The sequence below is a fragment of the Aedes aegypti genome, chromosome 3, assembly GCF_002204515.2.
Source record: "Aedes aegypti strain LVP_AGWG chromosome 3, AaegL5.0 Primary Assembly, whole genome shotgun sequence".
Classification (NCBI taxonomy): domain Eukaryota; kingdom Metazoa; phylum Arthropoda; class Insecta; order Diptera; family Culicidae; genus Aedes; species Aedes aegypti.
The window spans coordinates 29,394,894-29,971,609 of record NC_035109.1 but is presented as its reverse complement, the minus strand read 5'-3'; the positions used below and the strand labels follow the sequence as shown (position 1 = coordinate 29,971,609).

General features: G+C 37.9%; 5 protein-coding genes and 1 long non-coding RNA gene across 14 annotated transcripts; 4 read left to right on the top strand and 2 right to left on the bottom strand.

Annotated features, from left to right (window-relative positions):
* The first annotated feature begins 22,950 nt into the window (after positions 1 to 22,950).
* Positions 22,951 to 86,896, top strand: LOC5570772 (actin-binding Rho-activating protein). Of its 4 annotated transcripts, none has more exons than XM_021849431.1 (4): positions 22,951 to 23,803; positions 65,218 to 65,360; positions 85,054 to 85,213; positions 85,294 to 86,896. In XM_021849431.1, the coding sequence occupies exons 1-4, from the start codon at positions 23,759 to 23,761 to the stop codon at positions 85,513 to 85,515; spliced, it is 570 nt and encodes a 189-aa protein (XP_021705123.1). In that variant the 5' UTR covers positions 22,951 to 23,758; the 3' UTR covers positions 85,516 to 86,896. The 4 variants fall into 4 exon arrangements, 3 of the variants coding, with proteins under 3 accessions (XP_021705123.1, XP_021705124.1, XP_021705125.1); XM_021849432.1 differs by lacking the exon at positions 22,951 to 23,803 and adding an exon at positions 50,071 to 50,198 and having other exon boundaries at positions 65,215 to 65,360; XM_021849433.1 differs by lacking the exon at positions 22,951 to 23,803 and adding an exon at positions 50,072 to 50,198.
* A 29,882-nt stretch (positions 86,897 to 116,778) lies between these two features.
* On the bottom strand, positions 116,779 to 554,963 carry LOC5570773 (tyrosine-protein phosphatase corkscrew). 5 transcript variants are annotated; one of them, XM_021849370.1, is made up of 12 exons: positions 554,436 to 554,963; positions 536,965 to 537,557; positions 470,725 to 470,912; positions 470,532 to 470,661; positions 187,488 to 187,650; positions 164,259 to 164,586; positions 143,527 to 143,804; positions 142,959 to 143,468; positions 142,801 to 142,891; positions 137,465 to 137,654; positions 134,362 to 134,426; positions 116,779 to 118,362 (listed from the first exon to the last, which is right to left on the bottom strand). In XM_021849370.1, the coding sequence occupies exons 2-12, from the start codon at positions 536,976 to 536,978 to the stop codon at positions 118,304 to 118,306; spliced, it is 2,016 nt and encodes a 671-aa protein (XP_021705062.1). In that variant the 5' UTR covers positions 536,979 to 537,557; positions 554,436 to 554,963; the 3' UTR covers positions 116,779 to 118,303. The 5 variants fall into 5 exon arrangements, with proteins under 5 accessions (XP_021705062.1, XP_021705064.1, XP_021705063.1 ...); XM_021849372.1 differs by lacking the exon at positions 554,436 to 554,963 and adding an exon at positions 554,023 to 554,042; XM_021849371.1 differs by lacking the exon at positions 554,436 to 554,963 and adding an exon at positions 537,629 to 537,651.
* Positions 462,457 to 464,803, top strand: LOC5570776 (acetylcholinesterase). The gene is made up of 4 exons (XM_001659316.3): positions 462,457 to 462,885; positions 462,946 to 463,212; positions 463,263 to 464,275; positions 464,334 to 464,803. The coding sequence occupies exons 1-4, from the start codon at positions 462,694 to 462,696 to the stop codon at positions 464,587 to 464,589; spliced, it is 1,728 nt and encodes a 575-aa protein (XP_001659366.1). The 5' UTR covers positions 462,457 to 462,693; the 3' UTR covers positions 464,590 to 464,803.
* Positions 554,964 to 556,403: 1,440 nt separating the features above from the next.
* On the top strand, positions 556,404 to 557,316 carry LOC110678821. Its single transcript, XR_002501966.1, has 2 exons — positions 556,404 to 556,622; positions 556,698 to 557,316. It is a non-coding gene; the product is annotated as an uncharacterized LOC110678821 (long non-coding RNA).
* Positions 557,317 to 558,432: 1,116 nt separating this feature from the next.
* LOC110679148 lies at positions 558,433 to 567,363 on the bottom strand. 2 transcript variants are annotated; one of them, XM_021853212.1, is made up of 5 exons: positions 567,130 to 567,363; positions 564,314 to 564,394; positions 563,368 to 564,260; positions 562,410 to 562,680; positions 558,433 to 559,049 (listed from the first exon to the last, which is right to left on the bottom strand). In XM_021853212.1, coding segments are annotated over exons 3-5 (1,023 nt in total). In that variant the 5' UTR covers positions 564,119 to 564,260; positions 564,314 to 564,394; positions 567,130 to 567,363; the 3' UTR covers positions 558,433 to 559,048. The 2 variants fall into 2 exon arrangements, with proteins under 2 accessions (XP_021708904.1, XP_021708905.1); XM_021853213.1 differs by lacking the exons at positions 564,314 to 564,394; positions 567,130 to 567,363 and having other exon boundaries at positions 563,368 to 564,303.
* Positions 567,364 to 568,508: 1,145 nt separating this feature from the next.
* On the top strand, positions 568,509 to 568,994 carry LOC5570779. Its single transcript, XM_001659320.2, has one exon. It carries the CDS (start codon positions 568,642 to 568,644, stop codon positions 568,867 to 568,869), a length of 228 nt encoding a protein of 75 aa, XP_001659370.1. The 5' UTR covers positions 568,509 to 568,641; the 3' UTR covers positions 568,870 to 568,994.
* Positions 568,995 to 576,716: the final 7,722 nt, after the last annotated feature.

The window sequence follows — 576,716 nt, the reverse complement described above, 5'->3', positions numbered from 1 at the left end:
TTGGCTAAAATAGTCAAATTCTGCATTTTCAACAGTCAATATCGCAAAAATTAGACGTGCTACGATATTTTTGAAAACGGCAATAGATTCGGCAGCCCTTAAATGAGTAAATAGCGTTATTTTGATGCTTGAGACAAACACGTGTTCCGCAGTGTTATTTTATTCGACATTTGTTCCAGTGTTTTGTACTATGGGGCTCTGCACTGTTTTGAATTTGCATGAGATTTTGACGTTTACTGGCCATGTTGTTTACTAATTTCATGAAGGAGAGAAAAAGAGAGGCAGATTTTTGTGCACAAAAATCATCTTATCTTTTTCACTCTGCTAAAAAATTAGTAAACAACAAGGTCAGTAAACGTCAAAATTCTATACAAAATCAAAACAGTGCAGAGCCCCATACCAGGGAGAGAGGTTCAGGATCATTTTATTTTTTTTTTTGAGAGCTTTCTTTCTGGTATTGTAACAACTAGTCCGTACAGCAGGTACAGCAGGGCCTGAACATTTGTTTGAAGATCAAAACATGTTCTTAAGACAACGTTTTGAGCCCTAGATACTTAACTTTATCTTACCAATTTATTGTAACCCTTCTCATCGTGACAACACAAGTAGACATTACTTGAAGGTTTCTAATAAAGAGATTTTGTTTATGTGGGAATATTATTAGTTGTGTCTTGGAAGCATTAGAAGAAATCTTCAAGTTTTGCAAGTATGAAGAAAATATATCTGAACTAACAGATGACCTTCATGCCAAACACTTTCAAATGCTTTTTTTATGTCCAGAAGAGCAAGACCAGTTGAATTCATCTTAAACGTTGATAATTCCTTCTCTAGCAACACCTAAGAAGAGTTTCAATTGCACATTTGTCGCTGAAACCCAAATGTCTTTGGTGAAATATATGGACGAAATAAAATGGTAATATTATCCTTTTCCTGTGATACTTGTGAAAATGCAGAGGATTCCTCGGTCGTCAGTAGCAATTAGTGTGCAATTTACTTTTTCTCATCCCTAATGGCACCGCTAGTGCACTCGGTCCCCATCGTGTACACCTCTGCTCACGTGTCATTTACTACATGTGCAATGACTGAACACGCCGTCGTCGACGGAATCCGCGTCTCGGGGCAAATGTAGTCGGCCAACAGCTGGGTTCTGTCACGGGAAAGGAATTTCGCCAAATCACTCGCCACCACCGTGTTCTTATTCGCTTCGTGGCGCGGCGATTTCTGCAAGAACGCAAAACGAGAAACGGCTGATGAGACGACGGACGACCCGGCCAGGAAGCTGGCGACATAAAAATGTTCACTTTAAATGATTATATAAATAGCAAAATCGTTGAAAGGTCTGCCCCCTTCTGTAATGCCTGTAAGCCTGTTGGCTGGTGGACTTGACCGACGACGCCTTTTGTCGGATTGTTGAGATTGTTTTAATTTTTGTTTCTTCAATTAACACGCGCTCAACCTGCGCCAGAGTGACAATTAAGTTCTCAAGTCGCAAATGTCATGTCCGGCTGTTCAAAAATGGCTTACAATGCGAGTTCTGCATATTTCATTGGTGAAAAAAGGGGACCGTTTTGCTCTGAGAATATTTGCGAAATATTACTGTTGCGGTGCTCCGCAGACCGTTATTATTAGAGAAAAATCGTCATCAAATTTTTGCTCACTGATTGTTTTATATGGCTATGCTGCATTTATGGGTGAATTAAAAATCGTAGGGCCATCAATGTGATTTTTGAAAGTTTATTTTTTACCTAGTATGAGCCCTAGAAACTTAACTTCATCTGACCAATGTATTGGAACCCCTCTCATCGTGACAACATGTCTACTTGAAGGTTTCAAATAAAGAGCTTTTGGTTTGTGCGAGAATATTCTAAGTTGAGTTTTGGAAGCATTAGGAGAAATCTTTGATTTGTGCAAGTATGAAGAAAAAATATCCAACCTTTTTTTTTCAATCTTCTACAGATGACACGCAGGCTTCGTCCTTTGGCGGAGAGACCTGCGTCATCCGCAAACAAAGATTTTTGACATCCCTGAGGTAACTCAGGTAAGTCAGATGTGATAATATTGTATAATATTGGTCCCAAAATGCTGCCTTGAGGAACACCAGTTCTAACAGGAATTCGTTCACAGTTGGAGTTCTGATAGTTAACCTGAAGTGTGCGATTTAACAGATAACTTTGGATTTTTTTTTTTGAATTTTGCAATCAAGTCTTCATACCAAACACTGTTGAATGATTTTTCTATGTCACCAGAATTGAATTGAATAATTGAATAGAAAACAAAGATAAGTATAGATTTGATGAAGATTTTTTTTTCATGATAATAACGGTCAAGGGAGCATCCTGACCGCCTTTGTGCAGAATTTGGCAGTTTGATACTCACCACAATACATTGTAGATTCAACAGTTCAGAATCTACCACATGGCCTACTGCGGTGTGGTTTCGTCCAACCACTCGCCAGAAAAGAAAATGTTTTAATTCATAAATTGTTTTGAACCTATTTTTGATCTTTTTAATCGCTTCAAGCGTTGCTATGAAACGAATTAAAAAACATTTTTTCCACTCACTCGCGGAGAAAAGATAAATAATGCGATATGCCGCGGTTGGTGGTCACTCGTCGCCGGAAAGGAATTTCTGTTCTGTTCGACGAAAACACGCACCCGTCGTCATGGTGGCGTCGCGTCGTCGCCATTTTTTTTTGTCCGTTGGATCACCCCTCGTTCTTCCTCCACAAGAAGCTGATCTGATGAGCTACTTACCGCTACATCGACTGTCATCAGGCTGGCGCCAATTTATCGCGGATTTTCCAGCGTAGACAACCACGACGACGCAAAGCAGACCTTTGTGATGAAAAATGGCGATTTTATTTTGGTTTTCGAGGTTTTTTTTTCTTACTGATGGATAAAATTGAATTTGATTCGGTAGCATGGCGATCGCGGTAATTTATAAGGGGGTATTTTGACCTATGTGGAATGTCCTAGATTTCTGTAAACCGTATAGAATACTGGGCTTTAGGTACAGATTCTACTACCCAAATCATGTTTGGTCATTTATAATATAAGAGATCACTGAAGGGACTTCCCAAACTTGTGACATTGTGATCGATTCTCGGAAGGTCCAGATTAATTTCGTAATTAAAATTTCTTTGAGTATCTTGAGGATTAAGTATCGTCAAAAAATAAATAAATATATAGTACCTAGATGAGCTCGGAACTAGTATCACTTCTAGTACTAGACTCAATCCCTAGGTACTGCACTCGGTATCCAAGTTTGACGGATCTTTGTACACTTTTTACAGCATTCTAAATTCGCTCATCTGCCTCATTTTGCGTAAAATGTTGGGCTACTGCAAGGTACATGAACCTTTTTATTTTGTCTTTGGTGTTTGGTATCTGAGAACGAACGTTTTTAAACCCCAAACCCGACCCGGGTCGGGTTTGAAAGCTACAAAATAAGCGGGTACGGGTCGGGTTCGGACTTAAAAAAAGTCGGGTTGAGTCAGGTTTTGATCGGGTTTGATGAGAATTGTGAACACATTAACAACCTGAAAGTTTTCGTATGCATCAGAAACGATAAATTTATCACCTTTTTGAACTCGGATTTTATTCGGGGTTTTCTTAAAAACCTTTTTCGGGTTTCGGATAGAGTTCGGATTTAAACAGCAAAAACTTTTCGTGTTCAGGTCGGGTCCGGGTTTGCTTTACAATTATTGTCGCGGGTTCGGGTCGGGTCCGGGTTGAAGAAATAAAAGAAGTCGGGTACGGGTCGGGTTCGAATAATGTTCAAACCCAACCATCATTAGTCTTAGTGTCTTATACTCATCCGACCGTAACTCACAAGTATTAATAAAATCTTACCCCGTAACGCACCACTAACCGCGTTTTAGGGTAAGATTTTGTTAATATTTATGAGTTTGGGTAGGATGAGTATAAGAGAATATAAGACACTAAGCTCCATTATTTGTTCTAGATGATGAGGAGGTCGAAATGGAAAAATGACTCAATAAACAGCATTTTTGCTGAATAAGCTGTTAAGCAGCTACCAATAATACTTGGGAGTTACGCTTTTTTGAACAATTAAAAACAGATATTCTTGACAGGAAATTCCATTCAAATAGATCCTTATAACTCTCTCGGGATTGCCTTCATTGATTTCATAAAAATCTTCAAAACCATTTCCTAGAAAACTTTGATGACATGCTACCTGCGATCAATCAAAAAGATTGTTCTAAGTTACGGGTGTTTAATAAAATGAGATGAGATTTTTTTCAGTCAAATGGTATTTTTTTAACGAATTCAGTATTTTTTATTGAAAACATAATGATTAATCAATTCGTGCTCGGGATACAGCAACCCATCATCACGCGCGGATAGCTCATATTAAATTAGCTCTTTTCTGCATAATTACCACCTTTAAATATCCGCCGCTTGTGGCCAAACGATAGACGTTACGTGAATCTACGCCGGTATAGTGAAGTTTTTGTGAATTCTAATGCAACCGAAGTGATTTTTACAATAAACTGTTGGTGTACATATCACGCGGTTGCGTCGCAGTGTATTGATTTATCCACACATACGCCGTCGCTGTATAGTGAAAACAAAGCACAATATACCGAGTGATAGGTGATAACGAAGAAGGATCAAATCCAGTTTCGTTGAAAAAGTTTTGCCGATAATAAAAGTGGAATAGATAGTACTCAACAATCCGGACTAATGTCCGGCGCATCTCCTGGCCCCCCTGGGGGCACAGAGAGAACGATATGCCGCAGTAATGTGCCAGAATGGATGCTTGGGCCAGATGACTTGGGACAAACGATGGTGCTTGTTTTGCGTCGCAAGTTAAAGGAAAATGACTCTCTTGATCAAACGCAAGAAAAAGCAACTTTGCCAGATTCAATCATTGTGGGAGCTTCCATAGAGCTGAAAATAGGAGTTAAAGAAGCCAGATCAACGAATGCAACTCGTGAAGGTCGCGGAACACGCTACATCCTTCGAACTAACTCTCGAAGCATACTTGAAAAGCTCACAAAAATCACCCATCTAACTGACGGCACTGAGATTGAAATCGTTCCCCATCCTACACTCAACACTGTTCAAGGTGTAGTCTATGACTTGGACACCGTCAACAAAGATGAAAATCTGATTCTGGACTACCTTAAGCCACAGGGCGTTCAATCAGTAAGACGCATCAAAAAACGAGTGAATGGCACCCTCAAAAATACACCGCTGTTGGTCCTTTCGTTCAACGGCACAGTAGTACCCGATTACGTCTACTTTGGCTTACTTCGGATCCCAGTCCGTCCCTACTACCCCTCCCCTATGATTTGCTTTAACTGCGGATCGTATGGACATTCCAGGAAATTCTGCCAGCAGCCCAGCATCTGCCTTCGATGTTCAGTACAACACGATACGCCTGAAGGGGAACAATGCACCAATCCTCCAAGCTGTCTTCATTGCAAAGCTGAACACCAAGCAACTTCGCGCGTTTGTCCAAAATACCAACAAGAGGAAAAAATTGTCCATCTCAAAGTGGACAGAAACGCTTCTATCACTGAAGCAAGACGCATCTTCGCAGAAGAAAATAAACAGGAAACATTCTCAGGGGTTGTCCAGGAACAAATCCAACAACAACTGGCGGCCAAAGACGTCCTGATAGTCACACTGCAGAAACAGGTGGCAGCACTGACGAAAGAAGTTGCCGTATTGAGAAACGTTTTAAAATCCAGCACTCAGAGTCAATCAACATCGCAACGTGATCAACAAATAGCAACCACCCGTCAAAGATCGTCGTCTAAAAACCCATCGAACACTACGATGCCACAAAACCAACCAGCACAACGCGACCGTTTATCTAGAAAAGATCATTGTTTTATCACCCCGCAAACTGACCAACTAGAAAACCTCAGAAACAACAGGGAGCAATATAATGTACAAACGCGCAGCAGAAGTAGCAAGCGGCATATGGAAATATCGCCTACCGAAACCGTAAACAACCGGGGAAAGCGAATATCAGCACAGTCGAATACAAGCAGCGCATCCACCAACACCGAGACAAATAATGGACCAGGATCATCCTAAGGCAATTCACCAGACCACCAACAAGAACGACCCCGCCACTAAACATGACAAGATTCTAAATAAACGACTTCCACCCCCGACCTTCGACAATTTCGACAATTGCAAAAACTCGGACAACGACTCAGATCAACAAAAAAGGACCTCCGCAGTCTCAACAATCACAAAGATTGGAAAAGTTACCACCACAACTGATGTACCGAAACATTCTGCCCTAACAGCGGCCGAATACGATAGAATTCATCACCTCATTAGCATCCCATCAACCAGCAAGACAATAAGTGTCTTACAACATGATTCGCCACGCGCGAGGCCCCCCACGTCGACCCTGACCAGAGATGTTCCGGATTATTCCGACGAGCCTCTGGCGGCTGTTGGCGTGGGCAGCCCACTCAACCGGGCAAGTATTTTTTCAAGTTATTCATCTCAAGAACAGACAACTGCCAGCCTTTTCCCCTCTAATTCAGGACGTTCCTGCATAAAATCATCGGTTGAAGTCTTCCAATACTCTGATTCGCCAAGCGCGAGGCTCCCCACGTCAACCCTGACCAGGAATGTTCCGGATTATTCCGACGAGCTCCTGGCGGCAGTTGACGTGGGCCGCCCGTATTCCCGGGCAAGTATCCTTACACCACTATTCTATCGAGAACAGTCAAATCCCGCCTTTTTCCATACCAACGCAGAAAAACACACGACCAACATAAACTTTCCTCAGAACACACCCTTGTCGTCTTCAGCACCAACTGACAGACCTAGCAGCATCACATCTCTACTACGAGTGACAGCAACCTCACCACACCCTGATTCGCCAAGCGCGAGGCTTCCCACGTCGACCCTGACCAGGGATGTTCCGGAGTTCTCCGATGAGCCCCTGGCGGCAGTTGGCGTGGGCTGGCCCTATACCCGGGCAAGTATCACAACACTATTTCAATACAAAAATCCGTCCACTTCCGCATTTTTCCTCGCTAATGCAGGATCCAGTACAGAAGTCATCCCCAGTGCTGATGCAATCAACCAACTTGCTAGCACACATCATCAAAGGAACGACAAAGCAGTAACTTCAACATCGCACTCAACAACCGTCTGGAAAGATACTGGCGAGGTCATCAGCGAAAGCAATACATCCGACCGACGCTCCGTGCAACCCCCAACGACGAATACCAATCACAACACTACTAGCAGACCCATCTCACCCTCACCATCTCAAGCATCGACTGACTCCGAACCGTTTCCCTCTGGTGGGAACGCTGCTCCATCCTTTGCCGTTCAGTGGAACATTAGTGGCCTTCGCTCGCACTTAGCCGAACTCCAGCTCTTGATTGGCAAGCATCAGCCTATCATTATTGGTCTGCAAGAAACAAACGCTGATAGCAATCGATTAGACCAAAATTGTCTTGGGAAGAATTACAAACTCTTCTTAAGCCACTGCTCCCCGCACGGTAGGCAAGGTGCTGGAATGGCCATCAAGATTGGAACCCCCTTCCAGTTAATCAATCTGAAAACCAAAATTCAAGCGGTTGCTGTGAAACTTTACACACCGATACCAATTACGGTTGCCTCAATATACCTTCCACCGAAAGATAAAAATGCTGTCGAAGCGCTGGACGAGCTTTTGAAAGAGCTGCCTAAACCAACTCTCATACTTGGTGACGTAAATGCTCATCATACGGCATGGGGAAGTAGGACGTCCAATTCAGCATCTGAATGCAAGAAAAGGGGTGAAACCATACTGGAGATGATAGTGCAGCACGATATGGTTATTCTAAACAACGGTTCTCACACACGTATTGACCCATCCACTGGAGCATCGCAAGCCCTCGATGTATCATTTTGCTCTGCAACACATGCAGCTAAATTCAAATGGAACACTCTTCTAGAGTACTCTGGTAGCGACCACCTCCCAATTCTAATTGATACCCATAGCAAAAGAGGTGAAACACAACACAGACCCAAATGGATATTTGGTAAAGCCAACTGGGAGCTCTATGAACAAATCATCACAAATAGTATTTGTTCGGGGGCTATTCTGACGGTGGACGAATTCACCAATAAAATTATATCTGCCGCGGAATCCAGCATCCCAAAAACTACAGGGAACATCGGACGGAAATATGTACCATGGTGGAACAGTGAAGTGGAGGCAACAATCAAAGCTAGACGAAAATGCCTACGAGCCCTCCGTCGTCTCGAAGACAATGACCCACGGAAAATCACCGCTTTGAAGCAATTTCAAGAGGCCCGTTCCATTTGTCGCAAAACTATCAACGATGCGAAACTCAAAAGCTGGGAAAACTTTGTAGAAAGCATTAACCCTGACACACCAACTTCCCAGGTGTGGAATAACATCAACAGACTTCAAAGCAAAAGAAAAAACAGTACTATAGCGTTGAACTTGCCAACTGGGCACACCAACGATGGAGAGAAAGTAGCAAACGCACTGGCTGACGAATATCAGAAAAAATCTTCGGATGAACACTACTCTGAACAGTTTAGAAGAAAACACAAAGCAGATAACTGTGAAACCTTCAAAAATCAGCGGTCCAACCTCCACAAGCTCTACAACACAGACTTCACAATAGATGAACTGATTTGGGCACTTAACCGACGAGGTGGCAGCTCGACCGGCGCAGACAACGTGAGCTACACCTTCCTGCAACGCCTTCCCTTTTCTGCAAAAGTTGCCCTTCTCAACTTGTACAACCGAATATGGGACAGCGGAATCTTCCCATCGCAGTGGAAAGTTGGTACAGTAATACCAATCCCAAAACATGATGCAGATCGTAGTAAACCTGAAGGGTATCGGCCTATAACCCTTTTAAGTTGCCTTGGTAAGCTGTTCGAGAGAATGGTGAACCGTAGGCTTATCACCGAGCTGGAAACCAGTGGCAAACTCGATGCACGTCAACATGCCTTCAGATCTGGGAAAGGTGTCGACTCTCATCTGGCCACACTAGAATCATACATTGACCTCAAATCGGATGAGCACGTTGAAATCGTCTCTCTTGATGTCTCAAAAGCCTATGACACCACATATAGACCAGCGATTCTACGTACACTATCCAGATGGCGTATTTCAGGAAGAATGATGAACATTGTTTCCAGTTTTCTCTGCGACAGGTACTTTCGAGTTGCTGCAAATGGCTCGTTGTCTTCACTGAGGAAAGCACACAACGGTGTGCCTCAAGGCTCGATTCTTTCCGTGACACTTTTTTTTGTGGCTATGCAACCTATTTTTGACGTTATCCCATCCGGTACAGAAATCCTTCTCTACGCAGACGATGTGCTCCTTATTGTGAAGGGGAAAAATCACGGAGATATTCGTAGGATTATGAAAAAATCTGTCAAAGCGGCTGTCGGTTGGGCCATTGATGTGGGATTTGCTATAGCTCCTACAAAGTCCAAGTTAATGCATGTCTGCTCCTCACGCCACCGCAAATGTGGTCGAGCAATCAAAATAGACAATATTCCTATCCCAAGAGTACGAAGCTTGAAAGTTCTGGGCGTAGTAATCGACTCCAAATTAAATTTTATAAAACACTTTTCGTCTATAAAGCAAAGTTGCCAAAGACGAACTCAAATCCTTCGAATACTTGGATATCGCCTCAAAAGAAGCAGCAGAGCAACACTCTTGAAAATAGGAAGCGCACTTGTACACTCAAAGCTGTACTTCGGCATAGGGCTAACAAGTTGTAACATTGCAGACATGGAAAGAATTTTAGGTCCAACATACAACGATGTTATTCGGCAAGCAACAGGGGTATTCGCAACAAGCCCGATCATCTCAATTATGGCCGAAGCTGGCTGTCTCCCTTTCCACTTTGCGATAATCCAACGCTTAACTCAACTAGCAGTCCGACTACTTGAAAAAACTGAAGATGTAACCGGGCTTCCCTTAATTCAAAGGGTCAGAACACTGCTGATGGACCTAACTGGATGGTGCCTTCCCGATATCTGTAAAACGTTGAGAACCACAGACAGAGCATGGCACTCGCCATCCCCAACTATTGATCATAGTCTTAAACGTAATATCAAGGCCGGTGAAAACAAGATCACTGTACTGCCTAAGTTCAATGATTTTATCACGACTCGCTACAGTAGACATGACAAATTGTATACGGATGGCTCCAAAGATAACGGACATATCGGCGCCGGTGTAGTCACGGGTAGTAGCAATCTGAGCTTCCGCCTCCCAGATTCATGCGGAATATTTTCTGCCGAAGCCTTTGCTTTAAAAATAGCTGTCTCTAATGTACAAAGGGCAAAAACGATTATTTTGACTGATTCGGCGAGCTGCATTGACGCGCTAGGTGGAGGTCGATCCAAACACCCATGGATCCAATCCATCGAGGAGATGGTTGTGGGAAAAGACATCACTTTTAGCTGGATTCCTGGACACGCCGGCATTGCTGGCAATGAGAAAGCGGATGAGCTAGCGAAGCAAGGAAGGACTCTAACGCCTGTGGACATTCCCATACCAGCCCAAGACGCAATTCGTACTATGAAAAGTAAAATATGGGAAGTTTGGGAGTTGGAATGGCATCGAAGTCAAGTGCATCTACGTGAAATCAAACCAACACCCACTAGGTATTCAGACCGGAAGTCTCCATGCGAACAACGAGTTCTATCACGAATGCGGATAGGACACACACGCATCTCCCACGCTCATCTGATGAGTTCCAACCCCCCACCAACATGCAATTTCTGCGGAGTGCATATAACAGTACGTCATCTTCTGGTTGACTGCAAAGGATTGGAGCCAAATAGAAAACGCTGTGGTATTACCGGATCGCCCAATGAAATATTAGCCTACAACAAAGACAGAGAGGAAACAGTAATACGATTCTTGATAGACTGTAATTTGTTTAAAGAAATCTAATAACTCATCTATAGTAACAATGTAACTAACTACTACAAATAATTAATCTGACACGAATGCCACGCTGGTGGTAAAGTGTCACAAATAAACTAATAATAATAATAATAATAATAATAATGATTAATCTTCAAAAAACGAATATTGCAGAAGAAGCCCTGGTCAGCCGTACGACGCAGCTTAGTCGCGATGCTCTCACCAGAGCGCTGGACGGCACTGACATCCATCTTCCTGATACAATTCCGGGTCCTCGTGGTCAAATGTTTCATATCCTTGGCCCGCCAATTATTTTTGTACACTAGGGCTCTGAGGGAGCCGAAAAAAATCTCTAGATGGGATGGCACTGGGGCAAGTTGGTCGGATTTCTTTTGTTCGACACGTACGGTATCTTTTTCTGCTCAAGATACTCCAGCATCTTTTTGGCGTAATGGATAGACCAGACTAGGCCAGAAGACGTACTTCTCATCCGTATGATGCTCCTTTACCGTTCAACGCTCTGTCATCGTAATCATCATCATTATCGAAATTTCAAAAGCAGTTCCTGGTACACTTGTTGATCGATCTGGCGTTTGGCTTGAACCACGGCTTTGAAATACCTCTGTACGATTGGCGATGTACAGCATAACTTTTTTTTTTTTTCGAATTTATGCTTAAACTTATATTTTACTTCGGGGGTGCGGCCGACACGCTAGAATAGTAGCTGTCATTTCCTGGAATGTGGGTCTTCGAGAGCGGAAAGTAACTTTCGTCGTCCAGCACGAACGACTTCCCACGATAGTTCTTCCCGATCCACCGGCACCGCTATTTCACAGTCGCTATCTGCCGATTTCTTCCGACAGATAATACCCTCCATATTGAGGGTTCGGTGAATCAAGGTATGGGAATGGGAGCAGTGATATTTTCGGCCGACGTCACGCAAAACCGTTCCGTCCTTGTTGTCGAACAGCTTTTTCAACACTTCCTTCTTCTTCTTCTTCGTCATTATCTTCATCAGACGACTGCTACCGACCTTCCGCTCCACGTTCAGGGATGTCAGGATCCGGTAAACTGTACGTTTACCGTAAACTTGTTTCTACGATGACCATGCGTTTCGTAAAACCGTACAACACACTCGCGGAGTGCTTGCTGTTTCGACGCCATCTTCGATTGAACTGACAGCACCCGAGCGAAAAGAAACATGCCATACATTTTTAGACCAGGAATTCCAATGAGAACATCTTCAAGCATTGTCTAAAGCTGGGATTCAACTTCTATAGAAATGCTGATTTCTTAAAAAGTACATCAAATTTTCATTTTTTCAAGTGTTTCAAAAATATTAATGCAGGTAATACAGTCAACTCTCCATAACTCGATATTCTATAAGTCGATATATTCTATAACTCGATGGATTTTTAAGTCCCTTCAAATTTCCATGCAACGTGTTCTCCATAAGTTGATATTTCTATAAATCGATATCTCCACTAGTCGATATCACGATGGAGGTAAATTTATCTCCATAACTTGATATCTATTTAAAAATCCTTCTTATTCAGGTAAACGTAGACTAATTCTTGTTTGGAGGGGAATAAATACTTGCAAGTTATAATGAAAGTTGAAAAACATGAAAATAAAAATATTGATAGTTGTAAAAAGTTGTATGATTTTGCGATGATTTTGAAAAAAGTTTTCAAATGATAGTTTTTCAATACTACCAACACGATAATATTGCTTGCCTACAGAAGCAATCATAAAAGTATCGGAAATACAGAAATTTGTTTTATAGATTTAAGGATATTTTGTGTCGGTATATTCTATAACTCGATAATTATATAAGTCGATGGTCCCTTGTACATCGAGTTATGGAGAGTCGAATGTATAATAAAGTTCATATAAAACATACTGCATCAGTTTATCCAATAATGGGTCATTAAAATAACCAAAACTACCGCTATGAAAAGCATAGATTGCGCCACCATAGTCTTGTGTTTTTGACAGTTGTTTTGGTGAGTTGAGTTACAAAAAAAGTTACCTTCAATGGTCTACATATTAATTCGGTGATTTCCATCGAACATTTTTTTTCAAGAATTCCTTTCTGAGAAGAAATTGGTGAAGAAACTTATGTATGGATCTTTCAGGAATTCTGAGTCGTATTTCTCATGTATACCTTCATGAGCTAGTGTGCCATGCGATATTTCATATCGCAGCTCACAGATTATGTGAGACACGAGATGCAGGTACGTACAAAATATATCTTAGTGAGCGAGTCTCATGAGACATCTCGTGAGGCACGTCACATGTGCTTACTAGGAGTACTTTTATGCAGTTATGTTTGCCTAGTACAATTACCCCACGGAAGCATACGGCTTCGGAGGCCAACACAAGTTTTTCAATTCAAATGCTAGAATCTAAACCGCGTTGAACGTGTCAGTTCTTTCAAAGTGCCTACGGGCAGTTCAATTCATGGCTTAAGGGGGCATGATCCGTCATCAATTTCGAAATTTTCAAAAGCAGTTTTTTCCTTCAGAATCAAGAAAATTTACTGGAAAATGTGTTCACAGTATTCAATTCTCCAACCGCAACACAGTGAACACATTTTCATCGAAAAATTGTCAGTTTTGAACGGAAAAACTGCTTTTGAAGTTTCGATGATGACGATTATTACGATGACGGAGCGTTGATCGTTAATCCCTTTTCCTTCTTCAGAAACCTTCACCTGCAAGTCTCAAATGCACTGTCACATCGAGATTTTCTCATGAGACGACGCATGAGCCAGTGCAGATGTGATCGTTTGAGCTAGTACATTGCTACATGAGATCTCAAAAAATGCGTCTCACCATAGCCAAGCGCGCATTAATTATGCTCAAAGAAATTTCAAGAAGAGCTCCTGAGAAAATAACTGTTAGGGTTTCCTAAAGAAATCCACAGAGTAGCTCTTATATGAACTTTGGTGTCATAGATTATTGATTTTAAAAGTAGTTGTTCTTGTTAATTCTGAAAAAATATTTTGAGTTTTTCTAAAATAAATATCAAAATAACTATTATGTTTTTTCCAAAGAATTTTTGGGGCAATCCTTAGATTTTTTTCATTAAAAAGATCCAAATAAATTCCTTGAAAGAGTTCGATAGAATAATTTTTGATTGAATTCTGGAACATATATGGCAGAGTCCTACAGCAGTTCCCCATACTTGAAGTAATGTCTAAAAAAATATCTTGACGATGGCCCAAGAAACAAAAATTGATAAAAATTGGAGGAATGTTTTTAAATATTTTTGAATTGATACCTGAAATAAACATTGACAGCATCCCTAAAGGAATCCCTAGAGGGATTCTGAGAGTTTTTCCTGAAGGAACTAAAGAGGAAATATTCGAAAGAATTTGATATTGAATGTATCATCGGCGGAACTTTTAGAAAAATACTTAGAAATAGCCAGGAAAAAATACATGAAATTTTGTTCCAGTAATTTACGAAGGAATGTCTTGTGTTGTTAAAGTTTTGTATATAATGTTGTCTAACTAGAGGATAAAATGAAATCAAATCCTAAGAAATCATTATTGGAATCCTGAGACATTTTCTTAGCAAACTTCTGACTGATTACTAAACTGCAGAAATTGTAATGTTAGATTTAGAAGAAATGTTGGTGAAAACTTTCTTAGAAATGGGCATGTTACGCATAACACAAATATTATCAAATTGAACCAAGACGAGTTTTTGACTCCAGTCTACTAGCTGTGAATAAAAAAGTGAAATGTGAAAATGAACTTTCGAGTTTAAAGGCTTAAAAAACAAAAGAGGAGCTTTTGAGGAAAACACTATTAGTAATATGGAGGAGCTGCTAAAGTTATACTTATGACACATGTTGAAAGGTAAATGGCTGGGCATGGCGTACCATTGGTACCTCGCGTACCTGCAGGAATAAAATAGACCCCTTTGTGCGGTCCTTAGCCTCTTGCCCAGCAACTCCTATCCCTACCTCCTCGTGGTACTGGCCGGGGTACGAGTAACCTTGGGGAAGATCGGGTAACCAACCCCCGGTGGGAACTTTGGTCGTATGCTGACAGGGAAGGGGGGGTTTGCTTTTGCAAACCTGGAGCGTCTGTACTCCACGTTAGGAGCGGCTCACAACAGCGTCTGTTCCCCATGTCAGGGGCGGCTGATCTTCGTCCGAGTGCCAGAGAAGGACTCTAAGCTAAACTGCGCACTATGGCCCTCCGAACATTTAGGGGGAATGGTCCTCCGGAAATCTAGGGGGTTGGTGTCAGGCCCTGCAAGCCAACCGTAAAAACACATCAGCACAGGAACGTCAACGAGAGAATACGGACCGGAACAATCGGCAAAGACCACAGCGACGAAAATGGACTAGCGATTGGAAACTCGGTACGTGGAACTGCAAATCTCTCAACTTCATTGGAAGTACTCGCATACTCTCCGATGTACTGAAGACCCGCGGTTTCGACATCGTAGCGCTGCAGGAGGTGTGCTGGACAGGAGCATTGGTGCGAACGTTTAGAGGTAATCATACCATCTACCAGAGCTGCGGCAACACACGCGAGCTGGGAACAGCTTTCATAGTGATGGGTGATATGCAAAGGCGCGTGATCGGGTGGTGGCCGATCAATGAACGAATGTGCAAGTTAAGAATCAAAGGCCGATTCTTTAACTTCAGCATAATCAACGTGCATAGCCCACACTCCGGAAGCACTGATGATGACAAGGACGCATTTTACGCGCAGCTCGAACGCGAGTACGACCGCTGCCCAAGCCACGACGTCAAGATCATCATAGGAGATTTGAACGCTCAGGTTGGCCAGGAGGAGGAGTTCAGACCGACGATTGGAAAGTTCAGCGCCCACCGGCTGACTAACGAGAACGGCCTACGACTGATAGATTTTGCCGCCTCCAAGAACATGGCCATTCGTAACACCTATTTCCAGCACAGCCTCCCGTATCGGTACACCTGGAGATCACCTCAGCAGACAGAATCGCAAATCGACCACGTTTTGATCGATGGACGGCACTTCTCCGACATAACCGACGTCAGAACCTATCGTGGCGCCAACATTGACTCCGACCACTACCTGGTGATGGTGAAACTGCGCCCAAAACTATCCGTCATCAACAATGTACGGTACCGACGCCCGCCCCGGTACAATCTCGAGCGGCTGAAACAACCGGATGTCGCCAATGCGTACGCGCAGCATCTTGAGGCAGCGTTGCCGGATGAGGGCGAGCTCGATAGGGCCCCTCTTGAGGACTGCTGGAGGACAGTCAAAGCAGCCATTAACGACGCTGCCGAAAACGTTGTCGGATATGTGGAACGGAGCTCAAGAAACGATTGGTTCGACGAGGAGTGCCAGGAGGTTTTAGAGGAGAAGAATGCAGCGCGGGCTGCAATGCTGCAGCATGGTACGCGGCAAAACGTGGAACGATACAGACTGAAGCGGAAACAGCAAACCCGCCTATTCCGGGACAAAAAGCGCCGCCTGGAAGAGGTGGAATGCCAAGAGATGGAGTTGCTGTACCGTTCTCAAGAAACGCGGAAGTTCTATCAGAAGCTCAACACATCCCGCAAAGGCTTCGTGCCGCGAGCTGAGATGTGCCGGGATAAGGATGGGAGCATCTTGACGGACGGACGCGAGGTGCTCGAAAGGTGGAAGCAGCACTACGATGAACACCTGAATGGCGCAGAGAACACAGGCACAGAAGGTCAGGACAGCGAAGGCGATGGCTACGTCAGCACAGCGGACAGCGGAAATCAACCAGCTCCCACGATGGGGGAGGTTAAGGATGCCATTCAACAGCTCAAGAACAACAAAGCCGCTGGCAAGGATGGTATCGGAGCCGAACTCATCAAGATGGGCCCGGACAGGTTGGCCGCTTGTCTGCATCGGCTGATAGTCAGAATCTGGGAAACGGAACAGCTACCGGAGGAGTGGAAGCAAGGCATTATATGCCCTATCTACAAAAAGGGCGACAAACTGGAGTGTGAAAATTATCGTGCAATCACCATCCTAAACGCCGCCTATAAAGTGCTATCCCAGATTCTCTTCCGTCGTCTATCACCTATAGCAAACGAGTTCGTGGGAAGTTATCAAGCAGGTTTCATCGACGGCCGCTCGACAACGGACCAGATCTTTTCCGTGCGGCAAATCCTCCAGAAATGCCGTGAGTACCAGGTCCCTACGCACCATTTGTTCATCGATTTCAAGGCGGCATACGATAGTATCGACCGCATAGAGCTATGGAAAATCATGGACGAGAACAGCTTCCCCGGGAAGCTCATAAGATTGATCAGAGCAACGATGGACGGTGTGCAAAACTGCGTGAAGATCTCTGGCGAACACTCCAGTTCGTTCGAGTCTCGGCGGGGAGTACGACAGGGCCATGGACTTTCGTGCCTGTTGTTCAATATTGCGCTTGAAGGTGTCATGCGGAGAGCCGGACTTAACAGTCGAGGCACGATTTTCACGAGATCCGGACAATTTGTTTGCTTCGCGGACGACATGGATATTATTGGGAGAAAATTTGAAACGGTGGCAGATTTGTTCACCCGCCTGAAACGCGAAGCAACAAGAGTCGGGCTAATGGTGAATGCGTCGAAAACAAAGTACATGCTGGTTGGCGGAACTGAGCGCGACAGGGCCCGCCTAGGAAGCAGTGTTACGATAGACGGGGATACCTTCGAGGTGGTGGACGAGTTCGTCTACCTCGGATCCTTGTTGACGGCTGACAACAATGTTAGTCGGGAAATACGAAGGCGCATCATCAGCGGAAGTCGTGCCTACTATGGGCTCCAGAAGAAACTGCGGTCAAGAAAGATTCACCCCCGCACCAAATGCACGATGTACAAAACGCTCATAAGACCGGTAGTCCTCTATGGGCATGAGGCGTGGACTATGCTCGAGGAGGACTTGCAAGCTCTTGGGGTTTTCGAACGCCGAGTGCTAAGGACGATCTTCGGCGGCGTGCAGGAGAACGGCGTGTGGCGGCGAAGGATGAGCCACGAGCTCGCTCAACTCTACGGCGAACCCAGTATCGTAAAGGTAGCTAAAGCTGGAAGGATACGCTGGGCAGGGCATGTTGCAAGAATGCCGGACAACAACCCTGTAAAGATGGTGTTCGCCACGAATCCGGTCGGAACAAGAAGGCGTGGGGCGCAGCGAGCTAGGTGGATTGACCAGGTACACCAGGACCTGGAGAGCGTGGGTCACAGTCGAGGATGGAGAGAAGCGGCCATGAACCGAGGGAATTGGCGAAATATTGTTGGCGAGGCTTTATCAAGATAATTGATGTAAAGCCAAATAACAACAAACAACATGTTGAAAGAATCTTTGAAGGGGTTTTATTGATCTTTGGGAACTATCTAGATTATTGGAGTAGTTGCCGGTGACAAACCTAAATGAACTGTTAATGGTATTGTCAGAGGTATATCGTCAGGAAAAAGATCCTAGTGGGAATTCATAGATACCTCAAGAGTTTTAGATGAATGTCAGAAGAGTATTTTTCAATTCGAAAAATACTAACTGATTACTGAAAAAGGGTGAAAACATAGTCAATATCGGGAAATGCCGACAGTAGTTTAATAAGAAGTTTAAATGAGAACACCTTAATTATCTGTTCAGAACTTCTTGGAGGAATCATTAGAGGATTTTTAAAATGAATGCTTTGTGTAATTTAGGGAACATTTATGGAGAAATCCCTGAAGTATTTAAAAAAAATCAGTTAATAATTTCTTGTACACGTTGGAACATGCAGAAGATTTTGGTCGAATCTCAAGAATCTGGAGGAATTCCTGGAGTAATCTCTACAGGAATATGTAGATTAAATCATAAGGCATTTCTTGGAAGAAATATTAACATAACTCTAGGTTCTTTGGTTGATTTCGGACCTTGTTCTTCTCCCGATCAAACTGCAGATTTCTTCCAATCCATCTTAAAGCTAAGTATGCTGTTTCGCTCAAGAAAAGTAAAAATTTCTGCGGAAGAAATGGTCAAGAAATTTTCTACAGTGAGCTCCATTTGAAATAACACTTCTTTTCAACTGCGTACTGCGATCAAAGAAAAATGCTTTTCTTGACCATTTCTTGCAAGAAATTTTCCACGCATCGAGATAGGCGATTACTTTTCTGTTGAAGTGCATACTTCGCTTAAACCGTTAAACGATACCGTTGCTTAGTCTAGAAATTGAACTTCATCGCATTTTGGATACTTCTTTGCCCGCTATAATAGAATAAGTAGAGCTCACGTCTTTCATAGTGTTACGTTCCAACGAAATTTTAGAATTATCACACAAAAAAATAACAATTTGTGAGAAATTGAAGTCTAAATGTTAAAATAGGGGAAGAATTAATAAAATTTGAATTCCCCTCGATGCTCATCAGTTTTGACAAAACAGGTCTGTTGCACTACAGACGTTATTAATTTTTAGACATTTTAGCATTTTTTTATTTGAATTGGTACCGTAAAAAATAAATGTAGAACTAAGGAAACTAATGGTAAACTATTGATAAAGAATCAACTCTTGGTTTTCTGTTTAAAATTGATAAGTGATTTTGAATTATTTAGCCTATTTGTAATGGTCCAACAAAACTGTGAGGATGAAATGGTTCAATAAATAGAAACTCCATTTATAATGAATATAATATCGATAGCATAAAAATCAGCTATTACTGATTTAATAGCTGATTGCAATTTTTTATAATATTTCAATAAAAACCTTACCAAAACAATGCTTGAAAAAAAAAAAACTTTTCAAACATCTAATGTGAAATAAATCACATTCACGATTGATCTAGTTTCCTCCAAAATTATATATTGTTCACATTTTGTAAAGCACATTCTTGCTGAACACGTTGAAAGGCTAATATTACAACTTTCTGTAAACTGCTGACTAAATAAATTAATTCGATCACTTTGAACGTCCAGTATTACAGAATTGGCGAATGAATTTAGATTAAATTCCGTGAAATCCTTGAAGAAAAGTTGAATAAAGTGTCTCCTAGACAAACTTAACTCTAGGAAAAGTTGCTGTGGTTGAGAATTTGACAAACTAGTAAATGTTTTCATTTTTTTCGGAAGCTAATTTTTGGTCGCATTAGGGTAAATTAAGATAAACACATTAGAAAAAAGCACATTTTCAATTTTTCAGAATAGGTTAATTTCCACTACGAAGAGACCCTGTACCAACCGGGAATCGAACCCAGACACCTTCAGCATGGCTTTGCTTTGTAGCTGCAGACTCTATCCTCTCGACTATGGAAGGCCCCTTTTTATTTTTGTATAAATGGCTATCCATGGACATTGTCTTTCGGTGTATAGTGAAAAAGTTATCGAAAGTTTTAGTAATCCATTTAGTATTAATCGAAAGAGAGCAAGAGAGGCGAAAATCTCTCAATGTTACAGTATGGCCCATGAAAAAATGCGAAAATCGTCATATCATGTTTTATGGTAGTTTTTACATAGAAAATGTGAATGAAACATAAATTTTATCCATTACTTGTATTGTTTAATCTATTTAGACTCAGTTTTTCGCTTTGGACATGATTTTTATCTGTTACTCTCACCTTACCAGAGAGGAATTGGAAGCATACCTTCAAATTTTATCCTAAAACATCAACGATGGCGTGAGATACTTCACAGGCCTTGTCTCCAGCATACGCCCATACCAAATGATAAAATTGTTTCATACATGGGTAATTGGAGACTCAAACATATTTCCGAAAAAACGCTCATTTTGGAGAGCTTTGATTGAACCTTCATATAAGTGTGATAAGCGGATCCGTTTTGCTCAAAACCTATGAGCTAGTATTGATATAAGTTGTCTCTAACCGAAGGAACAAATTCATCCTCAAAAATCTGTTGTAGGCCTCCGTATTTATTTTTTATTCAACCTTAACAAAAAATAAAGGCATATCAAACACATAAGACGCAAATGCCCTCAAAACTATGACCCTGGTAAAATATTTTATTGTGATCATGAAAAACACGTTCTCTAAGAACTCCTCCATCCTCTGATACCAAACAAACTAAAATTTTCAACAATAAAGTGTGATTTTTCAAGGTGGAAAATTTATCACCAGAGTGTACGACAATCAGACGCTGTTTCTAGCTTTGGGCGGACAAAACCTTTGAACTTATTTGCTTTATTACCTTATTTAGGACAGTAAGAAAAATATGACAAAAACTGTCCTGGATAGCGAAGTTGTGTCAGAATATACTACAATAATCAGAAATTACATTCACTATCAAAAACAATGAAAATAACGCTTGTGGATGCTATATTCACGTTCAAACAATTTTCGCATTTTTTTATGGGCCATACTGTAGATAGGACCTTTAGAATAATACAGCGAGCAAAATACTAACGACCTAACAAATAGGAGAAAAAACACACACAACTCCTCAAAGATAGATGAAAATTGGACCTGTCAGTTGCCGAGAAATTTATTTCGCGTTAGGTAATAACGGTCAACGATCAAACGATCAACTGATGGAACTTACACTTCGTAGTTACTACTCCGTTATCAATCAGGATAGTGATGTTGCACAGAGTACCACTTAGATGGAGCTTGGATTCTAGCTGTTTACCATCTTTAATGTAGAATCGCACTACCCTTGATACTGCTAGATTGATAACAGCGCCGGCCACGTCCTTATGCCCATCGGGGAGAGGGAGGAATGTTAATTAGATAGCCGTTGTTACTAGGAAACCGGAGAATCTCCTGCATTACCTACAGCTACCTTGGAAGTAGGAGTGTTTTGTTAGTGATGGATAAGGTATTCGACCGAATGGATACCACTAAGGTAAGCGGTTAAGCCGAATTATTCAATTCTAGCGATAGATGTTGTTTGCGACGAAATGACGCAGAGAGATAGAGAAAGATAGCTATTAGGAAGTATGTTGCAAACATGAGAAAGAGACGGGCCTGAGATCGAACCCACGACCTTCTGCTTGGGAAACAGAAGCGGTAGCCATTAGACCACCAACATCGTCCTTTATGTCGCGTTAGGTAATAAGGCATAATATGGATTTCCAAGAACAGTGTACTAAGATCTGTCCTTCTTGAGTATATAGAAGGACCGAGTTAAGTACTGAAACCGGTATCCAATTTGAGCCTGACTACTACAGTCAACTCTCTATATCTCGATATTGAAGCGGATTAGGGAGGTATCGAGTTAAAGAACACAAAACCAGTATAAATGCAATCCAAGGGATCATATAATAAACTTTTACTATGGTTCTCTAATAAGGTATCGAGATACGCAATATCGAGTAAGAGAGAGCTGACTGTTCATCTTTATTTCGAGTTGCACAATCATGCAGTTTATCGACGAAGGATGAACGATGAAATACAGAAAACATTTCAACAATTATCATCCCCCAGAAAGTCGCTGCAACTCGAAAGCAACGCCCATCCAAAACACATTTGTCAACGTTTCAAATTCTAATTTAAACCCAGCCGTCCGTTAACCGATGCGATGATGCGAATCACGCGTTCCGTTGTTACGCGACCAGGTTCTTATCCTACGCCTTTCAGCACACGCTTGCTCGGGCTTACACTAGAAGTGGACGAAAATTCCCCACAACAACTGACCGACCATGCGTCTCCATCCATTCGTTCTTCCGCAACGCAACAAGCGATGCCGCAAACAGACGAATCTTCAGTGAGTGACATTCCTTCGTCGAGCTCGACGCCTGCTTTGGGTGGTGGTTGAACTGGTGGCGGCGGATCATGGCATGCTCTCTCCGACGCCCATCGCGAGAGAAAAAATGGGAAATTTGCGCGCGCGTTCCACCAAAGCATGCTTGCTTGGATGATTGCTCTTTCTCTATCTCTGTTGAGAGAGAGAGAGACGCTTTCCACGGATTTTTGGCTCGCGAAACCGGCGGCGGCATCGCTAGACTTGAGCGCTAAGCCGTTTGCGCTTGAAGTATGAAGCGCGAGCGTGCAGTGCACTCATCTTCGTCACGGCGCGCTCAGCATGGATGGATGGCAGTGAAAATTTATAAAAGCATTTAACCAATTTCGACACCGCTCACTCGCAAGAAAGTAATTAAAGTGCTCGCATCGCATCGCAACAAACGCGTTTGGCCTGCTTACTCAGCTCTCAGCTCCCAGCTGTTCGTTGTGTGTTGCACCTTAAGCGGAGGGAGACGCGAACGTCGCGCGCACAGTTTTTAAGGGAAAACCTGAACCAATCGTCAGTTTGGTCGGTCAGTCTTTGGCGCAAGGTCGTGTCACCAGTCTCGCGCGAATTGAAAGCAACGAAAAATTGGTGCAGAATTTCAGTTTCAAGTGAGTTGCGGATCAATCGCGCAGTCAGTCAGCATCCAGCATCAAGGCAGAGAGGATTCGTCGCCGTTTTGGAGAGCGATCGAGCCTACTGTGGTGAATCAGAAGAAGTTAGAAGACTCAGTGAAAAAAGGATCAGCAATCTGCAGCACTTTCGACGACCATCTAGGTTTCAGAATCAAAGTGTGCATTTGCATTTATCGTGATTTTTTTCGAGAACGACATTCGGACAAGTGATTGCTAAGTTGGATAGCAAAATTATTGGAAGTGTTTTCCAGAGTTGCAAATATCTTGGAACAAAATCGATTGTTACCGTATTTCGGAACCTTACAATCAAAGTGGGTAGTGCAGACGAGCCTAATTGTGAAGTGGATCTCCAGGAACCTTCGTCGGAACAAACACAAGTTCAGTTCAAGTTGAAATTCAAGTGAAGTGAGTGTTTGGATTGCGCTTTTAAGAAGCAACGCTGTCCAGTCAAGAGGAAGAGCAGCAACAGCCCAATTCCAGCACCAGCACAGGTGGAAATTCTCCGCAAATCGCCATCACAATGACGGACGTTGCCCACGAACTCGGTGCCCTGCGGTTGATAGTGGTGAGTGTCGTTTTTGATTGGAAATCTTCATACAGTGGACGACATTTGTTTAGATGAACATGAAATTTTTGTCGAAAAAACTAAGAACCGGTCAATACTTCCTTGTTCGATATTTCTCCTAAATCGATGGAATGCGAATCCCTTCCATTTTTCAATCTTTTGAATTTTCCTCCTTTTTCAAAACCAGTAATGCAAAATGTCCTCTTTATAAAAAAATTTCTTCCGGTAAGCCTAAGTGTATAGCCTTTAGATCAATGAACATCAGAATGTAGAACCATCTTAAGAACTAGTTAAGGAACGTCATAGTAGTTTAGGGGAATCAGAAAACCTTGTTTTCTAAGCTAACGCCATCATGCGGTGAAATTCCTCACTAATCAATTTGTAGTATTTTGGTCCTTTCCTTGGTGCAAATTTTTACCGAAATTGAACAAATATAGTATACAGTCAACTATCCATAATCTGATATTGAAGGGATCATCGAGTAAGGGAGGTATCGAGTTTCAGAACACAAAAGCAGTGCAACTGCGATCCAAGGATCCATCGAGTTTGCCATGAAAACTAACTTTTGCTATGGTTCTCTAATTCGATATCGAGATACGGGATATCGAGTAAGGGAAAGTTGACTGTAGTATCAAATTCGGTTTTCATTCGCTTACGTTATTAGCTGTTCTCGAAGCTAGTTAATCAATCTTCAGACGAACAATGCGGTCATACTCAGATTGTACTTGCTAACATATTGTCAAATAATTTCTGCTTTTTGATCAGTTCAACAATTTAAAACGACTACTGATAACGACTCTTTTACGTCACTATTGATTTTTCAGTGTATGTACATAATATACTTGGTTATACCCATCTTGAACTCTGAACTCCCTTGGGATCGTTGTGCTATTTTTCCCCAAATGTCGTTTCCCCGAAAAGTTGTTGGCACCCATAATTGTCATAGCTTCAAACATTTTGGGGTGGTGAACAAACTGGTCATCTGTTATGCACCCTTCTTCATTTCGTTGGCGGTTATTTCGACCAAATATCGTTTTCTTTTGATTGCTAATCGTTCCTTACAGTTCACCATCCTGTAATTGAATACTAGTCTTCACCTTTTTGGTCTGCATCACTTTTCGAGGAAACGGGTCATTCGTGGAGCTGGCGTTCGTGGAAATTACATTAGGGGAAACAACATACAGGGATAAGTAGCACAATCCTTTGAAATATATGCAGATCTACATGCGTAGTGAGTGCCATTGTGAAAGTTGATTGATGAAGTATAAGCTTATAGGGATTAATGGACCGCAATGCATTATCCATTTCAGTTCTATGATTTTTCTCGGGTGCTTTTTAAATTGCTTTCAAAAAACTAAAAGTTTTAGAGGTTCTACTTCAGGGAGTCCCAAGAAGATCTGAAACGTTTGAGGGATTCAATTTCGAATACATAGTTATTCTTGGGATTTCTCGAATACCTGTCACTTTCAAGACCTTTTTAGATACCGCCAGTTACGCAGGTAGAGTGAAGGACTTTACTTCAAGGTGTTAAGAAATATCTCAATAAATTCTTGGAACTCAACATGCATTTGGTGGGGAGAATATAACTTATTGGACACTACATGGCTACTGTAAAATGATGTTTATGGCTCACAAAATACACTTCAACTTATGTCGTTTTCGATTATTCCCGACGGTGCACCGCGCGAGTGTAACAATTGACACCGGAAAATAGAACGGTTTCGGTGCAATATTTTGACAGCGTATGATAGTATTAGTGAAGGCGTCAATCAAAACAAAATGTCATTCTTCAAACAGATAGAACAGCTGTTTCTGTTATTCTTAATTTGCTGTAAGAGATTCGGAACCATTAGATTCGTTCGTGTTTTGCATAGTTTGTTAATGGTGTTTACAGCACTGGCTGAATTTAAAATGTTTAAATAAATGTTTGGTATATGTACATTAATTTATTTTTCCTGAGAATTGATACCATGATACATGTTTCGTAATTGAATAATATATGTTTAAAATTCAGAATTTTCATATTTCAATACTGTAAGAACTTGTTTGATTTCTTCCAATCGTTCGGGCTAATAATTTCGCCAAAACTCATACTTCCGCAATATTTCTAGCTCACGATGCAAAAGGTGAATCTTTTTTTTTGTAATAAGGCGAAGAGGGCAACGGAAATCAATCATTGCATTAGAATAGAATTCTAATGGAAAATCAATATCGATCACTGGTCAATATTTTAAAAAATATGCATCCATGAGTAAATTTCGGAAAATTTGACTGAACTCAAGTGTTTTTGATATAGTACTTACTGGTATACATGCAATCCAAACATCTGAGAGAATTCCTTTTTTTTAATATAAGCCGTAAAAGCTACTAATGATGAAACATACTCAGTATCCTTTATTATTCTTATAAGCCTGTGTTTATTGTAGCATTAATAAATGCTTAGAATATTTCTTCTTTTACTGAATAAAAAAACAATTCCGAAACAAATCAATTTTATCCACGCAGTCGAAAATGAGCGCAAATGAAGATCTTGCTTGTTCGTTACCGAAAACAACAAAATCTGCCAAAAGGACCAAAACAAGAACGCCACTGACAGTTAAGAACCATATATGTATTGGTAAAAAAAGTGCATTACCTGCTACACCCAGCTCGATCAGGGTGTAGGATTTTCTGCACCGGTGGCAATCGGGTGTAGAAACGGTGTGCTACCTGCGGATTAAAAGAACGGTTTGGGTGCAACTTTTGCTACACCGGTGGGAAAACGGTTCAGGCGGTGCAAATAAAGAAAAACGACATTAGTAGAGCTCTGTTCCTACAGCAGCTTATTTATTATTTATTTAACAGCTATTTAATCATAAATAGTGACGTTTGGCATAATGGACGTTTCATATAATGCAGTTTCACAAAAGAATAAGTAGTATTCAAAAGAAAGTCATACCATTGTTTTTATGCCAAACGTTCATTGTGCGAAATGATCAAGATAAGAGTTTTTTTTTCAATTGTCTTTCTGCGAAGCGAAACCAGAGTTGCTTGCTGTCACTATCAACGCGCGAAATTTGCTGATTTGTACAGGCCGACTGCGATACAATTCGGATCATTCCATATCACATCAATGTCATGCTCTCTACTCCATCACCAGTGCATTGATGGCGATAGACTATGGATATCACTGATGGCCCAAGTTTAGCCTTAAATTAAGCATCTAAATTGGCAATTTATCAGTACGATATTCTTGATAGTGCTACAGACGGATTGAAACTGTGTGTTGGTTACTGAAAAACATTAATAGCGTGGGTAATTACCACGTGATCACTCATTCTGCTGTGATTGTGATCTAGAGTGCGATGTCCCATCACAGCTGTTGGTTGTCAGATCCAAGTGATATTGATAGTTCGCAACTGATATTGATAGTTTTAGCCCATCATCCATCAGCTGATATGACCGAAATTGTGCCACTCTGAGCGAAACGTCCTGCCCCGGTCATCAAATGACCACATCGAACCGATTGTATCCCGTTTGGCATAAGGCCGTTTAGCATAATGGTCGTTTGGCATAATGATTGATTTAGAAAGAATATAGGCAATACAACAAACACTTTTGGTATTCAATAAGCGTGATGTTCGTTCAGAGATTTACCAAGCTATGAATGTCAAAAATTGTTGTGACATTAGAGATTAAAACTAAATAAAACTCGTGACGGGTCTGGTGGAAGATCTTTTCGGAATAATGATTTTCTCTACATCCCAGAACATAGAGTATCTTCGAGCTTGGTAAGATACACATGCTTGAAAAAAGTAAACTGGTAACGAAAGTTCGCAGCTAATAAGGCCATTGGCGTAGGAACAGGGGGGGGGGGGGGCAGGGGGGCCTGGCCCCCTCCAGAATCATCCAGGCCCCCCCCCAGAATTTTTGATGATAATAAAAAAAAAACAATTTAATATGAAGCAAAATTTACTGAATCAATGTACATGACTCTTGTTATAGACGAACAATTCTTCAGTAGTTACGTTATTTTATGTTTTACAACACCATAGTGAGAAAACCTCGCTTGTTTCATACAGCATTAGCGTGGCGGTTCTGAGTTCAGTGAATCGCGCGACAATCGAAAGCTTAACCGTCCGGCTGTCGATCCATTGATTACTGTTAGAACTAGTTTCTTGTTGTATACGATAAGCGAAATTTTTCGACACTCCGTTGCGAAAAATACCGTGGTACAAGAAGGGGAAGTTTGATTCCAAAAATTGTTTTTTTTTCTGAATAATCCAAATGATGCTGTTTTAGCATAAAGCAGCATTCTGATTTCTAATGTTTTTGGAGGATACCCTTCTCGAAGTGTGTGGTGATGCTGATGATTTCTATTATGAGAATTCATTAAAGAAATCCATACATTGACTTTTGTATAATGTCCGAGAAAAATAATTGAAAAAATAGACAAAATTAAGAAGCGGGAATTTTTGTCGAAAATTAAATCTTTCAAATAAAAACATTCAAAGAACTTCGGCATAGCAAAGTTTTTTTTTCAGATGATTAACAGAGATATAACCTGGTATGAAAAATGTAACAAAATCGAGGAATATTTAAGGGCAGCTTCAGAGCTTTTATAAAACTTTTCGAAATTAGTCGAACAATATTGTGGGATTTGTTCACACTTTCAAAGCGAATTCCTCCTGGTGGACATTCATGCCTTCTATGTCTACTTTTTATTAGCAAATTGATTCCGAGAGAAAATATTCCCGGATTTACTTGAAAAATGTTACTTAATCTTTCAAAAGATCAGTTTCCTTCGCAATCCCTTCAATAATCATTGACTCTGTCAAATCTAATTTTGAGATTATCGCTGGAAGTTCAATTAGAAATTCTTCTGTGAATTTCTTTAAATAGTTTTCCCAAAAATGTTATTACAAATTCTTCCTCGAGGTTCAGCAAAAGTCCTTAAGAAATTTTTCCAAATACTTCAGAAATCGCATAATTCTTCTGTTCTTTTTAGAAATTTTGCTTCAAATGCCCGGATTATTCAAGAATTGGAAAGACAATTGTTTTTGAAATGGCTTCAAATTTTCCGAGGAAATTTGTTGAAAAACTTCCAGGAAAAGTTTTGATTCCGAAATTAGCATAACAGTAAAGGAATCTCTAGAGAAACATGTAGCAAAATAACTGAGGTGGGGAAAAGATTTATTAAGATATTAATGAAGAAATTTGTATTGATCTTCCTTAAAACACTTTTTCAGAAATAATTTAACCATATTCTTAGTTTGAATTTTTTATCGTTACGAGAGCGACATTTAGAATTGTAGAAAACCAGAAGTCAAGGAAGGATAGATTTCAAGGATAATTTCTAATTTGATGGATCTTCAGAAGAAATTTGTTTTATTTGTTAACTAATTAGAGAGGTTCTAACTGTTCTGTAATTTACCTCTGAAGAATAGATTATAAATTATCTTTTATTGTACCATTGTTCAGCTTTTGTTCTACCAGCTTCAACATTTTGTTGTTTCTCTTTCCTTCGCATGACGTTTTGAGGCACTTCGTACAAAAATCTTTCCATACTCGTACAACAATCATTCCATACTCCATATAAGAATTTTTTCGAAACTCTTTTAATTTACCTTTCTTTAGATTTTTGTTAGCAACATTTTAAAAAATCTTAAAAAATGTAAATTATAAGAATTTCGAGAAAAAATGCAGATTTCTTATATGTATAGTGTCTGTTTCCTGAAAATCCAGCAGGAATTCCTCAACAAATTTTGAGAGTAATGCAAAAGTTTTCATTAGGATTTAAATTTATTTAAATCTTTAAATTTTGCGTTAAACTTCTACAGTACTACAACTTAATCGATAATAGAGCCTTCAAAAAAGTTTGTTTGGAATATCTAGAGGTAGGAAAAAAGGGGTTCTACATCAATATGTGCAGCATAGTATCATGAAACTTCAGATTTTAGTTACAAATACTTTCAGTAAAAATTCCATTCATTTTTTATTATAAAAGAAGTAGAAAAAGAACAATAATTTAAAAAAAAAACCTTCTTCAAGGACCACTTAAGCTTTTCTGTGAGGTATATTGTCAACAAGTTTCAGAAATTCAGGGGTTTAATTCTTGAATTTTACGACAGGAGTTAAGTTATTTTTTTCGAATCATATTTAGGCTGCAATTATTCAAAAAATCGCCAATGAAGTTCTTTCAAACTCTTCTTTAGTGATTCGTGGAGGAATTTGTAAAGCAATCCCTAAAAAATATTGAGATATGCCTGGAGTAAAAAAATCCTAAGATTACCAAATTCGCAAAAAAAAGAAGTTTTTTCTAAAACCTGAAATAATACATAATGGAATCCCTGGAGATTTTTTTGAGAAGTTCAAGAATGAACTGCATAATCTTCGTAAATTTGATGAAAGGTTTCTTCCCAAAAGAATCGTTAGTGCGGTTTAAAAAAAAAATCTCTGGGAAATGCTCAGATGAATCATTGGTAAAATTTTCGGAAGAATCTTAGGGAAACAATAATATACCTCTGAGAAAGCCCTGACAAAATTACTAAGAAATTCTTTGAGTATTTTTGCGGAAGGGAAGGGTATTTGAAAAAAACAGTTGAACGTATTCCAATAGGAAATTTATAGGAATGTTGGAATTCTGTAAAAATTTCTTAGTAAGGCATTTTTAAAAAAATAAAAATAAATTGTTATCGAGATAGTTTTGAAGGAATGCGAGATGTTGCTGATTGATTTAAGATAAATCTAAGAAACAATTATCTGTGAAAAATACACATAGATTTGTAGAAAAATTCATGAATAACATTTGCCCAATTTAATTCATTTTAATTGGTAGGTGTTCAGACAGACCGGACTAGATGATATTTTGTCGAGCTAAAGATACGTTAAGAACTCTGAAAATTCAGAATTTTTCGATACTGTTTTGATACAGATGTATCCTCGAATAGATAAGTTGCATTATTACAGCAAATAATGCAAATAGGTTAATATTTCGAGTGCCTGGGGCTGGGGTACGTTTTCCTGAAACAATTAAAATACACTTGGTTCAGTCCGTCTGGACACCGACCAATTGGTCATGAAATTCTGGTGGAATATTACGAGGAATCTTTAAAGTAATACTTGGCAGAGTCATTAAATGTTTTGAGAAAGTTATCCAGTTTTTGCTACGTTTCTTTAAAACAATCCTGTAGACAAACTTTAGAAAGAACTTCAAAAGCAAAGTTGGAAAGGCTGTTGGCGAATTTTCTGAAGAATTCGTGAAATGAATCCTTGCTTAGTGATTTTAAGGATATTTTTGGTGACACTCTTACATTATTTTGTACTATTTTTTTGGAGAAATTCTTAAAAATTTCTGAAAGTCCTAACCAAATTGTTAATGGACACATGAGGATACTTTGACAATTGGAATGATTTTCCGTAGGAATCCTAGGACGAACTCAGTGAAAACTGGCAAAAAAGTTCTTAGTGAAAGCACTGAAAATTACGAACATAATTCATGGACAAATTCCCGTAGGAATTCTCAGAGGAATTTCTTCAAAGCGCATAGTTGAACACCTGAAAAGAACAAGGAAGAAACACAAAGGACATTCCTTGACTGGATTGCAAAAAAAATGAATCTTTTTAGTTGCGAAATTTGAAATTTATAAATATCACTGTGCCGCGAAATGAAACAAAATAACAAATAAATTGAATCAATACAAATCTGTTAAAACAACGAAATTTGTAAAAATCGTGACTATTGCGATCGACATTACTTCTGTAAAACAAGTATTCAATAGGCCCCCCTTAGGCCCCCTCCAGGAAAAAATCCTAGCTACGCCAATGAATAAGGCTGATACAAATACTAATCTTCTTTTATGTCAACCACCCCCCCCCCCTCCACCCTAAAAAATCCGAAAATATTGAAGGGGGGAAAGAAGATCCATCAGTTTTTTAATAGTTACTGACGTTAAAAAATAACTTTTTTTTCATTTTTTTTTGTTCCTTATTTATTTTTGTCCCTTCCCCTCGCACCTTCCAAGTGGTCTCGGACATAAAATCAAGTTAATATTTCTATCAGCCTAATAAACGTAACGATCACTGAGAAATTCGTTGCGGATCAAGCTCTATCCCAGTTGGGAAAATTATCAATTAACTCCAAAATAATCCTGATAACATCAGAGGGATTCACTGCCCATAATTGTCCCATGTGGATAGGAATCCAAGCAAACATGGGACTGACATGTGTTTATGGGCAGTTCAATAGAAACGTAAAAATGAATGTCATCTTCAGAAATTCTTGGTTGCAGACTCATTATGCCGAACGTCCATTATGCCAAATGACTTTATGCCAAACGACCATTATGCCAAACGACTTTATGCCAAAATGACCTACTACCTATCGAACCAAATTGACATACTAATGGAACAACTCACCAGCATGGCCAAGCCGAATTGATTTACAGATAAGCTCCAATTGATGCACTGCATTGTGACTCAGACGTCAAAATCAAGATATCAAACCCCAAACTAATCCCCCTTCCAGTGCAATTTCTGTGTTTTTATTACAATACCTTAGCTTTGAGAAATTGCTAGCAGCTAATAAAAATGGAATGGTGTGTGTTTTTGTCACGAAATCGCTTGATAACGGGTCAACGGATTTGAATGGTTCTTTCTCCGTTATGATTGTCAAAGGTTCCGATGTGTTCGTGTGGACAAAAAGGCTATGAAATTTACCGGGAAACTATGAAAAAGCGAGTGAAAATGAAGCTGTCTCTCTCTGATAATTTGTCAAAAATTGTAAAAGTTGAAGAAATTTTTTTTTTTTATGTGCATTATTTGTACCCACACATACCAGCAGATCAATATGATAAACCCGATTCATGGAATTTGAGAATTATTTCCTGCAGTGAACGTACGACCTTTCGGTACACTTCGCTGCACAAAGAAGGCAAAAGACAGAAATAAAGGCTCTGATTCACCAAGCTAGATATCTATGCCCGATTTGTATCAGGGCCACGATGGTGCATGACATACTTTGATTCGTCACAAGCTCCAACGAAAGGATGATGGATATTATGACACAATCAGGTTTTTGAATGCGATTTGTTAATATACCCGAGACGTTATTTGCAACACATTTAGGCTCCTTGGTTTTACATTAAACTATCAATAACTCGATATTGAAAGGATCATCGAGTTAGGGAGATATCGAGTTATAGAACACAATTTCAATGCAAAACCTACTTGTACTACGGTTATATAGCTCGAAATTTATTGATTTTTGATTGAACACATCAAAATATGGATCATTGATCTCATTAAAATACTTCCTCCCATTCAAAGGCTGCTGACATTTCGCCTTGAAACGCTTCCCGCGAAAAAAAAAAAACTCTTCCCAACCACCCAGATAGCAAAAAGTGGTCGATTCGTTTTCCCCCAATCAATCCAATCGGATCGCTTTAAATAGAAAAACTAATTTTCCACACTCTTGCCGCAGGCCCAAGAATGTCTGACGTCCCACGGCCGGTCGAAAAAAAAAAAATTATACCGCACTGTCGCCAGTCAGTCGAAGTGAATGTGGAATGTCAAATCGCGTTCTATTTTCAAGCCATCAATCTCCCCGTCTATCGCCGTCGTCTCAACAAGTGCGCCACGTGTTTATTCTATAGGAGGCCAGAAGAACCCTCCACCAGCAGATTCCATCGCAGTTTGCAGATTCATCCGTGTTGCTCTTCCTTCGATCATCATCATCAACGTCCATGAACTTTTAATCCAAGCAATCCGGATCCGACCAACGTCGGTCGAATGAATCATTCTGTGCGAACGATTTCATGCGATCCCGACCAGATGGTAGAAGCAAGACTATAACAGAATGTGTATCTCTGATATGAGTTTTATATCACCAGTTTGCAGTTAAACTCTAACATAATTGGCAAAAATATAACAAACGTTGTTATGAATCTGTTACACAAAATATAACTAGTTAAAAACAAAGCCATCTTGAAAACAAAATTACATCAACTTCTGTTATTTTTGACTGCTGTTAATAGCCATCTGTTTTAATGTTACGTGATTCTGGTCGGGATACGTATTACTATGAAGAAGGCGGCGTGCGAATCTTCTGAATGAAGAGGGGTGCATTTTTTAGCCATGCGCGCGGTAATTAATTACGTAAACTTGATAGGTATGGGGAGGCAAAACCTTGTTGGGCCCTTGGTCTGCGATTGAACCCGCTGAACCGAAATGGGCGAATCATTGAGGTTTGATTATGTTTCTTGTGCCGGAGATCCGGTGATTTATCGACTTTCAGGTGAAACCCGCTTGGAAGGTCATGATTTGATACACGCTTTGCTGGTTTGCAAAAATGTTCAAAATCTGCAGACAACTCAAGAGTAGCGTTTGAAATGTTGAATCTATTGCTGCGAGCAACAAAATCAGGATTGATGCAAAACGCAAATCCATATCCAAACTCCCAGTGTTGTCTTGTGGAAGTGCAGAGGACTCCTCGGCTTCTTTAAGGCAAGTAATATGTCAACATTTCCCTCCCATTCCCAAATTGACCTGAATTCGGACACAGCCGGCGCCGCTATTGTGAACACCAATACTTACATGTTGAGGATGCTACTGATCCCGAGTAACTTCTGTTGATTCATTATGTAAGTACAGCTGTTCTTGCAATACACATTTACATACTGACATGTCATTAAGCTATTCCAGCACCTATTTGAACTGCTCCACTTTTCGGGGAAACGGGTCATTCGGGGAACTGGCATTCGGGGAACTGACATTCGGGGAAACGACATTCGGGGAAAAGTAACACAATCGAAGTAAATTTACAGGATTCTAAGTGTACATAAATAAATAGTGTTTAATAATTACTATAATGAATAGAAAGCGTAGGGCACTCCCTCCTATAGCAAACGAAAAATAAATTCAAAATAAACTGGTTTGTTACTGGGCGAACACAAAATTATTGCGACACATTTAACAGGGCATAACTTTTCTACCATTGGGTAAAAAATCAACCAAATTTTGCACTTTCTCATTGATGTGTATTGTTTACATGCTGTCAAACTCGAAGTCGTGTTTTTCGATTCAACGAAAATGGAGGTGAACCAACGCGAGTCCAGAGAACAAATTCTTTCCAAACACCTGGAATTTCCTGACCTATCGCACCGGCAGTTGGTAAAAATGTTGAACATTCACCATTCAACCGTCTCCAGAATGTTGAAGCGGTTCCAGGGGCGGTTGACGTTGGACCACGGCAAAGGAGCTAGAAGAAAAGCGGGACCGGAGAACAAAAAGACGAGGTGAAGTGGATGATTAAAGCAAATCCCAACGTCTCAAGCCGTGATTTGGCTTGGTCCAGAATGCAAAGAAGAGAGCTGGACTACATACAATACAAGGTACAGAACTTCCCAAACTGCGATGAGCGGAAACAATCGACGGCTAGAACTCGGGCACGCAAGCTCTACGAGAAGATGCTGACAAAATATGGCTGCTGTGTGATGGACGACGAAACGTATATAAAATCCGATTTTAAGCAAATTCCGGGGTTGGAGTTTTTCACCGGCAAGAGCAAATTCGATGTGGACGACAAATTTAAGAAGAAGAAAATGTCGAAGTTCGCCTCCAAATATCTCATTTGCCCATCTGCTCATGCGGACTGAGGAGTGAGCCTTTCGTGACAAAGGGCACAGTAAATGGCGAGATCTACAAATCTGAGTGCCTCGAGAAGCGCCTTTTGCCGTTCTTGCAGCAGCACGACGAAGCTCCGCTATTTGGCATCATGCCACTATTCTAAAAGTGTCCTGGAGTGGTATGAGCTAATTTTGTCCATTTTGTTCCAAAAGACATGAATCCGCCAAACTGTCCGTAGCTGCGCCCGGTGGAGCAGTACTGGGCAATAATGAGGCGGGAACTTCGGAAAAGCAAGAAGACAGTCAAAGACGAGATGGACATGTTAAGAAAATGGAAAAAAAAAACACTGAGAAACACGTACCAGTTGACACTGTAAAGACTTTGATGGAGGGCATCAAGCGAAAATGCCTTCAATTTTACACTCAAGGCTCCATCGACTAACTTTTCTTTTGATTTTTGAAGTAAATACATGTATAAAACTATTCTAAAATTTTGGTTTGATGCTAAACATTATAAGAAAATTGGCATGACATTTTCGGTGTCGCAATAATTTCGTGTTCGCCCTTTATTATTCGAATATTTTAAAGATCATATCCACCATGTTCTTCTTCTTTTTCTCGTTTTCGTATTACACGTATTATTTCGAACGTCTCATTTTTTTTTTTTTCTTTTTGGCTATAACGTTTTGTGAGCACTTTCACAGTTATTGGCTGAGTACTTTTTATGTAAATTGACCATTTTTGCATCTGGATATCGTGAGGCAAGAACGAATATACCCTAAACTCTGGGAAGTTGAAGAAAACTTCAACCCGGTTAGTAGGATTATAATGCTCGACTTTGTCATCGGAATTACTGCTTTTTTATTAATTCATTCAGGAACGATAGATTTGGCAACACATTTTCCAAGAGATTCTTTGTGATATTCCTTCAAGATATTTCCTGAGATTTTTTTCATAGATTTCTCCTAAAAATACTTCAGTAAGTTTTCCTTCACCTGAGGAAATATTTCGGAATGCTTCGGATTATCTTCAGCTATTCCGTTAGGTATTTGTACAGGAAAGATCTCTTTAAGCGTTCTGCCTGAAGAGTGTTCATAAATATCTCCAGGAATATTCGTATAACTTTTCCGAAAGTTTCATAAGAAAATTAGGGGTCTAAAGACTCGAAAAAATCATCTGGATATTCCACGATAAATTTTCTTCCGAAAAAACAAAGAAAATACTTAATGAATATTTTAGTATTTTTTTTTTCCAAAAATTCTTTAAAAAAATGTTGCAAAACATTTTTTAAGGATTCCTCCGAGTAGCAGTCATGGTACCTCCAGTTACATCTTCGCACACTCTTTATGAAATTTTCCAGCAAATCTCTCTCAAACTCGCCCTGCAACTATACCCGGAATTTTTCTTTTAAGCTGTTAATTGAATCTACGTTCAATGTTCATACCTTGAAAAAATAAATTGGCATTTTTTTTAAATGCTCCTTGCAGTTCTTCTGGAAAGGAAAATGTTTTAAAACTTTATATGGAGTCCTTTGGAGATTTTTTTAACTATTCCTACATTATTCTTTGAAAAAATTCGATCAAAAAATGTACTCAGGACAATTCTAAGCATTTATCTGGCAGGGAATTCTCCAGAATTTCCATCTGAGATGTTTTCCTATTTAAAATCCTCAAAGAATTACTTCAGACTTCCAGAGATTTTTCCAGGAATTTGCTTGGAGTTTGTTTAAGTATTTTACTTATTTTTTCCAGGAGTTCTACCTAGCATTTTTAGCAGAGTTTTTAGGAATATCCTATGTTAGTAGTCATACCTTTTCGGCTTCTTCCAGAAATTACAGTTAATAACTGTGAAAGTGTTCATAAGAAAACTAAGCTGAGGAGCAGGCTCTGTTCCAGTGAGAACATCATGCCAAGAAGAAGAAGAAGAAGAAGAAGAAGATTTGTTGAGAAATTCCTGGAGGAGTCGTCAGTGAAATTCTTAGATTAAAGCATTAATTTGCAATTCCTATAGAAATCCTTGAAGTATTTTATTGACAGAGGTATCATTGCTTAAATTTGTAGTTAAACACGAGAAGTAATTCCTTGCACATTCAAAAGCAAAGCTTTTGATGGCATATACCTAGAGGGTTTGATCCTAGAAGAGTTGCAGGCTCCTAGAGGAATGTCTTAAAAAAAATCTACAAGAATTTCGACATTTGCCTCGATTTTCCGTTGAACCACAGTGTATTTGGTTTTATGTTATACTAGTGGACCCGGCAAACTTCGTCTTGCAATAGCCTACTTTATTGTAAAACTACTCGAAATCTCCCATACAAAATGACACTTAAGTCTTCTCCCATTTTCCCGAGTATTCCGGAGACTTTCTCAAATATTTTCGTCGCACGATCACGTTGCATCTTTTGGCGAGTGTAATAGTGAAAAACTTACGTCAATCCGTTCATCAGTTCCCAAGCCATTTCGTGACAGACAAACACCACTCCATTTTTATTTAGATAGATAACGCAATATAATTTGATGGTCCCTTCAAAATTGAATTACGGAGAGTTGTCTGTATTCTGTCCGTTGTAAGTTGTAAGAAAAGTAACTTCAAACCAAAGGTAGATCCTTCGTTTCTGTTTTCGTTCGGAAGAGAACCGAATAACTACGGGAGAAAGAGACTGAATCAGATGAATGTTTATTTATACATTCCTTCTCGTTACCGGCCTGGCGAAAGAGATGTTGGTTTGCTTGATGGTGTGATGATCATGATCATCATCATCATCATCACCACCACCGCCATCATGACGATCAATATTGATCCATGATGAGTATCAAACGGCCGCCATGTGCAGCAATACTCCTCATCGTGCGCCGTTTGGGAATGCCACGATCGAAATAACTGCGGCCACTTGATTCACTTGTGTAGTGTTTATGCCAGACGAGCGCTGCAAATTCCTCGAGCCTTGAGGTCTGACTTTGATCCGGTGCACTTGGGTTCACTCGTGTTTTGGAATTTTGAAGAAAAAAAAATGTTTAAAAGTGTTGGTTCAGATCAGTGCTCATGAAACATGTCTGAAATATTTTTTTCATGTTTGAAAATCAATATCCACAGAAGAGAGATTCGATGATGAGAAATCCATCATGTTATTTACGCCCTTATTCTAAAACACGCCTGAGTATAAAACAATCCAATGGGATCGAAGTAGGCCAACAAGGGCGTTAAATAATGAAAGCCTAATTAGGTTGATGCAGTTGACATCAAAATTGGACAAGCATCCACTAAAGACCGAAGTATCGTCAAAAAAAAACAATCTAATGATAATGACCGTAAAGATTTCCTCCCCTTGGAAACAAAGCTCAAATTAACGGCGCATTGGGACACAATTTTTCCCCGTTCAAACCTCCAAATTGACGAAACAGAATCAGGGGGGATACGATAATAATCACCGACCAATTTGGCGTAAATTTCAATCAGCAAACTGTCAAAAACTCACCAAAGGAAACAAAGTAGGCTGTCATCGCCCAGAGATTGCGATTGCATAACCCCTTTGGCACGAGAGTGCCATTTGTTGGTGTTTAGAAATCCCAAAGATGCTTGCCTGTGCCAATTTGTATGGGGGGTGTGACGTGACAGTGCACCGTTGGTGAGTTGGGTCGGATCGTCGTAACGGGCCCATTGCATTGTCATTTCGTATCGACATTGTTGTCAAATTGCTGATCGACCTCCTCTAATGGGCGAATCAATGCAATCCGCCTCTCAAACAAAGAGATGTCAATCTGTGATCGATCCATATGTCAGCGAACCATTTACTCGATGCCAGACAACACAAACAACATTGAGTTTCGGAATTTGGCGAGGTTAGGTAAATAGATACTAACTTGTTGCATTTGCAATGCACGAAAAGGCTGACCGGTGAGCTGCGGAGTTGCCATAAGTGACGAAGTCTATTTTCGGAGACGTACAGGAAATGTGTCGAACAGCGGTTTTTGACTGCCATCTAGACGTTGAGGACAAGGTCAAAGTAAATTTACTTGTCTATTAGCATGTGCCCGCTACGATTACGTAAGATAAGGAAGTTTTTGTATACTTTTTTGTCAGTTTTAAATTTGATGCAGGTTCATAACTTTGGTCGACATCTTGACCAATTATTGAAAACCATAGAACATTGCAGCAATCGATTTAACCTTACTTTTTGACAGTTCAGCATAAACCACTCTCCAATTACACTTGACTTCTAGCTCAACCTCTTCCTCCTACTTTGAACCACTTCATATTGGGTTTTCCATCACAACCCCAACTACCCGCAAAGCACCCCGCAGAGCCCCCTAAAATCGAGATGCCTTTCACTTGAGCGGTCATTTCCGATTAATATGCGCCTTAACGAGACTTTCTCACAAAAAAAATCTCCACCGTTCAAGTGCATACCGGGGCCTCCGCTCATAAACAAAAGCTACCAAAATGAAGCGCCAAACTTTCTTCCACTGGCTTCCTGGTCTCTAGTGTGTGAACTAAGTCGCAAGCGCTCACCAAAAACCTTCGAAAACTTATTGTAGCCGTAGCAGCAGCTGTTGCTGCGCCTTGTCCAATTTGTGGCATTTATGACCCGTATCCGAGGGACGCGCGCTCACAGGTCTCCGGACTTTTCCTTCACACCCTATTAACTCCGTGTGAACTCGATGAGTTTCCTTTATGGACTCAGTGAAATCAAACTGGCACCACTTTGTTTTTCTGCTGTTTTACCAAAATTGATTGACTTATCTTTCTGATTTCAACAGTTTTAATTCAAGGTTTGCCTGAATTCAAACATTGTGATAGTGTTGTTTCACCTAATAGCTACAGTGCTTTGTCACATTGAAAATTCAAATCCCTTTTTAACAGGATAATTATGTAAAAATTCTCGAAAACTTATTCAAACAGACTCAAGTCAGAAATGTTTACCAACTTGCTTTATCAATCCTACCTGTTTTGCAGTCGAAAATCTACACGTTGCGCTCTAAACCAATTCGATTTTTCACTTTTAAAACGTTTAATTTCAGGATTTACAAAATGGTGTAAGTAAGATTTTCAACTTTCGCAACCTAGCCCTTACTTTCATCGCTCCGTTTTATGGAGAGACAAACTGGCTTAACCACGAATCAAAACAAAACACTACTGGAGTCAATTTTACACTGGTACAAAAACGTCGTAAGTAACTAAATCAAACGGCTTATCGTTTCGTCATACAATTTTTGAGGAAAACGATAGAAAATATCTAGTATTTTAACGCGAACTGATTGCATGCAAAATTTAAGTGATGTACACGGCGAAAAAATGTTAAAAAATTGATTAATTTTAAAACAGTATTAGAAGACAGGTTGTGGCACTTCTTAATTAATTTTCTAAAAACCGTATGAAATTTACTTACGTCGATGTGAAAAAGTATTCGAGAATTGATTTGCAGAATAAAACAATACTTTTAAAATCGCAATACAATTGTTTGTATTCAATGGTCTTAAACGTTACGTGAGTTGAATTTACGAAACATAAAAGACTACATTACACAATGCACACTGGGCCATGGGCCGAATTTTGCCAGACAAAACCTCTAGCGCTTTAGGAGTGTTTTTTCGGGTTGGTGTCAAAGGAGACTTATCATGAATTTATTTGTTCTTTAATTTCATGATAAAAGATAGTTGGAAATATCATAGGTGGCGCTGCGGCAAAGCGTGGAAAAATTCTACAAGTTGTCGAAGACACTAAAGTTCTAGGATTTCAAATAACAAAGTCATGGTAAGAAATGTGTAAATCACTTGAATTTTACGTATTTATACTTTTTACGTCAAAATCGTAAAATGTTTCATTTTAAACACCATGAGTTGCTTAATTTTTTTATTTAAATATTTTGATTTTTGAACAAATTATTGTAAAAACATCATAATTTTCAACATAACTTTACTCAAAAAGTCGCAAGTTTTTGCAAAAAATTATCAATGTTCCGAAATACGCTATATTAAATCTAATGTCAAAGTTTGCCGGATGCATATTTTGAAGTATTGAGAAAAGATTTTGGGGTCTATTTTGTAAATCGAACGGATTCATGTGACTCATCTGTAGGCATTGTCGATCAAAGTAAGCATGCATATTTCAGATGTCACCCGTCGACTCCCATAGGCCTTTTCATGTGACAGATCCGTCTATGCATTTGTTTACATCGGTGGAGGACCGGTGCTAACACGGGCCTGTCATTTTCATAGAAGAAATGTGAAAGTGCTTCCCGATCAGCTGATTTGAGACGTCATTTGAATAGGCCTATAGTAATCCAGTCACTTAGAGTGACAACTGTCGATAAACTCGAGTGACAGAGCCGAGTCGAATGAAATTTTTGTTCGACAGTGACTCCAGTCGACTCGTTTTTGGTCGACTCGACTTATAAAATAGGGCCCTTAATGTTGTTTTCTTTCATATTTCATTATAATCATGATCAATTTACCCAAGGTCAAGTTCCTAGAGGGATTCTTCCGGAAAATATTAAAGGAATTCATTTGAAAATCGCTCCGACGATTTTTTCAGGAATTACGCCAAAAATTCCTCCATAAAATCATCTTAAAATTTCTCAAGGAGTAATTCTGGGAATTTCTCAGAAAATTCACCTCGGAACTCTTCCGGGAATTTCTCCAGGAACCACTCCGTGGATATTTCCTGGAATTTCTACAGGAATTCCTCCGAGAATTTCTCCAAGCATTTCTCGCGAGCTAATCTAGAAATTCTATTAAAACTTCTCTCGGGGATTTTTTAGGAAATTCTCTCAGTAATTTATGTACTGAATCTATTGAATTTTTCTAATCTCTAGAAACTTCTCCAGAAATTCCTTCAACGTTTTCTTTTAAATTTGTTCTGTTAATCATTTTAGGGCATTTCAGGGAATAACGTCAGAAGATCTGTCAGGAAACTACTGTAGGAGTTTCTGTAAAGAACTACTTCAGGAAATCTTTAGGGAACTATTTCCAAAATTCATCCAGGAATTTGTTTTTAGTAGGTTTTTTTTAGGAACGGGTAGGGGGCATCCTGCAGGAAATTCTTAGGGGGAGGAATTCCCATGTGAGTTTATTCCGGAATTCCCTTATAAATTCGTTCAGATTTCCACTGGAATTTTGAACATAGATTCACCTGAGAATATCTTCAGGTACAAAACCCAAAGGAAATCACAAGATATTTCTGAGGATTTTCCAAACGAATTTTTAGAGCAACTTCTAAAATAACTACTAGATGTACTTTGGAAATTCTTCCAGGGAATACAACGGAAATGCTTCAAGGAACAACTCCAGTAATTTCTCTAGGAAATTCTTTCAAAATTCTCCCAAAACACTGCTCCGAGAATTTTTCCTAGAATTCCTCACGAATTTATCTAAAAATTCTGTCAACAAACTTCATCGGAAATTTCATAAAAAAAACCAATCAGTAATTTCTGTATTTGGTATTTTTTTCAAAAAAATCGCGAGCTTTTGGTAGTTCCTACACAAAATTTCCACAAATTTTTTCAGCATTTCCTTTTAAATTTTATCAGTGAATCGTTTTAGGGCATAACGTTAGAAGTTTCTCAGCAAATTATTTTAGGAATTCCTGGGACAAATTGCGACGGAACTCTGAAGAAAACTTTCAGAAGAAGTCTTAAAGAAACTTCCGGTGGGATTCCAGCACAGGGAATACTTCTGCAGAAACTCCTTGGCAAACTTCTACAACAACTCTCGGGGGTGGGTTAACTTCCAGAGGAATTCGTTGCGGAACTCAACGGGATTCTCGAAGGAACTTCTGCAAGAAATTCTGGAGGGTTTCCTAGCGGAAATCGTAGGGAAACTTCTGGAGAAATTCTCAAAGCAGCATCCGAATTAACTGCTAAACTTGTGAAGGAATTCCCACAGAAACTTTGAGGTGAACTTCCACAAGTAATATAAGAGGAACTTCCGAAAGAACTTTAAGAAAACTTTCCAGATGAACTTCAAGAGGTACTTTTGGAAGAATCTGTCGATAAAATTTCGGGATCAACTGTACCGCAACGTCCAGAAGAACTTTGCGGAAGAACTCCTAGTGGTTCTTCCGGGAAAATCCAAGAGGATCTGTCAGGAGAACTCCTGTAGAGGAACTTTTAGATGAACTTCTATAGGAACTTCCGGAAGAACTTACAGTAACTTCCGGAGGAATTCCTACAGGAACTACCGAATGAGCTTCTACAGGCACTTCTTTTTTTTCTTCTTCTTGGCATTAACGTCCTCACTGAGACAGAGCCTGCTTCTCAGCCTAGTGTTCTTATGTGCACTTCCACAGTTATTAACTGAGAGCTTTCTTTGCCAAAATTGCCATTTTTACATTCGTATATCGTGTGGCAGGTACAATGATACTCTATGCCTAGGGAAGTCAAGGAAATTTCCATGACGAAAAGATCCTGGACCGACCGGGAATGGAACCCAGACACTTTCAGCATGGCTTTGCTTTGTTGCCGTGGACTCTAACCACTCGTCTAAAGAAGGCCCACAGGAACTTCCAAAGGAAATATCTGTGAAACTCTCTCAGGTACTTCCGGAGAAACTCATACGAGAACATCCAGAGGACCACCTACTGGGACCTTTGGAGCAACTACTACTGAAACTTCCGAAGGACCCCTACAGGAAGTTCCAGAAGAACTCCTGCGGGAACTACCAAAGGTACTCCTACAGGAACATCCGGAGGACGTCCTACGGTAACATCTTGACGAAACTCCTGGAGGAACTCAAACAAGAACTTCTGGATGAATACATACAGAAACTTTTAGAGGAACTACCACAGGAACTTCCGGATTCTGCAGTAATTTTTTGAGGAACTCCTTAAGGAACTCTTCCTCAAGGAGGAACTCCTACATGAACTTCATCGTACAGCATCATACAAGCTGTACAAGTTTGGCAAAAAAAAGTTATATAAAAAAGAGGAAGAAGTATCACTATTATATCAGGAGAGTTTCATAAAGGAACTACTATACAAAATCATAGGGAAACTTCTGGAGAAATTCTCAAAGCATCTCATCCGAATTAACTCCTAAATTTTTGAAGGAATTCCTACAAAAACTTTAAGAGGAAGAATTTTAAGAAAACGAAAGAATTTTAAGAAAACTTTCCAGAAGAACTTCATGAGGAACTTCCGGATAAATCTGTAGATAAAATTCCAGGATAAACTGTACCGCAACGTCCAAAAGAACTTTGCGGAAGAACTCCTAGTGTAACTTCCGAAAATCCAAGTGGATCTCAGGGGAACTCCTGTAGAGGAACTTCCGGGGAATGTTGAACAGTAACTTCCGGATGGCCTTCTTCAGTGAAACTTTCTCAGGTACTTCCGGAAACACTCATACGAGAAACTCATCCAGAGGAACACCTACTGGAACCTTTGGAGGAACTACTACCGAAACTTCCAAAGAAACCCCTACAGGAATTTCCGGAAGAACTACTGCGGGAGCTCCTTCAGGAACTTCCGGAGGACGTCCTACGGTAACTTCTTGAGGAACTCCAACAGAAACTTCTGGAGGAACTCATACAGGAACTTCCGGAAGAACACAAACTGAAACTTTTGGAGGAACTACTACAGGAGCTTCCGGACTCTGCAGTTACTTCTTGAAAAACTCCTTAAGGAACTTCCGCCATCACAGACAGAAACACAAATCGACCACGTTTTAATCGATAGACGGCACTTCTCCGACATAACCGACGCCAGAACCTATCGTGGCGCTAAAATGGACTCTGATCACTATCTAGTGATGGTGAAACTGCGCCCAAAACTATCCGTCATCAACAATGTACGGTATCGACGCTCGCTTCGGTACGGCAAAACAGAAGAACGTGAAAGTTCTACCAGAAGCCTAATGCATCCCGAAAAGGCTTTGTGCCGCGAGCCGAAATGTGTATGGAAAAGGATGGAAGCATCTTGACGGATGGACATGAGGTGATTGACAGGTGGATGCAGCACTACGATGAACACCTGAATGGCACGGAGAACACAGCCGCAGATGGTCACGACAGCAGAGGAACCCGACTAAGGGTACATAACAAAATTATATCAGCATATGTTATTATGTTATAAGTTTGTTTCGAACATAGGTTGTTACAAACTTGATGCAGGATGTTGTTAAAATAACTAAAATTATAACAAAAAGAGTATGAATAGTAACATAAACATAACAAAATGTTTTTTAATTCTATCAAAAACATATCAAACCAAGTTATAATGTTTGATACAAAGTATCAAAATTATAATACTGTTCAATATACGATAATATTGTATATTATTGAAATGCATATATGTTATTTAAGTTATAACTATCTATTTATTTTGTTATAAAGTTGTTAAAAATGAACAAAAAAATATCTCAAAGGGAAATAAAACACATTATGTTATATTTCTGTTTCATTATGTTCTATGGATAACGGAGCCTAACAAAATTATATCATAATATGATATGCATATCATATTCTGATAAAATTTTATTATATTTTTGTTACAAGCCTCTAGTCGGGTATAATATCCAGTGTGAACGAGCATCGTGACATTGCTTGAATCATGATACAACTCGGTAGTCGGAACAAGGCATTATACTATGCTTCGTCGAATGGATACCAGCAATTCAGACGATTCTTTTCAATACTATCGTCTAGCATTGCTAGACTCTAGATCTAGAACGCTCTCAGCTACAAGGCTGGGAGCACATCTTGATCAAATCTTGAACAAGATCACTTAAAGTATGAATATCGCTATTCACGGCCACGCTCACTTTTAGCACAGCTTGGAATAAGAAGCGAAATGATTGATACGGCAGTAGTGGACTGCATGGTTTCTTCAATTTAATTAATAAATTGTTGAGTTCTTGGGTTTGTATCGTGCAAAGTTGTTCGGTGAAACTCAGCAGAAGATCTTTCTCTTCACTGTGACGTTGCTTTGAGCTTTCGATACCCTACTCTCTCCCAGAGTCATCCCACACTTGGATTGGGTTAAACATGATCTGCAACCGAACTTGCTCAGTATACCCTTCAAAGATGATAGTCTTTCACGACCTTTCTGAATCATATATTTGGAGATTGTTGATATTTTTCGGTGATTACTACACACTGAAACACGATTATAACGTTTCGGATTACTGGTTTTCAGCCATCATCAGATTTGATTAAATCGATCGTTCGCCACCAGTGTGGTTCAACCGTAGACTCCAAATATAACAATCGACGGTGTCTTAAACCCTCTAGAACTTCCTGAATCTTGTTTCAAATTTTGTTACCATCGAATTTGAGATCTTCACTCAGCAGATGTAAGACTGATTCTAAAGATCTACTTCTGTTTTTGGTCGGCCTCCTATATAAACGTGATGTCTAAAGCTACTACGACGAGTGTAGACAACTGTACAGTATGGCCCATAAAAAAAATGCGAAAGTTTTTGAAGCCTGTTTTTGGATACATTCTAATGCATTTTTACCTATATTTGGATGTGTGTGTAATCTCCAGGCATCGACCTGTCAAGTGATGTAAACAAAACAGAGATATTTTGAAACAAACGTTTGTAAGATGTTCGCAAAGGAAGTAGTGACCAGTTTGCTCCTAGCGGGAAAATCGGTGAAACAAATTGCGGAGACTGTGGGTTGTCACTTGGCCACTGTTTGCCGCATCAAACGTGCTCTCCATGATGGTACAAGCCCACGGAAGCCGGGAAGTGGGCGTCCGCGGTCGGCACTTTCTCTAAGGGTGATAAGATCAGTGAAAGAAAAGTTGAAGCGGAATCCAATAAGATCAATCCGAAAATTGGCTAAAGATGCTAATACAGTCATCTCTCCCTTACTCGATATTGAAGGGACCATCGAGTTAGGGAGGTATCGAGTTACAGAACGCAAAAGCAGTGCAACTGCGTTCCAAGGGACTATCGAGTTAGCCATGAAAACTAATTTTTACTATGGTTCTCTAACTCGATATCGAGATATGGAATATCGAATAAGGGAGAGTTAACTGTATCTCGAAAACCACCATGCAGCGATTGGTCAAAGATGACTTGGATTAAAAGTCCAGGGCAAGAGTTAAACGTCACTTGGTAACGGATCGGATTAAAGCACTACGGCTGGTGCGTTCGAAGATTATATTATCTGTGTTCAAGAAGAAACGTCCGATCGTCGTGTTCTCTGATGAGAAACTTTTTACCGTCGATCCGGTGTGCAACTCACGTACAAACAGGTTTATTTCGCCACAAAAGATGGAGGACGTCCCAGAGAACGTGAAATTCGCATTTACCACAAAACATCCAGCCGGAGTCATGGTGTTTGGAGCAGTCGCGTCGAATGGGTTGAAAATGCCTCCAGTCCAAGATAGAGCGCCATGTCATACTTTCAAAAGGACTCAAATGTGGCTGAAGGAAAATATGGAATTTTGGCCGAAGGATGTTTGGCCTCCTAGCAGTCCAGATTTGAATCCCCTGGATTATTCCATATGGGCGTATGTTCAAGCCAAAGCCTGTGAAAGGTCCCATCTCAGTGTTGAAGCCCCGAAGGCTTCCATCACGAAGGCATGGAACTCGATGCCTGCTTCTTACATACAGAAGGTATGCTCCCGTTTCCGCTCACGCCTGGAGAAAGTAATCGAACAAAACGGTGGACACATCGAATAATGTAATCTTGACATCTATCTATATAAATAAAAATGGAATGGTGTTTGTATGTCACGAAATGGGTAGAGAACGGTCCAACGGATTGTCACAACTCTTTCACTGTTGCATTAGCCAAGGGTTCCGACGTGTTCGTGCGTAGAAAAAGTTTAGGTAAGTCTTCGGAATAGTCTTAGAAACGGGAGGAAACTAATGTGTCATTTTGTTTGGGAGATTGTATGACATTTTTCAACAGCCTACTTGATGGCAAGACGAAGTTTGCCGGGACCACTAGTGTTCAATAAATGCATTTTCAAACTAAATACAAGATTTTACTTTTATTATGTATCAAAAAAATGAAGCATAAGTGGAATACAGATTTTCGCATTTTTTTATGGGCCATACTGTAGACATACTTCTAGTACCCGATAGATGGATTGCACAATGCAGAATCCAGGCAAGCAAATATCGATTGACGATAAAATTCCTGTACTACAAGTTGATTCCATGATATATGAACTCCTACTATTTTTTTAAAATATTGTGGAAAATGCTTTCTGAATGGAATGGTTCGTTGAAGAATTTCTTGGGTACAAACTGCAGTAACCTATAAACAATTTATTCAATTTGATGTTCAGAATAGTTGTACGTCAGTTAAACTTAATCTTTATCTTACAATACGTTTACCTCCAAATATCTCCGCTGTGATGTAAGTGCTCTCCAATATTCCTCCTTATCACACAACCTCCGAATAGTACATCTGCCACCGAGCTCTTTCTGTCCTCTGAACTCCTTCCGGCACTAAACTCTTCCTAGCTGCCGAACTTCTCCTAGCCTCGAGCTTCTACTGGACAGCTGCACCACCCTTCGCGTGGTCAACCGCGCTGTCTTTCAAGCTCCTCTTTGTATCGCTAGATACGCTAGACCAACCGATCAGCCAACGTCCGTACCTGTTCAGCCTCGTTATCAGCATCTTGGCCTCCGACTCTTGGGTACTTCGTCCAAGTCACCTCCCGTCCAGACTCCACCTCCCGTCCAGGCTCTGCTTCCTCAGCGAGATTCTGCCTCCTCGTTCAGGCCACGTCTCCTCGTTTAGGTGCTTCCTCGTGGCCCCTCATCGGAGTCACTTCATTATCCTCCAGGTGTTCCTGGGCCCATAACCTGTTGGAAAATCGTTCAACCGCAGACTAGTGACTGATATCGCTACCATGTCAGCAGTCCTTTCTTCAATGTCTGAGTATAAATTACAATTTAATCCTCTTACCTCTATCCTACAATACGTTTACCTCCAGACATCTCCGCTGCAAGGATGTGTGAAATATCTGCTCTCCAACACTCCTAATTCTGGTTTGCAATAAGTTTTGTTTACCGGGAACATCTAGTGATCCTAGATTAGGATCTCTGGGAGATCCTGAACGATTCATCTGAAGTCGGGAAACACAATGGATGCAATCTGCAGACATGAATTTCTGAGAACATTCTTTCAATGCTAGTAGATGTAAAGATCTATACTTCTGAAAGTCTTAGATCTTATGAAAAGAAAATGTTTGAGCTGAAAAGAGAAAAAAACGGCTTGAACTGTATGGACCAATGCATGGGTTCACTCGTTGACGTTTGAGCGGTGCCATGTTATTTACGTGACCATGGAAACTAGTGAATTCGGCACCGCTCAAACGTCAAATTAGTGAACTCGTGCAAAGGTCCATTGAATTACGACATGCTTTCAGCAGTAAACATGCGTGGCATTTTTAGCTTGCTGTACACAACTTTTAATCACTTTGTAGCAAGACAAAACTCAACCGAATGCGTAACCAATTGGCGTCGTCGAGAAAAACAGAATCCCTTAGAATGAAAAATACGCTCAGCCGTGCGAAGAAAACCGAACAAACAAAGCGCGAAAACTCGAAACAACACCGTCACGTCACCCACCTTTGCCAGCAGCAGCCATTGATCGTGTGTGATCGTGTCACGACACCTAAATAAAAACCGCCAAAGTCGCAATATAGCATGTGGAACCGTCGTCAATGGCCGTGAAAATCACGCCCTACTCCCTAGTCGCCGATCAGTACCTTGTTAACCGTCAGCGGAGCAGATCGACCGCCCTTCTGCGAACGATCGCGTTATTCTTTCGAGTGGTTGATCACCTCACATTTCAGTGACATTCGCCGCCATGTCGTCCCAGCCCGAATCACAGCAGGTCAGTACAAACGGTGTGCACAGTCTAATTACTTGGATCGAATCAAAAATGTCAAAATTGAGGCGGCCCAAATTTTGTACCGCGCCCTAATTAGGCAATGTTTGGCGGCCGCTGCGTCGTAACAATGATCATCATCAGCCGCTTGTCAGCAATTGCGACAGGCAATCGGCGCCGCGCGCAAATGTCAATAAGTGATTGCAAGTTTCGCGCGCAAAACAATAATTTCATCAAATTTTGCACGAAATTCTTTCGCCGCAGCCTACTTGATGATTGCGCTCTTCGTGTGGCGCGCGAGGGAATTCTTTCGTGCCGCTCTCGGTTGGTGGGCGTCATGGCATGCCAGGTTGCGTAAAGAAAAAAGCCGAAGAAAGGTGCGATCGCGAACAAGTCGCCGCCGCAATACAAAGTAATGGAAAGGCGTCAAGGCGTGACGCTGTGATTGGTCAGTAGTGTGAGGCGGCTCTAATTGTGTTAGCCATCGCGTGGTGCACAGCATTGTTGTGCGGAGATGGGTTAGTGTGAAATGTTGCACTTCTCTTGCATCACTTCGCAGCGATGGGCAGCTTTTTTTTGGGCGATTTGCATAAGCCGCTTCCTAGTGCCAGATAAGGCACTCCGAGATCAATAAACCCTGCAATTTGCTCGGCATGAGTAACCCACATTCGAGCCGCAGGGGATCGCAGCGCGGCGGCGCGCTCGGTTGAACAGCTGTTCTCATATAAATATTATGTGGCGTCCGGCATTGAAGAAGGTCGAGCCACTGACGGCACAACACAGTCGTAAATCAGCTTGGCGTCGTTACCCGCCTACTAGAAGAATACGCGAGCTAGAAACGCCCGGCTTATGCTGAGCGTAATCGCCGTGACACACAAGAAAATTATCGATCGTCAAGCCAGCTGAGCGTCACAACAGAGTCTTTGACAAAGGGCGGCTGACTCAAACCCCAGAAGCCCGACTGCATTTTCCGTTGGCAGTTCCGCATGGTGCAGACGTCCATTCATCCGGATGCCATTTAGAGAATCGAGCAGTAGGATTGGATCACGCTAGCTGTTCCTGATCGTTGGCCACCGAACGTGTGCAGATGCTTGGCATGCAATCAAAACATCATCATCACACATTCCGAAGCGGGCGCGTCGGTCGCGGATTATATTTAGAACGCCCCTAACGAGCAGCTTCAAGCGGTGAATGAGCGCGGCTTCTTAACCGAGAAGCGAGTGGTTTCTTCCGAATGGCAAATGACTGCCAAATTGTCTTACATTAGAATCAAATGTAACCTTGGCCGTTTGACTGATGTAACGAGCAGCAACATTTATTAAAATTGGGCGCCAATTTCCATAAAAATTTCAACGTTCAACAGAATCAGGGAAAACCCAAAGTTTTTTTCAACAGACCCATTTACAAGTCAAACGAAAAGGTCACCCCTTGGCTAATGCAGGAATGATCACTTGCGCCATTGTCGATGATGCTTTTAGCACAGCCCAAAAAAGAGCCACGTGCGATCGATGGATGGATGGCCTGCTGCGATCCAGCTCATCGAACTCCGAGTCTCATCATCAACCAATCTATTGTATTGTTGTTCGAGTGCGAAAAGTAGGTGAAGCTTGAACTAAGTGCCGGCGATCGACGGTGGTGCGCATAATGCGCAGAAGGAGAAAAGAAACCTACCAACCAGTGAAGTGGCAGGCTGCTAAATCGTTTCAATTATGTTTTGTTTTGATGGAAATTTTCGTTTCTTTAGTACTTGCGATAATCGGCGATTATTAACGTCTTTTTGTGGGGTTACTAATCTTGATCGCTCGTCGGTACTGAGCTCAGTGATGGGTTACGACAATGGCTCGTATTAATGAACCGAGCATTATCTATTCATATGATGCATGAGACGATCCGTGATTGAAAGCTGAAGGTCGATTTATAATTGAGTCAATTGAAAATCCACGGCTTCGTAATGTTTAATGTGCGCTTGAGCCATAAATTGACAGTTAATCCATTCCAAAGACAACGAATGAATAGTCCTAATTCAATCCAAAGCAATCCATTTCAAAAATGTATTCATTGAAGACATTCGGTGTTTGACATTAAATCTACTATAATTCACGGCTCCGTAATGCTCCATTTGCGCTTGAGCCACAATATAACAGTTCATCCATTCCAAAAACAATGTTAAGCCAATCACGACACACTCCAAATCCAATCCAAATCCAATCCAAATCCAATCCAATCCAATCCAAATCCAATCCAAATCCATCCAAATCCAATCCAAATCCAATCCAAATCCAATCCAAATCCAATCAAATCCAATCCAAATCCAATCCAAATCCAATCCAAATCCAATCCAAATCCAATCCAAATCCAATCCAAATCCAATCCAAATCCAATCCAAATCCAATCCAAATCCAATCCAAATCCAATCCAAATCCAATCCAAATCCAATCCAAATCCAATCCAAATCCAATCCAAATCCAATCCATCCAATCCAATCCAAATCCAATCCAAATCCAATCCAAATCCAATCCAAATCCAATCCAAATCCAATCCAAATCCAATCCAAATCCAATCCAAATCCAATCCAAATCCAATCCAAATCCAATCCAAATCCATCCAAATCCAATCCAAATCCAATCCAAATCCAATCCAATCCAAATCCAATCCAAATCCAATCCAAATCCAATCCAAATCCAATCCAAATCCAATCCAATCCAATCCAAATCCAATCCAAATCCAATCCAATCCAATCCAAATCCAATCCAAATCCAATCCAAATCCAATCCAAATCCAATCCAAATCCAATCCAAATCCAATCCAAATCCAATCCAAATCCAATCCAAATCCAATCCAAATCCAATCCAAATCCAATCCAATCCAAATCCAATCCAAATCCAATCCAAATCCAATCCAAATCCCAATCCAATCCAATCCAAATCCAATCCAAATCCAATCCAAATCCAATCCAAATCCAATCCAAATCCAATCCAAATCCAATCCAAATCCAATCCAAATCCAATCCAAATCCAATCAAATCCAATCCAAATCCAATCCAAATCCAATCCAAATCCAATCCAAATCCAATCCAAATCCAATCCAAATCCAATCCAAATCCAATCCAAATCCAATCCAAATCCAATCCAAATCCAATCCAAATCCAATCCAAATCCAATCCAAATCCAATCCAAATCCAATCCATCCAAATCCAATCCAAATCCAATCCAAATCCAATCCAAATCCAATCCAAAATCCAATCCAAATCCAATCCAAATCCAATCCAAATCCAATCCAAATCCAATCCAAATCCAATCCAAATCCAATCCAAATCCAATCCAAATCCAATCCAAATCCAATCCAAATCCAATCCAAATCCATCCAAATCCAATCCAAATCCATCCCAAATCCAATCCAAATCCAATCCCAAATCCAATCCAAATCCAATCCAAATCCAATCCAAATCCAATCCAAATCCAATCCAATCCAATCCAAATCCAACCAATCCAAATCAATCCAAATCCAATCCAAATCCAATCCAAATCCAATCCAATCCAATAAATCCAATCCAAATCCAATCCAAATCCAATCCAAATCCAATCCAAATCCATCCAAATCCAATCCAAATCCAATCCAAATCCAATCCAAATCCAATCCAATCCAATCCAAATCCAATCCAAATCCAATCCAAATCCAATCCAAATCCAATCCAAATCCAATCCAAATCCAATCCAAATCCAATCCAAATCCAATCCAAATCCAATCCAAATCCAATCCAAATCCAATCCAAATCCAATCCAAATCCAATCCAATCCATCCAAATCCAATCCAAATCCAATCCAAATCCAATCCAAATCCAATCCAAATCCAATCCAAATCCAATCCAAATCCAATCCAAATCCAATCCAAATCAATCCAAATCCAATCCAAATCCAATCCAAATCCAATCCAATCCAATCCAAATCCAATCCAAATCCAATCCAAATCCAATCCAAATCCAATCCAAATCCAATCCAAATCCAATCCAAATCCAATCCAAATCCAATCCAAATCCAATCCAAATCCAATCCAAATCCAATCCAAATCCAATCCAAATCCAATCCAAATCCAATCCAAATCCAATCCAAATCCAATCCAAATCCAATCCAAATCCAATCCAAATCCAATCCAAATCCAATCCAAATCCAATCCAAATCCAATCCAAATCCAATCCAAATCCAATCCAAATCCAATCCAAATCCAATCCAAATCCAATCCAAATCCAATCCAAATCCAATCCAAATCCAATCCAAATCCAATCCAAATCCAATCCAAATCCAATCCAAATCCAATCCAAATCCAATCCAAATCCAATCCAAATCCAATCCAAATCCAATCCAATCCAATCCAAATCCAATCCAAATCCAATCCAAATCCAATCCAAATCCAATCCAAATCCAATCCAAATCCAATCCAATCCAATCCAAATCCAATCAATCCAATCCAAATCCAATCCAAATCCAATCCAAATCCAATCCAAATCCAATCCAAATCCAATCCAAATCCAATCCAAATCCAATCCAAATCCAATCCAAATCCAATCCAAATCAATCCAAATCCATCCAAATCCAATCCAAATCCAATCCAAATCCAATCCAAATCCAATCCAAATCCAATCCAAATCCAATCCAAATCCAATCCAAATCCAATCCAAATCCAATCCAAATCCAATCCAAATCCAATCCAAATCCAATCCAAATCCAATCCAAATCCAATCCAAATCCAATCCAAATCCAATCCATCCATCCAAATCCAATCCAAATCCAATCCAAATCCAATCCAAATCCAATCCAAATCCATCCAAATCCAATCCAAATCCAATCCAAATCCAAATCCAAATCCAATCCAAATCCAATCCAATCCAATCCAAATCCAATCCAAATCCAATCCAAATCCAATCCAATCCAATCCAATCCAAATCCAATCCAAATCCAATCCAAATCCAATCCAAATCCAATCCAAATCCAATCAATCCAATCCAAATCCAATCCAAATCCAATCCAAATCCAATCCAAATCCAATCCAAATCCAATCCAAATCCAATCCAAATCCAATCCAAATCCAATCCAAATCCAATCCAAATCCAATCCAAATCCAATCCAATCCAAATCCAATCCAAATCCAATCCAAATCCAATCCAAATCCAATCCAAATCCAATCCAAATCCAATCCAAATCCAATCCAAATCCAATCCAAATCCAATCCAAATCCAATCCAAATCCAATCCAAATCCAATCCAAATCCAATCCAAATCCAATCCAAATCCAATCCAAATCCAAAATCCAATCCAAATCCAATCCAAATCCAATCCAAATCCAATCCAAATCCAATCCAAATCCAATCCAAATCCAATCCAATCCAATCCAAATCCAATCCAAATCCAATCCAAATCCAATCCAAATCCAATCCAAATCCAATCCAAATCCAATCCAATCCAAATCCAATCCAAATCCAATCCAAATCCAATCCAAATCCAATCCAAATCCAATCCAAATCCAATCCAAATCCAATCCAAATCCAATCCAAATCCAATCCAAATCCAATCCAAATCCAATCCAAATCCAATCCAAATCCAATCCAAATCCAATCCAATCCAAATCCAATCCAAATCCAATCCAAATCCAATCCAAATCCAATCCAAATCCAATCCAAATCCAATCCAAATCCAATCCAAATCCAATCCAAATCCAATCCAAATCCAATCCAAATCCAATCCAAATCCAATCCAAATCCAATCCAAATCCAATCCAAATCCAATCCAAATCCAATCCAAATCCAATCCAAATCCAATCCAAATCCAATCCAAATCCAATCCAAATCCAATCCAAATCCAATCCAAATCCAATCCAAATCCAATCCAAATCCAATCCAAATCCAATCCAAATCCAATCCAAATCCAATCCAAATCCAATCCAAATCCAATCCAAATCCAATCCAAATCCAATCCAAATCCAATCCAAATCCAATCCAAATCCAATCCAAATCCAATCCAAATCCAATCCAAATCCAATCCAAATCCAATCCAAATCCAATCCAAATCCAATCCAAATCCAATCAATCCAATCCAAATCCAATCCAAATCCAATCCAAATCCAATCCAAATCCAATCCAAATCCAATCCAAATCCAATCCAAATCCAATCCAAATCCAATCCAATCCAAATCCAATCCAAATCCAATCCAAATCCAATCCAAATCCAATCCAATCCAATCCAAATCCAATCCAAATCCAATCCAAATCCAATCCAATCCAATCCAAATCCAATCCAAATCCAATCCAAATCCAATCCAAATCCAATCCAAATCCAATCCAAATCCAATCCAAATCCAATCCAAATCCAATCCAAATCCAATCCAAATCCAATCCAAATCCAATCCAAATCCAATCCAAATCCATCCAAATCCAATCCAAATCCAATCCAAATCCAATCAAATCCAATCCAAATCCAATCCAAATCCAATCCAAATCCAATCCAAATCCAATCCAAATCCAATCCAATCCAATCCAAATCCAATCCAAATCCAATCCAAATCCAATCCAAATCCAATCCAAATCCAATCCAAATCCAATCCAAATCCAATCCAAATCCAATCCAAATCCAATCCAAATCCAATCCAAATCCAATCCAAATCCAATCCAAATCCAATCCAAATCCAATCCAAATCCAATCCAAATCCAATCCAAATCCAATCCAAATCCAATCCAAATCCAATCCAAATCCAATCCAAATCCAATCCAAATCCAATCCAAATCCAATCCAAATCCAATCCAAATCCAATCCAAATCCAATCCAAATCCAATCCAAATCCAATCCAAATCCAATCCAAATCCAATCCAAATCCAATCCAAATCCAATCCAAATCCAATCCAAATCCAATCCAAATCCAATCCAAATCCAATCCAAATCCAATCCAAATCCAATCCAAATCCAATCCAAATCCAATCCAAATCCAATCCAAATCCAATCCAAATCCAATCCAAATCCAATCCAAATCCAATCCAAATCCAATCCAAATCCAATCCAAATCCAATCCAAATCCAATCCAAATCCAATCCAAATCCAATCCAAATCCAATCCAAATCCAATCCAAATCCAATCCAAATCCAATCCAAATCCAATCCAAATCCAATCCAAATCCAATCCAAATCCAATCCAAATCCAATCCAAATCCAATCCAAATCCAATCCAAATCCAATCCAAATCCAATCCAAATCCAATCCAAATCCAATCCAAATCCAATCCAAATCCAATCCAAATCCAATCCAAATCCAATCCAAATCCAATCCAAATCCAATCCAAATCCAATCCAAATCCAATCCAAATCCAATCCAAATCCAATCCAAATCCAATCCAAATCCAATCCAAATCCAATCCAAATCCAATCCAAATCCAATCCAAATCCAATCCAAATCCAATCCAAATCCAATCCAAATCCAATCCAAATCCAATCCAAATCCAATCCAAATCCAATCCAAATCCAATCCAAATCCAATCCAAATCCAATCCAAATCCAATCCAAATCCAATCCAAATCCAATCCAAATCCAATCCAAATCCAATCCAAATCCAATCCAAATCCAATCCAAATCCAATCCAAATCCAATCCAAATCCAATCCAAATCCAATCCAAATCCAATCCAAATCCAATCCAAATCCAATCCAAATCCAATCCAAATCCAATCCAAATCCAATCCAAATCCAATCCAAATCCAATCCAAATCCAATCCAAATCCAATCCAAATCCAATCCAAATCCAATCCAAATCCAATCCAATCCAATCCAAATCCAATCCAAATCCAATCCAAATCCAATCCAAATCCAATCCAAATCCAATCCAAATCCAATCCAAATCCAATCCAAATCCAATCCAAATCCAATCCAAATCCAATCCAAATCCAATCCAAATCCAATCCAAATCCAATCCAAATCCAATCCAAATCCAATCCAAATCCAATCCAATCCAATCCAAATCCAATCCAAATCCAATCCAAATCCAATCCAAATCCAATCCAAATCCAATCCAAATCCAATCCAAATCCAATCCAATCCAATCCAATCCAAATCCAATCCAAATCCAATCCAAATCCAATCCAAATCCAATCCAAATCCAATCCAAATCCAATCCAAATCCAATCCAAATCCAATCCAAATCCAATCCAAATCCAATCCAAATCCAATCCAAATCCAATCCAAATCCAATCCAAATCCAATCCAAATCCAATCCAATCCAATCCAAATCCAATCAAATCCAATCCAAATCCAATCCAAATCCAATCCAAATCCAATCCAAATCCAATCCAAATCCAATCCAAATCCAATCCAAATCCAATCCAAATCCAATCCAAATCCAATCCAAATCCAATCCAAATCCAATCCAAATCCAATCCAAATCCAATCCAATCAATCCAATCCAAATCCAATCCAAATCCAATCCAAATCCAATCCAAATCCAATCCAAATCCAATCCAAATCCAATCCAAATCCAATCCAAATCCAATCCAAATCCAATCCAAATCCAATCCAAATCCAATCCAAATCCAATCCAAATCCAATCCAAATCCAATCCAAATCCAATCCAAATCCAATCCAAATCCAATCCAAATCCAATCCAAATCCAATCCAAATCCAATCCAAATCCAATCCAAATCCAATCCAAATCCAATCCAAATCCAATCCAAATCCAATCCAAATCCAATCCAAATCCAATCCAAATCCAATCCAAATCCAATCCAAATCCAATCCAAATCCAATCCAAATCCAATCCAAATCCAATCCAAATCCAATCCAAATCCAATCCAAATCCAATCCAAATCCAATCCAAATCCAATCCAAATCCAATCCAAATCCAATCCAAATCCAATCCAAATCCAATCCAAATCCAATCCAAATCCAATCCAAATCCAATCCAAATCCAATCCAAATCCAATCCAAATCCAATCCAAATCCAATCCAAATCCAATCCAAATCCAATCCAAATCCAATCCAAATCCAATCCAAATCCAATCCAAATCCAATCCAAATCCAATCCAAATCCAATCCAAATCCAATCCAAATCCAATCCAAATCCAATCCAAATCCAATCCAAATCCAATCCAAATCCAATCCAAATCCAATCCAAATCCAATCCAAATCCAATCCAAATCCCAATCCAATCCAATCCAAATCCAATCCCAAATCCAATCCAAATCCAATCCAAATCCCAATCCAAATCCAATCCAAATCCAATCCAAATCCCAATCCAAAATCCAATCCAAATCCATCCAATCCAATCCAAATCCAATCCAAATCCAATCCAAATCCAATCCAAATCCAATCCAAATCCAATCCAAATCCAATCCAAAATCCAATCCAAATCCAATCCAAATCAATCCAAATCCAAATCCAAATCAACAATCCAAATCCAATCCAAATCCAATCCAAATCCATCCCAAAATCCAATCCAAATCCAATCCAAATCCAAATCCAATCCAATCCAAATCCAATCCAAATCCAATCCCAAAGTCCAATCCAAATCCCAATCCAAATCCAATCCAAATCCAATCCAAAATCCAATCCAAATCCAATCCAAATCCAATCCAAATCCAATCCAAATCCAATCCAAAATCCATCCAATCCAATCCAAATCCTCAATCCAATCCAATCCAAATCCAATCCAAATCCAATCCAAATCCAATCCAAATCCAATCCAAATCCAATCCAAAATCCAATCCAAATCCAATCCAAATCCAATCCAAATCCAATCCAAATCCAATCCAAATCCAATCCAAATCCAATCCAAATCCAATCCAAATCCAATCCAAATCCAATCCAAATCCAATCCAAATCCAATCCAAATCCAATCCAATCCAATCAAATCCAATCCAAATCCAATCAAATCCAATCCAAATCCAATCCAATCAATCCAACAATCCAAATCCAAATCCAATCAAATCCAATCCAAAATCCATCCAATCCAATCAAATCCAATCCAAATCCAATCCAAATCCAATCCAAATCCAATCCAAATCCAATCCAAATCCAATCCAAATCCAATCCAAATCCAATCCAAATCCAATCCAAATCCAATCCAATCCAATCCAAATCCAATCCAAATCCAATCCAAATCCAATCCAAATCCAATCCAAATCCAATCCAAATCCAATCCAAATCCAATCCAAATCCAATCCAAATCCAATCCAAATCCAATCCAAATCCAATCCAAATCCAATCCAAATCCAATCCAAATCCAATCCAATCCAATCCAAATCCAATCCAAATCCAATCCAAATCCAATCCAAATCCAATCCAAATCCAATCCAAATCCAATCCAAATCCAATCCAAATCCAATCCAAATCCAATCCAAATCCAATCCAAATCCAATCCAAATCCAATCCAAATCCAATCCAAATCCAATCCAAATCCAATCCAAATCCAATCCAAATCCAATCCAAATCCAATCCAAATCCAATCCAAATCCAATCCAAATCCAATCCAAATCCAATCCAAATCCAATCCAAATCCAATCCAAATCCAATCCAAATCCAATCCAAATCCAATCCAAATCCAATCCAATCCAAATCCAATCCAAATCCAATCCAAATCCAATCCAAATCCAATCCAAATCCAATCCAAATCCAATCCAAATCCAATCCAATCCAAATCCAAATCCAATCCAAATCCAATCCAAATCCAATCCAAATCCAATCCAAATCCAATCCAAATCCAATCCAAATCCAATCCAAATCCAATCCAAATCCAATCCAAATCCAATCCAAATCCAATCCAAATCCAATCCAAATCCAATCCAAATCCAATCCAAATCCAATCCAAATCCAATCCAAATCCAATCCAAATCCAATCCAAATCCAATCCAAATCCAATCCAAATCCAATCCAAATCCAATCCAAATCCAATCCAAATCCAATCCAAATCCAATCCAAATCCAATCCAAATCCAATCCAAATCCAATCCAAATCCAATCCAAATCCAATCCAAATCCAATCCAAATCCAAATCCAATCCAAATCCAATCCAAATCCAATCCAAATCCAATCCAAATCCAATCCAAATCCAATCCAAATCCAATCCAAATCCAATCCAAATCCAATCCAAATCCAATCCAAATCCAATCCAAATCCAATCCAAATCCAATCCAAATCCAATCCAAATCCAATCCAATCCAAATCCAATCCATCCAATCCATCCAAATCCAATCCAAATCCAATCCAAAATGCCAAATCCAATCCAAATCCAATCCAAATCCAATCCAATCCAATCCAAACCAATCCAAATCCAATCCAAATCCAATCCAAATCCAATTAATCCAATCCAAACCAATCCAAATCCAATCCAATCCAATCCAAATCCAATCCAAATCCAAGCCAAATCCAATCCAATCCAATCCAACCACATCATCCACATCAAATTTCAGTCCAACAAAAATACAAATGCAGTTCGATCATTGGAAAGTGTGGACTAATTAATCTTTCAATTAGCGACCCCGATAATCAAACTGATTGTAAACGAAAATCGGTCTCCGTTACAGCCTGTCTCCGTACCGTGTCTGTAAGCGAAATTAACCTTCAATTATCTCCTCGGTAGATCAGTGGCACGGCAATAGTCGAAATGTCGGCCACCGCATGCCGATTGGCATCCACAAGTCTACTTCGATCTGTACAAAGTGGTAAAAACGGCTTGCCGGATTGACCAACGGAGAAAGAGAGGTGCGAAGATCAAACCGACAGAAGAAAATATCAACAAACAGTTAACGATCGAGTGATTGGGAGAAAAAAATGACGATGATCGGCACAATTATGGCGCAAATTGAGAAGGGGCCGACAGTGGCAAAAACTGGAGTTGTTTACCATTTTTTTAAATCGCAAAATTGCAGATGTTTTACTTGATTAGAAACGGTTTAAATCCGAAATCGCAGTAACCCAGTTGATCGCTATCGGCATCATTTGGCAGCTGTCACCATGGTTACAACGAAGAGAAGTTCAGGCCTACCAACAAAAACGCGATGCGTTTCATAACCGCAATCACAACTGCGACGATGCGATGCGCACTGGATTATCTTTCCAAGTTGCGGTTTAGTTTAAAACCCACACACACACGCATCATTGCCTAGCTACGGCGTCATCGTCTTGGTAATTGTTTACGGTGGTCTAGTCAATGGCCGACACGTGGAGAATGATTGCGCAAATGCTCTTTGCTCTTCGCGGAGTGTGGGTTGGGTTTAACCTTTCACCGATGCGCTGCGCGGCATAAAGATGGTTTACTAAACGCACCCCTTTCGAATTTTCTCATAAAATGAGATTCAAGATGAACCGTGTAAATCCTACAAATCGTGATTGTTCGTCCATTGCGTGAAACGAGATTATAAATGATTAAATTTGATGAGCTGTAAAACCCATCAATCGTCCGTGAGCTCCAGGCTCCGAGGAGGATACTTTCTCCTGCAATTACTCGCATTTTTAACGAACCAGTACAATAACATGGCCCCGAAAGTGGGACCAACTGCTGGGTTAGATAATTTTGGCGGTGTTCCGTCAGAGGGACGACACCAGCCGGGCTTATCTAACCTCCGGCGAGGCGCAACGCGAGCAGATGGCTCACAGCTAGGGCTCCCTCATAACACCTATCGAACGCGCTCCAATCAAGTCAGCCGTGAAATTTGACGCTTTCCGCCTGTCATTGGCACTGACAGCCGCAACTGTCATTGTTTTTTGTTCGCTTCACACTGCTTGCTTTGATGAGCGTCGGTGAGACGGTTTGGATTGATTAGTTTCACCATGATAGGAGGAATTCTTCGTTTTTTTGAAACACAATGAGCCGTCCCACGCGCTCATCGCAGTCGCCCGATTACAAACGTTTAATTGATAAATCATAACAACAACACCAAACAAGCAATGCAAAGCGAGCGAAAATGCAGAAATTGCACCAACTGTCATGTAAGTCAGCAGCTTTTTTTGCGGCGAAATTCGCACGGTCCTGGAGCCATCTTCATTATGGAAATTTTTGACACGGAATGAACGGATTCCCACGATGGCAAAACGGTTCCCAGCACCGCAGACGTGGGCGTAGACGTAGATGGAGGCGGTCCCGATGTTCGCATATCTCGATATCGAAATCAAGTTGTGCCATGCGTCTGCACCTCTTCGTTTAAGTCTTTGGCGCAGCTACTTTCGCTTTCGCAAAGCCTACTTGCACTTTTGCGAAGCACGGATTGCGCACAGCTTGGCAGATTGCTGCGATTGATTGCGCACGATGCCCGCGCATACTTTGTTGCTAATGAGGGTGAGTTTTGAGGTTAGAATTTGTTTTGTTTTTCAATAAAAATAAGGAATTGGCTCTGGAATTTCGTCTGATTGGCAGGTACCGGAATAGTTCGAGTTTTTTTTTACAGCTATGCGCCCAGCTAATTGCGAAACGGGTGTTGGTGCATGCGAAGACTTGCACTGGACTGGAACGAACGTTGATGCGATCGATCGATTCCGATTGGTTTTGACCTGACCGCGTTTAATTACCATAGGTGAATAAAACCACCGGTCAGTTGAAGAGCGGCAGTTTGTAGTGATTTGGAAATTGTAGTGTGAACATCGCGAGCTATTGGATACGAGTTTTTCTTACGAAATCGATCGATTGAAGGAGGGTGCTAGTGATCTACCTAGGAAGAATCATGGGTGGAATCGTTTCGCGAGTGTTCCGCGGTCCGGACTCTCAGTGTGGCAAATGTCAACGCAGCTGTTGCGTCTGCCTGGACACTAACATGGAGTTGACGCAGCGACGGTTGCTACGGCTGGAGGCACGGGAGCGGCGGCGAAGTATGGCACTAACCTTGGGATTGGGATTGACCGATGAAGAGGAAGAAGAAGAGATTGCATTGCAAGAAGCGGCAGCTCGAGCATTGCGGCGTCAGCTTACGATCAGAAGAACTCGACCAACTACGACGAGAAGACGTCAGCAACAACAGCCTCAACAGCAGCAGCAACAACAACAACAACAACAGCAAGACGAACCTGAAGAAGAGCAGGAGGAACAAGAGCAACCTGCACAACGACCCGCTGCGAGACGGCGTCAACAGCCTCAGCAACAGGAACAGGAGGAAGAACAGGAACAACCGGCGCAACCGCGACAACGTCCAGCGCAAAGACGCCGTCAACAGCCTCAACCTGAGCAAGAAGAGGAGGAGCCGGAACCGCAGCAGCCACAACGTCGCCAACAAGGTCGTAGAGCTCAGAACCAAGGTGGTCAGAACGAGGAAGAAGAGCAGGAGGAGGAACCACAGCCAGCTCGGCGTCCGGCTCGAACACGAACTCAACGTCGTCAGAACCCACCTCCACCAGAAGAAGAGGAGGAGGAAGAAGAACCTGAGCCGCCACGTCCCAGAAGGACTCAGCGTCGACAGCAAAGACGTCAGGAAAACGAAGAGGAGGAACAGCAGGAAAGCGAAGAGGAGGAACCTAGACGTCCGAGGCGTCGTCCTTCGCAGCGTCGCTCGCAACGCCGCCGTTCAGAAGAGGAAGAAGAAGAGGAATCTGAAGCACGGCGAGCGAGACGTCGCCAGAGACGCGAACGTCGACGTGACGAATCTACCGATGATTCCGAGTTGGAAGATGAACTTCGGCAACTTCGTCTACAGCGCCGCAGGGAACAGCGTATGCGCGAGCAATTCGAACGAGACCTGCTTCTGAAAGAGAACATCTGCCGCAATGAGTCGTTCCGATGTCATCCTCCGCCACCGCCGCCGCCAGTAGCCGTCCAGCCGCAGCCCCGTGAACAGGAACCTCCGGTCGCTCGTGGTCCGAACGTCCGTCGAATGGTCGCTTGTTACGAACTGATGCGTTCCGACGTGAGCGAGTGCGAATCGCAGTCGATGCAGAATCTACTGAATCGCGTCGATAGTCACCCCATGCGTGACTCCCTTCGTCGTAAAGAACGTTGCTGTAATGATCTTGTTTCCATTTCGCATAACCTTGAGAAAGAGATCGCAAACTAATCATCAATCTTTATCTTTCAATTGCAGGACTCGCCCCTATCGTCCAAGGTCGCCCTATTCAACAATGTCACCAAAAGCCATATCCAGTCGCAAATAGCGAACCCCTTCTCGGAATCCCAAGGCGAACGCGGCATGCAGAGACTGAAGATCAGCAAAGAGGAATACGGCAGGTAGGTTCTGACCTTTCCCACGGCCAACGCTCTCCTCTTTTATGACCAACTGACCAACTAACCAACCTCGCTTTCACTCTCATTGTCTATTCTCCTTCCCTCTCTGTTTCGTGTGTGGCACGCGTCGTGCGCTCATAAAATAAAACAAAAACAAACCTTGCTAACGCTTGACTAACCCCGGCGCGCGAAGAAATCGCATGCGATCAAAGGCGGCTGACGTCGACCGACGGAGAACTTCTGCCGCCGCCGCCCATGGCCTACTAGTCCAGTATCATAGGCGATCGTTATCGCATGCCGTCGTGGCGCCACTACCAGAGTGCATCGCATTGCATCGTTGCCCAGTAACCTCGCTCTGCAGCAACAAAAAAAATTCTCGTTCAAGTGAGGAGAACGTCTGCCGCTTTGCCTCCACAATGCATCTCATTATCGCGCCTCCTTTTGGCTCTTCGACGTAGTAATTAACCACTTAGCGAAAACCGCAAAACCAAATCGCAATAGCAACTGCTTTAGAAAGAATTTTCCATTCAGTATGAGTTCATTTTGATTACACCATTCAGATATAATTGCGTTAGATTTCTCATATTGGCAACTATGTATGTATAGGTTGTGCGCAGTCGCAGGGAAAGAACGCTTGAACAGTATTTTAGTCGCACTTCTCTCCCGTATGAGAACTGTCAAACTAATCCTAGTCACAGCGCACCAGTCCATCAGTTTAGTAAAAGTATGAGCTTTCTCTTCCCGTTTCCGCGCGCTTGTTCTGTTTAGGCTAAGCGATTGTATTATTTTGTGTATTTCGTAGCTTTGTAATCGTTAGATTGTAATAAAATATAACCGTAGTTTGATAAGCTTAAAATTTTGTTTTTATGGCTATTGTTTGCTATTCTTCGTTATTATTGAAATAGTAAAGCATGACACATCTGTCATATTAGACAAAGGCTGTCAAATTAGTAACGCAGAATCAAGCAATAGGCCTTTTCATGTGACAGATCCGTCTATGCATTTGTTTACATCGGTGGAGGACCGGTGCTAACACGGGCCTATCATTTTCATAGAAAAACTGTCAAAGTGCTTCCCGATCAGCTGATTTGACACGTCATGTGAATAGGCCTATCAATTATCCTAATTTGCGTATAAATTTTGATAGCTTAAAAAAGAAAAGTTACCATCAAAAGTTATAAAAACGGAATATGAAAGGAAGTAAATATGGCAATTTTTTTAATCTACTTCGCAGACGTTACGGAACCTTACAAAGTTTGTTATTCTTATCTGTTGAGTGCTGACAAAGAATTTTCTTTTTTAAACTTCTTGTTTTTCATGCATCTATCCATGACGATTCTATTTGCGATCGCTTTTTCACGACCGAAATACCAATCAACGTTTTAATGAATATTTATTAGCTCTTTGTAAGGTATTTTAAATAATTAAGACGATCCTGATGTCCCTAAAACCTATGGGGACATTTGCAATCTTTCTAAGTTTTAGAGCTGTTAAGCTATTAGTAAAATTAATCAAATATTTGGCTGGGATCTGACAGCAGTTCAAACATTTGTTTGACACTATCAAAATTACTAAAGGGTCAAACAAAAAATTGACGGCTGTCAGATCCCAGCCAAATCTAACAATTCCTGCTGTTATTCCTGAAGAAATCCATGGATAATACATATTTCATAAGCTCATGCAGATAAAACTAGGGTAGTTTACTAAAAGAATTTTGAAAGCCATTTGTGAGGCAAATCAAAAACTATTTCAGGTGAAACAAGTGAAGAGCCTTTAGAAATAATGTGGAAATTTTTTTTAAACATTTTTCAAAGAACTATCCTGGAGGAATTCCTAGAATAAATCCAGAGAGCATCCCTAAATGATAACCCAAGAGGAAGACATCCTTAAGTAGTTATTTTAGAAATCCAAGAAGATGTTCCGTTCAAAACCCCTCAAGATTTTTTTTAGATATCACAAAAGATGATTTATAAAAATCCCTGCAGAAATTTCATAAAATCTTTGTAGAGAAAGTACTTTCGAAATCCATCAAGAAATTCCTGTAGAAATAATTTTGAATATCCCAAAGGGAACGCCACCTGGAATCCCTGGAGAATTTATTTTAGGAATCCCTCTAGGAGTTCTTTAGCAAATCCTTGGAGATCTCTTTGGACTCCCTGAAGCAATTATTAAGGAATCCCTGGAGAAATTCTTTTAAAAATCTTCAAAGAATTTTTTTAATGAATTCCATAGGAAGTTTCTTTGGAAATCTCTGTGAAAATATCTTTAGGAATCCCTGGAAAAAAAATACTTCAAAAATACTTGAGAAATCCCTACATAAATATTTCAAAAATCGCTTCAGTATTCCTTGAAACTATTTAAGAATTCATGGGGAAATGTGTTTAACAATTCCTGGAGGGATTCTTTTAGGAACTCCTGAGTGAGTTGTTTGGAAACCACTGAAGAAACTTCTTTAGAAATTCCTTTAAGAATCCCTGTAGAAATACTATATGAATGTTCGTATGATAACTTTTAAGAATGTCCTAAAGAATTTCAGGAATTAAAAATCTATGGTGAAATTTGAGAAAGTATCACTAAAAGAACCATAGAAAACATCCCTGAATGAACTCTCGACAGGAAGAAATCCTTAAGGAGCTTTTTTAGAAATCCCAGTAGAAATAGCGTAGTAGAACTCACTGGAGAAAAACTTTTAGGGATCAGAAGACCGGCAGAGGAGTCACGATGATCGCCAATTAATTTTGGAAAAAATCTTTCAGGAATCCTTTAAGGAAACCATTTAGGAATACTTGGAACTTCTCCATGAATCTCTGGTGGAATTCCTTCAGGCAATCTCGAAAGAACTACTTTAGGAATCTCTGGAGCAATTCCATTAGGAATCCCTACAGAAATTCCTTCAATAATATCTGAAGAAAATCTTTGAGAACGAACTGTAGGAATACTTTTTAGTATTTCAGAGGAAATGCCTTTGGGAATCCATGGAGCGATACCTTTAGAAATTCTCGGAGGAATGTCTGCAGGAATTTTATTAGAAAGCTTTGGAGAAGTTCCTTAGGGAATACTTGAAGATTTCTGAGAAATTCTTGAAAAAGTTCTGGAAGAAAATTTATTAAGGAATCCTTGTGGAATTTCTTCAGATATCTCAGAAGAACTTTCGTAGTATGAATCACTGGAAAAGAACCTTTGAGAATCAAAAGGCCGGAAGCACGTTCCACGCTCCTTTCTTCTGTCAGAATGCCGTGGGAGAACAATTATAGAAATCTCTGGATCAATTCCATTGGGAATCCATGCAGATATTAGTTCTAGAACCTTTGGAGAAAATCCTTGCGAAATCCCTCAAGGAAAAACTGTAGGAATACTTTTGTATATCTCAGAGGCTTCCGGGACTTTCTGGGAGAATTTAGGAACCTAGAGGACCAGTCGATTTCTTGTTCAGCAGTGACCTCAAAATATCTGTTTGATTTCTCGATGATTGAACTCTTGAGCGTCCCGCCCGAACAAGGTAGTCCTCGGGTAGACTAGTAGCTAGAAGCAGGTTAGATAATACTCCTCAACATCATCAGAGTTCGGTGACATACTCTAGAGCAGCGTGCTGCCTTTGCCTCTTTGCGAGGAAGCGGAAAAATGCTTAGTAGAGAGGGACATCGAAAATTGAGCCAAGAAGATGCAGCGCAAAATACACCAGAGTCAAAGTCCATCAAAAAAGATTGCTCTCACAAAGAGGCAAAGGCAGCACGCTGCTCTAGAGTATGTCACCGAACTCTGATGATGTTGAGGAGTATTATCTAACCTGCTTCTAGCTACTAGTCTTCTAGTCTTCTAATCTTCTAGTCTTCTAGTCTTCTAGCCTTCCAATCTGCTAGTCTTCTAGTTTTTTAGCCTTCTAGGCTTTTAGTATTTCAGTCTTCTAGCCTTCTAGTCTTCTAATCTCCTTGTCTTCTAGTCTCCTGGTCTTCTGATCTTCTAGTCTTCCTGTCTTCTAGTCTTTTAATCTTCTAGTCTTCTAGTCTTCTACTTAGTCTTTTTGTCTAATCGTCTTCTTGTCCTCTAGTCTTCCAGTCTCCTAGTCTTTTACTCTTCTAATATTCTGGTCAGCTTGTTTTCTAGTCTTCTAATCTTCTAGTCTTTTAGTCGTCTAGTCTTCTTTTCTCCTAGTCTCCTAGAGTTCATGTCTTCTAGTCTTCTAGGCTCCTAGTCTTCTAGTCTTCTAGACTTCTAGCCTGCTAGTCTTCTAATCTTCTAGTCCTCTAGTCTTCTAGTCTTATAATCTTCTTGTCTCCTAGTCTTTTAGTCTTTTAGTCTTCTAGTCTTCTAGCCTTCCAATCTCCTAGTCTTCTCGTCTTTTAGTCTTCCACTATTCTACTCTTCTAGTCTTTTAGTATTCTAGTATTCTAGACTTCTAGTCTTTTAGTCGTCTAGTTTTCCAGTCTTCTTGTCTTCTAGTCTTCTAGGCTGCTAGACTCCTAGTCTTCTAGTCATCTAGTCTTCTAGACGTCTGGTCTTCTATTCTTTTAGACGTCTGGTCTTCCTTGGTAGCCTTGGTAGCCTTCTAGTCTTTTAGACCCCTAGTCTTCCAGTCTTCAAAAATTCTAGTCTACCAGTCTTCTAGTCTTGTAGTCTTCTAGTCTTCTAGATTCCTAGTCTTCTAGTCTTTTAGACTTCTGGTCTTCCAATCTGATAGTCTTCTAGTCTTCTTGTCTTCTAGACTCCTAGTCTTCTAGTCTTCTAGACTCCTAGACTTCTAGTCTTCTAATCTTCTAGTCTTCTAGTCTTCTTTTCTCCTAGTCTCCTTGATTTCTAGTCTTCTAGTCTTCTAGGCTCCTTGTCTTCTAGTCATCTAGTTTTCTAGACTTCTAGCCTGCTAGTCTTCTAATCTTCTAGTCCTCTAGTCTTCTAGTCTTCTAGTCTTCTAACTTTCTTGTCTCCTAGTCTTTTAGTTTTCTAGTCTTCTAGCCTTCTAGCCTTCCAATCTTATTGTCTTCTAATCTTTCAATCTTCTAGTCTTCTAGTCTTTTAGTCTTCTAGTCTTCTAGTCTTCTAATCTTCTAGTCTTCTAGTCGTCTAGTTTTCCAGTCTTCTAGTCTTCTTGTCTTAAAAGTCTCCTAGCCTTCTAATCTTCTAGTCTTCTAGACCCCTAGTCTTCTAGTCTTCAAGACTTGTAGTCTTCCAGTCTTCTAGTCTTCTAGTCTTCTAGTCTCCTAGTCTCCTAGTCTTCTAGTCTTCTAGGCTGCTAGAATCCTAGTCTTCTAGTCACCTAGTCTTCTAGTCTTTCAGTTTTCTAGTCTTGTAGTCTCCTAGTCTTCTAGACTTCTAGTCTTCTAGACTCCTAGTCTTCTAGACTCCTAGTTTTCTAGTCTTTTAGACGTCTAGTCTTCCAATCTGCTAGTCTTCTTGTCTTCTAGATTCCTAGTATTCTAGTCTTCTTGTCTTCTTATCTTCTAGGGTTCTAGTCTTTTAGTCTTCTAGTCTTCTAATCTTCTAGTCTTCTAGTCTTCTAATCTCCTTGTCTTCTAGTCTCCTGGTCTTCTGATCTTCTAGTCTTCCTGTCTTCTAGTCTTTTAATCTTCTAGTCTTCTAGTCTTCTACTTAGTCTTTTTGTCTAATCGTCTTCTTGTCCTCTAGTCTTCCAGTCTCCTAGTCTTTTACTCTTCTAATATTCTGGTCAGCTTGTTTTCTAGTCTTCTAATCTTCTAGTCTTTTAGTCGTCTAGTCTTCTTTTCTCCTAGTCTCCTAGAGTTCATGTCTTCTAGTCTTCTAGGCTCCTTGTCTTCTAGTCATCTAGTTTTCTAGACTTCTAGCCTGCTAGTCTTCTAATCTTCTAGTCCTCTAGTCTTCTAGACTTCTAGCCTGCTAGTCTTCTAATCTTCTAGTCCTCTAGTCTTCTAGTCTTATAATCTTCTTGTCTCCTAGTCTTTTAGTCTTTTAGTCTTCTAGTCTTCTAGCCTTCCAATCTCCTAGTCTTCTCGTCTTTTAGTCTTCCACTATTCTACTCTTCTAGTCTTTTAGTATTCTAGTATTCTAGACTTCTAGTCTTTTAGTCGTCTAGTTTTCCAGTCTTCTTGTCTTCTAGTCTTCTAGGCTGCTAGACTCCTAGTCTTCTAGTCATCTAGTCTTCTAGACGTCTGGTCTTCTATTCTTTTAGACGTCTGGTCTTCCTTGGTAGCCTTGGTAGCCTTCTAGTCTTTTAGACCCCTAGTCTTCCAGTCTTCAAAAATTCTAGTCTACCAGTCTTCTAGTCTTGTAGTCTTCTAGTCTTCTAGATTCCTAGTCTTCTAGTCTTTTAGACTTCTGGTCTTCCAATCTGATAGTCTTCTAGTCTTCTTGTCTTCTAGACTCCTAGTCTTCTAGTCTTCTAGACTCCTAGACTTCTAGTCTTCTAATCTTCTAGTCTTCTAGTCTTCTTTTCTCCTAGTCTCCTTGATTTCTAGTCTTCTAGTCTTCTAGGCTCCTTGTCTTCTAGTCATCTAGTTTTCTAGACTTCTAGCCTGCTAGTCTTCTAATCTTCTAGTCCTCTAGTCTTCTAGTCTTCTAGTCTTCTAACTTTCTTGTCTCCTAGTCTTTTAGTTTTCTAGTCTTCTAGCCTTCTAGCCTTCCAATCTTATTGTCTTCTAATCTTTCAATCTTCTAGTCTTCTAGTATTTTAGTCTTCTAGTCTTCTAGTCTTCTAATCTTCTAGTCTTCTAGTCGTCTAGTTTTCCAGTCTTCTAGTCTTCTTGTCTTAAAAGTCTCCTAGCCTTCTAATCTTCTAGTCTTCTAGACCCCTAGTCTTCTAGTCTTCAAGACTTGTAGTCTTCCAGTCTTCTAGTCTTCTAGTCTTCTAGTCTCCTAGTCTCCTAGTCTTCTAGTCTTCTAGGCTGCTAGAATCCTAGTCTTCTAGTCACCTAGTCTTCTAGTCTTTCAGTTTTCTAGTCTTGTAGTCTCCTAGTCTTCTAGACTTCTAGTCTTCTAGACTCCTAGTCTTCTAGACTCCTAGTTTTCTAGTCTTTTAGACGTCTAGTCTTCCAATCTGCTAGTCTTCTTGTCTTCTAGATTCCTAGTATTCTAGTCTTCTTGTCTTCTTATCTTCTAGGGTTCTAGTCTTTTAGTCTTCTAGTCTTCTAATCTTCTAGTCTTCTAGTCTTCTAATCTCCTTGTCTTCTAGTCTCCTGGTCTTCTGATCTTCTAGTCTTCCTGTCTTCTAGTCTTTTAATCTTCTAGTCTTCTAGTCTTCTACTTAGTCTTTTTGTCTAATCGTCTTCTTGTCCTCTAGTCTTCCAGTCTCCTAGTCTTTTACTCTTCTAATATTCTGGTCAGCTTGTTTTCTAGTCTTCTAATCTTCTAGTCTTTTAGTCGTCTAGTCTTCTTTTCTCCTAGTCTCCTAGAGTTCATGTCTTCTAGTCTTCTAGGCTCCTAGTCTTCTAGTCTTCAAGACTTCTAGCCTGCTAGTCTTCTAATCTTCTAGTCCTCTAGTCTTCTAGTCTTATAATCTTCTTGTCTCCTAGTCTTTTAGTCTTTTAGTCTTCTAGTCTTCTAGCCTTCCAATCTCCTAGTCTTCTCGTCTTTTAGTCTTCCACTATTCTACTCTTCTAGTCTTTTAGTATTCTAGTATTCTAGACTTCTAGTCTTTTAGTCGTCTAGTTTTCCAGTCTTCTTGTCTTCTAGTCTTCTAGGCTGCTAGACTCCTAGTCTTCTAGTCATCTAGTCTTCTAGACGTCTGGTCTTCTATTCTTTTAGACGTCTGGTCTTCCTTGGTAGCCTTGGTAGCCTTCTAGTCTTTTAGACCCCTAGTCTTCCAGTCTTCAAAAATTCTAGTCTACCAGTCTTCTAGTCTTGTAGTCTTCTAGTCTTCTAGATTCCTAGTCTTCTAGTCTTTTAGACTTCTGGTCTTCCAATCTGATAGTCTTCTAGTCTTCTTGTCTTCTAGACTCCTAGTCTTCTAGTCTTCTAGACTCCTAGACTTCTAGTCTTCTAATCTTCTAGTCTTCTAGTCTTCTTTTCTCCTAGTCTCCTTGATTTCTAGTCTTCTAGTCTTCTAGGCTCCTTGTCTTCTAGTCATCTAGTTTTCTAGACTTCTAGCCTGCTAGTCTTCTAATCTTCTAGTCCTCTAGTCTTCTAGTCTTCTAGTCTTCTAACTTTCTTGTCTCCTAGTCTTTTAGTTTTCTAGTCTTCTAGCCTTCTAGCCTTCCAATCTTATTGTCTTCTAATCTTTCAATCTTCTAGTCTTCTAGTCTTTTAGTCTTCTAGTCTTCTAGTCTTCTAATCTTCTAGTCTTCTAGTCGTCTAGTTTTCCAGTCTTCTAGTCTTCTTGTCTTAAAAGTCTCCTAGCCTTCTAATCTTCTAGTCTTCTAGACCCCTAGTCTTCTAGTCTTCAAGACTTGTAGTCTTCCAGTCTTCTAGTCTTCTAGTCTTCTAGTCTCCTAGTCTCCTAGTCTTCTAGTCTTCTAGGCTGCTAGAATCCTAGTCTTCTAGTCACCTAGTCTTCTAGTCTTTCAGTTTTCTAGTCTTGTAGTCTCCTAGTCTTCTAGACTTCTAGTCTTCTAGACTCCTAGTCTTCTAGACTCCTAGTTTTCTAGTCTTTTAGACGTCTAGTCTTCCAATCTGCTAGTCTTCTTGTCTTCTAGATTCCTAGTATTCTAGTCTTCTTGTCTTCTTATCTTCTAGGGTTCTAGTCTTTTAGTCTTCTAGTCTTCTAATCTTCTAGTCTTCTAGTCGTCTAATCCCTCAGTCTTCTAGTCTTCTAGTTTTCTTTTCTCCTAGTCTCCTAGATTTGTAGTCTTTTAGTCTTCTAGTGTCCTAGTCTTCTAGTCTTCCAATCTTCTTGTTTTCTAGACTTCTTGTCTTCTAGTCTTCCAACTTTCTAGTCTTCTAGTCTTCTACACCCTTAGTCTTCTTTTTTTTTTTTTTTTTTTTTTTTTTTTTTAGAAGGTGGTAAATTACATTTACGAACCCACGAGCCATTCCCCCCGGAACTGCCTCTTGGCATTACTTCATGGGGGAGGCTATTGTGCTAACCACTGCACTGCTCCTTGCTTCTTACGCTCCTGTACTTCCCTTGCTCTCTTCGTACTGCTGGCATCACGCCAGGGCCATGTTTCTGCTGCCGCTTCTGTCATTGCTACGTTTCGTTGCTTTGGGGCTGGCATCTCGCCAGAGCCCTGCGCAACTTTTGCGCCTGCTGCTAATCCGCCGATTCTCGAGTTCTCCAGGTTGGACCAGTTGGATGCCGAGGTCGGTCCAGCGATTCCGGTTGGAGGGTAGCTTCCGGTTCACTGGCGCCCCGACGACCCAAAACTGGTGGTTGTCACGATCGCTACTCGGCATAGTCCCCGACGGTGGATCTAGCCTACACCAGCGGAGAGTTCCTAACGTAGGAATGTCTCCCGAAACCGTTAACGTTACGCGTTTGTTCCCGCTTCACTGCTGCTGACCGGTGAAGTGCCGAGGTCGATCCAGCGATTCCGGTTGGAGGATGGCTTCCGGTTCACTGGTGCCCCGACGACTTAAGCCGGTGACTCGCTACGGACTACTCAGAATAGTCCCCGACGGTGGATCTATCCTACTCCGACGAAGATTTCCCCGACGGCGGAAGATCTCCCGAACCGATGCTTTCCGGGCTGATGCCGAGGTCGGTTCTGCGATTCCGGTGGAGAGAAACTTCCGGTTCACAGGCGCCTCGACGACCATTTGCCGGTGCAACTACGCGTTCTACTCAGTTAGTCCCCGACGGTGAACTTAACCTACTCCGAAGCTGACCGGGCAGATGCCGAGGTCGGCCCTGCGATTCCGGTGGAGGGAAACTTCCGGTTCACAGGCGCCCCGACGACCATTTGCCGGAGCTGTTTCGCGATCTACTCGGCTAGTCCCCGGCGGAAGGACATAGCCTACTCCGACGCGATGTTGGTCGGTAAGTGCCGAGGTCGGTCCTGCAATTCCGGTTGGAGGATGACTTCCGGTTTGCAGGCGCCTCGACGACTTATTACCGATATTACGTTACTCCCGCTCTACTCGGTCTAGTCCCCGGCGGAGGATCTAGCCTACTCCGGTCGCGCCCGTAGGTCTCCTTCATATGCTCGCTTCAACAGGCTGGCTTGTCAAACGCCAAGGTCGGTCCGCCGATTCCGGCTGCCCCAACGATTCAGAGCCATGTGCTGTCCGCTGTGTTGAGTTCCGCTGCTCCTCTCGCCATCTTCGTTGTAAAAGAGACATCATCTGAACGATAGTCGTGTTTACCGCGTCCCATTTCTCTTCGTCGGCACACATTCGTTGGACGATATTGTGCACATTAACGTCATTGCCGACGACGGATGTCATCTCGGCTCGCTCATGCTCGAAGCGCGGACATTCGAAGACCACGTGCTCAGGGGTTTCGTCAGCATTGCCGCACCCGGTGCATAACGGCGATCTTGCGTGTCCAAACCTATTGAGGTATTTCTTGAAACAGCCATGACCAGACAAAAACTGCGTCAAGTGGAAATTCACTTCTCCGTGTTTTCTGTTTACCCACGTCGACAGGCACGGAATTAGACGGTGGGTCCATCTACCGTTCTCAGCGCTATCCCACTGCTGTTGCCATTTCCTCATGGTTTCATCCCGGGCTCTTTTCCGAATTCCCTGCGTGCTTCGGTCCCTGTAGCACTCGCTGTCCTCTTCGAGTTGAAGGCTTATAGGGATCAATCCTGCAATCACACAGACTGCCTCCGATGAAATCGTACGATACGCGCTCGCCACACGCATGGCCATCAGTCTGAACGTACTGTTCAGCCGGGAGCGGTTCCTCTTCGTCTGCAGTGCTGTCACCCACACGGGGCCAGCGTATCTGAGTACCGACGTCGACACGCTCGCCAGTAGTCGCTTCTTGCTGCTGCTGATCGCTGAGTTGTTGGGCATGATCCGGGATAGAGCTGATATCACCTTCACGGCCCTCTCACATGTATAATCGACATGGCTGTTGAAGCTCAGCCGATCATCGATCATCACTCCCAGGTGTCTGACTTCCCGCTTTGAGTCGATGGTACACTGTCCAACCGAGATTCTCGCCTTCTGCACTGCCTTTCGGTTGCTTATCATCACAACTTCGGTTTTGTGATGGGCTAACACAAGCTTCTTCCCTCGCATCCATTCTTCCACGGCGTCTACTGCTTCGGTAGCAAGTATCTCTACTTCCTCTAGTGATTCGCCGATGACTACGAGCACCACGTCATCCGCGAAGCCGACGATCTTCACACCCCGGGGGAAGCTCAGCTTCAACACTCCATCATACATAGCGTTCCAGAGAGTCGGGCCAAGAATAGAACCCTGTGGGACGCCCGCTGTGACTGTCGTGCACCTTTTCCCAGCGTCTGTTTCATAGATCAGTGTACGATTTTGAAAGTAGCTCCTCAAAATCTTACAAAGGTACTCGGGAACCTCCAATCTGTGCAGCGATTCGGCGATCGCAGCCCAACTGGCACTGTTGAAGGCATTTTTTACGTCTAGAGTGACCACACCGCAGTACCGATTTCCTCTCCTCTTTTGCTTCCGCGCCGTCTCCATAGCTTCCACGACCGTTCGGATGGCATCGATGGTGGATCTACCCTTCCGAAAGCCGAACTGCATGTCGCACAGGCCGTTTTCTCCCTCCGTGTATTTCGTAAGCCTGTTTAGGATTACTCGCTCCAGCACTTTGCCAACTGTGTCCAGCAGACATATCGGTCTATATGCTGAAGGATCTCCAGGAGGCTTGCCTGGTTTAGGCAGCAACACCAGCTTTTGTCGCTTCCAAATGTCGGGGAAGTTACCCTCCTCGATACATTTTTGCAGCACGGTCCTGAACATATCCGGGTTTTCTTGGATTGCTGCTTTCAGAGCTACGTTGGGGATACCGTCTGGTCCCGGAGCCTTCCTGGTTTTTAAGGCTTTTTCCACCGCGATCAGCTCATCGTTCGTTACCTGGGCTTCTTCTTCGTCGTTCTCTTGTGCTCCGTAAGGTGTGGACGGCCAGCTCGTCGGTTCGTGCCGGGGGAACAGCACTTCAATGATGGCCTTCATCTTCTCCGGACACCTATCGGGTGGTACAGCTGGGCCCCTCAACTTCGCCATTGCAACTCTGTAGGCGTCACCCCACGGGTTTGAATTGGCGTTGCGACAGAGCTCCTCCAGACAGGCTTTCTTGCTGAGCCGGATTTCCCTGTTGAGAGCGGTTTTTGCCGCCTTGTACGCTGGTCTTCGATCTGCTCTTTCAGCGTCGTTGCGGGCTCTCTGCATCATTCTCCTAGCCCGAAAGCAGCTTGTACGCAGATCGGCAATCGTCGAGTTCCACCAATAAGCTGGGCGGCGACCATGTCGCGGTTTACCTTCCCTCTGCATGGTTGCATCGCACGCTCGTGCTAATGCCGCTGTCAACTCATTCGCAGTAAAGTGCTGAGCATTGCGCTCCAGTCTCAACGCTTCAACAAACACCTCCTTGTCAAACTGCGACGTTTTCCACCTTCGCTCCTTTGATGGAATCGCACGCGCTTCCAACTGCCGTCCGCTACCAATATTGTATCGAAGCGCTTGGTGGTCACTGTGCGTATACTCCTCACTCACTCGCCAGTTCAAACTTCCTGACAGCCCAGGGCTACAGAAAGTTACGTCAATAATTGACTCTCGACCATCCCGACGGTATGTGCTGGTGGTACCATCGTTGGCGACATCGACGTTTAGCCTTGCCAAGGCCTCCAGTAGACTGCTCCCTCTTGAGTTGGTGAAGCGACTGCCCCATTCTATGGCCCACGCGTTGAAATCGCCGGCTATGACGACTGGTCTGCGGTCTGTGAGCTCTTCCGTCAGCTTGTCGAGCATCTCGTTGAACTGGTCAATAGACCATCGCGGGGGTGCGTAGCAGCTACAGAAGAAGACTCCGTTAATTTTGGCTATAACAAAGCCTTCATCTGCACGATGTACCACTTCCTGGAAAGGATATCTTCCCACCGTCCATATCGCCACTGATTTTGCGTTGTCTGCTATCCAGTTCCCATCGCCGGCCGGGACACGGTATGGCTCCGAGATGATAGCCACATCGCACTTGTACTCCGCCACAGATTGCCTTAGCAAGTGTTGTGCTGTGTCACAGTGGTTGAGGTTAATTTGAATTACCTCCACTGTGGTTTGGTAGCAGTCGCCTTTATGAAGGCCGGGCATCGCAGGCCTCCTGTAACGTGGTTGTTATTCTCTCCGTTAGCGCAGATCATGCACTTTGGAGGCTTCCGGCAGGCTTGCGCCTTGTGGCCTTCTTCTCCGCACCTTCTGCATAAATTACCTCTGTCAGGCCCCTTGCAGAATCTAGCAAGATGGCCGTACTCGTGGCATCTATAGCACGCTTCCGGTTTCTGAGAGACGCTCAGTGGACATACCGACCAGCCTACTTTAATCTTATCCGTTTTTAGTGCCTTGACGGCCGCTTCAATCGGAAGCCTAATTGATGCTATTAGCATTCCGGATGGCCCCTTCCTTATGCGGATCTGCATCTGCACTTCCCCTAGCTTGCACTGCTCTTTCATGGCAACCCTTACATCGTCGTCCGTAGAGATTGCGTCCAAGTTCTTGCATTCAAGGACTGCCTCCGGACACACGGCTCTCACTTGTACCGTATTACCCATGGCTTTCTCGGCGAGCTCTTTGTAGGAAGAGCTGCTGGCCATCGGGTCTCGTTTTAGCTCCAGGATCATATCTCCGGTGCGGGTGCGCCTGACTTTCCGCACGTCTGACCCCAGCTGTTCGAGCTCCGGGTTTGTCCGCATTGCACGGAGAACCTTCTCGTACGAGTCATCGCTTGCCTTGACTATAAGCGCCTCGCCTCTCTTCCGGCCCTTGAAGAGGTTTTGTTTTTCGGACCTGCTCTTGGTTTTCGTCTTCCGATTTTTTGCCTTGACGATTTCCCATGGGGTATCGTTGCCTTCCTTGGTGGTTGCTGCGTTCGCTGGGCCTGACTCGTTGACGCGAGTGTCCTTATGTTTTTTGGAACCACCCGGTCTTGCATCTCCTGGTGATGCTCTTGGCCTCTTCGGTGTGAAGGGCACGCTCTCCGTCCTCTGGGATTTGTCCCTCTTTGCGTTGGTTTCCCTCGCAAAAGTAATTGGCACCGCCGTTTGTTGAATCGGCACTTGCCTTATTTCTAAGGCAGTCTTGGCCGCCGACAACTCCTTCTCAGTCGATTCCACTTTCTGTGCAACGGCCGTCCATTCCTTGACAGCTAGTCCAAGGGTTCCTTGGATCTTCAACACCAAAGTCTTGATGTCTTTGTGCACATTACTTCTTTTATCGACGAACTCGTGCAATTCGTCCACCAGTTTCTTGGCTGCTACAACTCTCGGTAGCTTTGGCACCTTCGACCATGCACTGACCTGAGCCTGTTGCTGCTGCTGAAGCTGTTGCTGCTGCTCTCGAGGCTGCTGCTGCTGTTGAAGCTGCCGCTGTATCTGCTGCTCCTCCTCATTGCGCTGCTGCTGCCCTAGCTGCGATGGTGGTGACCGTACTAAGCCACCTTTGGCGAAAGGGTTCGCCGCGCCTTCTTCGATTTCAATTATACTCTCTTCCATTCTTCAGGGTCCCCCCTCTGGGCCGCTATCATTTCCCGCCGTACGTAGTCGCCTTTCATGATCCCATGGTTATCTTTGCAAGCAGGGAGGCCATGCAAGGGTTGACACGATCCCTTATGAGAATCGTGTTCAGAGCCGGATCGGCGTAGATCGGGGTTTAGTCATCCGAGCCTAGTACTCATCACTTAAGATGGACGGGATCCGAACGTATCCAGAGGCCTGCCAAGGTTTTACCGGGACGGGGGCAATCGCACCATTAGCCTATTCGCCGTTTCAAGATGGTATCACCCATCCTTACTCGGGGAATAGAATAACACGACTGTCAGCTCTGTGTCGCAATGTGGTGTGTAATCCGTAATCCGTGTCCTGTCCGTTGTTCTGCGCCGTGACCAGTATACCATAATCAGGATTTTACTGGCATCCATCCTGATGTGCCGGTTGGCACTCCAGAGGGCTAAGGTACTTTGAAAGCGGTACCAGGTCGCTTGTTCAGGGTTACTTGCAGATATGTGGTTTTTTGTAGAGATTCACCAGAGCCCACTGATGAACCCCCGCCACATCCTAGGTAGACCATGCTTGAGCCCCTAGTCAGATGGACCAGACGCTCAGCCACCTCCCGAAGGAAGTACTAAAGGTGGTATTCCATACGGCTGTATGTACGAGTTTCGCTTGGAAAAGGTAAGAATCCCAAGCTCCCACCTGGCACCCCCTCACTCTAGCTGATGTCAGAAGGACAACAGTGCCCAGGTTGCACTACCAGCTAAGTACGCAACCCTTAGCTGGCGGTCTTTGTCATCGTAAGACCCGTGGAAGCGTGAGGTAGGGGCTTGTGAGGACCAGAGCTATGTTGGTCGCTCCTTCCTAGTTGTCGACTCACCATTTTGCAACCCACACCCTTAGTCTTCTAGGGTCTAGTATTAGACTTCCAGTCTTCAAATCTTCTAGTCTTGCATCTCCTAGTCTTCTAGTCTTTTAGACGTCTAGTCTTCCAATCTGCTAGTCTCCTAGTCTTCTTGTCTTCTAGACTTCTAGTCTTCTAGTTTTCTAATCTTCTAGTCTTCTAATCTTCTAGGATTCTAGTCTTATAGACTTCTAGTTTTCTAGCCCTCCAATCTTCTATTCTTTTGGCCTTCCAGTCTTCTAGTCTTTTAGTCTTCTAGTCTTCTAGAATTGTAGTCTTCTAGCCTTCCAATATTCTAGTCTTTTAGTCTTTTAGACTTCTAGTCTTCCTGTCTTCTAGTCTTCTAATATTCTGGTCTTGTAGTCTTCTAGTCTTCTAGACCCCTAGTCTTCTAGTCTTCAAGACTTGTAGTCTTCCAGTCTTCTAGTCTTCTAGTCTTCTAGTCTCCTAGTCTCCTAGTCTTCTAGTCTTCTAGGCTGCTAGAATCCTAGTCTTCTAGTCACCTAGTCTTCTAGTCTTTCAGTTTTCTAGTCTTGTAGTCTCCTAGTCTTCTAGACTTCTAGTCTTCTAGACTCCTAGTCTTCTAGACTCCTAGTTTTCTAGTCTTTTAGACGTCTATTCTTCCAATCTGCTAGTCTTCTTGTCTTCTAGATTCCTAGTATTCTAGTCTTCTTGTCTTCTTATCTTCTAGGGTTCTAGTCTTTAAGTCTTCTAGTCTTCTAATCTTCTAGTCTTCTAGTCGTCTAATCCCCCAGTCTTCTAGTCTTCTAGTTTTCTTTTCTCCTAGTCTCCTAGATTTCTAGTCTTTTAGTCTTCTAGTGTCCTAGTCTTCTAGTCTTCCAATCTTCTTGTTTTCTAGACTTCTAGTCTTCTAGTCTTCCAACTTTCTAGTCTTCTATTCTTCTACACCCTTAGTCTTCTAGGGTCTAGTATTAGACTTCCAGTCTTCAATTCTTCTAGTCTTGCATCTCCTAGTCTTCTAGTCTTTTAGACGTCTAGTCTTCCAATCTGCTAGTCTCCTAGTCTTCTTGTCTTCTAGACTTCTAGTCTTCTAGTTTTCTAATCTTCTAGTCTTCTAATCTTCTAGGATTCTAGTCTTATAGACTTCTAGTTTTCTAGCCCTCCAATCTTCTATTCTTTTGGTCTTCCAGTCTTCTAGTCTTTTAGTCTTCTAGTCTTCTAGAATTGTAGTCTTCTAGCCTTCCAATATTCTAGTCTTTTAGTCTTTTAGACTTCTAGTCTTCCTGTCTTCTAGTCTTCTAATATTCTAGTCTTGTAGTCTTCTAGTCTTCTAGACCCCTAGTCTTCTAGTCTTCAAGACTTCTAGTCTTCCAGTCTTCTAGTCTTCTAGTCTTCTAGTCTTCTAGTCTTCTAGTCTCCTAGTCTCCTAGTCTTCTAGTCTTCTAGGCTGCTAGAATCCTAGTCTTCTAGTCACCTAGTCTTCTAGTCTTTCAGTTTTCTAGTCTTGTAGTCTCCTAGTCTTCTAGACTTTTAGTCTTCTAGATTCCTAGTCTTCTAGACTCCTAGTCTTCTAGTCTTTTAGACGTCTTCTTCCAATCTGCTAGTCTTCTTGTCTTCTAGATTCCTAGTCTTCTTGTCTTCTAGTCTTCTTGTCTTCTAGTCTTCTTGTCTTCTTATCTTCTAGGGTTCTAGTCTTTTAGTCTTCTAGTCTTCTAATCTTCTAGTCGTCTAATCCCCCAGTTTTCTAGTCTTCTAGTTTTCTTTTCTCCTAGTCTCCTAGATTTCTAGTCTTCTAGGCTCCTAGTCTTCTAGTCTTCTAGACTTCTAGCCTGCTAGTCATCTAATTTTCTTGTCTTCTAGTCTTTTAGTCTTCTAGTCTTCTAGTCTTCCAATCTTCTTGTTTTCTAGACTTTTAGTCTTCTAGTCTTCCAATTTTCTAGTCTTCTAGTCGTCTACACCCTTAGTCTTCTAGGGTCTAGTCTTAGACTTCCAGTCTTCAAATCTTCTAGTCTTGCATCTCCTAGTCTTCTAGGCTTTTAGACGTCTAGTCTTCCAATCTGCTAGTCTCCTAGTCTTCTAGACTTCTAGTCTTCTAGTTTTCTAATCTTCTAATCTTCTAGGATTCTAGTCTTCTAGACTTCTAGTTTTCTAGCCCTCCAATATTCTATTCTTTTGGTCTTCCAGTCTTCTAGTCTTTTAGTCTTCTAGTCTTCTAGAATTCTAGTCTTCTAGCCTTCCAATATTCTAGTCTTTAAGTCTTTTAGACTTCTAGTCTTCCTGTCTTCTAGTCTTCTAATATTCTAGTCTTCTAGACTTCAAGTCTTCTAGGCTTCTAGGCTTCTAGTCTTCTAGTCTTCTAATATTCTAATCTTCTAGTCTTCTAGACTTCTAGTCTTCTAGTCTTCTAATATTCTTCCAGTTTTCAAGACTTCTAGTCTTCCAGTCTTCTAGACTTCTAGTCTTCTAGTCTTATAATATTCTAGTCATCTAGTCTTCCAGTCTTCTAGACTTCTAGTCTTCCAGCCTTCTAGTCTTCTTGTTTTCTAATCTTCTAGTCTGCTAGTCTTCTAGACTTCTAGTCTTCTAGTCTTCTAATATTCTAGTCATCTAGTCTTCCAGTCTTCTAGACTTCTAGTCTTCCAGTCTTCTAGACTTCTAGTCTTCTAATCTTCTAGGGTTCTAGTCTTCTAGACTTATAGTCTTCTAGCCTTCCAATCTTCTAGTCTTCTAGGATACGTTCTGGCCGACAAATGTTTAATATTAATGCATAGTGATCATGCGCTGCTGATCAGAACAAACATACCAAATTCCTTTTTTGAAAATCCTCTGCAATCTGTTACTCCTCTAGCAATGAACACTGACTAACTTTCTGACTTCATCCATCACTAAATACTCGCTCTTTAGGTTTCACTTTTTCGAAATATTCGAATTGTTCAACTAGCTATAGCTTTCATTCATTGAACAAAAAACATAACACGTTACAGCATGTTTCGAAGTACTTCTTAATAAATTTGTTTTTGGAATTTTTGGCTATTAAAACACGTTTCACTTCCGCAGAGCATTGCTTTGCACGAATACCTTGAAATCACACTAATCACAAGCAAACACGTGTTGCCGGGAAAACCACGCATCACCCGGCTTGCTGCGATCTTTCTGCACTTTGTACGTATGCGGTCCCTCTCGATTCTTGGCTCTCTGAACGAACTACTTGGACAGATTCAATTCATTGGCCACATCCCTGACCGAAGCTTTGGGATTCCGCCTCAACGCCATCACGACACGCTACTGATCCTGATCTCTAATAGGACATCCATTCTGACCGCATTTCTTCTTCCGTTCGATGCTCAGAGTTTCGTAATAACGTTTAATCACAAGCTTTTCCATTCCGAGTTGTTTTCCGATGAGGAATTTTCAGGTGCTTGCGCAAAATCAATTCGCAACGTTGCTTATCGGGTGGAGCCGTTTACAATTGGGTCCTAAAATTTTTAATGAAATCTTGTTTTTATTTAATAACACGAAAAAGCATGTTACTATAACTACTTTAGCAATTTTTCCCGCTCAAATAATGGCTATATCATGTTTAAACTTTAATTTCAAAATTTGGTCCATAAATGAACCTTGACACTTTAAAAAAAAAAAAAAAAACTGGGGTTGTTCCTATCTGACATTTCGTAAGGGACACGGAAAACAAAATACACCCAAAAATTTGAGTTTAGGCCAAAGGATGTGACAAAATCTAAAAAAATGTTTTTTGGGCTTAAACCAACGAAAAACATTAGAAAATTGAGTAAACATGTGTTTTTGGCCTAAACTTAAGCGTTTGGCACTTAAATTGAAACAGGGCTTTAGGACCCTATTTTCGAAAACCTGACAGCGATAAAAATACAGTGTAAACAAACACTCTAAACTATTTCTACTCTTATTTTTAAAAGAAAATACCCAATGAGAATTTTTTCAACGTTTTTTTAAGCGATGCTAATCGTGATCAAACGTCAACATCCCACCGCAAAATCGCTAGTGTTTGGAGGTGATTTTAACCTCCAAATTGCCAAATAACCTCCAAAACATCACCTCCAAGTTAGTTCTAATAACCTCCGTTATATGAAATATGGTGGGCCACCATTGGTGGCACGTCGATCGTCGCAAGTTTATCGTTAAACAGTCAATTTATGTTCGTGATTTTTATTATAACCTGCTGTCTCTAACACAAATTGCATCACGTTACGCATTACAATAACGATTCAACAAACCTCAAATTACACCACGTATTTCTAAACCGTGCCTTCTATCTTCCTCACAGACCGAAAGCCGGCAGCCTTACCGAGTACCGGGGGAAGAAGGCCAACATCCAGGTGTACCAGGAGATGTTGGAGCTGTGCACCGTAATCCACGACGAGGGCCAACCCGTCTCCAAGAAGGAACCGGAACTGCGAGTCATCCTGTTCGGAGAACTGTTCAATGTAAGTAGCTCACGGTCGCCATATAGCCGCGTGGTCGTCAACCAATCTTCATCTCCGTCCCTTCTTCTTCTCCCGCACAGATCTACACCCACATCAACGACAAACTGGTCGGGCTGATGCTGCGCGCCCGCAAGCACGAGCTGATCCAGTTCGAGGGTGAGATGCTGTTCCAGCGCCGGGACGACCACGTGCCGGTCTTCCTGCTGAAGCCCCTCAGCCAGATTCGGGAGATCCTGGTCGGCAAGCAGACGGAAATCCGCCGGAGTCTGAGTCCCAACCCGCAGCCTACTGGGGTGTTGTAAGAGCCCAAACGTCAGTCACTTGACAGGAGGAGGAGGAGGACGTTGACAACTACCAGAGGGGGTGCTACGATGATATTAATGATAATCGAAATGATGTGCTTAGTTAAGGAATTTGCGAGGGGAGTGAATGCGACCATGTGAACGTGTTGAGAGGGATGGCGTGTGATCAATCGTACTGAGATCGAGAGAATAATCTGTATATTTTAGTAGGTTTGTTTTGATGGATCGTGTAATGTATGTGAGTGCATATCTCGGGATCAATCTGACAAAATCGAAAGACATGTTGTTTTCTGTTCTGTCAAAAAATTATTGGATGAGTTATCGGTACTTTGATTTTTGGTTTTTGTTCCTTAATTCTAGATGTTTCTTTTTTCGATTCCGGATAAGTGGAAGGTTAGAGCATGATTCCGGTAAATTCCAGGGAAAAGTTAAACGTTAATACTATGTACTACTAATACTCTTACTATTGACATTAATGCCTGTTACCACGGTGCTCCATTTGCCGTTATTATCGAAAAAATAATAACGGTAATTGATGAACCATGGCGACGTGTACTAATGTTGGTCGAGTAGAAACACACAGAACCAAAAATAGCCGTTAAGTTAAAACCAGTTACTTAACATTCATTATTTATTTCTCCAGAATTCCTCGCTGTTCCCATCCAATTGTTTTCCTTTGTTTCGACCCAAAGAGTCGATTTTCGTTCGTGCAATATTTAGTTGTTTAACTGTTCCGCTTTTCGTTTATTTTCCGTTTTCCTCTTAGTGCGGTAGTCACAGTATTATACACTTATTATACAAACACAAAACGTACACTAAAAAAAAGAAGAAGCCAAAACAAGACGAGCATGAAATGTGTAAACAAATCGCGCCGCACCTGTTGGTAAATCACGCAAAGAGCGAAACAATGGAAAACCGAAGCAAACGCACCGCGCACAGCTTCCAAAGATTAGTTTTGAGATGAAGTCATAATGCCATAATCGGGCATCGTGAGAAAAGCCGAAGAGATCGAAGCACTTCCGCACCGCGCTCGCCTCTCCGCCTCTGCCACAATCGCCACGCGATGGCGATAGGGTAGGAAGGCGATTGGAATCAAAACAAAACAAAACAAAAGAAAGGAAAAGCTTTCTGGGCCCATAACCTGCCTGAAATAGGGTAAGAAAGGAAGTAGGTGAAGTGGGCGGTTCCCACGCGCGTTGCTTGCTACGTGATTTACCAACATGTGCTGCGCTGCTAAGAGTTTGCGATTTGATGAATCTCTTGTGGCAGAGTTGTAGACGTAACCTATGGTAACTGTAATAATTAGATCTTTAGATAGGTGAGAAAAAAAAGATTCAATGAATGAAAAAATATACACATTAGTTTACATTACCGTAACGAGGCACTGTGTCTGATGTAGCTCTTGGTAGTTTTTTGAAAGAAATGGTCCCTACGTATCTATTTTCTGGCGTAATGGGTGAAAGGTAGGTATGTAGGCATGAGTTTTAATAAGAGTAAAAATTTGCAATAGGATGTCTGAAAAGATAACTTAAGTTATGTGACCCACTAAACTGCCGCAAATCGAAAGTCAGTTCCATCTGCTCCCATTCCATACATCTTTGTTAATATTTAGTTGTTATCAGTTTTATAGCAGCACTGAAGGATTGCAACAAAAAACAAACAAATGTCAATGAACTTTTGTCACGCATGGACGTTTTATATAGCACAAATTAGAGTGTTCTGGCTAATACGGAGGGAAAGTAAAGTGAAAACAAAAATTTTAGATATTCACGTTTGAAAATTAGAACTGTTTCAACCTCCGGAGGTTTTAAGGTTTGTTATGGTATGTTGCCAAATCTGACACCTTTTTTTTTTTGAATGGGTTGCAATTATTTATGGATATATAGAATATGGATGGATATACTATAAGATTCGGAAATGTAAAGGAAATTTTCAAAAATATTTGTTTTTTGCATGTATTTTGTGTGGCGTCCATTGTATCGCCAACAACTGTTCATTTTGCCCATATAGTGCAAGTAAAATGAACATTTGCATCTTTTTTGTTTTCTAACGATAAAAATATGTTGTCGACAGTTGTCACTCTATGTGACAAGATTTGTGGGTCTATTTTGTAAATCGAGCAGATTTATGTGATCCGTCTGTAGTCATTGGTGATCAAAGTAAGCATGCATATTTCGGATGTTGCCCATCGACTCCCAGGATTACCGTTAAAAACTTTTTTTTGAACAATTAAATAGACACCGACACTTTAATCAAAGACCCATTAAAGACCTCCATGTCCCTTGCAGTTGCCCAAAATTTTATGGCTCATAAGGTAATCTAGAATGCCGTGAAAAGTGTACTGCGATTTGTCAAACTTGGGTACCTTTTGCACTACCGAGGGACCAAATGCAGTACTAGAAGTGGTACCCAATCTGAGCCCGAGTGGGACGGACCTGCTTCAATGCTACCAGTGGACGATTTTCCCTTTGAAGAAAGCACCACACTAGGCAACGGACAAGCATGCAACGCCTAGTGGCATAGTCGAAATACTTTCCTGACGAAAAGTTGTCCGGACTGAAGCGGGAATCGAACCCACACTTCTTGACTCGATGCGGCTAAATTCTAGGTTACACTAACCATACGAAATAGATCGAAATGTGTGATTTTTTCATGATTCTTATTCCGGACGCTTTTGTCTCATATTCCGGAAACTTTGATTCGTATTTTGGACAGCACATGGAAATCTTTAAAAGAAAAGCCAAATGATCAATGGAAGTCGTCAAGCCAATAAAGTGACATTTAATGATGTTGGACAATATAAGTATGCATAGACAGTGAGAACTTTTGAACGGCAAAAATTGAAACATTTCATGTGAAATGTTTCCCATTCAAAAAACAGTGTCCGGAATTTGAAGCTGTTCGTAATATGATTCAAAACGGTACTTCCTGTCCCATAGAGTGACAACTGTCGAAAAACAGAGTCGAGTCGAGCGAATTTTTGGACAACAGTGACTCCAATCGAGTCATTTTGATCGACTCTACTTATAAAATAGACTTCTTAGTATTGGTCTTCTAACATTTTACACTAAATGATATCCAGGCTGAAAGTGTTAAAGTTTGTAGAAAGTTCATGAACATTTTCCATTTTTTTGATAATTCTAAATTTTCCTGACACTATTCAGTCGAAAAGACAAATCATCATTATATTGCACAATTTCAAAGCCACAAAAATCAAAGTAATGTTTATTAAAATTTCGTATTATACTCTACAAGGAACACAGTGAAACCTTTTTCATAAATATTTATTAAATTAAAAAACGTAACTTAAGTTTCCGGTGTTGCCATTTAGCACTGCGTGTATTTCGCTCTGCGTGCTAATATAGTGCTATTGTAAACTGAAATTCCCAATATTAGCATATAATAGCTCTATCAGCCCAAAAAAACGAAATAGATATGCAAACACAGTGCTGTTCTGAATAACAGCAGCGCATGTCGATTTTCATACAAAATGCTCAACTTTGACATGCTGTAGTTTTGTTCCCTTTCAAGCAATCGAGCTGAAATTTTCTCCACAGAACTACAAATATGATCAATTTTGTAACTACAAAATTTCAGTTTTTTCTGAGTCCCTGCCGAAAAGTGAGACACTAGGTGAAATTTTACGAAAAAATAGCAGTTTTTCATTTAAAAATTTTTCTTCTACAAATATTTAAAACATTTTCGGTTTAGGTGTAGGTTTGATAAGTAGGAGGAGATTGTTCCAATGGTAAGTGATATACAATTTAAAACTATAATGTCAAGCCGAAATTCAAATTTTTAAAACTGCTATTTTTTCGAACAATTTCACCTAGTATCTCACTTTCCGGCAGGGGCTTAGACAATTTTGAAATTTTGTGTTTACAAAATTGGGCATATTTGTAGTTCTATGGAGAAAATTTCAACTCGATTGCTTGAAAGGGAACAAAACTACAGCATGTCAAAGTTGAGCATTTTGTATGAAAATCGACATGCGCTGCTATTATTCAGAACAGCACTGTATGAACAATTTAGGGCTCTATAGCAGGACAAATTTCGGACGCATTTATTTAATTATGAAGATAATCGCGCCCATAACCAAAATAATTTCATCTAATATTCCAAAGCACTATTGCGTTACGTTACTCGCATTGTATTTCAAAACAATAAGAAGAAATAATAAGTTCAATAAGAAAGGTGCTAAAAGTTTTAAAATGGGTTTGCTCCCAACATGATTAGAAGCAATGTATATGAAACGGAAATTCAATTTGTCAGAATAGGGTAAAAGCACCGGTTTAGGTCAGTCTAAAAGAGAATGTCAATTAAAATTATATGGGATACCGTATTCATACTACAAATATGTCAAATGTAAGCTTTCAATCTATATTATGTGTGTAAAATATCGAAACTGATCTAAAACCATCGTTTCGCATCGAAAATATCGTTGGTCAATATAGGCTACCAGAACCAGTTTTGGTTCCTAAATTGACCAATCACATTGATTTCTTATGAGAGTGGCCAAATTAGGAGTACCCTGGCCAAATTAGGTGAGTGGGAGTTAAACTTGTAAGGAAAATGAATAGTTTTTCTTATATTTTGAATCAATTCGGACGAGTAAAGTAAGGTAGCTCTATCATGTGAATGTGATCTACTGAACAGAAAAGGTTTCATGCCGATTGGTCATGTTAAACGGTGTATAATCCACTATGGCTTCAACTGGCGTATGGCCAAAACCTGTGCTTCTACCCTACCTCATTCGCCAAAAAAAAATACCAGGTGACAGCTGGCGAGTTTGTTTTGGTTGGAGGGCGCTAGAATAAGCTACATCTCACAAACATTTATACATTTAACCTAAATATTATGATTGGTCTAATAATTAGATCAAATTCTTCAAACGAGCTTGTATTCAAGATTTCAAGATCAAAAATAGCCAAAATCCATCAAAATTTTATTTTCACTTCACTGGTAGGATTAGTTTTCTATGCTAAACAATACATGACAATTCCATAGCAACGATACATGAAAACATACTTGCCTACTAGCCAGCTCGCCAGCTGTCACATCAACCTCCCCCGCAGCTAACCTCACCTCGCACTCACTGATTGCTTAGATTAATGAACCTCCCTTCAAGAAACCTTGGTTAGGAGGACATAACTGAAAGTAATATGCTATAACTTGAAAATTCACCTTCAAGTCGCTTACGCCACTTTTTAAACCAAAAAAGTTTATTTAGTAAAATTAGTGAACTCGTACATTGGCCCATAGACCAATGCACGGGTTCATCCCTTGACATTTTTTAGCGGTGCCGTGTTAATAGCAGGGGGGGTTATACGCAACGAGGTTCGCCTACCGTACATGTTTTGTGGGTGTATTCGTTTGGCTCACAACGCTGCTAGGCATCTCGCTGTTTGAGTGTTGAAATGCATCAGCATTTGCTGTCTGGCATGGCCCGCGTTCGACCTGTGCTGTTTGGGTCGCCCCGTGTGAGAGATGATGCTGTTTGGGACGGCCCGCCCGAGAGATGATTGTTAGGCGAGCTTTGTTTGTAGTTGACAGCCGTACACCCACCCTGGTTAATAGGCCTTTTCATTAGACGATCCAATCAGCTGATTTTGAAGCACTTTAACAGTTCTACCCAAGTAAACAAATGCATAGGCTGACCTGTCACAGGCCTATCGTGTGACCATGGGAACGCGTGAATTTGGCACTGCTCAAATGTCAATGGGTGCGGTTTGTATTTGCGCACAGTACGAACAGGCAATATAATCCATTTAGCGCGCGCTGCTTCTAATAGGTTGGCGCGCAATAAGATTGACGCCAACTGTAGAGGCTGCACGCTGAGTGCCAGTGGAATATTTCACTGAGTGCCGTGAATAGCACAATAAGGGCCTTATTTTATAAGTCGAGTCGATCAAAAACGACTCGACTGGAGTTATTGTCGACCAAATATTTCGCTCGACTTGGCTCTGTCACTCGAGTTTATCGATAGTTGTCACTCTATGTGACTGGATTACTATGTGAGTCGACGGATGACATCTGAAATATGCAAGCTTACTTTGATCGACAGACGAGTCACGTGTATTCGCTCGAATTACAATATAGACCCCTAAATAGTGGCGTCTCTCTCTCCACACGCTCCAATTGGGCGGCAACTAGCGATGACGCGTCTGTGATGAGCGCGAACACTCCCATGGACCTATGCACGAGTTCACTATTTGACGTTTTAGCGGTGCCGTGTTATTCATGTGTCCATGGAGACCATTGAATTTGGCACCGCTCAAACGTCAAATTAGTGAACTCGTGCATCGGTCCATTTATATAACGAACGCAATGATCGATTGAAGCTCACATGTTTTTCTTGTGAGTCTCATTAGCTGCTTCTGATGTCTTTATTCCATAAGAAATTCGTATGAAAATTTCACGTTTTGTTATGAAAAGGCGACTCTCTTTAACGAGTTTTACTAATCATTGTCATACGCACGCTTATGAATCTCAATCATGAATATTATTTTATTAACATCGCTCCTCGTAATTCATAAGATTTTCGTATTTTCGTAAGAAATTATTACGAATATCGAACTCCATTAGATTAGTCTTATGGAAGTCAATGACTAATACGTACACGGAGAAAAAAATATGGTAAACACAACCAAATATTAGTTGTTTTCAAACTAAAGTTTGGGTTGAATATTGCACAAACAAAATTCTAGTTTGACTCAGCCTTGTACGATGGTTGAAACAAACAAATTTCTTGGTTGTTTATTTGGAGGCTTTCAATTTAAAACCAACAAAAGTTTTGTTAGATTCAACCTAAAAAATGGTTGTTCTGTTTGACATTTGTAGAAACAACCAAAAGCTTAGGTAGTTTTAAACAGGAAATATTAGGTTGAAATTACCAATCTTCAGTTTGTCACAAACGAATTTATTGTTTAAAACAAACAATTTGATGGCTGTTTTTAGCTCTACTATTTTAGTTTTTGCTTTTATTTTTCAATCACAAAATAAACACAGCATATTGAGCATTTTATTTATTTATTTTCTTCAAAAATTGGTTTGAGCTTAATGCAAAAATGTTCACTAGCAATTAATTATGAAAATCAAAGGGACATCCATAGCCGTCAGAGTCACGCGGAACGATTCTGCTTCGCACTCCTCGTGCGTTATGAAAGGGAGTTTTTAATGTCCACCTGAAATTAACACTTGATAATGGGATAAACAGATGGAAATGTATTTTATAAATACCTGTAAAATGTAGCAACTCTCGTTGTCATCTCAATGTTCCTTAGATCCGCTCATGGTAGTAACTTAAAAAATACAGTGGTTTCCACTAACCACTAGCTAGAATCAGTTAAATTTGTGGTAACTTTGTTGGCTAGGGAGCAAACCAACTAATATTTAGTTTGGTGACAATGAAAAATCTCAACCTAAATATTATTAAAAACAAAGCAAACATTCGTTTGAAACAAATTGCATGACAGTTCAAAACAAACAACATTTGATTAAAAACAATATAATTTCTTAGGTTGATGTTGCTTACATATCAAGTTTGTTTCAATAAAAATGTTGACTTCGAATCAACAAAAATACAATTTGAAACAACCAAATTTCGACATTGAATTTCAACCAACGAAATGGTTGTTTCAAACTAATGTCATTTTTCTCCGTGTATGATTACCAAACGAATTTCTTATGACATTACTATCTGTTTATTTTATGAGTACCGTGCATCCCCGTCAATTTGAACGATACCTCATGCAAACCATCGGGGTTCATTTTTAATTTGAACATCTAGTCACCCTAGAAACGTGTTTCTGGTTACCTCTTTCACTGTTTTGTTTTGATTCTGCGTTCCGTTCCACAGCGTTCCATCTCACTTCACTCCGTTCCATGAGCTAAATGCCGTTTGAACCATTTTTAATCTGAACGATGTGCAAATAAGCAGGGTACAGTTTAACAAGTGTTCAGATTAAATGTGGTCAAACGAACGGGTGTACCCGGTATTATTTCAAAAGTCTGCTGTGGAATTTCATAAGATTCTCGAGTTGAAAAAACAAAATAAAATCTTTTCTGTCGTTATTCCATAAGAAAATCTTGTGTACCTCATATGTTCCGTATCCTCAGTGTATGGAAACCAACAAATCAAAAATCATATTATGTATCCGGTAGAAATCAAGACCAACATTTATTTATAATTATTGTTTTCTCGGGCCCCGTGCGTCGCAGCTAATATGTGAATAGTGCGCTGTGTTCATAAAAATCGTAAGAATACAGCGCCACACTAAAAAACTGATTTTAAAATCGCGCGAGTTGAGGCGCGTCGCGAGTCTCACTGGCGCGATCCGGTTTGGTGGCGGTGCGACAATATTTGTTCTTGTTGCTGGAAAAAGAAGGCTGAGAGGGCCTTATGGGGCTCTGCACTGTTTTGATTTTGTATGAGATTTTGACGTTTACTGGCCTTGTTGTTTACAAATTTTATGTGAGAGTGAAAGAGAGAGGATGATTTTTGTGCAGTGACCCATAGATGGGCGATGTAGGAAAACGAAAAAAAATGAAAGGTGCGAGAAGAAGAAAAAACGACAGGCGCACAGTGGACCAGATTCAAAAATTTATGGCATAAATTACGCATTCTCAATATTTGTCCTGTTTTGTTCATAGCAAGTGTTGTGGTACATGTATCAGGGCTGCACTGCCCATAACTGCATATTTGTAACATTCGACAAAAGTAGGCATTGAGTAACTGGAATACCAAGTGTGCATTTTATTGCAGTATGGGAGGAAACAAAAATTTCAAAAAAATACCAGGAACTGAAAAGTGCTTATATGAGGCTGATATTTGGTACAACTCATATTGCATACTAGGTGAATAGTCAGAAAATATTCTGAAAGAAATTTCATTGCTATTACATTACGAGGCTCATTTATAATCTCAATGTGACTGTTATGCGGTTATAATTACCAACGTAACAAAACAACTTGGTATTTTTTCGAATTTTCTAGAACAATCTCACAGATTTCATTAAGTTGATCGAAAGTATTTATAATTTGATGACTCTCTATGGTATTAAGGTGATTATAAAACTAAGCCAAACTCTGAATTTTCTAGTGCACAAGACGAGTGAATCTGACAGCAGATCGCGTTGAAAACCAATCAACTTGCTTGCATGCAGGTTGTGACCAATGGGATAGATTTTCAACGCGGAGCGCTGTTTGGTTCTCAAGTCTTGTGCTCTTGAAAAATTTGAGGTGTGGCTTCGTTATATAATCACCTTAACTCCAATTTGTTCAAAATATTGAATGTGACTGTTATGCAGTTATGGGCAGTGCAGACCTTGTTTTATATGTTGGTTTTCATTGAACAAAAGTTTAACAAAATTGCGGTTTTTCATACATTTTAATGCTCTTAACTTTTTCACAAAACGAATGCTTAGGCAAATCTAGGCAAGAGTATTCTTTTCTAATTGATTCCTCATACTTAAAAGAGCATTTGAGCAAGATATACTGCTTCGCGTTGGAAAATGATTTAACCAATGTGTGAAGTTTGTTTTTTGTATCCGGGTAAGTTAAATCTAGGTAAAAATTAGTTAGGTCATGCACATATTACGCCACGCTCTAAGGAGGGGGAAGGGGTCAATCCAAGCGAGACAAGCCTTTCAAAATTGTCGGAAAACTTATACAAAAACCATGACAGGGTGGAGGGGATCGAAAAAGTTTAAATGTAGCGTGACATAAATTGTGTACCATCCCTTACCGGCCACAAAAACTTATGCTGAAAAGTAAAATTGTGGTAGTTTTAAAGAAGATGAACAACTCGAGTTTTAAGCAAAAATTAAGGTTTTTGGATATGTACACCTACTTAGGGTCGAAACACAGAGAAAACCCAATTTCTTCTGAAATTTTTGAATGTGTTCTTAACTATTTGATATTGAAGATGAACGCTTGGCTTTGTTTTTTCAGCTAAAATATGTGTGGAAATTGTTTTTCTAACAACTACCGAAAAGCTAAACATTACATATAATTTGCAATTGGATTAAATGGACAAATTGATGTGAAGATTTGCGAAAAAGTTACACGTCTTCTCAGTGAGAATCGAACTCACGACTCCCTGATCTCTAGTTAGGGCGCGTTACCCCTACGCCATGAGAGGACTCATGAACGCAGAAGTTAACCTGAATTCGATTTCAGCTCAATAATCACGTTGTCCTTTTTCGCAAAGTGCACCTCTTTCGGAAGGGTGGTAAATGACTGGACAATGCGTACCATTGGTACTTCGCGTACCTGCAGGTATAAAATAGACCCCATTTGTGGTCCTTAGCCTCTTGTCCAGTAACTCCTATCCCTACCTCCCCGTGGTGCCGCCTGGGATACGAGTAACCGTAGGGAAGATCGGGTAACCAACCCTGGTGGAACCTTGGTCGTATGCTGACAGGGAAGGGGGGGCTCCTCTCTTCTGAGGGTGTAGCTTATCAGAGCGTCTGTTCTCCATGTTAGGGGCGGCTCAAAACAGCGTCTGTTCTCCATGTTAGGAGCGGCTGATCATCGTCCTAGTGCCAGCGTGGGACTCTAAACAGTGCTGTGCACGATGATCCTCCGGCGAGACAGGGGGTTGGTGCAGGCCTTACAAGCCAGCCGTAAAAATCATCAGTACAGGAAGCATACAATGTAAATTCGGACCGGAACAATCGGCATAGACCCAGGCATCGAAAACGGACTAACGATTGGAAACTCGGATCATGGAACTGTAAGTCTCTCAATTTCTTGGGAAGTACCCGCATTCTTTCCGAATTATTAAGGGTCCGCAAGTTCGACATCGTAGCGCTGCAGGAGGTTTGCTGGAAAGGGTCGACGGTACATACGTATAGGGATGGTTATACCATCTACCAGAGCTGCGGCAATAGACATGAGCTGGGCACAGCTTTTATCGTGATGGGCGAAATGCAGAGGCACGTGATTGGGTGGTGGCCAATCGACAACAGAATGTGCAAGTTGAGGATCAAAGGCCGTTTCTTCAATATCAGCATAATCAACGTGCACAGCCCTCACCTAGCAAGTGACGATGACGATAAGGACGCTTTCTACGCGCAGCTGGAACGTGAATACGACGGCTGCCCAAGCCATGATGTAAAAATCGTTATCGGAGATCTCAACGCTAAGGTTGGCCAGGAGGAGGAATTTAGACCGATTATAGGGAAGTCCAGCGCTCACCAGCTTACGAACGAAAACGGCCTTAGACTGATTGATTTCGCCGCCTCCAAAAACATGGCCATACGTAGTACCTACTTCCAGCACAGCCTCCCGTATCGGTACACCTGGAGATCACCCCAACAAACTGAATCGCAAATCGACCACGTTTTTGATTGATGGAAGACACTTCTCGGACATTATCGACGTCAGAACCTATCGCGGCGCAAAAATCGATTCGGACCACTACCTAGTGACGGTTAAAGTGCGCCAACGACTCTCCGTTGTGAACAACATTCGGTACCGACGCCCGCCCCGGTACAATCTAGAGCGACTCAAGCAACCCGAAGTCGCAACTGAATACGCGCAAAGCCTTGAGGCAGCGTTGCCGGAAGAGGGAGAGCTCATCGAAGCCCCTCATGAGGACTGCTGGAGTAGTCTCAAAGCAGCCATAAACAACGCAGCGGAAGGTGCCATTGGGTTCGTGGAAGCAAATCGACGGAACGGTTGGTTCGACGAGGAGTGTCAGACGGTTTTGGACGAGAAGAATGCAGCGCGGGCGATGATGCTGCAGCAAGGCACCCGTCAAAACGTGGAACGATACAAACAGAAGCGAAGACAGCAAACCCATCTATTCCGGGATAAAAAGCGCCGCCTGGAAGAGTTGGAGTGCGAAGAGATGGAGCAGTTGTATCGTTCTCAAGAAACACGTAAGTTCTACAAGAAACTAAATGCATCCCGCAAAGGCTTTGTGCCGCGAGCCGAAATGTGCCGGGATAAGGATGGTGGTATCTTGACGGACGAACGTGAGGTGATCGAAAGGTGGAAGCAGCACTACGATGAACACCTAAACGGCACAGAGGAGGAAGATCAAGACAGCAGGAGGAATGGCTTCATCAGTACGGCGGATGAGGGAGACGTGCCAACTCCCACAATAGGTGAAGTTAAGGATGCTGTCAAACAGCTCAAGAACAACAAAGCAGCTGGAAAGGATGGTATTGGAGCGGAACTTATTAAAATGGGCCCGGACAGGTTGGCCACTTGTCTGCACCGATTGATAGCCAGGATCTGGGATACAGAACAGCTACCGGAGGAGTGGAAGGAGGGAATAATATACCCAATATACAAAAAGGGTGACAAGTTAGAATGTGAGAACTATCGAGCGATCACCATTCTTAATGCAGCCTATAAAGTGCTTTCCCAGATCATCTTCCGCCGTCTATCGCCACTGGCAAGCAGATTTGTTGGAAGTTATCAAGCCGGATTTGTGGACGGTCGATCGACGACAGACCAAATCTTTATGTTGCGGCAGATCCTCCAAAAGTGTCGCGAATATCAAGTCCCTACGCACCACCTATTCATCGATTTCAAAGCGGCCTATGATACCATCGACCGCGAAGAGCTATGGAAGATTATGGACGAGAACGGTTTTCCCGGGAAACTGACTAGACTGATCAAAGCAACGATGGATAGTGTACAGTGCTGTGTGAAGATATCGGGTGCTTTATCGGACCCGTTTGAAACACGCAAAGGACTTCGACAAGGCGATGGTCTTTCCTGCCTCCTGTTCAATATTGCGCTAGAAGGTGTTATGAAACGGGCGGGCTTCAACATGCGGGGCACGATCTTCAATAAATCCAGCCAGTTCATTTGTTTCGCTGACGACGTGGACATTGTCGGAAGAACGTTCCAGGTGGTTGCTGAACATTATACCAGGCTGAAACGTGAAGCAGATCGGGTTGGATTGAAGGTAAATACGTCGAAGACGAAATATCTGCTGGCTGGAGGAACCGAGCGCGATAGAGCTCGCATAGGCAGACGCCTGACGATCGACGGGGATGAGTTCGAGGTGCTGGACGAATTCGTCTACCTCGGATCATTGATAACGTCGGATAACAACTGCAGCAGAGAAATTCGAAGACGTATCATCGCCGGAAGTCGTGCTTACTATGGACTCCACAAGACCTTGCGGTCTGGTAAACTTCACTTCCGTACTAAGTGTACCATGTACAAGACGCTAATAAGACCGGTAGTCCTCTACGGGCATGAGACGTGGACGATGCTCGAAGAGGACCTGCAAGCGCTAGGAGTTTTTGAACGACGTGTGCTTCGGACGATCTTCGGCGGAGTATGTGAGAACGGCGTATGGAGGAGAAGAATGAACCACGAGCTTGCGCAACTCTACGGTGAACCCAGTATCCAGAAAGTTGCCAAAGCTGGAAGGGTACGATGGGCGGGACACGTTGTGAGAATGTCGGACAACAATCCCGCAAAAATGGTGTTCAACTCAAATCCGGCCGGTACAAGACTAAGGGGAGCGCAACGAGCTAGGTGGTTTGACCAAGTGGAGCAGGATCTTGGAAGTGTGGGGCGATCGAGGAATTGGAGGTTAGCAGCCATGGACCGCGTTAGTTGGCGTAACATTGTGACGCAGGTCATGTCTTGAAGGACGTTGAGCCAGCAAAAGTAAAAGTAACCTCTTTCGGAATAATTAGATGCCCATCCAAACACAACGCTTTCTATTCATATCCAATGCCTAGCCCGAGAGCGCATTATTTTTTAGGTAGTGAAATGCCACACATCACTCTCCACCGACTTTTCTCGCAGGTGTACAGTTGAGGAGAAGCTTTCAGTCTTGAATGTACTTTTGCATGGAATACGTCGTCGGATCGGTTCACGCGAGACGGAATTGAAATCAGCATTTTTGAGCGCGAGAGATTAAAAATGCCGGAGAGTTTTCTTGGGCTTAAAAAATAAAAACCTTCGGAAAGTAAGTTCTCCTCGAAAAGAGAAAAAAAAGTAAATAGATTTCGAAAAGAGAATTTTCCGAAATTGTTTTGTCGCTATCAGAGAGAGTTCCGATTTCTGGAGAGTTAGTTCTTCTAGAAAAAAATAACAAATGAATTTCGGAAAGAGAGTATTGCGAGATTAAAAAAGCCGAAGAGAGAGTTCTCCTTGGCGTGTAAAATAAATTGTTTTGTGGCTTTCGGAGAGAGTTCCAATTTCTCGAGAGTGAGTTCTCCTAGAAAAAAGGAATTTTGTAAAGAAAGTTTTCCGAGATTTAAAATGCCGGACAGAGAGTTCTCCTGGGCATGGAAATAGAATTGATTTGTGGCTTTCGGAGAGATTTCCGATTTCAGGAGAGTGAGTTCCCTTAGAAAAAAAATATATAATAAATGGATTACGGAAAGAGAGTTTTTCGAGATTTTAAATGCCGGAGTGCAACAGGGTGGCCACCGAATTTCGATTTTGAAATTCCCGCTTTTTTCCCGGTATATTTTACATAATTTTCCCGGTTTTTAATCCATTTTTTCCAACGACTTTAATTGACTTTTTCTATATCAAAAATCTTTTCTATGGAAAGCACCGCAACATTATTTTTTTAAATCGGTTTAAATTTTTTTAGTTGTTTTTCCATAGTAATTTGATTGTTTATCAATAGTTTCACTATTGGAGAAATATGTTGACTATTAGTGTTCTAATCTATATAGAATCTAATTTTGAAAACTATGGCTTAGTATAGTAGCTGAATCGATTTGTCTCGCGTTCATCGAGAATCAATGGAGCTCTGGAGCTATCTATCAAGGGAAAGATATGGTTAATTGTGCTAATAAAACAGATCCTACTCTTGATACGACAGGAGTTTAATTTGAATGCTATCTGAACCATATTTACCAACAATATGCCCTTTAAGCCAAACTTCGAAATTTCAAGTTCAAGTTTTAAGATCTAGAGAACCTGACAATCGTTCGCGTTGAAAATTTGATGGGTTGATTGCATTCTGGTGATGACAAAACGATCAAAATTTTTAGCTCAAAGCTCTGTTTATCTCTCTAGATTCATGCTCTTGAAATTTCTAGTGGCTTTGGTTTATAATCATCTTATAATGCATCTTAATGCTGAATTTGAGATAATTTGGCCAACAAAAGCCCTAGGTGCCTAAGTAAATCATCAAGATGCCCAAGTAGTTCTTTGCCGTAATTAAAATTATTTGAATTAGGGTGTTTTATGTATTTTGGACAGAGCGTTACGCGTATATAATTTGGCCATCTCCATTTGATTTTGCCGTAAATGGCCAAATTATATACGCGTAACGGTCTGTCCAAAATACTTTGATCATCCTATTAATCCTTTGAATTTTATTCCATAAAGCAAATAAGTTCAAGATATGAATGAAACAAGGCCACACACGTAGAAGCTAAGTAAGTGCTCACAACTTTAATAACACCGAAAATTATCATTTTTGACATCCACCCACCCTCTCGTAATGCCTTTTGTATGGATGCTTTACAAATTTTATATGAGCTGTAATGGTTTGATCGTTATTAAGATCGTAAATGAGCCAATATGTAAAACTTCGTCGATTAGATAACTAATGACATATTAAAAGCTTTCATAAATAGAGACTTGTTTTCAAGATTAGTTGTGATATTCAGCAATTACAGAAGAGTGCTAAGCCAATCCGCAATAAGTAATTAAACTTCGGTTTAAAACGTCTAGTAAAACAAGTTAGAGAAAAGTTCAAAAAATTCCAGCCCTGGTAGTTCGAGAACAAAAATTAAAAAAAATATTTCGAAACATTGCTAAGAAAATAGTGAAACATTTTTAAGAAATATGGTGTAGCATAGTAGAAATTAATTCATTGGTGTTTGATAGATACTTGTTCAAAATTGCTGCTGTCTCATGGAAATGTCATTAAACATAACTACTTTCTATGGTTTATGGACAAAAAGTCGAAAGACAAAAGGTCAAAAGTGATTTGCTTGGTGGGAAATTTTTCCTTCTTTGAAAAAAAGATTTTCGACCTTTTGTCCCTTCTTTTTTGTACTTCGACCTTTTGTCCTTTCGACCTTTTGTCTTTCGATCTTTTGTCCTTTCGACCTTTTGTCTTTCGACCTTTTGCCATAGATTCACTTTCTATAACTTATTTTAGAGGTTGGTTTGCAGATTACAGCTTGAAGATGTTCGTTCAAAATGTTTTTCCCGGTGATCTTCTCAAATTCCCGGTTTTTCCCGTCTTTTTCCGGTGGATTCAAATTCCCGTCTTTTTCCCGCTTTTCCCGTTTTTCCCGGTTCGGTGGCCACCATGGTGCAAGTTCTCCTAGGCATAAAAAAGATTTGCTTTGCGATATTCGGAGAGAGTAACGAATTTCGGAGAATGAGTTCTCTTAGAAAAGAGGACAAACAGTGGATTTCGGAAAAAGAGTTTTCCAAAATGGAAAAAAATGACAGAGAGAGTTCTCCTAGACATGTAAAAAAAAATTGTTTTGTGGCTTTCGGAAAGAGTTCTCCTACACCGCAGTAATCCGAGATGGAAACATCTGGAACCGCTATATAAATCATCAAAGCAAAATAATTAAAAAAAAAACGGTTCAAAAATCCCCTGAAGAAATTTAGGAAAGAATCGTCGGAGAATTTGCTGTAGGAAATATTTAGGCAGAATTTTTGGGAAAAAATCTAAGGACTTTGCTGGGGAGAGTAATTACAGGATAATTCCAAACACTTATTCATGTAGGATTTCTGAAGGCATTACCGTATAAACTCGTAGAATCAACTAAACACGATTTAATAAATAAATTTTCAGAAAAATCGCAGAAGGAATACATGGTGAAATTACTTAAAAAATGTTGGAAGAATGCATTATAAAACAATCGCTTCTAGTGGAGCTTCCCAAGAATCGATAATAACTGAGTTGTATACATTACATATTCACGTTTTGAAAGGCATTTAACAACTCATGCAGTACAGAAAGATGAAATAGAAGTTGCACTATTGGTTGCTGTTGATTTTATAGTATTTATTTATGTCTACTAAGTTTTGGTGAAAGATTGCCTTACTTTAAGGCATCTCTACAAAAAATCTCACGTGAAAACCTAGAGGACTTTCTAATGAAATCCATTGAGGAATCCCTACATAACTCTCAAGTGAAAAACAGGTAAATCTGTTCAGGAATCAATTTTGAATTTTTGAAAAAATGATTTGACAAGAATTTCAGGAGGAATTCCTGCCAGTTTTTTTTTAATTATATGTTAGAATCCCTTATAAATGTTATGAAGAATCACTCATTATCCAGTGACAGGTATTTTTAAGGAGTCCGCAAATAAATTCCTAAACGGTTTTTCGGAGGAATCTATCAAAAATTCATGGGAAAACTTTTGAAGGAAATACTTAAGAAATTTATGAATAAATTCTAATACTGATAATTTTCTGGTATAAATACTTAAGGAATCTTTACAGGGAAACCCAGGAGAAGTTCTGGATGTATTTCCAGAGGAACCGTTAGTTGAACGTTGCCTAGACAAGTATGTGGTAGACGTAGAATGGAATGAATTTTTGGAGTAGTTGATGATATAATATTTGGAGATTTCACTTGTATTACTCTATTTTAGTACTATACAGAAAATCATGTTCACTCATTTTTTAAATTATTGATTTTTGAACCTTCATTGCATCCCTAAAGTTAAATTAAAATTTTGAGTAAATTGTGATTTTTGAGTGGTTTTCAAATTGTCAGGTACGAAAATAAAATGTATCAAATGAAACCCCACACGGAGAAAACGGTAAACATGTATTTGAGTATTTTTGAACTTATTATGAGTTATTTTTAAACAGGGAGAGGTTTTATTCGTTCCTTCTATTGCTGTCAGAGAGCGAACAGCACAACAACCCAAAAACTGAATCTTAGTGCGTCAACTCAAATTTGAGTTATTGGCATAGTGCTGAAAATAGAATGATTTGATCTTCCGGTTGAGTGAAAATAATTTAAAAAAATACTTACTCTTTTTCGTGGATGCACTTAGAAACAACTTCCACCCCATTAACTCAAAATTAGGTTAACGCACGAACCACCCGAATTGAGTAAAATGAACTCACTTTTGAGTACTTTATTTTCTCCGTGCACAGGTTTTTGTCGACGAATTAAACGTTATGGTTGATCAAAAGTGTCATGTTTGAAATTTCGATTTTTTTTTAATTTTTGGTTACTAGTGACGTTATGTGAACAAGAAAATTTGTAAAATACGGCACGAGAAGAGGCTCTATTGTGATATTTAAAAAAAAAACAAGGTTTTATAAAAATATTTCAGGACACAATTTTTGCAAAAACTAATTATGTAATAAACTTTCAACTGACGAAGGTTCAACGTAAAATTGTAGGACTCTTTCGGATGTTCTAATTACCCATTCAAATCCTATTTCGTTATAACGTTTATTCTCATTGTATTTCCTTCATATAATAACTACTAATCTGTTTCTTTTTTTTTTTTTTTGTTAGTATTCTTGCATTCTTTAGACTCTGTTCGGTAGTAGAAGAGATAATAGGTTGCTTCATTTTTCTTTCAATACGGCCCTTGAGACTGGATAGATGGGACAATCTGGCAAATCTGCGATGGAAAAGTCCGGTTCGATTTCCGACGAAAATCACATTCAGCTTGGAAAATTTGTAGTTCTAGGTTTCTAGTTTCACTCTGTTGCTAGTTTTTTTTTATTTCTTCTCGGTATAGTAATAGATATTAATCTTTTTTTCTCTAATAATCTCTCCCTATTTCAGGGTAGTTTGAATACTCCCCCTCTTTATTGGTTTCAATCGGTGTTCTGCGTTTATATTTGTTGTTGCTTTGTTTTTTTATTATCCATTTTAAATTACATAGCTAACTAAGACTGGAAAAGGAAATTGGGAAATAGGGCGCGGGCGCAATACTTTCAGTATTGGATTATTGTTAGTAGGCGTGTTGTTTTTGAAACAAACCGTAACGCGATGTAACGCAACGTAACGTTAAAAAATATGATCGTTTTATTTTTTAATAAATTGGAAGATAACATCACTGTTTGGGCTTTTTTCGAGTGGACCTCTATGTATTATTAATTATTTGGTAAGATCATCAGATTTGAGGGGAATGACACATTTTTCCTGATTGAGAAAAACAAAGTCGGCAACGAAATTTGTTATATTTCTTTGAATTTTGTATTAAGCTTGTACGAAGCAAAAGTGAAAAGAGTGCATTTTCTTTCAATAATTCTCAAATCAGATCCAAATTGTGTCACACCCCTTAGGGCCAGGATTTGTAATATGATTGAAATGGTTTCTTTCGTGGCTAGTTACAAAAATATACTAATAGCAAACTCTTTCTTGTCATCATTCGTTGATTGCGTGTCGCCATCACCTCGATGAGTGTCTTTTTCCTTGGCTATTTTGTTTTATTCAAATGTAACGTGTGCACGAGTTTAGGATTTATTTTACCACGATATATTCTGAAAGGAAGCAGGCACTGTCCCGAAGACAGTACCCATCTAAATGGTCGAATCCGTCCCCAATAATAATAACTAACTTACACGGAACTAGCTGGAGATGGGCAAATTTTGTGGACGGTTCTCAGCCATGATTGCATACAATTACAATCGATCTTCTTAAACACTTATCAACTGAGACATCGTAGTGGATAGTTTACCGTTTACACCGTGTTTGACCCTGTCGATGTAAATTGTAAATGTAAATTGCACCTCACTTCTCTATAATTATCCACGCACAATGCGTGGATGCTTCCAAGATATTGGTAATTCCAACCAGTGGTTCGAATGATTAGTAGCGGAACTTTGCCCGTATTAATGTCATGTTCATTTGTCCTGATAGAGACCGATCAACAACATTGAACACGTGGATGTGCCCACGCGCTTGAAAATCTCATCTCAGGAAGCGTTGCATAGTGCTTCACCAACGCGGACAGAAATTTTCTAAGTCCGAACCGTAAACAACAAGGCCACGAAACGGCAAACACTTAGACATTTTACCTTAGCAACCGCGGCGTTCAGTTCCCTATGGCAGTCGACGGGTGACATCTGAAGTATGTATGCTTGCTTTGATCGACAGTGATTACAGACGAGTCACAAGAATCTGCTCGATTTACAAAATATACCCCTAAGGGGCCCAGATAGCCGTAGCGGTAAACGCGCAGCTATTCAGCAAGATCATGCTGAGGGTCGTGGGTTCGAATCCCACCGGTCGAGGATCTTTTCGGGTTGGAAATTTTCTCGACTTCCCAGGGCATAGAGTATCTTCGTACCTGCCACACGATATACGCATGCTAAAATGGTCATTGGTACAGTAAGCTCTCAGTTAATAACTGTGGAAGTGCTCATAAGAACACTGAGAAGTAGGCTCTGTCCCAGTGGGGACGTAATGCCAGAAAGAAGAACCCCTAAGTTGATATTATTTTATAACAAAACTAAAGGCCTAAAGGATTGCATTGTATCCAAACACCAATTAGGGTTGATCCATTTCCATATACATTCCCATATTGACCCACATTAGATTTCCACACCTTTGTAACATAAATTTGAAATATGTATTGGTCTTCTATCATTTTACACTAATCAATATCCATGCTGGAAGTGTTGGAATTTGTGAAAAGTTCATGAACATTTTACATTTTTTTCGATATTTTCAAAGTTTCCTAACCCTATTTTCTCAAAAAAAAAAAGAAAAAGAAGAATCATCAAATTGCACAAAGAAATGTTTATTAAAATCTCACATTGTACTTTACATGGAACACGGTGAGACCCTTTTCATAGACAGATAAAGTCAAACTGTGAATATAGTGTGTCCTTTGCCACAAAATGTTCCTATCTGACATTTCGATAGGCGTAGGTGGAAAAAGTAAACTTAAGCAATTACTATGAAAATTCAAACTGGACTTTACTGCCACTATTCACATAACTGTCCTATGTACATAGGAAATCCCGTAGAACGTGGGACAATTGGCTTGTTTAGGGGTATCCAGTTTTTTACATATTCTGATTCTATGTTAAAAATTGAGCAAGAACCAAAAATCAAGAAGTTTCAACATTTTCCGCACCCAAGAAAAAAATATAGACGAGTCACATGAATTTGCTCGATTTACAAAATAGACCTTTGGCTCAGTTTTGGTTGACTTTTTTGGTTTAGTTACCGGTTTCCAGTTGGTTTGCAGTTAAGTTTTCGTTCATATGTTTTTTTCGTGTCATTCTGGTGAGTTTTTGCTTCTGCATTCAACTATTTGCGATCTGTCCCAAGAAGGGTGGTCTCATACCCGGCTTAGCGGTCCATCGGAAGTCGAAGGTGGCGCTTAAGCCGTTGCTTAAGGGGCAGAGTAGAACGTTACTAAAGTTAGGAAGATTTCACTGAAAGTCATATGTTATAATATATCAAGTTGCTTGCGTCACCTTTAAATCTTAATATGTTTGGCACTAACTTTGGGGTTCCTTTTTTACGTGATTTAAACTTAGAGCAGTCGAATTTTTGGGTTTGAGAATTTTCGAAAAATATGTCGCACACTACTGTTGACATTTCTAGAGGTATCTCTATGAGATAATAAGAAAATCATTAGAGCAAATTTTATTCCAGAAGGAATGAGCATTATAGATAGAATTACACTCAAATCTCAATGAACATTTCCGAAAGAGCAAACTCATTAGAGATCAGATTCGCAAATCTAACGCTTGAAATTATCATGCGAAATCACTCAAGCCGTCGAAAATGATTCAGTCATAAAACCCGCCAAAAACACGTGAAAACTGAATGTATTTGTTTATGTCAGAAAGGTTTATTATAATTCGACCAGACTAACAAGAAATCATGGCTCCGTTCGTGAAAACTATGAAAATAAGAGGCAATGAATTAAACAGATTTGGCTTAACTCATCCAACTGCTGAGTTGCGTGATTGACAACTCACGCATGAAAAATCTGAATCGTGAGATACGAGAATTTGAGTTTTTCACAACACTGCGAACAAGCAAGCAGCAGAAAAATCCATACAAATCTCTGAAAAACAAATCCATACAAATACCGTAGAATTTAAAATACGGAATTTTTAGCGGAAACTGTGCTGACGTTTCTGAACCATTTAGAGAAACTTTCTCATATAGTGAATGAGCTAATTAACCCCTCTACTAGTAACATTTTTTTTCTACCACGAAAAAAATATTTTTTTCACAATACCTCTTTTGTTTTTCGATATTTTAGCACAATTTTTTCACAAGTTCTCGAAAAAACTCTTTTAGTTTTAGAGTCCACGTCAATATTGATCATTGGCCATCTGGATCTGGAGATATTCCGAAATTCCTTGGGGGACCGACGCGTAGCCAACACCCACGTAAATATCGCAGGCTACAGATTATGAATTGTGTTTGGATAAATACTCTTAGGAACAATACAATGATGAGAATATGTTGTGAAAAAACGAAGCAATTTGATGCAGACGTCTAAGAGTAGTGAGCATTTATGTTTCCGGTACCATGCTGGCCAAATCAAGCTGTAGAAAACTTCAAAAAACATCACATCGTAATTTTCAGATTTTTCTAAAAACACTCAACCGACTTGTATGATTTTTTTCAGAATAGCTCCTTATTATCTAACAATGTAAAGCCCACATTTTACATCTTTGATAAATTGACGTAAAACAAAATGGCCACTACAGACAAAGAATGTCGGTCCCCCAAGGAATATCGGAATATCTTAAAAACCAGATAACGAATGATCATGATATTGATTACGGATTTTAAAAGTAGAAGAGTTTTTTTTCCAGAACTTATGAAAAAATGGTACAAGAATATGAAGTAACAAAAAAGTTATCACGATTCGTATATATTTTGTGGTAAAAAATATTAAGCTACTAGTAGAGAAGTTAAAATAACCAAAACGACCGCTATGAAACGCATAGATAGCGTAGTTACCGTAGTTTTGTGTGTTTGACAAAATAGCGACGCTGTCACAATGTTAATTCCCATATACGATGGTGCCGCTGTTTTGATGCGGTGAGTGCAAAATGAGTGACCTTCAATGATCCATCGTTCAAGATTCATTATGCGTGTACCATTTCGCTAACTGAAAGTTTGTTGGAGTGTTCGAATAGCGCCAATGCGCGTCACATCGAAATCGATGATGATCATGAATGAGTATAGTGGTATGTGTGAAACAGTTGATGGCCTGTGAACGGGATTCTATCGATTCTATAGAAAAGTGTAGGTGACATCACGAAAAATTCTCCTTCTCTATCCCTCTTGCATCACGCTCAATTGACTGTCCTGCTCTTTGACATTCACTGCTGGAATTGTTCAGAGTGTATTTAAATAAGAGTGGCGTCAATGTCAAAATTGGAACAATGCTGAACTGTCATTTTCATACAAATTTGCGATCCAATTGAGTAATTGAGTAGTAAACCTGTCAAAACTGGAACATGACGTCACTCTTGTTTATAGGCACTCTAGAATCGTTGACATTTTTTATGGAATTTCGAGGTTATGCCAGGCGTGCAGCGATCTATATATGGGCGATGAAGGAAACGAAAGAAATGAAAGGTGCGCGAAGGATAGAAAACGATAGCCGGCATTTTTGAAGGTGTACACTTGAGGAGAAGCAGGACGAAATTTTTAGTTTTGAAAGTAGTTTCGCGTGGTTCGGTTTACGCGAGGCATTTTTGAGCGTGAATATTTGCTCTTTCGTTTCGGCCAGCACATGGCGCAGTCGGTATTAGTAGGTCACGGTGCCCCGACAGACCGTTTTTATGCAAAAAAATTGTCCATCAAATCTGAGCACAGGGCTCGATTCCTGGGGTCATTCTGCACCTCTGGACCAATTTTTAAAAAAATTCCTAGGAGGAATTACAAGAAAACTCGATTTGAAGTTTTTGACTGAAAATTTCAATATTATCCATTTTAAAATTTTGCAAAAGCACTGAAAAAAACTACAAAAACGCTCAAAAAGTTGGCCAAACTGTTCTCAACTAGTACAACATTGTTACAGTTGTTATAATTAGAAATATTTACAGCTTTTCCAGCATTCGCACTAAATGACCAGCTCACTGAAGTTTGCCTATTTTATTCGCTCAATAGTTTTCGCTCCTGTTCTCAAATAAATATGCTAAGAGAGCCGAGAATAAGCGTTTTATACAGGGCGAATTGACAATGATGTTTCATTTAGGCAAGCTTGCATTAATCGTTGCTCTCTTTACATTATTATTAAAAACTGCTTTAGTTTTCGAAACACTTTTCAGTGTTGCACGATAAAGGATCGCGAGGTGTTTTGGCGAAGTTCTTAACGAAATAAATTTGAAGTCAGATAAGCCTTTTATCAAGCAACAGTGTAGAAATGTCGTCTCCATTTGCAAGTTGCGGGTCTCTAACTGGTTACGTAATCCATGAATGGAGATATTCGCAGCTAGAACACGTGTTTTTACTACACGGGAAACATTATTATCATACGTCACAAATGTTATATTGCTCTTCAACAACTTTATTTATATCTCCATCAAGAACTGCCTCAGCACCAACACATCTGAACCTGTTTTTTTTACTATATGCGACCATATACGTTTGGGTAGAGGCATTACATGGCATTACAAGCTTGTCTTAGATGTCCATCTTTAAAATAGTGAAACCCTGTTTTACTGCACTGCTATCGATTCCAATAAAGTCATCGTCTGCAAAATCAAGGAGTATAAGACAATCGTCAGATTCGTCACCAATGAAATAAAAAAAAATCGTCATCCAGTATAATAACTCTGGCAGGTCGTCATCTCGTCATCGACGAAAGAATACACGACTAACTTCAACCCAAAATCGTCAACTAGCAAATGTTTCTTCATTACGCTTGCTACCCTTACATACATGAAGAAAGCGTTTACTTTATATTCGGTTGCTACGCATCAAACAACGAATGCCATTACATAATTGTTTGTATTGGCAAATAAACCCGCTCTTCTCATGATTCTACAATAGTTCTGTTGGTGAGCGCGTGGAGTTGACTATTTAGTTTGTTCGATTCCAGACGCATTTTGTTTTGTTTTTATTTTATTTTTGAAAAAAAATACTCATAATCTGTCGAAGACACGATTTATATTTTTAGTCGGTATGGTGCTCACGAACGAAGATTCACCCATAACGAAGGAATCATATTTGTTTGTCATGATGCCGAGCCTATGTGACTGGATCTCTGCTGCAAATCGTCATCCGACGCTGGTTGAGTGACGATGACAACGCTTCTTTTAGTTTCGTCGCCGACTTTTTCCATTTGACGGTGACGATTGTCTACCCTGAGTATAAGCGACAAAACGCAATATTGAACAGTAAATTCGGAACCTCGTCTCTTTTTATTTCATGTAATTTTACAAAAGAATAGCTCCTTGTCTACAATCCTTACACTTGATTGTATTTGTCAGCTTGAACAGCTTTTAGTCTCATTTTGAAGTCTTTGATACTACCTGCAACAGCTAGATTTTTGTTACTGAGCCGAACGCAACCTAGAAATCAATAAACAGATTGACGATGAATCCCGACAAACATTAAACGAAGAAAATGGTTGCAGGTATATAGAGTGGAAGTCCTAGTGAAGTTGATATTTAAGTAGTATTTAATAGGGATTTGTTTGAAGTTGTTAATGACCTTGTTAATCTTCGAACACTTGTGACATATGACAATCATGTTTCCCGCGTAGTTATAATCCTGTTGAGGCTGAGAATGTTGAACAGGATATGTTTTAGGTTAAATGCTGAGGGCAATATTCGGTCAAAAACTAGACGTAAACATCAAGAGTAGTACCAGATGAACAAAGAAGAAAATTTCATTAACCAAAATAAATACGGCAGACTTTAATGGGTTGGTCACTTAGTGTGGAAGTCGGAAAATAAGCTGTTAATTAATAATATTCACCATAGAATGTTTCACGTTTATCGAACGTAACATCAATAGTATATTGAAACTTATTTCTTTGATTTCATTCTATTAAACGAAGCTTATTGGTTTACGCCATGTAAAAACATCCTACACGCTAAACTTCATCCGCTCAAAAATGAGTGCAGAGCGCACAAAATCGGCCTCTCTTCATGCAGCACAGATTCTGTGCAAAGGGGGCTGTACACAGTTTTGTGCAAACGGTAGTAAACAAACCGAATGAGTGAAATGCGCACAGAGGAGGAACGCTTGGAATGCGGAATTACGCTTCCATTTTTGTTTTGTTTGTGGAAACATGAAAAAAACATTTCAATTTGAAAGTTTTTCAGAAATTTTTTCATTGGAATAGCCAAAGCGGAAGCAAATGGGAAAAAAACACTTTTACATTTGCGACCATTTTTCGGCTTTTCGCCAGAAAAAATCTCAAAAAACTTCACTTCCTACCAATGGCTGCCGTGCGGGAGATGACTGACAGTTCCATTTCCATCGATCCGCGCAATGCTAATGGCCAACACATTGGTTACACATAGCATGAATGCGACTTACACAGAATTTTCACTCAGCCAGCCAGTCCTGTATTGGTTGGTTCATTCTGTGTAGTTTTAACACATGCACTGCGTGAAGCTGGCTTAGCGTGTAGCAGAAATAAACAAATGGATTTCGGAAAGAAAGTTTTCGAAGATTAAAAATGCCGAAAAGAGAGTTCTCCTAAGCAGAGAGAGCTCCAATTTCCGAAGAGTGAGTTCTCATAGAAAAAAATATAAATGGATTCCTGAAAGAGAGTTTTCCGTGAATAAAAATGCCAGAGAGCGAGTTCCCCTAGACATAAAAATATTTGTTTTGCGACTTTCGGAGAGAGTTCCGATTTTCGAAGTGAGTTCTCCTAGAAAAAAAAAACGAATAACAGAAAATAAAACAAACAGTATTGTCGCACCGCCACCAAACCGGATCGCGCCGGTGAGACTCGCGACGCGCCTCAACTCGCGCGATTTTGAAATCAGTTTTTGAGTGTGGCGCTGCATTCTTACGATGTTTATGAACACAGCGCACTATTGAAATATTAGTCCCAACGCTTGGAGATTGAGAAAAAAATAATTAAAAAAATTGTTTGTCTTTATTTCTACCGGATCCATAATAGATTCCGGAAAGAGAGCTTTCCAAAATGGAAAAAAAAACTCCGGATAGAGAGTTCTCCTAGGCATATAAAAATAATTATTTTGTGGCTTTCGGAAAGAGTTACAAATTCTACAAGTTCTTCTTGAAAAAAAAATAACAAATGATTTCCGGAAGAAGAATTTTTAAAGATTGATAATGCCGGAGAGCGAGTTCTCCTTGGCATTAAAAAAGACATTGTTTTGCGACAGTCGGAGAGTTCAGATATTCGCTGGCTTCCGGAAAGAGAGCTGGAAAGAGGAATGGAAAAAATACCGGAGAGAGAGTTCTACTTGACATGTAAAAATTATTGTTTTGTGGCTTTTATAAAGAGTACCAAGTTTTGGAAAGTGAGTTCTCATAAAAACAAAAAACAAATGGATAAAATAATGTTTTTCGAGATTCCAATTGCCGGAGAGATATCTCCAGGGCATAGAAAAAATTGTTTAGCGATTTTCGGAGTTTGTTTTCCTAGAAAAGAAAAAAAACAAGTGGATTCTGGAAAAAAAGTTTTTCGTGATGAAAAAATAGCGGCGTCGGTGGTGTAGTGGCAAGCATGATTGCCTCTCACCCCAGTTGATCGGGTATCAATACTCGTCGACGCCGTCGGGATTGTCTGAGGTAAATAAACAATATTTGTTCTGCGACATTCAGAAAGAGTCACGGATTTAAGAGAGAAAGAATAAAAGAAAATGAACAATGGATTTCCGGAAGAGATTTTTCTGAAATTAAAAAATGCCGGAGTCAAATCTTTCTAATCGAGTGAAAATAATTGTTCTGTGGCTTTCGGAGAGGGTTCCGAATTTCAAAGAGTGAGATCTCTTAGGAAAAACATGAATGTGGGACAGAAAATTACCAAGATTTAAAATGCCGGAGAGAGTTTCAATTTCCGGAGAGTGAGTTGTTCTAGAAACAAAAATCAAATGGATTTGGGAAAGAGAGTTTTCCTAGACTAAAAATGCTGGAGAGAGTTCTCCTAGGCATGTCAAAAGAATTGTTCTGTGGCTTTCGAAGAGAGTTCTCCTACACCGCGGTAATCCTAGATAGAAACAGCAAGCAGATCCTTGAGAATTAAAAAAAAATCCGAAGAAATTACTTTTAGAACCCGAAAATTTTTGGTAATTTATGAAGGATTTTTTTTTTCAAAAATCCCCTGAGGAAATTCAGGAATGAATCGTTGAAGAATTTTCTGTAGGAAATATCAGAAATTTTGGGAAAATATCCAAGGATATTCATGTTGGAATCTCTGAAGGCATTAATAAATAAACTCGTAGAATAAGCTACATATGAATTTCGGAATAAATTTTCAGAAAAATCGCAGGAGGAATAAATGTTGAAACTACTTGAAAAACTGTTGGAGAAAACCTAAAGAAACGATTTTCTAAGACAATCGCTTCCGGTGTAAGAATCTGTAATGGCTGAATTGTATACATTATATACTCACGTTTTGAAAGGCACTTAACTACTCATATAGTACAAAAACATAAAAAAGAAGTTGCACTATTGATTGCTGTTGCTGTTATAGCATTTATGTCTACTAAGTTTTGATGAAAGATTGCAGTTTCTTACTTTAAGGAAACTCTACAGAAAATCTCTCGTGAAAACTTATAGAACTTTCTAATGAAATACATTGAGGAATCCCTATGTAGCTCTCAAGTGAAAAACAGGTAAATCTGTACTCCATTTTCCATCTCTTCGAAAAATTATTAAACAAGACATTCAGGAGGAATTCCTGTCGTTTTTTTTTTTTTTTGAATTATCTGCTAGAATCCCTCCTTAATTTTATGAAGAATCACTCATTATGCAGTGACAGTTAATTTTAAGGAATCTCTAAACAAACTCCTAAACGATTTTTCGGAGAAATCTATCAAAAAATCATGGGAAAACTTTTGAAGAAAATGCTTGAGGAATTTATGAATAAATTTTAATTCTGATAATTTTCTGGAATAAATGTTTAAAGAATCTTTGCAGGGTTACTCAGGAGAAGTTCTGGATGTATTGCAAGAGGGCAGAACCGTTAGTTGAATGTTGTCTAGACAAGTATGTGGTAGAATGGAATGAATTTATGGAGAAGTTGATGATGTATTTTTTGGAGATTTCACTTGTATTACAGGGTTTTAAAATTTCTACTCTGTTTTTAGTACTATACGCTTAAGCTTGCACCAGAAAATCATGTTCACTCATTTTTTAAATTATTGATTTAAGCACAAAATTTTTGTTTTTATTTTTTGAACCTTCGTTGCATCCCTAAGGTTAAATTAACATTTTGAGTAAATTATGATTTTCGTGTGGTTTTCGAAATGTCAGGTACGAAAATAAAAATGTATCAAATGAAACCGCACACGGAGAAAACGGTAAACCCATATTTGAGTATTTTTCAACTTATTATGAGTTATTTTTAAACAGGGAGAGGTTTTATTTGTTCCTTCTATTGCTGTAAGAGAGCGAACAGCACAACAACCCAAAACCGAACCTTAGTGCGTCAACTCAAATTTGAGTTATTGGCATAGTACTGAAAATAGAATAATTTGATCTTCCGGTTGAGTGAAAATAATTTTAAAAAATACTTACTTTTTTGCATGGATGCACTTGGAAACAACTTCCACCCCATTAACTCAAAATTAGGTTAACGCACGAACCCCCCGAATTGAGTGAAATGAACTCACTTTTGAGTACTTCATTTTCTCCGTGCACAGGTTTTTGTCGACAAATTAAACGTTATGGTTGATCAAAAGTGTCATGTTTGAAATTTCGATTTTTTTTTAAATTTTTGGTTACTAGTGACGTTATGTGAACAAGAAAATTTGTAAAATACGGCACGAGACGAGGCTCTATTGTGATATTTAAAAAAAAAAAGATTTTATAAAAATATTTAAGAACACAATTTTTGTAAAAACAAATTATAAAATAAACTTTCAACTGACGAAATTTCAACGCAAAATTGTAGGACTTTTTCGGATGTTCTAATTACCCATTCAAATCCTATTTCGTTATAACGTTTATTCTCATTGTATTTCCTTCATATAATAACTACTAATCTGTTTCTTTTTTTTTTTTTTTGTTAGTATTCTTGCATTCTTTAGACTCTGTTCGGTAGTAGAAGAGATAATAGGTTGCTTCATTTTCCTTTCAATACGGCCCTTGAGACTGGATAGATGGGACAATCTGGCAAATCTGCGATGGAAAAGTCCGGTTCGATTTCCGACGAAAATCACATTCAGCTTGGAAAATTTGTAGTTCTAGGTTTCTAGTTTCACTCTGTTGCTAGTTTTTTTTATTTCTTCTCGGTATAGTAATAGGTATTAATCTTTTTTTTCTCTAATAATCTCTCCCTAGTTCAGGGTAGTTTGAATACTCCCCCTCTTTATTGGTTTCAATCGGTGTTCTGCGTTTATATTTGTTGTTGCTTTGTTTTTTTTATTATCCATTTTAAATTACATAGCTAACTAAGACTGGAAAAGGAAATTGGGAAATAGGGCGCGGGCGCAATACTTTCAGTATTGGATTATTGTTAGTAGGCGTGTTGTTTTTGAAACAAACCGTAACGCGATGGAACGCAACGTAACGTTAAAAAATATGATCGTTTTATTTATTAATAAATTGGAAGATAACATCACTGTTTGGGCTTATTTCGAGTGGACCTCTATGTATTATTAATTATTTGGTAAGATCATCAGATTTGAGGGGAATGACACCTTTTTCCTGATTGAGAAAAACAAAGTCGGCAACGAAATTGGTTCTATTTCTTTGAATTTTGTATTAAGCTTGTACGAAGCAAAAGTGAAAAGAGTGCATTTTCTTTCAATAATTCTCAAATCAGATCCAAATTGTGTCACACCCCTTAGGGCCAGGATTTGTAATATGATTGAAATGGTTTCTTTCGTGGCTAGTTACAAAAATATACTGATAGCAAACTCTTTCTTGTCATCATTCGTTGATTGCGTGTCGCCATCACCTCGATGAGTGTCTTTTTCCTTGGCTATTTTGTTTTATTCAAATGTAACGTTTCCTATGGATTAATGAGAAAAAGGGGATATTGGGGCCCCGGTTACCTAGTAGCGGCAAAGGTGGAGCAAATCACTACTGTAACACATTCAGCACATTTATAATTCTTTATTCGCTTGGATTTTTACTTATCAAATTGAAGTTTTAACTAGATCCCGTCTTCCGTACTTTGAGCGCTTCAAATCAACGAAAAAGGATAATGTGATACTAAAATAAAAGTAAACAATAAATAACGATGCAAGTAAATCGATATATTCTTTCGGCTTCAGCTTGTAATCAAGTAATTTGTAACATAAAACTTTTGTTCAGTTAAGATTTTCTCTTGGTAGTAAAACTACTTTCCCGGAATAAATTTTTCCCTCCGTGCCGTGGTTTCAAAAGTTTTGCATGCATAAGTGCGTGTGTGTGTATTGTTGCTTGAATAAAAAGTCAAATAATATGAACCTTAACTTAAAAAGAAGATGATCGTAGAGCGGTGCGGTACAACTTATAAAGCCTTACAACCTAACTTTTTCGACAAATAAATCTCTCGCAACGTCAGCGGCGAGGACGCCAACGAAAACGAGCGTCAATAACTTATATGCGTGTGTGAGTGTAACAAAAGATCTCAAAACAAACGAAGTTTCTTTTTCCGCATAATTATTCGCGACGCGCTCTTCTACTACTAATTTCTCCTTCCATTTTGTTTCGTTTCGTAGTAGGCGTGCGTATGTCTTTCTTCTGTTACAGAACAAAAAGTCGGCGCCACGCCTACTGCGCTGTCCATCGCAGTAATCACAATTGCAGCTTGTATTTTTTTATAGGTTTTTGTCTATTTTTCAATCAGAGTGCGTGTGTGCTGAGCTCCCTCTCAGTTTCGAATGTCACACATTTCTGGTTGCACTTCTCCTGCCCTCTGTAACACAGTACGTGAGTTTCACTCGCTCTTTATCCGTAATAATCTTTTTGAACCTTATGGTTTGAGAGCTCAGTTTGTAATTTTATTCTTCTTCAATTTGTTAGACTAGATACACTAATAATAAATCTGTTTCATCAACGCTCCTGCCCCATGACGTAATCGCGTTTCAGTTTTCAGACAATCGACAATTGAGTGCCTCTCCCGCGGGAGAGTTTGAGTGTCAAGGGAGGAGCGACTTTCTATTCTCTCTTGTTTTGTTTGTATTGGTGGAGAATTCTCCTTCCCGGAAGAGCGAAGCGCCTATCTTCGTGAGTTTCGCCATCTCACGCTTAGTTTGCGAAAACAATCAATAACTTAAACAATAACGAAACAATCTCTCACTTGTCGTCATTTTTCCATTTATTTCTACAGCTGGTCTCGCTTTCAACAATGTTTTTATTTACTGTTTTCAACCGTAAACGAATAGTACTTTTCAATGCGTCTGCTTTGTCTTCAACCGAAGTTCCTATACTTAATATTGAGAGGTGTATTTTCTTTCCATACTTTCGTATAATCATGTATGCAAAACTTTTACAGATATAACATACACTTAAAGCGAGAAAAATCATTCAATGTCGACGGTCAAAATTTCACCGACGGCAGCGCCGTTTTCTACTTTGTCGCTCTAACTTTGCCGCTTTATAAGCATGCTCGTCTGTCCATCTGTTTGTGTGGGTGTATTTGTGTGGCTGGGTACGGTACGGGTTTTTATATCCACCATTTTGGAACGACCGCCGATTGGTGAGACGTTTCTTTCATTTCTATTTTTGCCGGCTTTCGGGCACTGCGCGCAGAGGAAGCGTTTAAAAGTCCATTTGTCATGATTTCCGGGGTGGCGTCGGTGGTGGTCGTGATTCTTTGGGAATGTTTTCATATACTGCATGCGAAAAAGATAGACAAAAGTAAGGGAAAAAGATGTTAGAAATTGCTTACTAGTCTCTTGATGTCAAAGATAAAATAATCAATTTTTATTTCTTATTTAAAGAAAAATGTATTTTACACAGTGTGACCTTAACCCTCTAATAACCAAATTTTTATTTTCGATCTAAATATCATTTTTAGTTATCTAAAATCGTTCTAAACACGTTTTGGGCAATGATTTATTTTTATTTGCAAATCTATGAATTTTGGTTTTTGATTTTTATAATTTTTATTTTTGAACATCCCTATCCTTTTTCATTTTTTCTTGAAGCCTCTTCTAGCTACTGATTTTTAGCAATAATAAGATTTCAAGTTTTTACGGTAATTTTAAAAATATTATTTTTTTTATATTTTTCTGGAAGTATATTTATTTTCCGTGTAATTAACGGAAGAACAGATTTGAAATTATTTTAATACCACCAAGCTGTTCTTCTGTGATAGGTTGATAGTAGAAAAATATAAAAGGTACGATTTTTTATATTACACGTTAAATAAACTCTATACATGTGGGATTTTTAAAGTGAACACACCTAATGCACAGAAATGAAATCGGATAAAGTTGTGCTCTATATGAATTGTGTGAACTTGGTTGTTCAGTAGTTGAGTTAGAGTGCACACGATCGGTGCACGAATAAATAGATGAGTTTGAAATGATGTTTCAGTTTCGTAATCCGAAAGTGTTTGCGGGTTAACTAGTTTAAAATTCCGGGAATCAACATACATATGTAGATTATATAAGAATACAATTTTTCAAGCAATTTTCAAAAATACAAAAAAGTTTCAAAAGTCATAAAAAACTTTTCTTATATGCGTGTTATGAGTCAAGGTTAAAGCCAAAAATAAAATCATTTTGATTTTCGATCTACGAAAAAATACACAAAATTCCAAAGTGTACCCCGTCTAAAGGCGGGGTTGGGTATTAGAGGGTTAACTTAAAAATCACATTCACCACATTTTTTCGTAAGATATTAAAATTACAGGTTGGCCTCAGGATGAAGCTTGTGTACAACATTCCATGAAAGAAATTCTTTCGTGTAAAATTAAATGATATATATTTTAAATTTACACGTTCTTATATTTAGAGGTGTAAATTTCAGAATTTTTATCTGTGTAGAACTGTATAATTTTTTTATTTGACACCATACCTAGAATATAATTCGTTTCTTTGAGAAAATAAATCACACTTATCTCCCGTAATCTGGCAAAATTACATAAGCGCCATTGCAGTTTTCAACACATTTTTAGGACATCATTAAAAATTTCCGTATAGAACATCTTCTAAACTTGAATCAGTAACTTCTCCAGAAATGCCTTCACAAATTTCGGAATTTTTCGTGCACAATTGTCTTTTACGATTTCTTTAAGATATCAACAAAGAATTTCTCCTAAGTTTCGTTTCAGGAATTCCTCCAGCAGTTATTTTATATAATTGCATTGAAAAACTTAAAGATTTTTTCCTAGGCATTCATCCAAGAATTCCTCTAGGGATGTCTCAAGGCAAATGTCATAGATTTTTTTCTGAAATTATTGAAAAAAACATTTGAAAAAATGCGGAAGTAACCTCTGATGAACATTGTGTATGTTCCAAAATAACCATTAATGGACAAGGATCTCCGAACTCCTGGACTCTTGAGGAACTTTTAGAAGATAACCTAGAAAAATTTCTAACTTTTGAAGATTCTTTAGGATTTTGTTTGGAAAATTTAAAATGAAACTGTATAAATAATCTTTGGGTGTATTACTGAAGAATTTGCTAGAAAAAAATGTAGAGGAACTTCATGATGAATTCCAGGTTGAATTTATTGAGGAATTCCTGGAAGAGTGATCGAAAGATTTCTTCGAATATCTCTTCCAGTTGCAATTTCCAATTCCAGTTCCTATTTCTAGAGCAATTCCTGGGAGCAATCGTGGATAAATTCTTTAAGGAATTCTCATAAAAATCTATAAACATTTGTGGATTTTCTTGGAAGAATTTCTGTAGCAATCTTTGGGAGATCTTCTAGATTCTAGAGGAACAACTTGAGAAATTGATTTGAAAATTAGTTGAGAAATATTTGGAAGAATCTTAGATTATTCTTTGGAAAACATTAAAGTACTGCCTGAGAAAATTACTGGAGATAGTAGCGTGGGAGTGCTCAAAGATTTCCTGGAGCAAATTCATCCAAGCATCATTTGAAAACTCACTGAAATAGTTTCTGGGAGAATTTGTAGTTTAATTTCTTGACGAATTTCTGGAGATCCTTGTAGATTTTTTTGAAAGTATTCCAGATAAAATCTCCAGAGAAGTCGCTAAAATAACTCTTGAAGCTTCTCTTCGAGTAATCTGAGAAGAAGAACTTGTGGAATACTTGCAAGACTTTAGAATCATTTCGATAAAAATATAGAATTTTGCGATCATTCAATAGATCAAGAGATTTTTAAGAGGCTGGCAATAAATTAGAGACCAAGTCGCTATAAAGAGACTGGCTACCAGCCCTGCAATTCCATAAAATATTTGTATTTAGAATTCTCAATATATCTTCTTGAATTCTGTCATAAATTTCACCAATAATTCTTGATTAACTATATGAAAAGATCTATCAAAAAGTTCGCCTAGAGCCATTGAGACAATCTTAAAAGAAACTTGTAGGAATTCTAATGAGGAACACCCAAGCAACCAATCCAGGATATTTTCTTGCGGTTCAGAGAGATGCAGTTTCCTAAGTAATTTGTCCAGGATCAAGTTTTTTTTTGAGTTATATATGGAAAACTAGCCCAATGCGAATAAAATAACTTTTAGTGAGTTTTTGGAGGATTTTCCAAAAATAAAGATTTTTTCGGAATCTACAACTGTCTAGAAGAATTCACCAATAATTATTTCAAACACAAATTTCTGCAGGAATAATTCCAGGGATATTTCAAGGACTGAACTCAAAATAGAGTCCTAAGATTTTTCATAACATCATGTTTTTATTGAATAACATGATAGAGCGTGTTCTTGCTACTACTTTGGCATTTTTCTTGATACTTTAACTTCACACTTTTTATCATATTTGACGTCAAATCATACGTAGCTAGTCATTTCTAGCGTAGCTTTTCATCCAGGCGAAAACATAAATGGAGAAAAAATATTGAAATATTTCTGATGATTGTACCCCGTCTGGCATAAAGTCGTTTGGCATAAGGTCGTTTGGCATAAAGCCGTTTGGCAAAAAGTCGTTTGTTATAACAGTCGTTTGGCATAATGGACGTTTGGCATAATGATTGACTTAGAATCAATATCGGAATTTTTTAAGCTTTTACCGAGATCAACACCACTGAGCCCATAGCAAAAAATTTTGGTAGGTTGTCAACAGGCGTGGTGTTCGTTCAGAGATTTTCCAAGCAATGAATGTCAAAAAATTGTGTGACATTAGAGAGCATAACTAAATAAAACTCGTGACTGGTCTGGTGGAATATCTTTTCGGAATAATATTTTTTCCTACATCGCAGAACGCAGAATATCTTTGAACTTGTTGCGATCTACATATTTGAAAATAGTAAATTGTCCTAGTTTGGTGTTACGTCATGAAAATAACTTCTTTTGAAGGAAACATATATTTGCAAAATACTAAACGCTCTAATCCAAAGATCTATCAATGCAGCATAATGCAAAAATAACTTATATACAAGAGCAGATTATTTCTCTTTTAAAATAATCAAAGCTCTAACGCAAAAAAAATGTTCTCACAGCATAACTCAAATGAACAACAATTTTCAAAAGAAAATATTTGTGGCAACACTTTTCAGCGATTCAATATAAATTTTAATTTTGGCAGTTTGCATCAAAAACACCGTCTGTTATTGAAAGAAGGATATCATGCATTTGCAAAAAAATGTGTTGAATATTGGCAGGTACTAAAGAAATTATCATTATAACAGCACATCTTGCAAGAATTGATAAAACAGCATAATATAAAAATGGTTAACATTTAGCTTTACTAAATAATTAAATTTAAAACAGTATAACTATAAAGAACAGCCTATTTTTAAAAGAAGGCAAAATTTATGATTAAACCAATAAAAGATTGGACGCCAAAAATTATTGCGGAATATTAAAACGAAAAGATATTATAAATTTCGTTAAGAATCATGAAAGTGATTGTGCTACTTTTCCCGAATGTCGTTTCTCTGAATGTCGGTTACCCGAATGCCAGTTCCCATAATGACCCTTTTCCCCGAATGACCGGTTTCCCCAAAAAGTGGAGCAGTTCAAATAGGTGCTGTAATAGTCTTCAGTGGCTGGATAGTAAACGAGAAAGAACGATAAGCAATCAAAAGAAGGAGGTATTCTGTCATTGTCGGCTATACAAATGTTGGCAAAAATGCTGAGTACGGTAAAACTCGAAAGAACCGTCAATTAAATAAAGATGGGCAGTTCGTTCACCACCCTGAAATGTATAAAGTTACGACAATTATGAGAGCTTAAAACTTTTCGGGGAAGTGGGTAAGTCGGGAAAACGGGATATTCGAGGAACTGGCGTTCGGGGAAACGACATTCGGGGAAAAGTAGCACACTCCAGCGAAGTAACTGCAGTAATAGATTTCTCTTTTCGCTGATCAGATCAATGTTATCAATTGATGCTCTTTTGTCAGTTGGAAACAAAAAAAAATATTTTAAAATATAGCTCCAAAGAACTGCCTATGTATAAAAGAAGGTGAAATTTATTAAAATTTTTAATTAACAGTTTTAATACCTATAACTATGGTTACACCATATTAAGAAAAAAAACTAGAACGTCTGGAACAAGGGCAAATTTTGTGCTAAATGTATGAAAATCTTCAGCGCAAAAAATAATTCCGAAATTGAATCCAATAATTCCAATATTCCGAAAATTTATTCCAATTTATTCCAAATTTATCCAAGAATTAATAATTGAAAGAAGGGTAATTTATGGATAAATAATAAAATACTATTGGCAATAACTTTCCTAGTATGCTTTAGTTTATTCAAGAGCATATGATTGTTGAAAGTGTCATTTTGTATCAATTGACTCCAAAACAAGCCTGATGTAATCAGAAAGATTCAATAGAAACGTAAGAACGAATGTCAACTTGAGAAATCTTTGATTCCAAATTCATTATGCCAAACGACTATTATGCCAAACGACCATTATGCCAAACGACCATTATGCCACATGACCATTATGCCAAACGACTTTATGCCAAAGGGCTTTATGCCAAACGACTTTATGCCAAATGACCTACCACCATTTCTGATCACAAAAGTGCCTTTTTATGTGCAATATGGGTAACGAAGAGGTAGCTGATACAATAACTAGGTGTAATGTTGCAGTAACGAACATTCTTGGATCTCTTTTTTTGTCATTTTCTCCATGTCATCGTTTGGTAAGATGAGGCGTTGTTGAAAATCACGCTGGATTTAATCCCAGGTCTCTTGTCAATTGACGCCGTTGTGGCCGAAACGTCTCGTAAAATGGCTTAAAGTTTTACTTTTCACTTTTCTATTAACACTGGGGTTGTTCATATCTGACATTTCGGAAGCGACACGGAAAACAAAATACACCTAAAATTTGAGTTCAAACCAAGAGGTGTGACAATATCTCATAACATGAAATGTTTTTTGGACTTAATCTAATGAAAAACATTTAAAAATTAAGTAAACTTGTGTTTCTGGTCTAAACTAGAGCGTTTGGTACTAAAATTGGAAGAGGGCTTAAGGATTCTCGGAGGAATTTTTCAAGAAATTTTAGAAAAAAATGCAAAATATTTTTCTTGGGATCTTTTACGGGATTTATTGAAAAATTCATAAATTTCTGCAGGAATCTAAACTAGGAATTTCTCTTGCAAAAGGAGTTTCTCAGATAATTCTTCCTGTAATTTCATTACAATAACAATAATTTAACTTTTTTCCTGCAGATGAAAACCCTGAAGAAATGTTCGCGTTAATCCCTGCAAGAATTCTCAGAGTAATTCCAGGTGTAATTGGTAAAACATTTCCGGTAATTCATGCCCGAATTACATTACCAGCTTCTTGTAACGCCTTTAAAATAACTCCTGGAAAAAATGCTAAAAGAATTCATTGAAGCAGGATTGCTTGGAGCAAGTCCTGAAAGACGAATGCTATCATAGAAAAATCCTAAATAAACACAATATAAAACCGTGAAGACCAGTTTGTAAAAGAGTTGGAAAATAATTGGGTATTCACAAAATTAGTGTTAACGATTGTGCTACTGTTCCCCGAATGACCCGTTTCCCCGAAAAGCCATGTTTTTCAAGAATTACCTTCAGTGTCAAAGGGGTTGACTAGGAAGACCGATTGGCCATTAAAAAGAAGGAGATATTTGGTAATTCTTGACTAAACACATATTGACAAACATGCCAAGTACGTTGAAACTCGAAAGAATCGTCAATCAAATTAACCTTTACGTTACCGGCCTCCGACAAGGCATTTTCAAACAGCTGCCATTTCGTCAATTTCCATTCGATTTTTTTGAAACTACCCTCAGTTTACTTTAAAAAGGTTCCAGTTATTTGTCATAAATGGACAATTCTGTATTCGGAACCATGCCGGAGATATTCCGGGTTGTACTGGGGTCACGAGGGTGCCAAATTCGGGAAATGTGATTATTTTTTTATTTATTTCAGCTACAACACTAAAGTTTTCATGTAAAACGTGAGATAATGGTCGATTGTCATCATTTCAACATAATTTGAATAAGTGGACCGGTCCGGAACATCGTAGCCGGTTCCGCCAGGGCCACTTTGGGGACACTTCCGTTTCATGTCCAAAACATACCGTGCGACGTCTCAATCTTCATGAATTCGGGAGAACATGTCAATAAAGGAAGAATAAACTAAATTTCAATAGATTTGGTCACTCTAGAGCACCTGACACAGGTTCTGCCAGGGTCTCTTTGAGGACATTTCCGTTTTTTGTCGGAAACATACCGTGCGACGTCTCAATCTTCGTGAATTCGAGAGAACATGTCATTAAAAGAAGAAAAACTCCGGTACAAACAGATGTGGCCACTCCAGATCCTGGCACAGGTTCCACGACGGCCTATTTGGGGACATTTCCGTTTTATGTTCAAAACATACCGTGCGACGTTTCAATCTTCTTGAATTCGGAAGAACATGTTAATAAAGGAAGAATAAACTAAACATCCATAGATGTGGCCACTCCAGAGCACCTGACACAGTTTTCGCCAGGGCCTTTTTGAGGACATTTCCGTTTTTTGTCGGAATCATACCGTGCGACGTCTCAATCTTCGTGAATTTGGGAGAACATGTCAATAAAGGAAGAAAAACCTCGGTACAAACAGATGTGGCCACTCCAGATCTCCTGACACAGGTTCCAAGAGGGCCTTTTTGGGGACATTTCCGTTTTATGTTCAAAACATACCGTGCGACGTTTCAATCTTCTTGAATTCGGAAGAACATGTTAATAAAGGAAGAATAAACTAAACATCCATAGATGTGGCCACTCCAGAGCACCTGACACAGGTTTCGCCAGGGCCTTTTTGAGGACATTTCCGTTTTTTGTCGGAATCATACCGTGCGACGTCTCAATCTTCGTGAATTCTGAAGAACATGTCAATAAAAGAAGAAAAACCTTGGTACAAAAAGATGTGGCCACTCCAGATCTCCTGGCACAGGTTCCGCCAGGGCATCTTTGACGACATTTCCGTTTTTTTATCGGAAACATACCGTGCGACGTTTCAATCTTCGTGAATTCGAAAGAACTTGTCAATAATAGAAGAAAAAATCGGTACAAACAGATGTGACCACTCCAGATGTCCTGACACAGGTTTCACGAGGGCTTCTTGGAGCACATTTCCGTTTTATGTCCATAAACATACCGTGCGACATCTCGATTTTCATGAATTCTGAAGAACTTGTCAGAACATGTAATGGAAGATTAAGAGCTTCTGGCACAGGTTCCACGATGGCCTCTTTGGGGACATTTCCGTTTTATGTCCAAAACATACTGTGCGATGTCTCAATCTTTGTGAATTGGAAAGTACATGTCAATAGAAAAAGAATCAACTTATTATCAACTGATGATATCAATGCACTATGGTCCAGGAATCAGTTTTACGCGGAAAGATGCATTATGAGCTGTAGAATGAAACATTAGACAAAAACGGTCTTCTACAAAGTTGTTTGTATTAGTTGAGCCCTTTGTTTGGTTTTATTGAAAATTAGGGTGGACCACATTTTCATAGAAATGATTTAACTAACTTTCTTATTTGTAGAAATTATATTATACATGCTTCAGCAAAGTTATAGACCATTTAATTTCAAGCAACTTTGCCAAAAAAAGTTTTTTTGTATCTCTTAAATTGACCGATTTAGAGCTTTTTTCCTACGGTGACATAGGGTGGTCCGAACAAAACTTGTTTTCTAGCTCTAGAGTTTTCAATTCAAGTTTCTCATCAAAGTAGTCTATGAAACACTTTTAGAGCTTTGAAAAATGCGTAATTTGGTTAATGAAGAAACTGGCTATCTCCTTCCGTTTAGGAGTTATTATTGTTTTTCTTCCAAAAACATACTTACTTTGATTGTGAATTTCTCTGATTGGGGCAAACATAAAAAATATCTTTTGACGGCATTCAAAAGACAAAATAAAATTGTATATTATGTCAAAAAATTACAGATGTGTTATTTTTGTAACTTATTAGAGTTACGTCTTGAAAATCAAACATTTTTTATCACAAAAACTTTAATAACTTTTGAACTAAAATAGATATTAACAATCTTTTTACATGAAAATTTGCGTTTTGTTAAGTTCTAAAAGTCGTTCATAGACGACTTTGACGAGAAAATAATATTAAAAAAACTAGATGCATAGCATAGCATAGCATAGCATAGACTGACTGTACATGTCAATGGTTGCTACTCCGTGATTGATCGGAACTGGTAAGAATTGCACTACGATCCAAATGAATAAGGGATGGGAGTTTCCGCTTACTCTCGAAGTGCAATTTTAGCAGATCTAATATTATTGATCAATAACGGCGCCGGCCAAGTCCTTACAGTCAGTTGGGATGAGGAAGGAATGTTAGGGTGTAATGATTGTTGCTTCTAGAGACCGAGAATACCTCTGCATCTCCACAATCACCACGGGAAGGGTGTTTATTAGTGAGGGAGGAAAAGATCTGGGAGTCACCTCTGGTCGGTGATGCGATCCATGGACAAGGGGGAAATATACGACTTATATTTAAAGCTAGTTTTGTATTTTTGTCTCGAGAAGTTTTTGGTAGAAGCTTTAAAAAATAGGTCAACATCGATAATGTCGAACAATTCAAAAGACGTTTTTATTAATGTCGAAAACTGAAAATTACATGTATATATTTTAAATTATATGAAACAGGAATAATGCCGACACTTGTAGTGACGAACCATACATAGTTTGTTTGAAAATGACATATGAGTATTACTGTGCATTTTGTCTCGATATGGTAGAAGTTTTAAAAAATACGTCAACATTCACAATGTCGAACAATTCAAAAGATAATTTTTAATAATGTCAAAAAGAGAAAAATATATGTATATTGAAATTGTATAAGAAAATAGCATAATGCCGACACTTATAGTGACGAACCATACAAAGTTTGTTTTAATATTACATAAAAGTTACGCTTTCAAGAAAAAATGTGTTATCATAAGCATGAAACGAACTCACCAGTTGGTAATCCATTCTCGACTGAACACAAAACTGACACTGACAGCAAAACTTCTTGGCGTTCCGAAAACAAACCGTCTTGCTTGGGCCTTCCCAAATACCTACCCAGCAAGACGCTCCAAAACAGGGAAAAAAAAAAATTCTCCGGCGACGAAAACACGCGCGAAACCGTGAGCAAAATATATCGGACGACGCAAAACCGAACTGTCCTGCTTGGGCTTCACGAAGCACTACCCAGCAAGACGCTCCAAACAGGAAAAAAAAAGAAATTCTCCGGCGACGAAAACGCGCGAAATTGTGAGCAAAATCTAACGGACGACGCAAAACCGAACTGTCCTGCTTGGGCTTCACGAAGCACTACCCAGCAAGACGCTCCAAACAGGAAAAAAAAAAGAAATTCTCCGGCGACGAAAACGCGCGAAATCGTAAGCAAAATATATCGGACGACGCAAAACCGAACTGTCCTGCTTGGGCTTCACGAAGCACTACCCAGCAAGACGCTCCAAAACAGGGAAAAAAATATTCTCCGGCGACGAAAACGCGCGAAATCGTAAGCAAAATATATCGGACGACGCAAAACCGAACTGTCCTGCTTGGGCCTCACGAAGCACTACCGAGAAAATAATATTAAAAAAACTAGAGTTAAAAAACTTATTTTTGTTGGACCACTTTGCGATGATTAGGAAAAAATGCTCTAGATTGGTCAAATTTTGAGCTACAGAAAAACTTTTTTTGGCAAAGTTGATCAAAATTTCAAGTTCTACCGCTTTGCCTAAGAGCATATACCAGTATTTTTGCAAATCAAAAAGTTGATTATATGATATGTGTGATATTGTGGACCACCCTAGTTTCAAATGACACAGTATGAAAGCTTACATTTTTAGAAACAATTTTGTAGAAGATCATTTTTGTCTAAAATTTCATTTTCATGCTCAAAATGTAAAATAATAAAGAAATACATACCATGAAAATCTTCAAAATAGTTTTAGAGCCCTATCTTTCTTATTTCAGATTTCTCGTCAAAGCGGTCTATTAACGACTTTAAGAACTTAACAAAACGCAAATTTTCATGCAAAAATATTGCTGATATCTATTTTAGTTCAAAAGTTATTAAAGTTTTTCTGCTTAAAAACCTTTGTTTTTCAAGGCATTTTATTAGAGTTACAAAAATAACACATCTGTAATTTTTTGATATAATATACAATTTTATGTTGTCTTTTGAATGCCGTCAAAAGATATTTTTTATGTTTGCCCCAATCAGAGATATTCACAATCAAAGTAGGCATGTTTTTGAGAGAAAAACAACAATAACTCCTAAATGAAAGGAGATAGCGAGTTTCTTCACTCACCAAATTACGCATTTTTCAAAGCTCTAAAAGTGTTTCATAGACTACTTTGATGAGAAATTTGAATTGAAAACTCTAGAGCCAGAAAACCAGTTTTGTTCGGACCACCCTATGTCACTGCAGGAAAAAAGCTCTAAATCGGTCAATTCAAGAGATACAAAAAAACTTTTTTGGCAAAGTTGCTTGAAATTGAATGGTCTATAACTTTGCTGAAGCATGTATAATATAATTTCTACAAATAAGAAAGTTAATTACACAATTTCTATGAAAATGTGGTCCACCCTAATTTTCAATAACACCAAACAAAGGGCTTAACTAATACAAACAACTTTGTAGAAGACCATTTTTGTCTAATGTTTCATTCTAAAGCTCAAAATGCATCTTTCCGCGTAAAACTGATTCCTGGACCACTGTGCAATGGTTCAATCGCCGCGACTTGATGTGTCAGTGAATCATCGATTTGTTTTCGGCGAGAATTAACGTACAAATAAATTGCCAGATTGTCCGGACGTTTCGGTCGTTTTACTGGCCTACGACCATCTTCTGCGGACTCTAAAATATATGTTTTTAACATGTAGAACACATCAAAAATATAAAATTAACAGCTTACAATCTTCTAGCCGTTTGTTTACAGTTGGACGGCCATAACTTTTACAAACATCATAATACATAAATTTCTACATACAACATACATACAAATATCTTTTGGTCATGTGTTGGTAATAGATTAAAGCTTAGTTATAATAGAGTTGTACGCCGTCTTAAAATTGGCAGAGTCTTTCTGTTTGTTTACAACATTATCATGGCCTCGTATCTTAATGTGAAAAGTTTCTGTTATTAATCTAGTGTAGCTATTTGTAACTTTGTCAAGTATTTTTGTCTTGTCAAAGTCGAAAATATGTCCTTCTTTTATAGTGTGTTGTGACAATCCTGTACCAGATATGTTTTTTGTTTTTACATTATACTTATGTTGACTTAGACGTTTACACAAAAATTGACTTGTTTCACCAACGTACGATTTTTCACATGCACCACAAGGAATCTCATATACTACATTTATGTTTTTGTCTTTAGTTTTTGTAAATAGTACATCTTTAATATTGTCAACTGGTTTATAAGCCACCTTAAAGTCGTGTTGTCTTAGATATCTAGATAGCTTTTCACCTAGTCCTTCAATATATGGTATCGTTATAAAATTGTTCGTAGCGTTTTCCTTGTCTTGTAGTGTATTGTACATTTTGTGTAGTCTTTCCCTAATAACACGTTTAAAACGGTTAAACAAATTCTCACAGGAAACAACTACCCGTGTTTCCTTGTAGAAAAAGTAGCTAGAACAAGTTTAAAATGCTCAATTTTACATGCTCACTACCGCCACTTAACGGCAAAATCGAGAACCAAACTGCTTGCAGGGCTGGTAGCCATCAGACAGCAAAATAATAATGGCTTTAGTGACCAAAATGATCAAAAATGTGACCAAATAGTGACCAAAAAGTTACTTGAAAACTACAAGTATTAGTCATAAAAATGGCTAGAAATGAAAATACGTTCTATGTGTATATTTACCCCTCTACTAGCACCATCAATTTCTTACAACAAAAAAGTATTCATATTGCAATGAGTTTTTCGTTTTTTGTTTTTTGGAATAAGTGTCGATTTTATTCATTGGTCATCTGGATCCAGTATTATTCCCAAATTCCTTGGGGAACCGATGCGTTGCCATAGCCTACGGCTACAGATTTTTTTTCTCGTGCTCGGTTGTTCACTTTTTGAAACAATTTAATGAGAGTCTTTAGATGTCTGATGATGATGATGTCTGAAGTAATGAAACGATTTGGTGCAACCTTCTTCTTCTTCTTCTTTCTGGCGTTACGTCCCAACTGGGACAAAGCCTGCTTCTCAGATTAGTGTTCTCATGAGCACTTCCACAGTTATTAACTGAGAGCTTTCTTTGCCTATTGACCATTTTTGCATTTGTATATCGTGTGGCAGGTACGAAGATACTCTATGCCCAGGGAATCGAGAAAATTTCCTTTACGAAAAGATCCTCGACCAGCGGTATTCGAACCCACGACTCTCAGCATGGTCATGCTGAATAGCTGCGCGTTTACCGCTACGGCTATTTATGGTCCCGTTTTGGTGCAACCGTTTTTGATATATGAGCATTTATGTTTGTGATACCACTCTGGCCGAAGGAGGATCTTGAAAACTTCAAAACACACCATATTCTAATTTTAGGATTGCTTGGAGACGACTCAACCGATTTGTATGATTGTTTTTGCAAAGAAACTCCTCATTATCTTACATTGTACAGCTCTTATTTTATTTTTTTGATAAATTGGCCAAAACAAAATGGTGGTCAAAGAAATTTTGTATGGAGAATGTCGGTCCCCAAGGAACATCGGAATACCTTCAAAACTAGGCCACCAGTGATTAACATCGACACGGATTCCTAAACGAGAAGAGTTTTTTGAGATCTTGTGAAAAAAAGGTGCAAAAATGTCGAGAAACAAAAAAGTTATAGCGATTTGAATATGTTTTTAGCGGTAAAAAATTAAGCTGCCGGTAGCGGGTCAATGAACAGGTGGATTTGACGTTAGGTAATCGCCACTGATCTCACTATTGGATAATTATTATCTTCCAGCAATGTTCAAGAATTCATTATAGAAATGTGTTTTTGTATAGAAATAGTTGAACAAAGTTGTGTAAAAAAGCAGTGTCAAGAGTAAATCGATGGAAAATGTATTGTCTATTTGTTGGAATTTCTAGCAAAATAGCTAGTACTATCGAAGTCCTGGACGAGTTTCCGTCAAACTCAAATTTTTTTTGGATGTAATTCCTAGCCGTCTCTGGCTTATCTTCCGAAGCAGTTTTGATGATGCTCTTTCAGAAAGCTAGTCTAGGATTTCTTCTAAAGCCGTAGATTACTCAGATCAGATATTGGTCCTGGTTTTTACCAAAATTTTATAAAATATTCCGGACAAAAATTCAAATAGAGTTGCGTTCTAAGTTATACCAGAATCATCGCAAAAAAATTTCCCAGGAAATTTTTAAATTTTCCGTTGGAAATGTCTACGGAATATTGACTTGAGTTCTTCCAGAAAATTAGCCGGGAGTCTATATTTTTCTTGAGTCAAGAATCTTGACGCTTTGATTCCCAAAACACACTATAATTGTCTTTATAATAACAAATATCTATTTATTTCTGTTTGTGTTTGTAAAGCTAACCCAGCCTATAATATTCAAATTCATTATCATCAGATCACGAAAAAAGTGACTTTAGTGACCATTTTCCTGAAAAAAGTGACTTTAGTGACTTTTTGTTGGAAATAGTGACTTTTAAGTGACCAGGTCGAAAAAAGTGACCAAGTCACTAAAAAGTGACTTGCTACCAGCCCTGAGCTGCTTGTCTTCCGGATGTCCTTGATCTTCTGAACAACTTTGCCGAAGACCCGAAATTTCTATCTCTTGTGAATCATAAGCTAGAACAAGTTTAAAATGCTCAATTTTACATGCTCACTACCGCCACCTAGCGGCAAAATCGCGAATCAAATTATTTGTCTTCCGGATGTCCTTGATCTTCTGAACAACTTTGCCGAAGACCCGAACTTTCTATCTCTTGTGGATCACAAGCTATAACTAGTTTAAAATGCTCAATTTTACATGCTCACTACCGCCACCTAGCGGCAAAATCGCAAACTAAACTATTTGCCTTCCGGATGTCCTTGATCCCCTGAACAACTTTGCTGAAGATCGCTTCTTTGCAAGTCGTAAGGATCTCGAGATATAGCAATGTGAATTTACCTGTTTTGAAGTGATGCTAAACTTTTTGGGGGTGATTCAATATTCAGCTGAGTGTTGCAATACTTATTTTAGTGAGTTCGTATTTATGACGGGTAGTCTATGTTGCTGTTTCTATTACACGGATAGATCACCTAAAATACTGTTAAAAATCTGGAAAACAGTAGAAATTTTTAGTAGACGTAACTACCCAAAAGTCAACCAAAAGCACACCTCTTTGATTTTGGGCTCCTCAGTTGTGTTTGACTTGGCAAACAAGCCGCATCAACATGGGCTTATGATGCAATCAACTATACAAAATTTAATAAAATTTTGTTAAAAGAAAATGTTTGTTAAAATCAAACTATATTAACATAGGCAGTGATGGTAGACTCACACTCAAATCTCATTCTATGAGTTCTCCCGCGAGAACAAACTCATTTGAGATCTGCTTCGCAAAACTCACTCATGAGATTATGTGGCAGCCAACTCATACATGTTTTGAGCTACAACTCAAGCGTGGAAAAATTCAAGCATGAGAAATGAGAATTTGAGTTTTTCGCTACGCTGAACGTAGGTATACGAACATGTTGATAAAAATCTTGATGCCATCTGATAATTTAAAATACATGGAAAAACATACTCTATGACTTGACATTGGGTGAAGTTTTAAATACAAAAACGTTTTTCATAATAAGCTTATAAGCTTATAAGCTCAATCTCTGAATAAAGAGTTTGATTTCAAGCGTTTGTTACAATGCAGTTTGGATGAAACCATTTGTTTTATATAAAAATCACGAATTGTGGCTTTGGCACAGAATCGTACCTGTGGATAGTGTTACTGCAACATGACTTCCACAGCCTTCAATTGAGAGTATTCTTCGCCAACTCCCACTAAAAGTGCTTCTATGTAGCTCAAATGAATAATTTTTCCATAAGTATTGACTGCCGTGAATCGCAAGTCAGTCCCATCTGTAAAAAGTAGGCATAGAGAATGGGGTATGAAGTTTCCAAAAAAAAAACGAAATGGCAGCTGAAAGAGCATTAGAAGATATGTTGAAAACTAGAGCTCAACCTTATTTTGACGAAAATGCAGATGGGACTGACTTGCGATTCACGACAGTTGACAGCTATCGAATCAATTCGATCCCACCTTTATACGTACCTGATGAAGGGTTATTCAAGTCAGTCACAGCCCTCGGTAGTGGTAGTTGTGAGTCCGATGTCGACCTGTGCGAAAAAGCTATACATTAGTGTGAATAACTAAGCAGAAGACCCGTCCTACAATTATTAAAATAAAAAATAAAAAACAATCAGATTTTGAGTTTAAAATAAAGCGCTTAACTTAAACCAACTACAAGCAAATTAAACTATTCTATAAAAAAAAAAAAAAAAAAACAGAAACGTTAAAGTAAGGAAGATCCAATTTCATAAAACATAACTCAGATCGTGACAACATCAACCAACTAACATCAAACAAGTACGGTTATACCTAGTGGTGTGATTATGCGAGCGATTGTTTTGCAAGTCTTGTCTAATGTTTAGGCTAAGTGTCGACAGCGATACCGGCAAAGCAGAACAGGCCCGCTGCACCTCACCGTTGTCTAAACATGCATATCTTTTTTTTTCGACGGAGCGAGAGAGAGCGAGAGACAGAGAGTGATAAAAAGAACGAAAGAGAACAAACCAACTCGGTCAAGAGAGGTGCGCTTTGGAACGAATGATCGAACTTAAAAATTTAAAGTGAGAGATCCGAGATAGTGCTTTGCAAGCGACCGCTCTGAATGGTCGGATGGAGAACGCCTGGAGGTAGGCAACCTCCGGCAAAAACCACCAACAGATGGCACTGCTCGGTTTGAATCAGTCACGACTTCTCACGTGTTTGGAATTCGACGATTACCGCGAAAACATACAGCATCAGAATACCAATCCAACATCGCCTTAGTCAAACTTCGAACGAAACCAGAAACCAACCGCAGAGATTTCGTAACACAAATAGTAAATTGAGCGGCGAGCCATCGACGTCAATGGCGGCGACGACGGCAACGACCACGACGAGGCGTGATCTGATTGTTGATGATTGCGGGCTAATCAAGTTTCAAGGTCACGCCAGCCAACCGCGACACGACTTATTCTTCCTGACACACTGTTATGCAGATTTCCATGTGCTGTACGAAGCGAACGCTTGATCTCTACCTACTAATTAGCATTCCTATGGGAAATCAAGAATGGCGAACGAGCGTCAGACTGCAGGTATTAAGAACACGATACAATGTAGGCGCGGGATTTCGAAGAATGGTCGTAAGATCGAGGCTGACAAAGGTCGCAAGAAACTTGGTTGACACACAGAATTTACTATCCTTACTTTTTATGATTGGCTTAGTAGAACGTCATTTCACAGAGGAGATGCTTTTTGAGATCAATCTTGCGTATCATGAAGGCCCAGAACCGTAACGAAAGAAAACGTGTTTTGATCGAGTTAAGAACTGTCTTAAACAGTTTCTTCATTCTCTTGAATTTAAATGAAAAAATCATGGACATTTTTTAACGATTCGGCAATTCCTTATGATAAACTTCAAACAAACCAACTTCTCCTGCAAGTTGTTCCCTCTTCTCCTGGAGTTTGTTCCAAATTCTCCTGGAAGTTGTCCCAATTTCTCCTGGAAGTTGTCCAAACTTCTCCTGGAAGTTGTCCCAACTTCTCCTGGAAGTTATCCCAACTTCTACTCGAAGTTGTCAGAACTTCTCCTGGAAGTTGTCCCAACTTCACCTGGAAGTTGTCTCAACTTCTCCTCGAAGTTGTCCTAACTTCTCCTAGAAGTTGTCCTAACTTCTCCTACAAGTTATCTCAACTTCTCGTGGAAGTTGTCAAAATTTGTCCTCGAAGTTGTCCAAACTTCTCCTGGAAGTTGTCCCTACTTATCCTGGAAGTTGTCCCTACTTCTCCTGGAAGTTGTCCCTACTTCTCCTGGAAGTTGTCCCTAGTTCTCTTGGAAGTTGTCCCAACTTCTCCTGATAGTTGTCCCAATTTCTTCTAAAATTTGTCCCGATTTCTTATAAAAGTTGTACCAATTTCTTCTGAAAATTTTCCGAATTTCTTTTAAAAATTGTCCGAACTTCCCCTGCAAGCTGTTCCAACTTCTCCTGGAAATCGTCCCAACTTCTCCTGCAAGTTTTTCGAACTTCCTCTGGAAGTTGTTCAAACTTTCTCTCGAATTTATCCGCATTTTCTCTGTTAGTTGTCCGAACTTCCCCTTGAAGTTGTCCGAAATCCCTCTGAAAATTACCGAAATTCTCCTGGAAGTGGCCCGAACATTCCTGGAAGTTTCCCGAACTTTCTCTGGAAGTTGTCCGATCTTTTTCAGGAAATTAGATTGGATTGAACCATAGAAGTTGGGTGAACTTCCATGGGACAACTTTCTGTCATTTCTCTATCATTATAGCTTATTTCCAAAACATTATAGTGAATGATATCTAACTCTATCGCATTTTTAACCAAAATTATTAGAATTAAATTCTTGAAGATGTTGAAATTCACTCTTGGTGAGACCATTCTATTTATTTCATTTTTATTTTTTGACAATGTGCCAAGTTATTGTCTTCCCGCACCCAAAAGGCATTTAGCCCGTTCAACTCGTGTTTGTCAGTGTTCATTTTATTGTGTTTAAAAGTAATATCACAAAATGACCGGTAATTATTAAGTGTTACTATAGGCTGAACTATTGGCACCGCTTAAACTTTCGTAACTCCTGCTGTTGGATTGGTATTCTATGGTTCATTTTATTCTCTATATTAATAGTGGTGTGACGCAGTGTGACTTGAGGCTTGAAGATTGCATATCGCAGTAACACTTCACAATCAATGCTCTTGTTCAGGAATTCTCGATCTCGATATGCAGTCTTCGAAAAGGTTAAATTCAAACGACGTAATTACTACTATCAACTACAAAACTAGTCTCACAATGCGCTGGAATGTTACGGTAGACACTTTGAGGCTCAAGGAACCCTAAGCTTTACGGAGACGGATTTCTCGCTTATGAATAGTGTATTTATTTCCTTAACAATTAACAGCTACTACACAGTAGTACTCTTCGTTAGTTCACTTTTGTCGCAAAACACGTATGGCTCTTCCGAACATTCCAGCTCACGCACACACTTCTAAAATCTAGCACTCACACAAACTCACACACTCAAACGCGCTTAAAGCTAGGAGAGTCAAACTAATTCCTAGTGGCGCCCTCAGATCAGACGTAGATCTCGTCAACGTACTTAATGTTGGTGTACTCCCGGCCGACCTGCAGGCTCTGCTGTTCGGCCCGTTTGCGCTGGAACAGCGTCTGGATGTAGTGCTGCACGGCAAAGTAGACGAACTTGTACTGCGCCTCGGTTTGGACCATACCGGACCGCTGCGATCGCACCATCTGGATCGTCCGCTGGATGTCGATCTCGCAGTCCAGACCTAGAAGGTGTGTAGGAAATTTGAAAGAAATCGTTATAGATTGTGTTAAAGAGTTCCATTTGGATTTGCATTGGATTTGGATTGGATTGGATTGGATTTGGATTGGATTTGGATTGGATTTGGATTGGATTTGGATTGGATTGGATTGGATTTGGATTGGATTTGGATTGGATTTGGATTGGATTTGGATTGGATTTGGATTGGATTTGGATTGGATTTGGATTGGATTTGGATTGGATTTGGATTGGATTTGGATTGGATTTGGATTGGATTTGGATTGGATTTGGATTGGATTTGGATTGGATTTGGATTGGATTTGGATTGGATTTGGATTGGATTTGGATTGGATTTGGATTGGATTTGGATTGGATTTGGATTGGATTTGGATTGGATTTGGATTGGATTTGGATTGGATTTGGATTGGATTTGGATTGGATTTGGATTGGATTTGGATTGGATTTGGATTGGATTTGGATTGGATTTGGATGGATTTGGATTGGATTTGGATTGGATTTGGATTGGATTTGGATTGGATTTGGATTGGATTTGGATTGGATTGGATTGGATTTGGATTGGATTTGGATTGGATTTGGATTGGATTTGGATTGGATTTGGATTGGATTTGGATTGGATTTGGATTGGATTTGGATTGGATTTGGATTGGATTTGGATTGGATTTGGATTGGATTTGGATTGGATTTGGATTGGATTTGGATTGGATTTGGATTGGATTTGGATTGGATTTGGATTGGATTTGGATTGGATTTGGATTGGATTTGGATTGGATTTGGATTGGATTTGGATTGGATTTGGATTGGATTTGGATTGGATTTGGATTGGATTTGGATTGGATTTGGATTGGATTTGGATTGGATTTGGATTGGATTTGGATTGGATTTGGATTGGATTTGGATTGGATTTGGATTGGATTTGGATTGGATTTGGATTGGATTTGGATTGGATTTGGATTGGATTTGGATTGGATTTGGATTGGATTTGGATTGGATTTGGATTGGATTTGGATTGGATTTGGATTGGATTTGGATTGGATTTGGATTGGATTTGGATTGGATTTGGATTGGATTTGGATTGGATTTGGATTGGATTTGGATTGGATTTGGATTGGATTTGGATTGGATTTGGATTGGATTTGGATTGGATTTGGATTGGATTTGGATTGGATTTGGATTGGATTTGGATTGGATTTGGATTGGATTTGGATTGGATTTGGATTGGATTTGGATTGGATTTGGATTGGATTTGGATTGGATTTGGATTGGATTTGGATTGGATTTGGATTGGATTTGGATTGGATTTGGATTGGATTTGGATTGGATTTGGATTGGATTGGATTGGATTGGATTTGGATTGGATTTGGATTGGATTTGGATTGGATTTGGATTGGATTTGGATTGGATTGGATTTGGATTGGATTTGGATTGGATTTGGATTGGATTTGGATTGGATTTGGATTGGATTTGGATTGGATTTGGATTGGATTTGGATTGGATTGGATTGGATTTGGATTGGATTTGGATTGGATTTGGATTGGATTTGGATTGGATTTGGATTGGATTTGGATTGGATTTGGATTGGATTTGGATTGGATTTGGATTGGATTTGGATTGGATTTGGATTGGATTTGGATTGGATTGGATTTGGATTGGATTTGGATTGGGATTGATTGGATTGGATTTGGATTGGATTTGGATTGGATTTGGATTGGATTTGGATTGGATTTGGATTGGATTGGATTGGATTGGATTGGATTGGATTGGATTTGGATTGGATTTGATTGGATTTGGATTGGATTTGGATTGGATTTGGTTTGGATTTGGATTGGATTTGGATTGGATTTGGATTGGATTTGGATTGGATTTGGATTGGATTTGGATTGGATTTGGATTGGATTTGGATTGGATTTTGGATTGGATTTGGATTGGATTTGGATTGGATTTGGATTGGATTTGGATTGGATTTGGATTGGATTTGATGGATTGGATTGGATTTGGATTGGATTTGGATTGGATTTGGATTGGATTTGGATTGGATTTGGATTGGATTTGGATTGGATTTGGATTGGATTTGGATTGGATTTGGATTGGATTTGGATTGGATTTGGATTGGATTTGGATTGGATTTGGATTGGATTTGGATTGGATTTGGATTGGATTTGGATTGGATTTGGATTGGATTTGGATTGGATTTGGATTGGATTTGGATTGGATTTGGATTGGATTTGGATTGGATTTGGATTGGATTTGGATTGGATTTGGATTGGATTTGGATTGGATTTGGATTGGATTTGGATTGGATTTGGATTGGATTTGGATTGGATTTGGATTGGATTTGGATTGGATTTGGATTGGATTTGGATTGGATTTGGATTGGATTTGGATTGGATTTGGATTGGATTTGGATTGGATTTGGATTGGATTTGGATTGGATTTGGATTGGATTTGGATTGGATTTGGATTGGATTTGGATTGGATTTGGATTGGATTTGGATTGGATTTGGATTGGATTTGGATTGGATTTGGATTGGATTTGGATTGGATTTGGATTGGATTTGGATTGGATTTGGATTGGATTTGATTGGATTTGGATTGGATTTGGATTGGATTTGGATTGGATTTGGATTGGATTTGGATTGGATTGGATTGGATTTGGATTGGATTTGGATTGGATTTGGATTGGATTTGGATTGGATTTGGATTGGATTTGGATTGGATTTGGATTGGATTTGGATTGGATTTGGATTGGATTTGGATTGGATTTGGATTGGATTTGGATTGGATTTGGATTGGATTTGGATTGGATTTGGATTGGATTTGATTGGATTTGGATTGGATTTGGATTGGATTTGGATTGGATTTGGATTGGATTTGGATTGGATTTGGATTGGATTTGGATTGGATTTGGATTGGATTTGGATTGGATTTGGATTGGATTTGGATTGGATTTGGATTGGATTTGGATTGGATTTGGATTGGATTTGGATTGGATTTGGATTGGATTTGGATTGGATTTGGATTGGATTTGGATTGGATTTGGATTGGATTTGGATTGGATTTGGATTGGATTTGGATTGGATTTGGATTTGGATGGATTTGGATTGGATTTGGATTGGATTTGGATTGGATTTGGATTGGATTTGGATTGGATTTGGATTGGATGGATTGGATTGGATTGGATTTGGATTGGATTTGGATTGGATTTGGATTGGATTTGGATTGGATTTGGATTGGATTTGGATTGGATTTGGATTGGATTTGGATTGGATTTGGATTGGATTGGATTTGGATTGGATTGGATTTGGATTGGATTTGGATTGGATTTGGATTGGATTTGGATTGGATTTGGATTGGATTTGGATTGGATTTGGATTGGATTTGGATTGGATTGGATTTGGATTTGGATTGGATTGATTGGATTGGATTTGGATTGGATTTGGATTGGATTTGGATTGGATTTGGATTGGATTTGGATTGGATTTGGATTGGATTGGATTTGGATTGGATTTGGATTGGATTTGGATTGGATTTGGATTGGATTTGGATTGGATTTGGATTGGATTTGGATTGGATTTGGATTGGATTGGATTGGATTTGGATTGGATTTGGATTGGATTTGGATTGGATTTGGATTGGATTTGGATTGATTTGGATTGGATTTGGATTGGATTTGGATTGGATTTGGATTGGATTTGGATTGGATTTGGATTGGATTTGGATTGGATTGGATTTGGATTTGGATTGGATTGGATTGGATTGGATTGGATTTGGATTGGATTTGGATTGGATTTGGATTGGATTTGGATTGGATTTGGATTGGATTTGGATTGGATTTGGATTGGATTTGGATTGGATTGGATTGGATTGGATTTGGATTGGATTTGGATTGGATTTGGATTGGATTTGGATTGGATTTGGATTGGATTTGGATTGGATTTGGATTGGATTGGATTTGGATTGGATTTGGATTGGATTTGGATTGGATTTGGATTGGATTTGGATTGGATTTGGATTGGATTTGGATTGGATTTGGATTGGATTTGGATTGGATTTGGATGGATTTGGATTGGATTTGGATTGGATTTGGATTGGATTTGGATTGGATTTGGATTGGATTTGGATTGGATTTGGATTGGATTTGGATTGGATTTGGATTGGATTTGGATTGGATTTGGATGGATTTGGATTGGATTTGGATGGATTTGGATTGGATTTGGATTGGATTTGGATTGGATTTGGATTGGATTTGGATTGGATTTGGATTGGATTTGGATTGGATTTGGATTGGATTTGGATTGGATTTGGATTGGATTGGATTGGATTTGGATTGGATTTGGATTGGATTTGGATTGGATTTGAATTGGATTTGGATTGGATTTGGATTGGATTTGATTGGATTGGATTTGGATTGGATTTGGATTGGATTTGGATTGGATTTGGATTGGGATTTGGATTGGATTGATTGATTTGGATTGGATTTGATTGGAATTTGGATTGGATTTGGATGGATTTGGATTGGGATTTGGATTGGATTTGGTGATTGGATTTTGGATTTGGATTTGGATTGGATTTGGATTGGATTGGATTGGATTTGGATTGGATTTGGATTGGATTTGGATTGGATTGGATTGGATTTGGATTGGATTTGGATTGGATTGAATTAGATTTATATTAGGACTGAATTTAAAATAGATTTGTAACTGTGTAACTGTGAATTTGAAGCCCGGCTCAAGCTTCATGTAGCATTACGGAGCCGAGGATATAAATTTGAACTCGAATTAAATTGAATTTAGATTGAATTTTATTCTGATTGGATTTTGAGCTTTAAAGTAACTGTTTATTCAAGGCTTACGCGTTATTACGCATAACAGAGCCGCGAATATTAATTTGGATTCGAATTGGATTTAATATTGGACTAAATTTGGAATTGAAATATATTTTTTTGATTGAATTTAGATCTTTCAATTATCTGTTTACATAAGGCTCATGCGTTATTACGCATTACGGAGCCGCGGATATCAATTTTGATTTGGATTCAATATTATTCTGATTCAATTTTTTCAATGAGCTATTATTTGGGGCTCAAGCGTCATTAGGCATTAAGGAGCTGCAAATTTGATTAACTTTCTTACCTTCCCTATCGATCTGGTCCAGAATCATGTCGATCACAATGAACGTTCCCGTTCGACCGATTCCCGCCGAACAGTGGACACAAATTGGACCCTAAAAAGCAGTCAGAACGCATTAGTTCTCCAGTAACTTCGAACCGCAACTGTTCCTCGATACTCACCGGCGTCAATCCTTCCAGCTGCAGCTGCTCCTGCCGCGCGTTCACGTCCTGCAGGAAGTTGAGCACGCAGCCCGGATCCGACGGGACGCCATGGTCCGGCCACACCTGGAAGTGGTACTGGAAGATCTTGCGCTCGTCCTGCCCCCGCCACGACAGCAGGAACTCCCGCAGCGTGTAGTCGGCCGTGCTGGTTTCGCTCAGGCAGGTCACCTTGGCCGAGCCCCACTCCTTGCTCTGCTGCGGATCGGGCCAGTACTTCTCGCACTTCTTCTTGCCCCGTTCGATTTCTTTGGTAGTCATCACTATCACCCGGGTGTCCTCCTGCCAGATCATGTTCCAGAAGTCCTGTATCGTGTTCGCGAGGCAGCCCTGCGTCGCGATGTACGTCTTGAAGAGATCCTTCTCGTCCCGGAGGAGCGAGCTGCCGCTGCCGATGGAGGATTTGGATTGGGACTGGCTCTGGAGCTGCAACCGGGTCGACGTCAGCGAATCGTTCCGTTTGTGTTTGGACTGAAAAAGGGAGAAAGGTCAATCTCATAGCTGACCGTTTGCGAAAGGGAACCCTTACCTCATTGGCCTTCATCGAGCACTGGGAGCAGGGTTTGTTCAGCAGTTGGCAGCTCTGGCAGTTCTTGGCCGGCTGCTGGTTGATGCTGGCGTAGGTAATTGCGTTGTTGGTTGTCGAGTTGTTGTTCTGATGTCCCTGCTGCTGCGCCAGATTCTCCGACGACGAGTTCATGTCGTTCTGCTCGGACTCGGTCGGCTGCCGGATGTAGTTGGCATTGATGTATTCTGCCCCAGGATGGGTGCTGTCCACGTCTTTCAGCTTCACCCGGGTATGGTCAACTGCGGAGTAGAAGGAACAAAGTCGTGAATTAGCATTTTGGTTTTAATGGATTAGTGCTTATCAGTTGGGGCGACAAAAGGGAAACCGGTTCACGTCGGGGGCGTCGCATAAATGAACCGGAGAATTCGTGTCTTCCACCTTAATCGCGCCCCCTCACTTATCGTGTCTACGCTCTGAATGGATAGAAATAAATCAGTCCTGCGCCAGCTCTCCGCATAATCAGACAAACAAACAGACAGACGCCATTTACTAGAGATCAGAAATGGGCATTAAAATTAATGTGCACAAGCGGGAAAAATGTCACTTCCGCAAAGTGCCCACTGCATCAACAGCAACCGCGCTTGTTGAGATAGGAATTTATGAACCACGATCGTGTTGCTCTACCACGTTGATCACGTCTTTGTTGCTTGTGGAATGGACTCTGGCGGGCGACGCGATCAAGAGATGAAAGATCACAAACAGGTGAGGTTCTTGACCTACCATCTACCAGGGGGGCTCTCCTCGGAGAAGCAGTGAACTTGAAAACGGGACAACCTGTGGGGCAGGAGGATTCCACAAATGGATTTGTTTTGACTGAAGCGACAGAGCGGCGGTGGTGTAAATTGAATGGCGTATCGGATGACGGAAACGGCGATAAGTGATTGTAAGTTATTTGTGAAGATTATCACTGCAAACAGAAGGAATCTCAAAATGACAACTGTAGAGAGTGCGCTAAAGATAAAACTGTGAATTAATATTCACCAAGGGTGACATTTAATGAAACTAATTACTTGATCTTCTGGAATTCATTGTCCAACGTTCTCTTGGAGGTTGCACAAATTCTTTCGAGAAGTTATTCCAACTTCCATCTTTAAAAATTGCTAGAGCAGTTGTCCAAACTTTACATTGATAACTGTTCGAAATTATTTTTAAAGGTTGTTGACCTTCCTATTGAAAGTTGCTCAAACTTTCCTTCAAAATTTGTCCGTAATGAACTTAAAAAGTTTTTCGAACTTTCTTTAGAAAGCTGTCGAAATTTCCTTCTGGAAATTGTTTGAATTTCCTTCTACAAATCACCTCTAGAAGTCGTCCGAACTCTTCACTGGAAGTTGTCCGAACCTACCTCTGAAATTTATCCGAACATTTTCCTAAAAGCTATCTAAATATCCTCGTAGAAGCTGCTCGAACTTCCCACTGAAAATTATACGAATTTTCATTTAAAAGTTGTAAGAATTTCACTCCGAAAGTTGGTCAAACATTTCGCAAAAACCTGTCTGAACTTGCCTCTGGACGTGTGTCAAACGTCCATCTGGACATTGTCCAAACTTACCTTAGGAAATTGTCCAAACTTCTCTCGGGATCAGAAATACTCATTGGAATCCCAGTTTCCATACTGAAATCCACGATCAACGATACAATCTTAAAGTTCATACTGTAACACCAGGATTCACACTGGAACTCCATAAACTACATTGGAAACTCAGAATCCACGATTGAATCCCAATTGGCTTTCTCGGATCTTTATTGAAATTCTAGGATCCACACTGGAATCTCAGAAGTCACAAGGTATCCACACTGGAATGCTTAGATCTATACTGAAATCCTAGGATCCACACTGATATACCAGAATCCACACAGAAATCCTAGAATTCACACTGGAATCCGCACATCTACACTGTAATCGCAGAATCAATACTGAAATCCAAGCATCCACACTAAAATACCAGGATTTACACTGGAACACGAGGATCCAGCAAGGAATTCCAGAATCCACACTGTAATACCAGGTTTCATACTAGAATCCTAAGACTCACAATCAACGCTACAATCTTAGGATCCATAGAGGAATACAAAACTTTACACTGGAACACCAGGATTCACACCGGAATCCCCGAATCTACACTGGAATACCAGATTCCACACGGAAATCAAAAGATCCACACTGGAAGCCTAAGATCTCTTCCAATGGAAGTTGTCAAACTACAATTGCTATTAAGTGTTAACAGATCTTTCCTTTTTCATTTTTTTTTAAGTTGGCCGAGCTTTCCTTCAAAAGTTGTTCATAATTACCTCTGGAAGTTGTTCAATCTATCCTTCTTAGAAAGTTTTCTAAATTTTACTCTGGGAGTTGTCTCAACTATTATTCGCTCTTGGAGTTATCCAAACTTCCATTCAAAAGTTCCCATACTTTCCACTGAAAGTTGTACAAAATTCTCCATGAAGTAGTTATGAATTCCCTAAGTTATGGTTTCAACTTTCCTCTGTAAGTAATGTGGTTTCAATTTTCCTCTGTAAGTTACCAGAAATTTCCTCTAGTAAGTTGTCTAAACATACCCTCCTAAAAGCTTAATGAACTTTGTTGGGGGTTTGGCATTAAGTCTAGAGGGACATGGAATTGCGAGAGACGTGTTAATGGTTAGTACTCGGATTCAGTTTGACTTTCTATTCCGCAGAATCATAAGGTGTTCTGTAGCTTGATTGGTTAAAGCGCCGGTCTAGCGTACATGGAGTCCTGAGTTCGAGCCTCATTGGTAGGCGTATTATTTTTTCGCAAATTCATGTTTGTAGGGGTATGTGGCGGAATCATTATCATCATCAAATTCTTTCTGGAAATTGTCCAAACATCTATCTGAAAATTTATGAACTTAAATCTAAGATTTGAAATTTATTAAAACTATTTAGCTATTTTTAATCAACCCATTTTAAGCCTTTTTAAGTCATTTTAAGCTATTTTGACACATTTTAAACTATTTTAATCTATAATAAGACTCTTTAAGCAATTTGAAGCTCATTTTTAGCCCATTTTAAAAATACCTATACTTTAAAGACAAGCCATTTTAGATCTTTTTCAAACCATTTAAAGCCATTTTGAGTCACTTTAAGGCATTTATAGACATTTTAGGCCATTTTGAGCCATTTTAAACTATGTTTTAAGCCTTTTTTATTATTATTATTATGTTTTATTTAAGACACTTTACCATTTGTCATGGCATTCGTGTCTGAAAGCCTTTTTTGAATTTTTTTTTCTAACCGTTAAGGTCATTTCAAACCACTTTAACGGCCGATTTATTCACCCCCGCTTAGGTCTTAAACCTAGTTTAATCTTATGGGTAAACGTGGTTTACGGCTTAAGCGAAGATGAAGAAATCGGTCCTAAGCCATTTTAAACCATTTTAAGCCATTTAGGACCATTTAGAGCCGTTTTAAACCGTTTAAAACCATTTTAAGCCATTTAAAGCCATGTTAAGTTATTTTAAGTAATTTAAAGCTATTCTAAGCCATTTTAATCTATTATGAGCTGTTTCAAGCCTTTTTGCACTGTTTGAAGCTGTTCAAAACTGTTTAAAAGCCAGTTTAGATCATTTCAAGTCTTTTTTATCCATTTCAAGCCATTTTGAGCCACCTTAAGGCATTTCAAGCCATTTTATGCCATTGTACATTATGTTTTTTTTTTTGATTATGTAGATTTTTTTCTTTTTTGAGCCATTTCAAACCGTTTCCCTGATATTTCCAGGTTTTACAAATTTATTCCAGGGTCAGAAAATACTGTAATTCCAGATAAATGAAAAAATAATGAGAAAATAATTTTGATGCAATCGTGTTTCAAGCTACCAGATTTTTTTAATCGGGTAGCTGAAGTAAGGTGGAACAGAATTAAAGCTTAAGTTTTATTTAACTGAGTTGTATTTGTATTTGATAAAGTCTCCTTTATCAGCTAGAGTCTAGTACACAACACTGAAGACGGTCTTACACAATTGAGGTCGAAATACGCGTATCTGTCAAAGGATTCAAACTCTTATTCGGTTTTTCATTTACTTATAGGTATTCCACTAAATAGCTCGACAATTAATTAACTTAAGATAGTGTTTGGAAAAAATTCAAAGTAATCCCTGATTAAATTACACAGCGTACCAAAAATTACATTTTTGCGTGTCTCAAGGATCAAATTATGTGTCTCTTGTAGATTTGGGGTTGCTAAATCTGATGCCGTTCTCAGAAATGTCCAGCACGTCACAATTTTTAGCTACAGGTCGTCAAAGTTGTATAAAACATTGATTTTATTGATGTTTACATGAAATTTAAAGTATGATTTATCAAGCTTTTTTGAGATCTAATCCAACAAGCACACAACATTTGATTTCAACTTTCATTTCAGATATAATTTGGTTGAATTTGCATGATCAAATTTAGATTAAATTGATTTTTCCAACATGCTAGCAGTCTCCATATAAAATCCTTCGTTTCTCTCATATGGCAAAGTACAATACTTTTCGAAACCAACAAAAAATAACTTTTGAGCATCGAAAATATTATGAATTTTGTTGATAATAGTTGTTATACACATAAAGTTCAAATTCTGTGGCAAATTAAGCGAATAAATTGCCATACAAATTGGCAAACTTGCATGCAAGTTGCCTGATATAGTCAAATTTTGCATTTTCTATAGTCAATATCTCAAAAACTATACGTGCAATGATATTTTTGAGAACGGCAATGGATTGAGAAACTCTTTATGTAGTTAATAGCGGTATTTTGATGCTTGAGACAAAAACGTGTTCCGCAGTGTTATTGGAGATAGTAACGTTGAAGTGCTCGCTAATTTCCAGAAGCAAATTCTGGAGAAATTTCTAAAGATATTTTTTTGAAAAATCGCTCTAGATAAACCAGCTTTTCTCAAGAAATTTGAGATGAAATTCTTGAAGAATTAGTTGAAAAGTCTCGTAACAGTCTCTGAAGATTCCTCAGAATTCACTGAATGCAAGATGATGAATAAAGAAACTTTAGAGACCATTTTGGATAAGAAATAAAGAGATTAGAGATCTTTCATCAAAAATAGAGATTTTTTAGAGACTTGCATCAAAATAGAGACCTGGTCTCTGAAAGGAGACCAGTTACCAGCCCTAAAATTGATAAATTGATTGTTTCGACATCTTCTATATAAATAAAAATGGAGTGGTGTTTGTATGTCACGAAATGGCTTACGAACGGGTCAACAGATTTTAATGATTATTTCTCCGTTATGTTCTTCAAGGGTTCCGACGTGTTTGTGTGTATAAAAATCCCAGGATATTCACCGGGAAAATAGGAAAAACGAGTGTGAACGGAACTGTCATTTTGTATGGGACGATCCATAGCGTTTTTTAACAGCCTACTTGATGGCAAGACGAAGTTTGCTGGGCCCACTAGGTTTAAATAAAAAGTTTATTGAAATACAGATTATTTTCCTAAAATCAATTTTCCAGTTTTTCAAATTAAGAATAGTTTTTAAAATCGTGCATGAAGATATTGGAATTTATTACTCATTAAATTTAGAGCTATTCAAAAAATTCAATCATGTCTTGGGAATTCTATATGCGAACACTGAACAGCTCGAGGAGCGTTTTGATAGAAGCGCAGTCGATTTTTTTTTTGGGATTTTGACGCGAAATCCTTTGTCATGAACTTATTCTATCATGAATTACTGCATCATATACATGTTCCTAATTGGTATCGAACGTACCTGAGAATTCCTGGTTTATTCCAGCTTCAATAAAATTCCCTGGTAATTCTAGGCAGTAGACACCCTGGTTTAAGGCCATTTCAAACCACGTTAAGCCGTTTTAAATCGTTTTATGCTATTTTAAGCCGTTTTAAACCGTCAATAGCCATTTTGAGCTATTCGAAGTTATTTAGAGCCAATTTAAGCTATTATGGCTGTCAATACTAAGTCATTTTAAGCCGTTCTAAGCCATTTTAAGCCGTTTTAATTTTAAATGTTTAAAGCCATTTGATGCTATTTTAAGATACGTTAAGCCATTTGATATAATTTTAAGCCATTTTAAGCTATTTAAAGCTATATTATGGCTTTTAAGCCGTTTAAATCGTTTATAGCCATTTTGGGCTATTTTAAGCCATTTTCAGCTATTACGGGTTTATATATTTAGTCATTTCAAGCCATTTAAGCCATTTTCAGCTGGACCAATGCACGCGTTCACTATTTGACGTTTTAGCGGTGCCGTGTTATTTACGTGACCATGGAAACTAGTGAATTCGGCACCGCTCAAACGTCAAACAAGTGAACTCTTGCATTGGTCCATTGCCACAAGATGCATGAATACATGATACACATGAACATTATCAATTAGCAAAGAAAGTTCTCAGTTAGTAAATGTGGAACTGCATATAAGAACACTTAGCGACTTTTATCCAAATTAGGACGTTCTGGCATTACGTTAGATGATTCTCGAGGCTAGTGACGACAATTCGTCCAAATTTCCTGTCATACCCTTCCTATTCGATAACATCAGTCCTCATCCATCCCAGCACACAGAAAATCACCGACCGACGTACCGTTCGATGGAGGAAGTCTAAACAAACAAGGAGCTAATGGGCAATAAAATATGATTTAATTCAATAGACTCGGTGCCGAAGGCGCGCACCGCATTTATGAATTGAAGATTGATCAACCGACAACAACAACAACGACGACGACAGTCGACGATTGACGCGGTACCTATCTTCCGTAAAGGTAGTAGTAACAACGAAACAAACGTTGACTCTGGCATCATCAGTTTGATCGCATCACATTAATGCACCGCTGCATCGAACGATAGATGAAACTAGGCGCCTCAAGTTGCTTGTTTCACAATAAAGCGACGCCGTCATCGCAATCATAATGCAAAGCATTGATGATAGAAAAAAAAAACTAACTTATGTTCCAATCTGTATCTTGAATCTCGCCCCAAAGGTGTAGCTTTGATAGATAGATGACTATCGCCAGCTAATGCGGCGAGCTACCGAACTAGTTAAAAGGTCACAATGACAATAAAATGCTATTAATGGAACACGCGCATATGTTGATCGGAACGTTCGAAGCAACTTTCGTTGTTTGTAGGTTTTCAGATCAGTTCAATGGGAGTTTAGTTTTTAACTTAGTATCATTGATCGAAATTTTGGGACTGCTCACAATCGAGATGCTTGTAGGATTCCTCACTATGGAAAAGTCACTAAACTGTGCAGGTTCTTATTAACGGATTTGAACAAGATTCGAAAACTCAGTTTCTGAGCTCAATACACATATCATATTTTTTTTTAGACATCCTATGTGGGCTCGAGGTTTGATCATTCGTATTTCTCGCTTTAGTTTGACCGAATGGCAACTTTTATCAAATTTATGTTAATCCTCGAAAGCTCATTTTGGTGTTATTTTTTCTGAACGATGAATAAAACTTCAATGGCATAGAATAGCGTTTCATCCTTAGCATAAGTTGCGCGTGCGTTCGCTCCTTCTTCTTTCTGGCGTTACGTTCTCACTGGAACCAGAACCTGCTACTTAGCTAGGGTTCCTATGAGCAATTCCACAGTTATTCACTGAGAGCTTTCTTTGCCTATTGACCTTTATCACATTCGTATCATTCATGAGCTAAGCATGAAGATACTGTGTGCTCTGGAAAATCGAGCCCCCGACCCTCAGGTTGGTCTTGCTGAAAAACTGCGCGTTTACCGCTACGGCTGTTTGCTCTTGTGTATAGCAAGCAATGAATCAGAGGTTCGGTTATTATTTGCATCACCAATTAATGATGATCCCATCTTATCCCACTGACACACACTTCTTGCTATGACTACTTTGGAGATGTAGAGGATTCCCCGTTTTTCTAATTCTCTAGTTGTCTAACTATCATTACTTCCGTTTTCAATCGATAGATTTTGCTTTTTGAACCATTTCACCCCGTGTATCGAAATGTGTTTGGGAGCCTTAGAAAACCGTCTTGAACAATAGAAAGCAACGCAAGAAAGCTGTGACATATAAAAAATCGAATTCGGTGGCTACGTGATGTATGAAGAATACGCATAACGTTTTAAGTTCACAAAATATCCTGCAGTTCACATCCAAATGATTTACATTATCAAAGAGTTCTACCCATTTAAAATTATGCTATTGTTTTGCTACATCCGATTTGCACATTTTTGGTAAAACATCCTGCGAAAAATATAACATAAAATTCTACAAAATAATTCAGTGAAACATTTGAAACATCACAAACAGAAATTGCAGTGTGCTTCTAACTTGTAGCACTCTTTCAGAGCCTCGAACATAACGAGAAATATTAGAAAACTTTGAAAAACCATAGTAATTCTGGATAATATCCTGAAAATTTAAATTTTAGAAATAAAAATCAAAATACTAGCAGCATTGCATATAATGCTGTAACCAACTACAGTCAACTCTCTTTAATTCGATATTGAAGGGACCATCGAGTTACAGAGCACAAAACCAGTGCAACTGCTATCCTAGAGAGCATCGAGGTAGCCATGAAAACAAACTGCATATTCGACACATTGACAATTTCGAGGTAATACCATGGAGAGTCTTAAAATGATAAATACCTTCGATCAACTTAATGAAATCTGTAAGATTGTTCTAGAAAATTAGAAAAAAACCAAGTTGTATTGTCACATTAGTATTGTGTATTTCTTTCATTACTGGACTGCGAAGTGCGGCCTCATAAGTGCGAAAGTGTGAATAAAAGTGCGAGATTGGATTGAATCCTGTTGGTGTCTTCAGAGCACTTATTCTTCAATTTACGAAGAATAAGTCCCCCGAAGACACCTACCCGATTTGATTCAATTGCGCACTTTTGTTAGCGTTTCCGCACTTGTACAGTCAGGTCTCCTATTAGACACATGGTTGGGGGGCGTAATAGGAATCTACGTTATAGGAGACCCGGGGCTTATGGGATTTCATCACTTTGGAGGTGTCGTTGAATATCTCGTATGCCAAAAGAGATAGTACAGTACTGTCTTCGGCGAAGTTTCAGTACTAAGTACGATCTACCTTTAGGAGTTGAGGATCATCCTTTTAGTTGAGAACTTGGCCGGTAGGGGCGCTTTTTCTGATTTGCACTATATGAACCATGAGGGATAAGAATGCAAAATTTTGTAACATATGATATCTCTGAATCCTGATGTTTTGGAAGGTTGGTGTCTTCGGAAGAGTTGTTCAGTAGCTCAAGGGCTGACATGTGGTGGTCATTCTAATACGGAATTACGCCACCAGGTGGCGCTAGTGGGCATGGAATTTTTGTTCTGCGCATAGCTCAGTAGCCCGACCACTTAGAAAGATGGCGTCTTCGGCAAAGTTGCTCAGTATCACAAGGGCTAACATTATTTGAGCCGAAAGTTTCGAAATTTTGCCACTAGGCGGCGCTAGTGAGCAAAGAATTTTTGTTTTGCGCATAGCTCAGTTGCCTGATTACTTAGAAAGATGGCGTCTTCGGCAAAGTTGCTCAGTATCACAAGGGCTAACATTATTTGAGCCGAAAGTTTCGAAATTTTGCCACTAGGCGGCGCTAGTGAGCAAAGAATTTTTGTTTTGCGCATAGCTCAGTTGCCCGACCACTTAGAAAGATGGCGTCTTCGGCAAAGTTGCTTAGTATCACAAGGGCTAACATTATTTGAGCCGAAAGTTTCGAAATTTTGCCACTAGGCGGCGCTAGTGAGCGAAGAATTTTTGTTTTGCGGATAGCTCAGAAGCCTGACCAAAGTTGTTCAACATGACACTTGGCTATCGATTTTCCTCGCATTGTCACGTTTAAGTAAAAGTGCCTGGAGAAAAATACATTATTTTTACAATCGGATAAAAGTATGGCTAGTATCCTAGTATTTTCGACGGATTGGGAGAATTTTTGATCAATAATTTGATATGAGAATGAGTGAGGATCCGTTTACTACTCAAATATGTGATCGTTAGCTTTTCATATGAACCAGAGAAAAAAATATGTATGTTTATTTTTTATTTCGTCATTGCATGAACTTCATTTCTTGAACATTTTCCAAGGTATGGATTGGATAGAAATGAAGTTAGGTTGGAATGTCAGTCATTACTAATAAATTGGCAAATCCATTCGCCAACAATCTTAATGAGATAACTATGACTGGCCTTATCTCTTTAGTTACACGACACTCTTGTTTGAATATTTTTAAAATATAAACCTTCTTTTTCATAACGATAATTCAATCTTATAAAAAAAAACTTTCTGTCCAGATTTCTACGTATATATAAAATCTCGAAACTTTCGGCTCAAATAATGTTAGCCCTTGTGATACTGAGCAACTTTGCCGAAGACGCCATCTTTCTAAGTGGTCAGACTACTGAGCTATCCGCAAAACAAAAATTCCATGCTCACTAGCGCCGCCTTGTGGCAAAATTTCGAAACTTTCGGCCCAAATAATGTTAGCCCTTGTGATACTGGGTAACTTTGCCGAAGACGCCATCTTTGTAAGTGGTCAGGCTACTGAGCTATGCGCAAAACAAAAATTATTTGCTCACTAGCGCCGCCAAGTGGCAAAATGTCGAAATTTTCAGCATAAATAGTATTAGCCCTTGTGATACTGAGCAACTTTGCCGAAGACGCCATCGTTCTAAGTGGTCAGGCTACTGAGCTATGCGCAAAACAAAAATTCTTGGCTCACTAGCGCCGCCTAGTGGCAAAATTTCGAAATTTTCGGCTCAAATAATGTTAGCCCTTTTGATACAGAGCAACTTTGCTGAAGACGCCATCGTTTCAAGTGGTCAGGTAACAGAGCTATGCGCAAAACAAAAATTCTTGGCTCACTAGCACCGCCTAGTGGCAAAATTTTGAAACTTTCGGCTCAAATAATGTTAGCCCTTGTGATACGTAGCAACTTTGCCGAAGACGCCATCTTTCTAAGTGGTCAGGCTACTGAGCTATGCGCAAAACAAAAATTACTTGCTCATTAGCGCCGCCTAGTGGCAAAATTTCGAAACTTTCGGCTCAAATAATGTTAGCCCTTGTGATACTGATCAACTTTGTCGAAGACGCCATCTTTCTAAGTGGTCAGGCTACTGAGCTATCCACGAAACAAAAATTATTTGCTCACTAGCGCCGCCTAGTGGCAAAATTTCGAAATTCTTGGCTCAAATAATGTTAGCCCTTGTGATACAGAGCAACTTTGCCGAAGACGCCATCGTTCTAAGTGGTCAGACTACTGAGCTATCCACGAAACAAACATTATTTGCTCACTAGCGCCGCCTAGTGGCAAAATTTCGAAATTCTTGCCTCAAATAATGTTAGCCCTTGTGATACTGAGCAACTTTGCCGAAGACACCATCTTTCTAAGTGGTCAGGCTATTGAGCTATGCGCAAAACAAAAATTACTTGTTCACTAGCGCCGCCTAGTGGCAAAATTTTGAATTTTTCTGCTTAAATAATGTTAGCCCTTGTGATACAGAGCAACTTTGCCGAAGACGCCATCGTTCTAAGTGGTCAGACTACTGAGCTATCCACGAAACAAAAATTATTTGCTCACTAGCGCCGCCTAGTGGCAAAATTTCGAAACTTTTGGCTCAAATAATGTTAGCCCTTGTGATACTGATCAACTTTGTCGAAGACGCCATCTTTCTAAGTGGTCAGGCTACTGAGCTATCCACGAAACAAAAATTATTTGCTCACTAGCGCCGCCTAGTGGCAAAATTTTGAAACTTTTGGCTCAAATAATGTTAGCCCTTGTGATACTGATCAACTTTGTCGAAGACGCCATCTTTCTAAGTGGTCAGGCTACTGAGCTATCCACGAAACAAAAATTATTTGCTCACTAGCGCCGCCTAGTGGCAAAATTTTGAAACTTTTGGCTCAAATAATGTTAGCCCTTGTGATACTGAGCAACTTTGCCGAAGACACCATCTTTCTAAGTGGTCAGGCTACTGAGTTATGCGCAAAAAAAAAATGCATGCCCACTAGCGCCGCCTGGTGGCGTAATTCCGTATTAGAATGACCACCACATGTCAGCCCTTGAGCTACTGAACAACTCTTCCAAAGACACCAACCTTCCAAAACATCAGGATTCAGAGATATCATATGTTACAAAATTTTGCATTCTTATCCCTCATGGTTCATATAGTGCAAATCAGAAAAAGCGCCCCTACCGGCCAAGTTCTCAACTAAAAGGATGATCCTCAACTCCTAAAGGTAGATCGTACTTAGTACTGAAACTTCGCCGAAGACAGTACTGTACTATCTCTTTTAGCATACGAGATATTCAACGACACCCCCAAAGTGATGAAATCCCATAAGCCCTGGGTCTCCTATTACGTCCTGGTGTGTCTTATAGGAGTGAGCGTAATAGGAGTGCACGTTATAGGAATGCGTTTAATAGGAGACCCGACTGTAAAAACTTCTGCGATAGTCCAGTGGTGAAAGAAATGCGCAATAATTGTAACCGCATAACAGTCAAATTGAGATTATGCATGAGCTACGTGATGGGTGGTAGGTCATTTGGCATAAAGTCGTTTGGCATAAAGCCGTTTGGCATAAAGTCGTTTGGCATAATGGTCGTTTGGCATAATAGTCGTTTGGCATAATGAGGCTGAAACCAAGAATTTTTCAAGATGACACACGTTTTTACGTTTCTATGAACCATTTTACAAAGCTGGACAGGAGATCTGGGAGTAGAGTTTACCTTTTCAATCATCGTCATCAGTTTTTGTGATGATGATGGTTGATGTCCGTGTGCATTTCTAGCGTAACTTTTTATACAGGCAAAAACTTAAATGGAGATTATTTATTCGGATATTTTTGATCACACAAGTGCCTCTTTTTCGTATTTTTTTTTTTTTCATGTCTCCGTTTGGTAAGATGAGGCGTTCCCAGGACTCCTGTCAATTGACACCGTTGCAACGATCAGCCGTTCCGAAATGTCTCGTAAAATGACTTATTGAATCTTTCTGATGACATCAGGCTTGTTTTGGAGTCAATTGACACAAAATGACACTTGATTCAACAATCCTATGCTCTTGAATAAACTAAAGCAAATTAGGAAAGTTATTACCAATAGTAGTTTATTATTTACCCAGAAATTACCCTTCCTTCAAATATTAATTCTTCTTTTGTGTTTCGCTATTGTAATAAATTTTTGCGCTGAAGATTTTGATGTTTTTATCATAAATTTATCCTTTTTTCAAACGTTCTATTTTTTTTCTAAATGTGATGTAACCATAATTAAAGGTATAAAAATTGTTGATTTTAAATTTAAATAAATTCCACCTTCTTTTACACATAGGCTGTTTTTCAGAGCTATATTTTTTAAATATTTTATTGTTTGCAACTGATAAAAAAGTGGCATTCGATAACATTGATCTGCTCAAGTTATCAGCGAAAAGAGACATCGACTACTGCAGTTACTTCGATGGGTTATGCTACTTTTCCCCGAAAGTCGTTTCCCCGAACGCCAGTTCCCCGTATACCAGTTCTCCGAATATCCCGTTTCCCCAAAAAGTATTTAGCACACATAATTGTCGTAATTTCATACATTTCAGGGTGGTGAACGAACTGGCCATCTAATATGCACCCTTCTTTATTTAATTGGCGGTTCTTCTGAGTTTGACTGTCCTCAGCATTTTAGCCAATATGTGTATAGCCTAGAATGACAGAGTATCTCCTTCTTTTGATTGTTTATAGTTCTTCCTGGTTCACTATCCAACCACTGAAGACTATTATAGCACATATTCAAACTGCACCACTTTTCGGGGAATCCCGTCATTCGGGGAAAAGGGTCTTTCGAGGAACTGGCATTCGGGGAACCGACATTCGAAGAAACAACATTCGGAGAAAAGTAGCACAATCACTTCGATGGTTCTGAGCGCAATTTTTGATGTCCCTTGGTTTTATTATGCCGCAATATTTTTGAGGGCCAATCTTCTATTGGTTTAATGATAAATTTTGCCTTCTTTTAAAAATAGGGTGTTCTTTGTATTTATACTGTTTTGAATTTTATTATTTAGCGTTAGAGCCTTAAACATTTTAAACGAAAAATAATCTGCTCTCGTATATAGGCTATATTTGCATTATGCTGCAGTAATAGATTTTTGAATAAGAGCTTCAAATATTTTGCAAATAAATTTTAGAGTTATATCGCAACAAGCTCAAAGATACTCTATGTTCTGGAAAGTAGAGAAAATTATTGTTACAAAAAGAACTCCCACCCGACCCGTCACGAGTTTTATTTAGTAATGTCACAACAATTTTTGACATTCACAGCTTGGAAAATCTCTGAACGAACACCACGCTTGTTTAGAACCTACCAAACATTTATGCTATGAGCACGGTGGTGTTGATCTCGGTAAAAGCTTTAAAAATGTCGATATTCATTCTAAGTCAATCATTATACCAAACGGCCATTATGCCAAACGGCTTTATGCCAAACGACCTTATGCCAAACGGGGTACAATCTCGTGATGTACTAGCAATGAAGTTTCTATCAGAATTATTTTCTCACTCTTCACCCAGTATGCTATATGAGTTGTACAAGACTTCAGTCGCAATTAAACACTTTTGAATTTTCAGTGATTTTTAGAAATTTAAGTTTCTTTCCATATTGCTATGAAATACACACTTGGTATCGAGATACGAAATAACGAGTAGGGAAGAGTTGACTGTAATAGTATTAGTTGTGTAATTCAAAATGTAAAACCTCCGTAATCTGTGGCAAACGCCTAAAGGTAGACAATTTCTTAAGTGAGTTCTTCATTTTTCACAGCTTTTCGATTGTTTAACTTAATTGGAAACACTCATAAAAACTTGGTTGGTAAAATCGTCTTCAACGATTTCTTTTCAATTAATTACTAACTGCCTGGCCACCATATCATTTGCGAAGTCCATTTTAGGCGTGAGCTTCGAACTTTTGCATCATAAGGGCCAATCCGATATCGGTGATCAATAAAATATACTATTATTAACATGACAATTCGTTAGGAAGGTCTTATGATTTCCATGATTTTGAAATAATATTGTCTGTTTCATGAACAATGAAACTTTCAAACAGACGGACGAAATCGTCGCCAGCAATGTAATCAAAGGAGGTTATTTGCCTTTGTGTTGGTAAGACTGGTGAAACGTCACAGCGGCAGGTCCCGAGGCCTTCAAAACACGAAAAAACGGAAATTATTGATTTTTTTTCATGTTAAAAAACAATTTTTGTGAACTTTTATATTTTTTTCTGAAAAGTCAAAATCTTTAGCTCTCATTTCGTCCAAAAAGATTGAAAATTGGTCCATCGGTTCGAAAGTTATATTTATTTTAAAAATGTTAAATATTTTAAAAAAATTTACCAAATCGCGATTTTTCTGGTCACCCTATTTCGGAAATGGTCACCCAAATCAAAAAATTCAAAAACACGTGTATCCTTATTTCGGAACAAAATAGCAAATTTTCACAGAATTCGGTGACCCACTAGATCGGTTTTTCATGGAATGGCTGTACCGTATTTCTATAAATAACTTCAGTAAATTTATCCACCTTGCACTTTTTTTTACCGAAATCGCATGGACGTAGGCGCACCGAGCGAAATCTAATAGGCGATGGACTGAGCCACACCACATTACGATTCAAATTTCTTCCCGTCCCTTACTTAACCGGGCACTTATTCACACTATGAGACACCTTCGTACATCTTCACTGATGTATAGCATGCCAATCACACGCCTTAGAACTTCCATAATTCAAAAATTTTTAACAAATTCACTCAAAGCCACATATAAGTGGGAACGTAAACAAAGTTTTTCATCGTCCAGACTGAGAAAAAAACTTATACGCATCAGAAAAAAAACTTATACTGCACTATGAGCCTTCATGCATATGTTAGGTCAAAATAATTGTGCTTTTAAATTTGGGCTGTATTTTGTTGGAACCAATGAATTTTAAGGGAAATCAACATAATTCATTATGCTGTGGAGAGAGATGCTCCAAGATCTAAATAATCTAGTTAAACATTTTACTATAACGTGGAAGTGGTGTATTTTGACCACTCACTATAACACAGTGAGCCGTTATTTGTAAGACGAATGAAAACTTATTAAGACCGATAAGAAAATGGATACGACGAATATAGGCAACGGTAAGTACTAATTTCATTGCATTATTTGCAATTAACGATCGAGACTTATTGCACAAAACGGAAATCGTCTTCAGAAAGAATAGGTTAGCATCCGCAAATTTATGTATTTGATTTTTCTAATTTTAGTTTTTGAACATCCCTAACCTTTCCTGTTTTCTATTGAAGCCTCTTCTGATTACGTGTTTTTAACAATAATACAAATTTGAGGTTCAACAGTACTTTTGAAAATATAAATCTCTTGTTTTCTTTCTGAAACATATTTTATTTTCCGTGTAACTAACGAAGATAAAACACAGTTTTGGAGTAAACTTGTAAGCTATAAAAACAATTTTTTGAACATTTGTCAAAAATACAAAAATGCTTAAAAAGTCATAAAAAACTTTCCTGATATAATAGGCTAAGGTTCAAGTCAAAAATAAAATCATTTCGATGTTCGAGCTACGAAGGAACACACCAAATTCCGAAGGGTACCCTGTCTAAAAGCGGGGGGGGGGGGGGGGGTATTATAGGGTTAAGGGTGGTAAAATTATTCCATTTCTAGGCACGTGGAAGTTCTTAATGCCTTTTTAAATAATTTTGTGCGTGGCGATGCAACTACAGTCAACTCTCTCTCTTACTCGATATTGAAGGGACCATCGAGATACAGAACATATATTTTTCAAATTTTTAACTTTTTTATTTTTTGACAATATACATTCAAAATAGTAATTTTAACGAGAAAATTAATACTATTTTACCACATTTACCTTTGTGACACTTTTCTATCGGTATACAAAAATTGGATCATTTTATCACCCAGAAATGGGCAGTAAACCTTAATTTTACTATCAATACAATCATAATATTCAAATTCATTGAATGTATTAACATTTGGAGGGCATTTGGAACTTTTGAAAATATCGAGTTAGAGAGGTAAGTTCACATAGGAAACTGAAACAGATAGCATCGAGTTAGAGAGGCATCGACTTACAGAGGTATCTAAGTATGCTAGATTGAAGGGACCGCGAATTCCATCGAATTAGGGAGAATATCGAGATACAGAATATCGAGTAAGGGAGAGTTGACCGTAGTTTCAAATATTTTTGGTAAATCGGACGACATGACATTGACAAACTGTGAATTGTCACCATGAGTGCAACGAGATTCACTCAGATCACTAGGAAGTCATTCTCGCATCATGGGCTTTTTTCTTCGAAACTACTAAAATTTGAGTTGTAGTTTGTTTTTGAATAAATGAAAATTTATTCTTGACGTTTTTATATCGTTGACAGCAAAGTACTTTAAAAATTTATCCAGTGATGCTTTCATAAATTTTCCTATGAGTTTCTTTATGATTTTTGTTCAGGGTATGTTTAGGAATTCAAGTAATATTTTTTCTAAAGATATCTCTAAAGATTCTCACAGAATTTTTTTCAAGTCACAGTTTTTCATAAGTTATAGTTCTTAGAAATTTCTGCAGGATTTTTGTTCAGATTCTTTTTGAACAAGTCAAACGAGAATTCCTCTGAGGCTATACCAGATAATTACTCCAGAGATTTCTTCCAGGATATTTTTTATCAAGGAATTTCTTAATGAAGTCCCCAATGAATTCTGTTCTATCAGAATGTCAGTGATTCTTCCGTAAAATTTCCTAGTATTGTCTCGTTCATGTTTTCTTCAACAGCTTTACAATTTTACAAATAATTATTCCAAGAATAACTACTCATCAGTTTCCTTCAGGAATTCCTTCAATCATTTCTGAAGAAATTTCTATCAGATTTTATTCAGAATTTTTTCCATAAAGTTATCCAATGTATATTTCTCTAACTTCCTTTGAGTTTATTCGAAAACAAATCAGATTCTCGACCAGGAAGTCCCATAAGGATCAGGCATTGTAGAATTCGCTATCATTTGATTTTGAAGCATGGTCGAAGCAAGTGAAGTAAAACTAGCCATCTGTATCGGTTCATGATCGGCATTGTTACGCAAATTGTAATAAGCTTGATAAAAAAAATAGCAGCGAATGAGAGCTCCAAAGAGAGAACAATGATAAAACCCGTTTTTCTTACCTATTTACCATTTGGGGTAGGTATTTTATTTTACTGACATGATAAACAATTCCCGAACATTCTATAGCAATAATGCTCCCTAGGTTTGGAGCTTGTTTATGTGGATTTTATCATGCACTGATATCCCCCTGAGCTAATCAGAGCTTCTTCTTCTTGGTATTAACATCCTCACTGGGACAGAGCCTGCTTCTCAGCTTAGTGTCCTTATGAGCACTTCCACAGTTTAACTGAGAGCTGTAGGGGAAATAAACAGACTCTCATGATGTGTTGTGGATCATGATTGTTACAAAGAGCAGAGCGATATGTGAGAGATATTCTCAATTCTCTCCGAATTAAATCCCTCCTAAGAATACATCCAGGTATTATATCATAGGAAATCCTCGAGGAATTGATCGAAGATTTTTTTCTAGTATTCTCCAGGGAATTGTCAACGAAGTTTATCATTAATTATCAGAGGAATTCCTGAAATAGGGGGATCTTTTTGGAGGAAATCCTATAGTAATCTCTGATGAAACCCGTTGAGAAATATATTATGGCATTCTGCAAGAAATAATTCCTACAAGAGACTCTAAGAACGCTTCTGGACCTCTGACAATGTCTTGGAAGGTTCTCTTGACAAATTGCTGGAAAAAATACTCTACGGTACTATGCAGTTTGACATTCTGTGGGATAATTTAGAAGGATCCTTGTAAAAATTTGCTTAGCAATAAATGTAGGAACTACTGAAAGAATTTTAGAAGCATTTCTAAATGAAAACCATTGATAATTTATTTGCGAAATAACTCGGTGTAGTGGGTAGAACACACGCATCTCGCGTCAAGGACCTGGAATCGAATCCTATCCCCGAAATAGTCACTTATAACGTAAAAGGGTTATAATGACGACTTCCTTCGGAAGAGAAGTAAAGCCTTTGGTATCGAGATGAAGGGCTGAAAATCTCGTTAATAAACATAAAAAACTCGTTAAATCTTTGTAAGAGCTTGCTGGAAAAGTGAATAGTACTTTGTTGTAGTATTTTACAAGAACATTTGTCCAGGAACTTTTCTAAGAACATACTTTTTTTGTAGAAGAGTGGCGAACTCGCCAGGGGTAAAGCCTACTATAATAAAGCAAATAATAATAATATGTTTGTATAAATTTCCACAGGTTCTCTGGTAGCAAAACCAAGAGGCCTCATTTGAAAAACTTCATTGGAATCCATGAACGCATCTTTAGAGACATTCTTTGAGAATTGCGCCCAATCGAATTAGTAACCTTATTCAAATCGAGAAATCCAAATCAATAACTTGTCCCGTTGAGGAATGGGCCTTATTTTTTATTGTGTGAAAAAGAAGCGAATGGTGGTAAAAGCCCCACTTTAATCATGCGACATTGAACGCTATACATTCGAACAAAGAAGTGTAGCTCCATAGTAAAATGATATTCTAATTTCCCGCCTGCAAAACAAACTCAGAATAATTTCAACAAACAAATCAGTTCCAGGTAAACCGATCCGATTATTCTCCCGTAGTGGATAAGAACCAAGACATCCCAACAGTCGTCGTCACCGTAATTACACCACCTGATCCATTTAAAGCGTGAACGTCGTCGTCGTTACACAACCGTATAATTTGCACTAATAGAGCACCGCCTGTCGCAATCCAACTGGAAGCGCAACAAAACCGGAGCAATTTAAGTAACCTACGGGGCCTTTCTACCAGATCGCCGTAGTCCGGTCGTGTCCCCCTATCCAATTTCCATTTTGTGAACCCCGGTGGGCATCCCAGCATCACCATCATCAATTGAAACTCACGTGGAGCAACACACGGGCGGTTACTGTCACCGCATGAATTTGTTTCGTAACAAATCGCATACCAAGGTGCTCCCCGGATAGTTATAATCAGAAAAAATAATCTTCATCAAATCAGTATTCACCACCAGTCGATTATTATAGCAAAATTGCGTCTGGGAAAGGTATTAAAAAATCGTAGGACCTGCTTTGAAGTTACTCCGTTCTGATAGTCCACAAACTCTAAGAAAAAGATTGATAGTTACACGGAGTGAATAAAGCCATGCTGAAGGTGTCTGGATTCAATTTCTGGTCGGTCCAGGATCTTTTCGTAATGGAAATTTCTTTGACTTCCCTGGACATAGAGTATCATCGTACCTGCCACACGATTTGAATGCAAATATAGCAACTTTGGCAAAAAAAAGAAATCAGTTAATAACTGTGGAAGTGCTCATAAGAATACTAAGCTGAGAAGCAGGCTCTGTCCAAGTGAGGACGTAATGCCAATAAGATGAAGTAGTAGTAGAAGAAGAAGAAGATGGAAAATAGGGCCATCTACAAGAACTTACGGAATACCCTAAATTCGATTCCGGGAACCTGGAAAAGGACGTCAATGCAAACCCTATAATGCGTTGCAAGATCACGAAACTTTGGTTGTGAAAAATTGGTCACGGACCGCAAAGGTTAAATTTTAAGGAGATTTTTTCTGATAATAACGATCTGGGGAGCACCGTGACACCGGACATCAGAATTTAAGAGGTACTCACATGGTAAAATGTTCTTGTAGCGATTCTTGACCCGGTTCTCGTTCCGTTGGCCCTCCCGCCGGCTAAACGTGTACCGGCATTCCTGCTGCTGTAGAGATTCAAACTCCTCCCAAAAGCCGCCCTTCCCATAACAGTGGCTGCCATTTTCCCGCTGCAGTTGCTCCACCCGGGCGTCAATTCCGGCGGCGGTGATCCGCGTCGCGTTGAAGGGTTGCCGCAGGTGCACCACGGTGCCGCACGTTTCCACCATCGGGTTCCGCTTGTAGTGCTCGATCAGGTCGCACAGGGTGTTGAATTTCTGGCCACCGCCAACGTCATACTTGTTTTCCTGCGGGGGGTTTAGAAAGAGTTTAGAATAGGTTGCATTAGTCATTTTCGTTGGTATGGTGGTTACAGGGCTGGTAGCGATGGAGTGTCTTAAGAGATCTAAAGCTTGAAATAGAAAACAAAAAGAGACCTTACAGGAAAACAAAAATACATAACCCAAACAGGAACCAGAAGATAAGACTTTTCGTAAGATTTGTTCGGAGAATCCCGTCAGATATTTGTCGATGGACATACCTATTTTTACTTACGACAGGTATTATTAAACGCATTTTATCGATTTTTTTTCAAAGATTTTAATCGCAAACTAATTTAACTATTTGCTCCAAATTTACTTCATCTGTTTTGCACCGGAAACTTCTTCAGGAATTCATTTATTGCTCCTTTAACGGTCTTCTTGAGGAATGTTTTTACTATTCCGTTTAAATTATTTTCAAGAATACAACCAGGAAGGATAAACCCAGAAATTAATCAGAGAGCGAGTAATGTCGCTTAAGCCTAGGCTTATCAGCCCTAACCGAAGGTGAAAAAACCTACATCCCATCCCAGAGAGGTCAACACCAATGAAGTGACTTTAACATTATTAGATATGTTACTCCCAACGATCTCGTATATTTGTTTTAATCTGAAACGGTTGTTACGATTGTCCCCGTTTTTTAAATTTTAAAACCCAATGTTTGATTAATTAAGTAATTAATCTGAAGCTTTCAAAACTCAACAAGAACCAGGTTTTCTTTTCTTTCATTATACGTTTTTGTTTCTTCGTGTTTAACTCATTCGGCTCAATGACCCAGTACCTTATTTCTTGTATTACAAAATGCATTTTTTCTCAAGATAATTTAGGTATTCAAGTATTTGCCCGAAGCTCCTATATAGACAAGGTTGGTGGTCTAATGGCTACCGCTTCTGCTTCATAAGCAGAAGGTCATGGGTTCAATCCCAGGCCCGTCCCTTTTCTCGTACTTTGTAGTTGTATCTTTCACTTGTTTCTATCTACCACTCCTAATATAGCACAGTTGATCTATCACAGTTCATAACATTTTCTAGAACCCGATACAGACAGAAATAGACCGTTTCCCTACGCTTCCATTCTTTCATCATTATAGCACGCCTGATACATAGGCAATCTGCTAACCAAACCAGCAAATTTTTCTGCCATAAAAATTACCCTACCCCCACCCTTCCCGCATAAACTGGCGTAGACGCAGTGGTATATACGGTCTACCGTGGGAGCCAGTTGAATGTATCATCAATTCCTTCCCCTTCCCCTCATTGGTCTGCATTCTGACGTGGCAGGCACCATTGTTGCCTAAAAATAGAAGATCATACTTCTATAGATTTTACCAGAATCATCTAAGATTTCCATCTTTGAGATATCAAGCACTATTCACTGCTTTTTTAGGATTTCCTCGTACAGTATTTCCTTAAGATTTAAAGCAGGAACTTCTTACTCCAAAGATTCCTCCCAAAAGTCCTTCAGGAAGTTTACCAAAAACTTAAGAAATTTACCAAGAAGATTTTCACATAGTTCATCCAGGAGTTTTTCCAAAGATGTCTAAATGGAATTGTAATGTTTTTTTTAATTTATGGAGAAATTGTTGAAAAAATCTAGGAAGAATTAATAAAAAAAATCCTCATCTTCACTTACCTTCACTTATTATTATCCCTCATGACAATAGCGCAACCAGGATTTGGCTCTAGGGGGGGTTTTGTGAACCTGAAGATAATGTGTTTTTTTGGAAAGCGACACGGATGTTAAAAAATTCTAACAGAAAAACTAAAAAAAAATGCTAGATTAACATTAAAGAAAAACCATAACAACATATGCAAAATAGAGCTTTTCTCGTCCACCCTGCACATCCATTTTTTTTTTGGTGAAATCAGCAATATTTTGCTGAAATTTTCCAAGCTGATATGTTCGGAAAATCAAATTGCTGAGTTGCAGCTGATTGCTGTCACTTAGCGTTCTGATCAGGTCAGGAAATCTGTTCTCTGAAAATGTCAGATCGGCAAATTTCAGCAAAAATTAGTAATTTGGTGTGTTGGCATACATTTTCATATTAATTTATAACGCTACTCAAACCAAATCTGTTGTGCCTGGTGGAATTTTACAGAAGTTTCTCGAAATACGTTCGGATTCCAATAAAAATTTCGTTCGCTATATTCTAATACGTTTAAATTTACATTTTTCGAAGTTTGCTCGAAAGTTTATCCAGGCTACATTTGGATGCACGCACATAATTGGCGTGATAGCGTTCAATCACTATTCATCTGTTATGTTCCTTACATATGTTTATCAGACGAATCAGTTCGATTATTAGTCAGCATTGCAGATATTGAAACATTTTTAGATTATAAACGAAATATTGTGGTTTTACAGTATAGCAACGGAACTACGATCTCCCTTTATCTTTCCTGATATTTTTATTTGTGATCATTAAAAACTATGGAATTGCTTCTCCGTAAATTCGCTTACTCTCTGGAGGTGATAAAATTCGGCCTAATGTTGAGGCAGCTTCAAAAATTTTCATAACATCGGATTTTGAATCAATCAGCTTTTCAAACGGTCTCGATATGCACACGTATCTGCATGTTTGTTCGACAAACTTCTCTTTAAAAAAAACCCTGAAAAATCGAGAAAAGTAAGGTTTTTTTTACTCTTTTATGGTTTTCAAATTAGAAAGCCACAACTTAGAACAACATTATTGTTAATACAACTTACTGTCCAGTGTTTGTGCATATTTCAACAATATATTCGATAATTCTTAAAAAAAATTCTGCTCTGGGGGGGGGGTTTTGACCCCCAAAACCCCCCCTTGGTTGCGCCACTGCCTCATGGCAATATTGAATGCTGGAATGTTTAACTACTAGTTAAAAAGACAATCATTAAAGATTAACGTAAGCAGCTTTTAATAATGCTCGAAACTGGTGCTTACTGATGATGATACGCTTTGTGACATATTTATTCAATTCCGAAACTACATACATTGCTTGGCATTATGGCTTCATTTTTCAAAAAGAATACTCCCTTGAAAATCTTACTACAAATGAGCTATGGCCGAAGATCCCATTTACCCTGGGTCAAGTGAGGTACTTGTGAAGAATTCATAGAGTTTTCAATAGAGAAATTACTCGAGTATTGTTTAAAATAACTTGAAGAGTAATTATTAGATTCAATAATGGAGATATGTATTAAAAAAAACTGGAGAAACGCAATAAGAATTTCTTGGTTCCAATTTTTTGAGGAAAGACTTTCTGGAAAAATGTCTGGCAAAATCGTAGAGCAAAACATTCGGAGTAGGATTTGCTCGAGCAATTTTTGTAGAGTTCCCTGGAAATCAACCATTTTTTTAAACTGTGGGATAACGAGGATTAGGATTTTCTGAAAAGAACTGTGGGAATCTTATAAAGACCTGCTAGAGTAACTATTGAATAAATCGGTGATAAAATAGGTAGAAAAAAATCTGTATGATGTCCTGGAATAGTATTCGGGAAAACTTTCAGAGAAATTCCTGTGAAAACTACTGGAGGAAGTTACCGTGGATTTTCTGGAACAAATTATGGAGTAGTTTCCCTGACCAGGATCACCGTTACAGGGTGGCCACCAAATATCCATTTTGAAATTCCCGCTTTTTTCCCGGTTTTCCCGATATAATTTTCAAAATTTTCCCGGTTTTTCATTGAGGGGCCCAAACGCAAAATGGGGACAATTTGGTCGGTTTTCAAATCGAACATACTAAAAATTCTTGTTCAAGCTTTTCGACGGAGTTTTCAGGTAATTTTTCTGTCCAAAAAGGAAAAACAATATTATTTTATAGGAGATTGGCTTGTTTTTTTGGTTCTTGTACAATTAGTATGAAATGAAAAAAAAAATGAAAAAAAAACTTCAAAGTCGATTATCTCAAAACTAGGTTTCTGCCACTTACACTTCTTTGCTTCTATTCCCGTTACCCATTTTCTCAACTTTCTCGGAGGATTTTCAAATATCTTATTCCACATAAACACGTTGGAGCCCTTGAGAAAAAAAAAATGACCTGCTCTCAAGCTAACTCGCGACATACCAACACCATTCCATTATAATTTATATAAATATGCCCAATTTTTACATCTTACAAGAAGTTTAGTGTAGCAAAATAGACTATATGTACAAGAAATTAAATCATTAATGTTTAAATATTATTTGTTCAAGATTTCAAATGCCTAATGGCAATACTATCAACCATATCAACTTTCTACAACTTATTTTTGGGAAGGAGCTTGAAGATATTCGTTCAGAATGATTTTCCCGGTGACCATCTCAAATTCCCGGTTTTTCCCGTCTTTTTCCCGGTTGATTAAAATTCCCGTCTTTTTTCCGTTTTTCCCGGTTCGGTGGCCACCCTGCGTTATTATCAAAAAAACATTTGCCATCAAAATTTTAAAAGCCAGATGGTTTAAAACTTATTCTACACCTCTGGGCAGATCAATAAAAAACTATGCGAAATTTTGACCGCTACGCAGTCAAACTGTCAAAAACGTTGATTCTTATTTCATTAACAATGTATTTCAATACCAGAAGCCGGTTTGGTATGATTTCAATTATATGAAATCATTCATTTTACAAGAACTTTCCATAATTAGCTGATTACGTGCAGGCTCAAGTGCTATGAGGCATTACGGAGCCGATTTGATTTTGTAATTACTATACGTTTGTAAGTAACATAACATTCTCACTAGTTCCAAGATCACAAGTTCTGGAGTCCAAAACGAAACAGCGCTTAAACCGCAGCTATCCAGCAAGCAGTGTTGTGAAAATCTCAATTTCTCATAACTCACGCTTGATATTTTTCATGCGTGAGTTGTCAATCACGCAACTCAGCAGTCAAAAAATCATGGATGAGCTGGCTCACCTTTTTGACTCATTGTCTCATATTTCCAAAGTTTAATCACACACGGCAATAATTTCTTGTTAGTCTGGAAAAAATATAGTAATCCTTGCTAACGTAAACAACAACATTCGGGTTTCACGAGTTTTTGACGGGTTTTGCGACGGAATCATTTTTTTACGGTTTGAGTTGATTGAGTGATTTTGCATCAAAATCTCATGCGTGAGATTTGCGAGGCAGATCTCTTATGAGTTAGCTCTCACGGGAGAGCGTATTGATTGAGATTTGAGTGTGAGTCTATCAACACTGCCAGCAAGACCTAGCTAGAATCTTTTAGTAATAGAAATTTTCTCCCCTTTCTAGGGCTACATGATGCTACATGACGTACGAATGCAAAAATGGCAAACAAAGCTTTCAGTCAATAATTTTGGAAGTGCTTATAAAAATGCTAGACTGAGAAACATGCTCTGTCTTATTAGGGACGTACACATGCGTGCCATTTCAAAATGTTTAAATTAGAACTCATAAAACTCCTGGACTGTGTGCATAATCCGTAATTTTCCATCTAATTCTTGATACACATACAGTACTGTACAGAATATAGTACGAGTGGGTCGTTTTTTTACATGAACTTGTCAAGTTTGAAAGTCTGAAATCGACTTCAAATGGTCCAATTGACCTGAAATTTTCACCGCAGCACAGATATAACATGAGTTTTAAACACAAACTATTAAGTTATTGAAAATATCTCGTTCTGCAAAAATAGCATGCAAATATATTGGAAATATTTTTAAAACAATTAGTTTTACTGAAACATGTTATTTTACATACTTAAGTGTCTTTTCAATTTAAACATATTTCTACAAGGGCATATTGTACATACGACATTACTAGCTCGTAGATTCAGGCTAGTATGATGACATCTAAACCAAATCAAAGATAAACCTGAGAAAAGAATTCTCGAAAACTTATTTAGACTCAAGTCAAAAAGTATACAAACTTACTTTATCGATCCTACATGTTTCGCAGACGAAATTCTACACGTTTCGCTCTGAACCAACTCGAATTTTTACTTTTAGAACGTTTAATTTTCGGATATACAAAACGACGAAAGTAAGATTTTCAACTTTCGCAACATAACCACTACTTTCGCCACCCCGCTGTATGGAGAGACAAAGTGACGAATCAAAACAAAACACTACTTGAGTCGATTTTACACTGGTAGAAAAACGTCGCAAGTAACTGAATAAAACGGCTTATCATTTTGTCATAAAATTCTTGTGTGAAATAATAGGAACTCCATGTTTTTGAACGTGAACTCATTTTATGCAAAATTTAGGCAATGTACACGTCGAAAAATTGTTCAAAAGGTGATTCATTTTAAAACAGTTTTAGAAGACAGGTTGTGATTCTTCTGAATTAATTTTCTCAAAACCGTATGAAAGTTACTTACGTCGATTTGAAAAAGTAATCGAGAATTCATGAATTCTTCGGATTCAGTGTATGTTTTTATTCCGAAGAATCATAACTTTGTATGTGGCCTAGTTGGTAGAATCATAACCTTGTATGATAAACGGTGCCTTTAAAAAAGTAGTAAAAGTACTAAAAATTTCCTGAGAAATTTTCATTTTGAATTGTCAACCAATCACAAACTAAGCTTTTTGATACAGAGGTTTTATTCAAGACGTGAAAGCCGATTAGAAGTCACAAGTTTTAGGATACTTCATATCAAACCTTCTCTAGATTGTAAATAAATAAACTGTTAAAAATAATAAACCGTTCGAAATGGGTAATGGAGGTTTCCAAGAAGTAGTTCACCCTTCGTAAACTGTAGGCCCATAGGAATTCTGTAATTTAACTTGCACTTATGTTTCGTACACCAGAACTTATGTTCTTCAAATTATCAACATTGTTATGTAGAAAAATGGAGTTTGTAAGTAATTCCAAATTAAATGGGCCCCGTAATGGCTTGTAGCGCTTGAGCCTGCACATAATCAGTTAATTATGGTAAGTTCCTATAAAATTGAATGATCTTATATAATTGAAAACATTCCAAACCAGCTTCCGGTATTAAAATACATAGCTTATGAATTTAAAATCAACGTTTTTGACAGCTACGCCTTAAAAGAGCGTATCTCAAAATTTCTTTAAGGATTTTTTTTTTGAAAATCGGCCCACAGATCATCCTAGGTATATAAACCAACTGGCATTTAAAGTTTCGATGACTATTTTGGTTTGAAAATAACGATGGGGGGACACGGGGCAGAATGGACACCCTGAGGAGTTTGCAAATTTTTGTCACATAACAATGACTAGACAAACTCCCTATTCAAACAAGGTTTCACCAAGAATCCATCAAGTACGCGTAGATATCCGCCAAAATACATAAGTGATTAACAAAATAAGGTACAGTGGGGGAAGTGTATCAGTGGGGTAAGTGGATCATTCGTCAATATTAAGCATAAATACATGAATATGTTGAATGTTTTCGCACCATTGCTTCGTTTTAGGTTATATTCTTACGTCCGCACTCATACTATTGCAAAACTGGTACTACACGTACACTAACACAAGCAAACTTGTTAGCTGCAAAAATTAATTAATTTCAAAATTGTTTTCCATCAATCAAAAATCCATTGTATCTCTGTCTAAAATCGAATTCTATTAGTTTTTTCGACACATGGTGAGCATTTCAGTTCTAATTGAATGAATCACAATGAAAAATATGTGATTTTTATAAATAAATACAGATATATTGTACATGGTACACTTACCCCTACTTTTTAATGGTGTGGGGTAAGTGGATCGAGTATTATTATCTTTTATTGGCAGACTGCTTACGAGAATTTTAAAAAGTTCTAATACTTGCAAATGTTGTTTTCCTTTATTTTTTTCATTCCCAGCTTAAATTTTTAAAATTAGTTAAAGAGAATTTGAATTAATCCACCTAAAAGTTTTTTTTAACTTTCTGGTATAAAAAAATATAAATAAATAATTATTTAAAAACTCACACGAAATTTTTCGTGGTTTATCTAAGCTGAGTTGCAAAAGAGCAAAATATACTAACTCTTCAATTGAAAGAATATTATCGTACCTTATTTGACCATATACATTAATCTAGACAGATGATACAAACATATTCATAAATAGAATAAAAAGATATCAGTTTGTTATTCAAAAATAAATGTAACTAATATTTTCAAACTACGAGTGTTTTTCGAAAACATCGTTAGGAATAATCCTACAATACTTCTGTATAACTTATGTGTATAAATGGATGAATTTTCTTCAAATGATTCTAGTTACAATGTTTTTTTGTTGTGCGAATTAGTGTAAACTAATGTATTCATATTTTTCAATATATTTTGAAAAAATAAAGATACTTTTCAATTTTAAAGTATTAATATGTACCATTATTAGCACTAAAAATAAGAACGAGAGTAATATCATTCTTACTATACATAATTACATCACATTTGTTTTGAGAACAGATTTTTTTCTATTGGTGATCCACTTACCCCACCATGGTGGGGCAATTGGATTATTTGGCGCAAATTTTCAAGTCCCTCATACTCAATACATAACAAACAGAAAAATCGAAATAATCGATGATTTGAAGTATATTAGCCCCTTATTTGTTATCCACAGAAAAAAGTTTGAATTACATTATTCACGTTAGCTATACATAACAATGAAGTTGACTATTGATTTTTCTGTATCCACTTACCCCACGGTACCTTAATAGTAAATGTAAGGTGACTAAAATTTTGTTTTCAGGCCCTTTTTGAATTACTCTTGACATTACGACAAGTATTACTGCTCGTTTTGATTCTTTATCATGACGAAGAAATTACTTTGGAGATTCCATCAGAAATCCCTCTAAAGATCGTTTCAGACATGTTTTAAGGAAGTCCCAAGTTCTCTAGAAATTTATACATTGCTTTTTTCATTGATTTACCTACGACTTCCTCCAACATTCCGTTTAGAGCATCTTTAGGTATTCAAAATTTCTTCGGGAATTCCTCCAACTACTTCTGAAAAAAAACAATCGCATTGAACTCTTCAAAAAAATGTTCAGGAGTGTCTCCAGGGAAATGTAAAGGATACTTTTTTAGATTTTCTTGGAGAAAATACCCATAAATATGCGAGGAAACTATTAAGAAAGTCCTAGAGTAATCTCTGATGAAACTTGTGTGAGTTCTAAGTATGCCGTGATGAATTCCCATGAGGATCTCTGAAAGAATACTTAGATTATTGATGAAATTCTTCCTGAGATTTCATGATAAATTGCTAAGATGGTTGGAAAAACAATATTCGAAACTAAATTCGAAACTAAAGAAATTCAGACAGAATCCTTGAAGAAATTAATCTATAAATGATCGAAACAGCAACTGAAATAATTTGGACATATTATTTGAAACATTATTAGAGCAATGTTTGAACCGCAGGAATCATATTTTGATGAAATTCTGGAACAATTTGTGGAGGAATGCTTTTTAGAGACATGCATTAAATAGTAACAAAGACTCTAAAACAAGACCTGCTCACCTGAAAGTGTACTTTTTTCCGAACCTATTATATTTTTTGTTCTTTCTCTACAAAATTTATTATTTTTGTAGAATAGGGGAAAGATTGGAATGTTCTCAGCTATGTTTCATATTCTCATAAACGACACCAAACTGGAACTGTGAACCTTTACCAACTTGGCAATCTTAAGGCTAAGTAGCCCGTCATTCGTTTTGGTAAGAATGATTACTTTTCAGCTTGCATTTCAAAGTGATAAAACTCAGTATTGATAGTTTATATTTCATTGAAAAAGTATCGTTGTACGCGCTAACATGCATAAAGTATGCTGATACTTTTTCAGCTGTGTCAGTGCAAAACCAACTGATTTTCTTTGTTCCGAAATCGTGAGATGAATTAGCAACAATCATAACGACGCGTACTAATTTCAATGACGGCCTACTTCGCTAGAGGAAAATAGTGAATATTTTAAACATTTAGTTTAAAACAGAAACTTGGAAGGTCTCCATTAAAAAATAGGCTTTTCAGAGGCTTGCATTAAAATAGTGACCATGTCTCTAAAAAGAGACCCGCTACTAGCCCTGCAGTTAAGCAAATAAGCAATTAAGTGCGTGGTTTGGTTTGTTTTAAACAATTTGACGACAACGGCGGCGTCGAAGACGTTAAGGATGGAACGTGTCCGCTCATAACTCATAGCGCGCGCGAGGTGATGACTAACCATCCGAGGGAAACAATGAGCTGACTGTTCGACCACAACGACGACGGTGCATGTTTGATTCTTGAGTGCATCGCGCGGACTCTGAGTCCAAATTGGAGGTGACTAATGACCCAAGACGATTAAAACGACAATCGCCGATAGAGTTAAAGACGTAGTTTCTTCCGTACCACCTTGTACGGAGTTGTAGGTGGTATGACGCAGTGACTTTGTTTGTGACGCATTGTCACAATCATAAACATAAAATTTAAGGTGGGTGGAATTCCTGGGAAAAGCGGAAGTCAGAAACACTGTTATTCATCATACTTATTTGGATGGAATGTATCCAGGTTAATTGAGAAGACAGTAAGAAGTTAGCTGCAGCAAGCATCGTTAAATCTCTACATATTGGAACTACTCACATATAACATAATGTTATCAGAATGTTATATTACAAAATGCCACTTTAAAATCATGGAACTTTCAGATCAGTTCGAAAGTCATTTTTGCAGAATCCAGAAAAGGATGTCGTGACTATTGATATATCACTTTTTTGTTAACTTCCATCTGATAGCAATCCGAAAGTTATCGACCCATCAAGAATCAAATCCAGAACCTGCCAGAATTCCGATTCAGCCATCCCGAAGAAACGTTTCCCACACTTCCCGCACTAGAGAACCAGACTTAATCTGCTCCGGAATTTATCAACCAATGCCCATCTGGAATGTTGAATTCGCGCGCTCAGCCAAATTAGGCATCGGCGACACGATAACTAGTTCCCGGTTTTGTGCTGTTTCATCGCACCGCGCACCAAACATCGACCAACTAGAAGAAGCAAGAATTGATCATTGAGAATTCTGCGCACTTGCCTCGCTCAACGTTAAAAAATTCCAGTCACAGAGATCTTCAACGCCGAAACAAACCTTGCGCGATAGTTCTTCTAGTCGGACCTTTTCAAGGTCTCGCACTCTTAGAGTCTGGCGCTGGCTATGAGTGTGTATCGAGTTATAAATAACACTTGGTGAGTTTATCACTGCCACCGGATCTCCTCGGGAAGACGCGCGCTCGTGTGTATCGCCTTAAGCCCTTTTTGCTTGGATCTCTCTCTCGCTCGCTTCTTTTCATATCATCATCGCCATCCGTCGCCACTATGGGCGAACAAATGGTAAAAAAAAAGAAAAAAATTACATGTTCTGATTGTAAATTGTTGATTCCATAGTGAATATTTCTATACTATTTCGTATTTTCACTGGTACAGTATGCCAAAGAAAAATAAAGAATCAAATGTAAGCACAAGGGATTTTTGAAAAATGCAATAAACTGCATTATCGTAATATTTTACACAAATCTTCATACACTGTTCAAAAGCATACTCAAAAAGCTGTCTTCAAGGAAAAAGTGTAATAAAAATTCGAAATTTATTGCGAGTAAATGTAAAACCACACTGAACAAAATTTTTTTTTTAATTTTTATTTTGATTAATATTTATTTTATACAACTCATACTTTTTTTTCCCAAGTTGTCTCGAGCAAATATTTGTTTTCAATTGTAGTTTTAGATACAAACTATAGAATCTTGGACAACTCAACTGTGTGGTAAAATTAGGGCGAATGTAACAATATCGATTTCTCTTCATCGATGCTCTCTTCTAGGAATAAAGATAACAAGATGCAAGTTTTTTAGCACTTTTTCACTTCAGGGCGCTAGTCAGCGAAGTAATCTTGCTTCCTGAGGTGAAACATGCCAACAAACTTGCATCTCGTCACCTTTAATAATTATTATTTATTATTATTATTTATTCAAATGTAACATTGCCTTAATTCTAGCGCAACCTTGAATTGATCTGCACATTAGGGTGCGGCTTATTTTTCAAAAGTTCTCAAAACCAAAAATTCGTGTGCTCTACTGGATTCAAATCACATTAAAAGAGAAACCTCAAAATCTGAGCCAAAAATATTAACATTTAGAGGTGGCGCAAGCGTGTTGAAGGTGAATTTTCAAGTGACCTTGAGTGAAGTACACTTAACTTTGCTATTTTTCAACCGATTTCAAAACTTTTAGCACCATTTTCTTTGAAATTGAATTTATAAACATTTTGTAGAACATCGAATTTGTTTAAAATTAAAACTTGTCTTTGTTAAAAATACTTTTATCCAATTTTTTCCTCATTTTGCTAACAAAATCATTTTTGTTTGACCATAACTTCATTAAAACTCAATCGATTCCAAATCTTTTTACATACTTTTGAATCGAATTTATTTGTTTTCAAACTGTACATACAACATTTTTTTCTAAAAAATATTTTTGACTTAGGTATTCAACAAAAACTACCCAAAAACATGATTTTTCAATGAAAAAATCAAATTTCTTTGGATTATTTAAATTTTTTTTGCCGAAAATAGCATTTTTTCTATAAAACTTAAATATGTGAAGCATCTTGCCTTAATTACGAGTTGAACAGCGCATATATTTTTTAACATATGCAAACATAATATTGTTTCAAAATGATTTAAAAATTGTTGCAAAGTCCTTCCCAAAGGTTTAACAAATGAGAAAAATCAGTTTCAGCTTAAGAGACAATATTTAACTGCCAAAGATTTGACAAAACTAGCATGTTTCGTTAAAAAAATAATGTTTTTGTGCAGTTTTTGCTGAATAGCTTGGTCAAGACATTTTTTTTAGTGAAATGTGATATATGAAAGGTTTAAAAACAATTAAATTATCTTCAAAAGCATGTAAAAAGATTTGGAATCGGTTGAGTAATCATGAAGTTATGGTTAAACAAAGTTGAAATTTTTGGTAAAATGAGGAAAAATGTGGAATAAATTACTTTTAACTAAAACTTGTTTTGATTTTAGACAAATTTGGTGTTCAACAAAGTTTTTAAAAATTTAATTTTGAAGGTATTGATGCTAAAAGTTTTGAAATCAATTGAAAAATATCAAAGTTATGTGTACTTCACTCAAGGTCATTTTTTGTAACCTGAAAATTCAACTTCAAGACGCTTGCGCCACCTCTAAATGTTAATATTTTTGGCTCAGATTTTGAGGTTTCTCTTTTGATGTGATTTTAATTCAGTAGAGCACACGAATTTTTGGGTTTGAGAACTTTTGAAAATTAAGTAATAATTATTACTGAAAAAAGCGACCCAACAGGAATTATAAAGAGACCAAACGGCGTTCGGTTGACCGAATGCCGGTTGGCCGAACGTCATTTGGCCCAATGCCATTACGAACAAAGCATAATTAAATTGCTACGTTGATGTATAGGATTCATATTTGTTGCCCAATAACTAATCAATAACATGACATCGACATCAATACTCTAAGCTGATGGTTGGTTTGTCTCCGAATTACCAACGGTATGCTACGGTTTGAAGCATTTTTTTTAATAATCTCATCAGAATGTTTTCCTTCTTTTAAACATAGGCTATTATTTCGAGTGATACTGGTTTCATTACCTTTGGCAGTAATTTAGCTTATATTTGAATTAGACATTTTTCCTTCTTTAAATCTTCGGCATTTATGTGAAGATATAATGATATAACGATTATATGTATTACAATTGCTTAAATTTTCATAAGAGATTTGTCCTTCTTTTAATCATAGGCTGTTCTTTCAAGAGAAAACTATTTTTTTTTAAATTTATTGGACGTGAAAATTTGTGGTTTTAAGAACTATGAAATAATGTATTTAAACCGATCCTGCAGAAGGACGAATAAGTCATAAACCGTTTTAGTTACTGCCAAAAGCTGACTACAAATGCAATGCGAAAATCTGTGCTGACAGCTATAACCGCAAGCAGAGATGTGAATAATTGCTTACATTTTGGATGTTATTTTATCAGCACTGACTGTTTCTTGAACTAACACTAAAGAGCTTGTTATTAGTATATTCATTACAAATGCATACTAGCTGTGCTTCACAACTATTTTCAATTTCAGCTAAATGACCCTTTCGGCCAAATGACCCTTTCGGCCAAATGGCGTTAAGCCAAAAGGCATTCGGCCAAATGACCGGCAACCAGACCAAACAGGAACCATGAAAACAAAAAAGAAAAAGAAAGAGATAAGATCTTTTATAAAAGTTACTCAAATAAACTGAGCAGACATTCTTTATCTTATATTTTTGAGAATATTCCTTGTGGCATTGCGACAAATATTACTGCTTGAATGTATTATTTTTTTTCCATAAATTTCATCAGAAATTAGTTCAGGTAATATACCAAAGCTTCCTTCGATATTCGATATTAACCAATCCGACATCTTAAGGAATTCCTCTAAGAATTTCGTTTAAGATACCTTCAAGAATTCAGGTTAGAAATTTTCTAAGACCCATACCAGAAATCCAGAGCTTCTACCAGGAATCCATCCTACGATTCATTGTTCACTAGTATTTCCTCAAATATTCCATTTAGGACATATTCAACAATTCGACCAGTAAGTTTCTAGAAATGCGAGAGAGTTCCTAATTATTTCGTCCAAAATTGTCATTATGGGTTTTATAAGATTTCAATCGAAATTTTTTTCTAAGGATAAAGTCAGGAATAAATGTACCACGAAGATCTCCATTTAAGGCTCATGAATCCATCATTCAATCATCAGCAATCATCAAAAATAAAACAGTCAGTTCAAACGTTTTAGGTGTCGAACCATCCACAGTTTGTTCAACAAATACATAAATGCATGTGTTATTACAAGCATGAAACGAGCTCACCAGTTGGTAATCCATCATCGACTGAACAGTCACAATTTCAGCGTCATCACGCTTAAGCAGAGATACAAAATTACTCCGATTGCGCGCGAGTAAAGTGCTAACTGAGAAAAAAAATCGCTCCGAGCGCGAGAAAAATGAATCGGACAGCTTGGACTTTCGCAAAATCCTTGAAATATTTTATATAGGAATTCATAGAAGGAAGGAATTAATTGTCATATTGTTTGCTGATGTGAAACTTTGAACTAACTTTTTAACAATCCAAGCAGACTTTTTTTGAAAAATTACCTAGGAGCACTCACACAAGTAATCCCTGGATGAAAAGATGTAGACATGTCTGAAAGAGGCTTCATGGGGAATCTTTGCTCGAAATATGAGGGTCGACATTAATAAAGAAATCATACAAGAGTTCCAAACACATTTTCTGAAAGAATACGTTTTCCTAGAGGAATCTGTAGGAGAAACCGAAAATGAATATTTATAGTAGTTCATAAAAAAAATGCTTGAAGAATAATCGGAAAAATGGGCATAGGAACTCATGAAGGAATATTTTTCTGAAAACAAATATTGATGCAAACTATGTAATGGCCGTTTGTTAACCATTTTTTTTAACACGCCTGTAAGAATCTTTGAAAGATGTACAAAAGTTACAACTGAAGAGATAGATAACAAAATTAGTGGAAAAATCTCTGAAGCCAATCCAGTAATGATCCCTGTGTAAATTGCTGAAGGTAGCAGTATTGGAGTGCTCAAGGATTTCTTGGAGCAAGTTCTGAAGAAATGTCTCTAACCATCCCTTGAAAAATCGCTGGTGGAAATTCTAGGAGAATTCCTAGAAGAATTTCGAAAGAAATTTCTGACACTGATTGAAACTTTTCCTCGAGAAATTTGAAAATAAATTTCTGAACAACATGTCAGCGCATAAGAAATAATGATTATTATTTTATGAAAAAATGTTCAACGGTTAAATTTTGTATGTGGTTTGTTTGCTTCCAAAGAATACCACCGTCTATGAAAGTGGTGGCTACATTCTCATAAGGATCGCAAATTGTAAAAATTTAAATCATTTCTTTTAGGGGCTTATTTTTCAAAAGTTAATAAAAAAATGTGCTCTTTAAACCACATCAAAAGAGGAACCTCAAATTAAGATTTAAAGGTGGCGCAAGTGAATTAAAGGTGAATCTTCAAGTAATAAAATATGACCTTCAGTGAAGTCGTCATAACTTTGTTATTTTCTAACCAATTTTGAAGCTTACAGCATCATTCAAAATCTAAATTAAATATTCGAAATGTTGTTAAATACCATTTTTTTTTTTCGAAAATTTCGAAACTAGTCCTAGTTAATACTAGTTTTCTCAAATTTTTTACCCTTTTTACTAAAAAAAAATCATCATAGCTACGTAAAAGTTTATCCTATTCCAAATCTTTTTACTTGATTTTGAAGCAAATTTAGTAGTTTTTAGACTGTGGATACATTAAATTTAAATAACAAATAGTTTTGACTTAGTTATTTGACAAAAACTGCCCAAAAACATGATTTTTGAATGAAACATATCAAACTTTTAAATTTTTTGCCGGTTACACGTCAATACTTAAGCTGAAACTGGGTTTTCTCATTTTTCAACCTTCAAAGAGGTCTGTCATAAAAAATATATTTTTTTGTTTTTGAAAAATACACATGTTAATAAGTAATAATAAAATGCTTTATAAACTTCAGTTAAATAATAAAAATGTAAATTCCGGAATATAATAGCAATTCAATGTATTTAGATTTTTTAAACAAAATATCATGTTTTAGGGTATTTTTTGTTCAATAACTAAATCAAAACAATGTTTTAAAAACAACTAAATAAGCTTCAAAGGCATCTAAAAAATATTTGGAATCAGAAGAGTATTCATGAAGTTTTGGTCATACAAAGAGGGTTTCATAAGTGAAAAGGAGAAACATTTGGATGGATGGCCGCTAGGGTGCGGCTTACTTTCAAATGTTCTCAAAACCATAAATGCGTGTGCTCTTCTGAATTCAAATCACATAAAACGAGAAACTTCAAAATTTGAGCCAAAAATATTAACATTTGGAGGTGTCGCAAACGACTTGAAGGTGAATTTTCAAGTTATAAAAAAAATAAATTTCAGTGAAATCACCATAACTTTGTTATTTTTAAACCAATTTTAAAAAATTAAATTCATTAAAACTGTGTAGAACACCAAATTTGTCAAAATCAAAATTAGTTTTAGTTAAAAGTAGTTTACTCCAAATTTTTCCTTATTTTAATAAAAAAAATCGTCTCTATTCACCATAATCTTATGGATACTAAACCGATTTCAAATCTTTTGATATGCTTTTGAAGCTAATTCAATTGTTTTTAAACTGTTTATAAAACACATTTTACTAAAAAATGTGTCCAAATGTTTATTTGATAGAGTTATTCAACAAAAACTGCAAAAAACGTGATTTTTAACGAAAGATTTTTTTTTTAGTTTTGTCAGTTAAACATTATCTCTAAAGCATAAAATGGGTTCTCACATTTTTTAAACCTTTGAAGAGGACTTTGCAAAAATTTTTGAATTATTTGAGAACTAAGATAGTTTTGCACATGTCAAAAAGTATATGCACTATATAACTCGTAATTTAAACAAGATGCTTTATCAACTTAATTTTCTTGGAAAAAATGCAATTTCCGGCAAAGAAATTTGTTTTTTTTTTATAAAAAATCATGTTTTGTGTAGTTTTTGTTGACTACTTAAGTCAAAAACAATTTTTAGAAAAATGTGTTGTATATAAAGTATGAAAACAACTAAATTTGCTTCAAAAACATGTAAAAATATTTATTATCGATTGAGTATTTATGAAGTTAAGGTTAAACAAAGATGATTTTTTTAATTAAATGAGGAAAAAATTGGTGAAAACTTATTTTAACTAAGCTAAGTTTTGTTTTTAGACAAATTTGATGTTCTACAAAGTATCAACAAATTTAATTTTGAAAAAGATTTCAAAATTGGGTGATAAATATCGAAGGTCTGGTGATTTCACTGAAGGTCATTATTTATTACTTGAAAATTCACCTTCAAGGCGCTTGCGCCACCTCTAAATCATAATATTTAGAGTTAAAACTTTGAGGTTTCTCTTTTAATGTGATTTGAATGCATTCGAGCACACAAATTTTTAGATTTAAGAACTATTGAAAAATAAGCCGCACCCTAATGGCCACCCTGGTTTTAATTTTTATCGATAGTTTACACATTTAATTTTGTTTTGTCCCAAGTGGTCCCGAGCTAACATTTGTTTTCAATTGTAGTTTTAGATATAAACTAGAAGGTCTTGAACAATTGATCTGCACATCCAGAGCTGATAGCGATTGAGTGCCTTAAAAATATAAACTTCGGAGATGTTTTCCCTGAAAAAGAGACTAAACAGGAACTAAGAAAACAAAAATAAACCAAAAAGGAATCAGAAGATAAGACATATTACAATGGTTCCTGTAACACTGATCAGACATTCCCTATATTATATTTTTAAGAATTTTCGGTAATTGCCTGTGACATTTCGACAAATATTACTACTCGTATGTATTTTTCATTATTATTTTCTCCAGAAATTTCAACTAAAATTATTTCAGGTATTATTCCAAAGCTTCTTTCAGACATAACTCCAAAAATTTCTTCAGGGGCTCATTAAGTGGTTCTCTTTCAGACTTCTTAAGGAATTCCTCCAAGAATTTTGTTTAAGATACCTTTGAGAATTCAGCGTATAAATTTTCCAAGACTTATCCCAGAAATTGATCCCAGCTTTTACCAGGAATTCGCCTCAAGATTCATTGTTCGCTAGTATTTCCTCCAATATTTCCGTTTTAGACATATTCAATAACAACCAGTATTTTTTTTCCAGAGATGCTACAGAGTTCTTAGGATTTTCGACCGAAATTTTTGCTCAGTATTTTTTCTTAGGATAAAGTCAAGATATGCTTCGAAAAATTTTCTAAGGAAATCTCCATCAAATTAATCCTGGATTTTTTCTCCAGAGATGTCTCCAGAGAATTGTCAATTTTGTAAATTTTTAAATGGAAATCAAAAAGTAATTTCTGATGAAACTACTACATCAAGAGTCCAACCTTGAAAAGTCTATGAATTATATAAAATGATTAGAGTAATGTGGGGCAAAAGTTCGACACATAATCTATAATTTTCAGAAAAACTATAACAGTTAAATAGTGATAAATATCAACATATTGGCTACAATGTTTCTGAACAAACTTGTGGCAAAAGATTTGCCCATTTTTAATCAAAATACCTTTGGGACCCAGATAGCCGTAGCGGTAAACGCGCAGCTATTCAGCAAGACCAAGCTGAGGGTCGTGGGTTCGAATCCCACCGGTCGAGAGTCTTTTCGGGTTGGAAATTTTCTCGACTTCCCAGGGCATAGAGTATCTTCGAACCTGCCACACGATATACGCATGCAAAAATGGTCATTGGCATAGTAAGCTCTCAGTTAAAAACTGTGGAAGTGCTCATAAGAACACTAATCTGAGAAGCAGGCTCTGTCCCAGTGGGGACGTAACGCCAGAAAGAAGAAGAAGACCTTTGGTTCACCGTAAAATGATGTTTGCACAAAAATACACACTAAATTAGGGTTAGAATTTTTTTTAAAGTTAGGAATAATTCCAAAACAAATGAGAAATCTTTGTGACTTTTTCACACGATTAAGCACATTTAACTGAACTTAAGTGTACTATGTGGGATTTAGGCAATTTTCCAGTTAATTCGTGAGATAATATATAGCTCGAAGTTTTGCCCCGCTGATTCGAACTTTTGCAACACAATGGGCCAGAATTCGTTTTCAAACATTTATTTAAAAATTAATATATCTCAAAGCATCCTTACGATAGGGACTAATAATGTTTTATTTTCCTTTTGGTCCATTAATGAAAGTTCGATCGGAAATTACAATTTACGATTTAAAGGATATTTGGACTAACATTACTTGACTAGTATTATACGCATAACTGTCTCATATCAAACAGTTTATTTTTACGCATAGTTGGTCGATCGCATGATTCTTCTAGTTCTTGGAACCGCAGTCATCGATTAGAAAATAACAATAGTTCCATATTTTTCATGTTGGTAACACCCCTTAAAGCATCAGTAAGCATTTTGATTTCGAGTCCCAAACATGGCTTGTTGTATATCAAACTTACAAACCAAGTCTTAAGTTCGAGCATTTTTGAATAACTTGGCCACATCCTGGGTTGTTCCTAATACCCGGTTCCCTGGTGGAAGTGGCCATTATATTGGCGATTCTGAAACCTGGTGACATATCAATCTTCATGAATTTGCAAATCATGTCATTCAGGATTGTTCCAGATGCCCGGTTGCCTGAGGCAAATGGTTACTAAATTGGCAGTTCAGGAATTTGCAAATCAAGTCTAGTTTTTGAATGTTTAATAAAACATAAATACAGAGTTTCAAAGGAGCTTTTGAAGTAAGAAGTATGTTCTTTTGATTAGATACAACTTAGATCAATACTAGCTCATAGGTTTTAGCGAAACAGAACCGCCTACAGCACTTATATGAAGTTTAAACCACGACTCTCCAGACTGAGCCGTTTTTGTTTCTACAATATGTTTAAGTCTACAGCGCTCAAGGTGTAAATCCATTGTATCATTTGCGTGGGCGAATGTTCGAGACAAGGCCTGTGAAGAATCTCACCCCATCGTTGACGTTTTAAAAACATTCATCACAAGAGTAGAAAGTAATAGATAAAAATCAGTGACAAAGTGTAAAACAGAGTCTAAACTGATTCAACAACACAATTAAAAAATAAAATTTTTGTTTCCTTTACATTTTTCATATGAAAATTACCATAAAACATGGTATAACTATTTGCTCATTTTTTATGGGCCATACTGCAAATGGTGAATATATTGAAGCATCGAAAACTTAGTTGCGACGTATCAATCAGAAAGATCAGATCGTGTGAAGATTTGTGTCGTGAATTCTGAGCTAAATATTTACTCCGCAGAACAACCTTGAAATTCGCAGATGAGTTTCTGTCAAGCCTGCTGGAAGAGTCGATATAGTCGATATTTTTTACCTCTACTAAATCTTATTAAGTCTGTAACTAACTTATTCACTCTTTCTTTCGCTAACACATACTTTTTATTATCGTCTCACATACAGAAAACTTTGCTGTATATCTCACACATAAAATCGTATTTATTAAATTTCCCATATGTGGCTCCATTTTGACACATGTCACGTGAGCCTTCATTTAGTGCCTCAAAATAATCTAGAGGATATAAATCCTCTACATTTGGTACAATCTATTCGTAAGAACGGTCATCTACAACAGTATGCTCACCACATAATTGATCATTACTATCAGTGGGACTTTTATGCGTAGAAATTCATCAGAACCCCCGTACTTCTAGGCATACCCGACCAGTGGATTGCAACAAAATTGCAGCACAATTATATCGAGATTTGTTACAAATAACAAATTTTGTTTCATTTTTGTTAGAGGCACATTGAGTTGATGCAGGAAATTATAACATAATTAAAACAAAATCAGTTATAATAACAAAGGCTGTTTTAAATTTGTTTCAATTTAAAACATAAATATAACACATTTTGTTATAAAAAATTGAAAGCAATTGCCAATTTAGGAGCCGAAGATAAATCTCTGACCGAAACTGGTTACGTTGGCCTATATTGACCAACGGGATTTTCAAAGCGAAAAAATGGTTATAGCTCAGTTTTGATATTTTACACACATAAAATGGATTAAAACCTTGCATTTGACATATTTGTAGTATAAATACGACATCCCATTTATTTATTGACATTTTCTCTTATGCTGGCCGAAACCGATGCTTTTACCCTATGGAAAATTACAAAATGAGGTATATTTTTGTTTGATTTGAAACATAATGAGTTACATTTTTGTTTAAATTATAACACATTTTGTTTCAATTTTGTTTAGTGTAGAGGAAATTGTGTTATAATTTTTGTTATTTTAACTACTAATGAGTCAAAATTTTAACAAATTGTGTTACAAAAACGCGCTAACTGAGAAACAAAATCTATTACAAATCTGTTGTTATTCGTCGGGTCGGGTAACAGTCCTACTTTGAATTTAGGAGCAAATTGTACTTTTTCCTGTAATTCAAACTCTTGATTCCAAAGAACACGCTAATCATTATACTATTACAACGATTTTATCAAAATTGATCACAAACGTGGTCAATACGAGGCTTAAATGTGTTAAAGCATCAAAACGCCTTTTTCTCGGTTGCATATTTTGGAACGTGGGACAATTATGCGTAAAACGGCAGTAAAAGTCTTGAGAAGAGTATTTTGCTGCACTGTACTGTATTTGAAGAAAAATCAATTGAAAACCTTGATAATATATTGCATGTGAAAAATGTGAAACTTTGAGCTAACTTCCAAGCCGATTTTACATGATTTATTGCTCGAGAATTGCTAGAAATGCTTGACATGCTTGGAATCCCTGGATGAAATGCTGTAGAAATGTCTGAAGGAGCTTCATGGGGAATCCCTGATCAAATGTATTGAGAAAACCATGGAAAAATTCTAAATACATTTTCTGGAAGAATACATTTTTCTAGCGAAACTATTGGGAGAAATCGTGGAAGAATACCTTAAAGAACCCATAAAAAAATTCTGGCAGAATAACCGAAAAAATCGGCTTAGTACAAACACACGTTAGAACGAAGAGAACAGCTAAGTGGCCTACATTATATTATTATTCAAAAGATCATGGCAATTAGTTGTTTTTTTTTTTAAGAAATAAAATCGTCAAATTTGTATCACAAGCGTCATAAATGCGACATAAAATGGCAAAAATATTTATGATATATTTTGGCCGCCAGACTATACGAAAACTGCCCATAGTGCCGTCGTCGTCGTCGTCGTCACCATCGTTAGATATGCCGGTCCCAGACAGCCAGACGGAAGACGTCTGCCGCCCGAGGGACGACATTCCTTTTATGGCCAGAGTACATCACTCAGACACTCTTCTAGACAGCCGAAGGGTGCGAAACCAAGAATGCACTAGGAAAGCTAAGAGGAATGTGCAAAAAAGGATACTTACATGCCACCGAATCATGACGTGTGTCACTTTGTCGTCTGTCCGCACCGAAAGCACAAAGTCGCCCGGTTTGCTCTGAGATTCGCGCACTAGGAACGAGCCATTCTTGCCCCGTTCCAGGATCAATCGTTCCGCTTCCTTGCCGGACAGGTTACCGTGGAACCACCTGTGAAGTGGAGATGAAAGGAAGAAGGTCATAATTAGTCGAATTGAGTGAAAATGTGTCGAAGATAATTCGTGAAGAGCAGGATTGTAAGTTGGAAACATAATTTGCTGAATTATTGAAAGTTTATGTCACTTGGGACTTAATTACAAATGCTTATTTGGCCATTAGTCATAGAAAAAATGTTAAAACTCGACTGGTCCTTAAATTCTATTCATACTTCTAATTATGTTCTAACAACAATAATGATGCATCGATATGAAAACTTATGAAAAGTAAACAAATCCTCAATTTTAGAGTCTGAGTTCAACTGTATTTTAGTTATGTTTTACGGTTTTACTGTTCGTTGTTTTTTATTGTTTTATACTAATGTTTACTTTTTAAACTATTTTTACTCTGTTTTTCATTGTTTTAAGTATACTGTTATATGCATTCCGTATTTCGAAGCAACACTCTTTCATCCGTTTTTCCACGTTACGTGACAGTTTCAAAATTCACTTTCTTTGAAGGAAGTAACGAATTCAGAGATACACCTTTCCTTTTGTTCGTGGTGGCAATCAAATTCAGAGAAATTGATTGTGATTGTTTTTTCTCAAAACGGTGTCCAAGATGGTAGTAATTCTTGGGCACCGTTTTAATAAAATTTCACTAAAGTTCCTAACAAAAATCGAACTTATATAGAAAATAACACTAAAAACAATTCTTTTTGTTTTAGATAATATCAAAATTTCAATCACAGCACGCTAGTGTAGGCCAATAGATCTTAAATTAGCTCATCTAAACATGTATTCAAATAATTTCCTTAGTTAATTCACAGTATCCCCATTAGAATTATTGTCCTCATTTCACTCGAAAAACAACACCAAAGATTTTGAATTTCATTTACTGATTCAAATTGATGCACTTTCAACTAGTCAAACGTACCCGAAATCTGAACAATCACAAAAACCAACTCCAACCGGCGTTCAATTCCAGACGTAATTCACTTTCGTTCTCGAATGCGAATCGAAAACAAAATCCACAACACTCCGACTGCCAACCCACAACTCTTCGACGACCACAAGAAGCTCTGAATAAACCGACCGTTCGTTCAATCGACTGAGATAATCACCGTGTGTGCGTACAAAAGTTCGCACTTGTTTCTCGATTCCGATGGTTTCGATAGTGAGACTGAAACTGACTGAGCAAAGCGCTGCGAAGCGCACAACGACAAAGCCTCCGTCCAGTTTTGGTCGGCATGCCCTCCGAGGAGAGTCCGTCAATGGGGGAACCGATTCACCGAGATGTGATTCACCCTTGCTTTACAACTGCAACGGAGTGGAGCCGTTATTCATTCACCTGGTGGGATGTGACTCAGATTTCAGTTGAGAGACATAGCTTGCTGGCGCAGAATACATTCAGCGAGGTGAAATTTGATTCACCGTTCTTATCAGAATTCATAAAATTTTTCACATACAGTTACAGACAGATGACAAATTGAAAAAAAGATTGATTTTTAAACTTGCAACCATGAATCGATCGTATAGCCTTTCAAAGCTAATAGGTGCACGAAAACGGTAAAATGGTGAGCCATCGACTGTGAGAAAGAGAGAAACTGACCGATGAGTGATGAGAGTCGGTGAGTATGGGTTGTGAGTTGAGCACGGCTGAGACTAGCAGCTGCTGACTAGAGGTTTGACTAGCGATGAGCGACTGTTTCCATACCAAACAAAACGGGGTATGAGGGGAGACCGCGGCCATTGATTGGGGAAGGGTGGAATGGAGGTCGTAGGACAGGTTAAACGATGCGGTCAACCAGCCATGGTGTGAGAATTTAGCGACATGGGTTGAAGTCGATGGGGGTTAGACACTGTTTGCAATGATTGTTTCATCGAGGGTTCGTCGCTTACACTTCAGTTCAAAGGCATTGAAATCTATGAACTGAATTCGTCAATTTCTAAGGATGCCTCTTGATATTAATATGGCTTGTTGAACAATTCAGAAAATTAGAATGAGTAGAACCTATAGATTGTTTTATGGACAAAGTATGTAGAGATAATTGTGATGTTCAGTTTTAATAATTTAGAACAATCTATATAAATAAAAATGGAATGGTGTTTGTATGTCACGAAATGGCTTTAGTACGGGCTATTCGATTTTGAAAACTCTCTCTTTGCTATATTCCTGAAGTGTTTCGACGTGTTTGTGTTTATAAAAATCACAGGATATTCTACGGGAAAGTTGTTAAATTGGGAGTGAACGGAACTGTCATTTTGCATGGGACGTACATAGCGTTTTTTCAGCAGCCTTCTTGATGGCAGGACGAAATTTGCCGGGACCACTAGTCTTGAATAAATTTGCTGATAAAAATCGTTTTTGAATAATATTGTTAGCCTGAAGCCTTTGAAAACAAAAATGAAAGGAACCTAAGCAGGATTTACGCTAAATTCACTCAGAATCCTTAGCAGGATTCACTGGGAATCCTGAGCAAGATTCACTCAGAATTCTGAGCAGGATTCACTCGGATTCTGGGATTACTCGGAATTCTGAGCAGGATTAGCTAAGAATCATGTTTAGGATTCACCCAGAATTCTAAACAGGATTCACTCGGAATCCTAAGCAGGATCCACTCGTAATCCTGAGCAGGAATCACTCGGAATCCTGAGCAGAAGTCACTCAAAATCCTAAGCAGGATTCATTCAGAATCCTGAGCAGGATTCACTTGGAATCTTGAACAGGATTCACTCAGAATCCTGAGCAGGATTCACTCGGAATCCTGAGCAGGATTCACTCGGAATCCTGAGCAGGATTCACTCGGAATCCTGAGCAGGATTCACTCGGAATCCTGAGCAGGATTCACTCGGAATCCTGAGCAGGATTCACTCGGAATCCTGAGCAGGATTCACTCGGAATCCTGAGCAGGATTCACTCGGAATCCTGAGCAGGATTCACTCGGAATCCTGAGCAGGATTCACTCGGAATCCTGAGCAGGATTCACTCGGAATCCTGAGCCCTATTCACTCGGAATCCTGAGCAGGATTCACTCGGAATCCTGAGCAGGATTCACTCGGAATCCTGAGCAGGATTCACTCGGAATCCTGAGCAGGATTCACTCGGAATCCTGAGCAGGATTCACTCGGAATCCTGAGCAGGATTCACTCGGAATCCTGAGCCCTATTCACTCGGAATCCTGAGCAGGATTCACTCGGAATCCTGAGCAGGATTCACTCGGAATCCTGAGCAGGATTCACTCGGAATCTTGAGCAGAATTCACTCGGAATCCTGAGCAGGATTCATTCAGAACCCTGAGCAGGATTTACTCAGAATCGTCAGCAGGATTAACTCGAAATCCTGAGCAGGATTTACTCGAAATCCTGAGCAGGATTTACTCGGAATCCTGAACAGTATTCACTCGGAATCACTGGCAAATCTGAGCAGGACTCACTCTGAATCCTGAGCAAGATTCACTCGGAATCCTGAGCAGGATTCACTCGGAATCCTGAGCAGGATTCACTCGAAATCCTGAGCAAGGTTCACTCGGAATTTTGAACAGGATTCACTCGGAATCACTGGCAAATTTGAGCAGGTCTCACTCTGAATCCTGAGCAGGATTCACTCGGAATCCTGAGCAGGATTCACTCGGAATCCTGAGCAGGATTCACTCGGAATTCTGAGCAGGATTCACTCCGAATCCTGAGCAGGATTCACTCGGAATCCTGAGCAGGATTCACTCGGAATCCTGAGCAGGATTCACTCGGAATCTTGAGCAGAATTCACTCGGAATCCTGAGCAGGATTCATTCAGAACCCTGAGCAGGATTTACTCAGAATCGTCAGCAGGATTCACTCGAAATCCTGAGCAGGGTTTACTCGAAATCCTGAGCAGGATTTACTCGGAATCCTGAACAGTATTCACTCGGAATCACTGGCAAATCTGAGCAGGACTCACTCTGAATCCTGAGCAAGATTCACTCGGAATCCTGAGCAGGATTCACTCGGAATCCTGAGCAGGATTCACTCGAAATCCTGAGCAAGGTTCACTCGGAATCCTGAACAGGATTCACTCGGAATCACTGGCAAATTTGAGCAGGACTCACTCTGAATCCTGAGCAGGATTCACTCGGAATCCTGAGCAGGATTCACTCGGAATCTTAATTAACTCAGCTTCCAGAGCAGGATTCCCTCGGAATCTTGAGCAGGATTCACTCGGAATCCTGAGCAGGATTCACTTGGAATCATGAGCAGAATTCACTCGGTATCCTGAGAATGATTCACTCGGCATCAAGAGCAGGATTCACTCAGAATCCTAGCGGGATTCACTCAGGAGCCTGAGCAAAATTAACACAGATTCCTGTGCAGGATTCACTCGAAATCCTAAGCAAGGTTCACTCGGAATACTGAACAGGATTCACTGGCAATTCTGAGCAGGATTCATTCAGAACCCTGAGCAGGATTTACTCAGAATCCTGAGCAGGATTCACTCGAAATCTTGAGCAGGATTCACTCGGAATCCTGAACAGTATTCACTGGGAATCACTGGCAAATCTGAGCAGGACTCACTTTGAATCCTGAGCAGGATTCACTCGGATTCTGGGATTACTCGGAATTCTGAGCAGGATTAGCTAAGAATCATGTTTAGGATTCACCCAGAATTCTAAACAGGATTCACTCGGAATCCTAAGCAGGATCCACTCGTAATCCTGAGCAGGAATCACTCGGAATCCTGAGCAGAAGTCACTCAAAATCCTAAGCAGGATTCATTCAGAATCCTGAGCAGGATTCACTTGGAATCTTGAACAGGATTCACTCGGAATCCTGAGCAGGATTCACTCGGAATCCTGAGCAGGATTCACTCGGAATCCTGAGCAGGATTCACTCGGAATCCTGAGCAGGATTCACTCGGAATCCTGAGAAGGATTCACTTGGAATCCTGAACAGGGTTCATACGGAATCCTGAGCAGGATTCACTCGGAATCCTGAGCAGGATTCACTCGGAATCCTGAGCAGGATTCACTCGGAATCCTGAGCAGGATTCACTCGGAATCCTGAGCAGGATTCACTCGGAATCCTGAGCAGGATTCACTCGGAATCCTGAGCAGGATTCACTCGGAATCCTGAGCAGGATTCACTCGGAATCCTGAGCAGGATTCACTCGGAATCCTGAGCAGGATTCACTCGGAATCCTGAGCAGGATTCACTCGGAATCCTGAGCAGGATTCACTCGGAATCCTGAGCAGGATTCACTCGGAATCCTGAGCCCTATTCACTCGGAATCCTGAGCAGGATTCACTCGGAATCCTGAGCAGGATTCACTCGGAATCCTGAGCAGGATTCACTCGGAATCCTGAGCAGGATTCACTCGGAATCCTGAGCCCTATTCACTCGGAATCCTGAGCAGGATTCACTCGGAATCCTGAGCAGGATTCACTCGGAATCCTGAGCAGGATTCACTCGGAATCTTGAGCAGAATTCACTCGGAATCCTGAGCAGGATTCATTCAGAACCCTGAGCAGGATTTACTCAGAATCGTCAGCAGGATTAACTCGAAATCCTGAGCAGGATTTACTCGAAATCCTGAGCAGGATTTACTCGGAATCCTGAACAGTATTCACTCGGAATCACTGGCAAATCTGAGCAGGACTCACTCTGAATCCTGAGCAAGATTCACTCGGAATCCTGAGCAGGATTCACTCGGAATCCTGAGCAGGATTCACTCGAAATCCTGAGCAAGGTTCACTCGGAATCCTGAACAGGATTCACTCGGAATCACTGGCAAATTTGAGCAGGACTCACTCTGAATCCTGAGCAGGATTCACTCGGAATCCTGAGCAGGATTCACTCGGAATCTTAATTAACTCAGCTTCCAGAGCAGGATTCCCTCGGAATCTTGAGCAGGATTCACTCGGAATCCTGAGCAGGATTCACTCCGAATCCTGAGCAGGATTCACTCGGAATCCTGAGCAGGATTCACTCGGAATCCTGAGCAGGATTCACTCGGAATCCTGAGCAGGATTCACTCGGAATCCTGAGCAGGATTCACTCGAAATCCTGAGCAAGGTTCACTCGGAATCCTGAACAGGATTCACTCGGAATCACTGGCAAATTTGAGCAGGACTCACTCTGAATCCTGAGCAGGATTCACTCGGAATCCTGAGCAGGATTCACTCGGAATCTTAATTAACTCAGCTTCCAGAGCAGGATTCCCTCGGAATCTTGAGCAGGATTCACTCGGAATCCTGAGCAGGATTCACTTGGAATCATGAGCAGAATTCACTCGGTATCCTGAGAATGATTCACTCGGCATCAAGAGCAGGATTCACTCAGAATCCTAGCGGGATTCACTCAGGAGCCTGAGCAAAATTAACACAGATTCCTGTGCAGGATTCACTCGGAATCCTAAGCAAGGTTCACTCGGAATACTGAACAGGATTCACTGGCAATTCTGAGCAGGATTCATTCAGAACCCTGAGCAGGATTTACTCAGAATCCTGAGCAGGATTCACTCGAAATCTTGAGCAGGATTCACTCGGAATCCTGAACAGTATTCACTGGGAATCACTGGCAAATCTGAGCAGGACTCACTTTGAATCCTGAGCAGGATTCACTCGGATTCTGGGATTACTCGGAATTCTGAGCAGGATTAGCTAAGAATCATGTTTAGGATTCACCCAGAATTCTAAACAGGATTCACTCGGAATCCTAAGCAGGATCCACTCGTAATCCTGAGCAGGAATCACTCGGAATCCTGAGCAGAAGTCACTCAAAATCCTAAGCAGGATTCATTCAGAATCCTGAGCAGGATTCACTTGGAATCTTGAACAGGATTCACTCGGAATCCTGAGCAGGATTCACTCGGAATCCTGAGCAGGATTCACTCGGAATCCTGAGCAGGATTCACTCGGAATCCTGAGCAGGATTCACTCGGAATCCTGAGAAGGATTCACTTGGAATCCTGAACAGGGTTCATACGGAATCCTGAGCAGGATTCACTCGGAATCCTGAGCAGGATTCACTCGGAATCCTGAGCAGGATTCACTCGGAATCCTGAGCAGGATTCACTCGGAATCCTGAGCAGGATTCACTCGGAATCCTGAGCAGGATTCACTCGGAATCCTGAGCAGGATTCACTCGGAATCCTGAGCAGGATTCACTCGGAATCCTGAGCAGGATTCACTCGGAATCCTGAGCAGGATTCACTCGGAATCCTGAGCAGGATTCACTCGGAATCCTGAGCAGGATTCACTCGGAATCCTGAGCAGGATTCACTCGGAATCCTGAGCAGGATTCACTCGGAATCCTGAGCAGGATTCACTCGGAATCCTGAGCCCTATTCACTCGGAATCCTGAGCAGGATTCACTCGGAATCCTGAGCAGGATTCACTCGGAATCCTGAGCAGGATTCACTCGGAATCCTGAGCAGGATTCACTCGGAATCCTGAGCCCTATTCACTCGGAATCCTGAGCAGGATTCACTCGGAATCCTGAGCAGGATTCACTCGGAATCCTGAGCAGGATTCACTCGGAATCTTGAGCAGAATTCACTCGGAATCCTGAGCAGGATTCATTCAGAACCCTGAGCAGGATTTACTCAGAATCGTCAGCAGGATTAACTCGAAATCCTGAGCAGGATTTACTCGAAATCCTGAGCAGGATTTACTCGGAATCCTGAACAGTATTCACTCGGAATCACTGGCAAATCTGAGCAGGACTCACTCTGAATCCTGAGCAAGATTCACTCGGAATCCTGAGCAGGATTCACTCGGAATCCTGAGCAGGATTCACTCGAAATCCTGAGCAAGGTTCACTCGGAATCCTGAACAGGATTCACTCGGAATCACTGGCAAATTTGAGCAGGACTCACTCTGAATCCTGAGCAGGATTCACTCGGAATCCTGAGCAGGATTCACTCGGAATCTTAATTAACTCAGCTTCCAGAGCAGGATTCCCTCGGAATCTTGAGCAGGATTCACTCGGAATCCTGAGCAGGATTCACTCCGAATCCTGAGCAGGATTCACTCGGAATCCTGAGCAGGATTCACTCGGAATCCTGAGCAGGATTCACTCGGAATCCTGAGCAGGATTCACTCGGAATTCTGAGCAGGATTCACTCCGAATCCTGAGCAGGATTCACTCGGAATCCTGAGCAGGATTCACTCGGAATCCTGAGCAGGATTCACTTGGAATCTTGAGCAGAATTCACTCGGAATCCTGAGCAGGATTCATTCAGAACCCTGAGCAGGATTTACTCAGAATCGTCAGCAGGATTCACTCGAAATCCTGAGCAGGATTTACTCGAAATCCTGAGCAGGATTTACTCGGAATCCTGAACAGTATTCACTCGGAATCACTGGCAAATCTGAGCAGGACTCACTCTGAATCCTGAGCAAGATTCACTCGGAATCCTGAGCAGGATTCACTCGGAATCCTGAGCAGGATTCACTCGAAATCCTGAGCAAGGTTCACTCGGAATCCTGAACAGGATTCACTCGGAATCACTGGCAAATTTGAGCAGGACTCACTCTGAATCCTGAGCAGGATTCACTCGGAATCCTGAGCAGGATTCACTCGGAATCTTAATTAACTCAGCTTCCAGAGCAGGATTCCCTCGGAATCTTGAGCAGGATTCACTCGGAATCCTGAGCAGGATTCACTTGGAATCATGAGCAGAATTCACTCGGTATCCTGAGAATGATTCACTCGGCATCAAGAGCAGGATTCACTCAGAATCCTAGCGGGATTCACTCAGGAGCCTGAGCAAAATTAACACAGATTCCTGTGCAGGATTCACTCGGAATCCTAAGCAAGGTTCACTCGGAATACTGAACAGGATTCACTGGCAATTCTGAGCAGGATTCATTCAGAACCCTGAGCAGGATTTACTCAGAATCCTGAGCAGGATTCACTCGAAATCTTGAGCAGGATTCACTCGGAATCCTGAACAGTATTCACTGGGAATCACTGGCAAATCTGAGCAGGACTCACTTTGAATCCTGAGCAGGATTCACTCGGAATCCTGAGCAGGATTCACTCCGAATCCTGAGCAGGATTCACTCCGAATCGTGAGTAGGATTCACTCCGAATCCTGAGTAGTATTCACTCGGAATACTGAGCAGGATTCAATCAGAATCTTGAGCAGGATTTACTCAGAATCATGAGCAGGATTCACTCTGAATCGTAAGCAGGATTCACTCAGAATCTTGAGTAGAATGATGAGCATGATTCACTCGAAACCTCCTGAAAAGGATTCAGTTAGAATCCTGAGCAGAATTTACTCTGAATTCTGAACAGGATTCATTCAGAATCCTGAGTAGATTGATGAACATGATCCACTCAGAATCTTCAACGGGATTTATTCAGAATCCTGAGCATGATTCACTCAGAATCATAAGCAGGACTCATTCAGAACCCTAAGCAGGACTCATTCAGAACCCTAAACATGATTTATTCAGAATCCTGAGCCCTATTCACTCAAAATTCTTAGCAGCATTCACTCATTATCCTTAGCAGGATTCACTCAGAATCCCGAGCAGGATTCACTAAGAATCCTGAGCAAGATTAGCTCAGAATCCTGAGCAAAATTTACTCAGAATCCTAAGCAAGATAAACTCAGAATCCTGAGCAGGATTAACTCAGAAATCAGAGCAGGATTCACTCAGAATCCTGAGCACGATTCACTCAGAATCCTGAGCAGCATTCGCTCATAATCCTGAGCAGTGTTCACTCAGTATCCTGAGCAGGATTCACTCAGAATTTATTAAGAATCCTGAGCAGAATTCACTTAGGTTCCTGAGCAGCATTCACTTAGAATCCTGAGCAGCATTCACTCAGAATCCAGAGCAGGATTCATTCAAAATGCTGAGCAGAATTGACTCAAAATCCAGCAATTTATTTAATATCTTATTGCCGGATTCAGCCAGAATCCTGAACATGATTCACTCAGAACCCTGAACAGGGTTCACTTAGAGTCCTGAGTATGATTCACTCAAAATCATAAGCAGTATTAACGCAGAATCCTGAGCAAAATTCACTGAGAATCCTTAGCAGTTTAACTCAGAATCCTGAGCAAGGTTCACTCAGAATCCTGAGCAGGAATAACTCAAAATCCTGAGCAATTAATCAGAATCTTGAACAACATTCATTCATAATCCTGAGTAAAATTCGCTTAGAATCCCGAGCAGGATTCACTGAGAATCTTGAGCAAGATTCACTCAGAATTCAGAGCAGAATTCATTCAGATTTTCTTGCAGGTTTCACTCAGAATCCTGAGCAGTATTCACTCAGAATCCAGAGCAATATTCACTTAGAATGATGAGCATGAGTCACTTAGAATCCTGAACACAATTCTTAGCACTCAGAGTTCACTTAAAATTCTCAGTAGAATTTATTTAGATAAAACGCAATCTAGAGCAATTCTTATACAAGAATTCAATTAGAATTCCGTTTCCTGAGCAGTATTAAGGCTGGGGTCAATCCATTATCCTTAATAGGATTTCATTTAGATCTTATTAGAATGCTGAACAAGGTACCTCCATAATTTATCATCCTGATAATATTTTTTTAGAATCCTGAAGTTGAGAATTAGTTTATAGACAAGTGAAAGAATTCATCACTATGAAAAATTCAGTTCTAATTGATTCTTTACACCAACTGAACAAAAAAAAATCTTCTCAACAAAAGCTCCTCACAAGTGCAAAGCTTGGCCTAGCCGTGTCGCCAATCGATTCAATCCTCGTCATCCACCTCACATCAGTTTCCTTCCGATTCGCAGCGCAATCTTCCTTTCGCGTATCGACCGACAACCAAACGTCCATTCAAAGTACCTTCCACCAAGTTTGCTCGCTTCTCTCGTTTTAAACCAAAGGGGACGGACGGAACCGCGAACCAAATAAGGCCACCCGCCACCTCAATCGATCGTGTGACATCACATTTCGACGAGCAAAGCAAGCAAACAAGCAACCACCCCTCCAAAAGAGGGAAACCGGTTGTGCTCGATTCGGACCGTATGGGAAATCTGTCCCTTCCATCGCCATACAGAATGGTGATGCTCGTAGAATTGGACGGACGAGCAGATAATTATCTCGCCGATGACAGCAAACGTGCAGCAGGGTCAACCTGTGTTCGTAAGCCTTTCATGTGTCGATTTGGTCGACGAACCAAATCCCAGCGGACAACATATTTCACAATCCAAGTGTGATGAGAAAATATGCAACGTTTTTTTGTTTGTTCACGAGCCTCACATAGCTGAAAAGGTCCACCTCAGGCCAGGTTGATTCGCCAGCAGGTGTAGCCCAACAGCTACTCAATTTCAGATCAACAGAACGTAAAACGGTCGTGGAGTCGTGTTTCGCGTGGACATGGTGCAGTTGGGGATGTCCATTCAATTAACATTCTAATAAACGATTTTAAATAGATGTTTAACTACCCTGACGAAGGTCACTTTAGAGCAGTCGAAACGTCCAAAACTTCGGAAGAGTTCGAATTTCACCTTTCGACTAAACCATCACGTCCTGAACACCCCTAGCTCATCTCGAGAGCTGCCGGAATGCGATTGAAAGGGACGATATGCCTGATTGCGCTCGGAAAGAATTCGATAAGGTCAAGGTCACCAAACGGTATATATAGCTGCTGTTGTCGTCGTCGTCGTCGTCGTCGTTTGTCTGGAGTTGAATGAGCGGAGGCCGCTGCTGCCACAACAACGAGCCGGTTGCCCATGAAATGTGGCTATTTATGTTTGCTCAATGCATTTGCATATCTACCGATTTGTGTCGGGTGCACCTCAGTTCTGGGTTATTTGACAGGTGAAATGCGCCGGCTTCATCGATTGGAGCGACCGAGTTGTTTGTCGTCGTCCGTTTAACTGCGGTAGAGAGCAGCGCAGTCTGTCTGTTCTAAACCGTTTCTGGTGCTCTTGATTGATAGCCGTTTGACTTGAGAGGAGCTAATTGCCATAATCAGCCGGTAGAGGTTAGACCTGTTTTAGGTGGCAACGGAGGCAGCGGCGACGACGTTTTGAGACGATCATGTTAGGAATAACAGCAATTACAAACGTCGGATGACCGACATCGACTATGAGATAAGAGATAATTATGGCGACTGAATGGGTCAATATGGGTCGTGTGATGAATCGGAAAAGCCCGATGTCCTTGTCTAGGATTTTTAAATGCATTTCCTTATTCATGAATAGCATAGGTTTCGTAATCCTTGGTTTCATCAGCATTTTAACATTCATGTGCTTTTTTACTGATTCTGATTGAATTTTGTTCAGGATTCTGAGTATATCTTACTCACGACTCTAAATTAATCATGCTTACGATTCTGATTGATTCCTGTTTAGGATTCGAGATGGGTTCTGAGTGAATCAGGGTTCTGAGTGATTACTGCTTAGGACTCTGAGTGAATCCTGCTGAGGGTTCTGAGTGAATCCTGATCAGGATTAGCAGTGAATAATGCACAGGATTTTGTGTGAATTATGCTCAAAATTCTGAGTGAATCTTGCTCAGGATTCACAGCGAAATCAGTTCAAGATACTAAACCTGCCAAACCTGCTCGGGATTCTGAGTGAATCCTGCACATTGTTATGAGTGAATCCTGCTCAGGGTTCTGAGTGAATCCTGCTCAGGATTCTCAGCGAATGCTGCTCAGGATTCTGAGCTAATCCTGCTCAGGATGCTGAGTGAATCCTGCTCAGTGTCCTGAATGAATAATGCTCAGGATTCAGAGTGGATTCTGCTCATGGTTCTGATCGATTCCTGCTAACGATTCTGAGTGAATCCTGATCAAGGTTATGAGAACTGCTCATGATTCAGGGCAAATCCTGTTCATGATTCTGAGTGCACCCTGTGCAGGATTCTGAGTGAATCCTGTTCAGGATTCTGAGTGAATCCTGTTCAGGATTCCGAGTGAATCCTGTTCAGGGTTCTGAGTGAATCCTGTCCAAGGTTCTGAGTGAATCCTGTCCAAGATTTTGAGTGAATCCTGTCCAGGATTCTGAGTGAATCCTGTTTAGGATTCTGAGTGGATCCTGTTCAGAATTCTGAGTGAATTTTGTTCAGGATTCTGAGTGAATCCGGTTCAGGGTTTTGAGTGAATTTTTTTCAGGATTCTTAGTGAATCCTGTTCAGGATTCTGAGCGAATCCTGTTCAGGTTTCTGAGTGAATTATTTTCAGGATTCTGAGTGAGTCCTGCCCAGGATTCTGAGTGAATCCTGCCTAGTATTCTGCTCAGAATGTTCAGTGAATCTTGCTCAGAGTTCTGAGTGAAACCGGCTCATGACTTGAGTGAATCATGCTCATGATTCTGAGTGAATCCTGCTCAGGAAATGATTTCAATCAGCAAAACCAGAGAATTAATAATCTTGAGCAGAATTCGCTAAGACTCTTAAGCAAACAATCCTGAACAGAATAACAGTGTTTCCTAAACAACAATTGCTCACTCTTTTGTTTTATTTAATTTTTTTTATTAAGGCAAATTGTGGTTTGATTCTCACAATTTGTTACGCATATAGAGTACATATGATATGACTCATCCCCGCAAACTTTTACCTTGATTAAATCGCCATACTACTCCACCAAAAAAACGCTTCTAAACCGCCAAACACGGCGTTGCCGGCCGTGATGCAGCGCATCGGAACGCCGAGGTCTGCCTCGAATATGACTTTTTCGTACTTGATGGCGCTCAATTTTCTGTTTGTTTTCGGCTTTTTTATTTTTGAAGCGGACATTCTTTTGCATCACGCTTTTGCTTTGGCACCTTCGAACTCTGTCGTCGAGGGGCCGAAAAATTTCACAATCCCCGATCTGCCTAAACCTCGACGACGAAGACCGCCTAGGCCTAGCAGTAATATTGGACGCGGTTCAGAGGAACTGCCGGTTTTAGTATTCGTCAGGCGGTGACTTGGTTTACTGCTCGATCTGTTCGTCGACAGTGGAATACTAATTCGACCTGGTACTCGATTGAATTCCAAATCGGCAGTACGCGCAAATATTTCCGAGACATTCGAGAGGCAATTCCGATTCGATTGGAACGCACCTGAAATAAATTGATCGTCATTTGGGACCCATAAATTCGGAACTGTGGCACCGTGAAAAGTGCATCCGATCAGTGGAGACTTCTCGAAGGGGACAACAACGGGTTCGTCGCTTGATCTGCGATCGATGTCGAACTACGTTGCACTATGGGTAATCAAGTGGAAAAAATCGGAGATTTTCTTGCTCGAAAAAGAGTTCATCATTTAGTTATTTAGTTCATGCTTTTATTGAGATATTCCTGAAATATCACAGTAAAATCTTTTATACGTTTGTTAGAAGAGCATGTCCACAGTTACACAAAACAACAATTTTTGTCCGTCTGATTTCATGCAAGCTGACCATAGTGCGTGGTCACTGTTTCAGTTGTACTGGCTTGATCTTAGTCGCAATTCCATCGCCCACACACAACACGCCCACTGCCCAAAACTGGATTTGTGAAGCACGTTGCTGCTGGTTGTTGTCGCCGGCATTTTTGTTTTTCTAACTGGTGATTTGTTTGGATCTGACTGACGCACGATGTTTGTCACTTTCCGCCGTAGAGGTCACTTCCGATGCGCAATTTCCGCTTCGATCCAGTTTGAAGCCGGGAAGTGGGTGTTGTGGATGCCAATTTCCCCCCGGGCCGATAACACAATCTAAGGAAGTTGATAGTTATTCTGGACAGGGAGCGAGAGCAGGCCCTGCAGCTGTCGAAACAATGATTAGTTTCCACACTATGGAGATGATGATAGCTGATGGAGATCGTGCTTTATCGTCACCGAGCAAATAGAGCTAACCGTTTGGAGTAGATGATAATCATCGGCAAATACAGAGGGAATAATAACTTGAGCAATATCTTCACGGTCGATGGGCTGGGCATCCGTGCGTGGCGATGATCACGTGGTTGAGAAATATGGGGATGTTTGCTCGATATATGGAAGCGATAGTTTGCGATTAAGGTTCGGCAAGACATTTAAATATGTGGGTCGATAGTTGCGAGGGATTCCCACAAATCGATAGTTTCAACTTGCTTGTGATATGGATTGTTTTCAGATTCAATCACGATGATAAATGTTCTGAATTCCAAACCAGACGGTAGATTTCTACTCATGAACATCACTTCAAGATATATCGACAGAATTTTATGGACCATTTTTCACTTCTTAGTGACTACGATTTGTTCAAAACTTTACAGCCTAATCAACCCAAGGAATTGACACAAACATTTGAAAAATAAATTTTTGAGACCTTCATTGAATCATAAAATCTTCTGAGAAAATATTTTTTTCAGGATGGGTCAGTGTTGTAAGAAACTCAAATTATCATAACTCATGATTTTTTTTTTCATGCGTGAGTTGTCAATCACGCAACTCAGTGGTCAAAAAATCATTGATGAGTTGGCTCATCTGTTTGACTGATTGTCTCGTATATCCAAAGTTTACTCACATAAAGCGATGATTTCTTGTTAGTCTGGTAGAATTATAGTAATCATTTCTAACGTAACCAACAACATTCGGCTTTCACGAGTTTTTGACAGTTTGAGTGTGATTGAGTTATTTTGCACGAAAAACTCAAACATGAGATTTTCGAAGCAGGTTTCTAATGAGTTTGCTCTCGCAGGAGAGCTCATTCATTGAGATTTGAGTGTGAGCTTGTCAGCACTAGGACGGGTTGGTCATTTCTAGAACAGCGGGGTTAGCATAATAAATGGTCTTGAAAGGATACTCGGGACTCTTCACAGGTCATCGGACAGGGACACTGCTCTCTGTATTCGAACCGATCTGTGGACTAAAGGCGACGTTTCCTGCTCAGAATTATAAACGAATCCTATTCATGATTCAAAGTGAATAAAGCAATTCTTGAAAAATCCTGCTCGGCATTCAGAGCGCCTGAGATAACTTCGCTCATATCTCGAAGCAAATCAGCATCTGAAATGAGTCCTGTTCAAGATTCGCAGCTGTCCTGTTTAGGATTCGAAGCAAATCCAACAGTATTTTAGTATTTTTAACCAATTCTACTCAGAATTATGAGCAATCTGTTCAGGATTCTGATCAAAATCGAATCGAATCGAGCTCAGGATTTGGAGCGAACCCTTTTGAGGAGTCCGAACAATTCTGCTCTAATTTCTAAGCAAATCCTGTTTATGACTTCTGCTCATGATACAGAGCGTATTCCGGATTCTGAGCCAAATCTTCTCAGGATTCTGAAAAAAATCTTATCGAAATAAATAAACGAATAGGGGCAAATCATTCGGAAAATTTGTAGCAAGTCCCATTCATGATTTTGTGCGATTTCTGCTCAGGATTTTCAGCTTAACCTTTACGTACCCGACCTCCGACAAGGCATTTCCAAATAACTGCCATTTCGTCAATTTCCGTTCGATCTTTTTTTCGGAACCACGCTCAGTTGACTTTAATAGGTACCAGTTATTTGACGTTTATGGACAATGCTGAATTCGGGACCAAACCGAAGATATTCCGGGTTGTACTGGGTTCACGAGTGTGCCAAAGTTTGGAAATGTGATTATTATTTTATTTATTGCAGTTACAACACCGAAGTTTATATGTAAAACGAAAGGTGATGATCGATTGTCATCATTATAAAATAATTTGAATAAGTCGAACGTTCTGGAACACCGTAGACGGTTCCGCAACGGTCCCTTTGGGAACATTTCCGTTTCCTGTCCAGAGCATACCGTGCGACGTATCAATCTTCATGAAGTGGGGAGAACATGTCATGTAAATGTAGAAAAAACTCAGTGCTAATAGATTTGTCCACTCCAGAGCACCTGCGACATTTCCAAAGTTTGGCACACTCGTGACCTCAGTACAGCCCGGAATATATCCTGCATGGCCCCGAATTCAGCATTGTCAGCTTAAAGTGATTATTTTTGAGAAGCAATAGAGTTATTCTGCTTACACTTACAATTTATTTACCCTACAAAAATTCATGCATGAGCTTATTTGCCTGTAAATCTAAATTCAAATAACACGTATCTTTTTTGGAACAAATTTACTCATAGAAGAAGGATCAAATTTACTTCAAAGAATTACACTCAAAATTTATTTTACCCGAGAAACTACGTAAAACCCTTTTTCATAAATATACATATATGCTTATAAAGCAAAATTCAAAACTATTGTGTTTTGTTTTTTCAACATCAAATTGATTGTAGAAGTCAATACGACCAATGGATTACAACAAAATTTTGGCACAATTATATAAAGATTTGTTACAAATATCTAGTTTTGTTTCATTTTTGTTAAAATAACTTTGAATTGATGGAGAAAATAATAAAATAATTAAAACAAAATCAGTTATAATAACAAAGACTACCTAAGGTATTTCAAATTTGTTTCAATTCATAAAATAATTATAACACAATTTGTTGTAAAAAATTGAAAGAAATTTCATAACATTTTTTTTTAAATTATAACATTTTTTTATAATTATGTTATGAAAGATAACAAAATGAGTTATATTTTTGTTTGATTTGATACATAGTGTGTAGCATTTTTGTTTAAATTATAACATATTTTGTTTTAATGTTGTTGAGTGTAGAGGAAATTGTGATATAATTTTTAACTACTAACTACTAATTGTGACTACTAACCAGCCAAAATTATAACATATTTTGTTACAAAAACGCGCTACCTGAGTAACAAAACCTGTTACAACTCTGTTGTAATCCAAGAAACTACGTAAAACCCTGTTCAATAAACATATACGCTTGTAAAGAATTATTCAAAGCGATGGGGTATGTTGTTTTTATTTTCAACATCGAATAGATTGTAAAAGAAACTTGAGAAGTATAGTAATACCTCGATATAACGTAACTCGATTTTTCTTTTCGTTACGTTATATCGAAGCAAAACCTTTTTTTTCGAAATTTCATTCAACGTGTATTGTTTGTTGAGTAAATGGATCTTACATTGATATTGTTGAACTAGTAGGTACTTTTAGTTTATCTTAATCCTTAAACAAACGTATTCAGGTAAAATCTTTGGAGGAATCCTTGAACACTCGGATCTTTCAGAAATCTTCGAAAGAGTTAATGTTGGTCAGTCCATGAACATTTTTAGCAGGCAATTATGAAAGTTCAAGAATTTTGTTATGACGAAGACTCCTAAAGCAAATATTTTTGTAATTTTTTGACAGAATTTTAGAATGAATGTCACAAGAATTTTAAAAATATGTTTTGTTTTTCACAATTCATAATGAAATCACTAGAAAACTTCATTAAAAACAAGAACTATCTTTGAGGAATTTTCCATGCAAAAGTTTCTAAACGAATACGTGGTAGAATTATTGGCAGTATTCTAGGAGAATTTTCTGGGAAAACTGAGGAATTTGCCCAGTTTTTAAACGAATCCCTGAATATGTTTTTGTAATAAAAATTATCCATAGAAAAATTTCTAGAGTTATCGTCTTTAAGAATTACTTGAAGAATTCAATGAAAAAGAATCATTGTGAAACCTTTTTGAAGAAAACCCAGATAGAATCAATGGAGGATTATATTTCACACAGAATCCTTGAAGAAACTTAAGTAGTACATATAATGGTTTTTGCATTAATATTTGGCGAAAGTTCTACAGATAATTATAATCAAATTGCTGGCGAAATGAAAGAAAATTGTTTTTTAAGGTTTTCGGACGAACACCTGTACAATTTTTTGAATTTTTGTTCAAAAGGGCTGCTGGAAGAATTCATGAAAAATTGCTGAAATGTTGTATGAATCTATAGACTCCGGAAAATATAAGGTTTCATATACGGAATGGAATTCATAGTTGAATCCACTTTATATCCTGGAGAAATTACTTGGCGAAATTTTTGTACAAAGGCACAGTAGAATTCAGAGTTGCGTAATATCGAGGTTACGTTATATCGAGGTATGACTGTAATCGAAATATTTGATTACACTCAAAATTTATTTCACCTAAGGAACTAAGAAAAACCCTTTTGAATAATCTCGAAAAAAATGGCAGATGAAGTAGACAGTGGTACTGTGCAAGAATTTATGGCTGGAATCCAGTAAAAAGTTAGAAAACTCAACCGGAAAACTGAAGATGCTCAGGATTCAATAAATCGTGTTCAATATCCTTAGCTATTCTTATTCAATTTTCTACGATCTTTTCTCGGAATTAGAGATATCATATCAGTGTTCCATTGAAATGCCCTCGAAATTGGTTAAAAGGCGTTAAGGCGACAGAATTCTAAAAGAAGAATGTCGAAGTTTGATAATCTAGTTCAGGGTATTCAAAGTTGAACGCAAATTGTCTATCGTTAAAATATCCTCGAAGCTCTGATATATCTTTCATCTGAATAAATCGCAAAATTGGTCATCGCCAAGTGTATCCCGCTCGTACTGTGCACGAACAGCGAGGTTGCGACCAGCAACATTGGAATTACGAATATGTTACAAATAAATCTTATGGCCACAAGCTCTGCTTTAAATGTCTGCTTTTCTTTTGTCTAGCAGTTCAAGATAGGATTGGTGAGATCATTTTATTATATGTTACAATTTTTTTTTTAAATGAATCCTGCTCAGGCTTCTGCGTAAATCCTGCTCAGGATTCTGAGTGAATCCTGCTCAGGATTCTGAGTGAATCCTGTTCAGGATTCTGAGTGAATTCTGTTCAGGATTTTTAGTGAATTCTGCTCAGGATTCTGAGTGAATCGTGTTCAGGATTCTGAGTGAAACTGGTTCAGGATTTTGAGTGAATTCTGCTCAGGATTCTGAGTGAATTCTGCTCAGGATTCTGAGTGAATTCTGTTTAGGACTCTGAGTGAATTCTGTTCAGGATTCTTAGTGAATTCTGTTCAGGATTTTGAGTGAATTCTGCTCAGGATGCTGAGTAAATTCTGTTCAGGATTCTGAGTGAATTCTGTTCAGGATTATGAGTAAATCCTGTTCAGGATTCTGAGTGAATTCTGTTCAGGATTCTGAGTGAATTCTGTTCAGGATTATGAGTGAATCCTGTTCAGGGTTATGAGTAACTTCTGTTCAGGATTCTGAGACAATCCTGATCAGGATTTTGAGTGAATCCTGTGCAGGATTCTGAGTGAATCCTGTACGGTATTCTGAGTGAATCCTGTTCAGGATTCTCAGTGAATCCTGTTCAGGATTCTCAGTGAATCCTGTTCAGAATTCTCAGTGAATCCTGCTCAGGATTCTGAGTGAATCCTCCTCCTGCAACTTGTCTATTGTTAAAATTCTCCTCTGATATATATTTCATCTGAATAAATCGCAAAAGTGGTCCAATAAGTTTAATGGCCAAAAGCTCTGAATTGAATGTCTGCTGTTTTTTCGTCGTGCAGTTCAAGATAGGATTGTTAAGATCATTTTATTATCATTTTATTATAATATACAGTCGATGAGAATTATTGATGCAATGATTCGAGTCATCAAGTACAAGAAGCCATTGAATATATGTGATTGATGAGATTTATAAGAAGAAATAGGCGAGATCAAAAGCACTGGTCATATTTTTAGTACAAATTTTCTTAAGTAAAGCAAACACCCTGTTCAGTACTTTAACCTTGATCATGATCAGTCGCAATAATGTGTTTCCACGTAAACAATCCATTGAGAGAGGCTCAACTGATCAAATCTGTTTTCCTTTTAAATTTGAAAACTCTTCAAACAGACAAAGCAAATCAACAGAAACGATCCTCCTCTTATCATGTCGCTTACAAACACACAAACCCCCAGGATTACCATAACGCTAAATGCCATAATTTGCTGTGCTATTTGATGTCATTGTCCAACCCATCCCCATTAGCGCCATTAGCCATCCCGGTGAAGCGAATCGATCGATCGTGCACCACATCCCACGCACAGCCCTCCCTTGAAATGAAAGCGTGACTTTACAACGATCCACCCCGAATGACGATCATCGAAAACAGCTCCATTTTTTTTTGTCTTCACAAAAATTGGGCGATCGACCGATCCCGCATTTATTGCGACTCTGGATTCGCTTTCAACCGTGACAGAAGCGAAACCGCCGGAGGTGCAAAAAAAAATTCCTAAACTTTCGACTACCACCTTGGCGAACGGCGTCGGTGATGTCACCGTACGCATACCAATTATTTTGAGAGGAGAGAAAAAAAATGGTTGAGGGTGTTCACCTTGAGGGAGAGGTGACTTTTCTTTGAAGAATATGGGAGAATTTTAAAGAAAGATGTACAAATGACAGTCAGTTTCAACATGTCAACAATTCCTCAATGCTCTCGAAACTTCAATAAATTTTATTGTTGAAGCAAGGGGCACTGCAATACTGAAATGTGAAGTGAAATTCGATTTTGTTATTATAGAAGACAATCTTAATTGTTTTTGAGTAGTCTAGCAAACTTTTTTGGAAAAGGTATTTACCAACATAGCCGATTCAGACATTCAACCACTCATCAACTTTCACGAGTATCGAAATTTGTAAATTTGTTAGCTTCAACAAATCTGAAGGCTATTGAACTGGTCTTGCTCATCCAAACACAGAGAAAGTATTTGAAAGTTTTCGGTATGAAAGTTTTATAGCATACTTAAAAAAATGTTGTCTTTCAACAAATTTTGTAAAAACAAGCACATCTCCGGCACAAGAACAGTAAAAAAGCAATCGAACACTTCAATTGCAGTTCACCTTTCTACTTCAACTGAAACGCCAAAATCTCCAATTATGCAACCTCTGGAATCGTTGTTAACCGGTTCCATTCGCGAAAACCCTAAATTGGATCACACCGTGCGATCACCGACCTCCCTAATTCAGCAAATTCGATATTGAAAGTCACTGCGGGGCCCACTGGTCGTCACCGTCGCAAGCCGAATCGATCTCGATTTTCGGAGAGGCAGTTTTTCGAAGAAGGCAACAGCTCACGGTCATGGTCATCCACTGGCAGCAGTAGAGTGCGTACATACGTACTCGTGGTACTCAAAACCAGCGAAGAGAAGCCGTTGTCATTTTTCACAGGCAAATAAAAGGCCGGCTATTGTTGGAACACTTCCGAACTTGTTTGGTGGACCGATGGATGGAATTACCATGTTGATAGGATCAATTAGCGCGATCGACTTGGCGGGGTTTGTCACACATCAGCGCGAGTACAGGGCTGGTAGCAACTAAGTCCCAAACAAGAAAACAAAAATAAATCAAATGGAATCAGGAGGTTAAAGTTTCATGAGTTTTCATCAGACCAGGATATTTCTAAGATTTTTTGTAAATTCCTATTAAAAAGACAAGAATTGCTGTTTGTATTACTGTATGTATTTATCTCTGAAGATATCACTATAAAAGTTCTAGAACAGGAATCACTGCGAGCATAAAATAAAATCATTTTGGTTTGGACAAGAGACTTTAAAGACCATTTGGACACAGAAACTTTACAAAAAAAATTGCGACCAAGTCTCTAAAAAGAAACCTGCAACCAGCCCTGCGAGCAGAACGAGTTCAGACGAGGGCTCCGAAGAAAGTCGTGACCAGAAAATGTCGTCATTCGGCAGATGCCGAAAAGTTCTGGGATATGATCGAGGAAAACAACTAACGTCTGTCCTAGTTTTAAGTAGTTAGCGGTTCTTGAAAAGGTTGCGTAAGGGCTTTTTCTCACAATCACCTAAGTTAATCCATCTGAAGTAGGAAATATTCCTCTCGAAACGAGTTGCAAGTGATTAAAATGATTCGCTTTGAAAAGTTGGGTTAGGGTTAAAAAGGTCGAAAGTCATAATGGTGAAAGGACAAAAGGTCGAAAATGATGGGCTTTTTCCTTCATTAGAAATAGGTTTTCGATCTTTTGATCCGCCTTTTTTGTTCTTCCACCTTCTGTCCTTTCGACGTTTTGTCTTTCGACCGTTTGTCACAGATTGTGAAAACTCTACACTCATTTATACAGACGCCATAACTGTTGTCAAGTCACGGTCACAAGACTTTTAGCTGAACTTTAGTTAAGGCGTAATACAAATTCGCGACATCGCCGTCATACATCACATGCAAATTGACAAACAAAAAAAACGGAATGTTCTGAAGCAAACAGAAGATGACACACCCTTTCACAGCTAATTTTGCCTAATGAATTTACTCAAATATGAATCACCGGATTCGACCCAAAAACACATCCACTTACACATCCGAATGCGACACAGTGAACATCGACATCGAATGAAACAAACCCCTTCTGATAATCATTCGCCTTGTTGGTTACTCGTGCAAGACCGGGATCCGTAAGATCCCTCCCCCCTCAACTCGAGCTAAGATGGATGTGGATGGATGAGATAATCACTCCGATCCATCGGTTTTCTCGATACGATCAACAAAAGTCGCCGGCCTGAAGGGTTTGTTACCGCGCAGTCATTGAGGCATGCAGTACTGTGACACATGGCCGGAGATACCGGTTCCAGTTACAGGGACAGTGATTCCCAAGTCGTGTGTTTAAGGGACATGTGAATGCATCAAGTTCGAATGAAATTTATAAAAAACATGATGATTCTGCTATCAAAGCATGATTTTGATTTATTTTATAAACAAGACTCTTTTATGATCATAGTGATCAAATTGAACAATAGGGTCCTAAAGACCTATCCCTGTCGAGGCCTTCCTTAGTCGAGTGGTTAGAGTCCGCGGCTACAAAGCAAAGCCATGCTGAAGGTGTCTGGGTTCGATTCCCGGTCGGTCCAGGATCTTTTCGTAATGGGAATTTCCTTGACTTCCCTGGGCATAGAGTATAATCTTACCTGCCACACGATATATGAATGCGAAATGACAACTTTGGCCAAGAAAGCTCTCAGTTAATAACTGTGGAAGTGCTCATAGGAACATCAAACTGAGAAGCAGGCTCTGTCCCAGTGAGAACGTTAATACCAAGAAGAAGAAGAAGGTGCCCAGTCTTAATTTTAGCATCGAACGCTTAAGTTAAGGCCAGAAACCACAGGTTTACTCAATTTTTAATGTTTTTCGTTAATTTAAGTCCAACAAACATGTTTTCAGGCTTTTGTCATTTTGTCTCAACTTTTGGTTTAAACTAAATTTTTGGGTGTATTTTGTTTTCCGTGTCCCTTCCGAAATGTCACATAGGAACAACCCCAGTGTTAAAAAGTTAAATCCAGGTGGCGTTTCTGTCGACTTAGTGAACGTCAAACATGATCAAAAGTGTGTCAAAAGTTTAAATATGCGGCTGTTCAAGGTTTGAAATAGCGGCTATTTGAGCGGGAAAAATGCCAAAGTAGTAGCAAGAACACGCTCTATCGTGTTATTTAATAAAAACAATTTTTTATCATAAATTTTAGGACCCTATTTATGGTTGGAAATTGATAACACAGTAAACCTGACAGATTTCATCAAAAATGTTTCTTTCTGATATTAGAGCAACATCATTTAGCATGTTCATTTGAGCATTTAAAACGGATAGGAGATACATAATATGGTATATTGAGACGCTTTAAGCAGCACCTCAATGATAAGAATTGAGACTCTTAATTTAAGAGTAGATATGGGTATATGCTACCATTTTTTCTAAGTATCTAGCATTACATTCTTTCGATCAACAAAACGCTATCTAAAAATTACGTAACGTTGTTGGGGAAGGCTAAAAGTTACGAAGCATACAACATCTTATGAAAAGCTTCAATTCAATCAAAAATTGACGATTTTAGCGTAACATAATATACAGACCCATACTAAAATTGGAAAGACCCAAACTGACGTTTTGTTGGATCGAATAACACTATTGGAGACCTTAAAGTACCTGCTGAGTCCTTCAAACGGACAAGTAATATTCAGAATAATAATTATTCTGACCTGATAGAATAACTTAAAAATCTTACTTTAGTTACGAACTGTTAGTTTTTAAGGGTTTTAATTATTGTTCGTTCCTCTTTAATTGGTTCAAATGCTATATTAACCCGTATCCGACCGGGTTAAGAAAAAAAATTCAAAAAATTCTCGTGAAGCTATTTTCTATCCGATTTGCAAACTTCTTCCACAATATGAAATCCAAACTCTTCCATTTTCATATGCTGGGGAAAGCGGTCCAGAATTTTGCCTGTGGCCGGAGTTATTCCGGTGTCCTCCTGGGTCAAGTCGGGTAAAAAATTGATCAACTTCCTTTTCTGAACAGTTTTATAATACTAAACTGTCATTTAACTACTCAAGTTTTGTAGGAACAGACAATCGTGCAACATGGAATATGTTCAAGTAATTTTAGGAGTCACTTCCATGGAAGTTTCCTTGGAAAACTGAAATATGCCTTCCGGAAGATCCGGAACATCCGTAAAAGTGGTCAAATCGTTAAAAATGACTTTGAAAGCCGCGGTTTTTTTTTCAATCTCACTAGTTTTCAACATACATGGACATAAACAATGCTTTGAGTGCTTAAGACCCTGTATGGCCATTGCGGGCTCACCGGAAGATCCGGAACATCCGTAAAAGTGGTCAAATCGTTAAAAATGACTTGGAAAGCCGCGGTTATTTTTCGATCTCACTAGTTTTCAACATACATGGACATAAAAAATGCTTTGAGTGCATAAGACCCTGTATGGCCATTGCGGGGCTCACCGGCAAATCCGGAACATCCGTAAAAGTGGTCAAACCGTTAAAATTTACTTGGAAAGCCGCAGTTTTTCAACAATCTCACTAATTTTCAACATACATGGAAACAAACAATGCTTTGAGTGCATAAGACCCTGTATGGCCAATGCGGGCTCACCGGAAGATCCGGAACATCCGTAAAAGTGGTCAAATCGTTAAAAATAACTTGGAAAGCCGCGGTTTTTTTCAATCTCACTAGTTTTCAACATACATGGACATAACCAATGATTTGAGTGCTTAAGACCCTGTATGGCCATTGCGGGGCTCACCGGAAGATCCGGAACATCCGTAAAAGTGGTCAAACCGTTAAAAATGACTTGGAAAGCCGCGGTTTTTTTTTACAATCTCACTAGTTTTCAACATACATGGACACAAAGAATGCTTTGAGTGCATAAGACCCTATATGGCCATTGCGGGGCTCACCGGAAGATCCGGAGCATCCGTAAAAGTGGTCAGATAGTTAAAAATTACTTGGAAAGACGCGGTTTATTTGCAATCTCGCTAGTTTTGAACATACATGGTAAACCCCCAAGTGGCCATAGCTGATCATAAAGCGTTCGAATTATAAGTTTCGTCCTCGAATATAGAAAACCAGTGTAATAAAAAAAACAACGAGAATTTCCGAGACATCTTCTATAATAAGGCCAGTTTTACGGTTGTTCCGGGTCGTTCGGGGGACCAATCAGTAGCCAACTAGAGTCATATGGTGGCCTAAATACTGATACTGTTTATGGCACGTGAAAACAATGAATTTTCAAAAAATTGTGGTGTTGTAGGGTAAGTCACGCGTATTATCCACTTTTCCGGATGTTCCGGACCTTCTTGTGAGCCCCCCCAATGGCAATATAGGGTATAATGCACTCAAAGCATTGTTTATGTCCATGTATGTTGAAAACTAGTGAGATTGAAAAAAAACCGCGGCTTCCCAAGTCATTTTTAACGATTTGACCACATTTACGGATGTTCCGGATCTTCCGGAAGGCATATTTCAGTTTTTCAAGGAAACTTCCATGGAAGTGACTCCTTAAATTACTTGAACATATTTCATGTTGCACGATTGACTGTTCCTACAAAACTTGAGTAGTTAAATGACAGTTTAGTATTATAAAACTGTTCAGGAAAGGAAGTTGATCAATTTTTTACCCGACTTGACCCAGGAGGACACCGGAATAACTCCGGCCACAGGCAAAATTCTGGACCGCTTTCCCCAGCATATGAAAATGGAAGAGTTTGGATTTCATATAGTGAAAGAAGTTTGCAAATCGGATAGAAAATAGCTTCACGAGAATTTTTTTTCTTAACCCGGTCGGATACGGGTTTACCTTTAGAAAAGTTTTTTTTATTTTAATCCGGAAAAAATAATTGATAAGAAATTGAACAGCACCCAATACCGGACATCGTCAAAAAATGCAGAAATCATGGTCTAATCAAGATGATATATTAGAAGAAAAGAAAGCTGTTTTAGCGATCAATATTCATAATTTTGCACAAAAGTTAGAGTAAATGTGAACGAACTAAAAGTTTGGTCAAGCAGACCAGCTTAAGCTTCAGACAGCTTTATTTGTAATGTTTTGTACAATTGTCTCAAAATACATAAATTTTTCATGAATTTTGTCGATCACACAAAATATACTGTCTATTTTTTTCCAATTTATACAAATTTGCCAGTTTGCCTAAGAAAAAATAACACGAAACGATGTAAGGGCAAAGGATCCAAAAAACAAAAGGTCGAAAATGATTAGCTTGGTGGAAAATTTCTGGAGGAAAATTTCTTTTCAACCTTCCATTCATTTTTGTTCTACGAGCTTTCATCCTTCCGAAGTTTTGTCTTTTGACCTTCTGTCTTTTCGATATTTTGTGATTCGACCTTCTGTCAAAGATTCATTGAAATTGGCTCAATTCGATCTAGGAGAAACGGATTTTTTCCCGGATTTTCATCAGTTTTTTCGCCACAGTTCGTTTAAAATGGTTCATATGCCAAATCCCATGTAGGAAAACGACGAGGAATCGTATGACGATAATCTCGTCTTGGACAGAGTTTTAAAAATGCGGAACAAAATTAACATTTTCGAGCGACCCAAAGATCATAATATGTGTCTATAGTAAATTGGAGTTGCTGAATTCAAAGTCCCTCTCAAAAATATTTCAGCGAGATTTCGAGTTAAAGGTCGCGTTTAATTGATTTTTAATCTAATTTTAAATACGCTCCATTATTTTTCTTTCTTATGACTCAGTTACATGATTTGGTTACATGAATTAATACTGGCGTAATCGAGCTTTCAATATGCTTATATTCTCCATACAAAACTCACCGATAGATAAGTACCAGAAATCGAAAGTTCTTTAGCATATGAAAACTGTATCTATAGTAAATCAAACTTAAAGTTAAGCGCATGAACTAGCATACACGCTGGTAAACTTGCATACAAGTTGAAGAAATTCTATATATTTTTGCATTTTAAATAGCAGACATCTGATGTGCTACTAAAACGGATGTCTATGATTAACTAAGCACATAAATCAACATACAAGTTGGTAAACTTGCATTCAAGTTCGATATATTTTTTGCATTCCAAACAACCGATATCTTAAGAATCAGATGTGCTATGAAAATAGATTTATATAGTTTATTAAGCACATAAATCAGCACAAAAGCTTGCAAACTTGCATGCAAAAATTGTGACGAAAAGCGCAATATTTTTTACATTTTTCACAACCGATATTTTGAGAATCTGATGTGCTATAGAACATTCGAAGACGACAATGAATTCAGTAAGCCGAAATTAATCAAAGAGCTGTATTTTGGTGCTAGGGACAAACAATATTTGCGTTTTTTTATGAAATAACTGTTTGATGATTTCAGAAGAGCAGTAAAACTTTCGAAAAATAAGTCGCACCCTAATGTGCATTAAGGTATGAAAAATACATCGAAAATGGATAATGCATTGTTTACCTCCAGTCAGCGCAAAAAGTTAGTAATCAAGTACTGTTTTTCCATACAAAATAATTAATGGACAACACCATAGTGAATTCAATAAACTTCAGGAATTTTTCAAAGAGTTTCACAGGGTTGTTCAAAAACAGAAGTAGGAAACTGAGAGATTTTTCAATTTTTTTAAGAATGGGTGAATTTGTGGTTAGTTAACTCATCAAAATTTATTCACTATCAGAACTTAAGCCAATTTGCAGAACACTTCAACTACTTACAACTTACAGTATTGCAGACAAAACTTCAGGTTATTTGAAGCTTGGTATCCAAAATCGAGCCAATTCGGACTACCAGAAGCTACGAAACGGATTCTCAAACTTGGGCATTTTGTAAGTAAAAACAGCACTTGGATACTAACTTTTGTCACTGACTGTATAGTGTAAATCATCGTCGGACTCAATGATATCGTTTGAAACTCTCTAAATTCCCAGGTATTTCCCGTATTTTTCACGGTGACTTGTAATTCCCGGATTTTTCCGGATTTCTCGGATGGATGGACACTAGGGTGCGGCTTATTTTTCAAAAGTTCTCAAAACCAAAAATTCGTGTGCTCTACTGAATTCAAATCACATTAAAAGAGAAACCTCAAAATCTGAGCCAAAAATATTAACATTTAGAGGTGGCGCAAGCGTCTTGAAGTTGAATTTTCAGGTTATAAAAATTGACCTTCAGTGAAGTACACATAACTTTGTTGTTTTTCAACCGATTTTAAAATTTTTAGCATCAATACCTTCAAAATTAATTTTTTTAAACTTTGTTGAACACCAAATTTGTCTAAAATCAAAACAAGTTTTAGTTAAAAGTCATTTATTCCGAATTTTTCCTCATTTTACTAAAAATTTCAACTTTGTTCGACCATAACTTCATGATTACTCAACCGATTCCAAATCTTTTTACATGCTTTTGAAGCTAATTTAATTGTTTTCAAACCTTTCATATATCACATTTCACTAAAAAAAATGTCTTGACCAAGTTATTCAGCAAAAACTGCACAAAAACATTATTTTTTAACGAAAAATGCCAGTTTTGTCAAATTTTTGGCAGTTAAAGTCTTAAGCTGAAACTGATTTTTCTTACATGTTAAACCTTTGGGAAGGACTTTGCAATAATTTTTGAATAATTTTGAAACAAAATTATGTTTGCATATGTTAAAAAATATTTGCACTATTCAACTCGTAATTAAGGCAAGATGCTTCATATATTTAGGTTTTATAGAAGAAAAGCTATTTTCGGCAAAAAAAACTTAAATAATCCAAAGAAAATTGAATTTTTCATTGAAAAATCATGTTTTTGGGTAGTTTTTGTTGAAAACCTAAGTAAAACATATTTTTTAGAAAAAAATGTTGTATGTACAGTTTGAAAATAAATAAATTTGCTTCAAAAGTATGTTAAAAGATTTGGAATCGATTGAGTTTAAATGAAGTTATGGTCAAACACAAATGATTTTTTTAGCAAAATGAGGAAAAATTTGGATAAAAGTATTTTTAACTAAGACAAGTTTTGATTTTAGACAAATTCGATGTTCTACAAAATTTTTATAAATTTAATTTTAAAGAAAATGGTGCTAAAAGTTTTGAAATCGGTTGAAAAATAACAAAGTTATGTTTAGTTAACTGCAGGTCATTTTTTATAACTTGAAAATTCACCTTCAACACGCTTGCGCCACCTCTAAATGTTAATATTTTTGGCTCAGATTTTGAGGTTTTTGAGGAATTCAGTAGAGCACACGAATTATTGGTTTTGAGAACTTTTGAAAAATAAGCCGCACTCTAATGGACACCTTGCAAACAGTTTGATTCTAAATTTTGCCGCTAGTCGGTATATAAAATTGAGTATTTTAAACTAATTCTATCCTGTGATCAAAATGGGATAAAAAGTTTGAGTTTTCGGCAGGGTTATTCAGAAGTCCAAGGACATCCGGTAATGAATAACATCTGATTCATATTCTAGTGATTCTGGTATGATTTCTTTTATGTGCGAGTGTGTTAGGCCTGACTAACATCATGTTCGAATAGTTCAAGTCATAACCAGAGTTGCACAATATCAGTCAGATTAACTGATGGCTGATGGACTAAAACTATCAATATCATTCTCGAGCTATAAATATCATTTTGATTTGACAGCCAACAGCAGTGAAGCGATACCGCCCTCAAGATCATGATCACTGCAGAATGAGTGGTCACGTGTTAATTATCCAAGCTATTAATGTTTTTCGGTGACCAATAAATAGTTGCCATTCATCTATAGTACTGTAAAAAATATAGTATTGATAAGTTGCCGTTTAGTTAACTTAATTTAGGACCCAACTTAACCTTTCAAAGATATCCATGTTCTATCATCATCAGTGCACTGGTGATGGAATAACCAGTATGATGTTGATGGTATACACAGAATGATCTGAGTTGTATCGCAGTCGGCCAGTCGAAATCAGCAAATTTTAAGCCTTGATAGCGACAGCGAGCAACTCTGGTCATAACCACTTCATATCCAACTTATTCAGACCAGATTCACTTCATATTCAAGTGATTCAGTTTGATTTACTGTATGTTTGAATGTGATCAATCATATTCACCTATTTGAAGTTTATTTCACTTTATATTTTAGTAATTTCAAGTGATTACGTCTGTCATACTTCATATTCAAGTAATTCAGGACAGATTAACTCCACATTTCAGTAGTTCATGTTTAATTCACTCCATATCCAAGTGATTTATGTTAATTCACTTCATATTCAAGTGTAGTAGGTCTGACACACCTTATATTCACGTGTCTCAGATCTCAATTACTTCATATTCAAGTGGTTCAGGTCTGATTCATCTCGAATTTAAGTTATCCATTATTATTTCACTACATTTTCTAGTGAAAAGGAATCAGACCTGAGATTCCCTTCATGTTTAAGCAATTTATGACTGATGCTGAAATGTTGTTTTTGAAAACTACGATTCAGGTTATATTTTCATTATATTCGAGACTAATTCGCTTTTTGTTCATGTGATTCAGATCAAATTCACTTAATATTCAAGAAATTCAGGTCTGATTCACTTTGTATTCAAGTAATACAGGTCTGAATCACTTCATATTTAAGTGATTCATTAATTTTCTCAAATGTATTTCTCAAAAGCTTGTTTGTCCCTCTTAGAAAAGTCACTGAGTTTGAGAGAATATTTCCATGGGAATCGTGAAAGATTTTCTGGCGAAATCCTTTTAAATTCCGTGGTAAGAAATTTTTGGTGGTACTTCTGAAAGAGTTAAGAATTTTTAAACAAAATTAGATATTTCTGGTCTAGCGTCCAACAAATGAATTTCATATAGGGTCGATGTACCAATAGCCGCATAGCTAAGAACAAAAAATCGTATAAAATCGAAAAATAACGCTAGCGTCATTATTTTTACATCATCTGAAAACTTTTTATCTTGGTTTTGCAGGAAAAATATGAAAACTACGAAAACTCAAATGTATGTATTTATTATCGCGTGTTCCACTATAGGAATACATGTGCCTATAGTAGCACTATTTCTAATTCCTGTTCCTATAGTAGCACTAGCATCACGGCGTTGGCAAAATACTTATCAAAATCGTATTTTTACAAAACTTTTATATTTTTCCTACACAGTGTGGATCAAAAGCTTTCGTTTGATGTAAAAAAAGTTGTTATTTCATCAAGTATTTTGTATAATAAAAAATAGTTTCTCTCAGTAGTGCTACTATAGGAACAATAGGTTAACTATAGGCGCAAGGGAGCTCAAATTTTAAGCAAAACTAAATATTTCGATCATTTTTTGAACAAAATCAAGCTGTGTATCAATGGTACTTAGATTAATAGCTCCTGCCCTTCATGTCAAAAAATATTTTGAAAAGATTTATAGCTAAATGGCCGTAAAAAGCCACTAGTGCGACTATAGGGGACTGTCCACTAAGGGAACACCGACCCTATGTGAAATAAATTTCTGAAAATATTTCAATCATAATTACGGAACGTTTTTATAACTAAGTACTTTGACTAAATGTGGATGTAATTCTTAAAGATGAATTCATTGAATAATATGCCGTTTGGATTTCAAAGATGCTTTCAGACCATGTGAAGCAGTTTTATTTGGATATCTTCAAAAAGTAGGATGCAGATCTCTTCTGACTCTGTGTCGAAGATTACTTTAGAACTTTAGTGACCGGTATTCTATTTAGCACGTCTGTCAACAAAACGTGCTGGAATTTGACCGACTCCAGAAACATAGCACAAAATCAACTAATCATTACAATTTTTTTGAAATAAAGTCGGCAAAAAGACATTTTACTGAAATTTGTACGCAAGATGTTCTCTTCAATTATCAGACTTTAAAAAACTCTACCTTTTATGCCTTTGAGGTCGAAAAAAATGTTTGTTTAAAAAATAACGAAAAACTGTAAAACATTACTGTCTTGCTGTTTCAGTTTAAGAAGCTAATCCAGATTATCAAATTATATGATCATATCCCAAAAACAGTGACTTTGGTGGCCATTTTTTTGTGAAAAAAAAGTGACTTCAATGACATTTTGTTGCGAATAGTGACTTTTTAGTAATCAAACAGTGACTCGCTACCAGCCCTGCAGGTACGATTCACTTAATTTTCTAGTGATTGATTCATTTCTCGAAAACTTATTCAAATAGCCTCAAGTCAATAAATTGAACAAACTTACTAAAGTGAGATTCCGTTTTTGGCAACAAAATCGAAATTTTCAGTTGCCAAAATGGGGAACCGTGCCAAAATCGGAACCCATTTTTTCAATTTTAAGAATATTATTTGGACGTTAATACATCATCATTATGGATCCAAATGATGGCCAGACTTTCAAATGGTCCATTTCGAAGCGGATTTCCGTAGGAGAGGACTATGCTATAAATTAATAGAACTGTCATGTTAATTGTGACAGACGCTCCACACACTTTCAATTGTTAAAGCATCTCCAATGATGTTCGATAAGCTTTATGTATACTATTTGTATACATAGGCCGTGTAAAACCAATAATCGCATAGGTGTCCTTTATTCTAGAATTGGAAAATTTCATAAAATAGTGAAAGAATACTGAAATACAATACTTTTCATTAGAAACGTATTTACAAAAAAGTTCTAGGTGTTACAAAACATAATGATTTTTCTAATTCAATGAACATAACTTAACATAACAGTTTGTCTTTTAAGCCCAAGCGTCAAAGTTTACAATGACGGGGTTGGTGGTCTAATTTGAAATGAATTTTAGAAGTTGAGCTTGCCTATTATAAATTAACCATATGAATCCAACAGATATTCGCAGGATCCCGCTATGAAACCCTTAAATCCCGATAAGAATCTTCAGGAATCCACAGGAATCTGTTAACACTCTGCGCGCTTGAAACCGACAGGATTTTGCCTAGAAGTCATATAGGAATTGACGTCTACCCAAGAGCTTGCTAGGATTTTTAAGGACATTGCTCAGAATTTTAAGATTCCGCTGTGATATTGCTTCTAAGACTACCAACAGCAATCTCCATATTCCGATGGAAACTTATTCAGAATCCTCAAGATTTTGCTAGAAATGTTCAGAATATAACTAAAATATCACAGCATTCCGCTAGAAACATACAGGACGTTTGAGGCCTTAGGAATTCACAAGGAATCGAGAGATTTTACAGGGTGTCCGCAAATTATCCGTACAAACTTTGAAGACATGGCTCTACACAATCAAGCATAATAAATTCAATATTCTCGCATGGTTTTAAACATTGGCCTATTATATTCTTAAGATGTAAGTTTGACACATTTCCGATCTCAAATATTTGCAAAACCAAACCAAATGTATTGAGGTGTCTTAAAATGAGCTGTTTTTTGAACTTTATGACGGAAGAGAAATGTCTATAGGACTAACTGAATTTTAACCGGAAAATTTTCTATTTCCAGTCTAACTTGAAGCCACTGAACTGCAGGTAACTTCTAATAATAATAGGACATTTGGATTCATCTCTTTTAGATTTAAGGAATAACACATCTGCAGTATAACTAGCGGTCCTCAGGAAAAAAGTCTCCGAAAAATTTAATTTTGCCTATCTCAGTAACAAAAAATCATTTCGAAATTATTTGAAGTTGTATTTTGTGCCAACATATAGATGTATTATAAAAGGTACATGGACATTGATTTTTCATTGTTTTCAATGCGAGATCGTATTTCCAATATTTTGCTGTTCGGATAATTTGCGGACACCCTGTACACAGCGTCTCAAGCAACTAATTATATCTCTTAAGGATCCCGCAAGAAACCTTTAATGCCCAATAGGAATACCCAGATTTCGCTCAGTATTTTCAAGATTTCGTTGAAAATTCCAAGAAGAACATAGGATCCAGTAAGAATTCTACAGGATACAGTTAGAAAACTCCTAGACCTAGCAGTAGGAACATTTTGATCCATGCTTAATTGAAATCTTGATATGGCACGCATAATACTCCATCCTGAGCAACATTGGATCGTTTCTTCAAATGTCTAACATTATACAGAGTCTCCAGCGTATTCATCGCACGCTTTAATTAACTTATTGAAAATAAACTGTGTTTGCATGTGTCATGATGCAAAACAGCGTATAGAAGCAGTTGGTGGGTCATCAAATAATCCTGGTATTGTCAAAGAAATTCTGTAAAAGCTAAAAGACCCGACTTTTTGCTTGGTTCACTTGTATTGTTATGGATGCTTTTACATACGCTATGCATTCAATTCCACAATAAAAGGAACAGTGAGCTGAAGAGGCGAGAATAAAATGATGAAAACTCATAGACTTTTTGTTGCTCTAGTGTCGATGCCTGTGCTTTGTTAAAAAGAGCTTTTCCAAACTCGAAGAAGAATGTGTATCACCTATTACCATACTGAAGTGGGCTGGTCATACAGCGATAATGCCTGAGAAAAGATATTGAAACAATAGTTGAGATATTCAAAAAGATTAATAACTTTATAAAATGTGCCATATATACGACCTTTTAGAAGTAAATAGGCGCGTACATTCATACTAGCAGTTGGTGCAATTTGGGGGAATATCAACGCAAATTGAACTCTGGAATGCGATAAGCGTGAAGCTGACTTGCTTTTCAAATGACTAACACAAACGACACACAGATATTTGCAAAAGTTTAAAAATTTCAATGGTTTTCAAAAATGTTGCCAAAAACGGATCCATTTTGTTGCCCAAATCGGGGGGTGCCAAAAACGAAATCACACTGTATATCGGTCCTACGTGTTTCGCAGACGAAATTCCACACGTTCCGCTTTTGCGGAATTTTACATTTAGAACGTTTAATACTTTTAGAACGATTTTTTACTTTTAGAACGTTTAATTCCGGAATTACAAAACGGCGTAAGTAAGAATTTCAACTATCGCAACACAACCGCTACTTTCGCCGCTCCGTTGTATGGAGAGACAAAGTGACTTAACCACGAATCAAAACAAAACACTACTTGAGCCGATTTTACACTGATAGAAAAACGACGAAAGTAACTGAATGGAACGGCTTATCATTTTGTTATAATTCTTTTTGTGGGAAATAATAGAAACTACCTAGTTTTTGAACGCGAGCTGATTGTATGCAAAATTAAAGCGATGTAGACGGCGAAAAAATTTAAAAAAGGTGATGACAGTTTTGGAAGACAGGTTGTGATTCTTCTTAATTAATTTTCTCAAAACGGTATGAAAGTTACTTACATCGATTTGAAAAAGTAATCTTATCTTTAAGTAATACAGTTCTGATTCACTTCATTTTCAAACCATTCATGTCTGATTTACATTTTATATGGGGCAGGAAACAGAAATAGCTTGAAATGCTTATTTTTATATGTTTACTAGCGCCTTCTGGCGGCAAAATTTGGAATCAAATACTTAAATATGAAGCTTCCGGATGTCCTTGACATTCTGAACATGTTTGTCGAAGACTCGAACTTTCTATCGCATGTGGATCACAGGATAGAGCTTGCTTAAAATGTTCAATTTTACATGCTCAATGCGCCACCTAGTGCGAAATTTCAAACCAAACTTTTTGTCTTTCGGATGTCTTTAACTTTCTAAACAACTTTGCCGAAGATAGAACTAGCCCAAATGCTCAATTTCACATACTCACTATTGCCACCTATCGGTTAAATTTCGAAACCAAACTGTTTGTCTTTCGGATATCCTTGATCTTCAGAACAAGTTTGCTGAAGATCGCTTCTTTGCAAACAATCAGGATCTCGAGATAAAGGAATGCAAATTTACCTGTTTTTTGATAAATTAAATTCATTATTGACTGCCCAACATAACTGAATCTCGCTAAATCATGATATCGCCCTAAAATCCATTGGCAACCTTGTAGCTTGTTGTATTGTGCAAACGACTGGGTTTAAACATTATTTAACAATGCTACGATGAAGAGAAGATCTTCCTATGTCTTCTAGTGGTGATAGATTTTATGTTGGTCCATTCATTTGCTTAAAAACAACGTGCTGACTTGGTTACCAATGGCTTTTAGGGCGAAATTATGAGTTATACGAGAAATTATCTTTCGGAACTATGGAAATATACAGAAAAAAAAATAGATCATGGGTTTGTCATCAGTCCTGATGTACTCAATGTTTCTGTGGGCCTTTTTGAGGCTTATCACGTTTAAAACAGGTGCTATCAAACCGTAATGATTAGTCCCTTGAGTTTAGCACGCATTGATTTTGGTAACATGAAATTTTTGAGCATGTTGTCAAAACCGATCGGATACTGTATCATTAGAGAAGAGATTAAAAGTCTTTTCGTTTAAAAATAATAAGCAAATTGCAATTTGGTACTTGTTTTAAGAAGATATTACTTCAAACATTTGCTTTTTTGAATGAAATTTTAAGGAATATTAGAAAGTCGCTTTTTAGGGACTTAGTCACTTTTTTGAAGACAGTCACTTTAAAGTCTCTTTTTTGAAGCCATTTCAACTAAAGTCACTTTGTTCGTCAAAAAGTCACTTTTTTCAACTATTTTGAGCTAAATTTGCGGGAGAAAATTTTTAATCGACCATTTAAATTTTAAGCTAGGTCAGAACAACTTCATGTCAATATCAAAATATTAGTTCATGGTTTTCTTGTGAAAAATGCTTGGAAAAAAGTTAAACTTTCATAGAGTTCCCCGCAATTTGTAATAAAACTAAATGTTTCGATGTTTAGTATTTGTTTTGAATATCTCGTGCATTCTCTTTCAATAGAATAATTTACTTCTTGTGCTGGTAAATTAGATGTTTATCTTGTGTTGTCGAACACTATGTTTTAAAATATGCATCCTAATTATTCTCTTTGTCTTCGAAATTCGTTTTATTAACCAAACTTTCCTGGTATAAAGCACATTGACTCTTCAAAATTTTACAAAATCTATAATAGAGGGATTCCACGGAGGCATGCAAGTCGATTATGATCGACCATTTCAAAAATATCTGAAACTTTGCACAGTTTTCCGGTTCCATCTAAATCGTCATTTTCCGATATCAAATCTTCAAGTTGAGTCACGACTAACTTTTCAAAAGGGTGTATGGGAAAATGGTTCAAAAATATTCAAAAAGCTGCACAGCAAAAACGGTTCGTTCGATTGTTAGTCAACTAAAGAAACAAAGTTAGACAACTAAATAAAGGTTCCAAAAAAAATACACACAGTATAAAAATTTTTTTTTTTGCATTAAAGAACATCATTTTTGTCACAAAAACTCAAATATCTCAAAACCCTATCGGAATACCAACAACGGCAGGACGTACAAATGCGTAAATTTGTATTCAATGTAGACATTGGAGCATAACCAGCCGCTTTCAGTTTATCTATGGTGCTTTCGGTGAGATTTCGTAGCTCTTTCGAACACTTTTTTTCTGCAAACGGCCTGCAACAGTTGAGAAAGCGACTACTCATGTTGCTCGTTAGATTTTAATAAACAAAATCACTTTTAAGTTTTTACTGACTAGTTTGGTGTCGTTTGCTTGACTGAAGAAAAATTTTACAATTAAATCTTTTATAACCATAGTGGTAGTATATTTTTAGCTTTTTCGTGAGTATGTTCATGGTATGTACCTATCATGTTTTTGATGTTGTTGAAGTTACTCGCTTTCTCCCAAATATGATTAACAAAGTCTATTCTCTACCAAGGCGGGTCTATACCCAGGTGTAATCAGATTTTAACTTTGTGGAGAAAACCAGCGCCGAGAAAACCGACCTGCTTTACGTATACTAGATCACCTGGGTATAGACCCGCCTTGTTCTCTACGAGGTAAACTTTTTGCAGGTAAACTAGTCGTATACCTGTATAGAAAACTTTTTTTGTAGCTTTTGTCTTCAATATTAGATTTCTTATAGATTTCTTTTATCAAAAGGTTTCAACACTATTGAGAGAATTTTTCTTCAGTTACGTACAATAAAAAATATGACACTATCAAGACTTTAGATCACAACACTGGATCGCGTCTAACTTTCTAATAGATGCTATAATAGTTATGAATAATTAAATAAAATATCATGAAAACAACTTGTTAACCTCATGTGGTACCCTTAACAAAAAAATCAGCAACAAACTGCGGTTCCCGTAATAATTTACACCGAAAAAAAAAAATTTTTTTTCTACTAAATGTGAAAATTGTGACATGTTTGAAATGTCATAACTTTTTTGTTTATTGGTTTACCATCACCAAATTTTTATGGTAGATAGTTAATATAATGGACCGTTTTCCCTCAAAAAATTACGTTGGTATTCCGATAGGGTTTTGAGATATTTGAGTTTTTGTGTCAAAAATTATGTTTTTTAATGCAAAAAAAAAATTTTTTTACTGTGTGTATTTTTTTTTTTGGAATCTTTATTTAGTTGTCTAACTTTGTTTCTTTAGTTGTCTAACAATCAAACGAACCGTTTTTGCTGTGCAGCTTTTTAAATATTTTTGAACCATTTTCACATACACCCTTTTGAAAAGTTAGTCGTGACTCAACTTGAAGATTTGATATCGGAAAATGACGATTTAGATAGAACTGGAAAACTGTGCAAAGTTTCAGCTCAATAGAAAAAAATGAATTAAAAAATTTACCAAATTTTGGTGCTGTTGCTTAGAATCACTCAATATAGGTATTTAATACTAAAACGCTAAACAAAGAACAATTATTTAATGTACTATTTGAGAGTATAGAACTCATCATACTTCTTTATTTGCAAACAAAACCTTTAAAAATAATCGGAAAGATCTTAGCTAGAGTATACACTAAGGTAGTTTTTACGTCGGTCGACGCCCCGTGAAAAAAAACGCGTCATTTCAAAAAACGACATAAAAAAGACTTCATGTTTTTCGACGTTTCATGACCATAAGAATCATAATAAAGCCTTGTGTTATATGAAAAAAATTGCTAAGGTTTAATAACGCGGGTTTCGTATGCCGTACCGCGTAAAAAAAAAATAATACTATAACAGCATAACTCAGAAGAACAACCTATTTAGCCTATCATCTATATGATGAATGTCCATTCGGCCAAACGTACCTCCCATTATACTTACTGATGGAAAATTTCAATATCACTCAGGCTTATGTCAACCATTTGTTCTCCCTTAGTCGGCGTTCGAAGGACGCGTCTATGAATCTTTGGTTTTAAGCAGTATTTTAATCATATTCGATCTTCTATCTTCATTTTTAATTTGAAAAATTGATTAATGCCTAAGTATTACCTTTTCCGTAATCTTGATCTAGTTACACAAAATATTGACCTCATTAGGGAGAAGCGGTAAAGTAGAATCTAATAAAGTATTCTTCTGTGATAATTACATTTGACGAAACTTAATCTATACGCTTATCATTTTTCTAGACTGAATCTTAAATTATTATCGACTTGAAGTCATGGAAAAGTTTTGGGATCTACACAGTTTACAATGAATTCAATTTTAGCGGTTTTAAGCATGTCATTTTTTTGGGAGTTTGGATGGAAATGTGTGATGATAAAAAAAATTGATTTCACAAATGTTCCAATTTCTTATTAAAATTTACAACATAAAATACTTGGGTGAAAAGACACAAAAGTTTGAAAAGAATGAAAATGTATTTAAAAAGGATTATTTACGTAAATTCGAAATTTTGGAAATACAAGAAAAAATTCAAATATGGTACTAAACTAGACCTACTACCTGCAGTAGATCATTTTGAATATTCCCTATCATATTGCACGCTTTGTCTGAACCAGAAGATTAGTGTGAAAAAATCGATTTTTACAATCTTCTATTTCAGACATAGCGTGTATTGGATATTGATCGTAAAACAGTATAATATAATTGAAATAAACTGATTACGGTTTGATTTTCAAGTCACTTTTAGTCACTTTTTTGAGAATCGAAAGTCACTTTTTAGTCACTTATTTCTCAAAGTTGGTCACTAAAATAACTTTTTTCAGTACCACTTTTTGCTACCAGCCCTGTGTAAGGAACGAGTTACTTAGAAGATGGGGAAGGTATGGATCGTGGAAGCGATTTCCACTGGAACCTAACGAGATTATGGAATGATTCCATCAAGAACCTTGGAAAAAATTCAACAAGTATATTTCAGGAAATTCAACTATGATTTAAATTTTCACTGAGAACCAATTATTCTCTAACATGAATAAATATTCAAAAATTGAATCACAAGTTTTTTTAAAATTCGTTAGGACAAAAATGAAATAATTTAGAACAGAGTAAAAGCGTCATACTACATTATGTAGGATCGAGTTTGGCAAAAAAGCAGTGAGAACGCTCAAAGGACACTGAACAGAGCCATTTCTTTCCATGAATGAAGTACCAGTGGGAAGTAGAAGATCAATAGGTCATCTTAAGGTGAAGATAAATCGAAGCCAAACCTCAAATTATCAAGAGCACAGATCTAGAGAACCGAACACCCGTTTGAGCTGAAAATTTAATCGATTGATCACCACCAGCGAGTGATCAATCGATTAAGTTTTCGCATGAAACGGTTGTTTAGCTCTCCAGATTTGTGCTTTTGAAAATTTGAGGTTTGGCTTCGATTCATCTTCACTTTAATCTTTCAATTAATCATCAAGTAAAGCACCCTTCCAAACTGTTCCACAACTTCAACGTTGGCAAAACCGTGCTGTTTTCCCAACAATTAATTCGGCAGACTTGAACGATGGAAAGAACATTGAACGACAAATCAAAATAGTCTGTAAATCTGGCATCAGTTATCGTTTAACGATGCGTTCTAAGTCCATAAAAAACGATGTCCGAATAATGTTCATTGAACAAGTTGCATTCGAGTTTGATGGCTACAAGATTGTTGTGCAAACTACTAGTATCTTGACGTCCCATTTATGTCGAGCGATTGCGATTTTTGTCGATGAATGTCAAAAAAAATGATAGTGTCAATATGTGATTCGGAATTCGATGAAGCTGATGTTTGTCACAGACAATTTTAAAATGATTCTTCAAGTTTAATAATATCTAAAGATGTCTTCATTCTAATCGCATTTTGAATAATCAATACTGAGAGATAAGAATTTCGAAGTAATTAACATTTTTTATTGACATTCAATCCAATCACAATCTTTAATCATCAAAATAATACTTTATAAATGTGTTACACAATAATTTGACACTACTGTGATCACTCATTGGAAACCGCTGCGTGTACATGTGCCAATCAACCAAGCAAACGATCAAACTCGTTCAGGTGCCCGCTCGCGATAATCATCTGTCACAAACAGCTCGTCGAGGGCTGTTCATAGAAGACGCCCCCCTATCTACACCATAAATGATGAATCAAAACGAGCGCATTCAAATGGCCCTTTTCAACGACGATCCCCACCGCTTTTCGTACTACTTGGGGGGTGCCGGTCGAACTCATCAACGCCACCGCACGGCTTCGTACCTTATTGCGCATCAAGATATTCAGCACACACGCGCAAGAACACAGAGAACATTACCTTGCCGCTCGTTCCCCGAAGTCTGATAGGAAAATTTTCAAAAAACATAAACATATACTAACGGTTGCAGTTCCGGGGCACTCCGCAGCTCCGCTATGGCCGTAGAGATGATGATCTGAGCAGCCGGCAGGGTCATCAACAGGGCCGGGTCGAACACCAGCACGTTGTCACAGTTTCGGTTCAGCACGATTCCACCGCTTTCGCTACTTCCGCCGGCAGCCACTGTCGCCGAACTGTCCGAATCGGAATCACTCAAACTGCTGGCACTTCCGCTGCGGCTACTTCCACTGGTGATGGCACTGTCCGTCGAGCAGGCACTGGGATAGCGCGACCTTGGCATGTAATCGGCTTCCATGTCCAGCTCTAGGACTTCTTGATCACCCTTGGAGTATTTGTCTTTTTTTCGGTGTTTCCGTACCAGATCGGCGGTCGCGGAGGACTTCTTTCGGAGATAGTCCACCGTTCCGATGGTGTTGGTCAATTTGAGCACGTATTTCTTAAACATCATGGTATGGATCAGGGGACACTTCACACTCCCGGTTATTGTTCAGTTTATAGTTATCCGAAGTCGCGCAAACACTTTCGTTGGAATATCGCAAAAGTAAGGAAAAAACGTTCGATACCGACGTTAGTAGAGTTAGCACTGGCTAGCGAGTGGTGGATAGTTTGCCACCACACAGCACAGGAGACTATACAGCTTCCCACCTTTCGACGATGGTTGTTTTCGATTCGAGTGATCAGAGTAGAATATCTTGTTTACTCTCTCTCACGTCCGATTCACACAGGCCGGTTGTTGTTCTGCGCGCCTCCACACTCCGGATCAACATCAGTTTACTTTTTCATTGGCACCTTCGTCTCGGGATGGTCGCTGGTCTTGCTCTTCTTCTTCTTCTGCTGCTTTTCGGCGTCACATTTCGGCAGAAAATACTCAACAACGTGCTCGAAGAAGAAACCACCCGACATCTTGAAACCGCTCGAGTTCTGGTCACACACAACTTCACGCAAGTTTCTCAGGTGAAGGCCGAATTCACTCTCCCAAAATTTTCAACTCAACACGCGTGCTTCTTTCCGGTTATGGTCGCTAGAAACCCTTCGTCTCTTCGTTGGAAAAATCAAATCTCGATGACAAAGCTTGAGGAAACAACGGTCACCAACTCCCTCAACTCAACGCTTTCGAGTAAGACAGGAAAAATTAAGACCAAACCCTTCGGCGCACAGCGACGCGACGATGCTTTTGGTAGCTGAATTTGCGACAAACTAAACTGATTTACATCGATCGGCTGTCGTTTTAATATAGAGGAGGAGACGTTTCGATTGGTTGGAGTCGTTGTCGGCGTCGTCGTTGTCGTGCGAGGAGGACTATTCTTTTTCGCGCGCCCAAAGCAATTAGTATTCGCGTGGCGTATTGCAGCACGCTGCACAATGGTCTGTATCGGCAATTTTGGAAGAAAAAACTTTTTCCTCTGAGAGGTTGTGTACTTGTGTTTTGCATATTCTTGGAAAAATGTTCGATAGGGTGGTCCTTACTGAAGTTGAATTTTTAAACAAACATTTTTCAGGGTGTCTACTCATTTATAGAAATAGAATTCCCTGATTTTTCCAGGTTTTTCCAGGTTCTGGAAAATAATTCCAGGTTCAAGAAATTCTTTAAAATCCATAAGTGTTTGGTGAATTTTTAATATTAGATGATTAAACATTTATTTTCAAAGATAGGAGTTTGGCTTTGAAACACTTAAAAAAAGTCTAACGAAAATTATTTTCAAAAAAATATCTGTTTGTTTTACGTGTGTGAACAACTCAAGAAAAAAATTGGTTATTTTGTAATAATTCCACGAAAACCAAGAATTATTATCAAATGATCTGAAAGTGCCTGTCATCGTCAAAGTCAGATATTAACAACGATCTATTTGAACTTAAGAAAAAAAAAAAGACTTCCCTAAAATGGTATTCAGTTTTATGAACATCAAAAACGTACTCGTGCCATTACGATTACTCGTTGTGCTGTAAATTTTATTCACATATTACACCGATAATATTTCCAGGAGTATGATTTGTGATGTTTAGCGAATTCTGTGAGTAATTCTGCCAAGAATTTCGTTTTAGATACATTTATGAACTCGACCTGGAATTTTTCTAAGGATCAGGAATCCGTCCAATAATCGTTTCATGATTCAACGAATCTACAAGTTTTCCAAAAAATTGATTTAGATCATCTTCAAGAATTCTAATCTCCTTCAGAAATTCCTCCAAGTTTTTTGATAAAGTATTAAAAGATCAAGGGATGTCTCCAGGAAAGGATCAATGAAATTTGTCAGATTTATTGTAGTCAATTTTGAGAAATCCACAAGGAATGTCGAAATTCTTGATGAAGCGCTTTCTAAGATTCTCCTCATAAATTGCTAACATAACTGAAAAAAAAAACATTTCAATCTCTGAATAAAGTCTTACAGTCCTGTTTTTGAAGAAAATCCGGAGAGGAAATAATTTTAATAATTACTATAGTGTTAACTGGTGATGAAGTTGAGAAGAATCCATTGAGACTTGAAAATTTCATTTGAAAAATTATTCAAGAAATGGAACCACAGGAATCATATTTTGATGAAATGATGGAAAAATGCCGAGAGAATTTCTGGAGAAATTTTATAAGAAATCCCAAGTTAAATTGATCAAGAAATTCTTGGGAAAGTTTAAAAGTTGATAACTCCGATTTCACCGAACAATGCCTGAAGAATTTTGGAGCAATTCCTGAATGCAATCGTGAATAAATTAAAAAAAGGGTTTTTATGAAAATGCTTAGAATAAATAAAAAAAATGGCGTAGAAATTATTACAGGGTTTCTTGGAAAAATGTCGAAACATTTATTTTTTTTAAACTTTGAAATAAATTTTAGTGGAAGAGCTCCTTTAGGATCTGTGCGAAATTTTCTAGAAGTTACAAAAAATCAGTGGGATAACATCTGGAGGGAAATCATGTGATAAACGCTAGGTTTTTTTTTCAGGATAATCTCTGTGAAAATTACTGCAAGTTATTTTTGTTAAGCTCTGGAATAAACCTTTGTGGAAGCGGTGGAAAGCTCTAGCAACTCTGGGCCAAATTCTTCTAAGCATCCATTGAAAAATTGTTGGTAGCATTCCTGGAAGTATTCCAGAAGAAATCACTGGAAAAATTACTAGAATTCCTGAAGCATTCCTCGGGATCTGAGAAAAATATCATTAAGAACTTGTGGAATAATCGTAAAATAGTCTTTGTAGGTTTCTCTTGAGTCTCTAGAGATTTGCACCAGGATTTACTGCAAGCAGATTAAATGTGAGTTTAGTGGCCATTTTGATTAAAATAGAGACTTTACAGACCTTAACCTTAACAAGACTATAAAAAAAAATTGCTAACCTTCAAAATATAGTATTTTTGTTCTTTTTTTTCTATTTACCTACAAAGTTTATTATTTTTGTATAAGAAACGAAACATTTATTTTTGAAAAAAAAAAATTGGAATGTTTTCAACTAGGTTTCATATGCTCATGAATGAAACCCAACTAGAACTGTACTAGCCTTTATCAACTTGGCAATCTTAAATTTTGCTTCATTGCCTAAACATTAGGGTGCGGCTTATTTTTCAAAAGTTCTCAAAACCAAAAATTCGTGAGATCTACTAATTTTAAAATACATTAAAAGAGAAACCTCAAAATTTGAGCCAAAAATATTAACATTCAAAGGTCGCCACCAAGCGTTTTGAAGGTGAATTTTCAGGTTATAAAAAATGACCTTCAGTGTAGTAAACATAACGTTATTATTTATCAACCGACTTTAAAACTTTTAGCAGCAACATTTTCAAAATTAAATTTATGAAAACTTAGTAGAACACCAAATTTGTCTTAAATCAAAACAAGTTTGAGTTAAAAGTAATTTATTCCAAATTTTTCCTCGTTTTACTAAAAATTTCAATTTTGTTTGTCCATAACTTCATGATTACTCAACCGATTCCAAATCTTTTTACATGCTTTTGATGCTAATTCAATTGTTTTCAAACCTTTCATACATAACATTTCATTAAAAATGTCTTGACCAAGTTATGCAGCGAAAACATGATTTTTTAACGAAAAATGTCAGTTTTTTAAATTTTTGCCAATTAAATATTATCTCTAAAGCTGAAACTAGTTTTTCTCATTTGTTAAACCTTTAAAAATTGTTGCAAAGTCGATTTTAAAATAATTTTGAAACAAACATATGTCTGCATATGTTAAAAAATATATGCACTTTTCATCTCGTAATTAAGGCAAGATGCTTTATATATTTAGGTTTTATAGAAAAAATATATCAATTTCCGGCGAAAAAAATAAAGTAATCCAAAGATATTTGATTAAAAAATCATGTTTTTGGGTAGTTTTTGTTGAATAGCTAAGTCAAAACCATTTTTTAGAAAAATGTGTTGTATGAACAGCTTGAAAACAACTGAATTTGCTTTGAAAACATGTAAAAATATTCGGAATCGATTTATAATTTTTAGTAAAATGAGGAAAAATTTGGATAAAAATATTTTTAACGTAGACTATTTTAGATTTTAGACAAATTTGATGTTCTACAAAGTTTTTATGAATTTAAATCGGAAGATAATGGTGCTTAAAGTTTCAAAATTGGTTGAAAAATAACAAAGTTATGTTTACTTCACTGAAGGTCATTTTTTATAACTTGAAAATTCACCTTCAAAACGCTTGCGCCACCTTTAAATGTTAATATTTTTGGCTCAGATCTTGAGGTTTCTCTTATAATGTGATTTGAATTCAGTAGAGCACACGAATTTTTGGTTTTGAGAGCTTTTGAAGAATAGGCCGCGCCCTACTGAACATGTTTATGTTGAATAAATAAAAATCGTTAAAAGGACTAAACATGTCAACAAGCGGCGCAGCCGAAAATTTTTTGATTGAAAAGATTTTGTTTCACTATTACTTCAAAATAATTTCCCTGAGTGTAGCCAAAATTCCCTGAGAATTCCAGGTTTTTTCCAGGTTGAATAAAATTCCCTGATAATTCCAAGTTTTCCAGATTTTTCCAGGTAGTAGACACCCTGTTTTTTGTTTGAGGCAATGTTATTATGGACAACTTTTTAAGACTCTTTTCATCTTACTCTTCAATTAAATTTAGTAAATCAATTCTGTAAGTTGGAGTGGACCCAAACAATTAGTTTTTTGGTCTACTTATTTTGTTTTCCTTTTTATAGGGATACGGTCTTCAGAAGAATAGTAGAGGAAGATACACATTTTTGCTAAACATTGCATGTTTATAAAGCATGTCATTTAAAAGTTATAAGTAAATTTTAGTTAAAAACCATGAAATTTTAAAATGTTAATATTATGCGATATTATTTTTCATTTCAAAGACTATAAACGAGACTTTTCCAAAACCTAGTTTAAGTATAAAATGTTTGAATACGATGGATTTTTTCAAGTCGAGTACACGATACTTACTGTTGAGGTTGAAATACGCGTATCTGTCAAAGGATACAAACTCTAGTGCAGGGCTTCTCGTGGACCCGTAGGTGACGACATCGCAGAAATCCGCGAAGTCATTGCAAATAACTATAGTTTTCACTCAAACCATTGCCGGAATCTATCTATGATGAGATTTTAGCTAATATCTGTGGCTAATATATTGGTGGTCCTCTAAAAATCTTCTGGAAATAATTTTGACAAGTTGCTGGCGCGAGTTTTTTGTTGAATAATCTCATCTGCTAGATTTATTTTTATTTTCAAGCTTGTTTAGAAGTTAATTATCGGACTCTTGGAAAGATGCTTGGAGTCCAGATGATCTCTGCAGAATTCATGAATTGTATTTCAGGGTGTCTACTTATTTACAGAAATGAAATTCCCTGAGATTTCCAGGTTTCATAAAACAATTCCAGGATGAGCAAAAATATTCCATTGATTTCCCTAGGAATTCCTCCAGCATTCCCGTTCAGAGCATATTCAAGAATGCAAAATTCCTTCAGGAATGCCTCAATTTTTTATTTTATTTTGAAACATGTCTTAAAGAAGTCTTCCAATATTTTTTCATCCAGCGAAACATAAAGAAATTTTTTTTAAATGTATTGGAGAAAAATTAAAAAAAAATCTGCGTTGAATTTCGAAAGAAAATTCTAGAGTAACCTCAGATGAAGCTTATGTGAGTTCTAAGTACTCCTTGAAGAATTCCTACGAGGATCTCTGAAAGACCTCCTATTTTTTTGATAAAATTCTTCCTAAAACATTTAAAACATAAATTAGAATCTTCAAATAATGTCCTCAAGACGTTTTGAAGAAATTACATGGAGCAATTCGGACCGATTCCCTAAATTTTGACTAAATTTTTGAATAATCCATGGATATTTTATTTGAAAAATTATTAGAGAAGTGTTTTAACTGCAGCAACAATATTTTGATGATATGCTGGAGACATTCCAAGATAAGTTTCTGGAGCAACTTTATGAGGAATCCTATGTCAAATTTATCGAGGAACTCTTCGAGAAGTTTATAATAGATATCATCGAATAATACCTGCAGGATATTTAGAGCAATTCCTGAGAGTGGATAGTGAATAGTGGATGAATATTTGAAAAAATCCTTATGAAAATGCCTGGAATAAATGGAAAAATCGGCTTAGGAATTATTTTATGATTTTGTAGGAAAATGTCGGAACATTTTTTCCCAAAAACTCTGGAATAAACTTTTGAGGATGCGTTAGAATGCTCTAGGATTTTTGAACCAAATTCTGAAGAAATGACTCTAAGCATCCATTGAAATCGCTGGTAGTATCTGGGAAGACATTTCTGAAAGTATTACTAGAATGACTGAAGCATTCCTCGTGAGAACCAAGAAATATCATTAAGAGCCTAACAACTTGTGGACTAGTCGCCTAAAAGCATAATAGGGTCAGTGTTCCCTTAGTAGACAGTCCCCTATAGTCGCACTAGTGGCTTTTTACGGCCGTTCTGCTATGAATCTTTACAAAATATTTTTTGACATGAAGATCAGGAGCTATTTATCTAAGTACCATTGATACATAGCTTGATTTTGTTCAAAAAATGATCGAAATAATTAGTTTTGCTTAAAATTTGAGCTCCCTTGCGCCTATAGTTAATCTATTATTCCTATAGTAGCACTACTGAGAGAAATTTTTTTTTTATACGAAATAATTAATGAATTTAGTACTTTTTTTACATCAAGGAAAGCTTTTGATCCACACTTTCAAGGAAAAATATAAAAGCTTTGTATAAATACGGTTTTGATAAGTATTTTGCCAACGCCGTGATGCTAGTGCTACTATAGGAACAGAAATTAGAAATAGTGCTACTATAGGCACATGTATTCCTATAGTGGCACAAGCGATAATAAATGCAAACATATGAGTTTTCGAAGTTTTCATATTTTTCCCACAAAACCAAGATAAAAAGCTTTCAGATGATGTAAAAATAATGACGCTAGCTTTATTTTTCGATTTTATACGAATATTTTTTCTTAGCTATGCGGCTATTGGTACATCGACTCTAGTTATAATATAATTTTACATCAGAACTGAAAAGGGCCTTTAGGCTGTGAACCGTTTCACCAGTTCGTTTAACTATTAGTTAAAATTTGACATTTCGATAGTTATTTTCCCCTCAAATGGTCAAATTGAGCATCGCAGTCGACCCATTTGAGCTTTGACAGTCGAGTAGTTATTTCAGAACAAAGTTGACAGATGGTTAGTTATTCTCAAATTCACGGGAGCAAGAAATAACTTCCGAACTGTCAAGTTTAACCATGCTCCAGAGCAGGGTTATTTCTAACCGGAGGGGAAATAACTATCGAGCTGTCAAATTTTAACTAAAAGTTAAACGAACTGGTGAAACGGTTCACAGCCTTAGAGATAATTTTTATTAAAATAGATTTAAGAGGCCATAACCAAAAACAGAGACTTGCATTAAAAAAGTGATCAATACTCTTAAAGAAAATTTGCTTACTTGAGAAATGTACTATTTTTCGTGTCTATTGTAATTTTCGAAATTTTCTCACAGAGTTTATTATTTTGGTATAATAGACGAAAAAACATTTTTGCAATATTTTTTGAATGTTTTCAACTTATCAACTGCTTATGAACGACACCTAATTGGAGCTGTACTTGCCTTTACCAATTTGGTAATCTTAAGTGTCCTTGTCGAAACATGTTTTACGCTGATTAATTAAAATTCGTTGAAAAGACTGACAAAGACCGAAAATTTTTCAATTGAGGACATTTTTTGTCATGAAAACGACATTTCATACCATCTATCACTGTTTTAAAATAATTTCCCTGAGTGGAGCCAGCCGAAATTCCCTGAGAATTCCAGGTTTTTCCAGGTTGAATAAAATTCCCTGATAATTCCAGGTTTTCCAGGTTTTTCCAGGTAGTAGACACCCTGGTATTTGGTGAATTACACTGCGGAACACGTTTTTGTCTCCAGCACGAAAATACCGCTATTCACTTAAAAAGGGTCGCTGAATCCATTGCTGTTTTCAGAAATATCATAGTACGTCTAGTTTTTGAGATATTGGCCGCTGAAAATGCGAAAATGCACTATTTTAGCCGGTGGTAGGTCATTTGGCATAAAGTCGTTTGGCATAAAGCAGTTTGGCATAAAGTCGTTTGGTATGATGGTCGTTTGGCATAATAGTCGTTTGGCATCATGAGTCTGAAACCAAGAATTTCTCAATTTTTCGTTTTTACGTTTCTATTGAATCTTTCTGGTGACATCAGGCTTGTTTTGGAGTCAATTGATACAAAATGACACTTTATTCAACAATCATTCGCTCTTGAATAAATTTAAGCATATTAGGAAAGTTATTGCCAATAGTATTTTATTATTTATCCAGAAATTACCCTTCTTTCAAATATTAATTTTTCTTTTCGCTATTGGAACAAATTTTTGCACTGAAGATTTTTATATATTTAGCACAAATTTACCCTTCTTTTAATTGTTATATTTTGTTTTCTAAATGTGATGTAACCATTATTATAGGTATGAAAACTGTTGATTAAAATTTTCATTAAATTTCTCCTTCTTTCATGCATAGACTGTTCTTTGGGGCTATATTTTTAAGTATTTTTTTTTGTTTCTTACTGACAAAGGGGTGGCAATCGTTAACATTGATCTGCTAAAATTATCAGCGAAAAGAAAAATCGATTACTGCAATTACTTCGATGGGTTGTGCTACTTTTCCCCGAATGTCGTTTCCCCGAACGCCAGTTCCCCGTATTCTAATTCCCCCCAATCAGTGTTGTGAAAAACTCAATTTCTCACAACTCACGCTTGAGATTTTTCATGCGTGAGTTGTCAATCATGCAACCCAGCAGTCAAAAAATCATGGATGAGTTGGCTCACCTTTTTAACTCATTGTCTCGTATTTCCACAGTTTACTCACACACGGCAATAATTTCTTGTTAGTCTGGTAAAATTATGTTAATCCTTCCTAACGTAAACAACAACATTCGGATTTCACGAGTTTTTGCCGGGTTTTGCGACTGAATCATTTTTTACGGTTTGAGTTGATTGAGTTGATTTTGCATCAAAATCTCAAGCGTGAGATTTTCGAAGCAGATCTCTAATGAGTTTGCTCTCACGGGAGAGCGTATTGATTGAGATTTTGAGTGTGAGTCTATCAACACTGCCCCGAATATCTCGTTTCCCCGTCTAGCCCACTTCCCCGGAAAGTTTTTAGCACTCATAATTGTCGTAACTTTATACATTTCAGGGTGGTGAACGAACTGACCATCTAATATGCACCCTTCTTTATTTAATTGGCGGTTCTTTCGAGTTTAACCGTCTTCAGCATTTTTGCCAACATGTGTATAGCCGAGAATGACAGAATACTTCCTTCTTTTGACTGTTTATCGTTCTTTCTCGTCACGACTTTTCGGGGAAACCAGTAATTCGGGAAAAAGGCATTCGGGGAAAAGTAGCACAATCACTTCGATGATTCTGAACGCACTTATTTACGTCTTTTCGTTTTATTATGCCGCAATAATTTTTGGCGTCCATTCTTCTATTGGTTTAATTATAAATTTTGCCTTCTTTTAAAAACAGGCTGTTCTTTACATATATACTGTTTTTAATTTTATTATTTAGTAAAGCTAAAGGTTAAAATTTAACCAACTTTATATTTTGCTGTTTTATCAATTCTTGTCAGATGTGTTGTTAGAACGATAATTACTTTAGAACCTGCCAATATTCAACAAATACTTTTTTTAAAGAAACGCGTGATCTCCTTCTGAGTTTTGCCACAAATATTTTCTTTTAAAGATGTGTTGTTCATTTGAGCTATGCTGTGAAAATTTTGTTGTTGTGTTAGAGCCTTAAACATTTTAATATAAAAATAATCTGCTCTCGTATATAGGCTATTTTTGCATTAAGTTGCATTGATAGATCTTTGGGTTAGAGCTTTAGAAATTTGCAGATTAAAAACATTCTTTTATCAAGTAATTTTTATCCAGTGTTACGTGAAAACTGGAACAGTGCTTGATCTGCAGCGAAACATTCTATGTGCGTTCCCTTGATGAATAACTGCGAAGTTTCTTTGCCAATTTACTGTTTTCAAATGTGTATAACCCAACAACCCCAAAGATACTCTATGTTCTGAGATGTAGAGACCCGTCACGAGTTTTATTTAGTAATGCTCTCCAATGTCACAACAATTTTCAAAATTCTTAGCTTAGAAAATCTCTGAACGAACACCACGCTTGTTTAGAATCTACCGAAATTTGTTGCTATTGGCTCGGTGGGGTTGATCTCGGTAAAAGCTTAAAAATGCCGATATCTATTTTAAGTCAATCATTATGCCAAACGGCCATTATGCCAACTGACCATTATGCCAAACGGCTATTATGCCAAACGACCATTATGCCAAACGGCTTTATGCCAAACGACCTTATGTCAAACGACTTTATGCCAAACGGGGTACAATCGCAGAATTCATGAATTGTATTTGGTGAATTACACTGCGGAACACGTTTTTGTCTCCAGCAGCAAAATACCGCTATTCACTTAATAAAGGGTTGCTGAATCCATTGCTGTTTCCAGAAATATCATAGTACGTCTAGTTTTTGAGATATTGGCTGTTGAAAATGCAAAAATGGACTATTTTAGCCAACTTGCATGCAGGTTTGCCAGCTTGTAAGGCAATTCATTTGCATAATTTGCCACAGAATTCAAACTTTATGTGTATATCAATACTTGTTATCAATGTTTATAATACTTTCGATGCGGAAAAGTTATTTTTTGATGGTTTAGAGAATTATTGTATTTTGCCATATAAGAGAAACGAAGAATTTTGTATGGAGACTGCATGCATGTTGAAAAAATCGGATTAATCAAAATATTATCGTGAAATTTCAATCAAATTATATCTGAAATGAAAGTTTAAGTTCTATTTTGCATGCTTGGAGGATAAGACTACAAAAAAGTTTGATGAATTGTACTTTAAATTTCACGGAAACATAAATAAAATCAGTGTTTTATACAACTTTGGCGACCTGTAGCTAAAAATTGTGACGTGCTGGAATGCTTCTGAGAACGGCATCAGATTCAGCAACCTCAAATCTACTAGAGACACATAATTTGATCATTGAGACACGCAAAAATGTCATTTTTGTTACGCTGTGTTATATACGTTAGGTTTGGGTGTGCCCACCAAGAGTATCTGTTGATTCATATACCTTCATTTCGAGAACATCCATTTAAGGCGGGTCCGTGGGATGGTTCTGGAATTTTAAAAGGGGTCGCTGCTGAAAAAGATTGGTAACCAATGTTCTAGTGGAATGAAATGGTATAGTATTAAATTCGGTTCCGGTAGGGCGTGGTAGAGTGGCACATAGCCGGACAAAATTTTAAAAACTTGTGTTTTCAAAATCACTTGTTAACATTTTTATGGACTTCTGTTGTAATTTCCCAAATTTTTTAATTGATCAGTTTTGTTTTTTTTTATCCCATCCCCGAGGTAGTCACTTATGACGTAAGAATTATAGTAACGACTTCCTTCGGAAGGGAAGTAAAGCCGTTGGTCCCGAGGTGAACTAGCCCAGGGCTAAAAATCTCGTTAATAAAGATAGAAACAAAAAAGTTTCGTTTTCGATTTTTGGCAGTGTTCTAAGCGTGGAAGTCGGCAACTACTAAGTTGAACTACTTTAAATTCTTCAACTGTTGTTTATCTAGCCAACTTAAAAGAGCTGTATCTCAACGAAATCATATTCGTTTTGGGCTCAATAGGCTTTATTTGAAAACATGGTTCTAAGCCTTTGATTTGATGTTATAAGTATCAAAAAATGTTTTTCGCATCCTATTTTTTTTATTTGGATTAATTTTTATAACTTTGTTCTTGTTATGTGAAGTGTTTCGGAAAAATTAGGCAGCAAATTCGTTCTGAAAAAAAAATCTAGACATATTACATTACAAAATCAATTTTTCAATTTAACGTATACATTTTTCAACCGAGATGATAAAGGGTGTCCAAGAAAGCCATTAGATTATCATTTTCAATCTATTTGGGACGCATTTGAGTCTTTGTCCGACCTGTGTATGAAGGCGCGCCACTGTACGTGGTGTGTTTGTTTTTTTTCGGAACATCTTAGAGTACCCTAATTCAATTGCACAAAATTTATGATTTTTCGTCCAGATTCAAATTGACGCCATGCCATAGACTAAACACAAGAGAGGTTTCATCTGGATACACAGAACTGTTTCCAATCCTGAAAAGTTAGGCCAATTTGAAAATATAAAAAATAGATGTTATTCGGTGGATTGAAATTCTTCAGAAGTTCCTACAGAGATTGTATTAGGATTTTGACTTGTAATTATACCAGAAATTTTATTCTGACATGCCTAGTTAAGTGAATACACATTTTTCCTCCATATATCGTCCTCATAATGTTGCAACTAGGTGACCTTTTGTTTTTTTTTAGCTTCAGTGTTATAACATTAATCTAAATTAGCTCTGAAATACCCACAGCGAGTGTTTCAAAATAAAAGAAGTTAAAGTTTATTGCCAATCATATTCTCTACTATGGTTACCTTGTGAAACACTCATCCAGAAAAGAAAGGAAGCAATCACCTATAAAATAAATACTCACTTAGATTTTTCACCTCCATAAACCCTTATTTTGCTGAATTCAGCAAAATCTCGCTAAAAATTTCAGCAAGACAAAATTGTACTTCAACCATCTACTCGTAATGAAGCTAGTAACACATTTTTTTTTAATTGCCTGTATCTAAAGAGTTTCGCTTCACCGCCAGATAGCCCTTCTATGCCGAACAACCTTGCCGAAGACACCAACCTTCTAGCTGATAAGCATGTTAAGATACATACAATTGAAGAAAATTTGTTACTAATACCACCTAGTGGATAAATTCTCATTCAGGCCAGATAGCATTCAATCTGACGAATATCTTTGCCAAAGACACCAACCATCTAGCTTTTAAGGATCTTGAAATACAAACTATTGAAGAAAATTTGTCACTATCGCCACCCAAAAAAAAATCCTCAGTCAGACTATTCACCGCCAGATAATCCTTGAACTGCTGAATAACTTTGCCGAAGACACCAACCTTCTAGCTCATGAGGATCTTGAGCTGCAGATGATTGAATGGAATTTGTCATTAGTGCCACGGGGGGACGGACCTGGTGTAGTGGTTAGAACACTCGCCTCTCACGCCGAGGACCTGGGATCGAATCCCATCCCCGACATAGTCACTTATGACGTAAAAAGTTATAGTGACGACTTCCTTCGGAAGGGAAGTGAAGCCGTTGGTCCCGAAATGAACTAGCCCAGGGCTAAAAATCTCGTTAATAAAGTCAAACCAACCAACCATTAGTGCCATCTAGCGGATGAATTCTCAATCAGATTTTTCATCGCCAGATAGTCCTTGGTCTGCTGAATAACTTTGTCGAAGACACCGATCTTCTAGCTCATTTGGATGTTGAGTTATCCGTTTGAGAAACCCTTCGATAAATTACTGGATGAATCTCTTGCGGAATTGTCGGAAGAAATACTCGAAGAATTCCAAGAGGATTTTCAGTAGAAATCACGGGAGGTAAATCTAGAGGAATAACTGAAAGAAAAAATAAGTGGAATAATATATGGAATTGGAAGAATCTGTGGAGGAGCCCTGGAGTTTCATAAGGAATTACTGAAGAAATAACAGGGGAATAACTATTCAGGATGTTCAAGAATTCTTTCAGAATAACATCCATCGATACTGCAAGGAATGCCTCCATTTATTACCCCAGGAATATCTCCAGGGATTTTAACTCAAAAGCGGTCGCGAATTCAAAACCACATCGCTCCAGCTGTGTATGAAAAGCGAGCTTTTTTCAAGGTGCATATACTCAGTACATGCATGCTACCGAACTTGGATTAACAGGAATTCCTTCTCCAGTTATTCCTTCATTTCTTAAAAAAAAATACTTATATTTCTCTAGCACATCCTCCAAAGTTTTAAACAGTTATTCCACTAGGAATCCTTGAAGGTATTTCTGGAGAAAACTTGTTAGAATACCTACAGATAAATTATGAATCACTGGAGAATTCCTGTATAAATCACTGGTAGAATTTTTGGTGCAGTTTTTTAGAATCCCAAGAGGAATTCCTAGAGTAATCCAAGTAAGAAGTTTAGAGGATTTCGGGAGAAATAGTTGAAAGTACTTCTGGATAAATCACTAAAAGATTCTCTGGATGGAACGACTGGAGGAGTCTATGGAAGAATTCCTGAATAACCCATAGAAGGGAAAACTGAAAGAACTCCTTGAGGAGTTGTTGGAACTATTTTTGAGGAGGAAGATTTGCATGCATTTTTGAAAAGAGTTGGGGAAGAATCGCTGGAGAAAATCATGGAACTATTTTTGGAGGAATGTCTATAGGGATCCCAGGAAGAATTCTTAGAGGAATCCTTGAAAGTACTCAGAAGGAATTTCGGAAGAAAACCTTTGGAATATTCCGGAGGACCATGGACAAATATTCTGGAGGAATAATGTCTACTGAAGGAATATCTAAAAGAAATCTTATGTCGTTTTCGTTTCCAGGAACTAGAGCACATTTTGGTTCGGTCAAACCTAAACCGGGTTGAGGTTGAAACTATGATTCAGAACGGATTGCGCCTAGGTTCAAAAAAAAAAACTCGACATTAGTGAAATGCTTTGGGGAATTCCTGGTGGAATGCCAAGAGGAAGTTTTGGAGGAATCTCTGGCAGAATTCCTGAAGAAATACCGGGAGAAAATTTGGAGAAATCATTGTAGGTATTCATGGAGAAATATATAGAGGAATCCCAGCTGTAATTATTTATGAAAATCTTGGTGGAATCGCAGGAGAACTGTCTGATGAAATTCCTGGACGAATTCCTGATGGGATTCTAGGATTAATCTCTGGCGAGCTTCCTGGACGATCAACTAGTGGAATGGCTGAATCCTATTTAAATTGAATTTAAAGCATAATGAGCAACATTTTCTTAACGCATTAGGAAGGTTAAAAATCTAGATCATGGCGTGCTATCTTCAGTAAATTTGAACGTTTCAACTACGTACCGTAATCCGGGGTAACATTGATCATTTTTTTTAGTTTTTCTTATATTTTCCATTTCACAATACAAATGTTACAAGTTTCATATTTTTAAAACAAGTACTGGCACCCACCGCTCCTAACTATGTACTTTATTTTGTTTTTCGAAAGATTTAAACATGTTTAAATAAATGTTTTAAGTGATTTTTTGATTCAGCTGATATGGGGTAACATTGATCACCCAAGTAAACAACGTTCGCTAATATTGGAAATGTCGTTACTTACTAAAATCAGGGCCCCTGAAGCCGAATATGAAGACCAAACTCTTACAAGTCATTTACTTTTTGAGTTATTTCAAAATTAAAAACACCTTGAACCGCGTAATACGCCTAAAAGTAGGCAATTTCCTCAGGAAATTCTACATTCGTAATAGTATTTAGTTAATGTTGCCTAAATGAATCAACTTATGAAAGATTTGACAACGGAATCGTTTTCGGCGATGCCATTTTTAGTAACACCCGCATTTTCCTTGATCACATCGTCTGCAGAACTTATGAACTTATGAATTTTCGGTAGTGTCAGTGAAAATGATAGAAATCATTGTTTCAAAAAATTGACAAAATTGCGCATGAACTAAACGCAATTTTGGCAAAAACCTTAATTATCATTAGCTTATGAATATACGAAAGAGAGGCACCATTCATGGTTCGAAAATGCTTCATCAATAAATCTTCATTTGAACGTTTAACAAGATGAGTCATCCTGATCAATGTTACCCCGCTGATCAATGTTACCCCGGATTACGGTACTACAAATTCTCTGAAAACATCATACGTTCGAAATCAACGCAAACAGAGAAACTATTTTTTTCCTGCTAAATGCTCGATTCGAACCATTGTGCACTTGGCATACGCTCTCACTGTGTGCCTGACGGGGTGTGTGGGAGAGGTTTAGGTACCAACACCCAAGTTCTATTTCAAGTGTTTTACTGTAACTCTGCGGTGACGTCAACAGTGCATTACGGTGGACAGACGACGAACCTGACTTTTGTTAATGGCGTTTGCGCTCTCGCGCGATCTTGCGCTGGTTCGTAGAGTTTCTCTCTTTTTTGTCGCCGTTCCGAGCGTGCGTGAGAATTGCTACGAGATATGCTCGGATCGAAGAATTGGAACATGAATGCCGGTTGATGCAAGATAATGTTGCAGATAAGTGTTGCAGTGTGATTTGTTCGGTTCATCTAAACCGGAAACACATGCAGATGAAGAGATCCAAAATCCAGTGTTTCGATCGGGAAGATTGACCCACTAAATGCGGATGATGATTTGGAATCAAGTTATACCAGTCTAGATGGATGACGATGGTGAATTTCGGATAAATCGTTCATCGAATGTAATTACATTATAAAGAAGAGATACAGCTTCGAGAATAGTAGTACTTGTTGTGGCTAAACAACATCACCATTGAAGGTTATCATTGTGATGCTGATTTCTTCAGGCGAGCTAAACTTCCGAAAATGATTGTGCATAAATCAAGAAAGGTATAGGTATTTGCAGCAATATCACAATTAGGGGTTCCTGGGGCAATATGCACTATCGGGGCAAAACGCACCCTGTCAATTACTCTGAAATAAACGAGTTTTGAGTGAAAAACGCTATGCAGATTGATGAAACGTTGCAAATAGTGGACACACTAAAATTTGATACATTTTGATCAACTAAAACGGGAGATAAAACAATTAATTCGAAAAACATGATTCTGATGTAACTTTTCCGATCATGTCGCTTGCGATAAATTGAAATATTTTGCAATTTTTAGCCATGAAACAGACGGTCAAAGACTGGGTCAGTTTATGATGAGATGATTTGGCGAAATAACACAATGATTTATATTTTACACTAGTGGTCCCGGCAAACTTCGTTTTGCCATCAAGTAGGCTGTTGGAAAACGTCAAGAAATCCCCCATACAAATTACACCTTAGTCTTCTCCCGTTTTTCCGATAAATCCGGCGACTTTCCTGAATTTTTTCTTCGCACGAACACGTCGCATCCCTTGAGGAGTGCAACAGTGAAAATCTTACGGCAATCCGTTGGACCGTTCTCAAGCCATTTCGTGACATACAAACACCACTCCATTTTTATTTATATAGATAACATTTTCTGTTAAGCTCTCGGTTGGGGCAACATGCACTCTGTTGGCCGGGGCAAAATCGTCCATTCCAAAATAAAATACAATCATAAAAGTAAGATTATTTGAAATCTTTTCCTACTTTATTATGCACAATTGTATCATTTTATGAACGAAAACCATTTAAACCTCGTGTTTTTTTTTTTCCGATAAATAAAATTGTGCTTGAAACACGACGGTGCATGTTGCCTCATTGCTGTGGTGCGTCATGCTCCAAAAAACATTTGCATTGTACCCCGCATCAATAATTATTCACGCAAAATTAGTGTTGATAAAATCTTTCTCAACAGCATGCAGGGTGAAGACAAACAAACTAGATTTGTGTATTAAACATTACATGCATGTGGTTTGCTCCTCATTTCGGCACATCTTCCTTAAGTGTCGCATTTTACCCCAGGTCCCCCTACATCTAACAGCATTAATGCAATTTCGTTGTTGTATGAGAAATGCGTGGAAGAAGAATCAGGAAGAAGAAAGGTCTACTAATAAATTGATGCCACACATGCCACTAGGGACGATCCCCTACATGTTTGCTACGTGTGGAAGCCCAAGTAACGATTTATGTTTTATTAACCTTCTGTATGTGCCTTGGGGTCATGTTGACCCCAAATTCAAGTCGTGATAATCAATGTTCAATATTTCTGCTGGAAAGAAAATTAAGTTCAGTTTCAAGAAAGTTTAAAAGGTGTGATTCATGGCGGACAGGGATTATTGCAAAAGATGGTTAAGAAAATCAAAAATTGGGAATCTTTTGACGCTTACAGTATTGGACAAAACATTAGCAACTTTTCCGATTTTCCATACAAAATGAACAACTTTAGAAAGCTAGATCTCAATGATTTATGAACCGATGGAAATGAAATTTTCACAAAACATTAAACATTACATGAATTTCAACATATATTTTTGAATATTTTTTTCAATCACAACTTTAAAAGTAATAACGATTTGACAAAAGTGAGATTTTCGACGAAAAATTCAAAACTATTCACAAAAATTGTCTTCAGCAAACTTGTACATCTCGTAAAAATTTACAACTGCTGAAGATATTATGAAGCTATTTCTTCTATATGTTTAGTTATGCCTGTTATAAAATAATGCCAACAGTTCACTTTAGTCAAATCGTTACTGCTTTTAAACTTGTGATTGGAAAAATCTCTCAAAATTATATGTTAAAATTCAAGTTATTTCTGAAGAGCTGTGAAAATTTCATTCAATTCAATTCAATTTCATTCTGAGTTCATAAATGACTCAGATATAACACTTCAAAATTGATCGATCATTTTGTATGTAAAATCGAAAATCTTGCAAACGTTTTATCCAATACAGTATATCTAAGATACGGTTTCACATAAAACTATACTTTCTTCGGTAAAGATTTGCAACGGGTAAAAGGCTACAGTTGAGAATTCTACCGCATGATACCGCTGTCTCAGAAAACATTTTTTTCTGATCCACCCACTTCTATAATTCTAGAATTTTTGCTTATTGAAATAAATAAATGAAATTAAATGGTAAAAAGTAATAATAGGAATGCACTTCCGCTATTATAGGACAAAATGCTTTAAAAAAAAAGCACAAAGAAAGCTCTTCAAATTTACATACAGTGGTCATTTTCATTTGAAATACATGCCAAATAGAGTGACTAATAATCATGACTAGGTGACCCATATAGCCATAGTATATTAAAATGAAAGTATGATTCCAAAATGAACTTGTTTGCCTCACTATACTCCAGATAAAGGGTAGTTTTAACACTTCACATAGAAAAATACAACAATATTCATATTTTGGACACCGAAACACAATGAAGAATTAAACATCGCGCATAGGCTCTCCATAATAGGATGAATACCCTGTACGACTTCCCCGTTGAAAAAGGAGGATTGAAAATGAAAGAATAAAAATTGAAGAATGAATATGGAGGAGTGGAAATTAAGGAATGGAAAAGGTAGAATGGATATAGGCCAATAGAAATAGAGGAAGGAAAATGAGGGAATGGAAAAGGAGATATGGAAATGCAGGACAGGATGAGCAGGAATGACAATAGAGGAATGAAGATTGACGAATTAAAACGGAGAAATAGCATCGGATCAACAGAAGTGAAGGAAACGAAACTGAGGACTAAAAAATTAAGAAATAAAAATGGAGCAATACAAAACGGTCGAATGAAATTTGTGATATTAAATTTAAGGAGTGGGAATGGAAGGATATATGTGTAGGAATTAAAATGGAAGGAATTAAAATGAAGGTTTAGAAATGGAGGAATGAAAATTATGCAATAAAATAAAAGAAATTGGAATTGTATGTATGTATGTATTGTATGTATGTATGTATTAATTGTATTAAGGTTTTGCGAAAGTAATGTAATAGTCATGTGTGAAATAAACTAAACTAAACTAGTTATAATAGAGGAATAAAATGCACATGGAGTAATGAAAAGGGTACAACGAAAGTGGAGGAATGGAAACAAAGAAGAAAAAATATAGAAATGGAATTAAAAGTATAGAAATGCAGGACAGGAATTGGAGGAATGGAAATGAAGGGTATTGGTAATAAACGAATAGATATGGTGGCTTGACAGTGTAGATTCCTACATGCACATGCCCTACTGTAAAAAGGAATAAAAATGGAGAAGGAAAAGTGAATAAATTGAAATGGAGGAATAAAGATGAAAGAATAAAAGTTAAGGAATACAAAATAAATGAATTTAAATGGAGAAATAAAACTAATATAAAAATGATTATGAGATGTGGAAACAAACAAAAAAAAATGTGGAAATAACTGAGAAACGAAAATGGAAGAATAGAATAGGAGATCTCAATATGAAGTAATAAAAATAGGCATATAGAAAAGGAAGAATGGACATAATAAAATGAAAAAGGAGAAAAATATATGAAGAATAAGAAATGGAAGAAGATCAATCGGAAAGAGGGAATGAAAATGGAGGAATAGATAATGAGGAAATGAAACGAGGGAATTGGGGGAATAGAAACAGTTAGAATAAAGCAAGAGGTAATCGAGAAGTAGAAGTGAAGGAATAGAAATAGAGAAAAATGTGTGGTAGCATGGAAATAAAGTAATAAAAATGGAGAAATTGGAATACAGGAATAGAAAGAAAACACAGGAGAAGTAGATTAGCCAAGTAATATTGGTAGCTGAATGACAGTTTATTCAGTTAAAATGCAGTTTATACAGCTTCTTTTAAGCTGAATAAACAATAATTCAACTACCAATGTTACCTGGGTAGAAAATAGAATTAAGCTTTCGACTAAATTCACGTTTAAAATCGAGTTGTTCGTTAGGGGGCATATATTACCCCGTCTTCCCTTATAATTATGTCATACAAATAAAGCAATCTATAGTATTTATAAAAGCCATACAAGACCTCAAAATTCTTATGGGAATTACTATGGGAGAATAGAGTATTTTTTTCACTTTGTGATTATGGTTCTCTATCAAGTAATCGCATTTTTCATCAAAGATAAAATATGGGAAATATGGTTTTTATTCGCAAAAACTTGTGTTTTTGATGGAGATTCACGATTGAAAATGGCATATTTTATCATTCAATAAATTAGTTTATCTATTAAATTTGAAATAACTCGTGACAACTTCTAGAGACGTCATAATGATGGTTAAAATTATTGGTTTATTTACAGTCGACTCTTCACATCTCGACGTAGAAGGGACCATCGACATAGGGAGTTTGAATACTAGATAAAAACCGCTCCGTTGTCAGGGAAGTAGGAAAAATAATAAACAATCAGACGTCATTTCGTGTTTCTACATCACTCAGAATCGCGAAAATCTGGTCTAATATCCGTTGATATTCAGCATATAGAGAGAAAATCGGTAATTAAAAAAAGTCGAGTCTAGCACACGACACTTAAGACGGCCTTACAGTTGAGGTCGAAATACGCGTATCTGTCAAAGGATACAAACTGTAGTGGAATTAAATGGTATAGTACTAAATTCGGTTTTTTCATCTACTTAAAAAATTTTGTTTTTTTTTATGAACCGGTCCAAATTACTAGAGATGGTCGGGTTTCACATTTTTCAAATCCGAACCCGACCCGTACCCGACTTATTTTATTCCTTCAAACCCGAACCCGAGACAAAAATTTAAAAGCAAACCCGGACCCGACCTGAACTCGAAAAATTTTCGCTGTTCAAACCCGAACCCGACCCGAAACCCGAGAAAGTTTTCTAAGAAAAACCCAAGTTCGAAGAGATGATAAATTCATCGTTTCTGATGCATAGGGAAGCTTTCCGGTTGTTACTATGTGAACAATTATCCCCAAACCCGACCCAAACCCGGCTAAACCCGACTTTTTTCAAGCCCGAACCCGATACTTTTTTAACCTTCAAACCCGACCCGAACCCGAACCCGAAAAAATAAAAAAAATTCAAACCCGACCCGAACCCGTCGGGTTCGGGTTCGGGTCGGGTTTCGGGTTTGAAAACCCGAGACCCGACCATCTCTACAAATTACCGGTTCATTTCGAACAGGTAAAATCAATTATTTTTATTTCAGAAGATAACCGCTGAAATTTGCTGCTATTATTTAGTAGCAGTTTAAACGAAAACTGAAAATTGCATCTTTTTGAACCTTTTCATTCTACCAATTTACTTCTGAACCGGTTAAATAATTTATTTTTATTTCAGAAAAAAATCCATGAAGATAACTGTTAACATTTGATAGCTTAGCTTAGCTTAGACTGACTACACATATCAATGGTTGCTATTCCGTGATTGACCGAAGTCAGTGAAAATGCACAAAGAATCAACTAGAAGATCGGCTGGGATTTGCCATAATCTTCTTCAGTGTGCATAATTCAGTGCCTCTATTTATACATGGTAAATAACGACGCCGGCCACGTCCTTGCAGTCAGGTGGGATTGGGGGAAGGAATGTTAGTGTGTAACCTTTGCTATTTGGAGACCGTGTTTGCCTCTGCATCTCCACAAAGGTTACTGGGAGGGATGTTTGTTAATGGGGAGGATCGTTGTGTCCCAGGATTCACTTTGATAAGCGATTAGACCATGATAAATAATTATTGGTGAGATATAAACATGCTTATATGTAAATACAATATTTTCATTTGATATGAACAATATCTATGTAGAGAAAAATTATGCCGACACTTGACGTGACGAACCTTTCAAAGTTTGTTGAATAAAGTGAACCTTTCGCAAGTCTACACTCGTAGTGTCGAACCATTCAAAGTTTTTTTTAATTACAAAAATAAAGGTAAAAGGAAAAATTTGTTTTGAAAAAAAAAATTAGACATAAATAATTTATGAATCAGAGTTTATGTCGACACTCACAGTGACGAACCTTTCAAAGTTTGTTGAAAAATCATATTGACGTCTCACCGTTGTAACGATTAAAGGTGCAGTCATACATATTTTATATATTAGAAATAGTAGCATGAAACGAGCTCACCAATTGATCCGTCATCCTTGAGCAGCAACAATCCACTTTCAGCTTCACTCGTTTGCTCAGCTATATAAAAGCACTTAGAGAAAATAGGCGCGCGACCCGAAAGAGAAAACAACTGACGACTTCTCGGGCTTTCTTGACGCACTGCCCAGAAGCAAGCGTCAACGTCGAAAGATCAAAAGGAACTAATCGAACGCGGCACTTTTTCACTTTCACTCGACCGATGCGCGACATGTTTGATCCTGCCCTCATCGCCGGCCCCCGCAGGAGCAAGCGTCAAGGTCGAAGGATCAAACACAACTCTGAAGATAACTGTTAACATTTGATAGTAGATTAATTCTACAACTGTAATGAGTAGCTTATTGTACCGGTTCATTTTACCGATTCATTTTTGAACCGGTAAAACATTTCATTTATATTCCAGAAGATAACCAGAAAAAATGCTGTTGTCGTTCGACTGAAGTGTGTCATATTTTGAACCGGTTCATTTTATCGATTTACTTTTGAGCCAGCATATAAATATGCATATGCAGTTAGTGATTCTTCTTCAGTTGGACGTATTTTTATAATAATGAGAATCAACGTGTAATGTTATATCTTGTTATTTGACGAGCCGGTCATTGTACATATCGATTGACGCAAAATTTAATTTCTATATTAGGTGAAATGTTATGCTAAATCTAAATTTTTATAAGCCGCTTCGATTCACCAGTTTTTTTCAGTGAGGTTTTTTGTACGTAACTCAAATGGTCTCCTACAAATTTTATATAGAACATTTCTCGAATAATTTCTCAAAAGGGCGTAAGTAACTCTCACATGGTTTGGTGAAAAATGAGAATTAAAACCTTATTTTTTTATCTATCTTTGTCTTGTCATCGTCTTGTTGAATCATGCTATAAAACCTCCTATACCTACAATATGACATATTAGTTTTCTCCCGTTTACCGATTTTTTCTAAAACTTTCCTGAACTTGTCCTTTACACGAAGACGTCGGAACCCTTCAAGAAAGAAATCGGTTGTTCCGTTCTCCAGCCATTTCATGACATACAAACATCATCCCATCTTTATTAATATAGATCTACATTTCAACTTTTTTTTTCTTCCCGTGTATCTTCAAACATGAAACAAGCAGCACTCGTCCAAAAAATATGATTTTCCATAATTTTCCCGCAAAAACTTTGTAACAAAATGATACACAGTTTGTAACAGTTTGTGATCGATTTCTCTTCGTCGATTTTCTCTTCGGCTTACTACACAAAACTTCACCGTTCTACGGACCATTTTACGATGCTGCATGATGAATAATGCTTATTACTTTCTATTAAAACATAAATAGCAGTCGAGAACAGTCACCCGGTCGAGTAATTTGCAGAAGAGAAAATCGACGAAGAGAAATCGATCACTGCAGATACGCCCTTATGATACTGAACGCGAGAAATCTTGAATGGATTTTGCAGTACAGTAATACCTCGATATAACGTAACTCGATTTTTATTTTCGTTACGTTATATCGAGGTTACGTTATATCGAAGCAAAATATTTTCTTTTCTAAATTTCGTTCAATATGAAAATGGATCTAAAAATGGTATTATAGACATAGCAAGCATTTTCAGTCTCTCTTACATTGTTTTCGATATTTTTCCGTGTTTTTTTTTTTTATTTTCATTTTTTTTTATTTTACGTCTCTATTACACTATTCCTTCAAAAAAAGTAATCCAGAAAAATCTTTTAAGGGATCCTAGAACACTCAGAAACTTTAAATGAAATTCATGAATAAAATCTATCTGAAATCTCTAAAAAAGTTTTGTGCTGTTATGTGGAACTCGTGGTATTTTTTTTAAACAAATCCTTTCATAATTTCTTGACAGAATTTCGGAATAAATTTCCCAATAATTCTTTTATAAACGTACAAGAGATTTCATGAATAAATCATTAGAAAACTCCATTAAAAACAAGAACAATTTTTGAGGGATTTTCCATGGAAAGTTTCTGGACCAATATGTGGTGAGATTATCGGCAGTATCCTAGGAGAACTTTGTTGGGGATCTGGGGAACTTGATCAGTTTTTGAACGAATTCCAGAATATATTTTTGAAATAAAAAAAAAAACATAGAAATTTTCCTAGACGGATACTTTAAGAATTACTTATAACCCAGGAAACAGAGATCTTTCTTAGGAAATTCCTGATAGAAACAATGAAAGATTTAGTTCCACATAGAACCCTTGAAGAAACTTAAGTGGTACATAGAATAGTTCTTGCATGAAAATTTGGAAAAAAAATGTGCAGAATTCATAATGAACTTGCTGGAGATATTTCGAGAAGATTGTTTTTCAGGTTTTTAGACCTATACAATTTTTGTGGAGTTACTTCTAAAGCATTCCCAGAATATTATTGGATTGTCCTTTGAAAGAGCCGCTGGAAAAATTGCTGGAATAATTTATGAATCTCTTTATATATTGGAGAAATTATAAGTTGAAATTCTTGATCAAATACACAGTAGATTTTATAGATATATTAAAAAATACTATTAGAGAAATTTATAATTCTTGAATTTAAAATTCCTAGAACCCACAATTCCTTGGACATATTGAGCTTGAACTTGAGCTTGAGCTTGATTGGCCGCCCGTGGATGCTACTCCAGTATCGCCAGATCAGCTGCACTTACACAAGGAACCAACCAGATGACTGCTTGGGATTAATAGACACCCTCAGTGTATAAGTGCTGGTGATCTTCTATTTTTAGGCAACAATAATGCCTGCCACGTCAGAATGCAGACCAATGAGGGGACGGGGAAGGAATTGATGATGCATTCAACTGGCTCCCACGGTTGACCGTATATACCACTGCGTCAACGCCAGTTCATGCGGGAAGGGTGAAAGGGTGGGGTAATTTTTAAGGCAGAGAGGCTTGCTGGTTTGGTTGGCAGACTACCTATGTATCAGGCGTAAAGGAAAGCATGCTATAATGATGAACAAATGGAGGCCTAGGGAAACGGTTTATTTCTGTCCGTCTCGGGTTCTAGCAAATGCTATGAACTGTGATATCAACTGTGATATATTAAGAGTGGTAGATAGAAGCAAGTGAAAGATACAACTACAAAGTACGAGGAAAAGGACGGGCCTGGAATTGAACTCATGACCTTCTGCTTATGAAGCAGAAGCGGTAGCCATTAGACCACCAACCCCGTCTCCACAATTTCTTGGACATATTTATTTAAGTATTTATTTATTTATTTATTTATTTATTTATTTATTTATTTATTTATTTATTTATTTATTTATTTATTTATTTATTTATTTATTTATTTATTTATTTATTTATTTATTTATTTATTTATTTATTTATTATATTACACCAACAGACAACAATTGGTCGGTGTTTAGACAAACCGGACCAAGTGTTTTTTAATGGTTTCAGAGAAAAATACCTCAAGCATTCAAAATGTTAAAACTGATGGAATTCTTAACGCATCTTTAGAACGCCAAAATATCATCTGGTCCGGTCTGTCTGAACACCGACCAATTGTCCCAATGATGCCTTAACCTAAACATAATTTGTTAACAATAAAAAATATAACACAAAGGATATCACTAATCGTCATTTAAATTGGAAAATAGTACATAAAAATTACGACGAACAGTTTCACGAGACAAAATAAAATCAAACACAGAAGCGGCCCTATTGAACGTCCGTTGCATGCCTATTATTGCGATGTTCTGTCCGTAATTAGTGCGTTGAAAATGTAGTCTTAATAGATAAATTCCTGGAGAAATACTTGAACCATTTACTAGTGGAATTCAATGAGATTTTTCTGATGAAATTCGTTCAGGAATCCTTTAGACGGGAGTCAGTACTGATCAATGTCTCTAAAAACTCTTAAAGGAATCCCTGAAATCGCATTAAAAAAACATCTGGTAAAATCCCAGGAATCATTTCTGAAAAAAATCGCATGGGGATCCCTGTCGGAATAATAAAAAAAAAATGTTTCAAGTTTGATACATGGCTATCAGAAGGGTTTAAGATGAGTCAATGGAGAATTTATTGGAGGAAGCTCTGGAGGCATCCTCGGAATGATTCTAGTTAAAACCCGTGACGAAATTCCAGGAGAAACATCTTTTTTTAGATCATTTAAAAAATATCTGTAGGAACTTCTAAAGCACTGATTAATATTTCCTTAGGCATTTTTAGAAAAAAAAAAAAAAAACAATATTATCAAATATACGTTAAATGGATTGGCGATGGCAGCGTGGCCCGTCAACACACAAGCCTAATCCGAGTTTGATCTAGTTTTTTTGAATGCAAAGTCTAAATCAATAATTATCAAAGTTCACATTGAAAATTGACATGAGTAGCAGGCTTTGTTTCAGTGGGAGCGTAAATCCAACAAAAAAAATGGTTGATTTTGTCATTGCTGTACATTTGTATAAAATGTACAGCAATGACAAAATGTTGATTTTCACATTGAGCTTATATCTCACTCGATATCGATTTATGACTGTATTCAGTACTTGCTCTTATCAGCGGTATTCTGGCAACGATGAATCGAGATTTTTTCTTCGTCAAGTTTCGTCAAATAATCTACGTTCATTTCATTTTCTCAAGTGGCGCACATCATTGCTGCGTGCCAATAGTTCTCTCTTTCATTCTCCCTCTGGTCTTGCAGCGCGAATAGTGACGCCGTTCATTTCTCTTCCGCTCCCTTTCACAGCAGATGAGCGAGATGAAAGCATTCTAATTCTAATATATTTCTCCTGCTCGGATTCATTCACAAAATATATCTACACAAGTAGAAGTAAGACCAGAGACTCCATATACGCTTGAGTGTTGGTTTTTGTGGAAATGTTGATGTATGCGAGAAGACGTGTGAATTAAGTGTTGAATATGATCGATGCTCTCTGATTGGGCATAGGCGGTGAGAAACTGTCCAACATTATTTCGGCGTAACAACTTCTGACGTCATTTCGTAGCAACGCGGCGTGTCAAGCGGGCGTGATGTGTTTGTCGTGCAATTTGCTTATAAGCTTCGTGTGACGCAATATACTACATAGTGCCGCGTATTTGAAGAAAATGAAAATGCAAACTGAATATGCCCATTAATTACGTAACACATTTTTTGAAATTTACCAACCCCCCTCTCCCCATGGTAAGACTTTTTGTATCTGAATAAAAGATTATTTATACGGCGCGTTAGAAATCTCAATTTTATTTATTTATTTTGCGTGATATAAACACAATCATTAGTGAAAGGTTTCGCGAGTGCAGTGTAGCATATACACCCGATTCTGTTTTTGCACGGATTTTTTTTACACGGCCGTGCAAAAAAAGTTTCCATACAAATTTTTCCGCCAAAACCTTATTTTTGCATGAAACGTCGAGAAATGATGTTAGTTTTTTTACACGGTTTTTGAAATTTTGAACTGAAATTTTTGAACTTTTTTTGCACGGTACGCATCCCCCGTGCAAAAACAGAATCGGGTGTAGTGTGAAATGGAAACCATACGAAAAATCAAACCGTGTGGTCATCGGAGAGCCTTTAACATCCAGTTCATCAAGAGTTACAAATCTACATGGGATCCCAACTAATTTGGTGAGACTGTTCTAATTTATATTGTATTTATTTATATTTTATATCATATATAACTGGGTTGGGAGGGACCACCAGGGCACCCGAATGAAGCGATTTGGACAGGGAGCTTGGGACTGCCTCCTCCCTGTTGTTAACATTTCGTGGATTGAGGGCGGGCTCTTCGACCCCATCTATTGGGAGTATTCTGTCAATCGAGGGCTTGATTGTACAGTTGTTCGTGAAAACTTTCTTCTGGAAGGAGATTCTTTTCCCCTGCCGCGGGTTTCGTGCAAGTATCTCTGCTTGCGGGTCCGCATATCCATTTTTGGCCCTTCATACAGGAGACTGACGGATCACGAATAACAGTACAACCTTGATCAAATCGCTTTTCAGATTATTCCAGTGCTATAGGCAGATGCCTTGCTACAATAGATGGTAGTATACATCATCATCATCATCATCATTCAGTACTTGCTCTGATTTAGTATTGGTTGGTGTTTGAATCTTAAAGAATGTTTATTGTACCTTATAATTCATGTTTTAATAAAAAATGGAAAAATGAAAGAGAGCCAAAAAAAGTTACGTTATATCGAGGTAAAAGTTACGTTATATCGAGGTTACGTTATATCGATGTATTACTGTATAAGTTTTCATTCATATTAGGCTTGATTTTTGGAGGTCACTCAGAATCTGACCTGTGCTACTTTCTATACCTATTGTTCCTTTTAGATCCTTGTTGAGACACGTGTCTTGGATTTTTCGTAATTGATAATCCCTCTTGGACACTGTCATAAGAAAAACTGCCTTTTAGAAGATCACTTCCGAATAATCACTGCATATGGTTGCTACCACAAACAAAAGGAAGGGTGAATCTCTGAGTTCCAAAAGAGGGGAAATGCACACTTCCTCGGAAGGGTGAAATAGATGATGTTGAAAATCGCTCTTTTCGATGCTCTAGTCAAATTTTTCGAGCATCAACTTGAAGCAGCCTCTAGCCCAAGGCTCTTCATTTCAAGTGAGGAAGCAAAGGTGATTAGTATTTCCGAATTCGCTGGATTCAGGCAGGAGATCTTAAAGCCCATTAGGGGCATCACGGTTTCATTGACAATCGCAAAGAGTCGAGACTGCCTCGTTTTGCTGGAAACCCTTTGAAATAGCGAACCACTTCACCATAAGAAGAGAGGCACCAATGTTTCAATTACGACGACAAAACTGAATGTTTGTTCGAGATCTCTCAAATTATAGTAAATCACTAATTAACATTAAAAGTGAAATAAATGATTTATTTAGATTTTCTCCAGTCCAAGTGATCATAATGAGAACAAGAATCAAACCTGGCACTCATTGGAGAAGTCTTTCTCAAGAATTTTGTTTAGTCAACTTAAACAAAAGCGATCTAAACAGAATGTGTACATCCACATAATCACGTGACGGTTGGTTACTCATCTATTTGCCTTAGTATTAGGAAAACTAATTTGTTCAAATAACGTAAGTTGATTAGCCTAACCAACTAACATCCAAATTCAATTTAGCTATATATAAATGTCTTCAACCCACATTACTGGGACCCATTAAAACGCCAACGTCATGGTACGGAAATTGGCTCTCTTCTGGGTAAGTCCACTTCTGCTAATCGCTAGGGCCGCCCAAAACTGTTCCCCAGACCAGCAACCCATCGTAACCTCCTTCAATTTCACCGAAAAGGATTATGAACTCTCCGTCACTCGTCCGGACTCCCTCACCAACTACACCGATCGCCAGCTAGGTATCTTCCGTCTAGCCCATTCCGTTAACGTCAACAACCCCATACGGTTCAACCTTATTCCGTTGACCGCGCGAGTATCCATGGTGTCGTTTTCCTGCGTCGAAGATCCGTACTGCGTGACGGCTCTGGTTTTGCCGAATCCTTGGAACCCACCGGATCTTCTGACGAAGACGCTCCGCTTCAACGATGTTGAAGTGCACGGACCTCGCTTCACAGCCTTCGACGACGAGTGGAGCACCATACGGATGACCAACTCCAGTGGCGATGGGCGTATTGACGTCCATCTGTGCGCTGGGCAGTCATTTGTGACGCTGATTCCGGCATCGGATAACTTCTCATCGGGCAGCTCGTTTCCGTCTATTGTTGAGATGTTGTCGCCACCGAACACCAATTCTTGCTGGGACTACAGTCGGGACATCCAGGCCGAGTGGAAGATTCCGTGTCAAACGTTGCGCTACCTGGTAACTCCGTTGGCCGAGCAAATTGACGCTGCCCTCGATAGACGGCAATATCAGCACTCCATTAAATTGGTCGCAATCTACGTGGTGGCCGGTGTGGTGTTGGTGGCCTTGTTCTACGCCGTGGTGATGAAATGTGTACAGCGATCGTGTGTCGAGCTGCGGAGTGATCCGGAAAAGTAGACTATTCGCGTATACTGTTTAATGTCTTGTAATAATTTGGCTTAAAACAAAGGCTGAAGAAATTACTAGAAAAGTCACGAAACCTGGTATGACTGCGATTTTAGCTAGTGCAGGGATGAGAATGTTCATGAGCGGACTTTTCTTTGATTTGATATTCTTTGATAACTCTCCACAAAATCTACAAAGCATAATATATAATCAGTATGGCGGTGGAGTTTACTTTTTTCCTACGAAAGAACTTTTACAGATTATTTCAGTTTGTGGTGCAGTGTATGAAATCTTAAGTCTCCAAAGATGATTGTGAATTGTGAACAAGCTTTGGAAACATCTAAAAATTCTAGGTTTATCTAGGGAATCTTTGATATAGTTTTAAGTGAAATTGTCTTAAATAGGGCATCCAAGCGTTACGAAAGAAAACATCCACATTATCTTTGTGGAGACTTTTATTTTAAACACTCTTTTGACCATAACATCACAATATAAAATCAAACTAAGTAAATTTTACGAGAAATAATTGAAAACCGGCGCATGCATTTCGGAAAAAAAATCAACTAGCGTTCTGAATACGAGTCTCCACAACATATCAGCTCGTGGAGACCTTTGTAGTGATGCGTTTAAAATAAATCACATATTTTGGAGAATGTAGCTTAAATATTGTAATCATGATTACGTAAATTGTTTCATGAAGTCTTTTATTTTTAATATATTTTTGTCATTCACTAAGTAAAATTTAAATTTTTCTGACTAATGCAGGTTGTCGTTTTGTATCAGCGCTAAAATGTGAACGTTCACGAGCAACGAAGAAATAATTTTAGGTATCGGCTCTACACAAACTCTCCAAATCATGAATTATGATGAAGTTGACTGTCAATTTAAGTTTTGAAAACATCTGTAAAGCCTTACCAATTATGCCGTCCATTTTGGATTTTTTGGTATTATATGAAGTCAAGTCATCTATTATAGGCCATAAGAGTGTTACGAAAAAAATATTCACATAATCTTCATGGAAACTTTAATTTTGAACGCTTTTCTGCCCCTCGACATTAAAGAAAATTATACAAAATTAGGGTCTACACAGTACGAACGAAACCGGTAAAATTATAGCGAGTTGAATGTAAGAAAAGGACTCCATCATATATGATAGATATTTATGTGCGATCTTAAAATTACATTGCTGCTGGTTTGAGAATGAGCTATAATTAGATACCAAACTAGATGAATATGTAAAATAAAGTTTTAAACGGGATTTGATCTCGTGACCTCTGGAGCGATAGCTACACGCCCGAGCTCTCTCGGCTGTCTCACCAACTTAGCAAGTGGCTGACAAAAGTTGAACACGTTCTGCGTAAAATGAGTGTATCACAGAATAGCTTCGGTTGGCAGTTTCATCGAGAGGTGATTTAAAGAGCAGGCAACAATGCGGAGGGTTCTCTCGGTCGCGTGATTGTTGAGCGTGGCTGGGTTTGTTTTGTGGCAGATTCATGTAAATTTCTAGCGGATTTAACTAAAATATAGTTGGAAGGGCCCTGATTGGTTGAAAGATGGTCATAGTTGCTTCAGCTGTTGGCTAACGCTTGTAATTTTCAAATGCCTGCCACAATTTTCCGTCGATGTCCAAATTGCGTGCTGCTTAATAATCACAATTTTTTGCTGTGTACGAGTGCTTTTAGTACAAGTCTCCACAACATTCGTCATGTGGAGACTTTTGTAACGAAGCATTGAAAAACAAACCGTATATTTTTAAGCATGTTGAAAAACAGTATAAATATAAGAAACTGCTATTATTGCGTGATGAAAGCCTCCACATAAATTTAATTGTGGAGACCTTTGTTAAGAATACTTTTATCATTCATAAATTGCAATGTGTTCAAGCGTATAAACTTAAAAGTCTTTGTCGGTGTATATTATTTGAGTTTAAGCTGTGGAGACTTCTAAAAAGCTTTAACTTTGAAAGATTCCTGAGAGGATTCTTTTTAGATTCTTGAGAGGAATCTTCTCAGATTCTTGAGAGGAATATTCTCAGATTCCTGAGACGAATCTTTTCATTTTCCTGAGAGGAATCTACTCATCTTTCTGAGAGAAATCTTCTCATCTTCCTGAGAGGAATCTTCTCAGATTCCCAAGAGGAATCTACGAAGATTCCAGAGAGAAATCTTCTCAGATTCCTGAGAGGAATCTTCTCCGACTCTTGAGTGCAATTTACTTAGATTCCTGAGAGGAATCTTCTAAGATTAATGAGAGGAATCTTCTCAGATTACTGATTGGAAACTTCTCAGATTCATGAGAGGAATTTTCTCAGTTTCCTGAGATGAATCTTCTCAGTTTCATGAGTGGAATTTTCTCATCTTCCTGAGAGGAATCTTCTCAGCTTCCTAAAGAGGAATCTACTTAGATTCCTGAGAGACATCTACTGAGATTCCTGAGAGGAATCTTCTCAGATTTCTGAGAGGAACCTTTTCAAATTCCTGTGAGAAGTCTGGTCAGATTCATGAGAGAAATCTGCTCAGATTCCAGAGAGGAATCTTCTCAAATTCCTGAGAGGAATCTGCTCAGATTCCTGAGAGAAATCTTCTCTCTGACTCTTGAGGAATCTTATCAGATTTCTGAGAGGAACCATCTCAAATTCTTGAAAGGAAACTTCTCAGATTCCTGTGAGAAGAATCTTCTCAGATTAATGAGAGAAATCTTCTCTCCGACTCTTGAGTGGAATTTACTTAGATTCTTGAGAGGAACCTTTCCAAATTCCTGAAAAGAACCTTCTCAGATTCCTGTGAGAAGTCTTGTCAGATTCATGAGAGAAATCTGAGAGGAATCTTCTCATCTTCCTGAGAGAAATTTTCTCAGATTTCTGAGAGGAACCTTCTCAGATTTCTGAGAGGAATCTTCTCAGATTCTTGAGAGGAATCTTCTCAGATTCCTGAGAGGAATCTTCTCAGATTCCTGTGAGAAGAATCTTCTCAGATTAATGAGAGAAATCTTCTCTCCGACTCTTGAGTGGAATTTACTTAGATTCTTGAGAGGAACCTTTCCAAATTCCTGAAAAGAACCTTCTCAGATTCCTGTGAGAAGTCTTGTCAGATTCATGAGAGAAATCTGAGAGGAATCTTCTCATCTTCCTGAGAGAAATTTTCTCAGATTTCTGAGAGGAACCTTCTCAGATTTCAAAGAGGAATCTTCACAGATTCCTGAGAGGAATCAACAAAGATTCATTAAAGGAATTTCTGAGAAGAATCTTCTCAGATTCCTGAGAGGAATCTTCTCAGATTTCTGAGAGAAATCTTCTCAGATGCCTGAGCGGAATCTTTTCAGATTTCTGAAAGGAATCTTCTCAGATTTATAAGAGGAATCTTCACAGATTCCTGAGAAGAATCTACAAAGAGTCATATAAGGAATTTCTGAGAGGAATCTTCTCAGATTTCTAAGAGGAATCTTCTCAGATTTCTAAGAGGAATCTTCACAGATGAGCGGTTCCACGCCGTTTCACAAACCCGATTATTTTTGTATTTTTTTAAATCGCCTGAAAATTTGCATACAGATTCTTTATGACCAAAAATGCCATTATGCACTTTCAGACCGCCATTTTGAACCTCGCCTTATTTTTGAGAAGGGAGTATCAGAAAATGCATGGCAAATCTTTAAAAAACTGTAACTCGAAAACGGTTTGTCCGATCGATTTGAGATCTTCTACAAAGTTGTAGGTATTGCTTAGAACTATATGGAGCAAAATATGCACGGTAAAAAAAAGTTACATATTATTATTAATTACAAAAACAAAATTTTAAAATCGATTTTCTCCAGAAACGCAGTTTCGATTTTTTTTATTTTTGGATGTTTTAGGGGACAACTTATGTGATTTATTGCACAATGTTTCAAAATGGAAGAATAATAGACAAAAAAGTTATGATTTTGATTTATGTAATAACAGATTTAAAAAAAATCTAAATAGAGGAAAACAATATTTTTTTATGTGATTATTTGAAAGTACAGAAAAATTGCAATTGAAAAGTACTTAAGTAAATTTTTTCTAGGTTGCATCCATTTCGAGATATACTCATATTTATATAAAATTTTCAAATAAAAAGAGAAAAATAGGCCCTTTTCAAGCATATTTCGTGTTTCTCCATTCCAGAAAAAAAATATTTTGATTGAGCGAATCGTAGCTAAATCGTTTATCGTTTGATCAAAACATTTATGCTTAAGTATTGAAAAAAGAGTGCACGGTAAAAAATATAAACGATATTTTTAAATGAAAATTTGAAGCTAATAGTTCTTAAAAACCGCAACATTGATGTTTTTAATTTTTGGATGTATTTTGCGGTTGTTGTAGGTATTGTTTAGGACTATTTGGAAAAAAGTATGCACGGTAAAAAATAATGACAGATTTTTTTAATAAAAAAAATTAAAATCGATTTTCTATGAAAATGCATCTGTGATTTTTATTATTTTTGGACATGTTTTAGGGGACAACTCATGTGATTTTTTGCACAATGTTTCATAATGGAAGAATTATGGACAAAAAAGTTATAATTTTATAAAATATTACAAATTTTGAAAAAAATCGAAATGCAGGAAAACAATATTTTTTAATGTGTTTATTTGATAGTACAGAAAATGCATTGGAAGAGTACCTAAGTAAAATTTTTCTAGGTTGCATAAATTTCGAGATATCGTTTAACAAAAATTTGTTTTATTTATTTTTTTAAATAATTTATTTTTTATCCAAAAATTTTCCGTGTTGAGGCATTGTGCAAGAAATTACAAACAATATGCTGCAAAACATATCCAAAAATTAAAAAAACATCAATTTTGCGAACTTCAAATTTTCATTTGAAAATTTCGTTTATATTTTTTTTACCGTGCATACTTTTTTAAATACTTTAGTATACAGGTTTTGATCAAACAATAAACAATTCAGCTACGATTCACTCAATCAAAATAAAATATTTCTGTAATGGAAAAACACGAAATATGTTTGAAAAGGGCCTATTTTACTTTTTTATTTGAAAATTTTATATAAATCTGAGTATATCTCGAAATGGATGCAACCTAGAAAAAAATTACTTAGGTACTTTTTGATTGCAATTTTTCTGTACTTTCAAATAATCACATAAAAAATTATTGTTTTCCTCTATTTCGATTTTTTTATATCTGTTATAATTTAAAAAATCATAACTTTTTTGTCCATAATTCTTCCATTTTGAAACATTGTGCAATAAATCACATAAGTTGTCTCCTAAAACATATCCAAAAATAAAAAAAATCGAAACTGCGTTTCTGGAGAAAATCGATTTTAAAATTTTGTTTTTGATATAAAAAATTATCTGCAACTTTTTTTTACCGTGCATATTTTGCTCCATATAGTTCTAAGCAATACCTAAAACTTTGTAGAAGATCTCAAATCGATCGGACAAACCGTTTTTGAGTTACTTTTTTTTTAAGATTTGCTATGCATTTTCCGATACGCCCTTCTAAAAAATAAGGCGAGGTTCAAAATGGCGGTCTGAAGGTGCAAAATGGCATTTTTGGTCATAAAGAATCTGTATGCAAATTTTCAGGCGATTCAAAAAATACAAAAATTAAATTTAAAAATAAATCGTCATGTTCGGTGGAATTGCTCAGATTGCTAAGAGGAATCAACGAAGATTCATAAGAGGAATCTTCTCAGATTCTTGAAAGGAATCTTCTTAGATTATTGAAAAGAATCTTCTCAGATTCTTGAGGGAAATTTACTTAGATTGCTGGGAAGAATCTCCGCGAATTCCTGTAAGAAAATTTCTCAGATTCTGGAGGGGTCTTCTCAGATTCCTAAGCAAAATAATTTCGTTTTCTTGGGAAGAATCTGCACAGATTCCTAAAAGGAATCTTCCAATATTCCTGAGCGTAATCTTCTCAGATTCCTGAGGAGAATCTTTCTGAGAGAAATGTTCTGAGATTCATGACCCTTGAGTGGAATCTTCTCGGAATTCTCAGAGGAATCTTCTCAGATTTCTAAGAGGAATCTTCTCAGATTTCTAAGAGGAATCTTCACAGATTCCTGAGAGAAATCTACAAAGATTCAAAAGAGGAATTTCTGAGAAGAATCTACTCAGATTCCTGAGAGAAATTTTCTCAGGTTTCTGAGAGGAATCTTCTCAGATTTCTTAGAGGAATCTTCACAGATTCCTAAGAGGAATCAACAAATATTCATAAGAGGAATCTTCTCAGATTCTTGAAAGGAATCTTCTTAGATTACTGAAAAGTATCTTCTCAAATTCTTGAGGGAAATTTACTTAGATTCCTGGGAAGAATCTCCGAAAATTCCTGTAAGAAAACTTCTCATATTCTGGAGGGGTCTTCTTAGATTCCTGAGCAAAATAATTTCGTTTTCTTGGGAAGAATCTGCACAGATTCCTAAGAGGAATCTTCCAATATCCCTGAGCGTAATCTTCTCAGATTCCTGAGGGAAATCTTCCTGAGAGAAATGTTCTGAGATTCATGACCCTTGAGCGGAATCTTCTCAGATTCCTGAGAGGAATCTACTCAATTTCCTGGGAGTAATCTTCACATTATCGTTGTGGTGCATGATGTATGCACTTTTGGAAGAATGCTTGTAGACTATTCAGGGGGAAGCTCTGGAGGAAGTCCTGGAGCATTTTTAGGATCAATTCCTGCGGAGTAATAAGGTATCTGGATGCATTCCTTTAGGCATGTCTTGAGAAATCGCTGGAGGAATTTTTCAAAGGGGACTCTTTTGAGGAAATACTAGAGCCATGTTCCATGTCCTTCATAGTTGTATGCGATCGGTACTGTCATATACTGCTCTAAAACCGATGAACAAGTGTTGCGTTATTCGGATGTTTGCCGTAGTGCTTCTTCCACCTTTCAATCACCTAACGACTACACGACCTCACATACAAAGTATTTCAGCACTATTTTAAGTTCTATAAATTGGTTTGACGTTCAAATCGTGGAGTACTACCGAGTCATGAATATCTAGAACCAGCATCACAAGTAAATTCAAGAAACTAACAAGATTCCTAGAACCTTATTACTTCGAGTACGATCTCAAGTAGGTCCTGTAGTTGAAGCCTCCAAAATCGTCAGGATCTACAATACCTCGTTACATTTTCAAGAGGTTCTTGAGTACTTCAGAACGTCGATTTTACAGCTTATAAGATATGGTGCTTTAATAGTAAAGGTCACCAAGTTCTCCAAATTGTTCTGAAGTTCAGATCTTTAAGTTTTGCTGGACCAACAATGCTTTTTAAGATGCTACAACTAATTTTATCATGCCAATGAAACTCCGTATAATCTCTAAACATCATGTAGAATACTCAATAGCAATATCAAGAGGTACGCATTTTAAAAATATACGAAAAAACTGTCCTTACTCGAAACGATTTCGGGCAACGCAATTGCCACATACCCCCGGACGGATGCATCGTAATTACCTGGAAGAAAAACAAGAAAAGAACAATCATTAGATTCGCAAACAACTACGGAACCAGGGAGTTTAGGTGACTAACTTCAATCAAGCGCCTTCTGCGCAATTGAAGCGATCCATGCCATTCTCTTTCACTCTTCGGTGACATTTGTTTACGTCGGGCCGGCATTTACGTTCCGGTTCCATAAAAATTCTGCAATTTACACACACACACACATTCAGTTCGAATAAAGCTTGCTTGCTCTCCCGAATCGACGACTCGGTTGGATGGTCGGTAAACAACAACAGCTCCCGAACAGAATCACATGACAAGATTATTGCACATTTCTAAACACATTTCAGTTAAATATTAAAAAAAGTTGTTATAATTTCGCTATCACGATTTCTTTGTTCTCAACTTGTTGCATTTTTGTAACAGATTTGTTATACTTTAGACATGCAATTTGTGAGTTTGTTGTAATTTAATGTATCGTACATAATCTGCAATATTTATTATTATTTTGTAACATCCTTGAAACACATTATGTTAGAATTTTGTATAATTATAATTGGTATAGGGTAGGTGTACCAGTTATGGACATAGAGGTTCCCTATTTCGCCATACGTGATAACTTTAATGTCTTCTAATTTTGAAAATTATTGTGTGTTATAGTAGTTAGATTAAAGATATATCTTGTTGTTAACACATTCAAAGAGATTTAAAATATGAAAGTTATCAAAATTTCACATATGTCCAAATAAGGAACCACTATGCCCATAACTTGTACACTTTCCCTATATGATTTATATGAGGCAAATTTTGTTTGAATTTACTACTATTAGTTTGTGATGTAATGTTTTATAAAAACTGGTGAATTAAAAACATAAGAGAAACACATTCTATTATAATCATGTTTCTTCCGCTTATTCGGGCTGCCCCGACGAATGCTGGCAAATAAAATGAAAATCAACACTGGACGACTTGGGAAGAGAAAGATCAACTTGTTTTGACGGCGGGGACTGCGACTCCCACACCGACATGACATTGTATCCCGAATATGACCGCACCGAGAGTGCGTTGGTTGGATGGCTGCGGTTTCGAAATTCCCCTTGCGGTGACATTGATCCAGGCGATCCAGGTTGCATTTTCCGAAATATAACGACTCAAACGAAGGTAGTCCGGTTCCCGGATCTAAAGCTGGATGTGTTGGCGGTATGAGGATCGTAATTTTTGGGCTATTTTTAGGAATTTGTTTGTGAGAGCGGATTAAAAATTCATCTACACTCGACGAAAATGATGGTCTAATTTTAAATGTTTTGTCTGAACCAATATTTCGATATTTTGATTACGTAATCGAATCTATCTATTATTTGATTCACATTGAATTTGGATTGGAATTGGATTGGATTTGTATTGGATTTGTATTGGATTTGGATTTGGATTTGGATTTAGATTTGGATTGGATTTGGATTGGAATTGGATTTGGATTGGATTTGGATTGGATTTGGATTTGGATTGGATTTGGATTGGATTGGATTGGATTTGGATTGGATTTGGATTGGATTTGGATTGGATTTGGATTGGATTTGGATTGGATTTGGATTGGATTTGGATTGGATTTGGATTGGATTTGGATTGGATTTGGATTGGATTTGGATTGGATTTGGATTGGATTTGGATTGGATTTGGATTGGATTTGGATTGGATTTGGATTGGATTTGGATTGGATTTGGATTGGATTTGGATTGGATTTGGATTGGATTTGGATTGGATTTGGATTGGATTTGGATTGGATTTGGATTGGATTGGATTTGGATTGGATTTGGATTGGATTTGGATTGGATTTGGATTGGATTTGGATTGGATTTGGATTTGGATTGGATTTGGATTGGATTTGGATTGGATTTGGATTGGATTTGGATTGGATTTGGATTGGATTTGGATTGGATTTGGATTGGATTTGGATTGGATTTGGATTGGATTTGGATTGGATTTGGATTGGATTTGGATTGGATTTGGATTGGATTTGGATTGGATTTGGATTGGATTTGGATTGGATTTGGATTGGATTTGGATTGGATTTGGATTGGATTTGGATTGGATTTGGATTGGATTTGGATTGGATTTGGATTGGATTTGGATTGGATTTGGATTGGATTTGGATTGGATTTGGATTGGATTTGGATTGGATTTGGATTGGATTTGGATTGGATTTGGATTGGATTTGGATTGGATTTGGATTGGATTTGGATTGGATTTGGATTGGATTTGGATTGGATTTGGATTGGATTTGGATTGGATTTGGATTGGATTTGGATTGGATTTGGATTGGATTTGGATTGGATTTGGATTGGATTTGGATTGGATTTGGATTGGATTTGGATTGGATTTGGATTGGATTTGGATTGGATTTGGATTGGATTTGGATTGGATTTGGATTGGATTTGGATTGGATTTGGATTGGATTTGGATTGGATTTGGATTGGATTGGATTTGGATTGGATTTGGATTGGATTTGGATTGGATTTGGATTGGATTTGGATTGGATTTGGATTGGATTTGGATTGGATTTGGATTGGATTTGGATCGAAATCGAATTAAAATCGAAATCGAATCGAATCGAATCGAAATCGAATCGAAATCGAATCGAAATCGAATCGAAATCGAATCGAAATCGAATCGAAATCGAATCGAAATCGAATCGAAATCGAATCGAAATCGAATCGAAATCGAATCGAAATCGAATCGAAATCGAATCGAAATCGAATCGAAATCGAATCGAAATCGAATCGAAATCGAATCGAAATCGAATCGAAATCGAATCGAAATCGAATCGAAATCGAATCGAAATCGAATCGAAATCGAATCGAAATCGAATCGAAATCGAATCGAAATCGAATCGAAATCGAATCGAAATCGAATCGAAATCGAATCGAATCGAAATCGAATCGAAATCGAATCGAAATCGAATCGAAATCGAATCGAAATCGAATCGAAATCGAATCGAAATCGAATCGAAATCGAATCGAAATCGAATCGAAATCGAATCGAAATCGAATCGAAATCGAATCGAAATCGAATCGAAATCGAATCGAAATCGAATCGAAATCGAATCGAAATCGAATCGAAATCGAATCGAAATCGAATCGAAATCGAATCGAAATCGAATCGAAATCGAATCGAAATCGAATCGAAATCGAATCGAAATCGAATCGAAATCGAATCGAAATCGAATCGAAATCGAATCGAAATCGAATCGAAATCGAATCGAAATCGAATCGAAATCGAATCGAAATCGAATCGAAATCGAATCGAAATCGAATCGAAATCGAATCGAAATCGAATCGAAATCGAATCGAAATCGAATCGAAATCGAATCGAAATCGAATCGAAATCGAATCGAAATCGAATCGAAATCGAATCGAAATCGAATCGAAATCGAATCGAAATCGAATCGAATCGAAATCGAATCGAAATCGAATCGAAATCGAATCGAAATCGAATCGAAATCGAATCGAAATCGAATCGAAATCGAATCGAAATCGAATCGAAATCGAATCGAAATCGAATCGAAATCGAATCGAAATCGAATCGAAATCGAATCGAAATCGAATCGAAATCGAATCGAAATCGAATCGAAATCGAATCGAATCGAATCGAAATCGAATCGAAATCGAATCGAAATCGAATCGAAATCGAATCGAAATCGAAATCGAATCGAATCGAAATCGAATCGAAATCGAATCGAATCGAAATCGAATCGAAATCGAATCGAAATCGAATCGAAATCGAATCGAAATCGAATCGAAATCGAATCGAAATCGAATCGAAATCGAATCGAAATCGAATCGAAATCGAATCGAAATCGAATCGAAATCGAATCGAAATCGAATCGAAATCGAATCGAAATCGAATCGAAATCGAAATTGAAATCGTATAGATTTGACGCGTATCAGAATTCGATTCTGTTCCAAATTTGTTATATTTCATATTTTGTGTATTTATTTTCAATCACCTTGTATAAATGTTTATTTTCAAACACCTTTAAAACTAATCCTAACGTATCGCTCTTTCCAGCAGGACCCAAGCAAATGAAAAATATCCGTAGAAAAATCCAAACGAAACTAGCAACTTGAGCACCAGTAGCCGAGCCGTTCCGTACGGATAGGAAATCCTTCCGGCGCTAATCCTCCTTGCCAATTTTGCAAAATTACCTGTGACCGTCAAGCCACTTGCCTCAAGACGCCTCTGCCCATCCGTGTCGAACCCTGAACATCGCAAACTGGTCCAGTTGGTGGACGGCTGTTCGATGACCATTCGAATCTGCTGGAATGGACAGGCCCTGAAGAAGAACGCTTCGTTCGTCGAGTCCAGCTTCAGGAAGGCTTGCGTCCAGCCGTAGCGGAACCCGTAGAAATGCTGCTCATCTTGGGCTACCCTTTTGATCCACATTGTACGACCGGATGTGCTCTGCACAAGCAGGAAGTAGGTTGCCAAGTTGTGCCGATGAACTGACGGACAGGACACGCAAAGGAGCGCTACCCGGTTGGTAAGTCTTCGTAGTGACAGGTGTAAGATGAGCCATTCTTCCGGGAAATATTTGTCCAAAACGAAGGTCCGGTTCGGGAAGCGGGATCCCGTGCGGTATTCGTACTGATTCACGGTAAGAGTCGTATAAAATGGTAGATCAGCGATAGATACGGCTTTCAGGACATCAGTTGAACGAGGAGGCTGGCACTTATGCTGCTTGGTACTGATAATGGCTGCCAAAGTTGAATCAGGACACAGACTCGTAACGACCAAAAGTCCCAACAAGAAGCCAATCATTTCCAACGGTGAGCTCGAAGTTGAGTGGTCATTAACGGTGCGCGGTCGTTAATTTGGAAAACGAACCTCTGTTCAAACAATTTCTCAACGATCCCGTCCACCTGGGAAGGCTTATCAAAAAGACATCATCGCCTTGCAACATCACGAAGCGAGGAACGTGCTTGTACCGACCGAACCCGCGGTAAACCACCACCGAATTGCCTACACAAGCTTCTAGGTTACTTACTCTGGACGTTGTGGTTTACGAGGGGACGTCTTGCGGTCACGGAAGTTGTCACGGGCTGAGACAATAATTAAAATCTGAGGAATGGGAAGGAAATTGCCGGCGTGAAGGCGAAGGTTCCGCGCGTGGAGAAGTGCGTTGTATTGTAATTGAAATAAAAGTTGCAGTTGTTGAAACGACGTTAACGAGCCGCTCATAACCTAGAACTGAACAATCGACTATTTGGCAGTGGCAGGAAGGAACTGTGAGCGAATGTAAACACCAATTACACGTGTCATTGATTGCGGTTCGATTGCAGCTATCGATTAGATTCCCATCTGGGGAAAGAGGAAGACCTGTCACAAAAACTTATACTATAACTTTTATTAGAGTAATAACAAGTTTCTTGTTTTTCAGATAATCGATTCAAATTCGATGTCCAGACCACACAATTTATAAAATTAGTACAAAACGAGCTCACTAATTTGTCTGGAACTAGTTCAAACTCATGTCCATTGATGTCAAATGTTCGCATGAAAAACAAGTTCTACACCATTCAGCTACAAATTTATTTGGACGCACTTCAAAACGTGGGAATATTATAGAATTTTAACAGTAGGGGGGCTGGGGGCAAGAAGGACACCTTAAGATATATAGGTTCAAATCATGGTTGATAAGCACAATTTTTGAAGATTATTTCAGTGTAGGGGCAAGCTCAGCTCTTGTTCTAAATGATGTTATCGATAGATTTCAAAAATATAAGAAACACATGATGATTTGAGATTTTTGAAAATGTCCCTTCTTATGAGGTTTTTAAACGAGGCACGGGGCAAGAGTGCCACTCGTATGGGGCAAGAAGACCACCAGAGCAAAATGCCACAAATTTTGTATATTATTATTTCCCCGCCTAAAGGATAAATTGTAGAATATGTAAAGATAAAAACATGATAAAAGTTGACTTATAGTTAAAAAGTAATTTTACGAAATTAATTTAGTTTTCATCATATTTGACTGTAACAATAATAGTAAAAATTTGCAGAAACCATTTTGAATGTCCAAGATGGTTTATTTTGATTTTATTTAGTAGGAAACATTGATTGAATGCAATATTAAACAAGAAAAATAAAAGTTCATTTGATTTTATATGAGAAAATTGCGGTGTCCCTCTTGCCCCATAAGACATACTGTTATTATATATGCAAAAATTTAATGTCAAAAGGACTTTTTCGAAAAAAATTCCTCACAGCTATATTAAACAATTGAAAATCATCAATACTGTGCGGAAAAATCAATATGTTTTGTATTTATTGGGAGTCAAACCTTGTTTTCCAGTCTTACATTCTTATAATATTTCACATATTTTGCGTTGGTGAGTTAAAGACATTTTTCTATTTTTTTGTACTATACATTTTTAGCTGTAATATGTACACAACCCTCAATTAGTACTCAATTTATACTTATCCTGCGTTAAACATCAAAAAATTGATTTGAACTACGTGAAATAAGAAGTGGCACTCTTGCCCCGGGTGTCCTTCTTGCCCCATGTCCCCCTACCTTTGATTTCACCAACTAGCGTTATCGTTAGCGTAGTTACGGTATTCTTCGCAGATTGGATACTATTAATATTCAGGATTTTTTTTTAATTTTATTTTGATGACCTCATCTAGATTACTTTCAGGAGCAAGGCTAGGGAGTGTACCTCCAATCCTCACTTAACAAGAATACCAAAACTATGAATAACGCTATTTCCGGCCACGCTCGCCTTTACCAAAAAGAAGAAGAAATGTTGGATTTCAGTAGGAACACCGTAAACCATTGTTTTGCTGCAGGGCATTCGGGTCATAAAGTTACATTGAGCGGTTCCACGCGAAATCGTCCATAAAATGCTGAAATCTGACATGTACCATTCCGATTTGGATGAAACTGCGCAGATGTACTAAGTATATGAGACGAAAATTATCTCATATAATTGGGGATCGTTTAGAATCGAGAGTAACTTCTGATAAGGGCGTATGTATTTTTGGCACCACCATTTAAAAAAAATTGTACCTCGGAAACCGTTTGTTATAGAGAAATAGTGTCTGAGGTGGGATGGTAGACAATCAAATAGGCTTTGTAAAAACAATATACACTGAAAAAAAAATACTTTTATTTTCATGAAAAAATCGAAATTAAACCTTAAAACACAAATTGCAAAATATAGGTATCTTCGATTTTTTTCAAATTTTTTCTGTAAAATTTCAATGTAAACCAGATGTTTTAAGCACAGTTTCAACATGGTGCAATCTAAAATAAAAAAAAATTTCTAAGAGCAACTTTTGGTGCATTTCTGAAAATTCAATTTCTGGCCGTAGAAAAGACGTTTTGATGCTATAATATGATTCTTCACCCAAAAACAATTCAAAATGCATAACAATGATCTTCCTAAAACTAGCCGTTTTCAAGATATTTAGGATTCAATTATATTAATATCATAAAACTTAAGAAAATACGCCCGTTTCATAAGTTACTCCAGATGCTCCACCAACAATGTTACGTTTATCTCTTTCCACATTAATATCCCATGTTTTAAGGGCAGTTTCAACATGGTGCAATTTAAAATAAAAAAGTTTTTCTAAGGGCAACTCTTGGTGTATTTCTAAAAATTCAATTTCTGGTTAAAGAAAAGGCGTTTTGATGCTGCAATATGATTTTTTATCCAAAAACAATTCAAAATTCTAATATCAATGATCTTCCTATAAGTTACCGCTTCAAGATATTTGGGATTGAATTATAATAATATCATAAAACTTATGAAAATACGCCCGTTTCTTACATTATTCCAGATGCTCAATCAACAATGTTACGTTAATCTCTTCCCACATTAATATCCCATCTACTTTTTCTTTAACATTTAGACGGTTGGATGAACTGTTCGAAAGGTACAGGATGATTGTTGGAATATTGTTGAGAATTAATATAAGTATTACCACAGACAAACAGACGTAACACTGGATAAATTTCCATCGCCCACGAATTTAACGATCAGTTTGAAATACAACAGTTGTCAAGTTCACAACCAGAGGCGCGCGCGTCGCTTTCCTTTGTGTTTGACATTCCACACTACCGCCACCTGTTGGACATGTGGCACAAAAAGTTATTTCGTTCAATAAGCTCACTAGATGGTGGTAGTATTTGTGGTCGAGAGAATTTTGTGAAAAATGTTCTAGGTGTTACTTCTGTTTGTCTGTGGTATTACGATGGAAGATGATAATATGAATGATGTTAAGGAGGGGAAGAAGGAAAAACGCCTTTAGACTTCTTAACCTTGTTTATTTATTCTCACGATTATTGTACATAATTTTAATATTTTTATTTGTTTCAATATATATTGGTATAGAACAGATTATAAATGTCAACTTATTTGATTATGTTTTTACTTTTCTATAAACATTATAATAGCTTACTGCCTCATCACTTGAAAACAGTTTTGCTGCGATTTTGTTTTCGGAAATGGGTACAAAGTAATGGAATTTCTGTGTTCCTGGAATTAGCTTTGCTTGTTGATGTATGTTACTTAGATGATGCTGACACTATCGAGCTTGCTGATGGTATCTCCTCTAAACCATCCTGTGATGGTAACGGTTGATTAACATTCGACGTTGCAGGTTGGTCCTCACGATTGTTGACTTGCGGATTAAAACGATCCTGTGATGATCACGGTTGATTCGCACTCGACGTTGCAGGTTGGTCCTCACGATTGCTGATTAAAACGATACACAGACACACGGCATGAGCCGCAAATTTTCAACGACGTATTAAGAGGAACTTCACATTGCATGGCAACTAGTTTTTGAATCATTTCTTCGGTTAAAAAACGTTTCGATGATGAACATTTTTTGTTACTCTTCGGGAACGGTCTACAGCACTTGTACACTTTTGTGAGATCCATTTTGCTCTAATATTGAACGTTAACTGTTTATCTGTTAATCGCTTCTATATACTATAACTAGGTACCTAGTGTAGGGAATATTTGTCAATTTGTACGGTCATGATTTTCCAGCATGGCCAGGTATATGCTTGTACGGGTAAGCAAAATGGGAGGTACTTCGAGTAAGAGAAAATTGAGAGTGGGTAGATAGAAAAGTTCGATAGAATCCGCTATAAAAGGCAGGGAACGATCAGGCTCTGGGCATTCTTGTGTAGATTGTGGTCGAGATGTGACGTACGGTCACGACACCTAGATAGGAAACGCATATAAAAAATCTAGTTCAAGCACTAAGAGATCAAAGAATTAGTTGAAGTATGTATGTATCGCTATGTACCCGCTAGTGTTTCGAGCGAAACAGAGAATGTGCCCCGAGCGAGCCGAGCGCTTGATCAACTATTGTATTCCTTGCCTCCGTATTTGTCTTGGTTTGTTTGACGGATCATTTTGGAGGGATTGGTGGAGGCTAATAATATTGTTACATATTGTTATTGTTGCTTCTCAACAATTCGTTTATTTGTGTAAGTGTCAAAGATAAAGTTGATGGGATATTGTTGCGCATTTCATTCACCACTGGACTCCGCAGTTAGTTTTTATAAGTGAGAGAAGGAAAATAAAAGTGCGATTCTGCATCCAATCTTGTTGATGTCTTCAGCGCACTCATTCATTATAAATCGTAGAATAAGGGCGCTGAAGACACCAACAAGATCGCACTTTTATTTACATTATCGCACTTATGAAAACTGACTGCGCAGTCCAGTGGTGAACGAAATACCCAATAATGTGGGAAGAGATTAACGTAACATTGTTGATGGAGCATCTGGAATAATGCAAGAAACGGGCGTATTTTAATATAATTCAATCCCAAATATCTTGAAGCGGTTACTTATAGGAAGATCATTGATATTAGAATTTTGAATTGTTTTTGGATAAAGAATCATATTGCAGCATCAAAACGCCTTTTCTATAACCAGAAATTGAATTTTCAGAAATACCGTAAAATCGGGTGTAATTGATCAGAAGGGTGAAATTGATCATCGTATCACACGATTTCATTTATTCCTAATGAAGCACAAATATCAATGTAAGCTACAGTAAATGAACTTTTTTTGTCGTAACTATTGTCGAATTGTGTGATGTGAAGTTTTTTGCGTTAAAAAATGTTTATTACTATGAAAATAATGTAAAATTTCAAAATCATGTGCGGTGCAGCATTGACAAACATATATGAACTTCTATTTATAAGCAAGGATTTGAACATGGTATAAACCTGAATGTTTGTGAGGATGCTTAATATATATCCCCAAAACAGATTTCATTACCAAAACTCGTACCAATTAGCTAATAAGGTTGGAATAATTGGATTTCTGTTAGACATCATTGAATTCCTTAGGAAATTGCATACATGTTAGAATTAAGTTATACAAGCCGCCCTTATTTTGTGAACCAATTACAAATCAGCTCATTTGCCTTCTCCAATTTCTACCCCGCGGCTATAAAAAGCCACTCAAGCCGATAGGCAGGTAGTTCTTAGATTGGAGAAGGCAAAGGAACGGTCCTTATGCTAGTAGAGTGATAAACTGTGAATAAACGAGTAAAAGTAATACGCGGTGTTTTAAAATTGCGATCCGAAAGACTTCCAAAATTCCGTTGGAGAAGTATTCCAACATACATTTAGGCGTTTTCTGCGTAATTCTTGAAAGTTAACTATTCATTATTCATATAAATATAGCATTGTTAAGAATTTGACATGCATATTCGGATTCAGATAGCTCAAATTTATCATGTAGAGTTGATTTGAAACCTAACAATAATGGCATTGACAAGTGATCAATTTCACCCCGAAATGAGATCCCTTGATTTTTTATTTTAGAGATATTTTTAACACTAAAATGACACTTGTTAGAAAATGTATGTACATGAGTCGATGAGGCTCACTTCCGTACTTGTTTTCCTGCATTTAGTTGTTTGGCATTGTTAACATTATAGAAAACAGACTAGAAAAACTGTGAAAAATGATCAATTTCACCCGAAATTACGGTACACCAAAAGTTGCCCTTAGAAAAACTTTTTTATTTTAAATTGCACCATGTTGAAACTGCCCTTAAAACATGGGATATTAATGTGGAAAGAGATAAACGTAACATTGTTGGTGGAGCATCTGGAGTAACTTATGAAACGGGCGTATTTTCTTAAGTTTTATGATATTAATATAATTGAATCCTAAATATCTTGAAAACGGCTAGTTTTAGGAAGATCATTGTTATTAGCATTTTGAATTGTTTTTGGGTGAAGAATCATATTACAGCATCAAAACGTCTTTTCTACGGCCAGAAATTGAATTTTCAGAAATGCACCAAAAGTTGCTCTTAGAAAAACTTTTTTTATTTTAGATTGCACCATGTTGAAACTGTGCTTAAAACATCTGGTTTTACATTGAAATTTTACAGAAAAAATTTGAAAAAAATCGAAGATACCTATTTTTTGCAATTTGTGTTTTAAGGTTTAATTTCGATTTTTTCATGAAAATAAAAGTATTTTTTTTTTCAGTGTATATTGTTTTTACAAAGCCTATTTGATTGTCTACCATCCCTCCTCAGACACTATTTCTCTATAACAGACGGTTTCCAAGGTACATTTTTTTTAATGGTGATGCTAAAAATACTTATGCCCCTATCAGAAGTTACTCTTGATTTTAAATCGTCTCTCCACCAGTGGAAAAAAACTTATTCTATTATATCGAAACTATGTGCAAAATTCCATTTGAATCCCAGGTAGTCGAGTTTCATCGTTTACCGATTTAGCGTGGAACCGCTCCATTGTAACTGCTATTATTTTGGCTGAGTACATACAATAGAGCCCTGGGGTACAGAAATGTGGAAATTGTGGAATAATTTAGCATAATTCAAGAAGCCAAGGATTATCGAAAAATGTGCAGGTTTGGAAAATTATTGGTAGAATAAAAGTACAAATATATTGCTACTATTTGACTAATTTTGTGATAACTAATAGTAAAATGTATTATAAGTTCTACATTTTTTGTTTCACCTCTCTCCAAAAAGTGGTGTATGTGAAAGTTGTAGATCTAGCTAAAACCTATAACTTTGCTGAAGACTGCACGCCGTTAACTTTAAAATCTTGTGAGTAACAGGCAAATTTCAAGTTTTAAGTATATTTTTGAAGTGACTTTTCTCAATTTACAAAAATTACGTTCTCACAGATTTTGCAGCAAAAACTGCCTATTGTATGGTCTTTCGAATGACGCTAAAAGAAAAATTTTATCGAGCCAACTCCATTAGTTATGGTCGTCTAAAGATTTCATAGTTTTTCACTTAAATTTGCTTATAACTTTAAAATCACAAGAATTACAAACTTGCGATGTTCAGCAAAAATGTGTATCATTACTTCCTCTGCAACTCTTCTGAAGACCTCATTCACGTAAAACTGAAAATAAAAAAGTAAGACCTAAATAACTGATTTTTCGGGTCCACCCTATGTTAAAACCTTTAAAATCAACTTACTTAGCTCAAATGAAGAGTTAGATCAAAAGTGTCTTCGACAAAGTTGTCCAAAATAACATTCTCTAAAAGTTTGCAGAATAGCGCATCCCCAAATTTCATCAAACAAAAATGTTTAAGTCAAAATTTTAACCTAAATAAAGGCCACCCTATTCATAAGTTTTCTCAAAAGATGCACAACTCAATTACGAATAACTTCTCTGAAGACATCGAACGTCTAAAATCGACGAGAACAGAGAAAACACTTTTTTCCGGATAAATTGTCGATTCGAACCATTGTGCATTGGCACTGGCACCCTAGATGGATTCTACCCCATACCCGAATGCCATCACTCCAAATTCCATTACCCCAAAGCTCCAATGACATTACCCTAAATTCCAATATCACGGGGCAATGTCTTTCAAGACCATTGCTCATTCGGGGAAATAACGTTCGGGGTTATTAAACCATTTTTTTCTGCTTTTTAGCATTACATCTCAACTAGGACATAACCTGTTTTCAGCTTGATGTTCTTAGTGAGTAGCTTCAGATATCGATTCATAGAGGCTTGACTGTATTGGCATAAGCTTTCCACTACAAAACGATCTTGGACCTACCGGAAATCGAACCCAGACGTCTTCAGCATGGCTTTGCTATGTAGCCGCGGACGTTAATACTAGGCTAACAAAAAAGGTAAAGATTTGACCTGGTCACATTTTGCTTACTAATTTATTGCTCAATTGAAATATCATGTGCACTTCAAAATCACCAATGTCTGCTACAAAAGATTACCGATTTTCGGAGGATCCATCAATAAATTAAAATTGTTAAAAAAAATCAAAAACCAAAATTGTTGTAAAATAGACTTATGTTTCAATTATTTATTTATGAGAAAAAAAATAGCAAATGTCCAAGGACTTTATCTAACAATTGTTCTTTGAAATTGATTATTAATTGTTTTCAAAATAGTTCGAGGATACCCACTGAATTTTCCTTTTTCGAAAGGTTCTTGTATGAATTGTTCCATGGATTTTAATCAAAATTTTACATTCCTTCCAAGAGCACTTACAAGTTATGGGAACTTTCCTAGAAATCAATAATGAAGTAGGGCCAACATTCCTGTCATGAATTTGTCCTAAAATTCATTCTATCTTTAGCTACCGATAGTTCACTGAGGAATTTTTTTTCTGAAACCGCCCAAGCATGTTTGCAGGAAATCCTAAAACCCCTCACATATTGAGTTTTCCAAACGAAACTTAAAATTACCTTAAGACCGATTGATCCTTGAATTATTTTAAAATCAATTCAGAGTTATTTGTTGGATTTTCTCTGGTAGACCAAAGGAAAGCCATAACTTTTTTGTGGAGTTTTCGCTTTTATTTTTCATGGAAATGTTCTGGAGTTATACCATAATCTGTACCTAATTAGTGATTCTGATATTTACATTCCAGTGAATATCAATTGTACGGAAATCTAAGAGAAAGCGAATAATTTAACTTATTAATAACAGTACTGGTGCAAAGGTCACTCATTTGCTTCAAATTTGAGTGAAATTTTTATTGAGGATCTATGTGTATAAATTCCAAACAGCCTCTTCAAAGATAAATCAATCGAGCATCCGCTGAACCGGGGAAGAAAACCGAAGATTTATTACTATTAATAGATCCAACGCAGAAAGTGCCAATCAAGCGGACGTGAAACCATCGTAACGTGCATTTGCGTGGGAACGCATTTTGGTCATGTGTGTCAAAGCGGCTGGCAGTTCGATCGGTTCATTTTGAAATTTCTAATCCTCTAGCGCTACTATTTGAAACAGTAATAACCTGCTATGCACTGGAAAGAAGTTGTTTGGAGCACCCACTCACAGCGCTAGAAAAGCCCAAAATGGATTCTATCGCCCGCAAAAGGTATGACGACCGTCGCCGGCAGCGTCGTTGACCATTCGGACAATGGCGGCTTTCTGCTAATTGGCAGTGTCAATCACCGACATCAATACTCTCAGGCGAGTCTCGTCGATGTGCAAACTTTGAAGAGGCGAACACAATGCTGGTGGAAAGTCGAAAACAAAATGCTACGAAGACAGGAATTTTATGCGCAAATAAAGAAAGCGTCACTTAATGATCTTCTCCAGTAGCGCCGAAACTGCATAGAAGTATCCCATCATGAACCCAAAAGAAATCAACACCTTCAACGCAAACAATCGAACAATTCCGTCCGGATAGGATATCCTGGCCTTGCTGACCCGTCGCGCCAACTCGTTGAAAACTCGTACCGCATAACCGCAGTTGAACTCCCGAGGTCGCCCGTCGGTATCAACCAAGGCACAGCGCATACTGGTGCTTCCTGGAGTTGGTCGATCAAGACTAGGCTCGATTGCTAACCGCATCTGGATGTAATGGCACACCTGGAACGTGAACACTTCGTTGGATGACTCCAGTCGGAGATGGACCTGTCGCCAGCCGTAGCGAAACCCGTAGAAATGGTGCTCCCCTTGGTGGACTCGTTTGATCCACATGACCCGACCGGACGGACTTTGGGCCAACATGAAGTGCGAACATATGCTCTGGGATCTAAACTTTGGGCAACTCGCCGTCAGCACCATAACGCGATCGGTCAATTTCTGCAGAGTGACGTCCATGAGGCCCCACTCGTCGGGGAAGTACTTTTCCAGGAGAAGTGAGCGATTTAGAGCGGTCGAAGATCGACTGGGGACCGGATCGATGATTCGAAGACGTATCTGAAGCGGCAGGTCGGCAATCAGTACCGGTTTGAGGTTTTCTAAAGATCGGGGAGGACTACACTTGCTCTGTTTGACGTTCAGTATGGCCCCGTGAGCTAGATAGGTCCAACAAGAGAGTGCGAGCAGATATTGCATCCTGGCAGTACGGCGGAAGTACAGATAGTACAAGTATTACGTCGTCGAATAAGATTATTTTTACCATCTGTTCCGGGTTATGTAGGAGCTTTGTACAAGAATGCTCTCAAGGGATTAATCAACTGATAGTTGAGAAGTGATTTCTAGCTAACTTAAAATAAGAACTGTAATGATGGTCAACCGAGTCCGTTGCTAATCGTTAAGAGAAATATAAGGTACAGTGGGGGAAGTGTATCAGTGGGGTAAGTGGATCATTTGTCAATATAAAGCCTAAATAGTTGAATATGTTGAATGTTTTCGCACCTTTGCTTCGTTTTAGTTTATGTTCTTACGCCCACACTGATACTATTGCAAAACTGGTACTACACGTACACTAACACAAGCAAACTTATTAGCTGCAAAAAGTAATTAATTTGAAAATTGTTTTCCATCAATCAAAAATCCATTGTATCTCTGTCTAAAAACGAATTCTATTATTTTTTTCGACACATGGTGAGCATTTCAGTTCTAGTTGAATGAATCACAATGAAAAATATGTCATTTTTATAAATAAATACAAATATATTGGATATGGTACACTTACCCCTACTTTTCAATGGGGTGGGGTAAGTGGATCAAGAATAATTATCATTTATTGGCAGACTGCTTATGAGAATTTTAAAAAGCTTTAATATCCGCAAATGTTGTTTTCCTTTATTTTGTTCTATTCCCAGCTTGAATTTGTCAAATTGACCATAGAAAATTTGAATTAATCCACCTAAAAGTTTGTTTAACCTTTCTGGTATAAAAAATATAAAAAGAATAATAATTTCAAAATTCACACGAAACTTTTCGAGGTTTATTTAAGTTGAGTTGTAAAAGATCAAAATATACTAGTTTTCCAATCGAAAGCATAGTATCTATGCTAATAAGGTACTTATTTGAACATATAAATTGTTCCAGACAGATGATACACATATATTCATAAATAAAATAGAACGATTTCAGTTTGTTATCCAAAAATAAATGTAACTAATATTTTTAAACCAAGAGTGTTTTTCGAAAATATCATTAGGAATTATATTACAACATATACATATACATACTTTTTATTACATTTTGATTTAATAAAGATACTTTTTAATTTTAAGGTATTAAAATGAAACATTACTAACACTTATAACAAAAACGAGGGTTATATGATTCTTATTAAACATAATCACACTACATTTGTTTCGAGAACAGTTTTTTTTTAATGGTGATCCACTTACCCCACCATGGTGGGACAAGTGGATCATTTGGCGCAAATTTTTAAGTCTCTCATACTCAATACATAACAATCAGAAAAATCGGAATAAATGACGATTTGAAGTGTAATAGTCCCTTATTTGTTATTCACAGAAAAAAGTTTGAGTGACATTACTCACGTTAGCTGTACATAACAATGAAGCTAACATTTGATTTTTCTGTATCCACTTACCCCACGGTACCTTACCAATTTTTATTTATGGGTAAAAAAATATGAGAAATCCTTCTTAGGATTACTGGATGCCCTTCATCAGGATTTTGAAATAAATTTTTATCAAAATTTTGAAGGGCGTCCTTCTCAGGATTTCAAAGGAAATCCTTTACAGGATTTCGAAGAAAATCTTTTTCAGGACTTTGAATGGAAATCTTTTTTAGGATTTCGAAGGAAACCCTTCTCAGAATTTCGATGAAAATCCTTCTCAGGATTTCGATGGAAATTCTTCTCATGATTTCGAAGAAAATCCTTCTCAAGATTTCCAAGGATATCCTTTCAGGATTTCGAATGGAAATCTTTTTCAGGACTACAAAGGACATCCTCTCAGAATTTCGAAGGAAGTACTCTCAGGATTCGGAGGGAAACTCTCTCAGGATTTCGAGGGAAATCCTCTCAGGAATTCGAGGGAAATCTTCTCAGGATTTCGAGAGAAATCCTCTCAGGATTTCGAGGGAAATTCTATCAGGATTTCGAGGAAAATTGATTCAGAATGTCGAGGTAAATCCTCTCAGAATTCCGAGGGAAATCCTCCCAGAATTTCGATGGAAATCCTCTCAGGAATCCGAAGGAAATCTTCTCAGGATTTCGAAGGAAATCCTCTCAGGATTTTAAAGAAAACCCTCTCAGGACTTCGAAGGAAATACTCTCAGGATTCGGAGGGAAACCCTCTCAGGATTTCGAGGGAAATCCTCTCAGGATTTCGAGGGAAATTCTCTGGCTTTCAAGAGAAATCCTCTCAATTTCAAAGGAAATCCTTAACAGGATTTCGAAGAAAATCTTTTTCAGGATTTTGAATGGAAATCTTTTTTAGGATTTCGATGGAAATCCTTCTCAGAATTTCGTTGGGAATCCTTCTCAGGATTTCGATGGAAATTCTTCTCATGATTTCGAAGGAAATCCTTCTCAAGTTTTCGAAGGATATCCTTCACAGGATTTCGAATGGGAATCTTTTTCAGGATTTCGAAGGAAATCCTCTCAGAATTTCGAAGGAAATACTCTCAGGACTCGGAGGGAAACCCTCTCAGGATGCGAGGGAAATCCTCTCAGGATTACGAGGGAAATTCTCTCAGGATTACGAGGGAAATTCTCTCAGGATTTCAAGAGAAATCCTCTCAGGATTTCATGGGAAATCCTCTCAGGATTTCAAGAAAAATCCTCTTAGGATTTCGAGGAAAATCCTCTTATTATTTTGAGGGGAATCCTCTCAGAATTTCAAGGGCAATCCTCTCAGGATTTCAAGGGAAATACTCTCAGAATTCCTAAGGAAATACTCTCAGCATTCCGAGGCAAACCCACTCAGGATTTCGAGGAAGTACTCTCAGGATTTCGAGGGAAATCCTCTCAGGATTTCGCGGGAAATCCTCTCAGGATTTCGAGGGAAATTCTCTCAGGATTTTGAAGAAAATCCTCTCAGCATTTCGAGGAAATCCTCTCAGGATTACGAGGGAAATCCTCCCAAAATTTAGAGGGAAATCCTCTCAGGATTTTGAGGGAAATCCTCTCAGGATTTCGAGGGAAATCCTCTCAGGATTCCGAGGGAAATCCTCTCAGGATTCCGAGGGAAATCCTCTCAGGATTTCGAGGGAAATCCTCTCAGGATTTCGAGGGAAATCCTCTCAGGATTTCGAGGGAAATCCTCTCAGGATTTCGAGGGAAATCCTCTCAGGATTTCGAGGGAAATCCTCTCAGGATTTCGAGGGAAATCCTCTCAGGATTTCGAGGGAAATCCTCTCAGGATTTCGAGGGAAATCCTCTCAGGATTTCGTGGGAAATCCTCTCAGGATTTCGAGGGAAATCCTCTCAGGATTTCGAGGGAAATCCTCTCAGGATTTCGAGGGAAATCCTCTCAGGATTTCGAGGGAAATCCTCTCAGGATTTCGAGGGATATCTTCTCAGGATTTCGAGGGAAGTCCTCTCAGGATTTCGAGGGAAATCCCCACAGGATTTCGAGGGAAATTCTCTCAAGATTTCGACGGAAATCCTCTCAGGATTTCGAGGGAAATCCTCTCAGGATTACGACGGAAATCCTCTCAGGATTTCGAGGGAAATCCACTCATGATTTCGAGGGAAAGCCTCTCAGGATTTCGAGAGAAGTACTCTCAGGAATTCGAGGGAAATCCTCTCAGGATTTCGAGGGAAATCTTCTCATGATTTCGAGGAAATCCTCTCAGAATTACGAGGGAAATCCTCCCAGAATTTCGAGGGAAATCCACTCAGGAATTCGATGGAAATCTTCTCAGGATTTTGAGGGAAATCCTCTCAGGATTTCGAGGGAAATTATATCAGGATTTCGAGGAAAATTCATTCAGAATGTCGAGGTAAATCATCTCAGAATTCCGAGGGAAATCCTCTCAGGACTTCGAGGGAATCCTCTCAGGATTACGAGGAAAATCCTCCCTGAATTTCGAGGGAAATCCTTTCAGGAATCCGAGGGAAATCTTCTCATGATTTCGAAGGAAATCCTCTTAGGATTACAAAGGAAACCCTCTCAGGATTTCGAAGTACATCCTCTCAGAATTTCGAAGGAAATACTCTCAGGATTCGGAGGGAAATCCTCTCAGGATTTCGAGGGAAATTCTCTGGATTTCAAGAGAAATCCTCTCAGGATTTCAAAGGAAATCCTCTCAATTTCAAAGGAAATCCTTAACAGGATTTCGAAGAAAACCTTTTTCAGGATTTTGAATGGAAATCTTCTTTAGGATTTCGATGGAAATCTTTCTCAGAATTTCGATGGGAATCCTTCTCAGGATTTCGATGGAAATTCTTCTCATGATTTCGAAGGAAATCCTTCTCAAGTTTTCGAAGGATATCTTTCACAGGATTTCGAAGAGAATCTTTTACAGGATTTCGAAGGACATCCTCTCAGAATATCGAAGGACATCCTCTCAGAATATCGGAGGAAATACTCTCAGGATTCGGAGGGAAACCCTCTCAGGATTTCGAGGGAAATCCTCTCAGGATTTCGAGGGAAATCCTCTCAGGATTTCGAGGGAAATCCTCTCAGGATTTCGAGGGAAATCCTCTCAGGATTTCGAGGGAAATCCTCTCAGGATTTCGAGGGAAATCCTCACAGGATTTCGAGGGAAATCCTCACAGGATTTCGAGGGAAATCCTCACAGGATTTCGAGGGAAATCCTCACAGGATTTCGAGGGAAATCCTCACAGGATTTCGAGGGAAATCCTCACAGGATTTCGAGGGAAATCCTCACAGGATTTCGAGGGAAATCCTCACAGGATTTCGAGGGAAATCCTCACAGGATTTCGAGGGAAAACCTCACAGGATTTCGAGGGAAATCCTCTCAGGATTTCGACGGAAATCCTCTCAGGATTTCGACGGAAATCCTCTCAGGATTTCGAGGGAAATCCTCTCAGGATTTCGAGGGAATCCTCTCAGGATTTCGAGGGAATCCTCTCAGGATTTCGAGGGAATCCTCTCAGGATTTCGAGGGAATCTTCTCAGGATTTCGAGGGAAATCCTCTCAGGATTTCGAGGGAAATCCTCTCAGGATTTCGAAGGAAATCCTCTCAGGATTTCGAAGGAAATCCTCTCAGGATTTCGAAGGAAATCCTCTAAGGATTTCGAGGGAAATCCTCTCAGGATTTCGAGGAAAATCCTCTCAGGATTTCGAGGAAAATCCTCTCAGGATTTCGAGGGAAATCCTCTCAGGATTTTGAGGGAAATCCTCTCAGGATTTTGAGGGAAATTCTCTCAGGATTTCGAGGGAAATCCTCTCAGGATTTCGAGGGAAATCCTCTCAGGATTTCGAGGAAAATCCCCTCAGGATTTCGAGGGAAATCCTCTCAGGATTTTGAGGGAAATCCTCTCAGGATTTTGAGGGAAATCCTCTCAGGATTTCGAGGGAAATCCTCTCAGAATTTCGAGGGAAATCCTCTCAAGATTTCGACGGAAATCCTTCGAGAGAAATCCTCTCAGGATTTCGAGAGAAATCCTCTCAGGATTTCGAGGGAAATCGTCTCAGGATTTCGAGGGAAATCCTCTCAGGATTTCGAGGGAAATCCTCTCAGGATTTCGAAGAAAATCCTCTCTGGATTTCGAGGGAAATCCTCTCAGGATTACGAGGGAAATCCTCCCAGAATTTCGAGGGAAATCCTCTCAGGATTTCGAAGAAAATCCTCTCTGGATTTCAAGGAAATCCTCTCAGGATTACGAGGGAAATCTTCCGAGAATTTCGAGGGAAATTCTCTCAGGAATTCGAAGGAAATCTTCTCAGGATTTCGATGGAAATCCTCTCAGGATTCCGAATAAAATCCTCTCATGATTTCTAGAGAAATCCTCTTAGGAATCCGAGGGAAATCTTCTCAGGATTTCGAAAGAAATCCACTCAGGATTTCAAAGGAAACCCTCTCAGAATTCAAAGGAAACCCTCTCAGGATTTCGAAGGACATCCTCTCAGAATTTCGAAGGAAATACTCTCAGGATTCGGAGGGAAACCCTCTCAGGATTTCGAGGGAAAATTTCTCAGGATTTCGAGGGAAATCCTCTCAGAATTTCGAGGGAAATCCTCTCAGGATTTCGAGGGAAATCCTCTCAGGATTTCGAGGGAAATCCTCTCAGAATTTCGAGGGAAATCCTCTCAGGATCACGAGGGAAATCCTCTCAGGATCACGAGGGAAATGCTCTCAGGATTTCAAGGGAAATCCTTTCAGGATTTCGAGGGAAATCCTCTCAGGATTTCGAGGGAAATCCTCTCAGGATTTCGAGGGAAATCCTCTCAGGATTTCGAGGGAAATCCTCTCAGGATTTCGAGGAAAATCCTCTCAGGATTTCGAGGGAAATCCTCTCAGGATTTCGAGGGAAATCCTCTCAGGATTTCGAGGGAAATCCTCCCAGGATTTCGAGGGAAATCCTCCCAGGATTTCGAGGGAAATCCTCCCAGGATTTCGAGGGAAATCCTCCCAGGATTTCGAGGGAAATCCTCCCAGGATTTCGAGGGAAATCCTCCCAGGATTTCGAGGGAAATCCTCCCAGGATTTCGAGGGAAATCCTCTCAGGATTTCGAGGGAAATCCTCTCAGGATTTCGAGGGAAATCCTCTCAGGATTTCGAGGGAAATCCTCTCAGGATATCGAGGAAAATCCTCTCAGGATATCTAGGGAAATCCTCTCAGGATTTCGAGGGAAATCCTCTCAGAATTTCGAGGGAAATCCTCTCAGGATTACGAGGGAAATCCTCTCAGGATCGGGGAAATTCTCTCAGGATTTCAAGAGAAATCTTCTCAGGATTTCAAGAGAAATCCTCTCAGGATATCAAGGGAAATCCTCTCAGGATATCAAGGGAAATCCTCTCAGGATTTCAAGAAAAATCCTCTCAGGATTTCGAGGAAAATCCTCTTATTATTTTGAGGGGAATTCCCCTCAGAATTTCAAGGGAAATCCTCTCAGGATTTCAAGGGAAATACTCTCAGCATTCCGAGGCAAACCCACTCAAGATTTCGAGAGAAGTACTCTCAGGAATTCGAGGGAAATCCTGGCAGGATTTCGAGGGAAATTCTCTCAGAATTTCGAAGAAAATCCTCTCAGGATTTCGAGGGAAATTCTATCAGAATTTCAAGGACAATTCATGTCGAGGTAAATCCTCTCAGGATTCGGAGGGAAATCCTCTCAGGATTCGGAGGGAAATCCTCTCAGGATTCCGAGGGAAATCCTCTCAGGATTCCGAGGGAAATCCTCTCAGGATTCCGAGGGAAATCCTCTCAGGATTCCGAGGGAAATCCTCCCAGAATTTAGAGGGAAATCCTCTCAGGAATTCGAGGTAAATCTTCTCAGGATTTCGAGGGAAATCCTCTCAGGATTTCGAGGGAAATCCTCTCAGGATTTCGAGGGAAATTCTATCAGAATTTCAAGGACAATTCATGTCGAGGTAAATCCTCTCAGGATTCCGAGGGAAATCCTCTCAGGATTCGGAGGGAAATCCTCTCAGGATTCCGAGGGAAATCCTCTCAGGATTCCGAGGGAAATCCTCTCAGGATTCCGAGGGAAATCCTCTCAGGATTCCGAGGGAAATCCTCTCAGGATTTCGAGGAAATCCTCTCAGGATTTCGAGGACATCCTCTCAGGATATCGGGGAAATCCTCTCAGGATATCGAGGGAAATCCTCTCAGGATTTCGAGGGAAATCCTCTCAGGATTTCGAGGGAAATCCTCTCAGGATTTCGAGGGAAATCCTCTCAGGATTTCGAGGGAAATCCTCTCAGGATTTCGAGGGAAATCCTCCCAGGATTTCGAGGGAAATCCTCTCAGGATTCCGAGGGAAAATTTCTCAGGATTTCGAGGGAAATCCTCTCAGGATTTCGAGGAAAATCCTCTCAGGATATCGAGGAAATCCTCTCAGGATATCGAGGGAAATCCTCTCAGGATTTCGAGGGAAATCCTCTCAGGATTCCGAGGGAAATCCTCTCAGGATTCCGAGGGAAATCCTCTCAGGATTGCGAGGAAATCCTCTCAGGATTTCGGGGAGATCCTCTCAGGATTTCGGGGAAATCCTCTCAGGATTTCGGGGAAATCCTCTCAGGATTTCGAGGACATCCTCTCAGGATATCGAGGAAATCCTCTCAGGATATCGAGGGAAATCCTCTCAGGATATCGAGGGAAATCCTCTCAGGATTTCGAGGGAAATCCTCTCAGGATTGCGAGGGAAATCCTCTCAGGATTTCGAAGGAAATCCTCTCAGGATTTCAAAGAAAACCCTCTCAGCATTTCGAAGGACATCCTCTCAGAATTTCGAAGGAAATACTCTCAGGATTCGGAGGGAAATTCTCTCAGGATTTCGAGGGAAATCCTCTCAGGATTTCGAGGGAAGTCCTCTCAGGATTTCGAGGGAAATCCTCTCAGGATTTCGAGGGAAATCCTCTCAGGATATCGAGGAAATCCTCTCAGGATATCGAGGGAAATCCTCTCAGGATATCGAGGGAAATCCTCTCAGGATTTCGAGGGAAATCCTCTCAGGATTTCGAGGGAAATCCTCTCAGGATTTCGAGGGAAATCCTCTCAGGATTTCGAGGGAAATCCTCTCAGGATTTCGAGGGAAATCCTCTCAGGATATCGAGGAAATCCTCTCAGGATATCGAGGGAAATCCTCTCAGGATATCGAGGGAAATCCTCTCAGGATTTCGAGGGAAATCCTCTCAGGATTGCGAGGGAAATCCTCTCAGGATTTCGAAGGAAATCCTCTCAGGATTTCAAAGAAAACCCTCTCAGCATTTCGAAGGACATCCTCTCAGAATTTCGAAGGAAATACTCTCAGGATTCGGAGGGAAATTCTCTCAGGATTTCGAGGGAAATCCTCTCAGGATTTCGAGGGAAGTCCTCTCAGGATTTCGAGGGAAATCCTCTCAGGATTTCGAGGGAAATCCTCTCAGGATATCGAGGAAATCCTCTCAGGATATCGAGGGAAATCCTCTCAGGATTTCGAAGGAAATCCTCTCAGGATTTCAAAGAAAACCCTCTCAGCATTTCGAAGGACATCCTCTCAGAATTTCGAAGGAAATACTCTCAGGATTCGGAGGGAAATTCTCTCAGGATTTCGAGGGAAATCCTCTCAGGATTTCGAGGGAAATCCTCTCAGGATTTCGAGGGAAATCCTCTCAGGATTTCGAGGGAAATCCTCTCAGGATTTCGAGGGAAATCCTCTCAGGATTTCGAGGGAAATCCTCTCAGGATATCGAGGAAATCCTCTCAGGATATCGAGGGAAATCCTCTCAGGATATCGAGGGAAATCCTCTCAGGATTTCGAGGGAAATCCTCTCAGGATTTCGAGGGAAATCCTCTCAGGATTTCGAGGGAAATCCTCTCAGGATTTCGAGGGAAATCCTCTCAGGATTTCGAGGAAATACTCTCAGGATTTCGAGGAAATACTCTCAGGATTTCGAGGAAAACCTCTCAGGATATGGAGGGAAATTCTCTCAGGATTCCGCAAAAAATTCTCTCAGGATTCCGAATGAAATCCTCTCATGATTTCTAGAGAAATCCTCTGAGGAATCCGAGGGAAATACTCTCAGCATTCCGAGACAAACCCACTCAGGATTTCGAGAGAAGTACTCTCAGGAATTGGAGGGAAATCCTCTCAGGATTTCGAGGGAAATTCTCTCAGGATTTCGAAGAAAACCCTCTCAGGATTTCGAGGAAATCCTCTCAGGATTACGAGGGAAATCCTCCCAGAATTTAGAGGGAAATCCTCTCAGGAATTCGAGGGAAATCTTCTCAGGATTTCAAGGGAAATCCTCTCAGGATTTCGAGGGAAATTCTCTAAGGATTTCGAGGGAAATCCTCTCAGGATTTCGAGGGAAATCCTCTCAGGATTTCGAGGGAAATTCTATCAGGATTTCGAAGACAAATCATTCAGAATGTCGAGGTAAATCCTTTCAGGATTTCGAGGGAAATCCTCTCAGGATTCCGAGGGAAATCCGCTCAGGATTTCGAGGGAAATTCTCTAAGGATTTCGAGGGAAATCCTCTCAGGATTTCGAGGGAAATTCTATCAGGATTTCGAGGACAATTCATTCAGAATGTCGAGGTAAATCCTCTCAGGATTCCGAGGGAAATCCTCTCAGGATTTCGAAGAAATCCTCTCAAGATTTCGAGGAAATCCTCTCAGGATTTCGAGGAAATCCTCTCAGGATTTCGAGGGAAATCCTCTCAAGATTTCGAGGGAAATTCTCTTAGGATTTCGAGGGAAATTCTCTGGATTTCAAAAGAAATCCTCTCAGGAGATTCTCTCGGTACCCTAAGCGAGACCCGAACCTCATTGTAGATGTCAAACAAACGCAAAAAAATTGCAATCGAAATTGTTCAAAATGTAGTCTAAAGAAAGTGAGTAAAGTATTACTTCTGTTTGTCTATGTAGATTCTAATGGAACGTTTGTAAATTCCTTTCCGAATCCCAATAAGGAATCTATCTAAATTTTATGTGGGAATCTGTTCAAGATGTAAGAAGTTTAGCACCCAAACGGAATGGCAAATTCTGTCAGTATCCCAAGGAAGTCCTACCCGAACCCAGGAAGAAATGCGTTCAAATCTTGAAGGTTTTGTTTAAAATACAAGGAACCTTAGGTCTAAATACTTATTAAGAAATCTGTACGGACAGAAATGTTCCTACGGAAACAAAAAAAAACAGTATCCTTATCAATACAATATTGCCCCTCAATGTCAATCGAGTATTGCGACTGAGGATATGGGTGATGTCACAATGACGAGCTCGCATAGGAATAGAAAAATCCTTGAATTACGATCCGGATATTATCCGAGGGATACGATATCTTAATTTGATGGAAAAATTATCTGGGGACATGACGTTCCAAAACGAAAATTGCGTCAATCCTATAGCTAAATAGGTCATGCTTGAAGCTATTAATCTCTTTTCTGTGACAACTTTATAATAATCCGGAATCAAAATGCAGATGAAACTATTCGTAATACTCATCATCTGTTGGAGTAACCCTGGAATCTACACCAACGCATTTTCCGGCTGCTCATCTGAAACTCAACCCGTTGTTACCCATTTCAATGAAACCTACAGCGATCTGGTCATTAGCAACGGCAATTCTACAGCACTGGACCACTATAGCGATCGAAAGCTGGGAATATTCCGCCTTACTCGAAACACGAAGCAAGAATGGAAACGCTTCACCCTGGGTACATTGAGTTCACGAACGTCGGTACTAACGGTACAGTTCATCGGCTTCCCGATGGAATGCATTGTGGCTCTGATCGTACCCGATCCCTGGAACAGACTACGCGTTTTCATGACAACCATCCAGTTCGATCAGAAAAAGAAACACTTTGCGGGGTTTAACAGCGAGTGGGTTAACGTAGTTGTGACCAACTCCACCGGTGGACGCATCAACTTCTTTCTGTGCGATGAACGAGAATCCGTACCACTAACGCTTGAACCGTTTGTTGGCAACATGACAAGGGTTCCGTATGGTGAATTGCTACGAGTGACTAGTGAATGGTTGATAAGGTGTTCTTCATTCGAAAATGATATCCGCAATTTTAGGAAGGAAATCGAGACATTCATCAACCAGCAAGAGGAAGCCAGGATCACTTCTGTGTTCATCGTTTACTGGCTGTTGGGTGCCATTATAATGGTAGCACTGTTCTTTTGGTTAGTAATGAAATTCGTTCTTTGAACAAGCATAGTGCGGTAGTCGTTCACAAGAGCCGCAATCATAATCACTAAAATTAGCTCTTAGTCGGAATATTTATAAATTAGGCAACATTGCCTACAGTACATATGTTTTGAAATATTATTCCATGCTCTACTGCTGGAATGATTCTGAAACAGCCGAAAGTACCTGAACCTTGCATTACAACACGTTTTATCACGAAAACGGGGATGTTGTACGAGAAATTCGTAGTTATTCTTGCGTTAAGGACGTTTCACTTTATGCCAAACGAACTTACGCGAAACGTCCTCATCTGAAAAAAAAATTGCATGAACGTAACGGTGCCACGTAGAAATGTGTTATCAAAAGCATAAAACGAGCTCACCAGTTGGTATTTCCACCCACCATTCGAAAACACAGTGGTTCAGAAGTTTGATATTGCTGCGGATGCATACAGGACAATTTATTTTACATGCTTTTCAACACTTCAGTCGTCGCGCTGTTGTATTTTGTACAACAGTTGTGAAAAAACCTCGCTTATCGTACACAGCATCACGTGGTGGTTCTGACGCTGGCAAATTGTGCGACGACTGAAGGGTTAATAAGTTATAGTTCACTGAGGGCGTAGGGTGTTTTGTGTATTTTGGACAGAGCGTTACGCGTACTGTGAGAGTACCGTGTAGAAGTTCAAATTAAAAATGAACCCCTATGGTTTGCATGAGGTACCGTTCAAATTAGCGGGGGTGCATGGTAACAGTTGTTAACTCTCAAACCCCTAACGTCTGATTTTTTCATTAAAAATGAAATTTAAAAGATCATATCTTGGCGATTTCGGATCTTATGGTCTCAAACAATACCGCATACTCTTCAAGATTTCTTGTGTCCCGGAAGAAATGGGAATGGCCAGTGCCGTAGCGTGCGGTTGGCCAGGTTGGCGACCGCCAAGGGCGCAAGCCTTCAAGGGGCGCCAAAATGCGTGACGCCCCCAGAAAAATAAAAGTAAAAACATCTCTTAAATCAAAGTATCAATCACAAAAATCGTTGACTGAAACATGAGTAATTAAAACAGTTTCTCAATCGATTCGTACAAAACAAGATGTTGAAGGATTCATTCATTGAAAATTATTTAAAGATGTTTTTATTATTATTTAAATTTTTATTTATGATTATTGTCTTTCAGCTTGATGCTGGCTTATCTCGATTTAATTCAATAAAGATTTTCTAAAATAGTTCTTCATGGAAATAGTTTGCATATCAATTGTAACAGGAAATATTGTAGGTATCTTGAAAAAAGACACCAAACAAATGTTCCTACTATAAAAGTTGAAGGTAAAATAGCAGAAAAAAGAGAATTATTGGCGAATGAGATTTTCAGAGAATTTAATATTGAAATTGGTTATCACATATTCGTAACAACAGCATTTTTTTGTTTTTCCAGAAGAAATGGTTCAAAAAAAAACGATGCTGTACTCTCCTACATTTCAAGAAAAGCAATTTTGATTAATAACAGCATTTTGTATTTGTATGCCATGCTGATATTTTCAATGCAGCTTCTAGAGCCACGATTACCAACCGCTCGCTCGAAAAACCCTATTCAGTGAACTTTTCCCTCGTTTTCAATATGAATATTTTTATAAAGCAAAAATATTCTTAAAATTATTTTTTATTGAAAGAGTTACTTAAGACATTAATTAAAAAATCATACAGTTTCCTTGGATTATCAGGCCAAAACATGTGCCTAATAGATTGCGTTAGTTAATTTAGTTTGTTATATTGAGCAAATTGTTCAAAAAGCTTTGCAAAACTGGTTCAGCAATGTCTACAAAAGTTCATTTAAGAATATGAATTTTACTAATATTTAAATGAAGGATTAAGAAAACCAGTCGTTTCTGCGAATTCATCTCTTACCATGCAAACAGTAATAAGGGGGCGTCCACAAATTACGTAACGCTATAGGGGGAGGGGGGAGTAGGCTCAAGCGTTACGGCTCATACAAAAATTTGAAATTTTTCATACAAAAAGCGTTACGGACAGAGGGGAGGGGGTCGAAATTTTCCAAATTTCGCGTTACGTAATAAATGGACGCTGCCTAATTGGTTATAAAATTCATTTAAGGTGATGATGTATAGAAGCCATACCTCAAAGCTTCTAGAGTACACATCTAAAGAATCAGACAGGATTTCAAGCTGAAAACTTGATCCAGCCATTGATCAATAGATCAACTTTTCAGCTCGAACGATTGTCTCTTACTCTGTAGATTTGTGCTCTTCAAGAGTAGAATTATGGTTTCAATTAATCTTCGCCTTTAAAGATCTTCTAGATAACCTCCGAACTATCAGACAGTTCAACTGTAGATAAATCGGAGCCACACCTCAAATTTAAATGAGCACGAATCTAGAGAAGCAGACTGCCATTCATGCTAAAAACTTGATCGATCAGCTGGCACCTCTGTTTGTTTGTTAAGATTTGTGCTGTTAAATATTTGAGGAATGGCTTCGATTAACCTCCACCTTAATAGAGTTTTGAACCATTTAATATGTCTTCTTGCAAAGTCTTACAACTAATTCAATGAATTCCTATTTTTGTTATATCTTAAACTTTATCATGAATTTACCATAGACTTTCAAAAATCATCGTTGATATTTTTTTTTCATGTAAACTTGTACAATGTTAAAAAAACAGTTAAGCTTTGAGTAACGGGCGCCCGAATGGCAGTTCGCCAAGGGCGTCGTGTGACCACGCTACGGCTCTGGGAATGGCCACTTGGTTCCGGAGTTATTCCGGATTCAAATGGGATATATTCGTTCCGGAAGTGATGCTTCACGAAGATTTTCCAAGATTAGTGGAAAAAAAATATTCATTGGGTACTTTCTATTGGTAAAAAGCTGCCAGAAGATCTAACAACATTGTTTCTAATTGATTCTGGCCATTTCGGATACTCGCTCATCAGGCACCGGTTCCTGCATGTACCCAAAGAGCACATTTGCTGAAACTTAAAGAATAGTATCGTGCAACGGCTCAAAGTTCATGATTTTTTACCCTGAACATCATAGATATAATGCCAAGGACAAATATGAGGTTCTGGCCACATCCGGATATACCGGAATCGGTTCCGACAGGGCCTCATTATGACCATTGGCGTAGGAACAGGGGGGCCAGGGGGGGCTGGTTCCCTCCAGAATCATCCAGGCCCCCTCCAGAATTTTTCATGATAATAAAAATTTAAAATAAAAAAAAAAGCAACTAAACATGAAGTAAAATGTTCCGAATCAATGTACATGACTCTTGTTATTGATACAAATCTCTTCAGTAGTTTATTCTATGTTGTACAACTATAGTGAGGGAACCTCGCTTGTCTTACATAGCATCAGCGTGGCGGTTCTGACTTCGGTGAACCGCGCGACCACCGAAAGCTTAACCGTCCGGCTGGTGTGAAATAATGAAACAAAATCAACCATAGCGTTTTATTTCAGCAATCAATTCTCTTCTTGATTTTGATTTATTTTTAAGTATTTTTGTATGAATATATGTATTGCTTAAACTATACTTGTCCAAGAAAACTTTTTGAAGTTTTCCAACAGATTTGAAGCAAAAATTTTCCAAAAAACGTTTCGATATTTTTTATAAAATTTAAGCATAATAAAATTTTTCAAAGAATATTGAAGGGTGGCTTCAAAACGTTTGAAAATCTCATGAAAATTTATCAAATAATATTGAGGGGCTTGTTTCAAAGCAAAATCCTCCTGGTGGACAAGCATTCCTTCTATGTCTACTTTATTAGTAAATTGATTATGGAGAATGTTCCCGGATTTACCTCAAAAGTGGTAGTTTATTTTGTTTCTCGCAATTCCTGCAAAAAAACATTGATTCTGTCAAATCAAATACTTAGATAGTTCAATAAAAGTTCCATTAGAAATTTTCATTGAATTTCTTTAACCAGTTTTCTCGACAAAAAAATTTTTATTTCAATTTTGCTTTAAATCCCCGGCATATCATGAATTGGAAACAAAATTGTTTTTGTAATGCCTTTTGCCTTCGAATCTTAAGAGGAAATTTATTGAAAATTCCCAGTAAAACTTTTGCATCCAAAATTAGCATAGCGCTCTACAGATTGAGCAGGCCTGCCCAACCTTTTTGACTCTTTTTCGACATAAATTGTTAGTGCGTTCGCAAGAATAGACCGATATGAACAAAATTAGTCTCAAATGAAAGCTTGATAGTATATCTGTTCAATCCATGCCGAAAATTTTGTATTTATATCAAACTATTCGATAGCTATGCAAGCTAAGGCAAAAATTTGGATGATTTTTTGGACTTAATTGCATTGGTAGCAAAGAGGTTGATATAAATTTAAAATTTGCAGCATGGATTAGACAAATATACAACCAAGTTTTCATTTAAGACTAATTTTGTTCATATCGGTCTAGTTTTGCGAACGCACCAACCATCTATGTCGAAAAAGAGCCAAAAAGGTTGGGCATGCCTGCTGTAGAGAAACATGTAGCAAAATAACTGGGAAGGGAGAAAAGATTTATTAAGATAATCATAAAGAAATTTTTATCGATCTTCCTTAAAACACTTCTTTAGACATAATTTTAGTAATTATTGAAAGAATTTATATTCTTAGTTTAATTTTTTGTGCGATACGAGGGCGGAGCTTTTAAAAGCTTTGTGGACGAATTCTAGAAAACCAGAAGTCAAGGTAGCATAGATTTCAAGAATGATTTCTAAAGAAGATCCTGATGGACCTTCTTGAGAAATTTTTTTTATTTGTAAATTCATTAGAGAGGATTTAACTATCCTGGAAATTACCTCTGAAGAAAAGATTTTAAATTATCTTTCATTGTACCATTGGAACAATAGATCCACCTGTTTCAACATTTTGTTGTTTCTCCTTCCTTTGCATGACGCTCTGAAGTATTTGGTACATAAACTCAAAAAGCAACATTTTAAAACATCTAAAATAAGGTAAATTATAGTTTTAAAGAATTGCAGAAATCTTATACGTATGGTTCCTGATTTCCGAAAGTCCCTCAATAAAGTTTCAAAGTAATGTATTTCCCCTAAGATTTTCAAAAATTCATTCAAATCTTATATTAAATTTACGAAATTTACCACAATACATCTTAGGTAATGCTCTTGAAAAATACCGGCAATATTTTCGGCAGTATTACAAAATTATCTATAATAGACTCTTCAAAAAAGTTTGTATGGAATTTCTAAGGTAGCAAAAATGAGTTCTACATCAATATGTCCACCATAGTCTCATGAAGCTTCGGAGTTCATACAATATAATATCGAATATTTTAGTTACATTCAGTAAAAAATCTATCCGTTTAAATACCAATCATTTTAATATTATAAAAGAAGTAGAAAAAATGACAAGATTTTCTTGTAGTAAATCCTACAAACAAGGACCACTTAAGCTTTTCTACATTGTACATTGTCACATTGTCAACAAGTTTCAGAAAAATTCTACGGTTAATTTCTTGAATTTTACGACAAGAATTTAGTATTTTTTCCGAATTATATTTAGCAGCAATTATCCAAAAAAATACCCGCAAAGTTTTTTCAAACCATTTTTGTATGTGTTTCTCCAGAAATCTGTTATAATGTGAATCGTAGAGGAAATTTAAAATTGCGAAAAAAATATTAATATATTCCTGGAGTAGTTTTTGAACAAAAAATTGAGCATTCGGCAAAAAAAAAAGTTATTTCTAGAACTTGGAGGAATACTTTATGGATTTTCTGAAAATTTGTTTCGAGTAGTTCAAGAATAAATTGCAAAATTATGATAGTTCTGGTGAAAAAAATCTTCAAAAAATTCCAAAAAGAATCATTAGTGTGGTTTAAAGACAAAAATCTCTGGAAAATACTTGGATGGATCTCTGGTGATTATTTTGGATGAAGCTTAGGGAAACAACAATATAATTCTCATATAAATTCCGGACCAAATTCCTCGGGAAAGTATTTTCGCAGAAGAGTTTTTGAAAAAGCAGTTGAACGTATTCCGATAGGAACTTCATAGGAATGTTTGAATTCTTTAAACATTTCTTAGGGGTCATGCACAAGGGGGGAGGGGTCAAGCCAAGCATGACAAGCCTTACAAAATTTTCGAATGACTCATACAAAAAACGTGACAAAGCGGGGGGAGGGGGTCAAAAAAGTTGAAATTTAGCGTGACATAATTTGTGTACCATCCCTTAGACGGGCATTAAAAAAAAATAAATATTTTGAGAGAGTTTTAAAGGAATATGAGATGATGCTCATTGATTTTAGAAAAATCTAAAAAATAACACTACGGAACTTGTAAACATCAATCTTGTAAACATCAATTAAACCAATTTTGAGTACAACTTTGGCAACCTGTAGCTGAAAAATGTGACGTGCAGGGACATTTCTGAGAACGACATCAGATTCAACAACCCCAAATCTACTAGCGACACATAACTTGATCCTTGAGGCACGTCATTTTTGTTACGCTGTGTAATTATCTATAAAAAAAATATACAGATATAGATATGCAGGAAACTTCTCTGAGAAATCATGAATAACATTTTTTCAATTTAATTCTTTTTAATTGCTTATTATTTTTTTTTATATTAAGAGGAATCCTTACAGTAACATCTGGAAGTCATTTAAGTTTTTGCAGTGTTGATAATTTTTGCTGCGATTTTTTTCAAATAATCCTGTAGGTAAACTTTAAGAGAGCTTCAAAAGCAAAGTTGGAAATACTATTGGCAAACTTTCCGTTGAATCAATCCTTGCTTGATGATGTTGAAGACATGTTTGGTGAGACTCCTAGAATTTTTTGTACTATTTTTTGTAGCAATCTTCAGTAATTTCTTAGAATCCTAAACACATTATTAATGAACAACTGGAGGATACTTTAAACTAACAATTAAATTTATATGTAATAAGTACGTAAAGGGCCTTCCAGGAGGAATGATTAAAGTAGTTTTTAATACATTCTCTGGCGGAGTTCTTTAAGAGATCTTCTAAGGTATTCGATTAAAATTCTTTGAAACATTTTCTGGTGAGATTAAAAGTCAGGGAATAATTTCTCATGGGAATCCCAGGACGAACTCCGTGAAAAGGAGTTCTTGGAGAAAGCACTAAAAAGTACGGAAATAATTCATAAAGAAACTCACGTATGAATTCTCAGAGGATTCTCTTCGAAGCACATGGTTTAATACCTGAAAAGTTCGTGGAAGTATCACCAAGGACATTCTTTGTGAGTTTTTTTTTTTTGCTAGAAATCTTGAAGGATTTTTGACTGGATTACAAAAAGAATGACTATTTTTGGTAGCAATAATTGAAAACCAAAACAAATCTGTTAAAACTACGAAATATGTGAAAATCGTGATTATTGCGACCGACATTACCTCTGTAAAACAATAATTTGCTAGGCCCCCTAGGCCCCCTCCAGAAAAAAATCCTAGCTACGCCAATGATTATGACACTTTTGTAATTCTACTCACTCACATCGTGCGACGGCGTAATATTCACAATTTTTTATCCTGAACATCATGTTACGATGCCATGAACCAATATTAGGTTCTGGCCACTTCCGGATACCCCGAAATCGGTTTCAATAGGGCCTCAAAGGGACACTTTTGTAATCTCATTCACTTATATCGTGCGACGGTTAAAAACTCATGATTTTTTTTATCCTGAACATCATAGATATAATGCCAAGAATCAATATGAGGTTCTGACCACATCCGAATACCCCGGAATCGGTTCCGGCAGGGCCTCAGAGGGCACTTTTGAATTCCTATTCACTCATATCGTGCGACGGCTCAAAGTCCATGATTTTTTATCCCAAACATCATAGTTACGATGCCATGAACCAATATTAGTTTTTGGCCACTTCTGGTTACTCCGGATTCGGTTCCGGTAGGGCCTCAGAGAGACACTTTTGTAATCCTACAAAACCATATCATGCAACGGCTCAATTTTTTATGCTGATCATCAATGCCATGAACCAACCGGCCACTTTCGGTCTCAGATTTGTAAAATGTTTTGTCTAAGAAAATTATTTTAATTTTGGCATGGATCCGTTTTTCTAAACTGAAAATTGCAGATCGAGTTGACAGTGTTGAGTACGATTATGGCATTGTTACCATTCGATTTATGGCAACTAAACCGTTTGATTTTGTTAATTCCATGTCCTCCAGTTTCTCGATCGCCCCACACTTCCAAGATCATGCTCCCCTTGGTCAAATCACCTAGCTCGTTGCGCTCCCCTTCGTCTTGCACCGGCCGGATTCGAGGTGAACACCATTTTTTGCGGGATTGTTGTCCGGCAGTGAGATAGAAAAACTATTTTTTTTTTTCTCAAAACATTTAGATAGACATATGGTGTCTTCGGCAAAGTTGTAGAATTGGCAATTTGAAACAAGTTTGTCGAAGACACGATTTTTCTATCTCTTATACGTTTTGAGGTATATGCCGTTGTATGTGAATGGCCCCTAACAATCATACTTTTTATCATAACATTTTTCCCAGATTTTTAACATTTGTTGTGTTTTCTACAAAGCTATTTATCGTGATAAAACCCGTGTTTTTGCTGAACAAATCATCATTCTATCTTTTGAAGTAACAAAGTTATTCATGAATTACTCTTTTTTTAAGGGGTAGTTCAGGCCTCTATAAATGACTTCGGCGCAAAATGGCGCAGACATCTCTTACAAATCATGAAAGTACCATATCTCCCCTTTCGACATTTGATAAAAACTTTTGTCTATAAGCTTCTTTGCATGGGTTTTTACTATCAAACCAAGTAAGCCTTATTAAAACGAATTCGACTGATAATTCTTTTACTTCAAGAGATAGAGAGGTGCGATGTTCAGCAAAAACACGAGTATTAAGATGTTTAATTACTTTGTAGAAGACATGAAAAATGTTAGCTGCTCTGTATCCCAGATCCTGGCTACCAATCGATGCAGACAAATAGTCCGCGCCCATTTTAAGAAGTTCCGCTCCAATACCATCCTTCCCAGCTGCTTTGTTGTTCTTGAGCTGTTTGTTAGCATCCTTAACTTGACCTATTGTGGGAGTTGGCACGTCTCTCTCATCTGCCGTATTGAAGAAGCCATTCCTCCTACTTGCTCTTCCTCCTCGCCGCCAGTCAGGTGTTCATCGTAGTGCTACTTCCACCTTTCAATCACCTCACGTTCGTCCGTCAAGATACCTCCATCCTTATCCCGGCACATTTTGGCTCGCGGCACAAAGCCTTTGTGGGATACTTCTGAGTTTCTTGTAGAACTTACGCGTTTCTTGAGAACGATACAGCTTCTCCCCATCTCTTCGCACTCCAAATCTTCCAGGTGGTGCTTTTTATCCCGGAATAGATGGGTTTGCTGTCTGCGCTTCTGTTTGTATCGTTCCACGTTTTGACGGGTGCCTTGCAGCAACATAATCGCCTGCGCTGCAGGCGTCCAAAACTGTCTGACACTCCTCGTCGAACGGTTGGTTCCGTCGATTTCCGTCCACGAACTCAATGACACCTTCCGCTGCGTTGTTAATGGCTGCTTTGCCACTATTCCAGCAGTCCTCAAAAGGGGCTTCGGTGAGCTCTCCCTCATCCGGCAACGCTGCTTTAAGGCTTTGTGCGTAGTCTGTTGCCGACTTCGGGTAGCTTGAGTTTTTTTCAGATTATACCGTGGCGGGCGTCGGTACCGAATGTTGTTCCCAACGGAAAATCGTTGGCGCACTTTAACCATCACAAGGTAGTGGTCCGACGAGTGTCTTCTATCAATCAAAACGTAGTCAATTTTCGATTCAGTCTGTTGGGGTGATCTCCAGGTGTACCGATATCGATACATTGTATATCTCACCTTAAGAAAGAACAGCACATTCCGAAGAAACGTCTTTTCTTTAATCTTGGCCCGTTCATGACTCTCTGATAGGTTTTTCCCGAAACGGCGTCCAAGAAGGATAACCACCGCTAACATAATTTTACTTCCGTTTCAATGACAATCAAGTAATTTACGGAAACATACAAGGAAACGGGCTCGAGCATGAATTGCCAAAAACCTTGTATTATGATCCGGATAATACTCAAGGGATTCCGTAGTCTAATTGAATTGGACAACAGTCCGGATACATTGTTTCAGAAAGTAAATTGCGTCAAACATGTTTCAATCTATCAGTCGATTTCCGGAAGCCACTAAATCGGATCATAACTTAACATCGATCCGGAACCAAAATGCAGATTAAACTATTTGTAATTCTTGTCACCTATTGGAGCAACCCCGGAACAAACACCGATGCCTTTTCCGGCTTCTCTGCTAAAACTCAACTCACTGTGACCCATTTCAATGAAACCTACAGTGATCTTACCTTAAACCACGGCAATTTTACAGCATGGAGCCACTACACCGATCAACAGCTGGGAATATTCCGCCTTACTTTAAACACGAGGCAAGATTGGAAACGCTTCACCCTGGCTCCATTGAATTTGCGAATGTCGGTACTAACGGTACACTCCGTCGGCTTTCCTTTGGACTGCATCGCGGCACTGATCGTACCCGATCCCTGGAATTCTCCCCGCGTTCTCATGACGACCGTCCAGTTCTATGGAAACCAGAAACATTTCGAAGGGTTTAACAACGATTGGGTTAGCGTAGTTGTGACCAACTCCACCGACGGACGCATCCATTTCTTTCTATGCAGTGAACCTACGTCCATACCACTAACGCTTGAACCGTTGGTTGGAGGCACCACCATGAACCCGTACAAAGAATATAAACCTTTCAGAGATACTGACGAATGGTGTGCTGACGTCGCAAATGAGATCAGCAATTTTACAGAGGAAATCGAGACATTCATCAACCAGCAAGAGGAAGCCAGGATCACTTCTATGTTCATCGCTTACTGGCTGCTGGGCGCCATTATAATGGCAGCACTACTCTTTGGGCTAGTAATGAAATTCGTTCTTTGAACGAGTATATAGTAAGAAAGGTATTCTGATGGAAAATAAGTTTACAAGAGCAGAAAAACCCAGTATTTTCTATTCTTTGATAGCACGACCATGCTGAAATGTATCTGAATGAAATAGTTGAAATACATATAAATCTGGCAACACTGTCGAAAGCCCTTCAACAGACGAAAGTCCATCAACATCGATAGAGACTCATTTATTCACGATGATGAAGATGTTATATGAATAATGTCAAATATCTATATATTAAAACTCTGGTATAACTTAAGCAAAGGTCATATCTTCAACGAAGTTGATAAGAGTCCCAAGGACTGTATAGTGTACAACTGCTGGGTTTTAAATAAGTGAATAGTTTTGCTAGTGGGGCATATATTATTTTACTCATCTGTATCTCAAGACATCAGAATTAAATTCAGATTTCCCTCCATAAACCGGGAAGGATGCTACTCCGGAACCCAAAAGGATTCCCCTCCGGCATACGGGATTAATTGACCATTGGAATCCTGCAAGAATTTCCCTCTGGAATCCGAAAAAGGTTTCTCTTCGGATTCCAGGAAAGATTTATCTTCGGATTCCGGGAAGGATTACTCTCCGGAATCCGGGAAGCATTCCTCTCCGGCATCCGGGAAGAGTTCATCTCCGGAATCCGGGAAGGATTGCTCTCCGTAATCTGAGAAGGATGCATCTCCGGAATCCGTTAAGGATTCCTCTCCGGAATCCGGGAAAGATTCCTCTCCGGAATCCAGGAAAGATTCCTCTCCGGAATCCAGGAAAGATTCCTCTCCGGAATCCGGGAAGCATTCCTCCCCGGAATCCGGGAAGGATTCCTCTCCGGAATCTGCAAAGGATTTATCTTTGGAATCAGGGAAGGACTTCTCTCCGAAATCCGGGAAGGATTCCTCCCCGGAATCGGGGAAGGATTCCGGAGGACGGGATGATTTTTCACCGGAATCCGGGAAGGATTCTTTTCCGAAATTCGGGCAGGATTCCTCTCCGGAATCCGAGTAGGATTGCTCTCTAGAATCCGGGAAAGATTCATTTCCAGAATCCGAGAGGGATTCCTCTCCGGAATCCGAGAAGGATTCCTCTCCGGAATCCGAGAAGGATTCCTCTCCGGAATCTGCGAAGGATTTATCTTTGGAATCAGGGAAGGACTTCTCTCCGAAATCCGGGAAGGATTCCTCCCCGGAATCGGGGAAGGATTCCCGAGTCCGGGAAGGATTCCTCACCGGAATCCGGGAAGGATTCCTTTCCGAAATTCGGGCAGGAATCCGAGTAGGATTGCTCTCCAGAATCCGGGAAAGATTCATTTCCAGAATCCGAGAGGGATTCCTCTCCGGAATCCGAGAAGGATTCCTCTCCGGAATCCAAGAAGGATTCCTCTCCGAAATCCAAGAAGGATTCCTCTCCGGAATCCGAGAAGGATTCCTCTCCGAAATCCGAGAAGGATTCCTCTCCAGAATCCGGGAAGAAATCCTCTCCGGAATCCGGGAAGAGTTCATCTCCGAAATCCAGGAAGTGTTCCTCGCCGGAATCAGGGAAGGGTTTATCTCCGGAATCCGGAAGGGGAAGGATTCCTCTCCGGAATCTGCTAAGGATTCATCTCCGGAATCAGAGAAGGACTTCTCTCCGGAATTCGGGAATGATTGCTCTCCGGAATCCGAGAAGAATTCTTCTCCGGAATCTGGAATCCGGGATCCGGATTCTGGGAAGCATGCCTTTATGGAGTTTGGAAGGATTCTTCTCCGGAATCCGTTAAGGATTCCTCTTTGGAATCCGGGAAAGATTCCCCTCTGGAATCCAGGAAGGATTCCTCTCCGGAATCCGGGAAGCATTCCTCTACGGAATCGGGGAAACATTCCTCTCCGGAATCCGGGAAACATTCCTCTCCGGAATCCGGGAAGGATTCCTCTACGGAATCTGCGAAGGATTTATCTCTGGAATCAGGGAAGGACTTCTCTCCGAAATCCGGGAAGGATTCCTCCCCAGAATCGGGGAAGGATTCCGGAATCCGGGAAGGATTTTTCACCGGAATCCGGGGGATTCTTTTCCGAAATTCGGGCAGGATTCCTCTCCGGAATCCGAGTAGGATTGCTCTCCAGAATCCGGGAAAGATTCATTTCCAGAATCCGAGAGGGATTCCTCTCCGGAATCCGAGAAGGATTCCTCTCCGGAATCCGAGAAGGATTCCTCTCCAGAATCCGAGAAGGATTCCTCTCCGGAATCCGGGAAGAATTCCTCTCCGGAATCCGGAGAGAAATCCTCTCCGGAATCCGGGAAGAGTTCATCTCCGAAATCCAGGAAGTGTTCCTCTCCGGAATCAGGGAAGGATTTCTTTCCGGAATCCGGGAAGGATTCCTCTCCGGAATCTGCTAAGGATTAATCTCCGGAATCAGGGAAGGACTTCTCTCCGGAATCCGGGAAGGATTACTCTCCGGCATCCGGGAAGGATTCCTCTCCGGAATCCAGGAAGGATTCCTCTTCGGAATCCAGGAAGGATTCCTTTTCGGAATCCGGGAATGATTGCTCTCCGGAATCCGAGGGGAATTCCTCTCCGGAATCTGGAATCCGGGATCAGGATTCTGGGAAGCATGCCTTTATGGAGTTTGGAAGGATTCTTCTCCGGAATCCGTGAAGGATTCTTCTCCGGAATCCGTGAAGGATTCCTCTCCGGAATCCGGGAAGGATTGGTGGGCTTCGTAGCCGTGCGGTTAGTGTCACCAAGGCATTTAGCCGCATCGTGCTAAAAGTGTGGGTTCGATTCCCGCCGCAGGCCGAAAAACTTTTCGTGAGGAATGTTTTCCGACTGTGCCACTGGGCGTTGCATGCTAGTCCGTTGTCTAGTGTGGTGCTTCCTTCAAAGGGCTTAATAGCCCACTGGAAGCATTAACGTGTAGTGTCTTTTCAAAGTAAAATTAAAAAAAGGATTCCTCTCCGGAATCCGGGAAGCATTACTCTACGGAATCCGGGAAGCATTCCTCTACGGAATCCGGGAAGGATTCCTCTCCGGAATCCGGGAAGGATTCCTCTCCGGAATCCGAGAAGGATTCCTCTCCGGAATCCGAGAAGGATTCCTCTCCGGAATCCGAGAAGGATTCCTCTCCGGAATCCGGGAAGGATTCCTCTCCGGAATCCGTGAAGGATTCCTCTCCGGAATCCGGGAAGGATTCCTCTCCGGAATCCGGGAAGCATTCCTCCCCGGAATCCGGGAAGGATTCCTCTCCGGAATCTGCAAAGGATTTATCTTTGGAATCAGGGAAGGACTTCTCTCCGGAATTCGGGAATGATTGCTCTCCGGAATCCGAGAAGAATTCTTCTCCGGAATCTGGAATCCGGGATCTGGATTCTGGGAAGCATGCCTTTATGGAGTTTGGAAGGATTCTTCTCCGGAATCCGTTAAGGATTCCTCTCCGGAATCCGGGAAAGATTCCCCTCCGGAATCCAGGAAGGATTCCTCTCCGGAATCCGGGAAGCATTCCTCTACGGAATCGGGGAAACATTCCTCTCCGGAATCCGGGAAGCATTCCTCTCCGGAATCCGGGAAGGATTCCTCTACGGAATCAGCGAAGGATTTATCTCCGGAATCAGGGAAGGACTTCTCTCCGAAATCCGGGAAGGATTCCTCCCCAGAATCGGGGAAGGATTCCGGAATCCGGGAAGGATTTTTCACCGGAATCCGGGGGATTCTTTTCCGAAATTCGGGCAGGATTCCTCTCCGGAATCCGAGTAGGATTGCTCTCCAGAATCCGGGAAAGATTCATTTCCAGAATCCGAGAGGGATTCCTCTCCGGAATCCGAGAAGGATTCCTCTCCGGAATCCGAGAAGGATTCCTCTCCGGAATCCGAGAAGGATTCCTCTCCAGAATCCGAGAAGGGTTCCTCTCCGGAATCCGGGAAGAATTCCTCTCCGGAATCCGAGAAGGGTTCCTCTCCGGAATCCGGGAAGAATTCCTCTCCGGAATCCGGAGAGAAATCCTCTCCGGAATCCGGGAAGAGTTCATCTCCGAAATCCAGGAAGTGTTCCTCTCCGGAATCAGGGAAGGATTCCTCTCCGGAATCTGCTAAGGATTAATCTCCGGAATCAGGGAAGGACTTCTCTCCGGAATCCGGGAAGGATTACTCTCCGGCATCCGGGAAGGATTCCTCTCCGGAATCCAGGAAGGATTCCTCTTCGGAATCCAGGAAGGATTCCTTTTCGGAATCCGGGAATGATTGCTCCCCGGAATCCGAGGGGAATTCCTCTCCGGAATCTGGAATCCGGGATCCGGATTCTGGGAAGCATGCCTTTATGGAGTTTGGAAGGATTCTTCTCCGGAATCCGTGAAGGATTCTTCTCCGGAATCCGTGAAGGATTCTTCTCCGGAATCCGGGAAGCATTACTCTACGGAATCCGGGAAGCATTCCTCTACGGAATCCGGAAAGGATTCCTCTCCGGAATCCGGGAAGGATTCCTCTCCGGAATCCGGGAAGGATTCCTTTCGGAATCCGGGAAGGATTCCTCTCCGGAATCCGGGAAGGATTCCTCTCCGGAATCCGGGAAGGATTCCTTTCCGGAATCCGGGAAGGATTCCTCTCCGGAATCCGGGAAGGATTCCTCTCCGGAATCCGGGAAGGATTCCTCTCCGGAATCCGGGAAGGATTCCTCTCCGGAATCCGGGAAGGATTCCTCTCCGGAATCCGGGAAGGATTCCTCTCCGGAATCCGGGAAGAATTCCTCTCCGGAATCCGGGAAGGATTCCTCTCCGGAATTCGGAAAGAATTCCTCTCCGGAATCTGCGAAGGATTTATCTCCGGAATCAGGGAAGGACTTCTCTCCGAAATCCGGGAAGGATTCCTCTCCGGAATCGGGGAAGGATTCCGGAGTCTGGAAAGGATTCCTCTCCGTAATCCGGGAAGGATTTCTTTCCGAGATTCGGGCAGGATTCCTGTCCGGAATCCGGGTAGAATTGCTCTCCAGAATCCGGGAAAGATTCATTTCCAGAATCCGGGAAAGATTCATTTCCAGAATCCGAGAAGGATTCCTCTCCGGAATCCGAGAAGGATTCCTCTCCAGGATCGGGGAAGAGTTCATCTCCGGAATCCGGGAAGTATTTCTCTCCGGATTCCGGGAAGTATTCCTCCCCGGAATCCGGGAAGTATTCCTCTCTGGAATCCGGGAAGTATTCCTCTCTGGAATCCGGGAAGTATTCCTCTCCGGAATCCGGGAAGTATTCCTCTTCGGAATCCGGGAAGGATTCCTCTCCGGAATCCGGGAAGGATTCCTCTCCGGAATCCGGGAAGGATTCCTCTCCGTAATCTGCGAAGGATTCATCTCCGGAATCCGGGAAGGATTCCTCTCCGGAATCAGGGAAGGATTCCAGTCCAGAATCTGGGATGAATCCCTCTCTGGAACCCGGGGAGAATTCCTCTCCGGAATACGAGTAGGATTCCTCTCTAGAGTCCGTGTAGGATTCCTCTCCGGAATTAGGGAGGATTCCTCTCCGGTGGTAAACCGGATTCCACATCGAACAAGGGCTAAGAGATGGCATCCAAAATGGATCAATCACCCATCCCATTAAGGTTGAGATCAACGTCCTTTCGTTGGCCTAATTTCCCTACTGTGGTGGAGCTCGGTGGACTAAACCCCAACAATTCCTCTTTAGAAACCAAGAAGAATACCTCTCGGGAGTCCGAGAAGGAATCATGGAAGATTTTTTCAGGAAATTGGAATATGCTTATAAAGTAAGGTTTATTCATACATAACAAATAGGTACACTTCTTAACAATTCTACTGATCCATAGTAACAATCATTTCTGCACATAACCATAGCTAGATGGCACTCTTGATACCTGTAGGTTACATCAACATAAGTTCTTATAAGTTACATAGGTAACAGCGTATAAGGTTGTTTTCAGTGCAGTTCCGCATTAGTTAGCGCGTTCCTAATGTATACCAAATTGATTATATTTACAAATAAGAAGTAAACCTATCAATGAAGCAATGTTTCGCATAAAACCATTTGGCATTATAAGTGTTAAGCATTAAAAAATAGAGAAACTTTAAAGTAGATGGAGTACCGTGTACCTTTTAATTCCGCTCCTAAATACTTATCTTTGACAGATACGCGTATTTCGACTACCACTTGCAGTCTTCTTCAGTGTCAGTTACTCGTATCCACAGTGGATACGAGATACGCGTATTTCGACTACCACTTGCAGTCTTCTTCAGTGTCAGTAACTCGTATCCACAGTGGATACGAGTAACTGACAATGAAGAAGACTGCAAGTGGTAGTCGAAATACGCGTATCTGTTAAAGATAAGCATTTAGGAGCGGAATTAAAAGGTACACGGTACTCCATCTACTTTAAAGTTTCTCTATTTGAGATTCTGCTCAGAGGATTCGAACATTCATTAAAGAATTAAACAATAGTTTCATGCAAAAAAGGTAGCATGCCTACAGTTAGCATATAATTCTCTTTAGGTCTAACGACTATTATGCAAATGGACCGCGAAAAAATATGTCAAATGATCTTATGCGAACCGTCACAGTGCAAACAGGAAAAATAACCTATGTAATGACGGTTTTGCACTACATTCTATAGAAAAGATAGACGCATCTTCCAACTGTCCAAAGCTGTTCTGGCCCCGTCCTTACGACAGCTAGAGAATTGGAAGAATTGTTATGAATGGAGTGAAGATTTCAAAAGATGATTACGAAAACGCAGCTCTGGAGAGCTTGTTCTCCACCGTAATGGCTACTCCCGTATTCGGTCGAATGATAAATCTCATCGTCAACTCATACAACAATACGGCCGTTATGATGACGCCCAGTATCCAGTACACGATGAACTTTGAATTCTGATTGGCTTTCCGCTCCAGGTTGATGAATTTCTCGATTTTCTCCGTCAATGTGTAGACTACATCTCTGATCGGATCACACGTCAGTGCCCATTCATCAGTCACGTTCAAAGATACCATATCCGGGTGTGGGATCTTGGTCGTCCCTTCATTGGGATTGGCGACAAACGGTTCCAGTGTTAAGGATTCCCGTCGATCACACAGAATGAAGCTGACGCGTCCTTCGGAGGAGTTGGTGACGACTACGTTAACCCAATCGTCGTTGAGCTTCTCAAAAGGTTTTGTCACAAAATCCCTGAGGTTGACGGTAGTCATGAAAACGCGCAGTGTATTCCAGGGATCAGGCACGACTAGTGAAACAAGGCAAGGTGAAGTCACGGCGAAAGTGTGCACCATAATCATCGAGGCTTGTGCAGTTAACGGACCCATAGTGAAGCGTTTCCATTCACGACGGGAGTAACGAGAGATTCTGAATATGCCCATCTGGCGATCGCTGTAGTAGTTCAGGGCTGGAATGTCGTCTTCCAGGATGACCAGATTGCTGTAGGTGCTATTGAAATAGGTAACCGTCGGTTGCCTTATACGCGAACAGTCGGAATTGGCGTGGGTTTGCAACCGAGGACTACTCCCACACGCAATAAGAAGGACAAATAGCTTTATCTGCATTGCTTCCGGATCGTTTTGAAGTTGTGGCCTGATAAAATGACTACAAAAGTTCGAATTGTAGCTTTCTGCATGGTTGAAAAGAAAGTACTTAGCATTGATTGAGGAAATTTTCTGAGGCATTGTGTCCCAGGACAATCGTCAAATTAGACGTTCGAATCCCCTGGATGAGAAATTCGGTTTGTTGGTACATTTGATTTCCGGGTATTTCCAATGCTAACACCCTTTCTGTCCCTTGGGATCGTAGACTCGTGTCTCTTTCATTTACTGGAGTACATTGTATGGAATATCGCATGCAAGTTTCATGTTTTTTTGTTCTGAAAGAAACGTGTAATGAATGTGAAATTGATTAAAATAGCACCTAATCTATGTTTAATACAACTCGTAATTCATTAGTCTACGCTCATTATCTAGTTTTCCATAAACATTTACGGCTCGTGTCGGTAGACAGTCACAGTTAAAATACTACAGATGGAGAATTTCGTCACCGATTGGTCGATGCGGGATCAAAATAAATTGCGTACCGTAAAACGGGGTAACTTTGATAGTTTTTTCGAAGAAAACTTGAATATATATGCATGTTGTTTCCAAGAATTACATTTTTTTTTTAACCTTCCGTCAGTCGCTCAAAAAAAAGTTACACCATCGGTCGCATCGTGTACTGAGTACACGCGGAGCAATTTTGCTTGTCAATCTAAAGCTAGGCAAGATAGAGTATTGATGTCTTCGGCAAATTTCTTCAGTTCAACGGTACCAATTGGTCAGTGGACAAATGAAACTTTGGAAACATCCTCAACTTCCAGTGGCCATCGGATTGTCCCCTGGGGGAACCGATGAAGGGGACATTTTGCAATGCAACTTCTCGAACACAAATATCTCAGGATCTAGATTGTTTAGCACGATGGTGTCTTCGGCAAAGTTGTTCAGTAGGTCAAGGACTAACATGTGATAGGCCGCTTGTTTCGGAATTCTGCCACCAGTTGGCGCTAGTGAGCATGTAATTTTTCAAACACAGATATCTCAGGATCCTGACTACCTAGAAAGATGCGGTCTTCGACAAAGTTGTTTAGTAGTTCATGGACTAACACATTATAGGCCATCTAACTTGAAATTCTGCTATCAGATGGCGCTAGTGAGTATACAATATTTCAATCACGAATATCTAAGGATCCCGATTTTTTAGAAAGATGGTGTTTTCGGCAAAGTTGTTCAGTAGTTCAGGGACTAATATGTGATGATCTATTAAAATCGGAAATCTTTCACCAGATGGCACTAGTGAGCATGACATTTTTCGAACAAAGATACCACAGGATCCCGATTATCTTCGTACCGTTATGTTGACGTCTTCGACAAAAGTGTTGAGTAGGTCAAGGTCTATCATGTGATAGGCCACCCAACTAGAAATTCTACTACCAGATGGCGCAAGTGAGCATGCAGTATATTGATCGCGGCTATCTCAGGATAGCGATATTATAGCAAGATGGTGTCTTCGGCAAAGCTGTTTAGTAGATCAAGGACTAAACATATGATGTGCCGTTTGATTACAGTATGGCCCATAAAAAATGCGAAAGTTGTTCGAACGTGAATATAGCATCCACAAGCGTAATTTTCATTGTTTTTGATAGTGAATGTAATTTCTGATTATTGTAGTATATTCTGACACAACTTCGCTATCCAGGACAATTTTTGTCATATTTTTCTAACTGTCCTTAATAATGTAAGAAAGCAAATAAGTTAGAAGGTTTTGTCCGCCCAAAGCTAGAAACAGCGTCTGATTGTCATATACTCTTGTGATAAACTTTCCATCTGTTCCAAGTGTTGAATAATAAATAAATACGGAGGCTTATAAAAGATTTTTGAGGATGAAATTTGTTCCTTCGGTTAGAGACAACTTATATCAATACTAACTCATAGGTTTTGAGCAAAACGGAGCCGCTTATCACCCTTATATGAAGGTTCAATCAAAGCTCTCCAAAATGAGCCGTTTTTTCGAAAATATGTTTAAGTCTCCAATTACCCAGGTATGAATCAATTCTATCATTTGATATGGGCGTATGCTGGAGACAAGGCCTGTGAAGAATCCGTCGCCATCGTTGGTGTTTTAGAAGCTTTCATTGCTCAGATATTGAACTCGACGTCCGCATGATAAAATTTGAAGGTATGCTTCCAATTCCTCTCTGGTAAGGTGAAAGTAACAAATAAAAATCATGTCCAAAGCGAAAAACTGAGTCTAAATAGATTAAACAATACAAGTAATGAATAATATTTATGTTTCATTCACATTTTATATGTAAAAACTACCATAAAACATGATATGACGATTTTCGCATTTTTTTATGGGCCATACTGTAGGAATTCTTCCACAAAACGGTGCTAGTGATCATGGAATTTTTCAAACCCAGATATCTTTGGATCCTGATTCCTAAATAAATGTCCTGAGATATCCTCATTACTAAGAAATATTACATCTTCGGCAAAGTTGTTCATTAGATGAGAGCCTAAATGCGAAGGACCTCAAGTTTTAAAATTCATCCAACAGGTGGCGCTAGTGAGCATGCAGATTTATGATTGCAAATATCCGAAGATCCCGATTACATCGAAAGATGAAGTTTTCAGCTAAATGGTTCAGTAAATCAAGTACAAACTTGTGGTGGGCCACATTTGGTTCGGAATTCTTAGATGGTGCTACTGAGTACGCTATATTTACAACCCAAATGTCTAAGATCGTGATTACATAATCATGAAAATGATATCTTCAGTTGTTTATTCCTGAGACGAGACTCACGGAGACGGTCTTCTTTTTCTGCGATTGCTGAGTTTTTTTTTTCTTATTCCACTTAGTGTTTACATCAATCTTGTGCAAGCCGTTCAAACTCTCACATGACCATCTCAGCCATAAACTATTGCGTTTGCATCACACCGAAGCATAAACGGGATTTTTAGTGAAATTTCATGCCAGCAAACTTAGCAGACATTATAAATAAATGAGTCTTGTGATTTATCAGCATCTTTGGAAAAACTGCTCCGCTGACTGATGTTTTTTATAATAGTTTATTTTGAATACTTTTCGCTTTTTCAGCCATGAAAACGACTGGCTGCATTTGACGTTTCGTGACAGCGGAATCTGGGCTGCACATTTTTTTTACTTCACTCGTTTATTTGGAAGGCTCAGGTGCCGTAGGGCAAAAATCTGGGCTGCATATGACGTTGATATTTTTCCTCTACGCGAGTCTCTATCAAGTTTTATTGTATTCAAGGCTAAGGTATGTTGTAATAATCCGTTTGTTTCGAAATTATTCCACCAAACGGCGCTATACAGCATGAACATTCCATAAGTAAATACTTCAGAATCTTAACTACAGTCAAACTTCCAGTCGATATTTAAGGGATCATCGACTCATGGAACAGATATTCTTTGGAAAGCTGATTGAAGGGAGCATCATAGTAACCATGATTTTTGTTTTTGTTTCTAGTATGGTTTCATGAGTCGATATCGAGCTATGGAACATCGATTCATGGAGGTGTGACTGAATTTAGAAATCTGGCGTCTTCTGTTCTCTTCACGAACTGTGTTGGATTTTTCTCGAAACAAACAGCTTCCTGGCTCCTATTACAAAAAACCCTAAGAAATCTTGGCTGAACTGTGTTTGGTTAGAAATTATATTTATTTTCATTTCTATATCAGCTCCAGCAGTATAATTTTTTTTCTATAAAATTCGTTCTCATATTCATTTTTGACATCGTTTTTTCAATAGAATTGCTTTCCGAGTACACGACACTGAAGACGGTCTTACAATTGAGATCAAAATACGCGTATCTGTCAAATCTGTCATCTTTCATTCATCTTAAGATATTTTACTATACTACTTGAAGTTCTAGATTATCCAGAAAGAAGGGTTATCCACAGAATTTGTTTATATAGAGATGCGTGAAACGTTGTTCCGATCGAGCAATAGGCCTTTCCACGAGATGTTTCGAATCAACTGATTCGGAAGGTCTTTGAAGTCTTGAATGGAAATGACAGTCCCTTGAATGCACCGGTCCACCGATAGAAACGAATGGAAACACGGACCTGTCTCATGAAAAGGCCTGTCCAATTGGCGGCAGAAAGCTGTTACACAAAAATGAAGATGGGTGTGTGTTAGTGCAAAGCGATATGAAAGTGATGTCTCCGGTTAGCTCGGTCTATTATGGCGACTCACGGAACGACACGCACACTACAACATTTTTCGAATCACCTCGAATGTGCATGTGAGGTCACAAAAAATTCTCTATCTCTGTCATCCACTGCTGGAATTGTTGACATTTTTCTATATGGAGTTTCAAGGCTACGTCAGACGTGCAACGATCTATAGTCACTGTCTGTGTTGTTTATAAATAAATTCAAAATGCTCTCAGTGCATCTCTAGTATAATCATATTTCATGTGTTTATCATTATAGTCAACGCTCCATGATTGCTCTGATAATTGAAGGGATCATCGACTCATTGTAATATCGCGTTATGTACAGTACCTTGGAAAGCTGTTGTTGGGGATAATAACAGTGAACATGAAATTTGAATTTTAGTATGATTCCATGAGTCGATATCGAGTACACTGAGCCAATTAATCCGATTATCCTTATCTGAAAAATCATATACCTGCTTCGGAATTCAGATTTGATAGGTTTTATTAATGTCCAATGATGACTATATGAAGATCCAATTGAGTTTAAATAATAACAATATGGAAGCAATTTGAATTCTACATAAAACTTATTGGACACCATTATCCATTCTGTCATTACAAAATCATATACATGGTATCTGATTGTGTAATGTGAAAAACATCAGTTTTCATTTAGCTACAAGATGGCGTGTCCACTGCACAATTTGCTTGTTAATTTCGGTTTCTAGACGAATTGTTGGATTTTTTTCAAAAATCTTATCAAAGGTAAGCTGTAGAAATCAATTATTTTCGATTATACTGCTATTTTCTTAATATATTTCAGAATATGGAACCTCCCTTCATGAGCCTTTGTCTTGGTCGTTGAAGAGATTTGCTTCAAATTTCTTGCAACTATGAACCTTCGATGTTCTGCCTGACGTTATCGAAGTAAGTTATTTTATTAGTTAGTTAGTTTTGGACATTAAATTCAGGGAGATTTTTCATCATTTCAGAAATTGTTCACCAACTATACTGCAACAAAATTCCCTCTGAATTGTTGAAACAGACGTAGATAAATATCTTCAATATGTGCGAACACCCGGATAATGTAATGATTAAAGAATGGCGAAGTAGGTCTCTCTCAAATCAAGGAAATATATTTTATGAATTTCGCTCCTTTGTATTGAAGAAATGCTAAATAAACAATTTTAAATTTACTTGAACGATTTTATTATTTATGAAATTTTATTTTGGATAATCAAATATAGCAAATGCCAATTGATAACTCATTCATTGTTATCAAAGAAACAATTACAATTTATTTTAGTTTCACACGAAAGTTATATGATTTTGTATATGACACCAGCTTAGATTGGATTTTTATAGCCATAGACTTTTTGTTTGAATGTTACATGTTTTTTGTAATGAACTCTATCTGTATGAATTCTAAATAAGAGTTATATGAAAATTATTATGGAAAAAAGCTATATGTTTATTGTAATGATTCGAACATGAAATATTTTTGGAGTGTAGCGAAAAATTGACTCATGGAGGTTTCACAATATACCAGTGCAGCAAAATTCAATATTATTTATGTTGCTATAAACGAAGCATGCCGAAATTAAACGATCTTTTTGTGACTCATTTTTGTAGTCAAATTATTTAGATACTGAAATAGTAAATCATCCTATAACATTGATTTTGTTATATACATTGTTCATAATTAATGCTATATCATAACATATTTAGGAAACCCTTTGCATTGGGGTCGAAAACGAATGTTACTAAAACCGAACAGTACTTATGTTGTGAAAAATTCAGTTTGCCGATATCTCGGTAGAATATGTTCTGAGATTCGATTTTAAAAATTACCGAATTTTCAGCTCTTGGGTTCTTGGCGAAATGTTTCGCTGAGGTCGGAGACATAATGTAAGTGTGTACGGATCTCCATTTATCCGGTTCATTTTTCCGTATCATGAGAATTTCCGAGATGATTCTACCTGTAAACTGCGTAGATATAGTGCGTTTTATGTGAGAACTTCTGTGCGTCTTTTCACGCAAACATATTCAATGTATTCATCAGAAGTTCGTTTAATGGGCTAAATGTAAAAAATAAGTTCAATTTTAATCTAGAATTCGAGAATGAACCTTATATCTCTCGTTTGATGTTGTGCTTGCCTATTAATTCATCAGTAGCGAAATATTTAAACATTTGATAAAACGTGCACTGATAGCCCAAATGTCAGCATCATAAGCTGTTTAAAAAATAAAATGCTCACTGGCACCGAATTACATAATTCCAAATATAATTGCCCATAACATGTCAGCACTTTGCTTACTTAATAACTTTGATGAAGACGTCAAGTTTTAAAATAATCGGGAACTCGAGATTCTGTATTAGAAAAAATTGAATCAGGACCTCTAGTGTAGCCTGATGTGGAAGAATTTCAAGTATATTTTACCCCTCACACGTTGGCCCGTGATTAACAAATTCATCAAAGTTTTTTTTTCTATCTTTATTAACGAGATTTTTAACCCTGGGCTAGTTCATCTCGGGACCAACGGCTTTACTTCCCTTCCGAAGGAAGTCGTCACTGAAATTTTTAGTGACTATCTCGGGGATGGGATTCGATCGCAGGTCCTTGGCGTGAGAGGCGTGTGTTCTAACCAGTACACCAGGTCCGTCCCCCACTTCATCAAAGACATCATCTTTCTAATCTTTTATTTCCCTTATCAGGATCCTGAAATATATGCTTTTGAAAAAATACATAAACCGTGTTGTGTAAGAGTTTCTAATCAAACGGCACAGCACATGTTTAGTCCTTGATCTACTAAACAGCTTTGCTGAAGACACCATCATGCTATAATATCGCTATCCTGAGATTGCCGCGATCAAAATACAGCATGCTCACTAGCGCCATCTGGTAGTAGAATTTCAAGTTAGGTAGCCTATCACATGATTTATCACCTACTTAACACTGCCAAGAGATCGTGTAATCAAGGCGACCAGAAACCCGATTCTTAGTGGAAGGTGCACTATACACGATCGAAAAAAAGATGTACTTAATTTGTAAGACGCTGTTGATATGTGAAATGAACAAATACAATTTACGACACGAATGCACTCTTTGAGTGTAAAGTGTCTTTAATAAACAAAAAAACACTTTTGTTGAAGACGTCAACTTTCTAGATAATCGGGATCCTGAGATATATGTGTTCGAAAAATGTCATGCTCACTAGCGCCATCTGGTAAAAGAATTCCGAATTAAATAAATCATCACATATTAGTCCTTGAACTACTGAACAACTTTGCCGAAAACACCATCTTTCTAAAAAATCGGGATCCTTAGATATTCGTGATTGAAATATTGTATACTCACTAGCGCCATCTGATAGCAGAATTTCAAGTTAGATGGCCTATAATGTGTTAGTCCATGAACTACTAAACAACTTTGTCGAAGACCGCATCTTTCTAGGTAGTCGGGATCCTGAGATATCTGTGTTTGAAAAATTACATGCTCACTAGCGCCAACTGGTGGCAGAATTCCGAAACAAGCGGCCTATCACATGTTAGTCCTTGACCTACTGAACAACTTTGCCGAAGACACCATCGTGCTAAACAATCTAGATCCTGAGATATTTGTGTTCGAGAAGTTGCATTGCAAAATGTCCCCTTCATCGGTTCCCCCGGGGGACAATCCGATGGCCACTGGAAGTTGAGGATGTTTCCAAAGTTTCATTTGTCCACTGAACAATTGTTACCGTTGAACTGAAGAAATTTGCCGAAGACATCAATGCCTAGCTTTAGATTGACAAGCAAAATAGCTCCACGTGTACTCAGTACACGATGCGACCACTCGTGTGACGGGCCCGGTAAAAAAAAAAGTTACACGAGCGGTCGCACTGGTGTACTGAGTACACGCGTAAAAACTTAGGTTAAAAACACGATGTTTTCGAATACTTTTCGTTGATTTTTTCGAAAAATTTCTTCTGTACAAGCAAGGAGAAGAGTAGATCTTGGAATAGGACCAACACCCGGATCAATTTGAAGAGATTTTCAACGTGTTTTTCGGCTTTTCGCAAAGTGCGTGTACTCAGTACACTAGGGCGACCGACGGTGGGTTAAACAAGTACTGGCATCCTAGCTATCGATTGCAGTCGATAGATTGCTAACAGATTTATTTTGAATGGATATATAATTTTTCATACAATCGAAAGTTGGTTTTCTGTTTTGGGGTAACTTTGATAGTGGAGTATGAATCGAATAAAATTGAATGAATAACGAACATTTGTAGGGCATTGCATACCTCTAGGCGTTTAACGTTATATGGAAATTTCCGACTTAGATTACAAAAATGGTCCCAGTTTGTGAAAATGCTTTTCGCTAAGAGATTTGAGACCGTATTCAAGTTCTATGATAACTAGGCTGTCAAAGATAAAAGGCCAACTATTCAAAACTACATCAAATAGTGATCGTACAACAGATTGTTTGTAAGCGTTTCGAAAATGCTCAAATTGTGTCAATTTTTAATATTCGTATAAAAAGCCTCAAATGTGCTTTATTCAAATGAAAACCGCTCTTAAACTAAGTGTCATACTAATATTCTTTAGTTTTGCATTCGTTTTGCTTAACTGATTAACAGAAATTATGATATTTCGTTTAGTATGTGGTGGGTTACGCACTATCAAAGATACCCGCATTATCAAAGATACCCCGTTTTACGGTAATTCTAAAAAAGGTTCAATTCGTCGCTGTGCTCCAAAATTAGCGATTTTCTCAGCTTCGTTCTGCATTAATTTCAGCAAACCTGTATCTGTCTCTACCAGCAACCATATACTTCGCTCGATTGCAGTACATGATCATGAGCATGACTATCCGCATCCCTGTTTTGTCCGTCTTCGTGGAAACGAAGCCTTTTCTGGAACCCTGCAGTCGGTTTGCCAACATTTAACGTTGCCATGCTCTGATCAACAGCCCAATAAATTTCGCCGGTAAACCATATTCAGACAATATCGCCGTAGGTTATCACTTTTTCAACAGTTCAAAGTATGTTGTTATGTATCATTACCCCAAATGTAGATTTCTTTTTTCTCAAATGCCAGTTTAACCCTCAAAGACTAGGACGAACCTTGAATTTTCAAATGGCCGCCATTTGGAGACCAGTATATTCATTGATTTTATTTAAATTTTGAAGTGAATGCGATTAGATGGTCTAACAATCCTTGGATAAGTCATCTCCCCTGAAAGCGTTACGGAGGAGAGGGGGTCGAGAATTACCAATTTTAGCGTTACGTAATAATTGGACGCTGCCCAAAGGCCATGAACAACTTATTTGAGAATTCAGATTTTTCGGGCCCACCCTAAATAAAAACTTTCAGAATCAATTTACGTTGCTCAAATAAAGAGATGATCAAAGTGATCAAAAGTGTCTTCGAAAAAGATGATTCATCCACAAATTTTCTAAAAAAAGGTTTGAGTCGGAATTAAATCTTAAATAAGGGCCAACCTATTCTTCTTTTTTTCTTAGAAGAACTCAATTGCGAACAACTTCACTCAATACATCATACGTCTGAAATCTACGAGAACAAAGAAAACACATTTTTCCTGTTGAAATGTCCATTCGGACCATTGTTAACTGGTCATGATTATGTGCAAATCCTATTCCTGCTCATTATTCTAAGCGAGATCCTGAGCAACTTCTGCTCAGGATTGCGACGAATTCCTGCTCAACATTTTTAGCAAATCTTTTCCAAGATTCTAAGGAATTTTTACTTAATCTTCCTACAGCAAATCCTACTTAGGAGTCTGAGCAAATCCAGGCAAGATTCTGGACTTATTCTGGCATAATAATCCTTCTCGTGCTTCCGAGTGAATCTTCCTTAGTCTTCTGGGCGAACTGCTCTGAAACGGTTAAAAAGTTGTAAAAGTTAATTCTTAAAGAACTCAATTAAAAATAACTTATCTGAAGACATCATACGTCTAAAATTGACGAGAACAGAGAAAACACATTTGAGTAAACCAACGCAAAACAAACATGGAAGATTCGTGAACATGCATGACGTGAGTAAGTCCGCACCCTCGTGCTCGGGAGAACTTTTACACGCGAGTACCCGAACAAGGTGTAATTTATTACGATTTGGACAGACAAATTAATTGTATTAACTAATTGTAACAAATCGACAGCAAACTACCAGTGCGTAGTAAAAAAACACTTGAAAACCAAAAATTTTGGAGGGAAAACAGTTTTTTTGCTAAATGCACAGGTTCTAAACTGTTCCGAACTCGTTCACGAATCACTTAAGCTTCGTTTACTCGCGACTACAACAGATGCGAGTGAATCAACACTCCGATGCTCGCGAGCATTTTGTTGTGTTTTAGTTCCGGTTTAGCAGATATGCTCGCAACTTTCTATCATTGCATGACTAGATTTTGTTCAAACTTTTTACCCTAGCAAAGCTCGCGGGAAACTCTCAGTAGCAAGGGACCCCTCGAGCTGGGTCTCAAGGTCGGCTTACTACCGGGCAATCGGAGGGGCTTCACGAACAACGTGCAGATACTGTCACCTTACTTGGGTTATGGGATTTTAAAAAGGTGTAATTTGAGGAAACTAATGGCATTTATTGAAATTCTATTGTAAATGGGGTGTGGGTTGAATTTATTGAAAATTTATTGCAATTGTGGGTGTAGAGTGGGTGTAGAAGGTTTTGGGACACGTACCGGTACTGTTGGTGATGCTGATGTCTCGATGCCGATGGACGAGCGCTCGCCGACGATGTTTCTGCGGGCCGGCTGACTGGACCTCCGGCGGATTTCCCAGCAGGGTGATGGTGGTGGTGGTGATCGGAAAATTGACTGGTGGATCGGTGAGTAGATCGACTTGATGAAATGGTGCGATCTACTGGTCTCTCTGGCGTCTTCTCTCTTTGGCAAGCATCGACAGAGCCCAGGACAAGGCCGGATTGACTCTGCCGAGAGAGGTCCTCCTTTACGGTTAGAGCACCTTTGGGCCCGAGGAATCGCTCCTTGGTGATTATGGCCTCGCAAGACCAGAGCGGTGGTAATCTTTTACGGTTAGGCGTAGTGGCCAACTAAGGACCACTATGCCGAATCGTGTGCTTCCCCAACTTTCGTTGGAATACAAAATGGCGAAGTACCTTAAGGTACCACAAAAGGTCCTGATTGAACACTTAATATCACCCGTTTCACTTCACCACTCACTTGACTTACAACGTAAGGACACTTTTAATTTTCAATTTTACGATCCGAAGCACACGAACGCCAGAACTTAAGTGAGAGATGGCGAATTGATTTTGCGCCTCAATCCTTACAATCTCTCCTATTATGAGACGTGCATTGTTACCACCCCTTTTGTATGATCTTCTACGCCCGCCGAATATGTATGTTGTTGTACCCACTCAGTTATGCAATATGTCTCCCACTTGTACCCACTCTACTTTGTAATGCTTTAACAATTTTTGAATTTGAAATGACTAACCCTACTAATCAACATACAATTTTTATCAATTTACATTTAAATAACCCTACTAACCCAACACCTACTAACCAAAGAAATGTAACAGTATCAAAACATATAAAGCACACATTAAAATTCTAAAAATCCTGTAACACTCGGTTACACTATCCCCCCACCTCGGAAAAATAAATGTTTAAATACATTGAAACATTTATTTTCCTACACAAAACAAAATAGAATCAATTTCAAAAACTTCAAGACAATTACCAAAATATACGACAAAACATAGTTAATTAAAATACGACACGTAGTAGTTAAAATATCTATAAGTTTACGACGACTACATAACACGTTAAAACCTTGTGTAACTAAGAGCGAAATTTCAAATAAAATTTGCTATAATCGATCACGTGTGGTCCCTAACTGTGCCTATGTGCGTCGATAAACACCAAGATGAACATCTATGGTGAGTTCCTACTACACTCATTCCGTTACTGTCCATCACGTTCGGGTATGAGGATCAACGAATACCGAATACGATTTAGTCTACTACCGTGTGTGCTCGCGTGCGGATATATTCGATTAGAGGGTGAGATGCAAAGCAGAGTTGAAGCCGATAGACTACGTTGGACCTGATTTCAATGCGATAAGTGAACTTGTTTCATGATTCTATTCTTTAGGCTGATTGAACTTCTTTATTTCCAGCTTCATTCCACCAGTTGGCCACCTGGTGATGTAGGAACGATTCTGAAAACAAATTTCGTTCGATTGGATGAGTGTTTCATACTGAACAGGTACGTAGCTACACACGGTATCTACAGTAGAGTAATGTTTCTTATTCTTGACCCTATAATTAGATATTCTATTCAATTCTATTTCTAGATGCATATCTTTTGTCATTGTGCACTAACAAAAGACCACAATGTTTCAATCCGGATTGATATACGACACATTTCGATAAACCTTCTCTCTTTCTCTTTTACAGACACACGACAATGTATCAGCGAAGACACAAACCGTGCTTGCTGAGAACGACAACGACTACGATGGACTATGCCATAAAACTATTACAGACGACGACGATGATACTGACGATCACGACGACGGGGACAACTAAATGCACTTATTAAACTTCAATAACTTTACACGATGAACAAGACTCAAACGACGATTCATGACTCTTCACTTTGGTACTACGATGACCTATGGATTTGGACTAACACAAAGGATAATTGGAAAACGACGCCTAACCACTGGATCACAATGTTAATTTGGTTCTAAGTTCTACGCTTATTGACGAACACAAACTGGATCGTGACCCAGGACGAAATACTGCTGATGATATGGTTCGACGAAGACCTAGGATGAACGACGATGACCAACATTCAGCTAAAACTACAATTTTTCTATTCGCTACTACGTAACTAACGTCCTTCCGGTAATTCGTATGGTATATGCAACTCATACATAATTGTTTATTTTAGGGGATCCTTGCCCACTATTCATTACCGGGTCGAAGATCGTTGGCGGAGAATACTCCGAGACTCCGGCCTGCTTCGTCCGCTACCTCATACGAGCTACTACCCCGCTTCGCGATAATGACGCAAGGGGTATACAGAGGCCCATATTTGGCATTATAATGCTCTACAGCTGACGACTGCCGGCAGTTACGCTTGAACACCTTCTGGCCAACTCGGTAAGCTGGAGCAAATTTCTTATGCCGTAAGTTATAAACCTTTCTACTCTTTTGATCAGTTTTCTGCAGATTTTCCTTGACTTTGTCTAATAATTTTCTTCCTACTTCTTTCCGGTATTCTTCTCTAGCTTCTACCGACAGTTCACCTTCATCTCTCTCGCGCCTATGTTCTTCCCCCTTTACAACCTTCTCATGTCCATATAGGATCCTATAAGGCGTAAACCCGGTCGAAGCGTGGACAGTCGTGTTCATCATCTCTTCGATGTCTCCGACCCTGGTATCCCAAACCCGTTGATCGGTTTGCATATAGGTCCGCAGACACGCGTTAATGGTTCTATTGGCCCGCTCCACCGGATTAGCTTGGCTGTGGTGCCTCGCATTAGGCCAGTGACGGATCCCTCTCTCTGCCAATAGATATTGGAACTCCTTTCCGGTAAAGGTCGTGGCATTATCACTAATGACCACTTCCGGTGTTCCATATCGCCGAATCCAGATGTCTTCCACGATCTTACAAACTGCCTTGGCCTCAATCTTCTTCACAGGAACCAGAATAACCCATTTGGAAAAAAGGTCCATTAGGACTAACAAATGGCAGTTTCCGTTCTTGCTTCGAGGAAGGCTCTGGATAAAATCCAATGCTAGAATCTGGAATGGCCTATCCGTGAGTTTTTGCTTTCCCATTTCCGGTGCTGAAGCAGCATTACCGGGTTTGCACTGCTTACACGTAACACACGCTTGTACATGTCGTTTTGTATCTAATGCCATTTTCGGCCAATAGTACCTGGTTTTGACTCGATGCAGAGTCTTTTCAAATCCAGGATGCAGAACATCATCGTGTTCCTGTCGAAGTACCGACTCTCTCAATTCCTCTGGTAAGCATAGCTTCCATTCAAATCGATAGTCAAGGACATCTGACGCTGCAGATACGAATTTGAACAGCTTCTTATCTTCGATCTTGAAGTCTGCGAAACTCTGCGGATCCTGTTCGACTTTTCGAAACTGCTTCGCATACCATCCATTATCCTGGGTAATGTCCAGCACTTCTACGGATCTGGACAGCGCATCGGCAACAATATTTTCTGAGCCCTTTCGGTGTTGAACCACCATATCATACTGTTGAAGAAGAATACTCCAACGGCTCAACTTTGATGACGGCTTCCATTTCGTGTTCATAATGAACGAAAGAGCCGAAGAATCTGTGATGAGGGTGAATCTGGTTCCTTCCACGTAAGGTCGGAACCGTTCAATCGATTCTAACGCTGCCAGACCTTCTTTTTCTGCAGCTTTCCAAGCCCTCTGTGGCGTGGTGAGCTTTCGTGAGTAGTATGCAACAACGTGTTCCGCCCCTTCGATTTCTTGTGTCAGAATGCCAGCAATCGCCAAATCGCTGGCGTCGGTCTGGATTTTGAACGGCAAATCGAATCGGGGGTTAGCCAGAACCGGTGCAGTTATTAGTTTTTCCTTCAGAACGTTAAATGCTGCTTCTGCCTCAGCATTCCAGGTCACGATCTTCGGCTTACCCTTCAAGAGATCAGTCAGTGGAGTGGTCAAATCGCTGAAGCAGTCAATAAATCTGCGATAATAATTGACCATCCCCAAAAACCTCCTGAGTGATCGTACCGAAGACGGTCTCTCAAAGTTGACGATCGCTTCTACTTTCTCTGGATTGGGTCGAACTCCTTCTTTTGAGAGAATGAATCCGAGGTAGGGCAATTCTGCAACGCAAAATTTGGATTTATCCAAGTTAATCGACAAATTTGCCGCATTTAGTCGCCTTGCTACCTCTTCCAGAGTCCGCAAATGTTCTTCAAATGAGTTACTGGCAATGACAATGTCATCCAGGTATACAAAAACATTGGGTTCTAGTTCTCCGTACCCCAAAACCTGGTCCATCAACCTCGATAACGTCGCAGGGCTGTTAACCAGTCCGAAAGGTAGCCGGGTAAATTGGAAAAGTCCACGCCCAAAAACCCTGAAAGCAGTATACTTCCTGGAGTCCTTGTCCAACGGAATTTGCCAAAAAGCTTTGGACAAATCTATAGTTGACAAGTACTTAGATGAGCCCAATCTGCCCAAGATTCTATCCTGGTGCGGTAGTGGGTATGCATCGCGTCGGGTCCTCTCGTTCAATTTTCTTGCATCGAGGCACATTCGTACTTTGATCTTCTGCTGTCCATCTTCCCCTTCGGTCTTTTTCATCACCGGCACGATCAATAACGCCCAATCGCTGCTAGATCGTTCTACCACTCCAGATGCTATCCACTTGTCCAATTCCTCGTTAACGTTTCGTTGAACCTCTGGGGACCAAGGGTATGGGTTCAATCGTACTGGAGACGCATTTTGAAAATTTTCCTCAAATTCAATTTTATGACTAATTAATGATGTAGTCTCCAACGGCCCTCCTTCTACAAACGCTTTAAACTGTTTCTTGACCTCTTCCAGTCGATCATTCTGCTTTGGAGACAACCTGCAATCTTCTTCTATTTGCTCTCGTTCGGCTTCGGCAATTTCTTGGTCATCTAAGGAATTCTGAACTGTAGGTTGTATATTGAACAACTTCCAGAAGTTCATTCCCAGAATGAGCCGCCTCTTCATTGAAGGAGCTACCAGAGTAGTGAGAATCCGCGTTTCGCCTTCAAAAGTTACTGGAAGGTTCACGTAACCTTTCACTTCCAACCGATTTCCTCCCGCTGTCGTAACCTTCGTCGTCGTGTTGAACAGCTTCAACTTCAGCTTCCTAATCAAATTCTCGCTACCTGTTCCTAGGATTGATACCTGTGCTCCACTGTCCAACAAACCTATCAACCGTAGACCCAAAATATTTACCCCAGCAAATGGTCGATTGTCTCCTTCTATAGCCACGAGCAATTCGCTGACATCCGAGCAATCTGAAACGAATACTGTTGGAGGTTTTCTAAGCGGGACTCGACGACCTCCTACGCCGAACCCTTCGCGTTTTTTGCACAAAATGGGCAATTATTCCTTCTGAAGTTAGGAAAACCGCAAACGGTACAAAAAACTTCCTTCGGTGCCAAACATACTGCATAGTAGTGAAACTTTCCTCTACAATTGAAGCATGTTGTCCTATCTGGAACCTTGTAACCTGCGACTCGCTTCTCTAATGCACCTCTACTAGAGTCTGGCTGATCTTCCCTATATTCTCCCTCGTTTCGAACTGACGGTTGCTTTGATCCGGAAGTGTCAGGTTTATCCTGAGGACGTTTCCAATTCGACTGATTCGGCTCTCTGGTCTGTGGTGATGGCCTCCAGGGTTTTCCCCCAGACTGGTTTCTAGACTGGAACGATTTAGCTGAAACTTCGTGCACTTGAGCAGGTTTCTGCGTCGATTCCTGGTCCCTGCCTCTATACATCCACATGTTGACTGAATCCAGCTTCCTGCCCCATTGTCTAAGGGCCTTCAAGGTCCGAACTCCTTTGACAACCAGCACGTTCTTGTAATCCGACCGAAGATTTCTGAAGATGATGTCGAATTTCCTCTCTTCCGACGGTGGGACGGCCATGTAGCGGAAGATTTCAACTACAGCGTTGTAATAATCCTGGAACTTCTCCGAGCGTTTTTGTCTGCGTTGTGCAGCCTGTTGCTCATAATGGAAGTCCATGTCCGGAGGCTGAAACTCAAGTTTCAATTCAGCAATCAGCTCACTCCAGTTACGAAAATCGCAGTTTCGTTTTCCTTCCATGTACCATGTCCTGGCATCACCAGCAAACAGATGAATGGCCTCGTTGAACAGCATTCGTTTACTCAGTCCCTCCGCTTCTGCCATAAACTCTACTTCTTCAATAAACTTGTTCAGCTTCTTCCCATCATCCTTCCCATCATAGCGCATCCGCCAGTCTGCTACTGACCGAGGCCTTCGCCTGAGACCTCGGGAGCTTCCCGAGTCTTCCTCCAAACTACTAACTTCTTCCGTCTCGCTATCTTTCTTGCCTTTCTTTACTGCATGCCTTTCCTTTTTCTTACCTTTCAAATGTCTTCCTAAGTCAGCTACGTTAAAGTCTTTTTCGTCTGACGCGATTGACCCAGCGGATTGTCTGTCCATTTCTCTCCTAAGATTGTTAAATTTTGTTTCCATAAAACTATCTATGTGATCTAACAGCTTTTTCAACATTTCTTCGGAATGAACTTTCTTTTTCGGTTCTTTAATCTTCTTTAACTTTGGCTCATTCACTTTTGCTTTCCTAACAGTTGACTTCTTCTTACGCATTTTCTTTTTCCGTGTGTCTTCCTCCGTACTTTTATTTGAACAATCTGTCTCCCTCCAATCTGAGTCGTCGCAATCTGTACCCTCGCGCTCTGAGTCATCTTCATCTTCTTCGTGCATACTAAGTCTCATTAAATCTCGATCTACTGCTTCAACTACATTCGTTTCTACAACACGATTTTCAATCCGGACCGGAATCAACAGACTTAAAATCTCCTCCACTAAGCTATTCACATCAACCTTTACTTTCAATCTATCTAATCGGTAATACAAGTGAATTAACCTGGTTTGAACCGCGGACATATCGAATTTCTTTGTTTTGCTATGCTCAAGCTTATCGCGAATCTTCACCAGCTTTTCTTCTATCTGCATCATCTCTCTCTTACAACCTTCCTCTGAATCTATTACTTTAATTGTAAAATCATTAATTTCGCGTTGTTCTTTCAGCTTGTGCCGCAATTTACGCTTTTTCATGTCACGCGATTCGCCGCTAGAGTATTCCACTCCACGAATTATGAGTTCATGCTCCAATTCGTCATCAAGCAAATGGTCGGTGTTCATCGAACGGTATTGCAGAAGTAAGGATTCGAAATTCATTTTGTTAATTATTAAGAAGAAAATTCAATATTACTAACACTAGATACGAGTTCAAACAAATCAAAGATAGAATAAAAATAAAATATTTACAAAAATTCACTAACAACTTATACTAGTAATTCAAATGAAAATAAAAGTAGTAGATTTTCTTTTTCTTTTTGTGTTTTAGTGTTCAATTCAGGACCTTTTATTCAATTCAGTTACTAAACTAGTCAAAACGTGTTATTTGTCGAAGTTTTCTGCTAGAAATTTTAACTAATTTCACTGGCGCATAAACATTTGCGCTCTTTTCCGACTCACCAACTGGCCACTGTCTTTCAATTCGTAAAAAGGATCTAATTTATTTCGAGCGGTGTTGCAAAGTGCACGGATCCTACGCAAAGCATAAATTTGCGTACTCTCCTGCCGCCTGTTAAAAAATCTCTAGATTTTTAAATTCTACACGATCCTCCGATTACCTTTCGTGTGTTGTAGTTGGGCGCCAAGTTTTACCCTAGCAAAGCTCGCGGGAAACTCTCAGTAGCAAGGGACCCCTCGAGCTGGGTCTCAAGGTCGGCTTACTACCGGGCAATCGGAGGGGCTTCACGAACAACGTGCAGATACTGTCACCTTACTTGGGTTATGGGATTTTAAAAAGGTGTAATTTGAGGAAACTAATGGCATTTATTGAAATTCTATTGTAAATGGGGTGTGGGTTGAATTTATTGAAAATTTATTGCAATTGTGGGTGTAGAGTGGGTGTAGAAGGTTTTGGGACACGTACCGGTACTGTTGGTGATGCTGATGTCTCGATGCCGATGGACGAGCGCTCGCCGACGATGTTTCTGCGGGCCGGCTGACTGGACCTCCGGCGGATTTCCCAGCAGGGTGATGGTGGTGGTGGTGATCGGAAAATTGACTGGTGGATCGGTGAGTAGATCGACTTGATGAAATGGTGCGATCTACTGGTCTCTCTGGCGTCTTCTCTCTTTGGCAAGCATCGACAGAGCCCAGGACAAGGCCGGATTGACTCTGCCGAGAGAGGTCCTCCTTTACGGTTAGAGCACCTTTGGGCCCGAGGAATCGCTCCTTGGTGATTATGGCCTCGCAAGACCAGAGCGGTGGTAATCTTTTACGGTTAGGCGTAGTGGCCAACTAAGGACCACTATGCCGAATCGTGTGCTTCCCCAACTTTCGTTGGAATACAAAATGGCGAAGTACCTTAAGGTACCACAAAAGGTCCTGATTGAACACTTAATATCACCCGTTTCACTTCACCACTCACTTGACTTACAACGTAAGGACACTTTTAATTTTCAATTTTACGATCCGAAGCACACGAACGCCAGAACTTAAGTGAGAGATGGCGAATTGATTTTGCGCCTCAATCCTTACAATCTCTCCTATTATGAGACGTGCATTGTTACCACCCCTTTTGTATGATCTTCTACGCCCGCCGAATATGTATGTTGTTGTACCCACTCAGTTATGCAATATGTCTCCCACTTGTACCCACTCTACTTTGTAATGCTTTAACAATTTTTGAATTTGAAATGACTAACCCTACTAATCAACATACAATTTTTATCAATTTACATTTAAATAACCCTACTAACCCAACACCTACTAACCAAAGAAATGTAACAGTATCAAAACATATAAAGCACACATTAAAATTCTAAAAATCCTGTAACACTCGGTTACAAACTCATAAGCAGGTTTTGCTCAGAGCTAGGGACGGATTTGACCCAGAAGTATCAAACAGATTCGCAGGATTTACTCCGTCTCGCCCTCAGATTTCCCGTCAAGCCAGATTTCCCGAGACTTTTGAGTAGGATTTGCTTAGAATTTCCAGCAAAATTTGATTAGAATGATGAGCAGCTTAGAACCCTGGGCATTATATGCTCACAATCTGTAGCAGGATTTGCTTAGAGTCTCAAGCAGGACTTGCTCGAATTCTTAGGCTTGATTTTGCTCAGAAACTTGAAAACTATCTAGTCAGAATGCTGAGCAACCGTACCAAAATTCTGAGCAGTATTTGCATAGAAGTTTCTAATCGGGGTTGATCTAGAATCTGATTGGAATTCACTCAGAATTCTAAGCAGGATTTACTCTGAAGCCTAAGCAGAATTAGATTTGAATTCTTAATAGGAATTGTGTTTTCTAAGCTAAATTGATTCGGAGTCCTGAATAGGAGTTGTTAGGATACCTGGTAATAATGTGCTCAGAATTCTTCGCAGGATTCACTCTTAAGCCCAAGCAGGATTTGATTTAAATCATTATCAGGAATTTTAAGTTTACTAAGCTAAGTTATTAGTTTTCTAAGCCGGATTGATTCAAAATCCTGAGTAGGATTTGCTCAGATTCCTGAGAATGATTTGTTAAGAAACCTGATTCAAATTCTGAGCAGGATTGAGCAGGCTTGAGCAGGAATTGATTTGAATGCTTAACAGAAATTGTTAGTTTTCTAAGCCAGATTGTTTCGGAATCTTCAGTAAGATTTGCTCAGAATTTGTTAAGAAACCTGATTGGAAATTACTCATAATCCGGAGCAGCATTTACTCTGAAGCCTGAACAGGATTAGATTTGAATCCTTGATAGGAATTGTTAGTTTTCTAAACCCGATTGATTCGGAATCCTGAGTAGGATTTGCTTAGAATCTTGAGTAGGATTTGTTAAAAAAACCTGATTGGAATTCTGAGCAGGATTAATATCAAGAATTGTTAGAAAACTAAAGCTATGTTGATAGTTTACTAGGCCGGATTGTTTCGGAATCCTGAGTAGGATTTGCTTAGAATGCTAAGCAGGATTTACTCTGTGGCGTGAGCAGTAGGGTGCGGCTTATTCTTCAAAAGTGCTCAAAACCAAAAATTCGTGTTCTTGTATGAATTCAAATCACATTAAAAGAGAAACCTCCAAGTAGGAGCTAAAAATTTTAAGATTCAGATAAATTTGTCTAAAATCAAAACTAATTTACTTAAAAGTTCTTTACTCTGAATGTTTCTTCATTTTTCTAAAAATTTCATCTTTATTTGACCATAACTTCATGAATAGGGGAAGGGGTGGTAAAATGAACACCTTAAGGTAATCATCTTGTTTCTGATAGAAAAACGAGGAATTTGTGTAGTTCTATCACATAACACTGAAAATAGGGATGTAATCTATAGCAGCGACATGGATTCAGACTAAAATAGCTTAATTTTCACAAATTTTCATCGCTATCAAAAAGCGATGCAAATGTTCATTTTACCTGCACTGTGTGGGTAAAATGAACAGCAGTTGGTGGTAAAATGAACGCCACGCAAAAAACGTGAGCAAAACAAATATTTCTGAAAATTTTCATTGCCCCACCGAAAATACATCCATTAATGATTGTAACCCATTCAAAAAGAATTATAAAGGTATCAGGTTTGATATCATATCATAACAATATTCACCTCACTGAAAAATCTCAAGCCTTTCGAGCTTAAAATTACGTCAGTTCTAATTTTCAAACGTGGTTTTCTAAAATCATAGCTTTTGTTGATATTTTCACTTCAATTGACCTCCGTATCAACTCAAACACTCAGATTTATGCTCTAAATCGTCCGTGCGTGATAAAAATTCATCGAAATTTGTTTTCTCTCGGTAAAAGGAACGGTGTTCATTTTACCACCTCTTCCCCTACTCTACCGATTCCAAATCTTTTTAGATTGATTTTGTAGCTAACTTGTTGTTTTCAAACTGTTCATACAACACATTTTTCTAAAATTCAGAATTTTAAACAAGTTGATGCAAAGTCCTTTTTAAAGGTTTAACAAATGAGAAAAACCAGTTTCAGCATCAAAGATATTGTTAAACCGGCTAAATTTTTAAATTAAAAAAAAACTGACATTTTTTGTTAGAAAAATCAAGCTTTTGTGCAGTTTTTCTTGAATAACTTGGGCAAAACATTTTTTAGAGAAACGTGTTGTATGAACATTTTGAAAACAATCAATTAGCTTCATAAGCATGTAAAAAGACTTAGCGTCAATTGAGTATTCATGAAATTATGGTCAAATAAAGATGAAATTTTTAGTAAAACGAGGAAACATTTGGAGTAAACTACTCTTAACTAAAACTAGTTTTAATTTTAGACAAATTTGGTGGTCACAAAGTCTTCATATATATAATTTTGAAAGGAATGATGCTAAAAGTTTCAAAATTGGTTGCACCACCTCTAAATGTTAATATTTGGCTCAAATTTTGAAGTTTTTTTTTATGTTATTTGAATTCAGAGAGAGCACACGAATTTTTGGTTTTGAGAACTTTTGAAAAATAAGCTGCACCCTAGTGAGCTGGGCTTAATTTGAATCCTTAACGGGATTTTTATTAATTTGTAAGCTTGATTTGCTCAGAGACCTAGGCATAATATGCTCAGAATTCTGGGCAGGATTCGAAAAGAACGCTAAAATATAGTTTTTCAGAAATCTAAGCAGCATTTGTACATAATATTGCACAAGTTTTGTTAAGAATCATTGGAGCATGATTCGCTCAGTATTTTTCTCAGTATTTGCTTAGAATCCTGTTCCTCATTAAAACATTTTCGGAATTTGGAACAGGTTTTGCAAAATTCTTCAATATTTGCCCAAAATCCTGAGCGAGATTAGCGATACTAAGCCGGATTTGGCCAGAGTTTTAAGCCAGATTTTCTCAGAATCATGACAAAGATTTACTTAGAATTCTGAGTAGGAGTAGGAAGCCTAGACAGGTTTTACTCAGAAGACTGAGCAGGATCTGTTTAGAATTCTGAGCCTTATTTTCTCAGACATCTAGATGGGATTTTCTCCGAATCTTAAACAGGATTTTGGTCAAATCCTCAGCAGGATGTGCTTGCATTCATAAGCAAGGTATGCTCAGAGTCCAGAGCATGGTTTGCTCAGAATACTAGGCAGGTTTTGCTTAGAGTGATGATTTGGCTCATCTTCTTCTTCTTCTTCTTTCTGGCGTTACATCCCAACTGGGATAAAGCCTGCTTCTCAGATTAGTGTTCTTATGAGCACTTCCACAGTTGTTAACTGAGAGCTTTCTATGCCAATTGACCATTTTTGCATGTGTATATCATTTGGCAGGTAGGATGATAGGTACTTTATGCCCTGGGAAGTCGAGAAAATTTCCAATCCGAAAAGATCCTCGACCGGTGGGATTCGAACCCACGACCCTCAGCTTGGTCTTGCTGAATAGCTGCGCGTTTACCGCTACGGCTATCTGGGCCCCTCATCAAGGCTAAAAATATTCTTCTGGAAGCATGAGTAGGTTTTTCTCAGTATGATTTGACCAGATTTTTAAGTAGAATTTGCTCGAATTTTAAGGCTATGTTTGCACTGAATCCTGAATAGGATTTGCTCAAAAGAATGTGCAGATTTTTTTTTCGGAAACCTGAACAAGTTTTGGTTAGGAGGATGAGCAGGAATTGTTTAGAATACCGAACAGTTTTTTGCTCAGATTTCTATGCAAACCCACTCAGAGTCCTCAGTAGAATATTTACTAAATAATATACAAGAATTTTCATGAAATACTCAACAGGATTTGTTCAGAATTCTAAGGGTAATTGTATCTGAAAAATAAGCAGGATTTGCTATTAAGCTTCTGAGTGCAATATCATTCTAAGCAAAACCTGCCCATGATTATGAGCAAAACCTGCTTAGGATTCTGAGCAAAACATGCTCTGGACTCTGAGAAGATTTTCTCAGAAGCCTTAGCAAAAATCATTCAGCCTAGGCAGGGTTTGCTTAGAATAGTCGTCTCAGATTTTTCAGCCAGATTCGTTCAGTATGATTTGCTCAAAACCCAAATAGAATTAACCTTGAATCCTGAGCAGGATTTGTTAGAAATGGTAACCAGGTTTTGTTCTAAACGCTGAGCAGTGATTGTTCAAAACAGGGCCGTCCATTTTCAATTCATTGAAAGCATTTACAGTCCCCAACTGACTGACTCAAGCTTCCCTTTCAATTGAAACTCTACTTTGTCGTTTCAATCCGGCAAACCTTTCCTTTCATCGTAGCAAGCGTAGTCTTTCATTTCTTTCATGCTGCTTGTGCATCGCGCGTCATAAATCAGAGCCTCACGAGCTGGTCTTTCAATCGGTAGTCTCTAACTTTAGGAGCTGATTAATTCAAATGAACCATTCAAATGAAAAACCATTCAAAATGAAAAATTCAAATGAAAATATGGCCCGCATAATTTTTCTATCTTAATTTATTACCTAACATGTTACATACATTAATATTGCCAGAAATAGGTAAAATCCAATTTGAAACATTTTGATAGATTTCAATGAAATCAAATGAAATGAAGTTCTTACTCATTCATTTCACCTTTCTTGTTCGCTGCTTCCAATCAGGGAAACAAATGAGTGTGGAAAGAAGAACGAAGCGACGCACCACGTCACCATCGAGACGACACAACCAAGCTTTCGTGTTTCACAAAATGCTTTCGAAAATGCACAGCCCTGGTTCAAAATCCTGAGCAGGTTTAACTCAGATTCTTCTTCTTTCTGGCGTTACGTCCCCACTGGGACAGAGCCTGCTTCTCAGCTTAGTGATCTAATAGGCATTTCCACAGTTTATAACTGAGAGCTTACTATGCCAATGACCATTTTTGCATGTGTATATCGTGTGGCAGGTACGAAGATACTCTATGCCCTGGGAAGTCGAGAAAATTTCCAACCCGAAAAGATCCTCGACCGGTGGGATTCGAACCCACGATTCTCAGCTTGGTCTTGCTGAATAGCTGCGCTTTTACCGCTACGGCTATCTGGGCCCCTCAGATTCTTGAACAAATTAAGCTCAGAATCTTTTACATAATTTGCTCGGTATTCTGATGAGCTTTCGCTCAGAAGCCTAAAAAGATTTGCTCAAAAGACTAAAAAGGATCCGTTCAGAAGCAAAGAAATACCAAAACACCTCTGCCATCGATTCGTTATTCCATGGACGTAGACCACATCAAATATGATGACACCAATTATTGTGTACCATTACGATCCGGATGCTCCCTTGGGTATGAGGTAGCCTAATTAAATTAAAACCTGTAATTCTTACAAGAAAACTGTGTCAATCGAAGCTCAGTACACGCTTTCTTCATCATTTATTCCCTTCTCATGTAGTTTCTCAATCGGTCCATAGCTCTAGAACATTCTGGAAGCAATGTCGATAAAGTTGTTGGTGGTACTTCTTCTCACCTGTTGGAGCACTTCTCGGTTGAGAACTGCTGTGGAAGCCTATTCCGGCTGCTCGCCAGGATCTCAACCCACTGTTACCCATTTCGTGAACACCTACAGCAATCTCACCACACGTGACGATAACTCGCCACCGCTGGATAACTACACCGACCGACAGCTGGGAATATTCCGCTTTTCCCGTTCCACAAGAAGCGCATGGAAACGCTTCACTCTGGCTCAGATAAGTCCGGAAATGTCCGTCGTTCTGGTACACTCCGTCGACCTGCCTACGGATTGCATTGTAGCTCTGGTCGTGCCTGATCCGTGGAATACAGTTCGCGTGTTCATGACAACCGTGCACCTCGATGATCTGCTCGGTGAACCTTTCCAGCAGTTCAACGACGATTGGGTTAACGCAGTCGTGACCAACTCCACTGATGGGCGCATCAATTTCTTGCTGTGCGATAAACGAGACTCGATAACTCTTGAACCGTTTGTCGATAAGCTCGATGGAGGGACGCCAACGGATTCGCATGGCTATTCCAAACTGTTAAACGTGTCCGGCGAGTGGATGATATCGTGCAATGGGCTCGAATACTCACTAAGTCACTTTACGGAGCAAATCGAGGGATTCATGAGTCAACAACGGGAAGCTCAACGCACTTCGCTCAATGTCGTTCTGTGGCTGTTGGGCGCCATTGTTGTAGCCATACTGATCTGTGTGATTGTGATGAAATTTATTTTTAGACCGAGCTTGGCAGTGGGTGTTGCGAGGGAAGACAAAATTACGGGAGCTAGGTCAACATGAATAATTACAAAGTCGAGTCTATTGTAGCAGCCTTCGTAGTTTATTTACGTTTCTATGCACAGGAATGTAGTATTTTTGGAATACAGATTGAAAGCGCTTGCTCCAATTATATACGGAAAACTATTTAGGAAGAAACACCTTCTGAATCGGAGGTCAGTGATGAAAAGACATGGCAGCTTCCATTGCCGGCCACGCCCATTTTCTCGCTACGCGCATTTGCTTTGATTCATTAAGTACCCAATGAATATTTTCTGCAGCTTCAAATCCTGACCAGTGGTACTGTAATGCTTCTTTGGTTACGATTGCTGTCAGAAACGAAGGAATCGATCAAAAGTGTCATGTGTTCCCATCACTGTTGAAGTCTGATTGAGCTCCAATTGGATATCGGGAATTTTACCATTTTGAGACAATTATCCCCAAAGTAGTTTCACAATTTGCCCTATACATCTAGGCATATTGCAATACAGCAAACAGCCCTTCCCCTGACAAGGAAGCATATCTACCATGAAAATGGGGGGAAAAACGATGTAATGACATCTGTTGTTTTCGTTCCATTATGACCTGTACATTTTCCCGGGAATTTCCAGCGGATTAAGAAACCTAATTAGCAGAAAAATTTCGATGGAACATAACCTTTCACAAGACATATCATATATATATGCCATTTTTGGTGTTGCATAAAACTTTCAGGCCGTTTTCTATGGATACTCAATCAGGTCGTAACTCCGGAACAAGTCGCAAGCAATGCAGATAAAACTATTTGCACTTCTTGTCGCTTGTTGGAGCAGTTCTTGGACACGAACCAACGCTGATTCCGGCTGCTTGCCTAAACTCCAACCCGCTGTTACCCATTTTGACAATACCTACAGCGGTCTTACCACCATATCCGACGACAATCTCTCAGTCCTGGACCACTACTCCGATCGACAACTGGGAATATTCCGGTTTTCCCGTAACATACCTCATGAAAAGAAACGCTTCACCCTAGCTCCGTTGAACGAACGAGCGTCGATTGTATCGGTAGAATCCCTGGACGTGCCTTCGGAGTGCGCTGTGGCCCTAACCCTTCCTGATCCCTGGAATAAGGCCCGCGTGTTCATGACAACCGTCCATCACACAGACTTCATGAAGAAACCTTTCAAGGGGTTCGACGACCACTGGGTCAGCGTAGTCGTGACCAACTCCACCGAAGGACGCATCAATTTCACCCTGTGCGATAAACTAGCATTCATAACGCTTGAACCGTTTGTCGGCAGCACGACAATGGTCCCGCAGGTCGATTACCTGGGGCCGTCGTTAAACCTGTCCGACGAGTGGATGATACAGTGCAACGGGTTCGACCCTCCGGTCAGTCATTTCCTGAAGAAAATTGAGAAATTCCTCAATCGCAAACAGCGAACTCCTCGCCAATCGATTATATGGAATGCTTTCTGGCTGTTGGGCGCCATTCTCGTTGCCTTGGTGGTTTTTGTGCTGGCGATGAAATTTGTTCTTTGTTGTAAGATAACGGACAAGCTGACGGGAGGTACGGTACATTAATGTCGAGAAAAGTGAATGGAAAAATAAATACATTTACATGACCATCTGATTTTAAAACTGTTATTTTCGATCTAAGACTCACGTCGCTATCTAGAAATGATCTTGGCCCTTTTTGAGCAAATAAAAATAAATCATTACGGTGATGTGCTAATTTCCATCATATTAAGCTTTGATCAGTGAGAACCTGCAATTATCCCAGTTTTGCAGTGAATGATTCTGATACAAACCGATACCAAATTTTTATTTTCCGAAGACGGCTTTCGCATTGTTAAATAAGATTTTGATGAATCTTGATCGTTCATTGAAAATAATGCATTGAAATTATCACTATACGTCGCCTATATCCGTCGCTCCATTTTTATTTCGGTCACAATCGGCTTTTATTCGTCTTACAATTAACGATTCAATGTGATATAATGAGTGGTGAGTGTTTTACTAGAATATTTAGATCTACGGACATCCCCATCCATTCCTATAGTATGATGAAATTTGTAGATTTCCCTTGAAATTCATTGGCCGTATCAAAATAACGCCCAAACATATAAGCACAATTTCTTCTGGCAAAAAGTGCAAAGTGGATAATTGAACTGAAGTTAATCATCAAAATACGCATTTTTGGTGTACACTTGGATGAACCATAACAGCTTTCACAAAGTTACACTTGGGAAATGAATCTGTATTATAGTGAAGTTAGAATATCCGTCGTAGTGGAGCATTTTAAGTTTACGACGGGAATTGGCGCTTGTGACGAAGTAAACCAAAACCATATATGTAATTTTAGACTTGTCTGTGACAGGCTGAGTAAATTTCATGAACACACAAATTCATAAAAGTCATCAAAAGCATTGTTTATATGCGTGTTGCCGGAGGAATAAAAAAAAACTGCAACCGTTAGAGCAAAATAAATAAATAGTGGAACGAGCTCACCAATTATTTCGGAAGCATTCCATCAATTTATCCATTGTCGCCAGTTTCAACTCTCTCCTTGTTCATATCGATATCAATTTTAAGTTATGAAATATTCGAGCAGAACATTGCTCTTTATAGGGTCGATGTTCCCTTAGTAGACAGTCCCCTATAGTCGCACTAGTGCCTTTTTACGGCCGTTTTGCTATAAATCTCTGCAAAATATTTTTTGACATATAACTCAGGAGCTATTAATCTGAGTACCATTGCTACACAGCTCGATTTTGTTCAAAACATGATCGAAATAAATAGTTTTGCTTAAAATTTGAGCTCCTTTGCACTTATAGTAAACCTATTGTTCCTATAGTAGCACTACTAAGAGAAACTATTTTTTATTAACCTTCCTTAATCCCTAACAAAAACTTACAAATTGTGACTTAGGGTCGTTTTCGACCCGAAAGTTCAAACAGCTCGCAAAAATCAGTGTGTTGACCGAATTTAGTTCTGTTTGGCTTAAATGAAGGGCACACATGTCTAGTTCCAGAAACCCTACCGGAGGTCCGGATTTGGTCACTGTGGCCACCCGGAACCTGCTACATCTGAAAAAAGTCCCTTTTGAGACCCTTACGTCCTCACTGGGACAGAGCCTGCTTCTCAACTTAGTGTCCTTATGAGCACTTCTACAGTTATTAACTGAGAGCTTACTATGCCAATGACCATTTTTGCATGTGTATATCGTGTGGCAGGTACGAAGATACTCTATGCCCCGGGAAATCGAGAAAATTTTCAACCCGAAAAGATCCTCGACCGGTGGGATTCGAACCCATGACCCTCAGCTTGGTCTTGCTGAATAGCTGCGCGTTTACCGCTACGGCTATCTGGGCCCTTCAAATAGGTATTCACGTAGACTGTGAATAGAGATTCTCAAATCACTTAGTTATCCATACCCGGTTCCGGAAACCCGGAACATCCGAAAAGTAAGTTTTCATCGCAGTTCTGTATATGTAAATCACATCGGTACTATTTGGTTGATGAATATTTTGGCATATTTTTTTTCTGTAATAAGGAACCAATTACCGGCGCACATTCTCTGAAAAATTCGGTCCAGTATGGTCCATGCGGAACCGGTTTCTGGAGTCCCGGGAGGTGGCCAATCTGGACAATTTGATGAAATTACTCAGACTTTTACCCCAAAACCAAATAAATTGTGTCCAATTATTTACGATTTTTTTATGTTTGGATGTATTTTGTCAAAAGAATGAATGGATAGTTATTATGGTCCTTTTGGAGAACCGGAATGGCCACCGGGAGACCCGTAATATGGGACCACAAAGTATTAGCACCAAAAGTAGGCATGCGACGGCTCAATCTTGATGATTTTGAATACCTGTCACTCTGTTAGTTCAATTATTGATGAATGACCACTTTGGTTCTTCTGGCCCACGGAAACAACCTAGGAATGACCACCGGAGATACCCGTATTGTGGGACATTTCAATTTTTGTGACAAAACTAGGCATGCGACGGCATATTCTTCATGATTTTGAATACCTGTAACTCTTCTTGTTCAATTATAGATAAATGGCCACTTTGGTTCTTCTGGCCCACCGAAACAACCCAGGAATGGCCACCGGAAATACCCGTATTGTGGGTCATTTCAGTTTTTGTACCAAAACTAGGCATGCGACGGCTCTGCTAGTTCAATTATAGATGAATGACCATTTTGACTAATTGTTACCACGAAATAACCCAGAAATGGCCACCGGAGAAATCCGTGTTGTGCAATATTTCAGTTTTTGTACCAAAACTAGGCATGCGATGGCCCATTCTTCATGATTTTGAATATCTATGTCTCTTCTAGTTCAATTATAGATAAACGGCAACTTTGGTTCTTCTGGCCCACAGAAATAACCCAGGAATGACCACCGGAGATACCCGTATTGTGGGACATTTCAGTTTTTGTGACAAAACTAGGCATGCGACGGCATATTCTTCATGATTTTGAATACCTGTCACTCTGTTAGTTCAATTATTGATGAATGACCACTTTGGTTCTTCTGGCCCACGGAAACAACCTAGGAATGGCCACCGGAAATACCCGTATTGTGGGTCATTTCAGTTTTTGTACCAAAACTAGGCATGCGACGGCTCTGCTAGTTCAATTATAGATGAATGACCATTTTGACTAATTGTTACCACGAAATAACCCAGAAATGGCCACCGGAGAAATCCGTGTTGTGCAATATTTCAGTTTTTGTACCAAAACTAGGCATGCGATGGCCCATTCTTCATGATTTTGAATATCTATGTCTCTTCTAGTTCAATTATAGATAAACGGCAACTTTGGTTCTTCTGGCCCACAGAAATAACCCAGGAATGACCACCGGAGATACCCGTATTGTGGGACATTTCAGTTTTTGTACCAAAGCTAGGCATGCGACAGCTCATTCTTCATGATTTTGAACCCCTGTGACTTTGCTAGTTCAATTATTGATGAATGACCACTTTGGTTCTTCTGACCCACCGAAATAACCCAGGAATGGCCACCGGAATTACCCGTATTGTGGGTCATTTCAGTTTTTGTACCAAAACTAGGCATGCGACAGCTCATTCTTCATGATTTTGAATATCTATGTCTCTTCTAGTTCAATTATAGATAAAAGACAACTTTGGTTCTTCTGGCCCACAGAAATAACCCAGGAATGACCACCGGAAATACCCGTATTGTGGGACATTTCAGTTTTTGTACCAAAGCTAGGCATGCGACAGCTCATTCTTCATGATTTTGAATACCTGTGATTCTTCTTGTTCAATTATAGATGAATGAACATTATGACTCATTGTTACCCCGAAATAACCCAGGAATGGCCACCGGAGAAACACGTGTTGTGCAATATTTAGTTTTTGTACCAAAACTAGGCGTGCGACAACTCATTCTTCATGATTTTCAATACCTATGTCTCTTCTAGTTCAATTATAGATAAAAGGCAACTTTATAAGCCCGGTTTGCTTGCTCAGGATCATTATTTCCCTAGAACCCTGATCAGCATTAACTCACAACCATGAGCAGGATTGGCTCAGCCAAAGCAGAATTTGTACAGATATCTGAGCAAGGTTTGCTCAGAATCTCGAGTAGAAATCGTTCAGATTTACTAGCCAGATTTGCTCAGAATTAAAAATTACAAAAATTTCTGAGCAGAACATTTTTGATATTTTTGACTGTTTAGGACGGATTTCACGCCAACTCGACACGCGATTGGCAGCACCCCTTCAGAATTCAATGAAACTTTCTGGATGTCAAAAGTATGTGAAACTAAGATACTTTGCATACTTTTTTTTTCAAAATCGATCTAGACTAACATTTGGAAAGGGTCAAAGTTTTTTTACTTTTTTTTATAAACCCGTATAACTCAAAAACGGTAAGACCTACAAAAAAGTGTTGTATGGGGGACTGTCGTGAAATTTCCTGGCGTTTTAGAGAAAAATATTGAAAAATAAAAACACATTTTCTACACTGAAAAAAAAATATTCAAAACTTTAAAGTCGATTTAAAAAAACGGCCACTTCAGATTTTGATCATCCTTAAGCAAAAAGTTTCGTAATTAAATTTACTAAAAGGAGGCGAAGTCCATTGATTGCCTTCATTTAAAAAACATAATCACTGTATAATTCCGTTTTTTAACTATTCTCAATAAAAAATACAATCTATTTTCTGATTCAAACTCATTTATCACTTGAAAATATGATCATACTAGACGATTTGAAAAGAAATAAAAATTAAATAAAAAGTTCATTTTGGACTTAAAAAATTCGATGTTAGAAAAACTTTTTTCTCTAAAATATGCCCAATTTGCAATGTATGGACGACTTTTAGTAAATTTAATTACGTAACTTTTTGCTTAAGGATGATCAAAATCTGAAATGACCGTTTTTTTTAATCGACTTTAAAGTTTTGAATATTTTTTTTTTTCAGTGTAGAAAATGTGTTTTTATTTTTTTAATATTGTTTTCTAAAACGTCAGGAAATTTCACGACAGTCCCCCATACAACACTTTTTTGTAGGTCTTGCCGTTTTCGGGTTATACGGATTTATAAAAAAAAGTAAAAAAAAAAATCTTTGGGACTTGAAAATTTCGATGTTAGAAAAACTTTTTTCTCTAAAATATGCCCAATTTGCAATGTATGGACGACTTTTAATAAATTTAATTACGAAACTTTTTGCTTAAGGATGATCAAAATCTGAAGTGGCCGTTTTTTTTAAATCGACTTTAAAGTTTTGAATATTTTTTTTTTCAGTGTAGAATTTTTTTTATTTTTTATTATTATTATGTTTTTATTTTTTCAATTTTTCTCTAAAACGTCAGGAAATTTCACGACAGTCCCCCATACAACACTTTTTTGTAGGTCTTACCGTTTTTGAGTTATACGGGTTTATAAAAAAAAGTTAAAAAAAACTTTGACCCTTTCCAAATGTTAGTCTAGATCTATTTTGAAAAAACAAAGTATGCAAAGTATCTTAGTTTCACATAGTCTTCACACCCAGAAAGTTTCATTGAACTCTGAAGGGGTGCTGCCAATCCCTTTGTCGAGTTGGCGTGAAATCCGTCTTAGGCAGGACTTGCTGAGAAACATTTGCCCAGAATCTTTAGCCAGATTTGCTCAGAACCCTCAGCAGGATTGAAATCCTGAGCATGATTTGGTTAGAACTATGAGCAGGATTTACTCAGATATGTCAGCAGGATGTACATAACTGATAACTGACCAAAATTTGCTTAGAATGTTGAAGTTCAAATTTCTAATTCGGATTTGCGAAGAATTACTAATTAATACGATTCTGGAACAGAACTTATTATATTAATTTTAAACTGGTTTTGCAGGAATCTGAGCAACATTCGCCAAAAATCCTAAGCAGAATTTTCTCAGAAGCCTAAGAAAGATTTATTCATAAGCATGAGAAGGATTCATTCTAAATCTTGACAGGATTATCTCATACTCTTGAGCAGAATTTGCTCAGATTTCTAAGCACGATTCGTTTGAAATCCTGACCAATATTTCCCTAGAACCTTGATCAGCATTTGCTCACAATCATGAGCAGGATTGGCTCAGAATACAAATCAAAATTTATACAGATAACTGAGCAAAGTTTGCTACGAGTTTAGAGTAAGGTTTGCTCATATTTTTAATCCGGATTTGTTCAGAATTGAAAAATACTAAAATTTCTGGACAGAACTTATTTGGAATTTTTAAACTGTATATGCAGGATTTGCTTAGAAACCTGAGCGAAATTTACCCAGAGTCCAGATCAGCGTTTACTCAGAACTCTGAGCAGGATTTACTCAGAAGTCTAAGAAAGATTCGCTCAGAAGCCAGAAAAGGATGCTCATAAAAGCATCAGAAGCATAAGAAATTTTCGCTCAGAATAGGATATGCTCAGATTTTTAAGCCTGATTTGCTCAAAATCCTGAACAGGATTTACTCAGAATTCTGATTAGGATTTTCACCGATATCTTATCAAAATTTGCTCAGAGTCTCCATCAGAATTTGCAGAATCTTTTACTAATGCTTATGAATAGAACCTATTCGAATTTCGAGCTGATTTTCAGTATTTGTAAGGAATCTTGAGCAACATTTGTCCAAAATCCTGAGTAGGATTTGTCCAGAATTCTGAGCCAAAGTTGAGCAGAAAAATTAAAACAAAAATTTGCTAAGAAGCCGACCCAGTAAACACAAACTCGTATACGAATGCGCATAAGAGTACACAAGTGGAGGCGATATACGTACACAAGTGGAGGCGATATACGTACATGTTTTATGTATTATGATGTAACGTTTTATGGCCCGCGAAAACTTAATTATGTAAATCTCGTCTGAACAACTTAAAATAGTATGAGTGAAAAAGTCAAAAAAAAAATGAGATATCATTTTTAGAGCTGTTAAAAGAATTAGAATCGTCCATCTTTCACTTTTATCTAAAAGACAATTTACACAGTCTTCAGCCAAAGGCTGCACAGACTGAACAATTACAAACATTAGGCAACGGACAACACGGAACACCCAGAGGCCAGTGATGATTTTTTTCGTTTGACGAAAAGTTTCCACCGACTGGAGCGGGAATCGAACCCACGCTTCGTGGCACAATGCGCTGACCGCAAGGCCACGAAGCCCCCACTTTTATCTAAACTTGACCCGGCGGCAGAAGTTAGTTAAAAGTGAAAGATGGACGTTTCTAATTTTTTTAACGGTACTAAAAATAATATATAATTTTTCTATACTTTTTCACGCATGCTATTTTAAATTTAAACGAGATTCACCTAAATAATGAGTTGTGTTTGACCCTTCGACCTTGACGCTTGCTCCTGCGGGGGCCGGCGATGAGGGCAGGATCAAACATGTCGCGCATCGGTCGAGTAAAGTGAAAAAGTGCCGCGTTCGATAAGTTCTTTTTGATCTTTCGACGTTGACGCTTGCTCCTGGGCAGTGCGTCAAGAAAGCCCGAACAGTCGTCAGTTGTTTTCCCTCTCGGGTGACGTGCCTATTTTCTCTGAGTGGTTTTATATAGCCGAGCAAACGAGTGAAGCTGAAAGTGGATTATTGCTGCTCAAGGATAACGGTTCAATTGGTGAGCTCGTTTCATGCTACTATTTCTAATCTATAAAATATGTATGACTGTACCTTTAATCATTACAACGGTGAGACGTAAATATGATTTTTCAACAAACTATGAAAGGTTCGTCACTGTGAGTGTCGACATAAACTCTGATTCATAAATTATTTATGTCTATTTTTTTTTTTCAAAACACCTTTTTCTCTTTACCTTTATTTTTGTAATTAAAAAAAAAACTTTGAATGGTTCAACACTACGAGTGTAGACTTGCGAAAGGTTCACTTTATTCAACAAACTTTGAAAAGTTCGTCACGTCAAGTGTCGGCATAATTTTTCTCTACATAGGTATTGTTCATATCAAATGAAAATATTATATTTACATATAAGCATGTTTATATCTCACCAAGAATTATTTATCATGGTCTAATCGCTTATCAAAGTGAATCCTGTGACCCAACGATCCTCCCCATTAACAAACATCCCTCCCAGTAACCTTTGTGGAGATGCAGAGGCAAACACGGTCTCCAAATAGCAAAGGTTACACACTAACATTCCTTCCCCCAATCCCACCTGACTGCAAGGACGTGGCTGGCGCCGTTATTGACCATGTATAAATAGAGGCACTGAATTATGCACACTGAAGAAGATTATGGCCAATCCCAGCCGATCTTCTAGTTGATTCTTTGTGCATTGACTTCGGTCAATCACGGAATAGCAACCATTGATATGTGTAGTCAGTCTAAGCTAAGCTAAACGAGATTCACCTAAATAAGTTTTCGCGGGCCATCTACATTTAATCCTACTCACTACTTGAGCTTTTATCTCAGAAAAGCTTAAAATTTTATAGCAAACAAAAGCTTTATTGTAAATGGTTCTTTAAATGCTAAAACTTTGTTTGATTGAAATTGTCAGTCATAATAGAAAAATAGCTTCAAATTTGATTTACCTATGCTCAAAACTTCATTTTTGTATTTCGCATTTATTTTTTTTTTTATTAATATTTTTCAAATTTATTTTAAAAATGCATCAACGTTACAAATTTGCTCAGAACTACTAATGACTAAAATTTCTGAACAGAATTTATTCGGAATTTCGAACTAATTTTGCAAGATTTGCTCAGATTTCCCAGCAACATTTTCCTGAGCAGAATTCGCTTAGAAGCCTGAGCAGTTCGGAATTCTGAGCAGGATGTGATACGAAGCCTAAGAATGATTCAGAACCCGGAGAATGATTTGCTCACAAGCCTGATAAGGATAAGAAGCATTAGGGCAGAATACTGAGTAGGTTTCCCTCAAGACTCTTGAGGATTTGCTTCTTGACAGTGGCGCAACCAAGGGGGGGTTTTGGGGGTCAAACCCCCCCCCCTCAGAGCAGAAAAATTTCTATGAATTACCATACTGCAAACTACAAACACCGGAGAAGAAGGTTGTATTGACAGTTATATACTTATAATTTGTAACTTTCTGATTAATAGGCTCGGAAGAGTTTCTTAAAAACCTAATTTTCTCACTTTTACTAATAAACAAACTGCAGGCTTTTAGAAAGAAGTTTGTCAAACATTCAAGTTGATATATTGGGAGTCTTAACAGTGGTTTGTTGTAACATCTGAAGCTTCAACAATCTTTCAATTGGCGCAGTATTTAGCCGTATTTTACGACCCTCAGGGCACGTGAATTGTTGGAGTAGCATTTCTTTTGTTTTTAATGATTAGAGTAAAGTGGGGCAAAAGTTCGAGTGGGGTAAGAGTTCCTTTTTAAGATTTCTAGCTCAATTCAAAACAAATCTTATAAATGTCACGGTGGTTCGAATGCTATTCAAGCAAGAGACTTTCACTCCAAATATCATAAAAATCGATTGAGATTTGGAAAAGTTATGGCTATTTGTTGCTTTTCGACGTGAATATTGTAATTTTTGGTCAAACTTTCGTTGCATGGAACCAATTGAAGAAGAAAATCTTTTTCAATATTTTATGTAAGGGCGTTTCTAGGCCTATCATAAGGTTGCTTTGAGGTGTATTAGTTTTTACATAAATGCTTGAAAACAATTTTTGGCCCATAGTGGGGCAAAAGTTCGAATCAGCGGGGCAAAAGTTCGACCCATGTATAAAATCACGGAAAAATTTGCAAATTGCTTAAAATCCACATATTATCTTCAAATTTATTTATTTATTTATTTATTTCGTCAATCAAATTGTAGACTACATGTTTGCTTAATACTATGTTGTATTATATCTAAGGGAATTAAAATATTGCCTAAGCTTCGTTCGCGACATGGTCAAATCAATTTCTGTGTAATGCTGGTTATAAAGAGACATCATTTGATTTATTGGGCCGAACTTGGCATAATTAGTTCGATGATTGTTTGATGCGAACAAATTCCGATTCCTCAACTGTCTGGCGGGCGTGTAGAAATTCAAACTAGATAAGAGATTGGTGGAATCAATACGATGCGATACTATATCATTGACAAATGAAATCATGGCTAATTCGCGACGCTCCTTTAAAGTTTGGATGTCAATAAGCATGCATCGAGCCTCGTATGATGGCAGTGGAAACGTTGTCCAGCCTAATTTTCGTAAGGCATATAAAAGAAATTGCTTCTGTACTGATTCGATTCTATCCTCATGTGTTTTCATATGTGGGGACCACACAATACTACAATATTCTAAAACTGATCTTACATAAGCAATGTACAAGGTTTTAATCGTATATGGATCCCGAAAATTGAAGCTAAAACGCTTAATAAAGCTTAACATATTGGTTGCTTTGTGGACAATAGTATTATAATGGTCAGTAAATGTAAGTTTAGAATCTAATATAACACCTAAATCTCTAATCTTATCGCACCTTTGAACGTCTTGATTTTCTAAAAATACAGTAATCTGTGGTGTATTACGTTTTCTGCTATATGTGATTAGATTACATTTTTTGACGTTTAATTTAAGTAAGCTTTTACTACACCATTTATCAAATATACTTATTTCATTCAGATAAATGTCGCTCTCTTTTTTGCTATTGATTTCCATAAAAAGTTTCATATCGTCAGCATAAATAAGAATTTTAACATGTTTTATCACATATGAAATATCATTAACAAATAATATGAATAACAATGGGCCTAAATGTGAACCTTGGGGAACTCCTGATGTAACATGAACAGGTTTGGATAGTTTTCCCTCAAATCTTACTATTTGTTGGCGATCTGTTAAATACGATTCAATCCAGTTGAGGAGTTTCATTGCAATTCCCATTTTATTTAGCTTGAAAATCAACATAGGAATATCTAATCTGTCAAATGCTTTACTAAAGTCGGTGTAAAGTGATTCGACGTGGTTACCTCTATCCATTGCATTTAAAGTGTAATTAACAAATTCCAAAAGGTTCGTTGTAGTAGAACGACCTTTAAAGAAACCATGTTGTACATTCGTTATCCTATGTTTTATTTGGCTAAATACTTTTTTATTAATGATTGATTCAAATAGTTTTGGAATGGATGAAATAATAGCAATTCCACGATAATTTCGAATATCAGATTTTTTACCAGACTTGTAAATGGGTATAAGAAATGACCTTTTCCATTCTTTTGGAAATCTGCCCTTCTCAAGTGACATGTTGAACAGCCAAAATAATGGTGCTGTAAATTCATTGGCTAAGTTTTTCAGTAAAGCAGGTGGGATTCCGTCAGGCCCTGATCCTTTGGTGGAATCTAAATTCTTCAGTCCTGTTAAAATATCTTGTACCTGTATTTGACTAACGCCGACATCGGTTGTAAAATCAGGAAAACTTGAAAAGTGTTCAAAATCACGGTCATTATCCGAGAAGTTTGTATAAGTCTCTTGGAAAAAATCAGCAAAGAGATTGCAAATGTCATTTTGATTATCTGCTACTTTATTATCCAATGTCATTTTAGATGGAAAGTTGTTAGACTTCATCTTAGTTTTAACATAATTGAAGAAATTCCTAGGGCAAGATTTTAAATCATTTTCAATTTTTGTGTTGTACTCTTCAAGTGCAGTGGATATGGCCTGATTAAGTTGGTTGACAATATACAAATAATTTTCTAAACTTTCTTGAGTTTTTTGTTGTCTGTAAATTTTATGAGCCTTTTGCTTACGATTTTTCAAATTTTTTATTTGCTTATTAATCCAAACAGGATTTTTTGACCCATTCCTACGACGTCTCCGCAAGAGTGGAACTTCCATCTGAATAATTTCCGACAAAATTGAATAAAAACCCGTAACTGCATACTCCAAATCTTCCTGATTTTTCAAAACGGATTGCCAATCTATTCTATTCAATTTCTGTTTGATGCCGTTATAATTGGCATTTTTATAATCAAAGAAATTCTCAAAGTCATAGTAGTCGGAATTATGATAATTATGAACAAAGATTGAGTACTCGATAGCTGTATGAAACGCTTCATTTTTCCATAGTGGAGAAAGAGATTCGTTCACACAGAAATCTTCCATTATGTTTGAGAATAAGAAGTCCAAATAACAGTTTTGTCGGTTTTTCACATGATTGATTTGATTTAAACCTAAAAATGCAGCTCTTTCAAAAATAAGTTGTAATGATTCGTTTTCACCAACAACCGGCAGCAGAACATTTTCGTTTTCGGAATCACGAATAAAATCAGCATTACGCTGATTAAAGTCGCCATAGATATGCACTTTGATTTCTGGAGAAAACTGCGACAAAATTTCTTCAGCGGTTTGAAAGAAAATTTCATATGATAATTTGCAAGCATGGTCTGGCGGAAAATACACAGAAGCAAATATATGTGTTTCACCGGCGATATGTGCTTTAACCCATACGTGTTCAAACTCTTTATATTTTGATGAAACAATTAATTCTGAATTGAATTTCGAAGATATTGCAATGAGAACTCCCCCACCAGACATTCTTTGGGTAAGAACCAGATCGCGATCATCTCTAAATACATTAAAATCGTTACCAAAAACTTCTTCACTCTTAATTTTTTCGTTCCAACTAGTTTCAGTACCCAAAACAACCGAGAAGGATGAAGTTACTATTCAGTTAAATTTGTGTGATCGTGTGAAAACTGCTACCAAAATTTATCATTTTCACTTAGTTTTGCGAAAAACTGTTAATTTTAAGCATATTACAATTAACTCGGTTTTGGGCATTTTTTTGATGAAAATTTAGTGTGTATTTTTCGTTAAACTTAAGTTTACGGCTGGTGTAAAGTATGTCTGTCATAAAAGAATCGATATTTTGTTTTTTTCCCCAGCGAACTTTTGCCCCACACTAGATTCGAACTCTTGCCCCACCGGTGGGGCAAAAGTTCGAATAAGACAATCAATTTTGAAACTGTTATAACTAAAAATGGGTAAATATTTTAACACAAGTTTGTTCAGCAAAATTATAGACAATATGTTGAAGGTTCACTGTATGGTATATGTTTTGTTTTTACTGCTATTGTTTTCCTGGAAACTTTGATTATACCACTAAGGCCGAACTTTTGCCCCACCTCTACGAATAAAATCCTGGCCCTAGAAAAGCTCAAAGGGGATAGCAGTTCCGTTCTTTAGCTGAAAAATCACAAATGGATACTGTTCCTTCATAAGGGCTTAACTCGTGAGCGATTTCTCTTCATCGATCCTCTCCTTCGCTAATAACTTCGCAAGAAGAGAAATCGATGAATGCAGATAAGCCTTCATTCTCGTCGTTGAAATGAAATGGAACAAAATAGGCGAAAAGTGATTGAACGCTATCACTAATGTATGTGCATCAAATTAAAACTATAAGTGAACAAACAGTTTTTGTTGAACTTTTGAACAAACCATAATGAATCAAGATTTGAATCAGCATCAAAATATTCAAATTTCATATAATTTTTTTTATCGTTCATATTCAAAAAGTAAAATTGATGCTACATTTAAAAAAATAACTCAAAGCTTCTTTCATCTACTACAGGCGTATTTTGCAATATTTTCAAAAATTGCACCAGGTACGTCAGACCCTTTTTAACTGGTGATGTAAGTTTATATAAATAGGTATGCCTGGAGTGGACGTGAGAAACTTAATCTAGCAAATTTTGTTTCGTCGTTTTACATGTTGTTCTAGAGCGGTTCCATTTGAATTCGAATGGCGGTTTACTTTTGTATTTTTTGATTTGGCTGAAATTTGGCATATGCTTTCTTTATACCCAAAAATGCCTATTTGCATCATCGGTTCGCCATTTTTACCCTAGCGTTACTTTTGAGAAGGGCCTAAGAAAAAAAGCCTTAACAATTTTCAAAAAATTAAAACTCAGAAACTATTTGTCTGATCGGTTTGGTGTCTTCCGCAAAGTTTTAGGTTATTGTTGGAACTATCTGGAAAAAAATATACACAGTAAAAAAAAATTGTATTTTTTTTTTTATTTCGAAAATAAAGCTTAAAAATCCATTTTCACAAAAATCGTTTTCTTGATTTTTTTTTATTTTTTATATTTTAATGTAGACAACAAATGTAGTCTTTTGCACAGTGGGTCAAGATGGAGAAATCATGGACAAAAAAGTTATAATTTTTTGAAAGAAGGTGAATTTTTGAAAATGGTCATAATAAACTTTTTAAATATTTTTCAACTCGATTTTATGAAAGTACGCAAAATTTACAACAAAAAAGGTATACGGAAAAATCAGGCTAACTTTTACCGTTTTAAAGATACAGCGATTTTAATACAAAATTATGATATAATTTTCAATTTTCGGTCATTATAATATAACTTAGAAACGGTTTGTCCGATCAGTTTGGTGTCTTCCGCAAAGTTTTAGGTTATTGTTGGGACTATCTGGAAAAAAAATATACACTGTAAAAAAAAATGTTGTAATTGTTTATATATATCGAAAATAAAGCATAAAAATCAATTTTCTCAAAAATCGTATTTTTGTTTTTTCTATTTTTTTAAATGTTGAAGTAGACAAAAAATGAAGTCTTTTGCGCAGTGGGTCAAGATGGAGAAATCATGGACAAAAAAGTTATGATTTTTTAAAAAAAGGTGAACTTGTTGAAAATGGTCATAATAAACTTTTCAAATGTTTCGGCAGCAATTAGCAAAATTTTCTCATATACCTTTTTTGTTGAAAATTTTGCGTACTTTCATAAAATCGGGTCGAAAAGCATTCAAAAAGTTTATTTAGACCATATTGAAAAATCAACCTTTTTTTAAAAAAATCATAACTTTTTTGTCCATGATTTCTCCATCTTGACCCACTGTGCAAAAGACTTCATTTTTTGTCTACTTGACTTTCTACATTGACTTCCGTTTTATCGTCCAAAACCCCTCCTAGAGTCAAATCCTGGTTGCGCTACTGCTTCTTGATATGCTTAAAATTTGCAGAAGTATAAAAAAAATCTGGAAACAGCTTTATAAAAATTATGCTCAGGTGCTCAGAATTCTCAGAATTTTCTCAATATGATAAGCAGGATGATCAGGCCCGGATTTGGGGGGGTGCCGAGGGGGCAAATGCCCCGGGCCCCCGATTAAGGGGGCCCCCCGAGGAACCAAAATTGAGAACAAAAAACGTTTTGAAATACCTTTCAATATTTTCTCTTTAGACATTTGAACATATAAATAAAACGTTTCGGCAAACTTTCCAATATTAAAGTAAATTGTTTTTCTTCGCCTAATATCTGAATCTCACAGTATGATTTGATCAATAAATATATTACAAAAAACATGAATGTTAAGCCAAAATCTTCAAAATTATTCTCTTATTAGTTTAAAAAATATTGGAATTTAAAATGCGCTCAACGTTTTTGCATGATCTTAAAAAAAATACGGCTTAATCTGTAAATCACTGTTCAATTCAAGAAGTTTATTGGGTTCGTATCAGAACTTTAAAATTTAAACATGTTTGCAATTCTATCAGAAACTCGAAGTGTAAGAGCAATTCTATTATGACGCAGTAGTCTGTTTTTTTAAATATCTATTCTATTTTGTATGCCATACTTAGTGAACCACGTATCGTATAAGAATGTTCATCTAAAATCACATATTCATGCGTCCAAAATCAGAATCGCACAAGATGCCAGACAAAGCGTTATCAATGTTAATACAAGTTGTATATAAATCCCCAATACGATTCATAAACGACAATCTGTGCTGACAACAAAACATGTTGTAAATAGAGCAACATAGAATCGCGTTATGTTATGTAAACTGTTTGTAAATCCAGAAAGCATCGTATGAAATCGCAATAACTTAGCAAAAATTGCCACCCAAACTTTGTATCTGCTGACGATGGGCCTCAAAGAACAACAAAGAATGTGTCGCTGTACATGAAACATGTATAAATATTGGCAAATATTCACCCATCTGAAGTGTAACCCTTAGTCTTAGTGGGACAGTGGTAAGGTGTCCGATTCCTGATTCAAAGGTCACGTGTTCGAGACTCGCTGGAAATTTTTTTTTTTATTTTCATCCAAATTTTGTGGCATCGTATATCTGATCACAGAAAGTCTTAAAAAGACGTGCCAAGTACGCATATAGCCTCCACTTTGGTAGGTATATAGCCTTTTCATGCATTCTATACGATTGAATTGGTTCATATAGAATGATATATAACAAAAGTTATACCAACCAAAATGTTGACTGGGTAGTTGATGAAGTTTTCTATGAATTCAGTATAAGCTTAGCTTTGCTTCAGTAATGGCTTAGCTTTGAATATAATTCATAGAATATACATACGATATTCAAAATGTTAAAGTTTAGGGAACTGTATAACAGCTTCTAACGAATCGACTGACCTGAAAGTTGAATACCGTCGATGGGGGTGACAATGGGTCTAGGGGGTGAGATTGGGTCAAAACGGAAAATTATGATTTATAAAATATTTCAGCTAATAACGCTGATATTACTAAAATTAATAATTCATATGTTAGGGAACATAGTATTACACGTAATTCATCACAATATACATTTTTAGAAATAGTAGTTTTCAACTACAAATGAACTTTAACACTTCACTTTTTGCAAAAAAAAAAAAAAAATAAAATACTAAAATCACAAAGGTGAGCAAATACCTTTAAACTCTAATATGTGTTGCTTATCTTGACAGATAGGCCTATTTCGTCTGCGACTTACAGACTTCTTCAGTGTCGAGTGCTCGACTTGAAGAGAACATCGCATGGATCTATTATTTATACTAGAAAAAGTGTGTGGGTATGTTAGAACTAGATTCTACCTGTAATCGTATACAGGAGGTCATTTTTTAATTGTGTACCTAATCAAATGAAAGGATTGTCAAAATTACAAATTCCTGCTTGTTTTGGCAGGTGGTCAATCAATGTGTTTATGTATTGTGTGTGTGAAGGTTAGGTATAAGTCTAAACAGCCAAGAGTACCCATTTCCTTGATCTTTGTTTAGTAATTTATTGTGGTTTTGTTTGAAAATTTCTATGCTTTCCGCTACGTCAAGCTTCCAAGGATTTGAAATATGTCGTAAGAGTTTGATATTCGTTGTGTTAAGGAAATGTTGTTCGTTGTAAATATGTTCTGCAACTTTTGATTTGAAATGGTGTACATGTCCTTTTTCTGTGTCTTTGTGTGCTTTAGTAACTTCTGCTACGTGTTCTTTAAAACGTGTATTGAGAGTCCGTTTTGTTTGTCCTATGTAAATTTTATTGCAGTGGTCGCATCTGTCAAATCTTTATTCCCTAGCATTCCTGTTAAAGAGGCCATAAGCCTATTAGAAGATTGGCTACTTAGTCAATATAAAGGCACAGATTGGATAAAACAAGTACGTACATACATTAAATTAACTAAACTTTGCATGGAAGAAAACTATTTTTCCTTTAGAGATGAAACATATAAACAGTTAAATGGAGCCCCAATTAACCCTCTTTCTCCATTTTTAAGTGAGATTTTTATGGCAAATTTAGAGAAACGATTAGAAGATAAAAACCAGCTCCCTGAAATCTGGTGGCGTTACGTTGATGATGTTTTCAGCATAGTTAAAAAACACATCTTACCCCAAACTTTAGAAACAATTAATAAGGCTCACAAAAACATTGAATTTACTTACGAAGTGGAACAGGATAACAAATTGCCTTTCTTGGACTTACTTATTGTAAAGGAACACTCATCACTTACATTTGAAATCTATAGAAAACCAACTAACACTCAACGTATTATTCCAAACACATCAAATCACTCACACCAACACAAAATGTCTTCCTTCAATCACATGATACATCGAATGCTAACAATCCCCCTCAGTGAAACTGGTAGAAGAAAAGAACTTAACTACATTTTTGAAACAGGACAATTAAACGGTTACACAAGACAAACAATACAACAACTCATCGACAAAAGAACACGAGAACAATACAAACGTTCACTTACTACTCTGACACAAGAACAACCAACACTCAAACATATAGCCGTCAATTACAACGAGGAAACAAAAAAACTACGCCCAATCCTACGAAAGTTTGGTTTCGAGTTAGTTTTTACCAGTAGAAACAACCAACTCCAAACTCTCCTAGGTTCAACAAAAGACCCAATTGACAGTTTATATAAATCAGGCGTTTACCAAATTACATGCGGCCACTGCAATAAAATTTACATAGGACAAACAAAACGGACTCTCAATACACGTTTTAAAGAACACGTAGCAGAAGTTACTAAAGCACACAAAGACACAGAAAAAGGACATGTACACCATTTCAAATCAAAAGTTGCAGAACATATTTACAACGAACAACATTTCCTTAAGGCGATCGTCTAATGGGTTTGAGCGATTTGAAATTTGTATGGGAGCGAAGGCGTTATGCTGACTTTAGACCATTGGGCTGCTTAAACCTGGCCGAATTGGGTCATATAAAACCTTTCACGCTACGAGGGATCATGTTTCCTTCAAATCGTGGAAAAAAGTTTTCCCGAATTTTCCCTTGTTTTTCCAGCTTACTTCGGCGAAACAAGCAAAGTCGGGAAAATGTTTCCACCAATCAGGTATTTGCGTGATTTTCAGGAAATTTAAAGCGGTGACATATACTTTTTTCAACTCAGAATGGTGTAAATGATCTCAAACATTGTCACTGAGGTATTTTCCGGAAAATTGATTCTCGATTTTCCCGGAAAATTTGATACTTCCGTACCGTGGACATGTGCCTAAATATTGAACGACTGGGCTGGGTAAAAAATTTGCAAAATATTTTCAATTACTAAATAAAGGGTAACTAACTGGGTTCAGGTGATAAATTGAAAATATGAACGTTTTTCCCAAGGGTTTTCCCCAATTTTCCACAAACTGGTTCAAAAACTTGAACGCGTAACGCCTGCGTACATGGATCAGTGTATTGGAATGAATGATTTTTTCACCCTCCTATTTGAAGCTAATAAACGAAAAATATACTCATATTTTTGTATATCCCGCATCCTTATATTCCCCTGCAAGTCATAGGCATAGTCGGGGGCCCTAATTTGAGCATTTTCACACCGAAATTTTGAAAATTTTGGCGTGACCCCACTTAGCAGCGACATGTTTTTCCAACCAGCTGCCGTGCGGATAGAGAAACGTCAAATGAGAAGTAACGCTGCCACACACGCCTGAAATGGGCAGGGCTGGATCATGTAGAATGCAGGATGCTATCGTCAGATCGTCACTAAACCAGAAAGCGCACAACACTATTGCGACGCGGCCTGACTCGTCGCAATATAGAATCATGTTTGAAACATTACGCATCTATCAGATAATCTTTGAATACGTAGCGCGCTGTTGTTAGTATATTAGTTGCGGTACAAAGGATAGATAACATTATATTTTCATATGAAATGCCTGTCTTGTTTATGTAACATTGAATAGTCCAATTTACGAGTCGTTTTGGATCTGATGATCGCTCATTTTATGAATGAAAATTTGACAAGAAACAGTCGCGTATCGCGTAACAATAACAACATTATCAGCAATGTTGAAGTTTTGTCAAATGAATTATCAATCATTGATTGAAATGCATGATATAAACTTTGTTCAATATAATAATGTTTTATTTGCTTGCATGATGCTGAGTAAACAAAAAAAATCACTGTTATTCCAAAAGCAATATGCAACTATGTGTCGACAAATATCAGAGAACCACGTTTATTTATCGTTTTGTTCATATATGGTCTGTGAAAGCAGCTACAAATTATTCCAAATATCAGATTGTTTTTGACAAAAAATGTTATAAAAATTTGTATTCCAAAATCTTAAATATTCTAGAAGAAAGTTTCTTTAGAAAAGTAACTTTCTAGGTAATGATCTGAGATAATAAGTAGAACATTTTCCGAAATTTGTTAGCTAGATTTTTTTTTGACTAGGAAAAATATTTTAAAAAAATTCCGAAATTATTCAAATTTTAGGAGAAACATACTTCACCAAAGTTGCATAGGAGGCCGTGGGCTATAAAAATAGATACATATTATTCCGATATTCAATCTCAGAAATCTTAGAATATTCCAATGTTTAAAAATTGAATGATATTGTAGAATTATTTGCAAAGTTCATATTTAAAAACCCTAAATATTTTGCAGCAAAGATTCTTCCCAGAGCTTATGGGATTTCATCAATTTGGGGGTGTTGTTTAATATCTCGTATACGTAAATAGATAGCACAGTACTGTCTTCGGTGAAGTTTCAGCACTCAGTACGATTTACTTTTACGGTATGAGGATCATCCGTTTATTAGAGAACTTGTCCGGTAGGGGCGCTTTTTCTGACTTGTCCTATATGAACCTTGATAAAAAAGAATGCAAACTTTGTAACTTATTATTCATATCTCTAGATCCTGATGTTTTGGAAGGTTGGTGTCTTCGGAAGCGCTGATCAGTTATTCTGGCTAACACGTGATGGTCATTTTGTTACGGTATTACGCCACCAGGTACCGCTAGTGACCATTAAATTTTTGTTTTGCCAATAGCTTAGTAGCCAGACCACTTAGATAGATGGCGTCTTCGACAAAGTTGTTCAGTAGCACAAGGTCTAACATTATTTGAGCCAAGAGATTCGAGATTTTTCTACCAGGCGGCGCTAGTGAGCATGTAATTCACCACAGTTGTTCAGAAGTACAAGGTCTTACATTATTTGAGCCAAAAACTTTAAGATTTTGCCACCATGCGGCGCTAGTGTGCATAAAGTTTTTGTTTTGTGGATAGGTCAGTAGCCAGACCACTTAGAAAGATGGCGTCTTCGACAAAGTTGTTGAGTAGCACAAGGGCTAACCTTATTTGAGCCAATAGGTTCGAGATTTTAACACCACTTAGAAAGATGGCGTCTTCGGCAAAGTTGTTGTGTAGTACAAGGCCTACAATTATTTGAGCCAATAGATTCGAGTTTTTTAACCAGGCGGCGCTAGTGAGCATGCAATTTTTGTTTTGTGGATACCTCAGCAGCCTGGCCACTTAGAAAGATGGGTCTTTGGCAAAGTTGTTGAGTAGTACAAGGGCTAACATTATTTGAGCCAAGAGATTCTAGATTTTTATACCAGGCGGCGCTAGTGAGCATGCAATTTTTATTTTGTGGATACCTCAGCAGCCTGGCCACTTAGAAAGATGGAGTCTTCGGCAAAGTTGTTCAGTAGTACAAGGCCTAACATTCTTTGAGCCAAAAATAACAAGGTTTTGCCACCATGCGGCGCTAGTGACCATGAAATTTTTGTTTTGTAGATAGCTCAGCAGCAAAGTTGTTCAGTAGCACAAAGGGCTAACATTATTGAGGCCTAGAGATTTGAAAATTTGCCAACAAGTGGCGCTAGTGACCATGATTGTTTTGTTTTGCGGATAGCTCAGAAGCCTGACCACTTAGAAAAAAGGCGTCTTCGACAAAGTTGTTGAGTAGCACAAGGGCTAACATTATTTGAGCCAAAAGATTCGAGATTTTTCTACCAGGCGGCGCTAGTGAGCATTAAATTTTTGTTTTGCGGATAGCTCAGCAGCCTGACCACTTAGAAAGATTGCGTCTTCGACAAATTCGTTGAGTAGCACAAGGGCTAACATTATTTGAGCTAAGAGATTTCCGGGAATTTTTTTCAGAGAATTCATCCATGAATTTATCTGGAAATTGCTCGTGGAGTTTCCAAAGCAATTTCCTCCAGGAATCCAAGGATTCCCTCGGGGATATCAAGAACTTCTTTTTTTTTTCTAAGAAATCCTTCGGGAATTTCAATGATTCTTTCGGATTCCGGTGATTTTCTCTAGAAATTATTCCGGGGCTTTCTTCCAGGAATTCCTCCGAAAATTGTCCGGTAGAGTACCTTCAATAATTCTTCCAGGAATTTGCTTCCTTTGAGAATTTCTCTCAAGAATTCCTGCGGGGTTTTCCTCGAGGAAATCCTTTGAAGATTTTGTCCACAAATTCTTTTGAGGATTTCATTGAACAAATTCGTCGCTGGATTTCGTCCATGAATTCTCCCGAGGATTTTTTCAGAGAATTCATCTTGGAATTTTTCTGAAAATTGCAGCTGGAATATCTCCGGGAATTTCCTCCAGGAATTCCTCCGGAGATATCAAGAACTACCTTTTTTCTAAGAATTCCTTCGGGGATATCAATAATTCTTCCGTTGATATCCCCCAAGAGCTCCTCCGGGGGATTTTCTCCAGAAATTATTCCGGGGCTTTCCTCCAAAAATTGCTCCATAGATTACCTCCAAAAAATCTTCCGGGGAATCGCTCCCTTTGAAAATTTTCTCCATGAATTCCTGCGGAGATTTCGTCCAGGAATTCCTTTTTGGATTTTGTCCAGAAGTTCTTTCTGGGATTTCCTCTAGGGATTTCATTAAAAAATTCCTCCTAGTATTTCGCCCAGGAATTTTCCCGGGGAGACAATACGTCTAAAAAATCTTCCGGGGAATCGCTCCCTTTGAGAATATGTCTCAAGAATTCCTGTGGAGATTTCGTCCAGCAATTCCTCTTGGGAGTTTTTTCAAATATTCTTTTGGGGATTTCCTCTAGAGATTTCATTAAAAAAAATCCTTCGATGATTTCGTCCAGGAATTCTCCCGGGAATTTTTTTAAAGGATTCCTTCAGGAATTTATCTGAGTGGAATTTCTTCGTGAATTACCTACAGGAATTTCTCCGGGGACTTTGCCCGGATTGCCAAGGATTCCTTCGGGGATATCAAGAACTTCTTTTTTTCTATGAATTCCTTCGAGGATTTCAATGCTTCTTCTGGAGATATCTCCGGGATCTTCAAGGATTCCCCCGGGGATATCAAGAACTTCTTTTTCCAAGAATTCCCCCGGAGTTATCAATGATTTTTTCATTGATATCCCTCAAGAGCTCCTCCGGGGGATTTTCTCCAGAAATTATTCCGGGGCTTTTCTCCAGGAATTCCTCCAAAAATTGCTCCATGGATTACCTTCAAAAAATCTTCCGGGGAATCGCTCCCTTTGAAAATTTCCCCCAAGAATTCCTGCGGGGATTTCGTCTAGGAATTCCTCTTTAGATTTTGTCCAGAAGTTCTTTCTGGGATTTCCTCTAGGGATTTCATTAAAAAATTCCTCCTGGTATTTCGTTAAGGAATTTTCCCGGGGAGAAAATACGTCTAAAAAATCTTCCGGGGAATCGCTCCCTTTGAGAATTTGTCTCAAGAATTCCTGCGGAGATTTCGTCCAGCAATTCCTCTTGGGATTTTTTTTCCAAATATTTCGTCTTTTAGGGATTTCCTCTAGAGATTTCATTAAAAAAAAAGTCTTCCGATGATTTCGTCCAGGAATTCTCCCGGGAATGTTTTTAGAGAATTCATCCAGGAATTTATCTGAGTGGAATTTCTTCGTGAATTACCTATAGGAATTCCTCCGGGGACTTTGCCCGGATTGCCAAGGATTCCCCCGGGGATATCAAGAACTTCTTTTTTCTAGGAATTCCTTAGAGGATTTCTATGCTTCTTCCGGATATATCTCCGGGATCTTCAAAGATACCCCCGGGGATATCAAGAACTTCCTCAGTAATTCCTCATTGGATTTTGTCCAGAAGTTCTTTCTGGGATTTCCTCTAGGGATTTCATTAAAAAATTCCTCCTGGTATTTCGCCCAGGAATTTTCCCGGGGAGACAATTCATCAAAAAAATCTTCCGGGGAATCGCTCCCTTTGTGAATTTGTCTCAAGAATTCCTGCGGAGATTTCGTCCAGCAATTCCTATTGGGATTTTTTCCAAATATGTTTTTGGGGTTTCCTCTAGAGATTTCATTAAAAAAAATCCTTCGATAATTTCGTCCAGGAATTCTCCCGGGAATTTTTTTAGAGAATTCATCCAGGAATTTATCTGAGTGGAATTTCTTTGTGAATTACATAAAGGAATTCCTCCGGGGACTTTGCCCGGATTGCCAAGGATTCCCCCGGGGATATCAAGAACTGCTTCTTCCGGAGATATTCCCCAAGAACTCCTCCGGGGATTTTCTCTAGAAATTATTCTGGGACTTTTCTCCAGAAATTCCTCCATAGATTACATCCAAAAAATTCTTCCGGGAATTCGCTTTCTTTAAGAATTTCTCCCAAGAATTCCTGTGGGGATTTCCTCCAGCAAATCCTCTGGAGATTTTACCCAGAAATTCTTTCGAGGATTTCATTAAACAAATTCCTCGGGGGATTACGTCCATGAATTGCTCCAAGGATTTTTTTAGAAAGTTCATCTAGAAATTTCTCCGGGAATTGCACTTGGAATTGCTCCGGGAATTTCCTCCATGAGTTCCTCCGGGATCTTCAAGGATTCCCCCGGGGATATCAAGAACTTCTTTTTCCAAGAATTCCCCCGGAGTTATCAATGATTTTTTCGTTGATATCCCCCAAGCGCTCCTCCGGGGGATTTTCTGCAGAAATTATTCCGGAGCTTTCCACCAGAAATTCCTCCAAAAATTGCCAAAGAGAACCTCCAAAAAATCTTCCGGGGAAATGCTCCCTTTATGAATTTCCCCCATGTATTCATGCGGGAATTTCGTCCAGGAATTCCTCTTGGGATTTTGTCCAGAAATTCTTTCTGGGATTTCCTCTAGGGATTTCATTTAAAAATTCCTCCTGGTATTTCGTCCAGGAATTTTCCCGGGGAGAGAATTCATCCAGGAGTTTTTCTGAAAATTGCACCTGGAATTTCACCGGAGTTCCAACAGAAACACATCCGATTTTTCAATCAACGCCTCCTGAGTTCCTCCAGGATTTCCTTTGTATATTCTCTAGGATTTTGCCAGAGCGGAGAATATCGCCGGAGGAATATCGGGAGGAAATCGTTGAAGGAAACCCTCGGTCCCAGAAGAAATCCTTTTGAAAACCTCAAGAGGAACCCTGGGGAGGAATCCTCGGATTAGTTCCTAGATAAATCCAATGAATGAATCCCCAGAGAAAATCCTGGACGAAATCCCCGGAAGAATTTATGAATGAAATCCCCTGAGGAATTCGTGTAGAAAATCCCCGGAGAAATTCGTAGAGCAATGCGCCAGAGGGGTTTATGTAGGAAACCCACGGAGGAATTCCTGGACCAATCTGCTTCTGAAGGAAATTCCCGGAACAATTCCTAGTGGAAAGTCCGGAAGAATTTCTTTACGAAATCCCCGAATGAATTACTATTAGGAATCCCCTGGGGAATTTCTGAAGAAAATTCCCGTGGAGGTCTTGGGAAATCCCAGGAGGAATTGCTATTTGAAATTCTCGGAGAAATTTCAGGAGTTTATCCCCAGTAAAATTCTTGGGGGAAATCCCCAAAGGGATTATATGAACAAATATCCGGTGATAAAAAGTAGAAAGACAAAACGTCGAATGCCAAAACACCGTCAAAGAGACAAAATGTCGAAAGGAGAAAATTGTAAGAAAACGAGAAGAATGATTTTGTTCCAGAAGAATTGTCCAATCGACCACAATGTGAAAAAGTTATCTGAAAAACATCTCCAAATCGGTATTGAAAAATGAATACTTTCGACGTTTTGTACTTCCGATGTTTTGTCATTTTGATGTTTTGTCCTTTCGACGTTTTGTATTTTTCGACGTTTTGGGTTTTGACATTTTGGCTTATGACGTTTTTTTTTCGATATTTTGGCCCTAAACCATCTCTTTAGGTTCCGCCTTTCTGTAAAAAAAAAAAACTGTAATACAAAAAACCGTAGAAAATTTGTTTAAATGTTATTATACTTTGTAGAAAAAAACATTATTCAAAGAATTTGGTAGTGATTTGCATTGATTGATTGTTGATTGATGCTAATGCAATAGCTCAAGATCTATCTCTCCCGAATCTAAGTCGTGGCTTTGAAGTTTTTCTTGACATGACTCAACCCTTGATCAAAATTGAATTCCTTCCAATAAGCTCGAGAATAAGTAATCAGAAAATTAATGGGGATAAAATTGAATATACGATTAATTTGAAAAGGAGGACATTTTCAGCCCAAAGGAGGACGGGAGGACACATGGTCAAAAAGGAGGACATGTCCTCCCAAAGGATACCATCTGGTAAGCCTACCTACAATTGAATATCGGAATAATATGTATCTATTTTCTTAGCCAACGACCTCCTAAGCAACTCAGGTCATTACCTAGAAAGTTACTTTTCTAAAGAAACTTTCTTCTAGAATATTTAAGATTTTGGAATACAAATTTTTATAACATTTTTTGTCAAAAACAATCTGATGAAAGATATTTGGAATAACTTGTAGCTGCTTTCACAGACCATATATGAACAAAACGATAAATAAACGTGGTTCTCTGATATTTGTCGACACATAGTTGCATATTGCTTTTGGAATAACAGTGATTTTTTTTGTTTACTCAGCATCATGCAAGCAAATAAAACATTATTATATTGAACAAAGTTTATATCATGCATTTCAATCAATGATTGATAATTCATTTGACAAAACTTCAACATTGCTGATAATGTTGTTATTGTTACGCGATACGCGACTGTTTCTTGTCAAATTTTCATTCATAAAATGAGCGATCATCAGATCCAAAACGACTCGTAAATTGGACTATTCAATGTTACATAAACAAGACAGGCATTTCATATGAAAATATAATGTTATCTATCCTTTGTACCGCAACTAATATACTAACAACAGCGCGCTACGTATTCAAAGATTATCTGATAGATGCGTAATGTTTCAAACATGATTCTATATTGCGACGAGTCAGGCCGCGTCGCAATAGTGTTGTGCGCTTTCTGGTTTAGTGACGATCTGACGATAGCATCCTGCATTCTACATGATCCAGCCCTGCCCATTTCAGGCGTGTGTGGCAGCGTTACTTCTCATTTGACGTTTCTCTATCCGCACGGCAGCTGGTTGGAAAAACATGTCGCTGCTAAGTGGGGTCACGCCAAAATTTTCAAAATTTCGGTGTGAAAATGCTCAAATTAGGGCCCCCGACTATGCCTATGACTTGCAGGGGAATATAAGGATGCGGGATATACAAAAATATGAGTATATTTTTCGTTTATTAGCTTCAAATAGGAGGGTGAAAAAATCATTCATTCCAATACACTGATCCATGTACGCAGGCGTTACGCGTTCAAGTTTTTGAACCAGTTTGTGGAAAATTGGGGAAAACCCTTGGGAAAAACGTTCATATTTTCAATTTATCACCTGAATCCAGTTAGTTACCCTTTATTTAGTAATTGAAAATATTTTGCAAATTTTTTACCCAGCCCAGTCGTTCAATATTTAGGCACATGTCCACGGTACGGAAGTATCAAATTTTCCGGGAAAATCGAGAATCAATTTTCCGGAAAATACCTCAGTGACAATGTTTGAGATCATTTACACCATTCTGAGTTGAAAAAAGTATATGTCACCGCTTTGAATTTCCTGAAAATCACGCAAATACCTAATTGGTGGAAACATTTTCCCGACTTTGCTTGATTCGCCGAAGTAAGCTGGAAAAACGAGGGAAAATTCGGGAAAAGTTTTTTCCACGATTTGAAGGAAACATGATCCCTCGTAGCGTGAAAGGTTTTATATGACCCAATTCGGCCAGGTTTAAGCAGCCCAATGGTCTAAAGTCAGCATAACGCCTTCGCTCCCATACAAATTTCAAATCGCTCAAACCCATTAGACGATCGCCTTAACACAAAGAATATCAAACTCTTACGACATATTTCAAATCCTTGGAAGCTTGACGCAGCGGAAAGCATAGAAATTTTCAAACAAAACCACAATAAATTACTAAACAAAGATCAAGGAAATGGGTACTCTTGGCTGTTTAGACTTATACCTAACCTTCACACACACAATACATAAACACATTGATTGACCACCTGCCAAAACAAGCAGGAATTTGTAATTTTGACAATCCTTTCATTTGATTAGGTACACAATTAAAAAATGACCTCCTGTATACGATTACAGGTAGAATCTAGTTCTAACATACCCACACACTTTTTCTAGTATAAATAATAGATCCATGCGATGTTCTCTTCAAGTCGAGCACTCGACACTGAAGAAGTCTGTAAGTCGCAGACGAAATAGGCCTATCTGTCAAGATAAGCAACACATATTAGAGTTTAAAGGTATTTGCTCACCTTAGTGATTTTAGTATTTTATTATTTTTTTTTTTTTTGCAAAAAGTGAAGTGTTAAAGTTCATTTGTAGTTTTAAACATACTCTAATAATCCCTCCCAAAGTTTAATATAAAAAAGTGTAGGGAATAGTAGTTTTCGTTTACTTTCCCAATAAACTTGTATGTTGAAACTAGATGAAATTTACCACATTAAATTTCTCCTGTGCAAAGTATCACGCATGTACTTTAACCTCTATCGTTATTTTAGTAGAAGGTTGAAAGTCTTTTCATTGCACTTCATACGTATTTTCAGGAATCTATTTGATTTTTCCACAAAAAAATTTTTTTTTTCGGTACGGTGTCCTAAACATCAAAAATGGGGGTGACATTGGGTCAAGCAAGAACGATAGTAAATGAAATTGCAAGTCCACTTTTTGACATTTTACGGTGCCGGGGGTTCTCTTTTTTCATTAAGAAGTGTTTATTCTTTCTAAATACAGCATCTCTGAAACATCAAACAAGTCTACATGAGTATTCCGTGCGTTGAATAACAATGCAACGCATTTTGACAACTTCTCAAACCAGCAACTGTGTTTCGTGCGCAGCAACATCGTAAATTTTTATCAAAAGGTGTTTTTTTTTTAATTTGATTATTTATCAGTGTTTTCATATTATACAAACATCTCACGGAAGTACAAATGAGTTGGATCGCTGAAATACTGGGATAATGACGTCAACATCTGCCTGAAATGCACTGATCGTGGAATGTCGCACCGAAATTTACCTATTTGTGAAGGTTTAAAATAATAACTGTTCCAGTACACCTTTGGGGAAACTGAATGGGCTTTATGGTAATGGGGAAGAGACTTTGAAGAAAATTTGAAGGAAACGAACAAGAAAATTTATGTAAACTTGACGATAAATGTTGGATTTACATATTTTTCTCATAGCTCTTCAATTTTTTGGTATAATCGTTCTTTTAAGTGGGTTTATCATATCTGTGAAACATATTAGATATCTTCTCGTCTTGTTTGCATCGTATTTCATCAATACCTTTCAGCTGTGAACGGTTTTGCAATAATATTCTCAAAAACAAGTTATTTCAATTACAGTGACCCAATGTCACCCCCTCTATGGGGCATCAATTGATCAAGAGTTTAGAAAATATTAAAATGAATACTATTTTGAAAAAAAATATGCCGGAAAATTTAAATAGGAATGTTTTTGATTTGATTTTATATTTAAAAGTAGGCATTCTATTGCATTTTTCAATTGATCAAATTCTATTCAAGAGTTTAGAAAATATTAAAATGAATACTATTTTGAAAAAAAATATGCCGGAAAATTTAAATAGGAATGTTTTTGATTTGATTTTATATTTAAAAGTAGGCATTCTATTGCATTTTTTGTCACTTAGATGAAATGCAAAACTTGGTAAAAGATTATACTTATCGTAAATTGATTGTTTCCAAAATTGATTCAAAATATGGACATTTATTGGAAAAATATTTAAAAACTTAAAAACTTAGACGCTTTAGCATATAATTTGATGATTTATTCACAGATCGAATTTGAAGTTATTTCCAATATAAATAAAATAATATGGGATGGAGCCACGGTACTCGTGGCAACTCGAGGTTAGTAGTCACAATTTTTTAAGAAAGAACATGGTACGGATTGGGATCAGGATTCTCTGCTGCTCATGCGGGAGGTATATCGTGGTAGCTCGATTTTCGTTGAATGGCGTTGGTACCGGAGACAAATTGGAAACTTGTAAATGGAATCAAAAAAAGCTTTGGAGTATAACGGCTTTGTAGATTTTTAGCAATTTTTTACTCTATACAAATTATATAGAAGCCGAAAAACGAGCCAGTCTTCTACTAATTCTTAAATTGAACGGAAAAATCCCCTAAAAACACTATTGGAAAACTTGAAAACAGTTGAATTTTTTAATGTATATAGCTCACAACCAACTTTTCATTTGGGCCCCTCATATTTTTGGACCGACCTCGTTCAAAACTTAAATTCAATACGCTGGTTTGTGGAATTCCAAAACGTGCTGAATTTTGTATAAAAGGGTCCCCTTTATGCTATCTGACCCGGGCCCCCCGAAGGCCAAATCCGGCACTGAGGATGATTTAAGAATGTTAAGCAGGATTTGCTCCAAATGCTGCACAAGATTTTTTTGTGCAGTCTTGTTGGTTCTGAGGCAGTACCTTGTGGACATTTGTTTGCAGTTGTTGAATAATCTGTTAAATTTGGAACTAATTTCTTATTAAGTCATATGGTCACAGGTAGATACAGAGATAGGTCTGTTTACAGAGATAGACCTTATTTAGACGATAATAAATCTTCGAGAGTCTAGTACACGTCTTCAGTGACGTGTACTAAACTCTAATACTGAAGGCGGCCTGCCAGATGAGGTCGAAATACGCGTATCTTTCAAAGGATACAAACTCTAGTGGAATTGAATTGTATAGTATTAAATTCAGTTTTCATTTACTTACAGGTATTCCACTAAACAGTAGTAGAATACCACTGTAATACTGTAATACTGTAAGGCCACCTTCAGTATTAGAGTCTGGTACACGTCACTGAAAACGGCCTTACAGTTGAGGTCGAAATACGCGTATGACGGATTTCACGCCAACTCGACACGCGATTGGCAGCACCCCTTCAGAATTCAATGAAACTTTCTGGATGTCAAAAGTATGTGAAACTAAGATACTTTGCATACTTTGTTTTTTCAAAATCGATCTAGACTAACATTTGGAAAGGGTCAAAGTTTTTTTTTTATAAACCCGTATAACTCGAAAACGGTAAGACCTACAAAAAAGTGTTGTATGGGGGACTGTCGTGAAATTTCCTGACGTTTTAGAGAAAAATATTAAAAAATAAAAACACATTTTCTACACTGAAAAAAAATTATTCAAAACTTTAAAGTCGATTTAAAAAAAACGGCCACTTCAGATTTTGATCATCCTTAAGCAAAAAGTTTCGTAATTAAATTTACTAAAAGTCGCCCATACATTGCAAATTGGGCATATTTTAGAGAAAAAAGTATTTCTAACATCGAATTTATTAAGTCCCAAAGTTTTTTTTTTACTTTTTTTATAAACTCGTATAACTCGAAAATGGCAAGACCTACAAAAAAGTGTTGTATGGGCGACTGTCTTGAAATTTCCTGTAGTTTGAGAAAAAAATATTGAAAATAATAAAAACACATTTTCTACACTGAAAAAAAAATATTCAAAACTTTAAAGTCGATTTAAAAAAAAACTGCCATTTCAGATTTTGATTATCCTTAAGCAAAAAGTTTCGTAAATAAATTTACTAAAAGTCGTCCATACATTGCAAATTGGGCAAATTTTAGGGAAAAAAGTTTTTCTAACTTCGAATTTTTTAAGTTCAAAACTGAAATTTTTTTTTCGAAGATTTTGTTTTAAACCGTCAAATATAATCGTGTTTTCAAGTGATAAATGAGTTTGAATCAGAAAATAGATTGTATTTTATATTGAGAATAGTTAAAAAACGGAATTATACAGTGATTATGTTTTTTAAATGAAGGCAATCAATGGACTTCGCCTCTGCCTATGAGGAAATCAACTCCGTCTAACAATCCGACGGATTTTTATGGTTCTAAAGGTATCACAACAGTATTGCAAACATTGAAAAGTTACAACCTTATCCATATCCCATTAAATTCTCTTCTAGAAAAAGTTTTGTGAAAAATAACTTACTAAACGTACCTGCGTTAAACGCCAGATGAATAAGAAATAATGAATATGTTTGTATTGTTATCTACCTAAAAAAAGTTGATAAGCTCATAACTCATGATTTTATTTGCAAATAACAGTCTTCTTTTTCACGAAACAAAAAAGACTCCTTAAAACAAGGTCAAATACTGGTAATTAGCGACTTTTCTGAAAATTATAACGCTGCCCAAAGATATCACTGGAATAATTCCCAATTCTAAATTTATCATAAAAAAGATAATAAATTGGAAAATGTTAGTTTTATTATAATATCAGACCCATAACACAGTAGCAGTTCAGCTATTTATTTCAAAATTGATATATTTTGTTAAACAAATCAAAAGTCAGATGGAGCTGCAGCTCATTATAAAAATAGACAAAAAAAAATGGCCAGCTTATGTAATTTCAAGAAAATACATGGATTGGAAGCAGAGTGGCACTTTTTTGCCACATCCCACGGCAAAGGCCCCTGTGACGCTATTGGTGGCACTCTCAAGCGAATGGCAAAAAAGCAAGTCTTGCAAAATACTATGGAAACACAATCGCAACTCCGCGAGAACTATTCGACTGGGCAGTGAAACAAACTGATACATGTATCACCAAATTAAATTTCTGTTATATATCTAATGAACAATATGTTAAAATGTCAGAGGAATTGGTGGAATTGTTTGATAAGGTTAAAACTGTCCCTGGTACCCAAAAATATCATTGTTTTATGCCTACTAGTGACACACAAATTGCAGCCAAACGGTATACCAATTCAGAGGATGAACCAAAAATATTCAATTTATTCAGTAAAGCCCAAAAACAATGTAAATATTCATGTGCAGATACTACGTTTTAGGATATATAGCAATAATAAAAATAAAAACAAACCACGACCTTTTTCATAAGCATAATATTGACCCTTTCCAGACACCTGTTAAGATTGGCTTTGACCAAATAAGAAATTAAATATTATTGTGATATCTTTCCAACCATAAAAAAAACCCATCGGATTGTTAGAAGGAGTTGGTTTTCTCATAAGCGGTATGGTGCGAGATCAATTGAATTTAATTTAAAAAAAAAACTGTATAATTCCATTTTATTTCTTTTAACTACTCCCAATAAAACAAATATAATCTATTTTGTGATTAAAACTCATTTATCACTTGAAAATATGATCATACTAGACGATTTGAAGCGAAATAAAAATTAAATAAAAAGTTCATTTTGGACTTAAAAAATTCGATGTTAGAAAAACTTTTTTCTCTCAAATATGCCCAATTTGCAATGTATGGACGACTTTTAGTAAATTTAATTACGAAACTTTCTGCTTAAGGATGATCAAAATCTGGGCCGTTTTTTTAAAATCGACTTTGAAATTTTGAATAATTTTTTTTTTTCAGTGTAGAATATGTGTTTTTATTTTTTTAATATTTTTTACTAAAACGTCAGGAAATTTCACGACAGTCCTTAATACAACACTTTTTTGTAGGTCTTAACGTTTTCGAGTTATACGGGTTTATAAAAAAAGTTAAAAAAAAACTTTGACCCTTTCCAAATGTTAGTCTAGATCTATTTTGAAAAAACAAAGTATGCAAAGTATCTTAGTTTCACATAGTCTTCGCACCCAGAAAGTTTCATTGAATTCTGAAGGGGTGCTGCCAATCCCTTTGTCGAGTTGGCGTGAAATCCGTCGTATCTGTCAAAGGATACAAACTCCAGTAGAATGAAATGATATAGCACTGAAATTGAAACATTTCCTTATCTAAATTTTGAATTCATTCTGGGATAAGATCTTAAAATTCTTCCCCCACCTCCTAATACAGCATGAAAAAAGGACGTTAAGTTGTACTAGTCGTTCAAAAATTTAGATTTTGAGATTGTATACATTCAACAGTGATTTGTAACACTCTTAAGCATTTGTATCATTGCGAAATATTTACATTCACTACCCTCACAGTAGGGTAAACAGGTATAATACGTAGATGAAAAAAACGAAAAAAATGGTATAGTACTAAATTCGGTTTTTTCATCTACTTATAGGTATTCTACTAAACAGCTCGAAGATTTATTATCAGGTATAATACGCCCCCTCCTAAGGGAAAACTGCTCTATCGCAGTGGCAAATGCATTTCTTCTATAGTTTTTTTGTGTCAAAGTGTTATTTACTTAGCTGGTCATGCTCTGCACGCAACTTTCTCTTGCCAGGAAGCTTCTAAAAAGAGTACAAGACGTTTTATGTAAACGGTACCACGGTGCCCCGACAGACCGTTATTATGTAAAAAAATTGTCCATCAAATCTGAGTACAGGGCTCAATTCCTGAGGTCATTCTGCATCTCTGGGCCAATTTTTAAAAAAATCCCTAGGTGGAATCTTGAGAAATCTTGATTTGAAGTTTTTGACTAAAAATTTCGATATAAACCATATTGAAATTACGCAATGGCACTGGAAAAAACCTACAAAAACGTTCAAAAAAGTTGGCCAAACTGTTCTCATCTAGTATATAATTGGTACCGTTGTTAAAATTAGAAATATTAACAACTGACTTAACCTACCAGAGTGGCTTAAGTATGTTTTTACATGACTCAAACCAGTAAGCTTAGTTAACTAGATTCAAATCTAAGAAATAAATTTCAATATGATATTGATGTTTTGTTCGATAAACGTGAATCACTCAATGCTGAATATTATTTATTTACAACTTATTTTTCGACTTTCACACAAAGTGACCAGGCCACTTAGATCTGCCGTATTTATTTTGCCTTATAAAATTTGCTTCTTTGTACATCTGGTACTACTCTTGATGTTTACGTCTAGTTTTCCACCGAGTATTGCCCTCAAAATTTTACATACCTGTTCTACATTCTCAGTCAAAACATGATTTTTACAACACGGAAAACATTATTGTTATATGTCACAAGTGTTCGAAGATTATCAAAGTCTTTAACAACTTCAAACAAATCCCGAATAAGTATCATTAAGCTATCAACATCTCTAGGACTTCCATTATATATACCTGCAGCCATTTACTTTGTTTTAATAGAATTCATTGTCAATCTGTTTTTTGATTTCTAGGATACGTTCGACTCAGTAACGGAAATCTAGCTGTGGCATAGACTTATAAAAAGATGGTTATATCTTAACATAAACAGGGAATGCTGATTAAGCTGATAAATACGATTAAGTGTAAGAATTGTAGACGAGGTGCCTGTGAAAAGGAGATGAGTTTTCGAATTTACTGTTCAGTATTGCGATTTGTCGCATATACTTCTTGATGACTTCATTGGAATCGATCGCAATGCAGTAGAACAGGGTTTCTCTATTGAGGTTCAGTTGTGTCGGGGCAGAGGCAAAGCTTGATAGGGATGCAGTTGAAGTTGTTGAAGAGCCATAGAACGCTTGTGACGTGTGATATAATACAATTAATGGTCATTTCCAATGGCAACACAAGTAGCAACATCGTGATGGCGCTGTCATCGCTAAATTCCCATGACGATGTCAGTAGTGAATATGAACCACTTATTGATGCAATTCGCTGTGTGGCGGCGCTAGTGATTGCAGGGAGTTTCAATTTGGATATTTACACAGGTTTTCAGAAAATTTTTGTTCTAGCATATATATCTGTGATGCAAGCATGCCCAAATGAAACATCATTGTTAATTTGCCCTGAATAAAACGTTGATTCTTGGCTCCCTAACCATATTTATTTAACACTTCAGTCGTCACGCTGTTGTATTTTGTACAACACTGGTGAAAAAGCTCGCTTTTCGCTCACTGCAGCAGCGTGGTGGTTCTGACGGTGGCGAACCGCGCGACGACTAAAAGGTTAAGAACAGGAGCGAATAAAGTAGGCAAACTTCAATGTGATGGTCATTAAATGCGAATGCCGGAATAAAAAGTTACATCATTCAGGTGGGGGTCAGCGGCTCCGTAAAAGACATCCGTTTAAGTTTATTCTGATAACGACGTGAGCGTACCAAAGCAATCAAATCATTGCAGATTTTAAACAAACGTTTGATACTTTCTCTAATCGGCTATAACAGTAATCACATGGCTTTTCTCCGGACTTTTATTATGTCACATTCATACTAAGATCCCTGTTCTATCGAAATCACAACATTAGTAATTGTAAATTTATTATTTTGTATTATTTCAATCGGTTTAACGTAGAAATAAAACAATTAATTAAACTGAAACAATTAAACTATAAAAAAAACATACTTAAGCCACTCCGGCAAGTTCAGTCAGTTGTAAATATTTTTAATTATAACAATAGTAACAATTACGTACTAGTTGAGAACAGTTTGGCCAATTTTTTGAGCGTTTTTGTAGGGCTTTTCAGTGCTATTGCCTAATTTCATTATGGTTTATATCGAATTTTTTAAGTCAAATCTTCAAATCAAGATTTCTCGAGATTCCGCCTAGGGATTTTTTTAAAAATTGGCCTATAGATGCAGAATGACCTCAGGAATCGAGCCCTGTACTCAGATTTGATGGACAATTTTTTTACATAATAACGGTCTGTCGGGGCACCGTGGGTACAAATCTTGACGTTTGAAAACAAACCGGGCAATATGCCCCTCTCGTAGAAAACGTTCCGCAGCATTGTAGAAATGTTTCCAAGCAGAATTCCACCACTTGCTAAGCTTAAAAGGGTCCATTAGCAGCCGTCTTCCGGTAAAAGTTTTTGTAACAAGTACAATATTAAAGGATGGGCTTCATTTACAACGCGGTTTGCCTAACGGACCCAAAATTTAACGCCAAAAAGCTGATTTTCGATATTTTTGGTATTTCTATTGGTTGTTCATACTTCCCAAAGATCTTATCTGCGCAACATCATTTTTTCGCGGATATTTAAGATATGTAATCACATTTACGTGTTAAAGAAGCCTCAATCCCTTGAAATTGAATTGGGGCGTATTGCCCGGTTGGGGCGCATTATACCAATTTACCCTACGTACTTCACAATCAGCATATAACAGATTCCCACCAAAACAACAGCACCCACCACCCCCGCCACAACAAGTTTCGTCTTGCCGCCAATCCCAGTTTCGTCTTGCCGCCGGTAACGATTGATAACAGCTTCAATTTCCTCTGCCACCGGTGTCATGGCATGGGGGATTCCTTGACACGATACCGTCCACTCAGTCGACACCATGAACCATTCGCTACAACGATCAACGTACAGTCGTTCCTCTTTCTCGGCTTTACCCATGGAATACAGATGAAATGTTACGGATTCGTTGTAGTCACACAGCCAGAACTCGATAAGTCCATCGGAGGAGTTGGTCACCGCAATGGGAACCCAATCACCGTTGAATCCACCGAATTTGGAGCGATTTTCGCCGTAATCTTCGGCATTGATGGTTCTCATGAGCATACCGTTAACGTTCCAGGGGTTGGGCACGATTAAGGCCGCCGAGCATAGAGAACCGTCGGAGCATTTCAACAGTATGAGAGATGACCGCGATGAAACCGGAAGTATGTTGAAATACGGGATGACGGATTTGAAGGACGTGGATATACGGAAAACGCCCAGCTGTCGATCGGTGTAATTGTCTAGCAGGGTGAGGCTGTCAACGCTCATGAGAAGATGTTTGAGGATGCTGTTGAAATGGGTGATGGTTGGTTGCTTGTCGCCAGGGGAGCAGACCGTATTGGCTTCGGCCTGCGTTGGAGGAGCACTCCAAATGAAATTGATAGCATATCCAACGATGAGCAATATAGGCTTCAGCTGCATGTCTACTATGTTGTTCAGAGTTGAGAAATGACTATACAGTTCCAATGTTCACCAAGGAACGTTTCGGATTGTTGATTGATGTGATTAAGGATGAGAAGGCGTATAATTTCGAACAAACAGTGTAATGATTCATGTGGGAGACAGTGAACGAAGTAAACGAAAAGAGCAGAAAGCAGTCTTAATTTAGACTATACAGATTTGGCAATGGAAATTCGTATTTATTTGTTGTTTATGTAGTCTGCCTACATCATTATTTTTATGAAAAAATAATTGAATGAAGATATAATAAACCTCTATCTGGGCCTTCCTTAGCCGAGAGATTTGAGTCCACGGCTACAAAGCAAAGCCACGATTTGACGTTGGTCCAGCGGCGTTTCGTAATGGAAATGGCATGAAGTATCACTGTACCTGCCACACGAAAAAAGAATTCATCATACTGGGATGTCTTCATATAAATTTGTCAATATTCTCAGAAGATATCTTGTGCAACAACCGTGGAGTGTTTTCTCAGGGCTATACAAGGGGTATCTGCAGATTATCTTACAAATTTGCTTGAAGGATTTGACAGATTGAAAGTTTCATCAATCTTGGGACAAATAAGCCGAAGACCTTGCGAAAGATTCGCAAAACGTTATGCTTAGATCATCCTGTTCCCCAAGTTGACCACAATACGAAATAACTTGAATGCAGACGAACATGGGGATTTTTTTTATATAAATTAGTATCATTCCAAACATTACATTCATTACTTCTTATATCTAGGTGTTCTGTGTTATTAGACAACACTATCATCCTAATTTGGTAAAACAAATTTAAGATTTTATTAACATTTTGTTAATAACATATTACATTTCATTTGCCGTAGCAGTTCAGATTTTTTACAGGTGAGTTGATTTCACCTGCTTATAAGAGAAAAAAAAAAGTTTTTAATATACTTAACCTAACTTAACCTAAACATATAACGCATTAATCGTGGCAATAGAAGATTGTAACGATTTTTGCCTGAAATTATTGATTATTTTATTTGACATTTGTTCCAATGTTTCAACATTGGATATTCTATGTAGCTCATTGGTACTATACCAGGGAGGAAGCTTCAGAATCATTTTCAAAATTTTATTTTGAATTCTCTGCAGAGCTTTCTTCCTGGTATTACAACAGCTAGTCCATATTGGTACAGCATACAACATGGCTGGCCTGAAAATTTGTTTGAATATCAAAAGCTTGTTCTTAAGACAAAGTTTTGATTTTCTATTAATAAGGGGATAGAGACATTTTACATATTTATTACATTTGGCTTGAATGCCCTCAATGTGATTTTTGAAAGTTAAATTCTTATCTAGCATGAGCCCTAGATACTTAAGTTCATCTGAACAATTTATAGGAACCCCTCTCATCGTGACATCATGTCTACTTGAAGGTTTCAAATAAAGAGCTTTTGGTTTATGTGGGAATATTATTAATTGAGTTTTGGAAGCATTAGGAGAAATCTTCCATTTTTGCAAGTATGAAGAAAAAATATCCAAACTTTTTTGCAATCGACTACAGATGACACGCAGGCTTCGTCCTCTGGCGGAGAGGCCTGTGTCATCCGCAATCAAAGATTTTTGACATCCCTGAGGTAGCTCAGGTAAGTCAGATATGAAAATATTGTATAATATTGGTCCCAAAATGCTGCCTTGAGGAACACCAGCTCTTACAGGAAGTCTTTCAGATCTGGAGTTCTGATAATTAACCTGGAGTGTACGATTTGACAGATAACTTTGAATTATTCTAACAATGTATGTTGGAAAATTAAAGTTTTTCAATTTTACGATCAAACCTTCATGCCAAACACTGTCGAATGCTTTTTCTATGTCTAGAAGAGCAAGACCAGTAGAGTAGCCTTCAGATTTGTTGGAACGGATCAAATTTGTTACACGTAAAAGTTGATGAGTGGTCGAATGTCCATGGCGAAATCCGAACTGTTCATTGGCAAAAATTGAATTTTCGTTGATGTGGGCCATCATTCTGTTCAAAATAACCTTTTCAAAAAGTTTACTGATGGAGGAAAGCAAACTGATTGGACGATAGCTAGAAGCTTCTGCTGGATTTTTGTCTGGTTTTGAAATTGGAACAACCTTAGCATTTTTCCATTTGTCAGGAAAATATGCTAATTGAAAACATTTGTTAAATATATCAACTAAAAATGATAAGCTACTTTCAGGAAGTTTCTTGATGAGGATGTAGAAAATTCCATCATCGCCAGGAGCTTTCATATTTTTGAATTTTTTAATAATAGTTCTCACCTCCTCCAAATCAGTCTCCCAGGCATTTTCGAAAACGTTCTCTTGATTGAGAATATTTTCGAACTCCTGAGTAACTTGATTTTCAATTGGACTAGTAAGTCCTAAATTAAAATTGTGCGCACTTTCAAACTGCATAGCAAGTTTTTGAGCTTTTTCGCAATTAGTTAGTAATAATTTGTTTTCTTCTTTCAATGCCGGTATTGGCTTCTGAGGTTTTTTCAAGATTTTGGATAATTTCCAAAAGGGCTTAGAGCCGGGGTCCAATTGAGAAATTTTATTTTCCAAATTTTTGTTTCTTAAATCTGCAAAACGTTTCTTGATTTCTTTCTGCAAATCCTGCCATATAATTTTCATAGCAGGATCACGAGTGCGTTGAAATTGCCTTCTTCTCACGTTTTTAAGACGGATCAAGAGTTTAAGATCATCGTCTATAATCACGGATTCAAATTTTACTTCACATTCTGGAATTGCAATGCTCCTGGCTTTAACATTGAAATTTGTTAAAGTTTCAAGAGCATTTCAATATCTAGTTTTGTTTGTAAGGGAATATTAACATCAAGATTAGAGTCAATAAATGTTTCATATATATTCCAGTCAGCTCGTAAATAATTGAAAGTGGAGCTGATAGGATTGAGAATCGCTTCATGGGAAATTTGAAATGTAACAGGGACATGATCAGAATCAAAATCAGCATGAGTAATCAGTTGGCTACAAAGATGACTAGAGTCGGTGAAGACCAAGTCAATCGTAGATGGATTTCTAGAAGAGGAAAAACATGTAGGGCTATCAGGGTATTGAATTGAGAAATATCCTGAAGAGCACTCATCAAATAAAATTCTGCCGTTGGAATTACTTTGAGAATTATTCCATGACCGATGTTTGGCATTAAAGTCACCAATGACAAAAAAATTGACTTATTGCGAGTCAATTTTCGCAAGTCAGTTTGGAGCAAATTAACTTGCTGCCCAGAGCATTGAAAAGGCAAATAGGCAGCTATGAATAGTAGTTTACGGAACAAGTTGCAGAATGATGATTTTTACAGCACGAGTCGTAAAATTATCCTACGAGGCTTGCCGAGTAGGATAATTACGACGAGTGCTGTAAAAATCGAGTTCTGCAACGAGTTACGTACAACATTTTTTGCAATTTCGTAAAAGACCACTTGAGGGTATCAGAAATTATGTCGGAATGCATTCACCATTATTTCACAATTTCTGAAAAATTGTTGTGTTATGATTCATTACGCAACCCAAAACAGTTACGTAATGAGAAAGCGTTGCGTAATGAATCATTACAGCACTGGTTTCAGTTAGGTAATGACTATTCCCGCACTGCTACTTCAGTGCAGGAAAGTAGGCCGTTTCATGACAAATTGGCGTGATGAAAAACAGCCTATTACGATGAGAAATTGCAAAAAGTATATTTACCAAACTGTGTTTCAACAGAAACACCTAAAGTTTCAAAAACTTTAGTTTCAAATGACGAAAACAGTTGATGTTTTATACGCCTATGAATGATGATTGCAACTCCCCCACATGCCCCATCAAGTCGATCATTACGATAAACAAAAAAGTTAGGATCTTTTTTTAGTTTGGATCCAGGTTTTAAATAAGTTTCGGTAATAACTGCTATTATTAGCACGTTATTAGCTGTAAGAAAATTAAACAGCTCGTCCTCTTTACCATTCAGAGAACGAGCATTCCAATTTAAAATATTTAAATTATTATTTGGATCCATTAGAAAAACGTAATCCAATAACAATTTGATTTGTTACACCTACTTGGACTGCTTCAGTCATAGTGGTGGCTTTGAACATTGCATCAATCATTAGATTCAATTGTTCAGTTAGAAAATTAAAATCTGAGGCAGACATGTCACTTGAAGTTGGTACATTTGATGATTTCCCATTAGAATTTTCGGTAGACGAAGAAGCTGAGTAGGAGTTACCTGTGGCGGTAGGGGTTTTTCCATTTGATTTGAAACGAGTAGAATGGGTACTCATGGAACGAATAGGGGAAGAGTTCAAATTACCTGCTACGATATCGGCAAAGGATTTACCGTGGGTAGATACATTCGAAATTGAAAGATTCGAACGGCTACCCGACGGATTAAAATTTGTTTGTGAATGAGCATGATTATGATCTTCCTGGTGGGTATGATTCCTAATCAAGCGATCGTTTACTGAAAAATGAGCATTGTTCGATACTCTACCAGGCATATTCCGGAAACGACCGTTATCGTAACGAATATTATCTTTCATCTGCCTGGCACGAGCCTCAATGACTCTTTTGCGTGAAGGGCATTCCCAAAAGTTAGCTTTATGAGGGCCCTTGCAATTGGCGCATTCAAACTTTCTGGTATCTTCTTTCACAGGACAGTCGTCCTTATCGTGAGAAGAACCTCCGCAAATCATGCATTTAGCATCTATGCGACAATTTTTTGTACCATGACCCTACTTTTGGCACCGACGGCACTGAGTGGGGTTCTGGTAATTTCCTCCAGGTTTCTGAAAATGTTCATATGTCACACGGACATCGAACAAAAGTTTTGCTTTTTCTAAAGCTTCAATATTATTTAGTTCTTTTTTGTTGAAGTGAACTAAATAATATTCTTGAGAAAGCCCTTTCCGATCAATGCCAGATTGGGTTCTCTTTTTAATAATGATTACTTGGACTGGGGAAAATCCAAGTAAATCATTTATTCCATTTTTGATCTCTTCAGGTGACTTATAGTCACTTGAGAGACCTTTCAAGACAACTTTGAACAAACGTTCAGTTTTGTCGTAATAAGTAAAAAACTTGTGCTTCTTCTCTTCAAGATAATTGAGAAGAAGTTCACGATCTTTAAGAGTTTCCGGCAAAACGCGACAGTCTCCTTTCTTTGCGATTTGGAAGGAAACCTTGATTCCCCTAATGGAGTTCAAGATCTCCTGCCTAAATCCCCCAAATTCGGAACAACTGACCACGATAGGCGGCACTCTTTGCTTCCTCACTTGAATCAAAGAGCCTGGGCTAGAGGCTGCTTCGATTTGGTGTTCGGAAAATTTGTCTAGAGCATCGAACTGATTGCTCATTTCGATACAATTATTCATTTCACCCTTGGAAGAAAGTTCGCATTCCGGGGAAACGTCCTTTCTTCCATTCTTGCCACGTGTAGTGACAGTTTTAAAACCCACTTTTTTGGAAGGAAGTAGTGAATTCAGAGATTCACCCTTTCTTTTGTTAATTGTTGATACCATGTTTAATTAATAAATGAGAAAGACGTGACCTTCGAGAGGTTTTTTTCCCAAGACGGTGTCCAAGAAGGATTACCACCGCTAGCTTTCGCCAACGGGTCCAACGAAAAATCGAAGGCACGGGTCCAAACAAGGATCGTAAAGGGATCAATAGTAGAAAAAATAGTACTGAAAAGTACTGTTTAAGTAGCACTGAAAAGTACCGTTTTTAATTTTAGCACTGAAAAGTACTGTTTTATTGCTTTAGGTAGTTTTTAAGAAAACTTCCAAGAGCAGAGAGAATTCGTGTACGCACAGTACGAAGGTACGATGCGCACTGGGGATTTTTTTTTTATTTTCGTACAAAGTGGGCCGAAGGGAATAAAATAGGGAAGGGAATGAATAAAAAAAATTGAGAAAAATTCAGGGTCGCTTATTTTCCCGGAAAACTTAGTTGATTTTTTTTTCTCTGACACTACTTACTTTGAAAAATCATAACTCAAGAACGAAGCATCGTAGAAACAAAGTTTTTTATGAAAATGAAAGCAAAGTTTCTCAGGAATAAAAAAAATATTAACTGAAAAAAGTTTTCCACCGTTGAGAAAATTCGTAAGGAATAGACGGAAAAACTATGCTCTAACTCGTGGAAAATTAAAAAAAAAATATTTTTGAGAAGATAATTTCATAAGCGTTAATCGCTGAAATTTTTGAAATGTTTTTTTTTCGTTTTTGAGTTATGGCCAATTTTTTAAAAAATGTGCAAATGTGCCATTTTGAGCCTTTTCTTTGAAAAATCATAACTCAAGAAAGAAGCATCGTAGAAACAAAGTTTTTTTTTATGAAAATGAAAGCAAATTTTCTCAGGAATAAAAAAAAATATTAACTGGAAACAGTTTTCCACAAAATTTTCCACCGTTGAGAAAATTCGTAAAGAAAAGTCGGAAAAACTATGTTCCAATTAGTGGAAAACTTTCAAAAATATATTTTTGAGAAGATAATTTCATAAGCTTTAATCGCTGAAATTTTTGAAATGTACTTTATTTTCGTTTTTGAGTTATGGCCAATTTTGTGGAAAATGACCATATAAGCCTTTTCTTTGAAAACCCATATTTCAATCGAAGCATCGGAAAAGCAAAGATTTTTTTATTTCAAAGCAATAGCAAATTTTCTAAAACATCTGAAAACAAAAGATATGGGATTGGTTTTAATGAATCGTAATGGATGATATTTTTCATGAAAAATTACACCGCTAAGAAAAACTGAAAAAACTGTTTCGGCCTCAATTTTTCATTACACTATGGAACAAATAAGATTATTATTATTATTATTTTTTTAATTTTATCTATTCAATTAAATTCAAAAAATTCTTTTGGTATAAATTAATGATATTTTTTTGTTCCAGGAATTGGAACAGGGTTAGAAAATCTTTCCTGAAGAAATTTTTCAGCCTCTGAATAGTCATTTTCAGTTGCATAGATAAATTCCCAATCTTTTTTAAATTGGTCTTTCACCTTTTGCGACACAGCCCAGTCGAAAAATTGTTTGGCGTTATTAATTTCTGCTGACTTTCTAATACTAGCATCTCTAGCCATTCGCTTAATGTTGCCACCGATACCATCACAAGAAACTTTTCCATGTGAGGTTTGGAAAAAGTGCCATTCTGCTTTAATTTTAAAATCATTTTCATGGTTGCATACATTTTTGAAATTTGATTTATTGTTGTACTGCTCTCCGCAACCATCAGAAAGATAAATGATTTTTTCAAGCTCCGGAAATTTGCTTTGCATAACTCAATGATTTTTCAAAGAAAAGGCTTAAAATGGTACATTTGCACATTTTTTACAAAATTGGCCATAACTCAAAAACGAAAAACATACCATTTCAAAAATTTCAGTGGTTAAAGTTTATGAAATTATCTTTTCAGAAATATATTTTTGAAAGTTTTCCACTAATTGGAACATAGTTTTTCCGGCTTTTCTTTACAAATTTTCTCAACGTTGGAAAATTTTGTGGAAAACTGTTTCCAGTTATTTTTTTTTTATTCCTGAGAAAATTTGCTTGCATTTTCATAAAAAAAAAAACTTTGTTTCTACGATGCTTCTTTCTTGAGTTATGATTTTTCAAAGAAAAGGCTCAAAATGGCACATTTGCATATTTTTTACAAAATTGGCCGAAAAAAATACCATTTCAAAAATTTCAGCGATTAAAGCTTATAAAATGATAAATGATTTTTTCAAGCTCCGGAAATTTGCTTTGCATAACTCAATGATTTTTCAAAGAAAAGGCTTAAAATGGTACATTTGCACATTTTTTACAAAATTGGCCATAACTCAAAAACGAAAAACATACCATTTCAAAAATTTCAGTGGTTAAAGTTTATGAAATTATCTTTTCAGAAATATATTTTTGAAAGTTTTCCACTAATTGGAACATAGTTTTTCCGGCTTTTCTTTACAAATTTTCTCAACGTTGGAAAATTTTGTGGAAAACTGTTTCCAGTTATTTTTTTTTTATTCCTGAGAAAATTTGCTTGCATTTTCATTAAAAAAAAACTTTGTTTCTACGATGCTTCTTTCTTGAGTTATGATTTTTCAAAGAAAAGGCTCAAAATGGCACATTTGCATATTTTTTACAAAATTGGCCGAAAAAAATACCATTTCAAAAATTTCAGCGATTAAAGCTTATAAAATGATAAATGATTTTTTCAAGCTCCGGAAATTTGCTTTGCATAACTCAATGATTTTTCAAAGAAAAGGCTTAAAATGGTACATTTGCACATTTTTTACAAAATTGGCCATAACTCAAAAACGAAAAACATACCATTTCAAAAATTTCAGTGGTTAAAGTTTATGAAATTATCTTTTCAGAAATATATTTTTGAAAGTTTTCCACTAATTGGAACATAGTTTTTCCGGCTTTTCTTTACAAATTTTCTCAACGTTGGAAAATTTTGTGGAAAACTGTTTCCAGTTATTTTTTTTTTATTCCTGAGAAAATTTGCTTGCATTTTCATTAAAAAAAAACTTTGTTTCTACGATGCTTCTTTCTTGAGTTATGATTTTTCAAAGAAAAGGCTCAAAATGGCACATTTGCATATTTTTTACAAAATTGGCCGAAAAAAATACCATTTCAAAAATTTCAGCGATTAAAGCTTATAAAATGATAAATGATTTTTTCAAGCTCCGGAAATTTGCTTTGCATAACTCAATGATTTTTCAAAGAAAAGGCTTAAAATGGTACATTTGCACATTTTTTACAAAATTGGCCATAACTCAAAAACGAAAAACATACCATTTCAAAAATTTCAGTGGTTAAAGTTTATGAAATTATCTTTTCAGAAATATATTTTTGAAAGTTTTCCACTAATTGGAACATAGTTTTTCCGGCTTTTCTTTACGAATTTTCTCAACGGTGGAAAATTTTGTGGAAAACTTTTTCCAGTTAATATTTTTTTTATTCCTGAGAAAATTTGCTTTCATTTTCATAAAAAAAAACTTTGTTTCTACGATGCTGGTCAGGAGAAAACAAAAAAATTCCAACTGAGTTTTCCGGGAAAATAGAGACCCTGAATTTTTCTCAATTTTTTTTTATTCATATATTGATGAGCCCTGCCTGTGGAAAAAGTTTCATGAAAATCTGAGACCTTTCGGCCCAAACCCGTACGGAAATTTAAAAAAAAATCCCCACATGCTATCGAGTTTCCTAATGTTAAAGTTGAAAATTATCTGGACAGTGTCAACCCTAACGAGGAGGTTTCAGGTCAACATAGCCGACAAAACATTAGACTCCACATTTTTCTTGATTTCTGTATTTAGCCTCCAAACTTGTATATGAGCAATTCTCGCTGAAACCAGGCCGCCATCGGCACCCATCGTTAGCATTCCAATATTATGTCACTGATCGTTAGTATATGCTAAAACTAAAGGATTTCGGTTTTCTCAAATTGGTGGACCCTCGTACGCCAGCTAGCTTAACAGTTTGCGAAATAGCCAATTTTTTGTTAAATCTTAGGTATTTCTTCACGTGATCGAGAGCCGAATCCTATTCTTGGCACGTTTTATTCACTTCGGCAGTGGGGTTTTTTGAAAGCTACAGAGCTCATATTTGGCCACAATATACGCGCCGTACTGATGCGCTTCTTACAGCAAAGTTTCAGACAATTCGGCTGACAAAAACCCCCCATGCCAAAGTGAATCATGGAAGTGCACCCTATGTCTCATATTTTCCTTAGAACACATAACAAACTTAGTGGCATCGTATAGAGCACTGTTTCTCAACCTTTGTAATGGAGAAAAACGGCTCGTTGTGAGGTGTTCGTTTCAGCGAGCTTTTTGCATGGTCGGGAGTCCGTGGACCCCCTGTTGAGAAACAGAGGAAGGACATAGCTTACATCTGATACTAAAAAAAATTTGGAGGCCATTTTGAATTTGTTAGTCTTGGCGTCGAATTCCAGAATGGCCGCCAGATTTTTGAATCTTCAAATGATACTCAGATGTTCAATTTCGCTATTTTTTCACATGTATGTTAAGCGGCAGTTAAAATGATATTTTATGGCACAGAAAATCAAGAAATTTTTTAGCTCAAAAACTTAAGATTTCCTCTATAAATAAATGCACTTTTGGAAATGTTTTACATTAAAACTCCGCCAGATTTTTTAGCTTAAATTACTGCTCTTATTCTTTACGCGACTTCCTTTGTTGTACAAAAAATGATGTTTTCATTGATTACACTCGTCACTATTTCAAAATCTTGGAACATAATTTAGAAAATCTTTCATTTCATAGGGTAAATACCATTGCTCACCTAGTTTTTGTAGGCTATCTTACGCATTTTTTTTTCAGCTTTCTAATGGTGATCTCAGAATTCTAAACGAGCGGTGTTAATGGAAAAAACGGTTTTACTACCAAAATTTTATTAGTCTCAGATGAAAGCTATATCCTTCCTCTATACGATGACACTAAGTTTGCTATGTGTTCCAAGGGAAATATGAGACACGAAGACGTGAAGAAATGAATAAGATTTTTCAAAAAACGGGCTTTTTCGCAAACTGTTTAGTTTAAGTATACACTAGCGATCATTGACATAAAATTTAAATTCTAACGATGGGTGCCGATGGCGGCCTGGTTTCAGCGAGAATTGCTCATAAAGTCGCAATTTGCAATTAAAACTAAAAGTTTTTACACTAATTTCAATTGTAAATTGTCTTATCTTTCGATTGGCGCCATTGGTTCCTTTTCAAAATACTCCAAAACCTTATCCTTATCGACATTTTGTAGTCAGCCTTCAAGGAACCTTACAACAGCAATTTGTTTAGGCTAAATGGAGGCTAACTACGAATCGCTCGAAAATGGCTAATACAATGCGCCCATGTTTTCCAGTTTTCATCCTATACAAACAAACTTTTTTTTTGTTAATTATCTTTTACTTATCTAAAATAATAACTTTTTTTTAAAACATTCATTTTTCTTTAGTAGCAAAATTCGATATTGTAGCTTTTCTCCATTCTCCATTATTTTTCACTTAAAACTAGCTATACTAGGAAAATAATAGATTATACAAATGCATTTTTCTTCTACAGTTACAGTGCAAGTTAAACCACACATGAACTTGGCTCCGCTATGCTGTATGGCACTTGAGCCTACCAAATAAAAGAGTTAAGTACAAAAGTTGAAGTTGTTCGTATGGTACAAACAAGGTTGGTAGAGACCTCATGCATAAAAAAGGAGTCAAAAGGGACCAATTCAACAGAAATTAATTCAGGTATTTGCTCAAAGATTCTTTCAGATATTATTTCGATGATGTTTTCAGTATTATTTCATCAATTTCTCAAGATTTCAGAGATGTCTCCAGGGATTTCTTCTTCTTCTTCTTCTTCTTCTTCTTCTTCTTCTTCTTCTTGGCATTAACGTCCTCACTGGGACAGAGCCGGCTTCTCAGCTTAGTGTTCCTTTAAGCACTTCCACAGTTATTAACTGAAAGCTTTCTTTGAAAAAGTTGCCATTTTCGCATACGTAGGTATATCGTGTGGCAGGTGCGATTATACTCTATGCCCAGGGAAGTGAAGAAAATTACTGTTTCGAAAAGATTCTGGACCGACCAGGAATCGAACCCAGACACCTTAAGCATGGCTTTGCTTTGTAACCGCGGACTCTAACCACTCGGCTAAGGGAGGCCCCAAGGATATCTTGGGTTATTTTTAGATTTTAAGCTGGAATTGCTATAAATGTTCCTTCAGAAATTCCCAAAGAAATTATCCAGGAATTCTGTCCAATGAGTTGTCAAGGAAATTTATCAGAAGTTGTGGAATGAATTTGTGTAACAACGTATTTCCAACGAAAATCCTAAAATAATCTCAGACAAAACTTCTTTATGAACTCCCGCATAGATCTCTGAAAGAAATCATAGACTCTTGATGATTTCTTGGAGGATTTTCTAGTGTGAATATAATTATTGGCACTAATGGAATACCTGGATAAATACCTCTGAAAAGATTTTAGAAGGAACGATCCGAGAAAAAACCTTCAAAATTGCTGTAGTATTTGCTAGTGTGAAACATTACATGGACTTTCGACGAATCTATAGAAATTTTACTCGAGAAACTGTATGGAAGGACTGCAGGAGTAATATTTGGATGATGAAGAAATTCTTAGAGACGCTTCCGAAGAAACTTAATGAGGAATGGAGCAATTCCACCGAACATGACGAATTTGTTTTTAAATTTAATTTTTGTATATTTTGAATCGCCTGAAGATTTGCATACAGATTCTTTATGGCCAAAAATGCCATTTCGCACCTTCAGACCGCCATTTTGAACCTCGCCTTATTTTTGAGAAAGGCGTATCGGAAAATGCATGGCAAATCTTTAAAAAACGGTTTGTCCGATCGATTTGAGATCTTCTACAAAGTTGTAGCTTAGGACTATATGGAGAAAAATATGCACGGCAAAAAAAAAGTTACAGATTATTTTTTATTTCAAAAACAAAACTTTAAAATCGATTTTCTCCAGAAACGCAGTTTCGATTTTTTTTATTTTTGGATAAGTTTAGGGGACAACTTATGTGATTTATTGCACAATGTTTCAAAATGGAAGAATTATGGACAAAAAAGCTATGATTTTTTAAAAAATTACAGATTAAAATCGAAATAGAGTAAAACATAATTTTTTATGTGATTATTTGAAAGTACAGAATAATTTCAATCGAAAAGTCCTTAAGTAATTTTTTTCTAGGTTGCATCAATTTCGAGATATACTCATATTTATATAAAATTTTCAAATAAAAAAAGTAAAATAGGCCCTTTTTAAACATATTTCGTGTTTCTCCATTCCAGAAATATTTTATTTTGATTGAGTGAATCGTAGCTAAATTGTTTATTGTTTGATCAAAACCTATATACTAAAGTATTTAAAAAAGTATGCACGGTAAAAAAGAATATAAACTAAATTTTCAAATGAAAATTTGAAGTTCATTGTTCTTAAAAACCACAATATTGATGTTTTTAATTTTTGGATTTATTTTGCAGTATAATGTTTGTAATTTCTTGCACAATGCCTCAAAACAGAAAATTTTTGGATATAAAATTAATTATTTAAAAAAATAAATAAAACAAATTTATGTAAAACGATATTTTTGGTGCGTTTTTTTTTTTTTGAGTATAGAAAAATAACTATATATTTTTAAATATGAAAAATTTCTATCGAAAAATACTCAAGTAAAATTTAGCTGAGATGCATCACTTCCGAGATATACACGGTAAATCATCATACCTACTAACACAGGCAAAAGTGATGAAAACCCTTGTAGAGCCTGTTTAGTAGAATTCCTGTAAATATACAAAAAGATGAGTAGTACTGTTCCTTTTAATTCTACTATTGTATCCTTCGACAGATACGCGTATTTCAACCTCAACTGTAAAGCCGTCTTTAGTGTTGTGTACTTGACTTGATTTGGTTTGTGTTGTTTAAATCAAAATAAAATTTTCCGGAATGGAGAAACACGATATATGTTTGAAAAGGGCCTATTTTTCTTTTTTTATTTGACAATTTTATATAAGTATGAGTATATCTAGAAATTGATGCAACCTAGAAAAATTTTACTCAAGTACTCTTCCAATGCATTTTCTGTACTATCAAATAAACATTTGTAACATTTTATAAAATTATAACTTTTTTGTCCATAATTCTTCCATTATGAAACATTGTGCAATAAATCACATAAGTTGTCCCCTAAAACATGTCCAAAAATGATAAAAATCACAGATGCATTTTCATAGAAAATCTGTTTTATTTTTTTTTATCTGTCGTTATATTTTACCGTGCATATTTTTTTCCAAATAGTCCTAAACAGTACCTACAACAACCGCAAAATATATCCAAAAATTAAAAACATCATTGTTGCGGTTTCTAAGAACTATTAGCGTCAAATTTTCATTTGAAAGTATCGTTTATATTTTTTACCGTACACACTTTTTTCAATACTTAAGCATAAATGTTTTGATCAAACGATAAACGATTTAGCTACGATTCGCTCAATCAAAATAATATTTTTCTGGAATGGAGAAACACGAAATATGCTTGAAAAGGGCCTATTTTTCTTTTTTTATTTGAAAATTTTATATAAATATGTGTATATCTCGAAATTGATGCAACCTAGAAAAAATTTACTTAAATACTTTTCGATTGCAATTTTTCTGTACTTTCAAATAATCACATAAAAAATTATTGTTTTCCTCTATTTCGATTTTGATCTGTAATTTTTTAAAAAATCATAACTTTTTTGTCCATAATTCTTCCATTTTGAAACATTGTGCAATAAATCACATAAGTTGTCCCCTAAACTTATCCAAAAATAAAAAAAATCAAAACTGCGTTTCTGGAGAAAATCGATTTTAAAATTTTGTTTTTGAAATAAAAAATAATCTGTAACTTTGTTTACCGTGCATATTTTTCTCCATATAGTCCTAAGCAATACCTACAACTTTGTAGAAGATCTCAAATCGATCGGACAAACCGTTTTCGAGTTACAGTTTTTTAAAGATTTGCCATGCATTTTCCGATACGCCCTTCTCAAAAAAAAGGCGAGGTTCAAAATGGCGGTCTGAAAGTGCATAGTGGCATTTTTGGTCATAAAGAATCTGTATGCAAATTTTCAGGCGATTCAAAAAATACAAAAATAATCGGGTTTGCGAAACGGCGTGGAACCGCTCTACACGGAACTCCATCTACTTTTAAGTTTCTCTATTGAGATACTGCTCAGAGGATTCGAACATTAATAAGAGTTTACTTCATTGTTAAATATTCTTGTGATTTTCACTAGATAGAAGAACGGTGTCTTCAGCAAAGTTGTTACCTAGTTTAAGGACTACCCCTTGGTGGGCCTATTTTTTAGGAACCGCTACGCGGCGCTAGTGAGCATACAAACTATGCACGAGGTCTACAGATATATGCTTGTATCTCAAGATTCTGATTGTTTAGAAGGACGATTTTTTCGGCAAGTTTATTCAGGTTTAAAATTGCTGTCAATTAAATATTTTAAAATCAAAGATGGCGGTCTAGAAAACAAGATGGCGACTTCCGGTCGATGAAAATCATTGTATCTCTAAATCCTGATCATTCAAAAGCATGTTTTTTTTTCTACAAAATTGTCCAGATTGAAAATTGCTTTCATTTGAACATTTCGAAATCCAAGATGGCGGCCTAGAAAACAAGATGGCGACGTCCGGTTCATGACAATAATCGTATCTCAAGATCCTGATCATTTAGAAGGAAAATTTCTTCGACAAGTTTGTTCAGGTTGAAAATTGGTGTTAATTGAACATTTTGGAATCCAAGATGGCGGCCTAGAAAACAAAATGGCGACTTCCGGTCCATGACAGTTATTGTTTTTTGAAGATCCTGATCAATTGAAAGCATAATTTTTTTCTACAAAATTGTCCAGATTGAAAAATGCTCTCATATGAACATTTTAAAATCCAAGATGGCGGCCTAGAAAACAAGATGTCGACTTCTGGTTCATGACAATAAACGTATCTCACAATCCTGATAATTTAAAACGAAGATTTCTTCAACAAGTTTGTTTAAGTTGAAAATTGCTGTCAATTGAACTTTTACGAATGCAAGATGGCGGCCTAGAAAATAAGATGGCGACTTCCGGTTCATGAAAATCATTGTATCACAAGATCTTGATAATTTAAAAGGAAGATTTCTTCTACAAGCTTGTTCAGATTTGCTTTCAATTAATCTTAATAGTATCCAAGAACTTTATGGCGGCTTCCGGTTCATGAAAATCATTGTATCCCAAGATCCTGATCATTTAGAAGGACGATTTCTTCGACAAATTTGATGAGGTTAAAAATTTGTTTTCAATTGAATATTTTGAAATCCAAGATGGCGCACTAGAAAACAAGATGGCGACTTCCGGTTTATGAAAATAATTGTATTTTAAAATCCTGATTATTTAGTAGGACGATTTCTTCGACCAAGTTTATTCAGGTTTCTTCAACAAGTTTGTTTAAGTTGAAAATTGCTTCCAATTAAACATTTTGGAATCCAAGATGGCGGCCTAGAAAAAAAGATGGCGACATCCGGTTCATGGAAACCATTGTATCTCAAGATCCTGATCATTTGGAAGGACGATTACTTCGATAAATTTGATGAGGTTGAAAATTGCTTTCAATTAAATATTTTTTGATCCAATATGGCGGCCTAGAAAACAAGGTGGTGACATTCGAGTCTTGAAAATCATTATTATTATAGTGTATAATACATTCGTACGCTTTTAACGAACTTAATGGAATACAGACTTTCATATTTTGAATTTAAGTTAGTTCCAAAATCGAATCTCTGATTTCGTCCAACGGGAAAAAATAACATCATTCGTAGAAAATTAGCCTATTTTTTGACTCCCATACATTTTGTGTAGAGTGGAAATTCATTTAAAAAACTCAAAGCCGATTTTTTCCAAAAGCAGGGTTTTCTCATTGAATTACGAATATTCAAAAAGCATGCATACAGTAAAAAAAGAAGTATGATGTCTTCAAGTAGTTGTTCTTAATTGATTTACTGATTTTTGTTTGAGATAATTTCTATGTGAGCGGTTCCATTTGAATTCGAATGTCGGTTTACTTTTGTAATTTTTGATTTGGCTGAAATTTGGCATATGCTTTTTTTTATACCCAAAAATGCCTATTTGCATCATCGGTTCGCCATTTTTACGCTAGAGTTACTTTTGAGAAGGGCCTAAGAAAAAAAGCCTTAACAATTTTCAAAAAATTCAAACTCAGAAACTATTTGTCTGATCGGTTTGGTGTCTTCCGCAAAAATTTAGGTTATTGTTGGAACTATCTGGAAAAAATATACACAGTAAAAACAAATTTTGTAATTTTTTTTTTTATTTCGAAAATAAAGCTTAAAAATCCATTTTCACAAAAATCGTTTTCTTGATTTTTTTTTTATTTTTTTATATTTTAAAGTAGGCAAAAAATGGAGTCTTTTGCACAGTGGGTCAAGATGGAGAAATCATGGACAAAAAAGTTATGATTTTTTGAAAAAAGGTGAATTTTTGAAAATGGTCATAATAAACTTTTTAAATATTTTCCAACTCGATTTTATGAAAGTACGCAAAATTTACAACAAAAAATGTTTACAGAAAAATCAGGCTAACTTTTACCGTTTTAAGGTGAAGATGAATCGAAGCCAAAGTTCAAATTTTCAAGAGCACAAATCTGGAGAACCGAACACCAGTTTGAGTTGAAAACTTAATCGATTGGTCACCACCAGCTAGTGACCAAACGATTAAGTTTTCAGCTTAAACGGATATTTGGTTCTCCAGATTTGTGCTCTTGAAAATTTGAGGTTTGGCTTCGATTCATCTTCACCTTAAAGATACAGCGATTTTAATACAAAATTATGATATAATTTTCAATTTTCGGTCATTATAATATAACTTAGAAACGGTTTGTCCGATCAGTTTGGTGTCTTCTGCAAAGTTTTAGGTTATTGTTGGGACTATCTGGAAAAAAATAAACACTGTAAAATGTTGTCATTTTTTATATATCGAAAATAAAGCTTGAGCTTGAGCTTGAGCTTGATTGGCCGCCCGTGGATGCTACTCCAGTATCGCCAGATCAGCTGCACTTACACAAGGAACCAACCGAATGACTGCTTGGGACTAACAGGCATCCTCAGTGTATAAGTGCTGGTGATCTTCTATTTTTAGGCTATAATGGCGCCTGCCACGTCAGAATGCAGACCAATGAGGGGAAGGGGGAGGAATTGATGATGCATTGAACTGGCTCCCACGTAGACCGTATATTCCACTGCATCCACGCCAGTTCATGCGGGAGTGTATGGATTGGGGGAAAGGCATGGCAGAGAGGTTTGCTTTTGTGGTTAGCAGACTGCCTATGTATCAGGCGTAAGAAAGGCGTGCGCGTGGAAGTAGGAAGCGTTAGGGAAACGGTTTCTTGTCCGTCTCTGGTTCTAGCGATTGCTATGAACGAATAGTTTGAGTTTGATATATTTAGAATGGAAGATAGAAGCAAGTGAGAGATATACAACTACAAAGTACGAGGAAAGGGACGGGCCTGGGATTGAACCCATGACCTTCTGCATATGAAGCAGAAGCGGTAGCCATCAGACCACCAACCCCGTCATAGTTGTCATTTTTTATATATCGAAAATAAAGCTTAAAAATCAATTTTCTCAAAAATCGTATTTTTGATTTTTTTATTTTTTTATATGTTGAAGTAGACAAAAAATGAAGTCTTTTGCACAGTGGGTTAAGATGGAGAAATCATGGACAAAAAAGTTATGATTTTTTAAAAAAAAGGTGAATTTGTTGAAAATGGTCATAATAAACTTTTCAAATGTTTCGGTAGCAATTAGCAAAATTTTCTCAAATGCCTTTATTGTTGAAAATTTTGCGTACTTTCATAAAATCGGGTCGAAAAGCATTCAAAAAGTTTATTTAGACCATATTGAAAAATCAACCTTTTTTTAAAAAATCATAACTTTTTTGTCCATGATTTCTCCATCTTGACCCACTGTGCAAAAGACTTCATTTTTAGTCTACTTTAACATATAAAAAAATAATAAAAATCAAAAATACGATTTTTGAGAAAATGGATTTTTAAGCTTTATTTTCGAGTGCTTCATGAAGCCCAAGCAGGACAGTTCGGTTTTGCGTCGTCCGATAATTTAGCTAACGGTTTCGCGCGTGTTTTCGTCGCCGGAGATTTTTTTTTCCTGTTTTGGAGCGTCTTGCTGGGTAGTGCTTCGTGAAGCCCAAGCAGGACAGTTTTTACATTCAGATATGGAATAGTGAAAAGTGAAAAATGAAAAAGTGATTTGTTTGATTTGTGTCCTCAGTACTGTTGGTTTTTGGCTGCCCTAAGTTCACCGAACCATCCGGAGGTGACAGGCAGCACATAAATTTAGAGAATCAATCCGGTGAGTTTGTTCCAGTATGATACTTTTTCTTTTGTGAGCCTTCCCGATCGTTTTTGTCCGCGTCGTGGAACTTCTGATCGTTTCTTGAACGGAAAATGTTATTTTCGGAGTTTGATAATTATGTTCAGATTGCGCATTCTGTCCGGGCGGGTGTTACGCAACTAACAATCGGTTGTGGATGCTTTTTAACCGTTCGATGACCCTGGAGGGATCGATTCTGCTTTTCGTATAATTTTGAGCAGAAAAACCGACTGTGGTATCCTAGGGTGTTTAGTTCGAACGCGCTTCCTTTCGTTTTTCGATTATCTAAAAATACAGTACCACCCAGTACAGTTTTTCAATGGGCACAGTACAGTTTTTCAATAGGCGTGATTTGTTTTTTTTTACGCGTATCGTTATTTTATACAATCCGATGACCCTGGAGGGATCGGTTTTGCTTTTTACTGGTTATTGAGCAAAAATATTACTGCACAATCGACAAGCATTTCGCGAAATACTATTTATACTATAAATAAGCTATTGTTTTCTTTTTTGATTGCCGGCATTCAAAAGATTAATTTGAAAACGCTTAAACAACAAATGTTTATGGTCTATCGCCAGCTTTCTAGGCGAATCCTGACAATATACCTTCCCCAACCTCCAACTCCGTAGCACTTATGAGGGTGTCGCTGAGTCGGTGGCCTCTCATTAAGTAAGTGCTACATCAACATTTCCTTCCCCTATCCCAAGTTACGGTAAAGATGGGCGTGGCCGGGAATAGCGATATTCATGCTTTTAGTATTCTTGTTTATGATTTGAACAAGGTATACTCCCCTGCCTTGTTCTTGAAAGTAGTCAGGATGAGATCATTAAAAAGAAACATGAATGTTGCTAGTATCCAATCTACGAAGTATACCGTAACTACGCTAACGCTAACGCTAACGCTAAATGGATTTTTAAGCTTTATTTTCGATATATGAAAAATTACATTTTTTTTTACAGTGTATATTTTTTTTCCAGATAGTCCCAACAATAACCTAAAACTTTGCGGAAGGCACCAAACTGATCGGACAAACCGTTTCAAAGTTATAATTTTTTGAAAATTATTAAGGATTTTTTTCTTAGGCCCTTCTCAAAAGTAAGGCTAGAGTCAAAATGGCGAGCCGATGATGCAAAAAGGCATTTTTGGGCATAAAGAAAGCATGTGCAAAATTTCACCCAAATCAAAAAATATAAAAATGGAATTTGGGAAAAAAGTCGTCATTTTCTGTGGAACCGCTCATGTGCACTCTTCAGAAAACTATTAGAAAATGTTTGCTGACAGCACTATTGATTCAACTCTTCATTTGAGCTAACTAAATCGATTCTTTAAGTTCAAACTTAATATGAATTCAAAAAATCATTTTTTTTTGTTCTAACTTTTTTGTTTTATGTTCTACTCTTGTCATTTGAAAGTTATAAAAGTTATGTAAAAACTCTTGAAATTTTAAGAGATTAACTCTTTCAATAAAAAAAAATCTGTGGAAGCTAATTTTCTACAAAACTGCACGAAGGTCTTTTCTCTAAATTGAAAAAAAAAATCACTACAAAAATACCCTTAAAAACACGACCAGTTGTAGCATTTAAATGGATCTACAACTTTTCAATACGCAACTTTTAGGAGAAAGCGAATAAACACATCGCAAGGGACCGTCGTAATAGAGAAAAGTCGCTATAACAAACAGTCATAGCTTCAACATATTTTTCAAGGGACCGGAGTTTTTTGTCACTATTAAAGTTGTCGTTTCTTGCGATTGTATTATTGCTTCATCAGTATTCACTGATATGAAATTTGTTTATTTCAACAAGTTGTAAAGTTCACATCCATTGCGTAACTGGGACGTTCTGCCAGAGAGAGAAAAAAAGAAAGCAACTTTCACAGATAGAAACTCTGAGGAATCTCTTATTACGATCGTACGTTGAAAAAAATCTGTAGGAATTTTTAGCACGGCTTACGAACCTTTTAAGGCTATATTGAACTTGTTTCGACGACTATTCATCTCCAGATTTTGCATATTTTAAGCAATGGAAACCACATTTAGCTCTTTTTATCCCTAACCTCACCTTTTCCAATTCTTCCAACACTAGAATTTTCTACTGCACATGCGTTTTCCTCATGACTCCTCCACGGCTATTAAAATTTATACAGCACAACACTTTCTTCGACATTTCTATTGTTTTGGTAGATTTACAATTTGGCACCAGTCATAATCATTTATTTGATCTATTTATTCACCAGAACAGCCTTATTGACATGAGGGCGTCTATGAGGGCGTGCCACTTGAACATTTGAGTAGTCCTTATTATATATTATGTAGGAGCAACTAGACTTAATAAGAATTCAACTAATGTTAGATCAGACGATGACCAGAATAAACATTGGGGTAGTCTAAACAGATATCAAAGTGGTCTGAATAGATAAAAAGTTGGTCAAACACGCATTGTGATACCATGTAACATTTCAGGCTTTACCGTGGTCTTAAAACTGACTTAAAACCAGTAAAATCAATCATAAAACCAAAAACTACGTCCAAGATACAAATTTCACAACTATCAGGGAAAAGATTCCTGCTAAAACACCTGCCCCCACCAGTCCCATTGCAATCAATTTTATCCTATCGGCAATCCGTTTTTGTTCGCGATCAACGAAAGCTTCAATTTCCTCTGCCACCGGTGGCATGGCATGGTGAATCCCTAGGCAGGACACTATCCACCTGTTCGACACGTTACGCCATTCGCCACAACGGACACCGGGTATTGATTGTTCCTGTTCGGATGTGACGTTATACTGCAAGAATTCCAACAAGGCTTCCTCGACATCGCACAGCCAGAAAGCGATGCGACCTTCGGAGGAGTTGGTCACCGCAATGGGAACCCAGTCGTCGTCGAATCCGACAAATTTTGGACGCTCTTCGTCGTAGTCTTCGGGGATTATGGTTCTCATGAGTAAGCCGGTGGAAGTCCAAGGGCTCGGAACGATTAGGGCCGCAGAACACCACGTGCTAATGTCGGAGCATTTGACCACTATGACGGCCGATCGGGACGAAACTGAAGCGATGGTGAAATAAGGGTTGGCGCTTTTGAACAACCGAGAAATACGGAAAACGCCCAGCTGTCGATCGCTGTAGTGGTCCAGGATAGAGGATTCGTCAGTGCTCATGAGGAGATTCTTTTGGATTCCATCGAAATGGGTGATGATGGACTGATGGCTATGGAAACAAGGAGAATTGGCTTCAACTTGGGTCGGGGTAGCGGTCCAAAAAGAATTGAGAGCAGATCCAACCAAAAGCAACACAAGCTTTCTTTGCATGGTTTCTGAATTGTTCGGAATGGAGAACTGAGGACTCGTGACTTGTAGAAGAACCCATGATGGTTGACTAATGTAATTACAGTTATGAAACCGTGCAGCTTCGTAGCAATGCAATGTTTTACGTGGCTCGTCCGATTTCTCTAGAGACATATAGCAAGAAGGCCCATAATATTTCACTGAACGAAAATAGGCGATTGCGGCAATAACACTTGGGAACAACAGGTGTTCCAATGCTGTTCTAGCAAATGTTGGTTTCTTTATTATAAGTTTTGCAAAAATATCGTTGAGAATGTTTCTTCATACTTTTGTTATTTTCTGCAATCAATGTATTAGGGTAGTTTGCAAATAATGCCGGAAATTTAATCCTTCGGATTCGCGTTAGTCGTATTCGATCGACTAAATTTTCAGCGAAGAGTAGAATAAGGTGCGGCAAAAGACTTTAGTGGTATAATCAATATTTTCAAAAAAAAAACTATAACAGTTAAAAAGTAGTAAATACTAAACAGTGTACCTTCAACATATAGGCTACAATGTTGCTATGCAAACACGTTTCAAAATGTTGCCCTAAACTGGGATAATTGTAATAAGCTCATAGATAGCAGTTTATCGGTATGGTGTCTTTGGATGAAATGTTTCAAAATATATGGCGCATCGGGTGACCAACGATCGGGTGGCTTAACGATTTTCCAATATGGTATCTTTGACGGAGTTGTAAATTGATGAAATTAAAACAAGTTTGCTGAATACACCAACTGTCTACCGAAATACAAACATATTTTATTGAAAGAACCTCAAAATATCGTTTAATTCGAATGATATCAAATTTTATGTCTTTGAAGATGAGAATGTTCTACGAAATGATGTAATGAATCGAAATACACAACATTGTGAAACTGAATAGGATTCTAAAACGCAAACGGGAAAATGAATTGTCAATTTTTGATAGCAACCAGGCCATTATTCATGACTTTCTTGTCTTAAGGGAGGCAAGCAGATGCAGATAAAACCCCCCTGGATTTAAACTACATAATAATCAGTTGCATATTTTAATGGTTTTACCTGTATCCATTAGTATCCAAACGAGAAAATTCGAATACGATAACTTAATAAAAAAAATACTAAAAATGACCTATCCACTTTTATAGAAACTTAAGAACTCCATAATTTCCAAAATTGCTTCATTAAAAGCAACGTTATACACACCAAATTCGAAAATTTGTTGAATGAATTTTTGTCTCCGAATATTTTTCCTCAGTGGCAAAGCAATGTTTGTTTATTTATGGATATTTTAAATTGAAAGTAGAGTTTTGCCTCATATTATGTAGATATTTAAAATACATAACTTTTTCAAAGACAATGGGTTGCTGAAAGGTATAAAGAAGAATAATGATATTCACGCTTCCTCGCTTGGCTCATGAATACATATGATACGTATAGAATTTGCAGCTTATAATAATGTAGGGTTTTATCTGCATCCATTTGCATTCCTAAAAATAACAAATCCATGAAAAATAACAATTTAGTACTAATAAATAACAATATTGTTTCCTGTTCGCGTTTTGGAACCCTATTCACTACCACAAAGTTGTTTATTTGAACCATTTACATCACTTTGTAGAACACATTTGAAAATTATAAAATTTTTAAAATATTCCAGTTAAACGATATGTTGAGGTTCTTTTATAAAATATCTTTGTATTTCGGTAGGGTGAACAGATAAAGAGTTGGTGTATTCAGCAAACTTGTTTTAATGTCAATAAACTACAACTTTGTCAAAGACACCATATTTAAAAATCGTTGAATAAACAAGTTGATGTTTACAGCACCTTTAGTGGTGGGATTGCGAACTAAATGTGCTAGTCACCTGATGCGCCATATTTTTTGAAAATTGTCATCCGAAAACACCATACCGATAAAAAAGGTTTTAACACAGTAGACGAATTACATGGTAAAATGACTGTTTTCATAGAAAAATCGATCATTTTGACTCATGAATAACTTTTAAAAATGGCCTATAAATTTCTGCATGCAATTTGTTCAAAAAATTCTAACTACGAAACTGTTGATCTTAGAGAAAAATGTTCTATAAAGAAGTTGTAGTGAACCGTTTGGACCACATAAAAATATATTTTATTTTTTTCTATGAAGATTTTTAAACAAAATATTTAAATTTTTAATTACGCAAAAACCCCTTGTTTATATTTTTTAACCTTTCGGTCGTCGCGCGAATTTTTGTAACGCGAGTAGTCGCGCGTTGTACTTTGTACAACACCCTTGGTGTTGCGAATATCCCAGGAGTCTGACTACTTAGAAAGATGATGTCTTCGGCAAAGTTGTTCAGTAGCTCAAGGGCTACCATTATTTTAGCCAAGAAATTTGGGATTTTGCCACTAGGCGGCGCTAGTGAGCATGAAACTTTTGTATTGCAGATCTCAGGATCCTGACCACTTAGAAAGATGGCGTCTTCGGCAAAGTTGCTCGGTAACTTATGGACTATCATTGATAGAGCTAGTTGATTCAAAATTTTGCCACCAGGCGGTGCTAGTGACACATTTGTTTCGCAAATATCTCAGGAGCCTGATCACTTGGAAAGATGGCGTCTTCGGCAGAGTTGTTCAGTAGTTCAAATTATTTATTTGTTTAATGCTTAAAGTTTGAGATTTTGTAAAATAACGATAGTTCTTGAGCTTCTGAACAACTTTGCTGAAGGTGCCTGTCTGAAAAGTCAAGATCTTGCAGTATCCGCAAAACAAAAATTTTATGCTCACTAGCGCCGCCTGGTGGCAAAATATCATATTTCTTGCCTCAAATAATGATAGTCCTTGAGCTACTGAAGTACTTTGTCGAAGATATTATCTCTCTAAGTGGTCAGTTTCCTGAGATATCTGCAAACGAAAGTTTCATGCACACTAGCGCCGCCTTGTGGCAAAATTTTGAATCAACTAGCTCGATCAATGATAGTCCTTAACTTACTAAACAACTTTGCCGAAAACGTCATCCTTCTAAATGATCAGGATCCTGAAATATTTGCAAAACAAAAGTCAAACTTCCATGCCCACTAGTGCCACCTAGCGGTCAAATTCCGAATTGAATGCAGTACCATCAGATAACGCTTCACCTTCAGAACAACTTTACTAAAGACCCTAAGTTTCTATATTCTCTGGATTTTGAGATATACCGATTTGAAACTGTGGTTTACTCGAACCGCATTTAGTGCGTTCATTATTATGCGACTTTCATGTATATTTGCTGATTTAACCGCATTATCAAAGGTCATACTGTAAATAAAAACCGTCGACTCATTCTGGATGGAATTCGTCAGTACTGAAAAGTTCACCGCACTAAAATAGAAAAAAATGTTCGCGAAAAAAAAAACATTAACATTCCATTTGGATGCCGCATTCTCACAATTTAAACCTGAAGTTAATCAGCTAGAATCAATTATCACAAAACAAATTAAAAAAAATATATATATTTGACTACTGTCAACTTTTCATAACTCGATACTGAAGGGACCATATAGTTATGAAACTATCAAGTAACAGAAGACGAATTCCATGTCAAATCAGTCAGTCACAGTACTCGACCAACTTCGATTTGGATTAAATTTTGCATATGTTTTCAGTATGGTGCAATAAGCGTTTTACATAGAAAAATCGATCATTTTGACTCTAGAACAACTTCTGAAAATAGTGTATGAGTTTTTAGAGAGTTAATCCAAAAGAAAAATGTAGTGAACGATTTGCGCTACATAAAAAATATACACCGAAAACATATTTTTTTTCTGTCATGAAAAATTTAAAAATTAAACTTAAATTTTAAATTTTACAAAAACCCCATTTGTAACATTTTCAAATTTTCATCATGCAATTTTGATAAAACTTGATAGGAAATAAGTGTTTCGGACAAAATTTCATGATGGAGACATTTTTTATACGAATTTTGTTTTTTTATTGTTAATATAAACAATAAACATGTTTAGATGATCAAATAAGGGGATTTTTTTTTATTACCGTACGGGTTTGGGCCGAAGGGTCTCAGATTTTCATGAAACTTTTTCCACAGGCAGGGCTCATGGATATATGAATAAAAAAAAATTGAGAAAAATTCAGGGTCGCCTATTTTTCCGGAAAACTCAGGTGGAAATTTTTTGTTTTCCCTTGACACTACTTACTTTAAAAAATCATAAATCAAGAACGAAGCATCGTAGAAACAAAGTTTTTATATGAAAATTTAAGCAAATTTTCTCAAAAATCCAAAAAAAAATATGAACTGGAAAAAGTTTTCCACAAAATTTTCCACCGTTGGGAAAATTCGTAAAGAAAAGCCGGAAAAACTATGCCCGAACTCGTGGAAAATTTTCAAAAAAATATTTTCGAGATGGTAATTTTATAAGCTTTAATCACTGAAATTTTTGGAATGCACTTTTTTTTCGTTTTTGAGTTATGGCCAATTTTGTGAAAAATGTCCAGATGTGTCACATGAGACTTTTCTTTGAAAAATCATAACTCAAGAACGAAACATTGTAGAAACAAAGTTTTTATATGAAAATTTAAGCAAATTTTCTCAGAAATCCAAAAAAAAATATGAACTGGAAAAAGTTTTCCACAAAATTTTCACCGTTGGGGAAATTCATAAAGAAAAGCTGGAAAATCTATGCCCGAACTCGCGGAAATTTTTTAATAAAATATTTTTAAGAAAGAAACTTTATAAACTTCAATTCTGGTAACTTTTAGGATGTACTTTTCTTTAGTTCCTGATCTATGGTCAATTTTGTAAAAAATGCAAAGATTTGTTTTCAAAGAAAATGCTAATATGGTCATTTTTCACAAAATTGACCATAACTCAGGAACAAAAAAAAAGTACATCCTAAAAGTTACTAGAATTGAAGTTTATAAAGTTTCCTTCTCAAAAATATTTTAATAAAAAATTTCCGCGAGTTCGGGCATAGATTTTCCAGCTTTTCTTTATGAATTTCCCTAACGGTGGAAAATTTTGTGGAAAACTTTTTCCAGTTCATATTTTTTTTTTGGATTTCTGAGAAAATTTGCTTAAATTTTCATATAAAAACTTTGTTTCTACAATGTTTCGTTCTTGAGTTATGATTTTTCAAAGAAAAGTCTTATATGGCACATCTGGACATTTTTCACAAAATTGGCCATAACTCAAAAACGAAAAAAAAGTGCATTCCAAAAATTTCAGTGATTAAAGCTTATAAAATTACCTTCTCGAAAATATTTTTTTGAAAATTTTCCACGAGTTCGGGCATAGTTTTTCCGGCTTTTCTTTACGAATTTTCCCAACGGTGGAAAATTTTGTGGAAAACTTTTTCCAATTCATATTTTTTTTGGATTTTTGAGAAAATTTGCTTAAATTTTCATATAAAAACTTTGTTTCTACGATGCTTCGTTCTTGAGTTATGATTTTTCAAAGTAAGTAGTGTCAAGGGAAAACAAAAAATTTCCACCTGAGTTTTCCGGAAAAATAGGCGACCCTGAATTTTTCTCAATTTTTTTTATTCATATATCCATGAGCCCTGCCTGTGGAAAAAGTTTCATGAAAATCTGAGACCCTTCGGCCCAATTTGTACGATAATAAAAAAAATCCCCATAAGAAGCTTGAAAGTATTCTGAATCATAATGATTAAGGACTGTTCATTTTATAAAGTGGACACTTTGTTTATGCTATATCTTTTTTATTTATTGATAAAATCGTAATCGGTTTTCTGTGTATCGTTGACCTATTATTCTAAAATGCTGTGAAAATATAAAATCTTTGAAAATGCTTTTGGTTGAAGAGCTAAATAGTTTTTCCAAAAACTCTTAAAAAAAGCTGTCCGTCAATTTTTAACATTATTTTTCGCAAAACAAAAATCCTTATTTTTATGAACAAATTGTATGTAAAGGATACAATTTACTATTCTACTAAGGGTAAAGCTATGACATTAGGTAACTTTAGTGATTTACCCATTTATGGCCAAATTTGCTGATACACCATCCTTTCACTCCCAGCAAAAGAGAAAAGTAAAAAGCGTGTTCAAAACTAGTTTGGATTACTAAAGAAACTATATAAGTATAAACGAAAGCTAAATCGTGAGATTAAACTACAGTCTTAAGTATAAATTTTACTGTTTATGGTAGTTTTACTAAAAAGTCTCATACTTTTAAAATCATGTACGCATATTTATCGATCTACAGCAAACTGTAAACAGTTTTCTCCGAATTTTTCAATTGGTAATCTCAGAATAACATATTATGAAAATAATATGTGGAAAATAAAATCGATTTTATTACAGCAGTGTTGCCAATTTTGATGATTGTCAATGTACTTTGATAGGTCTTCTAAGAATAAAACAATTGTGTTTCTGTTGTGCTTTGAATGTGACGTGGGGACTTACTAAGTAACTCTATGAAGGCGTAAGTTATTTTTCATATTAATACTATATTAGGACTTCCGTCAGGACGTACATTTACACAAAAAATTCTACTCATATCAATTCCCATCAAATTTTAAAAAAATGTCTTTAAAAATATACGGGAAAATTGATTTCATTATATCTGTAAAATTGTTGCTCCAAAAATAACTTGATTTTTTCCATCAGGCTTCTGATTGATGATGCTTTCGATGAACAAGCCTTTTTTGAAAATAGAAAATATAAATTATCGAATTTTCCAGCCAATTTCTTACAATCATTGATTTTGATAACCTCAAAAAATCGACCGATCTAATCGTTGTTCCATATTCGTGTGAAATTTAATTATTTTGGAGAATTTTTATTATCACAACATTGTACAATACTAGTCGAACGATGTGCAAAAAACCGATTGAAATTTCATTGATTAATAAGAAAGATACAGCATGCACAAGGTGTCCACTTTATAAAATGAACAGTCCTTATCATGATCACTTCTCTAGAAGTAGCAATTTTCGAGTTATTTGAAGTTTAATGCTAAATATTGTTGAACGGTTAGTAAAATAGGCCATCATCAATAGTTATTCGTGATTCTTCATCAAGAAAAATAGTTTTTCGAGAGTAAATGTCAGTTGATTTTGGCACGGTTCGGTTTTGGCAATACGGAAATGCATATACAAAAAAAATGGTCATGGGTCAGTCATCAATCCTGTGATTCTCAATGTTTCTGTGGGCTTTTTTGAGGCTTAGAGGGACACGGGGCAGTATGGACACACAGTATGGCAGTATGGCTTATTTTTCAAAAGTTCTCAAAACCGAAAATTCGTGTGCTCTCATGAATTCAAATCACATTAAGAGAGAAACATCAAGGTTTGAGCTAAAAATATTAAGATTTAGAGGTGGCGCAAGCGTCTAGAAAGTGAATTTTCAAGTTATAAAAAATTCAGCCTTTAGTGTAATCACCATAACTTCGTCATTTTCTTACCAAATTTGAAACTTTTAGCACCATTATCTTCAAAATTAAATTTGTGAATTCTTTGTAGAACACCAATTTTGTCTAAAATCAAAACTAGTTTCAGTTAAAAATATACTAGTTTTAGTTAAAATATACAAGAATATTTTTGCATATGTTAAAAAAATAAATGCACTATTCAACTTGTAGCTAAAACAAGATGCTTCACAAGCTTAAGTATTACAGAAAAAAAATTTCTTAAAAATCACGTTTTTGTTGAATAACTAAGTTCAAACCATTTTTTTGAAAAATATGTTGGTTGAGTATTTATAAGGAATGCTTATTTTTGTGAGCTTCGTGGCCGTGTGGTTAGTGTCACAAGGCATTTAGCCGCATCAAGCCAAGAAGTGTGGGTACGATTCCCGCTTCAGACCGAAAAACTTTTCGTTAGGAATGTTTTCCGACTGTGCCACTGGGCGTTGTATGCTAGTCCGTTGTCTAGTGTGTAGTGTGGTGCTTCCTTCAAAGGACATAATCGTCCACTGGAAGCATTAACGTGTCGGTGTCTTTAAAAAAACATTAGGAAAAATTTGGAGAAAACTATTTTTACCTAAGACTCGTTTCGATTTTAGACTAATTTGATGTTCTACAAAGTTTACATACATTTAATTTTGAAGATAATACTGCTAAAAGTTCCGAAATTGGTTAAAAAGATATGTTGATAGAACTGAAGGCCATTTTGTATAACTTGAAAATTCACCTTCAAGACGCTTGCGCCACCTCTGAATCATGATATTTTTAGCTCAAACTTTGAGGTTTATCTTTTAATGTGATTTGAATTCATAAGAGCACATGAATTTTCGGTTTCGATAAATTTTGAAAAAAATAAGCCGCACCCTAGTGTACAGGTCGCCACCGTTCCAAATGTCCTGCCGACAATGTCCATATCATCCGCGAAGCAAACAAACTGGCTGGATCTTGAGAAAATCGTGCCTCGGTTATTGAGCCCGACTCTCCGAATGACACCTTCTAGCGCTAAGTTGAACAGCAGGCACGAAAGTCCAACATCCTGTCGAAGTCCACGGCGGGATTCGAACGAACTGGAACCTTATTCTTTTTCTTGGCATTAACGTCCCCACTGGGAAAGAGCCTGCTTCTCAGTTTAGTGTTCTTATGAGCACTTCCACAGTTATTAACAGAGGGCTTTCTTTTTCAAAGTTGCCATTTTCGCATTCGTATATCGTGTGGCAGCTACGGTGATACTCTATGTCCAGGGAAGTCAAGGAAATGTCCATTACGAAAAGATCCTGGACCGGGATGGGAATCTAACCACACTAACCACTCGGCTAAGGAAGGCCCCAACGAACTGGAATGTTCGCCCGAAATCTTCACGCTATTCTGCACACCGGTCATCGTTGCTCTTATTAGCCTTGTGAGCTTCCCGGGAAAGCTGTACTCGTCCATGATTTTCCATAGCTCTTTGCGGTCAATGCTATCATAAGACGCTTTAAAGTCGAAGAACAGGTGATGAGTTGGGATTTGGTATTCACGGCATTTCTGGAAGATTTGCCGTATAGTGAAGATTTGATCCGTCGTCGAGCGGCCGTTGATGAAACCAGCTTGATAACTTCCCGCAAACTCATTTGCTATTGGTGATAGACGACGGAGGATAATCTGGGATAGCACTTTGTAGGCGGGATTTTAGGATAGTGATCGCATGGTAGTTTTCACATTCAAGTTTGTCGCCCTTCTTGTAAATGAGGCATATGATCCCTTGCTTCCGTTCCGGCAGCTGTTCCGTTTCCCAGATTCTGACAATCAGCCGGTGCAGACAGATGGCCAACCTCTCCCGGCCCATTTTGATGAGTTCAGCTCCGACACCATCCTTACCAGCTGCCTTGTTGTTCTTGAGCTGGTTGATGGCATCCCTATCTTCGCTCAATGTGGGAGCAGTTTGGTTTCCTTCATCCGCCGTGCTGACGTAGTCACTTCCTCCGCTGTCGTGACCATCTGCGGCTGTGTTCTCCGTGTCATTCAGGTGTTCATCGTAGTGCTGCATCCACCTGTCAATCACCTCATGTCCATCCGTCAAGATGCTTCCATCCTTTTCCATACACTAAGCTTCTGGCTTTCACGTTCTTCTGGTTTTTGTCCCGGAATAGACCGATTGGCTGCTTTCATTTCTTTTTATATCGCTCCACGTTTCGTCGCGTTCCTAGTTGCAGCATGAGGGCCCACGCTGCATCCTTCTCCTCCAAACCCTGCCTGAATCTTTCCAATCGTTTACATGTCTTCTTTTCCACGTACCCGACGATGCCCTCGGCTGCATTGTTGATGGTGCTCCAGCATTCCTCAAGAGGGGCTTCGTCAAGCTCGCCTTCTTCCGGCAACACTGCCTCGAGATGTTGCGCGTATGTGGCAGCGACGTTCGGTTGGATCAGTCGCGCTAGATTATACCGAGGCGAGCGTCGGTACCGTACATTGTTGATGACGGATAGTTTTGGGCGCAGTTTCACCATCACTAGATAGTGATCAGAGTCCATTTTAGCGCCACGATAGGTTCTGGCGTCGGTTTTGTCGGAGAAGTGCCGTGGTCGATTTGTGTTTCCGTCTTCTGTGATGATCTCCAGGTGTACCGATATGGTAGGCTGTGCTGAAAGTAGGTGCTACGAATGGCCATGTTCTTGAAGGCGGCAAAATCTATCAGTCATAGGCTGTTCTCGTTCATCATCCGGTGGCGCTGAACTTTCCAATCGTCGGTCTGCACTCCTTCTCCTGGCCAACCTGAGCGTTCAAATCACCTATGATGATCTTGACGTCGCGGCTTGAGCAGCGTTCGTATTCGCGTTCGAGCTGCGCGTAAAACGCGTCCTTGTCATCATCAGTGCTGTCGGAGAAACTTCGGAAAGTATTAATAAAATAATGTCTCGTAGAAATTCCTTGTAGTATTCTCAGAGTTAGTTCTAGAGCAATTCTTTGAGGAGTTTTTGGAGGAACCTCATATGCAAACCCCGTAGCTAATTACTTGATAATTTCACATATCCCGAAGTCCCGGTGGAATCGTCAATTCCGATTGATTTTAGACGTCTAGATCAGCCTACGTGAACTCTTCCAGGTAGGCAAACGTAGCATTAATAAACCAGAAAATCCCACAGAACTCATCACCCCCAACTACTAAGTAGCAACGATTCCACCTGACCGGAATACTAATTTCCGAATCTTGTACCATTCGCCCAGGGTGAGTGCACAAGTACTGATTTGCATTCCGATCGAGTGTTCGCCGTCGTGCGCTGCCAATATTCTTAGCCATGCAGAACACGACCGGAGCAGTTTGCGGTCGATCTCTCAGGAGAACAATAAACCACCATCGTTGCTGTCGTCGTCATTGATTGAGGAAGATCCTGGCCACTCCGAATAGGGTGTCCTATATAAGGTCATTCGGCCGGAAGCAAAACCTTCGATGGATTGACACTTTCGATTGGGTTTTTCGAAGGTAGAACGATGATCTGCAAGCCGGAAGATCGCTTCAGACTGGTCCAAAAATTTGCATTTTTGAACCGAATTTCTGTAAACCGGTCTGTAACAGAGATAACGATCTCCCTCCCGACGAGTGACAGAGCGATGGCGACTCAGATTTATCGCGACGCGTCGGCGTGATTTGAGAGAAGAGTGCCCTTGAGCCGTATCGTTCGCACATCGTGTACGCACCACCATACAAAGCAATTGAATGTGTAAATTCACCTCGCGTTAGAGACTGCTCTTTGTTGCGGCGCTGGGCATTTCCTCATGGCATCAATTAGCGAACAGCCATTATTCCGAACTCAGAACAGGCCATTTCTGTGTGAGCGCCGATGAATGTGCTAGCTAGGGGCAAATATGAATGACCAACCGGGACGAGCACGATCTTTATGCAAATACGCGTAAATTCTCCATTCGGAAACAATGTTTAGCTCGTGACCCAAATGGACTGACGAGTCGTTTTAACTGCGTAGAGTAAGATGAGGCAAAAGTTCTATCTTTGTAGAATAATCATCAGTTCTAGGAAAATTAGAACAGGTCAGAAGCAAAAACATTGAAAAATAAATTATTAATTGAACCCATATTGGCATATTTTCCTGACAAATGGTAAAATGCCAACATTGTGCCAATTTTTAAAAATGGACAAAACTCCTGCAAAAAGCTTCTAATCAGCTTGCTTTCCTCTATCAGTAAACTTTTGGAAAAAAAATATTTTGAATAGAATGACAGATATTATACAACATTTTCACAGCTGACTTACCTAAGTTATCTCAGGGATGTCAAAAATCTTTGTTTGCGGATGACACAGGCCTCTCCACCAAAGAACGAAACCTGCGTATCATCTGTATTTAATTTTTTTGCAATCTATTGGATATTTTTTCTTCATTCTTTAAAAAATGGAAGATTTCTCCTAATACTTCTAAAACTCAACTTAAAATATTCCCATATAAATAAAAAGCTATTATGTTGTTACGATGAGAGAGGTTACAATAAATTGGTCAGATGAAGTTAAGTATCTAGATAAAAATTTAACTTTCAAAAATCACATTGAGGGCATTCAAACCAAATATAACAAACATATGTTTGTCTTAAGAACAAGCTTTCCATCTTTAAACAAATTTTCGAACCGGCCATGTTTTACGCACTCAAACTTTAACCCCACTTTACTCTACACTCTGCGCTGTAGTAAAAATGACACGTAAATTTACGCAAAAACTGTCGAAACTGGTGACACATTACCACACCGATTTTTGACTGCAACGTATTTAGAAGCTGGATTTGCGCAATTCACACTAGCCAATAAAAATAAACTCTGCGCAAACCAGCTCCGGTTGCGCTTCGAAAATGGTTCTAATATATTGGCTAATGGGTGCATTTATTATTCCGAGTGCAATCCGGCAGCAGCAAATCAACAACAGCACGACAAAAGCTGATGCGCGCGCTGTTTCTGTCCGATCGTGAGAATGAATGTATTAGCTGTCGTAGAAACTATGTATGATTCCCCCCTGCCGCGTTCCGTTCCCCATATCGCCAATAATTGTTTGACGCGTAAAGCACCAGCCCCCATTGCTTAGCTGCGAGTTGACTGATTGACTGGCATCCCGAGCAAAAATGATTTTATTTTGATTGATGTTAGCACACCATATGGTGGAACTTTTATGATATCGAACGATCGACTGGTTTTAATGAAACAGATAAATTACTTTGTAAACTAGTAAGCAGTGGTGGAAAAGTTCGCATCACGAAGCAGCTCACGAGTGTATACCAACGCATAACAAACATGACAGACTCGCGAACTGGCTAGGCGTGAATAAGACCAGTAACCGAGCAATAACCATGAAATCGATGGTAAACAACCAGTTTGTAGTAAAAAACCCTTGGAAACCAAAAATCTCGGAGAGGAAGCAATATTTTGCCCAAAAGCACAATTGACTCTGAACTGCTCCGAACACGTTCACGAATCACTTTTAGCTTCGGTTACTCGGGAGCACAACAGATGCGAGTAAATCAGTTCAGCAAAAATGTTCACCACTTTCCATCACTCCTTTTAGGGCATTTAGAACTTCAGTATTACTAAGCACAGCAAACTTTGATGTATAGTCGCGTTTGATGTTGATTACAAAAACGAACAGATGTCCCAATGTGTTGAAAAAATGTTTCAATGTGTTCATTCGAGGTAATGGTACATTCGGGTCAGTGCCATGCGGAGTAATGGGGAAAAATTCTACAAAACTCAAAAAATTACATCATGAGTTTTTTTTTCAGAAAATTTAGCAAAGATTCTTTATTAAATTACTCCGTGGGTTATTGTCAATGAACGTTTTCGACTTTTCTCCTTCTAAAATACAACTATTTTTTTTTTTTGAGAATTACACATTTTTTGGGACTAACTGTTAATAAAATGCATCAACAAAATTTTACCAGAGATACTTCTAAGCACATTTCATAGAAATCTTTACTACAAAAATCATCCCAGGTATACTTTATAGGATTCTTTTAGTATGAACACCAGCAATTAATATATGATTCTTGATTTCTTCAGGTAATCAAAATTCCTTTGAAGATTTTCTGAAAACAACTTCCAAAACATCAATAACCATTTCTTTACAAGCCATTAACGATATCATTTTTACCATACCTCCAATCTCTGGATTCTTTAATTCTTTAATGGATTGCATCACTAATTTGACCAATATTGTTTTTATCTTGATTAACGAGATTTTCAGCCCTGGGCTCCCTTCCGAAGGAAGTAGTCAGTATGACTTTTTTTTTTGTCGTAAATGACTATCTCGGGGATGGGATTCGATCCCTGGTCCTCGGCGTGAGAGGCGTGTGTTCTAACCACTACACTAGGTCCGTCTCCAAAATATTTTTTTCTAAAACTCGTATAGCAGTTTCAAGAGGATTTTTTTCTAAAACTAGCCAAGGAATCCTTCTTTGGAAAGGTCCAGCAGACTTTAAGGAAATTCAAAGTAAATTCATGGAGGATACTCGGGGAAAGAAGTTTTGAAAAAAAAAATCTTTAGAAAACCCTAGTAACTACTTGGTTACTTCCATGATCCACTTTGGCATGAATTCACCGGAGAAAACCAGCCTAATTTAAATTCAAAAGTGATTAGAACTACTTAGAACAATTATATTTGGGGATTACTGATATTTTTCGGTGATTATTACATACTAAAATTAGTAGTAATCACCGGAAAATATCAACAATCTCCAGATATAACAAACGATGGTGACTAAAACCCTATAGAATAGAGTGATTAGAACAGGATTTGGCTTTCTGTCTATAGTACTTCCTGGAGACATTCTGAGGAAAATTTGGAGACGAATCCTGGAAAACATTTCTAACAGGATTCCAATATATCCAAAAAAGAAAACTTACGAAAAAGTTTCGGAGTTTTCTAGAAAAAATAATATTGGAATCCTGGAAGAGTTTCTGGGTTAACCCCTAAAGGTGAATGGAATGAACTCATGTGAAACTCCGACACAATTCTAGTGATATCCTTGGGAGATGTTAGTCTGCTGATAAAAATAAAATATGCGAAGGATTCTTAAAGAATAATCGATAAGTGACATCTAGCATTTGAAACTCTAAAGCAATGTAAGAGAAAAAAAAAACCTAGAATGATTGAAAAATGTGACAAAAAACTACGAATATGTTCGATTTCATTATTACACATTTTTTTTTAAGTTGGATCGACGTACCAAGCTACCAGTTAAATATAAATATTTGTATATAATCGAATAATCAAGCCAGCGTTATTACTTTTACGTCATCTAAAAGCTTTTTATTTTGGTTTCGTAGGCAACATATGAAACCTACGAAAAATCATATGTTTGTATTAAATATCGCTTGTGCAGCTATAGGAACACATGTGCCTATAGTAACACTATTTCTTCTCTGTTCTTGTAGTAGCACAAGCTTCACGGCACAGGGAAACACGAAAATCAAGAATGTAGTTCTACACAACTTTTATATTCTTCCTATGAAAAATAGATCAGAAGCTTTCGATTGATGTAAAAAAGTTCTTAATTCTTCAATTATTTGGCTTAATAATATATAGTTTGTAGTGCTAATATAGGCACAATAGTGCTACTATAGGAGGTCAAAATGAGACTTAATTCATTTCGAAGCTATTTATTTCGAACATTTTTTAGATGAAATCAAGTTTGATCAAGATTGAATTGATTCGCTACTTAGATAAATAGCTCCTGACATTCGGAGCAAAACAAATTTTGCAATAATTTACAGCAAAACGGCCGCTGAATACATCATAATATACATACATAAATTGATTCCTGAAGAAACTTTTAAAATTAAATCCAATTTTAGACTATTTACAATTTCCCGATATAGAAATGAAGAAATACGTATGGTGGAACATTTGATCAAACAATTACATAAAAGCTTTTGAGAAAAAAACCTAACAAAAAAATAATACAAAAATTACAGTATCAACTACTAGGGGATCTTCTTCAAGAATCCTTAAATTAAATTCTCGTTTGAGAACCCCCCGAAGAAGTTCCTGCATGAAGCGCTAGAGATTTTGTTTTAAATAATCCTTGGAGTAATTTAAGCATCCAAGAAAATATGACTTGAGTCAAATTCAGCAAAAACCCTTAGATAAATTTCGATTAGGTAAAGTGGGGCAAAAGTTCGAGTGGGGTAAAAGTTTCTTTTTAAGATTTCTAGCTCAATTCAAAACAAATCTTATAAATGTCGTTGTGGTTCGAATGCTATTCAAGTAAGAGACTTTTACTCCAAATATCATAAAAATCGATTGAGATTTGGATAAGTTATGGCTATTTGTTGTTTTTCGACGTGAATATTGTAATTTTTGGTCAAACTTTCGTTGCATTGAACCAATTGAAGATGAAATCTTTTTCAATATTTTATGTAAGGGCGTTTCTAGGCCTATCATAAGGTTGCTTTGACGTGTATTAGATTTTGCATAAATGCTTGAAAACAATTTTTGGCCCATAGTGGGGCAAAAGTTCGAATCAGCGGGGCAAAAGTTCGACCCATGTATAAAATCACGGAAAAAATTTCAAATTGCCTAAAATCCACATATTATCTTCAAATTTAGTCAAATTTGTCTGATCGTTTGAAAACTGTCACCAAAATTTTACATTTCCACTTAGCTTTGCGAAAAACTGCTATTTTTGAGTACATTACAATTAACCCGGTTTTGGGCAATTTTTTGATGAAAATTTAGTGTTTTCGGCAAACTTAAGTTTACGGCTGGTAGAAAGTATGCCTGTCATAAAAGGATCGATATTTAGTGTTTTAGCCAGCGAACTTTTGCCCCACACTAGATTCGAACTCTTGCCCCACCGGTGGGGCAAAAGTTCGAATAAGACAATAAATTTTGAAACTGTTATAACTAAAAATGGGTAAATATTTGGACACAAGTTTGTTCAGCAAAATTATAGCCAATATGTTGAAGGTTCACTGTATGGTATTCGTTTTGTTTAAACTGCTATTGTTTTCCTGGAAACTTTGATTATACCACTAAGGTCGAACTTTTGCCCCACCTTACTCTATCTGGTCTTAGCAAGTTTTAAAGAAGCCCCCAGAGAGAAGTAGAAGTAGTTCCTAGGGTGGTAGGTCATTTGACATAAAGCCGTTTGGCATAAAGTCGTTTGGCATAATGGCCATTTGGCATAAAGTCGTTTGGCATAACGGTCGTTTGGCATAATAGTCGTTTGGCATAATGAGTCTGAAAACAAGAAATTCTTAAGATGGCATTCATTTCTACAAAATTGAATCTTTCTGATGGCATCAGGCTTGTTTTGGAGTCAATTGAAACAAAATATCACACTATTCAACAATAATATACTGCTTCGCAACTAAAAATGGGTGAACCAACGTGCGAAGTTCGATTTTTGACCAACTTCGCCGCGTCGCAGCTCGATTCTCAATAGTGCGCATAATGCACACGGCGGAGGGCATAGATGCGCTCTATAGCGAAGCGACTCGCGACGCGGCGAAGTTGGTCAAAAATCGAACTTCGCACGTTGGTTTACCCATTTTTAGTCGCGAAGCAGTATATGCTCTTGAATAAACTAAAGCATATTAGGAAAGTTATTGCTAATAGTTTTTTATTATTGATCCAGAAATTACCCTTCTTTCAAATTATAATGCTTCTTTTGAGTTTCGCTATTGGAATATTTTTTTTGCACTGAAGATTTGATATATTTAGCACAAATTTACCCTTTTTTCAAACATTCTATGTTTTTTCTTCGAAACATGATGTAATTGGTTTAAAATTTAAATAAATTTCACCTTCTTTTAAACATAGGCAGTTCTTTGGAGCTATATTGTAGATATTTTTTGTTTCCAATTGACAGAAGGGCGACAATCGATAACATTGATCTGCTCAAGTTATTGACGAAAAGAGAAATCGATTACTGCAGTTACTTCGGAGGGTTGTGCTAGTTTTCTTCGTATGTCGTTTCCCTGAACGCCAGTTCCCCGAATGCCAGTTCCCTAAATATCCCGTTTACCCGATTAGCCCACGCCCCGAAAAGTTTTTGCAACTCCTAATTGTCGTAACTTTATACATTTCAGGGTGGTGAACGAACTAACCATCTAATATACACCCTTCTTTATTTTATTGGCGGTTCTTTCGAGTTTTACCGTCCTCAACATTTTTGCTAACATGTGCATAGCCAATAAAAACAGAATACCTCCTTCTTTTGATTGCTTATCGTTCTTTTTCGTTCACCATCCAGCCACTGAAGACTATTGTAGCTTCTATTCAAATTGTACCACTTTTCGGGGAAACCGGTCATTCGGGGAACTGGCAGCCGGGGAACCGATGATTCTGAACGCAATTTTTAATGGCTTTTCGTTGTATTATTCCGCGATTATTTTTGGCGTCTTCTTCTATATTTAATCATAAATGTTGCCTTCTTTTAAAAATAGGCTGTTCTTTATATTTATACTGTTTTGAATTTTTATTATTTGGAAAAGCTAAATGGTAACCTTTTTTCTATTTTGCTGTATTATCAATTCTTGCAAGACGTGCTGTAAGAATGATAATTACTTTAGAACCTGCCAATAATCAACATATTTTCATTCTTGCGAATTCATGATCTCTTTTCCCTTCTTTCGATGATAGACGGTGTTTTTGACGTACACTTCCAAAATTAAAATTAATATTGAATCGTTCAAAAGTTTTGCCACACATATTTTTTAAATGTGTTGTTCATTTGAGTTATGCTGTGGGAAAACTTTTTTGGCGTTAGTGCCTCAAACATTTTAAACGAAAAATTATCAAGTAATTTTCATCAAGTGTTCACGTTCAAACTTGGACAAAGCTTGATCTGCAGCGAAATATTCTACTGCGAACTTCCTTTGCCAATTTAATATTTTCAAATATGTACACAGAAAAAAATATTTCATTTTCAATGAGATGTAAACTGAAGTCTACTATAAAAATAAATTAAATTCGTGTGTTGTTACAGCATCATGTAAACTTAAATGAATGTACATTTAATTTTCAACTAAAATGGTTGAATATTACATGACCGTGTAAATTTAAAGTGATTTCGATTGAAAAATAATGGATTGGTCGTTGAAATTTAGGTTTATTTTGATATTCCAAATATGTGCATGAAAATAAACTTACATTTACAACATTTTTTTTTTAGCCGTGTAGATCGCAACAAGCTCAAAGGTATTCTATGTTCTGAGATGTAGAAAAAAAATATCATTCCGAAAAGATCTTCCACCAGACCCGTTACGAGTTTTATTTAGTTATGCTCTCTAATGTCACAACAATTTTTGACATTGATAGCTTGGAAAATCTCTGAACACCACGCTTATTGCAAACCTATCATTTTTTTTTGCAATGAGCTCGGTAGTGTTGATCTCGGTTAAAGCTTAAAAAATGCCAATATTCATTCTTAGTCAAACGACGATTATGCCAAATGACCATTATGCCAAACGGCCATTATGCCAAACAACCATTATGCCAAACGACTTTATGTCAAACGGCTTTATGCCAAACGACCTTATGCCAAACGACTTTATGCCAAACGGGGTACAATCGTTCCTAGAATAATACTCGTAAATATAGGAACGCTGAAACTAATGTTTAACATAATCAATGAGCTATTTTAATATGATTGTAGCATTTATCGTCAGTGTCATAAGCAATCACGGAAGTCGACTTGTTTTCGTTAACATTCGACAGTCTTTGCCTTTGTAAAATTTATGATTCATGAAAATATTATCGTGTCAGACGACATTAATTTCACAGTTTTTGTGTTTCGTGATGTTCAATCTACTGCTCGTGCTTTTATTTAAATTTTTTTAAGGCACTCTGTGCTCGTGGCCACTACTTTGCCGGAATCAGTTGATCTGTAGCTTCTTCTTTACCGATACAGTTCTATTTTCAACTTATCTATATTTACATCTTATTTTCACTCTCTCCTACTCATTTACTCTCACACCGAGCAGGTAGGAGAGAGCTCTGTTGTTAGTGAGGCTAGCTGCCTGCGAAGAGGGTCAGTTTGTCTCAGTCACCATCTGATACTGACGAAGGATGGATGTGCTCCCCAAAGCGCGGTCCTCCGTGAGGCGTCTTCTGGTGGCTGGACGGGTTTTTTTGTGGAGGGGCTGGGAATCGAACCCATGACCTTCCGCTTATGAAGCGAAAGCGTAACCTCAAGGCTACAGACACCCCGAACTGCTCGTGCTATGTGTGAGAACGGTAACAACATCTCCTTCTTGTTTCTTTCGTGGATATGTAGTGGTATAGACGATCTCCAAACAATTGAAAGTTTCATGTCAAGATTGACAAGTCAACTGCTTGGACGTAACTAAGGAGTCTTAAATAGATTCTTAGAAGGAATTGTGGCGGAATATTAGAAAGAGCCTTGGCGGATTACAGTGAAGCTCTTCTTCTTCTTGTTCTTGGCATTACGTCCTCACTAGGGCAGAGCCAGCTTCTCAGCCTAGTGTTCAATGAGCACTTCCACAGTTATTAACTGAGAGTTTTCTTTGCCAAAGTTGCAATTTTCGCATTCGTATATCGTGTGGCAAGTACAACGATACTCTATAACCCAGGAAAGTCAAGAAAATTTCCATTACAAAAAGATCCTGGACCGACCGGGGTTCGAACTCCGACACCTTCACCATAACTTTGCTTTGTAGCCGCGGACTCTAATCACTCGGCAAAGAAAGGTCCCAAGGCTGGCTCATCTCGGTGTTATATTTCTTAAACAGATTGTTCTGAAAGGCAAATGTTACATTTTTAAAACAAGTATTGGCACCCATCGCTTGAGCCTAGATGCTATATTTTATTTCCTGCAAATTTTATGAATGTTTAAAATAACCCAAGTAGCACGCGAAACATCTTCCATCTTCCATCGCGTATCAATAAAAGCATCTGTAACTTCTAGTTCGGTTGCATGTCAATATCAGGGCTCATAAAATGTTATTGCCGTTCCAATGAACATGCAAATCACTCCTTGTTTGACGTTCAACATTTTTGAAACGACTTGATTTGCTGCAAATGTCCTTTACAAACAGCAATAATGTCAAGTTTATCAAGATGTTTTCAGCAACTTTTCAAACAAACTCTTGAAACTTCCCTCCAAAATGCCGATTTGAATGTTATGTTTCAAATTACTTTCATTTAAAGCATCCACAACTTGCATTCCATTTTCGTTCCTATACCCATAACTCAAGAAGATTCATCCCAGTTGCGACCAAGTTGCACTAAACTACGTGTATGACAGCTAGAAGTTTGTTTGTTTCAAACCAGTTGCAAATAGGTTAAATTGCACCTTACGTATCATCTAACAACGAAAACATGGTGTAGCAACAGTTTGTTTTGGCGAAAAGTTTAGATTATTTCAGGCATGGCCTAATTTCGCCAGTAATGAACTTGTGTTCCGAAGGGTGCAGTAAAGTTATAAGCAACAAGCTTTGATTAATGGGTCATATGGTCGCTTTCATAGTGCATTGGCGAAGCAAATTCGAAGAGCTGGTGGAGTAGTGAGTAGAGGAGAAGGTTGGTGATCTTGAGGTCAGAAGTTCGATTTTCGTTTATATTTTTGTTTTTATTTTTTCTTCTAAGTATTTTGCAACAAATAAGCAATTTCGGTATAACTTATACATGTTGCAAACAGACTCCGCCTCTTGCGCTTTTTGCGTTGCTATTCAATACAATTGTAAGTCATATTTTCAACAATTGACAACTCTGATTAGTTTCAAGAGATAATTTTATTCTTGAGTTGAAACAAACTGTGCTGCTTGGGAATGTTTTAGAGAAAAAGCACCAATTTTCGACCCATTTATACGATTCACGCCTACTTTGTATGGAGATCCAAAAATTGGCACAGTCGTTGTAAGTCGAAAATTAGTGTTATTTCTTTAATCGATTTTTCGATTTTACAGGCTTGGGGTAACATTGATCACTCATTAAAACAATATTGGAAAATATTTTCTGAATATCTGAAACTAAATTCGTAACCCCTGAAGCTGAAAGGGAAGGCCGCACACTTAGAAGTCATTTACGTTTTTAATTTATCAATATGAAAACCACTTCGAACCGCGGGATACACTCAAAGGTAGTAAATTTCCTAAGGAAATTTTGTATTCTTTCATACTTGAATCGCCAATTTTGTTGTGTTAAACTGACTTATAAAAAATTGACGACTTAATCGTTTTTGACAATTCCAGTTCAAGTAAAACAAGGAACTCAAGTGAGGCATTAACTAATCTTCGGTGAATTGAAAAATCATGCAAATCATTATATTATCTTCTATATAAATAAAAATTGAATTGTGTTTGTATGTCACAAAATGGCTTACGAACGGGTCAACGGATTTGAATGATTCCTTCTCCGTTTTGTTCTTCAAGGGCTCCGACGTGTTTGTGTGTATAAAAATCCCAGGATATTCATCGAGAAAGTTGAAAAAACGAGAGGGAACGGAACTGTCATTTTGTATGGGACGAATCATAGCGTTTTTCAACAGCCTACTTGATGGCAAGACGAAGTTTGCCGGGACCACTAGTATATGAATATAACTCATTTTTCACAAAAACTTCATTTTTATAAGCACATAAATATGATAAAGAGAAGCGGATTTCGCGTAACTGTATCTGTTTGCGGGTCCACCACGCTCCTTTTGGCCCTTCACACAGTGGTATGTTGAATTCAGGTTGGTGATGAAATATGACCTTACTGTTGACTGAAACCGTAAGCAGACCAAGACCTAAGCAAGGATGATGGCTACCTACACACATACATAAATATGAGAAAGAGAAGCGCCATTTATGCGTTGAAAATATTTCAACAAAAAAAAATGATTCGAACTTTTCACGAGGAGGGTCTTCACGATCAATGTTACCCCGCTAATCAATGCGGTATTGTTAAAAAACTAATACTGTACTGGAGGACCTATTTGAAAAACTTGTTTGAAAATATCCCAAGAGTAGACATTGCGGAAATCGTTTTCATTTGATTATGAAACACGATCAAAGCAAGCGAAGAAAAACATCCCATCTGTATCGGTTCATGATCGACAATGTATCGCATGTTGTAACAATCTTGATAAATAACAACAGCAAACGAGAGCTTCAAAGAGAGAACGATGATAAAACCCGTAGGTATCACTCATTTATCTTTGAGGTAGGTGTTTTATTTCATTTTATTTTACTGAAATGATAAACAATTCTCGAACATAATTAGCAATATTGCCCCCAGATTTGAATCATGTTCAATGGGTTTTACCACGGTGTACAATATTAAGAAGGTGTAATCCGAAAACGGAGTAAAAAGTATGGTGACAGCTTACAGGCATATCACGCCAGTAGACAACCAGCCTTAGTCAACAGCCGGTGGGTAGATACTTATGGATTATGAAACCTACCTCAAAGTCGCCCCACTTCAGACAGCTTCCAAGACCAAAATTTTACAAGGCAAAGGCTCGAGGAGGTGTCCCTTCCAAATTCAAATTTATTTTTGCTGATAGATTTGCACGCAAATATATGATTTGGCAGGGAACTTGCAGCTGCGGCCAGCAAACCGAATGTCTCCGGAAGCGATTCCTGCCCTTTATCAAGTCACATAAGGGTCCGGTGACATTTTTCCGGATCTTGCGAGTTGTCACTATAGCCGGGGAGTGCAACAATTGTACAATGACAATGGAGTTCAGTTTGTTCCGTAAACCCTTAATCCGCCAAATAGTCCCCAGTTCAAGCCCATAGCAATTTCCTGGGCTATTATGAAGATGAAGCTGAAAGTAAAAGTTAAGTCATCAAAACGGCAGCTTAGATGAAAAATTGGTGGAACAAAATCGCCTAAACAGTGGACAAGAACGTCGTACGTCGCTTGATGGATCGTAGTAATGGAAAAGTTCGAGAATTTCTACAAAACCATGGCGAATAATTCGATTCGTATTTATTTTCTCAAAATATAAGGAATTGTTTGCAGTTGAGTGAAAACCGCTTTCAAATCCGAAATAGACCCAAATGTTGTTGTTCCATTACTGAGTGGGCCATGCTTTAGACTTTCATAATGTGTTGCGGATCATGATTGTTACAGAGAGCGATAAGCGAGAGATATTCTCAGAATTAAATTAAAGCGTTTCTAAAGGAATCACTGGATTTCACCCAACACCCTAACTTTTCGCAGATGGAATATCAAAGCTTGTGAAATCTATAACTTCATTTGTTACAGAGCAAATCCCTAGTTTGCTAAGGTAATTCTTAGCATTACCAAGAAATACCGTGTTTTTGAAAGAAATTACTTACACCAGTAATTTTACGTTGCTGTCATAATTAATCTTCCACAATGAACGTTCCTATAGAATTCACAGTTTAATAGTTAAATAACTAATTTCCATAAAGGTACCCATTAGAATGTTAAGTTTTCATCTCTCAAATCCACATATCCTTCACAGAATTCCCAATTTTTCGCTCAGAATTCTCAGTTGCGGCTAGAATTTATGAACTTTCTCCAAAACCATCGCAAAATTTCGAAGTTATGGTTCACATGACATTCGTTTTCTCTCTCAATCTCCAACTATCTTCAAGAATAAGGCCGTTATACCATATTTTTACCGTAATTCCCAAGTTATTCGAAACATCATCGGCAGTTTCTTCTCGAAATCATCAGATTGTTCACCCAGTTGATTCCCCGAATTTGGTTCTTCAGGAAGGATCGACTTCCTCATGCAATTCGTTCGTTGAAAAAACTATCTCCGAAATTCTCACCTTTCTTCTGGAATCTTTGGCTTTCGCCAACCAACTTTTTCCTGGCGTTTCCAGTTTTTGCTGGAACATTAGCTTCCCCGTGAATCCATCGCTTTTTGCTCAATCTCCTGGCTCGTCAGCTTTATCCCGGTTTCCTTAGCTTCTAACAAAATCGAAAAAAATAATGCGCTTTTCCATGTTTCCATTACTATATTTTTTTTTCCAGAATATTAAAAAATGTGGGTCCTACGTTACTGTAAATTGTGAGAATGTTCAAATTAAAGTGAACAAATTTTGAACGACACTGCATTGACTCTTTTTAATGTATTCGAATCCTCTGAGCTGAAATTCAATAGAGAAACTATAAAGTAGATTGGAGTACCTTGTACCTTTCAATTACACCCTAAATGCTTATCTTTGACAGATAGGCGTATTGTGCAGTCTTCTTCAGTGTCAGTTACTCGTATCCACGGAATTAAAAGATATGTACAAGGTACTCTAATCTACTTTTTAGTTTCACTGCATTGAAGTTTATATATGGAGTATTTAGAGAAATCGACTCTTGATTAGTTATTTAGTCTATTTCAATGAAACCAGGTCAGCTGAAATGATGCAAGCAAAATAAAATCCAAGATTCGTTTGAGATCACACTTCAAACACATAAAAAAAAAACACACCATCCGCTCATCTTTTACTCGGGATTCCACACAGCTCCGACATTCCAACCCTTCAGAGTGGAATGTTTTCCCAGCCCAGTCGTATTCAAACGAGCCGCAAAACCTGAATCCAATATCTCAAACCACATTTGCGTGCATTACTTTACGATTCTGTTGACTGCACCATCATCCCAACCACAGGGCGCCCGCCCTAAGCTTACCGCAATAGCTGAGGAGGCGAGATTGTGATTTCCATTTCGTAGAAACAATTGCGATTGCAATTGGTCGCTTACCTGGAAGAAAAGATGAAAAAATACGGAAAACAATTTCAGTAAATTCGAAACTAAACATATTCGGAAATGTTGACGGAGAATACTGCTGCAACACTGCACAGCAAATGACAACTCAACTATAATCAATAAGCCACAATCATCATTATCGTTATTAAGCTGTCAATCGTTTTGCTCGCTCGTTCGCCGACTCGAGAAGGAAGCACCCCGGGCGGCCGGCTCACAGAGGTCCAGTTTTGTTTAAAGCTAAGTTGGCAGAAAAACAATACTTTCATTTGATTGAAAAACAAAGTCAAACATTTATCTACAATATCAGTTTTGGACTCTAAAAATGTACAATGTCAAAATAACTTTAATTTTTGCTTTTAAACTCAACTAATCTATTTTCACTAAAACTCGATCAAATGTTGTTTTTTTGGTGATATCTCATTCTTACGTAGACCCTATTAAATTAACTATATATCATTATAGAAATGTCATATAAAAAACATATCAAACGTATCAAATAACAACAGTGAATATGCCCAAAAAGCATGTTCCACAACTCTTGTTATGTTCAAAACATGTAAAATATCAAGAATGCGTAAGTTTAGTCATTATTTTCTTCTAACTGGACCACTGTGCAGCTGCTCGGCTAAAGTAAAAACCTCATCAGTCCGAGCAAGGAAGCAATTTCGAATTCGAAAGGAGTGATGGGCCCGCGTCATTTCACACGATTGCGGAAACTTATTCGCCGCAGAACGACGACGACGACGAAGGATGATGGCGACACATTTATCACCGCCCAATGGCATTTCCTGCTTCTTCTTTTTCTGATTGTGAACCCCCTCTCCCTTCTTGTGTTATCCAACCGAGCGTCGTCCATCAACCCGATTCCCGTTCTAAGGAACTTTCATTTTCCAGGCGTCAGGGCTAGTAGCGACTGAGTGTCTTAAAAGAAGGAACATTAGAGATCTCGAGCAATAAAATAGAGATTAGAAAGAGACCAAACAAGTAACAAACAAAAACAAAAAGATCCAAACAGGAACCAGAAGATTAGCATTTTCATAAGATTTTTTTTTTTTTTGAAGAATCTGACCAGCTGCCGCTTCAGCTTCATAAGCAGAAGGTCATGGGTTCAAACTCAGACCCGTCCCTTTCCTCGCACTTTGTAGTTGTATCAATAACTTGCTTCTATCTTCCACTCTTAACCTAGGGCTTGTTCACATATTTCATAATGCTGGAATTGGTCATTTTGGACACCCACCCACCCCCATGTAACGCTTTTTGTATGAATAAATTTTAATTTTTGTATGAGCCGTAACAGCATCAGGACACCCACCCACCCCTTCCAGCGTTATGAAATTTGTGAATCGACCCCTATTACACTTGAACTATTCGTAAGTAGCAATCGCTAGAACCAAAGAACCAGACCATTTCCCTCGGCTTTCATTCTTCCGTCATTATTGCACGCCTTTTTTACGCCTGATGCATATGCAGTCTGCTACCAAAAAGCAAGCCATTCTGCCATAAAATTACCTTACCCCTAGCCTTCCCGCATGAGCTGGTGAAGATGCAGGGGTATATCCCGTCTAGTGTGAACCAGTTTTGAATGCAACATCAATTCCTCTCCCATCCCCTCATTGGTCTGCATTCTGACGTGGCATGCGCCATTGTGTGTGTGTGTGTGTAATCCAACTAACACCCACTGTCCGGCAGTGATATTATGGAAAAAATCTTTCTGCAATGCTTTTTGATGCTATTGCAAATAGCTTTAGTCCAGGAGTTAGAAGGTGATAGCTCTATTGCAGATCCAGTGACCCATTTCAGAATGGCTGGAGAGACACGTCCATTCAGAAGTCACTTTCACCAACAATAAGCCCCGCATGTGTGCATTACCGTTATCAAATGAATAATGATAATACAAACACACTTCCAAATCCAAAGATATGCTCTTTGAAACTGGCACGTATTTAGTTTATTAAGGTTACAATACAGATCAGAACAATCTCACCAAATTTCTTGACTACGACGCTGTCGACCCAATAATTCGAAGCACTTCCTTCATATTTTCACTTATTCAAACAAGACACTCGGTCATCGCTAGACCGCAGGCGCAAACGGTATTACTGTGTGAATTTTGTCGTGATTAACTCGTAAACATCGAGGTAGACATCAAACGTGATACACAATTTGGCTCAAAGCATTAAACACTGCGAAGCTTCATTGATTCCGGGTGGCATAGTACCATCCAAACCACCTAAGTATTACAATCGCAAAATTAGAGCTTCAAAATCAGCCGTACACCAACACAATACACTACCGATAGTCAAAAACTTCACAGATTCACTATTTTCGCACGGATTACGCCGATAAAACTTCACAAAGCAGCACTTTTCTTCTAAATGTATGTCGGGTGGCATAGCACTACCAGCCGTTTTGCTCTTTCATCGGCCGCTCTGACGTGGCATGCGCCATTGTTGCCTAAAAATAGAAGATCACCAGCACTTATAACCGAGGGTGTCTGTTAGTCCCAAGCAGTCATCTGGTTGTTTCTTTGTGTAAATAAAAAAAATAAATAGGACAGGCATTATTCAATAAGTTTGACTGCTCGTATTACAGTCGTATTTTTATTATTTGTTTTCTTTTTCTCTGGAATTACTTAAGGTATTACGTAAAATCTTCCTTCATTGGTTCATACATTCATTTTTTCACGGTATTCCACCAAAAACTTTATTCAAGATACCTTATTGAATTCAACCTGGATTTTTTTAACATAACCTATGAAATTATTCACACGATAGACCAGTGGTCACCAAACTGCGGCCCGCGGGCCGCATGCGGCCCTCGTGAAGGTTTTGTGCGGCCCGCGAAAGGATTTTGAATAGCCGTGTGATGCGGCCCGCGAGCTGTAATTACTTAGTGACCGGCATCAACTAAGTTTTCGGAAAACTTTTCTTTCGAACCAGTGTGCTCTGCGTTGCACATGTTGAAACTCGAATGATTATCTGGAAATTGCATATAATGCGATCTGTCTAAGGAATTTCAAAATTTTATGGAATCTACAAACAAAGCCTTGGTAGTCTGAGGGCTTCTGATACACTCCCGTGCATAAGTTTGGGTTCACCCCCTAAAAAACATGCAAAAGTATTCAGTCCATATCTCTGTGATTACACGTCCAAATGAAACTCTCTAAGCCGCATTCAAAAGGCAAATAGTTATTCTTACTTTGTATGTATTTTTCCAAAAACATTCTTTGAACTTTGTATACTAAATTTTTACTTAAAGTAGTGACATTTTTCAAAAAACGCACTGAAAAAACATAGCTAATTTCCTCAGCATTGGATCGACCAAAATTTTAAAACAAGGTGTCATTAGAATCGTAATCTAATATTCTTTGAAGAGCACTCACGAAATTTTTGCGGAAAAATCTGAAAAGTATTCAAAATCAATGAAACAGTCTGTCAGGTCATCGTGCAAAAGTTTGGGTTCACCCCTCAGTATGATGTATCGTGCAAAAGTTTGGGTTCACCTGAACTTACCTAAATCTGTGGAATTTCAAACCAATCATGTACGCGCCATTATTTGTGCTCAAAAAAGCTTTAAACTATTGAAATCGGTTGAAAAATGGCACAGATATTGACAAAAATGATGTGCGTGCGGCTCCGGTGAACCCAAACTTTTGCACGATTTGCATCATACTGAGGGGTGAACCCAAACTTTTGCACGATGACTTGACGGACTGTTTCATTGATTTTGAATACTTTCCAGATTTTATGGCCAAAATTTCGTGGGGTCTCTTCAAAGAATATAAGATTACGATTCTAATGACACTTTGATTTAAAATATTGGTCGATCCAATGCTGAGGAAACTAGATATGATTTTTCAGTGTGTTTTATGAAAAATGTAACAACTTTAAGTGAAAATTTAGTATACAAAGTTCAAAGAATGTTTTTTGAAAAATACATACGAAATAAGAATAACTCTTTGCCTTTCGAATGCGGCTAAGAGAGTTTCAATTGGACGCGTAATTACAGAGATATGGACTGAAAACTTTTGTATGTTTTTGAGGGAGTGAACCCAAACTTATGCACGGGAGTGTATGTATCGAATCTCCAAATATTGATTGGCTTTGCAAAAACTGTTACTTTTTGCTTTTTTTTTGCTACATTCAAGTTTTATTGAAAAAATGTTTTTTTTTCTGAGTTTCATGGACGCTTGAATGAAGTTAGCAATTTTGGTGTCCAAAAATCTTAAATATTTCATCGAAGCGTGTTTTTTTATTTTGACTTTGTTGATAATATTGGAAGATTTTGAAAGTTACGAGCACTTCATGATAATCCAGATGTTTGCCCTCTTCAATGGCTACTTATGGGGAAAGCTCGGGAGAACCCAGAGATTTCACCTTTGTGTTCATACCGTGTTTCCCGGTAACAATTTTCGTGGTGAATCTTGAAAACCTCATGTATATAGATTTCAGCATTGGATTATTATAACAAATTGTTCAAAGAAAGTTCTCTCACAAGATACGAACACGATTTGAATAACTGCGAAAACCTACAAGTTATTTTCAATATGTTCGGCACAAGAATTTTTCATGCAACACACCGTAACGATATTTTTTTTGCAATCCCATAGGAAGCCGTTCAAATAAATTTATTTTTATCTTGCGGCCCGCGATATGTTTGAAGAGCATTCAAGTGGCCCGTACGATCGGTTATGCTGAGGACCACTGCGATAGACGAATGCGAAAATGGCAACATTGGCAAAGAAAGCTCTCAGCGAATAACTGTGAAAGTGCTCATTGAACACTAAACTGAGAAGCAGGCTCTGCCCCAGTGAGGACGCAATGCCAAGAAGAAGAAGAAGGAGAAGAAGAAGAAGAATTTATTCCCAAGATTTCATTAGGAATTTGTACAGAAATCCCTCGCTAAAAAAATCTTCAAAGAATTCATCCGGTGCTGATATCATTAGGATTTCATCCATGATGTCCGTTAAGGAGCCTTTAAGAATTCAAGCAGAGCGGTTCCACGCCGTTTCGCAAACCCGATTATTTTTGAATACTTTAGTATATAGGTTTTGATCAAACAATAAACAATTCAGCTACAATTCACTCAATCAAAATAAAATACATATTACTGGAATGGAGACACACGAAATATGTTTAAAAAGGGACTATTTTACTTTTTATATACATTTTTTTTTTACTTTTTATATATATTTTAATTTTACATAAATATGAGTATATCTCGAAATTGATGCAACCTAGAAAAAATTTACTTAAGTACTTTTCGATTGCAATTTTTCTGTACTTTCAAATAATCACATAAAAAATTATTGTTTTCCTCTATTTCGATTTTTTTTTCCAAAATCTGTAATTTTTTAAAAAATCATAAATTTTTTGTCCATAATTCTTCCATTTTGAAACATTGTGCAATAAATCACATAAGTTGTCCCCTAAAACATATCCAAAAATAAAAAAAATCGAAACTGCGTTTCTGGAGAAAATTGATTTTAAAATTTTGTTTTTGAAATAAAAAATAATCTGTAACTTTTTTTCCCGTGCATATTTTTCTCCACATAGTCCTAAGCAATACCTACAACTTTGTAGAAGATCTCAAATCGATCGGACAAACCGTTTTCGAGTTACAGTTTTTTAAAGATTTGTTATGCATTTTCCGATACGCCCTTCTCAAAAATAAGGCGAGGTTCAAAATGGCGGTCTGAAAGTGCAAAATGGCATTTTTGGTCATAAAGAATCTGTATGCAAATTTTCAGGCGATTCAAAATATACAAAAATTAAATAAAAAAAAATTCGTCATGTTCGGTGGAATTGCTCAGCAGTCATTTCTACAGAATCGTATCCACTGATTGCATAGAAATTCCTCCAAAACTGTTGTTCAGGATTTCTTTAAAATTTCATCCAAGAATTTCTCTAAGGATTCCATGGGGAAATACTTCACTGATAGTTCCCTATATCCCTTGGAAAAGTCCTCAAAAAATTGAGGAATATCTCTAGGAAGTTCTCGAAGAACTTGTCTTGTTGGACTTCCTAGATAAAATCTTTAAAAAATGAATCGACTCGTTGGATAATATTCAGCAGCATTTTCTGAAAGAATTCCATGAAAAACATCGGAAGGAATCCCAGAAAAAAAAAGTTATGGTCGTAGGAACTACTTAGATGATTGCTGCTGCTCAAAATAAAATTTTGAAGAATCCATGGGGATTTTACTCAAGAATTTACTCGAGATATGTAAAGAGAAACTGCAGGAGTAATTTATGGATAAAATGCTGAAGGAATTCATAGAGAAGGGAGGGAGAAAATCAAGATAATTCAGGAGAAATCCCAGGTCGGTTTTATTGATGAATTCATGGAAGAGTTTCCAATAGATTTCATGGAATAATCCCCGGAGGAATTATTGGTGCCTGCGAGGACAACATCTTTGGAGATCAGAAGGCCGGCTCCAAAGGCACGTTCCCCACCAGTTGGGAGATTTGTGCCACATCACACGCTTGAAAATGAGACCAATAATATGCTGAACATGAACTAAACAGGAAACCAAATAAAGACTAAGAAATACTCCTAAGTTTAAACAAGGATTCCTTCCTTCTTCAGGACTTGATCTTCGGCTTCCTAAGGAATTTCTCCGGGATTTTTGTTTACGATATCTTCAAAAATAATCTACCAAGGATTTATCTATAAATTACTACAGAGAATCCTGCAGAGATTTCTTCAAATATTCGCATCAATAATTATCTGAAAATTCTGTCGCAGACGAAATAGGCCTATCTGCTCGCCCTAATAGTGATTTTTAGTATTTCGATTAAAACTTCTTCAAGTATTCACTATTTTCTCAAAAGATATCATCAAAATTTACTCCAGGGATATCTTAGGATATTCTAAATCTAAAACAATTTCGATTGTTTTCGATTCAGGAATCCTTCGACAGATTCTTTCAGAAAACTTCCAAAGAATCTATACCGAAATTCTTCCAATAATTTCACAAGAAAATTGCCACCAAATTTGTTCAGTTATTTTTTTTATTTTTTTTTTGAAAATTATCATAATTATCTGGTCTAGGAGAATTTTCAAAGGCTAAACACTAATAATGATAAAGGAGGAAACTCTTGCAAGGATCTTTGAGGGGATATTTGGACCTTTGAAAAAGTCTTGGCTAATTCCACAGAGAAAATACTAAATCATGGCTAGTTGCTAGTTTTTTTTTATTATCAAGGCACTCTATGCTTGTGGCCACTACTGTGCCGGAATCAGGTGATCTATAGTTTCTTTACCGATACAGATCTATATTTAACTTATCTATATTTACATCACCTTTTTCACTCTCTCCTACTCTTTTACTCTCACGCCGAGCAGGTAGGAGAGAGCTCTGTTGTTAGTGAGGCTAGCTGCCTGCGAAGAGGGTCAGTTTGTCTCAGTCACCATCTGATACTGACGGAGGATGGATGTGCTCCCCGAAGCACGGTCCACCGTGAGGCATCTTCTGGTGGCTGGACGGTTTTTTTGTGGAGGGGCTGGGAATCGAATCCATGACCTTCCGCTTATGAAGCGAAAGCGTAACCTCAAGGCTACAGACCCCCCCTAAGTCCCGCTAGTTACAGGGCTGTTAGCGGCCAGACACCAAAATAATAGTGACTAAAACGATCAAAAAGTGATCAAATAGTGACTTAAAGTGACTTCAACTTACTACAAACATTAGTCAGAAAATATGCATAGAAACGAAAGAACGTTCGTTATAACCGACGATATAAACCAACATGCATAATATGAATGTTCAATAATTTAAAATATTGTTTTAACATAAACAAGTTCTTTAACATCAAATGACTAAATAACATTTATTTTAATATCCCAAAATGGTACATCGGAGACTTCCCCCATATTGTTCTAAACAACTTATATAAACTAGGCACCCTAATTCTTAAAGAAGATTGATAGATTTTCTTAAAGATTGCTACACGTTTATTTCTGGCGAGATTCTTTCAAGTTTTTATGACGAACATTCTTGCGAAAAGTCATGCAAGATTTTTAAAGTGCCATACATGCCATGCGAATTTCTGAAAAAAAAAAACATTTTTGATTAAATTCTAGAGCAGTTTGAGGAAAAACAAACGATGGAAACTGTTGAATATTTTAAGGTTAAGCTCTTAAAAAAATGTGGACAAATTTTAGGAACTTTCTGAAAAATATCATGTAAAAATCTCGAAAAAAAAAACTTAAGAGAAAAGGAATTCATGCCTCCTAAAATCTTAAACAAGATAAGGAGGAAATTCTAACGATTTTTTCGAATAATGTCTGGAATTCTCCAGTTTTTTTTTTCGTAATTTAGGTAGAAGATCCTTTTTGTCTTTCTGTCTAAGATTGCCTTAAAATTTTTTGTTGGCAGGTCAGTCAAAAATACGTTTTGGATTTTGGCCAAACTCTGAGGGTTTCGAAGCAAATACAATCAGGATTTCAAAGCATTACCTCTCAGGATTTCGAAGGAAAACCTCTCAGGATTTCAAAGCAAATCCTCTCAGGATTTTGAAGAAAATCCTCTCAGGATTTCGAAGAAAAACTCTCAGGATTTCAAAAAAATCCTCAGGATTTCGAAGCAAATACTCTTAGGATTTCTAAGCAAATTCTCTCAGGATGTCTAAGGAAATCCTCTAAGGGTTTCGAAGGAAATCCTCTCAGGCTTTCGGAGGAAATCCTCTCAGGATTTCGAAGAAAATATCCTTAGGATTACGAAGGATTTTGAAGAAAATCCTCTCAGGATTTCGAAGAAAAACTCTCAGGATTTCAAAAAAATCCTCAGGATTTCGAAGCAAATACTCTTAGGATTTCTAAGCAAATTCTCTCAGGATGTCTAAGGAAATCCTCTAAGGGTTTCGAAGGAAATCCTCTCAGGCTTTCGGAGGAAATCCTCTAAGGATTTCGAAGGAAATCGTCTCAAAATTTCGAAGGAAATCCTTTCAAGATTTTGAAAGAAATCCATCTCAGGATTTCAAAGGAAATCCTCTCATGATTTCGAAGTGAATGTTCTTAGTATTTGGCGCGGTAAATGGCTGGGCATGGCGTACCATTGGTACCTCGTGTACCTGCAGGAATAAAATAGACCCCTTTGTGCGGTCCTTAGCCTCTTGCCCAGCAACTGCTATCCCTACCTCCTCGTGGTACTGGCCGGGGTACGAGTAACCTTGGGGAAGATCGGGTAACCAACCCCCGGTGGGAACTTTGGTCGTATGCTGACAGGGAAGGGGGGGTTTGCTTTTGCAAACCTGGAGCGTCTGTACTCCACGTTAGGAGCGGCTCACAACAGCGTCTGTTTCCCATGTCAGGGGCGGCTGATCATCGTCCGAGTGCCAGAGAAGGACTCTAAGCTAAACTGCGCACTATGGCCCTCCGAACATTTAGGGGGAATGGTCCTCCGGAAATCTAGGGGGTTGGTGTCAGGCCCTGCAAGCCAACCGTAAAAACACATCAGCACAGGAACGTCAACGAGAGAATACGGACCGGAACAATCGGCAAAGACCACAGCGACGAAAATGGACTAGCGATTGGAAACTCGGTACGTGGAACTGCAAATCTCTCAACTTCATTGGAAGTACTCGCATACTCTCCGATGTACTGAAGACCCGCGGTTTCGACATCGTAGCGCTGCAGGAGGTGTGCTGGACAGGAGCATTGGTGCGAACGTTTAGAGGTAATCATACCATCTACCAGAGCTGCGGCAACACACGCGAGCTGGGAACAGCTTTCATAGTGATGGGTGATATGCAAAGGCGCGTGATCGGGTGGTGGCCGATCAATGAACGAATGTGCAAGTTAAGAATCAAAGGCCGATTCTTTAACTTCAGCATAATCAACGTGCATAGCCCACACTCCGGAAGCACTGATGATGACAAGGACGCATTTTACGCGCAGCTCGAACGCGAGTACGACCGCTGCCCAAGCCACGACGTCAAGATCATCATAGGAGATTTGAACGCTCAGGTTGGCCAGGAGGAGGAGTTCAGACCGACGATTGGAAAGTTCAGCGCCCACCGGCTGACGAACGAGAACGGCCTACGACTGATAGATTTTGCCGCCTCCAAGAACATGGCCATTCGTAGCACCTATTTCCAGCACAGCCTCCCGTATCGGTACACCTGGAGATCACCTCAGCAGACAGAATCGCAAATCGACCACGTTTTGATCGATGGACGGCACTTCTCCGACATAACCGACGTCAGAACCTATCGTGGCGCCAACATTGACTTCGATCACTACCTGGTGATGGTGAAACTGCGCCCAAAACTATCCGTCATCAACAATGTACGGTACCGACGCCCGCCCCGGTACAATCTCGAGCGGCTGAAACAACCGGATGTCGCCAATGCGTACGCACAGCATCTTGAGGCAGCGTTGCCGGATGAGGGCGAGCTCGATAGGGCCCCTCTTGAGGACTGCTGGAGGACAGTCAAAGCAGCCATTAACGACGCTGCCGAAAGCGTTGTCGGATATGTGGAACGGAGCTCAAGAAACGATTGGTTCGACGAGGAGTGCCAGGAGGTTTTAGAGGAGAAGAATGCAGCGCGGGCTGCAATGCTGCAGCATGGTACGCGGCAAAACGTGGAACGATACAGACTGAAGCGGAAACAGCAAACCCGCCTATTCCGGGACAAAAAGCGCCGCCTGGAAGAGGTGGAATGCCAAGAGATGGAGTTGCTGTACCGTTCTCAAGAAACGCGGAAGTTCTATCAGAAGCTCAACACATCCCGCAAAGGCTTCGTGCCGCGAGCTGAGATGTGCCGGGATAAGGATGGGAGCATCTTGACGGACGGACGCGAGGTGATCGAAAGGTGGAAGCAGCACTACGATGAACACCTGAATGGCGCAGAGAACACAGGCACAGAAGGTCAGGACAGCGAAGGCGATGGCTACGTCAGCACAGCGGACAGCGGAAATCAACCAGCTCCCACGATGGGGGAAGTTAAGGATGCCATTCAACAGCTCAAGAACAACAAAGCCGCTGGCAAGGATGGTATCGGAGCTGAACTCATCAAGATGGGCCCGGACAGGTTGGCCGCTTGTCTGCATCGGCTGATAGTCAGAATCTGGGAAACGGAACAGCTACCGGAGGAGTGGAAGCAAGGCGTTATATGCCCTATCTACAAAAAGGGCGACAAACTGGAGTGGGAAAATTATCGTGCAATCACCATCCTAAACGCCGCCTATGAAGTGCTATCCCAGATTCTCTTCCGTCGTCTATCACCTATAGCAAACGAGTTCGTGGGAAGTTATCAAGCAGGTTTCATCGACGGCCACTCGACAACGGACCAGATCTTTTCCGTGCGGCAAATCCTCCAGAAATGCCGTGAGTACCAGGTCCCTACGCACCATTTGTTCATCGATTTCAAGGCGGCATACGATAGTATCGACCGCATAGAGCTATGGAAAATCATGGACGAGAACAGCTTTCCCGGGAAGCTCACAAGATTGATCAGAGCAACGATGGACGGTGTGCAAAACTGCGTGAAGATCTCGGGCGAACACTCCAGTTCGTTCGAGTCTCGGCGGGGACTACGACAGGGCGACGGACTTTCGTGCCTGTTGTTCAATATTGCGCTTGAAGGTGTCATGCGGAGAGCCGGACTTAACAGTCGAGGCACGATTTTCACGAGATCCGGACAATTTGTTTGCTTCGCGGACGACATGGATATTATTGGGAGAAAATTTGAAACGGTGGCAGATTTGTTCACCCGCCTGAAACGCGAAGCAACAAGAGTCGGGCTAATGGTGAATGCGTCGAAAACAAAGTACATGCTGGTTGGCGGAACTGAGCGCGACAGGGCCCGCCTAGGAAGCAGTGTTACGATAGACGGGGATACCTTCGAGGTGGTGGACGAGTTCGTCTACCTCGGATCCTTGTTGACGGCTGACAACAATGTTAGTCGGGAAATACGAAGGCGCATCATCAGCGGAAGTCGTGCCTACTATGGGCTCCAGAAGAAACTGCGGTCAAGAAAGATTCACCCCCGCACCAAATGCACGATGTACAAAACGCTCATAAGACCGGTAGTCCTCTATGGGCATGAGGCGTGGACTATGCTCGAGGAGGACTTGCAAGCTCTTGGGGTTTTCGAACGCCGAGTGCTAAGGACGATCTTCGGCGGCGTGCAGGAGAACGGCGTGTGGCGGCGAAGGATGAACCACGAGCTCGCTCAACTCTACGGCGAACCCAGTATCGTGAAGGTAGCTAAAGCTGGAAGGATACGCTGGGCAGGGCATGTTGCAAGAATGCCGGACAACAACCCTGTAAAGATGGTGTTCGCCACGAATCCGGTCGGAACAAGAAGGCGTGGGGCGCAGCGAGCTAGGTGGATGGACCAGGTACACCAGGACCTGGAGAGCGTGGGTCTCAGTCGAGGATGGAGAGAAGCGGCCATGAACCGAGGGAATTGGCGAAATATTGTTGGCGAGGCTTTATCAAGATAATTGATGTAAAGCCAAATAAGTAAGTAAGTAAGTAAGTAAGTTCTTAGTATTTGGAAGCAAATCCTCCAAGGATTTCGAAAAAAACCTCTTAGGATTTCAATGAAAATCCTCTCAGAATTTCAAGGGAAATCTTCTCAGGAATTCGAGGGAAATACTCTCAGGGTTTCAAAGGAAACCTCTCAGGATTTCGAATGAAATCAGCTTAAAATTTTGAAGAAAACCTATTCGGATTTAGAAGAAAATCCTCTCAGTATTTCGAAGCAAATCCTCTCAGGATTTCGAAGGAAATCCTCTAAGGATTTCGAAGGAAATCCTCTCAAAATTTCGAAGGAAATTATTTCAAGATTTTGAAGCAAATCCATCTCAGGATTTCAAATGAAATCCTCTCATGATTTCGAAGTAAATCTTCTCAGTATTTGGAAGCAAATCCTCCAAGGATTTCGAAGAAAATCCTCTTAGGATTTCAAGGAAAATCCTCTCAGAATTTCAAGGGAAATCTTCTCAGGAATTCGAGGGACATCCTCTCAGAGTTTCAAAGGAAATCCTCTCAGGATTTCCTTTGAAACTCTGAATTTCGAAGGATTTCGAAGGATTTCTAAGGAATTCCTCTCAGGATTTTGAAGAAATGCCTCTTAAGATTTCGAGGGAAATCCTCTCAAGACTTTGAAAGAATGCTCTCGGGATTTCAAAGGAAATCCTCGCAGGATTTCAAAGCAAATCCTCTCATGATTCCGAAGGAAATCCTCTCAGAATTTTGAGGGAAATCCTCTCAGGATCTCGAAGGAAATCCTCTCAGGATTTCGAAGGAAATCCTCTCAGGATTTCAAAGGAAATCCTCGCAGGATTTAAAAGCAAATCCTCTCAGGATTTTGAAGCAAATCCTCTCAGTATTTTGAAGCAAATCCTCTCAGGATTTCGAGTGAAATCCTCTCAGTATTTCGAGTGAAATCCTCTCAGTATTTCGAAGCATATCCTCTTCGGATTTCGAAGGTAATCCTCTTCGGATTTCGAAGGAAATCCTCTCATAATTTCGAAGGAAATCCTCTCATAATTTCGAAGCAAATCCTCTCAGGATTTCGAAGGAAATCCTCTAAGGATTTCGAAGGAAATCGTCTCAAAATTTCGAAGGAAATCCTTTCAAGATTTTGAAAGAAATCCATCTCAGGATTTCAAAGGAAATCCTCTCATGATTTCGAAGTGAATGTTCTTAGTATTTGGAAGCAAATCCTCCAAGGATTTCGAAAAAAACCTCTTAGGATTTCAATGAAAATCCTCTCAGAATTTCAAGGGAAATCTTCTCAGGAATTCGAGGGAAATACTCTCAGGGTTTCAAAGGAAACCTCTCAGGGTTTCGAATGAAATCAGCTTAAAATTTTGAAGAAAACCTATTCGAATTTAGAAGAAAATCCTCTCATGATTTCGAAGGAAATCCTCTCAGGATTTCGAAGGAAATCCTCTCCGGATTTCGAAGGATATTCTCTCATGATTCCGAAGGAAATCCTCTCAGAATTTTGAGGGAAATCCTCTCAGGATCTCGAAGGAAATCCTCTCAGGATTTCGAAGGAAATCCTCTCAGGATTTCAAAGGAAATCCTCGCAGGATTTAAAAGCAAATCCTCTCAGGATTTTGAAGCAAATCCTCTCAGGATTTCGAGTGAAATCCTCTCAGTATTTCGAGTGAAATCCTCTCAGTATTTCGAGTGAAATCCTCTCAGTATTTCGAAGCATATCCTCTTCGGATTTCGAAGGTAATCCTCTTCGGATTTCGAAGGAAATCCTCTCATAATTTCGAAGGAAATCCTCTCATAATTTCGAAGCAAATCCTCTCAGGATTTCGAAGAAAATCCTCTTCGGATTTCGAAGAAAATCCTCTTCGGATTTCGAAAGAAATCCTCTCATGATTCCGAAGGAAATCCTCTCAGAATTTTGAGGGAAATCCTCTCAGGATCTCGAAGGAAATCCTCTCAGGATTTCGAAGGAAATCCACTCAGGATTTCAAAGGAAATCCTCGCAGGATTTAAAAGCAAATCCTCTCAGGATTTTGAAGCAAATCCTCTCAGTATTTTGAAGCAAATCCTCTCAGGATTTCGAGTGAAATCCTCTCAGTATTTCGAGTGAAATCCTCTCAGTATTTCGAAGCATATCCTCTTCGGATTTCGAAGGTAATCCTCTTCGGATTTCGAAGGAAATCCTCTCATAATTTCGAAGGAAATCCTCTCATAATTTCGAAGCAAATCCTCTCAGGATTTCGAAGGAAATCCTCTAAGGATTTCGAAGGAAATCGTCTCAAAATTTCGAAGGAAATCCTTTCAAGATTTTGAAAGAAATCCATCTCAGGATTTCAAAGGAAATCCTCTCATGATTTCGAAGTGAATGTTCTTAGTATTTGGAAGCAAATCCTCCAAGGATTTCGAAAAAAAACCTCTTAGGATTTCAATGAAAATCCTCTCAGAATTTCAAGGGAAATCTTCTCAGGAATTCGAGGGAAATACTCTCAGGGTTTCAAAGGAAACCTCTCAGGGTTTCGAATGAAATCAGCTTAAAATTTTGAAGAAAACCTATTCGAATTTAGAAGAAAATCCTCTCATGATTTCGAAGGAAATCCTCTCAGGATTTCGAAGGAAATCCTCTCCGGATTTCGAAGGATATTCTCTCAGGATTTCGATGCAAATCCTCTCATGATTTCGAAGCAAATCCTCTAAGAATTTCGAATGAAATCCTTTGAGAATTTTGAATAAAACATATCCGGATTTCGAAAGAAATTCTCTCAGGATTTCGAAGGAAATCCTCTCAGGATTTCGAAGCAAATCCTCTCAGTATTTCGAAGCAAATCCTCTCAGGATTTCGAAGGAAATCCTCTAAGGATTTCGAAGGAAATCGTCTCAAAATTTCGAAGGAAATCTTTTCAAGATTTATAAAGAAATCCATCTCAGGATTTCAAAGGAAATCCTCTCATGATTTCGAAGTAAATGTTCTCAGTATTTGGAAGCAAATCCTCCAAGGATTTCGAAGAAAATCCTCTTAGGATTTCAAGGAAAATCCTCTCAGAATTTCAAGGGAAATCTTCTCAGGAATTCGAGGGAAATACTCTCAGGGTTTCAAAGGAAATCCTTTAAGGATTTCGAATGAAATCAGCTTAAAATTTTGAAGAAAACCTATTCGGATTTAGAAGAAAATCCTCTCAGGATTTCGAAGGAAATCCTCTCATGATTTCGAAGGAAATCCTCTCAGGATTTCAAAGGAAATCCTCTCAGGATTTCAAAGGAAATCCTCTCAGGATTTCGAAGGAAATCCTCTCAGGATTTCGAAGGAAATCCTCTCAGGATTTCGAAGGAAATCCTCTCAGGATTTCGAAGGAAATCCTCTCAGGATTTCGAAGGAAATCCTCTCAGGATTTCGAAGGAAATCCTCTCAGGATTTCGAAGGAAATCCTCTCAGGATTTCGAAGGAAATCCTCCCATGATTTCGAAGGAAATCCTCTCAGGATTTCGAAGGAAATCCTCTCAGGATTTCGAAGTAAATTCTCTCAAGATTTCGAAAGAAATCCTCTCAGGATTCCAAGGAAATCCTTTCAGGATTTCAAAGGAAATCCTCTTAGGATTTCAAAGGAAATCCTCTTAGGATTTCAAAAGAAATCCTCTCAGGATTTCGAAGCAAATTTTCTCAGGATTTCGAAGCAAATCCTCTCAGGATTTCGAAAGAAATCCTCTTAGGATTTCGAAGGAAATCCTCTCAGGATTTCGAAGGAAATCCTCCCATGATTTCGAAGGAAATCCTCTCAGGATTTCGAAGGAAATCCTCTCAGGATTTCGAAGTAAATTCTCTCAAGATTTCGAAAGAAATCCTCTCAGGATTCCAAGGAAATCCTTTCAGGATTTCAAAGGAAATCCTCTTAGGATTTCAAAGGAAATCCTCTTAGGATTTCAAAAGAAATCCTCTCAGGATTTCGAAGCAAATTTTCTCAGGATTTCGAAGCAAATCCTCTCAGGATTTCGAAAGAAATCCTCTTAGGATTTCGAAGGAAATCCTGTTAGTATTTTGAAAAAAAATCCTCTCAGGATTTCGAAAAAAAAAAATCCTCTCAATATCTCGAAAGAAATCCTCTCAGGGTTTCAAAAGGAATCCTCTTAGGATTTCGAAAGACACCCTCTCAGGATTTCGAAGGAAACTCTCAGGATTTCGAAGGAAATCCTTTGAGGGTTTCGGAGGAAATCCTTTCAGGATTTCGAGAGAAATCCTCTCAGGATTTCTAAGAAATTTTCTCAGGATTTCGAGGGAAATCCTCTCTGGATTTCGAAGGAAAACCTCTCAGGATTTCGAGGGAAATTCTCTCAGGATTTCTAAGAAAATCTTCTCAGGATTTCTTAGGATTTTGAAGAAAATCCTCTCAGGATTTCGAAAAAAACCACAATATTTTTAAAGAAATCCTCTCAGTATTTCAAAAGACACCCTCTCAGGATTTGGAAAGAAATCCTCTCAGGATTTCGAAAGGAATTCTCTCAGGATTTAGAAAGAAATTGAATCCTTTCTTCGAAGAATCTGAGAAGAAATTCCTGAAGAATCCGTGGAATATTGGCGTGTGAGAAAGGCTATATTGGTTAAAAAAACACTTTTGGGACCTTACGTTGAAAATAGAGTTTTCAGAGACTTGCATTGAAATAGTGACCAAGTCACTAAAAGAGACCTGCTACCAACCCTGTAGCGTCCAATCAGTTTCTAAATCGCGTGAGCAACTAGTAGCCATCAGTAACCCATCCCCTTCCCCTGGGCCAAACCCGGGCAGTGACTACCATTAGGTTAGATAATCGGGGGGAATTACCCTCCCAGGAAGATTGCGACGAGGAATTGATCCCTCACAATCTAATACCCTTTCGAAACGAATCGGGTGTGTTGAAGCTGGGGGTTGAAAATCACTAACCTGGTGACTGCGGAGATCAAACCGACTCTGATCGCGTTTGACGTGTTCACATGTGACACACCATATCAATTTCAAACCTAGAAACCGTAGAAAGTAGCTTCAAGGTACCGTTTTTTCATGACGTGACACATGTGACGACGTTTGATCACATGGGGTTCTGGGCAATCACAGGCGCCATTCACCTAGCCACCTGAAATCGTCGTTAGTTTCCGGCTTGAAGGTCCACTTTGCTTTGACGCGATGCTGATTCAATGAATGTGTGGCCATAATTTGAGAATTTATAGTCCTGCGCGGTCGATTTGCAATCAAGTGCGATATCACATCCTGAAATAGTTAGATTCGAGTTGATTGCAATGATGGGGGATTACCTCTACGAAATCGTAAAATTGTAATGCAAGGTATGTCACCTAAGGTTGATCCTACGACTAGGATGTAATTCAAGGATCTGGGAGGTTAATCGCCGGAATCACCCCTGCTGGTGCTGATTGCGAAAAGCGTGGCAATTAAACTCTGAGGAGTCAAAATAATGAATACAGACAATTCATTCGCTAAATTTTCAAATGTCGCTGAAACCTACCGGAAAGCCATGGTTCCATATCGATTGTTATTTTACCACTTGCACATACCTATCGCTTTGTTTGTCGACCTTTTCAGGAAAGAATGCCCTAATTATACATCACCTGTGTCAATATTTTGACATTCCTATGCAGTGAAACCTTTACCGTATACCACACTGTGCCGTTTGAGTCATCATTAGCCCCTCCAAACTCAAGGAAATTAAACAACCCTACTCGATAAGATGCGCAAAGCAAACCACCTGACAAAACTGATGGTTGTTTATCGAAATTCGTCGTTCGGCATTGAACATCGATTTCGCAGCTGGCGACATCGCGTCTACCCACTGCTAGGATTTTGCAGATTCGGCATTTCAAGCGAAGATGTAGACTGGTGACCTTTTCTTCTAGATTTCGGACAGTGTGAGGTTTGCGTTAATTTATGCATCAGTCGCGTGTGTCAACGAACGTGCGGCTTTTTGTTTACGTTGACTTATGTTGGACCTCGGTCGGTGGACTGTGACTAGCCCAATTGACGTCAAATTGGCCCACGCAGAGTGATGCTGCACAAATTTCGGGCGATTTCTGAGAATTTCGCAAGGATCGATAAAGCCCCGAAGCCGCATTTATCTGGTTCGAGTGGTAAACAGGATGGGGACAGCGTAGATTCAACTTTTCGAGGCTACTTTACGATGCCCATAAAACTCGCTGGCCATAAATCGAAGATTATTATTATTATAATGAAAACGCATGTAAGTAACATTGCCAAGTGGAAGTTGCAACCGTCGAGCAAATGAGGAGTATCAGCTGTATTCGTAATAGTTGTAGCTTCTTGTTCGATGTTCTCGAACAATGGGCGCTTGGAGATAATTTAAATGCCGTTCGGTGAAGTGTCATTACTGGATAGACGGAAAGATGGGTAGGCTTCAATTTGCCCCGTGCCGATGACAGCGACATCGCGGATGATTGCATTTACTTGGGCGTTATTAAACGCATAGACCGCTCAATTGACGTCATTTGTGTGCGGCGTTTGATTAATTGCATCCAGTCAATAGCGAGAACGGACAGCGTCTTTGATGGGCCTACGGTGGATCATATAAATTGCTTCATTTCCCATTGACAAGTTGTAGAAGTCGAGTTCTTCTTTTCTTACTGAACTTAGAGCACCCATTGTAGTTGTATTTTTTCATTATTATATTGTTTGCCTGATGCGAATACTCCAGAGATTAAACAATCTGTATTTAAGGTGGTATCGTGCACCAACTGTTCTAAGAGCGGTTCCATTTAATTGTTGGTCTGTATTTAATGCCACCATAAATATCCTTATTACAAAAAATAGTGTGTAGATAACTTGAGAAAAAACTCATGAAACGAGCTCACCCAGCCGTTTTCTGGTATGAGTCAAATCAACATCCATCATTGCACCTATGGGCCAGGGACGCAATATGGCAGGACAAAATTAATAACTTGCCAACAAAGCATTTCCGGTATTTGGTGTCTTCGGCAAAGTTTTTTGTAACAACATGGACCATCTACTGACATAACCGGATTGTTCGTAAATCGTCCACATATGTGATGCCACAATCTAACTTTTTACTGTGACGTTGTTCATTTTGATAAAATAAATAACTCTCTCTAAGACGTCAAAATTCCACAGCCTACTGTTTCGAGTTATTGACAAAATAAGACCAAATTAGTAAAAAAAAACGATTTTTTCATCGATTTTCATATTTTTCTATCTGCAAAATATCTGCAAAGTATCTGCTGCCACCGAATGTCCAATGACTGCCGAACGCTACTAGGGTGAGCGCAATCCTGACGAATCGTCCATTAAAAATCAGTTTTCCAATTCCCGGATTTTTCCCGGATGCCTAAAAGCTTAAAACCGGATTTCGTTGGACATTTTCAACAAAAAGTTTTGATATTTTGTCTGGCTTTCAGCATATTATTTTTCATACTATAGATTTTGAAGCAATGTCTTCAAATACCTAAGCTTTTTATCATCGATGAATTTTATAAGATCATTTTATTTTTATAAGATTATTTTATGCAGTAAATGAAAAACAGAATTAAGTTTTTCATTTATTTATAGGTATTTCACTAAACCGCTCAAAGATTTATTATCCTTCTATGCAGCTTGATAACGTCAAAACAGCATTTATTTTTATGCTTTGGAAAGCATTAGCTATGAAAAATATAAATATTGAATTAACAGAATAGAGGGTTATTTGAATCTAATTACTAACTCTTAGAAGGTTTAAATAAATTCTTCTCCAGTTGCCTGCTTTTGTATGTCAAATTATAAGTCAAATGATAATCAAAACATTTGCAACTTTTTCGTTTTGTCAAACTAAGTTCCGTACTCAAATTCCGATCATGATTCATATTCCGAACATTCGACTTTTGAGAGCGATTTTTGAAGAAAATCGCTGAAATTTCTATACAGGATGATCAATTCTTCCATGATTCAAGTCATCTACATCTGAAAACTTTGAAAATAACAATTCTAACCTTTGAAATCGCCATTGTTCGGAATATGAGTCATGTTCGGAATTTGAGGCAAAACGGTGCTTAGACCAACTCCATTAAAGTTGACCACTTTGTACGACAAAACGAAAAAGTTGCAAATGTTTTAGTTATCATTTGACTTAATATTTGATATATATTTTATGACAAAAAAATTGAAGAAATTTTAAAAATACTTGAGACAAACAGGTATGAAGTCTGTTCCACTAGGCATTTGTTCGCTTCTTTTCAATTACTGTGTTGCTTCTAGTTGTCATAGCGAGAAGCTAATTAAAACCTTTTGATCCGGAAGAGTTGTTTAATCAGTGGTAAAAAATAGATGGAACGCGAAAGACGTGAGAGAAGTACGCCGAAACACAAGTTTGGTCGGGAGAAATGATCGCAAAAAATCTTGAATTTTCAAATTTCAAATGAACAAATTTGCCATGCAAAACGGTTGGATGCATCGGTATTTTTAAATAGGATTTTGGAGATAAATTCACTTGCAAGTAGATGATTTGGCTATGGAAAAACATCTTTGGTGTTTATCACTGGAGCAACAAAATGAACTAATTTACAATGGAAATTGCCTTCAGAATAGATTTGTTTCATTCATTCCATCATCCAAAGGTTCTGTAAATTTCTGAAGCGACTCAGCCAGCACCCTTACAGTCGAGATAAAATTGAATGATATTAAATTGTATGGTTGAACAATAACGTCCTTTTTAATGCGAAAAGTTTAGAAGTATCAGTTCACCAAATTGTAAATATAAAAATAGATCAAAATAAAGGTCTGATTTAGAAATACTCTTTTGAAAAAATGACAGATTAGACAATTCAAGACTAACAATTGAAAAGGCCTCATCTCCAATAAGTAAACAAAGAGAAAAATGCAATCTTGTTCTGTCATACAATAAATCAATTTTATATCATAAATTTAAGCATTGTATATTTTTTTTTATTGTGCAGAAAGTCGCTGAACAAATTGATTTATAGCAATGAATATTCATTACTATCATTTTAGGCAAAAATTCTACTAAAAAAACGAGTTGAAGAAAATGAGGCTTTTATTTCACCAAAAGCTTTTGAGCCCTATTGATTTGTGCCCATAGACGCCAGCCGACGCTGATGAGGCCTGTGAGTTGACGCCTTTGTTTACTCTAAAATGTGTTGAGGCCTTCTAGTTGTGGCTAGTTTTTTCATCATCTTCTGATGTGGCCTTTTGAAAATCATTCAAAATTGATGATGAAATAAGAAAATTGAAGTGTAGAAGAGTGTTAAGTGGTGAAGTAAAGTACATGGAGATCCCTACAGCAAGAGTAGATTCGTGCGGTCGATTAAATATGTGATTAATTGAATCCTTTCTCAACCATGCTAATTATGTATGTGCAACGCAAGTTTGTCGTCGAGAAAATGTATGGAAATATTGGTTCAATTGAAATGAGATTGCAATTGAACGTTATTTTTCATGCAATTGAAACCAAATCGTGTTTTTGTTGATAAGTTGTGAAGCACAGACAGGCTGACACAGGTATTATTAGGTGATACAAAATACATCAGTCTACAGGAACCCGACGGAAAACTTGACAATGGTCGCCATTTAGACAACCCCTGTGTAAAATAATACTAGGAGCAGTCGCTCCGTAGTATAACCTGCATCTACTTAGTGAATTTGGAATGTTTTTCGCAATCTACATTGAAATTTTGATGTTTGTTTAATAGGCCTCAACTCGGTTCCCGTCAGATATAGAAATGAGGCCTTTTTGAGAAAAGGCCGCATTTGCGAAGAATATCCCGGTTGGCGGAAAATGAGATGGGGCCTTTTAGAAAAATGTTATTTTTTCAACTTTTATGCATATTTTTAAATGACTATTGTATGTTTTAGTAAGAATAGGCTCTTATACACTAAAATCAGCAGAAAACCGATTTGTTTACATTTTGGACTTGAGGCCTTTTGAATTGTTAGTCTTGAATTGTCCGCACTTGAAGTTTGCTGAAGTTATCCTCAGACCAGGTTTTTATTTTTTTAGATATATCAATTCAAATGTATTGTTTTGAAAAATGTATCTAACTTTCGTAAAACTTTGCTTCAAATCGAGAGGGGCAAAGTATGGAAAATGCACTATTAGAATTCCTAGGAAAATGGGAGATACAAATCTGCTCTGTATAACTAAATTCAGATCATTGCTCCACAAACCAACTATGTTTTCAATCATCACAAATCACCTACTAAGAACGCCTTTAAAATTATGCGTTAGACATGGTTCATAGCTGGTTCCTGAAGAAATTTTTGATCTACTGCAACTCTCGCAGAAACTATAATTCGCTCAATACATTTGATTGCTTGGTTGCAAAAAAATAATTACATAACATAAACAATCATCTTCATAGCAATCCATCAAATTTTTGTCAAGATATTCTTTTAGAAATAAACAAAAATCTGCCCAAGTATACCTAGAGGGCCATTTGATTTATTAATTCATTGAAAAGTTCTTCATGAACTCATTAAAAATCTCATAAGCAATACGTTCAAAGTTTCAGTAAGAATTCGCTGTAAATCTGCAGAAATCCATACAAAATCTGATAAGAGACCTTAAAAGGGCTTTATCATAGATCACGGATTAGTCAAGTTAGTAATCCAAACAAGATTTCTTCAAGAATCTGAATCAGTTGCTCCAAGTATCTGTCAAAAAGCAATTATAAATGAATGTGTTCAGAATATCAGAAACTATTTAGATCTCCCAAGGAATTTCTTTAAGCTCTGCTTTTACCATCCCAAAGGAATTTGCTCAAAATTTCAAGAAAAATCCACCAAAACTCTTTTATAGAATCCTAAATTTCATTTAGCACTCCTAAAATGATTTCATCAAAAATGTGCCATGAATCTTAATACAAATACATTAGGCATCTTATCTAAAATCTTGCCAGGAATCTCCAAAGTACTAAACACTTTTCAATGATCTCAATGATTTTTTCTAAGAAATTCTTTGAATGTGCTTGATATCTTCAGCTAGAAATTTGAAAAGCATTTCATATGAAAACGATAGCAAATGTGAAAAAATAGGCCAAAGATCTCTCCTTGGAATTAACGATTTTTTTTTTGGGCTAAAGTTATATTAGAATCCGTTAACTGTCTCTCGAGCAACTCAGTCGTGCATCTCTTGACAAAATATTCTAGTGATTTTCCCGGTGTGTTGTACAATTTCCCGGGTATTTCCCGTATTTTTCCCGGCTGTTTGTTATTCCCGGGTTTTTCCCGTTTTTCCCGGATTTCCCGGATGGATGGACACCCTGGTAAACGATTGAGATAAACCAAAAATGAAAAGATATACGGAGCGGAGAGAGCACCTATCCTCTCTTAAATTGGAGACACAAAAGAACGCGTTCGCCATTCGATCACTGATAGCTTCCTGAGAAATGTACAGATTTTGCGTTCACTGAAACATTTCGCCTTGTGTATTACCAGTCAGTGAACTGGAGATGGGTAAAAAAATCGGAGCCGTTCAAAAGATCCAAATCACTCAAAAGAATGAGTGATCCGTGGCTCTTTTTTGGCGAGAGTCGGTTCATTTGATCAGCACGGATCAGTCAAAAAGTGACCCGGAAGAGTACGAACCGGTTATTTCCCCCTATTCTCCTTCGTTCGTTTCTTGGTGTTATTATAACATTTGACACGTGCCTTGCTTTGCACCCCACGGCACTCATGCAGCTCCGCTCTCTCAGAGCATACACAGCCAAACAACTAATTGGCCCTGCTCAGTTGCATACAGTGCCCACTTGAATTGCCCATTGCTCGGTGACGTCATCAAAAAATCGCTCTCTTTACCTCCTTGGGGAAATCTGAAAACAATGGTGCCAGCACCTGTCAAAGTTGACAGATACTGGCACCTTTGATTTCAATGTTTGGTAAAAAAAGCGAAAGAGAGAAAATTTTGCCGTGAAATGCCTAATGACAAAGCACAGTTTGCTTCTTCCTTTTGATTCGGGTAGGAGAAAACGGCCGAGTGTGCATAACGTCAGTTTCTGGGGGAGAATGTACGAAGAGAGAGCGAACGGTACTAAAGCTACGACGCATGTCGCGCAACAGAGAGTGAACCGCTCTTTTTTAAAGACACGGACACCGTCTTCAGCCATTTAGCTGCATAGACTGTAACTTAACACTAGACAACGGACAAGCATGCTCCAGTGGCACACCCGAGAAACATTCCTGACGAAAAGTTTCAATGGCTGAAGCGAGAATCGAACCCACACTCCATGACACGATGCGCTCACTGCCTGACGACACTAACCGCTCGGCCTCGAAGCCCACATTTTCTCGTTTGCTCGGTTCAGTTCGTTCTTCTTTTGAGAGACGCTGAGTCACTGAACCGTTCAAAAGATCCGATTCACTAAAATGAGTTAGTCGGATCGGATCCGTTCACTAAAATGAGCCGTTTTACCCATCTCTACAGTGAACGCTCTTCAGCTCTCAAATACGAATGCCACTCGTGCGGAATCGGAATGTAAAGAATCATTCGCTACAGCAATCGGATGCCTTCGGCACAAGGAGTCGGTAGTAAATCATTCTGTTGCCGTTTTTGTCTAACTTGTCCTTCGGCGAACAAGAAGAAAGCGCATTGGAAATTGAAACACTCAGCTTGGTCGGAGAAACGGCAATCTCACTCTTGACCGCTTGTGGATGTGAGCGAGAGAAATGCAACATTCGAGTGAATGTTTCCCATGCTTGACTGTATTGAAGTAATATGATTGTTAAAAGCTAAATGAAAGAAATCTCAAAATCACCAAAATATACCCCACTGAAATTTTGACATCCGGTTCATCAAATATTGTTCTATTTTGCATGAAAATTTGAGTTTACGATTTTTTGCGTTTTTGGAAATACACTCCCGTGCAAAAGTTTGGGTTCACCCCCTCAAAAACATACAAAACTGTTCTGTCCATATCTCTGTGATTACACGTCCAATTGAAATTCTTAAGGCCGCATTCGAAAATCAAAGAGTTATTCTTACTTTCTACGTATTTTTTCGAAGTCATTTTTTGAATTTTATTTACTAAATTTTTACTGAAAGTTGTTACATTTTCCAAAAAACACACTTTAAAATCAAATCTAATTTCCTCAGCATTGTGTCGACCAAAATTTTAAATCATAGTGTCATTAGAATCGTAATCTTATATTCTTTGAAGATACCCCACGAATTTTTTGCGGAAAAATCTGGAAAGTATTCAAAATCAATGAAACAGTAAGTCAAGTCATCGTGCAAAAGTTTGGGTTCACCCCTCAGTATGATGCAAATCGTGCAAAAAATTGGGTTCACCTGTGCCACACGCACATCATTTTTGTAAATATCTCTGCCATTTTTCAACCTATTTTAATAGTTTAAAGCTTTTTTGAGCGCAAATGATGGCTCGTACATGATTGTTTTGAGATTTCACAGATTTAAGTAAGTTTAGGTGAACCCAAACTTTTGCACGATACACCATACTGAAGGGTGAACCCAAACTTTTGCACGATGACTTGACTGACTGTTTCATTGATTTTGAATACTTTTCAGATTTTTCCACAAAAAATTCATTAGTGCTCTTCAAAGAATATAAGATTACGATTCTAATTACACCTTGTTTTAAAATTTTGGTCAATCCAATGCTGAGGAAATTAGCTATGTTTTTTCAATGTGTTTTTTGAAAACTGTCACAACTTTAAGTAAAAATTTAGTATACAAAGTTCAAAGAATGTTTTTGGAAAAATACATACGAAGTAAGAATAACGCTTTGCCTTTCGAATGCGGCTTAGAGAATTTCAATTGGACGTGTAATCACAGAGGTATGGACAGAACACTTTTGTATCCATGATGATAATAAATCTTCGAGCTGTTTAGTAGAATACCTATAAGTAGATGAAAAAACCGAATTTAGTACTATACCATTTAATTCCACTAGAGTTTGTATCCTTTGACAGATACGCGTATTTCGACCTCAACTGTAAGGCCGTCTTCAGTGTCGTGTACTAGACTAGTACACGACACTGAAGACGGCCTTACAGTTGAGGTCGAAATACGCGTATCTGTCAAAGGATACAAACTCTAGTGGAATTAAATGGTATAGTACTAAATTCGGTTTTTTCATCTACTTTTGTATGTTTTTTAGGGGGTGAACCCAAACTTATGCACGGGAGTGTATGTATTAAGTTTCGAAATCTGCACTATTTTCAATTTTTTCTATTATTTCTCAATTTGTATTCGTCGTACTATTAAAAATTGTCAACTAAAGTTTTCGTTTGTTGTATTTTTATCAGCAAAAAAATATTATATGACATGGTTCTAAAGAAAAATGTAAAACTCGGTGAAAAAATTGTTTTTTTTTTTACTAATTTGATCTTATTTTTCCAATAACTTAACTCGAAAACAGTAGCTCTGTTGGTAAGCGCGTGACGTTGACGATTCAGAGATCGTTTGTTCAATTCCGGACACGTTTTGTTTTGTTTTATTTTTTCAAAAAAGGCTCATAATCTATCGACGCCACGGTTTATATTTTCGGTCGGCTCAAAGCTCCCGAACGAAGATTCGACCATAACGATGGAGGCTTATTTGTTCGTCATGACGCCGAGCCTTTGTGGCGGACCACTGCAGCAAATCGTCATCCAACGCTGGTTGAGTGACGATTCTTTTTTTTAGTTTCATCGATGACTTTTTCCATTTGACGGTGACGATTGTCTACCCTGATTAAAACAAGATAACATAAATAATTGTTTATTTTATAGAAATGATAATAAATGATGCCTTCCACAGATTTATCTGGAAATTCCTTCACGAGTTTATTAGTAAATTCTTTAAGAATTCCTCATTTTCAGGGATTACCCTAGAAATTTCTCCAGGATTTCATCCAGCGGTTACAATTTTTGTCTTTGAAAAAATCTTCCAGAAATTTATCAGAAGATTAGTCCGGCAATTACTCCAAGGATTTTTTTTTTCCCGAAAATATCACAGGGAATAACTTCAGGAATTCCTCCGAAAATTCTTTCAGCAATACATCCATATTTTTTTTTCTAAAGGTTTATCTAGAAATTACTTCATGAGTTCATCCGTAAATTCCTCTGGAAATTGCTTCAGGGATCATCCCCGAATTTTTTCCAGGATTTCATCCTGCGATAAAACTTTTGCAGTGATTCTTTTAAAACAATTTCCAGGAATTCGACTGTAAGCTAATCCGAAAATTAAAAAACTCTCAGAGAATTAGTTTTTTTTTCAACAGTTCCTATACAATTTTCTCCTTTCGGGTACCTCTCCAGCAATTCCTTCTGCAAAGAACCTATGATAATTTCTCCAGGATCTTCACCGGGGATTTTTTTTTCCAAAACGTACTCTGAGCTTTCTCCAGGAAAAATTCTAAAACTTCCTCAGAAAAATAATAAGCGATTCCTTAAGAAAACACTCTGTGGATTTTTTTAAAAATCGCTCCAGTAAATTCTTCAGGGATTCCGGTCATTCTTCTAGGAATTCCTGTCAGGATTTCTCCAGAGATTCTTTTAGATATTGCTCGAAGAATTCTTCCAGGAATTCCTCTTAAGTTTATCTAAGAATCCTTTGAAAAATTAACTTGGAATTATTATAAAAAAATGTATAAGAAATTTTCTCAGTAATTTCTGTAGTAAATCCTTTTGGAGTGTATTTAAGAATTCTTTCAGGAATTATTTGGAAAGTTTCTCCAGAAATTTCTTTGATAATAGCTTTAGGATTTTCTCACTGAGCGAATCATTTCAGAGCATACCAGGGCATATCGTCTGAAGTTCCTCTAGATGATTGCACTAGATGCTCTTCAGAATTTTTTTCACAAAATTAGCACGGCAATATCATAAAAATTGTAAGGAATTTTCTCAGTGCTTTCTGTAGTAAATCCCTTGGGAATATCTCCAAGAATTATCCCAGGAATTATTTGGAAAATATCCAGGAATTATTTGGATAATTCCTTCGATAATTTCTTCAGGATTTCCTCAGTGAATAATTTTAGAGCATATCAGGCCATAACGTCTGAAAATCCTCAGGTATTGCTCTAGATGATTGCACCTGAAGCTCTTTAGGAGCTCTTATTCACAAAATCAACCCAGAAATTCTGGAGGTTTTTTTTTTCAAGAATATTTATGGGACATCATTCTGAAGCTTGTTCCAGAGTACCTTTATTATTTTTCATTTTTTAGGAAATTTCCTGACATTTTGTACAAGGATGCGGCTGAAGATATCTACACTTGGAAATTCCTACCGAAATTTCTAGTCAAAATATGGAAAAAAAATATTGAAATATCTCTGAAGCAATTCCCCGAGGGAACCACTCTGAAAAGTTAAATTATATTATAATGTATTATATTATAAAATTATACTAACGAAGTTTTTGTATGAACTCGAGAAAGAATTTTCATAGAAACTTTCCTGCAGAAATCCCAGGGGAAAACCTCGAAACAATTTTTAGAGGAACATCCGGAAGAACTTTTAGAGAATTTCCAGGACGAACTCCGGGCGGAACTCCTAGAGGAATTTCCAAACACATTCCTAGAAGAACATCCACAGAAAATCATAGATCAAAAATCCTTCCGTAGGCACTCCTACACGGATAAAAATCTGATCCCCAAATGATTTACATTATTTACATGATTTACAAATCATGAAATTCATAAATTGGTTGGATCATAATATCAGGATCACAAATCATGGTTCCTGGAGTCATAATCATGATTCTTCATAAGCGTAACATCCAGTGTGAAAACACTAAGCGGCGCACTTTGCTTCAGCTCATTCGTATCGATCATTCTTAATTCAAGATTGCTAAGTGGTTGAGTGGTAGCGTACGTGGCTATCAATCGGAAGATACTTGGCTCGAATCTCAGTATGCATGCTGTTTTTTTTTTTGTCAACCATAAGCGGATGCGCGACTCAGTATTTTTGGCATTTGGATCATGATTCCGAGCAATCAGCAACACAAACCTAACGCGTGTGTTGCGTTACGGCAATCTGACTAATGATATCATGAGTCCAAATCATGGTGTATTTTCATAAGATGAAAACACACTTGAATCATGATATCATGAATCAAAACCTTGTTTTCAGATTCTGATTTCTACCCGTGTACAGGAATTTCCTGGTTAGCTTTTGAAGGAATTCCTGAGAAATCTTGAGACTCCTAGCAGAACTTCCGGAGAAACTACTTGGGGAACTTCCGGCGAAAATCCTAGAGAAGCTACCGAAGGAATTTCAGGAGAAACTTTCGAAGGAACTACCATAAGAACTTTTGGAGGAACTTCTACATAAACTTCCGGAGAAACTCCCAGCGAAGCTTTCGGAGGTGAGGAAACCTCTGGAGGAACTTCAAGAGGTTTTCAGGAGTAATTCTCACGGCAACATGCGGAGGATATTTCAGAAGATATCTCAGAGAAACATCCCGAGGAAATCCTAAAGGAATTTCCGTAGGAATTCGTTGCGGAATTCATAGAAATTTTTGAAAAAACTTTTGCTAGAACTTCCGGAGATAGTCCTAAGGGAACTCCTAGAGGAGCTTCCGAAGAAACTTGCGGAGTGATTCCTTCTTCTTCTTTCTGGCGTTACGTCCCAACTGGGACAAAGCCTGCTTCCAGATTAATGTTCTTATGAGCACTTCCACAGTTATTAACTGAAAGCTTTCTTTGCCGATTGACCATTTTTGCATGTGTATATCGTGTGGCAGGTACGAAGATACTCTATGCCCTGGGAATCGAGAAAATTTCCTTTACGAAAAGATCCTCGACCAGTGGGATTCGAACCCACGACCCTCAGCACGGTCATGCTGAATAGCTGCGCGTTTACCGCTACGGCTATCTGGGCCCTGGGAGTGATTCCTAGAGGTAATAAACTCTCGGAAGAATTCCAGGAAGTAAACCTTCCGGAAGAGCTACTAGGGGAACTTCCGGATAAATTTCTAGTGCAACGTCCGGAAGGACTTCTGGAGGAACTGTAAGGGGAATTTTCAGAGGAGTTTCTAGCGGAATTTTTGGAGAAAATCCTGGCGGAACTTCTGGAAATATTCTTAGGGGAACTTCTGAAGGAACTGCTAGCGGAATTTCTGGAGAAACTCCTAGTAGAACTTCCGGAGCATCTCCTGGGGAAACTTTTGAAGGATCTTCCGAGTGAACTTTTAAAAAAATTGCGGAGGAACATTTAAGGGAACTTACGGAAAAACTTCTAGAGAAACTCCAAAAGTGGGAAAGAGTTGTTGTGGATGCGATGTAGGTATGATAGGCAAACAGTTTCAACACTAAATAACACTGCGCGCGTGTGTAGTTTACATGAAATGGATGGATGGATATGGGTTATGAAAAGGGTCTGCGCGATCTATGGGGATTTTAATTCTAAACTTGTAACTTTCTGAGTTATTGGGTCACCAAGTGGCTCGGTAGCTTAGATGGTAAAACGCTCGTCTAGCATACAAGAGTCCTGGTTCGAATCCCAGCCGAGCACGTGGATGTTCTTCATAATTTCACCCATAATTTATCCATCTTTACCACCGGTATGAGTTAAATTATTCCGGAATGAACTTTTTAGAGAACGTCCAGAGTAGCTCCTGGGGAAGAAACTTCCGGAGGTCCTCCTTGGCGAAAGTTCCGAGGAAGTTTTGGGTACCTTCCGGAGTAATTCGTTGCAGAAATCAGAGCAATTTCCTAAGGGAACTTCTACAAGAACTACAGAAGGTATTCTTAGAGCAACTTCTATAGGGACTCTTAGAGAATCGTTAGCAACTTCCAGCAGAATTCTCTAGTTAAAATCCAAGGAGAACTTTCGGAAGATCACCTAGAAAAGCTTCCAGAGAAACTCCAAGTGAAACATCCGGAAGAAATCCGAGGAACTTTCGGATGAACTTCTAGAGAAACTTTTGGAGGAGCTTCTTGAGAAATTCCCTAAGTAATTTTGGGATGAACTGCCACAGGAACGTCCATGGGATCCACTACAATAACTTTCAGAGGTACTCCTGCAGGAACTTCCGGAGTAACTCTTATAAAAATTTCCAAATAGTCTCCAACAGAAACTTCCGTACGAATTCCTACAAGATTTTCTGGAGGAATTTCTACAAGTGCTTTTGGGAAAGTTTCTTCCGGAGGAACTCCTAGCGAAGCTTCCGGAAAAAAAAATCCTAGAGAAACTTCCAGAAAAAATCCAAAAGAAACTGTCGATGACTTCCTAGAGGATCTTCAGTAAAAAATCCTAGAAGAACTTTAGAAACAACTTTCAGAGGAATTTTCGCAAGAACTCCTAGAGGAACTTCCAAAGGAGCTTCTAATGGAACTTCCGAAGGAAATTTTAGAGTATCTTACGAAAGAAATTCTAAAGAAACTTACGAAAAAACTGATAATGGAACTTTCAGAGAAACTTCTTGAAACACTTTCAGAAGAACTTCTAGAGGACTTTCTGGAAAAACTCCTAGAGGAATTTCCGGAAAATTTCGGGATAGACTTCTAGAACTCTCTACATGAAATCCTAGGAGAACTTCCGGAAGATCATCTAGATCTAGAGGAACTTTCGGAGAAACTATTAGTGAAACTTCAGGAAGAACCTGAAGTGCTTCTACAGGAACTTATGGAGGAACTTCTAGAGAAACTCCTAGAGGAATTTGCGGGTGAATTGTTACAGCAACGCCCATAAGAACTCCTGCGAAATCTATCGGATGAACTCATACCGGATCTTCGGGAAGAAGTCCTACAGAAGCTTTCCTAGGAAATCCAACAAGACTTCCGAATGAACTCTTATAGGAACTTCCGGGAAAAATCTTAGAGAAAGTTCCAGAAAAAATCTAAGAGAAACTTGCGAAGACCGACTAGCGGAACGTTCATAAGAATTCCTAGTGCAATGTCCAAAGAAACACCTACGGGAGCTCCAGGAGAAGCTTCTAGAGAAACTTTCGGAGGAATTTCTGAATAAACTCTCGGAGGATTTCCAAGACGTTGGAAAGCTAAAAGGGCCCGGCAGCACCCGTAGGATTTTGGCAAAACAGTGATATAGTTCCTCAAGGAATTCTATCAGGATTTGTTATAGGTATATTATAAGGAGGCCCTCTCGGGATTCTATAGGAAGTGCCATCAGGAATCTTATCAGAAATTCCTGCAGGGATTTCATCAGGAGTTCCTAAAGTGATTCCATCAGGATTTCATCTAGGGATTTCATCAAGAGTTTCTTCCAGAATATCTTTAGGAATTCCTGCAAGGATTCCATCATTAGTTCTTACAGGGATTTCATCAGTAGTTCCTATAGGGATTTTATCAGCAGTACATTTAGGGCTTTCATCAGAGTTCTTCTGGGGATTTCATCAGGAGTTCCTTCTGAGATTGCACCTGAAATTCCTCAAGAGCTTCTATCAGGAGTCTCTCTTGAGATTATGTGAGGAGTTCCACGTGGAATTCCATCAATTATCTTCTAGGAATATCATAAGGAGTTCCTCAATGGATTCTATCAAGAGTCCTACCAGGAATCAGAAATTTCTCCAGGGATTTCATCAAGATTTCATTAAGGGATTCCATCACGTGTTCCTCTAGAGATTCCATCAGAAGTTCCTTCAGAGGATCCACCTAGAACTACTCCAGGGATTACGTCAGAAGTTCTTCTGGGAAATACGTCAGGAGTTCTTTTAGGAATTTCCTCAGGAGTTCCTTCAGAAATTTCATTAGCATTTTCTTCAGATATTCCACTTGGGACCCCTCCAGGGATTCTATCAAAAGTCTCTGTAGGGATTCAATCAGGAGTTCCTACAGGAAATCCATCAAGAGTTAGGCTAGGGATTTTATCAGTAGTTACTCCAGGGTTTCCATTAGGAGTTCCTTCAGAGATTCTACCTGGAATTCCTACAGAAATTCTATCAAGAGTTTCTCTAACGATTCCATCAGAAATTCCTCCATCGATTCCATCAGAAGAGTTTCTGCAGGGATTCCATCAAAAGTTCTTCCATGGATTTCATTACAAATACATCTAAGATTTTATTATAAAAATACTTCTGGGATTCCATCATGAACACGTTCTGAGATTCCATCAGAAGATCTGCTAAGGATTCTATCAGGAATTCTTCCAAAGCTTCCTTCAGGAATTCCTCTAGGGTTATTCTGGCTTCCATCAGGCTTTTTATTACGGATTCCTTCCGGAATTTATTAAGAGATTCTACCAACATTTTCTTCCAGGGGTTTCGCTAGGGAATTCTTCACGAAATTCCACCAGGCCCGGAATTCCTTAAGGGATTTCTCTAGGAGTTTCTTGAGGGATTCCTCCCGGAATTCCTAAAGGGATTTCTTCCGGATGCTTCCCGAAATTCCTCAAAGAAATAATCGTTAAAGAATTCCTCCCGGAATATCTCCAAGGATTCTAGAGGGTTATCAGGAATTCCTCCAGGAATTCTACCACAAATTTCTTATAAGGATTTCATCACCGGAATTTCTCAATGGATTCCTCCCGAAAACCCTTAAGGAATAAATCCAGGAAATCCTCAAAGGATTCCCTCGGATTTTTTCAAGGAATTTTTTGCAGAATATCTCTAGGGATTTTTGAGTTTTTTGGAATACCTCTAGCGATTTTACCAGAAATTTCCTATGAAGATTTCATCAGAAATTTCTTATGAATATTTCAGTAATTTGGAAAACAACCAGTATATCATCCAGTGACTCTATCAGGAGTTCCTACTGGGATTCAAAGCAGGATTTTTTTCAAGATTCCTCTGAGAATTCATTTAGTAATTCCACCAAGAATTCCTTCAAAAACCCGCTAGGATTTATTTTAAGGAATCCAACTAAAAATCCCCCACATAAATCCTCCACGGATTCCTCTAAGGTTTATCCACGGATTTCATCTGTAATTTATCTAGACAATTCTCCAGGATTTCCATCAGGAAAACCTCCAAGGATTCCAGCTGAAATTCTCATAAGGATTCAACTAGAAATTCTTTCTGCACCAATATTTTTGCGGAGATTTTACCGGGAATTCAAAAAATTCTCCAGAGGTTGTTCCAAAATATTCTGGAAAAATCCTCCACAATTTCCTATAAAGATTCCACCAGTAATTCCTTCAGAGACTTCACCAGTAAAAATACTCCAAAGGTTTTACTAGAATTTCCCTTCAGGGTTATCAGAATTTCCTCCAAGGGAATCAACTGATATTTCCTCAGAGAATTGAATAAAGCATCTTCTCGCACCCTGAAGAAGCACCTGGAAGGATTGTTTTTGGTAAATTTCTGGACAAATCCAAGGAGCAATTTCTTGAGAAATCCTTGGAGGAATAACGATAGAAAACACTGAAGAAATTCCCTGAATAAATCCCTTAATATATCTCTGGAACAACTTATAAATCAATCCCTAAAGGAGTTTGTAAGACATTCTCTAAGGTAATTCCTGGTGGATTCCTTGGAAAAAAATCTTTCAAAAAATACTGGAAGGAATTGATGGATAAATTCCTTAAGTAATTTTGGGAGAAATTTCTGGTAGATTCTTGAAGTAATTTCTGCAGAAATCCCAGGACGAATGCCTCGTAGGGTGCTTTCAGAGGAACAAGGAAGAATCTTTGAAAGAAACACTGGTGGAATTTATAAAAGAATGCATTGAATCCCTGGTGATACTCCGTGTAGGAAGTTTTGATGAATTCTTTTTCAGTATTTCTCGTGAAATCCCTGAAGGCTTTCTGGTGGTGCAATCCTTGGAGAAATTTTTGGTGGAATCCTTGGAGGAACTCCTTGATGAATCCTTGGAGAATTTCTAGGTAGAATCATTGTAAGAGTACCTGGAGTATACATCTGCATGTATTTCTGAAGGAATTTTTAAAGGAAATTCTAGAGAAAATCGGTGTAGAATTTTCTGGTGGAATTACTAGTCAAATCACTGGAAGAACTTTGATAAAAGCAATTACTGGTGGAAATACTTGGTGGAATTTTTTGATGGAATTCCTGTATCAATTTCTTGGAAGGGATTTCTTGAACAAACAAACCTTGCCAGAAATCAATACTCTAGAAAGAGTTCCATGAAAGAGCTCGTTAGGAATCACGATCTAATTGGGCCTACGATATTATTTTTCTATTTCTTTTTGTGACTACGTTCCCACTGGGACAGAGTCTTATAGTAATTAACACTGAGAGCTTTCTTTGCCTATATTGCCATTCGTGCATTCGTCTATCGTGTGGCACATGCGAAGATACTCTAGGCCCAGGGAAGTCAAGGAAAAAAATCCTGTACCAACAGGGAATCGAACTCAGCCACCTTCAGCATGGCTTCGTTTTGTAACTGCGGACATTACCACTAGGCTAAAGAAGACCCCTGCCTCACAACACGCGAATGCAATAAATGTACTTTGGTCAATGAATCTATCAGTCAACAACTGCAAAAAGGGACTTCCTTAGCCCTGTAGTAACGTCACAGCTATAAAGCAAAAGCTATACGGAAGGTGTATGTGGCGTTTGTAAAACTTGCGGTAAAGTCCGCGGCTATAAAGCAAAGCCATGCTGGGGGTGTCTGGGTTCGATTACTAGTTCAATTGATTTGTCTCAGTTTGGATGTAACGCCGGGAAAAACAAGAGGTAGCAGCTGATGGACTAGCCCAACAACAATCGCGTGATGCAACCGCTGGATGTTTATGCAACAAGTAGTGCAGATTTACTAGGAACTATCAGTTTAATCTCAATGGACTTTTCCTCATTGATAAGCTTCTCGCCGTTCATGAATGATGAATCTTTCCACTAATCCAGTCTTATTGGATCCTGCATGGCAATAGCCCCTTTATAAACCATGTTAATCCAACTGTTATTGTTGATATCCCTCAGCACCGAGCTAACTCGAGCATCCAATCCCTGCGTCGTTCAGCTTAACGCCAATAGCACAGGCATCGGCATCCTAAACGAAACCTTCACAGGTACAGAACACTGCGTCTATCTGGGAGTTCGCTACGCCCTGGCACCTACCGGAACCAGACGATTTCAGGTGAGTTAACAACAACTCGAATCAAAGGTCAGTGTCATCTATCGATATACTAAATTTCAGAATCCCGAACTCTATTTCCCGAACGGGTCGCAGAACTACACCGCGTTCGGCCATATCTGTCCACAATGGGACGACATGAACCATTGGGGAAAGCTACTGGGCGATGAGGATTGCTTGTTCATGAACATCTACGTTCCAAGGTCATTAAAATTAAGTCAGGATCAACGTCCACGTTACCCCGTTCTAGTTTACGTCCACGGAGGATCATTCGTCATTGGATCCGGTCAAATTTTCGCCACTCACGGAGTTGATCTTCTCATGGATAGTGTGAGTTTGGTGGATTATATTTCCGACGATAACTAACTCGCAACTTTTAGGGAGTGTTGATTGTTGCAATCAACTACCGTCTGTCCGCTTTGGGATTTCTGCGGATACCCGAATGGAACGTGACCGGTAACTTCGGTTTGAAGGATCAACGCGCAGCCCTGCAGTGGATCCAACAGAACATCGCAGCCTTTGGCGGAGATCCCGATTGTGTGACTCTCATGGGACACAGTGCGGGAGCTGCAGCCGCAGCTCACCATCTCTACTCCGAAGTTTCTAGAGGACTGTTCCACCGGTTAATCCTCATAGGTGGATCCAATCTGGTACCATTCGGGTTGATGTATGCACAAGATCGGAATGTTACCGAGAAAGTCATGTCAGCGTTCAACGTAACTTCCCTGGAAGAACTTCAGCTGATCGACTACAGAGTAATCCACACGAAGTACATCTTTGATCACGTCGCATTCATGAATCAATTCTCGCCGTATTACATCCCAGCCGTTGAAGATCCGACCAACTCGGAGGCCATCATCGTCAAATCACCTCATGAGTTGGTTAAGAGGAAACCGGCAAGTCGGGTTCCGATTCTTATGGGCCTGACTGCCACCGAGTTCGAGAGGATTCTATACTATAGAGATCAACTCTTCCTCGGGCACAATTTCCCGGAAGACGGCGATCAACGACTAGACGAAGCCAGAATCCTCAAATTTGTGAAGCAGAGATTGAATAACGCCACGGACTTCGCCGCAATCGGTAAACTGGCAAACATGGCCAACGTGTACTACCCGACGAAGCGACTACTGAGGCACTTGGTAGAGTTCCAAGGCAATCTGTCAGTGTACTACTATCGATTTGAGTTCGACGGCCGCTTCGGGTACTGCAAGTACGAATACAGCAAAGCGCTGGTACGGGAACGCTTCTACGGAGCGATCCACGGGGATGATTTGGCGTACGTATTCTCGCCGTACATTGTGCGCCAAGCGCTGGCAAACAGAAGCGAGTACCGGAAGGAGTGGAAGGTGCACGAGAGGGTCGTTGAGCTGGTGAGCAACTTCGTGAAGTTCGGGTAATGAATATGATTCAAAGGAGTAGCGGACAAATTGAGTTGATGATTCTACTTTTAGGAACCCTACAACTAGAGAAATGTCGGGAATAACGTGGCCTGCATACAACGGGGACAAATCCAATCCGATGTATTTGAACATAGACGAAGAACTTGAAGTGCGAGCGGACAATGACAAACAGGACGAGTACTACCGGTTCTGGGAACCCATCTACCAGTGTATTTACTATGGAGAATGTGATTCTCTGGAATTAATGACAAATCATGTAGAAGATGGAGAACATTTAGAGCGGGAAGTTAAATATATGGAAGACTGATAAACTAACGGATGTTTGAGACTAATTACAGGTTGGATGAGGGACGAATGACCTTCGGGTTGAAGTCCCCCTCATCAAACAACAACTAATTACAGAGCTGGAAGCGACAGAGTGTCCTCAAAATAGAAACTTTGGAAACCCTAAGCTTGAAAAAGAGACCAGAAGAGACATAAGGATTCTTCAGAGAATTTGATTAAACATGTGTTTAAGGAGATTCTTAAGTTTTGTTTCAATTCCTTGCCTTGTAATATAACGACAAACATATTGTTTGTAAACTTGTATGTAATTTTTCATGTTTTTTTTTTTTCAGGAAAATTATTAGAAATCAATTCAGGTACAGTACACTACATTGGCCGTTTTTGAGGGTCTGGATCTTGACTTCTGCTGGTCTGATTTACCTGAAATTTTCATCGAAGATCAAAAATAATATGAATTATTACAATTCATAGTATAATACTCAACTGTAAAATTGCAATATTTGAATCACAAACTTTGCAATCAGTTTTACTTAAAAAATATTCTGAAACCTTGTGTGTTATATCAAATCCAACAATTTTGCAGAAAAGCATATTGCGCTAAGTATTTCCGATTAAGAATTATTTCTAATTCATAATTGTATATTTTTTGTCAAGATTGGAGATTGACGATCTCTTAAAAGTTTGTGTATGAAATGCTATGAATTTCCAAGCCTCCTACTTGACCATTTTGTATGGACAAACGACCAATGCTTACTTTATTCTCTCCAGTACTGTATTTTCTCAATGTTACTCAATGACAAAAGATCAAAAGACAAAACGTCTAAAGGACAGAAAGTCGATGAACAAAGTGTCCAAAAGCTCTAAGAGAAAAAAGAAGGGTCGAAAATCTTTTTTAAACGGGGAAAAATGTTCCACCAACCAAATCATTTTTAATCTATAGTCCTTTCAATTTTTTGTCTCTCGAACTTTTGTCCTTTTCAAGTCTCGTTATTTCGACCTTTCGTCCCTGAACCTAATCTGAAAATTCTTTTAGGGACTTCCTGAGAAATTCCTACAAGTGTTTCATTCAAGATACCTTCAAAAATTCCACCATTTTTTTCAGGAATTCCTCCAAATATTTTTTTCAGAAAACGTCCATTCCTAAGTCCTTAAGGAATTCATCCAGTGATTCTTCCAAGGAGGGAGCAGGTCATTTGGCATAACGCCATTTGGCATAATGGCCGTTTGGCATACGGCCACTTGGCATAACTAGAATGATATTCCTTCTTTCAAAATATGCCTGCTCTTGATGCAATTTGTTTATGCCAAATGACTATTATGTCAATTGACCGTTATGCTAAATGTCCTTTATGCCAAACGGCGTTATGCCTTCTGCCAAATGACCCAGACCATTGCAGGGATTTCGTCCAACAACACTTTCAAATAGGATATATTCGAGAATTTTACCAATAATTTATTCAGCGATTCCTCTGATTTCTAGATTTTTTCAAAAATTTAACACTGTCCCTTCATAAGGGCTTAACTGACACGAGCGATTTCTCTTAATCGAACCTCTCTTTCGATGAAAAAAAAAAATCTTCAACTTCAATAAATCTGCAATTCTTCTTGCTCGTGAAGCAAGATGAAGTGATTCTCTACCCTACAACACGAAAACATGTTAGGCGGCATCCATTTATTACGTAACGCTAAAATTCGAAATTTTCGACCCCCCCCCCTCCGTAACGCTTTTTGTATGGAAATTTGAAAATTTTTTTATGAGTCGTAACGCTCGAGCCTACCCCCTCCCCCCCTTCGAGTGTTGTGGATGCCGCCTTACGAAAAGTGAAGCAGTTTGCTTCAATAATACAAAGAAAGCAACAAAGAAGAGAAATCGATGAATGCAGATAAGCCCTTATGAAGAATGAATGTAGTCAATTCGACATTTTCTTTTCTTTTCAAAAAAAGAAACTGATTTTCTCTTCATTTCCAACTCCAGAGATTTCTCCTGAGATTCCTTTAGGAATTCTAGAAATATTCCAAGGAAGTCTTTAATAGAATTTATCTTGGAATTCTTTCACGGATATCTCCAGAGAAATGTAAAGGGTATAGTTTTCTAAGAACATGGGCGCAATTTCTAAAAAAAAAAACACGAGGCATTTCTAAAAAAAAAACCCTAAAATAATCTCTGATGGAGCTTCTGTAGAAATTCCTGATAAACTCCAACAAGGTTCACTAAACAAAACTTCTATGTTTTTGAAAAAGTCTTGGGAGTATTTTATAGATGAATGGATAAGATAATTATGGTACCGCGGGGCAAGTGGGAACGAAAAAAACGATAGCTCAAACAAATTGTTCAATAAAATTTTCAAATGTCAACATTTTTCAAATCCAACAACACAATCACGTTTTGGCAACATATTTGCTGGTGTGTGCATGAAACTAATCGAATAATTTCGAAATTGTGAAAACCTTGGAAGAAAGTTTTAGAATGAGCCAATGGACGCAGTTACCTCGCTAAGCGGGACAAGTGGGACACATCCAGTTTCATGCGTCAATCCACATCAGTAAGTCAACCATTACAATAATAGGATTGATAAGTCATATATTTTTAATTTTAAGTACATATTTGATGTACATAAGGGATCAACCATAAAATACGTTACGTTTTAGGAAGAAACCCTTTATTTAATAGTATGTCACCTCACACTTAATATTAACTGAAAATTCCTCAATAAATGCGTAAAGAGGAATTAAACATGTTCAAAATATATCATTTATAAGTTGTTAATTAAAATGTAGCACATAAACAATCAATAATTGACGAAATTATAAATATGTTTTGTTATTATTTATATGCATGGCAGAAAACCACCTTATGGGATGGAATTGTTTTCCATCACTACTTAATTTGGTAGAAATAACAAATAAAGTTCAAATATCATAGAAAAGTAATCGTTCTCATGATGCATTTCAAATTTCAGCTGTGTGTTTGTTCAATTTTGAAGTCGTATTTCAAAAATAAAAAAAATAATTAAAAAATAAAGAATAATAACACTTTTCTTCTCCCTCTTATGCAATTATGTAATTTGAGGTTGATCTTTTTTGATAAAAATCATTTGTTTGAATGTTTTAGTGCTACTCTCTAGCAAAATGTATGAAACGTGTACGAAAAGTTTTGATTCTGGTTTTTGTTTTGATATGTCCCACTTACCCCAGGTACAAATATATTTTGGGGTAAGATAGACCATCGAAAATTTCATATGAAATGAAAACAAAATACTGGTTTATCGTTAGCAACTTGTAATAATACTTAAAAATATAGCTTACTGATGGAAACTCTATTTAAAACACATTTATTTTTTGCGAGTCAATGCAAGACGTGAAACGTGTCACAATTTGTCATGCAAGTTGAAAATGGCGCTGAACTGACAACTGTTATATGAACCACATGGTAATAAAAATAACAATATGTTTAATACTAAATACATTCCTTGACATTGTATCTTCAACTTTCTAGAAGAATACCCCCATGAAAAACTTTTCCTAGTTGAGCTATGACGAAACGCCCCACTTACCCCGGATTCTCACTTGCCCCGGGGTACCTTATTGAAAAACTTTCGGACTTTGCCGGTAAATATCCTGTGATTTTTATACTGACAAACCCGTCGGAGCACTTCAGGAACATAACTATGAGGAAATTTTCAAAATCCGATAGTCCGTTCTCAAGCCAACTCGTGACATAAAAACAACATTTCATTTTTATTTATACAGATAGATAGATATTCAATACAATCCCCAGTTTATATCCTGCTAGTTTTTCTAAAGGTATTTTTTGAACAACAACGAACGGAATTCCTAAAAAATATGTTTAGGAAGAATTAAAGAAATAATTGTTGAGTGTAATGTGAACTCTAAATAGGAAATTTTGAAAATTCATGGTCATATTACTCAAGAAATTGCCAGAGACATGTTTTGAAGAACTGAAAGAGTAATCCCTAGATTAAATGCTGGAAAAATTTCTACATTTCAGGAGGATTTCTATGAAAAATCCCTGTTAGAATTTATGGCGACATTTTTAAAAAGTAGTTGATTTCCTGGAGTATTTTTAAGGCAATATCTGCGACAAACGGATCTATGAGAAAAGGTCGAAAGTACAAAAGGTCGAAGAACAAAAAAGAAAGGACAAAGGTCGAAAATCTTTTTTTTCCAAAGAAAAAAATCTATTCGAGTAAATAATTTTCGACCTTCGACGTTTTGTCTAGCAACCTTTTGTCCATAAACCGAAAGAAAACGGTTGAAAGAAACACGAAAAAATCGGCGTAGAAACTCCTGGAGGACTTCTTGTCAGTTTTCCTGAAAAAACCCGTAAACAAATATCTACAAAAACCGTGAAATAAACAGGATTTTCTTAGGAAAACTCCTGTAGCAATTCTTGGAAGATCTGCTAGATGAATCAATGGAAGCCTTTGTGGAAAAATATTGAGAAAGTCCCTGTGGAAATTTTTAGATTATTTCCTGCGGAAATTACTGGAGTTAGCAGTGTAGAAATACAAGGGCAAATTCTGGAGAAATTCTTCTTAGCATTCTATGAAATATCGCTGGAAGAATTTCTGGACGTATTTCTAGGAGGTTTGTTGAAGAAATCTCTTAACGGATTTCAAGAGAAGTCTCTGAAAGTATATCTCCAAAATTCTTTGAATAAATTACTAGAAACTAGGTAGAATCTCTGAACTGGGGACGGACCTGGTGTAGTGGTTAGAACACACGCCTCTCACGCCGAGGACCTGGGATCGAATCCCATTCCCGAGATAGTCACTAAAAAAATCAGTGACGACTTCCTTCGGAAGGGAAGTAATGCCGTTGGTCCCGAGATGAACTAGCCCAGGGCTAAAAATCTTGTTAATAAAGATATAAAAAAAATCTCAAAGCTTTTTCTGGAAAAATCCGAGAGAAAATGTCAGAAGAACTTGGCAAATATTCGTGTGAGAGTATTTAGAGGATTCTCGAGATAGAGAGCCTCTAGATTAGGATTGACAATGAAAAAGAGACTTCAGAGACCTCCCATTGAGAATAAAGACTTTTTGAAGGTTTCCCTTGAAATTGTGAACAAGTCTCTAAAAGAGACCTGCTACCAGCCCTGAGTTGGGCGTATGATTCTTCATGAGGAACACTCCAGGATTTTCTTCGGGAAGTTAATTTCTACGGCGATACTTCAAGAGTTTCTACAGGAGTTCAAAGTGCACCAAATGTTTTATGGAGCAGACTGAAAAATGTTGTTCGAAATCGTATCAAAATTTCGAGGGAAATCCCAAATATAACCAGGTTTTTAGGAAAATTCTATCGATTTTTCAAGAAGATCCTCTCAGAATGTCGAAGGAAATCCAATTTCTCAAAATTCCAAGATGAAATACTCTTAGGATTTCAAACGACTGATAGAATTTTGGAGGAAATACTTGTTAAAATACTCTCAGGATTTCGAGGAAAATCCTCCCTGCATTTCTTTTCAAAATTTCGAGGAAAACGCTCTCAGAATTTCGTGGGAATTCCTCTCAAGACTATGAGCAAAATCCGCTTAGGATTGCGAGAGAAATCTCTTTAGGATTTCAAAAGAAATTCTTTCAGGTTATAAAAGGAAATCCTATTAGATTTTCGAGTCAAATCGTCTCAGGATTCCAAGGGGAATCGTCTCAGGATTTGGAGAGAAAGCCAATCACTATTTCGAAGTAAATCATATCATTCGAAGGAAATCCAATAATGATTTCGAGGAAAATCCTTTCTACATTTTGAGGGAAATCTTATCAGGATTTCGAGGAAAAGCATATACTTTCAGAATATTGATAAGTAAGTACTCCGGGAAGTTTTAAAAATTATTTTAAACTGAAAATCCAGTAAGTTTACCTAAAAGCAAATTGCATTGGCTGTACAATGTAAAGGAATCTAAACCGACCAAAATAACCACGAGAGAGAGAGAGGAGGGACACTAACCTTTCAGTCGTTGGTTCAGCGCATATGAGCGGTTGCTTCAGCTCGATGATTTGTCCGTTCTTCTCCTTCAGCTGGTTTCCGTTTTCCATGTAATACTGAACCAACTCGGACAGGGTGGCGAATTTTTCACCTAAAACCAAAGAGACCGATCAATCAAATTTCTGATTAATCGAATATCAATCAAAACACTCACCTCCGTACAGGTCGAAGAAGTCGCCATTGTTCTGGATCTTGATGTGGGTCACCTCTTTGCCGCGGCGGACGGATAGTGTGAAGGCGCCCGGACTCGACGACGATAACCGCGCCAAAAAGGACCCGTCGAAGCCTCGCTCCAGGAGCATCTTTTCCGCTTCGACGCCGGACACCGACGGGTGGAACCACCTGCGGAAGGGATGGAGGAGGTTCATGAGTAAAAGTAAAAAATTACGGTATAAGTAAAAAATTGTTAATGTTATATAGTATATAGAAGTGGTTATTATGCTCCCCTTAACGATGAAGGGAAAGTGTATATTGGATACGCCTTCACTTTTGGCCCTTCATACAACTGATAAAGTGTCAATCTCTTGTATTTCTCGTTGAATATTTGCGAATATCAGAAGCAGATACATAGTTATATCTATGCCAAATCTCGGGTATCCCTTTTCAAACATCTTTCATAAATGTCGAATCTGACATGTACAATTTTCTGTCCCAAAATCTCGAGATTGACAGTTTGAAAATCTAGATCAGGGCTGCCCAACGTACGGCCCGCGGGCCACATCCGGACCGCGACGTCATTTTGTGCGGCCCGCGAAGAGTTTGAAGATTCTTCCCATATAAAGCCCGGTACTATTTATTTGAAGTTGGATCATACCAAAGATCATTATTGAAAGTTTAAATTGAATTCCACGCCAATATTTCAGTATGGAGATTCAATTAGTTTTGAAATATTTAAATTTACTTGAAACCATTAATGATTCAAAATGATCCAATATTTCGATAATACTCAGTGAATCAAATTGTCATCGAAACAAACGCAAAACAAGTAATAAACCTAGCGCACTCAAAATCGTTTGTCCTATCTTTTAGGATTGGGATACAAACTCATGAAAAAATGTGACATGGTGGGTGACTCTGAACTTCGATCATGCTCAAATAAAATATGATGTGAAAAGGCTAAATCAGTTATCTAAATATCACCGCAAAAGCTTGATTCTTTCAAAATCCTGTACATAACTTTACGGAAAACTAAGACAAAATTTTCACCAATCCATAAGCAGAATTTTTCCGAATTCTCTGAACCAAATTTTCACAAAATTCTTGACAGTGTTTCCACATAATCCCGTGTGGATTTCTGACCCAATTCTTAGTTGGTTTCATATCCTGAACAAATATCTCGCAGATTCCTTAACAGGATTTTGGAATACAGATTCTGTGTTACATTTTTGCTAAATGTCACGCAGGATTCTTACGCTTGATTTAAACATTCTGATGGTGGAATTTTGAGAGAATTCTTTGTACGATTCTTATAACATTCTTCTTCTTTTTGGCATTAACGTCCCCACTGGGACAGAGCCGGCTACTCAGCGTAGTGTTCGAAGAACACTTCCACAGTTAATAACTGAGAGCTTTCTTTGCCTTAGTTGCCATTTTCGCATTTGTGGCAGGTTCGATGATACTCTATGCCCAGGGAAGTCAAGGAAATTTCCATTACGAAAAGATCGGGATTCGAACCCAGACACCTTCAGCATGGCTTTGCTTTGGAGCAGCGGACTTCAACCACTCGGCTAAGGAAGGCCCTTGATTCTTATAACATCTCCAACATGATTGTGAAATTTAGTTCAGGATTTTCAACAATTCTTGAACTAAATACTGACATAATCTTGAATACAACTCCTTAACAAGTATTAGCATTATGCTTTAAAACAATTATCTCGTTTTTTTCCACATGAATTTGAAATATTTTGGCCCGCCACGCTATATTATTTCTGGAATGTGGCCCGCGGTTCAAAAAGGTTGGGCAGGCCTGATCTAGATGTTCCCTATCGAGAAAACCAGAAACTTCCTGTCGGGAAATCCAGCGACTTTCGGTCTACCAATGCGAAGATTTCCTGCCGGTAAATCAGGGCTGGTAGCGATCAGATAACAAAATAATAGTGACTCTAGTAATAAGTCATAAAAATGAGCATGAGCATGACCATTGATGACCATACAATTCGTAGTTGCTACTCCGTGATTGACAAGAATCATCGACATTGTACAGGGAACCAACAGATGTAGCTTGGAAGTAGCATACCATCTTCAATGTACATTTTCGAGGACTCTCAAATTAGTAATGTCTATAACGACATTACTAATTTGAGAGTCCTCGCCGGCCACGTCCTTACGGTTATCGGGGAAGGGAAGGAATATTAGTGTGACATCCATTGTTACTTAAGACCGAGTATACCTCTGCATCTTCATGGTTGCCACGGGAAGGAGTTTTGTTAGTGAGAGGGCTTCAAAGCTACATGATCAGGATTCACCTTGATAAGTGATGCGATTCATGTAACCTCTGTTGCAAAAGTTATCTATCAATGCGTCGACATCTTAAACATCGAACTATGCAAAGGTTTGAATCTCGAAATTTTATAAAACATGAATAAGCGCTTATGTCAACACTTAAAGTGCTATTCATAGTTTGTTCAACAAATTCATAAAAAATACATGTTATGATACAAATGTGTTATTACAAGCATGAAACGAGCTCACCAATTGGTAATCCATCCTCGACTGAACAGTTACAATCGCAGCGTCAACACGTATACGCAGAAATATAAAATAACCCCGATGACGAGCGAATAAAGTGCTAGAAAAAAAAATAAAAAAAAAAACACTCCGAGCGCGTGAAAATGAATCGGATTGCTTGGGTCTTTGCAAAGCACTGGGCAAACGAACGAAGCCAGTCAAAAGACACTCCGAGAGCGCGAAAATGAATCGGACTGCTTGGGTCTTCGCAAAGCACTCTCTAGTAATAAGTCATAAAAATGACTAGAAACGAAAATACGTTCTATGTATATCGATCAATCTACATATTGGGTCAATTAAAAATGTAGGCAACTGTAGCAATTTAAAATATTGTTTTACAGTTATCTGTCTCGTATAAGACGTGATTGCCATAAATGGTTAAAGAGATGGCTATCTTATTTTAAATTTCTAATTTCAGTCGGAAGAAAACTTTAAGTTTATAAAATATATGAACTCCGGAAAACTAATTTGTGAAGTTTTGGCGAAATTTCTGTTCATGAGGAATTTACTGGTCCAAATTAATTGAGAATTTTGAAGTACAGATACAAAACGAATTACATGAAGCATTTTTAACAAATCTATGAAATAAATCGAGGGAAAATTTTGGGTTGTAGACAACCTTTTTGAGGGTTTCTTAAAAAATCGTTGATTGAGTTCAGAATCTTTTGAAAACGTCAGATATGTATTCAAACGTGACTTTTTGTTGCAAATAAGCCAAAAAAAGAAGTGACCAAGTCACTATAAAGCGACTCGCTACCATCTCTGGGAAAGTGAAAGATTTCCTCTCCGGAAATGCAAAAATTACCTACCAGGGAATGTGGAGATTTCTGCCCGGACATGTAGAGATTTTCTGCTAGAAAATGCGAAAATTTTCTGCCGGGAGGTGCGAAAATTTCCTGAAGGAAAATCAGAAAATCCTGGCAGAATCCAAAATTCAAACAAGCAAGAAATAGAAACCAGTTCAAATTTGTGACAGAATTTCTGTAAAATTAAACCCTTTTTTCCAAATAAACAGTAAATCCAGAACACAATTGGTTTTTAACGAAATCGAGGCAACCCGAATTAGATGAATGTAGTGCATAAACATTTAGAAAATGACTCCATGCGTTCCTCAAATATCTCTATTTCAACTGTACGTTTCATTGAATGAATTATTGGAAACAATAATTAAGATACGACTCGTAACCTCATGTTTTATCTGTTCTACAACCCTGAAAATGACTAATTTTGCATACTTAGATTATAAAGCAAACAGTAAACGATTGATCTCGCATTTTTTCAATCTCTTTTTATTAGATGCATATTTATTGCTGAAATGTATGAACAGGAGGATTTGATGTTAGTGAATTATTATTATCCAACAATGTGCATGCATTCATTATAGAAACGTGTGTTTTGTATGGAAATAGTATAGCTTATTTATTAGAATTTCTAATGCAATTCCAAAAAAAGATTAGTACTTGAGGATGATGCTCTTTCAGAAGGCAGGTTAAGATAGCCAAATATTACTGCAGAAAGTTCAGTAGTAATTCTTTCCGCAAGTATGCCAGATTGTTTTTTTTTACTTATTCCTTTAATTGGCAGGCTCATGCGCCGCCAGGCACAACGGAGCCGAATTAATTTGAAATGTCAGATAGTTATTCAAATATTATGGCCAGAAAACCCAGCCCAAAGAAGTGATTTACGTGATTTTTTGTTGCAAATAAGCCAAAAAAAGTGCCCAAGTCACTATAAAACGACTCGCTACCATCTCTGGGAAAGTGGAAGTTTTTCTCTCCGGAAATGCAAAAATTGCCTACCAGGGAATGTGGAGATTTCTGCCTGGACATGTAAAGAGGATTCAGCATTCAGCTAGGAAATGCGAAAATTTTCTGCCGGGAGGTGCGAAAATTTCCGGAAGGAAAATTGGAGATTTCCTACCGAGAAATCTTAAGGTTGGGGGGGGGGGGGGCAATTCGGAGATTTACAGTCAAGAATTCTAGGAATTTCCAATTAGGAAATCTAGAAACTGAAATTTATAGTTTATATTCCTTTAAGTATTTCCAAAGATTTCCTCTCGGGAAATTTATCAGAACATTCACAAAGGCGGCATCCACAAATTACGTAATGTTCTAGGGGGAGGGAGGAGTAGGCTCAAGCGTTACGGCTCATGTAAAAATTTTCATACAAAAAGCGTTTCGGAGGGGGAGGGGAGGGGGTCAAAAATTTACAATTTTAGCATTACGTAATAAATAGATGCTTCCAAATATCCTGTTATGAAATTTGAAGTTTTTGTTTCGGAAAATCTAAAAGTTTTTCTGACTCTTCTTTAGACAATCTTTTGATTTCTGTATGATTTCCTTATATTTCACTGCGAAACGATAAGACTATTTCACAATATCGGTATATTTTGAGGAAACCTTCAAAATTGTTTGAATCTTAAGATCTTGCAAATATGTACCTATTTTTAATAGAATATCGTAGCATTTCATGAAAGTATATGGTAATTAGTTTAGAAACATCGTTTATACAAAGAGCGAATAGGTTTTCAATTTTTATTTATTCTTTTTGAAATTATTTAAAGTAATTTATCAAAATTATCTATATTCTGTCGTTCGTTAAGAACTTACTGGAACTTAACAAAGACTTGTTCGCAAGTGTACCAAGAATTCGCCAAAATTCCATCGAGTATCTCACTAAGGATTAGTTAAGATGTCACCTGGAACATGCCAAAAAACTGACTTAGAAATTTGCTGAAGATCTTTCAAGGAATTTTGTAACATTGGAACGATGAGAATTTGTTGCAGAATTACGACAATTTCAGGGCTACGACAATGAAACATCAAGACATGTGTCTTATGTGGGGCCTTTCTTAGCCGAGTGGTTAGAGTCCGCGGCTATAAAGCAAAGCCATGCTGAAGGTGTCTGGGTTCGATTCCCGGTCGGTACAGGATCTTTTCGTAATGGAAATTTCCTTGACTTCCCTGGACATAGAGTATCATCGTACCTGCCACAAGATGTATACGAATGCGAAAATGGCAGCTTAGGCAAAGAAAGCTCTCAGTTAATAACTGTGGAAGTGCTCATAAGAACACTACGCTGAGTAGCCGGCTCTGTCCCAGTGGGGACGTTAAGAAGAATAAGACCTGTGTCTTCAACATTTTCAGAAATCTATCGTCAATGGCATTATTATTTTTAATTATCTTGATTTTACCGAAAATCTTCTGAATTTCTGGTCAGAAAGCTATATAAAATACATCGATATAACGTAATATTTTTTTAAGAGAAATGGTTTAGTGATTAGTTCTTGCACAAATTACTCAAGACGTTCCTCAAAAAATATTATATTTATTTCAATAGCGTTGACTTTACGAATTTCATTTAAGATTCCTCGAGGAATTCAACCTGAAATGTTTACGTGAGTTTTGCCTAGAGGTGGTTAAAGTGTTCTTTCACGAAATTCTAGCCAAATCTTTTAAGGCTACCTTTAAAAATTTATTATGAATTTCTGCAAGAATTGCTCCAAGGATTTATCCAAAAACCATCATATGAATTACTTAATTTATTCAAAATTTAATGTGGAAGAAAATTTCCCACTGATTCAACTAGAAATTTGATAAAAAAGTTCTTAATGTATTTTTTTTTTTGAGTTTTCTTGGAAATTGCTTAAGCAGTCCTGAGAGTTTTCCTCCAATTTCTCCAGTATTTTCAATACAAGAATTTATTCAGGGATCCCTCTGAAAACCGATTCAATATTCATTCAGATTTCTCTCAGAAAGGTACTCGTTCAGGAACTTTTCCATAGATAATTCTTCAAGGATAGTTCATTCTTATTCAATGAAGTTCTCTTGTGATTTTCGTACAGTTTTTTTTTAATTATTCCAGGAATCTATTCAGAAATTGGTCCAAGAAATTCCCAAGTATTTGTCTATGGATTTTTTTGGAATTCCTCATAGGGTTCCTGTATAATTGTTTTCAGGATTCTAGCAGCAATTGTCATAAACATATCACAATGCTCTAGAAATTCTTATGAACTGCTCCACAACTTTCTTGAAGTTGGCTTAAAGAAGTCATCTAGGCATTTCTTTTAATTTTTTCCATGTATTCCTTCAAGGATTTTTCCAGAAATGTTTCAATTTCTTCTTCATGTCTCAAACTTCTGTAATCCTTTGCTTTATGTGTCCCTCCAGAAATTCTTAAAAAATGCTCTAGCAATTTCACAAAAAAATTACTGTTAAATGCCCTTAGGATTCATTACTGCGGTCAATCCATGCTTCCAAAAATGCCAAAGGATTCCTTCAGAAGTTCATTCAGAAAATTTGTTTGGAATTTCCATATTCCTGCTTGAGTTTTTCTAAACTATTAAACTATTCCTTTAAATCTTCTGCAGTACATCTCCCATTTATAGCAGTGCCTGCTCATAGTATACTACGCATTCGTAAATCGTGAAATAGGCTCGATGATACACAGAAAAAAAAATCCGTTGTCGTATCCGTGAACAGCAGACGTGAACTCGTCAACAAGCAAAAATACACCGTGAACTAGATCATGTTCATGTGAACGCGTTACCTAGTTCCGAGAACGTTCATGTAAACATGATGGTAGTTCATGGTGTATTTTTGACAGTTCACATTTTCCAGAACTCTTTTTTGAGCGTGTACTATGTCCAGGGAAATCAAGTTAATTTAAGTTTAGAGAAGATCCTGGACTGACCGTGAATCGAACCCAAGGGCAGATCTTTTCAGAGGACACATCTGAAAAAGTGTTTTATGCACAGTGTTTTATACAAAGAAATTGGCTAAAAATTTTAAAAGAAAATAATGAAAGTTTATACACACAGTAATATGGTAAAGGCTTTGTCTGTGACAATATCGTGAAAACCGTAAGATTCTCGATAGAAATCTTGAAGAGTATCGCATTCAGAACCAACCAGGAGTCAAGGATTCACCAAGAATCTCACAGGGAATCCACAAAGAATCTTACAAAGGATTCACAATAACTGGTACTTTGGGCAATAAAAACAATCAAACCCACTATTTGAGAAAAGTCTAGGGAGCCATTCATTAGTTTAAGAATATAAACTATATAGTATCTAACTCATCTAACATGATAAAGTATGTAACTCATCTATCACGATCTACAAAGTGTCATGCCCGATTTTTCTATCACCTGTAATCGACCGCGTAGAGCTATAGAAAATCAGTTACGAAAAGGGCTTTCCTGGGAAGTTTACAAGCTGGATAGGAGCAATGATAGACAGTTTGAAAAATGTTGTACAAATTTCAGGAGCATACCAGCTCGTTTGAATCCCACGAGGGGCGATTTTTAACATATCCAGTGAATTTGTTTGCTTCGCTAATGATATGGACATTGCCGGGAAAAGGTGACAAATTTGTACACTGACCTGTTTCAGGTGAGGCATATTCTTACAAACGGCAAAAAAATTCCTATATCCGGGCAAGACATTTAGACTATGCTCGAGGAGGATCTACATGGTCTTGGAGTTTTCTAGCGCCTGGAACTTAGGACTATCGTTGGCGTTGTACAGGAAACAGTGTGTGGCGACGAAACATGAGCTGGGTCTCTACGTACTCAGTGTTCAGAAGATGACAACAACTAGAAGCACACGATGGGCAGATCATGTTGCAAGAATACCGGAAAACTAACTTTGCTCGCTTCAGATCCGGATGATACGAGATGACGGTGCGCGGATAGTTTGCTTGTTAAATAATATTTGAATGTCGACTGCCATTGAAATAAAAACAATTGACATTATCATGCTATTTCTGGAGTAAATTTTAGTTGTTGACTCTCTTAAATTAAGGGTCTTAATGAAGCTAACAACTTTAGTTACCAATAATTTTAGTTATTTACTTCTGCTCGGATAGCTTCTTTAAAGAAAATCTCCATGAGATCCATCATCAATGCTTCTAGGACTGATGCTAAGAAAATACTCACATCTATGAGAAATTTAAGTCTGAAGAGGATTAAAAACAGATGACTAGTTAAGACAGGTTATTTTATTACTAATCGATATTATTCTTCGGTATAATAACAATAATTGTTAATTACGTATTTTTATAAACAATATTACAAAGTGATTTGATTAACACCGCTTATTTCATCGAGAGTATCAAGAACAACTGACAGCACCCGAATTATTCTTAGCAAGAATTGCAACAGCCTCAAGAAAACTTCTCCTACTTCTGCAAACTAAAACGACACAAAAACGAAGCTCGCAACAAATCCACACGAACCTTTCATCCTTCTTCCCTCGACCGGTGTTCCAGGAATATCCATCCAATCCCAAACATCATCGCATCCACTTCACCCCGGTGCGGTGGTATTTCCTTGCATGGAAACCACTCATTAAAATCAATCCACGTCACGTATCGCACGTCCATCCGAAAGCATCATCATCATCAACATCATCATCGGCACCACCGGTCTCGAAGATGCACTTTTTTGCAACAAAGTATCACTTCACCGCGTAAAAAAAGGAGAACTCAAAAACCACTTCGTCGTTTTTCCCTCCTCGCCCCATCACACCTCGACTCAAAGTCGAGGAGATTCGCGTGGAGCAAAGCAAAACAAAACAAAATCTCCGTCGCACAGAGGTTCGATTGATCAAAATCGTGAATTTAATTACATAGCATCTATATTTAAGCGTTTTTTTTTTGTAAAAAAATCCAAGGTTGTATCGATTTCAAATTCGAAGGAAAATTCTGCAGGAGCTTCTAACTATCGTCCAATCAGCTTGCTTTCCTCCAACAGTAAACGTTTTTAAAAGATCATTTTAAACAGAATGATGGTCCACATCAACTAAAATTCAATTTTTGCCAAAAAAAAAGTTCGAATTCTGCCATGGATATTCGACCACCCATCAACTTTTACGTGTAAATAATTTGATTCGTTTCAACAAATCTGAACTCTATTCTACTGGTCTTGCTTTTCTATACATTGAAAAAGCATTCCCCAGTAACTGGCATTAAGCCTTGATCGTAACGTTGAAAAACTTTAATTTTCCAACATACATTGTTAGAATAATTCAAAGTTATCTGTCAAACGTACACTTCAAGTTAATTATCAGAACCCCAGACCAATATAATACAATATTTTCACATCTGACTTACCTGAGTTACCTCAGGAATGTCAAAAATCCTTGTTTGCGGATGACACAAGCCTCTCCGCCAAAGGACAAAGTCTGCGTGTCATCTGTAGTCGATTGCAAACAAGTTTGGATATTTTTTCTTCAGATTTGCAAAAATGGAAGATTTCCCTAATGCTTCCAAATCTCCACTAATCATATCCCCACATAAACCAAAAGCTCTTTATTTGAAACCTTCAAATAGACATGTTGTTACTATGAGAGGGGTCAGATGAAGTTAAGTATCGAGGGCTCAATCTAGATAAAAAATTAACTTTAACACTTATTAACAGAAAATCGAAACTTTGTTCTAGGAACAAGTTATTGATCTTCAAACATTTTCAGGCCAGCCATATTGTATGCTGCACCAATATGGACTAGCTGTTATAATGTTAGAAAGCTATGTAGAGAATTCAAAATAAAACTTTTAACATGATTCTGAAGCTCCCTCCCTGGTATAGTACTAATGAGTTATTTAAAATATCCAATGTTGAAACATTGGAACAAATGTCGAATACTTCTTCTTTTTCTTCTTTCTGGCGTTACGTCCCTACTGGGACAGAGCCTGCTTCTCAGCTTAGTGTTCTTTTGAGCACTTCCACAGTTATTAACTGAGAGCTTACTATTCCAATGACCATTTTTGCATGCGTATATCGTGTGGCAGGTACGAAGATACTCTATGCCCTGGGAAGTCGAGAGAATTTTCAACCCGAAAAGATCCTCGACCGGTGGGATTCGAACCCACGACCCTCAGCTTGGTCTTGCTGAATAGCTGCGCGTTTACCGCTACGGCTATCTGGGCCCCCATGTCGAATACTATTGATAATAATTTTAGACAAAAATCGTTGCAATCTTCTATTGCCATGATTAATGCGTTATATTAAGTTAGGTTAAGTGAATTTAAAGCGTTTTTTCTTTAATAAGCAGGTGAAGTTCTGAACTGAAAACAGAACACCTAGGTATAAGAAAAGAATGTAATGCTTGAAATGATACCGATAAAGTGATTCTACCCCATTACCCCGAATGCCATTACCCCGAATCCCATTAACCCGAATGCCATTACCCCGAAATCCAAAACCCCGAACGACCCATAACCCCGAATGACATTACCCCGAATTCCAATATCATTGAGAAATGTCATCAATGTCATCATGTCAACATACTTGTAAATTCGGGGAAATAGCATTCGGGGCGATGGAATTCGGGGTAATGGTACATTCGGGGTAATGGAATTCTGGGAAATGGCATTCGGGGAAATGGGATTCGGGGTAATGGGGTAGAATCGATAAAGTAATTACGTCTCACATTATGCATTTTACAGGGTGTATTCTGTGCTTTTTCGCTTTTGACGACTTTTAATAGATACCGGTATGGTTTTTTTATGCTGTTGGTCTTATTCGATCTGAGATTGCAAGTTTGAGTAGTGACTACAAATAGGAAAGCTCAGATCAATCTTCAACATAAAAGAAGAACAACGAGCAATCTTTGTAGACTCATTCAAAATGATGCAGTGGGACATGTTCAAGAACCTTATTTTCCTAACTTCTATCTAGGTAGCCTTGTGGAACCAGTATTTGCAACTTACAGCAAACATGAAATGGCCTCGTGCAGTTTTCACATGACATTCGTAGCCGAAACTATAAAAAAGAAGCAAGTTGAGTTAGAGTCAGATTCATACCAATTACAGTCAACTCTCAATAACTCGATATTGAAGGGACCATTTAGTTACAGAACACAAAACAAGTGCAACTGCGAGCTAAGAGACCATCAAGCTACCCGATGTTTACTATGGTTCTTTAACTCGATATCGACGTACGAAGTATCGAGTAAGGGAGAGTTGATTGTAGTTGAAAAAAATGTTGACGGAAAAGGAAGTTGATGTCTTTTTTCATCTATTTGATCCATTAAGTCACTATCATAACTCCAAACCGGTGGGCATTTCTAAAATTCTCAATGGCATGTATGTATTGTATGTATTGTGATTTAGAGTCACCACCAGTGCAGGACTTGCCATGTCGTACGGTTCCTCCTAATTTATATTAAGGTGAAACAGTTTGGAATCTAACTTCTACGATTGCACTAATACTTCAAAGGCACAAATCTCGCGAAGGAAGCATCCCACAACAGTGCACTTTTTATTTTGACCTTGTGCACTAGCAGAAAGCTTAAAATAAGAAGATCAGGAACGTTTGCCTACTATTTCTACAGTTTTGGGCCTTTGAAAACGTGAGTAGAGACATAAGTCGGCCATCTTTAGATTCCGAGATGTTTTACCTTAAGATTTCCGTCTGGTGGTTTGAATTTCAGACGCTCGCCGCGGACTGTTGGAGCAGAATGGATGATTCTTCTCCGTGTTTCGGACCTGGTATCCACGACATCCTCATCCAGCCCACGAACTGTCTGCCCTTTTCCCACCCGTATATAGCGTTTGTATATATGCTACAAGCGATGAAGAAAGTAAGGTCAGTATGATGATACAAAGCGATAGAGAGAGAGAGAAACGGTGTAACGTCCGCCGTTTCTGGTTCGAGCGATTGCTAGAACATACGAATGAGCGTGGAATGAGTGAAAGATGGAATATGGACAGAACTCGATAGCTACAGAATGCACAACTAAGGTACATTTACAAAGTACTCTACCTATAGAAGGGGCCTGGAATTGAATCTATGATCTTTTGCTTACCAAGCAGAAGTGGTAGCCATTAGACCACCAAGCCCCCAATTTCTAAAATTCTCAATGGTCTTTAAAAACTAGCCATCCAAACGATTTCATTAGAGCTAAAACAAAAGAAAAGGCAATACTGTTTAATTTTCTAGGCTGATATGATTTCAAGAAACCATAAAACTAGAGAATAAGCGTAAAACAAAACGATTTACTCGAACAGAATTAGTCACGAGTTGACGAATAGGCATGTATCTGATGAGAGTTCATCGCTAATTGTTCTTTGAACATTTAAATGTAACTTTGCAGACTTTGTCCGTTGACACCAATCCAAAAAATCGTTTTAAGACGCTGTTGAATTGAGTTCACGATCTAGTTCAAACGGAACTCTGTGCCCCGGTTGCAACGAACGAAGCCCCGGTTGTCCCGAACCAATCGAAATAATTGCAGCCAAACTTCGGCACCTAGGTATTAACGATCTTTGCATTGCATTGCATCGTTTTTTTGTTGTTTCGAAATCAAGCGATACGTATCACGGAGAATTCCATTCCCAGAACAATTAGTCAAGTGGTCTCCCCCTTCAGCATGCATTAGCGGACACATTCGAGGGGGATATAGCGAAGCTCACCTCAACCTTGGCATTGCGACTGTACACACAAAAGAATACATTCCCAAGATTTTAATCAGCGATCTTCCTGCGATTGAGTTTCGAATCCGACGATCAGACTCCCGGAATCTCTCGTAGAACCGTATCTAACGATCCGAAACGCCCGTCACCGAAAGTAACACGTCCGAATGTGCGGCTGCTCGTCGCACATGTGGTGCATCTTGATGACAACGACTACGGGACTACGCGATTATGACTATCAACAAATTCCGCGCGCGCTACACACTTACACAAATCTACCGACCCCCGAACCGATTGAATTGGCTGACTGACTGACTGACGAACGAAAGAATGATCCGATTCACACTCGGGAGAGCTGATCGCGACAAGCCGGCTGCTGCAATCGAACTACGTTTGTTTCGCGCGATCATCTGGTGCAATGGGGCGCACACATTGCGCCGAGAGCCCCCCAGTATACACGCAGGGAAAACCCTATTGTAAAATTCACAATGTTTGATAAAACTAACAAGAATTTCACATTGTTTCGGCTGAAATAAATAACTTATTATTTCAACAATGCATTGCCTTCAAAAGACGGTGCACGGTGTGCTGGAACACACATATTATCGAACTTGCATGAACCTCCGATCTTTTTTCACTAAAAGTAAGCCTTGGTGGCCAAAAAAAGCTTGCGGAATATTAAAAAATCTTTCATCGGCAAAAAATTGAAAAAAGTCGATTTTTGTATTTTTATTCTTTCCTCATATGTGAGTTAATAGGAGAATATTAGAGTTACATTAATTTCGATTTTATATATTTGATAAACCTTGAACACGAATCGATTACAAGACGTTTCAAATTGAGCATATTTTCTACCTGCATCCACACAATGTGATCAGCCCATGGTGGTATGCCGTTTATTAATGACATCGTATTTTTACGCATTTTATTAACATGAAGCTTTTTTAAGATAACAGACAATTGTATAATCACATGCAACCATTAAAATAAACAGCCATACAATCATATAGGGCAATGTACTGTTTCAATTTTGTATGGTATGTTCACTCTAGCTGGTCTTGTTATTCACATTTGTTTTGATTGAAAGATGGAGGAAATTTTTACGCAAACCTGAATACTGTGTATCTACATCCAAAACTAGAACGCATACAAATATTGTAATATATCGTTACATATACAGGGTTTATACAGAAAATGTAAGATGTGAACATAAAAAAAATCTAGGATAGTCTTATGTTTCTTGTATGAGTAACAATATTATATAATATTTGTAAAGTTGTCATGCAGATTTATATTGAAATCTTGCAGCCTCTGTTAACGTATCATTAGTTACATTCACATACTTAAAACTAAATACATATTATAAAACGGGGTGATTTTGATAGTTTTTTGAGAGAAAATCTAAATATTTTATTTTTTAATTGTAAAACAAGCACTAGTTTGTTAGTTATCGATTGCATATGAAAGATTGCATAACGGTTCGATCTTAATGAATCTATAGTTTCTCATATAATCGAAAGTCAGTTTTTGGTAATGGGGTAACATTGATAATGAGTAGATAAGCGCATGAATATCCACAACAAACTATTGTTTGACATCTTTACAGTTTGAATTGGATTGGAGAAAGTTAATAGAGAAACTGGATTAGATTTTATCAATTCAAGTGCATAATTTATTGAACAAAAAACACCTTTAAAAGTGTTTTCAGACAAAACAAACATGACAAATACCATTATAAGTTGATAATAATGGGCATAAAATTATATCTCTGAATAGATATGTATCGATAATCATGTTTCGACATTGAATTCACCATAAATCAATCGTTTTTGGAACATGACTGAGTATAAATCGAATGAATCCCGTAAAGTACATGAGGCGTTGCATCCTCTAGGCTTTTAATATTATAGGGGAATTTGTGACTTTGAGTACAAAAATGATTCTTAATTGTAAAACTGTTTTTCGCTATGAGGTTCGATACCGGATTCATGTTCTACTATAGCTAGGTCATCAAGCATACGTACCGAACTCATTACAATTTCATGAAATAGTGATAGTAAAACAGATTGTTTGTGAGCGTTTTTAAAGTACTAGAATCTAATCATTTTTTTAATATTCGAATATGATGCTTCAAATACTCTCGATTGGCACGAAAACAGCTCAGAGGTGAAGTATCACACTGATACTGCATAGTTTCGCATTCGTTTTGCTCAACTGAATAACATCATTTTTGTTATTTTGTTTAGTACGTTGCGAATCCCGCACTATCAATGTTACCCGCATCATCAAAGATACCTCGTTTTACGATACTAAAATTTATGTGTACATGTTGATTATTGAAATTGTTATGTCTATTTCGCAAAATGTGCCCTCCATAAGTGCGAAGTCGTGAATAAAAGTGCTGGATTGCGTTGGATCGATTTGTCATCTTCGCCACATTTATTATTCATCTTATGGCAAATAATTATAGTGATGACATAATGTCGATCCGAAGTAATCCAGCCCTTTTATTCAAAATCAGGCACTTTAAATCCCAAATATAATGTGCGCATTGCATATGAGTAGATTAGTGACTGCACAAAACTTGTAACACGATGAGCTTGAGACCACATTAAGGCTATATAAGTCATTTACTGTTAACCATGTTATAGTGAACCCTCTTTCAAGACTTTTGCGCGTATAAGCACATGAATACAGCCTATACTGCCATGTGTATCTATTTCTGGGGATTCCAATTCTGATTAGAAAACTATGCCGCATACGTAAAATATTACTGATTTGATTCAGAAAGAAGAATACAAAGCGTTCGTATGAGTTTTTCTGGAGGAAAAGTGAAATTTCCATTATACAAAATACGGCATACCACCATGGGCTAGCCATATTGTGTGAGTGTATGTAGGAAATGATGCTTAATTTGAAACATCTAAGAATTCATTCATGTTAAAGATATGTCAAATCGGTCATTAAGCCGTTAAAAGTCATTATATTAGCGTAACTCTAATATTCTCCTATGAACTCATATATGGGAGAAGGGTAAAAATACAAAAATCGCCTTTTTTCAATTTTTTGCCGATGAAAGATTTTTTAATATTCCGCAAGCTTTCTTTGACTATCAAGGCTAACTTTTAGTGAAAAAAGATCGGAGGTTCATGCAAGTTCAATAATATGTGTGTTCCAGCACACCGTGCGGTGTTGATGGTCTAATAATTATCGCTTCTGCTCTATAAGCAGAAGCTCATGGGTTCAATTCCAGGCCCGTCCCTATCCTTGTTATTTATAGTTGTATATATTTTTAACTTGCTCCAATTTCCCAATCGTAATCTACCACACTTAATATAACTGTTTGGACCCCGGTAGCAGTAGCGGTAAACACGCAGCTATTTAGCAAGGCCAAACTGAGGGTAGTGGGTTCAAATCCCACCGGTCGATGATCTTTTCGTGTCTTTGTGCTTGCTACACGATATACGAATGCAAAAATTGTCAATTAGCAAAGAAAGTTCTCAGTTAATAACTGTGGAAGTGCTCATAAGAACACTAAACTGAGAAGTAGGCTCTGTCCTAGTTGGGACATAACGCCAGAAAGAAGAAAAACCTATCCGTTCATAGCAATTGGTAGAAGCAGAGACGGGCAAGAAACCATTTCTCTACACTTGCATTCCCTTATCATTTTAGCACGCCTTTCCTAACGCCTGATACATAGGCAGCCTGTTAACCAAAAACAAGTTTATCTGCCATAAATTCCCTTACCTCCTATGTGTATGGATCCCGCATGACCTCGCGTATATGCATTGGTATATACGGTCTACAGCGGGCGAGCTATATGAGGCAACATCAATTCAAACATAATTCAGTAATTAAAACCAACAAACATTAATGTTGTTGTAATGAAAATGGATTTTTATCCGTGTACCCGCCGTGAGCGAGCAGCGCGTGCATTAAAACCAAAAGGGTATTACAGGCCTGTCACATACAAAGTATGCAAAATTGCGGCTGCTTCCTTCCAATCTAACGTACCTACCTACACTTGCAAAAACGCAACACACTACGGAGGGAAGCGGGATCGCTCTCGACGACGACCGAGCATCTGACGGCAGAGCATCTGATGTGCGATCGCTTTGGGCACTGTGCGTTGAGTCCGCACGGGACGACGAGGGGCTACTGGATGAGCTTTTAGGTTTGAAAGTGATCGAGAATTGTGTTCAGTACAAGTTAGGAGAGATAAGATCAACCAAGGTTTGGTTGTTATAACCATTTTAAATGCAAACTGAAGGTAGAAATTCATTGATCCTGATGTTTCATAAGTTATTCTACCACGGTGCCCCGACAGACCGTTATTATGAAAAAAAATTGTCCATCAAATCTGAGCACAGGGCTCGATTCCTGAGGTCATTCTGCACCTCTGGGCCAATTTTTAAAAAAATCCTTAGGAGGAATCTCAGGAAATCTTGATTTGAAGTTTTTGACTAAAAATTTCAATATAATCCATATTAAAATTTTACCATAGCACTGAACAAAACCTACAAATACGCTCAAAAAGTTGGCCAAACTGTTCTCAACTAGTATAAAACTGTTACCGTTGTTATAATTAAAAATATATACAACTGACTTAACTTACCGGAGTGGCTTAATTTTGTTTTATTGTTCATAGTTTACTGGATTAAATTTAATTGATTGTTGTTTTGTAAGTTACTCTGGTACGCTCACGTCAATATCAGAATGAACATACGCAGATGTCTTCCACGGAGCCACTGACTTTCACCTGTTTGATAAAACTTTTTTTCCGGCATCCGCACTGTATGACCAGCTCACTGAAGTTTGCCTATTTTACTCGCTCCATAGTTGTCACTTAAATTAATGTGCTTAGAGAGCTATGAATAAGCGTTTTATACAGGGCAAATTGACAATGATGTTTCATTTAGGCATGCTTGCATTCATCGTTGCTCTCTTTGTATTATTATTGAAAGCTGATTTAGTTTTCGAAACACTTTCCAGTGTTGTACAATAAAGGATCGTGAGGTGTTTTGGCGAAATTGTTAACGAAAAATGGATCTAGAAAGTTAGATAAGCCTTTATCAAGCCACAGTGTAGAAAAGTTGTTTCTCTTTGAAAGTTGCGGATCCCTAAGCTGGTTACGTAATCCGTAGAATGTGATATTTGCATCCAGATCACGTGTTTTTACTACACGGGAAACATTATTATCATATGTCACAAGTATTATATGGCTCTTCAACAAATCCATCTACAACTCCATCAAGAACTACTTCAGCACCAACACATCTGAACCTGCTCCTCTCTCTACATGCAACCATATACGTTTGGGTTGAGTAAATGGCATTACAAGCTTATTCTAGTTGTCCATCTTTAAAAAATGAAACCCTGCTTTACTGCATTGCGATCGATTCCAATAAAAACATCGTTTGCAAAATCAAGGAGTATATGCAGTGCTGTTAAACGGTGAACAGAGTCTGTTCATGCACACCAGAAAAATGCTACCGCATCGGTGGTTCATTTTGTGAGATTGCGTTCTTGCTTTCTTTGCTCACGATCGCCCGAACACATATACTGTAAAGGGCATCGCATCATTTCATTTTGACATGCAATCACGCGTCCGATTCCCTGTGATATTTCTGCAATAACACCACATACCGGTCAATTTTCTCAATACTGTCGTACATTAGTTTGTAATCTATCTATTATAATCATAATCCATCCAATTATTCACATAAATAGCTAGGAACGGAAAAAAGGACGGCTGTGAGCAGACTCTGCTCAACCAGCAATCACGCTCTTTTTACATTTGTTTTGTTCTGGTTCTCCGATGCAAGAATCTGGGACCAAATCGGTCGCTGTTGGTTCGTGAGCGTGTGAGCGTGGATCCTGCTTAATATTGGTTCATTTTGCGTAAACGGCATGATTCTTTCCACCACTGAGTATATGCGATCAAAAACAATATTGAACAGTAAATTCGGAAAATCATCTCTTTTCATTCAAAGAAATTTTACAAAAAAATAGGCTCCACAATTCTCACACTTGAATGTATTTGTCAGCTTTATCAGCTTTAAGTCTTGTTTTCAAGTCTTTGATATTACCTTCAACAGCTACATTTTCGTAACTGTGTCGAACGCGACGTGGAAATCAATCAGATTGACGATGGGGCCTTCTTCAGCTGAGTGGTTAGAGTCCGCGGCTACAAAGCAAAGCCACGCTGAAGGTGTCTGAATTCGATTCCCGGTCGGTCCAGGATCTTTTCGTAATGGAAATTAATAACGGTGGAAGTGCTCATAAGAACACTAAGCTGAGACGCAAGCTCTGTCCCAGTGGGGACGTAATGCCAAGAATAAGAGAAGATTGACGATGAATCCCGAAAAAAACATTTAAAACGAAGTAAATGGTTGCAGGTCCTAGTGATGCTGATACTTAAGTAGTATTTATTGGGGATTTGTTTGAAGTTGTTAAAGACTTTGTTAATCGTCAAATACTTGTGACATATGACCATCATGTATTCCGCGTAGTTTTTATCTTGTTGTGGCTGAGAATGTTGAACAGGTTATTTTTACGTAAAGTGCTGAGGGCAATACACGGTGGAAAACTAGACGTAAACATCAAGGGTAGTACCAGATGTACAAATGAGCATACTATATTAAAATAAATACGGCAGACTTTGGTGGGCTGGTCAATTAGTGTGAATGTCGAAAAATAAGCTGTCAATTGGTAATATTCAGCATTGAATGTTTCACGTTTATCGAACGTAACATCAACTGTATATTGAGATTTATTTGTAGATTTCATCCTATTAACCTTTACGTTACCGGCCTCCGAAAAGGCATTTTCAAATGGCTGCCATTTCGTCAATTCCCATTCGAATTTTTTGAAACCATCGTCAGTTTACTTTAAAAAGGTTTCAGTTATTTGTCATAAATGGAGAATGCTGAATTCGGAGCCATGCCGGAGATATTCCGGATTGTACTGGGGTCACGAGGGTGCCAAATTCGGGAAATGTGATTATTTTTTTATTTATTTCAGCTACAACACTAAAGTTTTTATGTGAAACGTGAGATAATGGTAGATTGTCATCATTTCAACATAATTTGAATAAATGGACCGTTCCGGAACATCGTAGCCGGTTCCGCCAGGGCCAGTTTGGGGACATTTCCGTTTTATGTCCAAAACATACCGTGCGACGTCTCAATCTTCATGAATTCGGGAGAACATGTCAATAGAGGAAGAAAAAACTAAATTTCAATAGATTTGGCCACTCCAGAGCACCTGACACAGGTTCCGCCAGGGCCTCTTTGAGGACATTTCCGTTTTTTGTCGAAAACATACCGTGCGACGTATCAATCTTCGTGAATTCGAGAGAACATGTCAATAAAAGAAGAAAAACTCCGGAAAAAACAGATGTGGCCACTCCAGATCCTGGCACAGGTTCCACGAGGGCCTATTTGGGGACATTTCCGTTTTGTGTCCTAAACATACCGTGCGACGTCTCAATCTTCTTGAATTCAGAAGAACATGTCAATAAAGGAAGAATAAACTAAATATCCATAGATTTAGCTACTCCAGAGTACCTGACACAGGTTCCGCCAGGGCCTCTTTGAGGACATTTCCGTTTTTTGTCGGAAACATACCGTGCGACGTATCAATTTTCGTGAATTCGGGAGAACATGTCAATAGAGGAAGAATAAACTAAATTTCAATAGATTTGGCCACTCCAGAGCACCTGACACAGGTTCCGCCAGGGCCTCTTTGAGCACATTTCCATTTGTTGTCGGAAACATACCGTGCGAGAGAACTTGTCAATAAAAGAAGAAAAAGCTCGGTACGAACAGATGTGGCCACTCCAGACTTCCAGGCACAGGTTCCACGATGCTTTCTTGGGGAACATTTCCATTTTATATCCAAAAACATACCGTGCGACATCTCAATCTTAATGTATTTTTAAAAACTTGTCAATAAATGAAAAATTACATGGTAATAAAAGATTTGGCCACGCCAGAGCTTCTGGCACAGGTTCCATAAGGTCTTCTTAGGGGATATTTCTACTTTTGTCTCAATCTTTGTCAATTGTAAAAAAACATGTCAATAAAGGAAGAATCAACTTATTAACATGTGCTGTGGCCACTCCATAGCTCCAAGCACAGGTTCTACCAGGGCCTCCTTGGAGATATTTCTGTTTTATATATATAACAAACCGTGTGACGTGCCAATCTTCGTGAATTCGAAAGAACATGTCAATTAATGAAGTATGAACTCGGTATCAACTAATTAGGTCACCCCTAAGCACCTGGTACTGGTTCCGCCAAGGCTTCTTAGGGGACATTTCAGTTTCATGTCCAAAACCTATTGTGCAACGTTTCAATCTTCATGATTTCGACAGAACATGTCAATTAATGAGGAATAGACTCTGTGTTTCCACTCCTGAGCACCACGTAAGGGTTCCAGAAAGGCCTATTTTATGACATTACCGATATTTGAATATGTCAATAAATGAAGAATGCCCTCGCTGCCAACAGATCTGGCTACTCCAAAGCACAAGAAATAGGTTTCGCCGAAAACCTTTTTTGAAAATTTTCCGTTATTTGAACAAAACATGATGTGCCACGGGTAAAGCATAATGAAAATTCTGAAAAGTATTCAAATAAATCTAGGATAAAATACATACAAACTGATGTGGCTTCTCTGTCAGTCATAGGCAGGATCTTTCTGAACGATTTCCACGATTTTTGGAAAACCTGTTATGCAGATCTTCATGAATACGCCATGGCAGGAATGCACTGTGCAACTAGTTAAAACTCAGCAGAAAGCTGAGAAGAAAACTAACAAGGAATCCACCAGAACTTTGTTTCGAACATCATCAGAATTCCAACAAGAATCCTAAAAAGGTTTTGGCTAGAATGTTACCAAGAATCTATTGTAAACTTCGAAGAAAATTTTCTATTAATTACTCAATAAATTTGTTGATAAAAAATTAAAAGGAATTCGCTTTGAAACTCCTCATGAATACTCTATAAAAACATTCTTATGATTTATGAAATCCCTTTGGCTTACTGACCTTTGGCATATTTACTGCCAATAATTGTTTTGACGGTATAAAAAAGAACAACCCATTGCCCGTTCAAAGAAGTGTGAATTCGACCAAACATCAGTTCCGTCAATCGTATTGCTTACTAATGCATGGAGGAATTCCACTTGCAACAGAATAAAAATTTTGCTTAGAATATGTTAAGGATTTCATCAGAAATTAAACAATAATCTAGCCAGCAATTATCTAATTTGGAACCCTTTCGAGATTTCATCTATTACCCGCAAAGAGATTTCCTATTCCTACAGATTAGTGTTCGGTCCATGGATTGTGTCGCTTGCCCCTACGAGGGAGAGCGATGCAATAAAAATCAGACGTGTCACGTTTGCGCAGTGCGACGAAAAAGTGGTGTAATCCAGTCATAAATATTTGGTGCATCGATTGTATTGCTTGCATCCGCTGGAGCGATGGGACCGGCAACACCCACTAACCCAATGTACTTTTCAAGACAATTGTGGAAATGCAGAGGTATATTCAGTCTTTGAACTCTCGATTCGTGCTCTTTGAGAATGGTTCGCTAATCCCAAGCCCCATTCATTAAATCTCTGTGCACCTTCGACTGCTCTGGTCAATCACGGAGTGCAACTATGAAGCGGTCATCTATGCTTGAGCTCATGCTCATTAACCGCAAAGGTTTTACTTACAAATTCTTCATGCATTTTTTTCTTTTTTCAATTTTTAATGCTTGAAACTTAATAAGCCATTTTATTCGCCCAAATTCATATTGTAGGTATTGCTCTGGAGTGGACAAATCTTCTTTTATTGACAAGTTCTTTCGAATTCACGAAGATTGATACGTCGCACGGTATGTTTCCGACAACAAACGGAAATGTGCTCAAAGAGGCCCTGGCGGAACCTGTGTCAGGTGCTGTGGAGTGGCCACATCTATGGATATTTAGTTTATTCTTCCTTTATTGACATGTTCTCCCACATTCAAGAAGATTAAGACGTCGCACAGTATGCTTTGTACATAAAACGAAAATGTCCCCAAAGAGGCCCTCGTGGAACCTGTGTCAGGAGATCTGGAGTGGCCACATCTGTTTTTAGCGAGTTTTTTCTTCTTTTATTGACATGTTCTCTTGAATTCAAGAAGATTGAGACGTCGCACGGTATGTTTTGGACATAAAACGGAAATGTCCCCAAATAGGCCCTCGTGGAACCTGTGCCAGGATCTGGAGTGGCCACATCTGTTTTTTCCGGAGTTTTTCTTCTTTTATTGACATGTTCTCTCGAATTCACGAAGATTGATACGTCGCACGGTATGTTTTCGACAAAAAACGGAAATGTCCTCAAAGAGGCCCTGGCGGAACCTGTGTCAGGTGCTCTGGAGTGGCCAAATCTATTGAAATTTAGTTTTTTCTTCCTTTATTGACATGTTCTCCCGAATTCATGAAGATTGAGACGTCGCACGGTATGTTTTGGACATGAAACAGAAATGTCCCAAACTGGCCCTGGCGGAACCGGCTACGATGTTCTGGAACGGTCCACTTATTCAAATTATGTTGGATTGAAGACAATCTACCATTATCTCACGTTTTACATAAAAACTTTAGTGTTGTAGCTGAAATAAATAAAAAAATAATCACATTTCCCGAATTTGGCACCCTCGTGACCCCAGTACAATCCGGAATATCTCCGGCATGGTTCCGAATTCAGCATTCTCCATTTATGACAAATAACTGAAACCTTTTTAAAGTAAACTGACAGTGGTTTCAAAAAAATCGAATGGGAATTGACGAAATGGCAGCCATTTGAAAATGCCTTGTCAGAGGCCGGTAACGTAAAGGTTAAACTAAGTTTACTGGTTAAAGCCATATAACAACATACTTAAGCCACTCTGGTAAGTTAAGTCAGTTGTAAATATTTATAATTATAGCAACGGCAACAGTTATATACTAGTTGGAAATAGTTTGGCCAACTTTTTGATTGTTTTTGTGGGTTTTGTTCAGTGCTATTGCCAAATTTTAATATGGATTATATTGAATTTTTTGGTCAAAAACTTAAAATCACGATTTCTTGAGATTCCTCCTAGGGATTTTTTTAAAAATTGGCCCAAAGATGCAGAATAACCTTATGAATCGAGCCCTGTGCTCAGATTTGATGGACAATTTTTTTTTTTTCATAATAACGGTCTGTCGGGGCACCGTGTCTACTTCTTCTTGGCACTAACGTCATCACTGGGACAGAGCCTGCTTCTCAGTTTAGTGTTCATATGAGCACTTCCACAGTTATTAACATAGCACTTTCATTGCCAAAGTAGCCATTTTCGCATTCGTATATCGTGTGGCAGATATGATTATACTCTATGCCAATGGAAGTCAAAGCAATTTCCATTACGAAAAGATCCTGGACTGACCGGGAATCGAACCCAGAAACCTCCAGCATGGCTTTGCTTGGTAGCCGCGGACTCTAACCACTCGGCTAAGGAAGGCGCCCTATGTTTCATAAGTAATCTCATTGATTTTCCCGACTAATAAGAACTTTGTCAGAAGTCCAGATTTTAGCCATTTCAAATGCTAATGGAAGGAGTCTTGTAGAATTTTGATTTTATTGATAGAGGTGAATCATATTTCAATGATAGCGGTCAGATCTTCTTTGGAGTTATGAATTAGCGATTAACATTAAAATTCACATCAATAACTTTGAAAAGAAATATATTTTTCTCAGGATACGTCACCAGTAATTGCCGAACACCATTTTCCAGCTTTTCTTTATGAATTTCCCTAACGGTGGAAAATTTTGTGGAAAACTTTTTCCAGTTCATATTTTTTTTTGGATTTCTGAGAAAATTTGCTTAAATTTTCATATAAAAACTTTGTTTCTACAATGTTTCGTACTTGAGTTATGATTTTTTAAAGAAAAGTCCTATATGGCACATCTGGACATTTTTCACAAAATTGGCCATAACTCAAAAACCGAAAAAAAGTGCATTCCAAAAATTTCAGTGATTAAAGCTTATAAAATTACCTTCTCGAAAATATTTTTTTGAAAATTTTCCACGAGTTCGGGCATAGTTTTTCCGGCTTTTCTTTACGAATTTTCCCAACGGTGGAAAATTTTGTGGAAAACTTTTTCCAGTTCATATTTTTTTTGGATTTTTGAGAAAATTTGCTTAAATTTTCATATAAAAACTTTGTTTCTACGATGCTTCGTTCTTGAGTTATGATTTTTCAAAGTAAGTAGTGTCAAGGGAAAACAAAAAATTTCCACCTGAGTTTTCCGGAAAAATAGGCGACCCTGAATTTTTCTCAATTTTTTTTTATTCATATATCCATGAGCCCTGCCTGTAGAAAAAGTTTCATGAAAATCTGAGACCCTTCGGCCCAATTTGTACTATAATAAAAAAAATCCCCAGCTTTCTTTGCCGAATGACCATTTTTGCTTTATTGTGTAGCAGGTACGAATATACTCTATGCCTATGAAAGGCCAGAAAATTTTCATGAGGAAGAGATCCTCGACCGATTGGATTCTAACCCATGACCCTCAGCTTGGTCTTGCTTTAACGCTACGGCAATCTACCAATACTATGGACTATTAAACCAAAAAAAAAAAGTTCTGATGGAAGTAACTTTGGAGAAATGCTTCAAAGCTCCCTTCAGAAACACCTTCAGAAGTTTGAAAATATTCTTTCGATAATTGTTAGTAATACATCCGTATTACGGCGGCCCATAATGAACAAACTCTCAAAATCTTACCCCCAAGTTTATATGAGCGGAATGTATGGATAAAATCAACCATATATATGGGTAAATGAGATTTTTCCCAGGGATGGAACGGATAGCTCCACAGGAATGTTTTTTTTTTCAAAACTTCGTCGATTTTGCTCAATGTTTGTGAGTAGAATCTTAATTCAAATAGACCCATTTTTTAAGTTGCAAAAAAGTAGCCCTAATTCGGTTAGGGTAGGCCAGAACCTGATTTTCCTCCCCATTTCCCCTCGAGGGATACACAAGTTCCCATTTTCCTTGTTTCTCGACGAAAAAAGTCTCTTCTCCTCTAAACAGAATAATCTTCATGTCACTAACGAAAACATTTCATCGACTACAGCGCACCGAATTGTCAAAAATGTAGTTGGAATAGTTTCTACTATGTATTTGGTCAATGTTCTCTATACAAGCTTCAAGCCCGTTTAAAAAAACATGATTGTTTTACTATTTTTGTTAAGAAACCATAAGCTGTAGTAAAAAAAAATTGAACAAAATGCATATCCTTTCGACGACATTCGAGTCTACATATGGAAAATTATATGGAAGACAAGAATCTATCGAGGGATATAATGACTGTTCATTTTCTAAAGTGGACACCTTGTACATGGGGATTTTATTTTTATTTCCGTACGGGTTTGAGCCGAAAGGTCTCAGATTTTCATGAAACTTTTTCCACAGGCAGGGCTCATCAATATATGAATAAAAAAAATTTAGAAAAAATCAGGGTCGCCTATTTTTGCACAAAATTTTCCATCTATTTTTTCAACCGGGAAGATTGTCTTTGGTTGCTAACACCAGAAGATTTTCGTTTCTTTGTATTATGCTGTATTTTCTTGGTTTTCATGTGCATCGGAGAATTCACTAGCAAAAATGCTTCGTTCGTCTTTTGGTATAAATGAATGCTATTTTTTTGTTCCAGGAATCGGAACAAGGTTAGAAAATCTTTCCTGAAGAAATTTTTCAGCCTCTGAATAGTCATTTTCAGTTGCATAGATAAATACCCAATATTTTTTTAAATTGGTCTATCACCTTTTGCGACACAGCCCAGTCGAAAAATTGTTTGGCGTTATTAATTTCTGCTAACTTTCTAATACTAGCATCTCTAGCCATTCCCAACCTCACATGGAAAAGGTCCTTGTGATGGTATCGGTGGCAACATTAAGCGAATGGCTAGAGATGCTAGTACATATTAGAAAGTCAGCAGAAATTAATAACGCCAAACAATTTTTCGACTGGGCTGTGTCGCAAAAGGTGAAAGACCAATTTAAAAAATTGGGAATTTATCTATGCAACTGAAAATGACTATTCAGAGGCTGAAAAATTTCTTCAGGAAAGATTTTCTAACCTTGTTCCAATTCCTGGAACAAAAAAATATCATTCATTTATACCAAAGGACGAACGAAACACTTTTGCTAGTGAATTCTCAGATGCACATGAAAACCAAGGAAATACAGCATGCTTTGTTCTTAATAATACAAAGAAAGGAGCTGCCTGACAGCTTAACTTGTCAAGGCTGAACCCTCGGTCTGGCTTTTGCCAAGTTTCCCCTCTACCAGGACCAATACTCAGACGGACTAGGCAATGGCGCCCACATGAACACTGCTTTTTTATTAGTATTGTGACGTGGTAGTTTTTAAAAAGTACCCATATTCCCATGCTTCTGAGAAAAGGAAGCATTGTGAAAATCAGCAGCTCCATCAGAATTTGTTTGAAATAGAAGTGTAGTAGTGTCATTACTAATACTGTCTAGTCAAAATGGTTTTGAATAATTTGTCATTCAAGTGGTATTCTGATTACTCCTGTCTTTTACGTAAGATTAGAGTCTTAAATGTCAATTGCCGTCAAGTCTTAACAAAATTAGGCTGTTTAGTAAGAGTTCTAGTTAATTTCATTTTTGTTGTTAAAAGTATTTATTGGTCATTACGTTCATATATCCTTAAAGAAAAAAGTCGCTTTCCTTGTCTGTTCAACAATTTTTCGAAACTAGCAAGTGTACCCTAATGATCGACCTCAGCGTCTTACTTTCCATAGTCATTTTTATAGTGAATATTGATGAGTAAAGTTACCTTAGACTGTAATCTCCTACAAGATTCACTTTTCGGTGGCAAATGCAATGCTTCACAACGCCTACTTTCTACTTGTAAATTTTGCGAAAATGAAGCTGGAATTAGATTATTTATACCGCTGTTACAAAAGAGGTATTTCTTATTATGGAAATGTAAAAACCATATGAAAATAAGATTGTCGCCACTTATTTCTACTCAGTGAATCTACTAGTCATTTTCCTAAGAGTCCCAAAGTATTCCCTACGTCGTATATGATAACGATGTATCTAGCTAGCTAATAGTAAGAGTGGCTACGGATCATTCTGGTTAGCAAAAGGCAAACTGAACGTCACCAATAGTATTAATGTCCACTTCGAATAGATTAATTATTTGAAATGGACATCAATTCTATCAATAACGCAGAATGTCCGTTGGATCACATCCGAGATATTATTGCGTCTATGCCATATGAATTATGACGCGGCTTTAAGCAAAAAGTGCCAAAATGTGATACCACCACTACAGGTTACGCCTTTGGTTTCCATCTTATGGGCTAATGGATTATGCCCTCCCATCGCGGCAAGGTCGCATAACCAAGGGGAGGGATTGAAAAAAAAAATAGATAGTATTAAGATGAAAATGTAAGTTATATATTGAATAATTGAATATATAAAATAAAAAAAAATAATATTAATCTTATTTGTTCCATAGAAAAGAATGAATCCCTTTTCAGTGTAATGAAAAATTGAGGCAGAAACAGTTTTTTTTTCAGTTTTTCTTAGCGGTGTAATTTTTCATGAAAAATTTCAATCATTCCGACTTACACTTCATTAAAACAAATCCCATATCTTTTTTTCAGATGTTTTAGAAAATTTGCAATTGCTTTGATAAAAAATCTTTGTTTTTCCGATGCTTCGATTGAAATATGGGTTTTCAAAGAAAAGGCTTATATATGGTCATTTTCCACAAAATTGGCCATAACTCAAAAACGAAAAATAAGTACATTTCAAAAATTTCAGCGATTAAAGCATATGAAATAACCTTCTCAAAAATATAATTTTTGCTATTCCGTTGCAAATCAATCAACTTTTCATTGTGAAGTTGATCAACATAACGGCCTACTTTTCCTACCAAATAAAACAGTGCTGAAAAGTGCTACTTTTCAGCACTCTTTTCGGTGCTGAAAAGTAGCACTTTTCAGTACTGTTTTGGTAGGCGTCAACCGAACAACCCAGTGTCCTAGTCTCTTCATGCCATGCTTATTGTGCGCGGCGTGTGAGACGAGTCGTTCTCACCACGGGGACGTGATGCGACTAATGTTAATCAAATGGAAGCGAGTCGAGTTTGTTCTATGTCTGGCGTGATATGAGAATTGTCGGTGTCCTATAGCGAGGTGACAATTCTCGACTCGAGTGAAGTGACTTTCCATTTGGTTTACGGCGAGTCACTTCACTAGAGTCTACATCCGTTGTGCGATCAGGCTCCGACACAGGTTGGCGATACTGATGTGGGGTCGGATCGTCCAGCATTTGTAGTCACTGTGCTTTCTTACCTGTTCATTCATCTAATAGGGAATATAGATCTAGATGTTACCGATGGGAACGAGAAGAATTGTGACATTCATGGGTACTACTGTGTCACAGCCTACGTGATTGAAAAATACTGAATTGAAACTACGCATGGCTGTATGCCCATGTGGGTTCTCTTGCAATGTTTGTTTGTGCTTTTAGAGTTCATCGAGTTGAAACGGGATTTTTGGAAATAGCAAAAAATGTTGTATGCAACTCGTTGCAAAACTCGATTTTTTCAGCACTCGTTGTATTTATCCAACTCGGCGAGCCTCGTTGGATAAATGTACAACTCGTGCTGAAAAAATCATCATTTTGCAACTTGTTGCATAAATAACTATTTGAAAGTTTTCCACTAATTGGAACATAGTTTTTTCGGCTTTTCTTTACGAATTTTCTCAACGGTGCAAAATTTTGTGGAAAACTGTTTCCAGTTAATTTTTTTTTTATTCCTGAGAAAATTTGCTTTCATTTTCATAAAAAAAAACTTTGTTTCTACGATGCTTCTTTCTTGAGTTATGATTTTTCAAAGAAAAGGCTCAAAATGGCACATTTGCACATTTTTTACAAAAATGGCCATAACTCAAAAACGAAAAACAAGTACATTTCAAAAATTTCAGCGATTAAAGCTTATGAAATTATCTTCTCAAAAATATTTTTTTGAAAATTTTCCACGAGTTGGAGCATAGTTTTTCCGGCTTTTCTTTACGAATTTTCTCAAAGGTGGAAACTTTTGTGGAAAACTTTTTCCAGTTAATATTTTTTTCTTATTCCTGAGAAAATTTGCTTTCATTTCCACAAAAAAAAATTTTGTTTCTACGATGCTTCGTTCTTGAGTTATGACTTTTCAAAGTAAGTAGTGTCAGAGGAAAACAAAAAAATTTCAACTGAGTTTTCCGGGAAAATAAGCGACCCTGAATTTTTCTCAATTTTTTTTATTCATATATTGATGAGCCCTGCCTGTGGAAACTTTGTACGGAAATTAAAAAAAATCCCCACATGCAATATCTTTTTAAATTATCAATGGAATCGGAATCGGTTTTCTGTACATCGATCGACATATATTGTAAAATAATATAATAATAAAAAAGCCACAAAAATAATAAAATTTCACAGTAATAAGACAAAACGTTTAAAACAGTCGATTTTTGGAGGTTATCACAAACAATGATTATTAGAAATTGACTGGAAAATTCGACAATCTTTATTTTTTATTTTCAAAAAAGGCTTGTTCTTCGAAAGCATCATCAATAAGAAGCCATCAGAAAAATATTTGGTTCTTTTTGGAGCAGCAATTTTTCAGAAATCATAAACTCATTCTTCACTGATTTTTTTAAGAAAAATATATTTCAAATTTCAATGGTACTGATATGAGTAGAATTTTTAGGTTTAAATTACGTCCTGATGGAAGTACTAATATAGTATTAATATGGAAAATACCCTACGCCTTCATAGAGTTGCTAATCTGGTTCCCACGTCACATTAAAAGCACAATAGAAAATCTAATGCTTTATTTCCAGAAGGCCTCCCAAAGCACAATGACAATCATCAGAGCTGGGAACACTGCTGCAATATGATCGAATTTATTTCACATGAATTGTTTTCATAATGTGTTATTCTGAGATTACCCATCAAAATATTTGGAGAAAAACGCTTACAATGCGCAGTAGATCGATAAATATGCGTACAAGATTTTAAAAGTATGATTTTTTAAATTAAATGACCATTAATGGATAAATTTATATCTAATAATGCGGTTAAGAATCGCGAAATAGCTCTCTTTTATACAAATATAGTTTCTTTAGTAATCTAAACTAATTTTTAACACGACTTTTATTTCACTTTATTGCTGAGAGTGAAAGGATGGTGTTTCAACCAATTTGGCCTTCAAGGATCAATCACTAGAATGGCCTAGTGTCAAAGAACGGTGGAATATTATTGATATTTTTAAATCGTTACCTTTAGTAGAATGATAAAGGATACCAACATACAATTTGTTCATAGAAATGAGGATTTTTGTTATGCGAAAAATACGAACAGTTTTTCTTAGGAGTTTTTGAATAAAACCATTTAGCTCTTCAACCAAAAGCATTTTGCAAGATTTTATTTTTTCATAACAATGTAGAATAATTGTTGAACGATGCACAGAAAACCGATTGTGATTTTATCAACAAACAAAAAAGATATAGCAAAAACTCTTCTTCTTACTCCTCTTTATTCTATCGTGTTCAGTCGAAGCCAACCAAGCTTCAATGAGCCCCGCGCACATCAGTCAATCGTCGACCAGCAATTGGAGAAGGACTCCTATCGGAATAAATTTTACACATTCGTCGCTGCCGCTGCTTCTGCTCTTGTTTATTCCCAACCCAAGCTAAATGCTGCGGGTTCCGTGAAATCGCTCATCATGGCCATGGGCATCCAGCTAGACCATCAAATTCGTGGAGAACTCGTCTAGAAACCTTGAAAATTGCCGTCGGAGGAGTGAGCAAACCAATGAAAGCAACGAAGCACAAAATTACCGACCGCATTTCGATTTAATCGTCTTCGGTAATCTTTTGGTGTGTTTCTGTCTAACATTGGATTGACAACCCAGTTCGATCGACGGTGACTAGCCCCAACCGTCCTATTCAGGACGACCATTTCATTTTGAAAGAGTTGTGAGAATTTTCTACCGTGAAGAGTGACATTACTGGTGATTGGATGTGATTGATTCAGATTTTGGTCAGTAATTTGCATGCATTCATTTATCACGGCTAAATAATGCTTCTCGAGAATCACAGTGTCAAGAAATAAAATTCCCATTGTGCGTGCGCGGTCGTCGCATGCTAGAGCGATCAGTAAAGAGCTAAAACTTATCAGCAACAGCTTTGTTGACGTTTTGATTTGGTAGGGGAAGTGGTGGTAAAATGAACAGGGGTGGTAAAATGAACACCGTGTCTTTTACCGAGAAAAAACAAATTTCGATGAATTTTTAGCACGCACGGACGATTTAGAGCATAAATCTGAGCGTTCGAGTTGATACGTAGGTCAATTGAAGTGAAAATATCAACGAAAACTAAGATTTTAGAAAACCACGCTTGAAAATTATAACTGACGTAACTTTTAGCTCGGAAGACTTGAGGTTTTTCAGTGAGGTGAATATCGTTATGATATGATGTCAAATCTGATACTTTTAGAATTCTTTTTGAATAGGTTACAATCATTAATGGATGTATTTTCGGTGAGGCAATAACAATTTTCAAAAATATTTGTTTTGCTCACGTTTTTTGCATGGTGTTCGTTTTACCACCAACCGCTGTTCATTTTACCCACATAGTGCAGGTAAAATGAACATTTGCATCGCTTTTTGATAGCGATGAAAATATGTGAAAATTCAGCTATTTTAGTCTGAATCTATGTCGCTACTATAGATTACATCCCTATTTTTGATGTTATGCGATAGAACTATACAAATTTCTTGTTTTTCATTCAGAAACAAGATGATTTCCTTAAGGTGTTCATTTTACCACCCCTTCCCCTAAGAAATTGTCGATCGAATCGAAATACACACACAGAGAAGACTGCAAAAATGCTACCGCCGCCCGACCCGAGCGACGGGAACCTAGATAAAACTTTGTTTGCCATTTATCTTCGTTGAAAACTTATCATTCGAAATTACAATTGATAACTAGATATTAATTATTCAACAGTGGCCCTGTAAAGTGTTGTTGTTTGCAATTGTGCTTCAATGCAATTTAAGCATCTTCGCCACAGATACGACGAGCCAGCTGGATGTACTTCGGCATGATGGTGACACGCTTGGCGTGGATCGCGTACAGGTTGGTATCCTCAAACAAACCGACCAGTTAGGCCACGCTCGCTTCCTGCAGGGCCATAACTGTCGCGCTCTGGAATCGCAGATCGGTCTTAAGGTAAAACGGGAGACCGTGTTATTTTCCCTATCTTTTGTCTCACTCTAACAATTATCATCAAAACTTTGCAGATGCAAATCTCTAGTTTTAGTGAACCGATTAAACTGAAAATTTAATGGGTTGTGCTACATATATATAATTCTAGTGATACATTTTTCGCATCGATATATTGAGTGGTACTTGAGGTTACCTTTTCAAATGGAGAGGGTGTTTAAAACACCGTCCCGTGGCCTTAATCAAGAAGTCCTGATCGATTTCACCGCCAGCATTGTGATTGCTGTGGCGCACAAGATTCGCAAACTCTGCACCTGTTATGATGTGGAGCTGGGCTTGTCAGATGATTATGGTGATATTTGCGCTGCCGAGATCACTATAATGAATTGTCGGGCACTACTGGTTTGCTTCTACATTTCCTGGGATACCACAATGAAGCAGAAGAAGTTCTTTATGGCGCGGAACTTCTTCGAGTATCAAAAGGAGACCATGCCAATCATCGTGACAGTTAACTTTGACATCGATTTGAGCAAAGAGGAGTACACAGAGTTAGCGGACTTCATGGACAAGAGCCTCAACCTTAAACTGACTTCGGAATCCACTAAAGCAACCAATCTTAGTGGATCATGAATGGACCTAACGTTCAACCGGTAGATTTGTTTGGAGAGCAAAAGTTACCGCTCATGCTTCATCTTCCATCGACCGGTTCTATCGGTGTTGAAGTGTTAACCGAACCAACCAAATAATAACACTCAATGTCCATAATAGATCAGAATTGACATGCAACAAATAGTTTGAAAATTGATTAGATTTTTTTGTCAGTACCTAGAAATCTTTCATAAGTTCGTGACGGTCCTAAATCAGGAAATAGAAGAAGCTAACGTTATCCAACGTCAACTTGGCGGTCGTATCTCGGAAACAACCTCTTACTTTTTAAGTAATTCGTCACCCAAGGAAATACCTACAGGATCTACTAAAAAAATTTCTGATGGCATTTCTGAGTAATTTTGCGATTTGTTAAAGAAGTTTTGGATGAATCTCTAGATACGTTTAATCAAAAATTGTTTATAAAATTAACGAAATGATCTCAATTAAACTACACTAAGAAATTTTCAAAGTTATATCTTAATAAGTAGCTATTAAATTCAAAAGCTTTGCCTTACTGTTTCTTTAAAAATCGTGATTTTGAAAATATCATAAGGTTTGAATTTTTGAAGGCCTACAAACATGGGTAAACGGTTGGAAATCAGAATATATGAATCCTAAGCCGTAATTCCAAATTTCAACACCTTTCAAATATGAGCCTGGGTCCTTGTTTAGCTATTAGATGTCCTAGGGGCATTGAACATCATCGGTTTATAGGAAAATATTTTACAAAATGTTTTTTTGAGAAGGTTCTTAAAAATATGGGGCCCCCAAGGCTACTGCCCTCTCGGGCCCTTCAGCCCACTTTAAATCTAGTCCTGAACAGTAGAGTGGTCCAAAAAATCGTTTTTGCTCCACAACGCTCATTCGATTCAACATCAATCAACATCAAATGTCCTCCCAAAATTTAAGCTCATCCTCATCAATAACAATAACTAATTATTGAGGTAACAGATTTGAAAACGGTCTTCGGCAAAATTGTAGCTGATGAATGTATCTTATATTATCATCGTAGTTCTAATCCCCAATCGATCAATACTAGGCATACAAATTGTATTCCAAAAAAAATTAGACCTCAAGATTTCCTCATTTTTAGGAACATTAACTGAGGGCACTCAAATATCGACAAGAATGGTTCCATTAATTTGGACCATTTGACTTAAATTAAGTCTGAACCTGAACGTTTATCTAGCCGAATTTCCATCGACACTCCCACCGCCACCACTCACCTAGTTCAAGCTAGCAAGCAGGCCCATCCCGCCAGAATATATGCTCTCGAACATATGACACCGAGCACATTCACGAGATTTCAATTGCCCTCCATTCCTCTCCCCTTTTCCTACTGCCCATTCGCACGGAAATAGCCCAAATGAATACAGTAGTGGATGATAGTGTCACTTGTCACGCGATTCATCAGTTTCGTTCCACCTCCGAACCGCCCTCTCGAATTTGTTCATTACGGTTCACATGACTCTTCCGTCGGTCGCGTACCGTATACCGTTTTGTCTCGAATTCCGCACAGACTCACATTCAGAACAATCGATTTTGTTGAAATATACCACTGAAATATGTTGTTCAATTTCCAGAAAATCAACTCAATATTAATGCTTTTAAAGCTGTTTTAGACTAAATTGTTCGGAATTGTTAGCATCGTAAAATTTATCTTTGTAAGAAAATTAAAAATTTTCACAAATTTCGCATTTAACTTTAAGTCTCAAGTGTTCGGAATATGACTCAAAACGGTACCCTTCGGACAGCTATGTGCATTTGAATTTCAAACTCAATTGATTCGGTCACTACACATCTGTTACACTCTTACTGGGGCGGCTGCCTAATAGCGGAACCGAAGAAATGGCAGGCAGGGCGATGATGAAACATCGCGACGATTGACACAGTCTTTCGCTGAATTCGTCATCGCCGGCAACGTGCAACGTGACCTGATGATCGATTAGTGAGTACAATTGTCAGTTCTGCGATCACGATGACCGTTATAAATATTCTAATCTTTGCATGCACGAGCCTTAAGAGATGTGGAACAAATTTGCATTGGGCGGCATTTGGATCTCATCGACCCCGAGCACAAGTGGAATTATGCGAAAGTAGGAGGAATGTTCTCTTCCTGAAAGGAATCTTCTCAGATTCTTGAGAGAAATCCTCTTAGATTCCTGAGAGAAATTTTTTTCAGATTCCTGAGAGAAATCTACTCAAATTCCTGAGAGGAACCATCTCGGATTCATGAGAGGAATCTTCTCAGATAACTATGAGAAATCTTCTCAGATTCCTGAGAAGAGTCTTTTAAGAACCCTAAAAGGAATCTTCTTAGATTTCTGAGAGGAATTTTCCCAGATTCCTGAGGGCAATCTTCCCAGATTCCTGAGAGGAATTCTTCTCAGATTCCTGAGAGGAATCTTCTCAGATTCCTGAGAGGAATCTTCTCAAATTCCTGAGAGGAATCTTCTCAGATTCCTAAGAAGAATCTTCTCAGATTCCTGAGAGGAATCTTCTCAGATTCCTGAGAGGAATCTTCTCAGATTCCTGAGAGGTATCTTCTCAAATTCCTGAGAGGATTTTTTTCAGATTCCTGAGAGGAATCTTCTCAGATTCCTGAGAGGAATCTTCTCAGATTCCTGAGAGGAATCTTCTCAGATTCCTGAGAGGAATCTTCTCAGATTTCTGAGAGGAATCTTCTCAGATTCCTGAGAGGAATCTTTTCAGATTCCTGAGAGGAATCTTTTCAGATTCCTGAGAGGAATCTTTTCAGATTCCTGAGAGGAATCTTTTCAGATTCCTGAGAGGAATCTTCTCAGATTCCTAAGCGGAATCTTCTCAGATTCCTGAGAGGAATCTTCTCAGATTCCTAGAAGGAATCTTCTCAGATTTCTGAGAGGAATCTTCTCAGATTTCTGAGAGGAATCTTCTCAGATTCCTGAGAAGAACCTTCTTAGATTCCTGAGAGGAATCTTCTCAGATTCCTGAGAGGAATCTTCTAAGATTCCTGAGAGGAATCTTCTCAGATTCCTGAGAGGAATCTTCTCAGATTCCTGAGAGGAATCTTCTCAGATGCCTAAGAGGCATCTTCTCAGATTCCTGAGAGGTATCTTCTCAAATTCCTGAGAGGAATTTTTTCAGATTCCTGAGAGGAATCTTCTCAGATTCCTGAGAGGAATCTTCTCAGATTCCTGAGAGGAATCTTCTCAGATTTCTGAGAGGAATCTTCTCAGATTTCTGAGAGGAATCTTCTCAGATTCCTGAGAGGAATCTTTTCAGATTCCTGAGAGGAATCTTCTCAGATTCCTAGAAGGAATCTTCTCAGATTTCTGAGAGGAATCTTCTCAGATTCTTGAGAGGAATCTTCTCAGATTCCTGAGAAGAACCTTCTTAGATTCCTGAGAGGAATCTTCTCAGATTCCTGAGAGGAATCTTCTCAGATTCCTGAGAGGTATCTTCTCAAATTCCTGAGAGGATTTTTTTCAGATTCCTGAGAGGAATCTTCTCAGATTCCTGAGAGGAATCTTCTCAGATTCCTGAGAGGAATCTTCTCAGATTCCTGAGAGGTATCTTCTCAAATTCCTGAGAGGATTTTTTTCAGATTCCTGAGAAGAATCTTTTCAGATTCCTGAGAGGAATCTTCTCAGATTCCTGGGAGGAATCTTCCCAGATTCCTGAGAGGAATCTTCTCAGATTCCTGAGAGGAATCTTCTCAGATTCCTAAAAGGAATCTTCTCACATTCCTGAGAGGAATCTTCCCAGATTCCTGAGGGCAATCTTCCCAGATTCCTGAGAGGAATTCTTCTCAGATTCCTGAGAGGAATCTTCTCAGATTCCTGAGAGGAATCTTCTCAGATTCCTGAGAGGAATCTTCTCAGATTCCTGAGAGGAATCTCCTCAGATTCCTGAGAGGAATCTTCTCAGATTCCTAAGAGGAATCTTCTCAGATTCCTGAGAGGAATCTTCTCAGATTCCTGAGAGGAATCTTCTCAGATTCCTGAGAGGTATCTTCTCAAATTCCTGAGAGGATTTTTTTCAGATTCCTGAGAGGAATCTTCTCAGATTCCTGAGAGGAATCTTCTCAGATTCCTGAGAGGAATCTTCTCAGATTCCTAAAAGGAATCTTCTCACATTCCTGAGAGGAATCTTCCCAGATTCCTGAGAGGAATCTTCCCAGATTCCTGAGGGCAATCTTCCCAGATTCCTGAGAGGAATTCTTCTCAGATTCCTGAGAGGAATCTTCTCAGATTCCTGAGAGGAATCTTCTCAGATTTCTGAGAGGAATCTTCTCAGATTCCTGAGAGGAATCTTTTCAGATTCCTGAGAGGAATCTTCTCAGATTCCTAGAAGGAATCTTCTCAGATTTCTGAGAGGAATCTTCTCAGATTCTTGAGAGGAATCTTCTCAGATTCCTGAGAAGAACCTTCTTAGATTCCTGAGAGGAATCTTCTCAGATTCCTGAGAGGAATCTTCTCAGATTCCTGAGAGGTATCTTCTCAAATTCCTGAGAGGATTTTTTTCAGATTCCTGAGAGGAATCTTCTCAGATTCCTGAGAGGAATCTTCTCAGATTCCTGAGAGGAATCTTCTCAGATTCCTGAGAGGTATCTTCTCAAATTCCTGAGAGGATTTTTTTCAGATTCCTGAGAAGAATCTTTTCAGATTCCTGAGAGGAATCTTCTCAGATTCCTGGGAGGAATCTTCCCAGATTCCTGAGAGGAATCTTCTCAGATTCCTGAGAGGAATCTTCTCAGATTCCTAAAAGGAATCTTCTCACATTCCTGAGAGGAATCTTCCCAGATTCCTGAGGGCAATCTTCCCAGATTCCTGAGAGGAATTCTTCTCAGATTCCTGAGAGGAATCTTCTCAGATTCCTGAGAGGAATCTTCTCAGATTCCTGAGAGGAATCTTCTCAGATTCCTGAGAGGAATCTCCTCAGATTCCTGAGAGGAATCTTCTCAGATTCCTAAGAGGAATCTTCTCAGATTCCTGAGAGGAATCTTCTCAGATTCCTGAGAGGAATCTTCTCAGATTCCTGAGAGGTATCTTCTCAAATTCCTGAGAGGATTTTTTTCAGATTCCTGAGAGGAATCTTCTCAGATTCCTGAGAGGAATCTTCTCAGATTCCTGGGAGGAATCTTCCCAGATTCCTGAGAGGAATCTTCTCAGATTCCTGAGAGGAATCTTCTCAGATTCCTAAAAGGAATCTTCTCACATTCCTGAGAGGAATCTTCCCAGATTCCTGAGAGGAATCTTCCCAGATTCCTGAGGGCAATCTTCCCAGATTCCTGAGAGGAATTCTTCTCAGATTCCTGAGAGGAATCTTCTCAGATTCCTGAGAGGAATCTTCTCAGATTCCTGAGAGGAATCTTCTCAGATTCCTGAGAGGAATCTTCTCAGATTCCTGAGAGGAATCTTTTCAGATTCCTGAGAGGTATCTTCTCAAATTCCTGAGAGGATTTTTTTCAGATTTCTGAGAGGAATCTTCTCAGATTCCTGAGAGGAATCTTTTCAGATTCCTGAGAGGAATCTTCTCAGATTCCTAGAAGGAATCTTCTCAGATTTCTGAGAGGAATCTTCTCAGATTCTTGAGAGGAATCTTCTCAGATTCCTGAGAAGAACCTTCTTAGATTCCTGAGAGGAATCTTCTCAGATTCCTGAGAGGAATCTTCTCAGATTCCTGAGAGGTATCTTCTCAAATTCCTGAGAGGATTTTTTTCAGATTCCTGAGAGGAATCTTCTCAGATTTCTGAGAGGAATCTTCTCAGATTTCTGAGAGGAATCTTCTCAGATTCCTGAGAGGAATCTTTTCAGATTCCTGAGAGGAATCTTCTCAGATTCCTAGAAGGAATCTTCTCAGATTTCTGAGAGGAATCTTCTCAGATTCTTGAGAGGAATCTTCTCAGATTCCTGAGAAGAACCTTCTTAGATTCCTGAGAGGAATCTTCTCAGATTCCTGAGAGGAATCTTCTCAGATTCCTGAGAGGTATCTTCTCAAATTCCTGAGAGGATTTTTTTCAGATTCCTGAGAGGAATCTTTTCAGATTCCTGAGAGGAATCTTCTCAGATTCCTGGGAGGAATCTTCCCAGATTCCTGAGAGGAATCTTCTCAGATTCCTAAAAGGAATCTTCTCACATTCCTGAGAGGAATCTTCCCAGATTCCTGAGGGCAATCTTCCCAGATTCCTGAGAGGAATTCTTCTCAGATTCCTGAGAGGAATCTTCTCAGATTCCTGAGAGGAATCTTCTCAGATTCCTGAGAGGAATCTCCTCAGATTCCTGAGAGGAATCTTCTCAGATTCCTAAGAGGAATCTTCTCAGATTCCTGAGAGGAATCTTCTCAGATTCCTGAGAGGAATCTTCTCAGATTCCTGAGAGGAATCTTCTCAGATTCCTGAGAGGTATCTTCTCAAATTCCTGAGAGGATTTTTTTCAGATTCCTGAGAGGAATCTTCTCAGATTCCTGAGAGGAATCTTCTCAGATTCCTGGGAGGAATCTTCCCAGATTCCTGAGAGGAATCTTCTCAGATTCCTGAGAGGAATCTTCTCAGATTCCTAAAAGGAATCTTCTCACATTCCTGAGAGGAATCTTCCCAGATTCCTGAGAGGAATCTTCCCAGATTCCTGAGAGGAATTCTTCTCAGATTCCTGAGAGGAATCTTCTCAGATTCCTGAGAGGAATCTTCTCAGATTCCTGAGAGGAATCTTCTCAGATTCCTAAGAGGAATCTTCTCAGATTCCTGAGAGGAATCTTCTCAGATTCCTGAGAGGAATCTTCTCAGATTCCTGAGAGGAATCTTCTCAGATTCCTGAGAGGAATCTTTTCAGATTCCTGAGAGGTATCTTCTCAAATTCCTGAGAGGATTTTTTTCAGATTCCTGAGAGGAATCTTCTCAGATTCCTGAAAGGAATCTTCTCAGATTCCTGAGAGGAATCTTCTCAGATTCCTGAGAGGAATCTTCTCAGATTCCTAAAAGGAATCTTCTCAGATTTCTGAGAGGAATCTTCTCAGATTTCTGAGAGGAATCTTCTCAGATTCTTGAGAGGAACCTTCTCAGATTCCTGAGAAGAACCTTCTTAGATTCCTGAGAGGAACCTTCTTAGATTCCTGCGAGGAATCTTCTCAGATTCCTGGGAGAAATCTTCTCAGATTCCTGAGGGCAATCTTCCCAGATTCCTGAGAGGAATTCTTCTCAGATTCCTGAGAGGAATCTTCTCAGATTCCTGAGAGGAATCTTCTCAGATTCCTGAGAGGAATCTTCTCAGATTCCTGAGAGGTATCTTCTCAAATTCCTGAGAGGATTTTTTTCAGATTCCTGAGAGGAATCTTCTCATATTCCTGAAAAGAATCTTCTCAGATTCCTGAGAGGAATCTTCTCAGATTCCTGAGCGGAATCTTCTCAGATTCCTGAGAGGAATCTTCTCAGATTCCTAAAAGGAATCTTCTCAGATTTCTGAGAGGAATCTTCTCAGATTTCTGAGAGGAATCTTCTCAGATTCTTGAGAGGAACCTTCTCAGATTCCTGAGAAGAACCTTCTTAGATTCCTGAGAGGAACCTTCTCAGATTCCTGGGAGGAATCTTCTCAGATTTCTGAGAGGAATCTTTTCAGATTCCTGAGAGGAATCTTCTCAGATTCCTGAGAGGAATCTTCTCACATACCTGAGAGGAATCTTCTCAGATTCCTGAGAGGAATCTTCCCAGATTCCTGAGGGCAATCTTCCCAGATTCCTGAGAGGAATTCTTCTCAGATTCCTGAGAGGAATCTTCTCAGATTTCTGAGAGGAATCTTCTCAGATTTCTGAGAGGAATCTTCTCAGATTCCTGAGAGGAATCTTCTCAGATTCCTGAGAGGAATCTTCTCAGATTCCTGAGAGGAATCTTCTCAGATTCCTGAGAGGAATCTTCTCAGATTCCTGAGCGGAATCTTCTCAGATTCCTGAGAAGAGTCTTCTCAGATTCCTAAAAGGAATCTTCTCAGATTTCTGAGAGGAATCTTCTCAGATTTCTGAGAGGAATCTTCTCAGATTTCTGAGAGGAATCTTCTCAGATTCTTGAGAGGAATCTTCTCAGATTCCTGAGAAGAACCTTCTTAGATTCCTGAGAGGAACCTTCTTAGATTCCTGAGAGGAATCTTCTCAGATTTCTGAGAGGAATCTTTTCAGATTCCTGAGAGGAATTTTCTCAGATTCCTGAGAGGAACCTTTTTAGATACCTGAGAGGAATCTTCTCAGATTCCTGAGAGGAATCTTCTCCGATTCCTATGAGGAATCTTCTCAGATTCCTAAGAGGAATCTTCTCAGATTCCTAAGAATAATCTTCTCAGAATCCTGAGAGGAATCTTCTCAGAATCCTGAGAGGAATCTTCTCAGATTCCTGAGAGGAATCTTCTCAGATTCTTGAGAGGAATCGTCTTAAATCAATGAGAGGAATCTTCTCTGAATTTATAGATTTTTCATATGAAGTACCTCACGTTTTCCTGCGAAATTCTCGCAAAGTTTATCTTCTAATCCCCCAAGAATGATAGAAGCCAAGTGTCTCTTATAAGCCAACATAAGCTTAAAGCCCTTGCCCTGAACTAATCCGTTGAGCACACACAATGCGTCGTCGTGATGGGCATGACCACGACGACGACGACGATAAGGGTCACCTCGAATGCAGCCGGCCAACATTTCTGCAACAATTAAAGCTCTTATCTTCCGGACAACGAACGAACGGACGGAATTATATTGCTGCAACGAACACCCTCCGTCGAGGGTGTTATAGGTAAACCTTACGGTGTAGACAGTGCGGTATTATGTAAGCCACTCACTCTTAAGTACCGTCGCACCCCGTTCGTTCTTTACGACGCGGGAGCTTCTTCTTGCTGTTTATGGTGCATTCGCGGTGCACAGTGGGACTTTGGATTGAGAGATGATGGACAAAAATCATATGAATATTTTCTGAACTGTGGTAAATATACAATGGAATTTAATTTGCAAAGCTTAATGCTCTAAATCGAAATTTCGAAAAATCATTTCTTTATTCAAAACCGGAGTACGTTTTAAGCAATAATTTATTTTTATTTGTGATTTGAATAATTCAAATTTTTGATTTTTTATTATTCCTAGAGGGAAACTTTTCAGATTCCTGAAGGACATGTTTCCAAATTCTTTAAGGGAATCTTTCCAGTTTCCGGAAGGTGATCTTCCCACAAAGGGGAATATTTTGAGTTTCCTTAATGAAACCCTTCTAGATTCTAGAACGGAATCCTTCCAGATGCCTGAAGGGAATCCTTCCAGATGCCTAAAGGAAATCTTTCCAGATTCCTGAAGCGAATCCTTCCACATTACTGAAGGGCATCCTTCCTGATTCCTGAAGGGAATCTTTTCAGATTCCTAAACGGAATCCTTCTGGATTCCTAAACGGAATCTTATCAGATTGCTGAAGGAAATCCTTACAAATTCCAGATGGGAATTCTTCCGGATAAGTGAAAAGAATTCTTTCAGATTCCAGCAGGGAATCATTCTAGATTCCTGAAAGAATCCTTCAATATTCTTGAAGCTTATCTTTCCAGATTAATGAAGCAAATCTCTCTAAACATATTCTTCCCAGATTTCTGAAGGGAATCTTGCCTGATTAATGGAAGGATTCATTCTAAATTTTTTTAAAGAATCTTTTCAGATTTTCCTGAAGGGAGTTTTCCCAGAGGAAGGGAATCTTTCTAGACTTTGAAAGAGAGTCTTTCTACATTTTTGAAAGGAACCTTTCCAGATTCCTGAAGGGATTTTTGCCGTATTCCTGAAGAGAATTTTGTCAAATTCTTGAAGGGAATCTTTTCAGATTATTGAAGGAATTTTGGTTCAGATTCCGGATGAAAATCCAATAAATTAAATTCGTGAATATTAGACTTCCTATTACAGACATATGATTAAAAATAATTTTAAGTTTATAAATTTAATAACTTGACAGAATGATCCAATAGCTTTGATCTGTTTAAAAATAAATAAATTTAAAAATAATACCTCATGCTGATTTGGTAGGAAACATAAATGAACCAAAACAAATTTTGACCGTTCTTCTCCACAACCGTTCCCACTGTGCGTCGTCGCGTCATCAACCAAACTGTATCAGCTTACACAGGAAGGCGGCGGCGATGGTGCTGAGCTTGGTATCAACTTGACATAGAAACCGGGCAGACGATGAGTCGCGCTGCTAGTGAAGCTTCGGATCGCGGGCCAACAACAATAACAAAAAACAATGCAGCGAGGCGGCATTTGCCTTTGATCAGGGCTGGGCGGTGTGGTTGGGTTTGCCGATTCGAAAATGACACACTCGCTATCGATTGACTAGGATGCAATAGAATTAGCTACTAGAGACCAGGGGATTAGTCATCGAGCAGAATGGATTTGGATGTCTCGTCGAGGTGGAAGTTTGCACTTAGATAAACGAAGCCCGACATGTCTACGATTATGGTGATTTTGCAGGGATGAGATTTTTTACGAGCTGACTTTTCTTAGATATCGACTCTCCACACAAAATCTCCACAACTTAATGTATGATCATGATGGTGGTGGAATTTTCTTTTTCCTATGAGAGATTATTTCAGGTTGTGGTACAGCAGTGTATGAAATCTTAAATCTCCAAAGGTGATTGTAAATTGAGAATACACTGTGGAGACTTCTGCATTTTTTTTTTAATTTGCTATCCAATAACATATTTTACGCTTATGTAGGGGATCTTTAATAGAGTTTCAAATAAAATAGTCTTTAATAGACCATCGAAACGTTACGATATACACATTGTCTTTGTGGAGACTTATTTGAAACACTCTTTTGACAAAATCATCAAAATATCAAATCAATATAAGTAAATTTTACGAGAAATAATTGAAAATCGGCACATACAATTCGAACAACAATTAGCATTCAGCTGATCAAAAACAAGTCTCCACGGAAATTGTTTCGTGATTCCTGAGAGGAATCTTCTCAGATTCCTGAGAGGAATCTTCTTAGATACCTGAGAGCAATCTTCTCAGATTACTGAGAGGAACCTTCTCAGATTCCTGAGAGAAATCTACTCAGATTCCTGAGAGGAATGGTCTTAGATTCCTGAGAGGACTCCTTAGATTCTTAAAAGGCATCTGAGAGCCTGAAAAGAATCTTCTCAAATTCCTGAGAGGAATCTTCCTCGATTCCTGAGAGGAATCTTCCTCGATTCCTGAGAGGAATCTTCTAAAAACCCTGGGAGGAATCTTCTCTGATTCCTACTAGAAATCTCCTACGATTCCTGAGAGAAAACTTCTCAGATTCCTGAGAAAAAACTTCTCAGATTCCTGAGAGGAATCTTCTCAAATCCCTGAGAAGAATCATCTTAGATTCCTGAGAGGAATCTTCTCAGATTCCTGAGAGGAATCTTCTTAGATTTCTGAGAGGAATCTTCTCAGATTCCTGAGAGGAACCTTCGCAGATTACTGAGAGGAAGCTTCTTAGATTCCTGACAGGAATCTACTCAGATTCATAAAAGGAATCTTCTCAGATACTTGAGAGGAATCTTCTTAGATTCCTGAGAGGAATTTTCTCAGATTCCTGAAACGAATCTTCTCAGATTCCTGAAACGAATCTTCTCAGATTCCTGAGAGGAATCTTCTCAGATTCCTGAGAGAAATCTTCTCAGATTCCTGAGAGAAATCTTCTCAGATTCCTGAGAGAAATCTTCTCAGATTCCTGAGAGAAATCTTCTCAGATTCCTGAGAGAAATCTTCTCAGATTCCTGAGAGAAATCTTCTCAGATTCTTGAGAGGAATCTTCTCAGATTCCTGAGAGGAATCTTCTCAGATTCCTGAGAGGAATCTTCTCAGATTCCTGAGAGGAATCCTCTCAGATTCCTGAGAGAAATCTTCTCAGATTCCTGAGAGGAATCTTCTCAGATTTCTGAGAGGAATCTTCTCAGATTCCTGAGAGGAATCTTCTCAGATTCCTGAGAGGAATCTTCTCAGATTCCTGAGAGGAATCTTCTCAGATTCCTGAGTGGAATCTCCTGCGATTCCTGAGAGGAATCTCCTGAGATTCCTGAGAGGAATCTTCTCAGATTTCTGAGAGGAATCTTCTCAGATTCCTGAGAGGAATCTTCTCAGATTCCTGAGAGGAATCTTCTCAGATTCCTGAGAGGAATCTTCTCAGATTCCTGAGAGGAATCTTCTCAGATTCCTGAGAGGAATCTTCTAAGATTCCTGAGTGGAATCTCCTGCGATTCCTGAGAGGAATCTCCTGAGATTCCAGAGAGGAATTTTCTCAGATTCCTGAGAGGAATCTTCTCAGATTCCTGAGAGGAATCTTCTCAGATTCCTGAGAAGAATCTTCTCAGATTCCTGAGAGGAATCTTCTCAGATTCCTGAGAGGAATTTCTCAGATTTCTGAGAGGAATCTACTCAGATTCCTGAGTGGAATCTCCTGAGATTTTTGAGAGGAATCTTCTCAAAATTCCTGAGAGGAATCTTTTCAGATTCCTGAGAGGAATATTTTCAGATTCCTGAAAGATTCTTCTCAGATTCCTGAGAGGAATATTTTCAGATTCCTGAGAGATTCTTCTCAGATTCCTGAGAGGAATCTTCTCAGATTCCTGAGAGGAATCTTCTCAGATTCCTGAGAGGAATCTTCTCAGATTCCTGAGAAGAATCTTCTCAGATTCCTGAGAGGAATCTTCTCAGATTACTGAGAGGAATCTTCTAAAAACCCTGAGAGGAATCTTCTCAGATTCTTAAAAGGAATCCTCTCAGATACCTGAGAGGAATCTCCTCAAATTCCTGAGAGTAATCTTCTAAGATTCCTGAGTGGAATCTCCTGCGATTCCTGAGTGGAATCTCCTGCGATTCCTGAGTGGAATCTCCTGCGATTCCTGAGAGGAATCTCCTGAGATTCCTGAGAGGAATCTTCTCAGATTCCTGAGAGAAATCTTCTCAAAATTCCTGGGAGGAATCTTCTCAGATTCCTGAGAGGAATCTTCTCAGATTCCTGAGAGGAATCTTCTCAGATTCCTAAGAGGAATCTTCTCAGATTCCTAAGAGGAATCTTCTCAGATTCCTAAGAGGAATCTTCTCAGATTCCTGAGAGGAATCTTCTCAGATTCCTGAGAGGAATCTTCTAAGATTCCTGAGTGGAATCTCCTGCGATTCCTGAGAGGAATCTCCTGAGATTCCTGAGAGGAATCGTTTCAGATTCCTGAGAGGAATTTCTCAGATTCCTGAGAGGAATTTCTCAGATTCCTGAGAGGAATCTACTTAGATTCCTGAGTGGAATCTCTTGAGATTCCTCAGAGGAATCTTCTCAAAATTCCTGAGAGGAATCTTTTCAGATTCCTGAGAGGAATATTTTCAGATTCCTGAGAGATTCTTCTCAGATTCCTGAGAGGAATCTTCTCAGATTCCTGAGAGGAATCTTCTCAGATTCCTGAGAGGAATCTTCTCAGATTCCTGAGAGGAATCTTCTCAGATTCCTGAGAGGAATCTTCTCAGATTCCTGAGAGGAATCTTCTCAGATTCCTGAGAGGAATCTTCTCAGATTTCTGAGAGGAATCTTCTCAGATTCCTGAGAGGAATCTTCTCAGATTCCTGAGAGGAATCTTCTCAGATTCCTGAGAGGAATCTTCTAAGATTCCTGAGTGGAATCTCCTGCGATTCCTGAGAGGAATCTCCTGAGATTCCTGAGAGGAATCTTCTCAGATTTCTGAGAGGAATCTTCTCAGATTCCTGAGAGGAATCTTCTCAGATTCCTGAGAGGAATCTTCTCAGATTCCTGAGAGGAATCTTCTCAGATTCCTGAGAGGAATCTTCTAAGATTCCTGAGTGGAATCTCCTGCGATTCCTGAGAGGAATCTCCTGAGATTCCTGAGAGGAATTTTCTCAGATTCCTGAGAGGAATCTTCTCAGATTCCTGAGAGGAATCTTCTCAGATTCCTGAGAAGAATCTTCTCAGATTCCTGAGAGGAATCTTCTCAGATTCCTGAGAGGAATTTCTCAGATTTCTGAGAGGAATCTACTCAGATTCCTGAGTGGAATCTCCTGAGATTTTTGAGAGGAATCTTCTCAAAATTACTGAGAGGAATCTTTTCAGATTGCTGAGAGGAATATTTTCAGATTCCTGAGAGATTCTTCTCAGATTCCTGAGAGGAATCTTCTCAGATTCCTGAGAGGAATCTTCTCAGATTCCTGAGAAGAATCTTCTCAGATTCCTGAGAGGAATCTTCTCAGATTACTGAGAGGAATCTTCTAAAAACCCTGAGAGGAATCTTCTCAGATTCTTAAAAGGAATCCTCTCAGATACCTGAGAGGAATCTCCTCAAATTCCTGAGAGGAATCTTCTAAGATTCCTGAGTGGAATCTCCTGCGATTCCTGAGTGGAATCTCCTGCGATTCCTGAGAGGAATCTCCTGAGATTCCTGAGAGGAATCTTCTCAGATTCCTGAGAGAAATCTTCTCAAAATTCCTGGGAGGAATCTTCTCAGATTCCTGAGAGGAATCTTCTCAGATTCCTAAGAGGAATCTTCTCAGATTCCTAAGAGGAATCTTCTCAGATTCCTAAGAGGAATCTTCTCAGATTCCTAAGAGGAATCTTCTCAGATTCCTGAGAGGAATTCTCTCAGATTCCTGAGAGGAATTCTCTCAGATCCCTGAGAGGAATTCTCTCAGATTCCTGAGAGGAATTCTCTCAGATTCCTGAGAGGAATTCTCTCAGATTCCTGAGAGGAATTCTCTCAGATTCCTGAGAGGAATCTTCTCAGATTCCTGAGAGGAATCGTTTCAGATTCCTGAGAGGAATTTCTCAGATTCCTGAGAGGAATTTCTCAGATTCCTGAGAGGAATCTACTTAGATTCCTGAGTGGAATCTCTTGAGATTCCTGAGAGGAATCTTCTCAAAATTCCTGAGAGGAATCTTTTCAGATTCCTGAGAGGAATATTTTCAGATTCCTGAGAGATTCTTCTCAGATTCCTGAGAGGAATCTTCTCAGATTCCTGAGAGGAATCTTCTCAGATTTCTGAGAGGAATCTTCTCAGATTCCTGAGAGGAATCTTCTCAGATTCCTGAGAAGAATCTTCTCAGATTCTTGAGAAGAATCTTCTCACATTACTGAGAGGAATCTTCTAAAAACCCTGAGAGGAATTTTCTCAGATTCTTAAAAGGAATCCTCTCAGATACCTGAGAGGAATCTCCTCAAATTCCTGAGAGTATTCTTCTCAGACTCCTGAGAGGAATCTTCTCAGATTCCTGAGAAAAATCTTCTCAGATTCCTGAGGAGAATCTTCTCAGATTCCTGAGAGGAATCTTCTCAGATTCCTGAGAGGAATCTACTCAATTTTGAGAGGATTCTTACAATATCTCTGAGAGGAATCTTCTCAGATTCCTTATGGGAATCTTCCGAGATTCCTGGGATTCCTGAGAGGAATGTTCTGAGATTCCTGAGAAGAATCATCTCCGATTCTTGAGCTCTCAGGTTCCTGAGAGGAATTTACTCACATTCCTGAGAGGAATCTTCTGAGAGGAATCTTCTGAGAGACCTGAGAGGAATCTTCTCAGATTCAAAGGAGGTATCTTTTCAGATTCCAGGGAGGAATATTATTAGATTCCTGGGAGTGGTCCTCTCAGATTACTTAGAAAATTCTTCTTTGATATAATTTGATTTGAAATTCAATTTTAGACCAGGGTTTCACAACCGGTAGCCCGCGGAACCCTAGAAGGTACGCGACACAACTGTGAAGTGTTGTTTCCAATAGATGAAATAATGTAAGGGATCCCTTACCTAGCTTGTTTTGCAAGAGGTCATTGTTAGTGGAGTTCAGATTTTAAATATTTGAAACATAAAGAAATGTTTTTTTTCTACGCTATTACTGATAAAATACATGTAATGCCATTGGGTTAATTGGAGATTACAAGCCTTATTCAATCTCATTTTTTCAATTCAAACTAGAAAACAAAATTACCGTCGTTTCTAGCAATAACAGTACGAAATTCCTGGAATATTTTAGGCTTAACGTTTTTTAGATTTCGCTTGGTTTTGCGTCGAGAACAATCAACAGATTTTTTATAAGATTTTCAACAGATATGTGACAAGACTTCTAAGAGTTACGAAATCTTTTTCATACCTACTTTGACAGGGCTCTTAGAAGCCAATTAGAAAAGTTTCTTAAAATATTGAAAGCAGCTTGCAGAGGGAAAAGTAGATAGATTCCTTACCTATGTAAGCTAAATTCTTTGGCGAGAACTTCACGGACTGTGGTGGAACTTTTAATTGTACTCAAAGTTTTCTTTTATTATTAGTGAAAGTCTTTTTAGATGATTCTCGAAAAAATCTTCAACTTACTCCTGAGAATATTTGTGACAAAATTGGCGATTATTATTGTTGAGAACTCTTCTCAACAACCAGATTTTTACTTGAATTTTGGCAAGATATTTGTTTTTCTTAACGGACATTTGGAAAGAAGTTTGAGGCTCCTGTCAAGATTCTCAGTGAACTTAGTGAACATCAAATGATGTTAGTAGAATTCTTGCATTATCAGTGATAAATTACAGATTCTGTTTGATATCATTCATTTTTAGGGGTCCGCGGAATGTTTGGTCAATTTCTAAGAAGATCGCAGCTTCAAAAAGTTTGGGAACCACTGCTTTAGACCATAAAGGCGTACCATTGTGGAGACTTTTACTGTGAACAATAAACACTGTTTGAATAAAAATCTAATCAAATCATACATCGTCGAATATTCCACTCAGTTGTTTCGTGATGAAAAAGTCTCCACATCAATAATTGTGTGGAGACTTTTTTTTTCGGAAGCTTATCTTATTTACAGAGTAAAATTTACCTTCAAAATCTAAATGAAAATTTTCAAAAACATCGAATTGCTGAATTGCATTCAGATTAACAATCCAAACCGAGCCCGATTTCACTCCCGTGAACATTTCCATCTCGGCATTCGTCCCGCGTATCGGAGGAGACCCCGGCCCCGGTTGTCGTTTCATATATCGATTGCATCCGTTCCGTTGCCAAGTGCAGCGGCAAAGGCAAGTCAATTGAAATTAGCATTTCTCACATTACATCGCACATCAGAATATGGAGTGCAAATGTGCGGCTTCCGAGACAGAGTCAGAGATAGAAAGGGGGAGAGAGAGAGAGCACACACATGTTCGGATGAAACCGATTGGTCGTCGCCTGTCCAGTAAGGTGCCCCAGTTTTATATGAAAAATAATAAATTGTAAAAATCTTATGTCACACCAATTAAATTTGTTCATTCAGACCCTCAGAAACTACTGTGAAAGTTTGAGCGAAACTCGTCATCTGTAAGGGGGGCTAAACGAGAAAATCGACTAAATTTGAATATGGGATAAACTGTTCCAACTTAATTTAGACTATGGTATCCACTATAGTCGATGAAATTCTTTCGTTTATTTCTTGAAGAATCGATAAAGAAGAGACTGCAACATACCGAAAATCTTCTCGTTAAGAAATGAAAAAGTTATAAATATAAAAAGCGAAATTTGGTTGTTCAAAAATTTAAGTTGGAAACGTTTTTCCCATATATTTGGTCAATCCTCTCCATACAAACTTCAAACTCGTTTAGATCCCCCGCCCTCCCCCTTAGAGATGATACATTTCGCTCAAACTTTCACGGTAGCTTCTGGAAGTCCAAAGAAGCAAATATGGGCGGCGTAACTTAAGATTTTTGAAGTTTTGATCATCATGGGCCACCCTGCTGTGCAGCCACCGAGACTCATCTCTCAATTAGACACATTGTGCGTAATCTGAGAATCATTCCGATGTATGGTTGCATTTTTTTCGCTTATTTTTGCTTCTGCTCCAGCCCATAAAATGGAATTTCGCTTTGCATGTGATTTCTGCTCGAGTTCTTCCAGCGAACTTGGCAAGTGGCATGGCAAAATCCTCACATGGGAATATCGCTCGACTCTGAGATTGGCATTTTTTTCCGTAACTGTTTAAGCGATCCCTGGCTGACAAAGCAAGTACACGATGATTGCATTAAACGCGGCAATAACTGTCGCCATCGAGTCAAGCTAGTTTGCCTTCCAGGGAATCGAACTTTTAACTCTGGGAGGTGATGGTGATAAGAAAACCTGACATCGATCGGGGCAGCGTAAACGGACCAACCCTTCTTTACATAGTTGATTAGCGATTTGTAATTGCACTTCTGATAATGAAATCGGAACGATATCAGTAGGCAGGGGGTCTTGAGTTTCAATGTCACCTCCGTTGCCTTGAAGAGATAACCTTGCGAAGGCGATTACATTGAATTTCCATTTGTGGATTCTTAGATTGATTTGAATACATAGCAATCTTTAGAAAGAGAACTGTAAGAGACTTTTGAAGACGTTTCTGAAGGACCTCAATAGATTTCAGAAGGAAATCTTCTATAATAAGAATACCCTTAACTGTTCAAATTCGTTTTAAGGATCAGTTCAGATGACAAAAACTTTATTTGCGGACTCACGGAGCTATTTGCAAATAGTACGATCTGAAAAAAAAAACTTTTAGCGTTCCTGAAGGGGTATTACATCAGGTTTTTTGGAAGGAATAAATGGAGATTCCTGAAGAATATCACGATAGATTTTTGATTAAAGACGTTCCAAGCTGTTCTCAAGTTTTTCAGATTTTTGCAAAAATCAATTTATGTTTCTGAAGGTTAGCTGCTGAAATTTCTGAAGGAGAATCCAGAAAGCAATTTATTGAGATTGCTGATTAGAATGAGAGAATGGTTTATAAAAACAACACTTCATCAGGCTTCAAAACATAAATTCAAAATAAGGAATTCCTGAAGGGTTAACATTGGGGGTTTCTCAAGAGCATTCATTTATGGATTTGATGAAGGAAATCTAATGTAATAGGATTACTCTTAAAAATCTCTCCAGATATAGCTATTGATAACTCAGATGTATCAAATGTCATAAACTTCGTTTACGGATTATTAGAACTACTTCGGAAATAGAACAATCAGTGGATTGTGAATTTTGAAACATTTCTGAAGGACCCATGACATCATTTCTTAAAGAAATTATGAGAGATAGCTGAAAGACTTTTGAAAAGTTTTCTATTCAGAAGCATTCCAAAAACGTCTGTGGATTTTCAAATTTCTGAGCAAATTTATTTTTTATTTCTGAAGTTTCTGTTGTACTTTCTGAAGAGAGCCTTTTTCATATCTCAAAAGGATTTAACTGGAATGCCTAAAAGGGATCTGCAAAAACTCTTATCAGATCATGAAAGATAATATTCTCTACAACCCTACTCGGACTACTGAAGAGCAACTCCTCCGATTTCTGAAGCGAGAATCTATCAGCGAAATATTTCTTCGATATTGCTGTATCCCTGAAGGGAGCTATTCTAGATTCCTGAAGGAAACCCTTACAGATTCAAGAAGGGAATCCCAACGGATCCAGAAAGATTCCAAATTTTGATAAAGTATCCTTCCAGATTTGTGAAGGGAACAACTTTAAACTCCTGAAAGAAATGCTTTCATGCTTTCTGAAGGAAAGTCTTTTAGCTTTCTGGCAGGGAATCTTTCCAGTTTCCTGAGGGGAATCCTTTTTAGAATCTAAATGAAGGGAATCTTGTTCGGACTCCTGGAAGGAATATTCTCATATTTCAGAAGGGAATCCTTTCCAAATTATTGAAGAGAACCCTTTTCAGATTCCTGAAGGGAAATTCTTCCAGATTCCTCGAGGAAATCCCCTATAGATTCCTCCAGGGAATCTTCTTTAAATTCTTCGAGGGAATGCGTTTTAGACTTCTAAAGGGAATGTTTATCGGATTTCTGAAGGGAATCGTTTTCAGATTCCTGAAGTGAATCATTATAGATACCCGAAGGGAATCCTTTCAAATTCCTTAAGAGAATCCTTCCTGATTCCTGATGGGAATCCTTCAAGATTCCGGAAAGAAATCTTTTCGGGTTCCGGAAGGAAACTTTAGCATATTCCTGAAGAGAGCCCTTCCAGATTCCGAAAGGAAAACCTTCCAGATTTCTGAAGTAAACCCTCCAGATTCAAGAAGGGAATCCCAACGGATCCAGTAGGTATTTCAAATTCCCAAAGAGCATCCTTCAAGATTCCGGAGGGGAATATTTTCGGACTTCCGAAGAAAAATCCTCTAAACTCCTGAAAGGAATCCTTCATGTTTTCTGAAGGAAAGGCTTCATGATTTCTGACAGGGAATGTTTCAGGATTTCTGGAAGGAATCCTTTTTTAGATTTATGATGGTAATCCTTTTCATATTCCTGAAAGAAATCCATTTCAGATTCCTAAGAGGAATCCTTTTCAGATTGCTGAAGGCAGTCTTTTCCAGATTCCTGAAGATAATCTTTTTTTCAGATTTCTGAAAGGAATCCTTTCAAATTCTTGAAGTGAATCATGACAGATTGCTGAATGTAATCGTTTCAGTTTTCAGAAGGGAGCGTTTCCGAATTCCTGAAGGCTTCCAGATTCCGGAAAAAGTCCTTTCAGATTCCTGAAGAAAATCTTTCAAATTTCAAGAGGAGTTTTTCAAGATTCCCAAAATAAATCTGCTCGAATCCTAATAGATCCATGATTCACGGAACTTAGATTCAAAAAAATCTTCTCTAAAATTTTTGAAATACTTAAAGCAAACTCGTCAACGATACGTAAAGCAGACGAACTGCTACCACTTCTTTGGTAGTCAAAATTTTGATAGGGGAGATCCACACAATGTCTCTCTCTCTCTTCGCTCTTCTATACTCTCTCTAGCTTTTCTCCCATCCAACAAAACAAGTATGCCTCCGGGAGGTTCTCTGCCCTAGCTCCATTGCTCTACGATTGTATTCCCATCATATGATGATGACGATGCTAGCCAAAATCTCTTCCCAACGATAGAAAAACAGCTGGCCTGCTCTTTTGGGGGAAACATAGGAAAAGACCTTAACTGACAACACCAGTGCCATCAGCTGAAAGCAATCTCAAGTTCACGTTTCCCAGCACACACCACACCCACACTTCCTGGTCAACCTCCATAACGTCCACATGACCCCGCGCGGAAACTAGTTCCCATCCCATTTCCAATGATTGGGAATTGTATGGAACAATACCCAGTTCCCACAGCTTTCCAACCATTCAGGGGTTCGGTTTTTGCTCCCGTTTGGTACATTGAGGGAAAATTATGCGAGCTGGTGAGGTTCTGAACCAGTCGGAGTTGTCACCTTCTCTGACACGGTTAGAAGCGGTCTAGATAACTACTATAAGTTGATTTATTGCCACGATTTGCAAACAGTTCTCTTGGGTGCTTTTGCCACCTGAAAGTTGGTGGCTTCTGTAGAAAAAAAAAACATTGCCTTTTTCAACTCTTAATCTTTTGTTCGATTTGAATTGCAGTGATACCAGTTTTATTGCTCCCATATCAATGAATTCATTCGTTTAATTTGATTTAACGGACTTCAACTCTGCTTTTTTCATAGTAGGAAAAACACCAAGAATTTGGGTGTAAATATTTCAAAGTAATACCTCTTCCATATGCATTTTGATTAGTATGAAAAGTGTGTGTTGAGGAAAACAAACACAAACTGTGTATGACGAGCGTATGCGAATGTCCGTGAGCTCAAATGTCACTAAGCTCTATATCCAGCAACAATGATGACGAGATGAAAGTAGAAAGAACTGTTGATGTGAGCACCGACTCTGATTCGGGTCCAGATCCCGAGCCAGATGATGCAACCGGATGGAGAATCAAATTTGACAAGCGGTCAAAACGGCAAGACAAGTTCATTGCTAAATATTGTAAATAATGTATGAAATTGAATTGTGAAATGAAATGTTTTTTTAATTCTGACACGAATGCACCTGTTTGGTGTAAAGTGTCGTTAATAAAACAAACAAACAAACAAACAAACTATTTTAGAATTTCAAGACCCACGGAACTTCGTTTGGAGAAAAATTCAAATCGTCGAATCGAAAGGCAACAACGAGATTCAATAATTATGAAATCTGCTGGACTGTCCCCACTCATATGCATCATGACCAAGTTATAAATAAAGGCTATCGAAATCACTTTTACATTAGGGAAATAAAAAGTTACAAAATATTTAGTATTTTACACAAATTGACAAGATTTTGCTGAAAATACTACGAAAGAGGCATGACCTGAGGGGTTTGGAATAAGGTTTCTTCTATTTCTATGTAAAACGTCAACCATTGCTTTTTAAATATGTTTGGACAGAACATTCGTCTAATCTAATTGAAACTTATTTCGAGTATGGGCTTGTCTGAATATTGACATGCATATTCGAAGTTTAGAAATCTACGATATGTTGGATGTTTTATTGCATACATTGTTTTACATCCAAATGCTTTGCAGAAGTAAACCCACACCCCCTTCCATGGAACGGCTTTGTAAGGACAACGTTGAGGCAAAAGCAATCACTAGAAAAACTGCTCTTAAACGGGTTAGCCGCGCCGGTCATTTGTACCGTAATCCGGGGTATCATTGATCAGCGGGGTAACATTGATCGGAATGACTCATCTTGTAAAAAGTTCGGATCATCATTCATTGATGAAACATTTACAAATCATAAATGGTGCTTCTATTTCATATATTCATGAGCTAATGAAAGTAAACTATTTTGCAAAAATTTCGTTTACCTTACGCGTAAATTTGATAACTTTTCGAAACAATGATTTCAATGGGTAAGGATGACACTACCGAAGATTCATGTCTCACATACGTTCTGTTCTGCAAACGATATGAGCAAGAAAAATGCGGTTTTTACTAAAAATGGCATCGCTGAAAATGATTCCGTTGTTAAAACTTTCATTAGCATGCTCAATTAGGCATCATTAACGAATTACTGTTTTGAGCATAGAATTCCCTTAGGAAATTGCCTACCTTTAGGCGTATTCCGTGGTTCAATGTGTGTTTTAATTTTAAAATATTTCAAAAAGTAAATGACTTGTAATCGTTTGGCCTTCATATTCGGCTTCGGGGGCTATGATTTAAGTAAGTAACGACATTTTCAGTATTACCGAACGTTGTTTTCATAGGTGATCAATGTTACCCCATATCAGCTAAATCGAAAAATCGCTTAAAACATTTTTTAAACATTCTTAAATATTTCAAAAAAAACAAAATACAATATATAGTTACGAGCTATGGGTGGCAGTACTTATTTTAAGAATATAAAATTTGCAACATTTGCATTTTCAAACGAAATATTTAAGAAATATTCAAAAAAATGATCAATGTTACCCCGGATTACGGTACTCCATAATCTCTCTCTTCTGAAATAATGTCTCATTTTATTTTTCTGCTCGATTCATATTGACCTTAAAGTAGGATTAAAAATAGATACGAAAACAAGAAATAATCAACAATTTTAACTTTCATTTCCTGAAATAAACAATGCAAACTTTTGACATTCCATGCCAACAAATAATTTTCTTCATTGCAATGCTTACTCGGATCCAACCATAAAAATTATGTTGTGGACAAGCAATGTCAGAAAGGGGTGATTCAAAATTTATAGCATGCTAGCGTAAAAAGCTGGTATCAGTTGGGACGTAACGCCAGAAACCATAATAAGACATTCATAGTAATCGCTGTAGCCAGAGATGGACAAAACAATATATCATCCTTCTAATCTCTTAACCAAAGTAAACTTGTGCCATTAACAACCCTTCTCCCGACACCTATCCAATCCGATCTCTTAAAAATAATGAAAATTACTCTAGACGTAATTCGGGTTATGACTGAATGACACATGATGTAAGTGATGGAACGAAACAAAAACGTGTCCTTGAAGATGTATTGAACAAAAAATGTAATTTTACATGTTAAAGGACACGAAAACTATGAAACTGTGATCGAAATTTCCCAAATCAGACACTAACGTATTTGAAATTGGACACAAATTTACGTTATTCGGCTCGCTTCTTTTATGTGCATCCCAAAAGACGTAAATCACATTATTTTTTGGTACTTGTGTAGGAAGCGGATTGCTTGGTTTTCAGTAAGTGATGAATAGAATATTTGCTTCTTTTCTCTTCTGATCAGTTTTCTGGCATAGCAGACGCGGATGTCGCCTTTAAATTGTAGATAACTAACACTCCGGCTTCTGAAGGAAATGTACACGGATTCCAACAGTATTTCTTCTGAGATTCCTATACGATATTACCAAATTTGTAGTATCCTTCCCAAATTTCTGAAACGTATATTCCTATAGCATTCTGAAGAGTCGTGTCTCGAGTAGGTTCAACTGCTTTGCTTTCTTTACGTGTTCCCATCATCCCTAGCTCAATCAAACATTCTTGCTAACAATCCGCCAAGGATATCAATCCAGTTTATAAAGCCTTTATCAAGGTATACATCAAGGTCAAACCAGTATAACACCCCCAAAAGTCCATCATGAACTTGCCGACCTTGCAGAAAATTCACCGAAAAATCGTTTTGAATTTTTCCTGACTCTCTCTCCAGGGCAACTCACAATGAAAATGTCACGAGCTCGACAGGAGTTTTATAAGAATCACAACTGCAGTCCACCTAGTAATCCAACGAGAATTTCTTAGTTGAAATCCATGAGGGATCAATTAAGGATCTTACCCAAAACCAACTTATTTTTTAAAAAGCTACCCATTGAATCTTTTACAGAAATATTATCATAAGTCAAAACAACCCATTCTTGACAGGGTGAAGATTTCGGAAATAATCCGTGGTCTCGACAAGATTCTTGCAAGTAGATCGGCAAGGACCTCGAAGAAGTTTTTCACAGGATCTAACAAGACTTTTTTTAAGGTTTCCAAGATGGTTCGAGTTTCAGTGAAGAATCTAACCAGCTAACCGATAACGATCTCACCAGTAGTTTAAACAGAATTTTCATGGATTGCAATACATATCATAAAACTAAATAGTGAATACACTGTGGACGAAAATGCTGTTTGGTAGGGAAGGCCGAACGATAATTTCCCTACTTGGACTACTCAAATAGTTGCCGCAATCACTCTAAGAGTTCCACAAATACGTCTTCATAGGATAAGCAGTTTATCTATTCTATCCTAATTTTCCAAATGCTCCATATCCAATCATGCTCATGCTCATACCTATCCTAATTTTCCAAAAGCTTTCGGAGAACTTTGTAGAAAGACTCCTCCAACGATTCATCTAAAAATAATTTTGGAACATTAAATAGTAACAGCAGAAGTTTATTTAAAGCAACTTTCGAAAATTTCATCACGGGTTTTTTTTTTTTTTTTGAAGTATCATTTAGAAGCCTACACACTAAGCTTATTTGACCGGAATCCGTGAATTTTACCGTAATCTCCACAGCTGATCAGTTCAGTTAAAAAAAAGACCGTAATTTCGTATAATTTTCACAGATTTCGGTGATTTATCATCGAAAACTGTAAAACATTATCGTACTCCGTTAATATACATTACCGAACTGTTCAGCTGTTGAGATTCTACCGAAATCCGTAAAACAATAGTTTGTAGACCTAGGATTTAATGCAATTGAAAGATTATACAAACTTCAAAGGGCATTTCTTAAAAAAAAATTCACCATTTTTTTGATTGAGTAATTCATTTAAAAAATTATATACCTTATCAAGCCTTCTAAAGAAGCCATTATTAGATTATTTTCATGGAATTCCTGTCTTTCCGTACATAGTTTACTGTTTCTGTAACTTACTCAAATATTGTCGAATAGAGTTTTTCAGAGTTTAAAGAATAATTCTGCTTATTCAATCCGCCATAACCGTTATAAGTTTCATGGGTGAATCACAAAACCGAGAGTAATACCAGAAATCATCCTCTTGCATGTGATACGTATCGGCCATAAAAATATCTCCATCAAATAGGAGCTCCCCAATCGTTTTCTATCGTTGAGCTGCATGTCTGGGCAAAATTTAAAAAAAAATGTGGTGCCCGTTTTTCATTTACGCCTTTTTAAAATTGTAAGTCTACAAATTCAAAGGAAATCAGTGATGTTCTGATATTCAAAGAAGTTTTTCTTCACCGGGATTATCACAAGAAATATACTATCGAAACATGGTTCAATGTTATTTAGTCTAGACCTAACCTCTCATCGAAGTTTTTAATCACAAGATCTGCGAAAATTGAAGCTACGCCCTTTTGAGGCATAACCAAGAGAAGCACTAATTTTAAATAGATTAAAGATGCATTCCAATATCGTTAATCATGTTCTGAAGTTGTTAACGACAAACTGCTTTCACATTTCACAGAAGTTATCCACAATAAAATCATATTCTATTGCCTCAAATGCTGTAAAACATTGCCCATTTTATATTATTATGAATCGTGAAATAATTTTTATAACAGAATAATCTGAATAAATAGGTAAACTTAAACATTCACATTAAACATTTTTTCTTTCCGCTGTCGATTTTTTTTTCACCGAGTTCAACTCTGCTGTACAGAACAATCTTAATCAATGTATTTTCAGTGTAAGGCGTGCATGTGTGAACGATTAATGAAGAGAAGTTAGTAAAACTTGAAAGATGCTTATCAAAAGAAGGGATATTCCAATTACAATATTTTTTTCTTTTCAATTCAAAATTGTGGTTTTTGGCAAAGTGTGGCATAGATTATAGCTAGAAATTGGAATGTTCGAGATTCACCGGCTACAAGTAAAATTTTCAATGAATTCTGTGCAACTTTTAGTTAAGGTTTCCAAAAAAATCGTAAATTATACTGTGGCATAGTGGTTATTATGCTGGACCATTACAAGCTGGTTTATTTCCAAAAAAACTGAATATGGCTGTGCTTGTCAAACAAAAGCCAATTGTATCATCTTGAACTCTCTACTTCTTAGTGTGTTAACTTATGTTAAAGTTAAAAATTTGCTTCGGGTTGTTTGTAACTATGCGATGAGTCTTCAATTTTTAAGACAAGAATTTCTAATTAGGATCTGCAAGTGGATTTACAACGATGTTGCACTTTATAGAAAGAAAAAAAAAAAACGGATGCCTCATACTTCTCATTATTTGCTTCCATTTTGTACCTTCTAATTTCCTTTTATTTAATACACTATACTGACTTTACGGTACTAACAATTTCATGTCAATTACCAAGATATGGAAGCTACCCACAACGAAAAACTTAAAATCTGAATATATTCCTTAAGGTATACTTGCTCATTGTTGTAACCAAGTGTTGCATGTGAAATATATTGAAACGTGAGTACATGCGTTCACCAAACTATCTACAATATTGAGCTACATGAAATAATTTAATTCCTAGATCATACTGGCTCTGTACTTCCTTAAAGCGTACAAACACTTTTATGGCGTGTAGTTGTAATTTACCATTGACAAAGTTTGAACATGATTAACTCTATTGGAATGCCTCTTTATTCTATTTAAAATTAAATTCTAATGTGTAGGCCTTAAAAAAGCGTAACTCCAAATTTGGTCAATCTTGTATTTTAAACTCCGCCCGGTACAAACTAATTCTAAACCAAGTTTTAATGGTATATGGCTACTGATTCCCTTTGAATTTGTAAACTTACAACTTCAAAAAGGCATAACTTCAAAACGGGCCCTACGATTTTTTTAAATTTTACTTAGATATGTTTAGCCATAGAAAACGATTGGTTAGCTCAAATTTGATGGAGATTTTTTTGTGATAGTAACGGTCTGGGGAACACCGTGAGTGTATCTGCTGATTTTTATCTGACCCTCTGGGTGAACTAAGGAATTTCTAATTAATAATTAAAAAAAAAAATCGCGTGAAATGCTTTACTAAATATCTGAATACCATCAAACGAGGTGACTTGCAACACTTGTAATTTACAACCAAATTTTCCTATAAAACACAAGTATCAAAAGAAACTTTGTAGTAAAACGGTGCTACAATACGTGTGACTCACAATTAAAATAGTGGCCATTATTCAAAAAGTTATTAGAAACATAATTCTTTTGAATGTCTTGAATACTGATATTTTATGAAAGTCCAAAATCGTGCCTTGAAAACAAGTGATTTATTTAATTTATAAAATTAATACTTTACATGGTGTTTCTATAACAAATAAGGGATAATACGACGTATTTCATTTTAAGAAATTGTAGCAACAACTTTTTAATAAAAATAGTTTTTATATAAATATACCTATGCGGGGTGGCTTGCAACACTTAATTTCCAAGCAATTTAGAGTTTTAAGAAAGTGTAAAACTTTGCTGTTAGGTCTACTTTATAATCAAAGGGGTAATATTTTATTAATCAACTACAAGGACTCTTCAAAAATATTGTTCTGTTAAGATATTGGACCTTGACGTCTTGTCCTAAAAACAATATACTATTTTTGCAACTTACTCAAATATTGTCTATTTTGCTGAAGTAAGAGGGAGCATGGAGAAGAAAGCAATGAATACTAGATGGATAGGTACCGTAAGGGAACGGCGAGAGAAATTGGATTAGATGTTGAAGAGGGCATACCATATGAAACAGTATTACTTGAAACGTCACTTCTTTGTGGCGTCCCCTATGGGAACGGCTTGGGTGTGTTTTGAGAATGACACTACCAAGACAGCCACGGTCGATACCTTTGTATGTCAAATATTGTCGGATAGAGCTTTTCATGATTTGATTGATTTGACTTTATTAACGAGATTTTTAGCCCTGGGCTAGTTCATCTCGGGACCAATGGCTTTACTTCCCTTCCGAAGGAAGTCGTCACTATAACTATTTACGTCATAAGTGACTATGTCGGGGATGGGATTCGATCCCAGGTCCTCGGCGTGAGAGGCGAGTGTTCTAACCACTACACCAGGTCCGTCCCCCCTAGAGCTTTTCAGAGTTTACAGGGTAACCACCAAATTTTTATTTTGTAATTCCCGGGTTTTCCTGATATAGCTTCTGAAATTTTCCAGGTTTTTAATTCTGCAAATCGAAGACATTTCAACTCAACTTTAATCATTCGATTTTTCCTTGATTTTTTTTAAATAAATTAGTGATGAATTTTTGAAAAATCTACCCTAATTTTGAGGAAACGTCGTAAGAAACTATTGGAGAAATTTCGCGGGCAAACATAGGAGAAAATCATTTGTTCAAAACCCTCGTTGTTGCTAACCTTGTTTAAAAAAAACTATTTTTTTAACGTCTTCTCCTTGAAATTTCGGAAGATTCTAGAGGAATTTTTAATCAGAAAAATTAATTACAGACATTTAACAATCTAATAAAACGCTTTATGTGATCAGGATAGCTGGACGAAAGAAAAGTACCGAGAAAAGAATGTTTATTGTACAAATCAATTACGCAAAAATAGGAACCTTTATACCAATTCCCAAGAGAAAACATCAGTTAAAATTAAAATTCATCAAAAAACTTTCGAAATTCACGGAAAATTTCCAAAAGCATTTAGGAAGAAATGTATAAAAGTCTTTTAAGACAATAATACAGAAGGATTCTGTAAACATCCTACAGAAGGATTATACTGCGGAACACTTTATTGTCTCGAGCGCCAAAAAAACGCTTTTTACTTAATTTAGCGTTGCTGAATCCATCGCCGTTTTCAAAAATATCACAGCACGACTAGTCTGTTAAACATTCGCTGTTTCAAGACATTTTTTTACGTTTTAAGTCAACTTGCATGCAAGTTTGCCTATTTGTATGGTGAATTCTTTGCTTAATTTGCCACAGAATTCAAATATTATGTGTTAAACAATGCTTACCAACTAAACTTATGATACTTTGGATGCTCAAAAATTATTTTCTGATGATTTAGAAGTGTACTGTGTTTTACCATATAAAAGAAATTAAAAATTTCGTATGGAAAATGCAAGTATGTTAAAAACCGATTTAATCTAAATTTACTGTAATTCAAACAAAATTATACCTTAAATGAAAGTTGATGTGGAACTTTGCATGCTTGGTGGATTAGAACACTTCAGGTTTTGATAAATCATAGTTTAAATTCCATGTGAACATCCTTAAAACCAGCGAGCTACAGCCCAAAATTGTGACGTATTAGAACGTTTCTGAGAAACGGAATCAAATACAGCAACACTGAATTTATTAGAGACACATGGTTTGATCGTTGAGGCACGCGTTGCTACGCTGTGTAATGTGAAAATCCTACAAAAGGATTACCTATGTAAGAATTTTCCAGTTGGATTCTGTCAGAATCAAACAGTTGGATTCTGTAAGCATCATACAGATGGATTCTGTATTAATCCTAACGAAGGATTCCGAAAGATTCTAACAAGAGGATTCTGGACGACTCCCACAGAAGGATTCAAAAAAATCCTACATAAGAATTGTGAAAGATTCCTATAGAAGGATGCTGATTGAATCCTTCAGTAAAAATTTCAATCCTTCAGGAGGGGTTTGAAAGAATCCTACAGATTTCTGAGAAAAACATATGAAGAATTCTAAAACAATCCTGTAAAAAGATTACAAAAATAAGGGTTTCTTAAGAACTTTTTAGAGAGATTCTGAAGAAATCCTACAGGATTCTGAAAGATTCCAACAAAAAGATTCTGAATTAAACGTACAGCAGGATTCTGAAAAAATCTACAGAAGGATTCTGAAAGAACCCTACGAAAGTATTCTGAAAAAATCCTAGAAAAGAATTTTGAAATGATCCTATATAAGGATACTGAATGAATCCTATAGAAGGATTCTGAAAGAATTCTTAGGAAGCGCGGGTTCAGGATGAACTCTCGCATAATTTGAGATCTCGCCCTAAAAGCCATTGGTAACCAAGTGTGTAGCTCCTTGTTTCTAAGCAAATGAATGGACCAGGATGAAAACTATCACCTCTGGCTGACAGAAAAGAAATTTCTTTTCATCGTAGTATTGTTGAACTACGTGTGAATCCATTCTGTTGCGAGAACTATATTAAAGTATTTTGAGACAATAATACTGAAGGAATCTGTAAAAAATCCTACAGAAGGATTATGTGAGAATCCTACAAAAGGATTCTTCAATTAGATTCTGTAAGAATCATAAAGATGGATTCTAAATTAATCCTACAGAATTATTCTGAAAAAAAAAAAATCACCACAGAAGAATTCTGAGAGATTCCTATAAAAGGATTCTGATTTGTTCCTATAGAAAGGTTTGGAAAAATCTTTCGGAAAGAATCAGATAGGATCCTACGTAAGAGTTCTGAAAGAATCCGACAGATTTCTGAGAGAAAAAAGAAAAAAAAATGGATTCTGAAACAATCTTGTAGAAGGATTTAAAAAAAAACCTTAGATGAATTTTGAAAGAATCTTATAGAGATTCTGAAAAATATGCTATAGAAGATTTGTGAAATAATCCTACAAAAGAATGTTGATGGAATTATACAGAAGGATACTGAAATAATCTTACGGAAGGATTCTGGAAGAATCATAGAAAAGGATTATAGAAGAATCCAAGGAAAGGTTTCTGGAAGAATCCTAGAAAAGGATTAAAAAAAACCTACAAAAAGATTCTAGAAGAATACCAGAAAAGGATTCTGAAAGAATCCAACATAAACATTCTGAACGAATCCAACTTAAGAATTTTGAACGAATCTACAGAAGTATCTTGAAAGAATCCTTCATAATAAAATAATCCATAGACGTATAGTGGGAGAATTATACGGAAGAAATCCTACAAAAGAATTCTGAAGGAATCATACGGAAAGTTTCCGAAGAAATCCTATGGAATGATTCTGAAAGAATCCTATGGAATGGTTTAAGGTGAAACTGAATCGAAGCCAAACCTCAAATTTCCAAAAACCACAATCTGAAGAACTAAACATCCGTTTAAGCTGAAAACTTAATCGATTGGTTACTAGCTGGTGGTGACCAATCGATTAAGTTTCAGCTCAAACAGGTGTTCGGTTCTCCAGATTTGTGCTCTTGAAAATTTTAAGTTTGGCTTCGATTCATCTTCATCTTAATAGACTCTTATCGATGAATCATAAATGAATACATCTCAAGCATTCTGGAGAAGTTTTATATAAAGATTTTGAAGGAATCCTATGGAAAAATTCTGAAGCATCAGGAAGATTTTTTCATAATCCTGCGGAAGAATTCTGAAGAAGTCCTATGAAATTACAAAAGTTCCCCGATATGCTGTTATTATAAAAAGCGATCCAACCAAACTGGCCTCCCTGGCCTGCCATCTGCCAAGCCACCACCAGCAGAGCGGAGCAACACCCTCATTTCACCTTTCACACGGTCCACTTCCACGAACAAAGGGATGAGCTGCGAACGAGGTTCGCACTCCCATCTCGAATCCAACGGTTCCAAATCGGAAGCAGCCAATTCGAATCCCAACCCCACCTATCATAGTCGAAGCAAGAATCCCCCAAAAAAAAATCCATTTCGTGACCTTGCATCTCGGTCAGCTTACCTTCGGGAAGTCATTGTTGCCTTCGTCGTCCGAAAATCGGGCGTTCCACAAATCAGCTGTTGCAAGTTTGCAGCCTTGCCTTGGCTCCACTCTGCTCTTCGCCTCCGCTCTTCTCACGCTTCTTCACGGTTCACTTCACTCTTCGCACGCACCAACCAGAAAATTTCACACACCCTCACAACTTGTTTGAGGCGCTCTCTCTTATTTATTTTTTCCCTGTGAGTTTGCTCTTTCTCCTCCCAATGCGCTCAATTTCAATCCCTCAATGCCAATCCGCAGCACACGAACACTTTTGGGGGGATAGATGCGGACTGGTGGCGGAAACGGTCATCGGCTCTGTGCACTGATCTTTGATATTTTCCTGACTGACTTTTCTTCTTCACTCACTTCGTGTTTGGGGCGAAAGATTTTTCCTCACTGTACCGACGGAGATTTTTGCATGCTGGTCGATTTTCCTGTCACCATAATCACTCTTTATGCGTTTTCACTGAAGGGCATCCCATCGAACACTGAACACTCACTTTTGCACACTGGACAGCTCTCTTCTTCGGTCAGCATTGGTCAAACACCACTAGATTCTGATGGACACTTCACTGAAATTCAAAAGATACAAAACTTGGATTAGCATTTCGATTGAGATTTGGAGTCAGCTGAGCTACTAAACTATCTATTGGGGGGGCGATGGGTTCCACACAAAAATTGACCCACAACTTCTTCGGTGGCAGTGGCCTCCTGCACAGTCAGTGGCTGTTTTACTACAGTTTACTCGCAGAGCTCGATAACAGAACAGAAGGCCCCCAGCCCCAGTCGTCAGTTGGTGTGTAAAATAATGGAATAGACAGAGAGAGACCCCAAAGAAGGCTAGCTATTATGTTGGGGGAGCGCCAGTGGTGCCAGATAATGGGGGAGCATAGCGAATTCTAAGCATAATTCCATCAGGCATTTGCTAGTAAACTTTAGCGGAGATCTCATAAGTGCTCTAGTATATCTGAAGGAATTTTTAGAAATACTTCAAGAGAAATGCCCGGAAAATAACTAAGTTTTTAGAGTAATTAAGCACGAGCACAAGAGCATAGATGACCGTACAACTCGTAGTTGCTATTGCGAGATTGGGGATAGCCATTCTCAATGTGCATAAATGGCATAAATGATTTGTGACAAATCGAGAGCTCAAAATGTAAATGCCAATAACGGCGCCGGCCACGTCCATTGGGGAAGGATTGCGATCAAAGGATCAAACACTATTCTATAAGTATTTTAGAAGAAATCTGGAAAAAATTTGAAGGATCTAAATAACTTCAGAATGAAAACCTTGGGTAACTTATGGTAGAAATAATATTATGCCTCCTTAAAAGATTCCTGGAGAGAGTATTGAGGACTCTTGAAATATCTTAGATATATTTCAAGGAAATCCGTGTAATAATCGTGCGGAAATTCATGTAGGTATTCGCAGCAGAATTCCTGGTGTTATAATACATCACAACAAAATTTATAATTTTATTCGGCTTCTGAATCTTTTTTGTATTTTTTCGATAGAATTTTATTCAAAACTTAACGTTTCCAACTTTTGACCTCTATTAGCATAATCTTTCTTGGCCACGTGACACGTCAACTAAGTTGGTGCTACAGAAAAAGTTACAAATTAACTTTTAAGTGACGATTTCAATTTCGTGCTTCTAGGTGGAATCTTTCAGTCATTTACCTGAAGATTTTTCCTGGAATTGCATCAGTGATTCTCTCGAGTATTTCTCTACCTACTTGAGCAGGAACGCGTACCTATCATATAGCATAGCATTTTTTTGGTATTATACCAGAATGAAGTATTGTTTAGTAATCAAAACAAGACAAAAAAGACACGGACATCGTCTTCAGTCATTTAGTTGCACAGACTGTAACTTAACACTAGACAACGGATAAGCATGCTCCAATGGTACAGCCGAGAAACACCCCTGACGAAAAGTTCCAATGGCTGCAGCGGGAATTGAACCCACCGCTAACGGAGCCTGTGGGGTATCAGGGCGCCCTCCACAGTATTGAGTTCTTCCTGTGCTACCCGGAGCAATGGTGCAGGTGACCTTGTGCTTCTCCGAGATAATCGGCTGCCCTTCTTCAGTCTCTATCATGAGGCTTAATAAGGGTGGGATTATGAATATGTTGACATTTAATTTAAATTATCACCTATATGGATTCGCATTATGCGTTTTACACAGTGTATTCTGTGCTCTTTCGCCTTTGGCGACTTTAAATAGATACCGATCTGGTTTTTTCGTTGCTGGTCTTTTTCGTGCTGAGATTGCAAAAAGCTTAATCCTACCTAGTTTGGGTAGTGGCTACGGTTAGGTTAGCTCAGATCAATCTTCAGCATAAAAGAACAGCAACGATCAATCTTTGCAGACTCATGCAAAATGGTGCAGCCCAAGTGGCGCTAGTTCAAGAACCCTACTTTCGTAGAGGAAACTTCTATCTAGGTAACCTTGTGGACCCAGTTTTTGCTACTTTCAGCAAACTTGAAATGGCAAACTCGCGCTCCATGCCCCACGCATGCGTGCTCGTAAATAAAGCAATCGTTGCTACACTCATTTCTGAGTTGACGACCAGAGATGTATGTGCTGTCACAATTGATGTTTCTGTTGGTGACCTCAACAGGAAATACGTCTATTGTTCGGTATATTTACCACATGATGAACCATCCCCAACGGATGACTTCAAAGGAGTTGTCGTACACTGCGTAACAAAAGGCCTTCCGCTTATTGTAGGCAGTGATGCCAATGCTCATCACATCATCTGGGGCAGCTCAGATATCAATTTGAGAGGCTCCAGTCTGATGGAATACTTAAGTAGTACAGACCTTGGATTACTTAACATAGGCAATCGCCCAACCTTCATGGTTTCTAATAGAGAAGAAGTGTTAGACATAACGCTCTGCTCGAATAGAATCAGTCACGAGTTGACGAATTGGCATGTATCAGATGAAGAATCATTATCTGATCATCGCTACATCTTCTTTGAACATTCAAATGTAACTGCGCAGACTTTGCGTTTAAGGAATCCCCGATCAACAAACTGGGAACTCTATATTGAATTGGTTGCGACCAAATTTCATGGATATTCTCCGTCCATTGAAAATCCAAGTGATCTGGATGATGCCGTTGATACTACAACATCCTACATTATGGAAGCTTTTGAAGAAGCATGTCCTCTGCGGTCTGTAAAGACTACAAGAGGGACCCCATGGTGGAATTCCGATCTGACTAGACTCAGGAAACAATGTAGAAGGAGTTGGAACAGACGCCGTTCAGCTGGATCAGAGTCGTTCAAGTCGGCTCGCAAGGCTTACAAGAAGGCTCTTCGTTCTGCTGAACGATCCGGCTGGAGGAACCTTTGTACAAATGTTTCCAGTTTGAGTGAAGTCAGTCGGCTGAACAAAATCCTTGCAAAATCTAAGGATTTCCAAGTGAACGAAATTCGCTTACCTAATGGTGACTTTACTTCTTCCGATGAAGAAGTTTTAGAATGTTTATTCAATACACACTTCCCCGGATGTGTGGACATAGCATCTACGGATGAACCAAATGTCTTTTCATGTAGTTACGAGTCTCTGGCCTCGGCTCGCAGTATCGTAACTACTGAATCGATTCAATGGGCACTTAATAGTTTTGCTCCTTTCAAATCTCCAGGAGCGGATGGGATTTATCCTGTTCTGCTCCAAAAGGGATTTGAGTTTATCAAACATGTTTTGAAAAAGCTACTTGTAAGCAGTTTTGCTACCGGGTACATTCCCAAATCCTGGCGTGATATTACTGTAAAGTTTATCCCAAAAGGAGGACGTGCGTCGTATGAGGAAGCGAAGAGTTTTAGACCAATCAGTCTGACCTCTTTTCTTCTGAAATGTCTGGAACGCATTATCGATCATCACATCCGTGATGTTTATTTGGCAAACATGCCTCTTCATGTGAATCAACATGCTTACCAATCTGGAAAGTCCACAGTGACTCTTTTACACAAAGTTGTATACGATATCGAGAAAGCATTCGCTCAGAAGCAATCCTGCTTGGGTGTTTTCTTGGATATTGAGGGTGCCTTTCATAACGTGTCTTTCGATGCCATATTGGAAGCAGCACGAAACCATGGGCTACCTATAATGATTACCAATTGGATTCATCAAATGCTCAAAAACCGACATCTCTTCTCGACATTGCGTCAAGCAGCGATTCGAAAATTGAGTGTTTGCGGATGCCCCCAAGGGGGAGTCTTGTCACCGCTTTTGTGGAATCTCGTAGCAGATACGCTATTGAGGCAACTTTCCAACATATGGATTTGCCGACGACTATCTAGCTCTGATAGTTGGTATGTGCATAAGAACCCTATTCGACCTGATGCAAAGTGCTCTTCAGGTAGTCGAGAGTTGGTGTCGCCAATATGGCCTTTCGGTTAACCCGAATAAAACATCTATTGTTCTGTTTACGGAAAGACGAAACCGCGATGGAATTCGACCTTTACGTCTTTTTGGCACTGAGATTAATGTGACTGATCAAGTAAAGTATGTCGGAGTCATTTTAGATTCCAAACTTTCATGGACACCTCACATTGATTTCAGAGTCAAAAAAGCTTGCATGGCCTTCGGTCAATGCCGGCGAACCTTTGGTAAAACTTGGGGCCTCAAACCCAAATATATCAAATGGATTTACCCAACAGTTGTTCGACCAATATTGGCATATGGATGTCTTGTGTGGTGGCAAAAGGGCGAAGTGAGAACAATCCAATCAAAATTGGGCCATCTCCAAAGGATGTTCTTGATGGCGATGTCTGGTGCGTTCTCTACAACTCCCACAGCAGCGCTCGAGGCCCTTTTCGACGTTGCGCCACTACACATATATCTTAAACAAGAAGCACTTTCTTGCTCTTACCGTTTATGGGTACTTGATCTACTGGAGAAAAATCCAGTGAATCGTAGATCTACACACACTTCGTTGTTTCCACTTTTGGTGAATTGGGACAAAATTGTCCTTGCTCCAAGTGATCTCACAATTGCTTGTAACTTTCCTTACAGGACATTTACCACACAATTCCCTTCACGGGAAGAGTGGACGTCTGGCTATTTGGAAAGAAGTATATCAAACAATATAGTATGTTACACTGATGGCTCCCTTCTTGAAGGTAGAGCTGGTGCAGGAGTATATTCTCGTGAGCTAAGGCTGAATCAGTTTTACTCACTTGGTAGAAACTGCACCGTTTTTCAGGCGAAAATATTTGCCCTTATGTGTGGAGTGCAATCAGCACTTCAACAGCGCGTAATGGGTAAAGTCATATACTTCTGTTCAGATAGTCAAGCTGCTATAAAAGCTCTCGCTTCGGCCAACTCAAGGTCGAAGCTTGTTATCGCATGTCGAACTCAAATTGAGGAACTGAATTCAGTCAACTCTGTAAACCTTGTATGGGTACCTGGCCATTCTTCCATCGCTGGAAATGAATTGGCTGATGAGCTAGCTTGTGATGGAGCATCGCATGACTTCATTGGCCCTGAGCCGGCTATTCCAATTTCGAAGTGCTGGGTGAAGCTTCAGATAAATTCTTGGGCGGCAACTCAGCACAAGCAATATTGGAATAGTTTGGAGTCATGTCGTCAAACAAAATTGTACATTACTGAGCCATCTCCAAGGGTGGCGAAGTATTTAACAAATCTGTCAAAGCAGAATTGCAGTCTCTTGGTCAGAGCGTTGACAGGCCACTGCCGACTCAACTATCACATGGCAAATATTCAGCGTGCTGACTCATTTGTGTGTGATAGTTGTGAATCCGATTATGGATCTTCGTATCACCTGATATGTAACTGTCCAGTTTTTGCGCAAATGCGATTCCAATTACTTGGTAAACACTTATTAAGTAAAACTGAATTCAGAAGCCTGAATCTTCAGGACATTCTGTTATTCTTAACCCGCTGTGGTAATGAGCTATAGGCTCTCTTTACGCTCTTGCGTTTTGCAGTGTCCTTTTTAGGGCGCTGTTCGAACCCATTGTGGTATGGAGCTACATGCTCTCAATTCGCTTATGCGATTTTCCCTCTTCAAGGGACCCCACTCCTATTTCCTCCCATCTTTCCCTTCCCTTTCCTCTCCCATCGGGTAGATGATGAAATAGGCTCAAATATGGCGATTGCACAAATCTCCCAACTGGTGGGGAACGTGCCTTTGGAGCCGGCCTTCTGATACCTGATACCTGATGCTCCAATGGTACAGCCGAGAAACACCCCTGACGAAAAGTTTCAATGGCTGCAGCGGGAATTGAACCCACACCCCATGACACGATGCGTTCATTGCCTGACGACATTAACCGCACGGCCACGAAGCACTACAATTTGATAAATTTTACCATAGTATTGTAGGTATTATTTGGAACAATCAAAAAATCCTCAGCGAGATATTATTAATCCACAGACAAACAGACGTAATACTTAGACTAATTTCCATTGGAATCCATCGCTCATTTCACAAAATCATCAGCTGGTGGCCGTTTTGCTCGAAAAACGATTATTTGTAACAAGGCCTGCAGAAGGCGAAAGTGTGAATATTTTTTTCCTAAAATATCTTTAGATTTTTCACATTAAGGTGATTATAGAACGAAGCCACACCTCAAATTTTCAATAGCACACATGAGAACCACCACCAGCACGCAAGCAATTTGATTGATTTTCAACGTTAACTGTTGTCAGATTCTCCAGTCTTGTGCACTTGAAAATTCAAAGTATGGCTTCGTTTTATAATCACCTTAATTAATTTTTAGTAATTAAGGGAATCATCAAAGATTTCTACGAGACTTTTAATGACTTTTTCAAGAAATTGCTACAAAGGTCTGTCAAGGAATTTGAACAGACATTTCTAAGGATGGCTTGGCTAATTTTCATTCTTTTACCGAGATCTACACAGCCGAGCGGCATTTTAACTGATATGTCAGCAAAAAAAAAATCTAGTTTGTTTATAGCAGCACCTTTGGATACCGCTAACATCAAAATTTCACTTTTGCTGAGATGTCTGCAAATGAAATTTAACCGAGATTTGCATAGCTGAGATTTACATTCTGATTTAGGTATGAAATCTTACAGCAATTCATTTAGATATTCTTTCCTTCGGACACACACAAATCTTCCAAAAAATAACCTTTAGGAATTTCTTATAGAGAGTCATTTTGGTAACCCTCAAGTTATTCCCTGGAGATTGCTCAGAACATTCTTAGCAAACAAATCTTTCAGGGCTCAACTAACCAATTCAGGTATTTGTCCAGTCGATCAAGAAGATCTATTTTTTTAACTCTGTATGAATTTTGCTCAAGATACCTTTGAAGAATCCGACCGTTTTTTTTAAGGATAACCCCAGAATACTCCAGAGATTCCGTCATGAGTTTCATTATGAATTCCTACAAAGTTAAAATTAGCTACTACTCGAAAGTTAAAATTTTCCAAGACAATTTTAAGTCCTCCAAGAGTACATCCAGATATCGGCCAAGCTTACCGTTTAGGCCATCATAATGAATAAAAGGCAATTATTTCTCCAGAGATGCTTTAACTGATTTCTTAGGATTTCAACCAAAATTTCAAACACATCACCTCTTCAGTTGCGTTCTTTTTTTGTTTGGAACGCTAGCCAAGAACATTGTCTTTCGATCTATAGTGAAAATCTCCTCAAAAGCTTAAATCAGGGCTGTTAAGAACCATGACTGGCTTGTGACACTGACGAAACCTGTCTTCTCACTGTCACCCGGCGAAGCTATATTTCATGTGCTCACTCCGTCATGTCGCAATGACGGAGCGCTCATGAGAGCAATTGTGAGATTATATTGCTTTTAAAATTTCTATTTAATTTTGGAGAATTTCGGGAAGCAAATGTGTTTGATAAGTGAAGTGAATATCCTTTCATGATTCTAGTGATATAAATGACAATCATGTCAGATAATGAAATAAAAATGGTCTAATTTACAATGGATCATTAAAATAACCAAAACGGCCGCTATGGAAAGCATAGATAGCGCCACCGTAGCCTTGTGTGTTTGACAGAACAGCAATGCTGTCACAATGTTAAATCGCATATACAGTGGCGCCTTTGTTTTGATGCGGTGAGCACTTGCAAAAACTACCTTCAATGATTCATTCCGTCACAAACCGTAGCGACGGGTAAATGAAGAAGAATTTGAAGAAAGCTTGCCGTCCGATGACAATGAGGGAAGCATCTATGTAAAATTCGCGCGACATAGCATTGGCTATAGTATAGCATTGTAATAATCGAAAGAGAGCGAGAGAGGAGAGAATCTCTCTTTGTTACATAGGTTTTTCTGAAAAGTTACGGGAGAAATAATCCATATGGAAACTGCTTAAGGAAAAGCATGGAACGAAAGCCCTGAAGAAATGTGTGTAGGAATGATCGGATTTACTGGTATAAACGCTTAAATAAAATGTTAAAAAAAATCAATGGAGATTTTGCTTTTACTCATATACGAATCACTGATAGAACTGCTGGTGATGAACTACTGAAGAAATCGGTGGAAGAATTCGTGAAAACATTTCTAAAAGTAATCCTAGAATAGAATCGGAGAAAAATTTCAGCGCGATCCCTGTGGAAATTGTTGGAAGTAGTTGCGTTGGATTCCTTGAAGAAAATTCTAAAAACTGGTTGGTATCTTCAAAGGTATCTTGAACAAAATTCATCGAAATCAAAAAAAAATAATAATAATACATATTCTACTTCTTCGTCTTTTTGGCATTACGTCCTCACTGGGACAGAGCCTGCTTCTCAGTGTTCTGTTTGAGCACTTCCACAGTTATTAACTGAGAGCTTTCTTTTGCCAAAGTTGCCATTTTTTGCATTCGTATCTCGTGTGGGAGGTACGATGATACTCAGGGAAGTCAAGAAAAGTTACATTACGAAAAGATCCAGAACCGACTGGGAATCGAACCCTGACATCTCTAGCATGGCTTTGCTTTGTAGCCGCGGACTCTAGCCATTCGGCTAAGGAAGGCTCCAATCTATCCTTCACCGATCCTCGCTGCTGCGAATAGGGGAAGTGGTGGTAAAATGAACAGGGGTGGTAAAATGAACACCTTGACTTTTATCGAGAAAAAACAAATTTCGATGAATTTTTATCACGCACTGACGATTTATAGCATAAATCAGAGTGTTCAAGTTGATACGTAGGACAATTGAAGTGAAAATATCAACAAAAACTTAGATTTTAGAAAATCACGTTTGAGAATGAGAACTGACGTAACTTTTAGCTCGGAAGACTTGAGGTTTTTCAGTGAGATGAATATCGTTATGATATGAGGTCAAATCTGATACTTTTAGATTTTTTTTGAATGGGTTACAATCATTAATGGATATATTTTCGGTAAGGCAATAAAAATTTTCAGAAATATTTGTTTTGCTCACATTTTTTGCATGATGTTCATTTTACCACCAACAGCTGTTCATTTTACCCACATAGTGCAGCTAAAATGAACATTTACATCCTTTTTTGCTAGCGACAAAAATATGTGAAAATTCAGCTATTTTAGTCTGAATTCGTGTCGCTGCTATATATAACATCCCTGTTTTTGATGTTGTGGGATAGAATTAAACAAATTCCTAGTTTTTCTATCAAAAACAATATGATTTCCTTAAGGTGTTCATTTTACCACCCCTTCCCCTACATGTGACAAGATGCAAGTTTCTTAACACATTTTTAGTTCAGCACACCAGTTCTGTGTTTGTAATAAGAATCGTCCAGTCGTTCTTCAATCAAATCCGGTAGGAGTTTGTCCAAAATTTCCGTCCAGGACATTTTCAAAAACTCAATAATTTCGCCAGAGATCCACTGATATCTTAGGATTTCCTCCAGAATTGTATACAGTTTTTGTTTGCGGTGTGAACCCTTAATGAAATTTGGAAAAAAAAAGTACACGATAAACGTTTGCAAGAACTGCGAGATTAATTTTCCTAACGATTTTTTCAGAAATTCTAGAATAAATATTGAGCGCTTTCTTGTATGTACCGTAATTTGGGGTGTAGTTAATCAGTGCGACAATACCCACATGTATAGACTGTCAAGAGAGCTATGACCCGATTGAAATTATCACAATTTTTATAATGTTGCATTACCTAATAGTTACTCTTGATGTTCCTGAAATCTGATTGGCATTCAAGGTAATTACACTAAACATGGAAAACATATTTTTTCTTTAGAAGAGATTTTGCAGAGATCCCTGAAAATCATTAAAGTTTTTCCTCGAGGAATTTTCATTTTCATTTCCATTTTGCAGCGTTTGGTGGGGCAATGAGAGCGCAAGTCAGTCCAAAGCCGGGGGCAGGGATAGGTAATGGCCGTAATAGTCTATGCGGACCACTTGAACACCATCGGAAATGATAGGAAGGGTTGGGGTAGGGTATAGGAAATTGGAGAAGACTTGACACAGTAATGCGATTAATGTGACATAATCTGTAATTCACAGCATTCACTTGATAAATCGATCCATTTATCAACAAGTTTTAAGATTTTCGGGACCTTAAATTTAGTAAAGCATTAGGTTTAGTGTCCCTAGATTTCATAAAGCATATCTCTTTATTTTAGGATACCTATCGCAGTAACTAATCAACTTCACACGGGAATCAAAAACTCCACTTATTATTTCTAAAAAAATGGTTTTGTTATTACGATAGTATTTCGTCAAAATTTCGTTTATATAATTTGATAAACATTGAACCAGTACAGGTTTTAAAAACATTCGGATGATAATACATGCATCCTACTAGGAATTATAGAACAGAATGGCTCAAAAGTGATCAACTTCACCCCTGTTTCGTCCAGGGTTGACCAGGCCCTACGTTGTGTTATTTTGAGGTTCCGGAGGGGCAGGCGAAATAGACTACTCTCCAACTGATTTATTGCCCACCACCGAGGGGCAGTGCTCCTGCTCGGTGGGGGATACGATAGATAACGATTACAGCATACAACGAACATTACACATGATACTGTGCCTCTTTTATACACGAGAGGTAGTACGGATTTGCTTATTGCTTTACAATGATAAGGTGCGCCGACAGCTAGCATCATGCAGCCCAGTGCAGGAGAAATCTTTAGAGCAATTTCAAGGTATTCCAAAAGAAATCTATTACGAAATCAGTAGAGCTCATCTTAAAGCTTTTCCTTGAGGAATTGTTAACAAAATTCCAATACACATCGTGTAAAAGCCTCCATTTTTTTATTTGTTAGAGGACTTCCATTGAAAATTAGAGATTTTCTAGAGACTTGCATTAAAATAGAGACCTGCTACAGATATTAATACAGTGACGTCTTCAAAGCTTTCTCCAGGAATTTTACCAGGCGTTCCACAAGGACAATCTCTTCAAGGATTGCTCCAGATATTTCTTCAGAAATTCCTCCATACAAGAAGGGATACCCTCAGGTAGTTCTCCTGAGATTTCTTTAGGAATTCCGGCGATTTATTCTGGGATTCCTTCATGGACCCCACCAGGAATCTCTCCAGTCTCCAGGTATTCTCAACAAAAAAAAAAACTTTACGAATTCTAGAGATACCTCCAGAAAAATCGCTACATGAATTACTCCAAGGATTTTTCCATTTAATCCCCCAGAAATTTCCTTAGAGATTCGTTCTGTGCCTCCGAAAATTCAGAAATTCTTCCAGAGATTCCCTCATGAATTCCACCAGAAATTTCAACAGGAATAACTCTTAGAATTTCTCCAGGAAAATTTCTACATGGATACCTCCAGAGATTCCCTAAGAGCTTCCTTCAGCAATTTACCATGGTAATGCTTCAAAGGTTCCTACAGTAATTTCTCCGGAAAAACCTCATCAGGGATTCTTACAGAAAAATCTCTCCTGCAGTCATCCTGATTCAGAGAATTCTCAAAGGATTGTCCTAGGGATTCTTTCATGAAATCCTACAGGGATTTCTCATAATTTTTTTCGGATCCTCTACGGGATTTCTCCACAAAATTCAAATTTCTTGGAATGGTTTTTGAAGTATTCTTAAAAATGCAAGAATTCTAGACAAATTTTTGACGGGATCTCTAGATGGCCTTCCCAGCTTGTCAAAAAATAATTATCTTCACATCAAGCATAATTTTTCAAAACGACGTATCTAACTTTCGGAAGGATTCGAGAAAGATGCGATGCAATTTATTATAAAGAATGTAAATCCTGTTTAAAATGTTTTGCATTTTATCTATTTTTGCAAGTCGAAAAGTACTGTTTCTAATCACTATCAAGCAACGCCAATATGTTTTGAATTAGATTGAAAAATTGATAAAATTGACAAATAAACCCTTTTGCTTTGTGCTTGTCACATATACCAACCGGGAATACCTGCCAAATATTCATCCTAATATCAGCAATTTCTCCACAAATTCTTCCAGGAATGCTTCCAGAATTTATCCAGGAATAATTATTCTAATTTAAAAAAAAAAATATCCTATAGGCACTTCTTCGAGATTTCTTTTTGGCGATGAATTTCTCCGAGGATTCTTGTACAAAACGCTCCTTAACTTTCATAAGAATTTCTCCATGAACTGCTCCGGAAATTCTTCTAGAAATTCATCAAAGAAAATGTATGTATTTTCCGGAAATTATTTACGGAACTCTTGCGGGAATTCGCCCAAGAGCTACTCTGCGCACTCGAACAGGATTTCCTCTGAAAGTTTTCTCCAGGTATTCCTCCGGGAAATGATTCAAAAATTTGCTCAGGTTATTTCTTTAGGAAACATTCTAGCAATTTCTTCCAGAATTATCGCAGGAATTATTCCGGAATGCCTTCAGGAGCTTTTTGGAGAATTTATTCAGGAATTCCTCCAGCTGTTTCTCAATATATTGCTCGGAATATTCTTACATGAATAATTTTAGGAATTCTTCCAAAAATATCACCTTATATTTCTTAATTCTCCTCGTTATTTCTGTAGAAAACTTCCTGGGCAATTCCCCTAAAAACTGTTTCGGAATTTTTTCCAGTAATTCCTCTGAGGATATCTCTACGATTTTTTCTGCATTTTTTTTTTCAGAAACTCCTCAGGGAAATTTTCCAGGATTTCATCTTGGAATTTCTAGGTGCATCATTCCAGAAACGCTTCACAGGGCTGGTAGCGACTGAGTAAGATTCTTTCGGGAATTCCTCGTTAATTTTCGAAAACTGGAAATGCTTTATGCATTTTGCATGATTTTCTCTATGAATTTCATCAGAAATTAACTCAGATATTTGCATGTTTTTAATTATGAATCGTGGTTTACGGCCAACCAGCCGAGTGGAAGTTTAACAACTACCGAAAAGCTAAACATTACATATAATTTGCAATTGGATTAGATGGACAAATTGATGTGAAGATTTGGCAAAAAGTTACACGTCTTCTCAGTGAGAATCGAACCCACGACTCCCCGATCTCTAGTTGGGGCGCGTTACCACTACGCGAGTCCTCTCATGGCGTAGTGGTAACGCGCCCCAACTAGAGATCGGGGAGTCGTGGGTTCGATTCTCACTGAGAAGACGTGTAACTTTTTCGCCAATCTTCACATCAATTTATCCATCTAATCCAATTGTAAATTATATGTAATGTTTAGCTTTTCGGTAGTTGTCAGATATTTGATTTTTTTTTTCAGGAATTCATTTGGAGATTTTTTTTTATGGAATTCGTCCACTAATATTCTTAACAAGCTCATCCAAGAATTTTAATTTCAATACCTCAAGAATACAATATGGCTTCTTCCAACCACAGATTTTTACCTTAGATATTCTATCAGAAATTCATCCCAAGATACTTTTTGATATTTTTTTAAAGACAATTTCTCCAGGTTTTTTCTCAGGTGATTCTTCTATCGATTTCTCTAGAACGTCCTCCAAGACTCCTGTTGAGAACATTTTCGAAAATTCAATCGAAAACTTCTGGGGTTCCTACTAAATTGTCCTTCTGGAATTCTTCGAGATTTCAAATTAGGATTTCTCTAAGGATACCTTTAGGAATTGCTCCAGATTCATACTATGATTTCTTTAGGAATTTCTCCAGTAATTCTTGAAGATATTTCTCAACGAAGTCTTCAAAGATTTGTCCAGGTATTCTTTCAAGTTATGTCTCAGACTTTCTCCAAGTATATCTCCAGGGAAATGTCAAGGAAATTTTTCAGAATCCAGAGAAATTAAAACTTGGAAACTTGGAAAACTTCGGATGATCGAAGAATTTCTTGAAAAAATAAAGTTGTTAGCTGTTGTAAAACCTTATATATATATATATATATATATATATATATATATATATATATATATATTTTTTTTTTTAATAACAGTAATTAGTTTGGATTTCATCCAAGAGAAATGTTAGAGCATTTCTTAGAAAAAAAAAAACAAAAGTAAGTTAATGGTCACAGATCTAATTTCCTTTTGAATTCTTACAGATAGAAAAGTTCCTAATAGATTTTATCGATAAACCCCTTGAGGAATTTTTGAAGCAATTTTTGGGAGTAACCGTGGATGGAAAGACGTAGGAATTGTCAGAACGAATTTCTTCAAACACCCAGATTTTTGTTTTGGAATATATTCTATACGAGTCCTACGAAAAATCGCTAGAAGAATTTCTGGGAGACTTGGTAAAGAAATCTTTAGAAGAGATTTTGCAGAGATCCCTGTAGGGTTACCTGAAAATATTCCAGATGAAATCTCTGTGAAAATCATTAGGGTAATTCCTAAAGCTTTTCCTCGAGGAATTTGAGAAGAAATTCTTGAAGAATCAGTTTAATAGCCGCGTAATAGTCTCTGGCAATTTCTCTGGATCCTGTAGATTCTGCAGAATTCACTGCAAGCAGAATAACAAAAAAAGAGACTTTTTAGACCTTTAATTAAAAATATACTTTTTAGAGACTTGCATTTAAATAGATACCAAGTCTCTAAAAAGAGACTAGCCTGACTTTAGAGAATAACTGCGAAATTCCTCAAGGAATATTTTTAGGATTTCCTCAAGAGAATTGTTGCAAAAGCTCTTCAGATAATAACTCCCAGAATTCCTCTAAGAAATCCCAAGGAATGGCTAAGGGGCATGTTCCAGAATTTTGTTCATGATTCCTTATGGATTTCCTTTAGGAAGTCCTCAGGGAATTCCTACAGAATTTTATAATGGAAACATGTCAGTGAATTTGGGGGCCCAGATAGCCGTAGCGGTAAACGCGCAGCTATTCAGCAAGACCAAGCTGAGGGTCGTGGGTTCGAATCCCACCGGTCGAGGATTTTTTCGGGTTGGAAATTTTCTCGACTTCCCTGGACATAGAGTATCTTCGTACCTGCCACACGATATACGAATGCATAAATGGTCAATTGGCAAAGAAAGCTCTCAGTTAATAACTGTGGAAGTGCTCATAAGAACACTAAGCTGAGAAGCAGGCTCTGTCCCAGTCGGGACGTAACGCAAGAAAGAAGAAGAATGTCAGTGAATTTCACCAGGAATTCACTGTGAATTCGTTCCAGAATTCTTCGAGATTTTGTCCTGAGATTTTCTTCAGAAGAAAATACTGGAGAAATCGTTGGAGGTGTTCCTACTGGATTTTTTAGAATCCCTGGAGCAGTGGCGACTCGTAACCTCACTTTTTACTTGTTCTACGACTATTTCGGCAAATTTATACTATAAATCAAAAAGTAAATGATTGAAATAGTCCTTTCTAACAAATCTCTACTCATTACATGCAAATTTGTTGCTCAAATTCAGGAATTTCTATTCAAGGAACAGGTAGATTTGAGGTTAGGGAATCGCCGCTGCCCTGGAGAATTCCTGAAGATAATGTTTAGAACAATTCCATGAGGGATTTCTGGAAGAATTTACGGTGGAATTCATGAAACAATCTTCAGCGAAACTTCTATTGAAATTTATAGAAGAATCCCCAAAGAATTTTCAAGGGGAATTTTTCGAGGATTTAGTTCAATGATGAATCTGCATGAATAACGCTGGTATAATTTCAGAAGCAAACGCCTAGAGGAATGTCCGAAGGAACTTTTAGAGGACCTCATAGAAGAACTTTTAGAGAATCTCCTAGAAAGAAAAACTTCCGGAAACTCCTGGAGGAATTTAATTCCTTCTGGAAGTTCTGAAAATCATCGAGGAACATTTCTGTCGGGATTTTTTTTTAAACTCTCCCTAAATATTCCCACCCATCTATTCTGGAATTCTATTAGAGAAACCAACAGAAACTCCTCAAAGTTCCTTCATGAAATCCTACAAAAAATTCCCAACAAATTGTTTCAGCTATTTATTGCTGTGTGCATTTGAAACGCAAATATCAAATGCGGGAACACCAAACGCGGTAAGATTTTTCACAAGTAATGCGAAGTCAAAATTTGATTTTCTTTGCTAGGTTGGCGGTGATATGGATCATGGTTGCTAAGTATCATTTGATTGCTTTGTGTTACCGCATTTGAAGCCCAGTTAGCTAAGGTTTGCACGTCAAACGCAAACAGCAATATTTAGGTAATAAGGTACTCTGGAATTCCTTCTACATGGCAAATTAGCCAGGGAATCTCCAAAAGTCCGTCAGAAAATTACTACAGAAAATCCTCAAGAAGTTGTTCAGGATTTTTGTTTGGGGAATTTCTCCAAGAATTCTTACGGTTCTCCTACTGATTATATCAGGGATTCCTTGAAGACTTTGAGAAATTCCTCCAGAACTCTTATGAGAATTCCTCCTATAACCCTTACAGGACTTCTTCTGGGATCTTCTTTCGGAATTCCTCGGTAATTTTCCCAGAAAATTCTCGGAAATGTTTTCAGGAATTCCTCCAGAAATTTCTTCAAGAATTCCCACGGGAATACACTCAGGAAGTTCTTTGGAAAATTCTTCCAGTAATATGTCATGGATTCGCACTATAAATTCGTCCTGAAAAACACTCAAGGAATTTTTCAGGGAATTTCTCCATTAATCATTTTAAGGATACTTTGCCAAGAAACCTCCCTGAATTCTCGTGGAAATTTCCCTATGGATTTCGCAGGAATTGCTACATGAAAAAATCTTTCAGAAGTTGCTCTAGGAAGATTCTTAAGTAATTCTCTTACCTCTAAATACTCCTCGAGGAAGTTCCGTCAGCAGTTATATATTGTAATTTATTCAATCATTAAACGTAAGCCTGTTAGTTACAAAACTTTTGATCAGGTTAAGGAAAAATTTACAGGAAAATTTAATATTTAATATACATAGCTGAACCATAACCATGGGATGACTGTATTTTGTCCTCGTCCCCCGAACGATCCAGCTGCTCAATCTTCATAAAGCTCAGATCAATCGCACCTTCATTCACCTGACAACTTAAGCCCTCCCCAACTGTTACTCTAGGTTCCACAAATTTCTTCGACCTCCCTCCTCCCCTCTCTAACACCTCGGCCACTGACCCCTTCTTCACCCACATACCGAAAATCTTCTGCCACCACTCCCCCAAAAAGCAAAAACTACACGACATTCACATAACCACCTTTTTTATGCTTCAGCTGCTTGCTGTTCCGAAATCCGACTTCCAACTGAGTGCCCCACAATCCGTTCCAAACGGCGGAAGATTTTGCACTGGGGGACGGACGGACTGACACGGAACCTTTCTCTGTCGGATTGTCACACGCGTGTCACGCACGAAGAACACGATCTCTCGAGAAACTCACGCACGGCTCGGCGACGGGACGCGTTTTCGACGACAGCAATCAAACACACAACAAACGACACTTTTTTCGCGGCGCACGGGGATCTTTTCACGACGACGGAACGGCACCAAAAGCAGCAGCCATGTTTGCGCTGGCGATTTTTTTCTCCTCTTTTTTGTATGGTGGACAACACTCGAAATCGGGCTTTTTTTTATTTTCTCTGTTTCGCGTTTTCCACTTGCTTCTCGCTATCGCTTGCTGCGATGATGATGATTGTGTTGTTGGGTCTTTTTCTCCCACTTGCGTTTTCGGGGTGAAATTTTGACGTTTTTGCGTGCGGAGGAATGTCACATCGCGGAAAAAAGAACGAAAACGGAGAACGAGTTCGATATGTTTCGCTGTCAATCAACGGCTCGAAGTCTCCAAGCAGGAAACTTGACGAAGAGGCAGGGTTTTGAAACCAAATCTCTACAAACGAAGCACGGTGGGAAAAAGACTTAGTTAAACCCGAATAAAATAAATATTACAATACTCGCATAACTTCTGATCTCGCCCTAAAAGCCATTGGTAACCATGTGTGTAGCTCGTTGTTTAAACTCAGAGTTATGCGAGGATTAGATCGTATATATACTGTAAACTCCGCATTACCCTTTAATGTATAAAAAATACCCATTATTAGAAGATATATGGGGCTGTCAAAATAAAAGGCAATTGTCAAGTTTCTATAATGGGTGAATAATGCCCTCTTTCATATTCTGAATGTTTACTCAGTAATAGGTGAAAAACTTGATGAGGAAGTTTGATCTTGTGATCTTTTGGCTTTGATTACAATGATGCCAGGTAAACCGGCGTTTCTATACCTATAGAGAAAAGTAAATTAATATATTCAGAAGCATAAAACACTATTCGTTTACTAATACTGTTCCACATTTATTTCAGGCTTCAAAAATAAATGAATGAAAAAAGAGCAGTCTTGGAAGTCAACATGTCCATCAAAAGTAGTAGTTTAAAGCAAAGATACTGATAAATTCTAGATTCCATGAACTGTTTATTAAAAAAAAATAAAGTGTTTTTAAAATGAAAACTATATCCTGTTAGTAGTTTAATTACTATTTACCTAATTATCTAAGTTTTATAAATGAATGCAACGACAAAAGAATATAGAGTACATTTTACCCATTTTCCGTAAAAATCTAGCAGCAATAATGGGTAAAATTTACTCGCTGATTTGACGTACAAGCCGTTTACCCATTAATGAGTACAGATGCTTTACTCTTTTTAAGAGTTAAACTAGTTTCTCTCAAAGAGGGTACTTTTTTACCCTTTAAAGGGTACTTTGAGCTTACAGTGATATGCATTAAGGGACTGTGGAGTTTGTTAACTGTACACTGTAAGACCAAAGTACTCTTTAATGGGTAAAAAAGTACCCTTTATGAGAGAAACTAGTTTAACTCATAAAAAGAGTAAAGGGCCTGTACTCTTTAAAGAGTAAACGGCTTGTACGTCAGATCAACGAGTGAATTTTACCCATTATCCAAAACATATATTTTGGCAAACAGAGTGAAATTTACTCTTTTTCGAATATGAAAATTCAATTGATTTCTATTTTTTTTTCGTATATAAAATAATCAACTAACGAAATTTTAATAAATTAATTATTTTTATTAAATTAAACAGTTACAATAAATCATTGGTTATTTGCGAAAGCATAATTGACTGATTAATTGTGATGTTACTAGGTTGGTAAACGGGGCAGCTCAGGGGGTGGGAAACTCGGCTCATCTGAAATTGTGCCGAATTGTGCCCATTGTGCGAGAATGAGCGATCTAATCAATATGTCATATTTGGCTGGTTGCACTGCAAAAACTGGCAACAGTTACTGATGTTATGACAGATTGTTTTTGTTTTGTCTGGATAACGAATCACAGATCGAATCGATCGAACAGCATTAGAATTATTAATTTTTAATCAGGTTTTTAATGCTTATTTGCTTGACCGAAGACGTTGTTGGAGTTTCTGAGCATTCGGTAAGTGTTGAGTAATGACAAAAGTAATGAACACAAAACATCATTTAATTAAAATTGGTATGACTCTTTTTGTAGAAAAATCAAACATCATCAACAGAAGATGCATTCATCGGGGCGCAGCAATCGTATTAATGAGAGCGGTTTCCCTTGCGGAATCAAACTATTTAATCAATATATAGCACCATCGATCAACTATTGTATGCAAAATAATACATGAGGTATTTAGACCGACAGTGAGAATATTACTATGCGGAAGGTTCTCGGGTTAAGTCCAAAAGTTAGAGATTGTCGAGTGATCGAAAATGCAGTCGACTCATCTCGATATCCCAAAGACCATTCAAACCACCAAGAACCAGGAAACTAGGGAGCACAAATTTCATATAGTTCAAATCATCTATAACCCAGGATAAGTATAATTAAAGTTTTAATAGAGGTTTTTTATCTTTATGTTATATATTTTTGGCAATGCGATTTCTTGACATTCGACTTATATTCTACAAGTAATGATGTAAATTTTCGAAAATTGAGGTAGGGAAAGTGTACCAGTTATGGTACGGTTTGATATTATAACGACGCAGTAAAATGCGTTATCGCATAAGTAGGTGCTAGCTCAAATTTCAATATGCAGGAGATGGTGCGTGAGTGCCCTGATGATGTTTCGGAAAAATAAATGAGGAATAGAATAACCTTCAGATGGTTGCTTTTATTCAGATAACTCTTGAGAAATGTTCAAAATCGCATGCATAACTATTCCATATGAATAAGAAATCTATTAAACTAACATGTGATTACAGGCGTGTACTCACTAAGGTCGATGGTCTTTTTCTTGACATTAAAGTCCCCACTAGGAAAGAGCCGGCAACTCAGCGTAGTGTTCTAAGAGCACATCCAAAGTTATCAACTGAGAGCTTTCTTTGCATAAATTGCCATTTTCGCATTCGTATATCATGTGGCAGGTACAATGATACTCTATGCCCATGAAAGTCAATGAAATTTCCAATACGAAAAGATCCTGGACCGACCGGGAATCGAACCCAGACACCTTCAGCATAACTTTGCTTTGTAGCCTCGGACAGTAACCTAACTCGGCTAAGCAAGGCCCCAATGGTCGATGGTGCACACTTCTTCAAAGTGTGAGCAACTCAGTGTGACGTCGAATCCTGATGGTGTCTTCGGTGCACTAATTTCTTGTAGATCGAGATGATCTGAAGCAACGTGCTCTTTTAGCACTTGTATGATAGTCTAATTTGTATGTCTAATTATTATGTATAATAAGCAATGAAAAGTTCCATTCACAAATTTCATAACGCTGAGGAGGATGGGTTGATGTCCTCAAGATGTTATGGTTCATAGAAAAATTGTAGAATATTTTTACAAATCGGTTACGACGGGTTTGGGTGGGTGTTGAAATGGTCATTTTAGGCCTATGAAATTTGTGAATCAGCCTTAAAAGGATAGAAAAAAAGCTACTGGTTCGGACTTTTTGTTTTATTTTGCTACGTCTGCTTCGGTCTACATCTACTGCATATTCGCCCTTCTGCGACGTTTTAACTTTTTTTTATTCATAAAACTATAAATGGAAGACAAATCAAAATCTGATAGTAACAGATTTACATTATGTATTCGGATGAGCATGCTGAGGTTGATTAGAGATATGCAAGAACGATACGATTAGAAACATGATAGAAAGTGTCATGCTTATAGCACATTTAAAGACTTCAGAAACTTTAATGTACTGCTTGGCAACACCAAACTGGAACGATTCGCTTTCTTAGTAGGAGCCACAATATGTGTTTTGTAATTCTTCATATCCTTTTGGCGGTGGCGCTCGTTACACAAATTAAGGGCTCCTTGTTCTGATACGTTATAAAAATTCCCAACTAGAAAAATACCTCTGCGTTTCACTTTAACAGGGCATTTGACAGGAACAGTTTGTAGGGAACACGCTTTAGATCTCCCTGCAAGATTTGATTAAGTGTCTTAAAAGTTATGTATACATTTTATAACTTGTATTTTCACCTGCCTGATATTGAAAACTGCTAACATGGCAAATCAGGCGACCGCTCAATGCCACCCAATCTCCAACGGTCACGTCATCCTTAATATGGTTGGTGGTAATCGGCAGAGCATTGAGCGTTCGGATCCGGTGGAAACGCCTCAATCTATCATTTGAACGTTTAAAGCGGCCAGACGATAAAAGCCAAAGCATTGTGGACTTTTTAACATGGATGATTCTCCCATTAATCCCTTTCACTTTAAACGAATGGCTTTTGGATACCGACTCACAATTCCGTAGTATCAATTCTCCGCCTGCTCGTTGAAATATGCTTTCTGCTGTTTCGATTTTCTCAGATTCATTCCCATTGCAGTCAACAAAACTTGCTTCATCTGATCGGCTAGAATCTTTGTTGTCTCGGATTGGTTCTTCTAAAATAGAGAGTAAAATGTTACACACAATTTAAAATTTAATGTATTATTTTATCTTCTTCTTCTTGGCATTACGTCCTCACTGGGACAGTGCCTGCTTCTCAGCTTAGTGTTCTTATGAGCACTTTCACAGTTATTAACTGAGAGCTTTCTTTGCCAAAGTTTCCATTTTCGCATTCCTATATCGTGTGGCAAGTACGACGATACTCTATGCCCAAGGAAGTCAAGGAAATTTCCATTATGAAAAGATCCTGGACCGACCAGGAATCGAACCCAGACACCTTCAGTATGGCTATGCTTTGTAGCCGCGGATTCTAACCACTCGGCTAAGGAAGGCCCCCATTTATTTTATATATCCCAAGTAACCACGAAGCTATATATGCATACTTTATGTTTGCTCTATAGTGTGCTATCAGACTTTGCTTTAAAGTGACATAACCTTTGAGAGCTTTATAAAGCATAATTAAAGTGGGAAAGGGCCCCACAACAACCAAATTAATGCAATACTTGGTTAAGCAGTTTTAATGCACAAGCCCTACTAAAGCATTTATGTTTGTATATTTAGGGTTCATGATGTATATTAGCTTTAAATAATGTATGTTTAGGGCTTGCGTTAAAAATAAACAAAACAATGAATCCATTGACTACCTTTCAATGGTTTTCTTTATCAGCTTAATGATTTTTTTTGTTAGAATCAGGATTCGAACCCACAACTAGGATGATGGTGTGCTGGATGCCTGGCGCGTTGGTGTCCTGTGCTAAAGCTGCTGATGTAATAAGGTAGGATAAAAGTTCCTTATAAACGAAGCCATTGTGTGAGTTAACATTACTATTCGCCCAGTTATTGCGAATAGAAAGAATTCTCTTCGGCGATTGATTTCCTTTCCTCACCAAATGAAACATCAATAGAAAGAATTTGATCACCATTCTTTCTCGTAGAGGAAATAACAGAACTTAACACACAAAACAAAGCCCTAGAAAATTAAAAAGATTTCAGGGGAGAGAAATTGATCGACATTTCTTCTCGCTCCTTATGATTACTCTTTTACGAGTCTCATAGATAAAATACACCAATTCTGATTGAATACATATATCCTTAGATCATGAAATGGGGGTTCGAGATGAAAGAAAGTAATTTCATTATTCTTCCATATCCCACAAAACGTAATGAGCGAGTGCGAACGTGCTCGATCGTCTTACTTATTTATTACAGATTCGAGTGCGTTTAATGAGGTTACGTAATCTTGTATGACAGCATAACTGTATATTCACTCTAAACGCTTAGCATAATGCTATATTAAAATAATGCTACAAAGCATTTACAATGTTAATCAAATGCATCATTGCTTGACAGTTATTGAATAAATGCATGATAACATTATTAATGCAAAAAAGGTTGACTTCCGACCAAATTAATGCAATGATATAATGCTTGTGGTTACTTGGGATATGTCTAATATTTCCATATTTAGATTTTATGAAGTTTGTTAGAATGAGCCTGAATGTCTTTTAGAAGAGAATTTAATAGTAGTTAACAACTGTAGTACTGCCCATAACTGCATATTTTGTAACATTCGACAAAAGTAGGCATTGAGTAAATGGAGTACAAAGTGTGCATTTTATGGCAGTATGGGAGGAAACTAAAATTTCGAAAAATTACCAGGAACTCAAATGTACTTATTTGAGGCTGATATTTTGTACAACTCATATCGCATACTAGGTGAATAGTCAGAAAATAATTCGGATAGAAATTTCATCGCTATTACATTACGAGGCTCATTTATAATCTCAATGTGACTGTTATGCGATTATAATTATCAATGTGACAAAACAACTTGGTATTTTTTTCGAATTTTCTAGAACAATCTCACAGATTTCATTAAGTTGATCGAAAGTATTTATCATTTGATGACTCTCCATGGTATTAACTCCAATTTGTCAAAAATGTCGAATGTGACTGTTATGCAGTTATGGGCAGAGTAGTTCAAAACTAAAATTTATTCAACGAAATTGTGTTCACTGTGTCTCGGTTGGAGAAAAGAATATAGTGAACACATTTTCATGATTTTAACGAAAAAACTGCCTTTGAAAATTTTCAAATTGATGATCCTGCCCCCTTAAACTATGTTTAAGGCCTGGTGGTGAAGAAACCGCTTATTAGTGCCAAACATTCAAAACAAAAAAAAACATAACTTAGCGTGTTCCAAAAACTACCTCTTTTTTACCCGATCAGATCCAGGAGCCCACAGGTTTATGTTGTAGCTCATACAAACATTTGAGGTTTTTACATATACAAAAGACATTACTGAGGGAAGTATATATAATGTATAAAGATGGTCTTACCAACATTTTCATCGTTCCATTCTGTCTCGTCCAGCGCACTGACAAATTGAAATTCGGGTGTTGTTTGAGTATTTCGAATAACAATATTATTGGAAAATTCGATTTCATCCTTAATGCATCCGACAGAAATTAGAAGTTCTGTGGCGTCAATCTCTGCGTCCAAAATAGCTCTACAAATTTCATCGTCGGTTGGTAGATCATAAATTATTGTTTCTGAAGCTTTTTGTTCTTGTTTTCGCAAAGTAGGGAAATGAAGCAAATTTTTCCTGCGATACATTATTAGCAGTTTCATCTGCACCTTTTGCATCCTCTGCTCGACGTCCTTAATAGTGAAATTGATGGCAGTGTGATTTAGTGTAGTCATCGAACGCAATTCCCTGAAACATGTTTCGCATGGTTGACTGGACAGGATGGGAACGTTAAATTGTTCCGGATGGTGATTTTCACGACAAACAATTACAAATTGGATAAGTGCATGTGCGTTGAGTTCCAGGGACCAATAGACATTTGAAGTTGGACATTGTTTGATGTTCTTCGTATTCTTCAAACTAATAGAACGTCAAGCTCGAATGAAAAATAAAGCAGTCCTATAAATAATAGAAACGAGGATTATACTTTTGGTCAATTGATAGTCAGTAGTGCTGTTTTTGATAATAAAAAAAAATCATTCGAATGCTAAATATGCTTGTTTTAAGACACCTAAAATCATTAAAAACTAAAACTGACGATTTTTAATTGGGTAAAAATTTCTCAAATCTGCAGTGAAGTCATCTAAATGTGTATACCAAGCTAGCAATTTGTTCTTAGCAGCAAATGCCAGATTAGAGCCATATTTTCAACTTGCCCCGTTGTACCTTACAAGACATTTATAAGCTAGACCTGTCAGTATATTCAGGAAGCAAAATTTACCGATGTACAAACTTTACTGAAACTCTTGAAACTGTTGGTAAAAAGACCATCTCATCGTGTGGTTTCTGTTAAAAGCCTATAATACTTTTTAATAATAGATGAACTTACCAAATCGCTGTAATTCGGGTTTTCGGTGGGATGTTTTCTTCGATAAATGCTTGATATATCAAACGCATTACTTTCAAATACGCAACCGTTCCATTGCTTCCAGGGACCACTTCGCCCAGATGTTCAATCAACTCGGAAGACATTAATTTTATTGATGGATCAAATTTCATTTTGTCCAACGGATTTAAATCGGATGGATTCAGTTTATGCACAGATTTGTCTCCATAATCCATCATCTGTTTCAAAAGCGACGATGCGATTGTAAAGTTTCCTGAAATGAAATAATGCAATATTTATAAGCGGTTAATTCACCATTGCTTTTAGGCCTTCAACTTATTTTACCCCTTCTTTCTCATGGTAGATTCAGAGCTCCATTGATTTTCGATGAACTTGAGACAACCAAATCAGATGAATACTATGCAATAGTTACTACAGTAAACTTTCGCTTACTCGATATTCCGTATCTCGATATCGAGTTAGAGAACCTTAGTGAAAGTTGGTTTTCAAGGCAAGCTAACATGGATGGCATGGATACATCATTGACTCGATGGTCCTTTCAATTACGAATTATGGAGAGTTGACCTCTATGGTATACTCATCAGATTAAACCATTAGCTAACTAACTGTTTCAATAGTAAATAAACAATCAATTTACTGTCAAAAACAACTACTTTTTAACTGATTTTGACAAGTTTAGCCCATTTGCAATATTGTTTGTTCAAGCTTTTTTTACATTAAAGTTTTTTTGTGAAGATTTTTTTTCTGTTTAATAATCGATCAAAGTCATGGGAAAGAGAGGGTAAACTTGGTTTATGGCTTAATATGGCATGCAGAAATGTACTAGACAATTATAAACATTTGTATGAGAAGACAAACTTCGAACTTCGAGCGCTATTTTCTCAATACCTACTTTTTCTTTATGGGACAGTTATGCTTTTATGGGAGGTAAGATACTTACCAAGGTACATATGCTTTTTAGGATCTAGTAAACTATGCCTTAGTTTATTGATCAAGTGGATTGAGTCCTGGATGCAAAGTGCCTCGTCGCCTAATTCAGCAACAAAATGTGGTCCATACACTTTGCACGGCGCTTCTCGAGGATGACCTGTCCTGCATTTCATAGCAGTGAGCAATCGTGGATCCCCATCGGAAGCATTAGCTACTACAGTGATTCCAGCATTAGCAAGTTGTGTTTCAATATAACGCCATCTACGAAGCACATCTTCATGTGTAAATTTGTTGTCCGTACACATATAGAAAATGCAGAAAGGTGATGCTTTCGGGACCAATGGTGTTGCAAGAATCGTATACAAATATTCGCCAACGGTGTATGTATCGAGATCGTTGATGAGTTTTGCCACCGAACTGGCTATGAACAGATCTTGTTTTGGCATGCCGTTTTCATTCAAAGGAGCGACTAGTCCACGAATTGAGTCGGTTTTACAATCGTATTCAGGATTTGGCGATACAGGTGTTCCATCCTCACTTAGTACAACACGCATCGGGTAGTCGTGAGCCTTCAAGTATTTGACGAGTGGAGCAATCATTAAAATACCTTCTCGAGTATCTTCAGTATGCGAAGAGATATGCTTTTTCAACGTTTTGATGCAAGGCAGAGACATATTTTGTCTTTTAAATTGATAGTTACTACAACCAGCCGTCATATAATCGTAAGCGGCTACATCCAACTCTAAGTCGTTGTAGCGCATGCCTCGTTCATTGGTAATTTTTGCCCGCTCGTGAATGCTGACGTGTAGATCAAGTAAAGTGTTAGGTTGATCGGTCGCAGAGCAAGGTTCGTTGAAGTGTTCGACCGGCTCACTCCAAACCTTCAGTTTTCCGACGGGTTTGCTGGAAAAAATAAGATGTAGGGGAAAATTTTCGAAATTTTCTTCACTACCTACTTCCCTCCAGAGGATCGAAACCGGTTTCATCAGGATGCAAATAGATTTTATCGTTTGACACTTCTTCGAATTTAATCTCCACTAAAAATAAAAACAAATATATCGTTAAAATATAATTTAGATGTATAAACAGGTATGAACATAAAATTAAGCAATGCCATGAACTTGTAGCTGAACATCCTCTAAGTCCACCAAAATGATTTCATTTAAGTTTAAATTAACATGAGATTGAGCTCAATTAAACGTATAGTGTTTATTTAGCTTTAAATTATTGTTTCATTTGGAAATATAGGGGGAAAATAACCATTTGATCTCAAATAGCGTGATTTATTGAAATCACATGCGATCACACATAATTTATAAAGGCGCTCCATTTGAAAGCTAAGGATTACAGAATATTTACTTTACGCTGCGCTATATAGTGTTTCAAGTCCTTATAGGATTCTGGACCGAATATAATTCAAGACAGAATATATCATTCTGAATTAAATCCAGTGAGTTTATTTAACAAAATGATACGTTTCTCAACAATGTCAATTCTGGATAACATGAGCTGAAAATATAACAAAATTTGTTAGGATTCCATGTCTAGTGTGTATTTTTAGATTTCGATTGAAATCCTATGGTAAATTCGTTTAGAATACTATAATATTTAACTTGAGAGTTACAGGGCCCATTCACAAATTTCATAACGCTAAAGGGGGTGGGTGGGTGTCTTCGCGATGTTACGGCTCATACAAAATTTATGAAATATTCACACAAAAAGTGTTACGAGGGGTTGGGTGGGTGTCGAAAATGGCCATTTTTAGCGTAATGAAATTTGTGAATAAACCCACACCTTAAAGTGTTCAGTTTATTTTATCTACAAAAACAGTTTATTAACAGTAACTATCTTGGACTGTATTATAGAGTGATGGAACCAAGGTCAATCGTATCCGGTTTACGTTGTGCGAGTGTCAAAAGTTGTTTGTGTTCAGTCGAGGATGGATTACCGATTGGTTAGCATAAAACGAGCTTGTTATTACACGTTTATATCAAAGCAAAGTTATGTTATTTGTATTTTTCAAGCAAACTATGAATGGTTCGTCACTACTAGTGTCGGCACAAGCCTTTATTCTGTTTTAAATAATTTTAATATTCATATTCCATCTTTTTTTTTGTCATTTCTTAAAATAACCAGCATTATAAATGTCGGCTTCCATCATTACTACAAATAACCTTTGTGTAGTTCGATATTATGAATGTCGATGTACTACAGCGTTACGTTTTCATACCCTATAAGGTTTTTGTTATAAAATTGTCAGGATTATTTCACAAATTATCATAGAACTGCAATAAATTAAGATGATTAAATAAATAGTGTTTTGAACTCTTTTTTGAAACTTTTATCAATATCGTTCATGTTGAAGAATAAACAGACTGTGGATGGTTCGTCACTTCAAGTGTTGGCATGAACCTTTATATTAATAAATATAGTTTTATTATATAGGGAAAGTGTACCAGTTAGGGCCATAGTAGTTCCCTATTTGGCCATATGCAAAATTTGGATAACTTTTACATTTTTAATCTTTTTGAACTTTTTAACATCAAGATTTATCCTTTACTTTACTGCTAAAACACAAAAGATTTTTCGAAATGTGAAGGCATTCAAGATATCACGTATGGCGAAATAGGGAACCACTATGGCCGTAACTGGTACACCTACCCTATAGCTTTCTTTTCTTGTCATTACTAAAAATAACCTTTGAATAGTTCGATATTTTGAATGTCGACTTATTTTTTTAATCTTCTGTAAGGACTTGGCTGGCGCCGCTATTGACTTTTAATATGAGATCTGCTAAAATTGCATTTCGAGTGTAAACGAAACACCCATCCATTATTCATTTGGATCGAAGTACAATTCTTACCAGTTTCGATCAATGACGGAGTAGCAATCATTGACATGTACTGTCAGTCTATGATATGCTATGCTAGTAACTATCTTAGACTGTATTATAGATAAAATTAACTTTGCTCAGTAAGTTTCTATGTTAAGGGGACACGGGAGACCGTGTTATTTTCCCTATCTTTCGTCTCACTCTAACAATAATCATCAAATCTTTGTGGAAGCAAATCTCGAGTTTTAGTGAACCGATGAAGCTGAAAATTTATCGGGTTGTGTACTACATATAAAGCATCATAGTGATACATTTTCGCATCGATATATGGAGTGGTTCTTGGGATTTGCTTCTTGAAATGGATAGGGTGATTATGATGACGTCCCGTGCGGCCTTAAAGGTGGGCCACTTTTCACTAGAGACGTAAACACGTAAAAAGCAAGAAAATTAAAAATAAGTAGGAATTAAAGTGGGGCCTTCCTTAGCCGAGTGTTTAGAGTCCGCGGCTACAAAGCAAAGCCATGCTAAAGGTGTCTGTCTCAGTGAGGACGTATTGCCAAGAAGAAGAAGAAGGAGAAGAAGAAGAAGAAGGAATCAATGTGCCAACGATGCTTTTAGTAAATTATTTTACCTATTATAGAAAACTTATCGTTTGTGCAAAATTATGAACATTAATACACAGGATAAGAAAATTGAAAGAATGAGAGCCCAGAAAGAGGAACACGGCGCCCTTGAAGAAATTTAAGATTTTTTAATAACAATCATTACTTTATACTTTCCCTTGTAAACACATAAGATCGATAAGTATTTGCTCTAAAAAAATTATGAGTTTTATTGTGTGTTTTAGATTAGTTACAGCAGATTGAAATTTGAAAAGCTTTGAATGTACAGAATATGGGGCCTTCACGGTATATGATTTACATTTGGCAATTAATTTACCTTGGGTGTCCTCTTGACTCGTTTCAACGAATTCCACAAATCCAACTGTTGCTTCCTCGGAAATCACAACACCTTCAGTGCAAACGCTATCATAATGAAGTTCGACAAAGCTATCATTTTCCACGTAGTACGGATCAGCATCACTCGAAGACGGATTCATTTGAATTATATCGGCGAAAGGTTTGTCTGTACTATTCTCTGTGAAGCAAAAATATATGCAAGCAAAATGAACCAATAAAGGAAAAAATTGTTTTTTTTTTAAATTCTGGACTTCCCTGGAATAAGGCAATGTACAGTGTCGGTTCGATTTTGGCAACAGATCAAACAAATGTCCATATCGTGAATTTATTTAGAAAGTTATCCAACTACATTTTTAATCAAATTATAGGAACTGTTATTTATTCTTGCCAAATCCTAACAAATTTTGGAAAACCATCCTATTTTTGAACAATACCAACCACAAATGTTACCAAAACCAAAAAAGAACGATGTTGCTAAAATTGAATAATTTAGTGTTGGCAAAATCGAATGGGCACTGTGCAGCATGAATTACATCTGATTTGTTATGTGTTAGTTACTTTCGACGTGTTCCTGGTACCCTTCAAGGAATTCCACTGTTTCAAATTGTGCATCCTTGGCAAACACATATTCTTCAGTGCAGACGCTGTCATTATACATTTCGAGAGATCTTCTATATGAGTATGGATCTGAACCATTCAATGCCGGTTCATTTTTGCTTACATCGGTGAGAAGTTCAACTGTGATGTTTTATAAATAACACAAAAATTGTATTCTTTATAATTCGAAAACCTATCGTCGGAAAATATCTATTAAAGTGAATTGCAGCATATAAATTACCTTCTAATACTTCGACGTCTTCGTAATTGAGATCTAAAAATAGTGAATGAAATGTTCAAACAGGGTTAGGAGTGTTATGGCTATAGTGGTTTCCTATTTAGCCATACATACAATTTTCATTTATATTATATTATTGAAGGTGAAGATGAATCGAAGCCAAACCTCAATTTTTCAAGAGCACAAATCTGGAGAACCAAACATCCGTTTAATCTGAAAACTTAATTGATTGGTCACTAGCTGGTGGGGACCAATCGATTAAGTTTTCAGCTCAAACGGGTGTTCGGTTCTCCAGATTTGTGCTCTTGAAAATTCGAGGTTTGCCTTCGATTCACCTTTACCTTAAACACGCGAATTTTTTTAAATTCCAAATCTTTTCACGTTAAAATTAAATTTTCTAATAAGAGATGATCTGGGCATTGGCCCTTTTACATTGTGACGCCGGAATTCTTCAAGTGCAAACTCTCCACATTTTAGTCCCACCATTTAACACAGCCCTGCTACTGTCAAATGACAGCAGCATAAAATTTAATCAGTCCAGCTGTTTTGATTTGCAACACAAAAAAACATTCAAAAACATTGCAAATCCTTTCGCTCCGCGCGTGCAAGTTTTCACCAATTTACCCTAGTAAAAGTGCCCATTCGCATCCTGCCAAAATGAAAAAGCAAGCGAAAAACCTGCTGATGGACAAGCTGCACCGTGGCGTCGTTTACACCTGCATCGGGCTGACTCTTTATGGAAGTTACATGCTGGGGCAGCGTTTCTATCGCTATTTCACCGTCATCAAACCGGCACGACTGGCCGAAGAACAACGAATGCTGGAAGCCGGAGCCGGACCAGGCCCTCTTGTGTCCGCGGACAGTGCACCCACGCTGAAGACGTAGGCTGGGAATGGCCATTATGAATAAGTGAAATTGTACGCGTGAATGGTTTGTATGACCGGATGAATGTTCGCATTAGGATGCATAAGGGCTTAGGTGTGAATAAAATTATGTAACTGTTGAACTCATTTTTTTGGTGAAATCTATATGAAATTGTGAATTTCCTGTAATGCAATGTGCTACTAGCATAAGCTTTCTCATTAATCATCAATATTTTCAACTAATTAAGCAACAAGATTGTACTTTGCATAACTGTTGGAATTGTTTAACACATAAATCTAAAATTACTTCAATTCGCTAAACAACAATGTTTTGGAAAAGGCCCTGGGTTTGGAATTGTATTTTCTAGCGAGCGATGATTTTAGATGATTGCTGTATATTTTAGTGTGGATTAGAGGTTGCATGAACTTCAAAACAATGGCAAAGTTTTTATAATTACAATAATCAGATTTTTTTTTGGATAATCTGATCTATTGATTCTATTTAAACCATTGCATGATACTTCAATACAACGATCATTCGTCGAAGTCTTCTAATCTCCGGGGAAACATAACTTTAAGCTGGCTAGCAGATTATCAACTGAGGGTGGGTTATGAGTACAATCAGACCCTTGAATGTACAATGTGGGTTAGTATATGGAAAATGCCATTGGCGGTTTGTAATCTTCTACGAGGTTTTTCGAGACCCATTAGGATGCGTAAACGGGTTGCGGATAGGAGCAAAGAACGATCAGTAACATTCACTTAAATAATGCCATGACAACATGCCGTTCTATGACTAGGTGATGTTATGTGATCTTATTAAAAAAAATTCTTGGTTTTTAGATCGACTCAATGTTTTTTTTTTTTTTTTTGAAAACAATTACAACGGATATTGCAGCATTAAAGAAGTTTGCGTAGAGTCTAGCTGCTTAACCAACTCGTTTTTTTTTTTCAAGTCAGAACCAAAAATAAATAATCTTAGCAGAGTTAAAAGCAATATAAAGAGCCAATATATTTAAATTTGATCTTAAGTTAGAAGTAAAGCGAAGTAAAAAAAATGCATCAAACCTAGTTTCCTTTCTAGTTATTAAGATATCCGTTTGGAGGCTTTTATTGAACTTTCATTTGGTGGGTATTTTGAAGACAATAAGTGTAGGGTTACCATTTTTGCTCTCAACGGAAAGAGTACATTTCTCCAACCCCGTAAAAGAGTACTAGAGAGTATACTTTAGTCTATACTGAAAATTAAAAACGCACTTTTAACTTGTGTCACTGTCTTAATTTTGTTGTATTGAGTATTGCCCTATTTTGTTTTTTTTTCTAGTTCTCAAAATCGTCAGCCACTTATCACACATTTTAATCACAGTTAAATTTTTCAGAGAGCTCTTACTGAATTGGACCTTGACTCTGAGAGAATAGATAAAATACAATATTTTATAATAACGTGAATAACACAAAAAGTCGTTCGACATTTTGGAACAATGGTGGCTGTCACACAAGATTTTTTCCACCAGAAAAAATGTCTTTGATTTAAGACTCGTTAAACGTTTTGAGAAAGCTTGACTTGATTTAATAGTTCACTTTTGTATTTTCGAAACAATACTCAGGGTGTCTACTACCTGGAAAAACCTGGAAAACCTGGAAATATCAGGGAATTTTATTCAACCTGGAAAAAACCTGGATTTCTCAGGGAATTTTGGCTACACTCAGGGAAATTATTTTAAAGCAATAGTGCATGGTAGAATATGTCGTTTTTGTGAAACAAAATCTTTTCAATCAAAAAATTTTTGGCTGCGCCGCTATCAAAACGCTAGTTGACATGTTTAGTCCTTTTAACGATTTTTATTTATTAAACATAAACATGTTTAGTAGGGCGCGGCTTATTCTTCAAAAGCTCTCAAAACCAAAAATTCGTGTGCTTCACTGAATTCAAATCACATTATAAGAGAAACCTCAAAATCTGAGCCAAAAATATTAACATTTAAAGGTGGCGCAAGCGTTTTGAAGGTGAATTTTCAGGTTATAAAAAATGACCTTCAGTAAAGCGTTTCTCTGAGGATAAAAAAATTAACTCAAAATTTTCAACACAGATCCTCCAGCAATTCGAGTGAGAGTGCAAAAAAAAACCTTTGAATGTTAATATTTTTGGCTCAAATTTTGAGGTTTCTCTTTTAATGTAATTTAAAATTAGTAGAGCTCACGAATTTTTGGTTTGAGAACTTTTGAAAAATAAGCCGCACCCTAATGTTTAGGCAATGAAGCAAAATTTAAGATTGCCAAGTTGATAAAGGCTAGTACAGTTCTAGTTGGGTTTCATTCATGAGCATATGAAACCTAGTTGAAAACATTCCAATTTTTTCAAAAATTTTTTTTTTCTTTTTTTATACAAAAATAATAAACTTTGTAGGTAAAGAGAAAAAAAGACAAAAATACTATATTTTGAAGGTTAGCAGATTTTTTTATAGTCTTGTCTATTTAAGTCTCACTATTTTAATGCAAGTTTCTATTTTTGGTTAAGGTCTCTAAAGTCTCTATTTTAATCAAAATGGCCACTAAACTCACACTTAATCTGCTTGCAGTAAATCCTGATGCAAAATTCTAGAGACTCAAGAGAAACCTACAAAGACTATTATACGATTATTTCACAAGTTCTTAATGATATTTTTCTCAGATCCCGAGGAATGCTTCAGGAATTCTAGTAATTTTTCCAGTGATTTCTTCTGGAATACTTCCAGGAATGCTACCAACAATTTTTCAATGGATGCTTAGAAGAATTTCTTAAGAATTTGGCCCAGAGTTGCTAAAGCTTTCCACCGCTTTCATAAAGGTTTATTCCAGAGCTTAACAAAAAAAAAACTTGCAGTAATTTTCACAGAGATTATCCTGAACAAAAAAAAACCTAGCGTTTATCACATGATTTTTCCACTGATTTTTTGTAACTTCTAGAAAATTTCGCACAGATCCTAAAGATTTATTTCAGAGTTTTTGAAAAAAAAATTTTTTTCGACATTTTTCCAAGAAACCCTATAATAATTTCTACGCCATTTTTCATAAGGACCCTTTTTTTAATTTATTCACGATTACACTCAGGAATTGCTCCAAAATCCTTCAGGCATTGTTCGGTGAAATCGGAGTTATAAACTTATAAACTTTTCCAAGAATTTCTTGATAAATTTAATTTGGGATTTCTTATAAAATTTCTCCTGAAATTCTCTCGGCATTTCTCCATCATTTCATCAAAATATGATTCTTGTGATTCCATTTCTTGAAAAAATTTTCAAATGAAATTTTCAAATCTCAATGAATTTTTCCCAACTTCATCACCATTTCTTCAAAAACAAGACTGTAAAACTTTATTCAGAGGTTGAATTGTTTTTTTTTTCAGTTATATTAGCAATTTATGAGGAGAATCTTAGAAAGCGCTTCATCAAGAATCCAAAATTTCGACATTCCTTGTGAATTTCTCAAAATTTTCTACTATAAATCTGACAAATTTCTTTGATTTTTTCCTGGAGACATCCCTTGATCTTTAAATACTTTATCAAAAAACTTGGAGGAATTTCTGAACGAGGTTAGAATTCTTGAAGATGATCTAAATCAATTTTTTGGAAAACTTGTAGATTCGTTGAATCATAAAACGATTATTGGACGGATTCCTGATCCTTAGAAAAATTCCAGATCGTGTTCATGAAGGTATCTAAAACGAAATTCTTGGCAGAATTACTCACAGAATTCGCTAAACATCACAAATCATACTCCTGGAAATATTATCGGTGTAATATGTGAATAAAATTTACAGCACAACGAGCAATTGTAATAGCACGAGTACGTTTTTGATGTACATAAAACTGAATACCATTTTAGGGAAGTCTTTTTTTTCTTAAGTTCAATCGTTGTTAATATCTGACTTTGATGATGACAGGCACTTTCAGATCATTTGATAATAATTCTTGGTTTTCGTGGAATTATTACAAAATAACCAGGGGCCCAGATAGCCGTAGCGATAAACGCGCAGCTATTCAGCATGACCATGCTGAGGGTCGTGGGTTCGAATCCCACTGGTCGAGGATCTTTTCGTAAAGGAAATTTTCTCGATTCCCAGGGCATAGAGTATCATCGTACCTGCCACACGAATACACATGCAAAATTGGTCAATCGGCAAAGAAAGCTCTCAGTTAATAACTGTGGAAGTGCTCATAAGAACACTAATCTGAGAGGCAGGCTTTGTCCCAGTTGGGACGTAACGCCAGAAAGAAGAAAAAAGAAGAACCATTTTTTTCTTGAGTTGTTTACACACGTAAAACAAACAGATATTTTTTTGAAAATACTTTTCGTTAGACTTTTTTTAAGTGTTTCAAAGCCAAACTCCTATCTTTGAAAATAAATGTTTAATCATCTAATATTAAAAATTCACCAAACACTTAAGGATTTCAAAGAGTTTCTTGAACCTGGAATTATTTCCCAGAACCTGGAAAAACCTGGAAATATCAGGGAATTCTATTTCTGTAAATGAGTAGACACCCTGAATACTATATTTTACTGTTGAACTCTTTCATTCCCACGTCTGTTCAATGCTTGCATTTCCAAAACACCGTTTTAATAAAAAAAAAGCTCGAAAAAAAATTGGCTAAATTATTCAAAATCAGTAAGCTGATTATTTATTAGTTAGGTCACTTATTACTGTATTAAATAAAATAAATTATCGTATAAATACTTTCATTTAATTATTAAGCTAATCGTACAAATTCGGACCACCTGTGTTAACATGGGAAAGATGTTAACCTCCCAAGTAACATGATTAACTGAATACCAGTTTATTCAAGTTAATGAAGACTGAATTTAGTACTACACCATTTAATTCCACTAGAGTATGTATACTTTAGTGGAATTAAATGGTATAGTACTAAATTCGGTTTTTATGTACTTATAGGTATTCTACTGAACAGCTCGAAGATTTATTATCAGTTTATTGAACTGAAACATGCTTGAGAGTGATTTGTTCAACTCGTATTCAATAAAAATGTTTGTTGGGCTGGTTACATCAATGTGCTATTTGATTTGTTCGGAAATCCTCCGTAATATCTGGAAAAGAGTTCACTTGAGCCCATTTAGCAAAAAAGAATAGTACACAAAATTTTAAGGCAAAAAAGAGTACATGTACTCTAAAAAGAGTACGTCTGGTAACCCTAAATAAGTGAACTCCTGTGCATTGGGAGTCCCCTCCCCTTGGTTATGCGACCTTGCCGCGATGGGAGGGCAAAACCATTAGCCCATTAGATGGACACCAAAGGCGTAACCTGTAGTGGTGGTATCACATTTTGGCTGCGTCATGTTTTATATGGCATAAACGCACTAATATCTCGGATGTGATTTAACGGACGTTCTGCGTCGTTGATAGCATTGATGCCCATTTCAAATAATTAATCTATTCGAAGAGGACATTAATACTATTCGCGACGATTAGTTTGCCTTTTACTAACCAGAATGATCTGTAGCCGAGCGGTTCCACGCCGTTTCGCAAACCCGATTATTTTTGTATTTTTTTGAATCGCTTGAAAATTTGCATAAAGATTCTTTATGACCAAAAATGCCATTATGCACTTTCAGACCGCCATTTTGAACCTCGCCTTATTTTTGAGAAGGGCGTATCGAAAAATGCATGGCAAATATTTAAAAAAACTGTAACTCGAAAACGGTTTGTACGGTCGATTTGAGATCTTCTACAAAAATGTAGGTATTGCTTAGGACTATATGGAGAAAAATATGCACGGTAAAAAAAAGTTACAGATTATTGTTTATTTCAAAAACAAAATGTTAAAAATAATTTTCTCCAGAAACGCAGTTTTGATTTTTTTTTTATTTTTGGATATGTTTTAGGGGACAACTTATGTGATTTATTGCACACTGTTTCAAAATGGAAGAATTATGGACAAAAAAGTAATGATTTTTTTAAAATTCACAGATTTTGAAAAAAAAAATCGAAATAGAGGAAAATGTGATTATTTGAAAGTACAGAAACATTGCAATCGAAAAGTACTTAAGTAAATTTTTTCTAGGTTGCATCAATTTCGAGATATACTCATACTTATATAAAATTTTCAAATAAAAAAAAGAAAAATAGGCCCTTTTCAAACATATTTCGTGTTTCTCCATTCCGGAAAATTTTATTTTGATTTCAACAACACAAACCAAGTCAAGTCAAGTACACAACACTGAAGACGGCTTTACAGTTGAGGTTGAAATACGCGTATCTGTCGAAGGATACAATAGTAGCATTAAAAGGAACAGTACTACTCATCTTTTTGTATATTTACAGGCATTCTACTAAACAGGCTCCACAAGGGTTTTCATCACTTTTGCCTGTGTTAGTAGGTATGATGAACAAACTCGTTTTTCCCATACCCATACATTTGGACATGGTAAATGAATAAAAGAAAAACGATGCTTTTTTAAACGTACTTCATGGGTACAAAAATAAAGTGATAATCAAGTTTTATCACTGTAGCAATCATCATTGAAAAAAATGCGGTACAAAAACTTCGTGGTGTGAAGTACCTATGTAGTATATAAGGTAAGTCTGAAACCGTGAGAGCATTAGTGTTGTATCAACAGTGATTGTTCAGTGATTGTAGGTGACGTTTATTTGCCTGAGAAATTGACGTGCTACGAAAGAAGATACAGCATTATATTGTGGATTAAGGCGTTTTACAGAGGTATTTATTTTTGTTGTGCGTGAAGCTGTACAAATATCATTTTTTCGCAATGAGTTATATCAGTTCAAGATGTATTAAGAGGAAAATAACCATCATTGTTTTACAAATTTTCAATACTAGTTTTTTTGTTCAAACTCGAAGCAATGTTCATGAAAATGTATCATTGCATTACACTTGCTATCTGTAATGCAATGATAGAGTTTCATGAGGACTCCTTTAAATTTGAACGAAAAAACTGGTTTTTCTTGTTTGATGATTGCTGCTGATGAATGATGGAGTCTTGAGCCTTAAAGTGTTCAAACAAAATTGTTCTAAACATTGTCGAAATCTTACGGAAGATAATATTCAGAACTTGGTTTTGTTGGGATTTGCTGAACAGAATAAATTAAATAGTAAGCTTAAAATTTGTGATTCTTGTCGTTTAAAACTGTCTAATTGTACTCAACTATCTAGTAGCGATGACTCATCGAGCAATGATGAACATGTAACTTCTGATACTGAAATGAATGAATGAAATGAAAAACAATAAAAAAAAAAACAAAAAAAAAACAAAAACACAAAACAAAAAAAAAACAAACTCCTTTTCCATGGTTGTACGATCTTGCCGCGATGAGAGGGCTTTACCCATTAGCCGACTTAGCCCTGGGGACCAAAGGTACAGCGTTGTGATAGAATCACATTTTTAATGCCACGTTTAGATTTACCGTGTATATCTCGGAAGTGATGCTTCTCAGCTAAATTTTACTTGAGTATTTTTCGATAGAAATTTTTCATATTTAAAAATATATAGTTATTTTTCTGTACTCAAAAAACGCACCAAAAATATCGTTTTACATAAATTCGTTTTATTTATTTTTTTAAATAATTTATTTTTATCCAAAAATTTTTCGTTTTGAGGCATTGTGCAAGAAATTACAAACAATATGCTGCAACACATATCCAAAAATTAAAAACATCAATTTTGCGGTTTTTAAGAACAATGAACTTCAAATTTTCATTTGAAAATTTCGATTATATTTTTTTACCGTGCATACTTTTTTAAATACTTTAGTATGGACCGATGCACGAGTTCACTATCTGACGTTTGAGCGGTGCCGAATTCACTAGTTGCCATGGTCACATAAATAACACGGCACCGCTCAAACGTCAAACAGTG

What these genes read in the sequence shown, in the direction of transcription:
- LOC5570772 (XM_021849431.1), top strand. Translation starts at nt 23,759, where the DNA reads ATGACGGACGTTGCCCACGAACTCGGTGCCCTGCGGTTGATAGTG. An exon ending in GTGCCCTGCGGTTGATAGTG is followed by an intron (nt 23,804 to 65,217) that starts GTGAGTGTCGTT and finishes TTTCAATTGCAG; the next exon opens with GACTCGCCCCTATCGTCCAA. An exon ending in TGTTCGGAGAACTGTTCAAT is followed by an intron (nt 85,214 to 85,293) that starts GTAAGTAGCTCA and finishes TCTCCCGCACAG; the next exon opens with ATCTACACCCACATCAACGA.
- LOC5570773 (XM_001659313.2), bottom strand. Translation starts at nt 230,616, where the DNA reads ATGATGTTTAAGAAATACGTGCTCAAATTGACCAACACCATCGGAACG. An exon ending in ACGTCATGATTCGGTGGCAT is followed by an intron (nt 164,587 to 187,487) that starts GTAAGTATCCTT and finishes AACCCCCCGCAG; the next exon opens with GAAAACAAGTATGACGTTGG. An exon ending in CTTGAATAACCCTTCATCAG is followed by an intron (nt 118,363 to 134,361) that starts GTACGTATAAAG and finishes TTTCGCATGCAG; the next exon opens with TATATGAAAACATTCCCAAA.
- LOC5570776 (XM_001659316.3), top strand. Translation starts at nt 462,694, where the DNA reads ATGTTAATCCAACTGTTATTGTTGATATCCCTCAGCACCGAGCTAACT. An exon ending in TTGATCTTCTCATGGATAGT is followed by an intron (nt 463,213 to 463,262) that starts GTGAGTTTGGTG and finishes CGCAACTTTTAG; the next exon opens with GGAGTGTTGATTGTTGCAAT. An exon ending in AGCAACTTCGTGAAGTTCGG is followed by an intron (nt 464,276 to 464,333) that starts GTAATGAATATG and finishes TTCTACTTTTAG; the next exon opens with GAACCCTACAACTAGAGAAA.
- LOC110679148 (XM_021853212.1), bottom strand. Translation starts at nt 564,118, where the DNA reads ATGCGCTACAACGACTTAGAGTTGGATGTAGCCGCTTACGATTATATG. An exon ending in TAAAAAGCATATGTACCTTG is followed by an intron (nt 562,681 to 563,367) that starts GTAAGTATCTTA and finishes ATTTCATTTCAG; the next exon opens with GAAACTTTACAATCGCATCG.
- LOC5570779 (XM_001659320.2), top strand. Translation starts at nt 568,642, where the DNA reads ATGAAAAAGCAAGCGAAAAACCTGCTGATGGACAAGCTGCACCGTGGC.